Source organism: Pelodiscus sinensis, chromosome 6 (assembly GCF_052426305.1).
Source record: "Pelodiscus sinensis isolate ZL-2025 chromosome 6, ASM5242630v1, whole genome shotgun sequence".
Taxonomy (NCBI): domain Eukaryota; kingdom Metazoa; phylum Chordata; order Testudines; family Trionychidae; genus Pelodiscus; species Pelodiscus sinensis.
Window position 1 is genome coordinate 70,985,707 of NC_143057.1, and position 427,109 is coordinate 71,412,815.

General features: G+C 41.2%; 5 protein-coding genes across 11 annotated transcripts; 2 read left to right on the forward strand and 3 right to left on the reverse strand.

Moving 5' to 3' along the window:
- Positions 1 to 163,290: 163,290 nt before the first annotated feature.
- Positions 163,291 to 190,403, forward strand: RIOK2 (RIO kinase 2). The gene is made up of 10 exons (XM_006130446.5): positions 163,291 to 163,850; positions 165,338 to 165,476; positions 168,572 to 168,688; positions 170,221 to 170,396; positions 174,940 to 175,028; positions 176,726 to 176,917; positions 177,857 to 177,949; positions 178,839 to 179,366; positions 180,905 to 181,001; positions 190,124 to 190,403. The coding sequence occupies exons 1-10, from the start codon at positions 163,785 to 163,787 to the stop codon at positions 190,283 to 190,285; spliced, it is 1,659 nt and encodes a 552-aa protein (XP_006130508.1). The 5' UTR covers positions 163,291 to 163,784; the 3' UTR covers positions 190,286 to 190,403.
- Positions 190,404 to 194,885: 4,482 nt separating this feature from the next.
- On the forward strand, positions 194,886 to 235,056 carry LIX1 (limb and CNS expressed 1). 2 transcript variants are annotated; one of them, XM_089779313.1, is made up of 6 exons: positions 194,886 to 195,520; positions 207,649 to 207,812; positions 221,748 to 221,888; positions 227,267 to 227,362; positions 232,022 to 232,099; positions 233,495 to 235,056. In XM_089779313.1, exons 1-6 carry the CDS (start codon positions 195,439 to 195,441, stop codon positions 233,753 to 233,755), a joined length of 822 nt encoding a protein of 273 aa, XP_089635439.1. In that variant the 5' UTR covers positions 194,886 to 195,438; the 3' UTR covers positions 233,756 to 235,056. The 2 variants fall into 2 exon arrangements, with proteins under 2 accessions (XP_089635439.1, XP_089635438.1); XM_089779312.1 differs by having other exon boundaries at positions 195,064 to 195,520; positions 233,471 to 235,056.
- Positions 235,057 to 237,792: 2,736 nt separating this feature from the next.
- Positions 237,793 to 266,773, reverse strand: LOC102451369 (2'-5'-oligoadenylate synthase 1-like). Of its 4 annotated transcripts, none has more exons than XM_025188349.3 (9): positions 261,779 to 266,773; positions 258,783 to 258,942; positions 256,070 to 256,283; positions 252,615 to 252,805; positions 251,107 to 251,267; positions 248,482 to 248,606; positions 246,108 to 246,300; positions 241,213 to 241,422; positions 237,793 to 238,136 (listed from the first exon to the last, which is right to left on the reverse strand). In XM_025188349.3, the coding sequence occupies exons 2-9, from the start codon at positions 258,939 to 258,941 to the stop codon at positions 237,980 to 237,982; spliced, it is 1,410 nt and encodes a 469-aa protein (XP_025044134.3). In that variant the 5' UTR covers position 258,942; positions 261,779 to 266,773; the 3' UTR covers positions 237,793 to 237,979. The 4 variants fall into 4 exon arrangements, with proteins under 4 accessions (XP_025044134.3, XP_089635437.1, XP_075788201.2 ...); XM_089779311.1 differs by lacking the exon at positions 261,779 to 266,773 and adding an exon at positions 259,195 to 260,932 and having other exon boundaries at positions 246,108 to 246,297; XM_075932086.2 differs by lacking the exon at positions 261,779 to 266,773 and adding an exon at positions 259,195 to 260,932.
- A 15,890-nt stretch (positions 266,774 to 282,663) lies between these two features.
- LNPEP (leucyl and cystinyl aminopeptidase) lies at positions 282,664 to 372,863 on the reverse strand. The gene is made up of 18 exons (XM_075932096.2): positions 372,165 to 372,863; positions 326,665 to 327,502; positions 320,224 to 320,362; positions 318,026 to 318,157; positions 314,231 to 314,351; positions 313,482 to 313,636; positions 312,803 to 312,916; positions 311,146 to 311,277; positions 304,259 to 304,390; positions 302,221 to 302,381; positions 301,388 to 301,476; positions 297,525 to 297,708; positions 296,536 to 296,692; positions 293,976 to 294,160; positions 293,064 to 293,225; positions 290,786 to 290,926; positions 289,940 to 290,021; positions 282,664 to 288,384 (listed from the first exon to the last, which is right to left on the reverse strand). Exons 1-18 carry the CDS (start codon positions 372,181 to 372,183, stop codon positions 288,253 to 288,255), a joined length of 3,075 nt encoding a protein of 1,024 aa, XP_075788211.2. The 5' UTR covers positions 372,184 to 372,863; the 3' UTR covers positions 282,664 to 288,252.
- A 7,317-nt stretch (positions 372,864 to 380,180) lies between these two features.
- LOC102443965 (endoplasmic reticulum aminopeptidase 2) lies at positions 380,181 to 423,445 on the reverse strand. Of its 3 annotated transcripts, none has more exons than XM_075932098.2 (19): positions 423,333 to 423,445; positions 421,278 to 421,935; positions 419,331 to 419,469; positions 417,930 to 418,064; positions 417,450 to 417,570; positions 412,545 to 412,699; positions 411,416 to 411,529; positions 410,256 to 410,387; positions 406,787 to 406,918; positions 405,823 to 405,891; positions 404,473 to 404,648; positions 398,700 to 398,779; positions 396,907 to 397,090; positions 390,170 to 390,326; positions 389,227 to 389,411; positions 387,402 to 387,563; positions 386,153 to 386,293; positions 385,124 to 385,205; positions 380,183 to 384,177 (listed from the first exon to the last, which is right to left on the reverse strand). In XM_075932098.2, the coding sequence occupies exons 2-19, from the start codon at positions 421,799 to 421,801 to the stop codon at positions 384,034 to 384,036; spliced, it is 2,832 nt and encodes a 943-aa protein (XP_075788213.2). In that variant the 5' UTR covers positions 421,802 to 421,935; positions 423,333 to 423,445; the 3' UTR covers positions 380,183 to 384,033. The 3 variants fall into 3 exon arrangements, with proteins under 3 accessions (XP_075788214.2, XP_075788213.2, XP_014426796.4); XM_014571310.4 differs by having other exon boundaries at positions 423,296 to 423,439; XM_075932099.2 differs by lacking the exon at positions 406,787 to 406,918 and having other exon boundaries at positions 380,181 to 384,177; positions 423,296 to 423,439.
- Positions 423,446 to 427,109: the final 3,664 nt, after the last annotated feature.

Here is a 427,109-nt window from a genome sequence, read left to right on the forward strand (position 1 = left end):
CCTCCAAACCCTGGGCCTTGCCTCTGGCCCCTAGCCAGGGGGAGTCTTGGCTGGCCCTCTCCCAGCCCTAGCTGGCTAGCCCCAGCTGGTCTCCATCCTAGGAGCTCCTGCTTCCTCTGCAGTCAACCCTTCACTGACACCCTCCTCTAAGCAAACTGTGCTGCACTAGATAGCTGCCAGCTGGGCTCTCATTCGCCCTAATGGCTTCAGCTGGCCTCTCAAAGCCAACTGTGCTGCACTAGATATCTGCCAGCTGGGCTCTCACTTGCCCTAACAGCTTCAGCTGGCCTCTCTGTTCCCAGCCCCGGCTCAGGGCTGGAATCCTGGTCTTAAAGGGCCAGTGCAAGGCAGGTGCCCTGTCACAGGGTATTTTGCTGAAGGAAAAAGTGTGCAATGGACAGATTTTTGAGGCTATTATTTTGTCCAGAGAATAGGCCATTCATTGACTCAGGCAATTCAGGTAGGCCCTTGTTAAAATTTCAGTAGCACAGACTATTTATGCTGTCTTCGTATATAGTCTAATACTCCCAGCACTGTGATGTTCAAACACAATATGCCTGATTAGGGATAACGTTATTTCTATAATAACAGCAGGCTAGAAGTGAATAGGGAATACAGGTGTATACTATCATGAATGACAAGATAATCTGCATAGGAGTCATAAACTGTACTTCAAAAATAACCAGACTTATGTCCATATAGCACTAGACATAGGGACTGTGATCCTAAATAGTGAACCTACAAGAAATGCAGAGCAAAAAAAGAGTTAACAAAATAGCATTTTCCCTTGAAAGGAAGGCACTCAGCTCTTATCAGAGAGAAAACTTCATGAGCTAGGATTTTGGATGAATGTGGAAAGGTGGTTGTTAGAATATGAGTAATTACAATGAATTTCCATAAGGCTGGAAGCCTTGTATGAGAGCATTAACATGACTGAGATGTGCACATCATTTTTTGGACTAGCTTCAAAGAAAATGTATGATTCAAAAGCAAAGCACAGTTTGCTTTCTTGTACAAAGGATGCTGGGCTTTACAGATTGAAAATTGTCAAAGAAAATAGTTTTTGCAGTTGAAAATGAAGGTATTAATCATGCTCTTAAGGTTATTATAAAATAAATACCTCATGATCAAGCACATGTTTTCAATATATGGCTTAATTAAATCACAATGATTTGTAATACAAAGATGCCAGCAAATATGAAACGAGCTTCATTTTACTTAGAAAGGTCATTCTTTGCTCCCCTGATTAAAACTCCTAATAAAATTACAGCAGCTATGTTTTTCATCAAGGAAGTAGTTAAACAACTAATTTTTATATAAATATATTCCATGCCAGTTCAATAAATCAGAAAAAAACCAGGAATAATCTAGTTAAAATGCAATTCAGAGGAAACAGGGGACGGATGGCTATTTACATGAGAAAGCACAGAACAAATGATCTTCATAAATTATTCACAGCTAACCAATAGAATTTAGGGGGATCAGATCTCTTTAGAAATTAAGTGAGAGCTGCTGGCAGAGAGACTCCATTTTTTCCCCACCTGTGTTGACAGGAGAATCTACTTTGAACACGCTAATGTATTTCAGTCCCACATCCACTTGCAAGCAAGCCCAAGATCACCTTTAAAAGGAATTTGTGACAAATCACTCTGTCATTTGTGCCAGTAGTCCATGTTCTGATACAATTGTTGCCTTCTGAGGCATAAAATACAAAGGATTCAGTGATGAGATCAAGTAGCAAAGGGGGGGAAATACAAGCTTTTTAATTTTTTTTGTCTGTTCAGTGCACTGTTTTCCCCTTTTCTGCACCTGAGTTAATTAAATCTTTCACTGAAAAAAAGAGTCTCAATTCTGTTAACTGCCTCTCTTTTTAAAAAACGATTTAGTAAACATAGTTTACTAGCAAACATAGTTGCTTTCACATACCACAGCTTTCCTTCTTATCTCTCCAGTGATTTTTTTCTCCAAATGGGGAAAGAAAGGAAATGACACTCTAATGCCTACTTTTTTTGGGGGCCCAAAGGCAATTATGTAATTTTCACATGTAATGTCAATGCCTTATTAAATTTAATTTAGATTAATAAAACTGCAGCTGAGGAGAGGAAAGCAGCTCTTATCAACATCTCAGGAGCTGCCCTCATTTTTCTTTCCCCCAACTTTACCACATCTTGTCCTACAATGGTTGTTTCAAGCTGAGAAATAAACCAAGCGGAAGGAAATCTGGCCCTCTTCTCTGGCTGGATCTCACAAGGCAGAAAGCACTTCCGTGATATTACAGCAAAGAATTTAAGCATTTACTTAGCACCCGAAGGTGGGAGGCGCTGGAGCAGGAGGGGAAGGAGCTGACATGCTGAGCACCCACAATTTTTCCCAGGGGTGCTCCAGCCCTGGTGTACTCATGGAGTCGTTGCCTATGGCTTTGCTGGACTGAGGCCAAAGTGCTTTGCAGAAAGGATCCTTTAACCCGGTGTACAATTTTTTAAAAAATTTCTCTCACCAACAGCCATTTCTTCCATTCATTACTGCCTCCATGACCACACGTGCATTTCGCCAGGTGCAGCATTGTCGAGCCACACAGAAAACCCATTATATTCAGCTTGCATATTAGCTGCTCCATCATTAGAGTTACCAATACATTTTCTTTAATCGATATTCAGGTTTTTTAAAAGCATTGCAAACTAAATCGCACAATGCGTTTCCAATTGTTGACATACAGTTGACTACCTCCACTAAATGTTCGTGGATAGTATTTGTAACATATCTTATAACAATCAAACATTAATCGTGAACATTAATATCTTGCATTGTATCTATTTGTATGCTGAACATTTCTGCATCTCTAATTTCATCACCTAGCATTTTCTTTAAAGTGAGTGTGATGGAATCAATAACTGCATTTGCAGTTGTTTTGGACAACAATGTCTGCAGGTTTCCTCGCCCCTTTTTATTCACATTTGTGTCATGACATTGTTTGCTTTTTTCTACTACCTTATTAATATGCACTTTTAATATCGGATCACATTTACTAATAAGTAAAAGTAACTCCAAGAAGTTATCGTGATCAACATTTTCATTGAGTAATATATATGCTGCCTCATTTGCACTTCCTCTGTAACTGAGCCCTCGCTTTCCGATTAGTTTTATCGTTTCAATTCTCCTTTACATAATTTGATGATTGAGTTGTGAGTTTTCAAGTTTCTTTCTTGTAAATAAATTTAACAGATCTCTTTTGTTAGTTTTTAAAATAAATGCCTCAGTAGAATTTGCATGAAGTACAGAGATTTCATGTTCTAAGGTTCTTTGGTAAATGTATTTAGTGTGATTTACATCGAATCCAGTGATAAATGTAGAATTATCCGAATCATTGCTAAATACATAAAAAAGCAAAAAAAAGCAAAATACATTTTCTATTTCAGTATTACATGTCAACCAATGATGACATAAACCATCTTGTCGAAAATAAATATTTTTGTAATTTATTAAAAAGTGGGTTATTTTGGATAAAACTTGAGAAAATGATTTAGATTTGCTTGTTTTGGTCATAAGAAATAAATACTTTCGGATTCATTATCCGCATATTCATCTGAGGAAGAGGTCGACAGAGCGACAGAAACAAAATCATTAGGATTACCAGTAAAGGATTGTAAATTCAACAATTGTTCAGGTTCGAGAATGGAATTAGCACAAGATTGTGAAGTCTATGGAATGGCAGGAATAACTTTGAGAGTAGAGTCTGAATTCTAATTTATCAGTGATGCTGTTGACAGCAACGCAGAACGTGAAGATACAGTTGTAGAATCGAATGTTTGTGTTTCGTCAAACTGAGAAGTACCAGTCCCAACGATGCGTGTAGCAACATTTACATCCAGTGATGGCATCAGGGAAGACTGGCCAGTCACAATGGAAGAATCATCTGATTGAGAAGTGGTTTTCGAAAATATGTCCGTTAATTTCTGACATTTTTTCACTTTGGCTTGTAAGATCGCCTGTTTCTTCTTTTTTAACTTCTCCCAACCACCTTGCACTTTTCTTTTTGACATATTTTAAATTATTTTTGTTGTACTTATCTTACATACTGCTATAATTCTTCTTGTAAATAACACCAGGTCAACGGGAACGTCGGTGATGTTTGCGGTGGCTGCAAAGGACGTCGACAGACCCACAACCGGAACTGGAACAACGTACAAGCACCAATTGATATTGTCAACAACAAACATGTGCAGTGACTTCACACACTGCACCATACCGCAAGACTCGCAGAATGTACGGACAGCAACAGCTACAATACGCATGCACCTCAGCACTTACTCATCCAACCACTGCGTACTCTTAAAAACTTTACGGTGGATATTATGATTATGGTGACCATATTTTCTGAACCAAAATTAGACACATTAGCCACACCTCCTGACCCCTTGTTAACCACACCCCTGACCTCCATTAGCCACACCCCCTGACTCCCACACCTCTGGAGATAACACTCTCAGGGTCAAGATGGACACATGACCGGAAGTAAAAGGTGTCATGTGACCCCTCTCTAAGGACTTTTCCCACCATCCTCCTACCAATAGGGATGAGTTTGGCCCCCACCAAACCCCCCTCATGCAACTATCCTGCAATTGCATTAACCCAATGTGTGTCACATTATCTCGAGGGCAGGGGGGTGGAAAGGCTGGGGGAAGTGTTTCCTGTAATAGTTTCCTCCCATGAGCAGAATGAATTTTGTGTTGTGCACCAGTAGTAAGTTCGTGCGGCTTGTTTGGATGTGCCACTGTGGCACCCAAGTTATTAATAAATATCTTATAAACTTCTACCTTTTCCCTCTGCTGCCATGTCTCCTCCCCTTGCTCCATCACAAATGCGAGAGGTATGGGAAATAAGCAGGAAGAACTGGGAGTGCTAATAAATAAGTACAATTATGACATTATTGGCATCACAGAAACTTGGTTGGATAATACACATGATTGGAATGTTTGTATGGAAGGGTACAGCTTGCTCAGGAAGGATAGACAGGGAAAAAAGGGAGGAGATGTTGCCTTATACATTAAAAATGAACACACTTGGAGTGAGGTGGAGATGAACATAGGAGACGGAAGTGTTGAGAGTCTGGGTTAGGCTAAAAGGGATTTAAGACAAAGGTGAAGTCATGCTAGGAGTCTACTACAGGCCACCTACCCAGGTGGAAGAAGTGGATGAGGCTTTTTTGAAACAACTAACAAAATCATCCAAAGCCCAAGATTTGGTGGTGATGGGGGATCCCAGATATATGCTGGGAAAATAACACTGCAGGGCAGACTATCCAATAAGTTCTTGGACTGCATTGTAGACAACTTTTTATTTCAGAAGGCTGAAAAAGCTACCAGGGGGGAAGCTGATCTAGATTTGATCCTAACAAATAGGGAGGAACTGGTTGAGAATTTGAAAGTAGAAGGCAGCTTGAGTGAAAGTGATCATGAAATCATAGAGATCACAATTCTAAGGAAAGGTAGAAGGGAAAACAGCAAAATAGAGACAATGGATTTCAAAAAGGCGGATTTTGGTAAGCTCAGAGAGCTGATAGGTAAGGTCCCATGGGAATCGAGACTGAGGGGAAAAACAACTGAGGAGAGTTGGCAGTTTTTCAAAGGGACATTATTAAGGGCCCAAAAGCAAGCTATTCCGCTGCATTGGAAAGATAGAAAATACGGCAAAAAAACGCCTTGGCTTAACCACAAGATCTTGCATGATCTAAAAATAAAAAAGGAGTGTCAAAAAAAATGGAAAGTAGGACAAATTACAAAGGATGAATATAGGCAAACAGCACAGGAATGCAGGGGCAAGATTAAAAAGGCAAAGGCACAGAATGAGCTCAAACTAGCTACGGGAATAAAGGGAAATAAGAAGACTTTTTATAAATACATTAGAAGCAAGAGGAAGACCAAGGAGAGGGTAGGGCCACTGGTCAATGAGGAGGGAGAAACAGTAACAGGAAACTTGGAAATGGCAGAGATGGTTAACGACTTCTTTGTTTCGGTCTTCACTGAGAAGTCTGTAGGACTGCCTAACATAGTGAATACTAGTGGGAAGGGGGTAGTTTTAGAAGGTAAAATAAAAAAAGAACAAGTTAAAAATCACCTAGAAAAGTTAGATGCCTGCAAGTCACCAGGGCCTGATGAAATGCATCCTAGAACACTCAAGGAGCTGATAGAGGAGGTATCTGAGCCTCTAGCTATCATCTTTGGAAAATCATGGGAGACAGGAGAGATTCCAGAGGACTGGAAAAGGGCAAATATAGTGCCCATCTATTAAAAAAAGGGAAATAAGAACAACCCAGGAAACTACAGACCAGTTAGTTTAACTTCTGTGCCAGGGAAGACAATGGAGCAAGTAATTAAGGAAATCGTCTGTAAACACTTGGAAAGTGGCAAGGTGATAGGGAACAGCCAGCATGGATTTGTAAAGAACAAATCATGTCAAACCAATCTGATAGCTTTCTTTGATAGGATAACGAGTCTTGTGGATAAGGGAGAAGCGGTGGATGTGGTATACCTAGACTTTAATAAGGCATTTGATATGGTCTCGCATGATATTCTTATCAATAAACTAGGTAAATACAACTTAGATGGGGCTACTATAAGGTGGGTGCATAATTAGCTGGATAACCGTACTCAGAGAGTAGTTATTAATGGTTCACAATCCTGCTGGAAAGGCGTAACAAGTGGGGTTCTGCAGGGGTCTGTTTTGGGACTGGCTCTGTTCAATATCTTCATCAACAATTTAGATATTGGTATAAAAAGTACACTTATTAAGTTTGCAGATGATACCACGCTGGGAGGGGTTGCAACTAATCTGGAGGATAGGGTCATAATTCAAAATGACCTGAACAAATTGGAGAAATGGTCTGAGGTAAATAGGATGAAGTTTAATAAAGACAAATGCAAAGTGCTCCACTTAGGAAGGAACAATCAATTTCATACATACAGAATGGGAAGCAACTGTCTGGGAAGGAGTTTGGCACAAAGGGATCTAAGGGTTATAGTGGACCACAAGTTGAATGAGTCAGCAGTGTGATGCTGTTGCAAAGAAAGCAAACATGATTCTGGGATTCACTAACAGGTGTGTTGTGAGCAAGACACAAGAAGTCATTTTTCCACTCTACTCTGTGCTGGTTAGGCGTCGGAGTATTGTGTCCAGTTCTGGGCACCGCATTTCAAGAAAGATGTGGAGAAATTGGAGAGGGTCCAGAGAAGAGCAACGAGAATGATTAAAGGTCTAGAGAATATGACCTATGAGGGAAGACTGAAAGAATTGGGTTTGTTTCGTTTAGAAAAGAGAAGATTGAGGGGGGACATGATAGCAGTTTTCAGATATCTAAAAGGGTGTCATAAGGAGGAGGGAGAAAACTTGTTCATCTTGGCCTTCGGGGATAAAAGAAGAAGCAATGGGCTTAAACTGCAGCAAGGGAGGTTTAGGTTGGACATTAGGAAAAAGTTCCTAACTGTCAGGGTAGTCAAACACTGGAATAAATTGCCCGGGGAGGTTGTGGAATCTCCATCTCTGGAGATATTTAAGAATAGGTTAGATAAATGTCTATCAGGGATGGTCTATACAGTATTTGGTCCTGCCATGAGGGCAGGGGACTGGACTCTATGACCTCTCGAGGTCCCTTCCAGTCATCATATTCTATGATTCTATAATCAGCTCCCCTGATGCCTGCTGCCCCCCAACCTCTCACCCTCCTCTGCTGTCCTGACTCCTGCCCTTCTCACTGCCCTCAGCCCTCCTGGGACTTGCCCCCTTGCACCAGCCCTTCTCTCCCCCCTGTGCCCACTCATCCAGTAGCCCCACTCTGATCATGTGTAGCTATCCCTCCTCATCCCCTCTCCTAAGACCTCCCTCTACACACCTGCCCTGCCTCTCTCCTCTGATGCTAGTCCCTCTCCTGCAGGGTCTGCCCTTCTGCTTCACCCCCAGAATCCCCTGACACCTGCACCTTCCCTTACCCCTGCACCCTTCTGTTGCCTCCCCCTTCCCTCACTGTTCCTGATCCCTTTTCCCCTGATGTCCACCCCCTCACCACACTCTGCCCCCCATTTCCCTCAGGCACCTGTGCCCTCACACATGAATTGCTCCATACCCGCCTTTCTCATTCCCAACTCTTCTTTCAAGCCTTATCCCAGCACCTCCCCCTCCAGCCCTCAATGCACTTTCCCTCTCCTCTCCCAGCATCACCCTGTCCCCCCTCCCTGCTGCCCTTTTCCTCATTGTCTCCACTTGGCCCCCTGGCATTTGTCTCTCCTCCACCCTGTCCGTTGGTGTATTCCCCTTTCTTCTTCTACACTGCCCCCTCCCCTCAGCACAAGCTCCTTCCTTTCCCACCTCCCTTTTTCCTTAGTTTTTTCCCTTCCCCTCCCCAACCTTCTGCCTTCTAGTTTGTGATGCTGGAATCTGCGATCAGGCCCCACAAGTCCCTGCAGCCCTGGCCCCTGCTGCTTCCAGGACTCCAGACCACTTGCTGGGCCTGCAGCTGGGCTGCGCGGTACTAATTTTACTGAAGTCCCTACACCATCTTTGGCTCTCATTAGCAGAAACACGTGGGGAGGGAACCCCCACTCCTCCAGACCCACCATGTGGAGCACAGCTGTGTAAGTGGGTCCATGCACTGCCACTTCCCCAGCAGAGTAGGAAGGGGTGGAGGGGAAAAAGGGCTGTGCAGAGAGCGCACTGGCAGAGCCTGAACATACCCCGCTATGCAGCGCTCCAGTTGGGCTCTGTGCTGTCTTTGCCAGGACTCCAGCAGCAGCTCCCAGGAGCGGCTTGTCAGGTTTATCCCACTCCTATATCCCGCTGGGCCAGTCCATCCCTGCCTGAGACCCTATTGACTTAAGTCTTTCCCCTGATAGCTGGCATGATTGGGTCTCAGAAATTGATCATAATACACAATATACTACAAACTAGCTCTCATATTTGGAGAGAAATATGTTAAAGATTAAGTGATGGCTAATCTTGCCAGCGTGGTCTTGCAGTGGTCTTCATACTCTTACTCCTGAGGGGTCTCTTTCCCCTCTGGTGAATGATTAAACCCTTAGAATTCTGCTACTGCAGCTTGGGTGATGAATGGCTGGATGCTTCTGCCATCCCAGACACATGTTTGGGCAAAGAGCTGTCACTGTGTGGAGGCAGCAGGGGTGTTGAATCTGGAACTGGCTCATCTTTTGAATCCTATTGAAGCAGCTTGTAGCTCCTTCTCCTACACTCTCCCCTGCTTCAGACTTTGTAAAATGAGGAGTGGATTCTGCTTTCTTCTCTTTTTGTTCCTTTCTTAAGCACTGGGAATTTTCAAAGGCCAGAGCCAGTTCATCTTGTAAGGTTTCCATTTCTCTAGCTGCTTTATCCCATTGTTCCCAACAGTTGCTGAGTGATTGTTCCAAAGAGAGGAAAAACTCTTTTCTGAACCTTGACAAGGCCTCATCACCTTCAGTGATAACAGGGCAATGAGTTAAATTACAACAGACATTTCGCATCAACAGGAATAGTCAGGGAGATTTATAAGTGCCAGTAGTCACACTAAAGTATAAAAGCCTAAATCAGCAGTAGTTTTGACAGCTTGGAATGTGTCTGTAAGGCTTTAAATCTCTCGTCTTATGAATCTTTGCAACATGTGGTTCATCATTCATCTAGAAAAGCTCAAACAATACAGGGTATTAGATAAAGGATTCTGCTTCTACCAGAAATCAACCGTGGCTATGTGTAGTAATCACTAGACTTCCACCAAACATGCCTGAATACTACTCCAAAATTGGTCAGTCAAGTTGCTTTAAAATTATGTAACACTGCCCCTTTCTCCCTCTCAGCAGCTATCTAAAATTCAGCTGTTGTACTCTCATTAGACTGCCAGCCTGTACCTTGGCATCTGAACTAGAAGAACACTAGCCACAATTGAGGTCATCATTGAATATGCAGGTGTCAGGAAGGTAGCTGTGTTAGTCTGTTTCAACAAAAACAATAAGGAGTCTGGTGGCACTTTGTTAATCCATACTTTAGACTCAAATAATGAAAAATGGCATAAGGAAAGGTCTGGATTATGGAATTTCTTCCCTTTATAAATCCAAGACAAGGTGCTAATGAGAAGTGGCACTTTCCCTTTTAATGGAATTTTCTTTTTATTGTTATGCAAATGAGATGTAAGGGCAAACACATTGTTATACAGTAGAACTGTGCAGAACTTTTTTTCACGGATTTGGTGTCAGGGCCATTGATTAAACACTGCAAAGTTCAAAGCTTCTAACTGATGCACTATATGATAGCACTAACTTTCTTTTTTAATAAGGTTATGTTTGAAAAAGAACAAAAAAGGAAATATTTAGGAATCGACTCATTTGTACCTCTCTGTGCAGCGCTGATTTTCCACAAGATCAATAATTGCTCTTTTCCTAGAGCCTAGACAGAAACAATCCAGCCTCTTCCATGTGTGTGAAGAAGACAAAGAAGGGAGATTTTAATTGTCTTAAGATCCATTTATGGTCTCACCCTATACCACACTGTCCTACCAGGATGTGGTAAGTTTAGGGGAAGTTCTCCTTAAATGATTTCACTGTCAATTGACAATTGCCTCACACCTCATCTGAATTAGGACAAAAAAAATCTAAAAGACAGTTCTCCTTCCATGGGATGATAAATAAACCTGAGGTAGTAGCATAAAAGCCCTTCCTTTCAGCCAGTCTAAGAGCTATGACTGAGGCTTTCCGTCACCCAGGTAATCCCTGTCTGAGGAAGACTGAACAGAAGACAGGAATCAAGGGACTCAAATCTCGTTGAGTGATGTGGGGGAGGATCTCAATATTGATGCAAATATTCATCAAATTTTTATATCTTAGTTTAAGTCATTATCATCCATATGCTTAATTTGTTATGTTACTTACTAAATGTTAAAGTTTATCTAAGAAATTCCAGAAGGTGTCTGCCTCTCTCCCACAAGGACAAGCAAACATCAAGAAGATTAAAATCATTACGTTTTAAGTAAAAGTCTAATTATTCTGTGTAAAAAACTTGACAAAAATAATCAATTTTCTAAGAAATTCTAAGAAATTTCTAAGAAATTTTTTAAGTAACGAAAATATTTTTTAAATATTGAAGAGACAAATCCCTTTGTAAAATGCAGCCTTGCAAATATGTTGGCTAAATGCAAAACTTCTAATATAATTTCTGATGTTACTACTATGTAAATGGTAGAGTGCTTTATAAACCACCCGGAATCTAATGACCATGCTAAATTGGTGGAGGAAGCCATTTAAGTACAAAATATTTATATTCATGGGGAAGAAGAAATTACTCACCCTGTGCAGTAACAATGGTTCTTCGAGATGTGTCCCCATGGGTGCTCCACTCTAGGTGTCAGGCTTGTACCATGCCGCAGACGGGAGATTTTTCAGCAGTGGTCCGTCCGGGCCGCACATGCACAGGAGGAGACACGTGCCGCTCATGCCAACTCTGAGCGTATGCAGCCCGGCTCCCGCCAGTTCCTCCTTAATGGAGAATATCTGAAAAACAGAAAAAGAGACTCCGAAGAGGGGAGGAGGGCAGGTCGTGGAGCACCCACGGAGACACATCTCGAAGAACCATCATTACTGCACAAGCTGAGTAACTTCTTCTTCTTCGAGTGGTCCCCATGGGTGCTCCACTCTGAGGGTATGTCTACACTACCCCGCTAGTGCGAACTAGCGGGGTAATGTATGCATACCGAACGTGCAAATGAAGCCCGGGATTTGAATTTCCCGGGCTTTATTTGCATAAGCCGGACGGCGCAATTTTTAAATGCCCACTTGTTCGAACCCCGTGCCGCGCGGCTACACGCGGCACAGGCTAGATAGTTCGGACTAGCAAGCCATTCCGAACTATCTGTACGCCTCGTGGAACCATAAGTTTGGCACAGTGCTGACATTTTTGGGGAATATGCCCCTCTCCTAGGCACTGAATGCACCCGTGTGAGGAGGGCATTGCGTTGTGGCAAGACGCACATTTTTTTAAGCCAGCTGATCCGGGTATATTGTGAAGAGAAATTTTTTTTTATACGAGAACTATAACTAGAACAGGAAATATAAATTAGAACGGTTAACTATAAATTATCACTAACTAGGTATATTTACAACTTTTCCTCAGAAACTACAGGAGAGTGGATAACTCCGTCTGCAGCCATAGACGGTTAGAAGGAACTGGCGGGAGCCGGGCTGCATACGCTCAGAGTCGGTGTGAGCGGCGTATGCCTCCTCCTGCGCATGCACGGCCCGGATGGTCCACTACTGAAAAATCTCCGGTTTGAGGCACGGGACAAGTCCAACACCTAGAGTGGAACACCCACGGGGACCACTCAAAGAAGAACTAATTATATTGACAGTACACAAGCAAACCCTAACCAAACTGGAAGATGATTATCACCTCTCCAAAGTCCTCAACTTTTAATTATTTAAGCTAAAGATTTAGTTAGAGTTATTTAATTTTAAAAGACTGTTTAGAAAACTGGAAACTTTTGTGTAAAGAACAGGAGTATTTAGATTTAAAAAAAACAACAGAATCTTATTTTTTCTTAAGCTACTTAAACTTCTTTAATAAAACTGAAAGATTAGCTCAAACTGAGCTGAATAAAAAAAGTTAAAACTAACTTGAAGTTATCATGATCTTTCCTGCCAAAAGAACAAAGGAAAATAAGGAAATTAATATTAATTGATCAGAATATTTAGGCATATTTAGGAGGTGAAAGTGTCACCTTGAAGGCATAAAGGCAATGAAAGGGTGACAGGGACCAGTTTACAATCAAAACAAGGCTGAAAAGCATATGCTTTCTTATAATCTCAGGAAAACAGGAAGAGAAGGATTAAAAAAAAAGTAAAGTGGGTTCAAACACATATACACCCCTCTGCAGCTCACCTCAAACACAGCATTCAACAAGCAAACTGCCATAAACAAATTTAAAAAGCAAGACTTGAAATGAAATCAATCCAAGGAATACCTCCTTAGGACTTCAACATGGATTGGTGAGAGGAAATTAACTAAGACAATTCCAAGATTTACAGCTCTTGTAATGATGTTCCTGGAATATTAAAAAAGTGTTGTTAAATTAAAGTCCTACAGTTTCTCCTGAAATACCAAAAGATTGAAAACATATTTGGAGAGGAGACAGGGACTAAACAATGGTAAACAGAGAAGTGGAATATAAAACTCTTAATATTCGTAACTCAAGTCTTAAGACAGATCCACAAATGGCTTTTTCTACCTAACTAATTTAAATATGATCTTCAATTTCATAGGATTTAGTTAAAGTTGCTTACTTTGCCAACTATAAATTGGCTGGTTATTTATTAATAAACCAACAGATTCCCCTCTCCTGTACAAAGTTCTTTAGCCCATCTATAAACATTCTCAGTTATTTAAGAGTATACTAAATTTTTAATTAGGCAAACTCCTCAAAAATTGAGTGGCACCATAAAATGCGCAGTTTAAATGTACACACAGACATCTGACAACTTCAAAATGAGACATTTGTTAAAACTGACTTGAGGGTTCTCACTCTAATGCTGCTTTCCCATGCTTTATCCAAATACAATTGGAATGTTGATGTTAGAATTTTTACAAACAAGCAACCAACCAGCTGCTAGGTTTTTGTGGGGGATTTTTCTTCCAGAAATCACAATACATGACCGTGATGTAAAACAAAAGAGTTCAAAGCTATATTACACTGAGAACTTCATGGGGATGCAAAAACATCTATTATTATTTTACCTCTTCTTTAGGAAGCTACATATAGATGAGTTAGGCAGAAAAGAGCTCAGTTGCAGGATGATGTTAATTTCTGTGTTTTAAGAAGGAAGGGGTTTTTGTTCCCTGATGTGTTTACTCATTTACCTTTTTGCTCAGATGCCATATCTGGTTTTCAGAGAATCAGCTTGGACCCTGGTTTGCGGTAGAATTGAGTAAGACACAAAGAGATAAAATTTCTTGCCTTTCGACACACAAATCCTCCTTCTACTATGAATGTGTAATCTGTTACATGAATGGGTCACCCTAAATACTTTGTGTTGGCACAATGTTATTAAAACCTGTTTAATGACCATGACCAGCTTAACAGTATTTCTCTGTGGCCCCATGACTATCTTCTACAACCAGTTCAGCTCACTAGGTTTTCCACTCGGGATAAGACACCTTCTAAATGGTTTGACCAGTACCTCTTTCTCCATGCTTTCTGTGTGACAGTGTATTCCACTGTGAACTGTTCCACAGTATTGCTATTTACACATCTTCTGGATGTTCTATCTCCTATTACAGCCTAAGGATGTTACGTATCAGATAATTGACTAATCAAATAGTAGATGCATTTTTTGCATCAACTAATTGAATAGTCAATAGGGTGCCTCCACCTTTGAAGCCTGTGGTTAGCTGGGCTGACCCCGGGCTCCATGTGGCACTGCTGCTCTGAAACACCGTGGGGAGCCGAGGCTGGGCTCCCCATGGCATCTGAAGCTGATCCCGGGCTCCACGTAGCATTTCAAAACAGATGCAGCCCAGGATCAGCCGGGAAATCCCCAGCTGATTCCAGGCGCCATGCAGCGCTACCGTTTTGAAATGCCACAAGGAACCTGATGCTGGGCTCCCCGCAGCATTCAAAGCAACAACACTGCACGGAGCAGGTGATCCCAGGGTCTGTGCAGCGCTGCCACTTTGAATTACCCCCCTTCTTCTGTCCCCCTCCTTGCTGCCTCTATCGATGGGGGGGAAGCAACTAGTCGACTATCTGATATGCATTTGCTTATCAGATAGTCAACTGGTCGACTAGTCCTTCACATCCTTATTACAGCCGCATGGGATAATTTTCAAGATTTTCTCAGGATGCATTGATACACACAGTTAACCACTGTGATTGTTGTAGACATATAAATATGATTGTGATGTCAGAAAAGCACTTGTGTGAACACTAAGTGAACTATATTACTTGCAGGTGGTTAAGATGACCTTGTCTCTAAACAGTTATAAAATCAATGTTAACATCCTGTACATGACTTGTTCTATATTTGACGCAGTAATTCAGGCCAAATTGTCACAACTCCAAGTCCTTCAAATCTAATCATATAACTTCTTTCACAGTTCTTAATTAAAAATAGACTTCAGAAACTTACTGGAAAAAAACTATTAGTGTCAAATATTTTCCAGTTAGTTCCTTTGACAGTATAAATTTCTGAGTTTTCTTTTGCTACTGTGTAATGACAGATAATGATGAGGTCTTAGTATTGCAATTAGACCCAAATTCTTGCCCACCAGATATCCCAAGCAACCAGACTTTGCGCTGGGAAGAACTATTCCAGCCTCATGGCTCCTGTAGCCACCATATTCATGGTGGATCTCCACCCTCTGCACACACCCTCTCTCTCCTCAGCTCTGTACTACTTTGTAATCTGGACCTTAGTGAGCCTTCAATGAGCTACTACATGTAGAAATCACAGATCTCCTAAACATGCTCCAAGTCTCTTCTTTCCCATTAACCATTGCACAGGCCTATGGGATTGGTGAAACAACCTGACCTTTACTGTTCTAGTTTACAAAGACTGGCAAGTTATAGCAATGTTTATTTGGTTTTTAGAAAAAAAATCAGAGAAGAGCACCATACATACCAAATTTATTGTTTTATTTTGCCATCAAATATTCAAGAGTGAACTTTGGACAGAAACAATTATAATTCACAAACCTATACTTTATGGGAGGGAATGAGCGCTTTGTGTATATGCATGAGCTACTCATTCTATTACTACTGAAGAGTATTAAATATTTTGCAAATATGACTAATTTACTATAGCTTGGTTCAATCTCCGCTCCCCTTCCAATGACATTACACAATCAATCGAATCAATATATGATCTTCTAATAGCAAAACAAGTGATGGGTAGCGTTAAGCCTTTGTAACATGTTTTATAGATATGAACTTGAAAAGTGTGTTTTCTGATTGTGCCTTTCAGTCTCACATTGCAGGTTAGAAGAACAGTAACTAGATCTCTAGGGCTAAATCCTCATCTATGTTGAGGGTGGGGTTAAGAGATGGGAGGAAAGCAAATGAGATTCCCTAAGCCACCTTTTCACCCACACAAGTTAAGACAGCAATTGGCAGCTGTAACTGATTCCAGGCAGAGTAGATGGACACCCTCATTCTCAGCCAGAACTAGAATGTCCCCTGTTACCAGAAAAAGAAGTATGGGCAGTGATGCCAATTTTAAGGCACTGGGAGTGTCTTCTAGGACAGCTTTAAATCTCCTTTTCAAATAGTGCAAAACTGTACCCTGGGCTGAAGAACCTGTCCTCAGAGCCTGCAGCTACTGTAAAGTAAGCATTCATTGTCTAGATTTGTAATGTCTTTTCCTGCTGTAAACTATATTAATCCAAACCATAATAGCTGTGTATGCTCAGTCAACCTGAATCTTTATCTTCTTCCCAGTAGTCTGATCACAAACCAAGAAGATAAAAAGATTAGAAAATGCATACAATTATTTCATGCTTGGAAGATTTTCCAAAATTGATATAATAGGTCCCAATTTAGATAACTGAAGAATTATAGTAAAACTTTCAAATATACCAACAAATCAGTCAAAACACACTTGTTACTATTTAAGCAAGAATAATCAACCCAATAATGTAATTTGCAAGTATTTACAGCACACTGTAAAGTACTCAGAATTCATATAGTTGTCTTTGCAGGCATAATACATAATACAATTGCATATAAAACTGGACATTATATTGGTGAAGCTCAGAATTACCAAAAAACATTATCAGTGACAAGTGGGAAAAGTGAAGCATGGAAAAGTCAAGTTAACTGTCTCAATGTTCCATTGAGTCACTTGCTGCACTGAGACTAGATCCTAGGCCTCTTGGCTCTCCCATGCTCAAATCACTGAAACAACACTGCTTCACAAATGAAAAAAGAACAGTTACTTACCTCGTAACTATGATTCTTCGAGATGTGTTGCTCAATTAGGTGTGTGGGCACAGCGTGCATGCATCATTGGACTTTTTTCCCTCAGCATTACCCTTAGGACCAGCAGGGAGCCCCCTAGAGTGATGCTGGTATATCAGCCCATATATACCCCTGCTGGCCCCCTCACCCACTCAGTTCCTTCTTACCGGAATACTCTGCAGAAAAAGCAGCAGGTGGGTATTTGGAATGGACATGAGCAACACATCTTAAAGAATCACAGTTATGAGGTAAGTAACCATTCTTTCTTCTTCGCGTGATTGCTCATGTGCATTCCAATTAGGTGACTCCAAAACAGAACCTATGGAGGAGGGCCAGATGTTGAAGCTACAGAGGAGTGAAGGGTCACCCTGCCCAGCCTTTTCTCTGTCTTGGTGCGTTAGTGTGCAGTGATTGGCAAAGGTATGGACAGAGGACCATGTAGTGGCTCTGCAGATGTCTAAGATGGGAACCTGTGCCATGAAAGCGGTGGAGGCTACCACGGCTCTCAAGGAGTGTGCTCTAAGGGGTGGAGCCAGTATCTCTGGCAGGGCATAGCACTCCTTGATGCAAAAGGTTATCCAGGAGGAGATCCTCTGGGAGGACACGGGTTGGCCCCTCCCCCATTCCATGATGGCCACAAACAGTTGCGGTGACTTCCTGAATGGTTTTCCTGAATGTCTAAATAAAAGGCTAACGCCCTGTGCACATCCAAAGTGTGTAAAGCCTGTTCTTCCCCAGACACATGTGGCTTGGGGTAAAAGACTGGCAGGAAAATATCCTGGGAGGTGTGAAAAGAAGACACCACCTTGGGCAGAAAAGCTGGGTGAGGGCAGAGCCTGACCTTGTCTCTAAAAAACATCATGTAGGGTTGATCCGAGGTAAGCACCCTGAGTTCGGATACTCTCCTGGCAGATGTGAGTGCCACCAGGAGAGACACCTTATAAAATAGGTATAGGAGGGAACACGATGCAAACAGTTCGAATGGGGGTCCCATAAGTTTGGAAAGAACCAGGTTAGGTTCCACTGGGTTGGTGGATATGTGGGTACAGCCACTCCAACCCTTTCAGAAACCTGTTGACTATTGGGTTAGCGAACAGGGTTTTCCCCTCTTCCCCTGGGTGGAAGGCCAAGATGGCCACCAAGTAAACTTTGATGGAAGAGGAAGAGAGGTCCTGGAGCCTGAGTTCCAATAGGTAATCAAGGATCAGAGGAATCGTAGCCCACGTTGGGTGCATCCCCTTCTGGGAAGCCCAGATGCAGAACCACTTCCACTTAACCAGGTAGGTAGTCTTAGTGGAGGGCTTCCTGCTACCCAACAGGACTTCCTGACCCTGTTCTGAGCACTGAAGCTCATCAGCCATCAACCACAGAGCTTTCCACGCTGTCAAGTTCAGCAAGTACAGGTCTGGGTGGCGGAGCCTGCTCGACTCCTGATATATTGGGTCCGGGAGCAGAGGGAGGGTTATGGGTCTTGCACATGACAGATTGAGGAGGGTTGAAAACCAGTGCTGCCTGGGCCATGCCAGAGCGATTAGGATCAGGGACGCCCTGCATGCCCGCACTCTGAGTAAGACCCTGTGGATTAGCGCGAAGGCATACAGGGGAGGAGAAGAGCATCTCCCAGGGAACCCCATTCCTGTCCCATCAGGGAGCAGAACCGGTGGCACTTCTTGTTCTGACCTGTGGCAAAGAGGTCCAGGTGGGGAAACCCACCCCCATGCATGGAAGATGGATCGGGCTACATCCCACCTCAAAGACCATTCATGCCCCACAAAGGAGCTGCTCAATCTGTCCGCCAGAATATTTTGGGAGCCCGGGAGGTACGAAGCCATCGGGTAGATATCCACCCCAATGCAGAGGTCCCACAGGCAAATGGCTTCCAAGCACAGGCGAGGAGAATGGGCCCCACCTTGTGCTACTAGAAAGTATCTAGACACAGATGATTTTACACACATTCATTAATCATAGGTTCTGAAAATGGCATCTAGCACCTGTATGGAGATTCAAGTGAACCTCTTTCATCTGCCACTAGCAGCTCACAAGTAAACAGTGTTTCTCAGAGCAGCAGTTGGGATGATTTTCTCAAACCCCTCTGGACTGGCCTTCTCTGCTCTATAGATGTCAGTATGATAACTCCCACTGATTTCAAAGGGAGGAGAGTTGGACCAACACGGAGCACTTTGGAAAATCCCATCAACAGTGTTCAATAATCAACAGCAGTATCCTATAGCTATGATAGTAAAGGGTCAAAAATAAAACCAGAGCAGTCTAAATATGAATCCTGAATTTGTAAACTTCTACAATTTGCATTTAAGATTCTCTTAAGGTCACAATTTACTCTCTCTCTCTCCTGTAAATTAAAAGAAATGTGAACTTCTGCCCAGTATTACTACTTTTAACTCCTTTTTATTGACATAAAGACTAACTTGTTTGTACCTTTAAAAACATATCTTCAAAACTAGAAAATATTTAAATTTTTGCTGCCGTTTCTTTTAGCAGTTCAAAGCTTAATGTACTATATGGTAACTGCAACCTGAAATTATCTTTGTAATGTAGTAATGCACAATAATGGAATGTGTTCAGTCTCCGATATCTTTATTTCTGGTAATAAATCAAAACTTCAAGAGCAATATTTTTATCTCAATCACACTCAGTTACACTAGTGTAAAGCTAGAGTAATTCTTGAAGTCAATGGACTGGAAGGATTTAATGTAAATGCAATTAGAATCTGGCCCCAGGTGTTTAATTATATTAACAATAGGATTCCATTTTTCAGATTTTATTAATTCAAATTGCAGTCTCTTAAAGCAACTGAGATTTTTAAGGCGATTAAGGCACTAATCTCCAGATGATGGAGCTCAATGGTAAATTCCAAGTATAATATATTTGGCCATCTTAACCTACAACCTGTTCCCACATACACTTACACATGAGTGGTTTAACCCATTTGATAAATCCATGAAACAACTCCTGCAGATTAATCACTCACCCCCATATATAAGTATTTTCAAGATCATCCACCTAGTCCATAGCTGATATTCACTCACAATGTAAACAGAGTTAGCCTTAGCACAGAAGAGGACCTCACATGGCATGTCAGGCATACTGTAAGTCAGAATTCAGGTGTTATGTCTGAACCATTTGGGGAAAGCTTGAATATTTCAAGTATTTGTATGACCTCTAACATAATACAACCAAAGAACCTCACCCAACAATTCCTACATCAAGTCCATAACTTCTGTTTGAGTTAAACCATCTCTTTCAGAAGGCCATCTAGCCTTGATTTAAAGACAAGTGATGGAGAATTTACTACACCCCTAAATACTTGGGTCTTCCTCTAGTGTTATCAATCTCTTAATTATATAGTAATTGAAATTCACAAGAAATATGCACGAGAACAAAAAAGCATTATATCCTTCAGAATTTTAGTGCAATTTTATAAAGTTATAACCAACAGGGTAAACTAAACAGTAAAGTAATGGTGAGCTAGATATTGCTTTGTATTTGCACTACTGGAAATCTGGAATAACTCCACCAACATTAGTGCAGCTTCACTACATTTTACCCAGTGTAACCGAGAGTAGAATATATTATGACTTTATTCTGGAAGAAAGCATAGAGAAATTGCTTTCCTTCCAAGACTTGTGTCTTGTTTTTACCGACTCAGGAAATAATGCAAACAGCTATTATTTTTCCTTGTTTCTTGATGTCTTAACATGAAAAAATAAAAATTACCTTCATGCTGCTGATTCTTTGATGGAATCAAAGTGTCAACTGCATCTTGGATCTGTTCAGCATTGTTTTTAAAAGCAGTGAGAAAGTCCCTTAAAGCAAACTGTGAAGCTTCCGCTTTAAGGTTTATGTAAGAAGAAAGAACATCTGCAAAGAAAGTGGGACTGGGGAGAGACAGAGGTATGGGCATATTGTCTAGGGCAGTGTTTCTCAAACTGTGCTCCGCGGAGCCACAAGGCTCCGCAAGACCTCTCCAAGGGCTCCGGGAGGTTGACAAACTGGAAACATCAATAGGTACAACACATACAATCAGTGGACCGCTGGGGCTCCGCATAAATTTTTACGCATGTAAAGGGCTCCAGAGCCCAAAAAGTTTGAGAACTGCTCATCTAGTGTACTCTGGAGAGCAAGCAGTTTTGACAGTTGAAATACAACAGTATAGAAAAATTAATGTGTTCAGCACTTCCTACAAGGAAGTCCAGATGCATAGTACACGTATATGTCTATGTATTTACTTTAGAACTATGTCAGTTTACACGGGATGAGGTGCTTAATATTTGCTTAAAAGTTGCTGATTTTTTTTTAAAAGAGGAGAAATATTTAGAGTGAGAACAGCATTTGCAGTACAGTACTACATATTTATTTTCTGAAGTAGAATTCGGTTTGTCAATACTCTATTTTAAATATGTCTGTTTACATTTCATAGTGACTTAGTAATGTTGTTACCTATAATACTCTACCGCCTCTGAATATCTCTCCCAGAACCAAATAAGAGGTCTGTGTGGCTAGAAAGAATGCCTTTCATCAACAGCAGTTGGTTTACCTCACCTACCTTGTGTCTCTAAAATATAGAAATATTTTTCAAGATCACATTTGTAACTAATATATTATGACCATATAGTTGTGAACGTATCTGTGCTAAAATTGAAAGGAAAAACAAGGAGAGAGAGAAAAGACTTGTATATTTGCATTCCTTTGTGAGGTGGACTGTAATGATTATTTTTAATTCATATGACTTGATCATTACATTAAATTTTAATTCATTTTGTATTCGTCTTGAAAACTTAATAAAGACAATATGAGAAAACCAACACTTGAGTTCCTGCTTCATATTTAGGATGGATTTTTACATATATTCATATCACAAGAAAAAAATAATAAAAAACAACAAATATTTTTACTTTCCTTCTGAATGCCATATAATGTTATACTATTATGTATTTTGTGAAAGGAATTTTGAATTTGAAAGTCTACAAATATGCATACAAAATGCAATATATGCCTACTGGGATCATTAAAAATACAAGTTGAACCTCCCAAATGTGGAACTCTCTGGTCCGGCAACATCTGTGGCCCGGCACAGATGTTGCTGGACCAAAGAGCGCCAGGAGCGGGTGCCAGCTGAGAGAAGGTTGGGTTTGCGGAGTCCTGTCTGAGCCTGCAATGGTTAGGCAGGGGAACCCCAGCATTAGCAGGGCCTGTTGGCATCGGGGAGCCCCCCCTTCCAGGGAACCCCAGTGTCAGTGGGGTCATGCAGCTGGAGAGCCCCTGGCAGCAGGGCCAATGACAGCCAGGAAACCCTGGGAACCCCCAGCAGCAGCAGGGCTAGGATGACCGGGAAACCCCCGGCAGCAGTGGCTTGGGCAGTGGCTTGGGCACTCCAGCTAGGCAGTCCCGGTAGCAGTGCCAGGCGGCAGCCGAGGAGTCCCATCCTTCGCAGGCAAACCCCAGCACTAGTGGGGCCAGGCAGCACTAGGGAGCCTGAACCTTGACCGGGGAACCCCTGGTGTCAGTGGGATCAGGTGGACAGAGAGCCCCTGGCAGTGGGGCCAGCAGTGGCCGGGGAACCTGGTGAAACCCTCAGCAGCAACAGGGCTGGGCTGCAGCAGCAGAACTGGCAGTGGCTGGGCAGCCTGAGGCTGGAAAACCCTGAGAAACCGCCAAAAGTAGCAGGGTTGGTGGTGGCCAGGGGCCCTGGGTAGGGAATCCCTGGGAACCTCTGGCATACCTGGTGGGCAACAGGACAGGGAGCCTCAGCCGTGCCAGCTTAAGCAGGGCAGTGGCAGGATAGGGAGCCCCAGTCTTGGGAGCCCCAGGGAGAGGAGTCATCAGCCGGGCAGCCAGCAGGGAAGCCTTGACCATCTCTGGTCCAGCAAATTCTCTGGTCTGGGATGGCTCAGGTCCCGAGGGTGCCAGACCATGGAAATCCAACCTGTACAAGAAAGCAAACACACTGCTAGGTGGGATCTGATTGCAGATTATCACCTTTTGCAAGTATTTTATTTAATGCTTATCAGTACTTTCCAAGAAGTATGTGTACTGCTGGAAATATAACAAAAAACACAAACACATTAGCGGTGAACATAGAACTGACACAACATTCTCTTGAAAAATGTGGTAAACTTACTTTATCCCTTTAAAAACAGCTTCAATGTACTTTATTTGAAGGTTGTACATGCTTCTATGGAAATTGAGTTCGGCTTGCAGAGCGTATATCTAGAACAGTGTTTCTCAAACTGTGCTCCGCAGAGCCCCAGGGCTCCGCGAGACATCTCCAGGGGCTCCGCGAGGTTGACAAACTAGAAACATCGATAGGTACAACACATACAATCAGTGGACCGCTGGGGCTCCGCATAAATTCTTACGCATATAAAGGGCTCCGGAGTCCAAAAAGTTTGAGAACCACTGATCAAGAAGATAAAATACATCCTATGCTGACATCACATTCAAAATGTTCTTGTTCTGAGACACATAACCTGTCCCAGAATGATTCCCCATTTTAAGCATAGACAGTCTCTCTCAGATTTATAGAATCTTTCAAAGTAGAGGATTCTCTTAAAATGGGAATATACTGGGAACTGGAATTTCCATCATGTGGCAATTAATGATTTATTTGTTTGTTCTGATTTGAAAGGAGATGGAAATTTTCCAGGGAAAAGACATTTTTGAAAAGTTCATTTTCAGAAGAATTGAACAGAATTTTTTTGAAAATTCCGCACTAGAAACCAAGCAGCCCAGCAAGCACATTTGCCGCTCAATTACAAATCTGAAATATTGAATTGCAAGCAGTATAGTTCAACACAGAAGGTCTGATCCATATCCATTGAAATCAAAAGGGAGTCTTTTCACTGATTTCAATAGACTACAGCTCAGGCTCTTAAAGAATTACTTTAAAGGTAGCTCTAGCAAAACTCTGTGAGTATTCAGAAACAGATGGTTTTTGGTAACCACATTTTTTTCTTTCAACATCATAATTTTTTTAAGTGTTGTGAGGAAATAAAATATGTTAACACAAAACTTATATAAAACATTACAAATAGTTTCCATTATTTCAATGTGTTAAAAATAATAAAATCCATAAAATATGGATCATTCTTTGTTTCTGAATATTAGTATTATTGTTGATGAGTCCATATTTCCATTCTCAAAAACTGTTTTCTAAGCCCAGCTGGAAAGGTCCCCCTCAAGTCAGAAGAAATATTTCACTCTCCACTTGGCATTTCAGAGAGACACGTTACAGCTGAGAGCTACAGTAAGGAATCAGATTTTAGTAAAGCAAAGGTAGTTTGGCATTATTAATTGTTATTGTCACAATTTATTTGTTAAGCACCGAGTTGTACATGGTGCTATAAAGCTCAGCTCACGCGCCCCAAAGATTTTACAATCTAAAAAAGGGAAAAAGAGAATATTAAGTGGATGGAATTTTCAGAGGAAAGAATGGTGGATTTTTTAAAAAAAATATTGTCAGATAATTTGGATGTTTGCTGTAAATTCATGTGATAACAGGTTACAAACAGGAAAAAGGTGGCAACTTTACCATGGGAAAAAATTAATCTTTCTCTCTTTCTTTGCTAACTCAGGGTATGTCTACACTACCCCCCTAGTTCGAACTAGGGGAGGTAATGTAGTCATACGGAGTTGCAAATGAAGCCCGGGATTTGAATTTCCCGGGCTTCATTTGCATGAAGCCGGCCGGTGCCATTTTTAAATGCCGGCTAGTTCGGACTGCGTGCCGCACGGCTACACGCGACACGAACTAGCTCGTTCCACGAGGCGTACAGCTAGTTCGGATAGGAAGCCTAATCTGAACTAGCTAGTTCGTGCCACGTGTAGCCACGCAGCCCGAACTAGCCGACATTTAAAAATGGCGCTGGCCGGCTTCATGCAAATGAAGCCCAGGAAATTCAAATCCCGGGCTTCATTTGCAACTCCGTATGACTACATTACCCCCCCTAGTTCGAACTAGGGGGGTAGTGTAGACACACCCTCAGAGAGTCTGGATAGTGCACAGGCGCTGAAAGAAAAACTGACAGCCTCTAGAAAACACAATTCAGTACTTTTCCCTACATCTCTGTGTATCTGCAGTGTGCAAAAGAGAACGAACTTCCAAAATAGTCTAGTTTTAGGCTTTCCCAGACCTTAGATCAGTACTGGGCAAAATACAGCCCATGGGCCAAATCTGGCCCACCAAGCCACTGCATCCGGCCTGTGGAGGCAGAGAGGAGCCCCAGGCAGGCTCCCCAGCTTGCCCCACAGCCCCGCACGCCATGCAGAAACGCAGTTTCAGGGTTCAGTTTGTGTTTTAAAACTGGAAGGGAGGAGGGAAGTTTTAGGAGCCACCCCCAGCACATTCCCATTGGCCTGTTTCTGCCAGAAACCGACCAATGAGAGCTATTTTTTAGAATAATAGGTAGCTATGAAGAATCACACCCCCCTCTCCTGGGCTCAGTTATTCATGAAGCACATGGCCAGGCAAGCAGGCTGGCTGGCTGGGAAACATTTTAAGCTCTTCAGGTAGGCAGGCTAGTTTTGCAGCTGACAAGTAAGTCTCATGGCCACAGCCTGCTTCTGGCACCACAGCCCTTTCCTGTTCTCTTCTCCCCACCCTCACCCTCACCTCCCACCCACACTCAACATACCCAAACCCTCTGTCCCCTTCTTACACTTATACCCCCTCCCAAATCTGGCACCCCAATCTCCTGCCCCAGATCACAATCCCCTCCTACCCTAGGTCACATCCCAAACCCCTGCCCTCCAGTCCCCTGCCCTAGGTCACAACCACCTGCTTCATCCCAACTCCCTCCCAGTCTCCCTCCTGCACCCCAGTCCCTTACCCCAAGCTCCCTTCTGCACCCAACCTCCATTCCAGATCCCGCATCTCCATTAATATCTTAGAAGAATACGGCCCTCGACCACTTTCCAAAATCTTGGAGTGGCCCCCATCAAAAATGATTGCCCACTCCTGCCTTAGATTGAAAAAAGACTAGTAATCTGTACTAGAAAGAGAATGCAGAGCAGAACTACAAGAAACTCAAGAAAGTTATTATCTACATTAAACTTTTCTAGCTGCTACATAAAATAACTGTCATATTCAAATGTTAGGTAACATAGGAATGCAATGAGTAATGTTGGGGTCACTGGGCATGATCCTAGGTAACTCGGGGGAGTGGAAGATCACAGGAATCGATGAAGCGCCCCCACTTTAGGCCCAAGCACCCTAAAAGCACCCCCCTTCCACCCCCCTTCCACCCCTTCCCTCCCCATACCCAGGCATAACTTTCCTCTGGCTCGCTAATAGCTGGGAACAACAAGACAGACCTTGAGGTTGCCTAGTTACTATCAATGGTATAGAAGAAGAATTCAGATGTCTCTGTAGAGGGGAGGAGGGAGAAGGAAGATAAGGCTGGCAGCATGTCCCAGCGTGGGAACCTTGCTACAGTTCACTATTTTCCTGCAAGTAAACAACCTGGGTATATAAGGAGGAAAAACTGCTTACGTTGGTGTGCTTGATCTGAGATGTCTAGTCTCCTGGCACCTATTTGAGCATTCAAATAAACTTTTTTTGCTTCTCCACAACGGTGTGTTTATTGGAGCACGCACACCGGGCAACGAACCCAGCTGTTGCCCCCCTCGGGCACTGTGTGCCGGCAACAGTAATATCCTGGATCCACCAAAGTCGATAGTAAAACATCCATTGACTTCAGTGAGGCTTCTGTATTCTAGGAACTAAAATGATAGTCTGCAAGATGCACCCTCAACACAATGGCCTTTCTGTGGGTTCCTCTTCATGAATCATACAGCTGTCTGAACAGCTAAGATGACTTACATTAATTTCATCAAAATAGAGGCAAACCCATATAACTGGTAATGTCTTAAGAACATAAGAACGGCCACACTGAATCAGATCAAAGGTCCATTTAGCCTAGTATCCTGTCTTTCCACAGTGGCTAAAGCCAGGTACCCCAGAGGGAATGAACAGAACAGGTAATCATCAAGTGATCCATCCTCTATTGCCCAGTCTCAGCCCTGGCAAAGAGAGCTAAGGACACCATCCCTGTCCATCCTGGCTAATAGCCATTGATGAACTTATTCTCTATGAATTTATCTAGTTCTTTTTTGATAGTGCGTAACCAGTTAACTGTTTTAACTTAGGGTCTGCTGCCTGGCCACGCCACAGCCATGGAGTCCCACCATAGCCATGAAGTCCTACTGGCCGGGGGATCCCACCACCCGCCCACTGAGACCATGGTGTCCGACTGCCTGACCTGGAGGCCCCTTTGTAGCCAGGATTGCTCCAGCATGGCATGGCAGGCCACCGGTGGAGTTTATTGGCAAGGGCCAGTTAAATGTTTGGTTACTGAAACTACAACTAAAACAGCAACATGAAGCATGGGGGAAACATAACCTTAATTTACTTTTATTCTATTACTATGCAAATATTCTCTTTATCTTATTGTCAAAAATTAAATTCAGTTGGCCCTCCCCAGCACTGAAAACTGTGTTAGTGGAAGATGGGAATGACATGCACTTTGAAAAACTTCAGTTGATTACTGGGGGCTATGTATCTTGAAAGAAAACATTTGTCCTTAATCAAGAAAAATATTTATCTTTTGGAACAATTTCAGTTTCCAGCCCGAAATAACCCTTATTCTATTCTCTAGTGAGGCCAGACTGAGAAACTGTTGCATACAAGAGAGATCCAGAAAACGTGCCAAACATCTGGTGAAGAGATTCACAGAAGTATTAAACAAGATCAAGGAATGTCCTGCTAAGGAGCTGATGCAACAGATAACTTAAATGATTGAGAGACAGAGATGTAAGATGACAAAACCATAACCAGAGGAAGATTACATAGGAATAAGGAAATGTCAGCTCCATTAAGAACAACAGCATCCACAAATCAATATCTGAAACATGTCTGAACATATTATAGGAGAAAATGGCTCTTTTATTAAAATCCTTTGTAAAAGTACCTGATGTTTTCTAAGGAAGGATTTACAGATGCATTACTGTGAATTTTCATATTAATCCTTGTTGAGACAATTTAATGATTTATTTTAATTAGCCAAAAATCCCTGCAAACATGATAGAGCCAAGAGAAATTTTCCAAATTAAGATTTTTCTGATAAAAAATATGAAAAATTCATCTCATTATTTTGACAGCTATAAAACCAACCAGTACTTTTCAAAATTTTGACAAAAAAGAGACTTTTTTGCCACCAATGTTCCTCTTTTCTGACCACCTCTAAAATCTGATGCACAAAATGAACACTTTTGTCTGTTTATAAAGCATGTTTTATAACATCTACATACACTAAGATGATTATTTATTACTGAACTATAACCTCCATACTCCATTTTAGAACACCTGTGGTACAGATCCTAGCATGCAGAGTATGCTGCTGCTCCTCATCCCCAGCTAGAGGAACACCAAGGCAGTGATGTTGGAGGCTTTTTCCCACCACTCCCAGAACAATGGGGGGCGGTGCCTAGGAGTGGCAGGGGATGTGGAGCTCCAAATAAGTTCCCTGTTCCCATCCCCTTCACTTCCCTCCCTGGCCGAGCACAATTTTTAATCTGGCAAACCCTATTTCCCAGAGTTGCTGAATAAAAGACGTTCAAGTGTACTACTACTACTGTTTGCTTGTGTTTATATTTAACAGAACATAAACCAGCCCTTGCTTTAAGGTCATTATGCAGATGCTGAGTCCACACACTGGGGTGGTCTTACACCTGCTCTGTTCAATGTTCTGCCCTCAAGAGTAACTACTTTCTAAACACACATTTATTCACTTGTCAGTGCTGCTTAAAGCAGCACTAAATCTCTTTTGGTGCTTTCCGCCACCTTAAAGAGGGAACTAATTTGAGATAGTAGGAGAAAAAGAAAGGGTGGGGTGAGGGCAGACAACGATATTCCAGCTCCTGAGTATTGCCATGATCCAAAAGGAAGGAGTAAATTTAGTCCTTGTTACAAATTTATCTACATGGCTAAAGGATAATTTTTTTTGTTTCCTCCATAATGGCACAAACCCCTCTCCATGAAGAGGAAAATGTGACAACTTATCTTGTAGGGTTGCCACCCATCCAGGTCTTCCCAAAATGATTCCATTTTGAGCTAGCAGTCCTAGGAAAGCTGTAAGGGTGCTCAGTAGAACGCAGGTAGCAATGCTACTCAAAGGCCACTGAGACTCCAGATTTTATTTTCTAACCTCAGATTTTTGGAGAGTGAACAAACCTAAGTGTTTCCCTAGGGGGTTACCTGGGCTACGTCTAGACTGCAAGCCTCTTTCGAAAAAGAGCGTCTAGACTGCAAGCAGTACTTTTGAAAAAGCAAGCTGCTTTTTCGAAAGAGAGCACCCAGGCAGTCTGGATGCTCTCTTTCGAAAAAGCCCTGTTTGCATTCAAGAATGCCTTTTTTCGAAAGAGCACTTTCGAAAAAAGGCGTTCTTCCTTGTGAAATGAGGAGTACCGCCATCAAAAGAAAAGCCGCGTTCTTTCAATTTAATTTCAAAAGAACGCAGCTGTAGTCTATATGCAGGTGAAGTTTTTTTGAAAAAAGGCTACTTTTTTCAAAAAAACCTGCAGTCTAGACACAGCCCTACAGAATAAGTTAATAAAACCCAAGAACCATATTAGTGAACTTTTAGGTGGTAGAGCAGAGGTTTTATCTACTAAATTTTTGAGAGAGTTTGCCTGTCTGTTCAATAACTCCTCCTAAATGGTACAAGAGAGGACTACCAAATTCCTCTTATCATAACTTAAAACAACTTAAAGTTTTGGTTGTGCCATGAAAATAGGATGTGCCTCGAGTGGGATTGCTTCTCATAAAACCGTACAGAAAAGAGAATCACTAGGCAGGTGAAAGGGATTGGCAGGGGGCATGCTCCCCCCATCTGGAACTACTCCATTCCTGAGCCTTCCACTCCCCCAGCAGTCCCCTGATTTGTGCAGGGACATTGCTGGCTGTTGCCTTCATCGGGGAGTGAGAGGAAGCGTGCAGTTTCCTACATTCCTCACTCTGGCTGGGGAATGCAGGGGGCAGACAAACTGCACAGTTTGCTTTTGTTCCCTGACATAGATAGGAAGTAAAAGACCAAGCAGCCCTGGTACAAATCTTGGAGGGGAAGGGAGTTTGTGCGCCCCTCCCCATCTTCCCCTCTATACACACTGTTCCCTGCCCAGAACCCCTCCCTACCCTAAACCCTGACTTCTGCACCCCCCCTCCCTAAGCCCCTCTTTAAGGACCTGAGTAGCGTCAGGTAAATGTGCTAGTATCTTGTATTCAACACATAGAATTCCTCCAACCCAAGGCAGTGACCCCATTTGAGTTCCACCAGGATGCTCCTCCGCACCATGTCATCAGAGCAGAACTCAACACCTAACAATGCCCCGGTGCCCTGTATCTCCACATGCACCTTCTAAGGCCTTCTCAGCCTCCTACAATGCTTACTCCACATATTCTCTCTTCCTGCCTTTCCTAGAGCCCTTCCTCCTATTCTATTCCAAGACTGGGAAGCATGACTATCCCACGGAATTTCCTCCTAGTTTCTTACTCTGTCTTTGCTCCCTCCCCTTTATGCACATGCAACTATGCCCAGAGTGCTTCTACGCTGTGGCACAATATATGGGCAGTCAGGATTCAGCCATTTTTCACCCCGGTCCAAAATCAGGCAACACAATAAAAAATGGTTTTCCTCTGCATGGTGTAAAATCAAACTTTTTTTTTTTTTTTAACAACAAAGCTTCTGAACCTCATGTAAGGAGTATAGCAAAAGGTTTCTTCTTGCAAGGCAAGATGGTCAGTTACCCAATTCTTCCTAGATCCTTCCTAACCCCATATTTCCCAAGATTGGGAGGGGAGAGAGTGAGCTCTTTTGCCACCTCCTCGTTAGATCTCTTCTTTACTGAAACACGTTGTTAGCCCCATCCCTGAATACCTTAAAGTATGAACTATGTACATAAGAATGGCCATACTGGGTCAGACCAAAGGTCCATATAGCCCAGTATCCTGTCTGCCGATAGTGACCATTACCAGATGCCTCAGAGGGAGGGATCACGACAGGTAATCCTCACATTGAGATCCCTTCCCTATCACTCACCTCCAGAGAAACAGAGGCTAGGGACACCATTCCTACCCATCCTGGCTAATAGCCATTGATGCACTTTACCTCCATGAATCTATATAGCCCCTTTTTGAACCCTGTTAAAAATCTAGCCTTCATCATATCCTCTGGCAAGGAGTTCCACAGGTTGACTGTGTGCTGAGTGAAGAAAAACATCCTCATTATAAACTCTGTTAATATATTCGTAATTCCTCTGTTTTCTCTCACACAACTAAAAAATGTGACAACAAATTAAACTGCACTCCTCCCTAGTGAAGTCAACAGCACAAATGTGAAATTTTGGAGTGTACAGTCTAAATTATTCTGGAGATCTGAGGAGTGACAAATATTTAGATTTTTCTAATACAAAATCACAGGTGTTTTTTGTTCTTGTTTTTTAAGTAACATTGTGACTTTAAGAAGTTATTTCTTGATTTTTTTCCCAAATGTCACAGAAAATCCTCCATGAGATGCAATATAACATGTGAAGTTTCAGGGGGGCATATTTCTTTGGGGGAAAGATGACTAGGAGAGGAAGCTGCTTAATAATCAGGCCTAAAGGGAAGCTTTAGCTTCATCCTTTATTCTGGAGTGGCTCTCTAACTCCAAAACAGTGTCATATTAAATGAACATACATGGTATTTTAAATGCAATAAATGCTCTATTTAAAACATCAACCCCAATTGTTTCAGGATGGTTGTATATCTGGATTGTTTATGGTTAGTAATAGAACACTCTGTTACATAATTCAATATGAACATACTAAATATTTTTCTTTGTTGTTTATAGAGCATCATAAGCATAATTGGCACTGAAAACAAGCAGGCCAAATAATAAAGTCCATCCCCCACAGAGTTTGAAAACTAAGTGAATGGGCAGATCCAACATAGAATTGACGTACCATCTTCATAGTCCAAGTACCTTCCTACTTACTGTTATCATGAGGAAGGTGGGAAATGTACATATCTGGGAAATGCAGATAAAAACTCTCTTAATGGAGGCTAAAGGATTAGACTTGGCAACCATTAGCAATCAAAAGAAAGATTTTTTTTCCAAAGTTAAAAACATAAATGGTTCTGAAGCAATAAACACTTAAGACTTTAGTCCTTGTTGAGTTTCAGGCTTCTAATTCTTTCATGCTGTGGCAGAACTCCACTGAACTTCATAATTCTTTACGTATATATTTTATTATAGCACTTTCATGATCATCCACTTATTAAGGTCCACAGCAAACACTAAATTAACATACTAATGAATTCCATTGCTTTTTTTCCCCTATTGCTGTGATTACACACTTGGAGAATCTATAGACTTTGTGACAAAACCTCAATTCCACAAACACTGAAGTGCTAACTTTATTTAAGCATGTACACAGTCCCAAATAGCCCCAAAGAGCACACATGTTACAGGTTTGCAGGATCAGGGCCTGAACTTGTAACAGTTCTATCCTCCAGGCATTAACTTGCTTCTTTGGGATTAATTGTTTTGTTTATACTTAGGCGATCACACAATAGTATTTGGAGTTTTACTGCTACTAAACACATCTCAAATTGACCATCAATTTTTAAATTCTCTTTCACCACTACCATATTAGGGGAGTCATGACAAATTTACAATATTAGGACCAACAGACAAATCATGGCAATAGCAGATAAGAGTGAATGGTAAGTGTCACTATAGGAAAGACTTCAAAGGCTTGAGAAGAATTCTCTGGGAATCAATAATGCATAGCTCTGGAGATGTGCTCCTGCCAATACAGTGACATCTGGCTCCCAGCAAAGTCACTGGGTAAGCCAGGAAGCACAGGCAGCCCCAAAGAACCTCCTCATATGGTTGTGCTCCCTGATAGGACATGAGAGTCTGCAGAATGCTATTTGAATCTTGCCCGCTGCTGTGCTTCCCCTGTTCTCATTTCCACTGCCTTCTCCAGTCCTTGCTCAAGCCCAGCTCAAACCCCAGCCTCCCTATCCATTCTTATTTATGATTTCTGACTCTGATCCTCTGGCTATATCCATGATTTTGACTCTGGTTTACTCTTCAGGGTTAAGACTTCAATTTCTGACTCCTGTTCTCACCTCCAACTTGGACCCTCTAACCTGACTCTGGATTTACTGTTGGGCCAGCGTCTGATCCCTGGGATCATCACTAGTCTTTACCCAAACTGCTACCACAGCTACCAGGGCAAGGTTCTGCTCCTAGAAGCTTACATGTATGCTTCAAAATATTAAGAAATAAGAGCTTCAGCACTCTGCTACTCAGTTATTTGATCTGTGACATAAATAATGTGCTGAAAGAGCAGCACTAAAATGGTTTAGCAGAGATAAGTCATGCATGCTATCTAGATGAATACATTTAGATCCATAATGGAATCCATATAATACATATTAATAATAATTATACAAGAAAGCTTATGATATTAAAATACATATTTTCTCTGGAAACTTATAAAATGACTCGATGGCTCTTGCAAAAGAGAGAGTGGAAAATATAAGAACAGATTTAAAGCTAGGGAAATGAAAAATTGTTGACCTCTCCATTTACATGTTTGCATTTTCCTTCTAAATCAAAACATTATGCAATTTTCTATACTTCATTATGATTGTGTTCCTCTGTAAATGTCCTTTGTTGTAATTTTGAAGCTATAAATAAATGCTTCCTCCCCCTCCCACTGCCCCCAGCTTGCCTGAGCTTGGTGTCAATTCTTTGAAATCTATAAGAGTTAAACATCAGAGATAAGTAAGGCAGACATTCTCTTTTTCTATACTACTTCTGCATCAATGTACATAGAAGAATTATAACTTGTATTGATATCCCAAAACATCACAATCATAATAAAATTACAAGCAATTCAAATTAAATGAATTAATAAAATCTTAAAGATCAAGATTTTCATGTTGTTTTTGACTGTTATAGTGTAAACACTCGTCAAATATTGTTTTATACAATTCCTGGTCAATGTCCACTCGAACATAGATAACTTCTTTCTTTTGGTATTAGATAGAGTGAGAACTAAGTAGCTGTAAAATCTGATTATTACAGCCTATAGTATGATACTTTCATAGATTACACATATAAAACTCCAAACCAAAGCAGACTTGATTCTTGTTACGAGTTTGTACGGTACCTACAATAATGGCATTCTGACCCTGATTAAGAGCCTCTAAACGCTACTATAATATTATGTAAAAAAAATTAAAGATTAGTAGTGTTTACTGTTTAAATGCTGCTTCATCAAACTCTTCTGCTTCAGTGTTTGAATCTAGACCAAAACAGACTGTATATTATTCCAATCATAATATTAACAAGTCACAAGTTTAATTGCCTAAAATGCTCTTAACGCTTGTCACAGAGCTGCCGTGAAATCTGATTAACTAGACAGGTCCTACTTTGATAAATCCATAAACTGACTGTGTAAATAATAGAGGGCCTCATTAATACCATCTCTCATCAGACGTGTGGTTAAAAAGCTTTGGCAGACTAAGGCGGCTGACATTTTGATGGTCTTAACTCTGAAAAACTTGCTAATTTCTCATTTTGTTAATTTCAGCTTAGAAAACATTAGAAAATATGAAAAAGCGGTGAAATGTTTACTTATATTTTCCCTCTAATTAGACAGTTGGATTCAATGTTTTTCAAATATTTGAATTTGCTGTTTGTTTTTGTTTGGATTTTGTTGTTATTTTTTGCTTTTTTTAAATGTCAGATAGATTCAATGCATTGATCCAGAATGGGCTTTATTTATATGTAGCAAGTAACACCTATATATCTACAAGAGAATTAAAAATAAAACATGTTCCACCTGAGGTAACATTTATTTATGGAGAGCACTTTACTTCCCTTAATCAATGCAAAATAAAGCTTGGTATTAAAAACACTTGTTTCTACAGCTATAACTTATAAACAGTTTTCTTTATAAAAAGCTGTAAAAATGTTTTTAAAAGTATATTGACAATGCAATGTAAAATAATTTGTATAATACTTAAACATTATCTAGCAAAAATAAAAATGAAGAAAGTACAAATGGGCCACGTGTCTGTAAAGGGGGGGTAGACAAAGAATTAGATGTTGCCAGCTTTGTGCTAGGAGCCATTTATGATGTGTTGCACTCATTCTGCTTTACCATCACCACCCCCCACTGCTACACTACCAACCAGAAGAACTGTCGACCCAGCAGGAGCTTCAGCAGGTTCAAAGAGATTAAATAAAAACCTACACATGCAGAAAAAAAACATTAAAAACATCAGTAAACCCAACAATATTCCCCTCACCTGTTGCATTGCCATTGGCCTGGAATAATTAGATGCTTTTACCAGGGCCTCTCTTGCCCTTTTGGCCCATTACTGAAGGCCCCCCTTGGGAAATGAAGGCAAATGTTGCTAGTTCATTCTCCACAGTGAATTCTTGGCTCAGGTATTGCCTCCAGTTTTACCTGTGAAACATTTGCCAAAAAAAAAAAAAAAGAGATACAAACCACCACTTAATTAAGAGTGGTTTTAGAATTCATTAAAGTTTCCATAAAACATAAGGGCTGTGTCCAGACTCAGGGTTTTTTTCGAAAAAAGTAGCCTTTTTTCGAAAAAACTTCACCTGCATCTAGACTGCAGCCGCGTTCTTTCGAAATTAAATCGAAAGAATGCGGCTTTTCTTTCGACGGTGGTAAACCTAATTCCACGAGGAAGAACGCCTTCTTTCGAAAGTGTTCTTTCGAAAGAAGGCGTTCTTGAAAGCAAACAGGCTTTTTAGAAAGAGAGCATCCAGACTCACTGGGTGCTTTCTTTCGAAAAAGCGGCTTGCTTTTTCGAAATTCCGCGTGCAGTCTAGACGCTCTCTTTCGAAAGAGGCTCTTTCAAAAGTATCTTTCGAAAGAGCCTCTTTCAAAAGAGGCTTGCAGTATAGACATAGCCATGGAGAGTACATACTACAGGACTAAATAACCCAGTAACAAGCAAGGCTTCTACTCTACATACAAAATAAGTTTTAACTGCTGAGCTCCTTAGTCTGAGGGAGACACAACTAATCTAAACATCCTTATTTAAACATTTCAGAGTATAACACTTTTAAAACACAGAAAGCAATAATCTTTCAAGACAAAAGAAACAGAAAGTGTCTGTTCATTGGTTTTGAACCAGTCTGTCTGAATCTGATGCATCAGCACAAGGTTGAAGGTTAAAAGATTCTGTTGTTGTTATCTTGTGGCACTATTAATGTATGATTTACAAGATTATACGCAGTTTGATGTTAACACACAAAAAATGAGTACAAGATCTTTCAAAACGGGGCATTTTTTACAGAAAATGCCCCGTCTAAACTGCCGGTTTTTTAGCCATTCAAAAAAACCCATTTTGAAAAAAGCAGTGGCTGCCATTATGCAAATGAAGTGCAGGATATTTAAATCCCCGCTTCATTTGCACTTCCGATACGTCTAATTTACATCCCTCTGCCGTCAGAGCGGTGCAGTTTAGACGTAGCCATAGATGTACATTTCTCTGAGACAACAGAAGGGAGAATACACCTAATTCTAGCAGTGATTCATGATAGCAATAACATTTGTAATCAAATACTGTTAAACTAAAACTTAACACACAAATGTTCTACTATCTTACAGACTAATTTACATCTCTCACTGTGACAGTTAATGGAATGCTTGGCTGACAGGAATACACGTGAGCGAGGCCTTACCTGTTTAGTGCAGAATTAAGAATAATATATGAAGGGTATTCAAGCAACAGCCACATTTACTACCCCTTGTACAAAAGGCACTATCCCTTTCCCTGCACCAGCTCCAGGTAACGATGGGTGTGTTTGGGGAGAAGGAAAGCTTGCTGATGCCCTTAATTCATCTCCTCAGTGCAGCAAGCCAGGCTTCATCTCCCCTAGCAGCCTTTGCACTCAGGGTTGCATTATTACTATTATTTGTAATGAAATACCACCAGTCTCCCTATTACTGTCTGCCACTGCAGTAGCCATAATTTGACCCAAAGCATTTTGTGGGATGTATGAAATCTGTGGTATTCATAAAAATTTCTATCAATTTATTATCATGTATAGTTTGCTTTTATACTGAAATGCAGACCTACTGGTAAATTATGCAGTCATGGATACACCTACTACCACATACCAAGAAAGTGTGTGGTTTGTTTATAGTCCCTTTTTTAATCCTTCCTTTATTTAAATATTTTAAAATGAAGCTCTATAGCAACATGTGGAAGAGTACAAAATGCTTCTTTTGTATATTTTAAACGAGGCTCACAAATCTTCAGAATACTTCACCCATAGTCATTTTCAATGATCAAATGGTTGGTTACTTTCTTGTAAAGAGATAATTCAAGAAAACTGTCAACATGTTAATGCTCTGGTGGAATTGTGCTAAACTGCATGCTACTCTCCCTACCCCCTTTTTTAAGGGGGAGGGTAGTAGCACCACCACATTCCCACCACTCCATTCCTAATTATGTATGTTTCAGTACTTCATAGAGATTTGTGTAGTCTAATTAAATATTGTTAAAAGATCACTTAAAGAATTTCAGAAAACAGACCCCAAAACAAATTATGTTCAGCACTGAAAACTACCACCTAAACTAGACAAATTGTTCTTCCGTCATCATTATCCTGGTGTAACAGACTCACAAATCATTATAAAGGCTTAACAGTCTACTATAAGAGCAAAATGGTCATTTGGAACTGAATTTATTTTTAAAAAAGAGCACAAAATATGCACCTGGATCTCACTCTGCTAGATACTTTACAAACACAGAACAAAGTCACTCATTTGCCCATGCTGTCACACACACATTCATGTTAGTTAAAACATCACACATAGAAGGATTGCAGTCTGTGAACAAGGATCCCCCTTTGGTTCCTTCTCCCAGCTACAAAAAACTATTCGTGAGCAGTGTTCCAATTATTTCCATCCATGTGCAGAATACATTTTATGATGTGTACTGAGGCATATGTGGATGTGCACCACCAATAGAAATACATGCTGGCAGCTGTGGACACTCTGCTAATCATCAGGACACCATTTGACTCTCTCCTGGGTAGCCGCCCAAGGATACAACTTACAAGGAACACCGCTCACAAGCTTTATGCCCCTCCTGCCCCAAAGATTCACTTTTCCCTCTGCTGGCTCCCTCATCTCACACACTGCATCTTTCATACTGGAGCAAGAAGCAATAGGTGAGCTAAAGTGCTGCTTCCAGCTCCTAAACAGCAACATTCCACCTTTGGAGGCACCCATGGCATTAAGAAGATAGGGCTACAAGGAATTAAATTAAGTTCAGGGAGAGAAAGGATGCAGGAGAGTTGAGAAGGGGGAAACATTGCAGGAACTAGGCCATCAAAAAGTGGCAGAGAAAGGAACAAAGGAGAGATCTACAAAAGGACTTCGGCATTGTAACTCTCAACTTTCAGGATCACTGGAATTACATTGGAAACCACGAAGCTCAGATAGGCACCCAGGCTCCCATACTATGAATGGGTAGAGATAACGAGAAGTCCTGTGGCACCTTATAGACTAGGGGTATGTCTACACTGCATTCCTCTTTCGAGAGAGGAATGCAAAGGCAGCCAAGCGAAATTGCAAATGAAATGCGGATTTGAATTTCCCGCGCTTCATTTGCATAATCGTGTCCAACCGCTATTTCGAAATACCTTATTTCGCAATAAAAAATGCCGTGTTAACGTGGTTATTTTGAAAGAAACCCCTTCTTTCAAAATAACCATTAAACCTCAATAAACTGTGTTGGACAGTTGCCACAATGGTGGGTTCAAGCACCCAGATGGTGGCAGTGGGATGAGGTCTGTCTGTAACTTGAGATGGTCCCAGCCTTTGCCACAGCTCCCAGATACAGCAAGCAACTCTCTTCCACGGTGTGATGAAGAACTGCCAACCCAATACTCTCAGGAATCAGTGTATTTATGAGTTCAAAGGTGGGAAAACAGCTGGAGTCCCGAGTGCAGAAAAATAGATTGATGTGTGCAAAGTCTATGTGCCTTGTGCAGGTTTCTGTGCTGTGCACACAATTGGTGTCGTGAGCACAGCCAGGTGCTGTGTGCCAAGGTGTTTTTGGCGGCAAAGTCTAGGTCACTCATGATGGGTTCCATTTTGAATTCCCTTTCCAAAACCCTGACTCCATTTTGATTTTACCAACTGTCTTAACACCCACAAAAGCTTATACTCCAATAAATCTGTTAGTCTATAAGGTGCCACAGGATTTCTCATTGTTTATACAAATTCAGACTAACATGACTACCCCTCTGATACACGGGTAGAGATAGATGCCTAAGAACAAAATTCACAAAATCCAGAATGCCAGGTGTGGGGGCAGCCACCAAAACTAGCCAACAGAAGAATCCAACAACAGGGACGTGATGTAAGCCCCACACCTCTCATGGAGTTAGGTGCCAAAGTCTGGGCATACAGCAGCTATGTGAGAGATCTTCCAGCAGCACAGCTACATCAGTACGGCTGTGACATTGTAAACTCTCTAACATAGACATAGCCTAAGTATTTATCCAAACTGGAAAAACTTCAACACAAAAGATTGCAGCTCCCACCCCCAATGGAATGCCACATAGCTCAGTGGTTAGAGCAGGGATAGGCAATAAGAGACCCTTGGACTGGACACAGTTTGCAAGGGTTAGCCCCTGATGGGTCACCGATACTTTATTTACCTGCACAACAGACATAGCCACTTGGAAGTTCCGGTTGACTGCAAATCACCATTCCTGGCTAATGGGAGCTGCAATAAGCCGTGTCCTGGTCTGTGCCATTTCCCGCAGCACCCACTGTCCAGGAACGGCAATCTGTGGACAGCAGGAGCTGTATGTGTAATGCCAACAGGCAGAACCAAACTTGGGACTCTGGAGCTTAGTGCATGAGCCTCTACTGCACGAGCTAAAAGCCAGCCGAGACTCAACTAAGGCTATCAGAGCAGACTCATTATTTTCTCTGTGGATGCACAGGTAAACATTGTGCCAGTGGACCACCAGGGACCAACATTGGTGATCCACCTCTGGCTTATTGCCCACCCCTGGGTTAGAGCATTATCCTGAGAAGTGGGAGAGTTCTGTTCATATCCTTTTTCCCCCTCATAAAATGACAGGAATTTAATATGAATTTCCTATATCCCAGGTAGGTGCTCCAGAAATTGGGCTGAAAGAATTTATAAGGTTCTGGTTCCTCTGGCCAGATTTTAAATGACACAATCCAGTACACAACCCCTGCACTTGACTACCAGTTCAGGCCCCACAAAGATGACAGACATTCAGATGCTTATCTTCTCCTGGTCTTTAGATTATGCTAGGGCTTAGAGAAGAGAGAGATATATTGACACTTGCAGTGTGCGTGTCCAGCTCCAAACATTTTACAGAAGAATTTTACAGCACAAATATAGGTACTGAGTAAGTTTTAGCCACAGCTGAACTGTGTTTTCTGGTACCTAAAACTGGGACTTAAGTGCTTAATCCGCACCCAAGTGCGCACACAGTGATGATCCCATATAAAGAGATGGGAAGAGACTGGGACAGTAAGAAAGAAAGAGAGGAATGAAATGGGGGAAGGACATTATTGTGGCTAACACATGGGATTGGGAGTCAGGACTTTCAAATCTTATTTGCAGCAGAGTCACTATATGACATGAGAAGTCATGCCAGTTTTTGGTGCTTTATCCATTAGTAAAACATAGGTAACTACATTAGCTCCCAGATGATAGCACTTTATGGACTAGGATAGAAGCATAATTATTCATTTATTATTGTTAGATGAGGAAAGGCAGTCTGACATAGAAAAGGACTTTCATTCAAATGTATTCATCTACAAAAATGTCACTTGAGGGACATAAAATTTGACAGCTGTGCTTTATGCGAACCTGAGTTGTAAGAATAGAGCTCTATTATGTCTTCAAAGGAGTAAACAATGCTACTTAGATTAATTAGGCTCAGACATTGTGAGAAATTAATTAACCAAATGTTCTTAATTGCAGGTAATGAACAAATTATTTTGTGAATGTGTGTTCTCTAAGGAAGATGTATGAAGAACCTTAATGGAAGCATTTTTTCTACTTCACCTTGATCATTCATCAGAGGCCCAGTATCTATCGCAGGTCAACTACTTCACCAAGATTTAACCCTGATATTATCATAACATTCTAATTATTTATTCCTTGCTACAGAAACAGCACCAGAGAATTTTTTCTCTCTCCATTTCCATGAACACGTGTTCCAATTTCCTCAACACTTAGAAGAAAATTAAATTTTAATTGTTTTGTCCTTCAAATATATTGTACAAGTTGTACCTCCAAAATCTGGCACTCTCTAGTCTGGCAACATCAGACCAGAGAGCCTGGGAGCCTAAGGGCAGGACGGCCAACTGGGCAGAGTATCAGTGTCAGCAGCCCAGCTGGGGGCAGCGTGGGATTGGGGCTGGAGCCCCACAGCAGCCTCTAGCAGCCCTTGGGAACACGGGGCTGAGGCCAGATCCTTGGGGCAGCACTGGGCCATAGTTCCCATGGCAATTCCCAGGAGCGCAAAGTTGGAGCCCCATGGCTTTCTCCAGTTACACAGGGACAAGGTTGGTGCCCCAGTCCCACAGCTGCTCCCAGCAGCACAGAACCAGATCCCCGTGGCAGGGAGCCAAAAGTAGCTGGAAAAGCAGCCCAGCCAGATGGTGGGGGGAGGGTGAGGCAGGGTTGTCTGATAGGGCAGCCTGCCAGCAGCAGGTGATGAGCTTGGGGGCTGGTGACAGGAGACCTCCCCTGATCCAGCAAAATCTCTTGTGTGGGCCAGGTCAGGTCCCAATGATGCTGGACCAGGGAGGTCCAACCTGTATTAACATCTGAAACTCTAATAGTATAAGACAAAATAACAAAAGTTAGCACTTTAAAAACAACTAATAGTCCTGAAGCACCTTAGAGATTAACTAAAAATGTAGATGATATCATAAGCTTCAAGAAGTGGGTTGTGCCTATGAAAACTCATGATACCATCTACATTTTTTGTTAATCTCTAAAGGTGCATCTACACAGCAACCTAAACTCGAAATAAGATACGCAATTTGCGCTACGCAAATTGCATATCTTATTTCAAAACTATTTCAAAATAGCTTATTTTGAAATTTGGCGCATTTACACAGTGCCAAATTTCAAAATACCACACTATTTCGAGCCATCCCTTTTCCCTTATGCAATGAGGTTTATCAGAATGGTGAAATAGTGCACCCATTATTTCGAAAAATATTTCAAAATAACAGGCGGCTTGTGTAGATGCCAGGGGGAGGGGGTAGATTGAGAAAAGAGGCTTCAGCAGTGTTACTGAACATGCTCAGAACAAGCCAAGCAGCGAATCAGACCAATCCTATCCACCCTCACACACACACACACACCTTCTGCTTGCTATGCTTACCTACCTCCCCACCCCCAGCCACTTTCACTTCACTGAAAGAGCCTGTTGACGCTGATGGTATAATTCTGTTGCCTAGCAGGAACATTCCGTCGTCCAGCAGGAAAAACTTTCTTATATAGGGAGAGAAATTAGACCCACTCAGCTCTAACATTAACGTATTCTGACATCTTGTGGCAACTTGCTTAAGGGACACTAGTTAGCCTTAAAATTTTAATGCAGGGGGTTATCAAATGAAATTCATAGGTTGTAGGTTTAAAACAAACAAAAGGAAGTTTTTCTTCATGCAGTGCCCAATCTGTGGAACTCCTTGCCAGGGGATGTTGTGAAAACCAGGACTTTAACAGGGTTTAAAAAAGAACTAGATACATTCATGGAGGTTAGGTCCATCAATGGCTATTAGACAGAATGGGAAGGAATGGTGTCCCTAGCCTCTGTTTGTCAGGGGCTGGAAATGGATGACAGGAGAGGGATCACTTGATGATTATCTGTTTCTGTTCACTCCCTCTGGGGCATCAGGAATTGGCCACTGTTGGAAGACAGCATACTAGACTAGATGGACCTTTGGTCTGACTCAATATAGCCATTCTTATGTATATTTAAACTTTGTTACTAATGCTATGGATTGTAGCCTGCTAAGATAAATCTTCCCTATCCTATCCTTTTCTTGATATATTTTAATAGTATGCCAGTAATGCAAGGCCTACAGGACCTAATTTATCCTGTATGAATCAGCTTTAGCAAGAGTAGTGTGACAAGTAGAGGGTTCAAATGCATTTATTTTATTTTATTTTTTTTTATTCTTGAGAAATGTATTGTGTAAGGGTTATAAAAGGCCTTTGTGGTTAAACTTACAGTTGGTTCAGGACCATTACTCAATATTCTGTGAGTAAAGATAAGTCAAATCTGCAAAATCCCAGAAAAATTTAAGAGAGCAGATTACCTGGTACCTAACTGCAACATTTCCCACCCTTTTCTTTATTCTAGAAATCAGTCCAAGGAGAGGTCAAGTGTTCTCCTATGCACATTCATAGACCCGCCCGATATCCCTCCCATTCGGCTGTAGGTATCCACAGAAATCTTAGGGTACTAGGCCCAACTTTGGTTAGGTGTTGGACATCCTAGACATTTTGGTGCCAAAAAGGAGATAAAGGCCTAGGAATTAAGGAAGTCAGGACTGCAGCATCTGTTGCTTGCTAAAGCTCGCTCCAGAGTTTTCACTGTTTTCTCTCAAGGTCAGAAGCCAAGTTCTATTCTCTTTTCAGTCTTTATATTTCTGTCTTGCTATTATTATTATTCTGTCTAAGTCTTGCTTCTAAGTATTTCACACTCCTGCACCAAGGTCCCTCAGGCAGAAGAAGGCTGGTCCTTTCACTCCCAGTCTTTGGGGAAAAAGATGCTGTGAGTATTAAATTTTATTAGGCGGTAATTAAGATCTGTATACTTAGGTAAGTCGTTTTATACCATAGAGGAGAGTCAATTAATCTGTATACTCAGTGCTATATTCTTTGTAGTATTTGCCACAGTGATTCCTGTGACAATAAAGCTCATCTTAATTGCATTTCCTGACTTTAAGTGTGACTGTTGCTCAGAACATGAAGACCCTCCTGAGGTGGAAACTTACCGTTCCAACCACGGATCGGGAGGACGAATTTAGAATCTCTGACCAGATTGGAGAGACTTACCCATCTAAATTTCACTATAAATCCTTCCCAGGCTACAAGAGAAAGACAGACCCAGTCAGAACTCTTGGACTCTGTCTCAGCTCTGGAAGGGGAATGGGGTCTAGTGGGTTACAGCAAGGGGGCAGATACATTTCAGATCTATATTAGGTATGTTAAATTGCAATTAATCAGCTAATCAAGTAGCCAATGGAATTTCCATCAACTACTCGACTAGTCAATAATGCCTGGGGGCACTTGCTACCCGCACTGCAGCTCTGCAGTTTAAATGTAGTAGGAGCAAGGTGCACAGCAGCCTGGCTTCTACTACATTTAAACTGCAGAGCCACAGCAGGCTTAACTCCCTGAGGTAGCATGAGCTAGGACTAAGCAGTCCCAGCTCGCACCAGGCCCGGAAGCTGACCCCACTGCAGCTCTGCAGTTTAAATGTAGAACGAACTGGGCAGCTCTTACTACATTTAAAAGGAAAAGCCACAGCACTGCTCTGCCTCCCCTGTCCCCCTCCCCTGTACCACAGAGATGGTGGAGGGGGGGGAACCAGCTTTTAAGCCAGCTTCCCCCAGCACCAGCTACTGCTCTCCCCACTTGCTGCCTCTGATATAGAGGCCTCTGATATAGAGGCAGCAAGGGGGAAAATACAAAAACAGCCACTCCCCGAGTTGCAAATGGTCGAATTATGACAGTTCGCACTTAGACCAAAGCTCCCTTGGAGCGGTTGTAAAGGCGGTCCCCTAGTTACAAACGCAACCCGTGCTTATGAACACCGCGGTCGCATGTAACTCAATGGGGTCCAAGTTATGAACGGATCGAGTTACGGCCAAGTGTTTGGTCCATAACTCGTTCGTAACTCAGGGAGAGGCTGTAGTCAACTCGACTACCTGATAAGCCTAGGCTTATTGGGTAGCCAACTATTTGACTACTCTTTTACAACCCTAGTCTATATAAAAACATCAGAATGGCTATACTGGGTCAACACCAATGGCCCTTCTAGCCCTGTATCCTGTCTTCCAACAGTGGCCAGTGCCAGATGCTTCAAAAGTAATAAACAGAAGATGCAATCCTTATGATATATCCCCTATTGACTCTGTTTGCCAGAAGCTGGGAATGGGCTAGGGACACTAGCCCTCCATATTCTGTCTAGTAGCCATTGATGGACCTATTCTCCTTGAACTTATTTTGTTCTTATTGGAACCCTGTTATGGTTTGAGCTTTTCCACCAACTCCCGGCAAAGAGTTTCACAAGTTGATTGTGAAAAAAATAATGTATTTTGTTTTAAATCAGCTGATAAGTTTAAATTAGGTCAGCTTCTTGTGTTATGTCAGTGAAGGAATGAATAACATTTCCTTATTCTATTTTTCCAAACCATCGTGATTTTCTAGATCACTAACATACCTTCCCCTACTCTTTAGTTATTTCTTTTCCAAACTGAAAATTCCCAGTCTTGTTAATGTCTCCTCATATGGAAGTTGCTCCTTCCTCCTGATCATTTCTGTTGCCCTTTCGGTACCTTTTTCAAATACAATATATCTTTTTTTTTTAATGGGGTGACAAGATCGGCATACAGTATTCAAGATGTGGGCATACCATGGCACTACATAGAGGCAATATGGTATTTTATCTTATATATTCCTTTCCTAATGATTTTCAATATTCTGATAGATTTTTAGTTTTTAGACTGCCACTGCACATTGAACAGATGTTTTCAGGGAACTATCCACAAGGATGACAAGATATTTTTCCTGAGTGGTAGCATCTATTTTAGACCCCATCATTTTTGTATCTACAGTTAGGATTATATTTTTCCATGTGCATTACTTTGCATTTACCAACACTCAATTCCATCTGCCCTTGTGTTGCCCAATCACCTAGTTTTGTGAGATCCCTTTGTAACTCTTTGCAGTCAGCTTTGGATTAGTCACTGTTCTCTGCTGTTACATTTATAAATGTTCTTGAAAATGGGGTGATCTAAATGCAAATCCCAACAGCACAACACTCACTCCTATCCTTTTTTTCCTCCTATCTTTTAAGTGGAGTTCCCATCAATGTTTTCATGATGATCTAATGATCCTTCAATTACTGGAAGGCCCAGCCTTTTGTTATTCTTTTTATAACAAACTCCCTGCCCCAAAGGCAAAGCGGCAAGCAGCACAAACTCTGTTGCAGTTAAGACCTGCCTCTGGAGTCAGGGCATGCAGCTTTAAGCAGTATGAAATCCTCAAGTATGAAATCCAGGAGTTCCAACCTCAGGAAGGAGACTACTGCCCTATTAGCTCCTCATAAATGGCACTCTTGAGGATGACCCCGTCTTTCTCTGCAGTCCACTGCCTCAACCATTACCTTCCAACTTCTGCAACAAAGCATGGATCTTACAGACACCAGCATCATTCATTGCACTATCCTGATTTATTTCCTGGGCACATTTTGTGTGTGTGGGGCAGGAGGAATAGCATGTGATCATGTAACTGAAAACTACATTCTTATACACATGTGTATGGGGGTCAAATTAAGGTTGTACCAAGAACCTTAATTCTAGCATTTCCTAACTTCTGAATGCTTGACTTTGTAACGTGAACATTCTTTTATAATAATTTCCTATGTTTTTAAAAAACAAACTGTAAAACAAAAAAAAAATCCCTCATGAGGAACTATATTGACTCCCATATTGTTCATCAGCCGGGTTAGAACCTTTCCACTGCATAGACCTCTGCTGCTGACAGAATAACTGACAGCAGTAATAACTTGTCATCCTCTGGGCGGGACAGAGGAAGAAAAAGAACACATTTTGTCAGTGGGCGTCACAGCTATTTGATGTCATTAAAATAATCTTGCAATTCAAGAACCCTAGATTCTACTCCAGACTCTACTGGTTATGGACTTTTGTGGTCCTGTTTCCCTCAAAAATTACCCCTTCTGATCTTGGTCCATCCAGCTTGTTCCACTTTCCATTCCCATCCTACCCCCACAAATCCATGTTTCAATCCCCTGCCACCCTCCCCCCTCACACACACACACACACACATACATTCCAGTCACATTCTCCCTCAAATGCTTGTCCTCCTAGTCTCATTAGCTCTTTGCCCCAGTCACCTCCTTAGTCTGTTGTTCCACTCTCTGCCCTCAACACCATCTGCTGGGCCTCCTTCCTCATTTCCCTGCATTCTGGTCAGCTGGCTATCTCTTTTTTTCTACCTAGGTCATTGGCAGGGGGAGCACAGGAAAGACATTCTACTCTGCTACTTTGGATGGCACCACAGCAGCTTGTGGCAGCAAAAAGGAGCAACTTCAGGCAATCTTCTACATTTGGAATCTTTGGGGAATCTAGCTGCCAAACATTAAGTGCCAAACATTACCAGCAGGACCTGAGATTTCCAGATGCTCATAACTTGGACACATTTTGGTGGAAATTTCTACAGAGACAGCCTTGACTCCAGAGCAAATATCCCCCTTCTCCTTTCCTATTGTTTGTTACATTTATAAAAAATTGAAAGGAAGTTTTTTTTTATGGAAAAAGTGTCTCACAAGCTTAACAATAAGCATTACTACCTATGGGTATGTTTACACTTGCACTCTAGTTTGAACTACGGATGCAAATGTAGGCATTTGAAATAGTCAATGAAGTGGGGATTTAAATATCCCACCCTTCATTAGCATGATCTCGCCGGCGCGTTACTCTGATCAACAGCTGTTTCGAAAGTCAAAGTGCACGCCGGGATGCGTTAGTTTGAACCAAATCCCTTGATTCGAACTAATGTTACTCCTCACATTTTGAAACAGCTGTTGATCAAAGTAACGCGCCAGCGAGGTCATGCTAATGAAGTGCAGGATATTTAAATCCCCACTTCATTAACTATTTCAAATGCCTGCATTTGCATCCCTAGTTCGAACTAGGGTTCAAGTGTAGACATACCCTATTTTCCTGCAATATATTTGGCCAAAGCCCAGTAAACTTTCTGGGAAATGTATTTCCTAGCTGAATTTCAATTAAAGGTAGTTCTATTTCTACAAAGACATACATTCTGCCTAAAGCTTATTACTGTGCAAAATTCATGCACTATAAACTGTTCAATACTACAGCAGGGACTCTTGAGGTCTCCATGCATCTACTGTGCAGTCGTGTGAGCTGAAGATAGAAATATTCATTTCATGATCACCTGGTAATCCCCCCTTTCAGGGGTGCACTAACTCCACATAGGATACTGCATCCAGAGCCTTTGACAGCTAAAATTACTGCTCCACTTGCTTCCTCAATGAAATAAGGTGACCATGAGCACGTAATCTCTGCTACTTTCTCTTCACTGTTTTTGTCATTCACTTCCATTGGCAGTTCAACCTTAGTACTGATCTTTAGGCTATTAATGGACCAACACCAGCAACTATATCCCCAATTAAGACAGATGCTTTCCATAATGAAACAACTGAGAGCAGGAAAGTAATTAATCTCTGCTCAAAAGTTTTAGGTTCAACCAGACTGATCATACTGATGTCATGTTGCAGATCTCTACTTGTTGACAAACCTTACCCACTATGACTAGATTAATGAGGAAGGAAATTAAGAGAAAGAAATAAGCTATTTTTATTTTTAAATCCCAAGAAGAGTTTCTAATCCAGGCCAGGGAGGAAAATAGACAACTCAATTAAGTTAAGTAGCCATAATGTCATGCAGACCTAATTTACATGGGAAGATCTTAAATGCTATAATAATGGATGCTATTGAAAACTTGAAAGTACAGGCAGTCCCCGGGTTACGTACAAGATAGGGACTGTAGGTTTGTTCTTAAGTTGAATTTGTATGTAAGTCGGAACTGGTACATATTGTAGGGGAAACTCTAGCCAAACATTTTTTTTAGTTTTGGATAGCATAGGGAAAGGTTAACTCCCCTCTAATGTTTGTTTTGCTGTCTGTTCCCCTGTTCAGAAGATTTCACATCTGTTTCTGTCCCTGTGACAAACTCAGGACTAAAGGAGTAACTCATCAAATACAAAACAGCTCTGCACCATGCTTTGAGCTAATAGCTTTATTTCCACACACCACCCAGGGTTCTAGGAGGAGGGTCCTTTTTTTGCTAACACAATGAGGCCAGCACTTTGTTTGTTTTGGTGGAGTCTTTGTTTGCCCAGGGAGCCCAGCATGTATAGGGGGAGGAGGGGCCGAGAGGCTGCTTTTGTCTGCTGTTCGGCAGCCTGTTGCTCAGGGGAGGGGGCAGCCTGTTGCTGGCAGGGGGGGGCAGCGGGCGTGGGGAGGCACTTTTCCTCTGCCCGGCAGCTCTGTGGCACCCCAGTCGGAGCCGGCCCGAGGAGGAGGAGGATCCTAGGACCCAGGTGAGCGAGCCTGGGAATGCTGCTGCGCTTGTGCGGGAGTTGCCTCACCCCGTTCGTATCTAGGGATCCGACGTAAGTCGGATCCATGTAAGTCGGGGACTGCCTGTAGATGGAAAGAAATCTAACAGTGAGATGAATTACATTTTGAGTCACTATTTTTGAGACCATCTGCCTATTGCCTAAATTTCCCCCACTTAAGACAAACAGGAACCAGAAGCCTCATGTTATGTAGTTACTCACTATAGTGCAAAGGGCTTGGAGTAAGTGTGGTTTAAATATAAAAGGAAACCAAAGATAACCTTTTCTCATAAAGTAACTGAGGCCATGTGTACACTATCACTTTTGTCAACAAAACCTACAGTGCACAGAGGTCTGAAAAATACACCTTGGTAACATAAGTTTCACCAGCATAAGTGGTAATATGCACAGGACTATGCGGTGGGAGTGCTTCTCCCACCAATATACCTACCTCCATTCAGTGGGGGTGGTTTAAATATGTTGACAGGAGAATTCCCTCCCTTCAGCATAAAGAAGCTACATGAAAAATCTTACAGTATGGCACACCAGCATCAATATAGTTGTGTTGCTTTAAGTTCTGTAGAGTAGACATAGCCTAAAACACGAGCCTCTCCACCAATCATAAAAATTACAAGTTCCATACTCTTTGTTATCTTCCATCAAGCTATCTGTTCCCTCCATCTGTGACTAAGAGGTTCCCGACTCACCCTACTTTCTCTCTCCTACATCATATGTCCGTTCCTTACAGCATGTACGTGGCACCAGGCGGAGGGATTGGGTGTGGAGTGAGTTTATTCTATTGTTTCACTGGATGGTCTATTTGAAGAATGGATTTTCTTTAAATCTTGAGATGGGTGGGCCCCCTGACTGCTGGCAATCTCATTTAAATAGGAGGATGGGTCATATTGGGGAGCAGGCTAGTGTTTAAGGACTAAGGCATCGAGAAGAAAAGTGGTTTTTAGTTAAGGAAAATGTGAACTTGGGAGTTCACGGTTCTATTACAGACTCTTCTGCAGACTTCCTGCATCCCCCAGGACAAGTCACTTAATATTTCTGTTCCTCACCTGTAAAATGGAAATAAAAATACTTACCTCATGGGGATGTCTGAGGACAAATTATGTGTCAGCGAGGTTGTCTGATACTATTGTTACAAGTGTCACAGTAAATCTTATAAATAAATATTCATTTATGATGCAACACTTGCTTGAGTGCAGAGCCACTGGCTTCAGAAGAGGATGAGCATTTTACAATTTTATAAGCAGCACCCGCTTTAGCATTATTATTGGACCTGCAATTTTTCTGAGCACTAAACCACATATTAGCACAATTGATTGTTATCCTCATTATTCCACAACTATACTTGGGCACAATCTGATGATTTTCAAGAATAAGGATTTTTAGGATACAACTCAAAATGACTTACACAGAGTGTTTGGCAGAGGGGGCAACAGAGAAGTAGGGATGAATTTTAGGTTTCCTTCTCAGGCTCCTGCTGTAGAAGTGAAACCCAGCTGCTTATTGCTTTCAACCCCAGTGAACTGTTCTCATGTGTTCAAGTTTTGTAAGCAAAACAAGTTTTTTAAAAATAAAAAAAAATAATTCTCTTTGATGAGTCTAGTTATTGCATCTTTTAATAAGAGAATTGCATAAACTATCCACACGACCTCAACATCTCAGTAAGATGTGGTATTTAGCTTTCATTCCCACACCCATCACTTGTCTAGGAGTTTAAAGCTGCCTTCACTTCTAAGTCATCACCAAAGACAGACATTAAATAAACATGCCCTGAATAGTTGTGGAGGTGCTGTAACATATATAGGGTCAAATGATACTCAGTTATGCTGTATAAATTCAAACTAATTCCTGATTTCAATGTACATATACACACACAAACTCCAACCATTAATACCCTTCCATTGTTAGTGCAACTTCTCATCCTCAGGTTTTCTTTACATAGCAATCTTTACTTGTTTAAAATAAATATTTTTCTGTATGTTGGATAGAAATGGAGACAAAATACTCATGCATTAAATAACGTATCTTGCCAATTTTGAAAATTCTTTATGGAATTAATGAAAGTTATATTTACTATAAAATTATGAGGTGCATGATAACATATCAAAGAATGAGAAACACATCCAACTATATCTGAAAACACTTAAGCAATGATTTCAACTATTCAAAGAATATTATCTTGATAATGCCCATGTAGTTCTCATATTGTTGATTACAAGCATTCAGATTAATTTAATTGTACATCAGTTGGATGATACAAATTAATTAGTTTCATCATGGTACAAAACAGCTGTTCAATCCCACGGTGGGATTTTTACCCCACAACATCTAATGTTTCTATGTTATGTCATCTGCTGAAAATGAATCATTGCTAAAACTTTGCCCGATAGTTAAATACTGAAGGAAAATAGGTTATTCTGAAGAAACTATGACTATATGATGACCCCACATGTCTAACCTCTATATAAACAGACTTTATGCAAAAGCTATTTTCTGAAAATTAAGATACTTTAAGACATAAGATTAAGTTTGTCAAAATTGAGAAAAATACCAAAAGGAAAACAATTTCCTTGTTAGGGCATCAGCATTTTGCAGGTATTAGTCTCAAGTCTAATATATAGGCTGCATCATTGGCTACAACAGAAAGGGGTGTCTGCAAAGATAGCTAACAGCCACTTTTATGCTCCCTGATCCTGACCTGGCCTTATGCTGGATTATGCTGCACTAAAGGTGATAAAATATCATGCCTGTGAATTATTGATTACTGAGTCTATGTTATATAGTGGAGATGAATGGAAGGTTCCATCTCAAAATACTGATTTGCTAGATGACCCTGATACATTCCAAAATGAAAAAAAAATCCAGATATTTACCTGCTCTGTAACTGTTGTTCTGCAGGATGTGAGTGCAGACATGTATTCCACTCCGGAGTCTTTGCTCCACGTGCACCAGAGTCAGACACTTCTTTTCCTCAATGGTACCAGTTGCAGGCAATGGACATACCCTTCTCCTTCTCATGGACCCTCCAGAGGCAATATAATGGTGGAATGCTTTGACCCCTCCCCCTCAGTTATTATGCATCAGAACAGATGGCTTGACTCTCTGACAGTGAGGAAATTGAGAGTGGGATCATGGAATACATGTCTGCACTCACATCTCAAAGACTAGCTATAGAACAGGTAAGTCAATGTTTTTGTTTTAGTGGTTGTGGATGTGTAAACCTCTCAGGTAACTTTTAAATCATAATGCGTAGCCAAAATGGAAGAAAAAGTACCTTTCGGCTATAAAGGTGAAGCCATAGTAAGTAATATTGTAACACGGGGCCCCACAGATGTCAGGCCTGTAAGATATTCACCTAGTACCCTGAGCAATGATCATGTATCTGTAAACTGCAAGATAATAAAAAGAGGAGGTTACTCACTCGATAGAATCATGGAATCATAGAATACTAGGACTCAAAGTGACCCCAAGAGGTCATTGAGTCCAGTCTCCTGCCCTCATTGCAGGACCAAGTACTGTCTAGACCTTCCCTGATTGACATTTATCTAACCTACTCTTAAGTATCTCCACAGATGGAGATTCCATAACCTCTCTGGGCAATTTATTCCAGTGTTTAACCACCCTGACAATTAGGAACTTTTTCCTAACGTGCAACCTAAACCTCCCTTGCTGCAGTTAAAGCCCATTGCTTCTTGTTCTATCATCAGAGGCCAAGATGAACAAGTTTTCTCCTCCTCCTTATGACACCCTTTTAGATACCTGAGAGTAACTGACGTTCTTCAAGCGGAGTGCCCCTGTGGGTGCTCCACATTAGGTCAGTGTGCTGCCACTGAACCTCAGAATGGAGATTTCATAGTAGTGTCCCTGGGACCACGCAGGGAATAGGTGTCTTGTGACCGACACAGAGCAGCAGGAATCGTTATATGAGCATGACTTGAAGAGGCAGGCATCTAGGTAAGGAAATATGGTAACACTCTGTTTCCTCAGGTACACAGTGGAAACAGCATCTGTGAGAATACCTTCAGGGCTGCAGAGAGTCCGAAAGAAGCACTTTATATTTGTCATGTTGAGAATCTACAACAAAACAAAGAAAATGCCTGTGAGCAGGGTGGAGGGCAGTGTGAAAGTAAGCATCTTGCAAGTTGAGGGATGATCTTTTCCAATGCAGGTAATATTGTAGTAAGCATTAGTTACCATCTTGAATTTTTGTTTCTGTAGGAATTTATTGAGTGCTCAAAGGTCTAGGATAGGCCTCCAAACCCCCAATCTTCTTTCTGTCAAGTAGTAATGGGAGTAGAATCTCTTGTCTCTAAACTGTGTGGGGACTGGTTTAATCACCCCAATGTGTAAGAGGTGTTCTACTTCTTGTTGAAGGAGGCTCTTGTGAGAGTGGTCCCTAAAGAGGGACAGGAAAGGAGGAAGGAGAGAAGGTATAGACACAAAGGGAATAAGGTAGCCTTTTTCAATTATCTGCAGGACCTATCTATCAGAGGTTATACATTGCCAGTTGTTGAAGAAAGGCAACAATCGACGATGGAAGAGATTTGCTTGAGTTGACAGCATTGGAATAGGTGAAAGGCTCTCCAGACCCTCGACCTGATGATCCAATTTGCTTGGTGGACTGCTGTGACTGTTGAGAATTGGTAGAGGAAGGGCAACATCATTGGTTTCTGCCTCTGCCTCTGGTGGTCTTGTCTTTTGTAGTGTTGTGTATATGGAGGGAATCAAGGTCTCGGATAGCGCTGATATCTATATTGCCTTTTTTCAGGCGCTTGGTTGTGGATCCCCAGAGATTGCAGAGTTACTCTGGAGTCCTTCATGGAGTAGAGAATTTCATTGCTGTTAGCTGCAAACAGCTTCTGGTCATCGAAGGGCAGATCTTCTACTGTAGATTGAATCTCCCTGGGGAATGGAGTGGAGCTAAACCATGATGCCCTTGTCATTACTGCCAATATTTCTGTGGAATGTGTGGCCGTGTCTGCAGCATCTAAGGTGGCCTGTAATTCTGTTCTTGAAATTGTTTGACCTTCTAATATCAATCCTATGTATTGTTGCCTTAAATCTCAGGAACGTCTGCAACGAAGTAATTCAGTTTGGTGTAATTTCTGTAATTGTGTTTTCTCAATAAAGCTGCATAATTCAAAATGTGAAATTGTAAAGTACAAAATGTATATATTTTGTACTCAAATGTGTTGAGCCTTTTGCTATCACAATCTGATGGAGTAGACCAATATTGTTGCTGCTTGGAATATTGTTGTGCTGCCTCCACTATGAGAGAATTAGGTGCTGGGTGAGGAAAAAAGGGAATTCTGAACCCATGGGTGGGACATAATATTTCTTATCGGTTCTCTTAGCCATAGACGAGATTGATGCCGGAATTTGCCACAGCGTCCTTGTAAGTTCCGTTATTGCTGGATTAACTGGCAATGCTATCTTTGATGGTATTACTGAATGCAATATGTCTGTTAGGTCATGTTGATTTTCCACAACCTCCTGGAAGGAAATGTTTAATTCTACAGCTACACATTTTAAAAGGTCTTGGAAATGTGCAGCGTTGTCTGAAGCTGAGGCCAAAGACCCTACCTCCGCTGGAGGGAGGTCCTTTGGGTCAGGAGGAGTCACAGCCTCCTGCGAGAATGGTTCCCCATCCTGTATTTGTTTGGGAGTATTACACTTTATGTCGCTTCCAGCTCTGCTGGTGTTTCTGGTAATGCTGCCATTTGTCCCAGTATTGCCAGTATGGGTAAGGCTCAGATGGAGCTACCCAGGGATTGTGATAATACGTAGGCATATTCCCAAATCTGGGAGAGTAAATACGCTGAGCTGTGTGAGGAGTATCCTCTGGCAAAAAACCCCTAGAGAAGTCATCATCAGATTCGGATGAAAATTTTTCCTGAGAGTGTGATCTCTGCGATGTTAACACAGGAGGAGAGCACTCAGGTTGTAAAAATGGTGAGTTAAAAGTGGATGAGACTAATAAGTCTCTGTGTTGAGTGTAGTGCCCAACCGGTGTTGCCGGTGCCATAGTGGGATCACGGAGGTTATCTGAGGTGCTGAATCATGCCTTGGTGCCGAGGGCAGATGTGGCACATCAGGCACCTCTGAGGTGGAAGCTGAGGCACCTGTGAACATAGTCGGAGCCACGCTCTCATGCTGCATCAGAAAGATCGTATCATTCCCAGATAGTGCTGTAGCCATTGAGACAAGCAACTTGAAGCGTGACACCTCAGAGCGTGATTTAGTGCATGCATGCTGTTTGTCTCCGCTGGGGGCTCCAGAGACACCAGTGGCATCATAGGTACTGAGGCACACTGCTGTTGCTGCTCTCTGCACCAGCCGTGAGAGGAATGGCCATTTCAGTGCCGTAGCCACTTGAGGTGCTTAGGAGGCTCACTTTTTGGCGGGCTCTTTGGATCCCCGCTGCTTGGGGTCCTCAGGCTGTTGGCCCGTATCAGAGACTGGTCTAAGCGAGTTTTCTAATAAATATAATTTGAGTCGGAGGTCTCTGTCTTTCCACACCCACAATTTTAGCTTTGTGCAGTGAAGGCATTTCTGAGAGATATGCTGCTCTCCAAGACAGCAGATGTATTGTGAGTGACCATCTGAAAGTGGAATATGCTCTTTACATGACGTGCAGTGTTTAAAGCCAGGTGATCCAGACATGCCGGTATAAACAGTCAGAGACTGCAGGGAGGTATTAACTGGGAGAAAAGAAGAAAGCCCCTTATACTAATTAATATTTTTCTTTTTTTCTCTCTCTCTTCTTAACTAACAAAGTAATTAACTGGCTATTTAAAACTCACTAACTAACTAACTATTATAATTAATTTAACTGGTTTTAAAAAAGTATAATCATGTAGACACGAAGAAACTAGGGAGCACTACGTCTGTAGCTGGAGGCGGTAGAGAAAGAACACAGAAGTGGGAGGGGGTTCGCGCATACACAATGCCTGCAGCCTAGCAGCACGCGGCTGTTGGTGTGCGCCTGCATGGCCCCAGGGACACTATGAAATCTCCGCTCTGAGACTCGGCAGCGGTGTACTAACCTAATCTGGAGCACCCACAGAGATATCTCTTGAAGAAGAATGTGCTAATTGCTGTTGTTTTGGAAAATATGTTGCAATGTATCAGTTGATATTGCAAGATGACCAGTAATAAAATCTTGTAGAAGTTTAGCTTGCAGAGCAGTTGCTATGAAAACTATTTGACACAAATGTTAATTAATAAAAAAGAAAACATGGAACAGCCTTAAATTAGTGTGGTGTTGAATACATAAGCAAAAAGGAGCCAGAATCCTTATGCATATGTATGATCCTTAATGGCATAAGCACAACTCATGATAAAAGGTGTTGCTTGGTCTATGTGCTCGAGGGGACTGTCTAGAGAAACACTAGGATAACAACTGTGATGATGAAGATGATGAAGAGGCAGAAAATCAGAAACACTCTAGAGTCCTCCAGCAGGACATGGCAAATGACAGTGATGTTAGATGTAAGGCTAAACACTATACAACAGCAAATACAAAGGGAGTGTATTTCAGTGCTGGTGAGATTATTAATAAAGGGACTTCTGATAAATAGCTATTGTGTTTCATTTTCCTCTAAAATCTCTCATTCTAATAATACTGATATTTGTAGTCCTGATATTGTAGTCCTCGGGATACATCCCGTGGCTCTGGACCAAGAAAATAAATTCCTAGATGGAGGCAGAGACGTTCTCTTGGCACTGATGAAGCAGCCACATACCTAGAGAAGATTCAATGTCTGTGATGGAATACTGAACAGAATGCCACTCAGGAAGAGATACGGGTGAGCTCCCTGCAACCCGAGTCTGGTTATTATTATCACCAGAAACTTCTTTGTAAATTTTTTTTTGTGGGAGCTAAGACAGGCCTGGTACTGTTTCCTGTCATACATGAAACTCAGAAGCATGTGGTGGTACAGTGTGTTGGAGATATGGAGGTTTGACTCCAGTAAATCTAATGAATTACACGAGGCCAGGGTCTCCATTCAAAACTTCATTTTTTTTTTTACCATTTGTTGGCTCTGATACTCTCTCCCTCCCTTCCCATGAGTTTCTGTATAATAAAGATGAAGCAGCACCTAAAGAATCTCTCTTCTGTAAGAACTCTATCACTTCTATATCCAAAAGAAGGGTTATTTTGTTCTAGATCAGATTGTATTTTATAGGATCATTGGAGAAGCTGACTGGATGAAGATCAGATCAGCTGAAGCCCTTGGTGCAAGGGAGTATTTACGACTCACTATTTCTCTGTCCCGCTTCTCTGTGGTTGATGAAAACCATTCAGAAAATGAGAAATCCTGCTTTGAAAAAATCAGGATTCAGGCACCCTAAGAGGAGAGCAGATGATTTACACCTCAAAAATAAACACTTAAATCGACTGAATGTATACTGTATATTTGAATTATACAACTATATCCTGTAATATCTTTTATGAAAACTTCTAATGTTCAAAATTGACATTAATTATGAGATCTGTACAGACTATACATAGTTATGTATTTATGGATTTTTGTCCATTGTAATTGTGGTGCAACTTTACAGTCCTTTCATAACAGGACAGTGAAATAATCAGGCAAGAAGGGGTTCTCCCCCAAACAATATCCCTGACATGGGATTCTACAGCAGCATTGACCTTCAAGAGTCTCAGCAAGACACACCAAGAGCTTTTTGGTTCCTGAATGCAACACAGGGAACCCATTTATTGCCCATGATAATCTGCCTTTGCTATGAGAGGCTGGGCAATCAGTGCTGATGCTCTCCCCCAAATGACTGTTTTGAGAGTCTATAGGACTTCTCTCAAAGTGAATGCAAACTGGAGGACTCCATATCAGAGTCAAAGCAACCCTCAGAATAGTCCATTGTTATCAATGGTGCAGTCTGATTTATTATTGTACCCAGAAACACTCCTGAGAAGTCAAGTGGCCCAGCACAAGGAAATCTTCCACAATTGATACTGAAGAGCACCATGCAACACTCCAAAGGAATACCAAAGTTACTAATGTTAAACTCAGGGATGTAGGTGATGCCAAGGAAAAGGGACAATTAAACTAAATAAAGTGGCTGCTTCTTCATCAGTACTACAGTCATCAATGGTAGCATTCTGAACCTCAAAGGTGTAGAAGTCAGGGGTCCTGAAATAGCTGTCAGTATTGATGGCATGCCTGCCTCCTGAGTTAGTGAGAAAACTGACACACAAAGGCAGAGTAAAGTCAGTTGCTGCCATATAGACTTATGGCACTAAGAGTCTCCTGCCTCAGTGCCAGGGATATGTGGCATGACAGTCCTGCTCTACCCTCAGTAACTTACTCAACGATAACAAGACTGTCTGATGAAGAGGATAACATCTCTCCTCTACTTTAGACATCTCTGATCTGGATGTGGTCTCTTTCCAAAATGCCTAAGAGGATGGAGGTGAACCCTTTCTTCTTTTCAAGGAAGAAAGAGTCCAAGTATCTGTCCACCACCACTATCACTGTGGAAGATGGCTGAAGGTGACCACTCTCACTGGCTGAATAGGGTCCCAGTGCCAATGCAGGACTCATTGCATATTCTAACCAGTGTTGCTTCAAGTAAAGGTCTCTTGCAACCTGCTTTTTTTTGAGCGAGGGAGAGGGGGGTAAGGGGCACTAAGCTTTGAAGGAAAAGCAGATGCTATGCTTCTCCTTAATGTAGTCTTTGCCTAGACACAGCAAGCAGTGAATATACAGGTCATAAGAACATAAGAATGGCCGTACTGGGTCAGACCAAAGGTCCATCTAGCCCAGTATCCTGTCTGCTAACAGTGGCCAGCACCAGGTGCCCCAGAGAGGGTGGACCGAAGACAATGATCAAGAGATTTGTCTCTTACCATCCCTCTCCAGCCTCCGACAAACAGAGGCCAAGGACACCATTTTATCCCCTGGCTAATAGCCTTTTATGGATCTAACCTCCATGAAATTATCTAGCTTCTCTTTAAACTCTATTATAGTCCTAGCCTTCACAGCCTCCTCTGGCAAGGAGTTCCACAGGTTGACTACACGTTCTGTGAAGAAGAACTCTCTTTTATTAGTTTTAAACCTGCTACCCATTAATTTCATTTGGTGTCCTCTAGTTCTTCTATTTAGGGAACTAATAAATAACTTTTCTTTATCAGCCCTCTCCACACCACTCATGATTTTATAGACCTCTATCATATCCCCTCTCAGTCTCCTCTTTTCTAAACTGAAAAGTCCCAGTCGCTTTAACCTCTCCTCATATGGGACCCGTTCCAAACCCCTAATCATTTTAGTTGCCCTTTTCTGAACCCTTTCCAAGGCCAAAATATCTTTTTTGAGGTGAGGACACCACATCTGTACACAGTATTCAAGATGTGGTCGTACCATAGTTTCATAAAGGGGCAGTAAGATATTCTAGGTCTTATTTTCTATCCCTTTCTTAATAATTCCTAGCATCCTATTTGCCTTTTTGACCGCCACTGCACAGTATGTGGAAGTTTTCAGAGAACTGTCCACGATAACTCCAAGATCCCTTTCCTGATTTGTCATAGCCAAATTAGCCCCCATCATACTGTACATGTAGTTGGGGTTATTTTTCCCGATGTGCATTACTTTACACTTATCCACATTAAATTTCATTTGCCATTTTGTTGCCCAATCACTCATTTTGGTGAGATCTTCTTGGAGTCCCTCACAGTCTGCTTCTGTCTTGACTATCCTAAACAGTTTGGTATCATCTGCAAACTTTACCACCTCACTGCTTACCCCTTTCTCCAGATCATTATGAATAAGTTGAAAAGGATAGGTCCCAGGACTGACCCTTGGGGGACACCACTAGTTACCCCTCTCCAATCTGAAAATTTACTATTTATTCCTACCCTTTGTTTCCTGTCTTTTAACCAGTTTTCAATCCAAGAAAGGACCTTCCTTCTTATCCCATGGCCATGTAATTTACACAAGAGCCTTTGGAGAGGGACCTTGTCAAAGGCTTTCTGAAAATCCAAGTAAACTATATCTACTGGATCCCCCTTGTCTGCATGTTTGTTAACCCCTTCAAAGAACTCTAATAGATTAGTAAGACAGGATTTCCCTTTACAGAAACCATGTTGACTTTTGTCCAACAAATTATGTTCTTTTACATGCTTCACAATTTTATTCTTTACTATTGTTTCGACTAATTTGCCCGGTACTGAAGTTAGACTTACCTGTCTGTAATTGCCAGGATCGCCTCTAGAGCCCTTTTTAAATATTGGTGTCACCAATGAAGTTAGATATCTGACACAATGGGAAATTTTTGAAGCCTGGGGAATGCTGCATATCCTATAGTGTCGAGGTCCACAATTCCCTAGAAAAACTAAGAACTACACTAAACATCTAGGTGCCAACTATCAATCGCTATTTAAAGAACAAATCCTAGCAGGGGCACTGGAACAATTTTTATAGTGATGGTGTGTATGGACAGCATGGAAACCATAAATTTGGAGTTTATTCCTACTTCAAGACAGGGGATGTGGCAGCAACCTCAGAACCCTTTGATTTAGCACCTTGGAATCTCAATGACACAAATGTACTGGAGACAAAAAATGGGAAGAGAAGACTCGTATATATGGAGTAGGGACGTGTCAGTCTATATGTTTAAATGGTTAACCGATGAGCCTAGGCTCATTGGTTAATCTTCATAGTTACGGGCAAGGCCCTTCCCCTTTTATGTATCAAAAGCAGCAGCAGGAGGGGGAGAAGATGTGAGTTGGTGTGAGTTCCCACACCAGCTCCCACGGAGCCACCTGCCCCCCTGCCCTGTTGCCTCTAATACAGAGGCAGCAGAGTGGGGCGGAGGGGGGGGAGAAGAAGTAAGACAAGAAGTAAGATGGGTGCAGGCTTCTAAGTCAGCTACCCACACGTACTGCCTTCTATGGAGTCACCTGCCCCAAAGACATCAGCATGAGAGCCAGTACATAGAGGGAGTGAGCTTAAAAGCCAGCTTCTCATGTGTACTGGCTCCCACCTGTCCTCCCCCCTCGCCCTGCTGCCACTGTATCAGAGGTAGTTGGGGGAGCGGGTAAGGCAGTGCATCGGCGCGGGTGCTCATGGGGATATGGCTTTTAAGCATGTAAATACGTAACTGCTGAAATTTTCAGCTATTACACATTTACCAAAAAAAAAATAAGATCACTTTTTAACATCCTTAAATGGAGCACTAGCTGTATTGGAAGTAAGAAGTAAGTTGGGGAAGGGAAGGAAAAGGTATATATAGTCTTGGTAGGGGCCATAAGGCAGGACATGCACACAAAGCCATGGGACAAATTGTCTTCCACTCCAGTGCACTAGTCATGAAAACACCTTAATGGAATATATACCTGCAACCATTCAAAGAACTAACAAATTCTATCACTGCACTGCACTAAGGATGAGTCCTTAATTTCCTTTCTTTTTATCCGAGATTCCTCAGAAAATGAGCTTATCCATGAAATATTAAGAAACCCCTTTGGATGCCCTTTCACTCATAATGCATAAGGGGATAATAAGGAGGTAATAGACAAATTCAATTCACCACAGCCACCCACTAAAGTACCTCTTTAAGGTAAAAACACTAAATTTTAACCCTTGTTTACTAGCACCATAAATAATTGATCTCAACACTCTAGGGGAAGTAGGTGGGTGTTTTCAGGTATGTGGACGATAATTTGGATAACTAACAAATTAAAGATAGTTATGTGGTCTAGATGATACTTAGTTCTGCCTTTTTCAAGAGAAAAGGTAGTTTTCTTGAAGCCATGTTAAATAGGGAACAAATAAAGAGAGGCACACCAACTAATCAATCCTCATTCCTCCTAAGCTTCAATGACTCCAGATAACATCCCTGAATAGATTTTTCACTAGGAATTAACAAGCCATCCCAAGAGAGCCATCCCAAGAGCTCCTCCATTGCCTTTCACATCGTGTATTTATTCATACCTGTGGGGAGAGAATGTCAAACACTACGAAATCAGAATGGATCTACTTTGCACTCACTTTATGCAGATGTTAACAAATCAGACAATCAAGCCTCACAGTAAGAGGGATATATATTTGGGTTACAGAGGGTGGTACAGTGATGAGGGATGGAAGTGATACTCCATGCAGTATTCACAGGTTGGAAGGCTAATTTTTTCCTCGACCTCTGTGCATTTTCCTGCACAACATCAAGTTACTCAACTTTGTTCAATTAGTTTCACCTAAAATGAACTCTTTTAGTTTAACTCAGTATATGCTAATTTCCTGGAAAATTTCAAGGGAAACATATCTTCATTTCACGTATGGTACAGCATTGAGAATACTGTTAGCATATTAAGAAAAAAACCAACACTCTGGGCTTAACGGAAGAATGATCCGGCCCTCCTTTTATAATCCAAAATATCTAATTATTTGCAAGCAGTTCATGCTTTTCTTCAATTTTTAAAATGCTCACTTATTTATGAAGTACAGGCAGTCCCCGAGTTACGCAGATCCGACTTACGTCGGCTCTGCAGTTACGAACGGCGTCCTCCGGGGCGAGAAAAGCTGCTCCGCGTCTCCCTGGTCTGCTGTGGGGGAAGCCCCCCCAGCAGACCAGGGAGATGCTGCGCAAAGCCGCGGAGCATGCGGGCAGCGGGACAGCCCAGACGCGCCGCGGCTGTCCCGCTGCCGGAGTCCTCTGAGGCTTTGCTCCCCGTCTCCCTGGTCTGCTGGTCTGCTGGAGACCAGCAGTCCAGGGAGACATGGAGCAAAGCCACGGAGGACCCGGGCGGCGGGACCACGGTGTGTCTCAGTCCGCCACCTGCATCTCCCTGGTCTGCTGGGGGGCGGGGCGCAGCTAGTGTGCCCCCCCCCAGCAGACCAGGCTTTTCTCTGGCCGTCTGTGGTAGAGCAGCTGGGGCGCTGCCGGTTGGTCCCGCAGCACCACTCTGGGCGCTACTGGACCAACCCGGCAGCACCCCAGCTGCTCTGCCCAAGGCATCCTGATTCAGCCGCTGCTGGTCAGTTTCAGCAGCGGCTGAATCAGGACGCCTGGGGCAGAGCAGCTTGGGTGCTGCTGGGTTGGTCCAGTAGCGCCGAGGAGCAGCGCTACTGGAGCAACCCAGCAGCACCCCAGCTGCTCTGCCCCAGGCGTCCCCAAGTCAGCCGCTGCTGAAACTGACCAGCGCTGACTACAGGAAGCCCGAGGCAGAGTTGCTCTGCCCCGGGCTTCCTGGAATCAGCCGCTGATCAGTTTCAGCAACAGCTGACTGGGGGACGCCTGGGGTTCTTAATTTGAATCTGTATGTAAGTCGGAACTGGCGTCCAGATTCAGCCTGTTGAAACTGATCAGCGGCTGATTCCAGGAAGCCCGGGGCAGAGTAACTCTGCCTTGGGCTTTCTGTAGTCAGCGCTGGTCAGTTTCAGCAGCGGCTGAATCTGGACGCCAGTTCCGACTTACATACAGATTCAACTTAAGAACAAACCTACAGTCCCTATCTTGTACGTAACCCAGGGACTGCCTGTAGTAAGATTAAATTATCTCAAAAGAAGGGTCATTATTATGCAGTTAGCTGCCTTATTATACTAGATACTCTTTACTTTTGTGCCCTTTTAAAAAACAAACCAACTTTTTGTTCTAAAATGTAGAGTTTTCCTTTTCCTGAGTCTAACAATATTTCAGATTGTTGTTAAGGCTGCTCTGTCCAGCCTTAATTAATATGTCAGAGGAACTCCCACTTGAAACTATGTTTATGAATTTATTTAGACTCATCCTGTTCCTGGCATTTGATACATGTCAAAGGAAACACTGGGTGGCCTGCCAAGAGGTACACTTACAGCCCAGTTCATCTGAAAAGCAAAGCATGCAACTCCAAAATAAATTATATTTCTGACAAGCTTTCTAGAGCACATCTAATTTACTTTGGAAGCATGTCTCCCACCTCAGGTAGACAGATCATTGTAGTTCTGCTCAAGCTAGCACACTCTAAATAGCAGTTTGGCTATTGCAATGTGCGCAATGGCTCTGCCTGACCACTTGAGTCCAAGCCCATCTCACTCCCTAGAGCCACATGTAACTGGCTCGACGCAGCCACCACTGGTGCTACAAAATTGAAGGCATGTCTAGACTACAGAGGTTTTTCGGAAAAAGTAGCCTTTTTTAAAAAAAAACTTCACTTGCATCTAGACTGCAGCTGAGTTCTTTCGAAAGTAAATCGAAAGAATGTGGCAGTTTTTTCCGATCACAGTAAACCTCATTTTATGAGGAATAACGCCTTTTTTCGAAAGTACTTTTTCAAAAAAAGGCGCTATTGAATGCAAACTGTGCTTTTTCAAAAAAGAGCATCTAAACTCTTTCAAAAAAGTGGCTCACTTTTTCAAAAAATCTGCTTGTAGTTTAGATGCTGTCTTTCGAAAGAGGCTTTTTCGAAAGAGGCTTGTAGTCTAGATGAAGCCTGACACTGATATTTTTAGCCTATTAGTTCAAGCAGCTTCAGTGTAGATATACCCCTGTAGTTTTCCAGGAAGAAATAGTCTTCTAAAAAATGAGACTAATTCCTACTGTCAAAACTTACTTGTTGGCAGGAGATAGGAAGAAGAATTAATATGATGTGACTTTGGCTATGACCCTGATTTGTAAGGACATTAGAACCAAATACTTAAGATACCCAGTGGATTTCAGTGAGGCTACTGATATGTTTAAAGTAACACAGATGCTTAAGCAGCTTGCTGAGGGTTTATATGAGCACTCTGTATTCAGATCAGCTAGTCGGCAAAACAAATGCAAACACTGGTTAAGTGTCAGAGCTGAGATGGGGTGAAATGCAGGCTCAAGAGTGAGACTTATATGGGTTGGGGACCAAGGCCCCTTTCTTTCTAGCCTGACTCCCCCCAGTTGCTTCTATGAGAAGTGGGAGTGGGGATTTGGGGGAGCAGGAACAAGCTGAGTAATATCAGACAACGTAAGTAACCATTAAATCATAGCCTTCTAGTTTCCTTATCATTGTGGTTTTAACAACTCAGGAGAATAACTGGTTTTGCATTTAAATGAACATTTTCAGAAGTATGAGATGTTATGAAAGTGAATATATAAAAAAAATCTGGAATTTTTTCCACAGATAAATCATTTTAAAAATGTTTCTTCTGGAAAAATTGGCAAATCTTTTACTTAAAAAACCTCAAAATTAAATTTTGCTCTGACTAGTCAGTGTGCTAAATTATGGAGACTAAAATCAGAAATTAAAATGTGAAAGAGAGACTCCAAAGCGGTTTTAAATGAAAATCTTAGTACATCTTTAACTTAAGTAGCTACTAACATTGCCTCTATAATAAACAAAGATTAAAAGAGAACCTTAATATGCTGGGGAAACAATGTAACACTGTGATCAAATTTATTTTGGTTTTCTGGAAAATATTCAATTCATAGATTTTTTTTTTATTTGTTGCTGGCAATAAAATGATCTGTCTTTGTTCTCACTTTTCATGAAAGGATTACATAAAAGGAAGACAAAAATTTGCAGACGGGTATATATGAAATAACGGTCTTAAAAATGAATACCACACTCTACATCACCTGATTGTCCCATAGTTAATTAGCTTTCATGAGAAGTATTCTGTACATATAAAAATAGAGTCTGACCATGATTATTATAATCTATTGCCTAAGCAGAGAAAGAAAAAAATAAGTCATTAATTTAGACTCACTTTTCAATACGCTATTTTACACCAGGTCTCTGGAAAGTCAAGTAAACCCTGTTGCAAAACAGAGGATTTAAAGCATTTATCCCCTTCATCATCATTTCAAATAAAAATTTTTTAATTATGTCATTAAAAAAGCAATTTGTAGTCATAGGTCATATATCATGTCATGTTCATGTTCTTTATATGATTAACTATTCATGTTTACGATGATTAGCATGCTTTTGATGCTGGTTAAAAATAGACAAATAATTAATTAGTTAAAAAAAAACCAAAGATCAAACTTGAGTCATAGTTTAACTTTAGATTTCTTTTCCCTCAGAATTTTGTGCTCCTTATTTTTTCACTAGCGTCCTATTGCTAGCGATATATACAAGAGTGAAATCTGAAGACAACACCATTCAAGTGAAAAAAGCAATGAAATTGTAACAAAATAGCTTGTTTCATAACCCTTTCAGATGTAAATAGTTACAATTTGATATGCTGCAAATGTTAAACCCATATTTTTCAAAGAGGAGCACAGCAGAAAATTGTCTTTGCCAAGAATATTTTTCCGAATTATAGTCCATAACTTCTTGGGGCACAGCTGTTGATAGTGTTCTTACACAAGTGGTAAATACAAGTTTTATCAATAAAACACCATCACTTCAGTGACCTTTTAGAAGGATCACAAATTGCTTGAGATAATTTTTAAAAATTATTCTGTTTTCAATCACAATGTTCTAAAAATTTCCATATTTTTCTGGATTATTCAGTTCAAACTTAACAATTAAATTGAAAATATATATTTTGATAATGTTAAGAAGTTTCACTTAAGTGTCTAAAGCACAAAAATTCTACACTTATCTACACCATCTGAGTACTGCATGTATCTCAGAACAGTGAGTGATCTTATATAACATATGCTACTACACTGTATTTTGGCACAAAGATTTTTTAAATTCTTGCACCCTTACACTAACACCGGTATGACTTCACCAGTATGATCAATGGTGGGAGTGCTAACAAAGGCAGAGAACTGACCTATTTTAATCACCATCTTGTACAATTGTTGAATAATTCAAGAAAATACTAGGGTAGATGCAGAAAAGAGTAGTCTATCATATATGAAGTGGCAACTATACACTGAAGTTAGTTTCTTTTAGCAGTTTATATCAAACATTTAATAATGCTTTATTCATTTTGCATTTGTATTAATAAGTTCATGCAAATAAAATAACTCACTGAACTCTGAGTACAAATGTAATATAAAAATGTAATATAATCACTGGATCCAATACAAAGAGTGATCCAATGATAACTCACTTGCAGCAGAAGCATTTGGCTGGTCCTGTAAGTGTATGCTGACAACATGCTCCTCATGATAAGGGTGGTAGAATTTAAGACATCTTTTTAAAAGGGACAGAGAATAAGACAAAGAAAATCTTATTGCCTTTGTATAAATCCATGGTACACCCACGTATTGAAAACTGCATACAGATGTAGCCGCCTCATCTTAAAAAATATATATATATATATATATTGGCATTGGAAAAGGTTCCGAAAAGGGCAACAAAAATGATTAAGGGTTTGGAACGCATGCTATATGAAGAAAGGATAAAAAGACTGGGACTTTTCAGCTTAGAAAAGAGTAGTCTAAGGGGGAGGGCTTAGGGGATATGACAGATGTCTATAAAATCATGACTAGTGTAGAGAAAGTGAACAAGGAAAAGTTATTTATTTGTTCCCTTAAGAACAAGTGGGCACCAAATAAAATTAATAGTTAGCAAGTTCAAAACAAACAAAAGAAAGTATTACTTGGTACAACACATACTCAACCTGTAGAACTCCTTGCCAGAGGATGTTGTGAAGACCAGGACTTTAACAGGATTCAAAAAAGAACTAGATAAATTCATGGAGGTTAGGTCCATCAATGGCTATTAGCTAAGATGGGTAGGAATGGTGTCTGCAGCTTCTCTTTGTCAGAGTCTGGGAATGAGTAGCAGGGAAGAGATCAGTTTATGGTTACCTGTTCTGTACGTTCCTTCTGGGGCACTTAGCATTGGTCACTGCAGGAAGACAAGATACTGGGCTAGATGGACCTTTGGTCTGACCCAGTATGGCCATTTTTATGTGGTCCAGATCAACCTGGTGCAGGTGAAGCCCTATCAAGTCATTTATTTGGTGACCTCCTGTGATTGGGTCAACTGTGTCAACAGTTCTGGCATGGCGATTGGGGCCAGGTGGCAGGCGACCTCCCTCCCACCTGCACTTTAGGCCATCCGGTGGACTGCTGGTCTGTTGCTCTCTCTCAGCATCTTTCTTTCTGTTACGTATCACTCCCCACTGGAGAACAGGCAAGATTTGGAGTCCAGGGTAGCTGAGCGGTTGCGGAGGTGGATGGAACTACTTCGGTGCCTCTGCCTGCAATGGAGGGCACTGGTGCATAACCAACAGGTCCTGTGGCACCATCTCATTACCCTGATCCCAACCTCAGGTTTCCTGGCTGACATCCAGACACTGATGCTGGGGTTCTTCTAGACAAGACTGCACTGGGTCTCTGCAAGGGCTCTCCATCTTCTCCTGGAGAAGGAATGTCAGGGCCTGATGTGTTTGCACAAGCAAGTCCATGTTTTCACCCTCGAGGCTCTGCATAAGTTCCTATATGGTAAAGGTAGTCTGGTGTGGAGCACTTTGGTGCACATTTTCCTCCACCACTTCTGAGGGTTCTGATATAACCGGGAGCTCCTTTATCTTCATCCTAGAGGTCTTCTGTGAGACCTCTGAGCTGCCAGCCTTCTACTTGGATCTCCTTTCAATGGTCAGGTCCTTATGGGCCACTGTGGGACCAGACCTCCTTGTGGAACCGCTGCTACACAATCTGTATCTCCATTAAGGATGTTAAGCACTAGTTGACTATCCAATAAGCAAATGTTTATTGGATAATTGAGTCAACTAATCAATTCCTTCCCCCCCCCCCCCATGTTGCCTCTATGATATAGAGGCAGCAAAGGGGAGGGGGGAAGAGAGGGTACTTAAAGTGGCAGCACCACACAGCTGATCCCAGGCTCTGTGTGGTGCTGCCCATCGACTAGTTGAGTAGTTGATAGAAATTCCATCGACTACAACTAGTAAATTAGTCATTAGTTAACATCCTAAATTTCCATGTGAAGATGCTACATAATCTGTATCTTGATAGTCAGAGAAGTCCTTGATTATGACCAGGGAGACTGGATGGATCATTTGCCACTCGCCTAGCATATGGCATGTACTTCAGGAGGTGAGGGACACTTTGCTGTCAACTTCTCAGGTTTATCTCAACCAACTCCTGGAAGAGCGTGCACCCCACCCACCCTTCTCACCCCTAGCATCCAGATTTCTCCATAGGCCTCCAGTCCCAGGTGCCTTCCCACACACCTCCCCTTCATCACCTGAGCCGATACTGCAGCCAGCCTCCTTTAAAAGCATGCCAAGACACCATCTGTACACGCTGATGCTTCACACTATTCACTTCCCCACTTTCCTGTTCTGCCAGATACCAAATGGTGGGACCTCTTGCCACCAGTTACAGGTGGGGAACCCTAGTGGGTCAGTTTGCATTCCACCTTGGTACCGTGGCTCCCCAAGAACATCAGCTTGCAGATCCTCCATGGTGCTTTGAGCATGGGTGTGTACTTGGCACAATTCATACCTGTTCCTGTGCCAGTTTATAGCCTCTCTTTTGGCTCCTCCAGAATTTCTTATTGAGGTTCTGACTGTACTTCTCCCTCACCTATTGATTTATGTGCACCCTATCTATGGCCCCACAAAGTCACGAGCCATCCTCATCAGCCTCCTCCTAGCTATGGCCAAGATGGCCATTTATAAAACCAGGGAGATGAGGGAGGAGTCTGCAACTATGGAGCTTTTTTCCTGTTCCTCTGTCCATTCATGTATCTGGGTGGAATTCCTCCGGGTGGCTTCTGCTGACTCCCTTGATGCTTTGGGGGAGCTGTGGGCACCATCCAGGGCTCTCTGCTCAGTGTCCCCATCCACTTCCCTTGTTGTGGCCCTTTGACCTTCATATCATCCCCTGTTTTTCTTTGTCCCCCATAATCATTTGGACTCCAGGGTTCAGAGGATCCTCCCCATAAGCGGGAGAAGACCACTTTAGGTGTGGTCGGGCTTATGCCCACCCACCTCCTAGTTTCCAAAAGGAGCAGAAGTGTTCAACTAAGTTCAACTCTTTCTTTTAATCCTGTTTTCTGTAGTCTTCATTCAAGGTATATTTCTTATATTAAATACAAATGGTAATTGATCTAAATACAACTTAACAGCCAATGAATGGCAATAGTATGCAATTAAGATATATTAGGAACATATTTGGTATTTTGTAGGATGCAATCATCCTTTTATTTTCTCTTTGAAGGGTTGTATGTGCTTTGTCCTACATCACTTCACAATCTTGTATTTATTTCTAAACCAACAGAATATTACCAGAAACTCATTTCTTCTGCTTCTCTTCAAAAGGAATTACGTTATACTGCACTGCAAGGCAGGAAGATTTTGAAAGCCATAAATATCACAAATCTATTCAAACATTCATAGATTAAAAAAAATGCTAGAGGTTCCTGTGCTAATTCAAAATGCATGTTCCACCTGAATTTCCAAGAAGATTATGAAAATTAATCTCTTTTTCAAATTTGGTGCTGGATATTAGAATTAATCATACTATAAAATTGAACCCAGACATGGTATTTCAAATTCAATACATATATTCAGAATATTCCAATTATATATACAAATATTTGGGATAGGAATCAGAATATACAAAACCATTTATTCAGCATATCATTAAAATGCTAATTAGAAGTAACAATGAGCAGAACATATATTAAACAATTAAAAATTCCACATTAAAAATATTGCCATTTCTCTCTCGATGTTATGGACTGGCAAAAAAGGCATTTCATATATATATTATTTTAGTTATTCATTTGTTGTGTGATGTTATGATCAATCAACATGTTACATCAGATATTGCCCATATTACATCATTGTGTTAGAGGTAATTTGTAGGATTATAGAAGTATAAAACTGATCAGTATTTAGAAGAATCATGTAGACATAATACAAGCTGAAACACAAGAACCTGTAGGTTGAGGCATGCAAGATTTTAGCTTAGTTATTTGAAGCTTTGAAGTCAAGTGACAATGACTGAGAAATAACCTGAGCCCTAAGATTATGGGAAAAGATGTACTAAGTGGTAATAGTGGGAAAAATTAATATTAAATCATAGAAATACTGCAATGGTACATCTACCTCTTATATGTACCTTAATCACAGGATACGGACTGTGTGTTAATGAGAATGAGAATAAAGGGAATTTACACAGTCTATAGAAAATTGGGGTCTCTTACATTTCCAAGGGGCATAGACCAATAAAAGAGAGCTGAACACTTTTATGGACACAAGCAGAATGTAGATATAGACAGAATCACATTATAAAAAGGGGTGCCCCAAATGGGCATCCCTATGGGAGATTCCAGCAGGAACCATTAGGCTTACTATCTGTGTAATTTCACAAACTTAAAAGCCCATTCCCCCATCAACTGCCCCATTCCTTTTCAAAGCCACACCTCTACTCACTCCATCCCTCCTCTCTCCATTGCTCTCTCTTACTTTCACCAGGATGTGGCCAGAGGGAAGTCTGCAGGAAGGCGTGTCAACTCTGGGAGGGTGTTTGCGTGCAGGAGGGGATTCAGGATCTCTGGGAAGGAGTTTGGATGCAAGTTCCTGGCTGGGGCAAGGGATTGGAGCGCAGGAGAGGGTGTAGGTTCTGTGCTCAAGTCATAGATTTTTTTTATTTTTATTTGTTGCTGAAAATAAAATGAGCCCTAGTAGAATGTGCCTTAACCCCTGAAGGAAGAGGGACAAAATTTATATGTAGCCTAAACCACTTGGACAAGCACGGAGAAGAAATAGCCCAACCCTTTCTAGACTCTTTGAAGGATATGAGGAGATTAGGGGATTTTCTAAAGACTGTCCTATTTATACAAGATGCTAGCACTCTTTTGGCATCCAGTATATTGAGTGTTTTGATTCTCTGGAATGCACGAAAGGTCTAGGAAAGAATACTGAAGTTTTGAAGGTCTACGATGAATACAAAGTCTGGGAAAGAATAATACTAGGACTAAGGTAGCCTCTTTGACTTGCCTTAAACAGGCCCCCACCGTTGAAATTTGCAGAGCTACAACTTGGAGCTATACAAACAGATATTCACTAAATATACTACTTTGGTTCAGGTGGAAGTCAGGAGGCAGGGAGAAGATTTAGATCATGGATGGAGGATCTCTTTGTCCTTCTGGAAGATTCTGAAGCATGCATCTGCTGTCAAGGCTTCCAGTTAATTTACTCTTGAGGAAGAAGTTTTTGGCAATAATGAATTCATAGATGGAAAAGGTAGCACTTACCCATGAAAAGACTCATTGAACTTAAACAACTAACTTCAGTCAAATAATTGAATGTAGGCCTCTCAGAGTGGTATAAAATGTTATGTCAAGAAACACTTCATGATAAAGACCAGGTCTACAATGGTGTGTTTTGCTAATATATATACTTGCCTATGTACATATATCCCTACTTCTCCTGGCATGGAAGCAGTTTATGCTAGTAAAACTGTAATTTTATTCCAGCACTGTCAAATGATACAAGTTTTTACAAAGTAAGTGATGTTTTGCTGGTATAGCTGTGCCTACACTAGGGGCTTTTCCTAGTACAGCTATGTCAGGTACATACACATGATTGATATAGTTATGTTGACAAAAGTCTGTATTGTAGATCTGGCCAGTTGCAAGACTAGCAATGTTCTGGGAGGTAAATTCAAATTCATGCAATATTTCATAACCCTAATCCTTCAATGTTGTACTGCTAGGGTGCATTGTTTAACCAAAACTGAAACAGATAATATGAATTATGCAAAATTACAACATTTACATAAAATCAATTTAAATTCACAAAAGACTAATTAAAATAAGATGCTCTAAGACAACCCTCTAGTGTGGAAAACCATATACAGAGGGGCCAACAGCCAAGCTCTATGCTCCTGGAAAGGTCAGGGCCTCAGGAGGAAGGGGTGAAACAGGGCAGCCAGTCATCAATACTGCTTAGAGCACATCGTGCTGCAGCCTCCTCCCCAGAGGCCTTTCTGAGCTGCCTGGAGCATACCAGGTGGGATTCTGTTGGCAATTCAAAGGGCCCGGCGCGCCAGCCACTGTTGCTGCCACAGTAGCTGTGGCGCTGCAAGTGAATCTCTTCTCCAATGAGGGTAGCGGGGGAGAAGAAACTCACTCTTTCCAGTCAGATGCTTAGTTCTCCCTTTTGGATTTAAATTATTTTCACTAAGGGTTGCCAGATGGTTTCAACAAAAATACCAGACACACTTGACATTACATCACAATCTATATTACATCTTATTTAGAAAATACCGGACAGTTATTTTTCTCATTTATATTTTCTCAATTTGTTTCCGAACAGAAAGCTCAAATACTGGACTGTCCAGTTCAAAACTGGACATCTGACAACCCTATTTTCACTTGCTAGTCATTTCCCAAAGCTTGAATCTCACACCCGAGGCTGCAACCTCAAGAATGTGGGTATGTTGTAATTCATGTACATTTCAAGATTTTAATGTTCCTTTTAGACTTCAGAACAACAAACATGTTATTTATTCTTGGTTGAAATATACTGCTGCCTTTGAAAGAGCCTGAGGGTGCAAAGCCAATGCAAACGGAGTATCAGCCTCTATGCAGTAGAAAGAGAGGCATACACATTTCTTTATGTACTAAAAGCATCTGGTATTTGGGTCAGTCAGAGTCCTTTTAGAGACAGTTGCACACAGGAGTCCAGATTAGCTTTGAATGGGGCAATGTGAAATAAAGATAGTTTGGTGCTGCATAGCCATGATAGTAATGACATGGAGCTAATTATCTTAAGAAGATAATTACTCTATAACTAAATTATATACTTATATAAACATATATCCTATGTGTGGAGGTGGTATCCATGCGATGACAATTGGAAAGGCAAATGATAAATTTGTAACATGATTTTGCAATTTGTCAAATACCTATGACCACATCAATTTATCTTTAATTCATCTCTCTCAAGATTTGTTCAAACATCAAGCCCTTCAGGAGAGTAAAAAAGCTACAATTTTTAAAATAAAAACAACATGCTCCCAGGGAAAAGTATTTTCCAACTCCCCACCAAAGCTACTGCTGCCCAAAGACACAGGAGGGACAAAATTCAGTTGTGTACTAGTAATAGTTTTTCAAGGTATCAAAATATCACAGCTTCAGAATCTGATTTATATATTGGTGGCTCTGTAGTGCTATAAAGCTTCCATTTCTGTGGGGAAAAGACTTCTGCCTTTCCAATTATACCGTGTTTTAATAATTTCTGCTTTCACCAAATTATTAATACTATAATCCCAACCTCATGTTTATGTCACTCCATTATGTATATTCCTTTCTCAGCTATATTTTTAAAGACAGAAGGACTAAATTGTCATATTAAAAGAGCTAATAAAATGATTGATACTATAGTAAGAAAGTAACTAAGGTGATAGAACCAACGATTCCTTTTATAATCTCACACAGGTCCTGATTACATCAAGAAAATGAAGTGGGTTTAAAAAACATTTTAATTAGCATACATTTTAAAAATTGTTAATTTTTACCACTTAGCACCTTCCCTAGATAAAGACAATGGTTTTTTAAAATGTGTTTGATAGTTTGTGGCCAGTCCTAATGTTCAGTAGCACATGTGTACAGCCCAACACGAATAGATTTTGAGATGGTTCCTGGACCTATAGTTCACTTTCCATGCACATGAAAAATGCCAAATTGGCAGCCTGGGAAATTGATATTTACCTACCAATTAAATATATCAGGAGCAACCATAGTGCAGAATTTCTCAAAATGGTCTGCTAATATCCCTAAAACATTTTTTTCCAGGTTTAAAGATATATCAACACCCACAGCATATTCAAACCTTGCGTTTCATACAAAAATTCTCCAAAAGTATGTCAAACATCCACATTTATGGCAAAGACATCTATCTACCAGGAATTAGCCTGATATGACCAAATTATGTATTTCTGAGTGTGCCTGGTTTTACATCAGTGACCTAGGAGACAATAAACTGCATATTCCATTATTAATCTCATGGATCAGGAATGTTTCAAGAAAGATCTCTTTTTTCTACATTCCTCCACTAAACACATTCAGCCTGTCTTGTTTGTCAGCCAAATTATCTTTGTGTAGCTTAACATATATTAGAAAATAATTGCACAATATTTTATTTTGATAAAGAACTTAAATTACAATCAATCTTTTGTCAACTTAATTATCTGAAATGCACAGAAACACAACTCTGCACCCCTTGGATTCATGCAGATATACACACCTGAAAGTAATAAACGTAACCCCAAACCATGAAAAATTATGCAGATACCTTCTAAAATACAATGTTTCTATGAGTTAATTTAAAAATATGAAGTCTTGACTTTTGACTTAACCAAGGTGCAGATGGTACAATAAGTGTCAAAACAAGCAAGTCACTGCAGCATTCCTCCAGAGATTGATGACATCTCATCACATGGTTTAGCAATCTAGCATAAACAACAGTTGGGTAGTATTTGATGAGCTCTCTCACAGGACTTCTGTCCTGGGGCAAGTATGAAGCTCAGTGTTTGCCTCATGGCAAGCAGGTGTTTGAGCAACTTGCTGAGTTTTCCTTCAAGAGCACTCTGTAAAAACAAAAAGGTTAAGGAAAGAAATGGTAAACATTATGAAATAAAAGGGAGTTAATTATGCTAGGTGAAAGGCCACAAAGTCCTGTGTAAGCACCTGCATGAACAACCACAAATATGCTGACATTTATAAAACAATCTCATAGGAATTTATTGAAGATGTCAAATTCAAGGCACTTTGCCTTTTCTTTTTCTCCCCTCCAAACCATCTGTGGATAACATGTGTTGAGGGGACATGATCTGACAAAGCATGAAATGCAACAAATTGCCAGACTTTTAGCCTCTTACAACAAATATGAAAACAAAGATCAAAGCCGCCATATAGACTGGGATGATTGTTTGGTTTTTCTACAGAACAGCCCAAAGCTAGTATAAAAAAAAATTCAAACTTCTAAACAATCAGAATATCAACAAAGAATAAACAAGAGCATGTTTATCTTATACCTACCACAGAATTTTCTTGTGTCCTTTTCCTGTTTAAAGCTTTAGCCAGCTGGACACTCAATTTATTGAACAGCATGATTTCCTTTACTAACAAAAAAATATTTTAAAAATTGAGAACTCATTCTGAAGAAAACGACACACTTCTATGAACATATACCAATGTAGATGAGAAAGGATATATGCAATTATACACCACCTCCACCAGATATACAAATACATGCTTTCCAAATTTAGAAGAGATATTTACAAATAATCCATGATACACACTTTCATTCAAAACTTTGTATGTTTTATCTTAAAATATGAACATCTGCTTATAAATTATATTGCATCTCCTTAATAAAAATTGTATTCATATCTGTTTTTCTTGGTTGTAATTACTCATTTGATGGGTCCCTTAATCACATATGATTCAGTATTTTAATTTACAATAGATATTGCTCTTTCATTTCAGAGACAGACAACAGTGATCGCTAACAGAAAATTAGCTTACCTTTAGATTCCTGCCACAAAGAAAAAAAACCCTGTAAGAGACAGTCATGCGACTAGATTCACAATCAAAAAAATATTGTTTGGATTCCAGTTCAGTGCAATTTTTTTACTGTTTTGCTACAGATTTCTTGGCATTTTCCATCAAAGCCATTTGTCATGAACACTAATGGTTAGCCCTGACTGAATGGAAAGTTGCAGCAGGCCCAATGGAAATTAACTAGTTTTCTGAGGAAGCTCCACACTTGGATCCTGTGTTGGTCCTCTAGTGATGGTGTTCAGTTCCCAGATGGACAACTGAGCTTTTTGATGGTGCTTCACCAGTTAATCACTTGTCTCAGATGGAACTCAGTAATAGCCCCAAGCCTAGAATAGAAACAAAGGCCCTTTGTAGTCTGTGACACCATGGACTTACATTAAGCATCAAGTCCACCTGCTTTCAGCAATCACTGGCCCACAGCCACCATGCTGCTTCCATAGCCCCAAGCCAACTTGAGGATTGTGGAGCTTGCGAAGTCTACTCCAACCCTACAAGGGGCATGTGGCACTTAGAGTGAACCACCAGCTATTCAAAACAGCTGGTGATTCTCTCTAGTCACTGGGGGGTGGGGTGCAAAGACTTCACATGCTCTCCCTGCCCCCAGGCCGATCAGAGTCTGTGGGTGGGGACCCCGATGTGTCCTGGCCCTACCCCTTCCACCTGAGCTCTGCCCCTTTTGGGGAGGCCTGGGGGCACTACAAAAATTTGTGAAGTGACAATCCTTCTAAAACTATTGCCCAACCCTGCACTAGAGCTACATAATGCAGCAAAATGAAAGATCTTGGGCAGGGTTAATTAACTGAAAAATCAGTACCAAACTCAAGTGTTTAGTGATAGAATTGTTAATACACCATACCTAATACTACACATGGGGCTAGATTCAGTAGTGTGGCTGCTTTGCGCATCATCATTGGCATAAAACTGCTCTAAAGCTGGGGTAGCTGATTTGGCTGACTTAGGCTTGTGGATCTCAAGCTAAGGGCAAGTTTAATTATAAACATCTGGGCTCAGGGTGCAGCTTGAGGCTGTGACCCTTCCACTTGTAGGGACCTAGAGCTCAGGTTCCATCCTGAACACATCAATTAAACAGCCCCACAAGCTCAACTCAGCTGGCACAGGCCAGACACAAGTTTTTAACTGCACTGTAGACATGAGGATCACTCCAGCATAGGGATTTGTGATGGCAGCATGCAGTCCTACTGATCCCTGACCAGGGAGGAGGCGGCAAAAGCAGGTCTTCCAATATCCCACTGAGCAACTGTTGCATATTTGCTCCATAAGTCTGTTGGCAGCAGTAAATAGCTAGAACTACTTCAGCTTATCCTTAACTGCATCATCAGCACAAGATCAGGTGCACAAAAAAAAGATAGCTTACAGCGACCATTCCTTAGCAACAGCGGATGTTCTGTGCCATTCTGTTTTACACATATTGGGCTAGATCCCCAACAGCTGTAAAGGGATCATTGTTTCATTGAAGTTGGATATTTATGCAAGTTGAGGGTTTTATTTACAGATAAGATTTTAAAATGAGTACATTAAGAAGCAAATTTTATGCTGAAAAATCTAACAAAATGGGAAAAACTCTTCTGAAACATTGGGATAATAACAATTGGATTTGTATTCGCTTCATGTCCTCAGGAATATGTCATTGAACTTTACAATTTTCTATGAAACACATAACTATTTAACAAATCATCAGTAGCATAATAAATATGTTAGATCTTCTTAAACAACATTTTGCTACAGGCCACCGAATCAGGTGGATGAGGTAGATGAGGCTTTCTTCGGACAACTGAGCGAAGCTTCCAGATCACAGGCCCTGGTTCTCGTGGGGGACTTTAATCACCCTGACATCTGCTGGGAAACCTATACGGCAGTATACAGGCAATCCAGGAAGTTTTTGGAGAATGTTGGGGATAACTTCTTGACACAGGTGCTGAAGGATCCGACCAGGGGCAGTGCGCAGCTTAACCTTCTGCTCACAAACAGGGAGGAACTAATAGGGGAAGTGGAGGTGGGTGACAACCTGGGAAGCAGTGATCATGAGATGGTAGATTTCAGGATCCTGACGAAAGGAAGAAAAGAGAGTAGTAAAATACACACCTTGGACTTCAAAAAAGCAGATTTTGACTCCCTCCGAGATCTGATGGGTAGAATCCCCTGGGATGTTAACATGAAGGGGAAAGGAGTCCAGGACAGTTGGCAGTATTTTAAAGAAGCCTTATTGAAAGCACAGAAAGAAACCATCTTGACGCGTAGCAAGAGAGGCAAACATGGTAGGAGACCGGACTGGCTTACAGGGGAAATCCTTGGTGAACTTAAGCACAAAAAGGAAGCTTACAAAGAGTGGAAACTTGGACAAATGACCAGGGAGGAGTTTAAAGGTATAGCTCGAGAATGCCGGGGGGTTATCAGGAAGGCGAAAGCGCAAATGGAATTGCGACTGGCTAAGGATGTGAAGGATAACAAGAAAGGTTTCTACAGGCATGTTAACAAGAAGAAGGTGATCAGAGAGGGCGTGCGGCCCCTAATGGATGAAGGAGGTAACCTAGTGACAGATGATGTGGGGAAAGCTGAAGTACTCAATGCTTTCTTTGCCTCTGTATTCACGGACAAAGTCGGCTCCTGGACTTCTGCGCCAAGTGACGCAAGATGGGATGAAGATGGACAGCCCGTGGTGGGTAAAGAACAGGTTAGGAACTATTTAGAAAAGCTAAACGTACATAAATCCATGGGTTCGGACTTAGTGCATCCGAGGGTACTGAGGGAGTTGGCAAATGTCATTGTGGAGCCTTTGGCTATTATCTTTGAAAAGTCGTGGAGATCGGGAGAAATCCTGGATGACTGGAAAAAGGCAAATGTAGTGCCCATCTTCAAAAAAGGGAAGAAGGATGATTCAGGGAACTATAGGCCGGTCAGTCTTACCTCTGTTCCTGGAAAAATCATGGAAGGGATCCTTAAGGAATCCATATTGAGGCACTTGGATGAGAGGAAAGTGATTAGGAATAGTCAGCATGGATTCACAAAGGGCAAGTCATGCCTGACCAATCTGATTAGCTTCTTTGATGAGGTAACTGGCTTGGTGGACATGGGGAAGTCAGTGGATTTTATATACCTTGACTTTAGCAAGGCTTTTGATACGGTCTCCCACAATATTCTTGCCAGCAAGTTAAGGGATTGTGGATTGGATAAATGGACGGTAAGATGGATAGAAGGCCGGGCCCAGCAGGTAGTGATCAATGGCTCGACGTCAGGATGGCAGTTGGTTTCTAGTGGAGTGCCCCAAGGTTCGGTTCTAGGACCGGTTTTGTTCAATATCTTTATTAATGATCTGGATGAGGGGATGGATTGCACCCTCAGCAAGTTTGCAGATGACACTAAGCTGGGGGGAGAGGTAGATACGCTTAAGGGCAGAGATAGGGTACAGAATGACTTAGACAAATTGGAGGATTGGGCCACAAGAAATCTGATGAGGTTCAACAAGGACAAGTGTAGAGTCCTGCACTTGGGACGGAAGAATCCCAAGCATAGTTACAAGCTGGGGACCAACCGGTTAAGTAGTAGTTCTGCAGAAAAGGACCTTAGGGTTACAGTGGATGAGAAGCTAGATATGAGTCAACAGTGTGCCCTTGTAGCCAAGAAGGCTAATGGCATATTAGATTGCATTAAGAGGAGCATTGCCAGCAGATCCAGAGATGTCATCATTCCCCTTTATTCGGCTTTGGTGAGGCCGCATCTGGAGTATTGTGTCCAGTTCTGGGCCCCCCACTACAAAAAGGATGTGGACGCATTGGAGAGGGTCCAGCGGAGGGCAACCAAAATGATTAGGGGGCTGGAGCATATGACTTATGAGAAGAGGCTGAGGGACTTGGGTCTGTTTAGTCTGCAGAAGCGAAGAGTGAGGGGGGATTTGATAGCAGCCTTCAACTTCCTGAAGGGAGGTTCCAAAGAGGATGGAGAGAGACTGTTCTCAATAGTGACAGATGGCAGAACAAGGAGCAATGGTCTCAAGTTGTGGTGGGAGAGGTCCAGGTTGGATATTAGGAAAAACTATTTCACTAGGAGGGTGGTGAAGCACTGGAATGGGTTACCTAGGGAAGTAGTGGAGTTGATTTAGTTGTAATTGGTCCTGCCTAGAGCAGGGGGCTGGACTTGATGACCTTCTGAGGTCTCTTCCAGTTCTATGATTCTATGAACATTACTCCACCATTAAAGTTCTCCACCAAACAGATCAACTTTGAAGTCTTAATGAATAGACCACCAAAGCAGGGGAAAGAGGGGAAGAACAGGAGTAGGAGTGAGGAAAGTCTATGCTCTCCTTCTATATGAGAAGAAACATAATGCTTCACAGGAATGTAAAAAGATACTAGCCCTAAAAAAATAACATCAGAGATCATGGTCTATTTTCAGCACAGAGACCAGAATAGGTAAAAAATGAAGCTTCACTGTGTGTAAACTTGCTGCTATATTATATATTGATGTGTTTAGTATGTATACTGTAAATATAAATGTTGGCACACTGAGGGATAACCATTACATTCCTAAGGGCTTGTCTATACTGCCCTGTAGTTCAAGCTAGCTATATACTCCAAAGTGTTGTGGTCTGACTCCTCCACGTAGACTCTGATGGCGCAAACTAGAAGGCTCCCACTTTCTGTTAACAGGACTACATTAATGCAAACTAGGATTAATGTAGTGTATGAGCCTGCAATATCCCAATGGTGGAGTTACAGCACAGCATTTTTGTGCACATTTACACCTCTTTGCCTCACATAATGGCTGTGTCTAGACTGGCCACTTTTTCCGGAAAATCATCTGCTTTTCCGGAAAAACTTGCCAGCTGTCTACACTGGCCGCTTGAATTTCCGGAAAAGCACTGATGATCTCATGTAAAATCACCAGTGCTTTTCCGGAAAAACTATGCTGCTCCCGTTTGGGCAAAAGTCTTTTTCTGAAAGACTTTTGCGCAAAAGGGCCAGTGTAGACAGCATAGTACTGTTTTCCGCAAAAAAGCCCCGATCGCGAAAAAGGTGATCGGGGCTTTTTTGCGGAAAACTATGTCTAGATTAGCCATGGTCGCTTTTCTGCAAAAAGTGCTTTTGCGGAAAAGCATCCTGCCAATCTAGACGCGCTTTTCCGAAAATGCTTTTAACGGAAAACTTTTCCGCTAAAAGCATTTTCGCAAAATCATGCCAGTGTAGACGTAGCCACTAGTCTGAACTGTGGGGAAACATGCAATTAGCCTAAATCTCATTTGTTCCAGGATTTGAAAATTCTGTAAATACTAGAATTTGCAGCTCCTTTTTACACAAGAGCATTAAAGACTATAACCCTAACATTTAAAAGACTAAGAACCACAAAGAACAACCAAAGTTCTATATTGTGATATAAATGCATCATACACCCAATGAATTCACTTCTGATTACTATAGCAGCAGGAAAAGGTTAGCTACCTCAAGCCTGCTTTGATTAGTGTCACAGAAGAATTTTCAAGAGGCCTCTGAAGTGACATCAGTCAGTGTCAGTTCAGATACTTGTCTCTCTTTTCTGTGGATGAGACCATCCACTATAATATTACACCAGCAGAAAGGAAAAAGAAATGAACTACATCTAACACTACAATCATTGCCAAGTAGCTTCTACTTTGGTAATATATGGTAATATATTTTCTTCCACTATTTGATCTGAGGAAGTGGGTCTGGCCCACGAAAGCTCATCATCTAATAAACCATCTTGTTAGTCTTTAAAGTGCTACATTGTCCTGCATTTTGCTTCAGCTACCCCAGACTAACACGGCTACATTTCTATCACTATTCTACTTGGTAAAGACTTCTTAGACCTGATGAACACAAGGGCTTCTTTCACAGCACAGTTGAAGACCATACACTTTAATGGGTTTTCTTTATTTCACACATTACTTCAAATGCTGATAAATGCCGATTAATTAATACTATTTGGTCTCTGATAAGTAAATAATAATTCTACTTTGTTATTAATTTTTATATTAAAATACTTTGAATTTAATTTGCCATTCTCTACTTATCTTTAAACTAAGCACAGACTGTAATTATATACATGAACTATGCTTTGCCTTCTACAATTGAGATGCAAGTGTACATTTGTATTTTCCATATTATTGATGTTATGCTTAAAGAAAGCATTACTAGCATTCTTTACTAATACTGTACGTAGAGAAAGTTCATTACAGTTTACCAGCAACATACAAAAAGTGCTTGCAAGTATCTCCCAAACATCTTACAATCTAAAGAAACAATGTATGAATGAAGCATAGGGATAAACTAAGATATTATGAGAAACTGTGATTCAACAGTGAAGTTTTGCAAATTAATGCCCAAACTTTACCGGTATATTTCTATCTTTAGAGGAGGAGAAGGAGGAGGAAAGAACTTTAGTCATCTAATTGGTTAATATTTCTCTCTGGAGATGACTAATAAGTATAACTATTTTGGATGAAGTTTTCAGGTGGGATATGAAAAGAGAATTGAGGCATAACAGTGGGGTCTTGGTCTAGGACTAGGGAAGAAAGAAAGACAGAAAGAAAACCAAACCAGGGTGAAGCAGAGTTCAGCTACGGGGATTGCATGGTAGAAAGAAAGATGACAAGAGTGGGGAAAAAAACACAAAGAGAGACCGATAAATCACACTTTGATGCTAAACAGTTCTCACTTATTAAAAAGTATATCTCAGAAATAATGGAGTTACCAACCTCTGGATCAAAGACACATTCGAAATTGACTAGAGCGAAGAGAATACTGCAAACAAGTATTCAGGACTGTTTATACACATAACATTCATTATTTCACATGGATGATATTAGAGATCCTTTTTATTCATACTGCACTTACATTAATTAAATGTCAGGACAGAATAGGCACTTTGGACAGCAGAGGATGCATTTGTACGCTGGATACAGAGTAGTATCAACACCAGTCAAAGTCACTCTCCTTTAAAAACTTCAGAGTACAATTTTCTAAATTAGTAAGTATGTGTTGAATAATCAATACCATGACAGGATGTAAGTTAAAGAACTAATCAAAATAAAGGAAAAAGTTACTATTATTAGACTATTATTTAAACCTTTAGCAAATGGATCACAGATCTATAAGATCCTTGGATGTGACCTTTTTAAGCATTAATTAATAATGTTTAAAGCTCCAAGAATGCAACTACATTATAAACTCATTATCTAAACAAAGTGAATTTTCTTACTGAAGGCTTAATTGCAGTACTTGTTGCACAAACATTAATATGCAATACAAAATCTCAGCAGGTGCTGTACGTGATGAAGTGATTTTTCATGAATAATGCATCATGAAAAGCACTTCTACTGAGATACAATTTGCAGTAATGTTTTTCAAGTGAGATCAGTGGAAATCAGAAGCTGTCATTGCCAATTTGTTTCAATCCAGATTCAAAAGGTCACACCCTTGACACACAATGGAAGTTAGAAATGCCCTTTTCTTCACTTACATGTCAGCATCATATAATCTGTATTTTTCCTAAACTTTCCATTCCAACACTGAGAGGGTAGTTATTTCAAGGCTTCACAAAAACAGTGAGTTTGGGAACAAGATTTTTAGATCATATTTCAATAAATGTATTTTCTATAACTGTCAATCGCCCAGGCTCTCTGCAGAAGGCAAGGTAACAGTGTGCTATATTTATATAGATATAAATATTTATATATCCCATTCCAAATCATTTAAATAGATAAGCTATATCACCTCAACCCTACAAAGCAACAAATTAGATTTGAAAAGATTCTGTATGCAATATTTTAAAATTCACACAAAATGGGGTTTGTTTCTTCACATTCCAGTTGATGGAAATATTAATTCAGCACATAATTTAACAATTTACATGTGTAATTCATTTTAATGAATTTGAGCCATTAGAATTTTTATATAAAGAAAACAAAGCTTCATTTAGTTTCTTGGGAAAAAACTCCTTACAAGACTATGGCTGTGACTAGACTATACTTCTCTGTCAACAAAGAGATGTAGATTAGACATGTCAAAATTGCTAATGAAGCAGGGATTTAAATATCCTGCACTTCATTGGCATAAACATGGCTGCTGCTTTTTTTTTTCAAAAAGGAGCTTTTTCGAAAAAACGGCAGTTTAGATGCAGATCTGTTGAAAATAAGCCCTTTTTTGACAGATCCAGTAAACCTCATTTTTTGAGGAATAGAGGATCTGTTGAAAAAGGGTTTATTTTCAACAGATCCGCATCTAGACTGCTGGGGGGGGGGAGGGTTCGAAAAAGCTCAGTTTCGAAAAAAAGCGGCAGCCATGTTTATGCTAATGAAGCACGGGATATTTAAATCCCTGCTTCATTAGCAATTTCAACGTGCTTGATTTTCATCCCTCTATCAAGAGAGGGATGCAGTCTAGATGTAGCCTAAGATATGGTCTCATATCTAGAGCTCCTAACCCATACACAATTCTACAGTTTTAAAATACGTGCTGGGAGGCGCTCTCAACATTTTTATTTAAGCTATTTTAGACACGTATACTCAACCTCATGTTGCCAACACATCTGGAAACATTTATTGTTTTAAACACTTCACAATACAAAAATTATGCTGTAATGTACTCTGTATATTAATTACTAGAACACTATTAGCACATTTATATGCTAATATGTAACATTTAAATACTTTGAACGTGCAATATTTTTTTCCTTAAAAATGTGCTCTGACGCATGTGTCTTCTCACAATGAAATATTCATCTGTCCAGAGATACTAACGAGAGTTGAAAAAGTCTGGCACAACTGCAATAATGTTATGTGCCCAAACTAGGTATTTGCAAATATAAACGACCAGCTGTGCAACTGAGTGGCTGCTGTTCATAAAAAACCCAATTTTCATGCACATTCAGAGAAACCACATATATATATATATATATATATATTAGGCACATAATGACACTAATTTTTGTATGTGGCAGTATTACTGTGAAAACCAATCACTAAAACCTCTTAAAGAGCCTTCAATGTCACAACCCATAAATGAAATGTTTAAAAATATCAATTCAATTGAATAAACACAGAAGATAGTAGAAGAGAAAGGAAAGGCCCTCTGTACTAACAGTTATTCCAATATGTGAAGACTAATAAAATACTCATATCATCTGTGTGAAATCATAGCCCCATGATAATAAATAGGAGTTTGTCAATGACTTCCATGGGCCAAAATTTCATCCTTAATCTCTCAGTTTAAATATACTAAAGAAAGATAGTATGCAGAAGAAAACTTGGAGGACAGAAGGAACAAAACACTAGCTTGCTGATGTGGTCTTTCAGTACAATGCTGCTGCGGTTTCTTGTTATTGGTTTTGGTGTTTTAAGTGGAAGTGGAGTGGGTAGAACAGACCAGGGATAATGTCGGAAAATTTGCACCTTTTCTCTTGGGAAATAACATTTTAAGCAGAAATTGATCTCTTTTTTTTTAATTTCCATAATTTAAGAGGATATTAATTTCACTCATCTTATTTTCTCACGAGTCAGTCATTCTGGGCAAATTCTAGTGTAGCTACAGAAAGAATTAATTCCAAGAGCTCCAGGATGTAAGCATGTCTGAGGATTTTGTTTTCAGAGTTCTGAAATCACAATCACACTATAGAAAGTGTCTGGCCAATTTGTTTGGATTAACAGACTCTTTCAGGATACAGAAAGGAATCAGATTATGACATTTCCCCTCCCCTCCTCCCTAGAGTGAGATAAGGTTTAAAAGAATGCCAGTTTTTTCATTTTTCTCAACTCTACTATAAAGCAATTTGAGATAATCTGATTCTCTGTCCATCTGTCTGTCTGTTCAAGAACTCCTAAACCAAGGGCAGGCAATAATTTTCTGCAGTGTTGGTTGTCTGCAGGAAAGACCATGGAAAGAGATTGAAAAAAGCAGTGTTACGGGAGAGAGTTGCTCTGGGGAAACTGTCTCTGTTATGAAACAACACCAGTTTTCACTTCCTTCTTGATGCTATAAATCCTAAAGTGAAGCATAAGGAAACCTTCCCCTCTGGGACACAATGCCAGAGAGCTGCCTCTGCAGCAAGCAGAATAATACTAGGACTACATTGGAAAACGGATTTTAAAAGGATGTCTTAAGGAGAGTTGCCTTTTTGTATGTAGCCTAATCTCATTAGAATTTCTGGGCTGCTGGGGTTCCCTCGAAATTGTTCTCTTGTGTGGCTGCTTGGAAGAAATTCAAATGCAGCTCAGCTGATTAGCAGAGCGCCCACAGCTGGCAGCATGTGTTTCTACTGGTGGTACACATTTATACATCTTGGTGCACACAACAAAACTGATTACACACATGGATGGAACAAATCCACAAACAGATGGAAAAGATTAGAGGGAACATTGTTGCTGGGCACCATGCATGCAAAAACATCCATATCTCAACATTCTGAGTCTAATGATTTTCATATTACAAGAACAAAGTGAACATCCTGAAATAATTAAAGTCTGTCCATAAAACAAGTTATACTCTCACAGAATAAAGAAATTAAATGGAATATTTGTTATATCTGCATTTTGCAACACTTGTAGAAATAATTTACAGCATCTTCCTCCAATCCTTAGCACATGTGCAAGAAAGTTTCTTCAGAGATTTGACAAAAATGTAGATTTAATAAAAAGACAAATGCAATTGGCTCAAACTTCACTGTTGCATTTATCACTATAATTCAGCATTGAATAGTACTTTTTTGTTGCTCTGTCTTGTAGGGACATATTTTGATAAAGCCATGATGTGAGAAAATCTACAGTGCACAATGAAGTCCTTCACTGAATCAACTGAGATCTGTCTGAAATGGAGAGCCAGGAAACAGCTCCAGGATAGATTTATTACCTCTCCTATTTGATCTTTCTTCTCTCTAGACTAGAGAGAGAGAATTTTTCTCTAAAATTCTCTCCTCTTCTCTACATTGACACCCCAGCATTATCAGATCTCTCTCTTTTACCTTATCCTTCTGTGCTCCCTCTCATTAAGGAACAGGGGACAGAAAAAATAAATTATTTAAAAATAAGTCTCAAAGTTGCCACAGGACTATTCATAAAGTTACAGATTAACCCGGCTACCCCTCTGAAACTAAATCATTTCAGTATTTCGCAAACAACATTTTCTAAGCAAATAACAAAACCACCTCCCTCTTGAAGAACATTTTCCTTTCCCCTTTATTTCCTTTTCCCCCCCTTCCTTCCATCCCAACCCCAGAGTGTGTTACAATTCTTCATTAGTTAGCTAATATAGATGGTAAGCATGTTGAATCACAGTGTCTCTATACTTTTTTGGAAAATGCCATGTATGTCCACAGTGCAGTGTACAAATTAGTAATGAGATAATATCAGAGGCGGAGCCCTATACAGCCACTTAAGGTCTAAAAGTGGCTTTAAAAAAATGTAAATTTGCTTTTGCTTCCACATTCAGACATCTCTTTGGTAGAGCAATGTAACTACCTGCAGTGAGGAACAGGTGTGGGATGAAGTAGGAAAGAATGTCGATTCACTAGCTGGTCTCATCTATGTTACTTAGATTTGCACAGAAGTGATCTCGGAGTCCCAAGGGCTGTCTGAGACACGGCAGTAGATTATACCTATAGCAGCTAAAGGAACAGCTGCAGCCACTCCTTATGTAGTTGGGTTTTAGAAACTTGATTCTAAGCCCTTGTACACGTTTTTCCATTTCTCATATTTTTATCCTAATCATAATGATTGTGACAGACCCGGCTGGGTCTGGGCACAGCTGAGGGCATCCGCTCTGGGCGAATTGCTCAAATTCGGAGCTCCTTACAGCCCCCAGACTGGTGACCTTCCCAAAAAGGCCACAAACCAGTTTCACAGAGAGCTTCAGCTGCCTACCTCACGAACAAAACCCCTCCGACACCGCAGCAATATCCATGCCCCAGATGGCCCCTGGCCTCATACACAGGTGAGTGGTCTTAGAACCCAATCTCACCTACCCTGAACGAGTTCTGTCCGGTTCCAAGAAACCAGCCACAGTTCCCAGGTCAATTTACACTCTGGATCTTACCCACAAATCACGCTGAGCCAATCCTTTAGAATCTACAATCTAAAGGTTTATTACTACAAGAAAGAAAAGCATGAGAGTAAGGTTGCTAAAGTATCATACATTATATGCATCGAATCTCCCAGTTCTCGATGCAGGCTTGCAGCAAAGATGTTATAACTGCTGGCTTAAAAGTCCTTGGTGTGCATCCTACGTCAGGATGGGTCCATAGTTCTTCCCGGCTCCTGGTTCCCTGCGAGGCCGCATCTGGGGTAGGAGCAGATCTGAGTACCAACATGGAGTCTGTCACATGGCATATGTATACCCTCCTTCCAGGTTTCTTCCAAGCTGGAGGGAGTCACATGGTCAGTGGCCAGGTGTGCCTTTGGCCTTCAGAGGTCCATTGTTCCCTGGAGCTTTGCTCATTAGCATGTCCATAGGCAAACATTCCTAGCCCATTATTCAAGCACATTCAGAAAGATTTCCAGTCTGCATACAGAGTACAGATTTCTAACTCCACACACAGACATTATACAGATATATGAAGAGCAGATACAGAATCAGAAGAAAATAAGCTTTTATTTGACCCTCACATGGCCCCCTTTGTGCCACTTTTGGGGCAAACACACCCCCCCCCCCACGTCCCATGGGTGCAGCAGTGACCGGGCTGCTCCCCTCACAATCCAATAACGTGGCAATGATGCATAAAATATGAAGCCAAGCAGTCATCTATTCAACATTTGCTAAAAATGTAAGAAACAGTGAGCGAAGAAGCTCAATGAGTAAAACTGACCAATATTTGTATTGACCAATGCAAATTCAGTCTCAATATTTTTTTATTTAAAATTCTTACCAGATATCATAGATCTAAGTTTTCTATCTTCCCATGGCAAAGCTCTATGAGAGTCTTAGGTTGTTTTCCTAGGTTTCTTCTTGATATCATCCATGATAATGAAAGATTCTCCACACCAATTGCCTAAAAAAGGACAGAAAATTAAAAAAAGCACCCTAAGCAATTGTTTATTTTAACCAATAAAGATCCAGCATAGGTAGATAAAGTTAATTAAGTCTGTAATCCCAAAATTAAGGAATGGAGTGATGATTTGGATAAAATGTTACCACCAGAGAAACCATAATTCTTGCTTAATAAGTTATTCACCACAGAGGGAAAAAAAAAGTAATGGACAACAACAAAACAAATTCATTTTAATAGTGAATTTGAATACTCATGTCGGTGTCATTTATTTTGAGAGAACATTTCAGAAAATAATAAATCAGTGGAAAGTATCAGTAACCACAACATCTCCAGCAATTCTGTGCTAAAAATATGAAGAACCTAGAGTCAGAGAATCTGGGCTTTTCACTAACAAGAACACCAGCTGGGACTATAGTCTACACAGCAGCATTATTTCGGAATAACTGATGTTATTCTGAAACAGTACAGTCCACATCTACACACAAGCAATTATTTCAATATAATGTTGAAATAATGTCGAGCTGGAGGACTGCTTATTCCAACTCCTGTAACTCTCATTGTATGAGGAGTAAAGGAAGCTCAGGAAAGAATGCTCTCTCTTGAAATACCTGCTGTGTAGACAGCACCAAAAGTCAAAATAAGATACTTCAACTTAAGCTATGTAATTGGCATAGCTCAAGTTGCATAGCTTATTTCGAGTTTAGCTCTGCTATGTAAACACTCCCTAACAAACCTAAGTGTAGGCTGTTTTCACAGGTCATTTCACAAACTTTGCTCCCTATCTGTAAAACAAATGCTTTGTGATCTATGAAGAAAAAGTGCTATACAGCCTCTCTCCAAGTTACGAACGAGTTACGGACCAAACACTTGGCCGTAACTCGATCTGTTCATAACTCGGACCCCATTGAGTTACACGCAACCGAGCTGTTCGTAAGCGCGGATCGCATTTGTAACTCGCGGACCGCCTTTACAACCACTCCATGGGAGCTTTGGTCATAAGTGCGAACGGTCGTAACTCGACTGTTCGCAAACTTGGGGAGTGGCTATACAAACCTACCATATCACTGTTACTATGAAATCCATAGTACCTTAACCCAGAGGACTGAGCCTACTTCCCTCCTTTTCAGGGAGTTGCTTCCCTAATTTAAAATCTGTTCTAAGGTAGAAAAAAAATAGCTTAATTGCAGTTTCATCCCCAGGGGGAAGAAGGAGCCAGGGAACATTTCCTTTTCCAGTAGCTCTCTCACTAAGCACAGGCAGAAGGATCTCTTACCATTAAATGACCCCTTTCCCCCAGAGCCTGGAACAGGACTTCAGGAATGCTGGAACAACTCTGGAATCAAGATCAGCAAGTACGTAGCTCTTCTGGTTTCCTTGTCTGCTCTTCTCTCCGAGTCTCAGCTTTGATCACAGACTAGGTTCACCACTAGGGCTACATCTATACTGCAAACCACTTCCACAAGAGGAAATGCAAACAGAGTGCTCATTTGCATAGATCACACTCTCATTTGCATTTCCTCTTTGGATCCCTTTTGTGCAAGAGGTTTTTGTGCAAAAAAAGCTGTATAGACGGCTCCTTTTTGCGCAAATCCCCCCTTTTATGCAAGAGCCATTCTTCCTCATTTTTTGCATATTTTGTGCAAAAACCTCTTGTGCAAAAGGGATCCGAAGAGGAAATGCAAATGAGAGCATGACCTATGCAAATGAGAGTGTGATCTATGCAAATGAGCACTCCATTTGCATTTCCTCGTACAGAAGAGGCTTGCAGTATAGACACAGCACTTAGGATAGACAGCAATCAGGATCTCTCTGTGAAGGCCTGAAAAAGTCTGTTACAGATCATATGGCCTCTCCTGCCTCACTGATTGCTGGAAATCACATCCAGACCTTGATGAGTTCACAGCAGAAAAAGGACAATCAAACATTTCCTTGCTTGCTTTTAAAGTTCCCAGCAAATGTGTTATCCAACAGGGTTTTCACAATGGAAGTTCTGCAGAACAGGAGGGAAAGCTAAGCAGGACAGTCTGCTCACTTGCAGGATGTTCATATGTTAATTTTAGGTTGGCCTAACATCACATGTCTTGCATTCACAGATGATTCTGGTCAGTGTGCCATCCTGTCCTTGACACACCTGTGATAAAATTCATCCTTTAAGAGGGGAACCAAGAATGTCAGTCTTTTTTTCATGTTACGGAGTCTAACCACCAATTGAGCTCTCTCAGATTTTTTTTGCTTTCCTGGTCTCCATTATCAAGCATTGCCCGAAATCCTCCTTGGTGAATATCAGCTAATTGAATAGTCAATTAACTTAATGAATTCTTATCTGTTAGTTGATTATAGTCTCCGGAGGTGGGGCTGGAAGCCAGTATGTTCCGGCCTCACTCCCAAGGAGCCCCTTGCCATTTCACACTTCTGACTCTGCATCAGAGGCAGCAGCCCGTGGTGCCAGGCGGGAGCTGGTCTGCAAGGGGAGCCAGTTTAAAAACCAGTTCCCCTCATGGACTGGTTGATATAGAGGCAGCAGCACAGGGTGGTAGCAGCCCCTGTCCAGGGAAAGGGCTGAGCACCCGGACCCAGCATGAGCCAGAACTGAACCTGCACACCTGGTTCCTAATACACTTTAAATGCAGAGCAGTCACAGGGATAGGTCCTGGACCCAGTGTGAGCCAGGACTGAGCTGAGCTTCTAGCCAGCCTCCTAAAAAATGTACTGTCAGGTATGGCGGGGAGGGAATGTGTGTAGTCTATAGCATTAACCTATAAGCTTTTGCTTATCAGTTAATTGGTTAATCAACTACACTATTACATCCCTAGTGAATGCTGTAAGGCAGTGGTTCTTAACCTTACACAGCCTGCACCCCTTTGGTTCTCAAAATATGTTCTCGCACCCCTTATTAAAAATTGTTGAAGTAGGTCAGTTCTTTAAACCAAAGATATATCATAAAAATCTGGCATGTCTCGCACTCCCAGAAAGGGCATCTAGCCCCCCAGGTTAAGAACCACTGCTATAAGGTGAATCTGTGCCTCTAAGTTATTTGCTGTCCTCCCACATAACATGACTCCTACCATTGCATCTGTCAATGTTACAAACATTACTGCTTCCAATATAAAGCAAAAGTGCACATTCTTGTCTCATGTCTACAGTTGTCCAAAACCATTCCATCAGCTTCTTATCTACTCTTACTGCAATTACAATTTTCTATCGATGTTTTCTACCAGCTTGATCAGTTTCTCAGGGAAATGATACGTTATCAAAACTTGCCATGATTCAATGCTCTCAAAAGCCTGTTTCAAGTCAATGAAGTTGTTGTAGCAGGTTCAATTGTGACAGACTTTCATTTGTGACTGATGTAGGAAAACAACATATGTTGTCATGCAGATCATCTGCAGTTTACATTGGATTGGATCATAAATTAGTGCTGGCAGGAGACTGAAGTTGAGAGCAACTGAAGAAATGCAAAAACTAAGATATATAACTTGGTCAAATTGAAAGAGATTGTTCTATCAGGAAAGAATACAAAGAAGTCACGTAGAAAAATATAGTATGTATGGTGAAAGAAGAGTCTTTGGGGAAGAGATTGCCATCACTGAAAGACTGAAATGGCAACCAATGAACAACCTCAGACATTTCCAAAAGGGCTTAGTTCTGTGCAAATAAAAGGCTAGAGCCCTACATACATCCAAGGAGAAGACAGGCAAATGAACAGTTTGACCCAGCTGTGAAAAATCACTGAGATGGCCTGAAAGGGCAGGTCCATAAGTTACAAGAGTGCCAAGTTCAAGTTCTGGGTAATGACAGGTTTTAATACCAGAAGAAATATTCCAATAATATCTTTTAGGAATCTCACTGTTGTAGGGTGAGTGAAAACAGCAGTTCACCACCACGGCATTAAGGGCTGCTAAATGCACTCATATGAAATTAATAAAGAGGCCAAGGTCCTCAAAGAGAGAAGGCAATCCAGAATAAATAGTACAGGTTGAACCTCTGGTCTGGGACTTTCTGACTAAGCAACATCCATGGTCCAGCAGGACTAGAGAGTCCCAGTGGCAGAGATTCCTAGCAGCTGGGAGCAGAGCCAGCCAGCAGGAACAGCAGGGCGGTGGAGCTCACAGGGAACCAGAGGCCCATAGCAGGTGGGGCAGGGAAGCTGGCAGGCCCACCGGAGGTCCTGGGTCTGCAAGGCTGGCAGGGCCACGAGAGCTTGTGGGGCCTCGGAGACTAAAAGGCTACCACAACCAGAGAGCTGGGGGCAGCAGTGCCAGATGGCTATGGAGAGGACTGCAGTGAGGAAGCTGCCCTCCCCAACCTTCCCTGGTCTGGAAAACTCCCTTGTGCAGAATCAGGTGGGTCCTGGGTAAGGGAGGTCCCACCTGTATTGCTAACGTCATATAGAAATTTGCTTACATTTGGCAGGATAGCACTTCTATGTAGAGGCTTTCTTACTCCCGATAATGATGGGATGGACCTCTTCTGAACAAGATATCTAAGTCTGTCATCCATCAAAAATCCAGGCCAACAGATGGAGGGATGCAGGGTTAGGATGACTGTTCCTATACCTGTTCTGAACTTGGAAATGGTTGTAAACATATACATGGGCAAGAGGTCAGTGGTGAAACGTAACTGCCTTGGCCACTGTGATTCTGTCAGGATTTCTGTGGCTTTGTCCTGCCTGATATTATTGAGGGTCTAAGAGGGATAAAAGGGGGAAATTACATCATTTTACAGAAAGACTCCTAAAACAAAATTTGTTGCAAATTGCTGGGGATGATGTAATATTTGTGCTGACAGACTTTTGCACTGTACCTGCCTTGTGGATGCAGTCTGTTCAAAAAAGCACTTCTGGAATAAGTCCAAAGCAATACTTTGCAAAGACTCAAAATTTAGGTTTGCATTAAAGCTGCTGTAGAGTGCTGCAGTTTTAATAAACATACACTTTGTTTTCTCTTATGAAAAGTGTTCATTGACTATAATTATGATAAATGAAAATAAAAAATATCCTCTACCAAAAAATTCATAATGTATCCACAAAACATTTTATGAAAAAAAAAACTGACAGAGGACATTTTTACAGCAAAACCTGTGATTTTGTCACAATTATAAGCATTAAGTACATTATTATTATGCCAAGTTATCAAAGCACAGACTTATTAATGATGATGGGATTAGTACATTTCTAACACTCTACTACTTGCACCTGACCCCCTCAATTAACCAACTCCCTGCATTAAAAAAACTGATACATGAGCAATGAATGTCTGTCTCCATTTCTGAATATACATCAAATTGTTTCTGAATGGATAGTTTTAAATGGGACACATGGTGCAACTGTGATGCTTGATGAGAAATCCATTTCTCTCCCATATGCACAGTTGAGCTACAGAATAAACTGAAAGCACATGTGACATGCTATATGTCCAAATACTTAGGGAAAACAAGCCTTGAAGCCATGTGTGTAAATTTTTACCTTCTAGAAGTCCTAAGGGGATGTTTTTAGAACAATACAGGTTTAATTTCATTCTTCCGGACTCAATAGCAATGCTATCTCTGAAATGAGTTTCATCATTAATTTATATTGCTTCCTTTAGGCTGTATTCATGTGAGGACAGAAAATAGCAAATGAAGGATCTGAAATGATTGTACATTTTAGGTTAGCCTCTTTCATTATTGCCCATTTTTAAATTAAGAAGATAAGTAAAAATGGTACAGAAAAATAAGACACTGCTTTTATTATCTTGAATATAAGATTTATTTTCATACCTATTTCTAATTAGACTTATTTCTAAATTTCAGACGTGCTGACCCCACAAAACAGCTACTGACATGGTAGTTTTTATATTGTAGTATATGGCTTAGACTAGAGAGTGTGTCTTGCAATTTGTCATTAGGGTAAAGATTGGTAAACAGTGAAGTTGCTCTAGTGCTTTGTAAAGTTTAGGGGCCAACCATCAATTTACCATTGACATCTGTACAGAACATGCAGAATGCCCTTTTTGGAATCTAATACAATGGACTTGAACAGAATTATGACCTAATTTTGTTAAACTTCTTTATATATAATTAGTTCCATGTGGCTATATGACAACATATGGTAAAGGTGAAACGTGCCTACTGGAAAACGGCAAATATAATGCCAACCTATAAAAAAGGGGCCGGTGAATAAGGACTACGTGGAAAATTACAGACCACTCAGCTCAGTAACTGGAAAGATATTGGAACAAATAATGAAGCAATCAGTTTGCAAATCTTAGAAGATAAGGTGAAAAGTAACTGTCAGCATAGATTTGTCAAGAATAAAATTGTGTTAAAACAACCTAAAAGCTCTGACAGGGTAAAAGCTTTGTGGATGAAAGGAAGCGGTAGCTGCGGTATATCTTGACTTTAATAAGGTTTCTGATACTGTCCTACATGGCCTTCTCATGAATAAATTAAAGAAATACAACTAGATTGAGCTACTGGTTCACACTGAAGCTAGAAGCACATCAAGTGGGGTTCCAAACCACAAGGACCAGTTTTGAGTCCAGTTTTGTTCATTGTTCTCAAATTATTTAGATAATGGTGTAGAAAATCCACTTATAAATGTTACAAATGATACCAAGCTGGGAAGGACTGCAATTGCTTTGGAGGATAAGATTAAGGGCCCAAAAGCAAACAATTCCGCTGTGTAGAAAAGATAGAAAATATGGCAAAAGACCAGCTTGGCTTAACAAGGAGATCTTGCATGATCTCAAAATAAAAAAGGAGTCATATAAAAAATGGAAACTAGGACAAATAACAAAGGATGAATATAGGCAAGCAACACGGGAATGCAGGGGCAAGATTAGAAAGGCAAAGGAACAAAATGAGCTCAAACTAGCTACAGGCATAAAGGGAAACAAGAAGAACTTTTATAAATACATTAAAAGCAAGAGGAAGACCAAGGACAGGGTAAGCCCACTGCTCAGTGAGGAGGGAGAAGCAGTAACAGGAAACTTTGAAATGGCGGAGATGCTCAATGACTTCTTTGTTTCGGTATTCACCGAGAAGTCTGGAGGTGTGCCTAACGTAGTGAATACAAGCAGAGAGAGGGTAAGTTTAGAAGATAGGATACACAAAGAACAAGTTAAAAGTCACTTAGGAAAGTTAGATGTCAGCAAGTCACCAGATCCTGATGAAATGCATCCCAGGATACTCAAGGAGCTGATAGAGGAGGTATCTGAGCCTTTAGCTATGATCTTTGAAAAATCATGGAAGACAGGGGAGATTCCAGAAGACTGGAAAAGGGCAAATATTTTGCCCATCTATAAAAAGGGGAATAAGAACAACTCAGGAAACTACAGACCGGTCAGTTTAACGTCTGTCCCAGGGAAGATAATGGAGCAGGTAATTAAGGAAATCATATGCAAACACTTGGAAGGTAATAAAGTGATAGGGAATAGCCAGCATGGGTTTGTGAAGAACAAGTCATGCCAAACTAATCTGATAGCTTTCTTTGATAGGATAACGAGCCTTGTGGATAAGGGAGAAGCGGTGGATGTCACATACCTAGACTTTAGTAAGGCATTTGATACGGTCTCGCATGATATTCCTATTGATAAACTAGGCAAATATAACTTAGATACGGCCACGATAACGTGGGTGCATAATTGGCTGGATAACCATAGTCAGAGAGTTGTTGTTAACGGTGCTAAATCCTGCTGGAAAGGGATAACAAGTGGAGTTCCGCAAGGGTCTGTTTTGGGACCCATACTGTTCAATATCTTCATCAATGATGTAGATATTGGGATAGAGAGTACGCTTATTAAGTTTGCAGATGATACCAAACTGGGTGGGGTTGCAACTTCTTTGGAGGATAGGGACATAATTCAAAATGACCTTAGCAAGTTAGAGAAATGGTCAGAGGTAAACAGGATGAAGTTTAATAAAGAGAAATGCAAAGTGTTCCACTCAGGAAGGAACAATCAGTTCCATACATACAAGATGGGAAGCGACTGTCTAGGAAGGAGCATGGCAGAAAGGGATCTAGGGGTCATAGTGGACCACAAGTTGAATATGAGTCAACAGTGTGATGCTGTTGCAAAAAAAGCAAATATGATTCTAGGTTGTATCAACAGGTGTGTTGTAAGCAAAACTCGTGAAGTCATTCTGCCGCTCTACTCTGCACTAGTTAGGCCTCAGCTGGAGTACTGTGTCCAGTTCTGGGCGCCACATTTCAAGAAAGATGTGGAGAAATTGGAAAGGGTACAGAGAAGAGCGACAAGAATGATTAAAGGTTTAGAGAACATGACCTATGAAGCCAGGCTTCATGAACTGGGCTTGTTCAGTTTGGAAAAAAAGAAGATTAAGGGGGGACATGATAGCGGTTTTCAAATATCTAAAAGGGTGTCACAAGGAGGAATGAGAAAATTTGTTCCTCTTGGTTTCTGAGGACAGGACAAGGAGTAATGGGCTTAAAGTGCAGCAAGGGAGGTTTAGATTGGACATTAGGAAAAAATTCCGAACTGTCAGGGTGGTCAAATATTAGAATAACTTGCCAAGGGAGGTGGTGGAATCTCCCTCTCTGGAGATATTTAAGAACAGGTTAGATAGACATCTGTCAGGGATGGTGTAGACGGAGCTTGGTCCTGCCTTGAGGGCAGGGGGCTGGACTCAATAACCTCTCGAGGTCCCTTCCAGTCCTATGATTCTATGATTCTATGATTAAAATTCAAAATAGTTTGGACAAACTGGAGAAACAGTTGGAAGTAAATAGGATCAGATTTACTAGGGACAAATGCAAAGTACTCCACATAGGAAAGAAAAATCACTTTCACACATTTAGAATGGGAAATGACAACTAGGAAGGAGTACTGTACAAAAGAATCTGGCAGTCATAGTAAATCACAAGCTAAATATGAGTCAACCATGTAACACTGTTGGAAAAAAAAAGCAACCATCACCTTGGAATGCATTAGCAGGAGTGTTGTAAGCAATACACACTATGTAATTCATCCTCTCTACTCCATAGTGATAAGGTAGACACAGTACCTCAGTTTAGACATTTCAGAAGAAATGGGAACAAATTGGAAAAAATTCAGAGAAAAGCAACAAAAATAATAAAAGGTCTAGAAAACATGCCCTATGGAGACTGAAAAACTTGGGTTCATTTAGTCTGGAGAAGAGAAGACTGAGGAGGAGATGGTAACAGTTTTTGGGTATATAAAAGGTTGTTACAACAAAGGCAAAAGAAAAATTGTCCTAGTTAACTTTTGAAAGAACAAAGCAATGGGTTTAAATTGTAACAAAGGCAGTGTGGGGAAGGAGGAAGGTGGATCTGGTGTTCCTGGGGAACTTGCTTAAAGCCAGGCTTATTTGTTAATCGTGTAGTTAACTACACCAGCGGTCACCATCCAGCTGATTGTGGCTCCCCTAGGAGTTGATTGCCGTGGCCAGCTGGCCGGGTGGCTGCATCTCTTTTATCCAGCCCAGCTGAAGTGTGGCACAACCTCAGTGGGCTGAACACCGTGGCCAGCTGGGCTGGAGCAAAGAGAAGCAGACACCCAACCAGCTGGTCATGGGTTCAACCTGCTGAGGTTACTCCACGCTCCAGCCGGGCTCTTTGTTAACTTGCCAGCTCGGGGGGAGAGGGAAGAGGCATGCACGTGTGTGTCTCCCTGGTTCTTGTCCTGCTATGCAGAGCCAGAGCTAGTCAGCTGGCACACATGGCATGCTGGGACCAGGCTACGCTATGCTCCTCCCTGTCGGCTGCGTGCAGGTCGGGGAGCCCCTTCCCCAGCGCCCTGCTGGAGCCATCCCTGGTCAGCCCTGGACTCTGTCAGCACCAATCCCAACCCCAAAGCCTCTGCCTGCAGGCAAAGGGCTGGGCTGGGCAGGGAAAAGAGTCTGCCTCTCCCCCTTACCCCAGAGTTACTCCCAGCGCTGCTGCCCTGCCGGTGAGTGCACTAGGGGCAGTGTGGGGGTAGGAAGGGAGACAAAGGAGGATGCGGGGGCAGGACAGGAGAAGCAGTGGGTGCACTGAGGGGCATGGGGCAATGCAGGGTATCAGGCTGAGGAGGATCATGGGATTGGAGCTAAGGGAAGATGTGAGGGAAGATACAATTTTAACTTTGCACAAGCTGCACTTTCCTTTACTCCCCCACTTCTTTGCCTCCCTCCCCAACTAGCTATTCTCTCCCTCTCACCTTTTCTGCATTACTCCCCCAGCCCACTCCTGCTCCTAAACTCCATCTTGTACCTCTACCCCACACTCTCTCCTACCACCAAACTCCCTTCCAGAACCTGCCCTCCTCACCCTGTCATGTACCCCACCTCCCACCCACATCCTGCATCGCTATCCCACTCGATGGCATTCCTGTCCCACACAGCAAGCCCCTCATTTTTGTTCCCAACCCAAAGCCTAAGGTCTACAAAATCCACTAATTCTGGAACCTCAGAAAAGTAAATCTGGCCTATGGGAAGCCCTGAACCTCAGTCTTCCTTGTCCCTTCCCCTCACTCCATGGGCACTGGAGTACCAGGAGAGAGTGGCTGCATCAGTGAGGGTTGGGGGTTTTGGAAGGAGGTTTTTTGCTACTCACTTGTGTGGTCCCCAACTGATTTTTCTGTGGGTCAGTAGCCCCCAACCCAAAAAAGGTTCCCCATCCCTGCCATATATAAAGAAAACAATGAAACCTTATGTGTTGGACATAACATTTTACTTTACTTAAAATGAAGTTTGATAAACTAACATGAGAGAGTTAAATGCTTAATCTATTTAATAATTTAAATTAAACCATTCTCCCCAGCTGCAGAACTAGCAAAATGGCTCAGGTGTAATTATGTAATTAATGGTGAGTTTTCATTAGCAACAGGTAGTCCATGGAAAGGTTTGTAGAGGGTAGGCCCTCAAGAAAGAGATGGGGTCTCAGGGAAGGAATGGGATAGATCCTGGCTTGCCCTGACATTTAATAAGTGATCTTGGGTGTAAAGAGGTTGGAAACCACTGGACTACACATTGGCATGCCTACCACTGACAGCAATGACAAAACTCCCATTGACTTGAATGGGCTCAGAATTTAACCTCAAGCCTTTTTCCCCAGCGGTTTCAGAATGCAATGTATATGTAACGGGATCCCATTGTTCCTTCTAGGATGAATTACCTTAAATTTGCCAACAATTAGTCTGTCATTATGTTTCCCATTCACCTATCTTTGTTGAGTCCCGCTGAAGTTGCTCAGAGTCTTTCTAGTGTTAAGTAACAAGTGAACATCTTCTGTAACTTTTGCCATTACACTGCTCACCGATGTTCCCTCTAATCTTTTTCCATCCATGTGCAGAATAACTTCATGTGCACCAATGAAACAAACAAAAAAAGACAACTAGCTGTGGGCACTCTGCTAATCAGCAGCACTTCATCTGAATCTCTCCTGAATGGCCACACAAGCACACAGCTTACAGGAAACACTGCTGCTCATCCCCTTTTTCAGAATGTAATACAACGCATTGCCACAAGCAGAGAGTCAACTTTGGCATTTTATGACTTATGAGAGCTTCACTTTGCAACCTGCATATTAATATAATATAGCCTTTTGTATGGATTTGACACAATGTATTTTCTTAACAGTTATGTAAATTGCACCTAGTTACTATGGTGATGAGCAATGTGTGAAATAAATTAACATATTCAATAGCACTCAAATAATTTCTGTTACTACTTGGAAAACCTGATGACTGAGTGTAGGACAACAAATATATAGCAACATGTATGTTCAAAAACCTAAAATACACTACCAAAGCAAGACACTCCACTGCATACACTTCTCACCCTGAGGAGAGGATCCAAGAACAAACATGTGACTGATTTTAGTCACTTTTACATGTCCACAGGATCAGTGCTATGACCCAAGCTTTGAAAAAGTCTGCTGAGGCAACTCCTTTCAATATGTCAGACTGCAGTGAGTCTGGTAGGCCATGAGGCCTTTCAGCCTCCTGAGACTGAATATCTGGGGTTGAAGCATTATCTCCTGCTTCATGCTGTGATGTCCATTCAGCAAGTCAAACAGATACATTCCTGGTGAAGCTAGGCACACTAGTCAGAGGTTAATGTACCCACTAAAGTATTTGCAGTGACACTGACTCAAACAGTGTTTTGAAAATAGTATCATTTATTATTCAACTGCAACACATCTTAGGAAGTCTTAAAATTAGCAGAGAGGCAGAATTTAAGCTACACTGAGCCAACCAACTATAATAAGCACTGTCTCTGGCTCTCCCTCTCTTTTTCTCTCCCAGTTAGTTCCCAGATAAGACAGCTACCAAGCTTTCTCCAGAGCTCAGTTTTATTCTCCCACACCTCACTTCCCTCAGTCCTTTATTCTCAAGCTGAGGTGTCTGCTATGCTTGCTTCCCTGCTTAAAGGCGGGGAAACCCTCCTCCCTCTGGGTCACTGGTTGCTAGATGTCGATGTCCTGGTGATCTGGCTTCCATAATCTTTTTGGATTTTTCATTATGATGGATCAACTTAGACCAGTCCTCTTTAATGACCTATTCAGTCTGCTTAGAGAGCTAGGCAACACACACACACTGACCCACCTGTGGCTGGGTCTGCACCAGTATAACTATGTCACTCTGGGATATGAAAACTATATCAAGCACCATATCAAGGGAAGACCTCCTCCCACAGACATAGCTACTGCTTTTCTGAGAGGTGGATTAATTACACTGAGAGGAGAAGCTCTCCCATCACAGAAGGACCATCTTCAGTAAAATGCTACAGCTGTGCTTCAGTAGCACTGTACATGAAGACAAGCCCTACATCTCTTAGCCAGTCCTGAGAGCAAACCATCATGTTTTCCTCCCTGGGTAGCAACACAAAATATATGGGAAACTGAGGGTTCATAAAATTACCAAAATTTTCTACTTTGACACAGTCGTATTGCTTAATGCAGTACTGCCAAGTGCTTGGATACCATGTTGATAAGCATAGTACAAGAACATATACAGAACTGGATATCAAAAGTTAACTATCAAGAACTGATTTTAACATCAAGATGATAAGACAGGACATTTAGCTGACTTGCTTGAAAAAAATATGGCAAAGACATTTTTAATTAGTTGCTGCTGCTTATCAGACAGAAAATGAATGAGTCAGGATTAGTTGATAATGCTGTGGAAATGGTTAATTGTAACAAACTGTCCAGCATTTGGGCAATAGTCACTAGGACCAAGGAAAACCCACTTCTCACCTAAAACCAGATTTGAAAGTAACATGTCCAAAGAAGATGAGATACTGAATTAGTTCAATGGACTGGCTCTTCTTTTCAACCATCCATCTAAGGTGTATGGGTGTATCAGACCCTACAATTTTTCTGCCTTAAACCATTTCATGCAAAACTAGTCATTTACCTTAGAAATTCCTTGCCATTTAAATGTATCTGTTGGACCTTTATAATCTGGACTTTACTTATCCAGTAACATCTGCAGTCCACCATCTCCATAGGTGTTCACAGGCTGGAGCACTCACCATGAACAGCTGGAGCCCCATGTTCAGCAACTCCCACACTCCCAGAGATTCCGAGTGTCATAAATAGCTTATGTGCAGAGTTCAAGCGTGGGGAGGGAGAGAAAGGAGCAGGGATGGGGGAGGAGGGATGCACTTGCAGAAAGAGATACGATGGCTGCATAGCCCCATGGCCAAGAAGAGTACAGGCTAGCAGCTGGCAGCAGGAGCTGGGAGCAGAGCCTTGCTCAATATGCTACTGTGGGGCTCTTCCCTTAAATGCTCCTCTGCATTTCCCACTTGGTCAATGCCAGCCCCTCTGCTACTGCCGGAGTGCAGCCCTGCAGCTGGCGGCAGCAGAGGGGCTGGCATAGACCTCTCCTGGTCCTGAAAATTCCCTGGTTTGGAACCGGTCAGGTTCCCAAGGTGCCAGATCAGGGAGGTACAACCTGTAGCAGATTTCAAGACTTTCATTTTCCTTTTTAAATCCCTAAGGCCTTGTCTATATTTAAAAGCTTTGCTAGCTTGTAGCTATACCAGAAAACTCTTCTAATGTAGATTATACTCATTTTGCTAGTATAGTTTTTATTCAAAGAAGGTATAACCAGTCGCCCCAGTCAAAGGACAGCTTAACTCTAATGGGGAGGAGGGTCAAATGGATGATCACATCCCTAAATGACATCACTGTGCCAACAAACCTTTTAGTATAGACCAGGCCTGAAAAGGGCCTATAAAATAAAAATTCAGTCCCTGATTGCCCTTACAACATGTATACAGCTTTTTACTAACAATGTCACAATAATCACATTAAAAATGAAAACAAAACATAAGGGCAAATTTCATATCACATTATTACATCAATTTTATAGAGCAAAGGTCTTGGTTTTAAACTTTCTACAGCAAAGAATTTATAAGAATCTTTGAGTGAAGAGATTTATATACCCAAGGGAGAAAAAAAAATCAGAATTAAGGCAAAACCTTTCTTGGCCTGTGGATTGGTTTTATTTTACATGCTACATCTGTGAAAAATATATTTACAGAAGAGTAGTAATGTGCTGCTTACAATGTGACACAGAAAATTATGTAGAATTCATTTCCCCACCTGCCCCAATTTCCTTTTTTAGAGCCAGATTGGAAGACAGAGTGAGAGAGAAAGGTCTAAAGAAGCTTTGACTTTAAGCCATCTCCCTCTGGGCACTAGTGCTTTGCTGCTTGCCTATATAACTATTATTAAAAAAAATATTTTTGGTCCCCCCTCAAATGTTTCAATTATTGCAAGGAAAACCAGACTATGATAAAAAACAGATGAGATCCTAAGATCTATAGCATTCTATAGATCTCAATAGACATAGCCTTTACTTTTTATTCTAATTAAAAAACCTCGGTGGATCAATATGACTTTAATTGATTATGTTAAATTCAATACATTGCAACAGAATAACTTTATATTTGATTTTTAAAACATTAAAGTCTTACTTTCAAATCATTTTTAGCAAAGCATTCAAGCTAATATCATTTTCTGAATTTAAAAATCACTCAAATTGATTTTCACAGACATTCTATGCTATTCTTGTATAAAGCAAATGCCATGAATGTTATGAGTGTCTCTCTATTTGAACATTTAATTACAAGATCCAATCATACCGAAATCTATCGAAAGCACTTACCCCAGCTCAGAAAAGAGATACCATTTATATATGATGGAGTGAATCAGAGTTCAAATAAATCCTTTGTAAAATATGTTTCATATCACATAAAACATATTGCTTTCTTGCACTGTTTCCATTCAGGTCATAAACTGTTATGATACACTATTAGCAGTGGAAAATTAGGCTGTACTTTGTCTTTAGCCATTGAAGTACTGTTTATTTGGAAACAAAAAGTCATTCCAAAGCCTTCACCTGAACTCTAATACATTCTCAATCATCGTAGCCACCCAGTGGAAAATGTTTGTAATGTCCCTGCAGATTAAGGGTTTAGATTTCAGAGGTGCTGGAGAACCACAGTTTCCACTGATATCAGCCATCAGTGAACGTGCAGCGCCACTGAAAATTAGATTATAAAATATTAGCATTTATTCTTTGAAAGTAATCTTTATCTGAAACATATAATACTATACCCAAGAACTAGTAATTCAAGGACTGTATACTTTTTAAAATAAATTTATAAAATTAAGCCTTCTAAAAGGAAAAGAGAAACTAAGTTTCTCTGACCTTTCAGTGTAAAGCACAAAATAAGAGTACTGTAAAAAAACCACTAAAAGAATTAATAGTAAACATTTAAATGTAGGATTTAATATTCATTTATAAATGTTATCTAACACATAGAAATCCTTAGAAAACTAGCATTACAGAAGAAAATGTCTTTGCAAACCTGGAGGGAGGAATAGACCGAAATGAAACTGACCTACACATAAAAGATAGATGGGGAAAAGGTCACATTGTGGGATCAAAGCTTCTGTGGTAACGCAATCCTTTAAACATAATCAAGAATAACATGTCTAAAACTATTTGAACAGTATAACCTTGACCTACCTCTCCAACACATATAATGGGTTTCTAGCATACTGATAAAATTGAGTACAGAATAAAAAGTGGACAAAAAATTGTCTGGAACACAATCTTGTCCGACTTCAGCGTTTTTTCTGTCCCAGTTTATGTCATCATTAGAAACTAACAGAAAGAACAGAAAATTTGTTTTTTCTCATCCAACTATTCATATTTAATTAATCCTCAGACTGGGATTTTTCTTTTTACAGTGTACTTATTGTGATACAAAGCAAATGTTTGTGCTATCTGCTGGGATTTAAAATGGATTCCAGAAGAAAAATCTTTCCAAATTTGATTACTTCAAAAGCTGTAAATGTAGAATATACATAAATAAGTTGCATCTTTTGCATGAGGCTTTCTTTTTGGTAACTATGAACATTTTCTGCTCCACAGGGAAAGGTCAGGTTGCTGAAGATGGATAGGTGAAGAATGAAAAAGTGTCTGCTAAAAAGTAGACGTAGCTAACTATTCATAGAAAAACAAATGTACAGTCTACAGTGGTGCCAGGTGCAGTGGTGCCAGGTGGCTAGTGAGAGAAGCCCAGCAGAAAGTCAGCCCCCATCCCCAACCTTCCCTGGTCTAGAAAACTCCCTTGTCTGGGACTGGTCAGATCCTGAGGGAGCCAGACCAGGAAGGTCCAAACTGTATTCAATAAACTCTGCCCCAATTTTGTTGCAAATTATTCATGTGTTGACTCATATTTAAATAATTGTGACTGAACAAATTTGTAAGAAGCCTTTAATGGGAACAAATTGTATCTACAGGAAGTCCCCGACTTATGCGGATCCGCAGTTACGAACGGGGCTCGCCCCGGAGGACACGGACTGCGGGACCTCGCGGTCCTGCCGCCCGTGTACTCCGGGGCTTTCTCCGCGTCTCCCTGGTCTGCAGACCAGGAAGCCGCGGAGCGAAGCCGCGGAGGGTCTCGGGCAGCGGGGCAGCCCCACCTGGGCTGCCCCGCTGCCCGAGCCCCCCCGCGGCTTTGCAAAGCCTCGGGGGAAGCTGGCAGTGGGACAGCCCAGACGCCCCGCAGCTCTCCTGCTGCTGGCGTCCTCAGAGGCTTTGCTCCCCGTCTCCCTGGTCTGCTGGTCTCCAGCAGACCAGGGAGACTGGGAGCAAAGCCGCGGAGAACCCAGGCGGCGGGACTGCGGTGCCTCTCGATCCGCCGCCCGCGTCTTCCTGGTCTGCTGGGGTGGGGGGGGTGCAGCTAGTACGCACCCCCCCCCCAGCAGACTAGGCTTTTCTCCGGACGCCTGTGGCAGAGCAGCTGGGGCGCTGCCGGTTGGTCCCGCAGCTCCGCTCTGGGCGCTACTGGACCAACCCGGCAGCACCCCAGCTGCTCTGCCTGAGGCGTCCTGATTCAGCCGCTGCTGGTCAGTTTCAGCAGCGGCTGAATCAGGACGCCTGGGGCAGAGCAGATGGGGTGCTGCTGGGTTGGTCCAGTAGCGACGAGGAGCGGCGCTACTGGAGCAACCCAGCAGCACCCCAGCTGCTCTGCCTCAGGCGTCCCCAAGTCAGCTGCTGCTGAAACTGACCAGCGCTGACTACAGGAAGCCCGAGGCAGAGTTGCTCTGCCCCGGGCTTCCTGGAATCAGCTGCTGATCAGTTTCAGCAGCAGCTGACTTGGGGACACTTGGGGTTCTTAAGCTGATTCTGTATGTAAGTCAGAACTGGTGGTCAGTTTCAGCAGCGGCTGAATCTGGACGCCAGTTCCGACTTACATACAGATTCAACTTAAGAACAAACCTACTGTCCCTATCTTGTACGTAACCCGGGGACTGCCTGTATAAATTGCTTGCAAACTATTTCTTTGAGTCTTCTCTGTATCTACAGTAGATTCTGCTTAATAGCAACCTGCATATTAACAATTTCCAGTTAATAGCAACATATAGCTGAGAATCACTCCCGTCTCACTGACTTTAATGTTAATGGAATTTGGATATTTGCAATAGCATACTGCTTATTAAGAACGTTTTTGGAACATCCCTAGCTGCAGGCAGATTTGCAAGGCTGCAGCCACAAAAAGAAGAGTTGAGACCAGGTTTTTTGGCTGCAGCCCCATAAACCTGCCTGTGGTGGGTATTCAACTCATCCCAGTGCTTCCTTGGGTGGCTGCAGCTCTACAAACCTGTCTAATGCCTGCTCACAAGGACCAGGATGTAAGGGGCTGCAGGCTGGAAAGGTAGACCATGGGAATGGTAGCAGTGAGGACAGGGAAGAAGCCTAATGCCAGAAATGCACAGTGTATCTCCCTGAAGTCTTCAGGCTGCACTCTGACAGAGGCATACACCTAAGGAACAAAGCACTGGGACATGCTGAGCTTTGACCCCTGGGGAGCATAGGGAGAGACTCAGTACCTTTCCCACAGTGTCTCTCAAACCTGCTGGGCAGACCTGCAGCCACACGCTGATGGTGGGCTCACTGTGGGATCCTTGCCACTGGCTCTCCACCAAGACTCCGGTGGAGAGCCATCCCACGGATGTTGCTGGACCAGAGAATCCCAGTTAAGAGAGTTAACTTCCAGGCTCAGAAAGTCATGTTCATATTTGCATATCCAGTTATCCAAAGAAATGATGTAAAGAGGACCATATACTTAATTTAAAACATGTGGGCAGTCCACTGAAAACAGTAAGAATACTCATATGCTTAAAATTAAGCATATGCATAAATGTTTGGAATATTTGGATATTTCTCAATCCACAAATGAAAAGTGATTTCTTGTATGCAATGTGCTGTGATGTATGTATCTGTCTGCTATGAATATTTTAGAGGTTTTGTTCTTCCTAACTGTTGAGTAAGATAAACTACAAGGAATAATGTGTTTCCATTAATAGTTTACAGATGCCATAGCCTTGGGTTGCCCTTCAGAGTCAATATCTTTGGCAATTTCTATAATGATTAAGTATAGGGATAACATATCAATGTATTAAAAATGATTCCCCCAAATGGAAGTGACTCCCCATAATTTGTTCCCCACAACTTAAAGTGTTTAGATTTATTATTATTATCAGTATTATTATTTAGATTTATTAATTATTATTATTATTATTATTAGTTAAGATTGTTAAATGTTTAGATTTATAATTATTGCCCCTGTAGAATATAATTTGTTAGGAATATAATATTAGGACTATGTAGCCAGAAATAGCTTCCCCCCCCCCCCCCCCCCCCCCGTGTCCCAGGGCATGCTCAAGCTTGTGCAAGAGGGCTGCTTGAAATTGACATTGCAGAGATACATTGTAACAGAGAATGTTTCAAGAAATGCCACCCAGAAACTTGTGACTTTTTGTAACTACAACTCTTGAATATGTAAAAGTTGTTATTATATGAAATACTGTATGGGAAACATTAATTAGGGAATGTATGTAAGAGAGAGAGTGCTTGGATGATGAATTAATGGTTATGAGAGGTGCCAGCCTGAGAATACAGCAACAAAGGGCTGAAGAAGGCGTCAGGTGCCAGTGCAACCAAAAGGTGTCAAGTGGAGAAAACCAAGTACTGGAGGTCCACCCGATGAGATCACTGATGAGCACCTGGCAGCCACCCTGAAGACATCAGCATGATGCAGAAATTTCCATAGACTGGCATAGGAAGAAATTCCTATAAGAACTGGACTAAAAAGCTATGGAATCAGAGTCCAAGGTTCTGCTACCAGCCTACCAGGAGCTTCAGATGTGCATCTGATCAGGACTTCGCTCCCCACTACCATCACTTGTGTACAGAATACCTGGCCAGTATTCTGTCACAAGCAACTTCCAGGCTGGTAACTATAACAAATACACAGAACCTGAATGAATGGATGAATGAATGTTTATATGTATAAGGGTTAAGTAGTTAAACAACGTTGTTTGCTTCTATCTTTTCATTATTTTTTTATTATTATCTTTACAATAAATGTGGCTTTTTGCCTTATCCCCCTCATAAGATCCTGCTTGCTTTTATTGGTACAACATAAGGCCTAACAAATAACAATGAGCACTAGCGAGTTTATAGAGCTGGAGCTTTCTTGCACGGACCACAAGCCATGTCACCTTGTTTTTCCGATGGATTGCCAATCAATGCAATGTTAACATGAATCTCTCTAGTTTCAAGATGGAGATTTTTTTAGAAGAAATAACATCTACCAAGATGAATACTCGGAGATGGAGAGTAGGGGTAGAAGCCCAAGAGGACTGAGCTTTGAATTATTTGACTTCAATGGGCATACTAGTGCAGTAAGATACTGATGAATACTTCAGTCTGGCTCTCCAGAACTTAATTCAACCTAATACCACATTTTTTCCTTCCCAAAGTTCTTTGGGCCATTTAAAAATATAAGGAGAGAAAGCACATTTAGTTTTAAAATATTAAGGTACACTAGTGTGCATGCATATTACATTATTAAAAGCCAAGCAATAAGTGGACAAAACAGGAGATGTTAAAGTAAGATCCTGATATAACAACAATTTACTTGATGGTTTCTTTGCCATCTGTTTCTCATGGTTTGACATATTTCAATCATTTGTATAAGTTCAGCTTGGGCAAGTGGTACTTCAGAAGAATGGTTTTCAAAGTCAAGTAAATACCTGTGTTTAAAAAATACACACATATATATGTCTTAATACTAAATTATATACAATTAGATTTCTCCTGAAATCAACACAAAACATTTTCAATGACCGCTCATTTAGTAAAGAATTAGAAGCTAAGCATCTAGAGCAAGATCTGTTTGTAAGCTTTAAAGGAATCAGGGTTTTTTTTTGTTTTTTTTTTTTAACAGCTGGGTAATGTCAATGTAGATTTTTTTTCTATAGACTCAGCCTCTGTATAAATCAGAGATGCATTTATATTTAAACGTACTAGACAAACTGAATACACATTTTAAAAGTATGTTTGGAAATCAGTTTAGGCTAGATAACAATGTGCTATAGAAGTTCTTTGATCCTTTGAAATATTTAATAATCCTGAGTGTTCCTCCATCTAATTCTATGCTAGTTCTTATTTTTATTTATTGTATCTTTACTAATCAGCAGCCAGGATCCCCTAATGTTCCTAAGAACTATTGGGCTTTGCCAATAGTTAGTTAGGTTGACAAAGTTATTTCAGTCAGGGGTATGAAAAAAGAGCTACCATCCATATAGCTAACTTCAGGGAAGTTCCTACACTGTCAGAAACACACCTCACACAACAGGTTTATTCCAGCATAGTTACACGGCCATAGCTAGCACTGCACTTGTTAATAACTTAAAATATTGGCTAAGGGGGATGGGACATTGCAGCAGAGGTAAGATATCTCACATTTACACTTATTTTAACACTTGAAAAGCCAGAGTGTTTACACTGCAAAATATAGCAGAATGCTATATATATACACACATTACAATACTGTTGAGGTCAGAGCCGACAGCTGACACATCCATAGGATGAATCGAGGTGGCCATCCCAACCATCCTATGTATGGGAGGGAGAGGGAATTATGTGGGTCTGGTATGGCAGCAGCAGAAGTTGCTCCTTTCTCCTCCCATACTCATCACACAGGCAGTGGAAGACAGAGAGACCTGACAGCCTACTCTGCCCTGCCAGTTGCCCTCACCCCATCCACTGTTCATGGCTTCTTAGTGGTAACGGGAGACAGAGTGCCCCAGCCCTTCCCCAGAACACTCCAGTTCCTCAAGCCTAAGCTCAAATTGGTTGAAACTATGGCACAAAACAGAACTGCCAGACACATAGATAAAACATCTGTTGAGGAACAGTCACAGCTTTCAGAAACCATGCCTTAATCTATTGGAATTCTTTGAAGGAATCAACAAGCATGTGGACAAGGGTGATCCAGCTGACAGCGTACTTGGACTTTCAGAAAACTTTTGAGAAGGGCCCAGACCAAAGGCTCTAAAGCAAATTAGTCAGTCCTCAGATAAGAGGGAAGGCCCTCATGGTTAAAAAAGAGGAAACAAAGGGTAGCAAAAATGGTCCATTTTCACAACGGAGTGAAGAAAATAGGGGGGGTTCCCCAAGGATCTGTAATGGAGCTGTGTACAACATATTCATAAAAGATCTGGAAAAGGAGATGAACAGCAAGGTAGCAAAATCTACAGGTTATACGAAATTGCTCAAGATAGTTAAATCTAAAATTGACTGCAAAGAGTTACAAAGCAGTCTCAAAAAAACTGGGTGATTTGACAAAACAATGGCAGATGAAATTCAATGCTGCCTAGCTCTGATCTTTTTCTATAACAAATTCATGTAAGATAAAAAGTGAATGGAGAGGGCAAATCCTTTGGAAAACAAGGTTTTAAAAGACAGTTTGATCTTTAAAGTTCAGTTAGAATAGTCATGGTGCAAACATTAGTTAAAATAAAAGGAAACGTTGACATCTGTGTAGAGGGGCTCTCACAAGCCCCTTTAGCATACTTAAAGCTCTTAACAGTGGACTTACAGGGTCTTCCAAGGGCCTGATATAAGACCTGAACATTAGAGCAAATTTCATCCAAGGAAAATAGTCAAAGCAAATGACAAAACATACAAATATTTCCTCTATTTCCTTACCTGAGTTTTTCAGTAAGAAACTCTAAAAACAATTTTTAACTCAAGCAGAAAAAATTTATTGAGAACTTAATCCTTCTGTAAGTAGGGCCACCTATTGAAAAATGATTCATGCAATTATTTCTAAATGCGCATTGATAGTGTTTATTGAGATTCTACTCCGATGTTACTTATTTTCTTACTGCTTATTAAACCTTATGATCTGTCATTTCCTCCTCAAGAACTATTTTATTTTTATCTTTTTCTTTCATTTACTCAGTTTTCTCTCATCTAAATAAAAGAGATGGCTCAGCTGTCATGGGAAAATAGTACATGAATATAACAATTTACAGAAAAAGTAATATAAGGAGTGCTTTAAGCAGCTTTTTATTTTTAAGTGGTTAGTTCTGTTTATTGCAAACAACCTTCAAAAAGACAAACTGATCTTCAGCTTTATAAGTCTGTCATGGTGAGTCTTCCTAAAAATTACAGATCTTATCAGTGTATTTTAGAAAAAATCCCTGTCCTCCTCCTGTTGTACATTCATAACCAGAACTGGCTGAAAAATGTTTGGCCTTCCAATTCATGTGTCAAAAAAATACAGTTTTGTTCATCCAAACAATTTATGAATGGGGGTGGGTAGGGGAGAATGAGATACGCAGCATCATTGGTGAGCGTGGCCTCCATTATAATCTTTAACGTAAGTGGCTAGAAAAACTAAAAAACAAACAACGAATAGTCTAGCAGCATTTTCAAGACTAAAATAACATGTAGATAGTATCATGAGCTTTCGTGGACACCTCTTCAGATGACTGGAGTATTAAAAGTCCAGATCCAAGAATAAATAAGGGAAGGGGTACGGAAAGGAGGAGGGGAGAGGAAAAGTGAATTATATGGTTTCAGTTACAAGAAGCTGATAAGAACAATTTGCACCTCTTTAAGTACCCATTTTTTGGTTGGTGAAGTCATTAAGATGTGGAAGTTAGTGAGTGAGCCAACCAATGTGTTTATTCATTCCTCTATGATAGAAATCAAACTTGGAAATTAAGTTAAGTTCCAGCTCTTTCCTGTGTATTTGGCTTGTGGAATTGATTTCTGTGTGTTTCCTTTTCGGATAGCTGATCTGTGTCCATTAATTCTTTCCCTAGCTGAAACTGTAACCATTTTTTATTTAAAAATGATAATCACTGGAGCAGGGACTTGAATTTTGGTTTCCACAGTCTAGGTAAGTACTCTAATGACCAGGTGTGTCTGCCTCCCTTCCCCTCACCCTCATTATGAATGAGTGAACTACAGCTTCCCTAGAAGTGCCACCTAGAGGCAGCTGTAGGTTCAGTGGCTATTCCTCATCCACTCCCAACACTCCCTATTTAAGTAGACTTTTCTGAAGTTGTGGCAGAGTCCACCTCGGCAATATATATGTTGGATGCACTTTTCATGTTCCGTTTTATTGTGGGGGTTCCAGGTACATAGTGAATTTGATAAAAATACAAAATCTGACCATATAAAAAATGCTAGAAAAATAATGTAGAATAGAACTTCCTGGAATAAAAACCAAAATCATTTATGTATGAGACTGGTTTTCTTGGGAGTCAACTCAAGACTGTGGAATGAATTCCCCCAGGAATCAAAACCTCATCACTTTCTGCTGTCAGTGAAAGATATATGACTAGGTGGGTGTGGGTATGTATGAACTTCTTTCCTCAGGAAGCAGATGAGAGAACAAATATTTGATATATATTATTATTCATTAGTTGTATGACAGCAGTGTCTAAGAGGGGAACTAGAACCCCATTGTGCTACGTGCACAAACACAGAATAATGTTAGTTATGTTGCTTAATGCTCTGTGGGAAGGTACTCAGATGCTACAGTGATGAACAAGATATAAAAAAATTATATAAACAGACATGAATTGCCATATACAAAAATGCAACAAATATCATTGTGTGTGGCAATTCTTGGTTCTAATACACACTCAGCTAGGACTTGGTAGGTAACAGAAATGCTAAGGAGTAAATTTTCAGTGATGGGATTTAAACATCAGCTGCCATGAATGTTAATGCATCTAAATCCCTGTACCCTGTGTTAAAAATTTTCATCTAACTGTTCAATTACTCTTGTCATCCACTTACAAAGCCTGTTTATGTAGGTTACAAATACAGCTTCATAGCCTTAAGCTCTCAATTCCTTCTCTCTCGGTGAAGACATACTGAAAGAAACAAAGGTTACTCACCTTGTGCAGTAACTGGAGTTCGAGTTGGTGTTCCCATGGATGCTCCACGTTTGGTCTTTGTGCCATCCTGGCACCTGAATCAGAGATTTTGAAGCAATCCCTCCGGGGGCCATGCATGCACAGCGTGAACCAGCGCGTGCCGTGATAATACCGATGATAATACTACAGAGCCCTCTGAAATGTCAAGCCCATAGGAAAGTGCGTAGTATTTAGCAAAGGTACATTGTGATGCCCAAGTGGCTGCCTTGCAAATGCCCATCAGCGGCACATTGAGTAGATATGCAGTGGAAGAGGATACAGCCCTCGTGGAATGAGCAGTCAAAGGTAATGGGAGCTGTAGGCCTTTGAGAGTATAATAGAGTTTTATGCAGTCGCTAATCCATTTGAACAGGCTCTGTTTTGACATGGGTTGCCCTTTAATTCAGTCGGTGAAGGAGAGGAAGAGATGAGGTGGTTGTCTGAAGGGCTTAGATCTTTGCAGATAAAATGCTAATGCTCATCTGACATCGAGGGAATGCATGGAAGCCTCAAATGTGTTTGCATGCGGTTTGGGGAGAAATATAGGAAAGTTCACTGGAATGAAGATGCAACCTTAGGTAATTATTTTGGGTGTGTGCAAAGGGTAACTTTATCAGAATGGAATATTGTAAAAGGTGGGTCTGACATAAGTGCCACCATGTCCCCCATGCAGTAAGCCAATGTGACAGCGACCAGCAACACAACCTTCATGGAGAGGTAAGAAAAAGAACAAGAGGAGAGAAGCTCAAAGGATGGCCTGGTCAGGGACCATAGTACCAGCTAGAGGTCCCAGGAAGCCATGGGTTGTATGATATCTGGATGCAGGAGATTCAGTCCTTTGAGGAACCTTTTGGTTGTAGGGTGTGTAAAAATGGACAAACCGTCAATTTTGTGGTGGAAAACCATAATGGATGCAAGGTGTACTTTGATGGAGCTAAACAATAGCGATGATTGCTTCAGAGTGAGTAGATAATCCAGGATAAAAGACAAGGGCACTGATATTGGATCCTGTACTTTCGAGGTGCGCCATGCTGAGAAGCACTTCCACTTACAGGAGGTGTGGATGGAATCCCTACAGCTGTGGATAAGGATTACTTGTATCTGCTCCAGAAGTCCTAGCTTAGATTGGGAGAGCTACTGAGGATTCATACTTAGTTGCAGCTTGTGTAGGTCCAGGTATATTTCTGATGTCTGACCCAGAGTGATGAGATTGCACTGGAGAGGGAGAGCGATGGGCATGCAAATTGACATCTTGGGCAGGAAGGGATACCATGTTTGTCTCTGGCAGGCAGAGGGCTATGATTGTGGACCTGTATGTCCTGACCTTCTGAACAACCTTGACAAGAAGAAGTGGTATCAGAGCAAAGGCGTAAATGAGCTCATGATTCCACAGAATGAGGAAGGCATCTCTGAGTAATCCTGTCCCAATGCCCACTCTGGAGCAAAACTGTGTGCATTTGGTATTGTGAGGTGTTTCAAATAGGTGGGCGATGAGATTTGCAGAACAGGGAGTGTGCTATGGGAGAACTGAGCACCCATTCATGATGCTGTGGGAAATGCCTCCTGAGAGCATCTGCTGTTACACTGGTGACACCTGGTATATGAACTGTGGACAGACAGATGTTGTGGCTGATGCAAAAGTTTCACAGTTTTATGGCCTCGGTGCATAGGGATCGAAACCTGGCTCCTCCTTGTCTGTTGATATAAAAGACACAGGCAATGTTTACTGCAAGGACACAGACGTTGGTTGGCAATGGAAGGCAGGAAATGCCTGCAAGCATTGCGTACGGCATGCAATTCCAAGAGATTTAAGTGCAGGAACATCTCGAGTTGACCAGAGTCCCTGGGCAGAGATCTGGTAATGGCTCTGATAATGAAGATGAGCACCCCATCTGGCGAGTGAAGCCTTTGTTGTAACTGTGCATGAAGGGGAGTCCCCATGCAGAGATTGATTTGTTTGGTCCACCAGAGGAGGGATGTCTTGACCTCATGAGATTCAGTGAGTGGGAGTGACAGAGTGCCTTGCATACTGTGGCAAACCAAACCTGTAGGAAGCGCACATGGAGTCAGGTATGCGATACCACTAAGGACATAACTGGCTTGTGGCCAAGAAGTTGTAGGCAGCCATTGGCTATGGTGCGTGTAGAAAATAAATCGTTGTGTCCAGCATTTGGAGAAGAATCTGTCATGAGGTAGGTATGCCTGTGCCAAAGTGGAATCCAGGAGGGCCCCAGTGAATTGTGAGATGGATGACTTTTCCCAGTTTATTCAAAGGCCCAACCTTTCAAAGCACTGTATGGTTATTGCAGTCATACGTGCTGACTCTGTATCAGATGTGGCCTTGAGGAGACAGGAATCAAGATAAGGAAATACAATTATTTCTATGGTGTGAAGATGTTCTATAACCGTGGTCCCCAACCCGGTGCCCGCGGGTGCCATGGCGCCCGCCGGGCTCTTTACATGCGCCCGCGGAGCAATCTGGGCTGGCAGGTGCCAGCCCCGGGCGCATGGCCGGTCCTGGCCCCGGGGGCGCCGCGCGTACCCTTGCCAGCTCCGGCGCCGGCCTTGGCCCCGCCCCCGGGAGCACCGCGCGTGCCCTGGCCCCAGCCCCGGCCCCGCGGCGCTTACGGGGGGAGGGCGCCGGCCCCGGCCCCGCGGCGCTTACGGGGGGAGGGCGCCGGCCCCGGGCGCGCGGCTATGGGGGGGGCCCGGCCCCGGCCCCGTGGCTATGGGGGGGCCCTGCCCCCGGGCATGCGGCTGGGGGGGGCCGCCCCCGGGCGGGCAAGTGTCCCTGCCCCCTGGCGCCCGGCGGGCGAACGGCCACGCCCCCTGGCGCCCGCCAACCTGAAAAGGTTGGGGACCACTGTTCTATGAACATAGTGAACACCTTGGAGAAAACTTGAGGGGCTATAGGCAGACTGAAAGCTAGGACCCAATATCGGCAGTGTTCCAGGCCTACCATGAATCTTAAGAATCTCTTGTGAGCAGGAAGTATAAAAACATGAAAATAAGCATCCTGCAGGTTGAGGGCTGAAAACCAGCCCCCTTGTTGTAATGCCTGCATGATAGTGGATAAAGGAGCCATGAGAAAGTATTGCATCTTAATGAATTTGTTCAAACTGCACAAATCTAGAATTGTCCTCCAGCCTCCTGACTTAGAAAGTAATGGGAATAGAAGCGTCTCCCCCGTGCTGTTGTGGGACTGGGACTACGGCCCCTAAGTCTAACAGGTGTAGCACCTCTTGTTGGAGCAGGGACTTATGAGAGGGGTCTCTGAAGAGGGATAGGGTAGGAAGGTGAGGAGGAGTCTTGGGCTATGTCTAGACTGCAGGCTTCTTTCGAAAGAGCCTCTTTTGAAAGCATCTTTTGAAAGAGCCTCTTTCGAAAGATCGCGTCTAGACTGCAGGCGGATCTTTCGAAAGAGAAATCCGCTTTTTCGAAAGAGAGCACCCAGCGAGTCTGGATGCTCTCTTTTGAAGACGGCCTCTTTACATTGAAGAACGCCTTCTTTCAAAAGAGGAACTTTCGAAAGAAGGCGTTCTTCCTCGTAAATTGAGGCTTACCGCCATCGAAAGAAAAGCCGCGTTCTTTCGAAATAATTTCAAAAGAACGCGGCTTGAGTCTGGACGCAGGGGAAGTTCTTTCGAAAAAAGGCTACTTTTTTCGAAAGAACCCCTGAGTCTGGACATGGCCTTGGAGAAGAAAGGGATAGTGTAACCAGACAGGATGATGTCGAGCACCCATCTGTCTGAAGTGATGAAGGCTCACTGGTGGCAAATTGAGTGGAGGTGATTTTGGAAGAAACATGTGTTTGTTATCAGCATTGAAACTTGGGGGAGAAAGGGTTCAGGCCCTCATCCAAGACTTCAAGTGTGCTTGTTGACCAGTGATGGTTGAGGGGCCAAGCCTAACGACTATCTTCATCTCTGAGGCTGAGTTCTAGTCATGCTGGAATTGCTATCTGGCCATTGGTTGAGATAGGCATGGCCATTGATAAGGATGGCACTGGTACTTCCTACGCCAGTTGGCAGGAGTATGTATGCCCAGAGTATGAAGAGTTGCATGACAGTCCTTCATGGTGTCAAGGACTTTGTTAGTGTTGGTCACAAAGTGCTTCTCACGGTCAAAGGGCAAATCCTCAACTGTGGACTGTATCTCCCGAAGGGAGATGGCTGGGGAGAAGCAGGAGGCTCTGCGTATTACAATTATGGTGGCTGTGGTCCTAGCCACAGCATCTGTGGCAGCAAGTGCTGCCTGGAGGGCAGCATGAGAAATAACCTGCCCCTCAGAAACAATGGCCATGAATTAAGGCTTCTTTACTGCCAGAATATCATCCACAAAGTCATAAGTTTAGAGTAGTTGCAGAAATCATACTTAGCCAATAGGGCTGAATAATTTGAGATCCTAAACTGTAAAGTTGCAGAAGTGTAAGCTTTGCGACCAAAGTGAGTGAAGAGAAACTCCGAGGTGATCACGGGAACGTAATACTTCTTATCTGCTGTCTTGCACGTCAATGGAATTGATGCAGTGGTTTACCAAATTGTGATGGCAGGATCCAAAATGGCGGGACTGATGGGGACAATGATTTTGAATGAAGGCAAGGCTTGTAATATACTGGTAAACTTGTGCTGAGGTTTGGAGACTTCCTCCATGGTAATTTTAAGCTCAGCTGCAACTCTCTTACGGTATGTCTACACTTGATTCCTCCTTCGAGGGAGGAATGCAAATGTAGACATCCAAAACTGCAAATGAAGTGGGGATTTAAATAACCCGCACTTCATTTGCATAATCACAGACTGCCACTTTTCTGCAATAGCACTATTTTGGGACATCAAACTTGGTCCCCACAGGGTTATTTTGAGAAAAAACCCTTCCCTCCAAATAACCCTTATACCTCATTTTTTGAGAAGTAAGGGATATTTTGAGGGAAGGGTTTATTCTCAAAATAACCCCGCGGGGACCAAGTTTGATGTCCCAAAATACCGCTATTGTGGAAAAGTAGCAGTCTGCAATTATGCAAATGAAGCACAGGATATTTAAATCCCTGCTTCATTTGCAATTTTGGATGTCTACATTTGCATTCCTCCCTTGAAGGAGGAATCAAGTGTAGACATACCCTCAAATTGCTCATTAAAGCACACAAAAACCGTTCAAAGCCAACAGTGGAAGCATCATCATGGCTTCATCCGGCAAAAATGAAGAATTAGTAGGAGGGGAAACATCAGGAGAGGACTCCTCCATTACCTGGGGTATTTGAGATTCTGGATGTTACACAGATGAAGTCATGTGTGGTGTATAAAAACTAACCTGTTTGTAGGGACTACGCTGCACACTGTGTTGTCTCCTGTACAAACCCGAGGGGCTCCAATAAGGCCATTGTGCAGTACGGGAGGAGACATCCAGTGGCGACCATACCATGGGGGAATGGCTCATGGTCATAGCGTGGCTTGTAGTAATGTAGTGGAGGACTATGGTGTACAGAAAAGGATGCCTGCACACCGTCCTCTTCATCGCTGGAGAATTGCAACAGCACCAGGGACGGTGCATGAGATGTCGTCAGTACTGGTGATGCATCGGCACAGAAAAGCGGTGATTGAGGAGCTGAGGTCACCATGAGATCCACATTTTGCATATATAGCAGTGATGCTGTGAGGATCGATGCCAGTCTGCAGTGTTGGCCTATACAGTGCCAACGACATGGCTGGTGCAGATGGTAATGACCGCTGTTACTTTAGTGGTACTGAGTATGTGATCGGTGTCACGAATCTGGCCAGTGCCAATGGTGCCAAAGAGTGGCCAGGCACTGTCCGTGCCGTTGAACATGTCGCCGGTGCCGCAATTGTCAGTACCATTGCAGTTGTTGGTACCAATGATATAAGTGGTGGTACCGATGTAGTCATCAGGACCATAACAGGTACGGGTGCGGCTTTGAGGCACTGCTTGAACCCTTTATGGTCGGCACCAGCCACAGCTGACAGTGCCGCAATGCCTGGAATGTAATAAGTACTAACCCGTGGCCTCTGTTTGGATGGAGACCTTTTGGAAGACGGCTCACGATGAAGCACTGAGGAACTTCTCTTTGGCACCTTTTTGCCCTGAAGGGGGTTTGGGAGTACCTCCCTAGGTTGTTCTCCTGGTTCCAAGGCAGGGTGCAGCTTCTTTTCCATAATGATGAACTTCAAATGGAGGTCTCTGACCCTGAGTTTGGCACAATCCTGGGATGAATGATGTTCCCCTAAACACCTGATGCATTGTGAATGTCCATCAGAAATGGGATTGCCTCCCTGCAAGGAGACACAGGGTTCAAAGCCTGGTGAACCAGACATGATGAATTTTTGTTTTTAATCGAACAATAACTAAGTAACTAACAAAAGGTAACAACAATAATTCCTAATAACTACAAACTGCTAGAGAAACATGGAGAAAAGCAGAGAACTACAGAGCTCCGTCTCAGGCCAAAAGCAGTGAGAAGGAACTAGAGGGCTGAGGCCACGCGTGCGCAGTATCTCCTGGCATGGCACGTGCCAGTTCATGTGGCCCCCACAGGGACGTCTTCAAAATCTCTGATCCAGGTACCAGGACAGCACCAAGACCATGCACAGAGCATCTACGGGGACATCTCGAAGAAGAACTTTAAACATTTTCACATTTATAGAAGGTATAGAAAGTAGCTGTCAGACAGCTTGAGATCAACTTTCAACTTCTGCATGTTTCACTCCAAAATATTATGCAAAAATGGCACCTTCCTGTTCAATCTCTCAAATGTTTAGTATATCTAGCTTATTTTAGTAACAAAAAGAAAAGTATTTATTCTTCAGCTCTTTGTAGTTCTACTGTTATTTCTCTCAGCAACAGAAGTTAGTCCAATAAAAGATATTACCTCATGCACCTTGTGTCTCTAATATTCTGGGACCAATGTTGCTACAATACTACCACAAACTATTTATCTACTTAGAAATTGGAACTACTTTAAATCATAAAACATTTGTTCAATATTTTGGATACCTACACAAGTAGATTTTCTTAGGGGCTTTGCAGGATTAATTGAAATCCAAGAGGGAAAAATCTCAGGAAAATCCCAAATTTATCCACTTCAAATATCTTTTTCTAAATGTTGGAGCTGCAATTGTCAGTGGACAGTCTGCTATGAGCAATGAAAAAAGAACAAGGCTGCGTCTACATTGGCATGATTTTGTGCAAGAACTCTTTTGCGGAAGAGGTCTTGTGCAAAAACTCTTCCAGAAGAGAGCGTCTACACTGGCATGTGCCTTTGCACAAGAGATGTGCTTTTGCGCAAGGGCATCCGTGCCAGTGTAAGAAAGCCTTGCGCAAGAAAGCTCTGTTACCCTAGAAAAGGGGGCTATATTATAGTTTGATTCAGTGGGTTCCATTTTGAAAGAGACAGTTCCTTTTCTCTACATGATGGAGGTTTTCCCGCTCAAACTGTTAATTTGCACACGGTACTACCTTGTGCACCCCTCTCAAACAGGCTGTGCACCCGTTACTATCTGGTGCACTCAGCACCAAAAGAGGTGCACTCAGCACCAAAACCGCTGCACACAGCCCCTAGGAAGCTGCACTCAACACCTAGGTTCATTAGCATACTTTTCCCGCCTCTGGGCCAATAAAAGCCCTGAGGTATCAAGTGCTCGGGTCCTTGGATATTCCCCAGCCTTGGATCTACTCATTTGTTGCTCCTCTGTATTGTTTGCCTGAAGCTTGGATACCATCTATGTAATCAGAGGTCTGGACTTTTGAACTGTGCTACCCTTGTGTGGTAAATACCCACAAGGTTTTCCTGTTTGCATTGGTCACTGAAACCAGGACTCTCTTTTCCTATCATCTTCATTGGATTACCCGCCTACTGGATCAGACGGTGTTGTCGAAGAACGGATCAGACTGTGTCCAGAGGGGATTCCTTTCCAGATTGAGGATCCATATCAGGGTCATCTCTTCACAGAGAACTCACTACCGTGGGATCTCCCTGCTTGTCCTCCCCAGAGGCTTACAAATAGCCCGAGGGTTGAAGGTCGCAGGCATCGATCGCCTCAGGCTTTGTATATACTTTATGTATCTAGGGAACTGTTCTATCTCCATTCTTCGGGTTAGGGAGGGTTGGTTTGTTGAAACTTGCTGTTAACTGTATATCTGTTCCACTATTCTACTCAAATACATGGTTTGGCCCTAAAATTGTGTATGCCTGATTTGTGGCTAGTGATCCACCGGTGATTAGATACGGTTCTCAGGTCGGATCTTTCTTCTGTGTAGGGACTTCTTCTCCCCGTTTTATATCCACACCATTGGCCACTTTTATTCTAAATTGCTTGTCCACATCCCTAGGGCAACAGCTCTGATGGCCATTTTAACCACAGGGCTTTCTTGTGCAAGAAATTCATCTTGCCTGTCTACACTGGCCTCTTGCGTAAGAACAGTCACACAAGAGGACTTATTCCTGAGCGGGAACATCATAGTTCTTGTGAAAGAAGCACTGATTTCATACATTAGAATGTCAGTGTTCTTGCGCAAGAACTCCTGGCCAGTGTAGACAGGCAGCAAGATTTAGCGCAAAAGCAGCTGATTTTGCGCAAGATCGCACCACTGTAGACACAGCCCAAATGTATAACAGATAGGCAACACTATACCGCCTTAGTATTAATGGATTACTCTCAGCAGCAAAGGAAGACATTTTTATTAAATCTATAATCATGATGGGTGAGGTAATATTTTGATAGATCAACTCCTATTGGTAAAACAAGATTTCAAGACACATTTAACAATTTGTCACTCCTTAACAGAAGTTGGTCCAAATAGAAAAATATTGCCTCACCTACCTTGATGCTCTAATATCCTGGAATTGACACAACTACAACTCCCCTGCGTACTACAAGGGTACATCTACACTGGCGGCTTCTTGCGCAAGAACAACTGTTCTTGCGCAAAAACTTGCCGGGTATCTACACCGCATGCACGTTCTTGTCCAAGTTCTCGTACAGCGTCAGAAAACAGGGCTTCTTCTGGAAGAGTTATTCCTCTCCCCACGAGGAATAAGTCCTCTTGCACAAGAGCTCTTGCGCAAGAGGCAGTGTAGACAGGCAACATGAATTTCTTGAGCAAGAAACCCCTATGGCTAAAATGGCCATCAGAGCTTTCTTGCGCAAGAGAGCGTCCACACTGCCATAGATGCTCTTGCGCAAAAGCACATCTCTTACACAAAAGCACATGCCAGTGTAGACGTGCTCTTGTGGAAGACTTTTTGCTCAAGAACTCTTCCACAAAACAGTTTTTGCACAAGAAGCTGCCAGTGTAGACGAAGCCCAAGTCTATAACAACAGGATTTTCTTCTAGCTTGTGCTAGAAGCACAGACCAAAATGCTGGGGAATCTACCATTGTACACCTACTTTTGAACAAAAGTACTCTTTCCACATTCAAGCACATTAACAGTTTAAGAGAGAAAAAAAAGATTTGAAATATCAACTAGTTCCCTCTTTCTGTGTGTCATTTATTACCTGCCTCTCCAGCTGTATTACTTTTGCCTTCAAAAGACTGACACATCTTACATCAAAACATTCACTCTTCCCTTCTTCTATAAGTTGTTGATACTGACTTCCAGCAAACAAAATATTACAAAGCCAAGTATAATACAAAAAATTCCCAAGATGATCTTTAAATAAAACATGTTAATGTAATTCTAGAAATTATTCTGAAGTGCAAATTACACTTTCAGACTCAATTTGCAAAACAGCACATCAGTCAGGAAATATAAAGCAAAAGGGAATATTCATGGTTTGGGCTGGTGTACCCTGGGCATGAAATTGTATGGCCCATATTATAACTCCCATATAATGCATTTATCCATCAGTCAAACAGGGACACAGGTCTGAATTTCCTAGCAACATCCACTAACTCCCTTGATTCTTCCTTGCATTGGTGGGCACTGTTAAGGGTTATCTGCTCAATGTCTTCCCTTTTGAATCCCTTTTTGGAACCTGGGGGTTTTTTTGGTTTTTTTTTTTTACTATTTGTCCAACAATTTAGGTGACAGGGTGACTGGTGCTCCCTTCTGTAGAGTGCTGACCACATTTGTTTCTCTGGGATGGAGCTTTCTTCCTCCCCACCTTCTGCAAAAAAGATCAAATAGGCCAAGATAGAGACATTAATGAAATTTAGTTAGAAATAAGGCACTTTTATGTGCTGACATGATAGGAAATGATGCAAAAATGTAAATACATAAATATATAAAAAAGTGAAAAAACATATTTATACAGAAATTTCATTTTGAAAAAAATTTTCATTAAAATTTTTTCATTATTGAAAATTTTGTTTATTTTGGAAATACTAGTTTTCACAGGAAATTTCATCAAAATAAATATCATTTTGCAAAAAAAAATCAGTTTCATTGAAATGGAATTTTCTAGTAAAAATTAATGAAAATTTTCCAATATGTTCCAATAAGAACTTCCCTTATGAGTCTTCCCTCTGTCCATTTAACTGGCAATCACGCACAAGCAGTTTTTCAGATACATATTCAATAGTGTATGTGGTTTTTGAAGTTACAACTTTGTTTTCCTCTGAAATGAGCAATGCAGAGTAACAAAATGCCCGTCTATAATTCTGAATTGGATCAATGCTAGAATTTCAAACCACGTGAAAGAGAGATTAAATCAGAATCAGCAATATAACTGATTCTGAAATAAATAAATAAATAATGTTTAACATTATCTCATAGAAGTTACCGGTTAACATATAAAATGATAGAATTGCTTTTTTTTAAAAGAGTCAGCAACACGGGTCTGGAGGAATTCCAGTTGTAAATTTCTTTCTTGATCTCTTTTTGGGGAAGTGCGTCTGGCCTACAAACGCTCATCACCTAATAAACCATCTTGCTAGTCTTTAAAGTGCTGCATAGTCCTGTCTTTTAAATAGCAATGTGAGCCTATTGTCGTAGATGTTTAATATCAGTCATATACAATTGAATGTTAATACCTTAAATCTTCTAGTTTGAGCTTAAATTTAATATTTTCTTTCTGAAGTTTCTGGAACCAAAATAAAGAGTTTATAAATATAAATAATGTACAAATAATAAAAACTGATCTGTTGCACACAAAAAACATTTTAATATTATTTTATAGATAACTATAACTTTTACAACCAATATCCAACATAAGACATATAAACATTCCACTGATACAATATTTTAGATTAAACCATTGTAACTAATGAAAGAACATTTTATATTACCTGAAATCCTACACTTTTTACCTGATAAGCAGGGTGGAGGAGGATTATCTTAGCAATATTTACATTTGAAATTCTTTTCATCCCAATATATCATTTGTTAGTTGTTTTTTAAATCTGCATTTTCCCTAAGAACCAGTCATTTCAAATGACTAAATAACATTATTTAAGGACAAACAGGACTAAATTTTTATAATATGCATTAATCTGAAAAACCTGAATATGTGCAACCAAACAAGAAGGATAGTCAAGTGCATAATTATTCAAATAAGTTAACTAGTCTGCCAGGTACAAGCATGGGGTTTTGCAGGTACTTTGAATACTTCTTTTAAAACTTGACCCAATGAGACACTAACATTTTTGAAAACTTAGATGCAAGGTGGACATGTGAAATGAAACCTGAAAAATCTTGGCTTTTATGCTTAAATAATAATATTGATACATTGAAAATTGTGGTCATTTCTACAGCCCCTGTTGCCATGGCAACTAGACATTTCCAAGAGATTACAAGAAAAAAATTGTAAAAAAAACCACAATATAAATGAGATAAATGCATATTGTGTTATGCCCTGAAGGTTGCTAAAACCAGGCTCTTATGGATTTCCAAAGGGAGAAAATTGCAAAGGTGAGCAGTTAACCGAGAAAAGCTGTTTTTTTAAAAAAATAGAATAGTAATAAATATGTTTATCATTAATTTACATAGTTTTTGTAAAAAAACCTAAAACATAAGACAAACATAAAGCAAGACAAAGGACAATAGTTCTGGAGAGGAAGATTTTGGAATTATTTGTGTTGAGACGTGAGAAGCGACTCGGTTAAGAAAAATTGGTGAATGGGTGTACAGGTCACTTGTACAGTGACCTGCATCACTTAAGAAGGTGAGCTCTTTTGAGCAAAACCTTCATTTTAACACGGCCACATGTTATAAGGTCATGTATCTTAAGAGAGAAAAGGAAAAAGGAAGATATGGGTCACACAAGATGTGTCCTACAATGCAGGGACAATACACGATCATGAGTTCTCAAAAGCTAATAGGGCTAATGTAATCCTTGAACGTATGTAGGTGAATATCAAACAGGACCAAGGATGCTGTATCACTTCTATCTATGGTCTAGCAAGACCATAACTAGAATATTGTGGCAAATGCTGGCATGTATATTGCAAAAGGGATGTTGAAAACCAAAATGGATTCCGGAAAGTGCTACAAGAATGATCTGTGGTCTGGAAAATATGTCCAATGATATTTAAGCAGTTTATCCACAAAAAGGTGATCCGACCAGAGTCTACATGTATTTACATGGGGAAGAAATATCTGATAGGAGAGGACCAAGACGTTTCTTACTGAGATGTTCTTCTACTCCCCTCTGGCTTACAATCTGTATCCAAAAACTTTCGGGTTTTTCTGGAAGTGCGCTGCCTGCTCCCCTCCTCCAGTTCTGTGGTGCACCAGGAGGAGGTAGGAGTCCCAGAGGAAGGCACATGTTGGGCTTCCAGGGGGGAGGGATAGAGGAGGGCGGAGGCACACACCGGGGTTCCCCTCCTCTGCAGGGGAGGACGTAGGAGTCCCGAGGGCAAGTGCGCGCCGGGGAGGAGGGGAAGGAGTCCCAGGGGAAGCACGCACTAGGGCTTCTGTCCTGGGGAGGGGAAGCGTGCACCGGGGCTCCCCTCCTCTGCAAGGGAGGAGGTAGGAGTCCGGAGGAGAAGCATGTGCTGGGGAGGGGAGAGAAGTCCTGGGGGAAGCTCATGCCAGGGAGAAGGTAGGAGTCCCAGGGGAAGCGCGCGCTGGGGCTCCCCTCCCCTGTGAAGGAGAGGGGAGGAGTCCCGGGGGGGAGCGCACACTAGGGCTTTCATCCTGGGGAGAGGGGGGAAAGAGAGGAAGGGAGGCACGCACCGGGGCTCCCCTCCTCTACGGGAGATGAGGTAGGAATCCCGGGGCTCCCCTCCTCTGCGGGGGAGGAGGTAAGAGTCCCAGGGGGAAGCCGGGAAGGGGGGAGGAATCCCAGGAGGAGGTTTTTGCCAGAGCTTCCCTCCTCTGGGGGATGGGGGAAAAGGCACATGCTGAGGATTCCCTGCCCCAGCCAACACCCTGCCCCCTATTCCCACTGGCACTTTGCTCCCACTGGCATCCTGGCCCCTGCCCCCACTCCAGTAGCCTGTCCCTTGCCTCCACTGACACCCTGTCCTCTGCCCCAGCACCCACTAACACCCTTCCCCAATACCATGGCCCCTACTCCCATCAGCACAGTTGGGACCACATTAGTGAGGCTTTGGAGGAGGGGTTTTTTTTGCATCTCACTTGTGTGGCCCCAACTGACTTTTCAGTGACCCCTGAATCAGCACAGGTTCTCATAAATAAAAACAATGCTGAAATTTTTTGTGTTTGTTATATTTTATTTAAAAATGAAGCCTGGCCAACAAAACATCATCTGTCCGCAGCATCATAACACTCCTGCATCCCCGCTCCCAGACTCTAGATTTGAGCCTATCATACACTGGAATCCCCTGTCCTGAGCCTCTCACATTGCCAAACTCCTGCACCCCCACATCCTCAGTCTTTTGTCACAACACTCCTACACCATCCACACACCACAAAATCTGTCCTGAGCCCATTATACTCCTAACCTCCCTGCCCTGAGTCCCTCCCATCCCCCAACCCAAACTCCTGCACCCTCACATCCACAAGCCTGTGGCTTGCTCAGTACCCCAACCCTCCACCTGACCGCAACACTCTCCAGCCTGGAGCCCCCTCCCTGAGCCAGCATCCCCTCCTCCTGCATCCAAATTCCCTCCCAGAGCTTGAACCTCTCACCCCTTCCCACACCCAAACCCCTCATTCCCACCCCAGAGCCCACACATCTGGTCTCAACCGAATGAAAGTACAACTAGACTGCAGGAGTTTTTCCGGGATTCCAGAGGTATCCCAGAAAAACTCTTCCGCATCCAGGATGCATTTGTTCTTCCTCTTTTTTTAGTGGAAGAGCAAACGTGCTCTTTCGGTAACCCCTATATTCCTCTTTCCATGAGGAATAAGAGGGCTTCCAAAAGAAGGGTTTTTTCTGACATTTGGTCCAGTCTAGACAGGCCAAATATTGGAAAAACCTCTTCCGACAGAAGAATTGGGGGGGAAAAGCAGCAGTATAAGAGGTGGGGATAGCAAGTGATGGAGAGGAGGAGAATAGAGAGGGCAGGGCGGGGCTTCAAGGAAGGGGTGGGGCGATAGATCTTGGCTTGTTTTGTCATTTAAAAAGTGATCTTGGGTGTAAAAACATTGGAGACCACTGGTCTAAGTCCTTAGAAAAGGCAGCATCCTGCCGCCTCTCCTCTCCTCTCCCCTCCCCTCCCCTGTCCTCTCCTCTCCTCTCCTCATTCAGTTCTTCCAGTCATACGCTCAGGCCCAGTGCAGCCAACAGACTCACCAGGCTCATAAGCACGGCAGGGGACAGTTCCCTCAGCACCAGGGGCGTCCCATGGAAGTAGGCAACCTCGGCAGTTGCCTAGGGAGACGCATTTAACAAAGCGCCCAATGACAACATCACGCCATTGAGGGCTATGGAGGCGGGGGTGCCGATCGCACATTCTGCCTAAGGTTCCAGTTGCCGGCAACTCTCCTCGAGCCGCTCCTGGTCAGCACCAGAGTGCACTGTTCAGGGGCTCTGGCAGTGATTTAAATGACCCAGATCACTAGCTGCCACCACTGCAATACCAGCAGTCAGGAGCCCCAGGTCCTTCAGAATGACAGGGCCCCGGGGAAGTTACCTCCTTTCATGCCTCCTGTGGGCGAGCCAGCTCAGGTCAAGAATACCAGCCTCACCACCCAAAAGCAGGATATTATGAACTGGAAAGGCAAAACTAACAGTAGAGACTGAATAGTAATAGAGATGTAGCTGTGTTAGTCTGACCTTGCTGAAACAAAATGCAGGACTATGCAGCACTTTAAAGACTAACAAAATGGTTTATTAGGTGATGCGCTTTCGTGGGCCAGACCCACTTCCTCAGATCAAATTCTGGAAGAGAATTGGCACGACCATACATACCAAAGGAATTCAATGAAAAAAATGAAAAAAAAAGTGAACACATTATAAAACTGACAAATCAGATTTAGAACAGAAGGGGGGTGAGGGGGAGGGCTAGTATCTATGAGATAATGATACTAGGGGTGATCATTATCTGAAGAAAATTTTATCTTTGTAGAAGTAATTAAGTCCAAGTTTTCAAGCATGAATAATAAATAGTGTGTGATACTTCATTACAGAGAAAAAAATAGATTATTGACCTTTATACCTGGATATTTTTAATTAAACTCCTCTTTGCCTAGACAGTATGCCAAAGAGATTATTTCATAAGAACATAACATAAGAACATAAGAATGGCCATACTGGGTCAGACCAAAGGTCCATCCAGCCCAGCGGCCAATGCCTGGTGTCCTCAGAGAGACAGGTAAAGATCAAACAATCGAACAGGTAAAGATCAAACAATCTATCTCCTGCCATCCATCTCCACCCTCTGACAAACAGAGCCTAAGGACACCATTCCTTACCCATACTGGCTAATCACCATTTATGGACTTCAATTCATGGAGGTTATCTAGTTCTCTTTTAAACCCTGTTATTTCCTAGCCTTCATAACCTCCTCAGGCAAGGAGTTCCACAGATTGACTATGCATTGCGTGAAGAACTTCCTTTTATTTGTTTTAAGCCTGCTGCCCATTAGTTTCATTTGTTGGCTCCTAGTTCTTATATTATGGGAACAAGTACATAACTTTTCCTTATTCACTTTCTCCACATCACTCATGATTTTATAGACCTCTATCATATCCCCCCATAGTCTCCTCTTTTCCAAGCTGAAGAGTCCCTTCAACCTCTCCTCATATGGTACCCGTTCCAAACCCCTAAACATTTTAGTTGCCCTTCTCTGAACCTTTTCTAATGCCAGTATCTCTTTTTTGAGATGAGGAGACCACATCTGTACTCAGTATTCAAGATGTGGGCATACCATGGATTTATATAAGGGCAATAAAATATTCTCCATCTTATTCTCTATCCCTTTTTTAATTATTCCTAACATCCTGTTTGCTTTTTTGACTGCCACTGCACACTGCATGGACATCTTCAGAGAACTATCCACGACGACTCCAAGATCTCTTTCCTGATTAGTTGTAGCTAAATTAGCCCCCATCATATTATATGTATAGTTGGGGTTATTTTTTCCAATGTACATTACTTTACATTTATCCACAGTACATTTCATTTGCCATTTTGTTGCTCAGTCACTTTGGTGAGATCTTTTTGAAGTTCTTCACAGTCTGCTTTCGTCTTAACTACCTTGAGAAGTTTAGTGTTGTCTGCAAACTTTGCCATCTCACTATTTATCCCTTTCTCCAGATCATTTATGAGTAAGCTGAATAGGATGAGTCCCGTGACAACTTAATTCACGTAAGAGCCTTTGGTGAGGGACCTTGTCAAACGCTTGCTGGAAATCTAAGTACACTCTATCTACTGGATCTCCCTTGTCCACATGTTTGTTGACCCCTTCAAAGAACTCTAATAGATTAGTAAGACAAGAATTTCCCTTTATAGAAACCATGTTGACTTTTGCCCAACAAATTATGTTCTTCTACGTGTCTGACAACTTTATTCTTTACTATTGTTTCAATTAACTTGCCCGGTACTGACCTTAGACTTACCCGTCTGTAATTGCCAGGATCACCTCTAGAGCCCTTTTTAAATATTGGCGTTACATTAGCTATCTCCCAGTCATTGGGTACAGAAGCTGATTTAAAGGATAGGTTACAAACCATAGCTAATAGTTCTACAATTTCACATTTGAGTTCTTTCAGAACTGTTGGGTAAATGCCATCTGTTTCCAGTGACTTGTTATTGTTAAGTTTATCAATTAATTCCAAAAACTCCTCTAATAACACTTCAATCTGTGACAAGTCCTCAGATTTGTCACCTACAAAGGACGGCTCAGGTTTGGGAATCTTCCTAACATCCTCAGTCGTGAAGACAGAAGCAAAGAATTCATTTAGTTTCTCTGCAATGACTTTAATGTCTTTAAGTGCTCCTTTTGTATCTCGATAGTCCAGGGGCCCCACTGGTTGTTTAGGAGACTTCCTGCTTCTGATGTACTTAAAAAACATTTGTTATTATCTTTTGAGTTTTTGGCTAGCTGTTCTTCAAACTCCTTTTTGGCTTTTCTTATTACATTTTTACACTTAATTTGGCAGTGTTTATGCTCCTTTCTATTTACCTCAGGATTTGACTTCCACTTTTTAAAAGATTTTTTATCTCTCACTGCTTCTTTTACATGGTTGTTAAGCCACGGTGGCTCTTTTTTAGTTCTTCTACTATGTTTTTTAATTTGGGGTATACATTTAAGTTGGGCCTCTATTATGGTGTCTTTGAAAAGTGTCCATGCAGCTTGCAGGGATTTTACTTCAGTCACAGTACCTTTTAATTTCTGTTTAACTAACCTCCTCATTTTTGCACAGTTCTCCTTTTTGAAAGGAAATGCCACAGTGTTGGGCTGTTGAGGTGTTCTTCCCACCATAGGAATGTTAAATGTTATCATATTATGGTCATTATTTCCAGTTACAGTTACCTCTTGGACCAGATCCTGCGCGCCACTCAGGACTAAATCAAGAATTGCCTCTCCCCTTGTGGGTTCCTGTACCAGCTCTGCATCTCGTCCTGAGGTGACATGTACCCAGTCAATATGGGGATAGTTGAAATCCCCCACTATTATTGAGTTCTTTATTTTGATAGCCTCTCTAATCTCCCTTAGCATTCATAGTCACTATTACTGTCCTGGTCAGGTAATTGATAATAGATCCCTACTGTTATATTCTTATTAGAGCAGGGAATTACTATCCATAGCGATTCTATGGAACATGTTGATACATTTAAGATTTTTACTTCATTTGTCTCTAAATTTTCTTTCACATATAATGCCACTCCCTCACTCGCATGACCTGTTCTGTCCTTCCGATATATTTTGTACCCCCGAATGATTGTGTCCTATTGATTGTCCTCACTCCACCACTTTTCTGTGATGCCTATTATATCAGTATCCTCCTTTAACACAAGGCACCCTTATATTATTTTTTAGACTTCTAGCATTTGTGTACAAGCACTTTAAAAACTTGTCACTGTTAAGTTGTCTGCCCTTTTCTGATGTGTCAGATTCTTTTTTATGTGAATGTTTTTAGTCTGATGTGGCCCATACTTTATCCTCTTCCATCATCTCCTCCTGACTAAAACCTAGAGAATCTCTATCAATAGACTCTCCTCTAAGAGACGTCTCTGTCCGATCCATGTGCTCCTCTGCACCAATAGGCTTTCCCCCATCTCTTAGCTTAAAAACTGCACTGTGACCTTTTTAATATTAAGTGCCAACAGTCTGGATCCACTTTGGTTTAGGTGGAGCCCATCCTTCCTATATAGGCTCCCCTTATCCCAAAAGTTTCCCCAGTTCCTTATAAAGCTAAACCCCTCCTTGCCATCATCTCATCCACACATTGAGACTCTGAAGCTCTGCCTGCCCACCTGGCCCTGCACGTGGAACTGGAAGCATTTCTGAGAATGCCACCATAGAAGTCCTGGATTTCAGTCTCTTTTCTAGCAGGGTAAATTTGGCCTCCAGGACACCTCTACTACCCTTCCCCATGTCATTGGTACCTACGTGTACCATGACCACTGGCTCCTTCCCAGCACTACACATAAGTCTATCTAGATGCCTTATCTAAAGATCATCATCATACAACATGTATTTAGAACATAAATTTTTATGAAATTGCAACCATTCAGGTCTACCTTTTGGATCCTGAGAAGATCGTATTCAGAACAGGAGGAGTATGAAGTTCATAGTTTTCTTCATCCCTTTTTAGCAGTGAATTATCTTGACACCCTGGACTCAGGTGGCTGTCTGCAGGGTGCGTGGGTAAATTCCTTCCAACCTTTAAAACAAAAACACAGCCACAACTGTAAAAACAAGAATTTTAAACATAGACAGTGTGAAAGTAGAAAGAATTATAATGTAAGAGAAAGATGAATTGTGCTGTAATAATTGAATAAGTTGAAGGAATACTGTTTGTCTCTGAACAGGAAGAAGAAAAGTATGTTAATGTTGTTTGTAGGTATGCAGATCAATGTGCTAGCCAGAGTTAATAGGAAAAGGAACATTAGGTGTTAGGGAGAAAGCAATTGAGAACCAAGTAGATATGGACAGGAGATTGCTGTGTGCTTGAAGTGGAAATGAAGATAGTTAACTAAGTCTCACACTAATCACGTGAAGTTTTGCCCCTTCTTTTAAATCCTGTTAACTTGACTTTTTTTGACTGTATAAATCAAGGGGTTTGAACATTTTATGGTGCTCACATTTTCTGGATGCATTTTAGCAGAGCTTTGCTGAATAAACAGAGCGGTCTGACAAATTTGTGAGTCCTGTCTAACTTTGACAACAGAAAAAAAACCTCCCAACTTTTGACAAATCTTTGTTGGCAGCAGCGAAGCTGACAAAACTAAAAAATGATGGCTATTTCATGTGGTTAAACCAACCAACCAACATACAACTAATTGTGCAGATAACTTGATATTGATATATCCAATTCCAAATTTTAACTTTAATTAGCTGGGCAGGAAATATTAAAAATATTAGAGAGGGTGTGCTTAATCTAACAGGTGGAGATCAAGAAATACAATTTTAAAAAAACTTTCACATCTAAACTGATAGCATTTGTTTCCATTTTCTAGGAGACATACAGTTAAGTTCCATGTTTACAGTTATAGAAGTCTGGAAAATATCTTTCTATAATTCCAGGGGATGTTATAGTCCCATCAATCATATGTAACTAATTTTCTTTACAGACCACTTGAAAAAGAATATGCTCTACTCTATTTTATTCTATTTAAAATTTTAGCTCAGTAGTTAATCACCTTATAAAAATCATTTAACTGTGTTTTCTATTGTGCTTAATGTATAAGTAATTAATGTGTGATGAATACATTTAAGTTGTAGATATAGGTATAAGCAGGATGCTTATACAGATGTATAAGATAGCACATGAATTTATGAGTGATGAATGTATATTAGTTTTACAAGCAAAGACAGGCTGTAATACAAGACCTGGAGACTGACAACTGTAAGATTTTAGCTTAGCCACATTAAACTTAAGGCCTGAAGAAGGTGACATGAGAAGGTGACCCAGGAGTAACTATGTACCAGCAGAGATACAAGATCAGCATAAAACATGTGCTAATAAGCAATGTTTGGGAAAAATCAATGCACCTGTCAGTATCACAAGATACCTCATTGTAAAATTCTGCAACAACCACATATTACCATGGGGACTTGATTATGTAAATGCTAATGAAAAGAAGGGAAATTAAGAGGATAGCATACAAAAAGTGGGTCACCACAAATTTTTATGAATTGTGGAAGTTCCAATAAGGGAAAAGGGATTGGAACCGTCATGCATATGCATACAGGTTACAGCATGAGTGTTACACAGCATAAAAGGGGTTCCCCAGCATGAATGGGGAAGAAGTATATATCAGGACACCCTCTACAGATGACCTCAATATGGTACCCATGCGGATGCAAGTATGAAAACACTGACAATGCACATCTTATGGGTGTTTCTTCATCTTTGTTTATGTGTCAATAACTCTGAAATCCAAGATCTATGTAGGAAGGTTTTTAATAAAGATTGAAATTGTGAATGCTGTTGTGGTCACTGATATTGTTTTCTGTGTGTTCCCAGAGTCTCCAAACCTAATGACAGTTTTTGCCCTCCTAATTCTAATACTGTAGCTCTTAGAGCGTGAATCTTTGGCACAGGTTACTAGGATTTAAGATACCATTACGAGTATCAATCCATCAATAATACTAATGCTACAGCCATCTATGTATTCTCTTTGACTTTAGTGGAAGTCATAAGTTTATTACACAAAATAAGACACCATTTTCTTTTTAATTACATATCTTAATAGAGAAGTCCTGCCTGTCCCAACAGTAAAGGAGGATAGAAGGTAGAAGATTCTGGAAGTGAATTCCTGGCTAAACAAGTGGTCATCTAAAACTTCGGTAATCTGAAGAAGTGGGCTGCCTGTGACCACAAAAGCTCATGATACCATCTACATGTTTTGTTAGTCTATAAAGTGCTACCAGACCATTTGTTGTTTTTTAAGTTTATCCTGTACAGACTAACTCGACTGCCCCCTGACCCTTCTAAGCAAATGATGTAAGGTGAGGAATTTCATTTTGTGGAACATTGGCCCATTTTTATGGAGAGAAGAGTCCACATGATTTGGAAGGTCTACATTTCAGCAGAAGGGAAACCAATCTTCCCAAGGAATTGTTGACTCGGCTAGTCAGGAAAGTTTTAAACTAACAACACAAAAAAAGTGTAGGAAGAGGGAAGAAATGAGCACTTAAGCACAGATACTGACAACAAAATTAATGAAGAAGCAAAGGAAAGTTCTTTAAATTGCCCAGATACCAGTGGTGGAAACATAAGAAGAAATCTATGGCCAAGCAGAGTTAACGACTGGTGACAAAATACAGAATATACAGAAAAAAATAGAAAAAGGTATTCAAAAATTTTTGTATCTGTTTTACTGTGACAGAAGGATGCAACTTATCTTTGATCATGACTTGAGAACTAATCCAAGAGGCAGCACTGATATTCTATATCTCAGTTCAACTCATAAAAGAAAAAAAACACCAATAACTTTACTTACCCAGCTTATGGAGAAGACAACAAATAGGAAATAAAACATTTATCTTTCCGAATACCTATTAATGATAATGTGATATTTACCCCTAACACCACGTTACTGGCACCAGTAACAAAAGGGCAGTTTCTCTCTGTAAATGAGTTAATTTGCTATATTATATTCTCTCAAGTACATGAAAAAGGAAACATTGAATTTTTTTCCAAGTATAGAAACTTATATCCCCAAGTTTGTCTACACTTAAAGATACAAAAAGCGACAGTAAGTCCTCTAAGCATTTGACTGCATCCTGTAGAAGCCACCAATTTCGTTAGTAAGTGGACTGATCAATGTCTATTCCAAAGCTCTATTTTGTGTCCATTATGGTAGTGTCTGTATTTTATAAAGATTTGAATTTGTTTCTTAGTGCAAGCTAAGTACGGAGTTCTCCACTGAGATTTGTGTCTATTGTACATTTATGAAAGTGAACATGAGTGCCATTGATCCCAGTAGGAAGGCTTGCAGGCATGACATGTTCAGTGCCAAACCCAGGGCTCTAATTAGTGAGTAGTTCCGGTCTGACAGTAAAGACCTTAACCTTCATCAGAGAATAATGGGCCAGGCAACGTTTGAAGCACCAAAGTAAGCTTTAGAGAACAAAGAGGGCTGAAAACTGCTTTAAATGTGCTAAACTGACAAACACAGGTGACCGAACAGTGAACTGTACACTTGGCAATGAATGCTAAAATGTCTGGTATACACAAGTGTCATCTGACCTTTGTTTGCTTTTCTGTTACTTTAGGAATTAAGGAATAATATCTGATAGATCACATTACGTGTTAGCATTATTTAAAATGACAGATTTTGTGCAATACAGATATTGTCTGGAAACTTTGTTTATATATCATTTTTTATAAAACAGTATGGAGACTTCTCTGTACATTGTAACTGAATTATAACAGGATGATATATTCATTAGCAATACAACTTAACAAGATAAATTAAGTAAAAGGTTGAATGAAGTACTACTACAAATATCAGAAAAGAAACTTGTATATTATTCTTGCTTTCTTGTACATTCATTTATAATTGAACATTCGTTTCGTGACCTTTGGTTTCTTGATTAACTTTGTTCTCAACATTTTGATTTTGTGCATGAGCAAAGGTAACTGATGTAATGTTAAAGCGACGAGGAGTCCTGTGGCACCTTATAGACTAACTGAAGTGTAGGAGCATAAGCTTTCGTGGGCAAAGACCCACTTCGTCAGATGCATGTAGTGGAAATTTCCAGAGGCAGGAATAAATATGCAGGCCAGGATCAGGCTGGAGATGACGAGGTGGATCCAATCAAGGAGGATGAGGCCCACTTCTAGCAGCTGATCTGGAGGTGTGAATTCCAAGAGAGCAGAAGCTGCTTTTGTAGTTAGCAAGCCATTCACAGTCTTTGTTTAATCCAGAGTTGATTGTGTCAAACTTAAAGATGAACTGTAGCTCAGCAGCTTCTCTTTGAAGTCTGGTCCTGAAGTTTTTTTGCTGCAGGATGGCTACTTTTAGATCTGCAATTGTGTGTCCAGGAAGATGTAATGTTATCCTTCTGAGTTTACTCATAGTCTGAAACAAAAATCTAAGAGAGCTGTGAACTATTTCATTCATTACAAAGTGTGGGTGATGCTGAATCCTAAATGTGACAATTCACACATAAATATTAACAACTCTATCAAAGCTGTTCATTTGTACAGAAATGTCTACCTAATGTGCTTAGATTACAGTCTCAATTGGCCTCCTATGCCTTCACTGTTGCTAAAAGTCTTAACTATCCTCCACTTTAGCTGCCACGGCCTTATTTTCTTCGACCTTTTATAGTATTACATACAAACAATGTTAAAAGAACATTAATCTTGCCAAGTCAAGCAATCAACAGTTAGGAAAAGCCCGAATTAAGATTAAACACACTACTTTAATTCATCTTTTTAGTGCATATGCATTGACAGCCATCATGACAAAAAATAATTTTAACAGATACTAGTAGGCTACACCCCATGCTTGCTACGCTTGCCATCACCCCTCTCTGTGGTCACTTTCACAGCCAGAGAGCATGATGATGTCATTCCGTCGCCCAGCAGGAAAAGCTTTTTATACATCTACATATCATGAGAGAGCAAAAAAATATATACAAATCTTAAAAAGGTAAGAGCAAAATTCCATCAGGAAAGCATTTTTGTCAAATTAACCTATTCCATAAACAGAGGGCAAGCCATTTTCCTAAAGAAACAGACACAGGAGATTTTTCAAATTGTTCTGAATGTGATCGAGAATTTTCTTAGTGAGAATATAGCATATAAGTTCCACATGCCCATATGCTACCATTAGAAGATTAGATAGCACCAAGTATCTCAATTATTAAAACAAAGATTATGGAATGATAATGGTATCTCTCATTTTAATGCTGATGATGAGAAAGGAAGTAAAAATGGTGTCATTATCACAGATCACACTCCAAGGCCCTTATAAAATAGACATATTAAATGAATCTGAAATTAAGCCTGGTAAGCCTTGTCACAGAATGAATTCTATCCGTGCTTTTTCTGAGAATTACAATTGTTTTTCTAATGTGTAGAGAAAAGATTGGGATAAAAATTTTTTAAAAAAATGTACAATGTGGACCAATAGTATACATCCATTATTTCTGATCTCTCTAATAAGGGAAAACATAGCAGAGATAGGAAATATGTGGAGCAGAGTGAAGCTATTCTATAGGACCCTCAGCCGTAAGATTCAGTTGAATGTAGGATTGAATCAAACCAATGACCTATCTATTCCAGTATCATGTCTCTGAAAGCAAACAGAACCAGTTGCTTCATAGGAAGGTGGAAGAAACCCTGCCTAAAGGGAGTTATGAGATAACCTGCACCCAGAGAAATATCTTCCTAAACCCCAGGGCTGTGTCTACATTGGTGCAATCTTGCGCAAAAGCAACTGCTTTTGCGCCAAAACTTGCTGCCTGTCTACACTGGCCACATGTTCTTGCGCAAGTACACTGACGTTCTAATGTATGAAATCAGGGCTTCTTGCACAAGAACTATGATGCCCCCGCTCAGGAATAAGCCCTCTTATGCAACTGTCCTTGCACAAGAGGCCAGTGTAGACAGGCAACATGAATTTCTTGCACAAGAAAGCCCTATGGTTAAAATGGCCATCAGAGCTTTCTTGCGCAAGAGAGTATCTACACTGGCATGGATGCTCTTGTGCAAAAGCACATGCCAGTGTAGACGCTCTCTTCTGGAAGAGTTTTTGCACAAGAACTCTTCCGCAAAAGAATTCTTGCACAAAATCATGCCAGTGTAGACGTAGCTCAATAGTTTGACACGAGTTAGCAAAAGACACAAACTGTTCTGTTTTGTCACTTAGAAGTTGATCTCTTGGTCAAGAATATCCATTACAGACAGACAGACAGACAATCTTGGTTCTATCAGAGACAGTAGTGGCACTGGTCACAATTGGCTGTCTCAAGGCTGTTTAAAGACATTGAGAACCTGTCTGCCTCCATAAAAACCGTAGAGTAGAGTAGAGAAGAGAACGGTGCAAGTCAAAAGACCCAGAAATGGACATGATCGCACCAAAAATGATAGCTAATTACTGGTAATGAGGTAAATTTCAGTAAACTGAGGGTTTTTCATTGCAAAGTGTTATCAAATAACAAAACTTAGAAAAGGCATCCACTGGATCACACTAAGCTTTGTTGACTATGGGTGCAACAGGTAAAGGCTGTTTCTTCGAGTAGTCTGTCTGCTGGGACTACTCAGAAGGAATTTACATGCTACTGATGATTAAACTTCAAAAAGACTGAGATATTTGGTTTAATTTTGATAATAATCCATAGTAGTGCAGGAATATGAAAATAAAAATTAAAAAGCAAAAAGAAGATTGTTTTTCAAACCTCTAAGATAGTTCAGTTCAAGTTTTGGGTCGTTTCAGTGATGTAGTCCTGGCCCCACTGGATATACCTACACAGTAATCAATTAGTCAAACAATAAATAAAACCCTGAAGCTGGCCGTTACAGCCAGTTCACGAGCACAGGGCCTGAGCTGCTGGGTTGTTTTATTATTGTATAGACTTCTGGGCTCAGGCTGGAGCCTGGGCTCTAAAACCCTGCAAGGAGGGAGAGTCCCAGAGCTTGAGCTCTAGTTGGAGCCCAGTGATAAAACAGCCTATGTGCCCAAGTTGGCTTGCATGGCCCAGCCACAGGTTTTTCTTTGCTGTCTAGCGAAACATACTGATGTAAATAGCAAAATTCCCATTGACTTTAATAGGGTATTTCATCCCCAGATTTGTTCTTGTTTTATTCCAACTTATTTCCTCATAACTAGCATAGGTACCATAAATGCAGAGGTCTGGCCTGTGGTAATTGTGGGTTTTTATGAAGTGCTAGTTTTTTACCACATAACAAAACCAGTTATTTTGTTGTTTCCTCTCCCACTTCTTAAGGTGCATGATTAGGGTGGGAGCAAGCCTGAAAGAACCAGTGAAATGAGTATTGATACAATCTACAGTGTGAGAAGCTATTGCATTTTTTCCAGTAATAAAACTTATGATTGGCGCAAACACAAAAAAAAAATCATTTCACCAATGATTTAAGCCAATAAATATCACCCAATAAATAAATAAAAAATAATTGTTGGAAATAGTTAGCTATGAGGTAGATTATGTATGCAAATTAACTAATAATTATATATGCTGCAATATAGGAATTTTGAAAGTCTGTGAGATCTGAATTGGAAAAACACTTAAACTTTACCATACTGTAATATCCCCCAAAGTGCATTTTAGGGGTTTTTTTTTTCTGCACTAAGTTTATGTGTACATAATTTATGATACTGTCTCAGGCACCTGCATGCTATAAATATGTTTAACCTAAAAACCTATTTTGAGGGTTTTGAGGGTTTTACTAAATCAGAAGTCTGTACCCAATATGTTTCCTTTCAGTGCTGGAAGTTATTAAAAGAGCTGTTGGCTAGTTGTAGTACATAGCAGACCCAGAAAAAACATTCATATATTTACATACTGCACCACCAGAAAATGTCTCATTTACACTGTGCCTAAAACCACGAAATGTATCAAATAAATTTCCAGTCTCACAAACCAAATAAAGGCTATATTTCCAAAAATACTTTGTGCAGTGTGGCTATGTACAATAGTACTTCTTTTTTAAAAAAATCTTATGAATTTAGCCAGCAAATTATTTTCAAGAATGTTTAATATAAAAGTAAGTAAAAAAGCACCATGTTGCTGGGCCTGATAAAGCCTGCTTCTTGCAGAAAAATGCCTTCTCTTCACCTTACACGTAAGAATTTACATTCTTATTTTGGTATCCCCGTATTGTCATTTTACTGTTACACATAAAATTGTCACAAAGCACTTAACTCCATTTTATGAAACCCATAAAAATGTAAGTGGATTTATACTTGTAACAAGAAAGTAATGTTATTGTACTGTTACTTGTTCAGATGTGCTGTTTCTATAATCTGCTGCTTCTTTCTTCTCTGTTTGGCACTTCATATATTTTAATGACAGATAATGACACAAGTCTCCTCAAGTGGGTCCCAAATTTCAGACAAAGAAGCAAATGTACCTGCATTACTGTACTTCTCCAAACATACTCTAAACTATCATTTTAAATAGGGAAGCAAACAACTTGAGAGAGAAAAGTCATACTAGCCTGTACTGGTCAACTGTATTCTCCAAATAACACAGAGAATGTCTCTTTTCAAGAAGAATGAGTAGTCCTGTGGTACCTTAGAGTCTAACATGAGCTTGTGTGTGTAAAACCCACTTCATATGAGTTGGAGTGGAAATTACAGAATCCAGGGAGATATCTGAACCATTAGTTATTAACTTTTAAAAGTCATGGAAGGCGGGAGAGATTCCAGAACACTGAGGAAGGGCAAATATAGTGCCCATTTATAAAAAGGAAAATAAGGAAACAACCCAGAAACCTGCAGACCAGTCATCTTAACTTCTGTACAGGGAAAGAAAATGTTTAAGGAATCCATTTGAAAATATCTAAAAGATAAAAAGGTGATAAGTTACAGTCAGCATGAATTTGTAAAAAATAAATCATGTCAAACCAACCTGATAATTTACTTTGATAAGATAATAAGCCTTGTAGATAAGGGGAAGCATTAGATGGAGTATATCTAGACTTTAGTAAAGCATTTGATACAATCTTGCATGACCCTCTCATTAATAAGCTAGGGAAATACAACCTAATGAGGCTAATTTAAAGATCAATACGTAACCATTCCCAGAGAGTAGTTATAAATGGTTCACAGTCATGCTAGGCAGGCATAACAAGTGAGGTTCTCCAAGGGTCAGTTTTGGGAATGGTTCTGTTCAATATCTTCCTCAACGACTTAGCTAATGACATACACTTACTAAGTTTGCAGATGAGCTGAGAGGGCTCGCACATTCTTTAGAGGATAGGATTAGAATTCAAAATGATTTGGACAAACTCGAGAAATTGTCTGAGATAAGAAGGATGAAATTCAATAAGGACAAATGCAAAAGTACTCCATTTAAGAAGGAACAATCAGTTCACACAAAATTGGAAATGACTGTCTGGAAAGGAGTACTACAGAAAGGAATCTAGGGGGTCATAGTGGGCTACAAGCTAAATAGAAGTGAACAATGTGACACTTCTGCAAGAAAAAAAAGCAAATGCCATTCTGGGATGTATTAACAGAAGTGTTATAAGCAAGACACAAAAAGTAATTTTTCCATCTACTCTTCACTGTTTAGGCCTCAACTGGTGTACTGTGTCCAGTTATGGACACCACATTTCATGAAAGATAAGCATAAATTGGACAGGTTCCAGAGAAGAGCAATACAATTGATTAGAAATGCAGGAAACAGAACGGATGAAGGAAGATTAAAAGAATTGGGCTTGCTTAATCTGGAAAAGAGAAGACTACAAGGGAACATGATAAAAGCTTTCAAGCACCTACGGGCTGTTACAAGGACGAAGAAGAAAAATTATTCTCCTTAACCTCTGATGATAGGCACAAAATGAGCTCAAACTAGCTACGGGAATAAAAGGGAAACACGAACACTTTTTATAAATACATTAGAAGCAAGAGGAAGACCAAGGACAGAGTAGACCCACTGGTCAGTGAGAAGGGAGAAACAGTAACAGGAAGCTTGGAAATGGCAGAGATGCTTAATGACTTCTTTGTTTCGGTCTTCACAGAGAAGTCTGAAGGAATGCCTAACATAGTGAATGCTAGTGGGAAGGAGGTAGTTTTGGAAGGTAAAATAAAAAAAGAAAAAGTTAAAAATCACCTAGAAAAAAGTTAGATGCCTGCAAGTCACCAGAGCCTGATGAAATGCATCCTAGAATACTCAAGGAGCTGATAGAGGAGGTATCTGAGCCTCCAACTATCATCTTTGGAAAATCATGGGAGACAGGAGAGATTCCAGAAGACTGGAAAAGGGCAAATATAGTGCATATTTATAAAAAGGGAAATAAGAACAACCCAGGAAACTACAGACCAGTTAGTTTAACTTTAGTGCCAGGGAAGATAATGGAGCAGGTAATTAAGGAAATCATCTGTAAACACTTGGAAGGTGGCAAGGTGATTGGGAAGAGCCAGCATGGAATTGTAAAGAACAAAATGTGTCAAATCAATCTGATAGCTTTCTTCAATAGGTAATGAGTCTTGTGGATAAGGGAGAAGAAGTGGATGTGTTATACCTAGACTTTAGTAAGGTGTTTGATACGGTCTCGCATGATATTCTTATCAATAAACTAGGGAAATACAACTTAGATGGGGCTACTATAAGGTGGGTGCATATCTGGCTGGATAATCATACTCAGAGTAGTTATTAATGGTTCACAATCCTGCTGGAAAGGTATATCAAGAGGGATTCTTCAGGGGTCTGTTTTGGGACCGGCTCTCTTCAATATCTTCATCAATGATTTAGATATTGGTATAGAACGTACACTTATTAAGTTTGCAGATGATACCAAGCTGGGAGGGGTTGCGACTAATCTGGAGGATAGGGTCATAATGCCAAATGATCTGGACAAATTGGAGAAATGGTCTGAGGTAAACAGGATGAAGTTTAATAAAGACAAATGCAAAGTGCTCCACTTAGGAAGGAATAATCAGTTTCACACATACAGAATGGGAAGCAACTGTCTAGGAAAGAGTACGGCAGAAAGGGATGTAGGGGTTAGAGTGGACCACAAGTTGAATATGATACAGCAGTGTGATGCTGTTGCAAAAAAAGCAAACATGATTCTAGGATGCATTAACAGGTGTGTTGTGAGCAAGACACGAGAAGTCATTCTTCCGCTCTACTATGCGCTAGTTAGGCCTCAGTTGGAGTATTGTGTCCAGTTTTGGGCACCACATTTCAAGAAGGATGTGGAGAAATTAGACAAATTAAATGGTGATTATTCCTGCCATGAGCACAGGGGACTGGACTTGATGACCTTTCAAGGTTCCTTTTAGTTCTATGATTCTATGATTACAGGTGTAAATTCACCTGTCCATGTTTCAGCCCAACTTAAATGTATTTGTTTCTTGTTGAACATCATGAGTTATGTAATGGGTGATTGGTTTGTTATTTAAATTATTTTTACATAAAATCAAAAAATCAGGTCAATCAAGGACACAAGCTCAGTGGTACTGCAAACAAATCTAGTAGCAAGAACCATAGAGGGAAATGTTGAGGGCCTAGCAGCTGCTTCATAGACAACTGAAAGGGAAGAGGATTCCAGAACCTGGTTCGGTTTACTTGGAGGATTTTTAAATCTATTTAATTATTAAACAAAGGGTTTGTCAATATTCAGAATTTCACTGGTTTAGTCCAAGCAATGTAAAATCTCAATGTGGCCATTTATTTGTGTTCAATTCTGTTTATCTTAAACAGCTGGATTAAGAGACACCAAAATAAACTCGATCTACTAAAATGAAACTCGATCTACTAAAAAGTTAAGATGACGCATCTGAGTGACTCAGGGTGTGAAAAATCCATGCTGCTGCATGACATAATTAAGCTAAGCTAACCTAACTTGTGGTACTGACAGTACTTGTACAATGGAAGAATTCTGTAGATCTGGCTACCACCTCTCAAAGAGGTGGATTACCCATAATAGAAACATCCCTCCCAGCAGCATATGTAGGGTCTACACTGAAGACCTATAGCTGTAGCATTTCAAGTGGCATCTCTCACAGGCATCCTTTGATCCTGAAGGATCATGGGTTGGCACCCCTGTTGGACTGATTCGAGCAGCGTCTTCTGTGGCTGTGCAATCCAACCCGGGAATGGCAGTCCTTTCCGCACTGTGAACAGCAGTAGGCAGATGTCGCTCTGGTATCACAGGCACGGATCTTCCTGAGGGCTCTCTTGTCTTCCGCTTCCTTCACCAAGGTAGTTTCATACATAGCAAGAGCTTCCTTCACTCCCTGTTTCCAGGTATACTTGTCTAAGGCGAGCGAATACCAGGTATTCGCTCTGATAGAGCGCTGAGGTCATGCTTGCACGTGTCCTTATAGCGCAATTTAGGTCGCCCTTTCAGCCTCTTTCCAGGCACCAGTTCGCCAAAGAGAAGGTCCTTCGGTATTCGGCCATCCAACATACATGAGACATGGCCAAGCCAGCGCATACGCCTCTGTTTGAGAAGGGTGACCATGGAGACAGTGCCCGCCCTCTCAAGCACTGTGCTATTGGGGATCTTGTCCTGCCATGAGATACTGAGTATACACCTAAGGCAGTGCATATGGAATGTGTTGAGCCGCTGCTCGTTTTGAGCACAAAGTCCATGTTTCACTGGCATACAAGAGTGTGCTCAAAACACAGGCTGTGTATACCTGCACCTTGGTGTGTACAGTGATCTTATTATTGGCCTATACTCTCTTCGTCAGCCTGGAAAACATTGTGGCGGCTTTTCCAATGCGCTTGCTAATCTTGCTATCAAATGACAAGTTGTCCGAGATCGTAGAGCCTAGGTACACAAACTCATAGATTACGAACTGGAAGTCGTCCAACACACTGATAAATGGCTCGTTACCCACACTTCGGCCCATCACCTGGGTCGTCTTTAAGCTGATAGTGAGGCCGAATTCCACACATGTGTCCGCAAAGCGAGTTATGAGTGACTGCAGTTCCTGCAGAGTGTGCGTAGCAATAGCTGCATTGTCAGCAAAAAGGAACTCCCTTAGATGCTTCGTAAGCACCCTGGTCTTTGCTCTAAGGCTCGACAGTTTGAAGAGGTTGCCGTCCATTCTCGTAGCAGTTCCAAAGGCATATTTGAGCAAAACTGCAAAGAAGATGCCGAACAGTGTTGGAGCCAGCACGCACCGCTGCTTCACTCTGCTGAGAATCTCGAAGGGTTTGGATGTGGATCCGTCGTATATGATGGTCCCCCCATGCCATCATTGAAGGCCCTAACAATGCTGAGCAGAGTTGGAGGACAGCTGATCTTAGCCAGAATCGCGAACAGACCTTTTCTATTGACAAGGTCAAATGCTTTTGTCAGATCGATGAAAGCAATATACAAAGGTTTATTCTGTTCCCTGCACTCTTCTTGTAGTTGCCTAACAGAGAAAACCATGTCTATGGTGGACCGTTCAGCTCAGGGTAGAGTCTCTCTGCAAGAACATGGAGCCTCTTCTGGTCAACACGTGCAAATAGCTTCCCCACAGTGCTGAGAAGGGAGATGCTGCAATAGTTGTTGCAATCGCTTTTGTCACCCTTGTTCTTGTAGACAGTAACGATATTAGCATCCCTCATATCTTGCGGTACGCTGCCTTCTCTCCAGCATTGGCAAAGTATTCCATACAGCTCTGAGAGTAGGGTACCATTAGTGCATTTAAGGATTTCCGAGGGAATACCATCTTTCCCTGGGGCTTTTCCAGAAGAGAGTGCTTTTAGCGCGTCGCTAAGTTCTTCCATGGTGGGTTCAGCATCAAGTTCAGTCATGGTGGGCAGAGGTTCAATGGCATTCAGGGCTCTCTCTGTAACTATGGTCTCTCTGGTGTACAGCTGTGAATAGTATTCCACCCAACGTTCCATCTGCTTGGTTCTGTCCTTCAAAACCTCGCCTGTGGCCGACTTAAGTGGGGCAGTCTTCTTTTGTGATGGACCAATGACCTGCTTGATCCCATCATACATTCCTCGCATGTTACCAGTGTCCACGGCCTGCTGAATCTTGGAGCAGAGTTGGAGCTGGTAATTGTTGGCACGCCGCCGAGCAACCTGACGCACTTGACTCCGAGCAAACCGGAGCACCTGCAGGTTCTCCTAAGGCAACAAGCCTTAAAACTGTTCACACCTGGGCTTGAACAGGTTTGACTAAATAGGTTTTACTGAACGAGTACAAATTTGTATGTAGATAACACCTGAGAAATTTATTTTTTTAACTGAATAATAAAATTATTAGCGACACAAGGTGGATGAGATAATACTTATTGGACCATCTTCTGCTGGAGAGAGAGACATGCTTTTGAGCCAGGGAGAGTTCTTTATCAGGTCTGTGCCAAGAATTATGTATTTGTTTTATCATTTAGGGATCTCAGAGGGTTTTTTAAGTACCACCACCATGGTAGGGATTAATTACGGAAGAACTTTGTACGCGAAAGCATAAGGGTGTTGAAGCACACATCCTATATCTGACGAGCCAGAAACAAGCCTCCAGGAACACACGCCATTTAAGATAGGCGGTGGTGCCATTGTAACAAAAATAAGTTATAGATAAGGGTAGGAGAAAGAACAGAAACATATAACAATCTTGCTTAACCAGGTGTACTAATCATTTAAACAAGGTCAAAGGACAAGAAGTACCAAATCAATAGTCAATGACTAAGCCATACTGTAACAAGTGATAAGTAACCCCCAGAAAGTTCCAAACCACAAAACAGGGTGAAAACCTGTATATAAGCTGCACAAAAGTATGGCAATTTGGACTTCGCTGATGGACTCTGGTACCAGTGCCTCAGAAGCCTAGATGACCTCCCACTCCATCCACAACTGACATGGTACCCCAGCTTGCAGAAGAGACGTAAGAACCACTTTTCCTATCATGTTGTTCTGTTAGTTAAGGGGTATAGTTGAAATCTGTCAGGAAATAAATTGCTTGTGTTTCACAGATACTGGTGCAGCGTGTTTTCTACTTAGAGAACCCAGTGTTGGACCTGAGAATTACTCATGCCTGCAACAACCATATAAACAAAATGACTGCAAAAAAAAAAAAAAAACCATAGCACTTCACAAAGAGATCTGTGTGGCTCAAAAGCCTCTCTCTCACACCAACAAAAGTTGGTCCAATAAATTACCTTGCCCACCTTGTCTCTCTACTATCTTGCTACCAACATGGCTAATACTATATGGGACACATCATATAATTATTAGCAGGACTTGACAAACGGTGAAGAAACCTACTTGCCAGCCCCTCACTGCGCATGCACAAGACCCGCATTGCGCATGCGCGCGCCGCCGGTGAACGGGGCGACCGGCTGAAATCTACTCGCCATGAGCGAGTAGATTCAGTGATTTGTCGAGCCCTTATCATGAGTATACACCTGTTCTTAATATAATTCAGACTACATCAAATTTGGATTTGTCCATTCAGAGAAGTTATGTTAATCCATGTATGCATTAATATAACCCCCTCGTGTAAACACTGCTACTCTGATATAAAAATACTTTATTCCAGTTTAGCTTCTGTCACTGGTGAGCAGGTTTACACTAAACTGAAGAGAGCATTAGAATAACCATGTCTATATGGAGGGTATTAACATTATAACTACACAGACATACCAGGAAAGCTTTCCCCACATGACCAAAGCTACACTTTTTTTTTCTTAGAAAAAACTCAACTCTTCACAAATCATAGTAAAGAAAGTTTACTACACTTTAACAGTGAATATAAGTTATTTTAAATGGCAAACAATAACTTACTATGACTTTATTCACATCTAATTTTTGCTTATTTTTCACAAATATCACAACAAGAGCTAGTCATAACACTAGATGCAGAAGAATGTACACAGAAAAAAAATAATTTAAATTCATTACATTGCAAACATTCTCACCAGAAATCTGATTTTAAGAGTTTTAAGAGTTAAACTCACTCAAGGCATATAAAGATAAATTGTGACTATGCACATAATCAAAACATTTTGAATATCAAATACTGTAGTTAAATGAAGCTGTTCATGAACAAAATACAGACAAATACTTTCCGATAGGAAATCAGGAAGAACTGATCTGTGTACAATGTTAATAGAAAGAGAAACAGTTATTTGCCGTACTCTAATTTTCAGATCAATTATGAATTTTAATCTGGTTGAGAGTCTTGTAAGAAGTATAATTTCTATTTACACCGCTCAAACTGATAAATAAAAAGCATGAAGCATATTACATAACAGAATTTTTTTTAAAAAAAGACAATATATAGTCCCTTATACCCACTCACAACAATAAACACTAAGGGCCAAATCTAATAGCCATTATAATGTAATATATTGTCTGCCCCACTGAGATTATTGCTATAGCTGGCACAGGTAGTGACACCTATAGCTAAAGTTGTCCAACACTTCCTCTTATTAGTTGTATATAACTTGCCAAACGTAAATTGTTCAGGCTTAAATGTGTGTCATGCCAGGTTTCTTCCTAAGACTATATTTTTATAGCTTCAGCTAAAACTAGAGTTGTCACTTGAGATACAAATACCAGGACATCCAGGATGGCTCTGACCCCATAAACCAGTCAGCTGCAAGTGTACACTAAGCACATTACAGATTTATCAGAATGGCCAACTCAAAAGATGATCCTGTGAAAACCTGGACAAGTGGCAACCCTAAAAAAATAGTTTGGTCATTTTCAATGTGGGGATGGAAAGATACATGGTATTGTTACCATTAAAAAAAATTCTTACAGCTGTGTCATTGAGATGCTCTTGCATCTCCAGGGCTACTCAACTTTGGAAGCCCCGGGGACCACAATGATATATCACATTACATCCCAAGGGCCACAACTTAAGTGTGGTTGCAGATGCTTGCAAATATATATGCAGATATATGCAAATAGATTCTTTCACACTGATGGGCATGAATACAAAGCATTTCCTACAATGCCCCGGCGTTCCCGGCACCTCCTCCCTGTGGGCTAGAAACGCCGACAGCCTGTTTCCATCTGTTCCAGCCAGCCCATCTGCTTGAGTCTTTCAATGCTCACCTCACCTGGGAGACACCTCGCCATTTTGGAGTGTGGCCAGTGGAGGCTATGTTCAAAGGATCCCACTGGCAGGCCGCATGTTGAGTAGCCCTGCTTAGGAACTTAAAATTTGGGAGAGGGATTGCCATAGTGTCAGGAATGAGTCTTTTGAAGTCTCTATGAAAATTCACTCACATTTGGACAATTTATAAGTCTTGGTAAATAAAAAAAAAATCTCATATCTCTCATGTTCAATAGAAGCTTCATACTTTGGCTGCTAAATTCTCTCTCAATATTACCCATTTCCTCACAGAGTATGCTCCATCCCTTCACAGTTCTTATGTACCTACTAGTATGAGGTGTTTTGTTGCTCAGGGACAAAAATGTTTTAGCACCTCACTTCTACCATCTCCTCCACCCCACAAAAAAAGGGATTTAGTGCTTATGAATGTGGATTCACAGCCACCCCTATGCCAACTCTAAGAATCATTGAGTATGCGCCAGCCTGTACTGCAGGGGCTGAATAGATCTTTCCCTTCAATTGCTTTTCACAGTACTCATGAGGTTGCTGTGACACAGTGCACTAGAAATAGGAGTAGAAAGAAACATACAATCCTGTGCTCTCAATGCTCCCTTGCTGGTGGCCCAGGCAGCCTGAGGAGAGAGGAAGCTGCCTAACGCAGAAGAATGAAGACCGGGGGCAGGAGGGGAAAAATTCAGGGTGCAGAGCTGTAAAGATAGGAGCTTAAATGGTAAGGAGCTGGATCTAGCAAAGCGGGAAGCCAGAAGAAGTAGTGGTTACTTCCTAGAGAGGAAAAGGATAGAAGATAGGATTGACCTGGAGTCTCCCAGAACAGGCATGGATCTCCTAATGACTACTAAAAGCAACCCTGGAGATTTTAATAGGATATTTTGAGAACATGGCATACCATCATGTTGGGGAAAAAAAACTTCCAAAATCGCTTCAGTCAAAGTTGGCAATCTTCACAGGAGAAAGCAGGACAGAGGGGTGAGTAAAGAAGCTGGGGCAGGAGCATGTATAGGTGTAGGCCCGGCCTTTGGGCAAGGCAAGCGAAGCGGTAGTCTTGGGCCCCACACATTCAGAAATGTGTGTTTGTGTGACTCAGCGTGTTGCTTTGGGCCCTGCACACTCTTTGGCCAGGCCTGTAGAGGTGCTGGAGGAAAGAGAGAACCAGGAAGGGATAAAAGGGGCAGCAAGATTAGGAGCAGGGGTGGGGGAAGAGGAGAAGAGGAGTGTATAGGAGCAAGACAGAGAAAGAAGGTTCTCTGACAATTGGATGATGCTCCCCAAAAAACCTAGAACTGAACATTTTTTCCTGGGGCTCATCATTCTTTTGCTGTCTAGAAAATGCCTGTAAAATCCACTGGCAAACTGTGTTTCCACACCCCCTCTAGTGTCAGGTTAACATAAAAGATTGCAGCCGTTCACAGTTGCTAGTTACTTCATTAGCTCTCACAGATGATCCCTGTGGACATTCCCGCCTCCCCCATTTTAAAGTTTAAAAAACTTAATACCTTAAAAAACTCTCAAAAGAATAAAAAATTCCAAAGCCAAGTGTTCAAAAGTTTTAAAGTGCCAGAAAGCCCAGAATGGACATTTCCTATGAAATCTTAAGTCTCCCTCCTTGGGCAAATGCATTATGATAGTCTTCCATTACATACTATTTATTTCTACACAACCAGTTTTATTCAGCATACAAACTGTGCTTTGGGGGTGGATAAGGGTATCTTAGCAAAAAAGACTATAGTCCCTAGGATTCAAGTCTCTAGAGTCTTAAGACCTGAAATGAGCCATGATTTATGAGAGCAATGAAGAATTGTGCTCAGCAAAAATCAGAAAATAATTGAATCACATTAAATGGGAATAAACACAGCCAAATTCTACTTAAGTTGAAAAAAGAAGAAAATATAAGTTATAAAGATCAGGCACTTCCTAGCATTCTACTAAGAGAAATGGAAACAGAGTGGGCGAAACAGGGAAAAAAAACAACAAATAGTCTGGTAGCACTTTATAGACTAACAAAACATGTAGATGGTATCATGAGTTTTTGTGGACACAGTCCACTTCTTCAGATGACCGGAGTGTTGGATGTTTAAGACCAAAATGAATAGGGGAGAGGTGGGGTGGGGGGAGGACAGGACAAGAAAAAGCAGTGGGTAAAAAAAGATATCAAGGGAAAGCAGAACTGGAAAGCAATAGGGAAAACAAATAGTCTATAAGCACCTAAAGACTAAATAGTCAAAGGGGGTAGATAAGAACCATTAATTAGCAAACAACAGAGTCAAGAAACACTTAAAGACTGATGAAACATCTAGATGGTATCATGAGATTCTTCAAAGACAAAGAACGATTGTAGCCTTCATTGTTTGATAGGCAGGCAATGACCTAACCATCCAGTATCTTTGTTTAATCCAGAGGTGTGAGAATTGAATTTGAGAATGAGCTGAAGTTCCAGTCCTTCCCTGTGTATTTGGCTCCCATAATTGGTTTGTAACAAAACAGCCACTTGAAAATCTGTTAATGCATGCCCAGAGAGATTAAAGTGTGTCCCCACAGGCTTTTGTATGTTCCCTTTACGGATATCTGATTTGTGCCCATTAATTCTTTCACATAGGGACTGTCCAGTTTGTCCAATATATATTGTAGTGGGGCATTGCTGGCATAAATTAAATTACTGGATGTGCAGTTGAATGAGTCTCTGATTTGGTGGCTTATGTGGATGGCTCCAGTAATGAGTTCGCCTATATAGATATGTGGGCAGAGTTGGCACCGTGGATGATTACAGGGGTGGGTTCCTGGATGTTTGTGATGTAGCTGTGTATCATGGTTATTGGAAAGACTATGTTCCGGGTTGGGGGGTTGTCTGTAGTCTATAGGACTACCTGCTCACATGTGAAATCAATGGGACTACCCATCACGAGTTATGGCCTAAAATATAGGACCCTAAGGGCATGTCTACACTGCAGCTGGGAGTGTGCTTCCCAGATCAGGCTAGAGCACTACACTAAAAACAATAGCATGAACTCTGTAGCATAAGCAGCACCGATGGCTAATCACGACAGGATAAGCCCACCTAACCCCCTGGGTCCATATTTAGGTGGGTAGCTTGCACTGTTTTCCCTGCCTCGAGTTTCCACACTATAGTTTTAGTATACTAGCTCCAACAGAACTAGCTTGTGTCCGTCTACACGGCTTGGAAGCACACTCTCAGCTGCAGAGTAGACAGCCCTAAATAACCAATAACCTGATGCTGCACTAAGTTCTGTATAGACGAAGTCCGAAATGCACTTTATTTCAAAAGAGCACAATGAGATCATGACCAGAGCTCATGGAAGGCCTGGGCCCCAAATTATCAAAGCTCAAAAGTTCTAAAATATTTGTTTTGTCCCGTGATTAATTTTATTTTTGTAACCATTGCTTCCAAATTGTAATTAAAATATCCTCAAGGATTTCAGTGAAACAAAACCTAACTAACTTCCACTGGTAATATTTTTGTGAGGAAAAAAAATGTAAAATTACTTTAATTAATATAATTATAATTGATAAGAAAACAAGGCAAGATTGGGTTCAATAAATAACATGTATATTTTACATTCTAATTTGTGATGATCTACCATTACCTTTTACTTACAGTAGGCAACAGAAAGGGGAAGTGAAAAAAGGAAGGATATCACTGAAGTTTTTTTAAAATGGACAATAAATGTATTACAAAGAAAATGCTGCCCCTAAAATAAGAGAATTCAAAGATCCAATTAAAAGATACATGACTCTTAAAAAAAACCTTGAAGTCAACATCACAACTTCAGGAAATAAATTCAGTAGGCATACTGCAAAACTCCTTTTGGAATGGTGTCTGGGAGACATCATCATCTTTTTCCTTGGCTAAGTTAGGGTGAGGGAGAAATATAATGATAAGGAAGGAAACACGTCTTGCAAAAAATTTGGTGTAATTAATGATAGACCAGATTAAGATACGTGCGTATACTATAATGTTGGAATTTTCATGAATTTACAAAGGTAACAGTTACAGGGCAGGGACTAGTTTTTTTTGTTCCATTTGTTCAGTGTCTAGCACAGCGTGATGCTAGAATTATACAGGTTGAATCTCTCTAGTCTGGCACTCTTGGGACCTGACTAGTGCCGAACCAGAGAATTTACCAAACCATGTGAGGTAAATATTGTCTAGCAGCATTACCAACACTTCCACTCCTTACTGGGCTCTTAGAAGACATTTAGGGATCAATTAGAGCACAACAGCAGCACAGAATACTGAGAGCTAGGACTGGGGCTATAAACAAACTTTATGGGACTGTGGGAAACTTGGCCAGACACTTGATAAGCGGACATCAAGCTAACTAAAATCATGCCATACCATGGATGTTGCTGGACCAGAGAGGTTCAACTGATAGATGAGTGAATCAATACTACTCTACTGTGCAGTACCGAAAAGGACAGTAAACCTGGTCTGGCTCCTCTGACAGATATTTTATTTACCTGTTTAGATGGTAGTTTTCAAGAAGAATACAGATAACCCCAAGAGTCCTGATTAACATTTATTTTCTCACTACATAAAATTCTAATGCCTAACGCTACTGTTCAGCTTGAGCATTTAAGGCACAAATCAACAGTCACTGAAATCAGTGGAAAGATTTCCACAGTCTTCAATGTGAGTTGAATCTGGATCCCAGGTACAAGTGAATTTGCTCACAAATCACAGCACTAAGAGTATCAAACACTTTATTTTGTGAAGTAGTCTACTTTCAACTTCAAAAGACAAAATATTCCCAAACAAATCAATTTTACCTCTGAAGTTAAGGTTAGGAGTACATTTCAGTAGCTTAAAGGTCAAAGTCCTTACAACATTGTATAGTTAGCAAAAGAATTTAAATAATCAGAATTAAGATTTAAATTTACAAGAAACCAAAATATTTCAAAATATGGAAATTCACTGTTAAGACACTTTACCTATATCTTGTGGAAATCACAGCCTCCAATTTTGTAGCCTTTGCTCCTTTTGTAGCTTCCTCAAAAGAGGTGTTATTTTGGGATTAGGGACTTCTAGGAGCATAAGGAATCTACTGTAGTTGTATATACTGCAGCCCAGCATAAAAAACTGAATGTTTTATTTCTTTATTATGCTGCATGCAGATAAATGAGTTTATCAAGAACATTTTTCCTAGATCAGTCAGAAGAGACTAAACAAAAAAGCATGCAAATGAATCTTAAGCATATAACTCATTTACTGCAAAGATGAATTGGCACAAAGCCTCCAAGTAACTCATAATATAACAACTGCAAAACCCAGAGAAGAAAGCTACTCCAGCCCTTAACCATCACACTACAAAGCTGCACCAGGGCACCAGCAGCTTCCCTGGCACACCTCTACCAGACCCACCACTTTTCTGAGCATGACTTACAAAGGAGCCCAGACCTTTCCTCCTAAAGGAATCTACAGCAGCAAGAGGAGACAGGGGAGAGAGTTTTCAGACATAGGAACCTCTGACGTTAGTTCAATCTTTAGGACTCAACTCTATCTTGACTGGTATTATTTGTTTTCTCTTTTCTGCCACCCTTTCACACACACTCTCTTCTTGGCATCATTCACATTTAACCACTGTACAGTTTGCCATTCTCCCCAGATGTCTCCCCTTCCTGCCTCACTTCCCACACTGTCTCCCTCTTTATTCCCACCCCACTCCCCAAGAACACCACTATTTCCTTCTGTCTCACCTAAAAAACTATTGTTCATATATCCACTCCCATCCTCTTTGGCACAACCACCAATAATGCTTTTTCAAACACATAGCACTCATATACTTAGTCAGAATGGCTTTTTGAGATTAAGAGAAAACAAAAAATACATGAGACAGTGCAGTGTATCTCCCTTCTGGAAAAGCTGCCTCTGACAGAAAGCAGATCCCTAAAACACTTAAAGGTTCAGTGCATAGAAAACAAACCTAAAACAGTTATATAATTATACACAGCACACCCTCTCTGCAGCTAGATTTGTTAACAAATTGTGATGTGTTTTAAATTGTTTTTTATCCAGTCCCTTGTGCTATTTTTTTTGTTTGTTTTATGTAATGCCTACTGGCATATTGCATTTAAGCCTTGTATACACACATATGAAAAGACAGTTCCTGCCCCTAAGAACTTGTAATAAACAAACAGAGCAAGGGTGGAAAGGGAAACAGACGCACATTGGTGAAATAATATGATCTAAGTGATAAAGAATAGATCTAGCACAAAAGGAAGCACTATCACTGGTCTCAGCATAGATACAGTTAGGTCCTAATTTGAATTATGGAGGTATAAAAAGTGAATGATTAATCAGAAAACCTTATGACTCCCAAAAATTACCCCAAGCCACCAGCAACCCATCTTCTCTATACAGAAGCACAAAAAAATAAAATCAGGTAACTCAAAACTAGTAATGGGTTATTCAGCATTTCACTTTACATTAATAATATGTACTAAGCCCATGTTGTAAGTGATATGAATCTACACCTCAAAACACACCATTGTAATTGGCACTTATGTTAGTCACAATATAGAGGCCACAGTTTGAACAGGCCCAGAAATTAAACTACTACTGTGATAATATGCTCCACTATCACTAGGATCTGAGAAACAGCTCGCCATGTCTACATCTCAGCACAGTTACACGTCATCCTCTGTCTCTTTCTCTGGGTCTACAGCCCCATTCTCACTCCATGGGCTACTGGTACCTATTCACAACTTCGGCAGCCAGTCAGATCACTTTGGAATTTTCCCTTTCTGGGGTATCAAAGTCTTTCCTCACCTGCAGTCCTAGGCAGTATTCACATTCACTTTGTCATCTACCACTCCCTCAGTGGTTGGCATGGGAACCCAGGTTCTTCTACTACACCCCCTTCTGCTGCCAATTTCCTGCCTTTCTGGGCCCACCTCACCTAATTCTTCCTGAGCTGGACTTCCTCATTGAATCAACAGATTACTCAGCCACATGGATTTGCTTTGCTGTGGCCTACTACCTTAATTAGCCCCCTTCTCAGTCTCTCAACCTTCTCAGAGCAAGTGTGCGGTGAACACCCTATCACATCCACTTACATTCTAAAAGCTGGTCAAGACTGTGTCATATTGATGAGGAAGAGTAGTGAAACTTTGTACCCTTCCTGGGCCTGTTCTATGAATAAAGGTAGCACTTCATTCTCCAAGTCCCCCAACTAACAAAAGCACTACTAAAACACCTCATGTGCACTAAACTTCATACCCCATGAGGACTAATAATGTACTTTGTGAGCAGTAAAGTTTATAACAGCACAAATTATGAAGATTAGTAGCCTAAGCTGATACTAGGGGAAGGATTAAACTATGATAAACTTTTTCCTCACCTAATTGGAACTGAAAAGTTATAGTATTAGTTACCCTGAGAACATACAGAATACCCCTTTAAAACATTTTCAAGAGGGTATTTTCAGCCATAATATCAAGGGAATTAATCCCAGATAGACCTCACACATACTGGATGAACCACTACTGTGTTGCAAAGAGAACTGGTTTACCACCAACAAAGATTCATGAGGTGACCCAACACCATCATGACCAATACCAACTACTGACTTGCGGATCTAAGGAGGAATATGCAAATGAAATTTGAGGATCACTGCAGGCTCATTAAACCAATTTTCAGTTCAGACATTTTTCCACTATTAGTTGAATACAGATGTCAATGTAACTAACTTGAGAATTGTAACAGTACCAGATGTAATCCCAGGAGACCTGTTACTGGTTTTCATTTGAAAAGGGACACCTGCAGTAATAAAATTGTGACCATTCATATGTATCCTGAGAACAGTGGCTTTCTAAAACTACTATGAAAGAGCCTAGTATATGAATCACACTATTCAAGTCTTACTTTCAACGAGAGCTTTTGGGTGTTTATATATCTACCTTCAGAAAGGAATGTGCTGCATTTGTAAATCTGGCAGGGATACTACCATTCATTAGAAAGATTTACTAACATCAGTTTTTTCTGTGCTAATCTTAACATATGGATCAAAGCTACAATATTTAGGAATATCAGAATGCACATTCTTCTTTTACTTGAAGTTAAATTCTACATGCAAGTTTAATTTTTCCATAGTTTTCAGTATTTTTGTTGTATCAATGCAGACTCTTAAAGCATTTTTACACCAGCTAACAGACTTGTGACTGTTGAGCTCATAATGAACTTTTAAGAAAGACTCCTTATTGGCTGTTCCTGCTGGAAGTTTAACATTTCATTTTATTTGAATTAACTGTCAAATTGACTTCTTGTAAGCAACAAATGCTTTCATGTTGTAAAGAAGTGGTGTTATATTTAAAGTTCTTAGCAAGGCTCGATTCATTTGGAACCCAAAATACTGCAGCAATAGCTTACACCAGAAGTCTTTTAAACAGACTTATTTTTTTCTCCAGACTGTAGACAATTTAAAAGCTAACATTCCATGTCCAAAGCTAAAAACATGAAGCTTAGTAGAGTCTTTATATGGAAACATTCAGAATGTCAGTATTTAATAATCTAGCAAGGTCAAGTAGGTAAATAGTCTCATTTTTTACCTGGAAACTAGCTCACGGTTCAGGTATGCTCAGTGTTCTAAAGGCACATTGTTTGAGACAGTTGACAATCTGCTCAAGAGAGGCCAAGAAATGAATCAGGAAGAGGTGCAGTAACTCATTATATCATAAAAATGTCCATAGATGAACAAAACACCAGTGAAAGAAAAATAAGAATTTAGCTTTAAAATACACGCTGCACTGGATGTGAATTAGCAAATTCACAATTTGATGTGGGTTTTAGTACATGAATTCACCAATCCATTAATAGATTAATCCCACCTTTCTTCCATTTCAACATATATAGCACTGCATAAACATGTTAATATACCAGAACCAAATATAGCTAATGAATTCCATGCTTAATATTGTGATTAATATTAAGCATGGTTTATAAAGCTCATTAGAAAAAACAATGTAAACCACAGAATATGTTATTATTCAATTATTTTTATTTATGCAGGTTAAACACAGTATATATCATTTCTTGGAAAAGAATTTGTGAGAACAAGAGCATCACAGATTATTACTATAGATAAATCACATTCAGAATGAAGATCCAAGTTAATAGCCAACTATTGAAACAAATTAGACAACTTGGAGGGCACACAAAGTACATTAACTTCTTCACAAATGTGAGTCCTGTTTTTCGATAAGGAAACCTGATGTACTGTATTCAATTACATGAATTATTTCATAATTTGCCATTCCAATAAAAATAATCCAGCTAAAAGAAAAAGATGACAATAAAATGTAGATCATCCAAGTTTCTGGTCCAACAAATAATCTTCATATAGATAATATATATTTTTATGAGGCCAATGTTTAAGCTAATGGACAAATACTCTTATGTCATCTAAATAACTCTACAAGGAAACTGGGATGAAAAAGGAAGTATCACACAAATTCAGAAGCAGAAAGTGAAGACTTCATCATAGAAAGATACAGACAAGACACACACCTACATCTACTTTTTCTGGCATTTTAGAAAGTACTTGAGATGCCAATGCTTTCCCATTATTCTTAAATGACAAGTTATAACTAAAAAGCAAAACAAAAGTATATGTTAAACTTTCACTTCTCCAAATAAGATAATTTACAATACAAAGCAGTTATAAACAAAAGAGGGGAAAAACATTATTGCCTCAGTTCATAAACACCCAGTTTAAATGATCAGCAATACACAGGGCTTGAAAAGGGGCACTCTTAGGGCATGTCTACACAGCAGCATTATTTCAGAATAACTGACGTTATTCAGAAATAACTAAGAGCACATCTACAAAGAAGCCATTATTTCAAAATAATGGCGAGCTGGAGGACTGCTTACTCCAACTCCCATAACCCTCATTTCACAAGGGGTAAGGGAAGTCAAAGGAAGAGTGTTCTTCCTTCAGCTTCCGGCTGTGTATACAGTGCCAAAAGCTGAATTAAGCTATTTCTACTTCAGTTACACAATTAACGTAATTCAACTTTTGCCCTGCTGTGTAAATGTGTCCTTAGATTCAGAAATTTTAAGTTCGTAGGATCATTATAATTACATGCGATCTGATTTCCTGAAGACCACAGATTCATTCAGTGACTCTTAGGCTATGTCTAGACTGCAAGCCTCTTTCGAAAAAGAGCGTCTAGACTGCAAGCGGAAATTTCGAAAAAGCAAGCCGCTTTTTCGAAAGAAAGCAGCGAGTGAGTCTGGATGCTCTCTTTCTAAAAAGCCCTGTTGGCATTCAAGAACGCCTTTTTTCGAAAGAGCACTTTCGAAAAAAGGCGTTCTTCCTCGTGAAATGAGGTTTACCGCCGTCGAAAGAAAAGCCGCATTCTTTCGATTTAATTTCGAAAGAACGCGGCTGTAGTCTAGATGCAGGTGAAGTTTTTTCAAAAAAAACCCTGAGTCTGGACACAGCCTTATGGACTAAGAAGGAAAAGGAAAGACATTTTCAGCAGGCACACTGCTTCCTATATCTCCCCCCACACTTTTGCCACAGAAAAAAACCCATCACGGTAACAGTTTATCATTTTCTAAACCTAGCTGGAAGCAAATCAACTGAAGCATTACTAACACATCTGGATTTCCATGTGCATAAAATCTTTATCTGGTTCTCCCATGGCTCAAGGAGATAATTTTTGCATAGGGAATTGTACAAGACTACAGAAGTTTCAGAATTAAGAATGATGTCAACCAGCAGCAACTTGCATGTCTCCGTCAAGGAAAATGCATTTCCACTATTTTGAAGAAGTGAGATGCTCTTAACTTATATTTTCAATTACAAAAAGACTGAGAACTTTGTTACACAGCGCAAGTTTCCTTAGTAACATGTTGGCTGACACAAATCAACCCTTTGTGACATGATAAAATCAACTTATGATTTCAATTGCTGTTAGTGTAAATGGTTCAAAACTGAGTCAATTACCAAGAAATATTCATTTACAACAGTTCCTACCTTACCAACACACTACTCATTTAGACCCTGAATTATGCAATCAGGTAGTAGTAGAAACAAGAAAAAACAAGACAACACAGAAAAAGCAAACATAGTACAGTACTGTGTTTAAAATAAACCACTAAAAAAAAGAGAAAGTTTAAAAAGAAGTTCAAAGTTTAAAAAATTCAAAGTTCAGCTGTAATTCTTTGAAAGAAATATAACATTCTGGTCAGAATTATGAACATTTCAAAGTTATGAACAAACTCCATTCCCACTCTGAGTTTCTACTGTACAGGGGGAAAAATGGATACACTGCACCTAAAAGAAGCATGGTCTACAAAAGTTAAAAAGCCCAATCACCAGCCTTGCAGAACAATGTCACATCACATTAAGAAATACAGCAGATTGTGAAGGAATGGTGCAACTCAGTACCTCAAAGGTGGAATAACAAAAGTGACAAATCATCATTCTTGATTGAAGTGTTTTGACTGTATGGACAGTGCAGGAAATATATGCTTTGATTATTTTTAGAGAAAATAGTTGTTAGTCTGTTTCAGCACAAACAACAAATGCCTGAAGTGAAAGATAAGACCATCCCTGAATCCCATCAGATCTTTCACTTCATGCAGCTGATGAAGGGGTTGTTACTGTACTCACAAAAGCTTATTCCTTAATAAAATTGTGAGTCTTTAAGATGTCACTGGACTCTTTGTTTTGGTGGAAGGCAGAAAGAACTTTCAGCCCTAACTAAAATGAAAACAAATGAACTGCATGAAGGACATCAGAAAGCCTCTGAGGATGAAATATGGTTTGCAGTGGAGGACGCAGGACAATAGTCACTATCAGCTAAAACAGCAAATGCTGCGTAGACTTTCTCCTGCAAGATATGTAACAGCGCTATGGAACCGGGCTACCTGGATGCTCCTGCTAGTTGACTAGATGAGAAAAAAAAGCTCATTTAGTCAATACAAATTGTATATCGCCCGAGACAAACTAATCGCTTTAAAAACCAGGAGCCGAAGAAGGTGGCACGGGTCCACTCGCTGTTTTTAAAGTCACAGTCCATCACGGCTACCCCCGAGACTTAGTAACGTTTATAAAGTTTAAGTTCAAAGCACGTTTGGGTTGCAGGTTTGAGGGATGCGTATCACGCGGGGAAAGAAGCTCCAAGCAGGGTCCTCCCATCCGCAACCCCAGCCCGGGCCAGGTGCGGTGCAGACGCGCGCATGCGCCTAGTAGCAGCTGCCGGCTCGCACGGAGTCGTCCCCTCCCTCGCGCAAGCGCACTTAGAAATGTAACTTCGCTACCTGCGCAGGCGGCGCGCGCGCGCGCGCCACCGTAATTGCGCATGCGCACTTGCAGCCGGCAATACCACCGGTCTTCAGTTGCGAGTGCGATTTTGTATGTTATCTTAGTTGAGGGCAGCGACAGGTGTCCGGGGCGGCGGTCTTTGGAGCTCATAGCCCGTGCATTGGTCAGTCACTGGAACTGAGCCTTTGATTTGAGGAACGAGCTACTTCTGTCTCGCAGAAGGACGCTTCTCCTAAGCAGCCGGTCCTGACAGAGACATAAACTCCTCATGGTGAAATAACCCAGATCTGAAAGAGTAGTCAGTGAATTCGGCCTGGCCCAAGACAATAACATGAGAAAGCGGAAATTATACTATGCGTCTGTCGCGAGGTTACGCGGACATTTAGCCGATCGGGCATATAAGTCTTTATGCAGCTGCTAGGACCTGAGCAATCGCTTGCACAGCTTGGCGGAAGTAACGTCGGTTTTTTTCCACTGCCCACGAGTGCGCATGCGCAGAGTGACGGGCCCGGGACACGGTGTTCCGAGGCTCGGCTCTTTGGTCCTGACAAGAACCATCTGTCGAGGCGGCCCGGGAGGAGCAGGGCGAGACCATGGGGCGGCTGAACGTGGTGATGCTCCGCTACCTCTCCCGCGACCACTTCAGGGTGCTGACGGCGGTAAGGGGCCACGCGGGCGGGCGAGGGGTAGGTCTGGGGCCGGGGAGCGCGGCAGGAAAGAGCCGGGACTCGGTTCGATCGGTGACAAGGGACGTACTGAGCGTGGGGCTAGTCCCTGCCGGGCTCGGGTGACAGCGGCGCGAGAGGTGCCCTGTAACCAGCTCCTGTCCGGGCGCCCGGGGGAGGGAGCTCGTGTAACTCCCTGCTGCTAGCTGGGTTCTCCCGGCTGAGTCAGCCGGGTCGTGTAAGGCTTGGGACGGGACCGACTACACTGTTAATATTCTGATGCGCGTTGTGCTGTAACTAGTCTCTCTCTTAGTCAACATTAATCTTTTTCTTCAAAAATCTTCTTATAATTTCAGTTCTACCTCTGATAGTAATAGGTGGACTGGCTTCTGGTGGCCATTGATTCTCTGACTATTGTATCATCACATCTTTCTTAGGGCAGGACTACCTGTGTGATTAAAATGCCAGTAGCCAGCTATGTCTGATGTCCTGTGGCATGCACCTTGTACCATCTGTACAATTGAAATGGCAGTAGAACTGTGGGAAATCTTCCAAATAATGTAACATGGATCTATCTATCTGAATTATTGTGTTGCACCCTTGCAGGGTGTGAGAAACAAAATAATTTTTCTGACCTGCAGGGTCTTCAGCTTCAGGCTGACTCTTAACTACCGCTCTGATTTTCCACTAGTAGGAGGAAACTTACAAGAAGCATTGTAACATAGAATCGTAGAGCTGAAAGAGACCTCAGGAGGTCATCAAATCCAGCCCCCTGCCCAATCCCAACTAAATCAACCCAGCCAGGGTTCTGTCAAGCTAAGACTTAAAAACCTTTAGGGGTGGAGATTCCACTACATCTCTAGGTAACCCATTCCAGTGCTTCACCACCTTCCTAGTGAAGTAGTTTTTCCTAATATCCAACCTAGACCTTTCCCACTGTAGCATGAGACCATTGCTCCTTGTTCTGCTATCCGTCATTACTATGAGCAGCCTTTCTCCATCCTCTTTGGAGCCTCCTTTCAGGAAGTTGAGGCTGCTGTCCCGAATAAGCAACAGAAAGGTTTTTGCACTTTTTTATCATGATCCCAGGGGATTATCCTACTGGGAAATTTAGCACATTTTTCTGGCCTGCCATATATCTCTACATCCCTCATATTGGCTTATAGGTCATGGTTTGTTTTCATGCTAGGTATGTTTCTATTGCATTTCTCAAGCTTGACATATATTAAAGGTCTATGTGACGTTCCCTAAACAAGAGATTCTCCATTTGCAGTATAGATTTTCTTTTCAAACAACTCTGTCACTACTGCTAGTCAAGCAAATTGAAAACTTGCGTTAAATTAAAAGAACTTTATGCAACACAATATATTTAGTTTTGTTTTCAGTGTATATGTGAAAAGTAAGTTTAGGCTTGATGTACAAAACTGTTATTTCATTATGTAGTTGTAAGGTTCATATATGTCTTTCATTTATTATTTCAGGTAGAGATGGGGATGAAGAATCATGAAATAGTCCCTGCTAGCTTGATTGCCTCCATAGCCAGCCTGAAACATGGTGGATGTAACAAAATTCTAAAAGAGTTGGTGAAACACAAACTCCTAGCTTATGAACGAACTAAAAGTGAGTTTGAATCCCCTATGGAAATCAGAGTTATTTTTCAGTTAATGTTCCTCAAGTGGATTTCCTGTAAATGCAGTCACTAAAAAATAGAGAAATTACCAGTTAAAACAACATTTGCATCTGTGTAAATGCCTTACCATCTGAATATAATACCAAAACATCCTTAGACTGTGCAACTGTACAATAAACTCCATGTTCATTCTAGAATAGTCATCCTGTGTGCACTAGCACTGTAAAATCTTATTTAATTGATTAACCAGTTAAGTGTGATGTTTAATCAGTTAACTAAGTAAAAGGGATTTGGGCGGGGTTGTGGAGAGCCCTTGTCAGTGTTGGGTCCCACGGTGCTGGAGCAACCCCTGCTCACGGTGGATGGGTAGCTGCTCCAGCACTCACTGGTTAACCAGCCAGTAAGCATCACCCATCAAGGGGATGCTTACGAGTTAACCATTTAACCTTTGTGTCCCTGAACACATCTAATTCTTCACAGTTACACTGAAATGCTAAACCTTGACCTCCACAATATGGATGTTAAAATATATGTATTTGTGTAAAAATGTAACCATTGAAAATTTTAGCAGTTTCACATTTACATCAAGGGTCACATAGGAACCAGTGCTTGTGGGGAGCCAGCTATTAAGCTGGCTTCCTGCATGCACCAACTCCTGCCTGTCCCCTGCCCCATGTTGCTGCCTCTGATGGTCTCTGTGGAAGCCTGTGTTTGTAGGGAGCCAGCTTTTACGTTCGCTCCCCAAGAATACTGGTTCCTGCCTGCCTCCCATGCTGCTGCTGCTGCTGCTGCTACCACCTCTGGTGGAGTCAGCGGGGGAGGGGGAACATGTAACCATGTGAATAACCTGATGAGCTAGGGCTTATCAGTTAACGATATACACGTGTATGGATTAACGTCCCTACTGCACAGTCCTGTTTCTCCATGTGATCTCTTTTTGACGCCTTGGAAACAAGGGGCTGTACAAAGATGAACTGTGTGTAGTTTACCAAGATACAAGTTGCCCTTGTAAGAATCATGAAGATAAGTCTTACTCTCTTTTTGGCAACTCTCTTCAAGTCAGTGGAGGAAAAGTTACCATAGGAGGAGCAGGACTGTCTATGCACAGCCAGTCATGGATAAGAGTGTTTTGCAAGGAGAGTGAAGTCTTGTCTACACTGAAAGATGTACCACTTTAACGATACTGATAGAAGCATATCCGCACAAAAAGGATTATTCTGTTTTAAAGTAAAGGTGCTTTATATTGGTAAAGCTTTTTTCTTCTGGAAAGAGAATGACTATACTGGTATGTCTTCTTTGTACTGGTATAAATTAATTAATTGTAGGGCTTTTACCAGTATAACTATTCTGATTTTAAAAAAAATCAAATCCCTAACAGAAATTGTTACACAGATCAAACTTTTAGATGTAGACCAGGTGTTAAGTCAGTCCACAGGATGTATAATGTTCAGTTTCAGTCTTGTTTAAGTGTAAATCTTGGCAGAACTTTACGATATGGTGCTGTTAAAATGTCTGCATAATACTAATATTTAGAGAATTCAGAGCAGTAAACATATACAGAACAGTAAATTTCCAATCCTGCATAAAACTTATTCATATAGGGTATGTCTACACTTGCACCCTACTTTGAACGAGGGATGCAAATGCAGGCATTCGAAATAGTCAATGAAGCGGGGATTTAAATATCCCGCGCTTCATTAGCATGATCAAAAAATGAGGAGTAACGTTAGTTTGAACCAAGGGGTTTGGTTCGAACTAACGTGTCCCAGCACGCACTTTCGCTTTCGAAACAGCTGGCATTTGGAGAAACGCGCCAAACGTTAGTTCTGATCATGCTAATGAAGCGCGGGATATTTAAATCCCCGCTTCATTGACTATTTCGAATGCCTGCATTTGTATCCCTTGTTCGAACTAGGGTGCAAGTATAGACATACCCATACTTATCTTTACACGCTACCAGTCGACTCAATTCAAGTAGATTAACTCCCAATGCATACATTTAAATTTAAACAAAAATTTATGCAGGATTAGCACCAACCCTAATAAGGATGAATTGTACTGGCATTTGGGATGCTTCATGTACTGAATCAGCGTTTGATTTTGATAAATAGAATTCTTATTGTTTAGATTTTTTTGAAAGACATTTTAAAATAATTTGTCAAAAAAGAGTGAATGGGGAAATATTAGATCTGGAATATTAGAATCTGGAAAAAACTAGCATTCATATTCTTTTTAAGAAACATAACAGAGAACTGTTAAAGTAATTGGATGGCATCACCGTGACAAGATTCCGCTCTGTCAACACTTGTCACCAAGTTTGATTGCTCTTTCCATAAGTTCTTTTCACTGGAGCAATGGATCTTTGATTTTCATGTGACAATAACAATCCTTCTATAATATGTTCATAACTTAACGCTATACTTTCCATATTTGTGTTTTTACAGTACAAAGCTGTAACAAATGTGAAGGAAATAATATATTTTTATATTGGCTAATATTTGCTGCAATAGTAGCAATTGTAAAAATACTCAGTGTTGAATGTTTTAACAATACTATCAGCAAATGTTTATCTAGGGTCAAAGGAAATCTTGTTTCTTATAGCAGTTATCTTGTTTCTCATATATATTGTAAATCCATACTTACCTTTGCAATAGGAGGAGAATAACCGATCTGTGAGCAATTAACAGTGTATTTGTTTCTGTTTCTTGACATCCCCTGTCCATATTACAAAAATATAAAAATTGACTTATTTTCATTCTGTGTAATAAATTCTGGAATCCTTGAACTTATATTCTTTACTGGCACACTTTTCAGTTCTCACCCTCCATTCCGTTTTTTCCTTTCTCACGATTTTTACTTTCTTCCCCATAGCCAACCAAATCTCATTATGTGAATACCTTGTTCACCACTGGTTTCATGTTGCTCACATCTCAGAACAAACTTTTCGTAAATTTTTCTTGACTAGAAAGGAGCCATTAAAGTTGAGAATTTTTTCACACTGCCTTGATAGCATTTAAAAAAACAAATATTCTAATGGTCGTGTATACATAATATTTCATGGAATTTGCTATCTTTTATTTTTTAGCTGTCCAGGGCTACCGATTAACTAATGGAGGGTATGATTTCCTTGCCTTGAAAACACTCTCATCTCGACAAGTTGTTAACTCTGTTGGAAACCAGATGGGGGTTGGCAAAGAATCAGGTAATTTTTAAAATATTTGAAAAACAAATGTGGCTGTTATATTAAACATTGGATTGTTTGCAAGTAATCCAATAAAGTTTCATCTCACTAAATAGTTCACTAATTTATCAGAAATTTGAACTACGCTGTCACTCTGTTTGAAATGCCATACCATGATGTCAGCAAAATTTGAATTTTTCTTCATTTTGGAATTGTAGTTAAATGGCATTTGTATTATTCTTGTTGATATTTTTTTATTTATTCATTTGAATTGTTTGTTTAAACATCTTGTAGAGAACTTTGAGGAACACTTAGGTGAAATTCTGGACATGTTGAAGTCAATGGGTATTTTGCCTTTGACTTTAGTGGACCAAGATTTCACACTTCTTTTTGACAAAATATGCCCCTTTATATTGTGTGGTGTGCTTTTTTTTCTTCTTGTTGTCTACTTCTTAACTATATATTTTAGAAATGTGTGTCTGTTAGTTTAAATGAAATGAAACAAAGCTTATTTGAGTTAAGGACTCAAGCAATGCTGGGTAAATCTTCTTGTGTATTAACAAAGAAAAATTTACATATGACTAGGATTTCTGTTTTCCAGAATTCCTTTTACACTAAGGATAAACACTAATTCTAGGCATGCAAACAATTCATTATATTCAAACTTATCAGCTGATTTTGGGTAGTTCTCTGCTGAGGTAGGTTGCTATGGCACAGTAAATTAGCAGACTACTATCTTGGTTGCTCTTAGCCTTGCATGGTATGTGGTGAGGTTATGAGGTAAAAAAGTGTAATGTTAGATGCCTTAGCTGAGAACTTTACTAAAGTATGAGGAAGTGCATTGCAGGACTGACTTGGAAAGATCAAGTATATCTCTGTAGATGCAGTGTTTGACTATGCATCAGTGCAGCAGGAAAACCAGTCCGAGCAACTAGAAGCGTTATTGAAACTTGCTCTAAGGAGTTATGTTCCCAACCATATTGGAAACATTTGTGATACATTAGAAGCATTTTGCGCATGTACACAACTTCCTTGTGGAAGACAGACCTCAGAAGGCCCCTTGTCCTATGTAATTCCAGCTCTTCATCTGGATCTGTTGAATTGTACCAGTGCCTTGTTATATCAAGGAGGATTGTTTCCAAACCTTGAAAGTAACCAGTAGAAACAGGTGGTATTGTCAACTGCTCATTATCACAGTGATACAGGTCAAACCAAAATTAAAACTAGTAGAATATTAAAAATAATTTTCAAGGAACTTTAGAACTAAAAGGACATTCATTTTTCAAATTTACAGGTGAGGTGCTGCCATTGCTAATATGCAGAAGAATCAGTAGATTGTAGTATGTTTTGCTTTTTGCAGTGGTGTAGGTAATGATTGAACAAAAAGTGATATGGAAAGTTAGTTGCTTTTTGCAGATGTTTCATAAATCAACCCGAGGTCAAGCCAGAAATTCAAGAGCAAGGAGCTGGAATGGTCATGGCAATTTTCACAAATGTTTAGTCCATTTGACACTCTCTCTCAGATGAATACAGTTATTTCTTATGTTTTACAGATATTTATATTGTAGCAAATGAAGAGGAGCAACAGCTTGCATTAAAACTGCATAGGCTTGGGAGAACCTCCTTTCGTAATCTAAAAAACAAGCGTGATTACCATAAGCACAGACACAAAATGTCTTGGCTTTATTTGTCCCGCCTGGCTGCCATGAAAGAATTTGCCTACATGAAGGTATTTTTAATCATGAAATGTAAATGTTCATGTTCAAAATGTGTAATCGTTACCATAATAGTGGAAATGGTGATGATGCAAGGAGTTTGTCAGATCTCTTCTTATGTAATTCATGTCTGTAATATAAAGAGGAATTCCATACATATTTCCAATAGGGACGTAAGCGACTAATCAAGTATCTGATACGCAAAAGCTTAGTCGACACACTATTCAACTAGTCACTTCCCTTCCTATCAGAAAGAGACAGCAAAGCAGGGGAAAGAGGAGTGGGTACTGGGGGGAGCCGGCTTAAAAGCTGGTTCCCTCCAGCTCCATGGGAGAGGGCACAGAACGCCGCCGCCGCCGCTGTGCCTAACTTTGAAATGTACAAGAGTCCCCACTGGGGCTGACTGACCTTGGGCTCCATGTGGACGCTTCCACTTTGAAATGTACAAGAGCCCCAGCAAGGGATCTTCCTAGTCGATAAGCACTTCCGCATTTCTCCTTTGAAATGTACAAGAGACCCCACTGTGACTTTTGTACATTTCAAAGAAGGAATGTAAAACTCCACGTGCAGCCCGGGGTCAGCGGGAAGTTCTGCTGACTCCAGGCTGCACGCGGGCATGCCAGCTTTGAAATGTACAAGAGTCCCCAGTGGGGGCTCTTGTACATTTCAAAGTAGAAGTGCCCGCATGGAGCCTGGGGACAATGGGGGACTCAGAGTCCCCTGTTGACCCAGGGCTCCAAGTGGCACTGCCATTTTGAAATGCCACGTGGAGTGGGGGGTCATCTTAGGACTCCCCAGTTGATCCCAGGCTCCGCCCATGGCATTTCCAAGGAACCTAGGAGGAGATTGGGGAGTCCCCAGCTGACCCCGGGCTCTGGTACTTTGAAATGCTGTGCGCGGAGCCCAGGATCAGCTAGGGAGTCCCCAGCTGACCCCAGGCTCCACGCAGTGCTGCCATTTTGAAGTACCCCTACTTCCCCACCCCTTTGCTGCCTCTTATCTCAGTGGTCCCCAACCTTTTGGGGCTGCCGGGGAACCGGGGGCGGCACCACACATGTGCCATGTGCCCGGGGCAGGGGCTGCACATGCCCTGGGCACCCGGGGCGCAAGAATGGCTTGGGCCGGCCCTGGTCACTAGGCGGGCACCACTTTGGGGACCACTGCTCTATCTGAAAGAGGCAGCGAGAGTGGGGAGAATCGACTCGTTGACTGGACTATCCGATAAGCATTTGCTTATTGGATAGTCAACTAGTCCTTAACATACTTAGTCTGCAGACCACAGGCGGTCCGTGGCTCAACCTCAGCCTCCCCTCACAGCTCCCCCATGCAGCAGGGAGCATGTGCTGCCACTGAAGTCTTTGGTTGCCACGCAGCTGGGAGGCTGCAACACTAGGTCCCAGCTTCCTGCTCGCAGGGCACGAGGGACGGGTGAAGAAAGCCCCGAACTTCCCCCTTCATGAGAAGAAAACTGAGTAGCAGCACAGGAGGGAGAAGGAAGCCAAATCCCTGGAGGCCCAGCAGCTGGGCAAGAAGACAGTGCAGTGCTGGTGCCAGGAGCTCTTCCGGCTCCACGTCATCCAGCTGCAGGTGAAGCTGTGGAAGGCCAAGCTGCTGCGCAGGCACCAAATGTGGCAGGTAAAGAAACGGGCCGAGTCTGCCAAGCCCCGGTTGCTGGGCAGGATCAGGTATGAAGAGCCTGACCTGGAGGTACAGCTGAGCACAGAGCTGACCGAGTCCCTCCAGATGCTGAAGCCTGACGGCAGCATCCTGCATAACTGGTTCAAGAGCTTGCAGAAAAGGAACTGATTGAGCCCAGGGAGTGAGCCAAGTTCAAGAGGAAATATCGACTGATGTTTGTGGAGAAGAGAGCCTTCCACTTAGTCATGTTGTAGAGCTGCCCACCTCCGACTCCTTATCCTGCCCAGCCCCAGTTGTTTTTTTTACCAAGCATCTTATTAAAGCCCAGGGCATCTCCTCTCAAAAATCAAAAACAAAAAAGACATCCTTGCCAGACCCAGCTCACTGCACACAGAACCGCTTGCTCTGCTTCTTGCTGTGAGATGGATCTGGCAGGAAAAGTTGAGGATTTCTTCACCCTGCCTTCTGAGCAGAAAGCCAGATCTAGTGCTCCAACCAGTGCAGGCACCCCCGCTGTGTGGGGAAGGCGGGGGAGGAGGGAATGAGCCTCTCCTCACCCAACACAGTGATGTGTTGTCCAGAGGCTTTTCTCGCTACTCCTATTGGCCAGCCAATGGGAGCAATGGAGATGCAAAGCCAGGTAACCGTTCCCCTTCATGCCCAGATCTCTGTATCCCAATCCCCCTCACTCCCCCACCTTCAGCCTCCAAGACACTACACCTCCAGCTTGCTCCTGTACCCTCCCTTCTGGCCAGATACCCTGCTCCCAGCCTGCTTCTGCACCCCACCTCCTGCCCAGATCCCACATCCCTATCCCTATCCCACTCACTGGAAGCCCTGCTCCGCACACTGAACACTTCATTTTTGTCCCCACCCTAGAGCCTAAGGTGGTCCACAAAATCCACTAACTTCGGAATCCCAAAAAAGTAAATCTGGCCTATGGGAAACCCTGAACCTTAGTCCTCCCTGTCCCTTCTCCTCCCCCTGTGGGGCTGGAGCACCAGAGGAGTGAGGTGTCTCAATTGGGGGCCACATCAGTGAGTGTTGGGGGGGTGGTTGGGGCATTTTTTACTTCTCCCTTATGGTCCCCAGATGACTTTTCTGTGGGTCAGTGGCCCCTGACCCAGAAAATGTTTCCCACCTTGTCATAAATAAAGAAAACATTGAAACCTTTTGTTTTGCACGTAAATTAATATTTTACTTTATTTAAAATGAAGTTTGATAAACTAACATTAGAAAGTTAAAACACTTAATCTATTCAGTAATTTAAATTAAATCATTTTCCCTAGCTACAGCACTAGCATAATGGCTCAAGTGTAATTATATAATTAATGGTGAGTTTCCATTAGCAACTGGTGATCCATGGAAAGTTTGAATTGAGCCAGATGGTCCACAGGCCAAAAAGTTTGAGAACCACTGATATATAGGGATAGAAAATGAACTTGTGATAAGGTCATGTGCATCAATTGAGTTGGCATCCAGAACGGCTCACAGTGGTGCCACAGACATTATGATCTTCTCTCATTTGACTATAATGTGGTTATGATGAACTTTCATTATTCAGGACAGTGATCTAGTGTGTCTATGGAAATGCAGAATGAATGAGATTAGCTAGACAGAATGGAATTGGCAAAAATTCAAAATGTGGAGTGTGTTTAGTTCTTGACACAGCATCCTCCAATTATTTGCTGCTGATTGTCCAGGCCACCGCACGAGGTCTGATTCCATTCTTTTCCTCTTGTTACATCTCAGTTTTCTCCAGCCCCAGGACAATGAAATTGTAAACAAGGTGGCAATAAATATATGTCCAGAATATCAGGTCTGGAGTATAAACTTTGCCATTTCATTCATCATACAGGAGTATTCCAGTCTCCGATCTTTATAATGAAACTTCTGCCATCATGTATCTTTTGGTAAAGAAGGTCCAAGCAAGCAATATGTTTTAGTATATGTAGGAAGTTACAGGATGGGAGTCTTCTGGGAAACAGTAAATCTGAAAAGGGTTTGGGGATCATAGTGAATAATCAGCTGAACATGAGCATGAATACAGTGCTATGGCCAAAAGGACTAATACAGTCCTGGGAATATTGAGTAGGAGTAGGAACACGATCTTACCTCTATATTTCTGAACGGTGCGATCGCTGCTGGAATAGCGTATCCCGTTCTGTTGTTAACAATTCAAGAAAAATGTTGATAAATGGGAGGAGGTTTCAGGGAAAGATGAGAATAATTAAAAGAATAGAAAGCATGCCCTAGAAGTATAGACTCAAAGAGCTCAATCTGTTTAGCTTAACAAACTGAAGGTTAAAGGATGACTTGATTACAGTCTGTTAGTACCTAGACAGGAAAGAAGTATTTAATTGTGGGCTCCCCAGGCTAGGAGAGAAAGGTCTAACTTTATCCAATTTCTGGAAGTTGAAACTAGACAAATCCAGACTGGAAATAATGCACAAATTTTTAATAAAGAGAATAATTATCCATGGTAACCATTCACCATAGGTTTTGGTAGATTCTCACTCACTGGACATTTTTAAATCAAGAATGGATCTTTTTCTGAACGAGATCCTCTACCTGTAGTTCAAACAGGAATTAATTCAGAGAAATTCTATGGGCCTGTGTTTATTCAGGTGTTCAAACTAGGTAATCACAGTGTTCCTTATGGCCTTATGAGCAATACATTTTTTTACTCAATTGTTTGATATGTCAAAATATTTATCATGGTATATCATACACATTACTCTTTTTGTTGCATTTTGTTACTGCACAATATTTGCTGGGTGCTGTACGTCAATATGAGTACATACACTCTCCCACTAAGAGTTTACAGTGTAATAATATATAGTATTTAATAATATATGAGAGCTTGCATGTTTGCTTTGGTATCCAGTACCACTAATTTTCTAACTCGTATCTTTCCAGGCTTTGCATGATAGAAAATTTCCTGTTCCAAAACCATTTGACTACAATAGACATGCAGTAGTAATGGAACTTGTTAGTGGTTACCCTCTGTAAGTACTGATGTTTGAAACATAAACCCCCATTGAAAGACTAAATTGAATACAGTAACTATGATTTTGGAAATCTGAATGGCTGAAAGTCACTTTAATTCAGTAGTGTAGGTAAAAATGATTGCTGAATGTTTATGCAGGAGACAATGGCTGTCCTTTTTTAGTCATAAAGGAGCTAACAGTGGCCCACCATTCTCCACGGAGTCAGCTGGTACTCTGTAGCCCAGTCTGACAATAGTAGCAGAGCAGTATTGGAATCTAGGTTAGTTGGGAGAGCAATTCCAGTTACATTCCCCTTCTTCCTGTCTTTTCTTCCTTCTCTATCCAAAAAGTATACTGTTGGTTTTTTTAAAACTGGATAATGCAGATTGGTAACATATTTTAAAACCTGAACATATCGTGTCATCTTGTTTCAGAAATTACATCTGATATTCCCCCGCCCCAAACAGTTTGTTTATGCACTTCATCAAAAACTGCAGGGGGGGAAAAATCTTAAGTCTCATTCATAGTATTGTATGGCCTTTCCTTGGCTTCAGTAGGGTGTGTGGTGTTGAGAGGGAGTTTGAGTGAAGGAGGGGGTTGTGACCAGGAACAGGGAAATTAGGGTACAAGGGGGTGCAGAGTCTGGTAGGAGGTTATGACCTGGGGCAAGGGGATTGGCTTGCAAGGTCTGAGAGGCTCTGTGTTTGAGAGGGGAGGCATAGTGTTTAGGTTGTGACTTGGGGCAGAGTAGTGGGGTATCAGGTGCAGGCCTTGGCCAGGAGGCAGTTACTTTAAGACAGAGGTGAGCAATCAGTTCTCCAAATCCCTAAATCTGGCCCACCACCATTCCACATCCCAGTGGGATCCTCAAGCACCTGCCACATACTTGCACACCATTTAGATTGGCTAGCTAAGGGGGGACGTGTGTCTCTGTGCACCGCACACTCCTTGAGGGGTTTGCCCTCCGTGAACTGCGTGCTCTGCAAACACAACCTTGGCAGCTCTCATTCACCAGTTTCCAGCTACTGGGAGCTGCCATATTGTGATGGGAGGTGGGGGCAAATGCATAAAGGCACCTCCTCTCAGGGCATGTGGTGCACAGAGAGCATATGGCCCGTGTAGCTGGCCTGCTTTGAGCAGCATGCTGAAGCGCGACAGACAAGGAACCTGCCTGAAGCTCCTGCTGGGCTGCAGGATGATGGTGGGTCTGAACCAGTGGTTTGGCAGGCAGGATGCGGCCTGTGGCCCATATTTTTGCCTATTTGCCTATTCATATGTTCTAACATGAAAAGGTGTAGGCTTCCAAAGTGAGCTATCTAATCAAAAAGGAATCAAAACCGAAGCTTAAATTAACTGAACAGTAATGAAAAGAAAATTCCTTTCACATTTTCAGCATGTCCTCCTGCCCCAGTCATGAAGTGAATTTTAGTGCAGATGGATATTTCATTTTTACAACAGGTGCATGGACACTAACACTACAAGCTTCACCACACTTTCCATCATTATTTTCCTATTCTGCTCTGGAGGAAGTATGACAAGGGATGAAAAAATAGTTTATTTTCCATACCTAGATACTCTTGAATCTCATAAGAAGTCAGCAAAACAAGAGTTCCAAATGTGGAGAGAGAGTGGAGTTTATATTGCAGTGGAGTTCTTGGGTTTTGCTTTAACTTCTCATTTTCTGATACTGTTAACATATTTGTTAATCATTTTAGGTGCCAAGTGCATCAAATAGAAGATCCTGCATCTGTGTATAGTGAGTTGATGGAACTAATTGTAAAACTAGCCAACCACGGTTTGATTCACGGAGATTTCAATGAATTCAATCTGTTATTGGATAGTGAGGATCAGGTCACCATGATTGATTTTCCACAGATGGTGTCAACATCTCATCCAAATGCTGAATGGTATATATTCAGTGTTACAGCATTTTTCAAACTCAGTTTGTAACTTATTAGCATGATTATTCATTTTTATGTACCATTCTTAACTTTCTTCTTGCAATGTGATCTTGTACAACAAACAATCTCACAAAAATATACTCAGTTTTATTTTTCTGTTGACAAATGTCAACATTTAGATTAAGTATCAGAGGGGTAGCCATGTTAGTCTGAATCTGCAAAAGCCACGAGGAGTCCTGTGGCACCTTGTAGACTAACTGAAGTGGCACCTTATAGACTAACTTCAGTTAGTCTATAATGTGCCACAGGACACCTTGCAACATTTAGATTGTACACGATTGGCTTTGCAGAGATTCTCCATAAGCTATGTCCTACTTGAATTGATTCTGTATGGTTCATTTTTGTGTCTTTGAATTTTCTGTTTTCAGCTATGTGGCAACTAATCATTTCTTAGTAAAATGGAAAGAAGACAATAGTGTGAATGTAAAAGCTGATTGCAGTGATTTCCTTTCCAGAGCAACTCTGGCCCTCAACTAAAAGGAAATGATAAAGCTGGAAGAATACTCCATTTTCTAAAATTCACATTAAATGTAAAGATGTTCTTACATGTAAGAATTAGAGCACAAAAGCTATTGAAGCTGTGACAGTGACTAATGTGAAGTAGAACTTGACATGGTTAGAAACATACCAAAATACTTGTACAGTTTGTACCTCCCTAAACCAAACTCTGATCCAGCAACATCAGTGGCCCACAAAGCCCAGGGACAGAGAGGAGCTTGGGCCCCGGTGGGGCTGGGAGGCCAGTGGCAGGGAACCTCCCCGGTCTGGCAAATCCCCCCCTCATTCTAGACTACTCGGGTCCCAAGGGTGCTGGACTAGGGAGGTCCAACCTGTAGGCCTAGAGCTTTAATTCTGTGCAAAAAAAATCTGTTTTTTTTTTTCCAGGTATTTTGACAGAGATGTTAAATGTATTAGAGACTTTTTTAAGAAGCGCTTCGGCTATGAAAGTGAACTCTTCCCAACCTTCCAGGATATCAGGTCAGAGATACAACATGATTCAGGGGTCTTATATTGATTAATAAGGATGATGGGGTGCTTTCTTTATCAGGTTTATATTCTGAGAACATTGGCCAACGTGTTCACAACCATAGTTCCCACTAAGGTGCGCGCCTATACGGCCGCACACAAAATAATTTTCCCCTGCCCACAGCTCTGGAGAGCTGTGCAGCAGTACTCACGTGGCTGCTGGCTGCTCTGGCGGGCGAGGCTGGCTGAGACGGGATGGTGAGAGAGCCGCTGGGTCGAGGGATTGGGATCTGCCGTGACCGAGTGCCTGGGGATCGGAGAGGCCTGCTCCAGTGGCAGGGAGGGACCGGAGCCTGTTCTGGCAACTGGGGCTGGAAACAGACCTACAGCATGGCTGGGGGGATGGGGTCTGCTCCAGCAGCCGGGAACAGGACATGCCACATAGCTGGGGGAGGAGGGGTCTGCTCCGGTGGCTGGGAATGGGACCTGTGCATGGCGGAATGGGGTGAGGGCAGGAACGTGTAAGTTTAAAAAATTGGGTGCCATGGTGGCACACATCCAAACCAGCATACATGATCTCAATATTGGTGCACAAGGCACAACTCACTCCACTCATGGTTGGAAAATCTTAGAGGGGACAGTGCAACTGGTTTTCAGTTGTATGCTGTTAAATAATAATGAGCTCAATGAAGTGTTTTGCTGGAGAATTGGGGAGACCTCTCTCTCTTTTTTCCCCTATTCAGCAGGTGTAAGAGTGGGAGAACTTTCTTATACCTTTCTTAGTCCTTTAACAGTGGCAGTTTAATGATAGTGCACATTAGCAATCATTTAAAAAATTACTAAAATGATTTAACATGTTGAGGGGAACCTATTTATGCTTCAATTTTTTTATCTTCTCCAGGAGAGAGTGTTCTCTTGACATAGAGATTGCAGCCAGTGGCTACACAAAAGAAATGCAGGAGGATGATGAACTGCTTTACCCAGCAGGCCCTGATGAGGAGGATTATAAAACAGTGCTTGTAGACGATCTTGATGAGAAAGTAAATTTGTGTACCGCAGATGTAGAAAATAAAGGAAATTTCACGGATGAATTGGAAGACGATGCCAAAAACAAATCTTCTAAAGTTTTGGTCTGTAGCAGCAAAGACGTTGATATAGCTGACAGTGGTAAAAAAGCACAAAGTTTAGATATGACAGAGTTAAGTCATGTTTTAGAAGAAGCTGAAGGGCAAATGAATGCTGGGAAAGCAAATAGTAATGCAGAAAGTTCTGCAATTGATTTTTCTGAGGATGAAAAGAGAATTGAAAATACAACCAAAATTGAAGATCATGTAGGTCAAGGAGAAGACCCTGCTGACAAAGAATATGAAGATGAATGCCCTGATCTGGTCGACTTGCCATCATTGCACAGAGAATTCATGCCTTTCAGGTATAGAGTCGTTTTGACAGTTCTGGACGGCTTCCATTTATTTTTTGTTCACAGTAGATGAGATTCTTTCAAGTAGTTCAACATGCAGCCACCCGTGCTTAAATTGAAAATATATTTCTAATCCTAGAATGAACATGTACTGCTTTCCTTTTGACCAAATTCTAGGTTATCTCTTGGTGATTATTATTACGTTCATATATTTTTAGTGTGACCAATTCAGTTGTCTTGTTCCAGAGCACAAAATGTAATAACTAGACTTGGACATCTGAATTAGTTCCACTTATCTTCTGTAGCTAGTGTGCATTTTTCTATTGCATAAATATTTAACTTGTTTATACCAATGAAGAAGGAATTCATGTAGTTAAAATACTACTCCACAGTAACTTTTATGGTGCAGTTTGTAATTAAAACTTTGTTTCTTGAAGTTATTCTGGCTTTCAGTTCCTTGCTTATCCTTTTTAAAGATCATTAACTTAATTCATGAGCTATGTGCCAGCAAAGAAAAGAATAAGGTTGGTGTGGGTGTTGTTTAATGAGTTAGGGATATGAACAGGCTCACACAGGCTGAAAGCCAACAGCCCCATGAAAGGCTGCTGTTTAATCAGTTAATTGGTTAAATTTAACATTTAACCAGTTGACTAATTAAACAAGATTTTACATCCGTAGAATGAATAGTGCAAGCAGTAGCCCCTCTTCCCGTCTTCATCCCCCTCTCGCCCAGATAGTTTTGAAATAAATGATTTATTTGGGCAGCACAGCATATGCATTAGGAAAAATCTAATATTTAACTTGTTTTTCATGTAAGGTGCATTACTAGCGAGGGAATTACTAACATAGATACTTGTGTGCATCGCTTTTTTAAGCTAGGAAGTGTTGCCTTCATGGTTTGTTAGGATTTTTTCTTTGGCATGTAGGGAATTAGAGTGATGTTCTCATAAAAGTGAAAATGTCATTCTGCTGCAAGTCATATTGGTTTAATTGCTGACAATTTTTTTTAGTACTGTTGGCGTTGCAAAGACAATACAGTGATACAAAAAGCAAGACTGCTGAAGTCAGTCTTGCCTCGTCTACCAGCTAATTTCCCATTACCAAATCTCTTACTAATGGTGGATAATACTGGACTAGGCTCAGCTTAATTATCAAATCTCATGTTGGGTGTATTGGTATACAGCGATAAAGAAATTTTGATTTTTTTTTTTTACTTTTTTTACACATACACTAAAAAATTGAAATGGAGATCATTGAGCATAAAAATAAAATAACACTGTCACTTTTAGTTTTTTAGAACATTATTTTGTCATTGAATATAGTCTTGGCCATTGTATCATTATACAAATCAGATATAAAAAACTTTAGAGGATTTAAAATACCTGTCATGTTGAGTTCAAGTTAATATTTCAAAATGTAAATTTTCCATGTAATGCAACTATTAAATTATGTTAAAACTTTTCAGTCTGTAAAACTTCTTATGAGAATATGGTGGATTCGTAGTCTTGTCTTTTTGCTAAATGAAATAAAATCCAATGTATCTATTATAGAGATGAAGAGAGTATGATTCACGTGAATGAACACAGAACGAGAACCTTAAGTGCCACTTCCACCAGCAGTTTTAGGAGCTGTTCAACAATTCCTCAGGTAACTAATGTATACATGGTTTCAAGTGTACCTTTGTAGATTATTAAAATTGTAAGATGCTGATGTTTTGTTGTTAAAATTGTCTTCCAACTATAACTTGTGGATCAGTCCAAATTAATGTTGTGATTTCTGTGATTCCATGATCATGGAATTGTGTTCCAGAATCTAAGCTTTTCATGTTTTAGAAATCTGGACATATTTGCATTTTAAAAAAAAGCATTTAAAATAAATAAAAACCAAAGACGTTTTGTCTTCAGAAACTTCAGAAATCCTGAAACCTTACCTTCGAAGTACATGTGAACTGTTTCATGTTTCCTGGACTGGTGTTAACTCTGAAATTGAAAGACCACAATATTAAATGTTAATACCGTTAGGTATTTTGCTGTTAGTCATTGTAGGAGAAGTATCCAATTAATGGTTTATGATGTAATCCCAAATTGTCTTTGCCTCCTCAGATACAAGAGCTAAAGTTGTATTTTATCATGCTACTCAAATCTCTGGTTCTGCGGACAGCATGTTTGTGTTGTGTATTATCCGTACAAAACTGCACTATATTGACAATTGATAATGTAGCACAGCATTAAATAAAATGTTGCGTGGAAAAATATAGGGGATACTTAGATGCATTACTGATTTTCATATTTAATTTCGTAAAACATTCAATTTTTACAATTTAAATAAAATTGTCAAGACTTTCTGCTGTATTGGAATACTGCATAGTTTAGGGTCTTTATCACAGACTTTAAGTTCCATTTGCTTTAGTGTACACAGGGCCTTGAGTCCATTATCCTCTTGATTGTAGAGAGGCAGAAAATACAAAACAATTGTGTGACACTGTAAAGCATCGGGGGTAGCCGAGTTAGTCTGTACAGGATAAACTTAAAAAACAACAAATAGTCTGGTAGCACTTTAAAGACTAACAAAACATGTACGTGGTATCATGAGCTTTTGTGAGAATAGTCCACTTCTTCAGATAACCAGAGTTTGGATGTCTAGAAGTAAAGCATGTTTAACTTAACTTTAACTGTGCCTGCTGTTTAAATAGTGATAGAAATGTAGCCGTGTTAGTCCTGTTTTTTGTTTCAGCTACACCAGACTATATAGCACTTTAAAGACTAACAAGATGGTTTATTAGGTGATGAGCTTTCGTGGGCCAGACCCACTTCCTCAGATCAAATAGTGGAAGAAAATTGTCACAACCATATATATCAAAGGATACAATTAAAAAATGAACGCACATGAAAAGGACAAATCACATTTCAGAACAGAAGGAAGATGGGAGGAGGGAAGGTAAATGTCTGTGAGCTAATGATATTAGAGGTGATAATTGGGGGAAGCTATCTTTGTAATGGGTAAGATAATTGATGTCAAGTGGAATTGTGTTCTTCAGAAGCAATTTTTTTTGCCTCTAGCAACCTTAGATCTAAAGAGAGAACATGATGATGATGTTGGCAAATTTCTTCTTTTTATCATTATACATTTTCAGCAGGGAGAAATTTATATTATGTATGTTCATTTGTGCCAGACAACAAATGTATAGGCCTTGTTTATATATGATTTTTTTAATGCTGTTTTTTCAGTACAGTCCTACATTTCTACTCTTAGCCAGTAGAGACTAAGCATCAAAGATGGTGTATTTGCTGTCTCGGGTGAATGTTGCAATGTATTCCCAATCTTAAGAGGCTCTTTTATAGTGGGGATGACAACATGTAGACTATGTGATTAAGCCTGGATTTATCGGTTAATCTTGTTGAATACCTGCACTCCCCTCTCTTGCTACCTCTGTATCACAGTTAGCAAGGTGGGGGAAGCTGGTGCCTGGCTTAAAAGCCAGCTCCCCATGAGCACCTGTCCCTACCTCCATGCTGCTGCCTCTAATAGGCAGAAGTGTGGTGGGTGAGTGGAACAAGTTGGAGCTGATACACGCAGCAGTGGGGTGGGGAAGGCAGGAACTGGTGCTGGGGGTGGGGCATCCAATTAGTCGCTTCCCCCCCATGCTGCCTCTATAAGAGGCAATAAGGGGGGAAGCAGGAGTTGGTGCTGGCAGGGAGCCAGAATATCCATGGTCCTGTTGGATGAGGGATGTTGCTGGACTAGGGAATCCCGGATTACAGAGGTTCAACCTATAGTCATGATTTTTTCTGATACAAAACAAAAAATTATTTACACCTTTTTATCCAGCATATTCCAGTGTAAAAAGTAGTGCATTCAGCTAATTTAAGTGTCAAAATAGTTTATGCAATATTTGGTATCTGTAGGAAATCGCAGGGTATGACTTTGTGCAAAATAAAAAAACTCACTCTTCAAAATAGATAGTTGCTTGGAGTAAGAATTATCCCCTTTTATCGAAATATTGCTGTAAGTGCTAGGTGAGACTTCAGGATTAGAACCATGGGCTGATGGACAGCTATGACTGCTATATAGTAGTTCAGGAATTCCCTGGCAGAAAAGAGGGACTGACAACTTGACAGCCTCAGTCTTTATATTATTAGAAATGAATATGTAATCTTGCAGGTAGGATTCCAAAAAGAGAGAGGCACTATTGAATCCAGACCGGAGAAATGATTACAGAACTTGAGATTGAAAAACCACTTGGTGGCAGCAGCAACCTTAATATTGTAGTTTTCCAAACAAGCTATGTGTGTTCATGGAAGTACATTAGTGTTACAAAGTAAGACCTTTAATAAACCCAAGTCATCTGGGCCAATCCATGGGACAATAAGGGTTCAGAAATGTATATGTAAACAGCATTTACAAATTTTGGAGATTGTCTACTAAAGGGATAGTAAATTAATCAGTTACAGAAATTCCCAGCTATTTAATTACTATGACATGTACATCATACTGCACTCCCACAAATTTGACTAAGGATTTATTCAGAATGAGCCACCAGAGGAAAACTTAATTCTGCAAAATTTTAAAATAATAAAGCTTTGATCTTTTCAAAACACTAAACCTACTCATCTGCCCTTAATATGATTGAGATTTACTTGCTCAGTGCAAGTAGGCCTTTATAATACTGAGTCTATATTCACTTCTGTCTGACAAGGATTTTTCCCTGGTGATAGGATCTGAGAGGATGGTAAGGTCCCATGTTTTCCCATCTGCCTGGATCACTTAAGCACAAATTGTTAGGATCAGGTTTACATATTCAACATAGCATTTAGGATGTTAAAATGTTATTATTTGGCTAATCGTATAGTCGATACAATTTGTATTGACTATATGATTAGTTGATAAGTGCCTCTGCAGAGCCACAGCAGGGGTAGCTTCAGAGGAGCTGACTTGAGCCGGGACTGAGCAGTCCTGGCTAATGCTGGTTCCCAGAGCCACTGTGCTGCAGCTCTGCGTTTTAAAAGTAGTAAGAGCCACTGGGCTCTTACTACATTTAAAATGCAGAGGTTCAGCGATCAGTGCAAGCCCTTGGTCCCAGCTTGCACTGAGTCCAACAGCCCCTGTTCACGGCAGACAGGGCTGGCCATGGACAGAGGCTGTTGCCTGAGCAGTCCCTGTCTGCAGCCAGCCCTGGCTGCCACAAGCAGAGGTTGCTTGGTGGCAACAGCCCCCGTCCGCAACTCCTTCCTGCAGGGGTGTCCAAACTTTTTTCAAAGAGGGCCAGATTTGAAGAAGTGAACATGCGTGAGGGCCGTCCTCGCACTCTCAGCCCCAAGGCAGAGGGCCCGCAGGGTCGGAGGCGGGCGGAGAGCGCAGGGCATGCCGGCCTCACGGCGGCCCGGGGGCAGGGCGAACCCGCAGCCGAGCGGGGGAGCGGGGCTGTGGACGTGCCCTACAGGGCAGGCTCTAGGGCCGCGGAGGCCATGGGCGGCGGCGGCGCGGCCGAAAGCGGCGCGCTGGGCGCGCCAGTTCAAAAGAGCGCCGGGGAGCCAGGAGAGGGAGGAAGCGGGGGCCGTATTAAATTGGAACACGGGCCGCAATTGGCCCGCGGGCCGGACTTTGGACATGCCTGCCTTACTGGGACTCCTGCGGACAGGGATTGCTTCACAGCAACATCCCCTATTTTTCGCCCCTCTCCCCCAGTTGCCTCTGATAGAGGCTGGGGGGGGAGGGCTGGAGGCACCCTAGCGACAGTGCTGCGGGTGGAACCTGCTTTTAAGCTGGCTTCTCCCAGCACCGGCTCTCCTCTCTTCCCCCCTTCCTCTCCCCCCTCCCCTCGCCCCCGCTGCTTCTCCTAGAGGCAGCCGGGGGGAGGGGGGAGGAGCACTGCAGAGAGCATGGGGCGAGTGGGGACTGCTTGAGTCCTGTGAGCCCTGTGGGGCTTTTGTACATTTCTAAAGCAGAAGCGCCCGCAGTGGGAACCGACATTGGGCAAGGGACTGAAGCAGTCCCTGCTCGGCTGTTTCCCGCTTTGCCTCTGCCTTCCCTGCAAAGACAGTGGTAGGGGGAACCGGCTTTACCCCACCAGCTCCTGCTCCCTCCCTCACCCTCTTGCTGCCTCTCTCTGATAGAGACAGGAAGGGAGGGAAGTGACTAGTTGAGTCGACTATCCAATAAAAATTTGCTTATTAGATAGTCGACTACTCGCTTACATCCCTACATAGCATCTCAGTCACATTGGATATGATACATTTCTGTTATCTGACCAGGTATTTCCATTTAAACTCTCTCCTGTTATAAATCAAAGCTATAGTCAAATTGTAGCTTCTTCCTGTTTCATTATACTTCGTTTAGGACCAATTTTATAGGAACCTGGAATTAAAAAGATGTGGAAAAAGTATATGTGATGTTACAATTCACTTGTTGGATGTCAGTATTTATAAAGCAACAGGAAAAAAAGTTTCCATGGTTCCAGCTAGTTCACATCAGTTTGGTTGCTCATTTCCACATTCGACCTGCAAGAGAAGACTCTCTATCTGCAATGGAAACGTTTGATGTGTGTGTATGGTAATAAATAGATTTAATGTGTAATCTGCTTTTTAAAATTTAGTGTGCTGCTTTTTTTTTTAAGTGTTAATGCTCCAAAATTTCTCCCATCATTTTGTGCACATTGCCAGAAAAACCCCTCTACTATTTTAACCACCAGGGGGAGAAGTTTACGTTCAAATTTCTCTAAGCTACAAAATGTTAAATGGATTAGTCTGCACCCACACCCTCCACCCCCAAAAAAATTCAAGCACGAAGGGAAACAATAACTAAAAATAGTTTTATCCTATTTTTATCGAGAAAGTGAACTGCAGATTTGTTTGGGTTTTTTTCCAATCCTTGAGCTTTGAATGTGGAGTAACCTGAACAGAAAACAGGAATACTTAGCTTTTAACTTCCTTGTGAAGCCCTGGATTGAGTAAAGGACATCTTCTGAAGTTCAGTTCCTGCACAGAAGATATCCTAGCAAACCACTCTCTTGCTGACTGCGAAGTTACAAAAGGATCTCACAAAACTGAGTGATGAACAACAAAATGGCAGATGGAATTCTATAGTGATAGATGCAAAATAATGCAGGTTGGCGAACTTAATCCCAACTGTAAGTACAAAATGATGGCATTGAAATCAGCTGTTACCACTCAAAAAATTGGCATAGTTGTTGATAGTTTTCTGAACACACTCAGTGCACATCAGTAAACTAAACTAACTTTAAAACCATCTGGAATGGATAGCTAATAAGACAAGAAACTATCATAATGCTATTATATAAATCCATGATATGGCCCTTGAGTACTGCTTGCAAGTCTGGTCATCTCATCTTAAAAAAAGGGTATTAAACCTGGCAAAAGTACAGAGAAGGTCCACAAAAATTATTAGGGGTATGGAACAGCTTCCACATGAGGAGAATCAAAAACACTAAGGCTATGTCTACACTCGCGGCTTCTTGCACGAGTAATATGCAAATGAGGCTAAGCGTGGATTATCGCCAAGCCTCATTTGCATACCTAATGAGCCACCATTTTTTTCAGAAGAGGCTTTTGTGCAAGAAGGAGCGTCTACACTGCCCCTTCTTGTGCAAGGAAAAACCCTCTTGCGCAATGCTGTTACACCTCTTATTTTTCAGGAAAATAAGAGGGTTTTTCTTGCGCAAGAAGGAGCAGTGTAGACGCTCCTTCTTGCGCAAGAGCCTCTTCTGAAAAAAATAGTGGCTCATTAGGTATGCAAATGAGGCTCGGCGATATTCCACTTTTAGCCTCATTTGCATATTACTCGCGCAAGAAGCTGCGAGTGTAGACATATAGCCTAACTGTTCAGTGTAGAAAAGAGACTAAAGGGGATATATGATAGAGGTCTGTAAAACTATGAACGAAGTGGAGAAAGTAAATAAGGAAATGTGATTTACCCCATCACATAACACAAGATCCAGAGGTTATCCATTGTAATTAATAATGGGTTTAAAACAAATAAAAGGAAGTACTACTTCACACAATACACAGTTAACCTGTGGGACTTGTTCCCATGGGATGTGAAGGCCAAAAGTATAATGTTAAGAACAATTAGATAAGTTTATGGAAGTTAGATCCATCAATGGCTATTAGTCAGGAATGCAATCCTATGCTCTGGATATCCCTAAACCTCTGACTAACAGAAAGTGGATTACATGACGAGAGATGGATCTCTCAATACATTGTCCTATTCTCTTCATTCTCTCTGAAGTGTCAAAAGACAGGATACTGGGATAGATGGACCAACTAATTTTGTATTTCAGTGCTGTGTGTGTTTATTTTTCATGTTTTGTTACCTCCACATCATCCTTTATTGAGCTTTTTTGTAGAAAAGCCTTTGCATTCTTTTATACAATGCTGAGGTTGAAAGAAAAAGTTATGCTTCAATTGCAGGCTGTTTTCAGTTTATAAAATAGTTTGTTAAATGAAAAAATCTATATTCAGTTTTTGGATCGAACTGTGAAAATCGCAATAGAAGTAAATTTGTGCCAGTCCTGTAGCAGTTTACTTCTCTCTGTTCTGGCTTATTTCTGCTGCCTTCATGTTAGGGTGGATGAAAGACAAGGCCATGACATTCTCTACCCACACATCCAGGCCAGTTAATAAGTGATCTGTAGAGACTTTTCTCTCTTTCCACCCTCAAAGCGATCTTGCTTTTTGACCTTAATTGCTCCCTTAATAGCATCATAAAAGCCCTAAATTAGGAAATGCAAAGATTAAAGTTACAGTAATAATACTAACTTAGCTACATTTTATATTCTGTGGATTTTATGAAGTACATTTTATAATAAAAATAGTAAATGTATTTAGCTACACATTTAAAAGAACATACCACATGTGCAACACTACTAGGTTGATAGTGCTTTTGAGAAGTCAAGTCTGAGTTGCTGTTGGATTTTTGTTTTGGGGGGTAGCTACTCTACAGCACTACATCAGTGCAGCTGAAACATATCTGATGCAGTTGGCAGGAGAGCATTATGATCTGTCAAAGGAGGTGAGGCTGCAATATGCTCCCAAAACCTCAGCTGATGACTTGCTCAGGCATGATTTTTTTTAAATTCAGGTTGAACTCTCTAACCCAGCACACTCTGGTCTGGCATGATTTTAGCTAGCGGGATGTCAACTTAGCATGGGTGTGGCCAAGTTTGCCATGGTCCTGTAAAGTTTGTTTACAGCTACTTGTCTTGGCTCTGTGTTCTGTGTTGTTGTTTAGCGTTGATTTATCTCTAACAATCTTCTAAGAGTCTATACATCAGTGGAAACGTTGGCAATGCTGCTACACAATATTGACTTCCCTTTTGGTTTGGCAGATTGTCTGGTTTGGCACCAGTTAGGTCCCAAAGGTGCTGGACTAGAGAGGTTCAAGCTTTATAGTAACTTCTTGTTTAACCATTCCTTTTGTATTGATTAACTGTATTAGTCCCTTCTATGAGATCTGTGTCCTGTCTAGTGAGTTCATTAAATGAAACAAGTTAGCTGAATTGTGCTCATTCTCTACTACAGAGCATTTTGCAGCCTAAATCTCTACTATACTGTGTGTGTGAGAGAGTGAGAGATGTTGCCATCATGACAGCAAATAAGACCTAGTATGAATAACTGGATGGTATGTTTCAAAGTACTAGAAAACTCCTGCCATTTGAGGTAAATGGCAGTTACTGTTGCTATTACTGCTGTTACAGTGGCCATCTGTGGTTCAGGCTGTACAAGATACAAAAAAAGCCACAATTCCTTGCCTGTGGATTGTTGTAAGAGTATATCCCCTAGACCAGGGGTGTCCAAACTTTTTTCAAAGAGGGCCAGATTTGATGAAGTGAACATGCATGAGGGCCGACCATTTTGCCTGACATTCTTTGAACCATTAAAACTAAATACAAATTAACTATTTTATGCAAAGTTTATTGCAAATGTCATACTTTTCATTTCGTCACATGGATGACAAATCTAAACAGGTGTTAAATCACTCTGCCTTTCATATCTGAAGGCCAGATGAAAAAAAAAAATCCAGGAAGCTGAAATATATGTCAGGAACATTGTAAAGTACATTACATATTATTGGTAATAAAGGTTGTCTGTCAACTTTTAAGTTCAAAAAATATGAACAGGAACATAACACCAACTATACATGTTGTGTCCAAATATATTTATAACTGATTTAGACCAACTGACATTAACTGAGATTTTACAATGTATTCATCTCAATACACATGGATTCGTTGGGGGCCATAAAAGATAGATATTGCCAAATTACCTGGGGGGCCGTATTAAACCGGAACACGGGCCGCAATTGGCCCGCGGGCCGGACTTTGGACATGCCTGCCCTAGACTGTTAGGTATTGTGCTAACTATGTTAGAAGAACAGCTGAAGGAAGAATTTAAAATCACTTCTGCAAACAATACTTTTTATTTTTTTTCCTTTGTTAGTAGCAGTGGATAGTTTTGCTGTTTAAGCATCAGTCATTTCCACTTATATATATTTAGTTTGATCACTGCAGTGTAGGCTTAAAAAACAAGGGTGCCAGAAAATATAGCCACAAGCCAAGCACTTACAGTATCCCCAAAGTAACTTTTTTAATTTTAAAAAGGCATAAAGTCTCCAGGCACTGCTCGTCACCGTTTTTTATATCTGTGCATAAAGTGCTAGCCAGTGCAAAGCACTGTGTAAATATAAACAAGTATGTCCTAAAATGTTATATGTCGTACAAAAAATACTTATGGGTGTGGTTTAATTATTTTTAGGAATTGGTGAAACAGAAGATAAAACGTCAACTGACAAAACAACAGAAAGCTGCTCTGAGACGACGGTTACAAAAAGGAGAAGCAAATGTTTATACCAAACAGCGTCGAGAAAATATGTTAAATATTAAGTCAAGTTTGGATGCCGCTAGCTTCTGGGGCTAATGCATTATAACTTCCAATGGAATAGCAATACTCTTATCCATGATGCAGAGTATATACTTGCTTTTTTGGAAATTGGATTGCTTATATTTATAGTCAATAAATTTCCTCATGATTGTAATTTTGTCTTTTTGTTTTGTACAGTTTGGACCCCCCTGGTCCAGTGCCCTTGGGACCTGACTGGTCCCGAATGAAGGAATTTGCCAGATACGGGGAGGTCCCTTGCCACCAGGCTCCCAGGATACTGCCCCTCCCTCTGGCTGTCTCTGATCCACCCCCTCTGCCACTGGGTTCTAGCCTTCTGCTACAGGTCTTGGGTTCGGCATGCTGCCACCAGCCAGCAGGGGCTCTCCAGTGACAGAGCTCCCCAGCCACCATGGCGCCTCTGCCCTGCCCAGCCAAGGCTTCTCAGGGAGGGGGGTTCCATGGCTGCCCTGCATCTGTTCCACCCAGGGCTTCCTGGGGACTAGGCTCTACTGCTGACACGCCCCACCTAGGCTCCCCTAGGGCAGGGCTCCACAACTGCCCTGCTGCTGCACCAGGACGGAGCTCCATGAAGACAGGGCTCAAAGGTCCTACTGCTGTCCCACCTGCCCGGGTCTTCCTGGGGATGGGGTTCCACAACTGTCCCAATGCTGCCCTGCCTGGACAGGGCTCACTGGTCTGATGGTGGGGCTCCGCTCTGCTGGACTCTCTGACTGGCTCACATTCCCAGGCACTGAGGCACTCTGGTCCAGCAAACACCTGTGATCCTGTTGGATGTTGCCTAACCAGAGAATCCCAGATTTAAGAGGTTCAACCTGTAATTTTGAAATGGACTGTAAAACCTATGGTTTAAACCAGTTTTTAAATTAGGACTAGGTTAAGATAATTAAACTGGAGTAATGAGCTATAGTATCTTTTTACAGGCACATTTTACTGTGGCTGATTAGACTAAAAATTGTCCATTAGGTATTTCTTCTTAAAACATATGTTTGCAATGACAAGAAACTGAAAACCAAAATTATTCAACATGCCCCTGTTATGCTTACCTAGTTGATTTATAAGTAGAGGTCTTTGAAAAATCAGTATCATATAACCTGAAAACAGTCAGAAACAAAGTAGTTTACAAGTTCTTAGCAAGAATTTGGGATTTGTATCTGTACAAAGATTAATAAACCATAAGCTAAAAGACTTTGAACCTAGCAAATCCTTTATTTTACTCAAACTCCAAGGCTTCTTATATAAATCTTGCCCAGAAAGACAAGTAATAAAAAGGTTGTTTTGTAGGTCTAGCAGGCATTTGGACTCTAAATATGCCTGTTCCATTGCCAATGAATATAGCTCTTGTACATCTAGTTATTTACCAGATTGATGCAGATGAGTCTGGAAACTATATATTAAAGAACATTGCCATAACTTTCAGTACATAATTTGCTCATGTATTTTGAAATCGATGTGCAAACATAAACAACTTCATCCTTTTAAGCCAATGATTTTCAAATCGGCAATGGCCCTCTGGGGCTATGTCTAGACTGCAAGCCTCTTTCGAAAAAGCCTCTTTTGAAAAAGAGCGTCTAGACTGCAAGCAGTACTTTCGAAAAAGCAAGCCGCTTTTTCAAAAGAAAGCAGCGAGTGAGTCTGGATGCTCTCTTTCGAAAAAGCCCTTTTGGCATTCAAGAATGCCTTTTTTCGAAAGAGCACTTTCGAAAAAAGGCGTTCTTCCTCATGCAATGAGGTTTACCGCCGTCGAAAGAAAAGCTGCGTTCTTTCGATTTAATTTCGAAAGAACGCGGCTGCAGTCTAGATGCAGGTAAAGTTTTTTCTAAAAGCAACTTTTTTCGAAAAAGCCCCTGAGTCTGGACACAGCCTGGGGGTCTGCAAGCAGGTTTTAGGAATTCCACTAAGCACGGAGGTATTAGACCTGTTGGGGTCCTAGATAATTGCCCTGTCTGCTACCACCTTATGCTGGCCTTGGCTTATATATGCAGAAAAAAATGTGGCACAGGTGGGCTGTGGAATATTTTTTAGCATGGAAGGGGATTTAGAAAGAAAAAGTTTGTATTTTAAACAAACCTGAAACCTAAGTTTTATGTCTTGGATTTTATTTATGGGGACAGCCATTAAGAGACCACTGTAGTTTCAGGGAGGATATCAGAAAGGGAGCCTGAAAATTTAAAAATAAGGTTACACTATAAAATACAACTACGAAGAGTGGAAATACAGTCATCCAAACAACCTTAATTCCACACTTTCTTTCAACCTTGCACACATACCACATCTTGTGTGTAAGATGGAGGCCTTAGGAGAAATTGCTATTCATTCGAAACTTGTTCTGTGCAATTGTATCTGTTTGCCTGTAAATTCAAGAATTCTAGACTGGACTTTGGTTTTGTATGCATATGTATGTATACACCTATACCTGTGCTGGTATGCAAACCACCATTTGGATTTTGACCCATCAGAGGTTTATATCCTTAGATATAAGGAAAGTCTACATTTCAATAAAAGACCCCAGACCTCTGGTTCTGCTGCAGCTAGCCCTGGATCTGCTGACTTAGGCAGCTCAACACTGCAAGCCCAACTTAAAATTTCCGTGTAAACATTAAGGCTCTGTCTGGAGCCCAGACTCTGGGTCATTCTGCCCTTGCAAAATCCCAGAGCTTGAGTTGTAGCCCGAGTCCATATATCTCCACAGATCTCATCCCTACAGCCTACGGCCCACTAGTCTTGAGACAACTGGCATGGCCAGTTGTAGATGTTTATTGGTATTGTACACTGTCATGCAATTAAGTGTCTAAAGTCTCACTTTCAGTTTTGAAATCTTAATGTGCAATGGGAAAACATTCTTAATGTGGTTACTTGATGAAGATTTGTAATAGCTTGTATTTACCAACAGCAGCATATGGTCTTAAACAAAGCAATAGCAGTTTATGGAAGAGCTGTAACAGACATGTGCACTTGAACTTACTGACCACAATATATTATTAAGCTCTACCAAAAGTAAGGAATTCCAAGATTTAACTGGATTTTCAGGTCATTGATATGATAAAGGCGTGTGTTTGAGAACTGTCTCTTGATATAACTGTGGTCCATGATATTTGGGCAGAAGTAAGGTAATTTAGATTATCATAATTGTGTATTGCCATACTTGAACATTTGCAGGGGTGTTGCATGTAATCTTTCCTTTGAATATCTATGCTCTCTTACTTATGTCTTTAACAAAAGTCATGATGTGATCTCTCAGAATGTGTGAGACAAGATTTCAAAAATCTATAATAGTGCAGTTTGACTGGTTTGAGCTCCACTTGTTTTCTAATTTACACTTATTTTTCTGTCAGAGAGAACAAGTTCCTTTTGATGTGTGGACATTGACAGTGAATTTTTTTTCAAATAGTTCTGTTTATTTTTGGAACCAATTACTATGCAAAGATTTGGATTGATTCAGCTTTCTGTCAGAACAGATGGAATTGTAGAAATCTACACTGTTTGTTTTTCAAAATGTTCTGTTAAGTCTTTTGAAACACTCATGGTTGGCCATAATAAGCAATGCTTTTTAACATATTCTACCAATGTATTTGGATAGAAACATCACTCTTAAACTGAAGTTCGTGAGGAAAGAACTGAACCTCAAAGTTAGAGCTTAATATAAATTTATTAAATCTCTTTTCAGCAGAATTCCTGAAATATCTGAAGTCAGCAAAGGTCATGATGAAGTTTACACAAGGACTAAACTTTGCAGTGCTCAGTTTATGTTTCATATGTGGTCATTCAAACAAGGTTTACTTTATTTAGAGTGAACTTTTGGAAACGTAGAGGTTAAGTCAATAACGCTCTTGACAGTCTTAACAAATTCACATATTTAGCAGCAGAGAGTGTCTTGATTTTATCATATTGGTTTAAATGGCTGCACTTAAGGTAACTTTAGCACTTTTATAGTTTTGTAACCAATCAAGCCTCTTGATCAATGCACAGCAAACTAAAAGGCATTTTTCATAAAGTGAAACAGTACAGTATTTGCCTAAAACTTTGAAGTAATTTTGATGTAGAAGTCTTTATTAGAGCCACATTTCTTGGCAGTTATCACCAAGAAATTTAATTTATTTTGGAATACAAGAAGAATAGAGGAGCTATCCTTATCAACAAGATGGCACTTTCTTCCTGTTTCAATGGTTTGTTTTCATAAATGCCATACTTTGTCCCAGATTAATATGTAAATTTAGATCAATTTATTCACATTTTAATCTGTAGTACCTGGATTTGGTATCAGATTCATATAATGTAATTCTGAGATTAATTTCTGTATGCATCTATATACGTGTCAGGTTCTTAATTTTTTTCCTAGTATTTTCCAAAAAAAACTCAAAGCAGCGTAGAGGGGCATTACCATAAATATTGTCGAGGCAAATTTTTATTCCCTGTCACTGTATAATTAGGAAATTAAATTGGGAAATACTTCAGGAAAACATCAGTCAAGTCAAATTGCAAGTTCAACAAAACTCATCACAAATAATTTAATTTTTCTGCCTAACTCAATTGCTATAATTTTTTCCATCTGATTTTTGGCCTGGTAATGTAGAAGACCCACTGTTGATCCTACTGAATTAAAATAGGAAGCAAAAGCAAGCTATTTATTTAATTGTATGTATATTCTTAAAACGAACATCTTTGTGTTGTTTCATTGCTAATGCTTCTCTGGAGAGTTCAGCAGAACTTTTAGCTGGCTTGTCTAATGAGAGCCTTATGAATTCTCAGTCTTGTCCTAACATTCCAAGAGTTTGGGGGGAGAGGGGGACTTGTTTTAATTCAGCAGAAACCAAAACTATGTCTTTTTCAGCACATTTAGTCAATGTCTGGATGAAAGAGAAATGTCTTTCACATGATTAGCTTCTCCTGGTAGCCTGTAGGTGGGTGTGTTTAACAGAAGGAAGCAGTAGAAATGAGCCTGTCAGACTGCCTTTACAGCTAATTAGCTCAGCATATAACAAAGATAAGTGAGCCAGGGAGGAGGACCCCCTGCAGGATCTTTTGATTCTGGGCAATGTCTGATTGGCAGATGTTGAAAGAGATTCTTTAGTAATCCAGAGCATCAATGAACTGCACAAAATCAGTAGGGGACTGGAATAATTCAGGCATGAGGATACTTTGTGGGTACACTCTGGAAAAGCAGAACCAAGATGGACAGAACCTTGGAGTCCCTGCAATATTTAATTGCCCAAGTGCTGCCTCATCGCGACCCTGCCTTTGTATTTAAAGACTGTAAGTACCAAAAAAAGTTTTTTGACTTCTCAAATAATAGTTTTAGCCATGTCAAATGTAAGTATGTTTGCAGTAAGACACTGTGGAGCATAATATATAAAGCAAATACTCTGCTTTTAATGGGACATGGGATAGCTTCAGTTTAAAAGCAGCCTCCATCTTTTACTTTTTTTTTATAACAACAATACATTTCTGGTGTATATTCTAAAAGACTAATATTTCTTTTTCTTTTTAAGGGATAATTTAATCAATTATATAAAAGGTTTTTTTTTAATCGTGGTGAAATACACAGTTTTGGTAATCACCAGAAATGATAATGTAATTCTTTAATAAATACTTGCTCTTTCTAACAATTAGTTTATTATATTAGACCAAGTATTTCATTTATGTGGTTGAAATGTTTCCTGTAAAATTTTCTAAATGCTGAACTCTCAAATCTGAACACTTGTATTGGGAGAGATGTAACGGCAGTATAGTAAACTGCTGTTGAAACCACAGCATGTTGTCTTGAAAATAGAGGAGAAAAAAAGTTAGTCTAAGACTTCTGGACAAACTAGATACATACTTGCTTTGTGGTATGTTGTGTGACAGCAAATTTGTCGAACTGTTCAGTTTTCAAATCATATTAAGCACTTGCTAGGTAAAAATCTTTATTTTTGCATCTGCATTTTGTTTCTGAAGCTAATATAATTTACTTATATATTGAACTCCCTCATCTCTTGGTAACTCAGCTGAAATATATACAGCTGAATTTAACTCTTTTACAGAGCCAGATTCTGATTCCCCTATTCATGATTTCAATGGGATTATTCATGGTGTGAGGTGCTATTCGATGAGAGTAAGAGTATCTGAATCTTACCCATTGTTTCTTACCCACATTCCTATGTCAGTGCCTGGAGAAACAGGAATTAATAAGAAACATCCATGAGCAAATTCATCAAAACACTACTTTAAATTCCATTATTTTGCAGTTTCCTCCATGATGAATGGGATCACTTAGTTTTTTTCCCTAAAGGTGCTTTTTTTTTTTTTTTTTTTTTTAGGTTATACCATTGCTTTCTAATTGTGATACTATGGTGGTTGCAGGTGTAACTTTAAGTCCTAAGTTATATGATGTAAAAAGAAAAAGCTAACATAACATTTGACTTTGTTTGGGAACATTTTCTTCTCATACATCTCAAATTTTAATTTATTTTACACCCTTCAGCACAGCAGGGAAGGCACTCATTGCATCTCAGCTTCATTCATTTGTCAGCAGCTACATTAATGGCTTATTGCTATTTCTTTCAAACATGGCATGAGAGAAACTACTTACGTGTGCAGCTGGTAAAAGAAGTAAGAGAAATATCTGTATAATGTATATGAACTGTTTTCTAATGGACAGATTCCAATACTCTGACTTGCATTGAAAAATACTGTATAAGTAGACAACTGAAATTAATAGGATCACTCATGTAGAAAGGTTCTACTCAGAGAGTAAAGCATCAAAATTGTATCCTGAAGTAAGAGACCTGGACAGCTCCATGTACAAATAATATGGTTTCTCAGACCACTCAGCAGGAGAACTTTGTGCTGCTGAGGTAGATGCATGTTGTGTTGCAGTCCTGAGACCCTGATCTAAGAGCCAGTGAGAACAGACATGACAAGGAGCAAAGAATTTAATCTCAATGGTGGGAGGAAAGGCATTCCCCTTTTTGAGTTTCCATTTGTAACCAGTTCCTAAAGATCAACTGACAAGATTTTGTTTGAAAATGTACATACCAGCTGCCCAGACAATGATACTGTGACCACCCACAGATCTAGGCATGGATAAGAGAAAAAGCAGATGCCCAGAATTCTAGATGAGTTGAAATGTCACTTTTTGAGGCACAACAGGAAGCACTCATTTTAAAGAATTCTAATACAGAAACTGTCCGTCTTATGCCTGATCCTGCTATGTGCTCCCACTGATGCCACAAGATACACAGCATTATATTTGAAAAGGTCCAAACAACTGCATAAACCTGCTCCCATTGAAGCTAGTGGGTGATAACCTACAGTGTCATTTTGGTTTTAATGGAATTGTCGTGAAGAAGTTAGTGTTGTCCTAACTCACCAGTCCTCATATTGGAATCAGTATTTTATCATTAGGATTTAAATGTGATGTGGGTAGAAATTATACTATAGAACAGGGATATCATCATAATGACATGAACATTCAGAGTGAACAGGCTTCAAATATTACCAAAATAACCCAATAATGAAATCACATCTGTCAGCTATAATAGTGTTTTTACTGCTTGTCACAATGTATTAAGAAAAAGATGGCTTGCCCTTACTTGATTGGGCATAAGTAAACAGTTCTGAGTATAACAAAAATATCATAGGTGGGGCTGGTAGGACCACCTGTTCCTAAGATTGCCTGACACTTCCCATTTTAAGACCCTGTTTTCAGTATCTTACAACTTTTTCAAACTTTAACCATTCACACTGAAATTTTTCTATGCCTGGTATCTGCCTCCAGATGAATTTGGTTGGAAAATGCTAGCCAACATGTTTCAGCTGTTTCTGATAACAAGGTTACAGAAACACACATTCTGCCCAGATTAAAAAATTCTGATGATCTTTTCTTTGAAAACTCCACTTTGCTGCTATATTTGCAGTAGAGACTCCAAAGGAGTGGGTTTTGCGTTTGAGTTATGCTTTGTGCTGTAGCTATAAAAATCTGTCTAAATTTGGCCAAGTTACAAGGCTTTGAAAAAAATCTCAGTTCACACATGCTCTATAAAAGCTTCTGAGATATCAGCCTGTGAGATTCCATACTAACGGAGCATGACCCAGGTTAGAGCTGAGTAGAACATTCCCTGCAATTGCAGCTATGGGCTGCTGCTGCCATAATGGCTCTAGGTCTGTCTGGCCCCTTGACCTGAGAATGGGTAGCTTGTCTGAAGAATGAATATAAAAGTGAGTATGTGCAGTCTCACCACCACATGCTGTGTAGACTATATTACAATGTTATTATTTGTGTTGTGGTAGTGCCTAAGAGGTTGTGGATTGGAACTCCATTGTCCTAGGCACTGTACAACTACAAAACAAAAAGATTGCTCCTGCCCCATTGAGTTTACAACTTAATTAGGCTTAGATTTTGTTGATAAATGTCAACATTATAGTACACAGACAAACCTATCAAAAGTATTTCCATCAATAATCTACTTTTACAGATATGTTCTTAACCTGCATTTTTCTTTCTTTACTCATTAGAGTTTGATTTAATGGTATATACTTTCTATGCTTCAATATGTAATGTTGAAAATTTGTGTTTTCACAATTGTAGAGACTGGAAAAAGTGAGAGATTATCTATGGTCTTGAAATAATTTTTGTCTGACCGCTCCTAATTTCATACAACAGTGAAAATTTAAATAGATTTTTAAAAATTTTAAAACATTAAAAATAAGCATTGATATAATCAGTATAAGTTTTATTTAAAAAATGGAATTTCATCAAGACTTTTCCCTCACTACAACTTTGCTGCAAAGCGTCTCAAAATTATCATCCCTGAGTGAAGAATTTTAAAATTGTTTGTATGGAAATGCATTTACTTGTTAAAGATATTTAAAATGAACATTTTTGTGAACATAAAGCTCAGTCTGTTTTTCAGAACCTGATGCTTGTCATTGGCACCTGTATCCTATAGTATTGGTTTGCTTAGAAACTGGTGTCATTTGGTTTTTCAAGCACAAGGGAAAAAAGAGTAAGTATATCCAAAGCCCACTGAAGTTGATGGAAAGACTCCCGCCCCAATACCTTGGATTAGGCTCTGCGTGATCTTAGTAAATATTTCTCTGGCAGTTTTATTTATATAAATGGTGTCTGTTTGAAGTTGTTAGAAAGTTTGGAATGTATGTAATAGTCATCTCAGCAAAAATAGATTAGTGGACAGAATGCAGCCAAGGCCTTCAAAAATATACAATATAGAGTATTATCCCACAGATCAACATTTATTACACTGATGATCACACTCACTATTGTGAGTGTGATCTGTGCTATCAATTTTTTTATTACCATCAATTTAGGATTATCAAATTACTCATGAGCTAGTTCCTATAGCCCAGTCTTTTCAAAGGAAGTCAATATAAGTTTTATATCACACACCATTATTTAGACTACAAACCCCCAGGATTGGTTTTTATTGACAGTAATGCCTACTGAATGCTGGATACTTTCCAAACACTTCTAAAGCATGATCCCAGTTCCAAGAGCTCACAATCAAAATCCTTAAACTCTGGCCCCAGTCCTTAGGTCTCAGCAAAAAAACCAACAAAAGCAAAGATGGCTTTATACCGCCACACTAAGACCTCCTAAATCTTTGACTGGGGCAGAGAGAAACCAGAGTCTAGGTCAGTCTGTAGTGCCAATTAATGCAGTTTCAAACCTGCTCTAACTTGTGGCAACTGGTGATCCATCTTCCCAGAGTGAAGCAGAACTTCAGCCATCTCCCCTTCCCACTGACCTGCACATCTACACCAAAGAATATGCTGGCTCTATATCAGTCGAGGTTTCCCACCAAACAAAGGAAGTTTAAACTGCCTGAGCAGAGCACAGGGGCTATCTTGAAACCAAGATCTGCCCCCTTGTATTTATATATGTATCTAAATATGCACACAAACAGTAACACCTTGTTTATTACCAGTTGGTCTTGTTTTAGTGGGGATTTTGTCTTCATTTATGTTTTGAAGTACATTTATGTCCCATAGAAATTTAGCGTGGGGATAAATGCTGCTTAATGGCATCCATATTAATATAATACCATATAATAGTTTGCAGATTTATAGCATTGTTAGTGAAAATCCTAGTTTGTAATTATTATGCCCATGTCTGCAGCAGAGATCTGTGTGTATGTGTAGAGTATATTTATTCCTTTAATATATACACAAAAGTAATCATATCTAGCTAACTAGCTATATATTGGTGTTTGTCTGTCTGTGAGTCCATTTGTTCAAGAACACCTCTGAAATGGTAAGAGCTAAGGCCACCAAATTTGGCACCTTTCTCTTCTCCTAACTTAAAGCAAGGGTCAGGGTTTGATTGTGCCAGGAAAACTGGAAGCTCTGGAAAAAGGGCAGTTTTTTTCATAACATGCAAAGGGGGGAGGCTGCTGATATGAGAGTGGAGCAGCAAGCTCAAAGGGGCAGTGAGCCCATAGGGAATTGCTATCCTTCAGAGTATCCACTGGGGGCAGCCATTACACCAAGGGAGTGGCCAGGAGGGCTGGGGCTCTGCCATGTTGCCTACTAGCAGATCAGGTAAATGGGCCCTCCCAGCCTGGGAGACAACCCCCCCCCCCATATCCCTTCCACCCTGGGAGTGGCCAGGGAAGGGCGAGGAACACCTCTCCCCCATTCCAGGAGAGGTCCGGGGGGAGAAGAGAGCACAGCCCAGGGTGGAAGGGAGACAGCCCCCAGTGGCCCTTGCGGACAAGCCCGGCAGGTGGAGTGCTCAGTCCCCACTGCCCTGGGCCACCCCCAAGGAGAAGCCAGCAGTCACCACCACCCTCTGCCCTGAGACCTCTCTCTCCTTACCCCCTGCCCTGACTCCTGCACCTTCCCATGCCCACGGCCTCCTGCCCTGAGATTCCCACATCCTCAAGGCCCTGCCCTGACTCCCACTACCCTGAAGAACATAGGCAATGCCGGGGGTGTGTCTATTAGTACACTTATGAATAAATGAGTATGAATACAAAACAACAAAACTATGATTCTCACCTATATTTGTCTCTTCTCCACATAGAGGCTTGTTAGTCTGAACCCAATTTTAACAACTTCTCCAAGATGCATGTGTTAAGTTTCAGTCCATAATAGGATACAGCTGCAGGAGGGTGTGCTTATAACTTATGATCTTTGTTTAAATGATATGGTTTTTCTGATTATGTGCCACAGATTGATTTAAGAAATGTAAGACAACTTTAGTAGCCTTTCACTAAAGAATCTTCTTTAATACTTAGCTGTTTAACTCCAAAAGCTTTTATTATTACTCTCTGCATTTGAGTGTTCATTTAATGACAGTCTGTCAAGTTAGTTAAAACAACCCTTTTCCAGAAATCCTTTTAAGTTTAAAAATGACAAAGTAGCTGGTTATCCTGTGTGTTCTTTGTATCCTGCTCTCTTTTGACGTTGAAATGTTGTCAGGGTTATGACTCCATTTCACTCTTCTGGTAAGACTGCATAATTCCTATTCTGAATAGCCCATTAATCTTAGGTTTTCCCTTTTCAAATAATATCTCCATCTATGTATGAGTGTTGTCCACTGTGCTGTTTACTCCCAATCCTCTACATGTGTTTGTTTACCTGAGATGGGTAATCCTAAATATGCTTTAATGTTACTCCAAGCAATATGGAACCAAATTCCATTGCGCCGTAATTACACACATCCTGAAGTAATTAATTTTCATTAATTAAATTATTTGCCTGCTAATGCCAATGTTGAATTTGACTAGGGGTCTCTAGAACATTTCATATGGTTCCTTGATAAAAAGGAAATGTGGATCCCTCTCCTCAAGTAAATAATGCAGTTAGGTAGCAATACCTTGCGTGGAGTATGCATCCTTATTCCAGTCATGGCAATTGCCCAACCTGAGAGATAAAATAACATTTCTGAAAATGTGGCAAAAATTAGTAATTTTAAGCTCAGAGTTGCAAGGAAATCCCATGAATTGATGCAAGTGGAGGTAGCAGGGAGAGCAGCCATTTTCCACCAGTCCCAATCTATCCATAACTAAACACAAAGCTCAAACAGAACTGTAGTAACATCAAGGCTAGTATGATGCTTATGCAATACACAACAGTATCTAAACTTCCATTTAAGAAATTAAATTCCTTGCTTCTTGTGAGTGTGATGATAGCCTTCTACTTGTAAACCTATCACCACCCAACAACTATAGCTCTGAGGAGTAGCCTGCCCTGTTCATCTCAAAGCAGCAACTGTTATAATTAGAGGCAATTTATATGCCAACATGGTTAACTGGTTCACTGTTGGTCAATTGGTGATAGATGCAGTAGCAGTTTTGGGGGTGAGATCAGTAAAGTGGCTGGTTGCAATCAAGATTACCTAGGTCAGGTGTCAGTTACCAGGCCAACTGCACTTCAGCTCTCCCTGAATGAAATTATGTATCTCCCTCACTTGCACTGCTCTGCAGCCATACCTGTCTCAGAAGACCCTACAGGATTCAGTCCCTGCCCAATGTACTCCTCTTTGTGAGATGAGATAATGATGGTTACAGTCCAGATTTCACATAGCAAAGTATTGTTTATTCAGAACCAAGGCATTCAGAGAAACAGATCTTAAGACACTAAACAATCTATCTGCACCTTATCTAATTGCTCAGTCTTTCCTTGTGTAACCTAAAAGCATTGAGACAACTGAGTACACTTACATAAATAACTAGATCCCATTTGTCTTCTAGGCACCCTTTTCAGCTAGCTGAGGTGACAAACAACATCCCTAATGGTCTGTGGATATGGCTTCACAGTTAATCCCCTAAGACTGGCACCAAGGTGTGTGTCCTCAGTGTTTCTGCATTCACTCACATGCATTTATGGGGGTGTTTCCCATGATTCTTTGTCCTAAGATACTCTTGCAGGAAAACGTGTCCGTTGTTCAGAGGATTGGAACAAGAGAGATTTTTTGCCTGCATCTTCACTGCAAAGTGAGTGGATTCAGGTCTGAGTTAAATCATAACTTGGGTTTTAACCTATACCTTCAGCCAAGTAAGCTAGCTGGGTTTAAAACACCTGTAATCTTAGGTTAAAGGGTTTCTGTGTGGATCATGGAGGAGTGGCAGTTGGGCTAACACCTGTGTAAGAGCCCCAGTTAACTGTGCACTGAAGACATGTCTTCAGTCTCCCTTCCTATTTATCGGGGCTGCTTTTATTAGGATCTCCGTTCTTTGTCCCAATTTTCCCAACAAAATCTCGCCCTTCCCCCACTTTGCCATGCTAGCCTGAGCCTAGCAGACATGAGATTTCAAAAGAATTGACCCCTTGTGTTTCCTAGCACCAGACAATAAGATTTGTCTGAAGTCATTGTGTGCTTTCTGGCATACTGTTTTCTAAAATAATATGGATTACATTGATTGTGCTAGTCATAATTGTATTCAATATTTTGTAATTAATTTGACACTGCTATGTGTTTTCCAGTTTGTTGTAAAATTGAGTATTCATGTGCCAGAAATCAGGAGACTGTTACCACAGAAGTTTGGTCTAGTTTGCTGCTTATTCCACAGAGCCTTGGCTAGTAAAGCAACAAACTGTAAAGAATGTGCAGTAAAAGGGTGTTCTTTCTATTCTTTTATAACTAAAATTACATCACAGGCACTGGCCTTGAAACCCTTATAATGCTCACAAATTGAGGTAAATTAAAGATAAATTATTGTATTTTATTGTAAACTGATCCTAATATTGCTTAGATATTTGTGTTATATGTTTATAATTGATTAAAAGAAAAAGGGAAATGCAAATGTGGTTGAAATCATGGGACATTTGGCATTGATTTCAATCAAGCCAGGATTTCATCCTATGTCTTACTTTATCTGATTGAGAGCAGTTAGAATACACTGAATAAGAGATTTTAGAGCGGAAGTAATTAAACCATTAGAAAATGCACATACATACTCTAATTTGCTTTTTGTATTTTGAAAAGTTAATGACTAGAGTGAATGACATTAATTCAAAATAAGATGTAGAATGCAATGCTAAGTTTAGTGTGTTCAACACTTCTAACATTTGGGAAAAAAAAGTCTAGCTTTTTAATTTGTACACTTGCTAGATTGTTTAAAATTTATATTGCTTATGCACAGAACTCCTAAACAACATGGAAAAACATGTGTTTAAAAAATGGGTAAGTATCAGTTGATTTGACAAAACTTCATCCAAAATGTAAAAGTAAATAATACATGTATTACAATGAAAATGTACATTAAAGTTCAGAATAAACTATACATATTGCTATAATAATTGTTGCAGGAGGGATTAAACAGCCTGATAGTTATAAAAAGGTTTCTGAATACCTCTACGTGCTCCTTGGATTACTATAAGATACAAGGGAACTATTCCAAAGTGGACAACGGAAGATGTCTCTCTGTGGTTCAGTTACATCCTTCTTTTTAAAAAAGAAAATGAAATGCCCTCTTCTTGGAATAGATATGTTTAGAACAACTTGTGATAACATTTTACAAATATATATGAACATGAGATAATAAAATCTTTCATCTACGCAGAAATGGCATTGGTTTAATTTAAACTGGTTAGTTAAACCATTTCAAATTCTGAGTGTAAACTCATATCCATTTTAAAACTGCTCTGTGTTTACTTTGTGGCTGTAAATTTATTCTTACAAGCTAAAACTGTTACAAGCCCATTTTAAACCACTCTAAGGGTGCATCTAGATAGTACCCTTCTGTTGGAATAAGCTATGCAATTTGTGCTATGCTAGAATCATAGGGCTGGAAGAGACCTCAGGAGGTCATTGAGTCTAGCCCCTTGCCCAAAGCAGAACCAACCCCAACTAAATCCACCACCTCCCTAGGTAACCCATTCCAGTTCTTCACCATGCTCCTAGTGAAAGAGTTTTTCCTAATATCCAACCTAGACCTCTTCCACTTATTACGAGCTTATTACCAGACTAGGTCGAAAGAGCTTACTTTGAAATTTGGCACTGTGTAGACAGTGCCAGATTTCAAAATAAGGCACTATTCCAACAAATCCCTTAAACCAATGAAGGCTACATAGGATGCTGGAATAGCACGTTTAAAGAGGCAGCATTGCTATTTCGGGATACTTCCGGTATCCCAAAATAGCGCTGCAGTCTAGACGTACTCTGAGACTGTCCGCACACAAAGTCACACTGCTTTAACTACATCAGGAATCAAATGACAACTTGAGTTAAATTGGTACTATTTTGTGTGTACACAAAACCTACATTTTCTTGGATTGTAAACTCTTTAGTATGGTAAATTTAGTCTGTGTGTGAATAGTGTTGAACAACTTATGGATGCTGACAAAATATTACTACTAAGTAGTTATATACTCCCTTTTTCTATATCTTTGTCCTGATAGGCTATAACACATTCTCGTGGTTAGATGTCCCCATCAATGTTTATTTGGATGGGAGAAAAAAGTGACAGCCAGAGTTAAGTTTCAAAACTTCAACAAGCAAACTCTGCCTTATTTTCTTAGCCCTTTACTGTGACAAAGAAGAATCTCTTCGGTGCTTAGGGAGAAAATTGTGTAGATAAATTCTTAAAACAGCTGAAGATATCACAAAATGTAGTGAAAAGTTTAAACCAAGAAATATTCATAGGCTGTCCAAATCCTGAACTAGTAATAGCAGAAAAAAATAAAAAATGAACTGTCACAACCTTGCTATGAAACTGACAAAAGATATGAAAGATACGAAAAAGGAAATACAAAACTGATTTAGAAGGCTAGCCTTACTATTGGCGCTCAACATTTTGAAGAGATAGTGTTGGTAATCTGGATCGTCATTTAGTTTAAATTTAGTAGGAGTTAAGCACCAAACTCTCTTATGCTCCTTTGAAAATGCCAGCCTAAAATATTAAATTGTTTCTGATGAGGAGGCAGCTATGGCTCTGATCTGAAAGGCTATAGAATAGTTGGCCTGAAGACTAGGCTGATATCAGTTGATGTTTTCTTAAATTAACTTTTTATGACACAAATATATCGGGGCCTAAAGAAGGTCTGTGGGTGGTATTCATCTTATTGATATTGGATCCATGGCATAAACATTTGATTTTTCTTAAAACAAAACTAAAACTTGTGACAGTTAAATACCAATTTCTCTCAAGAGGAGACAGGCCACAATTTCTTTATAGGGATGTCATAAGCCTTGTCATTTGTTTTTATTCTGGTGCTCTATTTAAAGCTCATTTCTTTTCAACCTAAACATGACCTTCTCAATAAAGATTTAATATCAATACAATTTCTCCAATAAATGTTGCACTTTCCTTCTATCAAACCATCAAGCTCAAAGCTTAGAAGTTTTACATTTAACATGCATGAAGTTTATTCCTAGATATCATCTTTCACTTAATGGCTTTTAAACTGAATCTGTTACCAAACATGAATGTAAGAGAGAGAGTGAAGCAATTTGCGATGTAAAAGATATATCGCACTCTGGATCAGGGAGAAGCTCTTAATGTTTTCCTTGATCTAGGCTGCCTTAGGTTCTGTGGTCTGTTCTGCCGGCACTTATCTGTTCTAAAGATTTGATATTTGCACAAACTCATCACTCAAAGCTGAAATAAGTTGGAATTAAGAGGATAATTACCCTAGCTGAACATAGGTCACCAATTTCATCTAGTCACTTCATTCTTCTGGATCATTGTGATGAATATCAGAGATGAGCAGCAGGTAGCATTGATCACTAAGTACGCAGTTCACAAATTCTAACAGTCTCAAGGGTGATGGAGAAATAGAGCTGAAGTTTAGAGAAGTAGAAGTTAGTTTCTGTGGTTTGAGTTTCACTCTGAAGCACTTTATGTCAAAGCATGTTGCGATAACCATCTGTTTCTTATTCCATTAGTTATGCAAAAAGGATTTCTTTTGTCCATATCATTCTGGAGGTCCAATGTGTAAGAACCTACTCCTTTTTCTTCCTCTCATTTCTATATTCTCATTGCTTTCCCTGTTATGGCCATTCAGGCAGGCAATCATAGGAAATGGATAACATCCTGTGTTTTTACAATAACCCTCAAATAAGTCTGTTCTTGACCGTGGTAAACTGGCATGTTATTTGAGTAGGGCATGGTCTAAAGTAGGAATTGATCAAATTTTTTCACAGATTGTAAAAAACGGTAGTTGCCAGAAAATAGCAGCTTTATAGTATCTTTGTGGCCTGGGTTTCCAAAGGAGTTAGGCACCCAAGTTTTATTCACTTTGAATGAGAGTTGAGTATCTGAGACTTCTTAGGAAACTTTGAAAACCCCATCCCTGAAATTGAAACTGTTGTAGTGCAGGAGTACTGTAATGATTTTCAATTTGTACTTTATCATTTTTTATGTTCAAAGCTGGCAAATGAACTTAAATGTAAAATGTCTATACTGCACACAATATTCATCACTTTTCTATCTTTATAGTGAATGTTGTAGGAATGCTGCAGGAATTCTGGGAGAACAAACAGAAGCAGAGAGCTGTATTTTCTAGTGAAGGCACAGTGGTGTATGAATCATTGAACTCACCTGGTCCTCCTTTTGTCAGTTATGTCACCCTACCTGGAGGAAGCTGTTTTGGCAACTTTCAGGTAAGAAGTTTAAGGCTTTTTAAAAGAAATATAAATAATTACGTACTTTCAAAGCACAATATATTCACACTTAATTTCTGTGTGCAGACTTAAATTCTGTCCCCTCTCAAGGGACATGAAGTGCTTCAACAAAAATAATGGGCAATGGTGTGAATTAACTGATCATGGCATGACCTACTGTTCTAATCACATATCTTAGAATAATGTCTGTAACCAAGGGGGTTTTGTGAATAAAAGTACCCAAGTCAAATATCTTTGTCAATAGTATTAATACCAAATTTTTGGTTTGGTTGGGAGTTTTTTTTTCCTATTATCTTTAGAAAATGCTATCCATGTTTTCTTTTTTTCTTAATTCAGTAAAAAATATACTTTTATTATAACGATTCCTCCGCAGTCTGTGCAATCCAACATATCAGTGCAGTGTCAATGCATGAGATCCAGAAAACAAAGCTCAATAGAAACAGGTCTATTTGTAAACATGGAGTTAAAGGCATAAATTGAACAAGAGAACTGACTTGAATTTAAGATAAAAACAGATTAAATATGGAGGGACAGTGAAAGCTACATTTTGATTAGGAAAAAAAGTATGAGCACTTTCAAATCAAGAAAAATATCGTATTTAGCTATATAAGTATACATATTAAAATTTAGTTATGAGCAAAAATCTATTAAGTAGAAAAAAAGAAAAAATAGTAAGTTTAAAAAAAGAAAAACAGGCAATTAAACTACAAACATTTCTGAAATTATGTATAACAAAATTCTGTCCCTTGTTCACTTCTAGTAGACACATGAATGATGAAAATGACTTTTAACCTTTAGCTTTTTATTTTAACTGTCTAAAATATTAGTAATACATATTTGATATATAATTTTAAATTATGGGTTCTTTGTATAGTTCCTCAAATTTAATTATTTAGGACTCAGTCCTAGGAGTTTCTGAAATTTTTTGCATATTAAGGGTATGTCTACACTACAGAGTTATTTTGAAATAAGCTATTTCAAAATAGTTAATTTGAAATAGCTTATTTCGAAATAATGCATCTACACACAATGCATTTCAAAATAGCGTTTTGATATTTTGAAATAGCGCGTCCACACTGACTGGACTCTGAATTGCATTTAAGGCCGGCCGGAATCCGGTCCGGCAGAGTATCAAGTCAGGAGTTACTTTGTGTGGCTACTGCCTGAGGCTATCTGAGGCCTGTGCTTAAAGGGACCCTCCCCCAGACAGCCAGTTCTCAGCTTTCCCTGCTTGCTTGCCTACTTCGCTGAGGGACAGCAAAACATTTTGTCTCTGTATGCTCTGGTTGCCCTCACTCAGGACACCACAGCACTCTGCAACATGGAGCCCGAACTGCCCCGGGCTCTCTGGTGCTTCTCTTGGATGCGTTGCTGTGAGCCTGGCTGCACTTTCTGCAGGCTGCCATCCAAGAGGTCCAGCGGGGTCTGTCAGTATCCAGGAAGCCCTGCAGAAGAACTTCCACCCTGAGGAGCACTAAAAGCCTCCCTGGTCTGCCCCACTAGGGGCTTGAGCCTCGTTCTTCCCTCACGTCCTTTCACTTACCCCTCCCTAACCCTCCTTCCTGATGTAAAATAAAATGTACGTATTTTCATGTACACAAACTCTCTTTATGTAACAAAACTGGGGGTGGGGGGAATGAAACTCTGGTGAGACTGGGGAAAGGAGACGGGAGAGGAGAAGAAAGAGGGTAGGAGGGGGAGGGGGAAACTTGGGAAGAGGGAGCTGGAAGGGGGAAGCAAGGGGAAGAAGGGGGAGGGAAAGCTCAAGGCTCAGGGGTGGGGGGTCTCGCTGGACCAACTTGATTGTCATGCAAACCTGCTCCTGGGTTCACATGTAACCTTTGGTGGCCAGGCTGGCAGCTATCCTGCCATAGACGGCCGCATTCCTCCATCTAGTGCGGAGATCATGGACGTTGGGGACATCCACCCCAAACCTGAATAAGGTCCATGATCTCCACCCTGGACCAGGAAGGGCCAACCTTCTCCAAGCCCTGGCAGGCTCCTGGGAGCTGAAGGACTGCTCCTGGGGAGCGGTGCAGGGCTGGCTGCCAGTGGCTTGCTGGCTCATGTTTTGGGGCCACTGGGTCAGGGCAGTGACTGCTGGCTCTGGGCTGGCAGGCTTGGAGCTGGCACAGGCACCGTGGCCAGAGTCTACCCCTTTAAGGCTCCAGGGAGGAGGGGAAGGGAGAGGAGTGTTACTGGTTGAGGCTGAAGTGGCCACCAGGGCACCCTGGGAAGACTGGAGGCCCCCTAATTCGAAATAAATGTCTACACAGCACTTATTTCAAAATAGCTATTTCAAATTTGGCGTTATTCCTCGTGGAATGAGGGTTACCAAATTCGAAATAAGCACTCCGGTTTGGCTGTGTAGACACTAGGAATGTTGTTTTGAAATAAGGGCTGATATTTTGCTATGTAGACATACCCTAAGGCCGTGGTCACCAACAGGTTGATCGCGAGCTACTGATCGATTTCGAGGCCTCGACCAGTCACTCGCGAGGCGTCCTGTCCACCCCGCCCCCATTTCCCTCCACCCCCCAGAAGCCCCACTACTTACCTCAAGAGAAAAAGGAGGTAGTATCGGCTTCAGAAGTCCCGCAGCTTAGCGCCACTTCTGGTAATTCCAGAAGTGCACTAGCTGCTCTGCTGGCCCCCTGCACCGCACAGGAGGAGTGAGTCAGCCCCGCGGGAGGTGCGCAGGGGGTTTCCCGGCACGCGGGGGGGGGAAGGGTGGCCCCGGGGCCGACCTCTCCCCCCCCCCCCGTGACATCAGATCCCCTTCCTGTTCTTTCTGTGCCCTGCACTGCAAGCAAGAGGCTCCCAGGGGTGGGGCGCAGCTCCATGGCAGAGGGCAAGAGCAGCATGGCAATGCTGAAAGGGGCAGATGAAGTGCCAACACTTGATAGCTTCCTGGCCAAACAAGTCAGGATTACCTGTCAAAGGCTCCAAGATCTACCAGTAGATCCCGATCCAGTGGTTGGTGACCACTGGAATACAGCAACTTTTACGAAGTTATTTTGATTCCTTTTACTTTTGGGGTGGAAAAAACTTGTGTAAACCCATGAATTATATTGTGGGAAGATGTGGAGGAGGGAAGTATATATTCTGCGACAATTTTTACACGTTAGGTGTGTTTTTTTCTCTGTGCCCTGCTATCCAAGTGTTTTAGTGACATTCTTCATATAATATTGAGTATTCATTACCTGTGGACTGTGGTGTTTTGCACTACAAAAAAGCTTGTGGGAGTAATGTGTTGGCATTACTGTCTCATTCTGAAAAGTACCACTTTCTACCAGCATTTTTGCATTGTGGTGACTTGGCAGACCCACTAAAACATACAAAATAAGTGTGTATTTAATTACTAGCACATCACAGTTTTGATGTGCATGATGTGTAAATAGTATAATGCTAAATTAGATATGCAATAGGACCCAACCCAGAGCTCATATTGAAGTTAAATAGGGACTGAATAAGGAGTCTGAATAATTTAGTCTGGATAAGGAGTTTGTGATCAGGCTCAAAGTTTGTTCTGACTTGTAATGTCAAGCTTTTTCTTCTTTTGCTTTGTCATTTTAACTTGTATTTATCCGTGTGTTCATGTCACTGATGTAGAGTAAGAGCTGTTTTCATAGAATTTCCTATATTTTTGCATGACAATATTTGTGCCTGGCTTTTTTTTCCTACCAAAGTTTAAGAAGCCCTGGCCTAGGGTGCATCCCTCTGAAGCTACACTTATCCTACTGTGGTGATAGCCCCAGAGGATGGAATAGTAATTCTACCTTGAAGAAAAAGCTGGTTGCCTCTCTGCGCAAGATTAATCAAATTCTAGTAGTCTGTTTTGCAAAGGGGAAAAAAAGAGCTGTGATACTTTGGAAAATCTGGGGACGGCTGTTAGGATATGCATTAGGATTATGATATATACCACTCATCACTGTATTTTGGGGGAAGGGGAATGATTTCTGTTACTGGAAGTTGTGGTTGTCCTGATCCAGAATCAATTTTGAAATCTAGCAAACATTCACCGTGGGGGAAAAAAGAGGTGGCAAAACAAAATAGCTCTTCTCCTCAGACAAGTTCTTTTGTCTACAAAGTAGTAGTAAACGTTTGAAGGCATCTTAAACTGAAATGCAACATCCACTATCAACAGCCTCCTCAGCAGGCCCAATACAATAGATAAAAGTGCCAGGAAAAGTAAAAAGGAAAAAGTAACTTTCAAATACTGCTAATTTACTTGTAATTGTTAATGACTACATATAATCTACTAAGGATCTGGGATTTTAAGCAGCTATTAATTAATGCATTTTAAACTAACCTGAACAACATGCCAAGACTTTCAGATTATTTTAGCTTTAGGCTTCCTACTAAGTAGATAATGGATCTAAATGAAAGTTTGGAGACAGCAAATGTTGCTTTATTGGCTGTCTGGAACAGTTTTTCAAGGCAGGGGGGGAAGGAAGATTCTCTGAAAGTGATAGGACAACAACTCTCTTTCAGCTAAAACTGGGAGAACTAGATCTTCTGCTATACATTTTAATTTAACTTCCTTGATCTCAGTAGAGCTATGCCAATTTACACTACCTTTGATTATGGCCAGGAGATTTTGAGTCCATTTTAGCTGCAATAGGACAGTAATAAATGTTTAACCATGCTAAACATTTGTTTTTAATTTTAAACTTTCCAGGCCAGGTCCTCATCTAGTATAAATCACATAGCTCTAGTAACGTCAGGTTATGCCTACACTGCACGCTTATTTTGAAATAACTCATGCGCATCTACACAGCAAGCCCATTATTTTGAAATAATTTTGAAATAACAGTCTTCTTACTCCGACTTCTGTAACCCTCATTTCATGAGGAGTAAGGGAAGTTGAAGGAAAAGTGTTCTGCTTTCAACTTCCTGCTGTGTGGACAGCACCAAATGCTGAATTTAGCTACTTCGATTTCAACTACACAATTAACGTAGCTGAAGTTGTGTATCTTAACTCGACTTTAACCCCCAGGATCCTAATGTACCCTTAGGATCTGATCTCACAGTCTGATGGAATTATGTTGATTTGCTCCAGTTTAGGAGAGAGCCCTCATTCCTTGATAGTACACAGAGCTCTACATTCTTTATCGTGTTCTATTTCTGTGCTGTTTTTCCATCATAAAGGGTTGGGAGAGTTACCATGTCATAATTTGTGTGAAAAAACAAGTCGTTCTGTGGCACCTTAGAAACTAACAAAAAGTATGTATAACATCATGAGGTTTCGTGGACAAAACCCACTTCTTCAGATGAGCGCATAATTTGTCTGATTAGAGCATCTGAAAACTCCAGCAGGACACTGAAGTGTACTGAGAGATGTTTAAGAGAGCACACAGGCTACGTCTAGACAGGCATGATTTTCCGCAAATGCTTTTAACGGAAAAGTTTTCCCTTAAAAGCATTTGCGGAATAGAGCGTCTAGATTGGCACAGACGCTTTTCCACAAAAGCACTTTTTGCGGAAAAGCGTCCGTGCCAATCTAGATGCGCTTTTCCTCAAAAAAGCCACGATCGCCATTTTCGCAATCGGGGCTTTTTTGGCGCAAAACAAATCTGAGCTGTTTACACTGGCCCTTTTGCGCAAAAGCTTTGCGCAAAAGGACTTTTGCCCGAACGGGAGCAGCATAGTACTTCCGCAAGAAGCACTGATTTCAGACAGTAGGAAGTCAGTGTTCTTGCAGAAATTCAAGCGGCCAGTGTAGACAGCTGGCAAGTTTTTCCGCAAAAGCAACTGCTTTTGCGGAAAAACTTGCCAGTCTAGACGCAGCCACAGTGTTTTCCATCATCTCAAGTACTGCATATTTTTGTGCTGTGTACTTCAGAATAAAAAACAAACCTTTAACCCTCAGATGAAAAGATTGACCTAATTTTAATCCAGAATACTTCAGTTGGGGAAAAGATTTTTTTAAATAAAGATCAAGATTCTTCTTTTGGGATTTCGGTTTGATTTTTCTTTGAATGTTTCTTATCATTTTGGGTCATTTTCCTTATGTTTACAACATCATATTATGAAGTTCTCCAGAGCATTATTAACGTTCTTGCTTAAAACAACCTAGAGTTTCCTGAATTTAAGATGTTTTGAAAACTTGTCATGAAATCTGACTATTAAAGTTGGTCAGTTTTATCCACTCAGCTTTTCAAAAAATGACATGAGAGGGGAAAATTGAGCAAATATATTCTGGCAAATTGGCCATACATCTTTTGTAAATTCTGATTATGTACCTCATGTGCCCTCATCGCTATATAATATTTCAGCATACTTTGCCAACACTAGTCCTAGAAATGAACAAATATCCGTTTCTAGAATGCTCTTTACATAATCATCTCTCTCTTCTGTCAATTACAAAGCATTTGACTATGTCATTTTAATGCTGTGACTGTGCATGTAACATCCATTATATGCCAGCAATACTTCTAGAGTCAGTCAAAAATACCTCCTTTGATGCCAACTAACTGCAGTGATGGAATGTGAGAGAAGGAATATTGGGCTGGATATGCTGGGTAATCCCTCTCCTCTCTTTAAGCAGTCTCACAAGAAGATTGGTTCCATTCACCCTTTAGGGAAGGGTATTAGGAATGAGCAGATGGGTCTAATTGCAAATGGCTCATCAGAGAAAAACACTGACATTCCACCAGAAAGGTTTAAGAATGAACTACTAGTATCATACTCTTCAGATATCCGTGATTTCAATCTGAAGACTTCTTTAAGCTTACTAAATTCCTGATTTTTATTATTTTACAGCATCCCCAAGAAGTGGTAGGTACCACAGTCTAAATAAATTAGTCTTTATTCAAACTAAGTTACAATTTAGTTTAAAAAGTGATCTGTTCTGAATCTTTGCTCAGCAATTGGAATTATACATGATGTGATACAGTTTTGACACTGAAAATTTCTCTTGCATTTATTTTAAATCCTATTGTCTAATACATAGTAGGACGGATCTTTTTGAAGGATTTTCTTTATGCCGTTTCTTTTCTGGGCCTTTAATGCCAATAACTGCATACCATGACCAAGCATGAAAACTGTGAAGTAATTTCATTTACCAAAAGGGAGCCAACATAAGGTCCAGCTAATCAGTTTCTAGCTCCCCTTTTGCTGAACTTAGTCATCAAGCAGATGTTTCTGCTTTTAATACCCAGGGGAACTTGGCTGAATATTTTAACTTTAAGAACACATTGAAAAAAGTTGCAATTCAAGCTTAGCTTTCATCATAACAAGAAACAATAATGAATTAATTGTGTGATTTTGATCAATGAACTTTTAGCTTGTAGGGGAGGAAAAGGTAAAAGCTTAAGCAGAATTTAAAGTGACAATATATGTGCTAACTGGTTTTTCTATTTTGTTTATAACCAAAATATACAAGCACATGTATTGTTTATTACCAGAATGTGTATTATGAAAATATAAAAGAATGTTTTGACAATAGCAGTGGTATAAAATGTTGAATTAAAATTGCTCATTTTATTTTGTAAAAACCAAATGCACTAAGAAAAGGTAAATCTATATTGCTTTCCTCCCCTCTGTCTTTAAAACAGTGGGGAGAAACAGGTTGGACCAGTCTTACAGCACATGCCTGGAGGGCAGGGAGCCTACTGGCCCCTCCCCACAGGGCTCTGAAAGAGCGGGGTCTCTCCATCCAAGTGTATTTACACTGACAGAGTCTCTCCTTTTAACTGAGCTAAAAACAGTCTGACTTTTCTGCGTTGTATATTCCCACAATTACTGCAAGCATTGGTGATCATATCTTACAATTCCTGCATTTACTGTTAACATGGCTGTTGTGGGGGGAAGGGGAATCACAAACCAAGATGAGCAAAACACCTTCTAACATTTGATTATCAAACAGGCCAAAGCAAGCTGAATGAAGTGTATTTACATAACCACAACCAGGATTCCTTTCCCATTCCAACTGGCTGCAATGGAAGCATTGATTCAGACCTTCCTTACAACTCTCTACCCTGGTGATACGTGCACTCCCAGTGGAGACTAAGATGTTAAGGACTAGTTGACTATCCGATAAGCAAATGCTTATCGGATAGTCCAGTCAACTACCCTCCCCCTTGCTGCCTCTTTCAGATAGCAGCGGTGAGGAAAGGGGGTACTTCAAAGCGGCAGCACCACACAGAGCCTTCTGCTTTCCTGCCTTGACTATGGTTACAACAAAGGAAGAGACTTTTACTTAGGAAAAATCATGTGTATTACAGACAGTCAGAATGTTTTTGAGGGCTCCTCTTGTTAGATTGTTGGTAGCACATTACTGAAATTCTATACAGTGAGTGAAAGTGGCTGGAAATTAGATTTTTGGTTTTGATGTGAGGTGAGGTGAAGAGCATTACCCTTCCAACAGTGGGACAAGCTCAGAAAGATGGAGTCCAAGTCCTGTGAGGGAATTCATATTAATGGTCTTTAATCTCCAGTCCAGTTTGACTATAAAATCTTGGGATTAAAATAAAGACAGGCAAAAATATCTCAGGATGGAAAAAGGCAGAACCTTATGGGGAAATTGTGTGCCTTTAACAGCCAAGAATATGGTTTTGGGAAGTTACTTAAGGCTACAATGAAGATAGAGATGAAAACCACATGTTTATGTACATCAGGTGATGAGTCTGTGTCCAGTGAATTAAGATACTGCTGTCTCACAATGCATTGGGTTTATAAAAAATAAGTTATTCCCAAGAGAGAAGTTAAGTAAAGGAAAATTTTTCTGTGTAAATGACATATGGTTGATGGACTTGCCTGAATATCATTGAGGTTTTTTTAGTTACGAAATAATACCTATTTTAAATATTCCATATTCTTTCCTTGCCAAGTATGGAAGTTTTTGTTTTTGAGTGTTTAAAAGTATTGCTCTAATGAGGCTATTTTAATATCAGGTATTTTTATCTGGAGACACTAAAATATCAAAGCTGGCCTTTTAATCAAACTTTTACAATTCTGTATAATGTAATGTTAATTTTACAGGGGATTTTAAGTGGTGGGACTCCCTGAACAGATATATATGAAGCTTTGAGAGAAGTCAGATACAGCAGACTTCCTATAATCCAGCACCTTTGGGAACCAGGGGGTGCCGGATTATCAGATATGCCCGAGTATCAGGAGGTACTGTGGCAGGGGGGCTGTGATGGGTCTGTGGGGGGCGGTCAGGTGGGAAACGGTGCAGTGTGGGGCCAACCCAGCAGCACCCCAACCCAGCAGCTGTGGGGCCAACCTGAGTGGCGCTACTGGGCCAACCCGGCAGCATCCCAGCTGCTCTGCCCTAGGGCTTCCCCAAGTCTGCCGCTGGTCAGTTTCAGCAGCTGCGGACCTGGGGAAGCCGGGGGCAGAGCAGCTGAGGTGCTGCCGGGTTGGTCCCGCAGCGCCGCTCAGGTGAGGGGCGGCGCTGTGGGACCAACCCATCAGCACCCCAGCAGCTCTGCTCCGCGCCGCTTCCCCAAGTCCACAGCTGGTCAGTTTCAGCAGCGGACTTGGGGAAGCGGCGCGGAGCAGCTCCAATTGTCCGACTGGCTGGAGCACTTCCTGGTTCCAGTTGGTGCCAGACTATCGGGAGTGATGGACCACTGGATGCCGGATAATTGGAGTTTTATTGTATGGGTGAGAATCCGATTCAAACTAATTGGCAACTTTTAAAGACCAATCCAATGAATCAGAAGATGTTGACTATTTTAACTGCAGTCCCTTGAAATAATTTAGGATACAGTTTTTCAGCTGCAGAACTTTCAGAGGAATTTCATTGACACCTGTTGTCCTACCTCCTTTAAAAAAAAACCCCACCTGTGGCTTTTTTTTTTCTTCTGTTAAGTGAAGTAAAATAGAAGGAGGTTGGCCTCAAAACAGGAATAGGGAACAAGGGAGTAAAGTGTAGGAAGGAGCCATGTATTGAACAGGCATCCAACCCAGCTCCATTCACCCTTGGAGGTTACAAGCTTTCCTAGGATTTTCTTTCAAATAGGCTGCTGAATGTGTAATACTGAAAGTTCTCATCTTTCTTCTAGACCTGTGTGAAAAGTTTCTGGCACGTGGAGTTGGCTCAATTTTGGTTGAACATTTCATAAGAGAAAGGTAAAAAAATTAGCTGTAACAATAAATCAATTTAGCAAACCCTATTCAGTGTAGGAGAGGAAAGATACTTTTACTTTATACATTTAAGAACAATTCTGTAGTATTTTTCAGCTACTGTGTTTGTTCCTCATGTCTTTTGTGAAATTAACCACATAGTTGCAAAAGTAGCACTAAAGTGACCTATAGTATTTATGGGGGGAGGGGCGGGGTTCAGACAACAAGCATTAGTCAAATTCCTCTGAAAGGTCTGCATCTGAAAAACTGTATCCTAAACTATTTAAAGGAACTGCAGTTTGAATGTTTCAGGGGAGTTGCTCAATGAGCTTCTCCTCTCTGTGTATGTTTGCAGTGGTTGTGAATGGTATTTAGTTAATCTCTTAAAACTAAAGCCCTCAGCTTATGCCAGTAACTAACAACCTATACAGCATAGAGTTGCTCTTCGATGTCTCCATTTTTTTCTGTGGGAGTGGCTGGACAATTGCTCCTCTCAATATATAGAATTCTATTCCTGTTCATAGCTAGGTGCTACCATGGTGATATTAGTGCTGTGGCATCTTTAGAAGGTGAATGACGCTATCTCCATTTCATCAGACCTCGAATTACTTTCCCCTGAGGCTTGTTAAACATTGAAGTTAAGAGAAGAGCTAACTGGCTGAAACTTATGACAGAAGAAATGTGAAACAATAGCTACAGAAAATATCCATTCACTTATTTGCCTACTTTTTATTCCACAGGTTTGCAGGCTAGCGGGGAGGGGATTTGGGGAATAGCCACATCATCCCTGAAAAGAGTTTTTTCCTCATCTGTACTTGGCAAGAAAATTGCTGTGTTTCCTATGAGATGCAAACCTTGGCAAAGTTGTCCCTGTCATATCCAGATTTTATTTGATTAAATTGATTATATTGTATTGTATTTAACTTTTAGGAGACATTTGAAAACCTCTTTGAAGCTTAGTTGGAACAGAAGGCAGCTGCTTGCCTACTTAGCTGTGTTTTGGGAGGGAAACACATTACACATGTGCTCCAATGACAATTACTACTTGTCTCATCATTTGCTTCCAAGTGTGATGAATGGTATTGATTCTGATGTATCAAGTCCTTTATGTTTTGTGATTTAGAGATTGTTTCTCTCCTCGTGTTTTACTCTGATACTTGAGCTCAACTAAGGATGCTTAAGCACATGTTTGCCAAGAGATAAGTTAGTCCTCCTCTCAGATCTCATAGTTACCCTCTTGCCCCTGGTGATCCCACAGAACCCAAATTTGTTGACTTTTAGACCACATTGCAATTTTTTCCCCCAAGCTGCTTTCCAGGTTCAGATGAAGCAAGGTGCACTTGAATAGGGCCCCATCTCTAACTGGATTGACATTGCAGCCATGCAGATTTGGCCCATAGCTGTGGGATGGGCAGCCAAGCCAAACTTGAATGAGTTAAGTTGCAACCTGGGTGGGTGGCTGTGGGATAGGCTTTGTGGGAGTAATATGGAGCACTAGGATGTTCAGGGTGAGGGGGAATATAGGAGGCTCTGGCTGGTGGGGGTGAGGTGATAGGAACTGCAATGAGTGGAATGTACAAGAGAGCTACATTGTTTAAGATATCTCATTCAAAGCTGACATAACTGCTGGTGACTACCTTTCAATAGGTGTAAGTTACATCACTGCAGACCTCCCACCATCTCTCTTCCCTACCCCCATCCACTGCTATAGGGTATAAAGACTGAGCTCTCTGATGGTCCTAGTCGTAAGGGATTTCACCCTTTTGTATTAATATTCAGTGCTCCACTATAACTTAAGCCCTGGATAATTCAAGACTTCTTTGTACCATTTGAGTCACCCATGCTGAAAACCTTTGCCCTCTGAGAAACTAATTTAAATTTTGCCCTTTTAGTCGCCAGCTCAAATGAGTTCTAATCAGTTTCATTCTCCTGTGACTGAAAACATTTAAATCAAAGAAAAAAATGCAGTGGGAAAGTCATATGTCACAGTTTAAAATTAAAATCTATTTCAGTTAAGTCTATATATCTCTTGTTACACTTAGAAAATGTTAAGGATTGCTCTTCTCTTCCAGATTTGTAAATCTCTTGATCTCCAAAGGCTTACCATTTGCTTATAAATGTATGCAACTTCTTTGATCTGCTGCTTTACTGGCTTTACTTAAAAACTAATAGTTTCTTTTATCTGTCATTTTCACTGAGTTTCATCTTCACAAAGATGGTTTAAATCTAAATGATTTGGATTGGTTTTTATTAGAAAATTTATTATTAAAAACATACAAGTCTGAGTTTTGCTCTCAGGATATGACAGCAGAGGTACTACATGCAACCTACAGGAGAATGTTTAAAATTAATACAGGAAAAACAGCTTGGTAAAATGTATAGATCCATGGCAGCCCTAAATGGATATAAAAGGTGTGTGGAATTGCTCACAGAAGGGTCAAGTATTTTACATACCAGGAGTAGCTGTGGGCTTAGGCTACATGAGGCATGTTCAAATTATCAAATTTAGTGAGTAAAAAAATCAAACTATAAAAAGGGAATTTAAATGATTTTCCCTTTAGAAAACCCATTCTTTAAACCTGTGTGCTAACAATGGAATTTTTGTAAAAAGAAACCAAAATGGCTTTCTTTGAATCTAAACATTAAATGTAATCAATTTAAAAGATAAGCTTTTGAAACATCTTAATCACCAATGGCCAGTGTTTGGTGACTATGCCTGCATTTTCATTGCTTATAGAGAGGACAGTAATAATCATGTTCAGAGTTGCTAGGCATCCCACTGGTAAAACAGCACATCTGCACTCTCATGTCTATACTAAGGGTTTCATCAACAGCCAATTAAAGTCAATGGAAAGACTCCAGCTGACTGCAGCAGGCTTTGTATCAGGTTTAAGAAATTCATTATCAGGAAAGCTGAGGGAAGAATCATTTAAGTGTGTGTCACTGTGATTGGGCACCCACCAAAAATATAGTTAATGGGTTATATGCAGAGTAAAAAATTGAGATGTCTAATTGCTGACAGCTAATTATTAACAGTCTAGCTAAAAAAATCACATTCTAGTCAGGTTGCCAATATGAGATGTTCTTCAGCATAACTCTCAGTATGTGATAAACGAATAAACTTAAGAGGTCCCTCTCTATTAGTTTCTATTTACGTTTTGGTGGGCTAGAATGCATGGTGCTTGAAAGTGCTAATAAGATTTTCTCTCAGAATGATTTGAACAGAGGAAATTAACATGAACTTGAATTTTTAAAGATACCTCACTGAAGGGAAAATCAATGGAAACTGAGAGCCGTCTTCTCAAGCTCTCTTGAAAACCACATCTTTAAATAATTCTGATTAGTTGTGTTGGTTTTTAAAAAATGGAAAAACAATTTTACCAAGGAATTCAGTGTCTTTTCCCATTTCTTTCTTTAAGCTGGCCCATTTTTCATGAATTTCTTACTTTACCCATGTTTTTATTTTTAATTTTTAAAAAAATTCTTTACCAAAAACCTGGTTTTCAGTGGAAATGGAATTTGCAGTCAATGAAAAAAAGGATGGATTTCAAAAAATTGAATAAAAATCACAATTTTGCAAAAATTAGAAATTGTAAATAATAACAGTTTTGAGAAGAGTTTCATTTTGGATAAAAGGCAATTTTTCAATGAAAAATATATTTGTATGAGAAGCCAATCAACGTTATTGACAAAAGCACATTGTCCAATGTTTGTGTGGAAATACAGTTGTCATTTGGAATTCTCTGTTGTAGTAAGACAGACAAAAACAGCCCCACCATGAACCTGAGTAGTTTTCCTATGGTCTATAACTCCCTCTGTATTTATGAATACTTTCAGTGCTGCTTAAGCAGAGCAGAGGCAAGACGAGATGCTGCAAAAGTGGCTCTGATCAACTCTCTGTTCAATGAATTGCCTTGTCGCAAGATCACAAAGGAGTTCATTATGGAAAGTGTTCAAGAAGCGGTTTCCTCAACCAGTGTAAGTACCAAACTGTTTCTTGACTTGTCAGCTATCCTGACAGGCCCTTAAAAATCAGTTACAGGCTATCAAACTCAGGGAGTTTAATTTGCTTATGTAATCTCTTGGAAACTCTTGTTTTAGAGGTAATTCTAATGATGGTGTGTCACTATCTAGTCAGAAGGCCAGAGATTTAAATTGTCAGTAATGCCTGTTAGCCAGGTTGCAGACACTGCTACTATCACCTTAAAGGAGTCACTAGAGTTACTCCTACTATTGTCATTGGACAACTAGTAATGTATTGATTTCCCCAAAGATATTCTGATGTAGCATATGAAAGTGTTATTCAGATCTGAACAGATCCTGAACAGAGTGGCATGATGGGATGGGTATGTAAAGTGATGACGCAAATAATTTCGTTCACACTGGCAGTCGTCTTCATTTTCTTATCTGTTTGTCTGGACAAAGTACTATTTATTGACTTCTGAATGTTTTCCCCCAAGATTTTTTATAAAAGTTATTTTAATCTCCCCAAATTTCCAAATGAAAATAATTTTAGCCTGAGTTACAAAATATAGTCTCTCCTCCCCCCCCCCCCCCCCAAAAGAGTTTCTAAATGTATGTGAAATTGATCTCTATTCTTTTTCTCATATGACTAAATGGGATCAACATTGGATAATGTGGCTCACAAAAGATGTTTTACCACAGTCTTGGCCAGTATGTTGAGTGGTGTATCCTGCACTATGCTAGGCCATTTAGACATGTTTCAGGAAATCCTGAAATATAAGATAGAATCAAGCCTATAAGTTACAGATAATGGAAAGCTGGAAACTCTAACATGTCCCTTTTGTCATATTTGGATTTGTCTCATACCTGTGTGAATCATCGTCTTACAGAGCCAGTTTCAGCTCTTGGGTATTTCGGTATAAATCCAACATAGTTCTACAGACATCATTGAGATGCTCTTGGTTTACACTGATGTAACAAAGAGCTGATTCTGGCTCTGTAAGATGATTTGAAAAGTCTCTGGAGTCGAATTCTGCCATTTTCAAAGACAATATATACATTTATGTAATTAATTACAGCATTATGAGTAAAAGCAGCAAAAACCCCTGGGCTAACAGTGCAGAAAGTTAGTCTAAATCCTTAATTTATTTAAATGCATCTCTATGTTTATTCCTTAACCTTATCATGACACTGGTGGAGAAATGAGTGAGGGAAGGAACTTGCGTCATTAAATACCAAACCTGAATCAATCACAGTAGAGGGAACTGAGCCCCAACATTTATACTTGTCAGTTGTGGGAAGGTCCAGCAAAGATCAACCCTCTACTGTTAAAGTTTAAAATCAAGAACGCATTCTGATAACCAAAGACTAAATTTCTTTCAAGATTATTATTAAGATTTATTCTATTGTACTTCTGTGGGGCCCCAGTCAAGGTCAGAGCCCACTCCAGATAAGCATGGCACACCCGGTGAGGGGAGGGGCAAGGGAGGGGGAATGATTCCTGCCCTAGAGAGTTCATACTCTAAGACCAAGGAGAGTGATGTTTAGGAGATTCCACTGGAGCTCTGCTGCTGAATGGCAACAGAGGATCACACCCTAAGTGTGAGAGGAAATTGGGGGAGGGGGGGGTCAGTTTAATTTTTAATTATCTAACCAAGTATAAAATTTGGGAATATTTGTGTTGTGCACTGATTTCAGGTACAATTTCCACCAGCCAGAGATGGGTACATTTCAATAGTGGGTGACGTTTCTATTTTATGTTTATCTATTGATATGATTCAGATATAAATATAGATGGGTTGCAATTATATATGCCTGATATAAATGTAAACTTAATTATACCTCAAAAATGTGTCAACGTATTTATTTAACAAGTAACAGATAAGCTAAGCTTCCGTAACCCCAACCATATTATTGAGTTAATGGAAGCTAACTATTCCCAGCACCTTCAAGGAGTGGGTCCTAATAGTTCTAATGAATTCTTGAGATATTTTGAAACCGTGTTTGAGGACTTTCTTTCACTGTTCTCTCAATTAGTGGAAGACATAGGACCAAATCCTCTGCATTGCTTTGAAAAGATTAACTTTCTTTTCTTCTTAAATTATCACACAAGTAAAAATAAGTGGGAAACCATAATTCCATTGTAAGTTTTTCTAAATAGTTCTAAGGAACAATTTCTCTTTGTATCCATACTAATTCCCAAAAACTCTGGTTTGGCAGCTCTGCTTGCCCTCTGACTGACAAATAAATCATTAGGGACTGGGGTTTTTCCCCACTACTGTCATGGCAAACGTTGGCCAAGCAGAATCTGGAATTAAATAGAAAACAAAACAAAAAAGAAGCAATTTCTAGTTCGGCATTGTACCATGTGGCTAAAATCAATGTGGGATGTAGCAAATCTTTATAAATGAAAATGCAGGTCACTGATTGGCTTATGTCTTGGACTGACAAAAGGTTCATTGAATTCCTCCCATCTCTTCAGAAGGAGCTTCTGATAATAAGTGTGGACCAGATTTAAAATAGTTTAGAAACTCTGTTAGCAGCTTTTAGTGAGGCACACTGCCTTCTAAAACTCTCCTTCTCCTTTACCGGATGTTCAGGGAGAAGGGAAAAGGAAGCTTTAGGTGAACTTATAGAGGAATGTAAGGAGATGTGGGCTATATCTGGTCTGAGGCTCAAGGGAGAGCTTTCTTTCCTAGTATTTTGAAACATATACACTTGGAGAAACAAAAATCCATGCAGGTTTGAAAAAATGGAGCATGATTTATTTATACATGAAATTTAAAGGGAGGTTCAATTTAATGTAATTTATCTTTTTTGTGGACATTTTGAAGGTAAAAGGACATACATTTCGCAGACTTCAGGGTGAATTTCCTCAGGGATATTTAAAAGCCAGCATAAATATTTCAGCAGCAGTGTGTTAATATTACAGCATTCAAAAGTTATAAATTTGCTGGAAGTTTTAGAAGCACTATCTTGTGTTAGGGATCTGTTCAATTCAGCACAACTGCCACTGAACACCTTGGGTTATAAAAGGGAATGTATCCAAGGTAGTTCATTCAGATGCTCCTTTTTTAAGTTTCCAAAAAGAAGAAGAAAACAACCCAAATTCAAATGGATGGGGAATTTAGCCACTTCCTTACCTAGCTACTCCAGAGGACCACTGAAAAAATATTTGCTTCATTAGGGTTTATATCCCAAAAGGGACATCAGTATGCTCTTAGTATCACAGAGTTAGCATGTGGGACTCAAAGTATGAATTGTGAACACACAGGCACAACAGAGATAAGTCATCCATAAGTGCTTACAGGTAGACTGGACTAATTTAACAGACATTTTTGGTGGATCATCTCAAATAAGTAAAGCTAGGAGTTCCGATGATTAGGCAGCAGTCCTGCACAACCAAGAAGAGACTGGGGATGAGATGTAGTTTCATAGCATATCTCACCTGAGGCAGTGATGAGCATTTTGAGGGCAACAGGCATTACCATAAAGAGCTGCATATCTGAATTATCATTGACTCAGATACATTCTGATTTGGAGAGTTAACCACTGTTTTTTACTTATCAAAAATTTCCATTCCAATCAAAACCCAAGCTCCACCTCAAAGTTTCAGTAAGACACTGAGGGACCATTGAAGCCAATTCAAGTTGCATATTGATGGCGAAGGGTAGAAATTTGCCATCTGGTTGCCTCATTGGAGTGGGGGGGGAGCGGGCCGGAGGCCGCAAAGTGGGCAATTTGTTGAGGGTGTGGTGAATTGCACTTTTTTCTCTGAGCACCCTCTCATCTCCAGGAGCAGTGCTGCCATTTTCTTCAGCACCTCATGCCTCTGCAGGCTAAAAGTCATCCTTTATGAGTTGGCGTGGTTTGGCTTTCTGGTCAGGTCACATAATCCAACCACCTTCTGAGTTACAACAAACTCAAATACAAAATATTCCTTGCCCTTCTGGATCATTAACAACTAAAATGGTCAGGGCTTAATTCCCTTTCTGTGATTAATTAAGCAGGGGGCCTCCCATATTCCTCTAGATTGTAGTGTATAAGGAGGAGCCACTCACAACAGAGTCCTTCTCCCTCTCTCGTACTTTCTTCTAGCTTCTGGAAAGATTCTTGCTTTGACATGGCAGTCAGTACCAGAGGGCAAAAGGAGAAGGAAAGAAAATGGATAGTAAACAGGCCTTTATATATCTGCCTCTGTAGCTCCGTCCACAATTTACATCTAAAAGAAACCTTTATTGAAAAAGAGTTCTGATGAAGATCATGTAGAAACATGACCATATCTCTTTTAGAGGAGATACTGGAAATCCCAAATTATTTCTTTCTTCTTAGACTTAAGATGTTCTTTCCCAGATTTAGGAATAACTGAAAGTACAGCTTCTCTTAGAATGTGTGGGAGAGTTTGCTCACTCTTGGTGTCATTGAACATATTCATTCATCCAGATGTTAACTTTCAGAGAACTTTGTGTAAAATTCATGTGCATGTGCTTTTCCAGTCCTAGCAGACCAAACACTGCTGTCTTTCTCTGATTTTACATCTTTGAATGATTAAGCTGCTCCTTCCTCCTGTAGCTATGTGGGAACAGCCAGCAGACTTGATCTCCTACAAGTCTGAAGAATGATATCTTCTGCATGGAACTGTACATTGGCCTTTAAAATCTTTAGTATGCAAGATCTGAGACAGCTCAACATGAACTTGAGCTAGCCTGAAACATCAAGTCAATGTGCAGTCATAGAGAAAGAAACAAGTGAGCCAATTAGCCAAGCAAGGGAAAGTGGAAAAGTGGACTGCCTGGGTGGGTGAAAAAAGGAAACCTAATATTGGAGAAGCTATCCAATCACAGGATTTCTACCCAAGATCAGGGCTGTTTTGTCTGGGAATGGCTCCCAAAGTCACTAGATGATTGGAACTACAAAGAGGCAATAAGGTCAGTGGGTGGGTATGGCTCAACACATCACATGAGCTCCTAAGCTTCTGAATGCTTATCTAAACACAAACGTTTTGAGTTTCAACCATCTCTAGTTAGTTCTTTTTCCATGTATCCACATTCCCAATGATAATACGTTAGTTGGAGTCTCATTCAGTATCACTCCAGGAAGACTGGCAGATCTCCTAAGGATTCACAAAATTTCCTGTTAGAAAGATCAATATTTAATTAGAAATAAACTAAAATATACTAGCTGTCACTGTACTTTCAGAATTCCTGCATGGTGCTGGAGAGGGTTGGTCAATGTAGTTGTGATTCACTGATTTTTACTTCCAAATTGTTTAGCAGGACAGGGAAGGAGGGAGGGGCATGATGGATGGTTCAAGTTTTCAATACTGGCCTTTTTTATTTTCAAAAACTAACCAAACATCCCAATATTAATCCTTCTCTCGTTTCCTTCCCAAGGGTTCTTTAAGTGATGCTGATGACCCAAGCACAAGCATCGGGGCCTATCATTATATGTTGGAGTCAAACATCGGGAAAACTATGTTAGAATTTCAGGTATATAAAATTGTGCTTCTTGATTTATTCACTTTTGAAAGTTAAGTTTAAAGACAATGTGAAGGGTAGGCAGGCTGATGTCAAGAAGGAACTCTCAGATGCTCTGTCCATCTGGTCAGTTGCCTTGTTCTCTGCTTTCCCTGGTTAGCAGCCACATCTTTTCAGGCTTGGTTATCATCTTTTTTCATAGAAATGCTATATGTCTTCACTTTGTCTTGCTCATAATGCCCAAAAAAGGAAGGTGCTTTGTCTTCTGTAAATCAAAATAGCTGAACCTGAAAAAAAGAGCTTTGATCAGGAAGAATTACGGTAGCTGTAGAATGAAGCAGGCAAGTGGAAGTAGTGAAGTACAAAATTCCCCAAGCAGGAAAGAGCTGTATGGACATCCCTCAAAGGCCTTTTGAGCCTGTTTGCATGAATCCAAGCTTATGAATCCAAGATCTGTGATATCCAGTTGTTACCAAGGTACATCACACCTTGTTAAAGATAATCAAGTAAGATTGATAAACACTGAAAACCTATGTGTATTGGCTCTTATATAAAATAGGCTCTTGACATTAGTAAGAGTGGGTAGACACTCCCAGGACTTGACATATTAAACCAGACCTTCCAAAGTACCACTACATATGGAACAATTAATAATCATGCACTAATTAGTAGAACTTCATCACTGTATACGTTTTTCAGCTTAATTGATTGCTGTTTGAATATATGTTGGAAAAATGCTTTTTAAAAACAACACATTTATAAATTTCAGGAGGGGTAGCCCGTTTAGTTTGCAACAGGAAACATTTAAAAAAAATAGTCTAGTAGCACCTTAAACACTAACAAAACATGTAGATGGTATCATGAGCTTTTGGTGCATTTTGCCCATGAACGCTCATGATACCATTGACATGTTTTGTTAGTCTTTAAGGTGCTACTAGACTATTTGTTGTTACATTTATAAGTGTTTGTCAAAATACAAGTATGGTGGATGCATTTCAGTTGAGGGCTCAGCACAGAGTAGCAACAATGAGGAAAGTTAAATTTAAGATCAAACTTCAAATCTGAGTGACTAAAAGCCATAAAAACAAATGCCAATTATCATAAAGTGGCTATTATAGAAGAGACCCTCCTTCCTCATTACTCCTCTGTTGCTATCCTCCTTCCATCCAGATCTTTGGTGTGTGCATCTTCTGATCCCCCTGTTCATATCCTCTGTAGTTCTGTATTCATATTCAGTATTCGGTGAATGCTGATAGCAATTATCCAGATGATTTTGTTTAAAACTGAGTTTTGTTCTAATCCCTAATTAAAAGTGGCAGTTGTCTTATATTGCATTATTGAAGACTATACCTTGGGAACTAACCAAAAACTGATAAGGTCTCTGCATTTCGATGAACAGTAATATTCTTTATTTACATATATGCATTCCTATAGAAATTCTGTGCTAAAGACAATGCAAGTATTCTACTGCTTTAGCACATATTGGGAAGTCAGAAATCCAGCACTGCACGTCACATTTGATTTTACCATGAATAGCTAAATACTGTCTAATGTAGTGTATAAAGGGAAAAATATTCCTATTTGAATGCCTGGTGATTGGAAGGAATGGTAATTATCTATTGCACTTTGTCAGCTAGTCTTTGCAACATTATAGTCTAGTCTGAGAGATGTTGTCCTTGAGTAATGCCTTCAAACATTTAAAATATTGGAGAGCTAATACAATCTCCAGGCAGATCTGTTTGTTCATATCCTTCCAAATACACAAAAAATATCTAAAAACCTCATGTATAAACATGATTCCTTTAGCTAGGTCTCAAATATAGAGCTATATGAAAAGAACATGTTTATGGGATGAGGTTTTTAAAATGACCCCACTTATTTTTCAAATTATTTAATTTATTATTTATTTCCAATGAAAAATAGACTAGGAAGAAGAGTATGTGTATCTGAATCACCAACTGACTGTAATTTAGGGCTTTTTTTTTTTTTAAAAAAAACTGTTTATGAATCAAGACTAGTTCATGCACACTGCCTCTGAGCATTCAGATTTATCTAACTAGGACAAGCAAATACATAAGTAATGTAAAAATAATATTCAAATTAGTGGAAAAGGGAAATGACTAACCAAATGAGATGGCACAACCTCACTATTATTCTGAGATGTGAATTTTGAACTACATATTTCAAGAAGCCCAAGCAGTGGGCTGAGCTGTACCCTGCCTATAGTAAACTTCAGATTTGGTTTGGTCAATGAGCAAGTGAAGGATACCAATTCAAATTAAAAAAAAAGAAGAAGAAAAAATGAATGATTTTCCATTTATTAAGATTAACAATTGAGGAAGGGTGAGATGGGATTAAATGACATTTCAAAGTTATTGGCAGACCTTTTGCAACAATGAGAATACCTAATACCTACAAGAATTCACAACCTCTAATGTCTCCGTCTTTTGGGATTCCCATTTGCATTTTCTCCCTCTCTTAATACTCAGAGGTGGTTATTAACAATGATTTAAATAAAATCAATCTTTAACAATTGCGTAAAAAATATCACTTAGATAAATAAAGTATCACTATACATCTTTTACAGATTTCTCTTCAGTTATGCATGTGGGACCACATGCTATGCTTTTAGCTATAACATGTGTTTTCAAATAGTCCTTTTTCCTTAAAAACATCTCTTTGCAAGACTTTTAAAACCCTTCTTTTTGCATTTTAGCTTCTGTCACACTTTTAGATGTAGTTTTCTTAATTCAAAGGAGTTGATACTACTCACCAGACTCTGGTTTGTGTGTTAAAGGCCACATACATCCTCTGTCGGGCAGGGGGGTTGTTGGCTCTCGTAATAGAGACTTGGTTAGGCCCCTTTCTAATTATTCATGAGTCAGCATATTGGGGTGGTTTTGGTTAACATTTAAATTGCAATGTCTCTTTCAAAGATCCTTCATTTCCCTTTTAGCAGGTCCTGTCACAATTTTTTTAACACCCCCTCTCTCATCTTTTGCCTGTTTTATTGAATTTAATTTTTTTTTTTAAGGGTGGGGATACTCTTCAGGCTCTAGTTTAGGTTTCCTGGCCTATACATCGAATCCTTTTGGTTTTCCTCATTAGGAAAGATGGGCCTTCCCAGGAGGGGTCAGGTGTTGGATAGGTTTAGGCCATAATATTTCTGGTATGTATTAATTTCCAGTACATCATCTCCTGTAACATTGAGGTAAAGTGGGACTCCCAGTTAAGGCGAGATTTGCAGTGAGATCATCATCTTTATCTCCATCCATCAATCTAACTCTAATGTTTACTAAGCCCAGGGCCCCAGTAATGTGTCTTCAAAGCCAATAAAAAGTGCTGTCTGCTCCCACAATAAACAGGTCTGAATGATGTTTGCTAAATATGTTCCAGGCATTAGTACGGATTTTACAGAAGTCCTTTGTATGCATCCTGGAGCTAACTCTCTCTGAGGCCTTTAGCAAGTCATTTAACCTGCCTGCTAACTTTTTCCATCTGTAAAAATGAGGCAATCACATTAGTAATAAATTGTGCACACTAATGCACAGGTCTAAAAAAATTGCTGACCTGATATATCAGGGCAAAGTTTACAAAACAAAGTTTTTAAAATTAATCTAATTTAGCTTTGTAAAAGAAACAGTATTTAGAAGTAAAATTCTCCACATGCTCTGCATGTAACGTGGGAGCCAAAGATAGGCTACTTTTCTCATATGTAGTAAATATTGAAACAGCGCCTCAAAATGAGTTCAAATGTACACAGAGTCATTTAGTTTAGCTTTTGCCCTGTTAGTTAGGTAAGCCAAGCTCCAATTTTAAATCTTTAACTGATCTATTCTTGTTTCACTATAAAAAAAACTGGTAATTTACAGTTTCCATTTCATTTTTATCTAAACAAAAGTCCTGATAATCAGTGATAATTTAATGGGGGAAAAGCATGTGCTGAAAAATTGATGTCCCACAATAGAAGTTTATTAGACACCAGTATTAACTTTGACATTGTGTTCCTCTTTTTGCCTACAACAGAAAATGTATCCTTGCTAAGTTATGTAACCCTATTGAATTCAAAGAGCTTTTGGATTATTGATAAATGTCAGTTAGTGGTGATATACTTCTGCTCCTGTTTGGTTCATATGAGAGAGTTAATTTTAATTTTAAACAATGAACAAAATTTGGTTTGGGGTGGTGCTTTCCATAGCAGTATCACAGTGTAAAGTAAATAGTTAGACTTGTAATGCAATCACTATGTAGATGAACAAAGGTATTCTACTGTGGTTTCAACAATAGTTCACACATGTTGGGACTATGAAGGGACTGAACACCATGAAGCTGGTGCTTCTTGTGGGACCCTAAGTGCTCTCTATCCTGTGAGTAAAGGCCGAGCTTTTAGAATCTAGCCCTAGAACCTGAACAATAGAGAGTGGGAATGTTGTACACTATACTGGGATTATCGCCTGTTCTCTCTGTTCTCTGTGGAATGTGTAGCTTTCAGCTAGATGGCCATATGCCTTTCATTAATGCATTACACCCTTTAATGTGATTAGAGTCAATTTTGTTTCTTTATGGCATCACTTTTAGATACCTAATCTACACTATCTTATTCAGTTTAAAAGAGCAAAGGTGATGCTTTTGAAGATTTCCATCAGTAATTAATGTGTTTTCATTCCACAGGAGCTGATGATAGTCTTTCAGCTACTGCACTGGAATGGAAGCCTTAAAGCCTTACGTGAAACAAAGTGTTCCCGTCAGGTAAGAGATTACAATCAGCTGTCACACTGTGACTGGTGTATCCAACCAGGACCTGAGATTTAGAGAAGCAAAAACAAATGTGTGCAGAGGTGACCCTTATAAAGAGATTTAGAAAAGCAGTTTCTTCTGATGACCAAATATTAGTCTGTTATGCACTGACTAAGGTGAAAGAAAACAACCTTAGGTATAACTATTCTATTAGCCTCCTTTTGTTTTAATTCTTCTTCTTCAGTTATTTAAGGTTTGTGCTTACCGTTCCCATTTTAAGTATAAATTATGTGGATGATCCATTTACATTTGGTCCTCAAGTATCTACTGGAACATATATAAATATTTTCATGGCTTTTAATTTTTTTATTAAAATAATTATTTCAACAAAACACCTTCCCTTACTGTGCCTGAACTCCAAACCCTGCAGCACCACGATAGTGAAACTGACTGTAAAAAAAACGGCCACTGAAAACTAAAGTTATTGAAAAGATCTATGCTTCTGATCTAGTGCCTAGTTCACCAATTGACACATGGAAAATTAGTTAGAAAATTTACTGGAACAAACTATAGACTAGATTTATTCTCATCTTCTGTTTTTGTAAAAATACTTGGAAGTGTATTTGCTTGAATGCGTTCATGATTACTTTTATTTTTTTTAATTCAAATATAAATGCTTCAAGATGATTCGTGAGCTGTACAGCAAATGTTATCCAAAGAGGAAAAATTCATTTTCAGACATCTCTGTTACAGTTATTTCTCAATGTACTTGCAAATATTAATTGCAGTATAAAGAGCCCTAGAAGATTTTGTATACAAATATACTTTCTAATTACTAACATTCCTTCTGGAAGCACAGGTGCCTGAGGTATTCTTAATTTCCTCTTCTAGAAAGGCAGTGTTTACTCAATGTAATGTATCGTTAAACAACTGCTATGTGTCATCTCACATGGGGTTGGATTTCACTGGTGGTTGACACAATCTCTGTGCAAGGTCTGTATATATGTTTCAGACCCTGATCTGACAAGAGTCCACAAGTTCAGAGTCAGATGTGTTTGCAGGTCATTACAAACATAGGCCTCAGTCCATACACGTGTACACACACACACACACACACACACACACGTACGTTAAGAAGTGCCTGTGAAGTTGAGTAAATGTATAGATCTTTGATATATCCTAATTTAAAATTAAGATAAATGTTAAACTTCATTAGCTTCTTTAAGATAGCAGTGTTTGAAAGATACACATTTGCTGTTCTATTCTGGAATACGTTGGCTAAAATTTCAGAACAGAAGCTGAGAAGTTCTATTAGAGCCTGTTTGACTACAAGGAGAATCATTGTTAATAACTTATTTCTATTGTGAATTTCTTGGGTAATAGGAAGTAATTTCCTATTATTCCCAGTATTCCTTAGATGAAAGGATGAGAAGTCATATGGCCCTGGACTGGATTATGAAGGAACAAGAATCTCCAGGAATTATTTCCCAAGAGCTACAAGTGGCACAGAGAGAACTGGAGGAAGCCAGGAAAGCTGGACAAGAATTACGGTTTTACAAAGAAAAGAAGGAAATACTGAGTTTAGCACTAAGCCAGATCTACAGCAACCAAATTACCCCATCCTCAAATAATGATCAAATGGACCTGGCCTTAAGTGGCTATCACTAGCACAACCCTGTTGCTCTGAAGTAGGATTATAACACTGAACTCTAATTCTTGCCAGTTAGGTCACACATGGAAGTAGCCCATAGTCACTTGCATTTGCTGTTTTGTGTATTCTCTAGAGCCGAAGAAATCACATATTTGAAAGAAAATATTTTCAACTTCAGATCTAAACAGAAGCAGTATCCCTTGGTCCATGAAGTGGTATACAAATGCTGTATTAAAGCTAACTTGAACAGAAAATTGCTGCGGAAAACTTTGGTGGCATGTTAGTGATATACAATGTTGATCAGTACAAAATCTTCCTCAGTAAGAGAAACTAGTACAAAAATAAAGGAAATATTTGGTTACAGGTTTTGTACAGATCTTCTGATTGAAAAGCTAGACATTACTAGTACCAGATGACATGAAGGAATATAGTTTATGCATAAAGGCCTGTCACACACACACACACACACACACTCTACATCACCATTCTGGTTTCCTAGTGACAAAGCAAGCAAATAGTATTGCTGTTGTCTGTGTGATTTATTTTCTCTATGTTACTGTAGGAAGATTCTTCCAATAGCATAGACTATAAAAATAGTACAGTTTAAACACAGCTATTCTGCAAAAGCCTCACTGCATGTACAACTATTTAGTACAGGTTGAGCCTCTCCAGTGCGGCACCCTCAGGAACTGACTGGACCATAGGAGGCCAATATTGTCTAGCAGTATTACCAATATTTCCAGTGCTGACTGAGCTCTGAGAAAACATTGAAGGGTAAATGAGAGCCAAATAATATCACAGAACACTCAGAGCCAGGGCTGGTATCTGTAAAACAACATGGGAAACTTGGTCACGCTCATGATAAGTGAACGTACAGCTAACTAAAATCATGCTGGACCACAGATGTTGCTGGACCAGAGAGGTTCAACCTGTAGTACAGGATTTTTGATCATATCTGTCTAATACTAGGTCTGCATTACAATCCTAATGTAAATGCAGCTCATACAGACATACCCAAGCTAATCTGGGTACCAAAGAAGTAAAGCCTTGGCAACACAGGCTTCATTGAAGCCCAGACCCTTTCAGCCCCCAATGCTCTGGTACCAGAAATATCTAAATTAAAGCTAGCTCTGAGATGTCTACTTGTACTCATTGCAGTATAGACTGACTTTCGGTGTCTTAAATTGTATATTTTCCTTGCATTTTTGCAATAAGAAAAGCCAACTTAATATCAGAGTGGATTGACTTACCATAAATTAGCTAATATAACACGCATCCAAGTATAACACACACTCATGTATTAATCGCAGTTTTTGTATGGTGTGTAAAAAATATATTAGAATACCTGCGGACGTACATAACCCGCAGAGACTTCTGCCACCTTCATAAAAGAATCTGGTTGTCTTTAATGTGGTTGCCACTTGCCAGCTATAAAGCTGCAGTATCGTAAGTATTAACATGTATTTATTTAGTAGCTTCACAGTAAGTAACCTTTTAACTTTTATTTTAATTTAGTAAACACAACAACATTGCCGCTCTTATTGAATTATTATTAAATCGAAGCTGCTGATTTTATTATGTTGATCTTGTCTTCTTGTAATAGGAGTAAAAATCAAATTGCATAAGATGCAGACCTATATACCCCACAGGGGGGAGAGGGCATGGTAGGTAAAAACATGGACAACTCGCAGGCTATATTCGCTAATTCACGGTATACTACATAAGAGGTCAGGTTTTAGAGTATTGTTAAAAGCCTTATTATAAACTAAGCTACTGGCATTTATGAGATCTGCAACTAATATGTCACCACCAAGAGCTTGATTCTATAGACCTTTTTTCCAGCAAAATCATCTGATTGGGAGTTTTCAATTCACTGATGAATTAGTGAATTGACTTACACAAGAAAAATACGAGTTTACGTTAAGAAGCACAGCTCCAATTTAGTACACCCAGTGTTATAAGAATAGGGCCATTAATACTTTTAAGGGTCACACGTTTTGATGTCGAAAAAAAGAATACTTTGGATAGTAAAATAATTAAGTAGGTGTTTTTCCAAAGTAAAGCGGAGTCCAAGAAGGTACTCACCTTGTGAAGTGAAAGAGCAAACCAGGACTTGTGCAGAAAGAATGATAGCGCTGCTGCTAGAAAACCATTCACCCTAGTGTACTGGTGATGGAAGCCCGTCAAGTAAAACAAAGTTCAGCTTCAGAGAAAAGAATCTTGACAAGATGTCAGTTGTCTTCAAGCTTTTTTAGGCAGGAACTATATCTATTCTGTTTGTACAGGGTCTAATATAGCTGGGCCTCTTCTCAGAAGGCCCCTGGGAACTACTGCAACATACTTGATAAATGAAAAAATTGAAACCTGACTCATTTGCTAAGATTTCTGGGAGAAGTTATTTAGTAAGGAGCAGTTTGTACTGGCAAGAAAAGACACTATCCATTTCTCAGTAATTCTGTTCATTTGTACTAGGAGCTTCCATAGGAGAATTAAAAAAGAAAACAGCTTCAAAAGTAGTACCTGTGATCAAAGTCTGTGCTGGGTAGCAGCAACAAGGTTTTTAAATGTTTTTCATTCTCAGTTATTTATTTGTGCCCCTGGAGAGAACCCTTAAGTGAAAACATCGCTGCTGAGAGCAGAAATCAATCTTATAGCAACACTTTGTTATATTAAGTTGAGAAACATATACCAATGCAATTAAAATTTCAGGAAGTGGAATCTTGCCAATTATGTCATTGAAACAAATACAAGATAATGGAAAACTATGAATTTTTAATTTATCTGGCTCATCAGGAGACAGACTGGGTGGCGTTCACTCTCTCTCAGAACAAATTCAACTGTAATTAACTAAGCACTAGTGTCTATATTGGCATGTGCCACTTAGGAAAAATAATCTTCATTCAGGATGTGTTTTCAAACCACAATGAATCACAGAGTACAATGATGTTTTTACAGTATCAGTGAACGACACATGCTTTATTTTATATTTGATGACAACTGTTTAAAGTCTATCCTGATATCCAAATGGATAGATAAACATCACAAACTATTAAACAACAGCTTGTAAATAGCAAAGGAATTTGGTTTTTATATTTTAAATGAAAAAAAAAAACCAGTTCTACAGGATACTTACAATGGACTGAATTTGATTTTTTTTAAATTTTAATTTCTTTCTTTCAATTATGTGAGCTGTTATCTTCACATAGATAAATTACTTCATACTAGCCCACTGCATCATCTGAGATCCAGGATTTGGTGCAAGAGTCATTTTAAATTTACTTTGATTTAACCGTCATAAAACTAACACAGCATTGTACCCAGAGGAAATTGATGCTGACTACTTTCCCACTTCAGTTTCCCTCCAGTTCTGTCTGTCTAGTTTTTTCCTCATCACTAGCCTGACCCTGGGAGATTGTTTACTCTCAAGCATCTTGTACAATCAATTCTCATACTCCATGCTGTATTTCCTATTCTTAGTAGCACTCCTGCCACAACCAGCATTCCAGCAATTCATGCAGTCTCTCCAGCTTACCTTCAGGTGAGGCTTTTGGCTGTAGTCCCAATTACTTATGTTGTACCTGTATATGAAACAGTATCTTTTCACACTGAAATGGTTAGTGCTGCCATAAAACATGCAATTGGTAAACTCTGGATACATAATTTATCTCCACTCTTCACTATATTTCCAACCTTCCCTTCATCTTATACTCAGGAGATATGTGGTTGGCAAAACTTCCAGATATTAACAATGTATTGAGAGACAGCCTATTGTAGAGTCTTCCACCATTGATCTATTGCAAATTAATGTTTCACCAGATGCTATGTAGCTATAAATAGTCATCTTAACTGTGTAACCATTCAGTTCTTTCCATGGTCCATTTTTAAGTAAACAATGCTCCAACTTTTATGGAATTCTAGCAAGCTGGTAAGGAAGGAGTTTTAGGAGCTATGAAATATTGCCCTCGTTATTCTAGTGCTTGAACTTTTACAAACAGAAGGAAGAGATGGTAAGCATAGCTTCTTCTCTCACACAGGGTTAAAATGAAGCAGATGGTTTAATTCCCTGATTAGAGCAGATTTTGTCTAGTTTATTCAGAAGAAATGACAAAGAATTTAAAGAATAAGAACAAAACTTCCTCCCCTTCTTTATTTCCATTTCTTTATATTACAATATTTCTGCCATGGTAAAGCTATTAGACAGGACTTAAGAGAAGGTATTAGCTTGGTGATGGTGGTTGTATTTACCAGCCATTTGTAAAAAGCCAGGGCTCCTTTGCTTGCACACCATTAAAAAGAGGCTTAAGGAGGCTCCGTCTTGCCACATGAGCCACTTCATCCCAAGCATTACTGTTCTTGCACATGTTAAATGTTGGGTTTGTAGGATCCAAAACAACTGGCCTGAGAGAAAAATAAGAATCAATTAAATCAATACCTAGAGGTGAGATCTAGAAATCCACAAACACACAAATGTAGCTCTGATGTAACTATATAACCAACCAAAAGCTAACCCACTGGCATTGGAAAGCAGCACTATTTGTAATAAGATGAAAAAAATCTGATGTTTCAAAAAAATGTCAGATGTATCCTGCTTGAAAGTAGAATAAAGCATGTTTTACTTTATATAGTCTATTACTACTGTATTATTGTCCTTAACAGGGACTTCTACCACTTCTCTCACACTGTCTGAGGTAATAAATTAAGCCCCCCCCCCCCAAAAGACAGATGCACTTTGTAACAACAGAAAACAAAGAAAGGGATGAACTTGATAATACACAGGCCATGAGGCAAAGCTGTAGGAGTGTGACCTTTTCATTCTTCAATCCCTTTTGATTTTAGAATCACATAGCATCACCTCTTTTTTCTGGTCATGTTACTTACTCATTTAAAAGGGACAGACACATGGGGAAATCTATGTAGCCCAGAAGTACTCTTATTCCTTGATTATTTCTTTAATGTTTTAAATGTTTCATAAGCAATAGAACTATTGATGCAGGATTGTTTGCCTGAACTTTATATTACAACTTAAACATACTCTATTCTCCTTATATTAACAAAGTATTAAGCCTTCACAGAATACAAAAAGACAGAAAATGCCAAGTTATATTTGTCTAAATGTCCTTAATTCTATCTCTGGTGTGTGTGGGGGTGTATATATACACACACATTACAATGCAGTTTTTATTATTACGTGATCACATTCTTAAATGATACAAGATATCACCATACAACTTTTTCTAAGTTTCAGAGGGGTAGCCAAGTTAGTCTGTTTTTTAATTTTTTTGCGTTACAACAAATGGTCTGGTAGCACTTTATAGACTAACAAAACATGTAGATGGTATCATGAGCTTTCGTGGGCACAGCCCACTTCTTCAGATGTCCGGAGCATTGGAGATCCAGATCTAAGAATAAATAAGGGAAGGAAAGGGGGAGGGGGATTTTGGAAGAAGATGAAGAGGACATTGGGTAAATAAGTTTCAAAGGGTTAGCTGAGCCAGTCTGTAACAGGAAAAACTTAAACAACAAATAGTCTATTAGCATCTTAAAGACTAAATAGTTAAAAGATGCAGATAAGAACCATTAATATGCATTAGGTTCTAATACCAGATTCTAATAGGAAGAGTTCTAATACCAGATTCTATACAGACATCAAGAACCATTGGCACTTTCATTGCATGGTTGGTTGATAATGGCGAGCCATCCAATATCGTGATGTAACCATTAGCGTGAGAGTTAAACTTGAGAATGAAGTGGAGTTCCAATCCTTCTCTGTGTATTTGACTTGTGGAATTGGTCTGAAACAAAGCAGCAACTTAGAGATCCCTTAATGAGTGCCCAGGAGGTTAAAGTGTTCCTCAATAGGTTTTTGTGTGTTGCCTTTTTGGATATCTGATTTGTGTCCATTAATTCTTTCCCGTACTGTCCGGTTTGTCCAATATATATTGTAGTGGGACATTGCTGGCATAGATCACATTACTGGATGTGCAGTTAAATGAATCTCTGATTTGGTGGCTGATGTGGTTCTAAAGCATTAGACCCACATAGCAGCACAGTCTTCCATCAGTGTGCCAGTCAAGCAGAGCCCATACAAGTCATTTATATGAAAGATACATAGTAATTGTACTTATGAGCAATACTACAGATTATCAAGCCAATGCAGACAGGTGGTATCCTATGACAGTAATAGTGCATGTGTAAAACTTGAAATTATAAGATGCTACACAATCTATGTATGTGACCCTTTCTAAAATGTATTCTATAACATATGAAATTGAGATTATGTAATCAAGTAATTAAAGATTAACATACATGCTAACAGCACATAATTGTTATTTATTATTTGTATGACCTTAGTACCAAGAAGTCCTAATCATGGAGCAATATGCCCTTGTGCTAGGAGATGTACAAAGAAATCTTAAACTATGTCATTTTCTGACATATGTTTAATCATGGATTCTCCATATTTTCTTAATACATCTTTTTGCAAGCAAAAAATCTATAGGAGTTTTTAAACTTATTACAACTATATATTTGTGTAATGGTAGCACCTAGGAGCCCCACTCATGATCTAGGACTACACAAACTAAGTAAAAGCATAAACAAAAAAGAGCTCTGATAGCTTGCCAGAAGTTAAATTCCATAATTTGGAACATATCTGGATCTCACAGTAATGCCCTGTCTTATACATAGGCCTAGCAGAATTCAATTTTTATATAATGTTGGCAGATACTATTTATGCTTATTTTAAGCATTTTTGTAAATTATCAACTTAAATTTCATAGTTTCATGACATTATGGAGAAAGGTTCAGACAATTATTTAATGACAAACCATGAGATTCAAAAGGTAATGAAGTTTACTTGTTAAAACACAAATTCTTAATCTCATAAGCCGAAACATAAAATGTAAATATTCTTAAATCAAACTAACTTCTCAAGGATATGTTCTTTGTCTAATTTTTTATTATCATAGGTCAACTTTTTTTTTACCATTTGTATGCAGTGAAATCAACACTTACTAACATTTACTGATAATTGGATCCTTCCAAGTCCACTTATAGGTCTTTGAAGGTCTTCCGACAGGCACACTTCTCATGACAACTGGAGTAGTAGAGTGCCTCAGGCCGGATGCACAAAGGAAGAAAATGCTTCTATCAACTAGTTACAGAAAATTCTCCCTTTAATATTTAGTCCTTTGTGTGGGCTATATACAGTGGGGTAAATTTCACTTTCTGTGTACAGTCTCTATCTATAATAGTAAAGGGAGTATCCATCTGTAAATAGGTTAATACACACAATCACTCCATAGTTTGTATCTCTCTTTAAAGAATGTTAGTCATATCTTAAGGGTATTTGCATTGCCTTCCATGAGTTATGGGGCCTCCTTTTCCCCATGATTCACTAAGGACTGAAGCAGAATTCTGCTTAATCTGTCGGATGGGTATATTTAGGACAGTGAACATTTTCCCATATAATTACCTAGTTTCCTTCTGAATCACCTTTTTGAAAATCATACAGTTTGGGCTGTAGTGTTTGTGCCAAACGATGCACATTTCTGTGTATCTAACCAGAAACTTCAGGATAGCTCTCATCCCTTGAACCAAGCTGAAACAGACTGGTTTCCCGGCCAGCTGCCAGATGAAGATTGTGATGAGCTCTACAGCATAGGAAGAAGGAAGTCTGCGAAACCTAAATACACAGAACACACACTTAGCACAGCACAAAGCGTACACAGGAAACTTACAAACAAAGTTCAAGTAAAAACAAACACTAGCAAGCAGCAAGTCATCTTTATCCTTTCATGCTCTTCATTATCCACAGTGCTCGTCACCAGCAGTGAGACCCCTCAAGTAGGCACTGAAAGGTTTATTTCAGTCTTCATAATAAAGAAAATTGATCAATAAAACGGAGAGAGCAATTTCTTGTTTAAGTTACAAATATGCCCAGATCAGGTACAGAATACCACAAAGACAAGAATATGCCATATATTCTACTGTGCAAGCTGAACCATAGATGCCAGAAGTCACAAGTCATAGCACAAGCTCTACGGCCCAATATACTCATGATACCAACAGAAGAATTGGAACTATTTGTTCCCATCACAAATGCCTCTCATTACATTGTAGCATTGGGTGGAGAGAAAGAAGGAAAGAGACAGACCCTATGCCACCAAAACAGAAATGGCTTCAGTTTAAGGCCTCAGTCATGCTCCTACTGAAGTAGAGGACAAAACTCCCATTTGACTTCACCGGTGCAAAAATCAGATTCAGGGGGAACGTCTGTTTACACTGCAATAAACCACCTGTAGTTTGCCCATGTCATCTGACTGATAGCCAGAGCCCTGTGAGCCTGAGACTATAAAATTGTAGCTCAGGCTGGCAGCCAGGCTCTGGGACCCCATAATGACCCAAACAAGAGCCCAGGCACCAGCCTGACCATGAACAGCTACACTGCAATTTTTATAGCCGCACAAGAGATGTTTTATTGCAATGGAGACATATCCAAGGAACCTTGGTACTCTTTATGGGTATGTCGACCCTGCCATTTAAGCCCAGCATTCAAATTCAACTTAAATCATTAGAGTGCCTTAGGCTTTCATCTGTTTATAAACTATGCTAATTCAGGGCTTGGATCCAGGATCTGAGGGCCCCATGGGGATGGAGGGTCAAAGTCTGAGTCAAGCCAGGATCCAAGGTCAGGGGTGGGCAATAATTTTGGAATGGGGGCCACTTTACAAATTTTGGAAGGGGGCACAGCCCAACCCAAAAGGGGCCTCAAGTGGAAGGGGCAGAATTGAGAACTACCCTGATGGGTACAGTGGCCGCATTTTTTTTTTTTAAACCAGCTGCAGCTAGTAAGAATGGTTTAATATAAATTATTAAACAGATTAAGTGTTTTAACTCTAATGTTAGTTTATCAAACTTCATTTTAAATAACGTAAAATATTATGTCCAACACAAAAGGTTTCAATGTTTTCTTTATGGCAGGGGTGGAGAACCCTTTTTGGGTCGGGGGTCACTGACCCACAAAAAAAACAGTTGGGGACCACACAAATGAGAAGCAAAAAAACTCCAATGCTCACTGATGTGGCCCCCAATTGAGACACCTCACTCCTCTGGTGCCCCAGCAACATGGGGTGAGGGGAAAGGAAGGTTCAGGACTGATGTTCAGGGCTTTCCATAGATCAGATTTACTTTTCTGGGGTTCTGGAATCAGTGGATTTTATGGACTTCCTTAGGCACTGGGGTAGGGACAAAAATTAGGGGTACAGTGCGTGAGACAGGGCTGCCAGCAATTAGAATAGAGATGGGGTGCAGGATCTGGGAGGGAGCTGGGGTGCAGAAGCAGGCTGGGAGTAGGGTAACTAGCTAGGTGGAGGGAGTAGGAACAAGGGAGGGTGCAGTGTGTGGCCAGGAGAGAGGATGCAATAACAAAGGAGGGTGTCAGAGCAAGCTGGGGTGCTGGGTTTTAGGAGGGAGGGAAGTGACGGGATTGGGGTGGGTGGTTCTGGGCATGAGGGGCTTACCTGGCTTCATGCCCCCTTTCAGCAATAGCTGCAGCCATGCTGTCCCAGATGCCCCAGAGGGAGGGTCCGCTGCCGTGGCAGCCACACAGTCTAGGGCCGGCCCTGGAGACTGAAGGCACCATGTCCACAGAGGTCAGAGGCACCGCTGCTGCGGCCGCGGCTCAGTCCCGGAGGCCAGAGGCCCCGCAACCCCAGAGGCTGGAGACACCGCTGCCATGGCCACAGGCAGGGGAAGCTGCTGCTGCAGCCACGCAGCCCCGGGCTGGCCCCGGAGGCCAAAGGTGCCGCTGCCACAGCCATGCAGTCTGGGGCTGGCCCTGGAGGCACTGCAGCCACAGGCCACCCCGGATGCACCACAGCCTAGGACCAGCCCTGGAGGTTGGAGGTACTGCTCTTGGGCCCAGCCCCAGAAGCATCATGTACCTCCAGCTTCTGGGGCCGGCCCTGAACTGCATGGCTGAGGCTCAGTCCTAACAATCCTATCTGTTTACTGCGGTGTGGACTTACCTTGTGGACTTAACCCAAAACCCAGTGAAACCAATGGTCTGGGTCCTCACTAGCTTGTATGGGCTTCAAATGAGGTACTAAAGGAGCAAGACATTCTTGAAAGGGCTAGCAGGGCTGACAGCCTGGCTGGGCCCTTGGGCAAGGTAAAGGAGGGTGGCTACTCCATGCCCCCAGAAGGGGAGGGCCTGGGGCTGAGGCTAGGCCACTCTCAGAACCACCCAGAGAGCAGTGTGTCTTCCCTCAGGGCTCCCTGGAGCATACAGCAGCAGTTCCAGGCCCTTTTGTATCACTGAGCCCTGGGAGAGCTTTCCCCCCATAGGCAGGCCTGGAGAGGGCGAATTTCTGAACAGAATGGGTGTATGTCTTGGTAATTTTGGACTTTCATACATGATTTTGTTTCTCATTATTCACAAGAGAAAATATTAGATGGCACATCTGAATCATAGAACCCATAGCAATCAAAGTACTATACTGCACATAATGCTCTTAAATGAACACATCCACTGCAAAAGTGTGACATTTATTGCAACTAATGTATTAGGAGAAATTTATTCAATGCTGGCCAAGTATCTATGATAAACAAAGTTTCTACTTCTTGCAAACATGAGGGGAAATGGATTTAACCCAATAAGCATCAGGGAGAAGAGGGCTGTCATTCTTTCATTGACCAGTATTGAACCATAGGTCTTTGCCATGTCTATAATCTATTAGCTCATCTACTCCATACAGAGTAGTATACAGAGATAAAGCAAACAGCAGCAATGTAATTCATGATTTTTTTTTCATATCACACCACTGTCACTTTCTCAGCCACATGCAAGATGCACCATCTCACACATCAGCTTTCCTCAGCATACACAACTTTCTCAGCACCACCTAAGACTAGATGCACATTCAGTACCACAGGAAGATCCTAAATGCCCTTCCCTGCACCATTGAGGACTACTGCAGCTGGCAGCAAAGGAAAGCATAAAGGCCCACTGGGGACTTCAGACCCCTGCCAGAGGAAGCAAACACACTGAATCATATTACTGCTCTAGGCAAGGGTGGCTGTTTTTTGTGAAAAAGCAGGCTAGTTGCAGCCCCCCTCACCCTCCACCCCCTTTGGTGAAATGTTTGCAGCTGGTGGTTTTTTTCCCCATGAAAAACTTGACGTGAATCTGGCCCATATGAAAACGGCTAAAGGGGAAAGAGCTGAAATCAGTGATGACTCAGCAAATTTGAAGTTCAGGATGTGTGTGACCAATCATCCCAAGAAGTGAGGATGATCGTGTTCACATCAGAAATGTGATATAACCTATGACCAAAAGGTTTTTACAAGTGCAAAGGCAGAACTGAACAAAAGGAAAGGTAAAATAAAGGAACTCACTTTTTGAAGCCTCACAATAGATTTGATTCAGATAGAGCTGTCCAGACATCAAAATCCAGATCCAACCTACCCCATACTTTGGGAAATAGCTACCCCATGTCTACACAAGCCACATGTTATTTCAAAATATTTTTTGAAGTAATGGGTGCACTATTTCGCCAGCCCAGTATACCTCGTTGCACGAGGGATAAGGGATGGCTCAAAACAGCCCATTATTTTGAAACTTGGTGCTGTGTAGATGCATCAAATTTCAAAATAAGCTATTACAAAATAGTTTCTAAATAAGATACACAATTTGCATAGCACAAATTGCATATCTTATTTCGAGTTTAGGGTGCTGTGTAGATGCACCCTAACTGATTTGCCTCAGGTCACACAGGAAGGCTAGAGCAGATCTGAAAATTGAACTAGGATCTGAGTTTGGGTCCAGAGTGTTAGCTACAAAACCATTCTTCCTTCACTTTACTTTCCAGAACGTATATTCTACCTATGCACTGTGTCATTTTTTCAGAACAGTAATTCAGAATTAATAAATAAGTAGAAATTACTTATTGGAAAAGGCTTGGCTCGGCTCACTTTTTTTCACTGGTGTGTGCCAGATTTCTACTCTATTTGGTTGGAAAGTTTTGGGAAAGGTTTGAAAAGTTCACCAAGGCAAACAGTTGTAAAAGCTGCTTGTCAGTCACACAGGTGGAGAGTCTTTTTTCCCAATCAACAGTGAGTCACTTTAATTGGGAAAAGAGAACAGCACAGCTGTTCAATATTTTTTCTTCCTCTCCATCCCCTCCCCTATCCCTGAGTGCCCTCTAGCAAGGTCACATTCTTGTTCACTTATAAAGCAGCCATTAAGAAATAGTTGAGAAGCATAATGCACACAATATGTAAAATCCATCATACAGTTCTCCCTGTTGTTCTTTCATCAAGAATATATGGACGTTAAAAGGAAAAGAGGCTCAGGTGTTATTTACATACTTGTTTTGTGCTGTTGGTTTAGCAAATGAAGTCCTGAACCAGTGCTTCACTAAACGAATCAGGTCTTTCACCCTCATGGTAGATGTCTTGATAAACTCAACCTGGTACTGCAGCAAGCACATTGAGTACATCTGGATTTCATCAGTGTCATTACAGAGATAAAGCTTGCGATAAAAGCTCTGTTTTATACCTGCTAATACCAAGAAAAGGATAAGACTGTATTCGCTAATATTTTACTTCTTTGTTTTAAATAATGAGACTTCATAACAGCTACAAAATATTGAACAAGTCCATAACATTAACAAGCCCACTTCATGTCCAGATTCAATCTATACCAAATTTGGTGATATACAAAAACATTCAAGACCCAGTAATGTTGTTAGGAGAGTATTATGTTTAACACACGTTTACACTTCCTGTGCAAGAGATTATCCAAAAACTGCTAGGTTTGCATACATGCTTGCACGCTCTCCCTCTCTATTTTCTGGTTGATCACTGTTATTTGTTCTGCATATATGTACATGGACAGACACATGCATGATTAAAATAATGCTCCCCTATTAGGAAATTCCTGACTTTGGCATCTCCATTTTAGCTCATTCCACAATCTTTAGAAAAAAGGGGATGTTATTTTAAAGTAAAAAATTGGGGACAATTTAAAAAAAATACATAAAATGTATTTTTAAATTGTACACAATTTTTGCACGATGCACACAGTTCTTTGGTCTGCATGAAAAATCAATTGTGAACAATTAGTTGTGACTGTCTATTTGCATATTTTTCATAGATTCAGAGATTCCCAGGCCAGAAGGGAACATTGTGATCTTCTACTCTGACTTCCTGTACAACAAAGCCACAGAACTTTCCCAAAATAATTCCTAGTGCATCTCTCTCAGAAAACATCCAAGCTCAATTAGGAAATTGTGAGTGATAGAAATTCCACCACAATCCTTGGTGAATTACTCCAATAGTTACTTACTCTGGTTGTTAAAAATTACACCTTATTTCCAATCTGAATTTGTCTATCTTTAACTTGCAGCCCATGGACTCTGTTATATCTTTCTCTGCTAGATAGAAGAGCCACTACTAAATATTTGTTCCCCATGTAGATACTTAGACTGCAATCAAGTCACCCCTTAACCAACTCTTTATTAAGCTAAATAGATTAAGCTCTGAGTCTGTCACTATAACACTTGCCAATCTTTCAATCATTCTCCTGACTCATCTCTGAATGGTCTCCAATTCATCAACATCCTTCTTGAATTGTGGGCACCAGAACTGGATGCAGAATTTCAGCAATGGTCACACCAATGCTAAATATAGCAGTAAAATAACTTCTGTATTCTTATGCAAGAGTCCCGTTTATGCCTTCCAAGATAACATTAATCCTTTTGGCAAACTGGGCATTCACATTCAGCCAATTATCTGCCCCCACTCCAAATCTTTTCCAGAGTCACTGTTTCCAGGGATAGAGTTCCCCATGCTGTAAGTATGGCCTATATCCTTTCTTCTTACAGGTATATAGTTACATTTTGTCATATGAAAAACACATTGCTTGTTCACAGTTTATCTGTTCAGATCACTCTGAATCAGTGTTATATAATCATATCTGATTAACACATACATGCACGTGCAGATATTGCACACTTGGCGTATGTGTACACTGCAGTTGGAAGTGTGATTGCAGCTCCTGTAGACATACCTTCCTTCACTGTGTTCACCAAAAATAGTGGCAAAGCCATATAGCACACAGGTAGCAGGAAACAGATCAGATTACAAGCCCCCAGAGGCCCTGGGCATATACCTTCATGGCAAATTTGTGCTGTGGCAGATTCATTGCTACTATTAGCTAATAAACTCATACCTCCCAACCGCAGCATAGACATACTTACGATGATTCTCATACATCTAAAATTGTTTAGAAGAGATACAAAGTGCACATAGAAATACAATAGTTACTTTATTAACTAAGTAAAGTAAGAATGGCACAAATTAAACAGTGTATCTGAACACCTAGTTTATTAGCAGATTAAAAAGTTTGATGGTTCCTGGGCTTGCGGGAAGGCGGGGAGAAGAGAAAACATGTGTATGTATGTTCTGGGAGTGGAAAGGGAAGATGCCTGGAGTTTTAAAGCGTAACAGTCATAAGCTAGTAATGAGGCAAAAGTGCTGTTTCCCCCCAAATTCTGCAGTAGACTGTAGTCTGCTGAGACTACTGCAACCATCAGAACTAAAACAGACCTAAAGCCTGCATGTCACAAGGCACAGTTGGAACATTATGCAATTTATACAACTATATGATGGGTATAAAAAGCCATAAGTGGAATGATTCCCTGATAAAGTTCCCCCCCAAAAGAAACCATTCATCCCCTACCTGTTGATGGTGTAGGCCCCAGCATGTCATAGCAAGGCATGATATCAAATGAGTGAATGTGGTGATTCCTATGGCACTTGAAACGAAACCGTAAGGATAATTGGGTCCTTTTTGCCATCATTATCCTAAAACAAGCGTTAGTTAAAAAAATATTACTAAACAGTAATACTGGGAAAAAAGAAGGGTATGAGGTTTCCAGTCCTTTCCACTATATACTAAGGATGGAGGAAGGTGGTTGGAAAGCTTCCACTCTCAGAAATAAGGGAATAAATCCAGCTGTATGTAAAAGGCCTCACAAACATCTCAGGGCTAAATTAACAATGAGTGTAAATGGATTGAATGCCACTGAAGTCAGCAAACTCATCATAATTCTTTACACGAGTTGCCCGACTGGCCCGTCACATTTATTTTATAATGTTAGAAATAAACAACTCTTAGAAATACACATACTAATGTTTATTTAAGTGCAAAACCTCATTGGAAATGAAGATTGATTTCTCAAAATAGCTGGCATTGTAAGTGGCTTTGTCACATTCTTACTTTTCACACCTGGGTGGTAAAAATAAGAGGAAATGCCAAGATGACAGAGTACACCACCTGTCCATTAACTCCCCATGGAATGCTCCTACACCAGAATCCACTTCCTAAACACCGTGATCAGCTTCAACAATGGAACCCCATAGACAGCCTAATACAAGAAACCCAGTGATCACCACCTTCATAGATCCAGTAACCATACCAAGAAATCTGTTATCTACAGCCAACCACTCTAATGCCACAGAATATGCTCTGAGGAAAAAGTCCAGATTACACATCATAACACACTCAAAACCACCTTCACCAAACAAGGACAAGAGATGATCATAGCATAAAATGGGCCACCCAAATATTCTAAAAGAACCCGTTTCATATAGAAATAAAACCTTTAACTGAACACTTCCAGATGTCACCTATCACCCTACAGTGGAACCCATAGAGGGTATTAAACAACCACCACCCATATTCGATGGGACGCCATCCTGAAAAAAAAGTTTCCTGAATCCCCTCTTCTGGCCTTCAGACAATTCCCAGCCTACCCAAGCTCACCATCAGAAACAAGGTTCCCACAGACCAGGACACTCCAGCTCAAAGTAGCACCAGTTTCTGCCAGAACAGATGTAAAATCTACACACATCTCCACTGCTACAATGAAGTCCAGTCAAGCCAAAGTCACAGCTTTCTTATCAGCGTTGTTCAAGGCACACATACCTCTGGGACACAGGGTTATTTTGCAGTCCTCAACAATGTGAGTCATAATTTGCTGTTGTCCCCACTGACATAGCGGGCTGTCTCAGACATGCAGTATGAAAGAGATGTGATTACAGGTCCCGGGACACCAGACATCACTTCATTCATTGAACAGGTATAACACAGGCAGTTGCAGTGCATGCTTCCACATTTCACCCAGTGTGCCTCAGCTCAGAACTGGAGGGGCTGCCTCTATAGGCAAAAGGGCCCTGTTTCCATAGCTATTAAAGGCTTGGCCTCTCGTTCAAGACAGCCAATAAAGATGCCAATTACTCTCCATTGTCATGGTCATTCTTGGGAAGTGAGCACCTCTCCACTGGAATCTGGACAGGGGCCACAAAACATATTTCACAAGGTTGCCAATCAGCCACATTAGCATCAAGTCCCATCTATTCGGGATGGATTCACACCACTGACCCACAAGTAAAAGCCTCTATATATTATTGTTCAACCCCTACCCAGTCCTCCATAATTCATGCACCTCAATTCTCCCCTCTCATTTGTCCTACCACAATCTCATTACTTCCTCCCCAGATGGAATATTTAGGTACAGTTTCTGGAGTGACACTACGTTGGATTAAGAATACATATAAAAACAGGTTGATCTAAAATAGGATCCCAAATGCATTTTACCAGACTTCTTATGGGAAACAAAGCCCATGTGCATTTTGGGATGGATGGGATCCCCATTAGAAAAAATATTTAGAGGACATTCTTTGGCTTTCATGCTAAAACTTAATTTATCACTGGAGATACCTGTGCACCACCTTACACAAGCCCCAAATCCCCCAGCCTAGGAATATACAGTATATACCCTGACCCTACACAGCGGTCCCCTTAAACCTAGGTCTGCTGCTCTCAGGTGCTCCCATACCCTCGTCCGTCCCATGAATCACCATGTATCATGATTAATCAAAGCACAAATATACTTCGTATTTGTTTGCACAGTAAAAAGAGCATGTTTAGTCTCTACACAAGCTCACTGGGTTGAGGGAGGAGCAAAAAGTACATCATAATATGGATGAACAGTCTGTATGCAGGTCCATCAACAGGAGGCGGAGGGGTAAATATGGTAAGTGCTCTGGTGCCTAGTGATTCTAAGGGGCTCTGGGCCCTTTAAATTACCGCCAGAGTGCTGCATGACACCGGGTGGCTCTAGGAGTGGAGGGTGGGGAAAAGATGGGAATGTGTTAGCCATATTGCCCCACCCTATAATGATTGTATACATTTTATTTTCTGTGCTGTGTGTGTGGGATAACATCTTGAGATGCTGGAGCAAGTCAAATCCTTAATACTAACTAAAACACAGAGAATACACATAGCCATTGTGATCCAAACCTGCTGGACCATGAAGATTTCTTGAGTCTTTTTCCAAGGTCATCTATAACTTCTGGCAGTTTCTTTTTGCAGTCCTCTAGATTTTCAAAGGCTTTACTAAATAGCACTACATCAATATCAGACCAGTCTTGTGTATCAGTTCCTTTTACATACGAGCCTCCCTGGTATGTAAGAGATGTCAGAAAGATGATTAGCACTCGATTTTTTTTCCCTATAAGCAGGACATTTTTGCAGTGTAGGTAAAGCAAGCATTAGACACCTTCTGTGATTTTTTTAGACTGTCTTGTCTACCTAATTGCAAGTAGGTCATAGTTTATATGTTAGTAACTGTTACTAAAGTGAGATGCAAGATGGTCCTGATCCATGGATCTCTCTCATGGGCTTTGGCTCAGGCCTTATATTAGTAAGGGGTTTCACCGTGTTATACGTACTCTAGGAATGGAGTTGGATTCAACACCTAAATCACAAAGGCAAATCAAGTTTTCTTTATTAGGTGTTGTATATGGAATTAACCCAGTTTATGCCAGTATTGACATTGTATTCAACTATATTTTAGGAATGGAGGAGAAAGGCAGCAAGAAGCTTTTTTCAAATTTGGTATCAAAACAGTTTATTTTTAATGCAGAAGTGCTTATTAGTCACTCTAGCAGATTGTTGTCTCAAAAGTGCATGAGTATCGAATGCCTTCTCTTGATTTTGTTAAATACCTTTTTAACTAGAGCATATTTATCTATACACATGTAGAGCTCTGATTGATATAATTATTGTAATTGAGCATAGGGCCCAACTAGGAAACCCATACTCATGCTAATAAGTTCATCCTCATAAATTTGATACTAAAAGCAGTGTTAAAATAAAGCAGTGGCTGTACAGCAGGTAGGGGGTGTTCATAAACATTGGGAATCTCCCACTAGTTCCTAACCCACACCAGTTTGCTACAGAAAACTGCTACTAATTTCTTAGCAAATAGGCATTAGATGGAATGGGCATGGAGGTCGAATTGCCCTCTTACGTGGTTCTTCTAGAATAAAGCTCATGTACAGTGACAGGTGGTACAGAACATTGGGACAGCTATTATTGTACAACATCAGTCTTGTGGGAATATTTAGTCTCGAGGGTTGTCACTTTAGAACCTCTGGAGAACTAAATGAGCCATAACCTGCCTTAAAAATGTGTACATCCAGATTTACACCATTAATATAATTGGTCTAAAAGAGCAATTACACCTAGAGGAAAGATTCACTTCATTATGGAAGTTTGACTCATATTGAGATGTAAGAATCTAGTGGATTTTGTCCTTTAATGCTAGTCTTTTTAAAACATCTGTATGGGGGATTCAAACCTTAATCTAAACCAAAAGGAAATTGGTGGTTTAGGAGGTACTCCCACTGGACTCTCAGAAGAGTAGAGGAGTTTGTGGTACATTTAGGCTGCAACATCTTGATTGTAGAGGGAGTGACAAAAATACTTTTTGTTGATCCGCAGTGAAGAGAGGAAATAGTGTTTACCTTGATTAGACGAGCTACTGGTAATGGGAAACATTCCTTGATCAAATTAATAATTGCCTCTATTTCTGTTGCACAGGCAATACTTGCAGGGCCTGGAATGGGTCGAAGCTTTTCTTCTATAAACCTCTCTAGTTCGGTTGGGTTTTTATAATCCACAATATTATCAGATGAAAATCCAGTGGCCATTTGAGCTGCCCAGAAAGAAAAGTCAAGTCTGATCACTAATTTGCTTGAAAAATTACTTGTTAAACAGCTCTCATTAAATGGTCATTCAAACCAAAAAAAATTCTTGTCCAGAACAGCTATGATTGTAACTATCACAATGCTATAAATTCCTTGCTTTCTTTCAATCAGATGTGGCAGGCAGCTAGTACTCAACACCCCAGGACCTACATCAATGGTGTGGTCTAAAGTAAAATATCTTTTGTATAACTCATGAAAGCCGGATGTGTTTTCTACTCCACTGACTCTAAATCTGCCTCCTTTCTTTTTATCTTCACTGCTAAAACCCTAACACATACCTTTTCTCTCTCTTCTTTAGTACAAATTCCTCAATTTCAGACTGCTTCCCCTTCCTTCAGTTTGTCCCAAATGTCACAGTTAAAATTCTCTTCCATAACCACTACATCATATCATACGATTTCTTTCTGGCCTAATCCCTAGCACTGGCCTGCCACTTCCAGCAACCTTGGAACACATTGCCTCTCCCTCAGAGAGTTTTGTCTCTCCAATAGGCCCAACATCTAGTGAAGGAAGCTATTGAGTTTCTTGCAGTAACATCCCAAGTGCAGTGAGGGCATAGGACAAGTTCCTACTGGAAGGACACATCTCCTGGTGAGAGCAAGAAAAAAAAAATGGGAAGATTGGATAACTCCCAGGAAGTCCCCAAAGGGGATTCTCTAAGGGGAGGAGACCCTATTGATTTGCTTTCCCTACTGGTGGTGTTACTGGTGTTGCTTTGATTAGATGTTGGGAGGAATTTTGTAGTGAGGTTTTCCAAACGCCTTAGAATGTCTCATCAAGAGTAAAGGACTCTGTCAAATAATCTGATGTTATCATCTACTCTTCTAGAAATTGTAAGGGAAAAGAAAGGTGAGGAGATTAGATATGATCTAGTGACAGGACCTCTTCCAGAGCCATTTAACAATTTGCAGATTTCATAGCTGGAAGTAGTGCTAGGAAAGTCTGGACTCATTCATCATTTGATCTGTTCATAGGAGGGCTTATACGACAACAAACAACAGTCTCATTGACTTGGAGAACTGCTCGTCTTTTAATTATATGACCCCCAACCAGTCAGCGTCAGCTTTTTATTTATTGGTTCACCTTAATGCTTTTGAATTGATGGAGCTTCCAACATCCTCATATTGCCAAGCCCACATGAGTGTCGTTTTCCTTTTTAGCCTTTGAACTATTTAGTCTCTTTTTAGAATAGGAAGACATGGATTTGGCCTGACACTTTCTAGGATTTGTTCCATTTCCCAGCCTCAGCAGATTCCGACAGTAGAAAGCTTTTCTTTAGTTTAGACAATTAGTTCTGCCACAGAGAGGCTTGGGATTCCATTGACACAGAAGGAGAACCAGATATGTATATCCACACCTGGGCACAGAGGTTGATACAAAGACTAGAGTGACTCACTTCCCTGCTGTGAAGGTTGATCAATGAAGGGAACTCGTTAGGAAGGTTAATAGCTTGGTTAAAGCCACCCTAAACTACTTACAAACATTAGCTGAATTGTTAGATCTTGTGTGCAGAACAGCTGTGCCTTCCTGACCCATATGGTGCTGGTTATACAACACCCTCTCCAAACCTGGGCTAGAAGTCTTCTTGGCTGCTGTGGTAAAAAGGCTCACAAAAATGTAGACTGAAAAATGAGAAAGAGGGGGTTGCTTTGAACACTGAAATATTGTGTTTGCCCAGGAGTATTCCACCCACAAAAAGCATTTGTTGGACATCAGTTATAACATTTTCATCCTCAGCATTTGTTCTGCCAAGAGAGGTATTTGTGAGTGGTTGGCTTGGTGGGATGCCAGCTAAGGAGCTGCTAGTAGTGTGACTTTTACTGGTAGGAAAATTCAAGCTAGTTTTGGCTGAGAGAGTTGGAGGTGGAGATTGTGATCTCCAAGACTAAACTGTTGTAACAAGGGGACAGCCAGAAAGACAGTTGTATCTACTGATGGAGACTTCTGGGAATTCAGCTAAGGGCTGCTCATTGGCTGCTCTTTTCTTATGAGATTTGAAGTTTTGGCTCGATGGTTGTGCCTATCACCCACGTCTTAGTAGGCCAGATGTTTGAAATGGCCTAAGGCAATGATTTTATAACTTTTGGATCAGCAAGCAGTAATTGGACCAAACAGCAGCTTGTTTTTGTGGCAGATAACCATGACAACCCTTTACTGTAAGATTTACACATTCCACTTTTCATTTAGTTATTGTGTAGATGTTATGCATTTAATAGAACTGGAGTTCCTATGCAAAAAAAGTTTCATAAAGGCCTTAAATAATTAAAAAAAAATACCTACCAACTTCCCACATGTGTGAAAAGAATGGTTAGAAACGGATCAAGCACTAAAAGAATTCAAAATGAGCTTCACTGCCGCCAGCGAATATAAAATGTGGATGAGGTATTTAATGCACAAGCTATTTCTCATCCATAGCCCTCTAACATTTAAAATTATAAGGCTGAAGGCTGAGGGAAGGGTGGGTAAGACAGGAAACACAGACTAATCATGATGTAGATTTCATTATGTTTATTGTTCTGTAGCTTTGGATATAGATTCATTTACTTATGGAACATTGGGTCATATCTGTTTGTTTATACCACAAATGTTAATGCCCAGCCCTGTGGATGGTCTAAAGCAAGAGATATCTTTCATAAGAGCAAAATGAAGAGATTAATTGTAACCATTACCAAAAGTCCTCACCAGACACACTAGTTGTAACTAGCTGACTCTCAAGATACAATTACCAGGGAGTGTGTCCCATTCTGCTTGGTGCTATGTACCTGCAACTCCAACCAATTACAATAGGTGTTGAGAATAATACACAGCCCCACTCAGCTCAGTGTTCTTTCAGGAAGAGTTTTGCTGGATAATGGTGATATTAAACATCTTAGGAGGGATGTCACCAGAGAAAGCATCTGATGCTTATGTTATTTAGCACTTGCTGCTCCATCTCTAATGGCCAGTGCCCTCTAGCACAGTGTTTCTTAAACTACGTTCTGCAGAACACTGGTAGTCCATGAACAACTCACAGGTGTGCCGTGACCTCCTCGTTGTTTTTGTTACTTTTTTGTTTTTTTTGTTTTTGTCCTTTTTTTCTGACATTTTTTTAAAGAAAATTTTCATAGGTGGTCCACATAAAAAAATATTATTGTTTGGTGTTCCATGGTCTCAAGAAGTTTAAGAAACACTGCTGTAGCAGAACTCCCTGTCCTTCTGAGCAGTAGTGGTACCTCTTCTCCTGGCTGTGAAGTGATGTTCTTGTTTCTCGTGGTGTTCCCTGCTGTGGATGGTTCCAAACTGTCTTGGGCACATCCTGCAGGAGGTAGACATTTCCATGGCCACAAATTTTTCTTCCCTTTTTTGAGGCATGTCCCAGAAACACCATTGTTTTTCAGCACTCGTCCTTTCATGGTTGACCTGTTGACTCGTCCTTTCGTGATTGGCCTGTTGAATATCCAGAAATAAGTTGGATATTGGAAAAGGAGGCTGGTTAGTACAGTGAATTGAAGCTCATTTCAAGACAAAACCTCAGCATTTTAAAGCACATTATAAGGGGAAAGATGGTAGGCCAAGTCCATAAAGCATGTATAATAAAAAAAATAGCAACAGCTCCAATAATTCTAGTTTTAGAAGTCCACCTTGAAGCTTGCTGTGATTTTAAATAAATATTATGTGATATAAATATCCTTTCCTTCATTATGATTCACAAAAATCCTCTTGCAGTAGAAAACAAAACAGATATTATTGTTTCAAAAATTGTTTGGCATTCAAACCTATTCAATGAGCACTTTTCCAGCATTAAATTGGCCGGGTCTAATAAATGACTGCCTGCAGAAAGACAAGATTAAATGCAGACATGGTTTTAAAAATATTATTATCTACATTATGTAGTTATTCCTGCACACAATTTTGTTTTATTATTGTCATCACAGATTTTAATTACAGCCATGCACTCTACCAGATAAGATCCTAAAGTGATTAAACATGATAAAGAATGAGAAACTGTGCTGTAGACCAACTCAGGTAAGATGTCCCTAATGGTGCTGCCTGAATGTGCAAAAGCAGAATGGCCACTCATTTCCTACTCCTTTCATTAGGAGAGGCAAGTGTGGATTCTTAAGGATATTGCCTTATTAGTTAATAGAAGAGTTACAGAGCATTGCTCAGGTCCTTAACTCAAATATGTTTTTTCCCCTTCATTTAAATCATTGTTCTGAGGAAGGGTTGGGGAAGAAGGGTTCAGTTTGCAGTCTGCCTTGGGGAAAGAGGACAGCCTCAGTCCTCTCTAACTGCTGCAGCTTGGGGCCAGGTGAGAAGTGTTTCCATTGCTGGTGCAGCTGCAGTGTCCACAGCCAGGAAAGGTACATGTCCTCCAGCTGCAGGATAGTCAGACACACAAACTCTCTCAAATATATAGTAGATACCTGTCCCTTTCTCCACGTCGGCCAAATGGGGTTATGGCTGTCCTAGTTCTCATCTCTGGCTCCTTGCTCCCTGTGGTCATTCTGCAGTATAACTCCCTCCTAGCACACTCCTCCATTTCCATTTTATGCAAAACAATTGAATTCCGGGCACATTCCATTGTCCTGGCACAACCAAATCCTGACCTTGCTTTAAGTTATAATAAAAGGCAGCTGTATTCCACATTTGGTCGTTCTACTTCTTACCATTTAGAGGAGTTCTTGAACAAATGGACTCACGGATGGACAGACAAATGCACCAAATATATCATAAGAAGAAAATAGGTTTGTATACAGCCTTTATCTTAAAGAGTCTCCAAGTGCCTTTCTACTTCTACTTACAGTGGGCCCATATGCTAAGAGCCTACACTGTGGGATTCTATGCTTAGACTAGAAAATAATGGTGGTAATAATAATAATGGTAAATGTGATATCTGCAGTTGGATGTGGAATTTTCATTGGTGATTTCTGTATATATAGCAGCAGTGAAATAAAATCATTCTATGGCTGCAGTAGTGAATTGGATAGACAGTGCCATATTTCATTCCACATACAGGTACTTGAAGGTCTTAATGAGAAAAGTCTTCATGTGACTAAAAGCAAACTGCCTTTCACAGTGGGAACTTCCCTACGTACCATGCCATTTACTCTCAAAGTCCTATTGGGTTCAATCCAGGGAGGTTTCTTTGATTTTCTGTATAGTTTTATATAAACTAATTCACGTTTCCTTGACAGGGATGGCACTATGTTATAAATGTAACAAATTAAATGACTGTTGCATTTGGATGTGGATGTGAAACACCTAGGCTGTGTCTAGACTGGCATGATTTTGCGGAAATACTTTTACCGGAAAGTGCTTTTGTGCAAAAACATCCGTGGCCAGTCTTGATGTGATTTTGTGCAAGAAAGCCCTGATCGCCATTTTAGCCATTGGGGCTTTTTTGCGCAAAACAGTTCTTCCCTGTCTACACTGGCCCTCTTGTGCAAGTATTCTTGCACAAGAGGGCTTTTTCCCGAACGGGAGCATGAAAGTATTTGCGCAAGAAGCACTGATTTTGTACATTACAAAGTCAGTGCTCATGCGCAAATTCAAGCAGCCAATGTAGACAGCTGGCAAGTTTTTGCACAAAAGCAAGCGCTTTTGAGCAAAATCTTGCCAGTCTAGATGCACTCCTACAGGCAGACTATACTTGGAATGCATTAAGCACAAAAGTTAGAGAGAATAAAATCTGTTGGGTTAGTCAGTCTATCTGCTTGCTAAGGTAGGATTTTTATCTATAGCACAGTCAGACATTCAGATATGTTTATTCACTGCATATATAAGCTATTTTTCAGCTACAAAATGTACTTCCAGTTTTAATGTAAATTTCTCTATTGAATGAAAAAATAAATACATACAGAGCAAAAGGAAGAACAGAGACTGGTAACAATCAAATCTATGTTGTGAGAAAGAGAAAGAATGAGCGCTCTCAAACAGCTTTACCTCTTCATGGTCCCGAAGTCTCTCTTTCAAAACTTCCCTACCACATTTTTCACAGTGAACTTTTCCAAGATGTTTTGCTCTGAAATGATACCTCAAGGCAGTGTGGCTCACAAAATCATTCCCACATTGCTCACAGCTGTAGGATTTTAGAGACCCCATCCTTTATCAAAAGAAAAGTAAAAGGATTTGCTTCAGGGGGGGACAGAATGATTTTATACAATTTGAAAAACAGTATAAGCCTCTGTACAAAACTGTGGTTAGGACAGTGATCTAAAATGCATTGCACTGATATTTGCAGTATTTACCAAAATTGTTACAAAATGTGTTTAGTCATTCAAACAAATGCCATTAAAGTTAGGGATATATTAATCATAGCTTCTATTGTACAAAAGGGAGAAAACGCCTGATTTACCTTCCTAAATATTTTCAGGAGAATAAGCTGTACTGGAGCCCCACTTCCTTTCCACTACTTTTCTTTTTCATACATACTCCACTCCAAAAGGTGTTTTTCACACTGAATGATGTTTTCTGGAACAGTCCTTTTACCTTGGCAAGTTTGTTTATTTCTTCATTGCCCCCTTATCTCCATGTGAACAGTCTGGAAACATTTCTGCACCACTCCCCAGTTGCTGAGAATTGTGGGACTTGTAGTTTGAGCTCTTATTAATGAATCTGTATGTGGCAAGAGTTTTTCAAAAGCATGAAGGGAGAGGCAGGCCTTGCAAATCGAATACCCATGCTTCCAATGCAGAATAACGTGACTCTGTAAACACTTAAACCTGAACCAGAAAGTGAAAAATTGAAGCTATGTACTCACTTCTTAGACTCTCAGATTATGCTCACAATATAAGCCTTGTACTGATCAAAGTTCATTCAATATACTACATGTTAAACTAAAAATTCTTTTTCTGGTCTCTGTAGAACATAGATTCTTTGGGATTTTATGGAAAGTATACCACACTATATAGGTGTCTTCACCAATATTCCTTCTGTACATAAAATCTGTTTGAATGTCCAATAATATCCAGCAAGAGAGTGTTCCCCTTAGTTAAAGTATTGGTAGTTTTGGCAGGATGACCTGTGTCAAAGTCCTACTACTTGCAGTATATTTTACAGTGAGAATAAGGCAGACATCAGTACATTATCTAGTGTACAATGGAACTTTACTCTACATATTATGTCCACTTTAAAGTATCATCATTGCAGTTTGTTGTCACATATTAAACAGATTTTTAAAAGCCAAGTGGGGTCAGAGTATATCCCAAATCAACTTAAGAGAAAAGATTAAGAACTATTCAAATTCCAATTGAAGAATTCTCTTACTTCTCTTACTTGCTGGTTTGGGACAAGTGCTGTTTAGACATTATAGTTATATGTGAGGGAGGGAAGTAATCTACATACCATATCGATGATGAGAGTAAACAAAATAATTATTCGGTCTGCAAGTAAGCCACCTATCTCATTTTCGACCTCACTCTCTGACCAGTCTTACATTTTAAGCCTATTATAGATGTAACCTGTTCAGTTGTTATAAGTCAATATGGTACTGCAATAGGAATATGGTACTCCCCACATCACCCTGAGAGAAGCTGAATTAGGCCAAATGGGCCCATTAGTCAATTAAGCAGCATGGGAGGGAGATGTAGGCTTCAGAAAGCCTTGAAAGTGGCTAGCTGGGCCAATTAATTGCTCAGGCTGCACCTGGAGGAGGAGCCAGTAAGCAAGAATTGGCTGTGGCTCAGCTGGACAGGAGGTATCAGTGTAAGCCTAGGCATTGAGAGGAGCTAGGGGCTGCAGGAAGTACTCTGTAGTCACTCCCTGGAAGTTGAGGATAGAGAGGCAGGTAGCCAATAGTTACTCCCAGGTAGGAGGGAGATGTGTAACTGGCAAACTCAGAGAGTGGAGAAGAGTAGGAAAGGCTCAGGGAAGAGCAGCAAGGCACAGGTTGGCACAAAACTTTGCTGATGGAGAGGACCTCCTGAACTGGAACCCAGACTAGAGGGGGGGTACAGGCTCTCCCACCAGCTACTAGGGAAGTGGCACAGACCAGGCAGTGGAGAATGCATTGCCTGGAACAGTTTGCCCTGCAAAACTTTGATATCATGTAAGGCAGCCATGGCCAATCTGAGGCTTGTGAGCCGCATGTGGCTCTTCCCTCTCCACCCCCCACAGGGTGCAGCTCGTGAAGCCCCCCCTCCCATGGTTCATAAGCCGCCCCCGCATCCCCAAAATGGCCCTCTCGTCCTGGCTCTCTGTGCTGACCTGGGCAGAGGACCCGTCTGGCACAGCCATGAAAGATGTAGAATTAAAAATGGTGTCCGCTGGTAGGAGCCTAATGTGTCCAAAAAAATCTCTAAACACGTTCAAATGCATTTTCTTAACAGGGCAGAGCTTTTTTTTTTTTCCCCCCCTTGACAACTTTGCCCAGCTCTTTGCATTGGATCCACTGCTATCCTGGCTCTTTGCCCAGAATGGGTTGGCCACCCCTGCTGTAAGGAAAAGATCATGGCTGGAGGGCCGAGTCACAAACAGGAAGCAGGACTTCCAGGAGTGAGAGAGAGGCGGGGGGGGGGGGGGGGGAGGGAAGGGGAGGAAGGGAGGACAGGAAGGGACATCAACTTATCAGCTAGTTCCCAGAATCGCCAGGAGGAGGTGTCCCCCCAGCCATGAGTGGAGTCCATCACAAGTGCTTATGAAAGATGCAGCACTAAAAGCCTCCATTTACCCTTTTAAAAATACCACCACCATCAGGCTCTGATACAGTACTTTTCATCCATAGGCTTTCACTGCACTTTGCAAAAGGAGGGCAGCATCATTACCACCATTACCAAATACCACCAGAAGTCTAGAAGCCTAGAGGCGAAGTGACTTACTTGTGGTCACCCAGAATGCCTGTAACAGACCTGGGAATAGGAACCCGGGTCACAGGCCCAGTGCAGTATTCTAGCTACTATACCACAGTGTCAAACACAATGGCAATAACTGTGTAAACTTACCTAGGCAATCCTGCCAATGTGCTTCAAGGGCCATATTTACAGATGACAGGGCAGTGCAGATTTCTTAACAAGCAAGTCCTTGGTTTGTCTGCTGATACTGCAGACAATGGTGCCAATTGTGATGATGTTGGCTTGTGATGTGGACATTTGGTAACTAAAGAGAGGAGACTGGGAGCAGCAGTTCATTTCACACTGAGCAACCAACTGCTGGAGAGCTATTTTTGGCTTACAACTTAACTAAGTGGCATTGCATTGACTCCTTATTGCCAGTTCCCAGTTCCAGGTTTTGAGTTTCCAAGAAAACACACTGTGTGTGATAAATCAGAACAGCCCATCGATGTTAATGTTCATTATGACAAACAGGGTGACGTGAAAATTATTTGGCTCCGGAATTTGCTTCCATGCTTGGTTGACTACTCTACCATAAAACTCCAGTCATCTGAAGAAGTGGGCTGTGCCCACAAAAGCTCATGATACCATCTACATGTTTTGTTAGTCTATAAAGTGCTACCAGACCATTTGTTGTTTTTTAAGTTTATCCTGTACAGAGTAACTCAGCTACCCCCTGAAGCTACTCTACCATAGTTGATAGCTTTCACTACATACTGTAAGGTACTGCTGTTTTCCCCAAGAGTAGTCACTGGCATTTCAGCATGTACTCAAAAGCTTAACTGAATAGTAACTTAAGCATGTGATAAAATTTAAACGTGCTAACATGTTATGCTGAACTAAAGCTTTAGGGCAGTTTGCTCTCAGAACTATGAATTTTCTGACTTTTTGAATTTTTTAAAAAAAGATATATGGATTGAGAGAGGGGGAAACAATCCAAATTTAACATTGTATAATAAAATGGTGAACGGTGTGAGGCAGGGGGAAATTAAATATTTTAGATTAATTATTGTACAATAGTTTAATAAGTATCTTTATGATTTACAAAAAATAATCACATGCTCTCAAAGCTAATTTTTCATCCATGAAGGTCTGGATTTATACTAAAGCAGCAGATTTAAGTACCACTGTAAAAGTGGAAGTTTAAATTCTTCAGCGGCATGACCTGAGAGTTTAACATAGTAAATATTATTTTATCTTCACTGGAGTATATTAGGAATTATGCCATTTTTAATCCTCCAAGTCTGAATGGCATATTAGTACAAATCGGTAAGCACAAATAGCATAATGTAAGAATAACTTTCCCCAAACGTATTTTTCTACATTATGTAGCCAAATGTGGAACAGTAACATTTACCATGTGGTAGAGAGAAGTAACAAAGTGAAACATGATACAGGAACTCTGAAAGCTAACATACAAGTCCGGATGCATGAAATGCATACAAAAACGTATAGTTAATGAGGCAGCATTGTTTTAAATTTCAGAGTGCAATGAAAGATAACATCTTCCAGCAAAAAAAAAAGGGGGGAGAGGAGAGGGAGAAATCAATCTGTCAGAAAAAGGAATGTTCCATCTAATGGAGAACAGGTGAAAGATAGGGAGTCATAAAGCAAAATTCATGTTAAGGGTCAAACTTCCTGAAGCACATATGTACCAAATGAAAATAATTAAGGTCACCACCATATTTCATGCAGCCTTACTTTTACAGTGCATGCCCAATTTCCTCTGCCTTGAAATGTTGCAAGATATTGTAAGCAGAACAAATGTTTGATTTTCTATGAAAAAATACAGCACAGCTGCAGTTAAAGGGAGCTCTGTAGCCAGCCAAATGCACTACAATTCTATATAAGATGCAGGTGTTTTGTGAAAGTAGGTTTTTTACATTCAGTGCATCCATTTGGCTCAGCATTGTGAGGCCCATTAGAACAAACATTGCTCAACAGAATAATGTGCAATCCTGTTTCAGTAGTAAGTTGTTGGCAGATGTACATAAACGTATGCATAATCAGACAATGGGCTCAGGTTCACAACTTTGCCTAGTCAATGTGTATCCCTCTAAAAGATTTTTCTAGGGTCACCCAGAACAGAATTATCATGCCAGATCAAGATTATATTTCTTCTGTTCTCTCCTTCTAAAGCAACAGACTTAACAAAAATTAACTTTAGTTGCTTTGACACAATATGACATCCTCCAAAGTCTCTCTACCTGAACCAAACCTGCTACAGAGCGAACCGCAAATGCCGATTTCAAGATTGATAGCCACACAGTTAGACGCTGTGGAAGACCAAATACAGTTAATAATATTGCACCATCTAAAGTTTCAGAGGAGTAGCCGTATTAATCTGTAATTGAAAAAAAAAACCCTTAAAAATAACAAATAGTCTAGCAGCGCCTTAGAGACTAACAAAACATGTAGATGGTATCATGAGCTTTTGTGGGCACAGCCCACTTCTTCAGATGAATGGAGTTAAGGGGTCCAGTTTCCAAATAAATACCAGAGAAGGAAAGGGAAGAGGGGAGGGGAAGAGAAGGAAAAAGCAGGGTGGAAATACCAATTAGAGTGTCCATGCTAAATGAAGCTGATACAGTGCGTACTACGTGCTCTTAAATACCCTATGCTTGTTTTTGTATGTCATTTGGATGTGGAATGTAGCAGGCCATCAACACAAGGTCTTTGTTTAGATCTCTATTGTAAATGAAATTAAGTTCTGGAGTATCCCTTTCAAGCTGGTTTTTGAAATTGGCTTGCAATAATACAGAAACTTTAAGATCAATTAATGAGTGCCCAGGCAAGTTAAAATGTTCCCCAACAGGTTTCTCTGTGTTACCTTTCCGAATATCTGATTTGTGTCCATTAATCCTTTCTTGTAGAGACTGTCCAGTTTGGCCAGTATACATTGCAGTGGGGTATTGCTGGCACTTGAGGGCATAGATCACATTAGTGGATGTGCAGTTGTTACACGAGCCTCTGATGTGGTGGTTTATGTGGTTAGGTCCTGTGATGATGTCGCTTGTATAGATGGGTCTTGAACCTATCCTGGAAAAAGACCCCTCACTCTCACAACCTTGGGGAACAAGCCAATCCCTGTCTACACACAACCCCCTAACTTCAAACAAATGATTTCCAGTAACCACTCAGCACACATCCATCATACTCATCCAAGAACCCACCCCTGCAATCAACTCCAATGCCAACTCTGTTCACGCATCCATAAGGATTGCCATACTAGGTCAGACTAATATCCTGTCTTCCAACAGTGGCCAATGCCACCTGCCCCAGAGGGAATGAAAAGAACAAATCATCATCAAGTGATCCATCTCCTGTTGCCCATTTCCAGCATCCGGCAGAGAGGCTAGGGACAGTGGGACATCATACTGGCTAATAGCCATTGATGGACCTACCCTCCATGAACGTATCAAGTTTTTAAATTTTATTTTAGGTTTTAACCTTGTAATAGACTTGGCCTTCACATCCTCCTCTGGAAAACAGTTCCACAGTTTGACTGTGCCCTGTATGAAGAAATACTTCCTCTTGTTTGTTTTAAACCTGCTGCTTATTAATTTCATTTGGTGACCCCTGGTTCTTGTGTTATGAAAAGAAGTAAATAGCACTTCCTTATCTACTTTCTGCACAACAGTCATAATTTTATGGACCTCCATCACATCCTGCTTTAGTCTTTTCTTTTCCAAGTGAAAAAAAATCCCAGTTTTCATAAAATTGTTCCTCATATGGAAGCTGTTCTGTACTCCCAATCACTTTTGTGGTCCTTTTCTGTAGCTTTTCTGATTTTAACATTTTTTTTGAGATAAGGCAACCTCATGTGCACATAATATTCAAGATGTGGGCATACAATAGATTTATATTGAGGCAATATGGTATTTTCTGTCTTATCTATCCCTTTCTTAATGATTCCCAACATGGTTAGCTTTTTGCTTGCTGCTGCACATTGCAGATGGTTCTCTAAAAACATCTGCTCAATGATTCCAAGATATCTTTCTTGAGTGTTAACAGCTAATTTAAACCCCATCATCTTGTATGTATAGATGGGCTTATGTTTCCCAGTGTGCATTACTGTGCATTTGTCAACATTGAATTTCATCTGCCATTTTGTAGGTCTGTCATTCAGTTTTGTGACATTCCTTCATAACTCTTCTCAGTCTGCTCCTTTACATAGAAAGAATATATATAAAAATAAATACATGTGAATCAGACTATTCAGACAATTTATTGTAAAATCTCATCATGAAATGATGGATGCATATTTTCTATACAATTGAGTTAATAGAAGTGATCATTGAAGACAAATGCCAAACTCAGTGAGAAAGTACTATCAGAGTGAAATTCACTTTTAGGTCATGCAAAATATATTCATTTCCATTAGCTAAGGGCTTCTAAAGATTAAAACTGCAAAAGCAATTTTCAAAGTGAGCTACTGAAGAATTTTGAGGAAGTATTTCCCCAAACTCAAGGGTGGGCAATAATTTTTGATGAGGGTGCCTCTCCAAGATTTTGGACATTGGTCAAGGGTCTGGGATGGAGGTTGGGTGCAGAAGGAAGCTTGGGGTAAGGGATTTGGATTGAGAACAGCATGTGGGGTCTGAGAGGAAGTTTGAGTGGAGGCAGTTGTGACCTGGGCACTGGACTAGGGTGCAGGGGTTCGGGTTGGGACCTAGGGCAAGAGACTGGGGTACAGGAATTTGGGATGTGACCTAGGACAGGAGGGGGTTGTGACCTGTGACGGGACTGGGGTGCAGGATCTGGGAGGGGGTATGAGTGTAGGAGGGGGCAGAGGGTCTGGGTTATGTGGAGTGGGGGGGGGGGCAGAAGGTTGGTGTAGAGAGGTGCTGGGGTGCCAGAGGCAGGCTCCGGCCAGGAGACTTACTTGGGTGACTCCCAGCCAGAAGCCCAGCACATTTCTCAGGCAGCCTCCCTGCCTGCCCCCACCTGTGCACAGGCTTCAGGGGCCATGTGCATGTACGAGTAACTATGAGCCCAAGCAGGGTGGCCATGGTGCTTCATATACTGCCTGTTCTTCAAAACAGGAATCTTCCATTGGCTAGAAACCAGCCAATGGGATTGTGCTGGGGGCAGAGGCAGTGCATGAAGCCTCCCCCTCCCCCCCACACACACAGTGGTGCAAGAGAAACAGCCTGGCAGCTGCTTTTTTGAGCAGCGTGCGGGTGGGGCAAGGCAAGCAGGGAGCCTGCCTGGGGCTCCCCATTGCATCCATGGGCTGGATCTGGTGGCTTGGCAGGCCGGATTCAGCCTGCGGGCCATATTTTGTCCAGCCCTGCACTAAGCAGAGACAATGTAAATACGAGGGAGTGTTAAAAGGATTATTTAAAGGTTCTACTGGCAACCTCATGTGCCTGCAGGGGGGTTCCGGGTAGGGCATAGAAACCCTGACAGAAATCTGTAGGGGAACATGACCTCATGTGTTCCCCACATGCATTGTCTTTGCCCCAAATACAGTAAGTTTTAACATTTAGGAATGAAACCATGGGATTTATTTTTTTCCAAAATCATTACAAATTACAAATATGCAAATAGTGTTTTATGCCTACTAAGATTTCAAACTAAAGCTCACATTATACCTATATTGTAAACTGAAAATGCTGAACACTTTACCTATTTGTACCAATAAACTACCATTTTTTCCAAGCGAAGGAGATTTATACCCATTTATCTATCTACTCACTATTCTGGGAGGGGTACTTTTTTGTTTAGCACTTTATGCTGTATCCTCTAGCACTGAGACTGTGGACATTGCTTCAGTGTAAAATGTAGAACACACAAGGTGGAGATCAGAAAATATCAGGCAACATTAATATCACACTATGATTGGCTCACAGGGAGATGCTGCCCACCTATTTCATCTGTGAGATGCTGAATTCAAACCGTCCACAAATATAAACAGATAAGCTAAAAAGGTAAACATGGGGCAAACACACAAATTGATGCCTGAATACAAAAAAGAAAATCTGTGCTTAGCAATTTTCAAAAAAATTAAAGACAGGAATGAAGAGGATGCATTGCCCTGCAAGTTCTGCAGCATGGAGATCAGTGCTCAAGCTGACAGAATAAAGGAGCATGTGGAAAGCTAGTGACAAGAAGTTTAAAGAAAGTGAGATTTGGCATAAACAGGAGCGCATCAATAGTTTTCACCAGGACTTTCATGAAACAGAGGACTCAGCAAGACTGTGTCATTGAATTCCTGCATGCTCTTTGTTTCCACTGATATTTGTGCAATAATACTCTTCAGCAGCAAAAGCCCTTCCTAAAGCAGACAACTGAACAGTATCAGAAAGAAACAATGGTACTCTAGTAACTAAATTGTTGGAATTGTGGTGTCTAGTCTTATTTTTGGTAAGTCCCCTGATGCTTTGGACCATCCAATTCTTGGCCTTAAAAAAAAAAAAATTCAAAACAAATAAACCCACATGGTTTTGTGTTGATACCACATTCATCCATTTTGCTTAGACCTGTTTGGTCAATACAGTAATAACTGACATATCTGAGGTATAACAAATAACTTGGGAAAATGTACCTTAACTAACAGAATTGGCCTGGCTGTACACATTACCTGTCCTGCTCATCTGATTAACATTGCATTGTCAGCAGTGACTGCTACTGAGGAAACAAAAGACACGGAATCTTGCATCATAGGATTTGAGTTCATTTTCAAGCATGCAAACAAGTTGAAGTCTGTTGCACAGAGAGAGAACTGCTAATCCATCTATCAATTATCTAGCCTTTATGCCACACTCAGGGATGAGCACTTTGCTGCTAAACAGGTGGACTGTGCTAATGTACAGATCATCCTGAGTTTGTTGGTTCTAAAGCAGAAACTCTGAACAGAGACTGACCAATAACGAAACTGACTGCCAGATCCTGTGCACAGAGGTTAATGTTCATTATTGAAAATTTGGAGTCACTATGTGATACACAAAATTCCTGGAGTTTGCCAATACATATGTTCACCAGAAGCGGACAACCAAAATCTCAGCTGAATTGAACATAAAAGCTGCAGGAGAAATATATGGCATCTGTTTCTGGAAATCCTTCCAACTCCAGAACATGAAAACCAAAAAAGCATTCAAAACCGTCAACATAACACTTCGTGAGAAATGGTCCTGGAAGTGTTTGCTGCCAAAGATTCTTTTTAGAATTTCATCCAGGTGTTTCACTCCTTCCTCAAGGTGAATTTTGCAGCAGATTACAATTGTTATGCCAGAATATTTCTCCCTTTTGCCACTAAAGATGGCACTGGAAATCTGAAAAGGTAATTTACTTGTTACATAGATAAGTCTAACCATGACCATGTAAAACTGGCTGTGCTGGCTTTTTGAACAGTCATCAAGATACACTTCCCAATTTCAGGAAAGTGGCACGGCAAACTAAGGACACTGCCTGAAGCTGCTGAACGGCAAAGCATTTATTTTCAACTTTTTCCACAACAGCAAGAGGCTTAGCATGAAGGTGGATACTTTGAGGAAAATTATGTGATGTGTAGGCAAACCAGGAGTTCTGAAAAAACTACACGTTTAGAGAAACAAAACAAAAAAAGTCTTTGTATATAAACATTCAGTTATGCTTTAGTAAAATGTGTATATTATGAAAGTTTTGTTTCCACACCAAAAAAAAATCCTTTTTTTTATTTGAATTTTAAACCCAATTTCATCCCAGTTTTAATGTCTAGAAAACAAAAAGAATCTCAGATTCTTTTACAAATTAGAATCTGATAATACGGAACAGTAAATCATGCTTCAGGTTGGATACAATGTCAAATTGTAGGACTAAGCATATTACTTATTTGGAAATAACCAATCACTGCAGAACTGGGAAAGTTTAGAGATTTCTGAAGCAGTCAAAGGAATCCTAGTGGAAACTTCCCAATGTATGTTTAGTGCCAAGATATAATTAAATACATTAGTTGACTTGCAAACAGTGACTTAAGACAATTATACACTAATCCTTACACTAGTGTGGTGCATCAGATCCTTTGCATTAATTATGTGGAACCCTGGACTTCTTTTTTGGCTACTGTTAGACAGTCAGGGTATGTCTACACTACAAAGTTAGTTCGAATTAATGGACGTTAGTTTGAACTAACTTTCATAGGCGCTACACTAGCGCTCCGTTACTTCGAATTTAATTCGAACTAACGGAGCGCTTAGTTCGAACTAGATAATCCTCATTCCACGAGGATTAAGCCTAGTTCGAACTAGCTAGTTCGAATTAAGGGGTGTGTAGCCCCTTAATTCGAACTAGTGGGAGGCTAGCCCTCCCCAGCTTTCCCTGGTGGCCACTCTGGCCAACACCAGGGAAACTCTACTGCCCCCCTCCCGGCCCCGGACCCCTTAAAGGGGCACGGGCTGGCTACGGTGCCTGTGCCAGGTGCAAGCCTGCCAGCACCCAGCCAGCAGACCCTGCACCTGGCACGGATCGAGCCACCCACCCGATGCCCCCCAGCCCTCCCCCTCTTCCCGGGACCAGGCTGGCGGCTCCCGGGAGCTTGCCCAGAACCGCAAGAGGCAGGCACCCGCCTGGGCTAGTGCGGACATCGTGGACCTCGTCCACGATCTGCGCACTAGGCAAAGGAAAGTGGCCGGCTTGGGCAGGATAGCTGCCAGCCTGGCCACCCAGGAGCAGGTGTGCAAGAGAATCAAGGGGGTCCACTGAGACCCCCGACCCTGAGCCCTAAGCTTACAATGGCCGTCCTGGGTCAGACCAAAGGTCCATCTAGCCCAGTAGCTCATCTGCTGACAGCGGCCAACCCTTGGGACCCTGGAGGGGATGGACCAAAGACAGTGACCAAGCCATTTGTCTCGTGCCATCCCTCTCCAGCCTTCCACAAACCTTGGGCAGGGACACCACTCCTACCCCCTGGCTAATAGCACTCCATGGACCCAACCTCCATGACTTGATCTCACTTCCCTTTAAACTCTGTTCCAGTTCTAGCCTTCACAGCCTCCTGCAGCAAGGAGTTCCACAGGTTGACTCTTTGCTTTGTGAAGAACAACTTTCTGTTACTAGTTTGAAGCCTGCTACCCATTCCTTTCCTTTGGTGTCCTCTAGTCCTTCTTTATGGGAACTAATGAAGAACTTTTCTGTATGCACCGTCTCCACCCAACTCCTGCTTTTAGAGACCTCTATCCTGTCCCCCCTCCATCTCCTCTTTTATAAGCTGAAAAGTCCCAGTCTCTTTAGCCTCTCTTCATATGGGACCTGTTCCCAAACCCTGATCATTTTAGTTGCCCTCCCCTCTCCCAGCCTCTCTCTTCCCCTCTCCTACCTCCTTTTCCCAGTCTCCCCCAGTTTTGTTCAATAAAGGCAGATTCCATTTTGGAAGACACGTTATCTTTATTTTGTACATCAAGAAGAGGGGCTAGGGAAGGGTAAGTGGAAGGAGGTGAGGGAGGAATGGGGCACGAGCCCCCGATGGGGAGGACTGGGCTGGCTCTACAGGCTTCTGGGGGTGGAAGCTCTCCTGCAGCCCCCCAATTGCCCCCTCTCCCCAGATGGCAGCCTGCGGCAAGTGCAGCCGGGCTGATGGCCGAGTGGTGTGATGTGCCCAGTGTGGGCACTCAGGGCACTCCAAGCCAGGACTGCTTTGCAAGCGGGGCACCCCTTAGAACTGTGTGTCCGGGGTGGGGGTCGGGACCCTTTAAGCACAGCCCTCGGCTAGCCTGAGGCAGCAGCTCCACGCTCTAAGTCCTCATCTGATGCCCTGCCGGCACTGCTTCCGGCCATCCTTAAGCCTGGTTCAGGGTCCACTTAATGTGGACGCGCTAGTTCGAATTAGCAAAACGCTAATTCGAACTAGTTTTTAGTTCTAGATGCGTTAGTTCGAATTCGCTTAGTTTGAATTAACTAATTCAAACTAAGTTAGTTTGAATTAACTAATTCAAACTAAGTTAGTTTGAATTAACGTTGTAGTGTAGACGTACGCTCAGAGACTTAGAACCTATCCCTGCCCCTCTCTTTGTATTCCCCTCCACTTGGTCCCTTCTGAATCTTTAACAGCTCTCAATGGAGTAGGTTACTGTATACCATTAGTGAAAAAGGTCAAGCCAGAGAATTTAATCCAAGGCTGCCAGGCAAGTTTATTGAGAAGGAATAATACTGCAGTAAAAAAGGGTTACATTATGCACACAGCTTCTATTTTAGACATAGCAACACATTAGAAACTATACATTTTCCTAAGCGAGCCTCTCTTTTACAAACATACAAAGACAGTTCCTGTGCTGGCCACACACAGTGCCTGTCTGGCACACTGGGAAGGTGGTTACCCATCTACAGACAGCTCCTTTTTCCCTTGTTCATTTTTCTCAGTTTTATGGTCTGTTTCCCTGGTTGCCTTGAAAGCTCTCTGGTTCACAGTCCCATAATCCTCACAGCGGAGCATCACTGGCTTCTTCAGGTGCTCAAATGAAGGAATTCCCGCTAGTAATTTTCTTTACTTGTTTCTGATACTTTCTCTTTCCCCAAAGGAGTGACGCCTTAAAAGCCTATGCAGTGGGCATGTAGTTACTAATTTTTACAGCACCATACCCAAAATCATCCCACTTTTACATACTCATCAATCATTTACTTGGCTTTTGTGTGACCTTTTACTGTTAGGTTATGATGACAAAGTCAGTGTGTGCTCCATGCTGAAACTTCACTCATGATATTTATTTTTGCACAGGCCCATAATTACTGACCAATAACTCCAGTATTGATTGTGCACACAGTCCAGTCCAGAATCCGTGCTAGCTTGACTCAAGATTACTTCTATTCACTTCTGCTTAAAGAGGATCTGCTTCAAAACCCCTGTTATTTGGCCATGTTTAAATTACGTCAAGTTATGCTCAGATCACTCCAATTTGGCACCATCACTCCAATTTGGCACCATTCAAACAGCTACATTTTGCTCTAGATCCGCTGTAGTTTTGAGGCAGATACAATTAGTGCCAATATTCAAATCACAATCGATTAATGTAATGATTCTGAAATTAAAGAACATAAAATCCATGCTAGCAAAGAAGAATTTGATTTTTAGTTTATGCATTACATAATCTTTTGGCAGCTTCATACCAGATCTGATGTTTTACATCTTCTGTGCTTGCTAGAGTGTCAAGTTGTTTTGTGCTTCTCGGCTTCAGAAACCAAAGACACTATAACATGCTGAAAAGGAACCCCAGCCAAAAATACAATCTTCAGATCATCAGTCAGCAGCCTATACGAAAAGACAGATGTCTAAGACAGCATGAAAGAAGCTTCCTTGCAAAAGTTTTAACTAAAATGAGAAAAGTGATGCCTTTCATTAGCGCAGTTTACTTGGTGGCGCCAATAATTCCTTAGAACAGATGAGTGTGGTGGCTCTACTGAAACACTCATAATGTCTAGACAGTGGGGAAAGCAAAGTGAGAGAATACACAACTGTAGTAAATTTTGCAAAATGATCAGACAGCATGGCACAAGAACCACACCAATTTATGATAATGAATTCTGGGCAATGATGCTGCTACTGCATAATCTTTGCATGAGCGTACGATGCTAAAGTAAAATGCTAGTAATTTTGTAGTCACGCCCACTGGCACAATGTTGTCTCCATTGTCTAATACCAGGGCTGGCCAAGATGTGGCCAGGGAACCAGATCTGGCCCGCCTAACACTCTGATTCGGCCCATGGACTGCATCTGGCCACTATTTGTATCCTGCTGCCTATGCCACCGAATTTCCAAGCAGTGGCTCAGGCAGCAGAATCCTATTTAAATGTCTCGTGGCCCCTGGTCACAGCACTACCTCCAGCAGGAGCTGGAGCTGCAAGCCCTTTAAATAGCTGCAGCAATCCTGGGCAGCTGACAGGCAATGCGATAGCGGAGGGGCCAGGAGCCATGAACCCTATGCTGTGTTTTAATTCAAAACCTCTGGCCCAGACAATTCTGGGGGGAGGTTAGTCCCCAGCCCCTCCCCTTCCAGGGGTGGAGCCGGCCCATTACCCCATACCAAAAGTTCATTAAGTGGCCCTCCTGCAAAAATTATTGCCCACCCCCTACCTCATGCAATTTATCATCATATTCTGATTCTTGGTTATATACCTTTAAAAAAGAATGACTTGGCAAAGATGTTGCAGGTGAAAAATACTTAATTGCAATGCATGTTAATCAGACAAGATTCAAGGAGCAGTATTTTTACGCACACAGGGAAAAATAAGTAGTTTGGATGTCTAAAGCTGCTAAAGGAGGACTTGCAATTTCACCAAATGAAAAGCAGATCTGTTTATGTCTCTCTTTTACTCGTCTGACTGCAAAGTTAGCATATTCATGTTTCAAGTTTATTCCATCTCCAATCAGCCATCAAGCTCCAAACATAACATCAGGAACAGATACTAAGATTAACCAAATGCAAATGTATTTGGCTAAGATAACTTACATTTCCTTTTTTTGGTTTGACAACAAAAGGTGACCACATTTATGTTAGTGAAGCAGCAAAGAACATCATCTTTCATTGTGATGGCCCAGGTTATGACTTTTCCTTCTAGGTAAGGTTCTGGGTAGGGCATCACGGTAATGAGCCTTTTCCCCTGAATGGACTATACAAAGGTTAGGCAGAATTGCAATCTCAGCAGTCGGAGGTGCACAGGATCTGCTAAATCCATTTTTTCAAGATCACACAATATCCCAAGCCACAAGGATGTATGGTGGGAGTGGAGATAGCAACAGCCTAACACCGCTAGTCTGTAGAATGCTTCCAGGGCCCCACCCTCCCAGGAAGATATGGTTTCTACCTTCTCCTTACTACAGGCGCTGCCTAAACGAGCATGACATTTATCACTGTGTGCACAGTACTTCAAAATCCAATTAATTTGTAACAAACTCATATGACTTCCAGTGCCATGAATGTCAAGGGCACATTTTACAAAAAAGCTGATTTAAAGCACATCCTACTATAGAGGCCTGTCTTGTGCATATTCACTGATGTATAACCAAAGTCTCTTGCCTTTATTATGGTATGAGAGAAGTTACATTTCCTGAGCTGCCAAGAGACTTGAAAATCTATCCCATTTGTCAGAAGTATGTCCTTTTGTAAATGTTTCTTTTACACATGACAATGTAAGAACAAACAATTTTATGCCCAACTATACGTTCTCAGTGTAGAGTTTCATATACATTGCCAGAATGGATCCTGTTTGGTCAATATCTTAATGATTTAGGAGAGAAAATGCCCCAAACGCACATTCTGTTTGGGATGCAAAACCTCAGTTTTTGTGTTGAGATGAAAGAACCTAGATTCAGAGTCAATAGAAATATGGAGGATGAAATACAAGCCTTACCATTGCCTTCAATGGTAGCAGGATTTCAGAAGACTTTCAAAGTTTCCACTACTCACCTGTGCTCTTGTAAAGCTACAGTCTTTCCCCTCCCCTAAGGTTCCAAGGCTCTAGGGAGAATGAAATAAGAACACACTATCTCATCCATTACTAAATTAACATGTATATATCACCTTCCATCACAAGAGAGCTGCCTGCATGCTTCCAACTTACTTGAGATCTGCATCACATCAGAGAAGCATCTCTCTTGAAACTGGGTAATGGACAAAGAAATATGCACAGTAAAATCAAAGTTAAAACATTCAAAGTCTACGTATCTGTTCTTACAATGTACCACCACCTAATTTTTAGAGCTCTCAACATGCTTGTGTCTTAGAGACAAACCCTTCATTCCTGATCCAGCCAGATAACCATGCAGCAGAGCCAAAATGCTTAGTATTTGATAAATCCTTCTGACATCTAGCCTTGGAAAATTCTTCAGCACCTTGCTTAGAATACAGAATATAACACTCAAAGTTCTATTAGAAAAGGAAAATGTTGAGCATTTCATTGAGAGGCAGGTGATTTGGGTTTATGCCTGGCTTCATAACAAATTTGCTGCATAACCTCAAGCAAATTTCATATGTCTGTGCTTTGGTTTCTCCATGTGCATTCATCCACTATATATCTGTTCAAGAACTCCTCCTAAATGGTAAAAGCTAAGAGCACCAAATTTGGTATGCATATTCCTCTTATAACTTAAAGCCATGTAAGGGCTTGCTTGTGCCAGGAAAAAACAAACAAACGGCTGCTTACCTGTAACTGTTGTTCAAGATGTGTTGCTTATGTCCTTTCCATGTAGATGTGTGCGTGCCCTGTGCACAAGTTCTGGAAGCTTTTTGCCCTTAGAAGCACCCGTTCGGCCAGCCAGGGAGCCCCCGGAGTGGCACCGGAATAGCCATGCATATAACCCCCTGCTGGTCCCCTCCCCCTTCAGTTCCTTCTCACATACTACTTCTGACAAGGGGAGATGGGTGGGTTTGGAATGGACATAAGCAACACATCTCAAAGAACAACAATTACAGGTAAGCAACCTTTTTTTCTTCTTCAAGTGCTTGCTTATATCCATTCCATCTAGGTGATTCCAATCTAAACCCCAGAGGCAGGGTCGGAAACCCTAGAAAAAACCAACTGCAGCACTGCCATGCCGACTACCACATCCTGTCTAGTCTGCTGTGTAATGCCATAGTGGTTGGTGAACGTGTGGACCGAGGACCAGGTAGCTGCCCTGCATATATCTGCAATCGGGACCTGCGCTAAGAAGGCCACAAAAGAGGCCTATGCTTGCGAATGAGCCTTCAGCAGTAGGGCTGTAGTGCCCCTGACCTCATAACAGGTTCTAATACACAACGTAATCCAAGATGAGAGGCTCTGCAGCGACACTGGACTACCCTTCATTCTGTCTGCCACTGAGACAAAGAGCTGAGTTGACTTATGAAACTATTTTGTTCTATCTAAATAAAATGCTAGAGCTCTCTTGACATCTAATGTGTGGAGTGCTCTCTCTCTGTCTTGTTTGCGTGTGGTTTCGGGTAAAACACCGGGAGAAAAATTTCCTGAGACACATGAAATGGAGAAACTACCTTGGGGAGAAAAACCAGGTGCGATCTTAGTGTCACTCTGTCTTTAGACATCAGCAGGTAAAACGTGGTTCCGAGGACAGAGGTCTCAACTCAGATACCCTCCTTGCTGAAGTGATGGAAACCAGGAAGGCTACCTTCCAAGGCAGGTGAGATAGAGAGCCCATGGCTAGTGGCTCAAAAGGGGGGGGTCTAGTGAGCCCTCGGAGGACCAGGTTCAAGTCCCACTGGGGGACCGGCTGCCTGACCTGGGGGTACAACATATCCACAGCCTTTAAGAACCGTTTCATCATATCATGTGCGAAAACCGACATGCCCATTTCCCCCTCATGGAAGGCCAGATGCACTGTAAGAGATGAGGTAGACAACCCCTGTTGCCTGAGCTTGAGTAAGTAGTCCAGAATGAGTGGAATAGGGACTCTGGCAGGATCCGTTCCCTTTCCCGAGGCCCATATAGAAAACCTCTTCCATTTGGCCCAGTAAGTCACCCTGGTTGAGGGTTTTCTGCTTTCCACTAGTACTCGTTTGACTGAGTCTGAACAAAGGAGCTCCCCGCCCTTCAGCCACTGATTCTCCAGGCTGACAGGTGGAGGGCCTGCAGATTCGTGTGGCAGAGCCAACCCTGATCGAGCTTCTGTGTCAATAGGTCCAGAGACAAAGGGAAGGGAATGGGGTCCTCCACCGATAGGGACACCAGGGTTGTGTATCAGTGCTGATGGGGCCCTGAACCTCTAGACTCTCATAAGCACATCGTGCAGCATAGGGAAGGGCGGGAAGACATAGAGAAGACCTGCTGGCCACCTCCCTACCAGGGCGTCCTCTAGTGAACCTTCGCCCACACCCCTGTACGAACAGAACTTGGGGCATTTCCTGTTGGTGTGAGATGCGAACAGGTCCAGTTGGGAAGTTCCCCACCTCCAGAAGAGGGAAAGGGCTACCTCCTCAAGGGACCACTTGTGTGATAAGAAATCTCTGCTGAAGTGATCTGCCAGAGTATTGGAGCACCCCGGGAGGTACGCTGCTTGCAGATGTACCCCCTGTGCGATGCACATCTTCCATAAGACTACAACCTCCCAGCACAGAGGAGTGGAACATGCCCCCCCTCGACAGTTGATGTAATACATTGCCATCATGTTGTCTGTCAGTATGGACACACATTTGCCCTTCAGATGGGGCATGAAGGTCTTGCACGCCAGAGCAAGTTAGTTAGTTAGTTACCTGACATTTATGTGGAGTTCTCTCTCCGCCTCCGACCACATACCTAGTGTCCGCAAGCTTCGCAGGTGAGCACCCCAACCAGTGTCAGAAGCATCCGTCACCAGCTGAAGCGAGGGAGGAGGCTGGGCAAAGAGGATGCTGCCTCTCATGCTGTCTTCTGAGAGCCACCAGCTCAGGGACAACAGAACCTGTTGCGGGACTGTGACTACCATATCCAAGCGGTCTCGGGCTGGTCTGAATACCGAGGTCAGCCAAGAATGGAAGGTCCGAAGGTGCTACCCGGTGTGCTGTACTACGAAGGTGCACACCACCACGTGGCCTAGCAGCCTCAAGCAGTTCCTCGCCATAGTTATTGGGGACAACTGGAGCTGCTGTATGATTGTCTGCATGGCAAGAAATCTGTTGCTCGGTAGGGAGGCATGGCCCAAGGTGGAATCCAGCCTCACCCCCACAAACTCTATCACCTGGGTGGGGGTGAGAGTAGACTTCTCCTCATTGAGGAAAAGGACTAGGTTGGAGGTGGTGTCCCTGGCCAGCCCGATGTGGGAGAGCACCTGTACACTGGACCTGCCCCTGATCAGCCAGTCGTCTAGGTACAGGAATACATGCAGGCCCTTGAGCCTCAAGAAGGCAGCCACTACCGCCATGCACTTGGTGAATGCCCTGGGGACTGTGGATAGGCCGAATGGCAGGACTGCAAACTGGAAGTGTTCCCTGCCCTCTGTAAAGCACAGGAATTTCCTGCGATGCCGGGCAATCAAAATGTGAAAGTAAGCATCCTTGAGGTCAAGGGCGGCGTACCAGTCTCCAAATTCGAGAGAGGGGATGATGGCGGCTAGCGTGACCAGCCTGAACTGTGACTTCCTTATGTGGGCACTGAGTCCTCAGAGGTTGAGGATGGGACGAAGGCCCCTTTGGGATTAGAAAGTAACGGGAGTAGAAACCCCTGCTCCTGAACGGTAATGGGGCCTCTTCTACTGCTCCCAAGGATAGGAGGGAGGAGACCACCTGCCTGAGCAGGCTCTCATGAGAGGAGTCGGGGGGGGGGGGGTGGGAGGAGTGGGGGAGGTAAGGAAAGGAATAGAGTATCACCTTTGGACTGTGTTCAGGACTCACTGGTCTGAAGCGATGGAGAGCCAAGCACGGTAGAAAAGGGACAGTCTGGAGAAGAAACGGCGAACTGCCTCTGGCACTAGTAATCCATCCCCAGGAGTATCTTCAAAAGCCCGATCTCAGGGTCTGTCAGAGGGATCCTGGCCCTGATCTGCATTAGGCCGCGGGCCCCTTCTAGAGCCCATTGCTATTGGACCTATGCCGCATCCTGCGGTCATATCGGGGCCCCTGCTGTTGGCCTCTCTGAGGTCTCTCAAATGGGGTACAGCGATGAGGGGTGGGCCTATGTATCCCCAGCGATTTCAAAGTAGCCCTAGAGTCCTTCAGGCTGTGGAGCCTGCTATCGTCTGCTCTGAAAATGGCCCTGAACCTTCAAAGGGCAAGTCTTGGAGCGTCACTTGTACCTCTTGTGGGATGCCCGTGACCTGCAGCCACGAACAACTCCTCATGACAATCCCACTTGCCATCGACCATGCCACAGAATCCGCAGCAGTGAGGGCCGCCTGGAGAGCTGTCCTGGACGCTATTTTACCCTCCTCATTAAGCACAGCGAACTCCTGCTGGGAATTTAGGGGGAGCTGGGCCTTAAACTTTTCCATCACCACCTAGGAGTTGTAAGCGTATCTGCTGAACATTGCCTGCTGATTCACAATCCTCAACTGCAGGCCCGTTGTGACATACACTTTCCTCCCCAGCAAATCCAATTTTTTGGGGCTCTTTGGGGTGGGGCCAGGCTGCCCTGGTCTCTCCCTCTGACAGGCCGCCTGAACCACTGCCAAGCCAATGCTCGTGACCCGTTTGAGGTACGAAATACCACCTCTCCACTCCTTTCTGGGTAGGGGGTATTGAGGCCGATGCCTGCCACAGGTTCTTTGTAATCCTTGCCACCGTCTTATTAAGAGGCAGCGCAATTTTAGCCAGGGCATCCGCCATAAGGATGTCCACCATTGGGTTGGCCTCTTCTTTGACCTCCTCGGCCTAAACCCCTAAGTTTTGCACCAGACGCTTGAGCAGCTCCTGATGGGTCTGCATGTCCATTGTGGGCATGCCCGAGGAGGGGTCAGCTAAGGCCTCATCTGGTGGAGAGGACAATGACTCTCCCTGGTCTGGTGGATCCCCCACCTCCATTCTAGGAGTGGGTCTAGCGTCCTGGCCACCCGAGGACCTCTCCAAAAGTGGGCGAGGAGGTGGGTGAGCCTATGTCCCCACCGAACTTGGGGGGAGCTGTGTCTGGGCTCTGATCCCTAGTAAGAGGGTCACCAAGGGAGCCATCCTGCAGGTCGAGTACACCGAGGTTACCACCGACCCCGGTTTGGATGGGTCAGAGCCTTGGGCTTGGTCGTAGGCCTACGGTGTCCAAAAGGGCCACTGAGGTGGAGGTTGCCACTGTGGAGACCAAAATTGCACCCGAGTATGGTCATGGTGACCCTGATGGTGCTGTGAGTGGGACATGTGCCCAGAACAAGAGCAGTGCCGATGCTTCGAGGCTCATGAGGACTGTGATCTTCTGGAGTCCATGGTACAGTGGGAGGATGCCCTGGACACCAGGGACTCTCCTTCTGACTCCAACATAGTTTGGAAGCCAACCAGGGTGGTGCTGTGGAAGAGGCCTGTTCCACCTCCCTTCCCTGATGCACCATTGCCGATGGCTTATCCCTGTGCAGTAGGGGTGCTGGTGCTCCCGGTATCGGGAGACTCGGTGCCATATGTAGCTCTGGTGCCGGGTGTGCCTGTATCGGTGCCAACTGCCCTGGTGCCTGAGGTCCGTGAGGCCGGTGTGTCGGCTCCAATAGTACCTGGGATGAGGAAGGGACCAGTTGGCCCCAAGGATCTCTCTGGTCTCGTACTGTATGGTACCCCACGGTGCTGGAGCCGGCGAGACTGTTAACTCTATCAACTCTTGGGCCGTGTCAAAAATGTCTGGGGTAGATTGCCACGTGGCCTCCTCCACAGACAGGTCTTGGGCCTCCGGGGTGCTGGCCCTCGCCCAACTTCGCCATCCGCATGAGGAAGGGGAGGCCCCACGGTGTTCCGCCTGTTCATGCCTGGCGGGCGATCTCCCTCTCCTCGACTTTTTCAAAGTCGCCAGCACCGGAGACTGGAACCAGTGCCCTGGTGCTGACCTGTTGCTGCTGGACAGCCATTGCGGTTGGAGCCCCCTATTGACTCCTGAGCACTCCTCACCAACGGCTCCAACTCCGGTGCTGCGGGGCAAAGTGCGGACTCCATTAAGATTAACTTCAACCTGGAATCTCTCTCTTGCTTGGTCCAAGGCTTGAATGACTTACAGATTTTGCAGGAATCTGTCAGGTGGCCTTCCCCATGGCACTTGAGGCAGTCCTTGGGCTTGGTGCACTGTCTGCAGGTTTTAAAGCCATGGGGCCTTAGCATGCCCTCCCCTCCCTGAGGGGAGCCGGAGCAGAACAACTACCTACACTAACTACAAACACTTGACAATTAACTGTGAACTACACTATTTACACACTATAGAAACTACTAGCTAAGCTAAGGGATCACTTACGATCGCAAGCCAAGCATTCCAGCAACCATCACAGGCGGAAAGAAGGAACTGAAGGGGGAGAGGGCCAGCAAGGTGTTATATGCGTGGATATACTGGCGCCACTCCAGGGGACTCCCTGGCTGGCCCAACGGAAAGTGCGAAGGGCAAAAAGCTTCCAGAACTTGTGCACAGGGCACGCACACACCTAGACGGAATGGACATAAGCAAGCACTCAAAGAAGAATTGGATGTGCCACGAATTGGATTACTTTCATAAAACCACACAGAAGAGACAATCACCAGGGGCTGGTGGTAACCCCTCATCTGGGACTGCTCCAGCCTCCTTCCCCCCAGATGCCCTTTGAAGCTCCTCCTCCCCCAGATTTCTATGGGGACATTGCTGGTGGTTCCCCTTTGAGGGGAAAGCGCAGAGTTTGCTACATTCTTCACCCTGGCTGGGACTACAGGGGACAAACTTTGCTCTTGATCCCTGGCAGGGACAGGAAGGGGAAAAGCAAGCAGCCCTGGTCTGACACAAAATGGGAGAAGACACTCTGGCACCCCTGCCATCCCACCTACAGACAGTTCCCTGCTCATATTCATGAGATCTTTAGATGTATATGCAGGGGAATAGTGAGTAGTGAATAGAGGAGTGATTTTATATATATATATATATATATATATATATGACATTGATGAAACTGATGCTAGAATAGAATATCCAGTTCTGGTATCCACACTGTTTAAAAGGATGTCTAAAAATTGGAGGAGAGGGTACAGTTTAGTTCATCAAAAAGATTGAGGGGTGACTTGATTACAGGGTACAAATGCCTTCATTGGGATAAAATATTGGATCCTAAAATGCTCTTGAATCTAGAAGAAACAGGCAAAACAAGAAACAATGTCTGGAAGCTGAAGCCAGATACATTCAAATTAGAAAATCAGGCATAATTTTTTCCAAAGAGAAGGAGATTAACCACTGGAAAAAACTACCAAGAGAAGTGAGTGGAAATGCCAGAGATGGAGAATCAAAATTGGATGCTTTTTCTGGAAGATAACTTGTGATTTACCAAAGGTATCAACACTGGGGTAATGGTTAAAATTTAATGGCTGGTAAGGAGTAAGACTAAATGTTCCAATGTTGTCTTCCAGCTTTAAAAGGCCATGAAAACAATTAAAAATAACCACACACTAAAGAGTTACCAGTATTAAAAAGAATGAGAGCAATTTGTATTTAAATACTTTATTTTCTTCTCACAAAAGCAACAGTGTTTGCATTATACATGCCTTTTTGTCAGTGCCCATTATATGCAAACAAATGTATCTGAAAATAAGTTCCCCCCCCCCTTACAAGTGAAACAAAACAGATCTGCTTATGTGTGTACATTATATACACACTCTTTTCAAAAATCCTCTATCTAAAGGCAAATATTGTACAATCTGGAATTTCATCACCCAATCTCACACATGTAATGCATTGTACTTCTCTCCTAACTATTTTAGAAATATTCAAATGTTATCCCTGCAAGTCCTTACAATATCTAACTTTTCCAAAATAATTTGAAAGTATCATTCTTCAGGGCTACTTAACTTTATGAAGACTGGAAAACAGGACTAATCTGATTGCAAGTTTAGCTGTGGTTTGAAGCAGTTTGCTCTCAGAATACTCCATTCTCTAATTCATTGACTAGAAAATATTATTAATCTTTAATAATGCAATCCAAATTTGAACGTATTTAAATCCTTTCAAGTTTCAACCCTTTAATAAATATTTTACTGTAATTTGCTAAACGTCACTATGATCAACTCAAAAAGATGACTTCCTCTCACACTAATGAAAATTAAGTCATCATATATAAAATTGTATTTCTACTACAGCAGCAGATTTAAACAACAGGAAAACTAGAAGTTTAAATTCTTTATCAATATGACCTGAGAGTTTAACGTGGTAAGTTACATCCTTTTAAAACCTTTCCAAAAATCATGAGAATCCATGCTTCATTTAAAAATTCAAAAAAACTGAACTAAATCTTATAACATTTAGTAGTATCTTTAAAAAAAATCAAATAAATAATGTAAAAGTAAGTTTACTTGTGCATTTTTTTCTTCTATACAATAGAGCCAAAATGTGAGAGAACATTTACTGTGTGATGGGGGTAAATTAACTACATGAAACCTGATTCAGAAATACACAAAGAAAGCCAACATACAATTCCGGATGCATGAAATTCATATAAAAATGTATGGTTAATGAAGCAGCATTGTTTTAAATTTCAGAGTGCAAAGAAAGATAACATCTTCCAGCAATGGGGCAGGGAGGAGGAAGAAGGGAGTCGATCTGTGGGAAAGGAATGTTCATCTAATACAGAACAGGTGAAAGATATGTACTCATAAAGCAGGATTCACTTCAAGGGTCAGACTTGCATGCCAAAGAGAAAATGCCTCAAAATGTTGCAAGATGTTGTGAGCAAGAAAAAGGTAAATATTTCTATGGCAAAATCCATCCCTTCAGCCCTGCCAGGTACAAAATTAACCAATTAATATCATTCCTAGAGCTAAAGAGAGCTATTCAGATTGGCAATACAATAATATTCTAGAAAAGGTGAAAGCATTTTATGAAAACAGGATTTTATAAACTAAAATGTAGAGTCAATTCAATTCAGTCGTGATGAAGTCCCTACTAGACTGGTATTATTGCTTACAGAAGCATATGCAACCTTGCTTGTAAAGTGAGATATTGGAAGAGATTAGATTGTGTAAGTTTTGAAGTACAATTCTCTATGAAACATACTTTCAATGAACACAGGAACCCACATTACTTTCCAAATTGAATGTGCAGTAATATCTCCAATTCCACATACATTAGTATGGACTGAATGAAAACAGCTCTATAATTCATGCCATAGGAAGGCTATTCTAGATACTGGTGTTTTCAACTTTCCCATCAGCAGACAGGTGACTATTTGGAGGATGAGAATGTGCTTGCAGAAATTAGCTCTGAAGGACAGCGGCAGAGGGATACAGACAAGAGAGCACACTAAGGCTTGAAATAGGTGACTGAGAATTTGAGTTACAGCATCTCTCAGAACTACTTTGTTAGTGTGAATGGGGACAAGACTGGGAATGCAAATAAAACAATATGGTAGGGGTTAATACATATAAAAATAAAAGCCTATGGGCTACTACAAATTGCCACACAACTCAAAGCATTTGAGGAGTGGGAAACAAAAGTATCGTCGACCTCTAATAGAACATAAATAGCATTAACATCTCTTGCTTAAAGAATAAAAATATGCCAGATTTGAAACTGGAGTTTTACTGACCCACTGGAATAAAAGGGAGTCCATCCTTTTTGCAAGCTCCAGCTAGCATATGATTTTGTATATTACTGTAATATAATCCATAAGGCACACAGACTGTTGCTACAATCAGATATAAACAGTCACATATGATCCATTTCAAGCTCCTTCTCTCATCATAGCCTGATTCTTTTCAAACGGAATAAATTTAAGAAGCCAAAATCTCATGAATGATAAATACAAGTTTTAGAATTAAACAAATTTGCAATTTTAATAAAAATCAAAGCTACATAGCATGCAAAGGCTGTTTTCCAGGGGTAAAGTTAAAAATCTCATTAATTATCATAATTTTTCCCTGTTAGGTTAATTTTATATATGAAATGTTAGGGAGAAAAAAACCCAGACAATACATAGCTATACGTAATCCATGGTTTCCTTAAAATTAGGTTTTTAGATGTCACAGTTAAATATTATTTATAATGAGATGACCTCAAAGTACCAACACTACAATAACACAAAAGCTTTCAAGAGGACAAGCTAGGGAATTTCACTGGACCTAAACAGAGAGACTCCAACTAAAATATATGTTCAACAAAACTGATCTCACAGAGAGCGAGGTGGCCTCAATGTGCTGGTGTTTGTCTAGTAGCTTTTCAGTGGGACTTTCCTTTCTTTTAGAAACAAAATAAAGACAATATCCAAGTCCTATACAGCATGTTGTTCCATAACGTTTGCCTGTAAAGTATTACGGAATCTTAACGAGAGATTTTTTTGCTACAGTGTGTGGTTTTTTTTACGGAAGTAGCGGTATAGCCACAGATGGGCCTGAGTGGCCCGTGGCCCACCCACTTTGCTCTAAACCCACCCTTCCGGGGATTACCCTGTACTGACCCGGCGCTCTGGCTGGGGTGTGCAGCCAGGGCTTACCCCCATCCCTTCTGTCCTGCTTCCCCTTGCTCCCCATTCTTGCCTACTCTTCTGTCTACACCACTGACTGGAAGATTAAAAAAAACAGGCAAGATCTACTCATTTAACATAAAACATGCAATGTCTTGATACTTAGCAGTGACAATTCTCCTGAAATCCCACTGAGCTCTGGAAGAGAGAAGGATTCTTGGTGATTCTCAGTATGAGAGCCTGATCCAACTCTTAAGTCAAGGAAAAGCTTCTCAGTGATTTCAGTTATTGTCCACAGAACACACTCCAGAGAAGGAGAGGTGATATCGAACATATTCACAAAAGTGATGTTTAGGTAGCAAAAAAGATGAAAAACCTCAGTGCATTGAGGAGCAAAATGAAATTCCTTGCATTGATGTTTTTTGGTTTTGGACTTTTAAAGCCATGATTTTCCAAACTCCTTTTTTTCAGTTTTTACTGTATTTTTTACTCTAAAAATGGAAGTGCATGATATATCCTAGTACAGACTATATTGCCAGTAATACATTTAAGCTCAATGGTAGAACATTTTAAAAATTCCAGAGTTGGGAATGAGGGGATTAATTGCCACTTTACATATTACATTCATCATCTTTGCTTCTGTCAAGGGGGAAAATTAGAACAGGAAAATGGAAAAGGAAGAGAACCAGGGTGTACAAGCACACAAAGAAGAATATTCAAAGATGTAACTAACAGTAACTGGGCAGGGGGGTGAGGAACAACACTGCACAGAGCAGTTAGCACAAGTGATACAGAGCACAATGAATTAAGATTCCATCTAGTTAAATTACGGATGAGGAATATAAATCCACTTTCAGTGCATGCAAAATGCATTCATTTCCATGGGCTGTTTCTATACCCAGGAGTACCACCATTCTTTTTCAAGGTTAGAACTGCAGAAGTCCTTTTTAAAAAATGACTATTGTCGAATTTTTAGGAAAATACTTCCTCAAACTTTTGTCAGAGAAGCACAAAACATGGAAATGAAACTGCACAAGTTTATATGGTTTAGTACATACCTACTAATGAAAAGCCAACACATACTATAATTTTTAGTGGCCAGTTTTCAATCACCAACCTACATCTCTGGAATACTACTGCCACAATTTGCAGGTGAAAGAGTCAGGGTTTTTTTAAACAGAGACTATATTAAAATTGTGATATTCAAAGTCAAAAGCTGATGATGACTGAAAATAGTCTTCCCATCTTTTGGAGAAATAATTTATCTCAGAGCTTACCTCCAAACAAAATTTGCACTGGTTCAATTTAAAGCCATGCCATTAACTGATGCAACTTTAAAAAAAATCCAAACACTAGTTTGAAACTTGTTATATCAATTTGTCTGTAAGTGAAAATTTTGACGACACAAACTAACATGAGATTAGCCAGCTTTAAAACAGGCATAAAAATTTCTACACAATCTCTCTCTCTCTACCGCTTTAACTAAACAGGTATAAAAACCATCTCTTTAGTTAAAGACGTACAACTCTGTTTACACCAGGCCTCAAAAAGGGCCTTTATTGTGAACAGCATTAGAAACAAAAAAAGGCACATTGTACAGTGGCTATCTTGCCCTTTAGTCTGCCAAGCCTGAATTTAGGCCACTTGTTTCTAGAACAAGTTTTAGACTTTGTCCCCTTATCCAAAGTTCCACACTGTTACAACAAGTAAGCATTACAGAATAAGCAATGTATGCAAATCTAACTAGTGACACTGAAAAGTTAAGTGAAGAATATAAAGACTGACCCAAACAAAACATCTGACACACATGTACCAATGCAGGCCCTTCACAAGGTGGAGTGGTGAAAAGGATCAGTAGTCAGTTCACCACCGAAACTAGCCTGAAACAGCTTCCTATAGCATGGAGAGAGGGGAGCAGGAAAGAGGGCTGTTGCTCAGACATCAACAAATTAATATTAACACAGTCTAGAAAATGAAAGTGTAACCTTTAGAAGTGCCTAACTGGTTAGGAACATACTCCCCATTGACTCAGAGGGACATGTGTTCCCAAGTCACTGAGGTGGTTTTGAAAATCCCTTCCCTCCTAAAACATTAATATTTTATATTTGGCTTTGTTTTTTCATAGAATATCAGTAGCGCCTGGCCACTTATTGGACAAAATGCATATTATAATAACATCTTCTGTTTTTATAATGCTTAGAAAAAACTGATAATCAAAAGCTAAATCCAAAGGTTTTGCATAAAGATCACGGATTAGCTAGCGCTTTGCAAAGAAAAAGCATCTCATGGCAGTTCTTCCTTTGTTGCTCTCTTTTTGAATTTCTACCCAGGGTTGAGGAGGATAGGACAGGTTTTCAAATATAAAAGTACTGTACGTATTAGTTATTTATGCATCTGATTGGTCTATAGACGAACAGTTCCAGAATAAATAAGTATCTACATCTGGCCCACAAATGACCAAAAGAAAAACAAACTTAGGTGAGATGTGCCCTGAGCTAACTATAACCCCTAATAGTGCAAACAAAGTTGCAGCGATGCCCGGTTTCACCCTGGCTTTTGCAAAAGCAACAGTTCACAAGCTCTCTTAATGGCTAGCACGCACACTGTGACATTGTGTTCTCTACAGCCATTGCTGCAGCATCTTCAAGTTTGTCATCATCCACTTAATATTCAGCTGAATTGTTTCAATAGCCTCTCTGACGCAACGAAGTTCAGAACTCTTCTCCGATTTGGACTCAAAGAAAGTCTTAACCTGCAGAGTGAGGAAAATGTGCATTTCAGGCTGAGAAACTTAGGCAGCTTCCAAGTTAAAAGTGAGCCACCTGCCTGACCTTCTCCCCACCCCCGCCGACTCCAGCACAAAGCAGTAATCATCCACATTCAAATAGTTGGCAAATCACACAAGAGAAGGTTGCTGAAAAAAAGAAAAGCAATTACAGTTCCTGGGAACTTAGCAATAGCCTGGGTAGCTTCAGTAAATTTCAACAAGAAATTCTGTACCTTGGGTGGAATTTCACTCAAAGCACAATCAAGCTGTAAGTGTACACACAAGCAGTGGATATAATAGGCCAGTGGGGGCTAAGCCTCCCCCTGTGGCGCAGCTGACAGCCCACTCTCGGAGTACCTGGATGCTGGGGCTACGGTGGCCCCATCTGCACTCCACCTCAAATCCTCCTCCTACCTTTCTGCCTAGCCTGTGCTCCACATCTTCCTGTCCCTGCACCATCCCTGCTGCCTGCCATATTGTTCCTCTTCGACATGCAACAGTGACCAAGCAGACGGGGACTCAAGGGAGTGGGAGGACTCAGCAAGTGGTGGGTGAGGGTCCTCCATGTGAGCAGGGACTCAAGGGGTGGGGGTGGGGCGCTGGCTGAGCAAAAGTGGGGCCTTGGAGGAAGCTTCTGGCAATCGGGCCAGGCTCCCAAAATACTGCAGCCACACACTGCTCATGGTCTTACAGCACTCAGAAAAAATAGCTTTCTGGAGAAGTCTTCTGTTGCGACCAATGTGATTGCCTAAAGTGATTCTATCTTGAATTCTTTGAAAATCCACTTATCACTAGGGTACTTGACACAACGAAGTACATAAATACTAAAGCACATGAAAATAAATTCAGTATACACCAGATTTGCACACACCACGCAGGCATGTTTTTGCCTGGGCATCTTTAACGATTTTGACCTTTAACTGTTTCCCCCAGAAGTTGACAGTTTACTTTAGAAGCTGAAGTGGCTTCTGTGCTGATTTCTACTCTTCAAAGCCTGTGGAGTAGAAGATGTGGCTAAAGGAAAGGGGGAAGACAGAGGTAGCACCTCTGAAGCTGGCTGATCTGCTACTGCTAGAATGACCTCTAAAGGCAGCTGACAGCCAAAGAAAAATGCAATGACTTTTAGGCTGCTCTATCATACTACAGACCTGACTAGTGTCAGCCGATCTGGAATCAGAAAAAAAGAAGCCACAAGATCAAATGCAGCCTGCTAAGTTCATACAATCGGAGACAAGTAATCCTCTCTAACATGGATGATAGACTTTTTTGTACTCTGCCCACTGGAGCACTCTGCAAGACTGCTGGATTATATTCTCAGCACTGCCACAGATTTTCCACCTAATCTTAGGCAAGTCACTTCTCTGCAACTATTTTCCCTTTGTATAGGATAGGGATAGTAACAGTTACACACTATTGAAAAGAATCTTGAAATCGATGGTGAGATGCACTATGCACAAGAAAGGTATTGCACCAATAGCAAATTAAAAGAATTTTCTCGGTGAAAGCCAATACTTAGGAAATATTACTTCATACCACCAACCTCAACTAGATGGGCCTCTGTTGAGAACTGAGAGGTTGACACAGTAACAATATTCTGGATAGTGTATGACCCCACGTGGAACCTGAAACATGGAAGAAAAACATAAAGGAAGAAAATTTGAGATAATCAGTTTATGAAGCTAGTTCCCTTCATATGCTTTTTTTAAAAAAAGCTTTATGCAACAAAGCATAACGTTTTCTTAAAAACCCATTAAGTAATTTTCAAACATGATTTTTTTATACTGATGATCATATTGAGTTATTCTGTCAAAGAATAACAATGTTTTGTAGGGAAAAACAGCTTAAAGACGTAACACTTGCAACGAGCTGTGATGCTACCAGAAAAGTGCATTTTTCCTCCTCTCTCCCCCCCCCCCCACACACACAGTTTCAGTGTCTCCAAAAAGAAATGATGCAGGCTCAAAGAACACATTTTTAATCTGTTTCAAAGCATGCTGTGACCACTGTGGACACAAGATATTATTTATTCACTGTGGACTGAAGGAACAACATATGCTCCATTAACAGTTTCATAACCTTGTCAGAATACCTTTTATTAAAGGCATGATAATATTTTCTTAGCCAGGGTAACTGATGTGGGAGCCTAAGTCTCCTTGTTAAAAAAACAAAAAAACAAAAAAAACACCACAAAGAAAAACAAACACAACACACAAAACAAAACCTCACACAATGGGAATTAGCTACCTAAGTCATATTTTGAGATGAGGAACTTGAACTTCTGAAAATTGTATTCAATGTTATTCCCCGTCCCCCTTACAGAAAAATAATAATGCACAGAAAATGCAGCACCTAACATATTATGCTAATAATTAAAGAACAAACTTACTTCTGTATAAGCTTTTCCCAGTTTTCTTTGACAAAGTCCCAGGCTAACAAGTGGCCAGGTAGACTTTGGCTAACAGTTGCTATGATATGTGAAAGTTCCTGTGACCTGATGAAGTCTCCTTCCAGGCTTGTCTGCATTAACCTAAGTAACAAAATGGATCTAGTCAACTCAAAACAGTTATACAAACATTTCACATCTAGACTGCCATGGCTTTCATAGGTTACTTTAGCCAATTAGAATAGAGTATATGGTTGGTCAGAAGCTACTTACAGATACCATTTCAGGTAAGAAACCAGATTTACTCAACTATCAGAGTCAGTACTGCAAATTTCATTAATTTTGGTTTCCAAATGCCTTACATGGGCCCCAATCCCACAAAGTACTGAATAGCTTCAGCATCCATTTAATTCCCATCAAAATGCCAGTGGCTCAGTGACTTTTGCATGGTCATAAGGAGAAATAAAATTCACTGGTAATCAGATAAGAAACTACTCTAATCCCACAGCACAACAATCACAGAAACTTTACATAGTGTCTGATGTACCTTCAGAGGTCTGATGATAGACCTCTGAAGTAGTCAGGGACTATACAGTAGCTCTAGGTTTTGGGATAAGGTACCTATTACATCCTGCATAAAACATGTTCAAGCTTTTATCCACAAACAAATGCTATCTGAACTCTTGGTTCCGTGTTCTGAAATAAGCCTGTACTTTGAAGCCATCACAGTACTTCTGATCTAAAGCAACTCCACACCATTCTTCCAAGAGTGCAAAACTTTCAAGCTTTATTCTCCTTTCACTGTACATTCTAAGCAGTGTAATTGCTAGGAATGTTAAAATAAGGTTAATTTACCAATCAAGTAATTGATAAAAATGTTATCAACTTCTTGATAGGGGAAGGCAGCCTGGCTCAGTCCTGACTTATGCCAGATCCAGGACCAAACCCTGCTGTGGCTCAGCAATTTAAAAGGCAGTAGGAGCTAGGCAGTGGCTGCCTGGGCTAGCTGCAGATAGGGGCTGCTGCTGGAGGCAGAAGCATGGGGGAGCAGGTGGCACTGTGGACCCGGTGCTGGGGGGAACTGGCTTTTAAGCCAGCTCCCCCCAAACTGGTTCGTGCTTCCCGCCTGCCGCCCCCCTCCCCCCGCCTTTGATACAGAGGCAGCAAGAGGGCAGAGGCATGCAAGTAGTCAACTTGACTAACCCATAAGGCAAGGCTTATCAGTTTGTCTACTACTCACTTGCACCCCTAGTAACTGCACTGACTTCTATGAAGTTTCTATTAATTTCCACCATCGTAAGTGAAAGGAGTATAAAGATCTTTGTGTTTGAACATATGGAATCCTGTTTCTGATGTGTGTGTTTGCTTCTATTATTCTGTTTGTAAAAGTAAAATCTCAGATAATTAGAGTTGGAAGAGACCTCAAGAGGTCATCTAGTCCAACTTCCTAACTTAAAGTTGAGCCAACTCCACCTAAATCATCCCAGCCAGGACTTGGGCAAGCATGGTCTTTAAAACCTCTAGGAATGGAGATTCTACCACCTCCCTAAGCCACCCATTCAAGTGCTTCATCGCTCTTAGGCCATGTCTAGACTGCATTGCTATGTTGGGATACTAGAAGTATCCCAAAATAGCAACGCCATGAGTCCAAGGAACACGTATGCTATTTCGAAAAAATACTCAAAATAGCAGATGTGCTCTTTTGCCATCCCTGTAAACCTCGTTCTAGGAGGAATATGGGATGGCTTGAAAGAGCACTTTAATTTCAAAATTAAATAAAAAAAAGATACGCAATTTGCATATTGCTAATTGAATATCTTTTTTCAATTTTACTGAGCAGTCTAGATGTAGCCTTAGTGAAACAGTTCCCCCCACCCCCAATATTCAATCTAGACCTCCCCCAGTGCAATTTGAGACCATCGCTTCTTGTTCAGAAGCCTACTAAAGTCTTACCAGTACTAGCCAATGTTTGTACTCAGTGTTAAAAAAAAATACCCACGCTGGACTGAAATATCAAGGGGGAAGTTTCTGCATTACATAATATATTGAGACAAGGTCAGGGAGGTAAAAAAAACTTTTATTGGACCAATTTCTGTTGAGAAAAGGGACAAGCTTTTGAGCTGAACGTGGCTGTAAGCAGAGCTCTGTATGACTTAAAAGCTTGTTTCCCCAACAGAAATTGGTCCAATAAATATTCCTCTTCCCTCTCCCCTGCACCATTCTCTCATATTCTGGAACCAACAAAAATACACCACCATCTAGTCTTTTGGCATTTTCATACCAGATCAGTTTTCTAACATCTTCCGTGCTGGCTAGAGCCTCAAGCATTTTGTACTTCTCGGCTTCAGAAACTGAAGATGTGTACATGCTTAGAAGGAACTCCCACCCATCGTTACTTTTTGCTCCTGTTGTGAATACAGTCTTCATAACATCAGTAGGAAGACTATATAAAAAAACAAAAAAGAACAAAAAACGAAACAAGAACAGCCTTTGAGACAGCATGGAAAAAAACACCACATAAAAGCTTTAGGTAAACAACAACAGGCAATGTGTCTTGCTAAAATACTTAATTTGATAGTAATACAGGTTCAAATTCTCTAGTCCAGCACTCTCTGGTCTGATAACATGCACAGTCCGGCATGGTTGTACTTTGCTGGATGCTGACTTTGCATGGGTGTGGCCAAGTTTCCCTCCGTTACATAAAGCTTGTTTACAGCCACCACTCCTGGCTCTCGGTGTTATGTGCTGTTATTTAGCTCTAATTTACTCGTAAATGTCTTCTCAGAGCCCAGTAAGCAGTGGAAGTGTTGCTTGACAATATTGACCTCCTGGGGTCCAACAAATTCTCTGGTTTAGCACCAGCCAGGTCTTGAGGGTGCTGGACTAGAGGTTCAACTATAGTAGTTTTATAGGACCTGAGGGCCATTGCTCAGATTCTAGGCAACAGGAGAAGGCTGAGTTGCAGAATACATGGAATCATAGTTAATCATGCAAAAGGCTCAGACATGCTATGATGCAACAAAATTTTAATTTCTCAGGAGTCTTATGCCATGATACAATTGGAGGAAATGCAGTAAAAACTGCTGAATAAAGCACAGTCTCAATGGCCAAAACTAATTAGGATCTTTCTTCAAAACCATGGTGGAAAAGTGATAGAAATATATAAATGTGCTCAGTCTAGTTTGTGCTTTACCTCTTTGTGCCATTGGAAGCCTTCCAGTCCTCAAACAGCTTAGTGGCAGTGGTGTTACATTTTCCCAAATGATAGGAACAGGCAAAGGCAAGCACAGTGGACCGCAACTCTCGTTCAGATAAGGTCCCATTATCAGTCCAAGTCTGTTGATCAATTTTGCTTCCAAGTAGCTTTTCAACTCTGCCCTAGATGAAAGATCATGAGTGATACCAAGACATGTTACATTGCTCAGACAGCAATCCATAAGCAAGATGGGGTATATGTCTACACTACAACGTTATTTCAAAATATCTTATTTCAAAATAGCTATTTTGAAATAGCTTATTTCGAAATAACGCATCTACTCACAAAATGCATTTTGAAATAGCTTTTTGCTATTTTGAAATAGCGCATCCACACTGAGTGGATGCTGAATTGCATTTAAGGCCAGAACCAGGTCCGGCAGGGCATCAGGTCAGGAGTTACTTTGTGTGGCTGCTGCCTGAGGCTATCTGAGGCCTGTGCTTAAAGGGACCCCCCCCCCCCGGAAAGCCAGTTCTCAGGTCTCCCTGCTTGCTTGCCTACCTCGATGAGGGACAGCAAAGCATTTTGTCTCCGCATGCTCTGGTTGCCCTCACTAGGGACACCACAGCACTCTGCAACATGGAGCCAGAGCTGCCCCTGGGCACTCTGGTGCTTCTTGTGGACACGTTGCTGTGAGCCTGGCTGCACTTTCTGTAGGCTGCCATCCGAGAGGTCCAGCGGGGGGCTGTCAGTATCCAGGAGGCCCTGAAGGACAGCTTCCACTCTGAGGAGCACTAACAGCCTCCCTGGTCTGCCCCACTGGGGGCTTGTGCCTCATTCCTCCCTCACATCCTTCCACTTACCCCTCCCTAACCCCCTTCCTGATATAAAATAAAATACATGCATTTTCATGAACACAAACTCTCTTTATTCAACAAAACTGGGGGAAGGGGCAAGAGGAATGAAATTCTGGTGAGACTGGGGAAAGGAAGAGAGGGTGGGAGAGGGGAGGGGGAAACCTGGGAGGAGGGAGCTGGAAGGGGGAAGCAAAGGGAAGAACAGGGAAGGGGAAGCTCAGGACTCAGGGTTGAGGGTCTCGACGGACCAACTTGATTTTCATGCAGACCTGCTCCTGGGTTGGCCTTTGGTGGCCAGGCTGGCAGCTATCCTGCCTTAGACGGCTGCGTTCCTCCATCTAGTGCAGAGATCATGGACATTGGGGGCATCCCCCCCAAACCTGAATAAGGTCCACGATCTCCACCCTGGACCAGGAAGGCGTCCGCCTTCTTCGGGCTCTGGCAGGCTTCTGGAACATGCAGACTGCTCCTGGGGAGAGGTGGAGGGCTGGTTGCCAGTGGCTTGCTGGCTCATGTTTTGGGGCCACTGGGTCAGGGGCAGTGACTGCTGGCTCTGGGCTGGCAGGCTTGGAGTTGGCACAGGCACTGTGGCCAGAGTCAACCCCTTTAAGGGCTCCGGGGAGGGAGAGGAGTGTTCTTGGTTGAGGCTGAAGTGGTCACCAGGGCACCCTGGGAAGTCTGGAGGCCCCCTATTTCAAAGTAAGTGTCTACACAGCACTTATTTCAATAGCTATTTCGAATTTGGCGTTATTCCTTGTGGAATGAGGTTTACCAAATTCAAAATAAGTTATTTTGAAATAATGGCTGTTATTTGCTGTGTAGACATACCCATGAACAGGGCTTGCCGAACCGCGGTGAGCTCTGCTCGCCAGCCACGCTGTCCAGCGATCTGTGCATGCGCACATCGCCCGAATCCGGCTCTTCCGGGTTACAATCTACTCACCACAGGCGAGTAGATTGTATTATTTGTTGAGCCCTGCCCATAAACAACTAGCAGTAATGATTGTGTAATGGAAGAGATGTACAGGGATTTGGCATGACATGATACTCAATCAAGTGCTATCTAAAAGGCAGTTAAAGCCATTGAAGGGTCTTCTATTGGTTTACAAGTTTATGCTGCATATCATGCAATCACTTTGTTTACCAATTTAAAGAGCCAGCATGAGAAAAAAGAATGTTGCTAATGGCTGATATGCTAATATTTGTGTTAGAAATTATGTTTAGAGGAGCCGGATGAAACTGTCATATTCTAGACACACTAGCCATCATCAAGAACTTTTGAAATAGCAAAATTTGGTGTTTTCTCCCCATTTCTGTAGCATACAAGGACCTGGATTTTAAAGTTTATTATTAAATATCAATTGCAGTAGCACCTAAAGGACCCAATCATGGACCAGCCTACGTTGTTCCTCCCCCCTCCCACACACACACACACACACACACACACACACACACACACACACACACACACACACAATGCTAGGTGCTAGACACAGAACAAGAAAAACAGACCTGCCTCAAAGTAACTGCTAACCTTTATTACTGAAGACAGACTGACAAAGGAACCTTACAAATATAAGGCAAGCCAATGAGATTCCTGAATGTTTGTCCATCAGAGTTTGACCAGAGAATGCATCTGTGAATCAGTGTCATAGGAAAACATTTCAAACACCCATGTAGAGAAAAAGAGGAAGACCTACCACTACTCTTGCAGCAAGATCTTGCATTCCTCTTTTTTCTATGAGGCCATAGATGACACTCAGTTGGAACAGAGCTTGAGTGATTGGCGCAGCTTCATTCTCTTTCACAATGTAATCAAGCAGATTAAAGGCCTTCAACAGAGACACCTTGCCTACTCTAAAGAGACCAAAGAACACAAAAAAAATTAAAATGGACTCAAACAGACTTTCTGGCTAAACAGAAAGCTTAAGAATAGCATCTACCTTGGTGAAACTATAATACCCTGGATTACATTTTTAAAAAGAAAGAAAAAATATCATGAGCTGGAAGCAAATGGAAGTAAAAATATATGAAGTGTTATTGTTCTTTTAATACAATGATGACAGCAATCAGACCTTCCATTAAGGGGAAGAATTAAAATAAAAGGCAGCATGGTGATAAGTGAAAGAAAGAAAGTGAAATTATTCAGAGTAAGGAAGCAGCTATCACAGAAAGGCCACCCAGAATTCTCCACCTCATTCCAGTCATGGTTCCAACAAAGGGGTATATAATGAAAGCAAGCTGTTAAAAAGTTTGTCAGAAGCAACTAGTTTATTTCTCACAAGTGTAGCTGATACTTGAATTTGTTTAAAAGAACAAAAATCACAAGGCATTTCTCTCAGACATAATGAACATGTTGTCCTCCACTCTGACAGAATTAGTAAGTGTCCTTTACAAAAGAAAGGGATGAATGACGACATTAAATGAATGGAGATCAACATCTAATGTTTTATCATTGATACTGAAATATCAATGATAAAAGACTAGATGTTGATCTCCATTCATTTAATGATGTATCAATACATAATAATAATTAATAACAATAATCCAATGATATCAAATACTGAACTTACAAAAAAATTATCTTCAAAGCATTCTTCCCCTCCCCCCATGCTCTTAAGTATAATCATGTGTCTTGGAATAACTTAACATTTTAAAAAGCCATATTTCCTCCCAGGACAAGAATTACCCCACAAGGGTGAAGATATTGTTGATCAGGTGGGCTCGGTCTTTGGCACTCAGAGCAGTGGGATCTCTTTTCAACTGGTCAATAAGAGTTTCCCAGCCATCTTCAGCATAGTGCACGATATAATAACCATCCATGTCCACATTGAACTTCACCCACTTCACCTCCTCCTGAAGTTCAATGGTAGCTAATGGGGAGAGAAAGATTTTTAAATCCTATTTTCTAATTATAAGTGTTTAAAGTATAAGTGTTTGGGCCCAGCTTCCCCAAAAGATCATATGTAACTGGGAAGGTCAGTCTGCTGTTGAATGTTTGAGGGTTGGGTCATATCTAGTATTGCCAATTTGGCAAGCATGAGTCTAATCAAACTGTTGCGTTTCATTCACTGTCTTGGCAATTTCAAAGCTGTGAACCATACAAGTGACACCTTTTTCTTCAGTGGGATAAACTCTACTCAGTTCAACCCACACAACCCAAATAAATTCAGGAGGCCACTTCTCTTCCCAGCTACAGCTAGAGATAATATTGGAGCTGGAAGCTCCCTGGTCATGAAAAGGAGCAGCATGGTGGTTTGCAGGAAGGCCCCTTAACTCTGAATTGTTCTCTTCTCCTATTCCCTCTATTTGGGCTGACCAAGATAGCTGGGACATCATCATTTGTCTAGAATTAAAACTAAGAACGTAAATAAAATCAGGAGACAGAAATAGGGATGTGTGGGACTAGTCGATGATCCGATAAGCATATGCTTATCGGATAGTCAACAAGCTAGTCGACTAGTCGCTCCCTTCCCCCCCTCCCGCCTCTATCAGAAAGAGGCAGCAAAGGGGGGGGGGGGAAGAGGAGGAGTGGGTACTTCAAAGTGGCAGGGCCTCAAGGAGCCTGGGGCCAGAACTTGGGCTTCATGTGGTGCTGCTGCTTTGAAACGCCGTGTGCAACCTGGGACCAGCTAGGGTGACCCCAAGCTGCACATGGTGTTTAAAAGTGGCAACGCCGCATGGAGTCTGGGGTCAGCGGGGGAGTCCCCTGCGGACCCCAGGCTCCAAAGGGCACTGCCGCTTTGAAATGCCACATGGAACCTGACACTGGCTTCCCCACGGTGTTTCAAAGTGGCAGCACTGCACTGAGCCTGGGGTCAGCGGAGGAGTCCTAAGGCGGAGGCGCCCTATTGACTAATCAAATAGTCGATGCAAAATGCATCTGGTTCTAAAGAAAAAAATAGGCACAAAATACGTGGAGAAGAAAACAGACTTCTCACCGCAGAGTTGTGGCCACATGATCTTGACCTCAGGCCCATAGATGCATGTGCAGCACCTGCAATCCCACATGTGGGTTGTGGATCAGTCAGTGTTGTAAATGATCCATCAGTTCCATCTCATCCCCAAATCCCTCTTGCACGCATTAGCAGAAGGAATGCCCTCGGAGAACAGCTGCTCAGTACATGGGAGTTTTGGATCTCTTAATGTATCCATCATACTGATTTCAATACCCATTAGATCTATTGCTCCTCTAGGCTTTCACACTTTAGTACCGAACACAACACCATCACCAATACTGCATACCAACACTGCCTGAATATACATCTAAGCCTTCTAGATGAGGAGACATTTAGAAAAAGACCACAAATAAATCTTGCTAAAACGAGCAACCCAGACTTATCAGTATTGCAGAGGGCTACCTGGAGAAAAATACTGAATAGTGTGTGTCTGTTAGTTGAAAAGTTCCATGATGTAAAGGCAAATAGATGGAGGGGGACTAGCAGAGCTGCAAGATAATGGTAATGTGCTGTTACCAGATAGAATGGAAGGCAGGCAGACAGGCAAGCAGTGCAAAACTATTCCACACAACTCACATATGTGGTTCCCCTCCCTCATTTCCTGAAGTAACCTGGGAATGTATATGACAAAAAAAGGCATACTACACAAGTAGCTATTATCTGTCAATCTGACTACTTGGTTGGCTAATAGCTGCGACAAAGTAAAGGACATGCACTCAAGTTAACATCTTGGTTTTGAAACTATAATAAAGAATGAAACTGTCCGACACACAGAACAGAATTTGTTGGGGGGAAAAGTCAACATAGTTTCTGTAAAGGGAAATCATGCCTCGCTAATCTACTAGTGTTCTTTGAGGGGGCCAGCAAGCATGTGTACAAGTGGGATCCAGTGGATCTAGTATACTTAGATTTGACAAGGTCCCTCATCAAAGGCTCTTAAGTAAAGTAAGTTGTCATGAGATAAGAGGGAAGGTCCTTTTCATGGATTGATTACTGATTAAACAACAGGAAACAAAGAGACAGAATAAATGGTAAGTTTTCAGAGTGGAGAGAGGTAACTAGTGGGGTCCCCCCAAAGGTCTGCCCTGGGACCTAACCTATTCAACTTATTTATAAATGATCCGAAGAAAGGGGTAAACAGTGAGGTGGCAATATTTGCAGATGACACCAAACTGCTCAAGACAGTTAAAACCAAAGCAGATTATGAAGAGCTTCAAAAATGCATGTAGATGGCTCCTTTTCACGGAAAAAGCCTCTTGCACAAAAACGGAGCCTCATTAATTATGCAAATGAGGCAAAGTGATATTCCACGCTTTGCCTCATTTGCATATTTTTTGCACAAAACGGTGTGAGGGGTGTGACAGGGCGCCTGCCCTGCACTGGCCCTTTAAGACCAGGACTCAGGCCCGGAGCCGGGGCTAGAAAGAAAGAGGCCAGATGGAGCTATTTGGGGCTAGAGAGAGCCCAGCTGGCAAGCAACTAGGGCAGCACGATTGGCTGGTAGAAGCCAGTTGTAATTATTAGGGCGAGTGAGAGCCCAGCTGGCACGTATATATAGAGAAGCCCAGGTTGCTTGTGGGGAGAGCTAGTAGAGAGCTGACTGCAGAGGAGGCAGGAGCTCCTTGGAGGGAAACAAGCTGGGGAGGGCCAGCAATAGCTGGAGGAGGGCCAGCCAAGGCTCCCCTGGCTAGGGGCTGGAGGCAAAGCCCTGGGTTGGAGGCGGACCTTGATGCAGCCTAGGTAAGCAGGGCAGTGGAGACAACCCCGATGCCTATGATGAGCAACCCATACAGACTGTAACGTACCCTGCGAGGGGCTATATGAGGACAGTCAGGGGGCACTGAGGCGCACTGGGGGTGTGAACCCCTGACACGGGGGTAGTGTAGACATAGCCTTCAAGATTAGTAAGGTATGATTTTCCCTTTACAGAAACCATGGTGACTTTTCCCAAACCAATTATGTTTATCTGTGTGTTTGACAATTTTATTCTTTACTGTAGTTTCAATTAATTTGCTAGACTGCCATACTCTGGAACATTAAAAAATGTTATGTCAAAACAAACTAGACCAACAACAAAGGGTGGCATACACCTCTTCACAGTTATGTTGGCTACATCAGTCTCCCAGGGCTGAATCCCTTAAGGACACATTGCTTGGAGCCCACTCTTTACTTCTTCAAGACTCCTCTCTCCAACCTGGCAGCTTGAAAAGATGACCAGGTCCTGTTTATTCCTTATATTGTCATGACAAAATTAATACACTCTTGACATCATGACCCCTGTATGCTAATTACTCCAGGCACACTCAGCACTCTGTGGTGTCTGTGTTTGATAGTACCACTGATTCCTAACTACATCCTTATGTAGTAGTGAAAGCCTAAAGCAACCATGCCTATAGAAGTCATTAAATTACACTGTTCTCTGTTTCCCTATGGGTATCATTCCCGGTTATGTTCTCCTCTGCAATTATTTCATACTATTAATGACCTTAACTTCAAACTCTACTTAGGTGCATGCAAATGACTGATCATCCACAAAAGTGGAGTAACCTGCTTTCACTGTATAACCTGGATACACAGGGTTCAAGTTACATACCTGATTTCTGGTCCAATAAATATGAATAAGGACAGAATAAAGAGCTGCAGTTGCTAGTTTTGTAGGAGAGAGGAATATGCCACAGATAACTGTAAGACAAAAATATTTTTTCAAATTTATTACATGAAGACTAGACTACTGTAATAATTCTCATCCAATACAATCAGTTTAGCTGCTTGTTTGATTTGTTAAAAACTGCTTACATATATTACATTATTTTGTTGTTGAAATTCCATTAAGAAATTATATCCCCCTCCCCCCACACCTTTGTAAACATCACATATCTGAAAGATTCACTATTTTTATCTTCATAAAATCATAGAATACTAGAACTGGAAGAGATTTTGAGAGGTCATCAAGTCCAGTCACCTGCCTTCATGGCAGGAGCAAGCACCATTTTAGATCATCCTTGACGTATGTTCGCCTCGAAAGGCAGATTCCACAACCTCCCTAGACAATTTGTTCCAGTGTTTAACCACCCTGAAAGTTAGCAAGTTTTTCCTAATGTCCAACCTAAAACTCCCTTGATGCAATTTAAGCCCATTGTTTCTTGTCCTACCATCAGAGGTTAAGGAGAAAAAAATTATTCATTAATTTATTATGAACTCTATGCTAAGAAAAAAGTGAGATTTAGTTTAATCACTGAGCTGGAAGCAAACAGCAAATAAATACCTCTATGTGTACCGCTGCATCTCATTTCTTTACTACTACCTGCTTTTACAGATGCCTACTGGAGCTCTGAATGAGTCAAACTGCAAGTAATATGCACTCTGACTACAGTTCAGTTGCATGAAAGTAAGAGAGCGATTTTCTGAGGGCTGGAGGAGAATAACCTTGCATCTGAAGTCCAATTTTCTGATTCCGGACTGCGCAAGAATCTCTCCTGATGGATAAATAGAGTCTTTCCTTTTCTTCTAATGGTTACTAAGGGAAATCCTTTCTGTAGAATCCAGGTTTTCATCAGTCTTTTTACATCTAATGTTCCATTTGTGACCTGTAAAAGAAAGACATTGAATTTCAACAGGAAGATAATGACTTTGTTGTTACTTATTGCCATTCTCTCCTCAGCTGGCCACACAAAAGCCATCTTGAAACTAGTGCAAAAGTAAGTAGGAGGTTATGCACAGTGGTCAGCCTACTGGAACATCTTGCAGGACCAGGCTCTCAAAGAAAATGAAGTGTATCACTATTTGAGTCACCTATATCACTTGGTATTCCACCTCTCTTCTCCAGCTGCTCTCGCTGTTCAGATGAAATTCAAGTTACTGGTCTAAGCCTCCAACGATCTATATAGCTTACACTTTGGGGAAAGTTCTATATAATTGAATAAAAAATCCAATAGAATTATTTATCTAAGGGAAATAATTCTCTGTAAAGAGCATAGGTTAAAGTTTCTAGGGAAAGTTTAAGAAAGAATGATGAATGAGCTCTTTATTTTTAGATTTGGACTGACTCTAGAATGGCACTTCCCAGTTACCATTCTCTCCAACCTCTCTTCCTCGCAACCCCTCCCTGTTTGACTAAACTCTCCCTCATGCTCAGTGGAGTCTTTCCTAGATTTTCAAATCTTCTCTGGCTCAATCTGCCTCCACCTTCCACTTTCTTCGCAAAATATACTTTCACTGCCAAGAGATCTACTAAGCCTACTTCACCAACCACTGGTAAATAAAAAAAATAATGATACAGGAAGCCCCCGGGTTACATCAAGCCGACTTACGTCAGATCCCTAGTTACGAACGGGGGGGGGGGGGGGGCGCAGCTAGTGTGGGGTGCCTCCCCCACTGTCGCCGCGGGGGGTGCTTTCCCCCCAGCAGACCAGGGAGACGTGTCCATGTCTGTACAGTATCTTGCTGCTCTAGACTATCTAGGCACCATGCTAGCCAACATAAATTTAGAGCCATTGACACCCCTTTCCTTCCTCCCCTGCCACAAAAAAGAATCCCAGGAAATCGCTGAAGTCAAAGTGATGGTCTTAAAAATTAATAGCTGAATTTTTTAGCTTGCTAATAGTGATCTGTGTTCTTATCTGGCTTCTATCATTAGTGTCTCCCAAATCCAATAAAAGCTGAAAGGACTTCAAGGGAAATAATTTATCTTTCCTCACATAGGAGATGACCAAAAAGTGCATTTATTTTAGGTTTTTCTTTTAAATGCTTTAAAGAGTGCCTCCGCTTCTCCTTTACTCCAATTCTTAAGGTTATTGTGGGAGTCTAGAAAAGAAATGGATTTCATATTTTGCTCCAAAAGATAATGATGTTTATGATCAAAAGGAAACTAGATTTTATAACTGGAATTTTCAGAAGTACTCAGCTTTGACCTAACTGTTCCCACTGAAATAAATGAAGCGTTAGGTCAATGGTGAGTATTTTGACAAGTCTAATCCTATAAGCATACTTGGAGGTACTGCTGTTCAATTTTGCCTCTGTGCTGGGGCCAAAATGCTACAGATGTTTAAATACATGGGTAACAATAATCATCAGTTTAGTCAATACTGACATCAGTGGGATAGTCATGTGAGTGAAGTTATGCATATGCTTAAGTGTCTGTAGGCTGAGGAACTATTGCACAACTGTATCAATATGATAGTTATGGTTGTGCATGCCTTCCCCATTGCACTCATGCATTCTTCTTAAAGTAACATGGGAGCAGAGGGGTTAGCTGGTATGAGAGGCTTTCTTCTAGGCAAAAGTGTTGCACATCTCTACACAGAATTTTGGAAAGAGTCATCCTGAGCAGAGTAACTGATATACAAGGTCTTCTCATTATATGGTCTTTATATTAGTGCTTATAAGAAAATAAAACATTGCTTTGCTTTTCACATTTCTAATACATCATGCAAAACACAGAACTAACAACAACCAAGATGGTTACCTTATTCATACTATCCCATAAATCATCGCTCCTGGTAGATCCATAGCTGTGATTATGCAAATAATTCTGAATCCCAGCTTGAAAAGTATCATGTTCAATATACTTTTTCAACATCAGCAAAAGGGAAGCTCCCTAAAAGTAAGTAAGAGGAAAAAAGTTTAAAAACCTAATTCAGAAGCATGCACAGATTACAAGACTGTCACTACCCCTAGCTTTAGAAGATCATTTAGGAGAGAATGATTGAACTTCTGGCCTAAGGAGTTTAGTTTGAATGCAATTATTTTTACAATTTAAACTGCATGGGAAAATGTTTACTGATTTAAAAAAAATTAAGTTTCACTGATATTAACTTAGTTAAAAAGACTTTCCAATTATTACCATATGAAAGAAATAGTTTTCTGGTGGATGTATCATTGATGGTTGTCAGATTTCATTAACAGCATTAGGAGTTGTACCTTGCAAGAGCTGGTGTTAAATACCCATATGTCAGCAACTAAACCAGAACAATATAGCCAAAAGCAATCAGAAAAGAAAGTGAGATATGTCAGTAAATGAAAACAGGAAAGAGAAATGTCCACAAGTATATTTACATACATTGCTTATTTAAAAGCTTGAAAAGCACATGAAAATATTTTGTAAAATAAGCCTTTCACACTGTAAGTCTGCACAGAGCTGAATATTACTTTTAGATCTGTTTCCATCAGTGAAGTCATGGAGCAAATCATGACTGGACAGAACAGTGGTTTTACTCAGTTGAAAACTACAATTCTCTGTGGAAACATTTCTACATCACAGCTACCTTGTAAATAAGGGTGTGTCTAAATTACACCCCTCTGCCAACAAAGGGATGTAGATTAGGCACATCACTATTGCAAAGGAAGCGGGGATTTAAATATCCTGTGCTTCATTTGAATAGAAATGGCCACCACTTTTTGCTGACGCTGCACTTTGCTGGCAAAAAGCAGCAGTCTAGACGGGGATCGGTCTTTTCCAGCCAATCCCTTCTGCCTCGTGCAACGAGGTTTACAGAATCTGTTGGAAAATGCTTTCCTTGTAGACCGATCCCTGTCTAGACTGCCACTTTTTTGTCGTCAAAGTGCCACGGCAGCAAAAAGCGGCGGCCATTTCAATTCAAATGAAGCATGGGATATTTAAATCCCTGCTTCCTTTGCAACAGCGATGTGCCTAATCTACATCCCTCTGTCGGCAGAGGGGTGTAGTTTAGACACACCTTAAGTAAACGAAGGACAGACAGATTGCAGCTAAAGTGACATTGACCTTGAATAGCTTAAAGATGTACTTCACACTGTTGGTACCAAACAACATACTGGATGGAGAAAGAAAAACTGAAAGACCCCGGGGAACTCTAGCTATTTAAAATTTGAGCAACATTACAATATTGGCAGTCTTCGCTTTTTGGCATGCATGCATTTGTGCTTTGGATGTGGCTTTATTTACACTAGTTCATGAAAAAATGAGCAATGTGTCTTCAGCAGTTTGTTCTACTAGCATTTTCTTGTTTTAAGCAGATAATCCTGTGGCATAGAGTCTGTGCTCCCGACTTAGAGCTGTGAGAGAGTTAGTCTCAGGCTTACTATACTAGATCTGGAGGGTCGGTTTAAGGTACACAATTCCAGCTACATAAACAATATAGCTGGAGTTGATATACCTTAAGCTGAGTTTAGCATTGTCTGCAGCAAGAGCCAACACTCCTGTCTGCTTTCCTAGTATTCTATGATTCTGTAACTGGAAGGAGCCTCGAGAGATCAAGTTCAGTCCGCTACCTTCACAGCAGGGCCAAGCACCAAGCACCATCTCACAGGTAGATGTCTGTCTAACCTGCTCGTAAATATCTCCAGTGATGGAGATTCCACAGCCTCCTTAGGCAACTTATTCCAGAGTTTAACCACCCAGACAGTAAGGAAGCTTTTCCTAATGTCCAATCTAAACCTCCCTTGCTGCAGTTTAAGCCCATTGCTTTTTATCCTATCTCGCCCTTCTACTGAGAGGAGTATTGGTGCAGACCAGACACGCCCTCAGCATTTGATTTAGCTAAATCAAATGCCAGAAGATTAATCTCTGGCACAGCAAGTGGAGACATGACATCAGTTTCTGGTCCCCTTGTGCTCCTGAGAGTCAGAGCAGACTGGAGACCTTCCCAAATAGGCCACAAACCAGTCAACGGAGCACTTCAGCTGCTAATTTAGCCAGCCAGAAGCCTCAGGAGCAAAACCCTACTGATACCCCAGTTCTTGCTATGTCCCAATCAGTCCCCAGCCTAACACACAGGTGAAGGGTTATAAAACCCAATCTCACCTACCCCAAACGGGTTCTTCTGGTCCCAAGAAACCAGCCACAGGTCCCAATAAATATACACTCTGGATCTTACCCACAAGATCACGCAGAGCCAATCCTTTAGAATCTAAAATCTAAAGGTTTATTACTAAAAGAAAGAAAAGCATTAGAGGAAGGTTGTGAAGGAGATTATATTACATGCATCGAATCACCAAGTTCTCAGGCTCTTAGATGTTATAAACTGCTATCTTATAAGTCTCTGGTGTACATCCTATGTCCGGATAGGTCCACTGTTCTTTCCAGCTCATTGTTCCCTGCAAGACTGCATCTGGGATCAGAAGCTGAACTGAAGACAAGATGGAGGGTGCCACATGGCACTCTCCTGGCATCCTCCTGGCCAGAACAGGATGCATGGCCAAGTGACCTATCTCTGTTTCACATGCTGGCAGCCATTATGCCCTGGCTGGTTTGCAGGTATCAGTCATATTCCTGAGGTATGTACTGGCACCTAGAGATTCATTGTCTCCTTGCTAATTAGCATAGCCACTGGCTGAACATTCTTTGCCTTTTGCTTTAACTCAGACAGAGAATTTTCCAGTATCAACACAGAGTACATATTTATAACTCCACATACATATATTATACAAGTACATGAATAGCACATACAGAATCAGTAGAACATAAGCTTTCATGTGACACCTCACACGGCCCCTTTTGTATAGACTTTTGGGGCACCCCACCCCCCATGGGTGCAGCAATGACCTTTAAAATCCAATAATGTGACAGGGGTCATAGTGGATCACAAGCTAAATAAGAGTCAACATTGTGACACTGTTGCAAAAAAAGCCAACACGATTCTGGGATGCATTAACAGGAGCGTTGTGAACAAGACACGAGAAATCATTCTTCCGCTCTACTCTGCACTGGTTAGGCCTCAACTGAAGTATTGTGTTCAGTTCTGGGCACTACATTTCAAGAAAGATGCGGAAAATTTTGAGAAGGTCCAGAGAAGAGCAACAAAAAGTGATCAAAGGTCTAGAAAACATGAGCTATGAGGCAAGGCTGAAGGAATTGGGCTTGTTTAGTTTGGAAGAGAAGACTGAGAGGGGATATGATAGCAGTTTTCAGGTATCTAAAAGGGTGTCACAGGGTGGAGGGGGTAAAATTGTTCTTTCGCCTTTGACGATAGGACCAGAAGCAATAGGCTTAAATTGCAGCAAGGGAGGTTTAGGTTGGACAGTAAGAAAAACTTCCTGTCAGGGTGGTTAAACACTAGAATAAATTGCATAGGGAGGTTGTGGAATATTCATCATTGGAGATAGTTAAGAGCAGTTTGGATAGACATCTATCAGGGATGATCTAGATGGTGCTTGTTTCTGCCGTGAGGGCAGGGGACTGGACTTGAAGATCTCCCGAGGTCCCTTCCAGTTCTAATATTCTATGATTCTATGATTAAAGCAAAGTTTTCCAATGCAATCTTAGGCCCTGATCCAAAGACCACTGAATTCATTGGTCTTTCCATGAAATTCAATAAGTTTTAGATCATGGCATTAAAGCATGGGATTTAAATATCAAATAAAAACACCCAGTTAAAAAAACCCACCTTCTTTTCTCTGAAGATATCCTAGTGAAAGTTCTTAGCTTTGTTATTGAACCCCTTAAAAGTAAGATCTTTATTAAGAAGGTGTACAATCATAATCTGGAAGCCCAAGACAACATCTGGATTCTATTTGGCACTGTGAAGCTCCTGTCAAACAACTTAGGGACAGATGCCAATCAGAACCTTGCAGGCAAGGCAGCTTGAAAGTTACATGCTTTTGTGCTGCCACTTGAGAGAATGGCCATCTGCTTCAATTGTAATGCTCCAATTGGCATCTGAGAGAGTGATTTTTAAGCTCTGTAACTATTTAAAAATAAAAAGGAATACAAAAAAGTCTTTCATAAGGCCCTAGCTACCTCCCTCCACTCCCCAAAAGCATAAATATTAAGAAGTCTAAGTCAAAAGTTAAGGAACAATCTCTCTTGCTTTTAAGTTATCAGTGTGGAATGCTACACAGAGAATGCTAGAAGTGGAAAGAAACAAAATAACAGTTTAGTAAATTTAAATATTTGTGTAAGCCATGGTGGTGTTAATATTTGGGTTTATTTTTATATTCTGGTAAACTGGAGTCGTGTACAGAAACTATTGAGAAGGAGGAAGTTAAGGGACGCAGTGTTCCCTCTAACATTTTCTATCCTTTCGTGGGTTGAAACACCAATATTGAGGGAGTGTGTGGATGTGCACCACCAATGCAAACAAAACACATACATACAAAGTATTTACATATTTTAAACAGTCTGAGTGGAAGAAAATATATTCAAACAAAACACCTGTGTCTAGTTGCTATGAGATGCACCTTTGTAGTCACTAAGGGTTGTACAACTACAAGCATCCTGCTTCCAAGAGACTAACACCAGACTACAAAGGGAAGCCTCAGAACTGTCATTCATGCTTACATTTGACACTTTATGAATGGACCTTAAAAATGCTAATTATCTTACCCATTACAAAGATAGATTCGCCAATTATCACCCCTAATATCATTATCTCATAGACACTAATTTCCTCCCCTCTCCCCCTCTCTGTTCTAAAATCTGATTTGTCAATTTTATGTGTGTTCACTTTTTTTGATTATATCCCTTTGGTATATATGGTCATGCCAATTTTCTTCCACAATTTGATCTGAGGAAGTGGGTCTGGCCCACGAAAGCTCATCACCTAATAAACCATCTTGTTAGTCTTTAAAGTGCTGCATAGTCCTATCTTTTGTTTCAGCAAGACCAGACTAACATGGCTACATCTCAAATATGGTTGTGCAAAGGGTAGGAAATTAGTTTTCTTCCACTCAAGGAAGAGCAGAAGCCCCAGAACAAATTAACACATGGCTTCAGGGTTTGTAGACAGATGCATGTTTCAAAGAGCTTGCAAATAAGGTTTCATCCTAAAAAACTAGCATCACACCTCATAAGAACCAGAAACTCTACCACATAGCGAAGATCTGACCTTAATACAATACAATGTACCATGTATTAATTAGTAATGACTAAAAAAATCATTAAGCTCAGAGTTTTAGATATCTGCAACACTTGAAAAAAAATTCCGTTAATGGCTTAAGAAAAAAAATTCTTTTAACACCTATGTATAAACTTTGTTTGAAATGTCATCAAGCAAATGTCTTCCTAGCACACAAATACACCCCTCATGCAGCTTGCGTTGCCCCCTTCCCTCCAACTTAGCCTAACAAAGAGGATTGCAACGAGTTAGGACATTCCCAAACAAACTGCCCCCTGCCTCCACCTCACTAAACAAATTTTAGCACCTAACCATCCTCTCTTTTCTCACCTACCTCATGCAGTCATCTCCTTACCTCCCCCTTCCCAGCCCAGGAGGGTTGAAGAGACTGCTGGGGTTCTGTCTCTCTCTGGCAGATGGTATTCTACAGATTCCTCTCCCTCTGACTTTCCCCCAAGCCAATTAATGAATTACTCGCTCCCTACCTGGTCCTTATTGCTTACTTATCCCCTCTGCTTTTCTGCTGTGGGAACTCTTCAGTTTAACTGCAGCAGCGTTTAGCTGCTTTTTACAGACACCCCACTTCCTGGTGGTCAGCTGAGCTCTCTCCCTGCGCTGGGAGTTTTGAACCTCTGAGCGGGACTCGGAAAACTCAGACAGCTTAGAGGGACTTTTGGACACAAACAATACAGATGTGCATAAAATCTTTTCTTAAGGAAATTTTATGAGAAATATTCTTAAGCGTAGCTGAGTTCTGCTCAATACATAAACTGAAAGGTGCAGGGGAAAGGGTGATTTTAGGTCCCCTTTACACCTTCTTAATTCTGGCCAACCCTGATTCTAGATGTAGTCCCTGGCACAATTTACAGTGGTCTCAGAGCTGCTCTAATTTTCATCCAGCTACAATGGCCCTTAGGAGTAATTCCAAGATTTGGGGATCACCAGAATGTAAGGGCACTCCATGTCCCACCTAAGTCCCTGGGGGATGGGCAGGGGGAGAGCAGGATGTGGTGGGGTTTGAGGGGTAAAGTTATGGAGGTTAGGGTGGGAAAGGAGAAGCACAGAGCCAGCTACACTGGTGTAACAGGACACAGCGCATGTAGGTTTGTATATCAGAGGGGTAGCCGTGTTAGTCTGAATCTGCAAAAGCAGCGAGGAGTCCTGTGGCACCTTATAGACTAACTGAAGTGCAGGAGCATAAGCTTTCGTGGGCAAAGACCCACTTCGTCAGGTGCCACAGGACTCCTCGCCGCTTTTGTAGGTTTGTATACTGAATGGAATCAAATGCCTACTCACAAGACTAATTTAATCAATCAGTGTTAAAAAGACAACATACAGTCATTTCTTAAGATAAAAAACAACAAAGGCCAAAAAAAGAAACTACCAACTTGTGAGCAGTTTAACTTGCATTTTAGTTGCAAGGATAATTAAGGATAGCTCCTGACTTAGGTAGTGTTACTTCCCAAAATAAGAATATCCTGGGAAAAAAGGTGTTCAAAATACACGAGAAAGTGATTTTGTTAGTCTCTAAGGAGGTTACCTTAACATAGGAAAGCATATCAAACATTTCTTCAATCTGCTTGGAAGACTGGACAGCAGAGGAGATTGGATGTGAGGCATTTAAGGAGTCTTTCATCATGGTCTTGAATCGTAGTTTCAGGAATTCTTCATCCTAAAATAGGGAGTTTAGATCCACATGGGAAGTTAGAACAATAAAAGGATTGTGCCAAATTATCTGTAATTCAGAGCTGGAACTCAGATCTTGGAATAAGTAAAGCAAACTTTCATTCTCCCTGCTATCCCATTTATTTAGCATGGTATCCTAGTCATCTTACCCTCTCCATTTTGTGATTAAGACTCTTTTCTTCTGCCACTGCCAAAGGAGAAAGCAAATCAGTCTCTCTCTTCTGAGATTATTATTGCTAGCTCACTGTGAAATCAACTCTCTTCCTCCCAAACTATAGCAACAGAAGTTTACTAATGGACACACATCATAAGCCTTTAATCAGCTATGCACAAGGAGACCTACCATACACAACTCCATAGCCTACACAAGAATGAAGACTCCAAAGATACAAGTCTCTCTACAACAATCTGCCTCTATTCACAGCATAGCTGCAGTGATTCTGCTACAATTAAGACCCTTGGAAGTAGGATATGTCCCAAAACAGTAGAATTTTATAGAGCCTGTAGTTGGTACAATTTGTAACTTGATTATGCTGCCATACACAGAATCAAGAGACACACACACACACATTATATATATTAATTAAAGCCAAGGGACTCTACACAGGCAAAAGGATTGGTGTAATAGGCATATTGTTTTGCAGGGTCAAGGCCATGTACTGGTATAGTAACTAGTGTTTTCTATTTGCATTTGTAAAGCAGACTGTACTACTGTAGTTTCATGCTGTGCATATGATCTAATGATAATCACCTACTGTGGGTATGAATATCTTCAGAAATACTGATATACTATTTTAGCGAACACATTTTTAACATGCTGATTTGGGCTGGCTATGATTTATATAATATTCTAGCAAATAAAGGAGGCTGAAGAAGTGATTTTACAGCTATTAAAGTTTTTAAAAACTGCAGTGAAATCACTGGACTATAGAATGACTTGCTAGGAAATATGCACACACAACATTAAAACTAATCTTTTTGGCACTAGAACCTCGAATCTTTATTTCATTCTAGATTTACATGCAACAACTTTAAATAAGTGCACTGCATATTACCAGACTACTTTTATCTCCTACATTTTAAGGGTCTGACCTACTATTATCCAACAGGGCAATGGAAGATATTTTACCCGTGTTTTATTTCTGCGTAGTTGGAGAGGCCAGCTATTGTGGTTATTAGTGCAGAACTGGGGCCCTAGAGCACTCCTGATCAGGAAAAAAGGAAGAAAGATCACAAACCAAATAGTCAAGTTGAAATAGGGCCAACATATATTTTGTGTGAATATTTAGATACTATTTTGTTTAAGGGTGCATTCAGGGAGAGTTTGAGCAAACACTTTTGGCACCACCAAGTGGCGAAACATTATCAGTGAGTGTCCTTGAACTACTTATAGCACAATTTAAGTTAGATTTTTATAACTTCAAACTCATGAAAAAGGAAATAAAATTTGTGTCAGAATGACAAAGAAGCCTTATTGATGGAGAAAAATGTCAAATTCAGGAAGTACTCACAGCATGTAGCTCTGGAAAAGTTTCTTCCATGGCAAAGTATTCCATAAAAGTTGCAAATCCTTCATTCAACCAAAGATCATTCCACCATTCCATAGTCACTAGATTACCAAACCACTAGAGGACAGAAATGCAAAACAAAAAAACAAAAAGGTTTTAATTGTGCAAAATGGAAGAAAATTCAGTCAAATTTCAAGTATGCCATAACAAATGTATTATCCAAACACAAAAATATACTTTATGAAGAGCTACATTGTGGTTCTCTCACAAGCCATACATATAGGACAATGATAGAAATGTAGCCGTGTTAGTCTGGTGTAGCTGAAACAAAAAACAGAACTATGTAGCACTTTAAAGACTAACAAGATGGTTTATTAGGTGATGAGTTTTCGTGGGCCAGACCCACTTCCTCAGATCAAATAGTGGAAGAATATTGTCACAGCCATATATACCATATATAGGACAATGCTTAATTATGCTTCTCCAGGAACAAGCTAGGAAAGAGATTGTGTCCCAGTTGCAGTAAACTTCATTTCCTGATGTACTGAGAGCAAAACACCCACAAGCCCTACACCAGGTGCAGTGCATGTCCTTTAGCAAGTGTAACATGAGAGGGTGAGTATTTGAGTGAAAGAAAACTGCATTGTTAAAATATTTAATACACAGCATTTCAATCCAGTACCTGATGAGCTAGCTCATGAGCTATCACTGCAGTTATCAGGTTTTTATCCATTGTTGAAGAGGTTCTATTGTCATAAAGGAGTGTTGTCTCTCTAAAAGTGATCAATCCCCAGTTTTCCATAGCACCTGCCTGGAAATCAGGAATGGCTACCAAATCTAAGGGAGGGGAGGGGAGTAAAGAAAATTAAAAAATGAACCATCCTTAAATCACAAGTTACAGTAATGCTGCATTCCATATCTTCCTGCTTAATCACAACCTATATCTACAGATATTAACAACCTACCAAACTTCACTATTTAGCCACCAATGCTGCAACCACATACTCGCTTAAAGTTAAATCATCAGAACTAATTGCTCTAAAACAAGTATGTATGTAGAACTGGTTTTGTAGGTTTGTCAGGTAGTTACACTGGAAAATGCTGAGAATTCTCAATGTCCCTAGCTGAGCATCGGGTGTTAATGGTACAGCAAAAACACTTTCCCCAGAGCCCACACTGAACTGACAACTACCTTACTCAAGCCAAAGGTTTGCAAACTTTTTGAGCCCAGGATCCATTTCCTGCACAACTATACAAGTCTAGTTAAACATGTATTGAACTTTAATGATGTTTTTAAAAAGTCAAATTTTGGAGTTTTTTCCTAATGCTTGAATTAGTTCTTTTTTTAAATGAAAATATCTGAAGTATGTGGGGACTGCTACTTGTTAGAAGATATATGTAAAGAAAGATAAATGAAAACAAATACATTACCTAATTTTTGAAGAGGATAATCTATATGAAAATACTTCTGATAAAACTCTAGGAGCTTCACCGCTGTGTCTAGAGCATACTCAACTTGAGATAACTTCTGTGGCACGGCATAGATAGAAACCTGTCCAAAAAAAAAAAGGCATCATTTTTTGGGATGCAATCACAAATAGCAGGAGAGGGAAGTGGCAGACAAAAATCCTGAAGTAGATAGACCCAATTCCCTAGTTAGTTTATACATTTATATATATTATAAAATCACATACATTTGATAGCAAAACATTTGGAGATTTTTATTGTTTCTTTTATTTGTCAGTTGACCCTGCTTGAGACACATTTATTCCCCAAATTCATGGGAATATGTGCAATGTTAGTTTGAGTCCCAGTACACAAGTTGTACATTTGTTAAGGACCATTCTAAGCATGCAATTCCCAGGGGAGTCACCGCTCTTCGAGCGGGGGTACGCAGGATGAGGTGGAGAAGAGAGTACATGATGGTTTCTTTGCAGCAGCTAGAATCAAGGGGACTATTTTAGAGGAGCCACAGGAATCTTGTTTAGATAGATCCAGTAGCTTCAATCTAACCCACCCTGTACAGTAGGTATGGAAAGGTAGCAACTGCTATTTCAGCTGCTGTATTCCACTCTGATGACTTGCCTGTGGAAACTCACAAATTCTACCTCCCTTTAGTTTCTATTGCCTGGGATTGGACAATTGTTCCCCAATACAAGTTATTCAGCCAGGTTTTATTTTTGTTATGCATAAACTTGTGTTTCCAGTGTTCAACCATCTCCACTCCCAGCCTGTAAGTTTGGGGCACTTCTCTCCATACTACAACCCAGGGATTCTAGGAAACATTTTCAATTGTAGGGGTAAGGTGACCTCTAATCCTGAGTTGACAATTCTGAACCGATTACAAGAGCCAAAGAAGTCTGGATTAGTCTTTCTAGAAATATTGAAGCCTGTCACAGCAACAGTACCAAGCACTACATGTAGCGCCATTTAAGTTGTTAAATTCTTCATTAGTCCATATTTTAATATATATAGTCATTTAAAACAAGACATTCAAAGTTTGATCCATTTTCCACCATTAAGTGTTCATGATGCAAAGGAGAGGCTTGGTATATAGAGTTATATGTGGGCTGTTCACTTTAGATGTTCACAGACTATGCTGCATTCCTTTCAGCAGAGTTCAGTATACACCCATGGATACTGCTGTTTTCAGACTGGGCTCCCCCACCATTGGGCTTGGATGCTTCCTGGGCTCAGGTGAGTTCTTTAGGCTTTGTTCCTCCTGAAAGAGGCTCAGATGCTGCCCCAGGGCAAACTGTTTTGTTTTGGATACTCCCTTGGTCAGAACAGACCACACACCTTAAAGTCCAAGTGAAACCTCTCTATTGCGCGCGCACGCACGCACGCACGACCTTGGGTTAGCTACTGAGCTAAAAATAGCCATGCAGACATTTGGGCATGGGCTCAACTGTGAGCCCCTTTCCATTTGCCAGATTTTAGAGTCCAGGTCCCAGCCCAAGCATTTACGTAGTTATTTTTTGTCTCATAGCTCAAGTCCAAGATAGCGGACAGGCTCGGAGACTCACAGCTACATGTCTCTCTTTTCCCCTCTGCCCCCCTTTAAAAGCTCTGGAACCTCTGAGTAGACTACATATCTACAATCTTTCCTCACACCTAACATGCTTTGATCAGCAATAAATGTAATTTAAAAGGGTAAACATTTAAATAACCATGGTTCTGTGACTTGTCCTCACTGATACAAGCAAGAACAGGTGACAGCTCTAAGGTGTTGTTTCATGCTCTCTGTAAACTCATGCAAATTTGTCTGCCTAAGTTTACACTTGGTTCATAACTTCCTACAGTTCTCTTTGCAAATACATGAGCTAAATACTTACCTAAGAAAAGGAAAAAAATGATTAAAATTCTTGGGCTAAAAATAGCAACTTCAAGAAAAACATGCCACTCATCAAGCTAGACCACGGAGATTGGCCTATTGAGCTCTAATTACAGCTACTTGCCCAGGCTAGAAGGGTTGTCTGTTAAAAAAAATCCACAATTTTACTCTATATATTGGCTTAGAGCAATTTAGATCAGGATAACATTTTAGCAGTATATTTGATAAGGGCTTCCTTTCCCTCCTGCACCTTTGTTAATCTACTTTGAGTCAGACAAGAACTAGCACTTTCAATTTCACCACAAAGGGGCAGCTCCTGCTACAGTGACAGGGTCTGATCCCTAAATTTTTGCTCACTTGAAGCTCCCATGCCTCTTCTATGATGAGGTATTGGAAGTTCTCTCATAAGTGTCCTCCTTCTTGTCATTCTCTAGTATACAGCTGCCTACCAACCTAGCAGCCCATATCAATGAAGCAATGCCACCGAAGACAAGACTAAGTTAAGTTTATAGCAGCTGTCAGGTGCTCAGCATTTTTGAAAAAAGTCAGGCCATTAATATTCAAGCATTTACATATGGACTTAAATTTCTGGCCAGAATCTGCCCTACTACAGCATAGACTAGTTTGGATGGTTGGCTCCAAGATATAGCTACTGAGCCACACTTCCCTTTGCTGGAGACAGCAGAGTGATTTTGCAGCTTCTGTTCTCAGGTGCCGTCTTGAAAGAGAGGAGTAGCCATGGCGAGGGAGGTTAGGACAGCAGTACTGTCACCTGCTGTGACTCCCTTGAGGGTAGACAGGCATCACAGGAAGTCTGAGAATGGAGCCTGTGCAGGGCAGGCACTGAATCTGTATACACGTTGGCTGGCTTGGTACTGTTCCATTTTAGACAAGCTCTTCCCACTTTTGGCATCAGCTCTGGATTTCCACAGCAGTGCAAGTGGATTGCATCTTTTTATCCTGGTGCTGGGCAGTCTTTCTGCAGCCAGGGGCTGGCAACATAAGTAGGCAGCAGCTCTGGACTCAATCCAGTCCATAGTATAAGAACATTCGACAGTGGTGTGCCCTGTTAGCCAGGGGTGGGCAATGAGTTTTGCTGGGGGCCACTCCAAGAATTTGGTAAGTGGTCAAGGGCTGCACTCTTTCATGATATTAACAGAGTACATGTGGGGTCTGAGATGAAGGAGGGATGGAGGAAAGGGTGTAGGTTCGGGGGGAAGTATGGGTGAAGGAGGAGGTTGTGACTCGGGGCAAGACGCTGGAGTGCAGGGTCCAACAGAGGATTCTGACCTAGAGAAAGAATGCAGGAGGCAGTGCAGGGTCTGGGAGAGGGTTGTATCCTGGGGCAGGGATAAAGGAAGAAGTGCAGGGGATTTGGATGCAGGGTCTAGGAGAAGGTAGAAGTGCAGGAGGGTTAGAGGGAGGGGCTGGGAAGCCAGAGGAAGGCTCTGGCCAGGAGCACTTACCTGGCACCTCTCACTGTCCAGAAGCCAACCAATGGGAGCAGCAAGATTGTGCTGGGGGTGGGGGCAGCGCACAAAGACTCTCCCCCCTTCCCTGGGCTCACAGCATTCAGTGAGCTGCTCTGAGCAGCATGCGGGTGCAGGGAAGGACCCAGATACTTAACCCATAATTTTGCCCACTTGTGCACTTGCACGGCCATTCAGGAGAGATTCAAATGTCGCCCAGCTGATTAGCAAAGTGTCCGCAGCTCAGTGTTTTGTTTCTAGTAGTGCATTTTTGCATATACCTCTGTGCATAAAAAAAAAATTATTCTGTACATGGATGGAAAAGATTAGGGGGAATATTGCTTGCCACTCTCATAACAGAGGATAGGCAGAGAGTGAGCCACCCATGAATGTGCAGAAATCAAAAGTACAGCAGAAACATACCCGTGTCCTATTAGTCTCTCTCCTGGTAGTTGTCAGATTTGCAACAATGAAAGCAACTAGATAAGTACTCATCTTCAAGCTCACAGAGAATTCATCTTGAACTATTCCAGCTGCCACAGGGATGGTTACATTCTGCAGATAAAAAGAGACACTGTTGCTGCTGTGGACAACAGTCTAAAATTAATCAGATAAGCTAGGAGATGATACAAGACCGCTATGTCTAGAGTGCACAATGGCAACTATAAGAAGTTTGTTGGAGCATTTTTACTACAGTAGAACCTCAGAGTGCTATGAGCACCAGAGTTATGAGTGGAGTCGTGCACCTCATCTGGAACTAGAATTAGACAAATGAGGCAGCAGCAGGGAAAAAAGATGAAAACAATCAAAACCAAAATACAGTATAGTACTTGTTAAACTTCTAAAAAAAGGGGGGGGGGGATTAAAAAAAACTTGGACCAGGTAAGGAAACTGTCTGGGCTTGTTTTATTTAAATAAGATAGTTAAAAATAGCATTTTTATTCTGCATAGTAAAGTTTCAAAGCTGTATCAAGTCAATGTTTAGTTGTAAACTTTCAAAGGAAAAAAAAGTAACGTTTTGTTCAGCGTTATGAACAGCCACCATTTCTGAGGTGTTCATGCCTTAATACACAATAGGAATGGAGGCTGTTTATAACTCCGAACAAAATGTTATGTTTTTTCTTTTAGGTTTTCACAAAGGCATCTTTATAGCTCTTAACAAAAATGTCAAACTGTAAGAGCACATTAGAACTGGACCAGTAAGTCCCACTAATGCTATATACAAAGGTAATGCCAACCCCTGTTCCTTTTCGATATTCTCCAGTTTATCCTGCAAAGAATCACATTAGTTCTCAGAGACTGCATTACACTGGGATCTCATGTTCAATAGGTTATCCATCATGATCTCTAAATCCTATGAAGTCTCATTGACTTGAAGTTAAGCACGTACTTGAGTGTTTTCAGGATCAAAACTTTGAGCTTTTTACAGGCACCCTGCATACATTATGTGACACTACCCATTCTGATTTCCCAGGCAAACTGACAATGCCAGGCCTGCGGTTGGTGACGGACAACAAATGGAGCCCCCAGCCACATAATACAGTAAACTTCCGATAATCCGGCACCTTTAGGACCCAGGGGGTGCCGGATTATCAGATATGCCAGACTATCAGAAGGGGGGGCTATGAGCGGTCTGGAGTGGGGTGGGAGGGGATGCTACCCCAGGCCCCTCATAGCCCCCCCCTTACGATAGTCCGGCTCTGCCCTAGGCGTCCCTGATTCAGCTGCTGCTGTTCAGTTTCAGCAGCAGCTGAATCGGGGATGCCTGCAATAGAGCAGCTGGGGTGCTGCCGGGTTGGTCCCGCAGCACTCAGGGGCGGCGCTACAAGACCAACCCGGCAGCACCCCAGCTGCTCTGCCCCAGGCGTCCGGATTCAGCCTGCTGGTGAAACTGACGCTACTGGTCAGTTTCAGCAGCGGCTGAATCCCGACGCCTGGGGCAAAGCAGCTGGGGTGCTGCCGGGATGGTCCCGTAACACCGCCCCTACGCGCTGCGGGACCATCCGGCAGGACCCCAGTTGCTCTGCCCCAGGCGTCCCCAAGTCAGCCGCTGCTGAAACAGATCAGCGGCTGATTCCAGGAAGCCCGAGGCAGAGCAGCTCTGCCCCAGGCTTCCTGGAATCAGCCGCTGTTCTGTTTCAACAGCGGCTGAATTGGGGACCCCTGGGGTAGAGCAGCTGGGGTCCTGCCGGGTTGGTCCTGCAGCACCGTCCTTTGGCGCTGCGGGACCAACCCGGCAGCACTCCAGCTGCTCTGCCTCAGGTGTTCCCAAGAGCAGCTGGGATGCTGCCGGGTTGGTCCCGCAGCCCTGAGGGGCAGTGCTACGAGACCAACCTGGCATCACCCCAGCTGCTCTGCTCCCGGCTTCCCCGATTCAGCTGCTGGTCAGTTTCAGCAGAAGCTGAATGGGGGAAGCCTGTCCGGCTGCCCCAGCACTTCCGGGTTCCTGATGGTGCCGGACCATCAGGAGTCCCGGAGCATTGGATGCCGGACTAATGGAGTTTTACTGTACCCAGAAGGCAAACAAAAAGTGATTCCAAGTACTTTTAATTCAGAGCACCTAAAAGGGAGAGACACACATGCACCCTCTAATATTCATACACAGAAGAGCATAAATGTACCTTTGGCATATTTGACAGAGCAGTGTACTGTTCATCTCTCCTGATCTTAATTAGAAAAGTGGCTTTAAATGCTGGTTCATCAAAGCAAGGGAAAGCAGATCTTGCAGCCAGTGGCTCAAACTGAGTTGCTGCAAGCCATCTGATGAAGAGAAAAGGTATTTAAAAAAAAAACCTATAAAATTGGTATTACTTCTCTTTAATAAATCAGAAACAATTATTTTGTGTATTGGAATGGAAGGAAGTTTGTTATTAGCAGGTACTAGAAACAGGGAGGGATAATTTGTCATGATAGAATAAGCATACATTTAAGAAAAACCTGATGAAAGAGGCTTAAGTCTCAGAATATTCTGCTGTGCTATTTTATTTTTATTCAACGTTCTTTCTAGCCTAATACACTCAGAACATAAACAAACTGTAACTCACAACAATATAAACTAATTGGTTTAAAATAAAGGTCACATTATCCGTAAACAATTGTCCCAACACCCAAGAACTCAAAAGCTCCTACATCTCAAAGAGTGCACAGCTCAAAAGAAGACTAGGACACATGCACCAGGCATTTCTACTCTGAAGTAGAAGTCTAATAATGGTAATACACTTGATTCTCCATTTGCAAACAGAGTAACTGACTGCTTCTACCCATCCATAACGTTCAATGGGGAGGACAAAGTACTCCCTGCCACTTGTGAGCAACTGTTGGTCCAGCCATTGTCTTTAAATATGTCTATACTTGACATATTACAGCAGCGCAGCTGCACCACTTCAGTGCAGACACTAAAATAAATCCAGCTTTCTAAGAGGCGGATTTCAAAGCTCAGGGGTTCTCACCACACATTTTTGGTGGCCTCAGAGTAGGACCACCAACTCTTGGTTGGTGGCTGCACAGTCACTTTTTCTATGTATACATGTCAAAAATCACTGTAATTTGTGTAGGGATTTTTGGAGGCTTGACAATGAAAATAATACTACGAAAAGCAATACCTGCATCTGTTTTAATATCACACAGCAAGTCTTGGCAAATTAAGACTTAGCTGGAGGAGTGGGATGAGGCAGCAGAGGCTGGGACAATGGATGCTGAACCCTGCTCCACATGGTCAGGACTGAGTCAGCACTCTGGGCCCATACCTGCCAGAGCTCAGGGTCAGCATCCAGGGCCAACACCTTGGTCAGGGTCTAGGGGTTGGATTGTGTGGTCAGAAACTGGTGCCTGGGGTCAGCAGCTGCTGCCATATAGCTTGGGCTAGAGGCCGAAGCCAGCTGAATCAAGGCTGGTGTCTGCTGCCAGACACTGAACCAGGGTGGGTGGGTTTCCCAGCTCCAAGGTCAATGCCACATGGCCAGAGGTTGGCGCATGAAGCCCCAGACCACGTGACCAAAGTTGGTAGGTCAGGATCTGAAACCCTGTAGCCAGAGCTGGGGGTTGGTGTCCATAGTCCATGGCTGGAGCCACAGCCATGCTCCCTAGTCCCCACCACCTAATCATCTCAGACAGAAGCCCAAGCCCCACTATCAACCCCAGCTCTCACCCCCACCCAGGTAAAATACTCACCTTGCTCTTTAGGTAGCGTGCCTACCTGTCTACAGAGGTGGTTCAGGATACCACATCCAAGAGTAACCACCAGTGAGGGACTGATGTTTTGCACCCCCAGCCCCACCCTCCAGGAAGTGGTTGTATAATGTAGAGAAACCCCCAGAAGCCTGAATTTGAGAAACGCTAGCTAGGCTGACAGAAGTATTTTTCCATTGACCAAAGCACAGGTTGGCTTAATTACATTGTATAAGGTGTGACATTTTTCACAGCTTTGAGAGATGTAGTTAAGACAACTTGATTTTTGTAGTGCAGATACGTTCTTTAACACCTGAACAGGGACAGGAGGGAACTTTGTGTGATTAAGCTCTGTTTGGACAGGCCCAACAAATCTTGGTGGGGACTAAGGATGTAAGCTACTAGTCGATTACACAATAAGCAAATACTCTATCAAATACAGGCAGCAAGGGATATGGTGGGGAAAGACACATGAGCTGCTGCTGAGGAGAGCTGGCTTAAAAGATAGTTCTCCCCCCCCCCCCAGCAACGTCTCTGCAGGGGGACAGGGGGCAGCAGGGAAATGGCATGAGTGGGGACTGAAACAGTCCCACTTGCGCGTCCAACTGCTACTCCTCTCTCTTTGAAGTGGAGAAGAGCCATTTCCGCTGCCTCTCTCCCTTTGAAATGTACAGGAGCTGCCCGAAGCTCCTGTACATTTCAAAGGGAGAGGCACAGTGGGATAGCAAATGCCCCCCCCCCCCCATCAACTAATCAAGTAGTCAATGGAAATTCCATTGACTACTCGTTTAGCTGGTTTATCGAAATTTAACATCCCTAGTAGGGACTAGAGCAGTGGTTTTCAAACTATGGGTCGTGACCCAATGCTGGGTCGTGGAATGTCAGGAACTGGGTCTCATTGCTGCAGGGTAATCAGATGACCAGTGGGGGTGGTAAGACAAGCTACCTGCCTGTCCTTGCAGCACAGACTGTGCTGCGACCCAGAAGCAGCAGATAGCAGGCTCAGCTACGTAGGGAGACGAGGGAGAGTGCACAGGGCTTCGTGTACTGCCCCTGCTCTGAGCACTAGCTCCACACTCCCATTGGCTGGGAACCTGCTACTGGTCTGCCTTAGCACCCCTGCTGCACCGCTAACTGGGTGCCACTCAAGGAAAGCCCCTCCTGCCCTGACCCAGACACCCTCCCCAAAGCTGGAGTCCCCTTTGAAACCTCAAAGCTCTAGTCCTCAGCCCCCACCCACAGCCCACACTTTAGTCAAATGATGTTGGGTCATGGGCATCAACCATTTTTTTCAACTGGGTCATGAGAAAAAAAAAATTGAAAACCACTGTACTAGAGAATAGAAGAATGCAACACATCTTCCAAATGTGGCCCCAAAATGCTTATTTCTTTCCAGCTTCCCTTAGACATCTCACAATGGATAGAAAAAGCATGTGTCCAAAACAGACAGACATTTATATCTACTGATAACATTCTCTTGAATCTTCGCAAATCTACCCACTATATTTTTCCTACTCCTCCAAGCATACATCTGTTTCCTTTCAAAGCTATTCTGCACTCCCTCCCTTCTCCTCCATCTTTGTCACCAGGAACTGTCTGTGAAGATAACAAAAGCTGCCTCTCAACTCTATTCTGATCTAGACAGACAAGGCTTGGAAACTCACTACATTTTACCGTCCATTAATATTAACCTCTGACACACATATTTGTATCAGTTTCTTAAGGCTTATAGGTTGACTGCCATTCAGGTACTGCACAATCTTGTGAGGACTGCTTTCAGATTTGGCTCTTGCTCAGCTCAACAGGAAAAAGTACCACCTTCTGAGATTGTAAATATAAGACTTGTGGGTATCTGGCCTTTTTTCTGAAAACTCCTAGAATCATTCCAGTGTTAGGCTGTCTTTTTTCTTTTTTTTTTTTTTAAAGTAGGTTTCTGGTTTTTGTGGCTATGGAATAAAGCTCAAATCTCAAAAACAAGGGAAAAAATAACGCAGAATGTAAGTGGTGTACGGGGTGAAAAATAAGAGTTTTCTTTTTGAAAGCTGGGGTATGGCAATGTTTCAACAGTCAATTTACTCTAACCTCTCATTCTCAGCAGAAAAAACCCCCAAAACCTAGGAATGTAAGCAACGATTCGACTACCCCATAAGCAAATGCTTATCAGGTAGTCTAGTAGAAACTCTACTAATCACTTCTCCCCCCTCTTTGCTGCCTATTAGGGAACACAAGCCAGTGCTGGGTGCAGGGGAGGCAGAGGGCAGTGGGGAAATGGCACAAGTGGGGATTGAAACAGTCCTGCTTGTGGAGGTCCTGACTACTGCAACTCTCCCTTTTAAATGTACAAGAGCCACCCGCGGCTCTTGTACATTTCAAAGGAGAAGGCACAGGGGGTAACCCGGTGCCAGCAGGGCCCTTTGAAGCATACAGGAGCCGCAGGTGGCTCTTGTACATTTCAAAGGGGGAGGTGCAGTGGGATAGCGAGCATCCCCCTTATCAACTAATCGAGTAGTTTATGGAAATTCAATTAGCTGATTAATCAAAATTCAACATCCCTAAAAAACCATGTCAATAGAGGATTAGGGGAGAAAATTCAGTCTCCTTCCCTCCCAAGAGATAAAGAAATAGTTTGTTTTCTTTGATGCCAGCCTGATAAATTAGCTCACTAAATTCAGATGCTGCGTTTTATCATTCACACATTAGCTCTGAGTTGGTTTCCTGCATTTTTAAAACCGATAACGTTGAAAGTAAATTAAAATGTGGAGAATGAAGGGAGGCTTTTTGGAAAGGGAATGTAATGCTATAGAAAATGACAGCAAAATAGAACCAGTTGCCCTCAATGATTGGCATAAATAAATTTTGCCTTTTGTTGTTTAGCAGCAGCATTCTTATGCTAGGTGAGCTGTCTTTTTTTCCTCCTTTTGGTATTTTAATTCAAAGCCAAAAATAATAAGAAAGAAAAAATCAACAGCTGGCTACAAATACTGGGGGAAAGTATCTGTCACCAGGTACCATCCAGTGAGAGAGTTTCACCATATGCTTCTGAATAACCCTTCCCTGATGTTTGTGGATAAGGTTTTTCTTACTACGAAAATATGGAACTGTTTTTGACTGTTCAGAAAACACTTCGGCCAGACATAGCCACACTGAACAAATCAGTGGTCTCTAACCCAGAAGTCTTCAAAAGCCAAGTGCTTTTGAGGGGGTGGGGAGGGGGGGAAGCAGTCATAAATCCACAGATACGCCCAGTTATACCGGAAAGTGTATCACTTGGGGACTGGAGGGCAGTATCTGTGTTACCTGAGGAGTCCTCCTGATGTTATGACCAGCTAACAGTGCATCTATAGACTGTTTAACCTGTATCCCAACTTTTGTAGCAGTTCATATATTTACTTATAATGCTTGCTTTCTCAGCTTCTTCCCTCTGGCTGTGTATTGTATTTAATCTTGCAGGTTGATCTACTCTTCAAAGTAGTGTTTTTTAGAAACAGGATTCTTATGACAAATATGTATACCACCCTTTTCTTGTATGTATTAAGCTATTTACTTTAATGACAAGTTCTACAGCTTAATTTTAAGCAATATTAAGCCACATTTACTTTTACATTTTTAATTACGTTGCCTTTTAATTTATCACCATTAGCATGCTTTGGGAAAAGGCAGTGAGAGACAACCGTTTCATCTAGTTAAACTTGACTTTCTTTTAAAACAATAGTGAAAGAAGAGCAAAACAAATCTTGCCTACACTACATAGCTCTCTTGCTTGTCTACCAAAAAATTCATTTAGCTGAGTTTCTTTTTTAAGATGATTAGACAATTTTAAGCCTGGATTTATTCAGGTCCCTTTTCCCTTATGTGACATTAATTAAGAGGTGAAACCTCAACAGATTATTGGTTAGATTGTTCAACACTTAATTTACTCAACTAGCCCCACTGAAATCAACAAGACTCCTCAAAAAGAGTCAGGTACTATCTTTTATAACTAAGACCATCACATCCTGGCAGTAGATGGAGAAAAATACCAAACTTTTATTACTTGCCTATTTCTAAGATGCCAAAAGGAAGGCACATAGTACAACACTGATTATTGTCTATTGACTTGGTAAGAGGTAGATCAAGTAGTCTTTCAGAAAAAATCCCTTAATTAACATTTATGGTTAAGAGCATCAACCCTCTGCAGCAGTGACTCATCATCAATACCAACAAAACTAATTTGAGACAAAACTATGAAAGGACCTAAGCTTAATATAACCTAACAAGAGCACCATCTACAAGGTGGGAAAATGAATCAAACTGAAGGATTGTGCTCCACTGTAATGAACCAACCCCTGCAAGAGGATTCTTGAAGCAGTGTTGATTCTAATAATTAATAACTTCAGGTCCCACCATGGGATAGTGAAGCAGATATTTGCGTAAACTGCCAACATACATAAAGAATTAATTTTAAAAACAGAGTAAAAGTTGTATTTCCAAAAGGATTTTTTATTTAATATAAAAACACAAAAGTGCTGCTTGTTTTCAGACAGGCTCTCTGTTAACAACTGTCTCCTGAAGAACTCCTTTGCTTATGCACTTCTGGGTTCAAGTGCTGATTAAAGAAGAGCATACAGCCACCATCACTGCTTCCCCCACACACTGGCCATCATTACTTTTAATTAGTGAATCAAGTGCAAATGAGCAGGGCTCGATAAATCAGTCAAATCTACTCGCCCGTGGTGAGTAGATTTCAGCCAGTCACCCCATTCACCAGTGGCGTGCGCATGCACAATGCGGGTCTGGTGCATGCACAGTGCAGAGCTGGCGAGTAGATTTCGCCATGGTTTGTCAAGCCCTGCAAATGAGTATATACAAAAACAACCTAGAAATAGAGGGATGAGGAGAGTTATTCATACACCTACCTTTTTTTAGTATGTTCATCCTTGTAGGAGACTTTGTAAAACCCATAATAGGTATCTGATAAATTAGATGAATAGTCTATGCTTAGGATATAGTTCTGACCAACAAGTAGAGCATCAGGGGCCACGATTGCTATCTGATCATGCATTCGATATTCCAGGAATTCAACTGCTTTTGTCTGACTCCGCCCTGCTGAACTCAAGGTTATCTTGGTGATATTAAGACCTGAGCTATGAAGTATGATATTCCAGGTGACCTGGATGACATTAACAGTTATCCGTACAGAACCTGCAAACTCTTTAGTTGTTAGGTTTGGCTGTAACACAAGATCATAGTGTAGCGGTACAACATATGAAGGAAGCCTGATTTTTGCCCATGGAAATATCTTTCCATTAGTTGCAAGAGGATATATAAGTTCCATTGTACGGTTTTTATGGCAGCCTTCTTTGGTAAAGGTGCATTTGGGAAGAAGGTAGATCACCATTATTACTGCAACAGCAATCACAAGAACAGCTGCACAAACTACCATGGTCCTTGTAGAGGGCACTGAGCATGATCCATCTGAGCTCTGTCTATAGCCAGCTGCACTATTACGAAGACCCGCACTTCTATTCATGAATGACATGCCCAGCAATTTTGCTGATGACTCATAATCCTCTTCATCCTCATCCATTTCATGCTCTCCAAGGCCACGCACCAGTAGTCGTGAACTCCTTGGCTCATATTCTACCTCATCAGGCTCCAATGGATGCAGGCAAGACTCCTTTGCCAAGTCAACCACATCAGGTTCTTCCTCAAACATGCTGTTTTCAATCATATTCCTGGGCAACTGAATTCGATCTGGACAGGGGAATGGGAGAACAGAAAAAGAGAGCATATGTTATATGAGAACTAAAAAAGGTTGACTATTACACATACTGAGTGGGAGTACTGCAGCATAGGAAGCCCTTATGCAGCACCTCTTACTGAAAGCACTCCAGTTCTGGAGAATATTTGTACAGACTGCTGCTTACTAGGGATGTCATTGTGTAGACAACTACAGGCAGTCCCCGGGTTATGTACAAGATAGGGACTGTAGGTTTGTTCTTAAGTTGATTCTGTATGTAAGTCAGAACTGGCGGTCAGTTTCAGCAGCAAGGTCCCGCAGTCCGTGTACTCTGGGGCAGCCGCGTTCGTAACTGCGGATCCGACATAAGTCGGATCCGCGTAAGTCGGGGACTGCCTGTACATGATTAACTGAAAAGCCAAAGCTTATCGTTTAATCTTGAAAACTACACACATTTCTCCCTTCCCTTTGTTGCCTTTGTATCAGACACAAGAGCGCATGGTGGCAGGGGGCTCCCAGGGAGTGGGGCTGAGAATGTGCAGGGGGCTGCCCCGCTCCCAGGGACTATCGAATAGTTGTGTAACTGCTAAGATTTCATGAGGTTACACAACTATTCAATTATACAGCATCTAATATCCCTACTGCATGCAGTGATGATTTTTAGTTTAACTAATAATGTTCCAGGAGATATCCATGCAACCCTTTGACATTGTGATCTCAGAAACTGCATAACATTATGTAAGTTAAACTGTTAGGGCTAAAATGTTAGTTATCAATATGTCTTATTTTCTTGTGGGAAGGGCACATGTAAGAACATGAAGGATCCTATGGCTAACCACAGCCAGATATTATTTTTTTAAAAACGCTACGAACTGCCTTGTCCACATTCAGTGTTAAGTTGTGTTATAGAAAGGGTTACCCATGTGCCACCTGCTAAACCAGTGGAAGACAAATATCAAGCAACTATTTTCTTTTAGGGGGAGATACGATTACATTTTCTATTCCTTTTATATAAAAAGGACAGTATACCACATTTGCAACTGTGCTCTTCATTTAAGATCTAGTCCCTGTGTCCTGAATAAAAGCCTGTGCATAAAAAGAAGTTAAAGTGCTTAAAGTTAATCATCTCCACAAATCTGAACCTTGATAATTAATGAATTGTTATATGTACTGAATTAAAAGATCAAATTCAAGAAACACTTTTTACAAGAGCAACAAATAGAGATATTAAACATGGGAGAGCAGCTCTGCATGGTTCAAAAGTGTCTGTCTGACCAACAGAATTTTGTCTAACAGTATACACTTTTTAACTGACTTGTCTCTAATAGCCTGAGACCGACATGGCTACAACACTTAGGCTATGTCTACACAGCAGCATTATTTCAGAACTCATGTTATTCTGAAATAACAAAGACTGTGTCTACACTGAAAGCCCTTATTTCAAAATAATGGCAAGCTGGAGGACTTCTTACACCGACTCCTGTAAGCTTCATTTCATGAGGCGTACTGGAAGTCGAAGGAAGAGTGCTCTTCCTTCAAATTCCTGCTGTGTAGACAGTGCCAAAAGCCGAATTAAGCTATTTCTACTTAAGCTATGTAATTGACCTCTGCAAAGGAGATTTCAAAAGGTTGGCAACCACCACACCACCCTGTTTAAAAAAAAAAAAAAAAAGCAGTTTACATCTAGTTCTCCCTCTTTAGCTCCCAGCCAGCTACCTCCTACAATTCTCACCTCAAAATTGCATACACACAAAAATAATTGTCAGGGCCACAGAACATACCTGCAAAAAGGAACTTCTCCCTAAGAAATTAAAATAGGCCAAACTACAGAGACAAGACTCTGGTCTCTTTCTCCACTAAGAAAACACACACCGAGAATTATTTGCAGAAACTGGAGGCAATCTAGGCTTGTTTTACTGTTAAATATCATGTATCACCATTTCTTAAACTCAGTAGTACTAGGTTAAGAGGTCACAACTTTACTGAAGATAAAGGGCACCACCCACACTATTTCCACTGGAACACGCACAGATAAGTGGGTAACTGAAATTACCCATCCTGAGGCACCTAACAGCTTTACAGGAACTAACTGAGGCAAATCTGCTTTAAAAACATAATTGTCCAGATAATCTACAGAGTTATTCTTGCTAGCATCGAGGGGGAGGGAGAGGCAAAAGAACATAAGGGTATGGCTAGACCACAAGTTTTTGTTGGAAAAAAGTACGCAAAATGCACTCAGCATTTTGCGTAGCTTTTTCCGATTTTTTTTGTCAGAAGATGCTTTTCCAACATTTGGCCAGTCTAGACTGGCCAAATGTCGGAACAAGGAATATAGGAGCTTCCAAAAGAGCTCATTTGGTCTTCTGCAAAAAAAAAAAAAAAAAAAAAAAAAAACCACACGAAAGAACAAACATTCCCTGGATGCGGCGTTTTTTCGGGATACCCCCGGTATCCTGAAACCCCCCTACAGTCTAGCCATACCCTAAGCTGTAAGTAGGGACTCTTTCCAGGTCTGAACAGGATTGTTATCTTTATATTTTCTACACCAAAAACTAGCAGCAGGGAGAAGCCAAGTTAAAAATCATCTTGACTACAGAAAATAAATTAAAATTCATATAAAGGTCAGATTCCAGTCAAGACCAACAAGGGTTGAAAAAGGGAATATAACATCAAGTGGGAGAGGTTTCATCTGCCACGATGAAAGTGGTATAGGAGTCACTGGTATAGGAGGTCACAGCAGTTCCCAGAGTTACAAAGACTTTAATTCTACATTACCAATCTAAGAAACTTGTGTGTGAGGCACAGGATCAGAACAAGGACACGTGGACAATAGTTCCTGAATAAATAGAGCATGAGTTGCTCTAAGATTGCTCTGAAAATAACTCCAACAGCCCTGAGGCACACTGCTGGAGATTCACCATAGCTAAGGTAGGGGTGTAGAAACAGCAATCTGACCCCTGTGTAATCCCCGCCAGCGCACAAGGTATACTTCTGACCCAGTGATTCCAAGTTACTTGCCAACTCCTTTGGGACCATTGGCAAACAAAGTCAGCTATTAGGTTCCCCTGGCTTGCACCAGAGGTCACTCTCAGTGCACAGATGGCCCAGGATCAGGACAGCATGATGAGGAGAGTTGGTTTTCTGAATTACAACTGTTGTAGTGCAAAGTTAGAATTGCAGAACCAGTTTGCCTCTCCACACTGAATTTGTAAACTGTTAACTCACAAACAAATAAATGTAGGCAACCCATGATAACACAGAGGCCTGGAACCTTGTTACAACATAGCTTCAATTTGCAATATTCATGGAACCATAACTATTTTGTAAACAGGTAAAAACCTGGGACGTAAAGTTCAAACAAACCGTGTGTGTGTGTGTGTGTGTGTGTGTGTGTGTGTGTGTGTGTGTGTGTGTGTGTGTGTGTGTGTGTGTGTGTGTGTGTGTGTGTGTGTGTGTAGGGTTTTTAAAAAAATAATTAGGGTAATTTTGCTCACTTTTTACTGTCATTCTGCCGTGTCAGAGGTTTAGATTACTAAAACTACAGTAACAGCACAAGTGTGTTTTAGCAATAGTAACTATAAATCAACAGCTGAATATTAGTAGGAAAGAAAAATTAATAAGACAATAAAAAGTCCTTTCTTCCTCTATACATTGTCCTTGAAAACTATCCTTGACTGTATATATGTTTGTTGAACCTCTACCTCCCAGTACAAAAATCAGTTAATTTATTCTAGGAAAAGCCTCTTTAATATATTAAATTTAGCTTTTATTTCTAACCACTTCATTCTATCATACCTTTCTTTGTTAGATCATAGAGCCCATTATCAAATATTTGTTCACCATGTAGCTTAGAAATGTGAAGGTTTAACTGGTAAGTCTCATCCTTAATGGACAAGGCTTACTGGTTAACCTTAACCAGTGGGGGAGCTCCAGCCCCACAGGGGGCCCACTCCAGCCAGCCTGTGTCTGCAACAACTTGGGCAGCCCACAGGCAGGGGCTGCTTTGACTGGGACGCTGGAGCAGCCTTTGCCTGTGGGGCACTTGGACCCACCATAAGCAGGGGCTATTCCAGCCTGGCCAGGGCAGCCTTTGTGGCAGGGGGGCTGGGGAGGGGCAGAGGCTGCTCCAGCCCAGCAATTAACTGGTTCAACAATATGTTTAAGCCCTTATCCAATTAAACAGGATTTTACATCCCTAATATAGATACTTACGGATTGCAATCAAGTCACTCCTTAATCTTCTCTTTAAGAAGCCAAATAAACTCTTTGATTAACAGTTTAGTAAATATGCCTTAGTCATTCTCATAGTTCTTCTCTGAATCTTCTCCAATTCATCAACAACTTTCTTCACTTGTAGACATTAGGACTAGAAACAGTATTCCAGCAGCAGTCACACCACTGCCCAATATAATAGTAATATTCTCCCTACTTCTACTCAAGATTGCTCTGTTCACATTAAGGATGTTGAAGAGCGGTTATTTGGCTAATCATGTAGTCGATACAAATTGGGCGCCTGCCCACGGCCAGCCTGGGCCACCGCGAACAGGGGCTACTACCAGAGTAGCCTTCACTATCTCTCCCCCCACCCCAACTGCCTCAGATAGAGGCAGTGTGGGTGGACAGGGACAGGCAGCACCACAGAGACAGCACTGGGGGGAACCAGCTTTTAAGCCAGCGCCCCCCAGCACCAGCTCTTGTTTCCCTCTCCCTCCCCTCCGCGCCTCATACAGAGGCAGCAAGGGGATGTGGAAGCGAGTAATCGAGTACTCAACTTGAAGACCTGATAAGCTTATGCTTGTCGAGTAGTCAATTACTCGCTTACATCCCTAGTTCATATATACAAGTACTGTTCCAACCTTTTTGGTCACAGCATCACACTGGGTGCTCATGTTCAATGTTAAGACTCTCAGACTCACTGCTTCCTAGAACAAACAGCCCAATCCTGTAATTATGGTCTACAGTCTTTGTTCCTACATGTATGACTCACTGTTTGGCCATAATAAAAAGGCTATTGTTTGCTTGCAATTGGTTTATCAAGCAATCCACATGGTTGAAAACCAGTATCTGTCCTCTTCATTATTTACCAGTTCCCCAGTCTTTGGGTTATCTGCAAATTTTCAAGTCATTGGGGGAAGAGGAAAAAAATTAAAATGCCATAAATCCAAGAATCAATTCCTCTAGAATGTCACTAGAAGCACATCAGATCAGTGATGATTCTCAGTTTGTAATTACATAGAATTGTGTTAGGTTAAAAACTGGCAAACTATTTAATGCATGCTATGTTAATTTTGTATCCTGAAGTTTAACACATGATCTATATCTGACCCATGTTTACATGTATTCTGTGGGGTGTCATTCCAGAATAGGCTGTGTTTACACCATCCTTTTTATAGCCATCAATCTCAAACACACAGACATTCCAGGAAAGGGGTGGATTTCATGCTAATAGAAGAAACTTATTGTTGATTCAATATACTACTTTTCTAATCTTCTGAAAATATTTCATGTTTGGTTGTTAAAATAGAAATATCAAACACAGGTAGCAAGAGCAGTTGCTTCTTCATTACTAACATTAATATGAATAAAATTAATTTGTTTAAAAGAGCTCAGCCAGCAAATCAAAATTGCCTGTATTAGTGAAAAAGAACGGGCAAAATTAAAAATCCGGGGTTTAATGTGAAATTGAGTGCCATAGCTACCTTCCTGTATTTTAGATGGTGAGGTAATCTCTTATATTGCAACAACTTCTGCTGGTGAGACAGACATGTTTGAGTGTACACAAAGCTCTTCTTCAGATCTATGAAACATAATCAGTACACTACAGATAAATAACCTGTTCCACTTTGTATTTGGTTCTCATACTGAGTGCATTGACCTATGTAAGTTCAAAAGCTTGTCTCTTTCGCCAAAAGACAATGGTACCTTATCCATCTTGTCTAATATCCTTAGATCACCATGGCTACCACAACGTTGTATACTACCATAGTTTGAGAGAGCAAATCACACAGGGGGCTTCAGCTGATCTAACAACTAGGAAATGTAGGTGTTAGAATTAGTGATGGTCTAATTGTGAGGCTTGAAAAGATTTACTGAACCACCATTAATGAAAGTGTTCGGATATGTAAAAAATTAATAGGGGTCTGAAATTGCCCCACATTAGTGGTTCAGGGGTCAGCCACAGCATTACCCTTTAAACATGCTTTTTCTTTTTGTTTTTTGTAGTTTAGGAAGAGTCTGGTCAAAATCAGTATTATCCTTTCTGATGTATAAACCTGTGCTTTCTCTTCACTCTTGTAACCTAAAAAAACAGATAAGTAAGGAATTTCTTTATTTTGTTATGTCTCTTGCTTATCCTCATTGGCTCTGTATAACACATCTTCAGGGTCAAAATCCTTGTAATCTCTGTAACCTGTTGATTTAGAAAGTTTGTAGTACAGAAAAGTGTTGATTTAATTAGAAATTATGTAAATAGTAATTAGGGGTGGGTATAAATGTATTCGTTATTAGCTTATTAATATTAATTGTATGGGAATTAACATTACTTAATAAGGTTTTAGGAAAAGTAGTTGTTAGACGTGAATTAGCATACTAAAATAGATAAAAGAGTGTGACTAATGCCAATTTGTTGCCACTCGGATCTTGTGCTGAATGTCCGAGGTAAATGTGCGTAGGCAATAAAGCATTTCCATTTATCATATCTGCTCCTGGGTAGCCTGTTTCTTCTCTAACAGAAAGAAATAAAACCTGGCATTCTGTGGAATTCAAGATGACCAGAGCAAAAACACTGTTCTAATATTAAGAGCTTGAAAGGAAGCCATTGCCCAAAATTATGAAATAGAAGCTGTGCGCACCATGGAACAGTGAGTGCTAAGCTAATGACAACTGACTAATTTTGTGTCATCAAGAATACTATTGATGGAAGCTGCAGATGATCAACAAACTCTGAAAGAGTCAGGCCTCTTCAGAGTCCTAAAACATGGCTGTACACACCCAAATTTGACATCCAGGACTGAAAATGCTGGCTTTGCTTGCTAACAAACAGTACACATGTTAAACAAAAGTTGTGTGGACTTTGTCCTTGGTAAACAGATGTGGATTCAGTTTTCCCAGATTGTATCAATGTTTTGTCTTCCTACTAATGAAGGAAAACCAGCTTGAAGGTAAATTCTTCCAGCTTTATATAGTTACATATTTATCAGTCTACATACCACTTTTCACAATGTGAGGTGATAAACTATTACAAGATTTCACAACAGGAAATATAAGACACATGGAATCTCTTATGGAACCCAATCATGAGCCAGCAGGTTCAAACGTCCTCTAGGGCAGTGGTTCCCAAACTGTTCAGCATCATGCCCCCTTTTTGATTTTTGAGAAACCCTCACACACGCACCCCATAAAAAAATATCAGCAAAACTTTTTTGTTTTTGTTTTTAAATCAACAAGCTGCCCTTCTAAGAGCAGAGCAGGCAAACGTACCCCCCCCCCCCCTCCAGTTTGGGAACCTATGTTCTAGGGCCTCCACTATGGTTGAGCTGGAGGAGGGATATTTAGCCAGGAGACGGCACTGTGCTACCCAGATTAGCATCTAGCTAGTAAAGTGCTACTTAATTCCTTAGAGAAAAAAGGAATTAACATCCCAAATTCAGGGAAGACCAGGCTCAGAAGACAGACAGAAGCTGTGTGTGAATAGCAGCCACTGCCAATTGACAGATGGGCTGCAGAGGGATGGTTATACAGTCTCCAAAAATGGAATTGAGAGCTCAGGCCCGGTCTACATTCGCAGAGAAAAGTGAATGCAAGATATACAACTCCAGCTATAAGAATCGATTAGTTGGAGTCAACGTACCTTGCACCGATTTTTTTGGGGGGGCCCCACAGCAGGAGGACGACAGGAGAAATGCTCCTGTTGACTACCCCTATTAGTCTGTAACTGGAAAAACAATGAATAGTCTTGCAGCACCTTAGAGACTAACAAAAAATGTAAATACAGGACTATGTAGCACTTTAAAGACTAACAAGATGGTTTATTAGATGATGAGCTTTCGTGGGCCAGACCCACTTCCTCAGATCAAAAGCTTTGATCTGAGGAAGTGGGTCTGGCCCACGAAAGCTCATCATCTAATAAACCATCTTGTTAGTCTTTAAAGTGCTACATTGTCCTGCATTGTGTTTCAGCTACACCAGACTAACACGGCTACATTTCTATCAAAAAATGTAAATGGTTTTCAAATAAATAGCACAGAGAGGAAATGGGGGGGGGGGTTCCTGTCTTAGCATCTATTTACTTTGATCTGCTTAGGTTCAAGTACCCATTCTCCAGATACTTAATGATGCCCTCTCTCTCACACCCCTTCCTTTTTCTTTTTTTTTCCTCCCTCCCCGCCCCATTTATTTTGAGTTTTCATATCCCCTACTCATAACTCCAGTTATCTGAAGAAGTGGGCTGTGCCCACGAAAGCTCATGGTACCATCTACATGTTTTGTTAGTCTATAAAGTGCTACCAGACCATTTGCTGTTGTTTTTTGGGAAAGAAATTGTCAGTTAAAGTGCCTAAGCTAAATGAAGCTGATAAGAGTACTTAGTACCCACTCTAAGTACCCTTTGTTTGTTTTTTTATGTCATTAAGATGTGGAATGTGGCAGGCCATCCAGCCAAGTCTTTGTTTAGACTTCTGTTGTAGGTATTAAACTTATAAATGAAATTAAGTTCTATAGTTTCCCTATTGAGCTGGCTTTTGAAATTGGTTTGAAATATCGTGACGGAGATCCACGAATGAGTGCCAAGCTAAGTTAAAATGTTCCCCAACAGGTTTCTGTGTGTTGCCTTTTCGAATATCTGATTTGTGTCCATTAATTCTCTCTTGTAGAGACTGTCCAGTTTGGCCAGTATACATGGCAGAGGGGCATTGTTGGAACATGATGGCACAGATCACATTAGTGGATGTGCAGTTATACATACCTCTGATGTTTATGTGGTTAGGTCCTGTGATGATATTGCCTGTATAGATATTGCCTGCCTGTACAGAGATAGCATTGGAATTGATTGCAGGGGTGGGTTCCTGGATGAGTATGATGGAGGTGTGCTGCGTGGTTATTGGAGAGAATTTGTTTGAGGTTAGGAGGTTGTCTATAGGTGAGTATTAGGAACTGCAGGAGTAATCTGTTCTTGTAATTCAAAGTATTTGTTCTTTTTGCACATTTCTATTCGACAGCCTTAGTAAAGTAATCCTTATTTTATATGAACCCACCAGAGATGTGGAGTATCTTCACCTAATAAACCATCTTGTTAGTCTTTAAAGTGCTGCATAGTCCTGTCTTGTTTCAGCTAGACCAGACTAACATGGCTGCATCTCTGTCACCAGGGCTCGACAATTAGTGTAATCTACTCACCCGTGGCAAGTAGATTACAAGCCGGCACAGCCGCGCAGTGCGGTAAGTGAATGTACAGCGTGACGAACCACGCGGCTGGCGAGCCCTGTCTATCACTATTCAGCTCTTGAAACATTCATGGCTTGTGACCAGGCATCTCAAGGAAACTGATATACTGAAAGCACACCACTCTGTTACAATACTTATAAGGCCAGGATTCTCCCTCCTTTAATCTGAAAGCAGTCCTGCAGCTAAAGAAAAATTGCAACAGAACAGAAGCTAGATCTGGCTTGTTGTTGACATATATGAAATTATTTCCAGATAGACCCACACACAGAGTACACACATTAGTGGTCTTTTTGAGGCCAGTGCCCTGTGCTTTGTGGGTCACTTTTAGGTCACAGCCACAGACGTCCTAGTGAACATCCTGAATTTAGCAGAGATATTAAAAGGTCCCAGTTAGAAACAATGTTTTATAACCACAACTATTTTCAATTTTCTATTTTTATCCCAATCCTTGTTCCGCCACCAAACATGGATGACAGACATTAGAAGCAAGAGACTGATGACCTAATAATTTTTGGTATTCTGAATGTGCTCACTAACACGTACAGTATTTACCATCATGTCCCCAAAAGGCTGTAAAATATCAGAAGTATTGGGTGCTATTTAAAAAAACCCCAAAACCAAAAAAGCCAACCACAGAATCCATTATACTAAAGACAAATGTATGCAGTACCTTAGAACAATTACAACATTTTGTTATTAAAATAATGAAATCCAAACAATAGTACTTACTGCAACGTGTTAGTCTGTATCATGAAAAAAGGTTTGCTTTAAAATGCGTGCAGCAAAACTTGTTCTCTTGAAAAAGGAAGAAAGGTGTTATGTACAACTAAACTATCAATCTGCACTAAGATTTCTTGTAAAAGTAAAACAAAATCTTTTAGAAGCATGCTATGCAGTGCTTCCCAGAGGAAACTACATTAAGAGTTGAGGGCAGACACAGAATCAAGGAACTAAACAAACAGTACACAGTGTCAGAACATAGAATGAAAAAAGCTATCCATATTATCGAGCAGCAGACCAGCTGCTGTGAAGTTAATGGATATTGCAAATATACAATGCTTAAAAAAAAAACCCTGTGGGCTTGTTTTAATAAAACCAACAATACATTTAATCATAAGCACAAGAGTCAAAGTTTCTCCTTTATAAAGAACATTTTATTCCTGAAATTTGATCAGAAAAAAGATTAACATTTAAGGCAGGAAAAAATAAAAATGTTCCACTCATAAAAATCCTCCGTGTACATCCCTGTGGGTTTGAGTCAGTGGGAGTTTTAGAAAGACTGGGAGAGTTAGAGATTTCAGAAGAAAAATCTCCCACCAAAAAACACATTCCTTAACTTAATAACAAAGAAAAATAAGAAAGGAGGGAAAACTTTTAAAGTTTGTTTTCTAAAACTAAAACAAATACATTTCTGAGAGCATTATAAAAACATTCCTAATACACTTACTGTGTGGTTTCTGCCACTTTTTTTTTTTATAAGAATCTTTGCTTGAACCAGTACAATCTCTTTCATTTATTTCTATTTAATGTCTAATAAGCTGCACTGCTTACAAAGAAGTTTTCCTAGAAATACAAAAGCATTTTACCTATTAAGAATTCCTTGTTAAATAGCCTGAGCCTGCGTCCAATAAAACAATTAAAGTAACATCAATTTTAAAGGGAGAAGGATCAGGCTCCAAGATCCTAACAAACAGAATTTACCTTATAACGTCAGTGAAAATTTTCAGCTCAACATTATGGACCAAAATCCTGATGTTTTTACTCAGCCCCTTTCAAGCAAAAGTCTCATTTTACATCAATAAGGACTGAGCCAAGATGGCAGTTTCTTCTTTCTACATGAAGATGTCATTTTAAATTAAGATTTAACCAAGTTTTGAAAAATAAAAATGATCACCACTCATTGTACAACAAAACAAAGCAATATTTTTTTAAAAAAAGCACACCATCCTTATCTTTAGATTATTGTGAAGTGGGTAAAGGACCAGAGTTTGTGAAAAAGAAGCAAGGGAGCATTAGTGAATTGGCTTCCTGATAAAAATAAAATAAAATAAAGGTTTCAAACAAGACTTTTACCAGACATATAGATCTCACCAACTCAGGAAGGGGGAAAAAGGCAGAGTCAGATCAATCAAAATCATTTGGCAATTTGCCAAGTTGTTTTGGTTAGGGGAAAGAAGAAAAACAAAACCCAAATATTTATATTTAAAATAGGCCTGTCTCCCAATTATTTACAATTGCAGTTAAAACCAACTGAAATGTATTAAAATGTTGGATATTTTCTACATTTTCAAATATATTGAATCTATTTACAACACATAATTTGAAGTGAGCACTGTATACCTGAGATGTTAAATTACGTTTAATCAGCTAATCAAGTGGTCAATGGAATTTTTATTAACAACTCAATTAGTCAAAAAGGGGGGGAACTGCAGAGCCAAAGCAGGGTTAGCTCCGGGTCCCAGGAGCTAACCCCATTGTAGCTCTGCCTTTTAAAATGTATTAAGAGTTCCCAGGCTCTTAATACATTTAAAAAGCAGAGGTGCAGCATCTGGGACTGGGCATGAACTAGGACAGATGATTCCTGGCTCGCGACCAGTCCCCGCTACACCTCTGCCTCATTTACCTGTCCCCCCACCCCCAGTTCCCCTAAGCACTGGCTCCTACTCTCTTCCCCCGTTGCCACCTCTCTCCAAAAGAGGTGGGGGCGGGGGGGAGGAAGTGACACGTCAAGTCACTATTTGACTACCCAATAAGCATATGCTTATCAGGTAGTCGACTAGTCGCTTACATCCCTGCTGTACACTTTGTTTTTGTTACAGATATTTGAATCGTAAAAATGATATTTCAGTTCACCTTTTACAAGTACTGTAGTGCAATCTCTATTGTGAAAATAGAATTTACAAATGTAGATTTTTCTTATGACAAAATAAAACTTTAGAGCCTAGAATGTCCACTCAATCCTCCTCCATGTACAGCCAATCCATCAAAAAAAATGTGTTTACATTTGAAGGATAATGCTGCCCACTTCTTATTTAGGACATTACCTAAAAGTGAGAATAAGTGCTCATATGGCACTTTTGTAGGTGGCATTGCAAGGTACTTACATGCCAGATATCAATGTTTAGCATATGCCTTTTTCATGCTTTGACCACCATTCCAGAGGACAAAATTATATTCTGACAACACTCGTTAAAAAAAACAACACATTACATTTATGACTGAACTCTCTGGAGGGAAAACTATGTTTCCTGCTGTTTTACATGTATTCTGCCATACATTTCACATTACAGCAATCTCAGGTGAGGACACAGCACATGTTCATTTTAAGAATGTTTTCACTCTAGATTTGACAACATGCAAAGAAGGTTCCAATGTGAAATTTCTAAAGATACTGTAGCACTTGTCCCAAGGTTTAAGAATCTGACACTCCTTCAAAAATCTGAGAAAGACAAAGTATGGCATATGGTTTCAGAAGTCTTAAAAGCACCACTGATGTGGAAACTAGAGAACCTAAACCAGCAAAAAGAAAACATGCCAGCCTTCTGCTTGTGTCCAACTCAGATGAGTAAAATGAATATGCATCAGCCCGCACTGCTTTGCATGGCTATAGGGAAACCAGTCATCAGCCTTGACACGTGTCATCTGGAATGGTGGGTAAAGTGTGAAGGGAAATACAAATCTTTGGCATTCTTGTGATACCAGCTATAACATCCACACAAATGCCTGTTACCACCTTCAGATGACATTGCAGGAACGTTAACCAACTTTTTAGTCTCAGCAACTGGCTGTACAAAAAGGACTGAGTGGGCTTTCTAAGCTTTAAAGTTTTACATTGTTTTGTTTGCTTTGTTTAACGTAGACTTTTTTTACATAAATCTACATTTGTAAACTCAACTTTCATGATGAAGAGACTGCACACCACAGTACTAGTATTTTTCAACTCAACTGATAAAAAAAAAAAACACCCAAAATTGTAACAATGACAATAGTTGTAATAAAAAAAATATAAAGTGAGCACTGTACATTTTGTATTCTATGGTATAACTGAAACTAAAATATTTAATTGTACAAAACAGCCACATATATTTAAATACATGCTTTTTCATAGTTTAATCTTGTGATTAGTTGTGATTTTTAAATTGCTTGGCAGCCCTAATTTAAAATAGCAAAATGAAATGTTTTGATTGTGAATTTTTTCTTCAAAATTTAATAAATCTTTGAAATAAAAGCATTTCATTTAATTTTTAACACTACATTTTGTCCAGCTAATTTAATTTTTCAGTTTATCAAAAGTTACAAAAAAAAAGTATTTTATACTAATTAGATATGAATCTGCAGCCCCAAGAATAGCCAGTAAAAGAACACAGTTATTCACGCTGCTCTAGGTGAAACCTGCCTGTTGCAGTAACTGTCACCTCATTTCACTTCACACAGAGGGGCACCCACAGACTTGTCAGGACCTGGGACAGGTTTGGGGGAGAGAGCTGGCTCTGTGTTCCTGAAAAGGGCAGGGCCTCTGACAGAAGGGCTCTGGAACCTGCTGTGTGGGGCTCCAGAAGCAATTTAAAGGGCTCAGGGCTTCTTTCGCATATTTTCACTACAGCAAAGCTGCACCTGTGAGATACAGGCACATATTAAACTCCAGACATCTGCATGGTAACACGTAAGAGAACTAGATATACAGAAGTCACTGCTTAGTTTGTGGCTTGGCAGTTCATAGCCACACCACATCTCTCATTAGAAATTAACCACTGACATACTGAGTGCAGTTATGGATTCTACATGAATCCAGAAAGACAAATATTTCTGCCCCACTGAAGTACAACTGCCTTCTGAACAAATGTTGGTTGATATTTACTAACCACTATAATAAAAACACTGGTTACATTTCTTCCCTTTTGTTTTCTTCAGTTACATAACTACTTTTTCTTTGCTCAGTCAGAAATATGTAGCATGTAGATCTTCCCTGTATGATAGAAATGTTTTTTTAAGGACTCTCAAAAATGAGGAAGCCCAATGAGGAAGCTGAATATAATTTCATTTCCTAGATCTTTGTAGCACTACCTCTGGAAATGGTAGAGTACTTCCAAGTATTAAAAATTAAGCATTTCAAAAGAAAACCATAAAATTATTATTGATTTCTCTTTCCAGGTTTGTAATATTTTCCTAAACAATTATTTTAACTTAAACAAAAATTGGTATGGTAGCTCTTTATAGACTAACAAAAACTTCTTCAGCTGACCGGAGTTTTATTTATTATTTCAACATTCACCATAAAGTAAATAAGAATATAAGAACATAAAAATGGCCGTACTGGGTAAAACCAAAGGTCCATCTAGCCCAGTAGCCTGTCTGCCGACAGCTGCCAGCACCAGATGCCCCAGAGAGAGTGGACCGAAGACAACGATCAAGCAATTTGTCTCCTGCCATCCTTCTCCAGCCTCTGACAAACAGAGGCCAGGGACACCATTTCTATCCCCTGGCTAATAGCCTTTTATGGACCTAACCTCCATGAAATTATCTAGCTTCTCTTTAAAATCTGTTATGCTCCTAGCTTTCACAGCCTCCTCTGGCAAAGCGTTCCACAGGCTGACTATGTGCTGTAATAAAAGAAAGTTCTTCTTCACAGTTTTAAACCTGCTACCCATTAATTTCATTTGATGCCCTCTAGTTCTTCTATTATGGGAACTTATAAATAACTTTTCTTTATTCACCCTCTCCTCACCACTCATGATTTTATATACCTCTATCATATCCCCCCCTTAGTCTCCTCTTTTCTAAACTGAAAAGTCCCAGTTGCTTTAACCTCTCTTCATATGGGCCCCGTTCCAAACCCCTAATCATTTTAGCTGCCCTTTTCTGAACCCTTTCCAAGGCCAAAATATATTTTTTGAGGTGAGGAGACCACATCTGTACCCAGTATTCAAGATGTGGGCGTACCATAGTTTTATACAGGTGCAGTAAGATAGTGTATCTTATTTTCTATCCTTTTCTTAATAATTCCTAACATCCTATTTGCCTTTTTGATCACTGCTACACACTGTGTGGAAGTTTTCAGAGAACTCTCCACACTAACTCCAAGATCTCTTTCCTGATTTGTCATAGGGCCTTCTCTTATACTTCCAGAGATGAGTTGTTCCACTGAGTTTAGTTTTGCAGGATTGATCATTATTGCTTATTTATCAAAGGTCAGGAAAAAATAAGTGGAACTGGTCATTTCTATCAAGAGATAAGATATCTCCTTATAGCCCAGGGCCATGAATAAAACACTTCATTTCTATGTTCTGGTGAAATGAAGGCTTTGCCATTAAAAGAAGGAAAATAAGAGGATGTTGAATTTAAGAACAGCGTCAGACATGTCAGTATACCTGCCCAGAGGAAAGAAAAGCATCTTCTCCTTTTAGTTCAGTCAAAGAAAGAGCTCATTTCGTGCTTCAAGTTTTAACCCATGTAGCAGGCCAAACCTGTAAGAATCAAAGCCATGTGGCAGGCAGAACATCATGACAAATAGGTGAGCATTGAAAAGTCCCTAGAAGTCATGTGATCTGGCTGCTAAGGAACCATCTCCATCAATGACTCTTCATAGCTGGTAATGAGTAGTAATAACAAATAAAATATGGCGCAGCACCTACAGACTGAATAACTAACGCAATCTGGCACACCTTGATTGTTACAGCAGATGGCATATCTCCAGATAGAAGGAGACCAGAGGGCTGGATTTGCCTTTTCAGGAGATAAGTGCAACAAATGCTCAGGATTTACAAGTACAAATGAACGGGATCTGTTTAAGACCATTCCTATCAGCTGGGAGGAGGACAGGCTCTCAAGATGTGAAACCACAAACACTTCAATAGAGTAACAGCACTGGCTCTGAAGAGCAAGTGGACAAATGAGCAGACAATCAGCTCCACAATATTGCTAACTTATGTTGTGTCAAAATGTTTGTTCAAGGTGATCACACATCTGAAAGGCTAAGAAGAGCCAAGGGAAATTCATCTTCAGGGGGTGAGGAAGCTGCTTATCACTTCTGAGTGCAATTCAGTGGCTTTGATTAGAATTTCAGATGGGGGAAACGCAACCAGAGCAAACAATATGCAAGAAACAATGTTCAGAAGCTGCACAGGGCCACCTCTTGGGCTAAGAGGAACAGCTGGTTCCATCTGCTGGGATGCAGGCAGCCCACTTCTGCTTCAGACAAGAGGAAAGCATTGAAGATTGTCTGTGTCTCAGCATTAGGCTATCTCTCAGGGGGCAGAGTACGTAACCAGTGTGTCCTTACTTGCAAGCACGGGGTAAAACTGATCACCATATATTTGGGGCCAGAAAGGAATTTTCCTCCAGGTCAGATCGGCCAGAGAGTCTGGAGGGTTTTTTGCCTTGTTCTGGAGCATTGAGGAAGGACCAGTCCTTTTGGCCATTTAGAAATAGACAAAATCCATCAAAGAGAATTTGTCTCCTTTCATCATTTTGCCTATTCGATGGATCCATCCTGTGACCCTCAGCCATGCCCACATTCTCAGCCAAGCACCAGGATAGAGTTCTCCCTGGTGCACTGCCCCTTCCCCGCAACAGCACCAGCATGGTCCTCCATGTTGCTCTCCCACCTAACAAGATGCCAGTGCAGGAGAGAATACGCTGTCGTTCCCAGAGAAGGACAAGTCTTGTGCATGGCCCCCCCCAGGAGGGAAGGGAAAAGGCCAAGTGCCCAGTCCGGGGAAAGCAGAAAGAACTGAGGCCCTGTTACCATGATCCTCTCCCAGGATGCCCCTAGAGGGCTATTCCATTAGCATGGAGGGATCACTGTTTCCTGAGCACCTTAACTGGGCTTACAAGCTGACATTAAATTCAGCATAGGCTGCCCCTTTCTCCAAAGGAAGCCATTAGACAGTGGGCATCAAAGAAGCTCTTGCCTTCAGCCAGCCCTTTTCCAGGAGCTGGAAGGCAGAAGCCACTTCTGTCTGCCTCAGGTGTGCGGTGTTTTCTGTTCTCCAAGTCTGGCAACTTTGAGGAAGTGCTGGTTTAGCCCAGCAGAGCTCGTTCACTCTGTGTTACCCAATGTGGGGTCTATAAATAGCATCGCAGGCACTTGGGGAAAGCTAAACAACACAAATTGCTGCGTGGAGTTATCTGATTTAGAGTGACTGAGAGCATGACTAGGGAATAGAATTAGTTAGTGTTAGTAGCATACTGCTGGAACAGATGAGAAAAGGAGGGCAGCCAGCAACATTAGTTAAGTTGCGTACTTGTATTTAACCTCACAGTTCCCTGCATCTACTCCCTACCCCTCTACAATCAGCTTCCCAGCCATAGCCAACACAGAAGATGTTATTTATGAGTGTCAAATGTCTGTAAACCCAGCCTCCAGAAAGTCATCAGGGGCCCGATTCGTCCTTCAGGGAGAAAGTATTTCCACAAATGAAATCAGTAGCAGTACTTTAAGAATGTCTTTGGAGGGATAATTAGGTCTCCGGTGGACAAAGATCCCAGATCAATTGTAGGTGTCACTCACAACAGTGCAGGAAGGAACCTAACACTAGAGAAGAGCAAAATGGGGGAAAGGCCATTGTCTTGGTTTTGCAAAAACTCCTCCATTGAGCTTCTGTTTGGCAAAACAAAACCCAAACCTCACCCAGCATTTTCCTACTTGAATTCCATGGAGAAATGTGTTGAAGGCTGGGAAAGGAGGCAAGAGACTTCAACTTTAAACACATTAAGACAATCAGTGCAGAAAACACAGTAAAAACAGGACAATAAATTACAAATTCAAAACTAACTGCTGATCCCAAACATTACAAATTGCATCTCCAATAATCCACCACCGAATACATTGATCCAAATTGCTAATAAGTGTATATTCTCAACTCCAAATGAAAGTGTAAAAGCACTCAATTTAAAAAACCTGAAGAATATTGACAACCGCACTATGAAAGACTTTACACCATCAATTTTTTAAAGTGGCCATCTTTGCTTGCCCCAAAATACAGTTTGCAAGGAATACCGATATTTGTGAACCTGTATTTAACAGTAAAAATACTCTAGACTCCAAAGTCGTACAAATAATGGCTGTAACCTGGAACAAGAAACAAACACAGGAAAAACAGTTGTCTCTATGTTACAATAAGGCCATGACATGGAGGCCTATGACGTCAAATGATGCACAAGCTCATGTATTGTAAGCTATTAAAACTAAATTTAAAAACCCACTGAATACAACAGGATTGTCAATCCCAAGCTACAGCACAAGCAACAGGCAAGAAAATAGAAACAGGAATAGCTCTCTCAAGCATGCACTTGTCCTGACCAGCAATACTGCCCTTAGCAAGGGCTGAGTCGACCTCTGATAAAACAAATGAGAAACCTAGAGAGCCAGAATGAAAGCCAATCTTGCTTATCCACAGAGAGCCATCTAAGATTAGTTGTCTGGCTGTGGACTTCCAGTTCCAAATAAGGCATGTGGTTGACTGACCAGTTCGCAATGCTGGTATTAATAATTGAGGTTCTACTCTACCTGTAGCGTAGGACACAAGCATGGGCCCAAAATGAAAAGCACAAAGGGTATAAAACAAATGTCCTTGACCTCATGCCTTCTCTTGATCAAGGAAAATAAACCTAATGTGCAAATCAAATATGTGAGGCTGAAATTATATCTAGCATTAAGAAAAGGTTATAAAAAAGGGACTTTTTGGAGAAGCAATGTAAGGGTGCATGACCAATCAATCACAGTTTTCCATTTATTTGCCAAGACCTTTGAAAAAAAATTATATAGTCTAAGCAAAACAGAGAGACAGATCCCCAATTATTCTATCTCCCCAAGGTCCCCCTGCTTAGGCAACAGGGTAATAGACACTTGAAAAGTGACTGCCAGTATCTTCTCTTTGATGCTCTCCTGAAATACCTGGAGTAAGTCAGGCCCAAGAAGTGTCCAAAAGACCTATAAAACTCAAACAGCAAGCCATCAATATCTGAAGCCAATCCAGCTGGGCAGAAGTCAATCATGAGAGTGTCAGGCTGTGCTTAATTAAGTCTATCCATATCCAACACCAATATCCACAAGGAACTATCAAGTTCTCAAGTGAACACACTGGCTCCACTGCACACAGGTCTGAAACAAAAATTCACAGCTAAATTCCTACTCCCCATAGGATCTCAAAGACCTTTTCCCCTTGATATCATGAGGTGGCCAATAATCATATGCTCCACATGTTCCTTTTTCAGGCCAAATTAAAACTGAGTAGGTGCCCCCATTTGAGAAAGGCCCTGAAATGGGCCTCTTATTAGTGCACTCTAAGCTCTGCTACCAAACAGGTCCCACCAGAGTTGTTTTTTATATATCAAGCTCTCATGCAATCCAACATCATTAATGCCATGAAAGTCTTTTTCCAGTTCCATGATCCCCAACTCCTCCGTACTCTGGCAAAGGCTTGGGATTTTTCAAATGTGTATCCATCTAAATCAATTACTCTTTACTTTAGAGTCACTAGTTGTACATGTATTAGTTTAGCTAATTTCTTGCAAGTTACTGAAGTTCTAACATCTACTCTATATTTGAGAGAATGTGTCTGTCTGTTCAAGAACTCCTCCTAAACAGTAAGAGCTAGGACCACCAAATTTGGTATGCAGCTTCATCGTAGCATAACTTGTCTTAAAGCAAGGTAAGGGTTTGCAGAGTCCTAAGATGACCTGTGCTCTGTTCCGTGGTCTCTCAACACCTAGCTGCAGATAGTGTTACCAGCACTATGGAATACATACCCATACTGCACTGCTCCCACTGTTGATGGGTGAGCTCCCAATGTGAATATGATTTATCCACTGAGGGTGCAAATGTGAACATGCATTGATTTTTGCCATTATTGCTTTCTGCCTGTTGACATTACTCTCCTCAACAAAACTTGTGTAAACCTACCCTTTGTCTCAAAGTCTACCAGACTTCCTAGGTTTTGTGGATCTCATACTAGTCACCTCTGTTGAAGGCTACACTACCAGGGATCTAAGGGTACGCCTACACTGCAACACTATTTCGATAACTAGCACTATTCCAAAATAACTTAGTCCGCATCTACACAGCAGGCAGTTATTCTGAAATAGTGACAAAATACTGTCAAGTTGGAGGACTTATTTTGATTCCTGTAACCCTCATTGTATCAGAAGCAAGGGAAGTTGGAGGAAGAGTGCTCTATTTTGAAATAAGTGCTGTGTACAACACTCCCAATTTTGAAATAAACTATGCAATTGATGTAGCTCAATTTGTGTAGTTTATTTCGAGTTAAGCCCTGCTATGTAAACGCACCCTAAAAGTCGGAGATGGAACATCATCAGATTCTGTAACCCTGATGCCTCTCCTTCACAATAGATTGCAACTCTTGGAGCTGCTGACAGGCTAATTTGCAAAAGGACCAACCTAAAAGCCACGAGACAGAACAGTATCAGGGGAAGAGCCACTTACTAAAAAACTCTTAATCATGTTGTATCAATGGGATGTAATGGTTTCCCTGTTACTAGCTGCAAGTTTCGGACATTGTGACATTTCACCTATATAGCATGAGTAAAAAGATGCAGTGTGTCAGGAGAGGTGTACGGGGGACCTAAACAATGTATTAAACTCTGAAGTTTAAATTATGACAGTTTAAAAGTCAACACTATTAGCAATTCACTAGCTTTCTGTTACTGCTATTATGGTCAGCCACATGCTTACAAACTGATCTGGCATGATTTAGATATGGAACAGATCTAACCTTGTCCCACTCATATTTATTGAGAATACTGCAATAAAGATAGTTTTCCTGGCCCCCTCATTTTGATCATATCACCTTGCTTTCCTTCATTATCATATCAGTTATAAGTCTATCCTCATTTATGACCCGTCACCTCTCATTCAGTATGAAATATTGTCTCCAATTGGCTTATGATGACAGCCTCCACAGCCCATTTATTTAATTGTCAAACAAGCAACACCTTCATATTGTCTCCCATTCTGCCCTAACACTTGGAAGGAACATCCCCTGGCTTGGAGAGAATGTTTGCCCTCCCTTCTGGGATTGCGACATCTCTGAAGAGAAGCACGAATCATTCTTCATTGTCAACACAAAAGTAAGAATTCCATTCAGTGAGAGCAGCCATTGTTCAGCTAAATCTCCATATACCTCTTCTGAAACCACATCCCTTGCTGTCTTCCCTGATGACCTTAATGTTGTTCTGTAGTACTCTGTGGGAGACCTGAATTTGTTTTCTAATCTGGTTATTTTCAATAAAAACAATTAAAGGAGACCAAGTGCCTGGAACCAGAAGCACCACACACTGAAACTGTACCAGACTTTATACATTAAAAAGGGCTCTGGAAATGAGAGAAAAAGGAATTGGATACCAGGAGCCCCAATTCATCTCATAGGATTGCTTTTTTTCCTGTAATTCTACATTGTATTTCTTGCCCTCCCAGCCTTTCAACCAACAAGAAAGCATATATAAAAAAAGAGAGACTGTTTAAAATTTTGCCCTTTACACGTCATTAACTGCACTGAGTCAGCAAAAAGAGGAGTTCCCACAGTATTAACTTCCTCCTTGCATATATGCCTGACCACCGGGGTCTTTCATCACTTCCACATGCAACAAACAATATGACAATGTGGCAAACAGAATACAGAAAGGAAGGAGCACTTTACTATCTCCAACGTGTCATGTCTACCAAAATTTCTAATTTTTATATGAACGCTAAGATTATACAGCTGGTATGCCTGCTTTAATGTTACTGCAATGATCTCAAATCTGAAGTTCTGACCTGTGTGAAATTAAATCTCAACCTTAATGTTCTGTTAAACAAATCAGTAATTATCATGAAAACCACATTGTTTTGAGCGTGTAGCTCAGCTCAAAGCAGGGGTGGGCAATAATTTTTTGCCAGGGGCCACTTCAGAAATTTTTGAAGTGGCCCTGGGCCGCACAGAAAGGGGAGGAGCATTGAGTGGAAGGGGCGTGGTCAAGATATTTTCAGGTTCCCCATCCCCAAACAATGATTGGTTGGGGCTGAGAGAGTGCCTTTGCTGCCACCCTACATTCCCCCAAGGTGCCCATGCCCCTGACATAGGAAGAGACTTCCCTCACTTCCCTGCCCCTAGGCCAATTAAGGCCTGGGGGTGGAGGAACACATGAAGCCTCTTCCCGCCCTGCCAGGAACATGCGGTGCTTTGAAGCACCACACACTGCTCACAGGGTGGGGACAGAGTGGAGAAGGCTTCACCTGCTCCCCAGACCCTAATTGGCCTGGGGGCGAGGAAGCAGCAGGGCCTCCGTGGGCCCGATCTACCTGCTTGGTGGGCCAGATCCAGCCTGTGGAGGCCCTTTTGCCCACCCCTGGCTCAAAGTACGCCAGTAACCAACAAGGACAAGATAACTCAGTGCAGACATCCACTCAGCATTACGTGGGTAATTTCATTTTCTCTTTAAATATGCACACCAGGCAAAGACATAAAAGAACTAATTTAGTCAATATCCAGAAACCACTGCTCTCAGAAACCTCAAGAACAAATTCAGACACTGGCAAGACCATGTTTCGGATATCAGAACCAGTAAAGGACTAAACTGACCATCAGCCACACACAGAGATCTCTAACAATCTCTGGTCTTTAAAATGCAATGTATTGCTTACTCTGAAAATTATGATCTGCTACTTCACAGTGGCTTTTCCAATGTTCAGCATCTACTGTACTGCTCTTTTTTAAACTGGTTTGGGGTCTTCAAAAAAGTTCATTGAAGTAATCAGCTTTTTAGGTGTATATGAAAAATGTCCTTTTATCAGATGTATATCAAAGCAACTGCACACACAGTCAATACATCTAGAATTAAAAGTGTGTAAACCCTTGAAAAAACCCGGTACCTTCTACTCAAATACATTTCATGATCAAATGAATAAAGGCAAGAGTTTAAAAATTACAACACTAGCATCCTATTTTTGATTAGTTAAAAAAAAAAGCCACAAACACATGGCGGTGAGGAAAGACATCCAAAAGCATCTATGCAGTGCTGCAAGATTCTTTTCATAATTTAAAAAGCAGGACATGAGAGGAGGGGAATGGAATATGGGAACAGGAATGTTAGCTATCAGTTAATTGAATAGTCAATTAACCGCATGAATTCTTAGCAGTTAATCGACTATTCTATCATCCCCGGAGGCAGGGTCAACAGCCAGCACACTCCAGCTCCACTCCTTGGGAGCCCCCTGCCACCTCACACTCAGATGTTAGAGTACGTTTATCGGGTAGTCAAGTGGAGTACTCGACTGCTCGCTTCCCTCCCTTGCTGCCCCGGTATGAAAGGCAGCAAGGGAGAGGGGGACAGTTCTCTATAAAACACATTTTAATCTGGATAATAAAAAAAGGAGGCAAACCACCAAAAAAATAGCCACACCCATAAGTCACTAATGAAATTCTTTGCCCCAACACAGAAGTCACCAGAAGAATCATCCCAAACACAAGTTCCTTTATCCAGTAACGTCTTAAAGATTTGCTTAAAGAAATACCACGATTTAAAGAACATAAGACATTACAAAAAATGGTGTGTACAGTTAGATTATGATTCAAAAATATGAACAAAAATTACAATACTTTATGCTGAAGAGCAGTCTTAGTCCCCTATCTAATTTGTTCTAAGATATAGAGATGTTTGTAGTGTATGTTTGGTTTTATTTTTTGAACTTAACAGGAATCAGATATGTTGTTCTGAAAACCATATTTTGTTAATGATGGCTGTAGTGAAGTGATCCTGGTAGGTGGTTTGTTGAATATTAGTGAAGTCTGGAAAAGATGAAGTGTGTGGGGAAGCTTGGTTTTTTATGACAGTTTCTAATGTTGAGAGCATTTGTTAATGATGTGAGCCAAAACTGCCGGAATTGCTTTGCTGCAAGCCCTTAAATCAGGAGTAGACAATAACTTTTGACGAAGGCCTACTCCAAGATTTTGGAAAGTGGTTGAGAGTTGCACTCTTCCAGGATATTAATGGAGGAATTCCAGGGTCTGGGGTGAGGGACTGGAGTGCAGGAGGGAGAATGGGGTCTGGGAACTTGGTTGAAGGAAGCAGTTGTGATCTAGGGCAGGGGACTGGGATGAAGGCTTTTGCAATGTGACCTAGGTTAGGAGGGGATTGGGATCTGTGGCAGGGGACTGGGGTGCCAGATCTGGGAGGGGGTATGATTGCAGAAGGGGGCAGAGGGTTTGCGTATGTGGAGGGGGTGAGGTGCCAGAGGCAGGCTCTGGCTGGGAGGCACTTACCAGCAGAAATCTGAGGCAGACGGTCTGCTGAAGGATATTTGCTGCTCCACGTGGCTCTACTCCAGGTACGAGAAAGGATGAAGGAGCTTCCTACACTGCCCCTGCTCCCAGCAAAAATTCTCATCTCCTATTGGCCAGAAACTGAGAGACTGGCCAATGGAAGCTAAGAGATTTTGCTGGGGGGCAGGAATAGCACGATAAGTCTCCCTCTTTCCTCCCCAGCCATCCAAAATGGCTGGCTTTTTAAAGTGTGAGCTGTTCTCTGCCTAAGGGTTCTGACAAGGAGACTGCGAGCTGGATCGGTGGCTTGGTGGGCTGGATCCAGCCTGCTGGCAACCTCTTGCCCACCCCTGCCTTAAATATAAGGCCGGGGAGATCTTGAAAACAAGCTTGATGTTTATGAAGATACAGTTACCAGAACACAGGGCATTTTCAGGGCTTTTTAGTTTATTCTAATCCTAGTCTTGGAACTCTAAGTCAAAAGGAGCAAGAAAATAAAAAAGAGGACTTGTCTGCATATAGAATTCAAGGTTAAAAATAAACAGACAATTTAATCCCTGAAGTTTTAGATTAAATTTAAAATTGGTTTTACAGATAACATTAAACAAACTTAGTGTAGCATCTCCAACACTTGATTCCTTACATGACATTAGAAAATTAGGTTCAGCTGAGTGGGAAAATGTCAGCTGAAACAGAGACAAGGTGCATGAGGTTATACAGGCTGAACCTCTGTGGTCCAGGACACTGTTGCCGTGATCCGGCAGGACCATGGATGGTGCTGACCAGCCACTGAGGTTGCCACTGACCAGCCCGAGGGTGCAGGGTCCCACTGGCCCAGAGAGAACCCCACCAGCAGGCTGGGGGTGATGCACTGGCCTGTGGCCAGGCGGGGAGCTCTGGGAGAACCCGAGGCCTGACCTCTACTGGTCCGGCAAACTCCCTTGTTCAGGGCTGCTCAGGTCCCTAGGGTCCCTGACCAGAGAGGTCCAACCTGTGTCTTTTATTGGACCAACTTCTGATGGAGAAGAGAACAAGCTTTCCAGTTTGCACAAAACTCTTCTTCAGATCTGGTAAAGATGCTCAAAGCAACATTCTGCATAATTTTCCCAGATCCAAGGAGCTCTGTGTAAGCTCAAAAACTCGTAATATCTTTTATATTACTATTTTATTGGTGAAACCTCACCCACCTGGTCTTGAATATCCTGGAACTGACATGGCTACAACTAAGCTGCATACAACAGCTGAAACAAAACCATTCAATGAGAGGAATCCTAGTAAATGTTCTGAGACTACTAAACACCCAACACTGCCAGAGAAAGGACAGGACAGAACTTTTGGAAAGGCAGCATCTGGGGCCTCTTGGCTAATCCAAATTGGTAGAGAGCCAGTGTAGCAAAATTTATATTTTAGTTAGCATTGGTTATAAGTCTATAAGTATTATGTATAATTTTATGTATAATGACTTGCTTATAAGTTCTATAGTTTCTATTTCTCTTTGTCTCTCGTAATTAGATAATGTTTACTGCAAGGTCTTGCTCCCTGTTAAGTATTGCAAATTAAGTTATACCTCTTGTAACTACTGATCTTGTTTGAAACGCTATACAATTGTGTGGAGTGAGTGAAGGGTGTGTGTGAGTGAAAGTCATCACAGATGTCCAGGTGATCAAGAAGAAGTGGAAACTTTGAAGATAACAAAACAGCCATTGTGTCTGAGGCTGAATTAAATTAGCCGCATTGACGAACCATGGAGACAGGCAGAGACCCCACCAAGAGTGAGGCAAGGATGGAAAGCCTGACAATCACCATCACAGAATAACTCTCGAAATCAGATGAACACCTCCTAAGGGTGGATGACGGCAGCATGACACTGCAATATCCATAGACTCCCAATAGGAACGGACGTGTATAAGGGAAGCTCTTGCCATGGGACTCTGGATTCAGTCCTGGAAGTCAAACCTCAGAGAAGTCTCAAAGAAACCCCGACTCCTCACTCAGCTTGCCTGCCCAGTAAGACTGACTTGAGCCACCAGGAACTGGTAACTATGCACCACGTGCAGGGTGTGTGTGTGGGGGCGGGGGAGGGTTGTCTTTATAAAGCATATGCTAACTGCTTCTCTACTGTATTCTCAAACAAACACAGTGTATTGCCTTTTTCCCTGAAAAAGATACCACAATCTTATAAGCATAACACCAGGAGGCCAAAAAATGCTAATAAGTTTTTCAGTTTAATACTCAAAATACTGTACACACATTAATCCTCAACACCATACTTAGAGTAGGAATGTTAGCTAACATTTATTTTTGTAAATGTAACCACTGAATTTTCCAGAGATTATATGTTTACACAGAGAGGGGCAGGTGAGAGCCAGTGCTCTCAGAGAGCCAGCTTTTAAGCAGGGTGCACTGCGAGCACCGGCTCTCTCCTGTGCCTCTCTCCGTTGCCTCTGATATAGAGGCAGCAGCGCAAGGGTTGGGGGACAGGCAGCTCCACAGGAGCCAGAACAACCAGGGATCCAGTTTAAAAACCAGCTTCTCACATGTGCCATCTGCACAAGGAAGGTGGCTTTGTGGGAACCAGTGCTGCCTCTGTGTGAGGCAGGGGGCTCCATAGGAGCCAGCTCCCTGCAGGTACTGGCCCCAGGGGAGGGAGAGGCAGCTTCATGTAACCGTAACAGTTACCAAAGAGCCCAAACTCATCAGTTAACCATTTATGTTATCACATCCCTAATCTTAGCCATTCCACCATAAATACTGGAAGGAGAGAATGGAGACATACGGAAGATGTACTATCCAGGAGTTCATCTGATCTGGATGAAAAGCTGACCTTCCTGAAGCCTCTGAGAGTTTTGCCATTGTTGTTGCCATTTCATGCAGTATATCCATATAGATAAGAATGCTGGGATCATAAGAAGGCAATAGAGCACACACATGCTGTTGCTATTTTTGTTACGTTTCCTAACCTAAGAGCAAACAGATACATGTTATCTCAGCGCCACGTGACCATTTAGCTGCAACTACATGGCCTTAACAAGCCTGAATAAGATTTCTTCAGTGTTCAAACTAGTAACACCACCCTCCCCACTCACACTTGGCATGTGACACTAATTTCAAGAGGACAGATCAAACTGCAGAAATAGTCAAACTGGTACTGCATCCTTGATAAGAAAGGGTCTAGGTAGCCACAACAATGCAACTTTCTCAAATATGGCAAGAAGGGACAAAACAAGGAGAATGTATGGAGGAAGGAGGAGAAGATGCTTCACAATGCTTTTCTTTAAAAAAAAAATACACACACCATAAAATCACGGATATTGTATGTTTGACTTTCAGAGAGAAAAATAAAATGCAGAAATAGTTCTGGCAAAGTTTTACAGTCTGAACCTGAATATTTTAGGAATAAAATTCATTGATATTTTAATACCATCTTGATGAAGGGATGAGTTTATTTTTCTTTATTGACAGTAAAAAAGAAAAAACCTCTTTTTCAAAAAGAGAAAAAAAAGCCAAACACAAGGGAATGGCAGCACTGAGATATCAATGGTGGTTTTTTTTTTTTTTTTTTTTTTTACTGCAGTATTCTACTCTCCCTGTTTGGTTGACAATCTTTGTGTTACCTACACAAAATGAACAGAATATTTGAGTAGCAAGCTTCCATGTGTACCTTAACACACATATTTTCCCAGGATTGGAAAATTAAAACAATCCACAACAACATTTTCAAACTTATGTTTTATGTTAACCCTCTCTGAAAAACAGGAAATAAAAATACAATCTTTTTAGAAACACACATGAAAAATAAATAGTGGCTTCAACAACAACAACAGGTTTTTACTCAGAGTCTCTTCTGGACTTCTAATGAAACTGCAAACACAGTTTCTTTTGGCAGGACTTCTGACTGAAGGCTCAATTAGATTACAAAAAACGTCTACCAATATATCTTTGAAATATGTAACCAGATTACTATTGATATGTCACTTCAAATTATTTAAGAGTCATCACCAATCTTTGGGCAGGTGAGAGGAAAAAAGTATTTAAAGTATACAACAAATACGCTAAGGACCAAAATTGTCCCCCTTATCACACGAATTACTTCACTGAGATTCAGAGTACTAGTGGAATAGAGGGATATTCAACAAAAAGGTATTTATACCACAGCGATCGCCACAATATCCTACTGCCTTATAAACCTTTCAATAGGGTCTATGAAAGGTCTAACTCAGTGAGTCATCTTTATACGCTCATTCCAGAAGTAGCTTGCAGAGTGAACTTCTCTCTGACTCTCTTCCATTTTTGAAGTGAAATCTTGGCTCCAGTGAAGCTGATGGCAGAACTCCCATTTGGCTTCAGCAAAGCCAGGATTTCAGCCTTATTCTTCATCCCATCCAAGAACTACAAAAAACAAAAACAAAACAAAAAAAGGGGGAGGAGTAGTTTGGGGATTTATTTTTGGAAGATTCGTGTTTCCCATTTGCAATTAATAGCGTTATACATTTTGAATGTTTTTCAAAGTACATTAGCATGTGGTAAGGACTTTGTATTTTGGAGAAGACTGAGTGGCACAGTTCAATTCATTTGGACCAGAGAGCCTTTCAGAGTTGCTGATCATCCACAACTCTTATTGATTTCAGCTAGTGTTGTGGGTGCTCATAACATAAGAAGATTCAACTCATAATTTCTTCATAATTAGACTTGACAAAGTTTCTGTTGTAACCTTGCTCTACAACTTTCTGGAATAGACTCTATTTTGGATTGTAGTACTTACATGTGATCTAAACCAGAAATGTCTAGGAGAAGACTTTGCAGTAGATGTACCTGGTCATTTGGTTTATGGGACCATATAGCATGGTGGCTGCTTATTCTTTAATTTTTTATAAGATGCAATTGTCCAGCTCCCCCACCCAGTCCTCTAAGCAGTTTCACTCTGTGATACATTGTGAGACCCACAGAAGTCTTATAAAAAAAAAAAAGACAGAAAAAACGTAAACAAATAAGTCAAGTAGCACTTTAAAGACTAACAAAACATGTAGATGGTATCATGAGCTTTTAGAAGTTTCTTTTCATCACTGGGATTTGGACTGAGAAGTGAAAACCTCTCCCAATTTAAAATGGGGTTAACACAGCAAACATTCTTTCCTCTACAGATCATTATTTATCATTTACATCACAGTAGCACCTAAAGGTGTCAATCAGCAACTGAGGCCCACTACAAAGGTCTTATAGTCTCCACACATAGACAGCAGATGGCTACCGACAGGCAGATGGGGAATACACAGTAACAATGACCGTTTTACAACTAGATTTACCCACAGGTTTCAACATATGCTACATATTCAGTCAATGGGAAAAGATCATTCATTGGCAAATTAAGAAAAAAAATTACACTGACCAGAATATTCAGAGCCGAGATTTTGAGATAAGAATCTTACTGGTCATCTGCATGTTGCTTTTCTGCCTGATTATTACAGCTTTGTTTTATGGGACCCAGGAAAAAAAACATCTCTTGATTAACTAGCCCTATTTCAAAACTCAGTCATGCATCAGCTTCTGCATTTGTTGATCTTCAGTTCAATGATTATGCATCTTGTGGGTGTCTAGTTACCATCATTAATCTACTTTACCTCACCATTTCTCTCCTTTCTACAAGCTCCTTGCTCCTCTGAGTTAGCTTCCTCTACCACGCTCTAAATAGGTTGCCAGGTGTCCAGTTTTGAACCAGACAGTCCAGTATTTGAGCTTTCTGCTCGGGAAACAAATAGAAAATACTGGACATTTATATTTTCTCTAACTAAGATGTAATGTAGATTGTGATGTAATGTCAAGTATGTCCGGTATTTTTGTTGAAACCATCTGGCAACCCTAGCTCTAAAGTAGTACTGTATATGGTTTCAAATGTACTTTTTATTACACCTTTGCAGATGCTCCGGCCTTTCATTACATTGGATCAGGCTTCCTACTTTGTCACAGGGCCTTGCATTACATCAGCCATCCTTTCAGCTGACAACTAGAAAGAATTCTTCCAACTCTTGTCAGCAGCAACAGAAGGTGTTCCCTGAAGCTGAGTATGCTGGCCCAACATCTTACCACCAAACACTGTGAAAGAGTAAGAGGCTCCCAGTCACTACAACGCAGACCATGTTGGGACAGCACCTTGATATTAAAAAACAATGGGACAAAACATGCTGCCTAGTTGTCATCCAGAATGACAAGTGCTTACTCCGTGAGGGGATAAAATGGTATATGTTAAAAGCACTTTATTTTCAATAATCATACTGACTTTAAATAGGATCACTTGTGCTTAATCTGGGCAAAATTATGTATCAGTTAATTGACTGCTGAATCAGAGCCTCGGTTTCTAATATTTAGTTTTATAGGTGTAACAATTCCATAAAATGTAAACATACCTTACCAACAGCAGCATTTAAACAAAACAAAAGCAATATTCTAACTTACTTAATCATACATTTTAATCTAAAGCTGCAATAGTACGAACTGTTGGATTAGGTTTAGACTTTGTCAGACTAACAAATTATTTTAAAAATTAAGGGATAGAAGTCATGATTTACAAATAAGTGAAAATAGTAATAAGTTAAATGTTCTGAATCACTCCACCTTCCAACCACAACAGGTAATTTCTGCTGAGATATTTGGCTCTCTAATGATCTTTTATTTACTCAATCTTCCCTGTGCAACCTTCCTTCGCTCAGGAAGAATACTCAAGTCTTTCTGTAAAACTCCACTGGTCCGGCACCTGATGGTCCGGCACTATCAGGAACCCGGAAGTTTTCCGGGCAGCCGGACCATTGGAGCCACTCTGGCCCCGGCTTCCCCGATTCAGCCGCTGCTGAAAACTGACCAGCGGCTGAATGGGGGAAGCCAGGCGCAGAGCAGCTGGGGTGCTGCCTGGTACGTCCCGTAGCAGTGCCCCTCAGGGCTGCGGGACCAACCCAGCAGCACCTCAGCTGTTCCCATTTAGCCGCTGCTGAAATTTACCAGCAGCTGACTCTGGGAACCCTGGGGCAGTCCTCGGGCTTCCCGGAGTCAGCCGCTGGTCAATTTCAGCAGCGGCTGAATTGGGGACAGCTGGGGCAGAGCAGCTGGGGCGCTGCCGGTTAGTCCGGAAGCGCCGCCCCTTGGCGCTGTGGGACCAACCCGGCAGCACCGCAGCTACTCTGCCCCAGGTGTCCCCAAGAGCAGCGGAGGTGCTGCCAGGTTGGTCTTGAAGCGCCAAAGAGCGGCGCTACTGGACCAATCCGGCAGCACCCCAGCAGCTCTGCCGCAGGCGTCCCCGATACAGCCGCTACTGAAACTGACCAGCAGCGGCTAAATAGGGGATGCCTGGGGCAGAGCCGGACTATCAGAAGGGGAGGGCTATGAGGGGTCTGTGGAGGCATCCTCCCCGCACCACCCCAGACCCCTCATAGCCCCCTCTTCCAACAGTCCGGCATATCTGATAATCTGGCACCCCCTGGGTCCTAAAGGTGCCGGATTATCAGAAGTTTACTGTAGAAGGTACAGGCTGCTTTAAAGAATCCAGGGATTGTTCTCTTTTCTCAGATATTTCAAGATATACAATCAAATTCTTACAATGACATGAACAGCAGAGCATGTTTGCTTGAAAACCTGATTAGTTGACTAATTATAAACCAGTCAAACACAGTTACCTACTCATAGCACTGAGACACAAGAAACACTCAAAAGGAAAAAAATAAAGTCTACAGTAATTACTTCACTAGGAATGTGAACGACTAGTCGACAATCCAAAAAGCAAATGCTTATCAGATAGTCAACACACTAGTCAACTAGTCATCCCCCCCCACCCCCCCGTCCTTGCTGCCTCTATCAGAAAGAGGCAGCAAGAGGAAGGGGTACTTCAAAGCAGCAGTGGCCAGCTGGGGAGTTCCCAGCTGACCCCAGGCTCCATGTGGCACTGCTGCTTTGAAACATTGCAGGGAGCATGGAGTCAGCAGGGGACTGCTTAAGTCCTGGCCCTGTGCTCCCTGCAGTGCTTTTGCCATGGGCTGTTGCTACACTTCAAAGGGGGATTTGCCCTTATCAACTAATTGAATAGTCGATGCAAACTGTATTTACTATTCGATTAGCCAATTCATCTAAATTTAACATCCCTAATAACTACAGGTGGTCCCTGAGTCACGAACATGTCGACTTATGACTGTTCGTACTTATGACCAACCTCCCATTAAGCGCATTACAGCCGGTCCCCGAGTTACGAACGCGCGATCCGTGCTTACGAACAGTGCAGTCACATTTAAATGAATGGAGTCCGACTTACGAACAGATCAAGTTACAACCAAGTGTTTGTTACATAACTCATTCGTAAGTCGGGGACTTTCTGTACTATGATTTATTCACTGCTTCTCTGAAGAGATTCCAGTAGCTGGCACTACACATGAAAGAGAAGTTACATAGTTTAGATGCTGCGTGTGAAAGCAAACTAGAAAAAATAAGATTGGACAGAATGGAGCAATAATTCCAACAAGGAAGTCACCTGCAAATCTGATGTAAGTGTCCAAATTACCTCTGTATAAGAAATTAAAAGGTTTAAACTCTTGAAATGAGTATGCTCATTCCAAAGATCAAGGAACACAGAGAGGAATAAAAAAAACAAATTGAAAGAGCCAGACGAATACCCAGAAACCATCTTCTTCAAGACAGACCCAAGAAAACCAGCAATAGAACACCACTTGTCATCACCTATAGCCCCCAACTTAAACCCGTCCCACACATTATCAATAAACTACAACCTATACTGGAACAGGATATTACACTCTGAGATGCTCTGGGAGACAGACCCAGTGTCTCCTATAGACAAACACCTAATCTCAGGATGATTCTGAACCACCACCACAGGACATACCACACTAATACCAACCCTGGAACTTTCCCTTGCAACAAACCCCGTTGCCAGCTTTGTCCATATATTTACTCTGCTGACACCATCATTGGACCTAACCATTCCAGTTATAAGATCAAGAACACATATTCCTGCTTGTCCAGAAATATAATTTATGCAATCATGTGCCAAAAGTGTCCATCTGCTATGTATATTGGACTAACTTCTCAGACACTTTGCCAAAGCATCAATGCACACAAAACAGACATCAGACAGTTTCACAAAGAAAAAACAGTTTCTTGTCATTTCAACCAGCCTGGGCATTGTCTCAACGACCTTACTACCTGCATCCTGCTTCAAAGAGGCTTTAACATAAGACTTCAAAGAGAAGCCTCCGAACTGTCATTCATGCTTAAATTTGAAACTAAAGATGCTAATTATCTCACCCATTACAAAGATAGCTTTCCCCAATTATCGCCTCTAATATCATTACCTCATAGACATTAACCTCCCTCCTTCCCCATCCCCCTCCATTCTAAAATCTGATTTGTCTATTTTATGTGTGTTCACTTTTTTTGTTTGTATCCCTTTGGTATATATGGTCATGCCAATTTTCTTCCACAATTTGATCTGAGGAAGTGGGTCTGGACCACAAGAGCTCATCACCTAAAAAACCATCTTGTTAGTCTTTAAAGTGCTGCATAGTCCTGTATTTTGTTCAAGCTTTGGGAGATGTGCAATCTAATACCCAGACGTAAGTCTTTGAAATATGCTACATATTTTGGTATGACATGACTATTATTCCTTTTACATCAGTTTGTAATTTTTGGAAATAATTTGAAAAGTGGTGCTACACAATTTTTTAGAGGGAAAGGGAATGTCAGGGTAAAATGTGAGAAAAGTCAAAGAAATTACTCTAATCTAGAACAAAAGGTTAAATTTGCTGTTGAAAAATGTTGTAATAGGGAAAATAAATCCTTTAAGAGACCCAATATATTCCACACATTTGAGTAGTGCCCAAAATAAATGTTTTCCAAAACCAAGGAAGAGAATCCCTGAGTTACAGGCATAAATCTGAACCTGGGGAAATGTACCATATATTTGATAGAGTTTCCTGTCTGTTCAAGAACACATCTTAAATGTTAAGAGTTACGACCATTAAATGTTAAGAGTTAGGAGCACCAAATATAGTATGTAGCTCCTCTTATCAGAACTTAAAAGCAAGATAAAAGTTTGGTTGTCACTTGAAAAACGGATGTGCCTGAAATAAGAATCAAAATACAGGACTATGTAGCACTTTAAAGACTAACAAGATGGTTTATTAGATGATGAGCTTTCGTGGGCCAGACCCACTTCCTCAGATCAAATAGAGGAAGAAAATAGTCACAACCATATCTACCAAAGGATACAATTTAAAAAAATGAACACATATGAAAAGGACAAATCAAATTTCAGAACAGAAGGGGGATGCGTGGGGGGAGGGAAGGTAAATGTCTGTGAGCTAATGGTATTAGAGGTGATATTTGGGGAAGCTATCTTTGTAATCGGTAAGATAGCTAGAGTCTTTCTTGAGACCCCCACGTAGAGTGTCGGATTTTAGCATGAATGACAGTTCAGAGGATTCCCTTTCAAGTGCAGATTTAAAAGGCTTCTGAAGCAGGATGCAGGTAATTAAGTCGTTGAGACAGTGTCCTTTCTGGTTGAAATGGCAAGAAACTGTTTTTTCTTTGTGATCCTGTCTAATATCTGTTTTGTGGGCATTGATCCTTTGGTGAAGTGTCAGACGTTTGTCCAATGTACAAAGCAGACGGACACTTTTGGAACATGATAGCATAAATTATATTTCTTGAGGTTAGGTGTTAGATGATTCTTACCAACAACCACAGGACATACCACACTAATACCAACCCTGGTACCTTCCCTTGCAACAAACCCCGTTGCCAGCTTTGTCCACATATTCACTCTGCTGATACCACTATTGGACCTAACCAAGTGAATTATAAGATCAAGAACTCATATTCCTGCACATCCAGAAATATAATTTATGCTATCATGTGCCGAAAGTGTCCGTCTGCTTTGTACATTGGACAAACGTCTCAAGACACTTCACCAAAGGATCAATGCCCACAAAACAGATATTGGACCTAACCAAGTGAGTTACAAGATCAAGAACTCATATTCCTGCGCATCTAGAAATATAATTTATGCTATCATGTGCCGAAAGTGTCCGTCTGCTTTGTACATTGGACAAACGTCTCAGACACTTCGCCAAAGGATCATGCAGGAACACAGCTGTCTGTTCTACTTAGTCCCAGAGTGAGGGAAAAGTGCAGTTTGCTGCATTCCTCACTCTGGGTAGGGAGTGCAGGGAGTGGACTAACCTGGACCTGCCCCAGACAGGAACATGCACTCCTCCCCCCGAACTGTGCCCATTGAGAGGTGCTTCTCACCTGGCCCCAATCTGCTATATTGAGAGAGAACATTAGGGTAGTCTTCTCTCCCCAGGACAGCCTACATATTTAATCCTTCATTCCCAGCCCTACCCCAGAGCTGTGATTTAAATAAAAGCATTTTCATTTGATTTTCCAAAAAAATAATAATTAATTCAGTTAAGCACCTGAGCAGCTCCTGGTAAGTCTTGTAATTCAAAATAAGTTAGAATGCCAGACTTGAGCGCCAAGAGTTTATTCAGTTCTCCCTAGAGAGACAAAGCTCACACTGAAATAAGAGACAGCAGAGTCACTTGCTCAGGCACACAACAGCTCCCATAACAGCATTCATTTTGGTCAGCTTGGCAGAAACATTATTTATCTCAATCATGGATTGCATTGGTCATGTGGCATTTCTGCTTTTGCTGTTTCCTTCAAGATTTTCCTTCTGTTCACTTTTTTTGCTTTAGGATATGTAGCTTTTCTAATTGGGTTTCCTATCCATATAATTTATTGCACTTACACCACTATATAGGCAATACCAATATACTTAAGTTATACACACACAACATGCTGTAAGTAATATATCTTTTCAAATACCCAACAGCAGACACAGTGTAGTTTACAAAATTATATTATGTAGATGTACCGCACTATGCTAATAAATTTCAAAATACAAGAAGATTTCATTTTAAAATGCCACTGGGCAGAAATTAAGCAGCAGGTGCCATGTGTAAGAATAGCTTTGAGAGGCGAAGAGCTTGTACAGTCTTTCCCCATGAAGAAGCTCAAACATCGAAGGATACAGACAAACGTAGTTTATTGTGGGTAGTCTCTGTTCTTTGGAAAGCCCTTCTAGAAACTCTGAACAAAATAACTGGGTTCTTTTCTCCTCTTCCTCCAATCTCTGATCTAATAGAGCTGGAAACTAACATGGCTCTTTTCAGTAGAATTTCTTTCACTGTGTTTGCACCAGAGTCACAGAGGAAAGCCAACTCACTTCTGAGAATGGTGATCCAAATTCAACCCAGATGAAGCTCCACTCATAGTCAATGATAGCTTCACAGACATCATGGCTGTGTCTACATTGGCATCCCTTTCCGGAAAAGGGATGCTAATGAGACACTTCGGAATTGCAAATCCGCGGGGGATTTAAATATCCCCCACGGCATTTGCATTTACATGGCTGCCGCTTTTTTCCGACTCTGGGTTTTTGCCGGAGAAAAGCGCCAGTGTAGACGTGATTCTCCGGAAAATAAGTCCTTTTCTGGAGGATCCCTTATTCCAGTAGATTATTTTCCGGAGAATCGCGTCTACACTGGCGCTTTTCTCTGGCAAAAACCCCAAGCCGGAAAAAAGCGGCAGCCATGTAAATGCAAATGCCGTGGGGGATATTTAAATCCCCCGCGGATTTGCAATTCCGAAGTGTCTCATTAGCATCCCTTTTCCGGAAAGGGATGCCAATGTAGACACAGCCCATGAGTATTGGCAGCAGGATTACACAGCAGTAAATCATACCAAAGAGAGCACAAGAAGCTTAAATACTCTTACTGCTAGACACCGTAAGGCAGTGGTGGGCAACCTGTGCCCCACATGCAGGCCACTGGGGTTCTATGGGTGGCCCATGACAGTTTGTTTATTGTTGCCACCATGCAAGGATTGCTAGATTCCACTAATTTCCATTTTTTTCTATCTTTACTAGTAAAGTGACATTCATGTAAAGCAAGGGCATATGAAGTGAGGTGTTTGCTGATTGCACACAACACAGAGTCATGTGCTCCCTCTGCATCCAATCAGCACATCCTACAAATTCTAGATATGCAGCACGGTTAGTAAAACTACCCTATCCTGTGAAACTGTCTTGGTTACAACAATCTTGTGGCCCACTGAGATGAAGGAGAACACCTCATACATCCCACTCATGTGTCCAAGTTGCCCATCACTGCTTTAAGGTCAAAATAAATTTTCAACATAGACTGAAGTGACATCTCCCAGACATCTAGGATTTGAGTTAAGTGTATGTAACTGGGAAAGAACTCCACCAATGAGAGACAGGGTCAATAACGGCCCTAACTTTAGCACACAGGAATATCACACTTCTTTGTTGTTCCCAACACTTCCTCTACCTACCAGGGCTCCTTTTGGCAGTCACAGGGAATATAATTTTCTTCCCTCCCTTTCTTCTAGTGCCTTGTTTAAACACCTAACAGGCTACTGAGTGTGCAATGTAAAGCCCCAGTAGAGAAAGGTAGTACAGTGTAAATCAATCAGTGGATCAATGAAGGGACAATTTATCCATAATCTTGCTCTGGTGAGACCATACGTGGATAATTGTTACAATTTGGGCACCCTCATTGCTAACAAGACATTAAAAAAAAGGGGGGGAGCTCATAAAGAGTGCCAAAAAGTATTCACCATGTTGGATACTGACTTTGGAGGAAAGAATGAAGTAGACAAACTATGCAAAGCTAAGAAATATTTGTTGGTTATCATGTTCCTTTACTAAATAATGCCTTTCCACCAAAACACTTAGTATACCACACCAACCAATAAGGGAATGAAAATAAAATATTAGACAAAGTTTCCTGACAATGAGATCTACTAGACTCTGCAATTGTTTCCTCAAAGGAAATGGAGGGACTACTCATTGTAGGACAAAACAGGGGAGGGAGGAAGAAACCCTACTACAGGCAGTCCCTGACTTACGCGGATCCGACTTATGTCGGATCCGCACTTACGAACGGGGCTTTTCTCGCCCTGGAGCTCATGGGTGGGGCGAGAAAAGCTTCTCCTGGTCTCCCTGGTCTGCTGGGGGGGTCCAGCAAAGCCACTGGACCCCCCCAGCAGACCAGGGACACCCGAGCAAAGCCACTGCCTGGTCTGCTGGGGGGGGGTCCAGCAGCTTTTCTGGACCCCCCCAGCAGACCAGGGGGACAGGAGGAAAGCCGCCCAGGCAGTGGGGGTCCCGCCGCCTGGGCGGCTTTGCTCCTGGGCAAACGAGCAAAGCCACCCAGGCGGCGGCTTTGCTCGGGTGTCCCTGGTCTGCTGGGGGTCCAGCGGCTTTGGGGGGTCCCTCCGCCTGTGTGGCTTTGCTCGGGTCTCCCTGGTGTGCTGGGGGGGAACTCCCCCCAGCACCCCAGGGAGACAGGAGCAAAGCCGCACAGGCAGCGGGGTCCCTCCACCTGTGCGGCTTTGCTAGGGTCTCCCTGGTCTGCTGGGGGGGGAAGGGGATGCAGCTAGTGCGCGCCCCCCCCCCCCCCCCAAGCAGACCAGTCTTTTATTGCGGGACGCCTCGGGTAGAGCAGCTGGGGTGCTGCCGGGTTGGTCCTGTGGGAACCCACCAGGCAGCGCCCCAGCTGTTCTGTCCCAGGCTCCAGATTCAGCAGCTGTTGAAACTGATCAGGCTGATTCCAGGAAGCTGGGGGCAGAGCAACTCTGCCTCCAGCTTCCTGTAGTCAGCCCCTGGTCAGTTTCAGTGGCAGCAGCTGAATCTGGAGCCAGTTCCGACTTACATACAAATTCAACTTAAGAACAAACCTATAGTCCCTATCTTGTACGTAACCCGGGGACTGCCTGTACTGAGAACAATCTTGCACTGTCAGGTGATGGGCTAATTGATCCAACAGATCTTATCCATACCTGTTTTATAGGATTCAGTGATATGGTGCTGACAAGTAGGGTTCCTTCTGATCCCTAATAGGGCAGTGCATTGTGCTGAAAGAGAAGGGTAAGAGCCTTGTAGCAGTGGTCTGGGATTTGTATAAAGGGCATGTTCCTAAAACATACACCATACATCTAAAATATTTCTTTACGGGAACTAGTGTTGTTCAGAGGTCCATTGCCAAATCAAAAACTTTCTTACACAAATTATTTCAGTAGCAAAACTACCTTATTTTTACTGCCTGCAATGCCTTTCAATTTGCTCATCAATTAGGTTTCTTCTTAGTTTCTGAGTGCGTTTGGTTAAAAAGCCCACTTTTTAAAAGTATGACCCTTTTTTGCTTTTTGGCAAATCCCAACAACAAACTAGTTCTTCTCTAGGTAGTTGTTTCTACCATTCCCTTGTTTGAAGTAGATGCTTAGAAATAACAAGTACTGCAAATATCTGTACTTCTATTTTTTTCCTCCTTTCATAAAGGAAACTATTTCACAGGAAATGTTGAAATGAGAATCTCCTCAGACACATCAAACTGAAAGTAAAAACAAACAAATTTTGCAAAACATATTATGATATCATGAAGGAAACTAAAGAACACACACTGGATGGGAAGAGCACCTCTCCCTCGCCCCCCGCACCCTTACATTGACAAGTACCTTCCTCTCCAAGTAATCCTGTTCATTTTTAGTGGGACCATCCACAGAATCACAAAAATGCAAGGGACCTCAAAAGGTCATCAAGTGCACCAGGACATCACTATTCTTAAAAATATTTAAAACTAGTTGATTTCATACTCACATCTCTCTTTACTATAGATAAAGCCCATTATTTCTTGTCCAAACCTTGATGGACATGGAGAACAACTGATCATAATCCTGCTTATAAACAAGTTTTAACATAGCTGAAGACTTATCAGTTCCCTGTTCATTCTTTTCTCATGACTGAACATGCCCAGTTTTTTTAAACTTTCCTACCAGAAACCATTATAAGGGATTTATAAACTCAGCTATTTTAGGTCCTAAATCTTGCAAAGAATTGCTATGGCAGTACCCTGGCCTCACTAACCATGGAGGACCAGGGCCTGTTTTGATCCCAGAGTTTAAAGATTTTTTTCTTCATTCTTTTGTAAGCAAAAAGAGGATTTAGGTCTCAACCCTGAAAGTAGTACTATACAGGCAGTCCCCGGGTTATGTACAAGATAGGGACTGTAGGTTTGTTCTTAAATTGAATCTGTATGTAAGTCGGAACTGGCGTCCAGATTCAGCCGCTGCTGAAACTGACCAGCGGCTGACTACAGGAAGCCCGAGGCAGAGCTGTTCTGCCCGGGCTTCCTGGAATCAGCCGCTAATCAGTTTCAACAGGCTGAATCTGGACGCCAGTTCCAACTTACACACAGATTGAATTTAAGAACCCCAGGCGTCCCCAAGTCAGCTGCTGCTGAAATTGATCAGCGCTGATTCCAGGAAGCCCGGGGCAGAGCAACTCTGCCTTGGGCTTCCTGTACTCAGCGCTGGTCAGTTTCAGCAGCGGCTGACTTAGGGACGCCTGGGGCAGAGCAGCTGGGGTGCTGCTGGGTTGCTGCAGTAGCGCTGCTCCTTGGCGCTTCTGGACCAACTCAGCAGCACCCCAGCTGCTCTGCCCCAGGCGTCCTGATTCAGCTGCTGCTGAAACTGCGGGACCAACCGGCTCAGCTAGTACGCATGGTCTGCGCCCCCACCCTCCCCCCCAGCAGACCAGGGAGACGCCGCCTGGGTCCTCCACGGTGGGGCTCCACACGTACTAGCTGCGCCCCTCCCCCCCCCCAGCAGACCAGGGAGACGCGGAGCAAAGCCACGGAGCACACGGGCAGTGGGACAGCCCAGACGCACCGCGGCTGTCCCGCTGCCGGCGTCCTCAGAGGCTTTGCTCCCCGTCTCCCTGGTCTGCTGGTCTCCAGCAGACCAGGGAGACGCGGAGCAAACACCGTTCGTAACTGCGGATCTGACGTAAGTCGGATCCGCGTAACTAGGGGACCGCCTGTATTGATATACACACTTAAGACATAGGAATTCAAGTGACAACTCAGCGAAGTAGAGTAAAACACAGACTGAAGTTATTGAATGATAGCCCTGATCCTGCACTTTTAGAGGCAAGACCCTGTGTTTTTCTAATATTTTAATAACGGTTACACATCACAAAAGAAATGCTGACTTGAACTGTACCTTTGGGCTTGTCCACACTGCTAGAGTACAAACTCAGCATTGCAGCTGTGCCACAGTACATCAGTTCAGGCACTCCTACTTAGGAGGAGGTAGCTAGGTTAATGGAAAAATTCCAGTATCAACCTAGAGCTGCCAATACTGTGGTGGGGTCAGCATAGGTAAGTCTCTCAGGAGTGGATTTTTCACCCCTGTAACTGTAATGATGCAAGTTTCCACTGCCCAAATCAGATGTGTGTCTGAAGGCTTATGTGGTCCGACTTGTCAAAAAGAGGAAATGATCCTTGACATCAAACTGTCACGCAATACCCTACACTTTATATAAAACTCTCATTGCAGTTAACATGTAGATTAGAACCCACAGTTCTCAGAGCTTGGTCAGTTCTTTGTCAATTTAAATGGAACAAGAGTAAAGCAATCCAAATTTTTTTTTAATATGTATATATTAAAGTGATTCATTGATCATGTAAGGTGCAAGAGTATCAGCCCTACAAAATAACTCGCTGTTCACAAAGCCAGCAGTGTGATTATTCCCAGTTATTCAGGTTTTAAAAGCAGATACAAGAGCACACAATAACATGTCTCAAGATCAATGCAAAAGATCAATGTCCCATACTCTGAATATCATGGAAATTCCCTGTAGCTTCTTTTCATGAGAGGAAACTTCAGCTTGTCTTTAACCTGTACGATAGCTCTGAACGCCCCCAGCACCACCCCACACCCAAAGGGATGTGTTTTAGCTTTCCAGAGAGAAAGAGCAGATTCATCCCCAGACCCTCCAAGACAACTCCTCCATTAGCAGCAGAGACCGCTATGAGTAGCATTCTCCCGGCCTAGGCATTCTCACACCTTTCTGCTGCAGCCTGGGTAAGAAACAAGTAGAATTCAACCACCACTGTTCTCCATGACAGAGTAATACTAGTAATCCAGATCCAAAAAGCTTTTCCAGAGAGGTTGTTCACATGGTGGCACATTCTCCAACATGGGAGCATGTACTCCTACATCAGAAGCCATTTCCTTTATTTAAAAAAAAAAAAACCCACCTCCCACAAATTATGTTACTGCTCATAGAGATGTACTCTTTCCCCACTCATCCCAACCCCAGAAGTAGAAAAAGAGCACATACTAGAAACTAACTGATAATAGTAAGTTTTAGGAATCTATTAAGTGATTGCCTACTTTGTATTTACCTTCTTGCTGAATCCTGGGGAAACGCTTATGCTGAACAAAGTTTTAATTTATGGAGTGATAAAATATAGTGCTTCTTAACATAACTTTAAGGATCATCTTAAGAGAGTCAACAGGACAAAAATATTTACTAAGTAACAGTCACCTCTCACTAATCTGGGCATGAAAACATGAGACTGTTAAGAGAAAACAGGGCAATACAGGGATAACAAAACGTCTTTTGGTAAACAGAAAACATCTCATTGACTACAAAGCTCCATTTTTCACTATAACAACATTTATCCGAATTTTGTAACAGACTCTACACTATGGTTTGGATTTCTCAGTGATCTCTCAAGTACAAGGCAGTGAATTCCAGCTGAATTTCAGCTTTCACTTTTAATTCCTTTACATGCATAATGTAAAGACTCTGACCATTTGTCCTTCCAAGCTTACAGTATTTTAATATGGAGTATATTATGCCCATTGTCTAGTCCAAAGCCTGTTTTAGACCCTAACATCTAATTCCTGCAGCTTCAAATGGATTGGGCAACTTCACTTCCTGTTCTGCCCTTAGTCGTGGGGAAGTGTTGCTGTTACACAGCTACTGCATTTCAGATGCACAGTAACACTTATGTATTTATATACACAGAGATGAGGCTCAGCTACCGTTACTAAATATGCTTTCAGAGTCTCATCTGAAAGGCACAAAGGAAATGCACAGTGTAATTTCAAGTACTGCTGAAATTGCATGGAAACAGTTTTGAAACACTCTGTTAGAGGGAGGGGAGGAAAATAAATATCTGCCCTTGTTTTCCCGTTTCTCACTCCTGTCATTTTTGATGGACTGTTGACATGGGCTCAATCACCAAAGACATTTAAATAAACATAGGAGCTCGGTCCTTAGTTGCCCATTCTCCTCTGTCTGTACAAGTACTAACATGGCCCTTATTATTAACGAAGCTGAGCAAGAGCATTATTTGCATGTACGTCAGGGAAGCTCAGATGCGATTATGTTAGCTCCCAACAGAGGATTATGACGGAGCATGGGAAATAAACAAGAGCACATGAACTCCACAGATGCAAAGACTCTGGCTCTCATGTTCTCTTGTAATTAAAAAGGAGGGGGGGGGGGAATTGCAGCCACACTGCTCATAAATGGGAGAGTTTCACATGTTCAGTGAGCTGTTCGCAGCATGCTGAAGACGCCAGGCTCACTGTCGGCACCGAGCCACGCCAGGTTGTGTCTCAGGACAGGAGATGGTCAGGGAAACCGTGACCAGGCTGCCTTCCTCGAGACCCCAAGGCAATCCCTACCAGCTAAAAACTTTCCTCCTTACAGTGTTGCAGCCTTGGCCGGGCCCTGGATATTAGAGAGGCAGGTGGGCGAGGTAAGCTCTTCCATCGCACCGACGACAGCTGGTACCTCGTCCTCCTGGTCAAACTTTCTCCAGTAAGTCCTCAGTGGCGCAGGCTAGGGATAGCTCCCTGCCGCCCCCGCCACTGAGTGGGTGCTTTTCCCCCCTGCCCTTGAGCGTGCCCTGCGCAGAGGCACGGAGTCAGGGGCCCCCTCCGGCAGGGCCGCTCCGGGGCCAGGGCAGCTGCCGCCAGCAGCAAAGCTCCAGCGAAGCGACCGCTTGCAGCGGGGCGCGGCCAGTGCCCGGGCTCCACTCACCGTGGGGGAACCGCTCCATCTTCCCGCGGGATCCCTCGGCCGGCACGGCCCAGGCGCGGAGGAAGCGAAGCCACACACAGCAGCGCCAGCCGGGCTGCGCCTCCTCAGTGCTGCTGCATGGTGCCGGGGCGGGCGCTCAGCTCCGTGCTGCTGCTGCTGCGGGTCATGCACGAGTCACTGCGGCCGGCTGAAGAGCTGCAGCCCCGGGAGCTCACCAGGCGGCGCGCCGAGCTCCCCCGCCCCCAGAGCGCGGGGCTGTGGCTCGGCTCTTCCTAGCAGCTTCGCCCTCGCCACAAGCCCCGAACGACCATTTTCTGCTCTGGCCTCACTACTGCTCCCCCGCCTGGGCTGGGAGGCTGCGTCGCGCGGCTCCTCCTCCCGCGGCTGCCTCCCTACAAGGGGCAGGAGGCGGCTGCGTGCTCCTTCCTCGTCCGCGCCTTTGAGCCGGCCCAGCCGCTCTGCGGCCCGTTTCCCTTTCTTGCCCCCCGGCCGCGTGCGAGCGAGTGGAACGCGTCGGTCTAACCAGGCCACGCAGCAGCCACCAGCGGGGCCGTGGCGCCCCTCTTCGCGCTAACGGGGCTGCGGGGGCGCTGGGACAATGTGTATGAGGGGTGAGCGCCCCTGAACCGAACTGGTGTGAGAGACCCGCTTCGAGCCAGCGGATGCCAGAGCACCCCCACGTGCAGCCTCCGGCAGAGCCAATACTAACGAGAAGAGCTGAGCGAGGGGCTCTGGGGACCTCAACTCTGGGAACACTTACGCATGTGCAGAGCTTTCCCTCCCCAAACCAGCCCCATTCGCTTCTAAGGGACCGGGCATCTGCCCAATAAGACGTTGACGTAATTGTCTGCAGGCTTCGGCGTGCACAGCACCGCTCTGGGTACTACTAAGCATGGGAGACAGAAGTAGTGTTTCCAGGTCACACAATGTCAACCGCAAATCCCCTAGCTTTGCTTTTCTTAAAGCTCTCTCAAGGCCTGTGATGAAAGCTGAGAACCTCACATGTCAAAACAAAAAGAAAAGTAGCCAGGGGGAGAGAGGGGGTCCAGGAGCCAGAAAGCAAGCTTTAAAAGCTCTTTAAAAACCATTTAAAGCTAATTTAAGAATTGAGCTTTGACTCTCCATTTTTGAGCACTTGGGCCAGCAGGAAGTGACAAACTCAGGGAAATCCTCTGTGAAGGAAAGGAAACTGTAGGAGGGACTGACTTACCAGAATTAGAATTTAACACTTGCACTAACGCTGCTTGTCTTACACAGAGTCCCAAGAGAATTTAAGCTGCTTTTAGCAATTTACGTTGTTGCTTCTCATGCAAAATGATGGTATATCCAGCAACATGGTCCCTGTAGCACTAGAGTCAGGTAGGGATTCTGTCCTGATTTTTAAAAATGCTGACTGTTGGGTCAGCAACACCACTTATTCCAACACCTGCAAGCTCGCTAGAGCTTTCCAGTCTAAGCATTTCACCTGTGACCCACATTCAGATAACTTTCAATCAACATTAATTACCTGGGCAATAGACTTCACAATGGTGGGATGCTGCACCTTGTCAGATGAAGACTACAGGCAGACTTGTACTACAAATAATTTTGTCTTGGTTGCTCTGTCAATCCCTCCACCATTCTAGCTTAAATGAGACTTGAACCATTGTAAGGAGTCTTGTGGATAAGGGAGAAGCAGTGGATGTGGTAGACCTAGACTTTAGTAAGGCATTTGATACAGTCTTGCATGATATTCTTATCAATAAACTAGGCAAATACAACTTAGATGGGGCTATTATAAGGTGGGTGCATAACTGGCTGGATAACCGTACTCAGAGTAGTTACTAATGGTTCACAATCCTGCAGGAAAGTCATAACAAGTGGGGTCTGTTTTGGGACCGGCTCTGTTAAATATCTTCATCAACGATTTAGATCTTGGCATAAAAAGTACACTTATTAAGTTTGCAGATGATACCAAGCTGGGAGGGGTTGCAACTGTTCTGGAGGATACAGTCATAATTCAAAATGATCTGGACAAATTGGAGAAACATCTGAGGTAAACAGGATGAAGTTTAATAAAGACAAATGCAAAGTGCTCCACTTGGGAAGGAACAATGAGTTTCACACATACGGAATGGGAAGTTGAAACAAAAAACAGGACTATGTAGCACTTTAAAGACTAACAGGATGGTTTATTAGGTGATGAGCTTTCGTGGGTCAGACCCACTTCCTCAGATCAAATAGTGGAAGAAAATTGTCACAACCATATATACCAAAGGATACAATCAAAAAAATGAACACGTATGAAAATGACAAATCAAATTTCAGAACAGAAGGGAGATGCGGGGGGAGAAGGTAAATGTCTGTCAGCTAATGAGGAGAAGTGACAGTCTAGTAAGGAGTACAGCAGAAAGGGATCTATGGGTTATAGTGGACCACAAGCTGAATAGGAGTCAGCAGTGTGATGCTGTTGCTAAAAAAGCAAACATGATTCTGGGATGCATTAACAGGTGTGTTGTGAGCAAGACACAAGAAGTCATTCTTCTGCTCTACTCTGTGCTGGTTAGGCCTCAACTGGAGTATTTTGTCCAGTTCTGGGCACCGCATTTCAAGAAAGATGTGGAGAAATTGGAGAGGGTCCAGAGAAGAGCAACAAGAATGATTAAAGGTCTAGAGAACATGACCTATGAAGGAAGGCTGAAAGAATTGGGTTTGTTTAGTTTAGAAAAGAGAAGATTGAGGGGGGACATGATACCTGAAAACTGCTATCTAAAAGGGTGTCATAAGGAGGAGAAAGTACATTTGTTCATCTTGGCCTCTGGGGACAAGAAGCAATGGGCTTAAACTGCAGCAAGGGAGGTTTAGGTTGGACATTAGGAAAAAGTTCCTAACTGTCAGGGTAGTCAAACACTGGAATAAATTGCCCAGGGAGGATGTGGAATTTCCATCTCTGGAGATATTTAAGAGTAGGTTAGATAAATGTCTGTCAGGGATGGCCTGGATAGTATTTGGTCCTGCCATGAGGGCAGGGGACTTGACTTGATGACCTCTCGAGGTCCCTTCCAGTCCTAGTATTCTATGATTCTGTGATCTCCTGTTCAAGCTATGACAGCAGAATAAAACATCCTCCTAAAAGTAGCTCCTGCTAGAAACCCAAACTAACGCTTCAATCCAGTCCACATTTATGTGCATGCTGAACTTTATGCACCTGGATTGTCTGATTGAAGACAATTTCTAAGGAAGTCAATGGGACTGTTCAGGTACATATTTGAATGTGCAATTGTTTGCAAGTGGTACTAACAGCTGATAGTGTTTTTAATGGGATGCTTTATATGTAAGATTTGTTCAGGACAAAACTATGAACTAGCTGTGCTTAAATTATGCTTAAGCCTACAATTTCTAGAATATGAAATACAAAAACTTCATAGGGAGCTCAGATATATAGACATTTTGCTGTATTGTAAAAATATTTATAATTTTTTATCTTAGTTCTAATAATACAGGTGATTAGAATTCATGGATATCCTATATCAGATCTTACTCTAATTGCCATTGTTTTGTATTATAATTTGAATCATAACTAGGAACTTGTCTTGCATCTGCTCAAAGTCTTAATACTATTTTTAAAAAGCAGCCAGCAAAGATTATATTTCACTTTTGAAAGTATACTAACCTTTAAAATCACCAAGTTCATCATTTTCTGCTATTATTAGTACATTTTACAGCATATAAAGCTTAATGTTCCACCTTTTAATAAAGTAATTTTAACACAAAGTAAAGCAATTATCATGGCACAAGGAGAAACAGTATGTTTCCCTTTATTTGTCAGTCTTCAGTGTGTGCAAATTGATGGCACCTAACTGCTTTTCTTAGAGCAGCATAACGAGAAAATAATGCTTGAGGCCATCTGTCCCTGAAGGAGATTCAGAAGGTTCAATTTCAAACATTTCTAAGGATGCCGCTTTTTCTTTTTTTCTTTAAGAGGAGCAAGAGTCCTATAAGATGTCAAGTGACACAATGGAAATTCCTGCTAACTTCTGTTAGAGCTGCACTAGGCTCTTTATACAGCACATTGGAGGAACCTAAACTGTGATGTAATTTAAGAGCATTTTAGCAGAAGAGTTTAGCATCCTGAAGAAGAGTTCCAATATCTGTAGGGAATTTTTTGTCCTGTTGTTCACCAGACTTTGTAGGTGTACTAGGGAGCACAGCTCCAGCCCAAGGGCTCTTCTAAACTATGTCAGCTGCCAAACTGGACAAACTCAGTCAGCTTTCCCTTACCCACCTGCACTTTGGATGAGGCTATGCTGTGTATTCTGTGACATGAATGACTGGTAACATGGTGTTTCTCTCAGTAACCCAAAGGGAACCTGTTTTTAACAGCTAAATTGTTTTATTCATATACTACATAACTTTAACAGCACAAAAACAAAGCTGCTGCCTGTTCTGCTCTGCAGCCTCCCCATCATCTTCCAGCAAGCAGAATAACCTGTTTTTTACCTCTGTGGTCATATCCTTACACAACAGTAACAGCTGCTTCATATAAATAAGCCATTTTTATACATTATAAACTTCTGCCACACTTCCGTACAACTTGCTGATCCATACTGAATACCCCATGAATCACCCTTCCTCTTTTTTTCCCCTCCTCTTTTTATTCCACTTTCAGTTCTTTTCTTTCTGTGGAGCTGTATCCCTTTTTGATTAATCATGTAACTGTGCAATTTAATTAAAATACCATTACAAACTTGATTAAAAATATGGGGTAAAATTTTCAAAAATGCTCAAGTAATTTAGAAGTTTGTCATTATTACTTAGTGACTAAAGGTACGCAAATACTGCAGTTAAACACCTGTTTGTGCTGGAGTCCAAACTCCAGACTGGGACCCTACAGGGAGTGCAGGGTGGATCCCAGAACTTGGGATCCAGCTCAAGCCCTAATGTCTGTACCATAGTTTTCCAGTCCTTTAGCCTAAGCCAGCAATCTTAGGTCAGCTGTGGGTATTTCATTGCAGCATAGGCATCTCCTAAATCTATTCTATAATAGACTCTGTTTGCCATTGAAGCACTTCTGAAATATTTTCCATGATCTCAACAATGAGGCCTAACAGAGAAGTCTGAAAAGTAAAATAGTAAAACTTTTAAAACTTAAAAAACAACAAATAGTCTGGTATCACTTTAAAGACTAACAGTATTATGCACTTTCATGGGCACAGCCCACTTTTTCAGATGAAGACGCCAACGAAAGCCATCTACCATCTACATGTTTTGTTAGTCTTTAAAGTGCTACCAGACTATTTGTTGTTTTTTAATTTTATCCTGTACAGACTAACTCTGCCACCCCCTAAAGCAGTAAAAATTGTGACAGTCTTTCCTGTTACTGTGTAAAAGAAAAGAGAAATTGCTTGTGATTTTGAGAGCCATTTAAAATTGAGCAGCAAATTAAAATGATTAACTGGCATTCAATTTTTATAAACTAGAATATGCCGAGAGAATGGTATATTTTAAGGATGATGAGTCACAACAGAAAGGACATTAAACTGTATATTATAATGTGGACTGTTTGGTAGTATATGCTGCTACTTGCTATTTTTGTTTGTCTAAAAAAATAAGCTATAATGAAAGCTTCTAGGTCTTGAAATTAAATCCATATTTTCTCTCCCTTTTGGGATATTTCAGCATGATTTTTATAACATCTCTAAACTATTAAGAGTAATTTACATCTCATTTGTGTTCCAACAAGAAATAAAATGTGTGTCTTGGCAGTGACTATATTATCAACATTTGTGCTGCCCAAGTGCACATATAAATGACCTGCCAACTTATTTGAGGTCAGACAACTGCAGGAAGAAAACATTCTGAATGAGGCTGCTCCTTAGATTTCTAGATGGGAATGGCAGCATTAACTCTGAAGCTTTCCAAAGATTTTTTTAGCCTTCCCAGTCATTTTCAGCCTTCACAGTGAAAGTTGGGAATCTTGAGGGGAATTACTTTTAAGCCCAAGAATAAATAAAAAAGCACCGGAGTAGAGGACTAGTATACTGAAATAGAAGAGTCTATAAAATAGAAACTGTAACATGAATACGTCGTCTCTGGTGGAATTTGAAAAAAAGCATTGAATATTTGTCTTACTTTACCTCCCTCCACCCCCAATATCAACTGTCAATGGGAATAGTCAGAGGCATCAGTGACTACTCATGAAAATCCCAATCATAGTGTTAGACAAGCAGATATTTTAGAAAGGCAAAAGTTAGCCTGGTTAATGGCTATTACAATACTTAGCATTTCCAAAGAGACTTTCATCTTAAAGCTCTTCAGAGAATAACTCATCTTCACAATTCCCAGTGAGGCAGACAAAATTAATATTATTGTCCCCTTTTTACAAATGCGGAAAGAGAGGTGAAGTGACTTGGCTACCATCTCCCATGGAGTCAGTGACCATATTTAGAGCTCATGCCATCATCTAAGTATTCCTGTTTGCACTATTACATCAGACTCTAGTAATGTTAGTAATTTAGATTTTGTATTTAAAAGCCTTTTTGTGTTATACCTAAAAAATTGACAAAACAATTGCTTAACTTGAGCAAATCTGTACAACATATAGCGCAATGCTCTAACCTGGTTGCTCTTTAAGCACTACCTCTGAAAGAATGTTTAATATGCTCTAAGTAAAGAGTTTTTGTCATAGAACACAATGCTTTTATCTCTCTGAAATCCTCAGTATTCAAAGCCCAAATTTTGCTCACTTCAGCTGCATGAGTCTTTGAAACAAGCCTCAATCAGAAATTTTTGCAGGCTGTTGGACTCACAAGCAGAAAAGAACAAGTACGTACATTATTAAAATAGTGGTGCATTTTTTAAAGAAAGATTTATCATATTACAGTCCTGTGTATTTCAGTAGAGACACTACAGTATTTTTGGGGAATGTCCACACCTGTAGTTTATAATAGTGTAACACACTACAGTGCCCTTGCTGCTGTAAAGATGTGGTTTCAAGGCACATCCCCTTTTCAGCAGCATAGGGATCATAATACAAGCAATCCACACATCACAACAGTGCCCATTAAAATATGCTAAACGGACCTGTGTATCGTCTCAGAGTAGCAATAAAGCTAAAATGAACCATGAAAGGAGAAAAGACCCCTGTTTATTCCCTCTGGAATCCATCTGGAAGCATAAATTGAAAGTATCATCTTTTTCAGCCCTGTTTTAGCTGTAGATGTGTTATTTAGCAGTAACAGTCTTGTCTTTTCTCTGCTGTGAATTTTCTGGCTTCCTATTCATCTCTCTGAGTGATCCATCTGCCATATGTTGGCCTTGTTCCTTCAGAAACCAATCCTATAAGAAAGCAAATAAGGAACAGCACAACATCCAGGTCAGGCCATTTAGGGAAAGTGCAGTTAGCTCTAGTTAAACAGTAAAATTACTCTGCTAGATTTTTAAATCACTAAGGTGAAAAACAGTTTTACCATTTAGCTGCCATTATTTTAAAAACCACTTGAGCATTTGTGCTTCTTCCTTGTGCAGTTGGACACAGCTGCTGCAATAAAAGGCCCATTTACACTGCAAGTCTAATTGTGACAGTGCATGATTGTCTGGCATAGTGTGTGGCTGCGTCTAGACTGGCATGATTTTGCGGAAATACTTTTAACGGAAAAGTTTTTCAGTTAAAAGTATTTCCGCAAAAGAGCGTCTAGACTGGCCACGGATGCTTTTGCGCAAAAGCACTTTTTGCGCAAATGCATCCGTGCCAGTCTAGACGCGATTTTGCACGAGAAAGCCCTGATCGCCATTTTAGCCATCGGAGCTTTTCTGCTCAAAACAGTTCTTCCCTGTCTACACGGTCCTCTTGCGCAAGTATTCTTGCGCAAGAGGGCTTTTTTCCGAGCGGGAGTGTGAAAGTATTTGCACAAGAAGCACTGATTTTGTACATTACAAAGTCAGTGCTCTTGCGCAAATTCAAGCGGCCAGTGTAGACAGCTGGCAAAATCTTCCCAGTCTAGATGCACCCTGTGTGTGGGGGGGGAGGGGAGCAGTTTTTGTTTTGTAGTATGGAGAGGACAATGTATTTACTGAATGGTATTAGAGAATCACATTATAGCCTATGTCATGGTGTCACATTACCGAATTGGAGGGAAGCAGCCAGATCGCTGCTGCACCCCTAGGTGGGGGTGTTGGCCCCAGAAATTGGTATAAAAGGGAGCCATATGGGGTATTGAATGGAGCTTATTGTTTGTTGATCGTATGTACGCTATTTATGTGAGTGTATAATGTCTATGTGTGTAGGTAGGAATCCGTAATCTGTGTGGAAGCTGAATATTTCTCTGAATGTGATTAAGCATTGCTGTGGACAGGCTGAGTAGCGAAGCCCTGTGTAACAATGGCTCTCAATGGGCTATGGACACACCCAAAGAATAGGGGCTGTCATCTGAGAGCAGCCAGCAGGGAACATAGAGATTGGCCTCTGACCAGGTGACTTGCTGCATACAAGAAGAGGCCAGGAAGGAGGTATAAAGAGGCCATGTGGTCGATGCCTTCTTGTTCTCAGCTCAGCACTTCATCCCAGAGGCAGCACTGCAGGGATCGAAGAGCCCAGAAGACTTGTGAACCCATCCTGATCTTAGGATGTGCAATAAGAACTTTTAAACCAGCAGCTGCAACATCTCTGCTAGAGCCTGCATCGAGAACTGGGAGATTCGGTGCATGTAACGTACTGTACTTTAATAACCTTACTCTCATGCTTTTCTTTCTTATGTTAATAAACCTTTAGTTGTTAGATGCTAAAGGATTGGCCCAGCGTGATTTGTGGGTAAGGTCCAAAGGATAAATTGACCAAGGATCTGTGGCTGGTTTCCTGGAACCGGACAGAACTTGTTCGGGGTAGGTGGGATTGGGTGCTAGGACCCCCCACCTGTGTATGAGGTCTGGGGCCATCTGGGGCACGGTTATTGCTGGGGTGTCAGAGGGGTTTTGCTCGGGAGGCTTCAGGCAGGCTGCTGAAGCACTCTGTGGGACTGGTTTGTGGCCTGTGCGGAAAGGTCACCAGTCTGGGGGCTGTAAGGAGCCCCGGATTTGAGCAATTCGCCCTGAGCAGACACCCTCCGCTGTGCCCAGACACGGCCTGGTCCGTCACACATGGCTCCAACAAAGCCTTGTATGCTAGCTCCACAACCATTTTTTACAAGCCCCACAATTATACACGGTTCTTGTGATTAGGTTTCTAAGGCTACATCTACACTGTAGAGCTATTTCAGGATACCTCTGGAATCTAAAAATAGCTATTCTGTGTCTTAAGAGCAAACCCATTATATCGAAATATAACGGGCTCGCTCTTCTAACATCCCTGTAAACCTCATTGCACGAGGATTAAGGAATGTTTTGGAACAGCGCTTTATTTTGAAATTTGGTGCTGTGTAGGTGGCACCAAATTTTGAAACAAGTTGGTTCAACATAAGATCAAAATAGAGAATTCATGCTAAAGATATGCTGATGTGTGCACCTTCTCTGTGGTTTAAATCTCAATAAAGAGAGTAAAAGTTTTGAGTTCTCCACATTTTGTGCAGTACGCAATCCAAAAGAAAATGAAACACAGCACTACAAGTAATGGGGCTAATCTTCTGCTAATGTAAACTGGTGGAGATCCTCTGAAATCAAAAGAGCTATGCCAGTTAACACCAAGTCAGGATGTGGTCCAGTGATGTAAAATCAAGTGCTTTTATACAGTGCTTATTACATTGATGATTAACATTCTAAAGTGATTTATAAACACTGATGTGTATATACATTCAGAATCCTTGTACACTTTTTTCTTGTATAACAATAATGAATTAAAAAATTAACTAATTGTAATGTAAATATAATTGTAAATGGGGAATCATCATCAAATGGATGCATTTCTGATGGGGTTCCATAGGGATATGTTCTTAGCTCTACACTTTTTAATGTTTTGTTATCAATGGCCTGGAAGAAAACATAAAAAAAAAGTCACTGATAAAATGTGATGATGGCAAAAAAAATGGAAGGAGCAGTAAATAATGAGAAGGACAGGTCCTGATTCAGAGTGATGTGGATTGCTCAGTGTGCTAGGTGCAGGTAAACAACATGCATGCAGTCTAGCTAAATGTAAATGTACACATGCAGGAACAAGGAATGAAGGCCATCAGTCTAGGATGCGGAACTCTATGCTAGGAAGCTAGGACTCTGAAAAAGATTTGGGATGGATAATCAGCTAAACATGAAAACAGTGTGGCCCTGAGGCTAAAAAAAGAATGTGATGCTAGAATGTGTAAACAAGGGAATAAGAGAGGTTGTTTTATCTTTATGTTTGGCATTGGTGTGACAACTGCTGGAATACTGTGGGTAATTCTTGTGCAGTGGGGGACAAATAAATACCAAATAGAACAAAGAGCTTTGCTTGTCTATAAAGAACAAAAAAGGAATTGTTTAGCTTTTGATCATGCAGTATGTGGCATGAGTAAGAAATGATGAAGCATGAGTTTCAGGGAAGGGATCTTTTGTGGAGTTTGCACAGAGACTAACATTACATGCTGGGAGTCCTGTGTTTGATAGCAGCTTGGCCCTACTTGCATGCCTGATGCCCCTGGTGTCACACCACAGTAGGTTCCTCAAGGAACCCAACCACCTTTCTCTGTTTCCACTCATTATACTACAATCTGATGGCTGTCTCAGGCAGTGGCTCAAATACCATAACACAACTCAGTATCATTAAGACCTGAGAAAATAAAGCTGACGCTTTCTCTCCCTCAAATTGTTTTATAACACAAAGTAATAAAAGGATTAAGACAAACAACATGGTGGTTGATAACTCATTTTAAAAATGGAAGCACTAAGGTTTTTATTTGGTAACTGTTTCCCTGATAAAGCTTTGATAGCTTTATTGTTCATGGTAGCTAAGGCCAATGTGTGACTAGTATAGTTCAGACCCTTTTCCTATATAATTCCTACTGTATTCTTTAATGGGAATAAAGAATATTTTAATACATCTTTAAATGGAAGAACAGTTTGTGTGTAATCTTTCATATAAAAAAGTCAACAGGATTTCTTTGCTTTACATTCACTAATAATACGATATAATATGATGATTAATGTTTATTATTATTTTATATCTAGCTCTTGGCGAAGATAATACTTCATGTGCAAACATAAAAGCAAAGTATATATCCAACAGGCTCACAATTTAATAATAAACTCAAACAACTACTAAATGATAGCACAAAATCATGGGTGGCATTAGAAGCCTACCAACTGTGCTGGAGTAGGAACAGCCACTCCCACCAACTAGTTCTGCTGCAAAGAACAGAGAAATTTCATAATCTTTAGTACCCCATGCTTGGGAAGAGGTTCTATAAACCTCACTGTGTGATTCTTAGATGGAAAATGAGCAGTTTAGGAGAATGAGGGGAGGCACTTTCTTGTGGACTCAGGATCCTTAGGCACCTAGTGAAAAGGAGATACATAATGCCTCACGTTGAGCCCTCAAACTGAGGTACCTAGTGGTCACTTCTGAAAATCTGGCTACATAGCCACAATGTTTCTTTGTGTATAACAAAAAATGTATCTATCTAAGAACAGGGGCAACTGGCTGTGTTTTTGCAACACTAAAATTTAATACATCATCAGATAGATATTTACACCATTACATTGTGACAAATTATTGAAACAGTTCATAGGCATTCTTCACAATAGGTCCTTTTTCCTTAGCCAGCTCTGGATCAGAAAAAAACTTTCTGTAACATCTTTGAGGTTATCAAAATAGCTATCCTGTGCAAATATGGATTCTGAGGAAACAGTGCATTCAAACCTACATTACAACAGTGGGGAGTGAAAAGGAACAATTAAACTGTAATCCTTCTCTACTTTGGAGTATGGCTTAAACATTATTTAGCAGCCAGTTCCTTAAACTGTTGAGATTCCTTTTCAACCATCTAATATTTTTTGTTATGGTTTCCAACACAACTTCAGTGATTTTTAGCTGTGATCCTTGGTCCTCCAAAGTCCTAAAGAAGTGTTTCACCTAGAAGACAGAAGAATCATTAATGCAGTGGGAGTTATTTATTGTTGGAGAAATGTTGGGTTATTTTCTGACTAAATATAAACATCTGCTAGGAAAACATAGGCCCAAGAGCTGGCATTAGTCATCTTAATTGTGGCTTCCCTAAAACTTAGGTGACATGATCTATGCTCTCCTACAAATCTTTTCCCAACTTCAGCCAAGTGTCTTCCAATGAATATACATGTATTGTAAATATTAAAACCCAAACAAATACATACGTCCATTAAAAATGACCTGAAATATATGGCCATTCAGCACACTGACCACTTGATACCCTTTCTTTAAGCACACAAAGCCTGACTTCGGCAGGGCTTTGCTTGGGCACAGGAATTCAGAATTGAGACCCTGGATTGGATGTTATATCCTTCCCACCCACCCTATCTTCATCTAGTTGTTGTTGCTTCTGTTTTTAAAAGTTGTCTTTGAAGCAAGAAGCATACAATGCCCTCCCACATGCCCATGCAGCAACCTCAAGTGTTGGCTCTCTAATCAAATATGTTATTATGCAATGAACATGAACGTGATTTTTCCCCCACATGAAATCGAAATATATAGATGACAATATTGGCAATTATATGAATAACTGAAGAATAAACCTATTTCCCTAGGCACAGAAGAGAAATGTCTATAATACAACAAGAGATCAAACACTTTCTGGACACTAAAACGTCACACACATAATATATGCACGTCTCATCAATAAGTTACTTTGGAACCACTGCTAACTTTTCTGTCAAGTTATCTGATGGATTTTTAAATCTTTAACTTAATTTTCCTTTTCATCGTGGTAACACAGAAAGAGCACTCTCTCATGCAGGCTGTTCTGGGCAGTTAAGCATTTTTATTTGATAGCTCAAGAAATATGAGACTATAAATTACCAAAAAGTATTAATAGAATGTCACTAACCTCTTCTAGCTTGTCTTGGGAGGAAAAGTGAGATGTAGTGCCAGTAATAATAATTCTTATAGAAAAAGAGGCTAATTCAAACCTGTAAACAGGAAAGAATAACTACATAATACAAACAATATACACCCAGTATCTGACCCAGTATGGCAGCTCCTTTATTGTTATGAAGCAACACTATGAAATTTTAAAAAATTATAAACATATATCCTTAGCCATAAAAATATAGCCACTTTAGATTATCTGAACTGTAACCTGTTTCAGTACAAAATTTCTCTACTAGTCTCTTTCTAATATGTGAATATTTATTAGTTAAAGAACTGGACATGTTCATGGAGGATAGGTCCATCAAAGGCTATTAGCTAAGATTATCGGGGACACAACACCATGCTCATGACAGGGTTAACCCTCTGACTACCAGAAGACAGGAGTGGAAAACAGGAATGCGTAACTGCCCTGTTCTCCAGGAAATTCTGGTATGAACCACTGTCAGAGAGAGGACACTGGGCAAGATAGACCTGATCTGACCCAGTATGGCAGCTCCTTTATTCTTATGAAGCAACACTAGGAAATTTTAAAAAATTATAAACATATATCCTTAGCCATAAAGATATAGCCACTTTAGATTATCAAACTGAAAGCATTTTCTACAGTCTAAACTGCTTTTCAGTATTTATGTTGTTTGCACTTCTCTCCCTTTCTCTCAGAGGGACAATAAAAATAGACTAGTCGGTTTCTAGCAGTGGTATGCGAGCATGGGTTCTGTACCCCAACTTGAAGCACAGGACTCATACTTCCTCTTTAAAGAAGGCAGAAAACCACCCAAGTGCTCATTAAATTGTTCGCAAGACCTTCAGTGGTGCTTCTTTAGATCAAGTGATAGAAGCTAGTGCTTTTGGGGCCCACTTCCATAAATGTGTCATACATGAAAAACAAGATGTCTTCTCTAGTGGAATAACTTATCCCTTTTTACACTCTCAGTTGTCAGGATTCACCACCAATACTGGCTAAAGAAGATAAACAAATACCAACTTTTTAAGGAGTTTGTCCCAGTTTTCTCTCACAAAATTCCAAGCAAGTCTTTGTCCCTCTGGATTTCTGGCAATAGCATGAACTAGAGCTGCTAGATCCTGAGTCTTGATAACCTCACCTTCCATGCCCAGCTCAAGTAACCTGAAAAGATTAAAACAGATCAGCCACTTTCTAGGACACCACTACTTAACACACATTTCCTTTTGATATTCAAACATGGGAACTAATTATAAAATAGGAGACTAGAAAATAATGAGCAGGATGACAATTCAGTGCTTTAAATATCAACTTGCAAGTTTTAATTAAGCAGGGCTACTACAATGTTTTTTCATTATAGAAGTAACTGTATCACTGACAAGAAGGCAAAACTCTTCATTGATTTCCAAAAAGGCTTCTGCAAAAATCCTAACAGTATGGTAGGGTGCACAATCATCACATAAAATGAGCCTCTACTATTTTGTAAGAAAATGTTTGGTTGTTCAGTAATTTCCAGGTCAAATTTTCTCAATTTACAATGTAAAATGGCTTATTTTAATTCCCAACCCTGAATGAATGGTATCTGAACATCCTGGTGGAGTCTATGGCTATTCACTCACATCGATAATATACAAGCCAGAATAGAATCCAACTTACTCTCCTAGAGCAGAATTAGCTCTGGAATGTTAACAAACATTTGTTTTAGTCACTAAACTACTGGAACACAAGTAAAAACAGGAAACATGTCTCTTAAGTGAGAACAATTCTTACATGGTCACTTTTCAGAACAAAATACACTTCAAAGTACTTGAATTTCATTGTATGTACTGCATACATAGGATCTTCAAGAGTTGCTTTCCAATGGCCTTTCACGTCTAAGTTTAAAGCACAGCCACGGCAGCAATTTAATGCAGCAGCCTGGTTACAGTACCAACAATGTGAAAGAGCTCTCCCAGCACTGTAGATAAAACATCTCCATGAGGGGAGTAGTTAACAGTGGTGGGAGCCTGTTTACACTGGCACTTTACAGCACTGTAACTTGTTGCACTTGGGAAGTAGGTGGTCAGTAAAGTGGCAGTGTAGACAAGTACTAAGATCCCTTATGGTATCATCCCATCAATAATTATTAGGAAGGGGAAGAAGTAAATAAAAATATACAGTTCCACATTTTCAACTCATTTTCCACTGCTGTTGAGAGTCATGCTTCCATAACGCATTGGTGAAGGAACTTGGCACTGTTTTGTATTTAATAATGAGCAAAGACAGTTCTTACTTTGTCAGTTTCTCACAATGCCTGCTGGTTGTCAAAGCATACAGAATTTTATTCTTTTCTGCTCCTGACATTGACAGACTATATTGCTTCAGTAGATAATTCCACCCTGCCATTGTCTGTGCTCCAACCGAGTAGACTGTCTTTAGAACATCTGTAGTAACGCTGTGGCATCAAACAAAAGAGGGGAAAGATAAGGAGGGTCAAATAACTTTTTTTTTAGCTCTGTTTAGCTCTTACTTTCTGTCTACACAGATGTACAATAGCAGAATCATATATCAAGTCTGTTTGCAATTTATCTTTCCCAATACCCTCCCATAAAGCTGCACCAAAAGATACAATCATGGTCAGTTTTAGGGCTGTGCAGCATTTTCTGCATTTTTTTCTGCCCATTTTCATGCACCTGAAATTTTACAAGAAATAATTTGGTTGCAAAAATGTGAAAAATCAGACATGCTCACATTACCATCTTAAAACAATTTGGGCCATTTTTTCCCTGAAAGATTGAAAAGATTTTCCATGAAAGCAGGGCCAGTTTAGGATTTGTAAAGAAGAAAATGCCTAGAATTTGGAGCATTTTATAATACATTAAAATATGTGAAATATTTACAGTCAAGACATGTTTCTACCTTGAATAACACTCCAGAAAGCAGAAGTGCACTTTTCACTTTTTCTGTCATCCTATGTCTTCCCAGGAAAGAGATGCCAAAGAGTGGGGGAGGGAGGGAAGAAGGACAAAGGGGCAAATTAACCCAGGGCCCAGTGATTCAAAGGACCCACCGGCTGCTGCTGCTACTGTGGCAGTGGTGATGGCCAAAGCCCCGGGCCCTTTAAATCGCTGCTGGAGCATGGTTCTGCACAGCAGAAAGGGCTGGGGGGAGCAGCACCTGGCTACCCGTGGCCCAGCCCCTTCATTTAAACATTTACAACTGCTCATAGTGTATGGTGCTCATGCACTGTGATATTGCGGGCTGTGAATACCTGACTAGATAGATTTAGTAATTATTTACCATAGTGCCATGCCTGTGGATTTTTTTTTGTCCCACCTAAAGCAGTAAAGTCAAGAATGGTAAGAGCACAATTATATTCTGCCCTTGGAGGTTGCAAGAGGGGAGAGGAAGACTACATAATGAGCCTCCCCTCTTGCACATCCATGCAGGAGTTGGGAACAATAGTAGACCTTGCTCTCACTCAAGTTTCTGAATGCACAAGACTAGCCCAGAGCCAGAGCTTTGTTCTCTAAAGTGGATAAGGAGGGGGTTGGGTCCAACATGTCCACTGCAGTATCCAATGGAAGTATTCAAGCTAGATTTTGTATACTGTACTCTTATAAAAGGGGCTGTAGTGGAACCCCCTCCCCCCGGACCTCTAACAAGCACTGTGCCTGAGGCACAGTGCCTCCTTGAGTTACGAACGTGGTAGTGCATCTCTACTATTCCATCAGTTCAGGACTGGACAGCTGAGTTATAAACTTTGATTTTCTTTTAGTTACATGGATATGTGGCTCTTTCAAGTCAGGATAACTGAGTAATCCAGAGGGCCAGACTGCACTGAAAAAGCAGGAGAGAAAGAACAGCAAGTAAAGTCAGTAGAAAGGAGCAAGCAGCAGAAAAGTATTTAACATGAATTAACCTATTTGTTGATACTACATTGTAAGTCGCACAAACATACTATAGGAAAAGATTACTCGGGACTTTTCCCTTCTTCCAGATGACCAAAAGTTTCTGTTCCAATGTTCTTGCAAAATCTTTGCTAGAAAGGCAAACTAAATCCCCAGTACAGGATGCCTACGTGAAAAGGAATGTTAAAAAGCTGGTAAGTCATTTACTTTAATGTCCCACCAGATTCCATCCACTGGCTGAAAAGCTCATTTGCCTTCTGGATACAGGGAGGATATTGTAGCTCACAGGCAAGCCTCAGGAGATCAGAACGTAGTATTCTGTCAGAGACGGAGCCCTCATCACGCCACGTCTGCCTGTCAATCACTGGCTTAAAATGCTGTAGGATGTACCGCTGCAGAGAGAGCAGATCACAGGTAGGTATATAAATCCACTTTTCAGCAATGACTCAGTTGTACTCCACTCATTACAGCTGCAGTATTCAGAAGTCACGCTCAAATCTGCAATGGTATATACTTCCAACATGGTTTTTCTGACTTCTTTTTTAACAATGCATGTCCATAGTGCGCCCACAGCTGAGCTAGCTATACTCACATTTAAAAACATCTGATGCGTGCAGTTCTGCTTAATGAACCTAAGCATACCTTGCAACAATCCAGTTTTTAATCATGATTATGGGTCTTCATGCAAAGTGAATAGGGATGCTATGTCTCCCTCCCCACACAAAGGACAGAGAAATTATTCATATATTGCCTCAAGGAGCTTACAGTCTACATTGGCTTAACACAGTTGAGAGTTAAGGAAGGAAAGTAATGAGCTTTCCTGCTCCTATTAGTCAGGTGGCACTGGAATGCAAGCCCTGATGTTATGCCACTCATTCTGCAGCTGCAACATAGGTAAGACCAGCTTGCAGAAGAGCAGGGGGAACCACAGCCATGGATTATTGCACAAGTTGAAAAACTGCAGAATAAGACAAGACAGTGGAATGTGGTGGTTAGAACTTAGCTAGTTAATAATTGGTATTTGAAGATATTTCCTTCTCTTTTAATCTCTCAAGAGGAGAAGGACAACATCCTCTGAATACTAATTGAGCATCCATCTCATGTGTCTCAATTCTTTAAAAAACAATTTTTTTTCAAATTAAAAACAGACCTTAAGGTTTTGTGTGACATCAGAAATATTTTGTCTCTCCATCATGTGGTAGAACATTTCCAGGTAGCTCAGGCCTTGCAGAAGTACTACATTACTGGATTCATGTTGGAGATACTGCGTCAGATCAAGGGCTGTGTCCAGCAATAACCTTCCTGCACTGAAGAAAAAAATAAACACAAGCTCAAAATGTGCACAGTCCATAGGTCTGTACTTCCCAGCACAATGTCTCTGTTTCACTTTGCCCTGTCAAAAGAGCTACGGGTTATAAACCAGGTATGCTGAGCCATATTCCCAGTTCTGCTGCTGCATAAGATTCTGGTCCACTGCCCACTGAAGTCTGTTTGACTTTAATGTACACCGGACAAGGCAATAACTATGTGACTTTACGCAAATCATTTAATCCAAGTTTGTGTGTAAAGTTTTTGCATCTTCAATGTGAGGATAATGATTGTAAGACCTTTAGGACCAGCGCAATTTTTCTCTGATCTTTGAAGCTCTCCAGATCTAACACAAACTTTCATTTTGCTTAGGATGTTGTGAGGATGACAATTCTGAAGTGCTTTGAGTTCATGGGTAAAAAATACAGAAATAGAAATTTGTATTAAACTGGCTATCAGATATGTCTGCCTGACCTAGTTTTCAGTGCTTTGTGGTTTTGCTTTGTGCCATAGATTCTACATCAAAAGGCAGGATGTATGTGGCATTACTTAAGAGAGAGCATGAAATGTCATCTTCAGTTATTTGGGTCAGATAATTAGTGAGCCCTACATATGTCAAGCAGATACTCTACAGTTCCTTAAAATTCTCCATACAACTTAACCAAAATTATCCCCGGGACCCTCCATGGAGTCAAGAACAACAAATCTTCCATCGTCATGGGTCATCAATCACCACTTCCCCCTCTTAAAGCCTTGCACCATCTCCTTACATGCCATGGCCTCATTAGTCTACTGAGCATTGTAGAGGGTGAACATCCTTCACTGACCATTTTTAAACTATCTGCAAGGAGGTGCCCAAAGAACAAGAGAGAGTGAACAGTTACGAAGAATTCAGCCAAAGCAGCATTTGGGTGTAGACGCCAGAGCAGGGTTTGAGCATGACTTCTGAAGACTGTAGCTATAGCGAGTGGAGTACAGCTGATTAACTGTTAGATTCATTAATGTTCAAGGCTTCTCCCAAACGATCAGAGACTTGATAGCTAAAAAAACCCGCTACAAGCAAGGATATCAGGCTTTCCTCCACAATGCACCAAAGCAGTTTGAGTTAGTCAGAACAACAGAGGTGGACAACTGCGGCCCAGGGGCTGAATGCTACCCAGTGGGGTTCCATGTTTGGCCCTCACACCTTTTCCTTGTGCCTTCCCCCCTTGCCTCTCATGCACTGGGAGCCCCATGATTCCTCCCCATCCCTTCCACACTTCCAGAGTGCCATGAATCAGCTGAGCCATGGTGTTCAAGCTCTGAGAGGAAGGGGAAGGAGCGGGGACAAGGTGTGAATCAACAAATTCGTGGCACTCCAGAAGTGCTGGGAGGAGCAGGGATGGACACACACGGGAGAGGAGTCAGCAAAGAGGCTGGGCAGAGATTTGATATTGTAAAGTAAGTGTAAATTTTTTTTTATTATTATTTGAAGTTGATTGATGACAGTTCTATTGATATATGAATGACTAAAATATTTCTACTTGTTCTGAAATACTCAGCATGCCATGTATTAACGTATGAGGGAAAACTGAAAGAACTGGTTTTGTTTAGTTTAGAAAAGAGGAGACTGAGAGGGGATGTGATAGCAGTTTTCAACTACAGGTTGAACCTCCCTGTTCCAGCACCATTGAGACCTGACCGGTCCTGGATGAAGGATTTTTCCAGACCAAGGGAGGTCATTTCTGGCATCCCTATCCCCCAGCCCACCGACTCTGGCCTGGCCCGCTGGCCTCCCAGTTGGCTCCCCCCCTGCTGCAGGCTCCACTGCCCTGCCAACACCCCCAGGCAGTTGTGCACCCCGGCTCTTGGCTCCCCCGGGCAGTCACATGCCAGGACTCTCGCCTCCCTTCTATCCCACTCAGCAGCTGCGCACCAGGACTCTCGTTCGCCACTCCCAGGCAGCCACACGCCACTGCTCTGGGCCTCCCCAGCAGCTATGACGACACAGCAGGTAGCCTCAGGCAGGCTCCCTTATTTGACCCGCTGCCCCACACACCACTCAGAAAAGAATCTGCAGGGCCGTTTCTCTTTTAAAACTGAGAGCCTGGAAGGGAGGAGGGAAGACTTCAGGTGTAACTCCCACCCCCAGGACTCCCATTAGCTGGCTTCTGGTCAGAAACTGGCCAATGGCAGCTGCCCGTTTGAATAACAGGCAGCACACAAAGCACCATGCCCTGCTCTTCGCCAGCTCAGTTATTCACAAACACATGGCCGTGCAAGCCTGTGCAGGCGCAGGGCAGGCGGGCTGGCTGAGAAACATTTTAAGCTCTGCAGGCAGGCAGGCTGGTTGGGCTGCTGGCTGGTAAATCTCCTGTCAGAGTCTGCCTCTTGCATCCCAGCCCCTGTCTTCCCCAACCCTTTGCCCCTCCACTCAACAGACCCAAACCTTTTGCCCCCTTTCTGCACCCATACTCCCTCCCAGGTCTGGCATCTTAATCCCTTGCCCTAGATCACAATCCCCTCCTACCCTAGATTACAACCCAAACTCCTACACTCCAGTCCCCTCCCCTTGTTCACAAACCAAACCCCTGCACTCCAGTCCCCTGTCCTAGGTCACAATTGCCTCCTTTACGCAAGCTTCCTTCCAGACCCCCCACTGCATCCTGCACCCCAATCCTTTACCCCAAGCTCCCTTCTGCACCCAAACTCCACCCCAGAATCCGCACCTCCTCCATTAATATTGGAAAAATGTGGCCCTCGACCATTTTCCAAAATCTTGAAGTAGCCCCCTGGCAAAAATTATTGCCCACTCCTGATCTAGATGGCACTTGTTCCTGCCATGAGGGCTGGGGAGTGGACTTTATGACCTCCCAATTCCCCTCCAGTTCTAATATTCTATGATTTATTCTATGTGCATGGTTAGTGCACATGCCTGATTTCAATCTTGCAACCCTCTGAGGTGTAGGCAGCTGATTCACTATCTTTGGTTGCCCAATGCCACAATACAGCCTTAGAAAGAACATTCAAAATAACTGAGGCCAACAAAGGGATTATTATGTGAGCTCTTGTGACTCACTCCAAGTATAATTCTGTACTGTCTTCATGCACTTTGCCAAGAAAAGATGTCATGTTCATGAAGTTCTGCAAATTCCGTTTTGCCCATTGAAACAGCACAGCAATAAATATGACTTCTCTACTAACACTTCAGGTGATGCATATCCTAACTTGATCTATATGTTTCAAGAATTAATGCTTATTTTATAACAGTATCATTAGTTCTACACATATGAGATACTACGTGTACTTTAGATTTTTTTATTTTTTGTATTTCCTTTTCTTGTCTAAACAGTAAGGCTGTGTCTAGATTGGCCAGTTTTTCTGGAAAACCAGCTGCTTTTCCGGAAAAACTTGCCAGCTGTCTAAACTGGCCGCTTGAATTTCCACAAAAGCACTGAATTCCTACTGTAAGAAATCAGTGCTTCTTGCGGAAATACTATTCTGCTCCCGTTCAGGCAAAAGTCCCTTTTGAGCAAAGCTTTTGCGCAAAAGGCCCAGTGTAGACAGCTCAGATTTGTTTTCCGCAAAAAAGCCCCGATCGCGAAAATGGCGATCGGGGCTTTTTTGCAGAAAAGTGCGTCTAGATTGGCACGGATGCTTTTCTGCAAAAAGTGCTTTTGCGGAAAAGCGTCCGTGCCAATCTAGATGCTCTGTTCCGAAAATGCTTTTAACAGAAAACTTTTCCATTAAAAGCATTTCCAGAAAATCATGCCAATCTAGACGCAGCCTAAAAGATAGAGTTCTATACTCCTGAAAGAAGTTTTTGGAGCAAGCAGCAACAAGAACAGGTAAAGAATTTCATGCTGCCATTTAGGGTTGTTAAATTTAGATTAATGGGCTAATCAATCAGTCAATGCAATTTGCATTGATTATTCTATTAGTCAATACCGGTGCCTCCGCTTTGAAGAATAGCAACAGCCCCAGGGTTGCTCAGAACACTCCTGTTAATGCATCCCAGAATCATGTTTTCTTTTTTTGCAACACTGTAGACTCATATTTAGCTTGTGGTCCACTATGACCCCTAGATGCCTTTCTGCAGTACTGCTTCCTATTCTGTATGTGCGAAATGATTGAGTACTTTATATTTGTCATTAAATTTCATCCTATTTACTCAGAACATTTCTCCAGTTTGTCCAGATCATTTTGAATTATGACCCTATCCTTCAAAGCACTTGCAACCCCTTCCAGCTTGGTATCATCTGCAAACTTAATAAGTGTACTCTCTATGCTATCATCTAAATAGTTGATGAAGATATTGAATAGAACCAGTCCCAAAAAAGACTGCTGCAGAATCCCACTTGTTAAGCCCTTCCAGCATGACTATGAACCATTCATAACTACTCTCTGAAAATGGTTATCCAGCCAGTTATGCATCCACCTTATAGTAGGCAGCCAGTTATGCATCCACCTTATAGTAGCACCATCTAAGTTGTATTTGCCTAGATTATTGATATGAAGGTCATGCGAGACCATATCAAATGCCTTACTAAAGTCTAGGTATACCATGTTCACAACTTTTCTCTTATCCACAAGGCTTGTTATCCTATCAAAGAAAGCTATCAGATTGCTTTGATATGATTTGTTCTTAGTGCTGACTGTTGCTATCACTTTATTTTCTTCCAGATGTTTGCAGATGAATTCCTTAACTGCTCAATTATCTTTCCTGGCTGAGAAGTTAAACTGACTGGTCTGTAGTTTCCCGGATTGTTCTTATTTCTCTTTCTATACATGGGCACTATATTTGCCCTTTTCCAGTTTTCTGGAATCTTTCCTGACCTCCATGATTTTTCAAAGATGATAGCTAAAGGCTCAGATACCTCCTCAATAAAAATGCCACAATAATCTGTGAGTTCTGTGTGCAAACGTGGGGACTGAAGGGTGCCTTACCTAGCTCTCTCAAAATGCCTTCATAGAATGATAGAGCTGGAAGAGACCTCAGGAGGTCATCAGGTCCAACCCCCTGCCCAAAGCAGGACCAATCCCAACTAAATCATCCTAGCCAGGGCTTTGTCAAGCCAGGACTTAAAGACCTCTAGGAATGCAGATTCCAATATCTCCCTAGGTAAATCATTCCAGTGCTTCACCACCCTTCTAGTAAAAGAGTTTTTCCTAATATCCAATCTAGACCTCCCCCACTGCAGCTTGAGACCATTGCTCCCTGTTCTGTCATCTTTCACTACTGAGAACAACCTCTTTCAATCCTCTTTGGAACCCCTTCAGGTAGTTAAAAACTCCCCCCCCCCCTCACTCTTCTGTACACTAAATAAGCCCAAATCTTTCAGCCTCTCTTCATAAATTACGCACTCCAGCCTCCTAATAATTTTTGTTGCCCCTCATGGGACTGTCTCTAATGCGTCCACATCCTTTCTATAATGGGGGAGAGAGGGCTGGTATTGTACACAATACTCCAGTTGTAGCCTCACTAGTGTCTTATTGCTGTCTCCCTAGGAAATTATTCAAGCAAGCATGTGCCATTAAAATAGTACATGAAACTGACTGCTAGCCTCTCTCAAATTAGTTTTTAGACACAGAAACCTGTGGTTCAAAATATTGTTTCCTGTAGGGATGGGTTATTTTATTTTTCCCAAGAAAAATCTTCTAAGAAGATTAAAAGAAAGTGGTGTCCTGTCTTTATGGGAAAGAGCAATGAGCCCATAACATCACCACATGCTGATAATTACCTTCAGTGAAATTAAAAGAAAGGTAATGAAGGGAAAGCCAAACTGTTTTCCCTCAGTCTCTCTGTACTCTGCACACCTATGAGGGAGTCTATTTTGGTCAAGAAGCACCAGGTTTAGTGTTATGCATGCCCTAGGAAATCTGGGAAATGTTTATTCTTTTAGCTTTTGCACAGTTTCTCTTGCTGTTAACTGTAACTAAATACTTCGCTGCTCCTTTCAGCCTGGAGAAGAGAGTCAGCGCGATGTTCAGAAAATGAATTCTGTGTCTTTGATTTCTGGACTCACTTCACACAAAGTGGTACTAAAAGTTAAGTTTGAATAGACCTGGTTCTGACTCTGTCCAGTTTTCAAAAGGAGGGTCTCTCAGGCACATGAAAAACTGACCCTACTGCCAAGTGCATGTTTGTACTTGTGCAAATTGTGTTAATTAGATACCTTTGTTCCTGTCTGAATATGCATTCATCCAATTTGCCTACAAAATGGCAGTAAGGCCATGTCTACACTGCTATTTTACTGTGCAGCAACTTTCTTGCTCAGGGGTGTGAAAAAAATATCCCAATGAACACAGCAAGTTACAGCACTGTGAAATACCACTGTAAATGGCTCCCAGTGCTATTAACTATTTCCCTTGTTTGGGTGGTGTATGTGGAATCCTCTCCCAGCCTTAGTTCTGTGGCCATATTTTCACTTTAAAGCACTGCTATGACAGTGCTTTAATATGATAAGTGTAGATTTAGCTTCAATGCATACACCAGCGTGGGTGCAGTTTATTCTTTCATTTTGACACACAGACTTTTGATTCTTTCCTGTTAAAAATTGAGATTCTTTTTGTCAGCTTCAAATAGGAAACTCTTATTACCTGACCAGCTGAAATGCATTGTGGATCAAGTTCGCTCGGTCTTTGTGGCTGAAAAGGGTGTGGTTCTGATTTAACAGTTTAATGATGTTGTTCCAGCCATTCCCTTCATAGTGCACAATGTAATAGCCATTCATGTCCACATTGAATTTAATCCAGGTGACCTCTCCTTCCAGTTCTAGAGTGTCTGAATGGGAGAGATTTCACATGGAAATTTATTTTTTAACTGCATATCAAAAATTAAAATGAAGGAACAAGCAAGCATTACACCTGTCAGTGGTTTCACCTGGGGAACTGTGCAATATACTGAGAAGATAACTTTCTAAATCCTTTTTCAGGTATTTGTTAACCAGAAATCCTCATAGCTTTTATTTTGGGGCACTGTCTACACAGTGCATTAGTCCACATGATGGCTGTTAACTAGCCTTTATTTGTATAAACGTGTAACCACTGAAAAAATTAGTGGTTACCCGTTTACACACGGGAGAGAGGGACAGGCAGAAGCCAGTTGGAGAGAGAAACTGGTCTGAGAGAACTGATCTGAGAGTACTTCCCTTGAGCACTGGCTCTTACCTGCCCCTCCCCCTCACACTGCCTCTGATAAAGAGGCAGCAGCACAGGGGCCAAATGGCTCCATGGGAGCTGATACACATGGGGAGCCAGCTTGAAAGCCAGCTGCTGCCTGCCACCCCCTTACTGCTGCCTCTGCGAGAGGCAGCAGGGGGTGGGTGGGGGATGGGGACGACAAGTGATAGAGAGGCAGCAAGGGAGGGGGCGGTATGTAGTTGGTAGGATTAACCAATAAACGCATGCTTATCAGTTAATCATGTAACCAACTACACACAAACTTCCCTAGTCCACACTAGAGGAATGTAAACTCTTGTATATGCTGGCCTGAAGTGCATCAGCTGACCCAGGTGGACTCTGTTGGCTTGCATTAAAAATTCCCTAGCGCACATCAATGTAGTCCATTTTCAAACAGTACTACATTAGGAACTTTTAGTGCACCTTTTAGTGCACATTAAAATATATATCCTTTCAGTGTGCCACATGGACAAATAGTTTATATCGAAAATATTTCAACAGGTTGAGAAACCAGTGTCATTTATGGGATTGGTGATGGGAGACAAGTCCTTTTTCTTCTCTTTACATTGCTGGATCGAATCCTGTTTAGGCTGCTAGACCAATAGCTGTTGCCATTTTGTAGCTGCTTGATGCCTTTTGTGAAATTGGCTGGTGTTCTCTATCCATTTCTCAGCAAAGAGAGCAGGCTTGGGACAAACAAGGTAATGCAATCCATCCAAGTCTGAGTTCCTTGCACACTAGTTGGCCAGAGGCAGCATGGAAGAGTTTCCATTGCTGGTATAGAACCCTTCCCAAGCACTCAATGCTCTCTCAATCTTTTTTTTTAAATTTTATCTGTCCCTGCCAGGAATCATTTCCCAATGTTGGCAGTGATAATAAAAAGTTAGTATTTACATGTATTATTTAGAAGAAATTCTAGGAATTAAATTCAGTTCCTAAAGTCATTTGTATGTTTTATCAATAATGTTAGCAGCACCTCTCACCTCTCCACTTCATACATTAATCTGTAGAGTAACATACAGATCTGCCCACTATCTTAGGGCATGGAAAAGCAAGAAAGGGAAGTAATATAAAGAAAAGAACAAAAAGGGGTCCCAACAAGTATGCAAAAAAATGTGGTAAGGAAATTTATTTCTTTTAATTGATTAGAAAAGGTCATTGTTAAGGCAATCAACTCACTAATTACAAAACCAGCGATCAGACTTCATTACCTGTCTTCGTTTTTAATATGTGTCTGTGAACAGTGTCAGAGCTGCTGGTGATGTACGTGAGTGGGATATGCCAAAAATACCTGTGAGATAAAGAAAAAGATACAATAGAGGCATTTACTTCCATTTAAGAAGACTGATTTGTTTTATTTGTCTGACCATAAACTAGAGAGCAATAGAGAGTGAGACTAAGGGTACGTCTAGACTACATGCCTCTGGCGACAGAGGCATGTAGATTAGGCTACCCGACATAGTAAAATGAAGCGGTGATTTAAATAATCGCCGCTTCATTTAAATTTACATGGCTGCCGCGCTGAGCCGACAAACAGCTAATCAGCTTTTTGTCGGCTCAGCGCGATAGTCTGGACGCTCCCCTGCCGACATCAAAAGTATTTGTCGACCACCCAGGTATGCCTCCTGGGATGAGGTTTACCTGGGTGGTCGACAAATACCTTTGATGTCGGCAAGGGAGCGTCCAGACTATCGCGCTGAGCCGACAAACAGCTGATCAGCTGTTTGTCGGCTCAGCGCGGCAGCCATGTAAATTTAAATGAAGCGGCGATTATTTAAATCACCGCTTCATTTTACTATGTCCGGTAGCCTAATCTACATGCCTCTGTCACCAGAGGCATGTAGTCTAGACGTACCCTAAGTGCTAAACAGAGGCATAGTGAAGGGGGCGTAGGGGAGGGCATTTGTCCCTAGGCACCACGCCCCGGGGGCGTCGGGCTGGTCTGGGAGCGAAGCGTATGCTGCTCTGGCCCACATGATGCTTTTGAACAGAGACTGGGAGTTGGCTAAGTGCTCCCGGCTCTCTACACGCTGCGAGCCGAGGCAGCAGGGCCGGGTGGCAGCAGTGGCCACTCTAAAGGTTAGAATCCCTTACCTGGATGTTCCATTCCTCCCGTGCCTGGCTCGGGGGGGGGGGGGGAATTAGAGGCACTGGGGGGGGGGCTCATTCAGGAGAGGGGTAAGTTCATTCAGATGGAGGAACTGAGGGAGCTGGCTCTGTGGGAGGTGTGAGTGCATTGGGATGGGGGGATGCTGGTGAGGGGCTGGCTCTGGGGGGAGAGATGGGTGCATTATGGTTACTTATAATTTTTTAAAATAAAATATACTTTATAACAAAAGGAAAAACTTAAAAAATAATAATCTGGTTACATTTTAAAGACTAACAAACATATAGATCAGGCATGTCAAACTTGAAACCCACTGAGGGCCACAAATGAAAACTGATAGCTTTCAGGGACATCAAAGAAAATGTACTTCCATTGGAAAGTTGTAATTATTTATTATTATAGATTATGTTTTAGGTATATTTTATAATATTTTTATAATTATAATATAATTAATATATTTTATAATCTAATAGTATAGATTATGTTTTAGGTATATTTTATAATATTTTTCAGGTCTTGTTTTAATATAGTACAATAATTTGATGTCTAAAATTGGTATTTACTCAAAATAATTTTTAATTTAAATATAAATTTAAGGTACTTTTAAATTTTGTATATGATACATAACTTGTTTTGTTGAAATAAAAACAAGTATAGACCATGGTCAATCAAATGAAACAGGCTTCTGTAAAAATTTCAGATACTTTGTAAGTTTGAGATTTTGCATAAACATATAATTATTTGTGCAATTGCAAAAAATTGACATATATTTAATATAAATTAATATACATTTTGTGATTTTATTTGGAAATAAATAAATAAAAACCAAAACATTAACAAAATATCCCCCTCCACTGCCCCAGAGCCAGGCACTCCCATATCCCTGTTCTAACCCAATTCCCCTCTGTTCCCCCAAAGAACCCCCCTCTAACCCAACACCTCCTCCTTCCCCAGACCCAGGCACTCCCAGCCCCTCCCCCCCATACCTAATACCTGGGTCCCAGAGCCAGTGTCGCTGCCGCCACACATTTCTTCCTCAGGTGCTGGGGAGGTGTGAGCACAGCAGCAAGCTGTGAGCAGGCACTTAATGCCTATGCAGAGCAGCCCAGCCAGCCGTGATCTGCACTCGGCCATGTGCTCCAAGTGGCCAGTGGGCCACACTTTATTCTTTTATAAAATGTTGTGGCAGGCCACAAAAATTTTGATTGGGCCACATGCAGCCCACCAGAAGCCTGTTTGACATGCCTGATGCAGATGGTATCATGAGCTTTTGTGGGCACAACCCACTTCTACCCACGAAAGCTGATGATACCATCTACATAAAGGGTGGGAAATAATTTTTGCCCGGGGGTCACTTCGAAAATTTTTGAAGTAGCTCTGGGTCACCACGGAAGGGGCGGGGACTAAACAGGAAGGGGTGGGGCTACCCAGACCATGATTGGTCTGGGGTGGGGGGAGCCCCTTTGCCTCCTCCTTCCCACTAGGCACCTATGTCTCTGGTAGGGCAGGAGGAGTCTTCGTGTGCTCGCCCACCCCCAGGCCAATCAAGGCTTGAGGACGGGGGAAGCGCGGGAAGCCTCCTCCTGACTTGTGAGGAGCACGTGGTGCTTGGAAGTGCCGTGTGCTGCTTGCTGGGTGGAGGCAGAGCAGAGACAGCTTCACGTGCTCTCCCAACCCAAGCCCTAATTGGCCTGGGGGTGGGGGAGCATTAGGGCCTCCGCAGACTGGATCTGACTCATGGAGGCCCTTTTGCCTACTTCTGGATCTACTTCTGGATGTTTTGTTAGTCTTTAAAGTACTACTAGACTGTTTTGTTGTTTTTTAAGTTTTTCCCATTACAGACTAACTCAGCTACCCCTCTGCAGCTTATAAAAAGCATTCTGTACTATTCCATTCCTTTTTGCCTCCCTGTTTCCTTTCTCCTTTGGTGAGTTGGGCAGGCAGGAATTTTGGTAAAAATGTATCAGACATGCAAACAGTGCCCGCTCTACCTCAGCTGGTGCTGGATAATCAGAGCCTCAATTCTAAAGGAGTTGGCATTACTGAAGTGATAGATCACCCCACGTTTTGTTGCCGATTTTCCATCTCCCAGTCATAGCAGAGACTTGGGATTAACGTGGCTTTCTCAACTAAAAGTCTTATACATGTTCGGATGTTGTGATTGTAAACACCTGGAGAGGCAGTCTGCTCAAGGCAAAGTTGGCCTTGAATCTTGATATCTATGGCTTCAGCTGAATGGCTTGTGTGAAATTTGGAAGAGCGGCTCAGAGAGACCTCTCTCCTTTACTAAGGATAGAATCTCATGGCAGCCTGAAGGAAAAAGTCCTTATGGCAGACAGAAAGCCACGCTTGCAGGGTATCCTCAGCCTTGGGCTACTTATTGCTTCAAGTGCCTCCAAGAAAGCGAGGGTGTGTGTTGTGTGTTAGTTTTATTTAAAAGTTTTTCGGAGTGTTACTTTAACAGGTAAGTTAATCTCTTACATTGATAATTCTCGTGGAGTTTTTTGCTGTGCGATAATGTCAAGAACAATTAGGTTAACTAGGTAAGTAAATGAGCAGTTAGGAAACATTACAGATTGCTTATAATAAATGTATTAGGTATCTTGCTAGTCTTTAAAGTGCTACATAACTTTTTTTCTTTGTTTTACCAAGATTCAACTAACACGCTACCTCTCTATTACAATAAATTTGATATGCTCAAAATCTTTTTTACTTTTATTCATTAAAGCAATGTGTTACTCATTTGCTATAACAGTGGTTTTAAATGCTTGAATGAAATATAGTGATGAAATTCATATTTAGGTTGTATAATATTAACGTCTCATGTTTTATAAAACTTACATAAAAAAGTCAAATTCTTAAATATGTAAAAGACATGAACCTAATGAGAACAGGATATGAACAAATTAAAGAGAAAAAAATATTTAACAGACTGTAAACCACAAAACTATATAATTTATATGTCTGTAGTTAGTAAAATAAGTAATTCATTAAACAATAAATATCCTAAGAGGTGGATTATTTACAGTGGTGTAGTGAGGAGGGCGTGGGGAGGAGGGCGAAGGGGAAGTGGCCCCTGGGTGCCACACTAGTGAGGTGCCAGTATAGTCCCCCTACACTCCCCCTGTTATTCCTCTGCTCACCTGCTCCTCCTCTGCCTGCCACCTCTGGCTGGAGCTACCTCCTCCCCACCTTTCTGCCCCCAGCCCGACTCCCTCCACCTCTGCCACAGGATTAGTGCATACAGGACCCAGCCCCAAGCTGGAGGGGGTCGGGTAAGACTTGGTACAAGCTCCCCCAACTCCTTGAGCTCAGCTATGCGCCAGGTTTGAGGCCCCACCATTTGGCAGGAGGGGGCGCCAATTTTGCCTTCGCCCCCGGGCGCATAAAACCCTTGCTATGCCTCTGGTGCCGAAAATGGTAATCTTGGTATAATTACGAGCAAGTACATGCCAGCACAATCAGAGGTACCACGCACTCTCAGTGAAAGACTACTTCCCTATCTAGGTTTGAAATTGCATTCTACACACTTATATAAAGGAAATCTGCATATTTTAAAATACTAGAGGACCACTTATTTCCCCCATTGGCTATTAAGTGCATGATCCTGTCTTATGGAAGAATATCCTCATCCTACTTCACTACCCTACCAACCGAGAACACATTTTACTTTTCAGTGCCATCCTGTTCCTTTGGTTAAGTCCTCTGCAGAATTTTCCTTTATATATACTAGAATTACCCATCCCATTGTGATGGTAGACCTGATGTGCTCCTGCCTGTCCTGGGGTCTATGCGAGTGCGTCTTACTGGGTTCTTTGGCCTTGTATTATATGCTGTTCTTATCGCCTCTCTTTGTTCCCTCTTTCTCCCAGTCCTCAATCTACAGTAAAACTCTAATTGTCCAGCATCCAGTGGTCCGGCACTCCTGATAGTCCAGTACTAACTGAAACCCGGAAGTGCTCCAGCCAGCCGGATAATTGGAGCTGCTCTGCCCCCAGCTTCCCCAAGTCTGACGCTGGTCAGTTTCAGCAGCGGTGGACTTGGGGAAGCCCTGGGGCAGAGCAGCTGGAGTGCTGCCGAGTTGGTCCCACAGCACCACCCTCTCCCATGCTAAATAGTTCTCCGCCAAACCCCCTCACCCCAGGCCCCTCATAGCCCTCCTTCCGGTACTCCGGCATATCTGATAATCTGGCACCCTGTGGGTCCTAAAGGTGCCGTATTATTGGAAGCTTACTGTTATCAGTATTTTCTCTTCCTGTAGTTTTCATCCTATTCTTCTCTCCCCTGCTCTGCCATCATACTGCTCACCCACGAACTCACTGAAAGCCACTTGCATCTCCTGCATGCCCCATTATGCTGCTTTCAAGCCTCACATGCCACACTTTGGTGTGGGGATGGGAAGTAGGAGGAAACGGAAGCTACCAGCCCAGCCCACCCTATCCTACTCTATCCTAACTTCTCAAGTCTTCCACGTTTTCTCGAAGGTTCTCTGTGACAGATGGTATGACAGACACCTCTCCTTTTATAATAGTATAGATTCCTGTAACATTTTACCTCTGCCCTTACAGACAGCTGCTGATTAGCTCCACGCTAGTTACCAAGAAAGTGGACATCTGTTGTCCATCCTTGCCAAGTCAGCAGTAACACTTACAATGAACAGATGGTTCACCAGGCATCATGTTCTATGCCTCATACATATACTTCATGTCATCTATTGATAAACGTACCGCCTGCCTCAGCTGACCTAAGTTTATTAGAAAGCAATAATGAAAAATCAAGCTATCAGAGTATCATATCCCTCTGCCTGTACTGGAAACTGCAGCAACAGAACAAATACCACATAAGTAGTATTACCAAAGTAAGCTAAGTGTGGATACCTTGACTGCAAATTAGCCCATTCAGGGTCTTCTTCAAAAACACCCTTAAGGAAGCGCTCCTGTCGCAATCTTAGGGTCTTCCCTTCACATTTAACAAGAACCAGTGGGATCCCTTTCTGAAGCGTCCAAGTGTTCATCATCTCTTTGATCTCCATAAGTTTTCCCATATGGCCGAACTGAAATGACCACAGACAATGACACACTCTAAAGCATCCCCCCAAATAAATCTATGCACATTTGAGCTTGCAAGCCAGATAACCAGCGCTGACAATCTGATAGACTGGTTTGCCTTCTGACTCTGGGAGCTAGCCAGGACTGAATGATCAGTAAGTTTCCAGGAGACTCAAGAAACCACAGCGGTCCTGGTACACGACATCCATTTAACAAATAATAGCAGAAAACTTTATTGCCAGAAAGCCAGTACAGGTATGTGCATATGAATTGTAAGAAGATCTTTGGGAAGCACAGATTTCCCAGTCCATTTTCTCTGCTCCCCAGACAGAGGGTGTATTTTTTGGATAAATCTGGATATATATGTTTTTCTAATTTCATGCCTAGTGCTTGTCTACACCACTCCAAATTTGACTCAGAAAGGTTAAATTTAGTGCCAAGCCTCTTGTCAAGGGGGAGTATATCTGTTGATTTTAAAAAACCTGTAGGTCAGTAGAAGGGACTTAGTGGTGTAGACACATTTATTATAAAATCGACCTAACACAGCTTACTTTGACTTAACTTCATATTGTAGACCAGGGTTAAATGTAGAACTGGGAGACACTAGAACTGTGTTCCATTCCTGGATGTACCATATGCTTTCTGTCACAATATACCTAACTGCAAGTAATGAATAGCTTAATTTCAAAGATGCTGTGTAAGGTCATAAACCTCAATTTGGATCAAATTCTTGTATGCATTGTGGCCAATCTGTGCTCAGACACCTGTGTATTTCTGGAATATTCCAGAATAAAAATGGAGCATGCAATAACAGCATTCAGAAAAAGACCAATTGACCAATAATCTGTTGTCTAGCAAGTGACATTCAAAGCCATTCCTTTCTTCTAAATTTTGTCTCTTTTTTGTTTTTTTAATTCACTCTTCCTCATGGCAAACATATCTCTAGTGAATAAAGCAAGTGACAAGCTCCACTGCACTACAGTTTAGATCCAGGATACACATTTAGTAAATGCAACATATCTAGAACTACTTTCTCAGAGTCTGAGTGCATCAAGTCAAGGACAAGCTGAGCAGTTACCAGTCTGAAGAATGGAGATGCAAGTTTTGTTTTCTAAGCCCTACAATCAGCAGTCGGCCATCTTGTCTGTCTGATGCTTTACCTTCCAATAATTTACTTACTGTGTTGCCAAGGGGCCTAGAAGCTGTATAGCAAAAGTTGCCAGAAGAGAAATCACTTTCAGAACATGTCTGTAAAACATAAAAGAAAGGTGAATCCTAACATATTTAACATGGTTTCAGAAGAGTTCATTTAAAAAAAATCAAAGAGACCAATCAAATAACTTAATACATTTGAAGTTACAAATGCCATTCACTAAACAAAAGGCTACTAATGACAGATCCTCACCAATGTTTCTTACTGTCTCATTTGAGCATATTGAGTAGGTATGTTTGTACAAGGATAAGTTTACCAGTGACAAACAACATATCTATATATTTGCAACTGCTGCACATGTTTATTGTTTATATATAAATTAAAAAAGAAAGAGTGTATCTGTCTAGGTGTCTGTCTGCAAGTCCATTTGTTTAAGAACTCCTCCTAAACAGTAAGAACCAGGGACACCAAATTTGGTATGCAACTTCTTCTTCTCTTAACTTAAAGCAAGGTCAGAGTTTGGGTATGCCAGGACAAATGGAAGCCCTGGCAAAGGGACAGTTTTCTATAACATGCAAAGGGAGAGGCTGCTTCTGGAGGGATGCAATAAGGAAAGTGGCCACTGTGGATAGTGAACCTGCAGGGGAGAGCTAACATGCAGAGTGTCCATTGGGGGCACCACCAAGGGAGTGGCCAACAGGGCTGGTGCTCTACCACTTGCCTGCCAGCATACTGGTGAGTAGCTCCCTTGCCCCAAACCCTTTCCCTCCCTCTGGCCCTTGGCCACAATGCCTTGGGGTGAAGGGAGAGAACAGGCCCCAAGAGGGCTGGGAGGGTGACCGGGGGAGGGAGAAGAGAGACTAGGCCCTTGGCCCCCAACTCTTGCACCCTCCCCCCACATCCTCAAGGACCAAAGCCCTCCCTGACAGACTCAGGCAATGTCAGGTAAGTCTGCTAATATAACATATTTCAGCAACAAACAGAACGTGCATTGGCCATGCTGTTCCACAAGTCATCATTCTTTGCATTTGTGTAGCTGTATGTCTTCAAGTAGTGAATTATTCCTTTTTGAAACACCTCCTCCGATAGGAAATCTTTGAGCATCTTCAAAATACAAGCTCCCTAAAATAGGGAAATAGCAAATATTCAAATAAATTTTTTATTGCATTCCTTTACTCATGTGTTGTTTAGTCAGTGATGGTTAAATTAAGAGCTTAAAGTATATTGCTAACCTGGTATGAACAGAACAATTGCTTCAGAGATATGCACTGAATATTTTCGTTAGCCAGGTGAAAATGGGTATTCAAGACATGATGCCCAAAGACATACTCGTCATCTCTTTGGAGCATTCTGAAATGTAACAGCTACCATGGAGACCTATTTAAGGTTACCGGATAATTTAAAAAATATACTGGACACACTTGATCTCGGATGGGGGTGGGGACTGACTGGGAGGGGAACAGGGCTTGCTGGGAGGAGGTGGTGGGGAGGGGGGGAGGGAGCAGAATGACCAGCAAGAAGCAGGACTGGGCAGGATGGGGTTGGGGGGAGCGGAACTGGCCAGGGGAGATCAGGTGAAGGAACCAGCCAGCGGGAAGCAGGGCTGGCTGGGAGGGGGTTGGGGGTGGATTGGGGGGAGAAACCAGTCAGCGGGGAGCAGGGTTGGCCCAGGCACATGCAGATCCCAGGTCAGTACCTGTCCTGCACATGGTCCCAGTGGGGCTCACAGGCGAGTCTGGCCCCGAGGATTCCATCCCGCCCTGGCTCTGCCCCCCTCCTCTCTACTGTGTAGTTGCGTACTGACTGCCTGCCTGGCAGTGTGAGCGTGTCTACCAGCCAGGCAGTACGCAACTACGTACTGATACTCATGATAATAATAAAAAATTAATTAGAAAATAATGGACATTTATATGTCCGGTATTTTCTCAATTTGTTTCCCAGACAGAAAGCTCAAATTCCGGACTGTCCAGTTCAAAACTGGACACCTGGCAACCCTAGACCTATTGGATTCTGGCAGTCAGGTCACTGGTAGTTAGCATAGCACAGAAGTGTTGAAATGTATTTGTAATATAGTTTTTGCCACTGTCTGATTTCAGTGCTCTCATACAATGTGAAAGGGTATCCCCCCTCATCCCAAAGAAAGTTGAATTGTCTCTATTGATAATAACCAAGGTTCTGTAATTTTGTATCTGACAGTGAATTCTACAGACAAAAAACTGCAAATATCTAGAAGTCATTAATGACAAATTTTCAGTACCAGCAAATGGATTCTCGATTCACTGACTTTGGATTTTAGACAAAAGAACAGCTATATTACAATAACGGGGATTAAAAATCTTGCTCGTGTATCTGTATACAGCCATATTGACTCTGGTTAATATTATAGTTAAGATTGTTCTACAATGAGATAACAAAAACACACGCCTTGTCACTTGGTTAGCTTTTCATTTGAAGGACCTCAAAATTCTTTATAAACTCCAATTAACTTTTTAGTACTAAAGAGTGTACATGCATGTTTGGGTAATTAACTAATTTAAACAGCTATTAAATAGACTGATTAATAAACTTAAATCAAGAGTTCACACAAATTCACATTAGTATTCTATCAGATTCCAGTGGGGATCAGATGCTGATCTGACATAGTGAAGGAATTCTGTATAAAGAGTAAATGCCAATGCTACATAAATTAATTTCTTTTATTGCTTGGGATAATAACAATCAATTATGCTGTAATTTAATATTGTTAATATAAATATCATAGACGTATACCATAAACCAAGTAATGTTGTTACTACTTCTGTCATATGTATTTAAAGCATCCTCTGCTTTGGTCTCTGGATATATTGAAACTTTACTCCCAAACAGTTGTTAAATACCTATGTATTGGCTATTGACCTTATTCTCTTGGAATCCCCAACAGAAGCCCAGCACTGGAGTTTCCAGTTCTTCAGCTCCTCAAAGCAGAGGAAGCTTGAAGTTAGTGAAGAACAGGGCTACTGTGTTGACTGAAAAGCCTTCTTGACTTCACATGTCTTTTATAAGTTTCAGAAAGAACTTGGGCCTTGTACTGGTGCAACTGTCCTGTGTAGACAACTTAATGTGAATTTAAACCAATATAGTTTTAAAAGTGCTAACTCCTTTGTGGACACTCCAATTTTAATATAGGAACCACTTACTTCCGATGGTCTTAAATCTATTGAAAATTAGTTAAGTCAAATGGAAAGAAGCAACTTAAAGTAAAATTATTGATTTAAACTCTATTTTATTCAATAACTGGTTTAAGTTAAACTGGTGCAACTTTCCAGGGTAGCCTACACTGAGAAGCCAGGGTAGGCTTTAGTTTTGGTTGCCGCTGCAAAATAAATAAATAAATAAAATGAATAAGGAGCACCCGACAGCCTGTTTTCCTTCAAGGATACTTTATAAGGATCAACCATGTGTGTTAGCATGGCCACAGAACCATAGATTATGTGACTGGATTGGCCATTTTACTCCTCTTGTTGCCTGCACTCTAGTTTAAGCTGCTGAGATGGGATGACACTGCCAGCCAATTAACATATAAACTGGAAGTTCAAACTAGTAAAATATTATATATCAAATAAAATGCAACAGCTATTTCATTGTTGCCACATCATCTCAAGGGATCTAAGGAGGACAGGAAACAGAACAATATGAATCCACACTTACAATGACTGGTTAAGAAAGTAATTTAGTATAAAAAAAAAATCACACCGTTCTCATTAGTGTTTGCTTTCTATACTCATGATTTCTTCTAAAACAAAATCAGAATGTTCTTTCAGGAGTGCAACCGGCAGGATAAGTTGCATGTTACACATAACTCTTTGGTGAAGCAAATACTGTCCACACAGGAGTACTGCAGTAGGCTCAGGAATTAGGGTTGTTCTGCTATATCTTGGTTGGGGCCAGGATCGATAAGCCTGTGAAACATCCTATCCATGCCCTATTTGTAATATAAAGTGAGGTTCCATCCACAGCAATTCAGAGCTGTGTGTTGAAGATGGGGCAGGATGTGGCTACATTGATGCACTGGCCAACACTTCTACAGATGGTGCGGAGAGGAGAATGCGGCTGGATTGGAAGGTTAACATACCACGAGATGGACTGGTATAAAGGGAATAATGTCTTAACACATATGCAATTCTTATTGAACTCTCCTGTACACCGCCCATGTATTCAGACCAAACATGGGCCAGGATTTCACCTTAGTTATTATTAGTGAGTAACCTTGTGTGACCAGAGCCAAGGGGTTAGCAAAATGGAACCATAATAAATCCATTCATGGGAGGTTAGAAAAAATGTAGAGAGCCAGTGTGAAATTGGTCATCATACTTCAAAATTCACAGTTTTCCCTCCAAATTCCTCACTTTCAGGTTGCTTAGACTTTCAAGTATCATGGCTGCAAAAAATCTTTTTGCATTCATGAACTGATATACAGTACCTTGTCATAGGATACAGTATCAAACATTTCCTTTATTTGAATAGGCGTTTCTGCTGGGTTGGAGATTGGATGAGATGAATTTAATGAATCCCTTGCAATTGCACCAAAACATACATTCTGAAAGTAATCCTCCTGTGGGATGTAAGGACAATTATCACCTTCTAGATAGGATATGTATCAAACAGGTACACATACAATGTAAATACTGAAAACCTCATTCAAAAACCTCTTCCTGGGCATAATGATCAAGTGCAACTCCTGCAAGAAAAGATTCAAACTATACTGCTATTTTTGCTTCACATTTAAAATACCTAAAATTTGCATACTTTGCACAAAAAACCTTGCAAAAAAACCCATTTTACTTCCTAACAAAAACAGATCTGATACAAATTCTCAGATCCAAACTCCCCAATATGTCAGTGAAAATAATGACCATCATAATCTAAGTTCAGATCCAATACTGGCCTCTATTAGAGTGGAGCATAGGCTCTGCTGTAATTAAAGGTGAATTGTTCATGAAGGGCTGAATCCAGTTTGAGTGTTCATAATTCACAAAATAATTTTGCAAATTTGGCCTCTAATAATTTCTAGGGAGAGCAAATAGTTGTTATATGCTAAATAATTTTATGCATATAGTGTGCCAGCATAATCCATGATTGAATAAAAGCAGGTGTCTGGAAATTATGTAGAAAATTAAAAAATAGGCAAATTCAAGGTTTGAGTTTCGAGATAAATTCAATTGTGAGTTGTGAACAAATATGAGAAGCTTTTGCCTCAAGTATATTTTTTTCAAAATAATGTTTGTCTCCAGAAAAAATGCCTTCTCAACCATAACTATATTGTGTAAATGCTATAATGCAACATACCACATAGATTCTTAGCTTTTAGTGGAATCCTTTTTAAAAGAAGAACATTGCTTAGATTTAGGAAAGAGAGATATAATAGGGGTTACAAAGAAAAATGAGAATAAATTTTACTACAAAAATGTGCAAACAGACCAGGCATTAATTCTAAAGATATATTGCTATTCTAAACTTCAGATGCTCTCTTTGCTAACACTTTTGTAGACAATACATTTTATTGTATTTTTCTGATAGTGACCTGTTTTTCAACAGAACCCAACAGAGAAAAAGGATTAGCAAGATAGCAATATTACTTACAATCTGCAGCTCTGAGTATGTAGCATTAATAGATACCAACTCCATGAATCTGGCAAAACCTTCATTTAGCCAAATGTCGTTCCACCATTCCATAGTAACCAGATTACCAAACCACTAAAAGAAAAATTCTAAAGTAAACAAAAGGTAAAATGAAACTTGGCAATTGCTATTTTTAACAAGGGAGCTTTTCCTTAAGTTCAGGCACATTAGTGTGCTTTATTAAGATCAAAGTTGATTTACACAAAGAAAACTTGAACAAAACAAAAAAAGGACAAAACCAGAATTTAATGAAATATGATAAGAAATGTTAGATTTTTATTTCTGAATCTACGTGCATTTTTTTAAAAAAAAGCTATTCTATATTCTGTCACACTATAAATCAAAGGAAGCAAAAGTTTGAATTGACATGGAGGATGAAATAGCTTATTACTTCTGAGAGTAGACCCTCTAATGAGCATTGCAACATCTTGTTAGAGAGCATGGGAGAAGCTTACACTCCTATTACTTGCTTACTACATCTGTTCTGTGAATTAATTGAATGCTTCATTTTCAATGCTATTTGGCTCACAAACACATTCATAGTTATTCCCCCTTTTTACTATTTTTTAAGCTTTGAAAATAAGAAAAGTCAACATTTACTAATACATGCAGCCACCATAATAAAAAGAAGCCTGAGAGTGTTTTTGGATTTAAATATTTGTAAGTTGACAAGGAAGCAAGAATTGACAGGATTTTTTTTTTAAGTTAAGGGACTAAATTCTGCTTGCATTTACAAATGTCAGTCTGGAATAACTCCTCTGAAATCAATGGAGTTACTCCAGCTTGCCACTGGCATAATGGAGAGCTAAAATTTGTCCTAAATGCTTTCACTTAGCACTCTAAATTCTACTACAGAAAGGTACCTTAATAAATAATGTTGATTACTATTATTATTATTATTATTATTACTCACAATCCTTCTCCCTTCTAAGTCATTTGTTCTCTTGGCTACATGCATAACATTAATACTGTTAAAGCTCTTTAGATTGTCTGTACTTCAGCCTTAGCTTTTAACTACCCTCTCTATATGAGTGGCTTGTTTTTCAGGGTTACAAAAAAGCAATCTAAGTTAAATTCAGAAAAAAGTTACCTGATGTGCTAACTCATGGCCTATCACCTTTGTGACCCACAGTTTGTCGAATGCCGAGGAGGTCTTGGGATCATAGAGCAGTGAAGTTTCTCTATATGTGATGAGACCCCAATTTTCCATAGCTCCTGATTGGAAATCAGGGATAGCAACAAGATCTAAGGTGTAAAATAAAGGCTGTGTTATTACTGAGTACAGTATTAACTTTTCAAGTTCTTTGTTGTGGACAAGTTCAATGATCACGTGTTCTTTCCCAAACTCAGTGCAATCACATCCATTGACTCTGGTCAGACCTTCAGAGAAGAAAGGGAGAGAAAGTGGGAAAGACAGGGACAAATCAACTTTCAAGATTCAAAACAAGACTCCTCTTTGATGAGTATAGCAGTGGAATAACATGAGCCCCTTTTAATTGGAGAAGGAACTGTAGGCTGGATAAATAAGCATTACAGTCAAGATACATTTGCTAGCAAAGCCGATGCTAGAATCTGACAGAGACACAACTTTTTTTGCTTTACTTTTCTTCCTTATTTTTAAATGGATATCAGAGAGACACCAGATTTTAGTAATAAAATACAGGCCTACCATCCAGAAAGCTGTCTCCAGCTCTGCTTCCTGTGTAATCTTACAGCAAGAGTGGGAAAACTTTTTGGATTGTGGCTACTAATTCTCAGAAAAATCTGTTGGGGTCCATACACAAGAGAGAAGCAAAACAAAAACAAAAACCACCCTCACTGACGTGGTCCCTGACTGAGGAAAAGGAAGACACCACATTCTCCTCCCACACCAGAGCCTAAGGAGGACCGTGTACTCCAGCCCTGCAGTGGGGCAGCAGGGGCACTGGAGTGTCAGCACGGGTTCTCCCCATGCTGCAGGGGATGCCCTGAGCCTCCAGGGCCGGATCCAGGTAAGCCAGGGGTCCCATCCAGCCCCCCTCTCCCCACAGGCTTACGGTTCCCCACCCCTGCCCTACAGGGAAGAAAGATGGCTCTGTGAATAAAGGCCCTGGAGTGGGATTTAGAAAAACTGAGGGTTCTTTCCCTAGCTCTGTCATAAATGACCTTGGGAAAATCAATTAATTTCTTTCTGCCTGAGCTCCTCACCTGTATAATGGTGATATTAACTATACTTCTTTATCCCACAAGCATGTTGAGAATAAATTCATCCATATTAGTGAACAGCTATATTATTGTGGTGATAAGCACCATAGGAAAGCCTAGAAATAAATATTCATATACACAATCAGTGTAGGGGCAAGCTGAGACCATACAGCAAGCAAAATATCTACATTTGAGTATTGCACTTGGCCCTGAACCACTGGGCTGGGTTGGGCAGTTGCAGAAACTCAGATCTTCCAGTTTGCTCCCTGCTAATTTTCTCCCTCTGTTGGGAGCTGCCACTGTTGCACACTCCTACAGAACTATTTACCCAACCGCATGCAAGGCCTGAAAAATACTGCTGGTCAGAAAACAAACTACTACAAACCATGCACCCTTGTACACTCTGTGTGTGTTACCTGCTTGAAATGCAAATGCCTTACCATCAGCTCTATAAATCCGGATTACATTTACACATTCAGGTGGTCCTTTCTAGCAAAGCAATTCAATTGACAAACATGCTAGGTCATCCTATAGCTCTCATAGTAAACAATTTTGTAAAATATAATGTTGGAAGTTTACTTTTTCTATTCAGATTGACTTGTCTTACATTAAAAAGTGTACATCTTGTATAAGAGAGAGGGACTTGTCAAAAACAAAACAAAATCTCCAAATATTATGAGACTTCCAGGCAGGAAAGGAAAACCAAAACATGTATGAAAGAACATTATCTGCATAAGGAAGATTATTTGTCAGGGATGAATGATCTGCTTCTTGCCAAACCATTAGAATGCATCATGAGCTTTTAATATTTATAATCTCATTTGCAAGCTAGCTCCATATTTGACATGAGTAATAAAAAGGTCCACTACAAAGACACTTTTTAGCTAATGCTCTTCCAAGTAAAATGCTAACTAAAGGCTGCCCTTGTTCTGAGTACTTCTGCTGCTGAATCTCTTTGGTCTGCCTCTCCCTGTCACTTTGCTCTGGTTGCTCTTCAGAGTTGTTTTCTGTCTCCATAGCTCTTGCAGGCAGGGAGAGGAAGAGATCCTCTCATGCATCTTGTTCTTCTGTAATTTTTCAGTGTCTGTTGATAGAATATGGTTCTGAATTCATTATTTACTTGATTTCAGCATTGCTTTCCCTTTGGAAAATCCAATCCTGATTTAATGGCTAATTGCACTGTGGTACAATAGTCTTTAAAAAAAAACCCTAAACTATTTTAATTATGAAAGAGCACAACAGAGTTGAAATGCTGAGTCACATGCTGTGAAACCATACACTTGGGAGTCACAAAGGACTCCCTGTGAAGTTACTGCTGATCACTGCTGTGGGTCAATCAAAGAAGAGACTGAACCCAAAGAATTCCTCTCAGGTTTTACACAGAGCTCAGTATAATTCTAGAAACCTCTATTTCAGGGATCCCCAATCTGTGGAGTGCACCCTTCTAGGAATGGCCAGGGATGCAGCGGAGCCATCCAGCACCATTTGGCCCTCCGGTTCCTGCTCTTGGCCATAGGACCCTGGCTCCCACTCTTGGGCACTGGTCCCAGCCCAGGGAATGCAGACACATTCCCTTAGTGGTAAATAGAGTTGCCAGGTGTCCGGTTTTGAACCAGACAGTCCAGTATTTGAGTTTTCTGTTTGGGAAATAAATTGAGAAAATATAAATGTCCGGTATTTTCTAAATAAGATGTAATGTAATTGTGATGTAATGTCAAGTGTGTCCAGTATTTTTGTTGAAACCATCTGGCAACCCTAGAAAGAGGGAGCAAAAGAGGTAAAGTTTGGACACTGCCACTCTATTCTCAAGAGTAAGCATTTGCAGGATTGGACACATACTTATGTACTTAGCAAGACTCGCGACCATGATTTATGAAGTTGCCACAACTAGGGACACAACAGGAGGATTTTTTAAATACAGTAAAAATCTGATTAGCCAAATTTCAATTACTGGAAACAGCTAGTTAACTGAAACAGGGGCCAGTGTGCTACAGTTTATTAACTACACTGAAAATTGCCTCAATTTAGATAATCTATTCATTTGTCTTCCCGGGCACTCACATAAACGATATTATGCTGTAATGGAATCTCAGATTCTCCAAGTTCTTTCATTTGCTCCTTTATTTCAAGAGGATAACTTCCCACTCCAATATTCTGCACAAATCTTGTATTTTGATTGTTCTCACATAGTCAAGCTACATTGTTAATTAAAGGCTTTCAGGTTTATCCAGGGTACAGCTCAGAGAATTTTGCTTTCATAAGGAAAAACATTTTGATTTCAGACAAACTATGCAGAAACCCATACGCACTCTATTTCAAAACAATCTTTCAAATAACATGTTGGCCTTTTGTAGCTAAAATACAATTTTGAATTGCTCACTCAGTTTTGTGAGAGAAAGAAGAAATTAAACCAATTTTGTCACTGAAAGAGTTATATATAGACTGTAATCAGCAATTCAGCAGATGACACTAAACTGGGGAAAAGGTAGATACACTTTAGGGTAGGAAGAGAGTTCAGAGTGACCTACATAAATTGGAGGATTGAGCCAAAAGAAATCTGATGAGGTTCAACAAGAATAAGTGCAGAGTCCTGCATTTAGGGCGGATGGGTCCCATGATCTACTACAAGCAGGGGACCGCCTGGCTAAGTGGCAGCTCTGCAGAAAAGGAAGTGGGGATTATAGTCTATGAGAAGCTGGATATGAGTCAACAATGTGCCCTTGTTGCCAATAAGTATAATAATATATTGGGCTGCATTAGTAAGAGCATTGCCAGCAGAGAGAGCAGGGGTGGGCCAGATCTGGCCCACCAAACAGGGTGATATGGCCTACAGAGGCCCTGCCGCTTCCCCGCTCCCTGGCCAATTAAGGCCTGAGGGGCAGGGGTAAGCACATGAAGTTTCCTCCACCCTGCCCCCACCCTTCAAGGAGAATGCAGTGCTTAGAAGTGCCATGCGCTCCTGGCAGGGCAAGAGGAGCTTTGCGTTCTCCCCCACCCCCAAGCCTTGATTGGCCTGGGGGGCAGAAGAGAGAAGACGTGAAGTCTCCTCCCACCCCTAGGGCCATGGGTGCCTAGAGGAACCTCTGGGAGGGAGCAAACGCATTCTGCCACACCCAGACCTATCATGGTCTGTGGGTGGGGAAGCAGGGAAATATCCTGGCCCTGCCCCTTCCACCTGAGGCCCCACCCTTATAGTGAAGCCCGGGGTAACTTCAAAAATTTCTGAAGTGGCCCCCAGCAAAAAATTATTGCCCACCGCTGAGATAGCGGGCAGTGATTATTACCCTCTATTTGGCACTGCTGAGGCCACATCTGGAGTACTGCATCCAGTTTTGCCCCTACCTCACTGCAGAAAGTATGTGGACAAATTGGAGAGTCCTGTGGACAGTAATGAAATTGAGTAGGGGACTAGTGCTAACGATTTATGAGGAGAGGCTGAGGGGACTGGGCTTATTGAGTCTTCAGAAGAGAAGAATGAGGGGGTTAGATAGCAGCCTTCAACTATCTGAAAAGGTGTTCCTAAGAGGATGGATCCAAGCTGTTCTCAGTGGTGACAGATGACAGAGACACCTCAAGTTGCAATGAGAGAGATCTAGTTTGGCCACCATGAAAAATTATTTCACTAGGAAGGAGGTAAAGCACTGGAATGGATTGCTTAGGGAGTGGTGAAATCTTCATCCTTAGAAAATTTTAAGGGAAAGCCCTGGCTGGGATGATTTAGTTGAAGCTGGTCCTGCTTTGCGCAAGGGATGATCTCCTGAGGTCTTTTCCAACCCCAATCTTCTGATTCAATTATTGTTGTTTGACTTACCCAGTTTTGGTAAGGGAAAGCTAATATTAAAGTACTTCTCATAAAATTCCAGTAGTTTCACTGCCGCTTCTAAGGCATAATGTGCTTGATTCCATTTGTCAGGTGATGCGTAGATGGATACCTGTGAAAATTAATTACAGCAGTGATTCCCAAAGTTCTTCATATTTGGATCAATTCCTTTCCTGACATCTCAATCACATACTTTCTCTGCAGCAACCTCAGCACTTGGTACTATGCAAAATTTTTATTATAAATGTTAGTAGGCAGAAAAACTGGAAATTAACTTGCTTTAATGCAATAAGTATAACTGTTTGGTTACATCAACTGATTTGTACCTGTGTTGTTTATTTCCCCTTCCTGGGTATATGACTTCACATTTTCAGTCTCTCTCCTCATTGCCTGTAAACCTCACTGCTCTAATAAATAATGTCAAGCCCTAAGGTAACCTAAATTATTGGCCATGCTGAAACCTGAACTCACCTTGATTCCTGATGATGTTGTAGTCTGCACAGACTTAAAATCACAAACTATGTAGGCTACAAGGTAAGTGCTCATTTTAACAGTGACTTCAAAATGATCTTCCAACAGACCTCCTTTGAGTTCAATTGTTTTAATCTGCAATAGGGAAAAAAGCAATGTTCTTTTATTAAAAATTCCCACAAACCGATAAATTGATACCATGAGTTAACTAAATAATGGATGGCAAGCCAAAATCAACCCAGAATTCAAAAAAGTTACATCAGGAAAAATTATTCATTATTCACATGCTGGGAGCATACACAATGTTCTAGACCCTGCACAAGGAAACACAATGGTAAAATCCCTGTGCCACAGAGCTTAAAGTTGTGGGCCCCAATGCTATAGCAGGATGGTCTTTCCTCTTTAAGGGTAGTGGTGGCCAAGAGCCAGTCTACTGTTCCTTTTTAAAAGCATGATTGTAGGCACAGTTCCTGAGTGATCTGGGGAATTTTAGTCCTGCAAGGTCATGTGACAGTCAGGAGCGCTACTGCAGTACATAAGGAAAATGTATGGCTTAGCTTAAAAGGCTGAAAGACCTGCAAGAAGGGGGAGCCCATTGCAGGAAAGCCTCAGGAGGAAAGCACTGTAAGAGACTGTGAAGCCCAAGAGGGAAGCCTATAAGGAGGGTGGACTGTGAAAATGGTGATAAAGGGCTGGAAGGAACTAGTGACTCTGGGGTAGGGGGATGAAAAATGTAAAGCTAAGCTGTTGTTTTAGATTAAGAAACCAGATCCCCCCAAAAGGTGAGTTGATTAGAAGGCTTCAGTTGTGGACATCTGATTGACTAAGGAAGAAGGTAAACTAAGCAGTGGATAAACCCAATGTCAAACTGGGTACACTGCTGCTGCACTTACGTAAGTGCTTAGATTTATACATATGAATAGTCCCTTTGATTTCAACGGAATTATGAAAATATATGTAGTTGAATATATTCATAAGGCTTTGCAGCACCATGTTGTATTTGGTCTATACTCTATTCTGTTTTATACAGGGTTAGTCTAAAATTTTCTTTCAACATTTTTTTTTCCTATGAAAAATTGAATTTTTGACTAAAGTATTTTCATGGAAAGGGTCTGCTTTCCTCAAAAAAGTTTTGATATTTCTTATCAGAAAACTGAAAACCTGAAAACTAACAACATTTCAGTTGATAAATTTCTAGGGTGTTTTTTTTTTGGATGAACATGTGATATTTTCTCTTGAAAATGCCACCTAACCATTGTTTTCATTTTTACCCACATTTTCAGCACGAAAAAATAAAAACATTTCCTGACCAGTACTTTAGTCAGTTAAAAATAAGAATTAGAAACTGAATATTCAGAGCTGTTATGTGATTGTATCACCAATCTTTTAACAGAATCTTACCTTTGGCATGTTGGACAATGCAATATGTTTTTTCTCTCTCCTTATTGTGATGGCAAATTTGGCTTTGAAAGATGGTTCATCAAAACATGGAAAAGCCATTCGTGCTGAGGTAGGCTCAAAATCTGTAGTGGCTATTATCCTGTGAGACATAATGCAGAAAAAAATATTTCCAAGTTTACATGAAATCAAGAGCGGCGAGGAGTCCTCTGGCACCTTATAGACTAACTGAAGTGTAGGAGCATAAGCTTTTGTGGGCAAAGACCCACTTTGTCAGATGCATGCCATCTGACGAAGTGGGTCTTTGCCCACGAAAGATTATGCTCCTACACTTCAGTTAGTCTATAAGGTGCCACAGGACTCCTCACCGCTTTTGCAGATTCAAACTAACACGGCTACCCCTCTGATACATGAAATCAAGAGAGAGACTAATTTTGGATCATAGCCTGCAATGGGTTTAGCCCTTGATCTAGCAAGTTTATAAGAATAAAGTTTCTAAACAGTACTGTTATGCTTTTTATTGGTTAAAATATGGCTCAAATACCAGTAAAATAATAGATTTTCTTGAATGTTTTGGGATCTCTGTCCACTTTGCTTCAGTATGAGCAGGGTAAGATTAATTCTTCAGGGAGTCCGGGGTTTTAGATTTTGTAGGGCCTCTAGGCTCCAAGGTGGAGCCAAAAATGAGATTTTCAGAATGAGGGAGATGCCTCCAGGTTAGGGTAGAAGGTTATGATGTGAGAGAGGGTGAGGACTCCAGCTTGGGGTATGGTGTGGGTTCTAGGCCAGGGCCCCCCAGTGATCCCTAAAATTGCATGCTTAGAGGATGGGGTGCCTCTTCTGCTGCAAAATAAGTGATGACCTAGGACAGGAGTTTTCAAACTTTGGGTCATGGCTTGTAAGGATAAGCCACTAGTTTGCCATTAGACACTTTGTTTACCTGAGCATTCGCAGGCAAGGTTGCATGCAGCTCCCAGTGGCTGCGGTACACCATTCCCGACCAATGGGTGCTGTGGGAAGTGGTGTAAGCTGGGCTACTGCTTCCCACAATTCCCACTAGCTAGGAACAGTGTGCCACGGCCACTGGGAGCTGTGAGTGGCCATGCCTGCAGATGCTCAGGTAAACAAAGCGTCTCGCAGCCAGCTAGCAGCTTACCCTTACAGCCGCAACCCAACGTTTAAAAACCCTTGGCCTAGGATTTTGAATAAAAAAACCTATACTTAGTAATACAAAACTTTGCTGCTATCATTTTTATCTGTTGCACCCCCAATGAATTGTTGCTCAGGGAGAGCTTTCCCCACCACTCACAGATAGCCACCTATTATTCCCCAGTGTATAATTCTTTGAGGCATCACATACCAGCTGCCATTCTTCCTCTGACTCAGGAGAACAGAGCCAGACTCACAGCAATAGCACTTGTAATTGGGCCATAAGGATTACTGCTGAGCCGAGCAACGCACACCATGCCCCAAGCCCAACTGAAGAGGAAACCCCTTATTACTGCTTTTTGTTCAAGGAGACCCCCCGACTGATTTTACACTGGTGGACCATCACTGACTTCAATGCAATTACTTCAGACCTATGTCTGCAGTGTGGCCCTCCCACTGAGCCACTTGCTTCTTAATTAGCATTTTCATTAAAAGTTTCATACACAGAAAGCTCAGGCTAATTGCTTTGCTTTCATACAAGTCACATCACAGGAAGACATCCAATTAACATTAAATAGTGAGAGAAGACAAAAGGTATTTATGCCTTGAGATCAGGGCATAAATACCTGTAAAACTTTATACAGTTTAGTTGTAGCTGTGTCAGCCCCAAGATACTAGAGACCTGAAGAAGAGCAGTGTGGCTTGAAAGTGTCTACCCCTCTCACCAGTAGAAGATGGTCCAATGAAAGATATTACCTTTCCCACCTTGTATCTCTAGAAAACTTCACACAGATTCCTTACCTTGTTTCCCCATCACGAGTTTTGTAAGTACTTTTGTAAAATCCATCAAAACCATCTGCCAGTTGTGCATGAAACTCTATGACAATCAGGTATCGCTGACCAGCTGTTAACACTTCAGGAGCCTGCAGGGCAATTTGCTCATGTGCAGGATGCTCTAAAACTTGAAGCTGTTTTCCTGGTTTCCTGGACTCCAAACCATCTTTGGGCAGAAGAACTGCACTGGTGATTTCAAGGCTTTTGCTGTGCAAGATGATAAAGCTAGTGTCCTTTCTCACAAGGATCTCTATCCTCTCCAGTCCAGTAAAATGTAGAGAAGAAAGATTAGGGTGGACACAGAGATCATATTGGATTGGGATTACCATATCAGGAAGCCTCAGCTTGTTCCAAGGAAATGGCTTGCTATTAGTAGAGAAATTCACATTGGCTTTACCTATCTGATGTTTAAATGAATAAATTCCCAGAGAATAAATGTGTAATAGCTGCAGCACTACTACCAATGAACATATTCTACAGAGACTAGTCATTGCAAAGATTATCCTCTTAGAACAAAAGAAAAAACTGTAGCTTCTTCTGGCTAAAACTTCCAGATCCTGAAAGTATTGTTTGCTTGGAATGCATCATGTACTGGCAGTAATGTAGTTTCCCAATGAATTCTCACCTAAAGAAAAATAAAACAGATATCTTAACTAAGAAAAGTCAGCCTTACTTGTTAAATCTTTAGCAGTAATAATCAAGCTTTCTGCACAAAACACACAGACAAGGATGGCTCAGGTTACATGTATTTAAATGGTTAAAATGACAACAGGTACTTAAAATGTGTGGGTATATCTACACTGAAATAAAAGACCCACAGCTGATCTGTGTCTGCTGACTTAGGCTCAAGGGGCTTGCCTGTAGGCCTATTAAATTGTGGTGTAGACGTTTGAGCTTAGGTTGGAGCATAGAGCTTGGCTTCAGCCCAAACCTGAAAGTCTACACTGTAACCGTATAACCCCACAGCCCAAACCCTACCAACCCAAGCCAGCTGACCCAGACCAGCCACAGCTACAACAGGGTCTTTCATCACACTGTCGATGTACCTGAAATGCCTCAGACAATTGTTTGAAAATACAATAAAGCCCCATTTCATCCAGGGACTATTTATGTGGTTGAAGTTAGATACTTGCTCAAGTTACCTTGCTGAATTGAAACCTAAATCAATATATCAAAATAAAAATACTATGTGGTTAATGTTTATATAAAAAATGATGTAGCAAGAAAAAAAACAATTCCCCATTTTGCCAACCTGCCTTTGATACTTGCTTTATTGTCAGCTTTCCTAAAAATCTACAGCTCACAGCAGGTCCTGAAGGTCAGCATATGAGGCAGAAAATTTTTGCATTTGTCTGGTATTATATTTGCAGGGGCCAAGAACTCGCACATCTATTTCCTCTTAAGAGACAGGGTTTGTGGAATAAGGTACTAACAGAAGCAAATCGTTTCTCACAGCAGGTCTTTATTTAGTGGTGTAATTTTAGCAGCTGCATACCAGACTGCTTGTACGGCCTACAACTGCTAAAATTGTCATTGGTGCCTGTCTATGAAACTGTTACTCTTCTTACCAAATTGCTCCCTTGTCCCCTTTATCAAAGTTAAGCTACAGGGAACTGATTGGAGGGCCCCTTCATAAAAGTTTAGAAAGTTACAAAAGAGAATTCTAGAGCTCTGTAAATAATAAACTTCCTAAAATAAGACTGTAATAAAAACGGAACACACATTTTTAAAATATGATTTGTTTATATTATCTTAAATTAAAAAAAACAGGCCAAAATAAATATTAAATCACTGAAAAATAGAATATTTCTGTGTGGTGCATACACCACATTGTTTAAAAGATGGCTGACGACTGTAATGAAAATAATTAAGAGCAGAAAAGTTATTACAGGTAGTTTCTACTAACAGCTTCTTCTTCAAGCACAGAATGAATCCTCTTTCCCACGCACAGCCCTTCCTCACCCCCCCGCCCCCAGCTCTCTTACATGATCCTTTTGGAATGTTTCTGTCTGATCACGGTACCTTTCCTGCAAAAACAGCTTTAGTTTTTTTTTAAAAGAAGCAAATGCACAGAAACGTCTGTATACCACTGTCTCCCATTTCCCTCTGCAGGCTTGAATTGTGCTGTCTTTATTTTCACTTTTGTTTTCATTCGGAGTCAGTCACCAGTAGGTTTCAAGATTATGTTCACCAAATACAGCTCATACTGATCATTTATCACAATTAACCCAGCCCAAGTATAATTTTTTCAGGCCCTGTACAAACTTGTAACATGGGCCCCCTCCACACTCACATATCATGATCCCTCATCCCTTACATACAATCTTATCAGCCATGGAAGAGGTTTTACTCTGAAATTACTGAAAAATACCCTTTTTCTATTTTTGTTTAACATAACATCCAGCCTGAGAGTCCTGCAAGTTTGATGACTATTTTGTAACTTTGAGTGTTGATTTCTTGATTTTTTTATTCTAATGAACCATATTTTCTAATTAGGCTAATTAAATTTGAAGAATTATTTTTCTGGCCTTTTTCATTGCAAAATCATGAATTAGCTCCCCAAAGTCAATATCTCTTAAGTTCACAATCACTAGACAAGGTAGCTTGATGGCTTCACTGTTCTTGCCCCATTGTAGAATGCCTACAGGTTTTGATGAATACTAGCTTGCTGAAATTTCTTTTAGCTTCTGCCACAGTCACTGGCAGTGTGCAAAAAGTACAGGCTATGCAAACTTTACTGGAAATGAATTGCAGTTGTTTTTTGTAAATATCATTTAATAAGTGGGAGTATACTTCATATTCTTTGAAGTACACGAAGATTTTTTTTCTCAAGTGCAACATTTCACAAGGAAATATCTCAGAAAGATACGCAGGATACTTATGAAGTTAACATTTAGAAGCTTCTTCCAGTTCCCCAGGTTCTAACATCACATATTTTAGGACTGAACAGAATGTAAAACAAATATTACTGGTTGTGTTGAATCTGTGCTGTAATTAGCAGATGATGTTATCCATGGGCAGTAGGTGAAGATAGGACTGGAAGCTCCCAGCCCCACCTCCAGCTGAGCTCCCTCTCCCCTCCCACAGGAGCCAAGCCATCTCTCTGCCACCCCAACCATGGAGAGAGGAGAGGCCCTGGAGCACTGGGGAGGTGGGGCAGCGTGTGGCTCCAGCCTACTTGGCCCTGAAGCTTGGGGGCAGAAACACTCCCTCCCCAGTATACCTATAGTAGGTGTTCTTGAGGTAGAGTGTGGGCAGGACCAGGCTGGCGGTTTGGAAAGACTGTTCCTTCCCCGCCTAGGATGCCAACCACCCATGACATTGTCCAGAGTTGCATCAAAAACATTCCTTCAGAATAAAGAGTCTGGTTCATTTTCAGATATGGTAGAACACGATTCCTCAGGCTCAGATGTCTTATGAAATCTTTTCCATTTCATTCCTCATTTCTTGGGCAATAGTGTCGAAATTCCAATATAAAATCCACCGAGTAGAAAAGATAGGAAGTATGGCAAGAGACCACCTTTGCTTAACCAGATCTTAAATGATCTAAAAATAAAAAAGAAGTCATATAAAAAGTGGAAAATAGGTCTAATTACAAAGGATGAATATAAGCAAATAACACAACCTAGATAGAGCTACTATACGGTAGGTGCATAACTGGCTGGATAACCATTCTCAGAGAGTAGTTGTGAATGGTTCACTGTTGTGCTGGAAGGGCGTAATTACTGTGGTTCTGCAGGGATCAGCTTTGGGACCCATTCTGTTCAATTTCTTCATCAACGATTTAGATATTGACATAAAGAGTATGCTTATTAAGTTTGCAAATGATATAAAGCTGGGAGGGGTTGCCAGTGTTTTGGAGGATAGGGTCAAAATTCAAAATGATCTGGACAAACTGGAGAAATGGTCTGAGGTAAATAGGATGAAGTTTGATAAGGACAAATGCAAAGTACTCCACCTAGGAAGAACAATCAGTTTTACATATGCAGAATGGGAAGTGACTGTCTAGGAAGAGTACTGCAGAAAGGTATCTAGGGGTCATAGTGCACCACAAGCTAAATATGAGTCAATAGGGTGACACTGTTGCAGAAAAAACAAACATGATTCTGGGATACATTAACAGGTGTGTTGTGAGCAAGACACAAGAAGTCATTCTTCTGCTCTACTCTGCGCTGAGTAGGCCTCAGCTGGAGTACTGTGTCCAGTTCTGGGCACCACATTTCAAGAAAGATGTGGAGAGAGCAATGAAGAGCAACAAAAGAGATTAAAGGTCTAGGACAGTGTTTCTCAACCTTTTTATATATAAAGTACCCCTTTTTTAAGAAAAAAAATAAGTACCTCTGGTACCTGCAGTTTTCAGACACAAATTTTTTTTCTACCATTGCAAGACATTTGTTTAAGCAACTTAATCGTAGCTGGGCGGGCGAAGAAATTTTTGGGTGTAAAAAGTACAAAAATAATAAAACGCTGTAAAACTTAAAACAAAAATTCAGTTTTCCCCAAATTTCAGTTGTGTTGATGTACCCCTCCCCCACAACTTCTCTCAAGTACCCCTAAGCGTACTCGTACTAGTGGTTGAGAAACACTTGTCTAGAAAACATGAGCTATGAGGAAAGGCTGAAAGAACTGGGATTGCTTAGTTTGCAAAAGAGAAGACTGAGGGGGGACATGGTAACAGTTTTCAAGTACCTAAAAAGGTGTTGCAAGGAGGAGGGAGAAAAATTATTCTCCTTGACCTCTGATTAGACAAGAAGCAATGGGCTTAAATTGCAGCAAGGGAGGTTTAGGTTGGCCATTAGGATTGCCTAGGGAGGTTGTGGAATCTCCATCACTGGAGATATTTAAGAGATTAGATAGACATCTATCAGAAGTGATCTAGATGGTGCTTGATCCTGCCATGAGGGCAGGGGATTGGACTTGATGACCTCTTGAGATCTCTTCCAGTTCTAGTGTTCTATAGTCTTCCGCTATAAAACATGCTTCCTGTAGAATTTTGGACTGCTGATTTCTAAGTTGTTTTATTTCTTCAGTAGTATCAGCAATGGGAGCTACCTCGAATACAAGAGAGATTCCTTTGGCTTGTAATGTCTTGTTTCTCTCCTCAATATTTTACCTATAGTAAAGCATTTGATGTGGTAGCATCATCTTAAAAAAGATACTTTGTCATTTCCTGAACTTTTTCCAATGCCAACAAAAATGATTAGGGGTTTACAACAGCTGCCATATGAAGAGATTAATATAATTGGAACTTTTCATCTTAGAAAAGAGGAGATGGGGAAGGTATGATAGAGGTCTATAAAATTATGACTAGTGTTGAAAAAGCAAAATAAGAAAAAGTTATTTACTTATTCCCATATCCCAAGAACTAGAAGACCATCAAATGAAATTAATAGGTAGCAGGTTTAAAACAAACATAAGGAAGTATTTCTTCACACAGTGCACAGTCAACCTGTGGAATTCCTTGCCGGAGGAGGTTGTGGAGACCAGGACTTTAACAAGGTTCAAGAAAGAACAAGATAAATTCATGGAGGATAGGTCAATTAATGGCTATTAGCTAGCATGGGTAGGAATGCTGTCTTTAGCCTCTGTTTATCAGAAGCTGGGAATGGGCAACAGGAAATGGATCATTTGCTGATTCCCTCTTCTGTTCAATCCCTCTGGGGTACCTGGCATTGCCCCTGTTGGAAGACAGCATAGTGGGCTAGATGGACCTTTGGTCTGAGCATAGCGGGGTATTCTTGTAATAGCAGCCTCAGATCAGAAACGTACAATAGAAAAAAATCAAAACCAGCCTTCAGT

Bases quoted from the DNA above. Each gene is read 5' to 3' on its own strand.
- RIOK2 (XM_006130446.5), top strand. From the start codon at position 163,785: ATGGGGCGGCTGAACGTGGTGATGCTCCGCTACCTCTCCCGCGACCAC. The intron at 163,851-165,337 runs GTAAGGGGCCAC...TTATTATTTCAG, and splicing joins ACTTCAGGGTGCTGACGGCG to GTAGAGATGGGGATGAAGAA. The intron at 168,689-170,220 runs GTAATTTTTAAA...TATGTTTTACAG, and splicing joins GGGGGTTGGCAAAGAATCAG to ATATTTATATTGTAGCAAAT.
- LIX1 (XM_089779312.1), top strand. From the start codon at position 195,439: ATGGACAGAACCTTGGAGTCCCTGCAATATTTAATTGCCCAAGTGCTG. The intron at 195,521-207,648 runs GTAAGTACCAAA...CTATCTTTATAG, and splicing joins TGCCTTTGTATTTAAAGACT to TGAATGTTGTAGGAATGCTG. The intron at 227,363-232,021 runs GTATATAAAATT...TTCATTCCACAG, and splicing joins AAACTATGTTAGAATTTCAG to GAGCTGATGATAGTCTTTCA.
- LOC102451369 (XM_025188349.3), bottom strand. From the start codon at position 258,941: ATGGGGTCTCTAAAATCCTACAGCTGTGAGCAATGTGGGAATGATTTT. The intron at 256,284-258,782 runs GTAAAGCTGTTT...GATATTCAACAG, and splicing joins GACTTCGGGACCATGAAGAG to GCCAATCACGAAAGGACGAG. The intron at 246,301-248,481 runs GTAGGGGATGAA...TCTTGGTATTAG, and splicing joins GGGGCCTACACCATCAACAG to CAGGTATAAAACAGAGCTTT.
- LNPEP (XM_075932096.2), bottom strand. The intron at 302,382-304,258 runs GTAACCATCTTG...TTTCTTTTACAG, and splicing joins TATGGGATAGTATGAATAAG to GTCACAAATGGAACATTAGA. The intron at 297,709-301,387 runs GTATGTAACTTG...TCTCCCCATTAG, and splicing joins TTTATTGGACCAGAAATCAG to CTACCATTGAACTTCAGGAG.
- LOC102443965 (XM_075932098.2), bottom strand. From the start codon at position 421,801: ATGACTAGTCTCTGTAGAATATGTTCATTGGTAGTAGTGCTGCAGCTA. The intron at 398,780-404,472 runs GTATCCACACTT...TTTATCTCACAG, and splicing joins TGGGCTAATTTGCAGTCAAG to GTATTTTTGGCATATCCCAC. The intron at 386,294-387,401 runs GTAAGAACTGTC...TAATCTTTTCAG, and splicing joins CATTGTGAGAAACTGACAAA to GTTACTTGAGCTGGGCATGG.